This window comes from Mauremys mutica, chromosome 1 (assembly GCF_020497125.1).
Source record: "Mauremys mutica isolate MM-2020 ecotype Southern chromosome 1, ASM2049712v1, whole genome shotgun sequence".
Taxonomy (NCBI): domain Eukaryota; kingdom Metazoa; phylum Chordata; order Testudines; family Geoemydidae; genus Mauremys; species Mauremys mutica.
In genome coordinates, this window is record NC_059072.1 from 94,182,446 (window position 1) to 94,730,108 (window position 547,663).

At 47.9% G+C, this 547,663-nt stretch overlaps 16 protein-coding genes across 55 annotated transcripts; 12 read left to right on the forward strand and 4 right to left on the reverse strand.

The window, feature by feature from the left end:
• The first annotated feature begins 21,267 nt into the window (after positions 1-21,267).
• On the forward strand, positions 21,268-40,877 carry CBX7 (chromobox 7). Of its 4 annotated transcripts, none has more exons than XM_044985021.1 (7): positions 21,268-21,517; positions 23,839-23,882; positions 27,771-27,836; positions 28,435-28,501; positions 29,134-29,274; positions 30,360-30,702; positions 32,797-40,877. In XM_044985021.1, exons 1-7 carry the CDS (start codon positions 21,449-21,451, stop codon positions 32,952-32,954), a joined length of 888 nt encoding a protein of 295 aa, XP_044840956.1. In that variant the 5' UTR covers positions 21,268-21,448; the 3' UTR covers positions 32,955-40,877. The 4 variants fall into 4 exon arrangements, 3 of the variants coding, with proteins under 3 accessions (XP_044840956.1, XP_044840974.1, XP_044840967.1); XM_044985039.1 differs by having other exon boundaries at positions 31,792-32,937; XR_006573109.1 differs by having other exon boundaries at positions 30,360-31,920; positions 32,797-32,900.
• Positions 40,878-42,063: 1,186 nt separating this feature from the next.
• CBX6 (chromobox 6) lies at positions 42,064-63,433 on the forward strand. Of its 2 annotated transcripts, none has more exons than XM_044985057.1 (6): positions 42,064-42,998; positions 43,123-43,166; positions 43,404-43,469; positions 43,606-43,672; positions 54,404-55,311; positions 56,070-63,433. In XM_044985057.1, the coding sequence occupies exons 1-6, from the start codon at positions 42,930-42,932 to the stop codon at positions 56,302-56,304; spliced, it is 1,389 nt and encodes a 462-aa protein (XP_044840992.1). In that variant the 5' UTR covers positions 42,064-42,929; the 3' UTR covers positions 56,305-63,433. The 2 variants fall into 2 exon arrangements, with proteins under 2 accessions (XP_044840992.1, XP_044840984.1); XM_044985049.1 differs by having other exon boundaries at positions 42,065-42,998; positions 54,350-55,311.
• A 42,023-nt stretch (positions 63,434-105,456) lies between these two features.
• Positions 105,457-132,557, forward strand: NPTXR (neuronal pentraxin receptor). The gene is made up of 6 exons (XM_044979570.1): positions 105,457-105,478; positions 106,368-107,239; positions 124,305-124,527; positions 125,181-125,434; positions 125,982-126,161; positions 127,002-132,557. The coding sequence occupies exons 1-6, from the start codon at positions 105,457-105,459 to the stop codon at positions 127,224-127,226; spliced, it is 1,776 nt and encodes a 591-aa protein (XP_044835505.1). The 3' UTR covers positions 127,227-132,557.
• A 10,276-nt stretch (positions 132,558-142,833) lies between these two features.
• DNAL4 (dynein axonemal light chain 4) lies at positions 142,834-149,966 on the forward strand. Of its 4 annotated transcripts, XM_045002260.1 has the most exons (6): positions 142,834-143,005; positions 143,944-144,161; positions 145,896-146,119; positions 147,688-147,771; positions 148,714-148,780; positions 149,397-149,966. In XM_045002260.1, the coding sequence occupies exons 3-6, from the start codon at positions 146,048-146,050 to the stop codon at positions 149,399-149,401; spliced, it is 228 nt and encodes a 75-aa protein (XP_044858195.1). In that variant the 5' UTR covers positions 142,834-143,005; positions 143,944-144,161; positions 145,896-146,047; the 3' UTR covers positions 149,402-149,966. The 4 variants fall into 4 exon arrangements, with proteins under 4 accessions (XP_044858195.1, XP_044858192.1, XP_044858194.1 ...); XM_045002257.1 differs by having other exon boundaries at positions 142,837-143,005; positions 148,714-149,963; XM_045002259.1 differs by having other exon boundaries at positions 142,837-143,005; positions 145,899-146,119; positions 148,714-149,963.
• Positions 149,967-152,934: 2,968 nt separating this feature from the next.
• Positions 152,935-176,578, forward strand: LOC123365610 (extracellular serine/threonine protein kinase FAM20C-like). Of its 3 annotated transcripts, XM_045008361.1 has the most exons (11): positions 152,935-153,000; positions 159,303-160,083; positions 162,999-163,174; positions 163,320-163,398; positions 165,085-165,177; positions 167,113-167,228; positions 167,893-168,073; positions 169,840-169,949; positions 174,566-174,647; positions 174,896-174,955; positions 175,321-176,578. In XM_045008361.1, exons 2-11 carry the CDS (start codon positions 159,587-159,589, stop codon positions 175,592-175,594), a joined length of 1,668 nt encoding a protein of 555 aa, XP_044864296.1. In that variant the 5' UTR covers positions 152,935-153,000; positions 159,303-159,586; the 3' UTR covers positions 175,595-176,578. The 3 variants fall into 3 exon arrangements, with proteins under 3 accessions (XP_044864296.1, XP_044864305.1, XP_044864290.1); XM_045008355.1 differs by lacking the exon at positions 152,935-153,000 and having other exon boundaries at positions 158,685-160,083; XM_045008370.1 differs by lacking the exons at positions 152,935-153,000; positions 174,896-174,955 and having other exon boundaries at positions 158,684-160,083.
• Positions 176,579-184,529: 7,951 nt separating this feature from the next.
• Positions 184,530-208,853, forward strand: SUN2 (Sad1 and UNC84 domain containing 2). The gene is made up of 18 exons (XM_044985072.1): positions 184,530-184,734; positions 186,524-186,683; positions 187,705-187,895; positions 188,538-188,675; positions 189,077-189,172; positions 190,117-190,210; positions 190,605-190,675; positions 192,317-192,453; positions 193,067-193,276; positions 193,734-193,811; positions 194,995-195,038; positions 195,753-195,918; positions 196,325-196,552; positions 199,881-199,965; positions 200,418-200,533; positions 201,745-201,912; positions 202,870-202,962; positions 205,268-208,853. Exons 2-18 carry the CDS (start codon positions 186,559-186,561, stop codon positions 205,379-205,381), a joined length of 2,154 nt encoding a protein of 717 aa, XP_044841007.1. The 5' UTR covers positions 184,530-184,734; positions 186,524-186,558; the 3' UTR covers positions 205,382-208,853.
• Positions 208,854-215,919: 7,066 nt separating this feature from the next.
• Positions 215,920-238,261, reverse strand: GTPBP1 (GTP binding protein 1). 2 transcript variants are annotated; one of them, XM_044985101.1, is made up of 12 exons: positions 237,703-238,261; positions 237,115-237,226; positions 234,945-235,125; positions 233,836-234,184; positions 232,775-232,898; positions 222,778-222,892; positions 222,177-222,321; positions 221,846-222,028; positions 220,722-220,857; positions 219,702-219,880; positions 218,994-219,194; positions 215,920-217,941 (listed from the first exon to the last, which is right to left on the reverse strand). In XM_044985101.1, the coding sequence occupies exons 1-12, from the start codon at positions 237,940-237,942 to the stop codon at positions 217,849-217,851; spliced, it is 2,058 nt and encodes a 685-aa protein (XP_044841036.1). In that variant the 5' UTR covers positions 237,943-238,261; the 3' UTR covers positions 215,920-217,848. The 2 variants fall into 2 exon arrangements, with proteins under 2 accessions (XP_044841036.1, XP_044841043.1); XM_044985108.1 differs by lacking the exon at positions 237,703-238,261 and adding an exon at positions 237,431-237,560 and having other exon boundaries at positions 215,921-217,941.
• A 10,951-nt stretch (positions 238,262-249,212) lies between these two features.
• Positions 249,213-257,552, forward strand: JOSD1 (Josephin domain containing 1). The gene is made up of 4 exons (XM_044985193.1): positions 249,213-249,616; positions 253,318-253,446; positions 253,567-253,761; positions 255,295-257,552. Exons 1-4 carry the CDS (start codon positions 249,432-249,434, stop codon positions 255,392-255,394), a joined length of 609 nt encoding a protein of 202 aa, XP_044841128.1. The 5' UTR covers positions 249,213-249,431; the 3' UTR covers positions 255,395-257,552.
• A 372-nt stretch (positions 257,553-257,924) lies between these two features.
• TOMM22 (translocase of outer mitochondrial membrane 22) lies at positions 257,925-261,949 on the reverse strand. Its single transcript, XM_044985203.1, has 4 exons — positions 261,786-261,949; positions 261,518-261,636; positions 260,904-261,021; positions 257,925-258,633 (listed from the first exon to the last, which is right to left on the reverse strand). Exons 1-4 carry the CDS (start codon positions 261,888-261,890, stop codon positions 258,559-258,561), a joined length of 417 nt encoding a protein of 138 aa, XP_044841138.1. The 5' UTR covers positions 261,891-261,949; the 3' UTR covers positions 257,925-258,558.
• An 846-nt stretch (positions 261,950-262,795) lies between these two features.
• CBY1 (chibby family member 1, beta catenin antagonist) lies at positions 262,796-269,491 on the reverse strand. 3 transcript variants are annotated; one of them, XM_044985365.1, is made up of 5 exons: positions 269,218-269,491; positions 266,460-266,579; positions 265,728-265,833; positions 265,526-265,641; positions 262,796-263,647 (listed from the first exon to the last, which is right to left on the reverse strand). In XM_044985365.1, exons 1-5 carry the CDS (start codon positions 269,269-269,271, stop codon positions 263,567-263,569), a joined length of 477 nt encoding a protein of 158 aa, XP_044841300.1. In that variant the 5' UTR covers positions 269,272-269,491; the 3' UTR covers positions 262,796-263,566. The 3 variants fall into 3 exon arrangements, with proteins under 3 accessions (XP_044841300.1, XP_044841318.1, XP_044841310.1); XM_044985383.1 differs by lacking the exon at positions 269,218-269,491 and adding an exon at positions 268,924-269,016; XM_044985375.1 differs by lacking the exon at positions 269,218-269,491 and adding an exon at positions 268,399-268,577.
• FAM227A (family with sequence similarity 227 member A) lies at positions 269,192-331,474 on the forward strand. 11 transcript variants are annotated; one of them, XM_044985273.1, is made up of 16 exons: positions 269,192-269,344; positions 271,451-271,602; positions 273,833-273,918; positions 276,220-276,310; positions 280,500-280,603; positions 287,984-288,136; positions 288,440-288,541; positions 291,007-291,111; positions 292,990-293,113; positions 295,822-295,929; positions 296,788-296,867; positions 307,544-307,646; positions 308,028-308,152; positions 327,388-327,545; positions 330,452-330,607; positions 331,153-331,473. In XM_044985273.1, the coding sequence occupies exons 2-16, from the start codon at positions 271,479-271,481 to the stop codon at positions 331,250-331,252; spliced, it is 1,719 nt and encodes a 572-aa protein (XP_044841208.1). In that variant the 5' UTR covers positions 269,192-269,344; positions 271,451-271,478; the 3' UTR covers positions 331,253-331,473. The 11 variants fall into 11 exon arrangements, with proteins under 11 accessions (XP_044841208.1, XP_044841267.1, XP_044841216.1 ...); XM_044985281.1 differs by lacking the exon at positions 269,192-269,344 and adding an exon at positions 269,495-269,620; XM_044985289.1 differs by lacking the exon at positions 269,192-269,344 and adding an exon at positions 269,648-269,787.
• Positions 331,475-336,112: 4,638 nt separating this feature from the next.
• DMC1 (DNA meiotic recombinase 1) lies at positions 336,113-374,871 on the forward strand. Of its 3 annotated transcripts, none has more exons than XM_045002472.1 (14): positions 336,113-336,215; positions 338,981-339,067; positions 339,729-339,773; positions 341,105-341,251; positions 341,553-341,635; positions 343,533-343,585; positions 346,800-346,841; positions 348,451-348,523; positions 350,009-350,100; positions 368,913-368,986; positions 369,108-369,222; positions 370,106-370,166; positions 373,197-373,313; positions 373,887-374,871. In XM_045002472.1, exons 2-14 carry the CDS (start codon positions 339,011-339,013, stop codon positions 373,954-373,956), a joined length of 1,029 nt encoding a protein of 342 aa, XP_044858407.1. In that variant the 5' UTR covers positions 336,113-336,215; positions 338,981-339,010; the 3' UTR covers positions 373,957-374,871. The 3 variants fall into 3 exon arrangements, with proteins under 3 accessions (XP_044858407.1, XP_044858404.1, XP_044858406.1); XM_045002469.1 differs by lacking the exon at positions 336,113-336,215 and adding an exon at positions 336,222-336,373; XM_045002471.1 differs by lacking the exon at positions 336,113-336,215 and adding an exon at positions 336,393-336,751.
• Positions 374,872-385,245: 10,374 nt separating this feature from the next.
• Positions 385,246-412,027, forward strand: DDX17 (DEAD-box helicase 17). 4 transcript variants are annotated; one of them, XR_006573172.1, is made up of 13 exons: positions 385,246-385,557; positions 390,547-390,685; positions 397,986-398,085; positions 398,403-398,536; positions 399,935-400,000; positions 400,326-400,467; positions 404,349-404,509; positions 404,594-404,766; positions 405,121-405,231; positions 405,674-405,735; positions 406,128-406,187; positions 407,975-409,202; positions 410,386-410,523. XR_006573172.1 is itself a non-coding variant. In XM_044985530.1 (13 exons), the coding sequence occupies exons 1-13, from the start codon at positions 385,514-385,516 to the stop codon at positions 411,891-411,893; spliced, it is 1,935 nt and encodes a 644-aa protein (XP_044841465.1). In that variant the 5' UTR covers positions 385,254-385,513; the 3' UTR covers positions 411,894-412,027. The 4 variants fall into 4 exon arrangements, 2 of the variants coding, with proteins under 2 accessions (XP_044841483.1, XP_044841465.1); XR_006573173.1 differs by having other exon boundaries at positions 408,967-409,202; XM_044985530.1 differs by lacking the exon at positions 407,975-409,202 and adding an exon at positions 411,391-412,027 and having other exon boundaries at positions 385,254-385,557; positions 410,386-410,625.
• Positions 412,028-415,342: 3,315 nt separating this feature from the next.
• Positions 415,343-429,658, reverse strand: KDELR3 (KDEL endoplasmic reticulum protein retention receptor 3). Its single transcript, XM_045001154.1, has 5 exons — positions 429,089-429,658; positions 426,702-426,802; positions 425,166-425,324; positions 422,367-422,619; positions 415,343-416,170 (listed from the first exon to the last, which is right to left on the reverse strand). The coding sequence occupies exons 1-5, from the start codon at positions 429,177-429,179 to the stop codon at positions 416,130-416,132; spliced, it is 645 nt and encodes a 214-aa protein (XP_044857089.1). The 5' UTR covers positions 429,180-429,658; the 3' UTR covers positions 415,343-416,129.
• Positions 429,659-445,455: 15,797 nt separating this feature from the next.
• KCNJ4 (potassium inwardly rectifying channel subfamily J member 4) lies at positions 445,456-486,208 on the forward strand. Of its 12 annotated transcripts, XM_044988024.1 has the most exons (4): positions 445,979-446,110; positions 451,081-451,184; positions 482,169-482,354; positions 484,425-486,208. In XM_044988024.1, exons 3-4 carry the CDS (start codon positions 482,317-482,319, stop codon positions 485,758-485,760), a joined length of 1,374 nt encoding a protein of 457 aa, XP_044843959.1. In that variant the 5' UTR covers positions 445,979-446,110; positions 451,081-451,184; positions 482,169-482,316; the 3' UTR covers positions 485,761-486,208. The 12 variants fall into 12 exon arrangements, 11 of the variants coding, with proteins under 11 accessions (XP_044844728.1, XP_044847034.1, XP_044843959.1 ...); XM_044988793.1 differs by lacking the exons at positions 445,979-446,110; positions 451,081-451,184 and adding an exon at positions 445,456-445,585; XM_044991099.1 differs by lacking the exons at positions 445,979-446,110; positions 451,081-451,184 and adding an exon at positions 445,610-445,652.
• Positions 486,209-511,895: 25,687 nt separating this feature from the next.
• On the forward strand, positions 511,896-537,321 carry CSNK1E (casein kinase 1 epsilon). Of its 2 annotated transcripts, XM_044985578.1 has the most exons (12): positions 511,896-512,099; positions 515,204-515,338; positions 516,321-516,408; positions 524,278-524,388; positions 524,594-524,742; positions 525,444-525,672; positions 532,618-532,788; positions 533,632-533,780; positions 534,959-535,151; positions 535,258-535,397; positions 535,677-535,742; positions 536,391-537,321. In XM_044985578.1, the coding sequence occupies exons 3-11, from the start codon at positions 516,333-516,335 to the stop codon at positions 535,707-535,709; spliced, it is 1,251 nt and encodes a 416-aa protein (XP_044841513.1). In that variant the 5' UTR covers positions 511,896-512,099; positions 515,204-515,338; positions 516,321-516,332; the 3' UTR covers positions 535,710-535,742; positions 536,391-537,321. The 2 variants fall into 2 exon arrangements, with proteins under 2 accessions (XP_044841513.1, XP_044841506.1); XM_044985571.1 differs by lacking the exon at positions 515,204-515,338 and having other exon boundaries at positions 511,897-512,099.
• Positions 537,322-547,663: the final 10,342 nt, after the last annotated feature.

The following is a 547,663-nucleotide window of genomic DNA, read 5'->3' on the forward strand; positions in this document are numbered from 1 at the left end:
CAAACAGAGGTGCAGACCCTTTTAGAAATTCAACCTGTGGTCTGTGGACCACTACCAAAGAAGTCTTAGACTGAAAACTAACTGAACAGAATTAAACTATAAACGTTGCAGGTGCTTGGCAAGGCATTTGATGCAGTGTGAGAAAGGGTGCTAAACTGTGGGCTTCTACGGTAACACTTCTGGGTTTTGACCTGTAGGTGGGGGTATTCACATACTTTTGATTGATCAGAAAAATGGAATGACTTTTCTGGGATCTAACTTTATTTTCATAGTCACCTTTTGTGGACCCCTTAGACATAGTCTGTGGCTCCCCAGGGATCCGCGGACCACAGGTTGAAAACCACTGGTCTAACTGAAAGCGGTGGAACTACTCATGTGAATAAAGGCTACTTGTCTGAGCAAGGGTTGTAGGATCAGGCTCTTCACCATCATAAGCATCACACAGAAAACAGCCAACTTACACATTTTGTGCTGTCTTGGAATCAAACTGGAACTTCGCTGCTACACTGATGTCATCTGGTGCCAAGAATTAATTTGCAGTCATTCCAGGTGAGAGATACGGGTGCCATTTCAATACCTGTAATACCAGTGATATAATAAGTGACATTCATTAAACTTAAATTTTCAGGCAACTATTAATTTGGGAGGTTTGTGATTGTGGATAAATAAATGATACTAATGAGGTCAAATGTGACCATTTCTATTGGATTACCCTAATTTATAGCGATACTGCCAGGTTGGTCAGGCGCCAAATGTAGGTTGTTTAAAAAAAAAGTTAGAAAACTTAGTATTAAAAATGTTCACAAAATATTTTTAAATGTCAATGAAAACAGTGTGTGCTCTAAATTCAAGGAATTTCATCTGCTAAAAATCAAACTGTAAATCTTTTATGTTAATGGCTTAGATTACTAAACACTGACATTTTAAAAATTCAATTTTGTTCTTGCTATTCACATGCTGCTTGTTTTTCTGCTTCTATCTCAGACTGAACTATGTCAATTTTCTTATTTTCATTTTCAGGATCATAGTGCTGCAATGTTCTGGTTTCTAGCACTACAAACAAAATTGTTTAAAAATGGGATGGATTTGTTGCAGTTCAGAGAAATGTTTCCAATTTGTTCATCTTTTGTTTTCTGAAAGCTTGTTTACCTCAAACTTAAACTTTATGCCAAATTTAAGTTATTGCTGCCCTTTAAAACATTCTCTGTAGAATCTGAAACCCAAAAATATTGCAGTTTGTGCAAGTGCATGAGAAAGTGAAACAGACTCAAAATAAATGTGAAATTGTAAAGTCTTATTTAACCATGCACTTCAAAAAAAAATCAAATATTAGTGGTGAAAGAACTTTTGTTCTAATTTTAACAATCTAAATTATTACATGGTGGTAAGAAACTTTTTTAAATGACTTCTAAATTGACAGTGTCTACTTAATACTCAGCAAAAAGAATACAACCTCTAGACACCATGCTGTTTGTGCAAAGTTTTTGAACGAGCAAGTAGCTGCAGTAAATATAAAAAATAGCTGGCAAGTTCAAATGAAATAGATCAAATGCAACATATTTAAAGCAGATAATTAAATAAAACTTTCCTCCCCCACTTTTTTGAGGAGTTCAACTGTACCTACAAATTACCCCATTCTGTATATTAATCTGCTCATCACATAGGTGTCCTTTTCTCTAAAATTTAAATGTATATAGCAGAATTCATACCAAAGTCCTCTAAAATATTACATACATACAGCATCAAAGAAGTGAAGCTACAGCTAGGCAGCAATCAAGAAGTGCGCTGCACAACAGTGGGAGTAAAGGTGGCTAAAGATGGTGGCATAAGTGCTTAGTCTTATGAAAAATGCCTCACAAGACTTAAAGAGCAGATTTTCAATGCATAGGCCTGCAGATAAAAATGCACATACCTTTGTGTACTGCAAATGGATGTGCAAATGGATGCAGACATCTAAATACCCAACTGGTGTGGTAATTGTGCTCCCATCTTCGTACATGTTGCACAAGAAGGTCTCTATCTCTTGAAAATGTGACCTGTGACATCCACCTGGAACAGGTTCTCAAGACCTAGTGTTGGTGTCATTAGGCATAACCCTAGGTAACTCGGGAGGGTGGAAGACCACAAGTATCGATGAAGCCTCCCTGCACTAGGCCTAAATGAACCAAAGCCCTTCCATGTTTGAACTTTAATCGACCTAACAAGCCAGCAACAGAGAATGGAATGTGTAACAGCTAGTTATCAGGTGCAACCCCACTCACACCGGTACCAGGAAATAATAATGAGGCCCGTATGCCTCTGGCTAAGGGGCAAGATAACAGATCAAAGGGAATAAGACAGGATAACGGTTCAAAAAGAGTTACTAACGAACTAGACTGTTAGATGCCAAGCACGACTTAACCACTTAATGTAATTGCTACTGCTCAGTGTAATTGCTACAGGGGGGTGGGAGGGGGAAGGGGGGGAGAGAGGAGAGGGGGGGAAAGGGAAGAGCTTAGCTAAAGTTATGTATAAAAAGAGAAAAGCTGCTTGCAGCTGTGTGCTTGATTTGAGACGTGTCTGTCTCCTGGCATCGCTTTGAGATCTCAAATAAACTTTGTCTGCTTCTCCACCTTGGTGTGTTCATTGGCGCGACGCACACCGGGCAACGAACCCCGCTGTTGCTGTCCTCGGGCACTCTGTGCCGGCAACAGTTCTTGGTGCCCAAAGTGGGCCTCGAGGCAAAATTGTGCCTTGCCCGGACTCCTCCGACGGCCGGCAGACGATGGTTGCAGCCAACGCCCAGTGCGCACCGGTGCCTTTACCGGGGGCCTCGTCAGAGACGCGTCAGGCCGACCTCAGAGGACACAACGGTGCAACGCGCTCGAGTAGTGGAGAAGCTGTTGCGGGCGACGGTGAGGAACCGGTCCCGTGGATAAGGTAGGAACAGTCCAGTGGTGTGGACTTTTTCCTGTTAGGACCTGGGGACGCCCAGTGTCACCCTAGGATATTGGGCAGGGACAGAGTACGACAGGCAGGGCAAGGTGTACGCCCTTAGAATGCATTCTAGCATATTGGAACGTGTTTGGGTCGGATCCGATGACTAAAAGTAAACTAAAAAAAGTTATGTACAGTAGACTGGCCTCAATATCAACTAGAGGACCAGGAATGGTGGCCACCGGAAGGATCACTTAATTATAACACAATCCTTCAATTACTCCTGTTTTGTCAGCGAACGGGTAGCTTCTGAAGCTGTTTGTATGGAGAGCTCTTGTAAAAATCCCCCACCATATATCCCAGAGCCGCACCGGGAGGAGGACAATTTTGTTCCTGTTCTTCCCCCTGTCTGGTGGAGTGCAAGGATTCAAAAGCAGGTTAGGGACAGTTCAGGGACAGAGGAGAATCAAGGGGGAGCTCAGAGTAATGTTCCCTCATCTTCAGAGAAATCAGGCAGCCTCCCTCCCTCTGTGCAGCCTCCAGCCAGCCTTTCGCAAACTTGGCCAGGGACTGCTTTTCAAACACTCCCAATATTACAGCAGCCCTCGTCCTTGCCCTTGTGGACCCCCACTAGGTTACTTAACTCCATGAGGGAGAATGTTTCTGAGACACCCCTGATATTACAAGCCCTGTTGAGAATTTATCTGGTTCCACTGGTTGCTGGGGAAATTGAGATGGTTTTTATCCATACCCTGTTTACAACTTTAGATTTGTTTGACTGGCAGTGCACTATGCCTCACTTATGATACAATCCTGAGGCAGTGGAAAAATGTTCTGCATAATCTTTTTCATTCATGTGCCCATTTGGGCAAATGTAATTGCTTGTGTTCAGTGTCCAGACGAGCACCCCTCTGACTTTTGTGCTTGACTGATTTGTGAAATTAGAAAGCATGAGAATTTAAATCCTAAAACTGATCATGGAAAGGAGATGGTTAAAATGGTTTTCATGTCACAATGTGCAAAGGATATTGCAAAGAAATTTAAAGAGCATCCAAATGGTATGCAAGGGAAAAATTTGTCTGAAGTAGTTAGCATTGCTACTAAAATACATTGGGGGTGGGGGGGAAAGGTTGTTTGTGAATGAATCTGCATTTGTTCGTGAAGGAATCAGACACTCTGGATATGCAGTTACTAGTAGGCAGACTGTATTAATAGGGAAAGCTCTCTCCCGGGGTGAGTGCCCAAGCTGCAGAGTTAAAAGCCCTAACTGCAGCCTGCTTTTATGCTAAGGGAAAAGGGTTAATATTTATACGGACTTAAAATATGCTTTTGGGGTGTGTTATGCCACTGGGGTGCTTAACCCCTCTTCCTCACTTCTCCGCAGCCCCTGGGGTTTGTGCTCTGATAAGCTGAGCCCTAATAGAATAAGGAAATACTATCTGGTTCTGGTTGGGGGCCGGGCTCTTATCTGGTTCTGGTTTGTTATCTGGTTCTGTTTTGGTTAACCGGTTAATGTTTTTCTGCTCTGTTCATTTGGGCGTTAGGTGTGTGGGCGGAACTGAGCCTCTCATTTGTAATTCCTCGGGGTGGAAGCCATTGCGTGCAATGAAGCTCTGAGGTCGAATTGAGATCCTTCTGTCCCGTCCCCTGTAGCGGTCAGTGTATAGAAGTGGAAAAAAACCTGGATTAGACCGTAATTCCCTCTGCACTCTGTGTAATTCTCTTTTCTGTTTAAGTGTCAGCAGACAGATGGGTGGGTCTCTGGGTAAACCCTCTAAAGGGGTTTGGATTATATGTTAAGTAAATGGCCTTTACCCAATGGGCCATGTGTTTTTGCCCAGGTGGCAAGCCTCACAAGGGAGGACTCGGGTAGTCTTGTGAGTAAAAATGTTTAAGGGAAAAGACCAGAAGGGGTGGGGGCTAGTTGAGAAGCCCACCCTCCTAGCTAAACTGGTAGTGGAACAAGTTGGTGCCCATGGAAGGGACGGTTCAGCGAAAAAAAGCAGGATCAGGCCCAGGCGGGAAGGCAACAGACAGAGAGATTGGAAAACAGGTTGGAAAATTTTGAGGGTGTAGTGGAAGGAAGGAGTAAGTAAGTGTAAGCATGGCGATTTCAAATACCCAGGAGGATACTTGGAATGGTGATTTGAGTTGATAAAAGTGGCTGTTGGGAGACAAGCAAGTGATTTAAGAAAGAGTAAGAAGTTAACTCTGTAGTTGCTGGAGGGAACAGCAGTTGAACTTTGTAAAAATGCTAAAGAGAAAAAGTTCTTGGTGTCTTTGAAATGTTTGTAAATAAATTCAGGCAAAGAAATTATTGGATTGCAATCATTTGGCTATGAACAATTTAGTTGAATTAGCTGAAGAATGTATACAGTGCTATGTAATTGAAATTTTATTAGGCTCTAAGGGCACTATAAGTGGTGATGTTTTCTTTCAGTGTTTAAAAGCAGGAGTTAAAAGTAAAAAGCAAGCCAGAAAGCATCTGTATTAATGCAAATTATCTAACTGATAAGGTAAAAGCCACTGAAACCTGGGCTGCCTATGAAACACATACAAGAAAATATGGGTTAATTCCCCTGTTTTGCCTGAAATCAACAAGGGTATTTGTATATTTTAAGCGATGATTGACTGCCCAGAAGGGTAGACCTCTTTCTTTTGTCTTTCAGATAATCAGAGAAAACTGATGCCGGCTGAACAGCATTCAACATACCATGCATTTACTGGCACAATAGGAATTATGTTTTGTGTTCTATGTTCTGTCTTGTGGTGTTTGTCTCGTGGCCAGAATTGTTGTGTTTAGTGTTTTCATGGGATGGTATGGTTTGGAATCAAGCGGAAGTGTTGGATTGAAATGCAGATACTTGTTTTATTCAACTTTGGAATACAAAGTGTTTGGATACATCAGGAAAATGTGATATACTAAAGTCTAATACATTTCCTTAAGTAAGAAAAAGAAACTTCATTGGCCAAATCTTTTAATTGAAAATTGTTGTTAAAATTTGCATACCAACAGTCTTTGGAAGCAAGGACATGAAAAGTTAACCCACTCCCCATATTGTACCTGGGGTCCTTCTGGCTACCTCAGATTTCTAGCCAGAGGGCTGGGGATGGTGGGAAGCTATTGAACCAGAGGTTATATTGAGTGAACTCCTCAAAGTGGGTGTGCTTGTCCTGGCTTGTTGCTCCAAAGCTCTGTAATAAAGTTATTTTAGTGGAAGGGCATATGTGGCATACATTGAATAATAAGACTAATGTACTGTACAACGGCAATGTTTATGTATGGTATGGAAAAAGGTGTATGAGTGAAGAGTGAAAGTTTCCTTTGTAGGTTAAAAGAAGCCAAGAAGGAAAGAAGAAAAAAGAACAAAATGAATTAACTGGAAAGAAATAGCTAGCAAGCTCAGGCTAAAGATAAGACACTGGCCCCAGTCAAGGACACCGCTCACAGCTAAGACTTGGCTGACAACCAAGAAAAGGGGGGGCGGCTTGAATGTGCCCAAGAAGCTATGAGATCTGCAGAACATTGCCAGGCACTAATGAAATGTGTTAGGTTTCTTTTCTCACAGGTAAAGAAGCGCTACCCAAAGACCCTAGCAGCCCTGCCACTCCTTGGAACCAGGAGACTGGATCTATGTAAGGTCCACCAACGAAAGACTGCTTTGGATCCATGCTGGAAAGGCCCTTATTAAGTCCTGCTGACTACCAACACCGCTGTGAAGTGCCAAAGACTGACTGCTTGGACCCATGATTCTCATTGCAAAAAGACCCCTCCACCTCAGGAGAATTCTCCTACTGATGATTAGCCTATTTCTCCTTCTAGCTCCACTGTGCCTTCTGGACAGCAGGGAAAAAGGACAAGGTGAAGTGCTAGTAACCTCTCCCTTGTCCACTGACAGATCTACTGTGTCTTTGAATTTTTCTAGAAGAAGCAAAACCATTACAGGGTGATGTGCTGGTAACCTCTCCCCTGTAGGATGCTGAACCACGACTGTTTCGGGAAAGAAAAAGAAACACTCACTCCACTGACATTGCCAAAGTCCAGGAATTCCTGACCAGAAAGGACATTAAGAACTGATCCTGGTGAAGAAACAAAGAATTATACACTGGCAGGAAGAAATTTGTGGGACCCCTGCTTGGGAATGTGGTATTGATTGGATTTTGGGGTTTATTCTACAGGCTGCGCCCTGTGTTTTGGATAAATCCTTCAGCATGTATTGCCCTCCCTAATTGGATTTTAAATGACATTGCCCTTATCCAGTTTCCAGATCACATCTACATACCCAAATTGCTCACAAGGGGCTCCCATTAGATTAGCACAACAGAGAGCCTGGGTTATTTCCTCTGGAAGAAGAGGGAATTGACCAGATCCCTGTGGGCTGGGGCCAATAGTGCGGCAGCCATTTGGAATATTCTTAAAAGCCAAGAACATGATGAGAAATTTGGCCAACTAGAAAAGGCCACTAGCCTTATTTCTGGAGCTCAGCTATCCCAAGTACAGGCTGGAGTTGGTGAGTTACATGTCATTTCCACCCTTAGTTCTATGACCCAGAAGTTACTGACAGAGATGGTATTGAATATCACTGAGGCTGGGAAGGCATTGCAGTGGGATCTAGTATGTTTAGAAATTCAGGATTTTCTGAATGACCAGCTGATGGCCATTCAGAATGATCTTGAGCACCAGCCTTGGCCCACTGCCCTTACAGACACATCAGGAGTACCATCTGATCTGTGGTCATGGAGACATACTTGGACACTTTCTGGGTGGAAGTGTGAACATTTACAGTGCTCCTTCTAAGCATTTGGACTGGTTAGGGGGTGGGTGGGCTCCCACATACCGAATCCTGCCGGGTCCATGGGGAGGATGAATGTGGGACTGAATTATTTACCGAGACATCTGGGAAATTAGACCACCTGGTATACCTAACTGATTTATAGTCAGTGCCCCTAGAATAACACCTGACATTTTGGATAGGAATAGGGAGTCAATGGACATTTTGGCTGTTAGAACCCCTACAGCCTCAGTGTATCTATAAACTGAAGCCAGGGGAAGTTGTCACTGTTCATAATAACGTTTGCTGGAAGGGTAGAGGACAAGGAACTATCCTGACAGAACACCTACGTTTTTCAAGTTAATGATAGCTGTGTGTATGTTAAAACCACCACTTTATGTACTAAGTGTGATGTATTGTGCTTTGTGACCAAAACTGTACAACAATCCCATCATATTATTGCTATGGGAATGTTATTGCTTGTATTGCAATTAGTTATCTTAGGATTATGTTGTTGTTGTTGTAAAGGATGTACTAAAAGTAATACCTTTCATGTCCATGCTAATCATGCATGGTCATTACATTCAATCAAAACCCCTAAGGTTGAAACATCTGATGTAAAATCTGAAATCCATGGCTTAATGCAAATAGAGGTTTGAAAATATTTGTTGTACTAGAAGTACAAAAGGAGGGGGTGTACAAGTACAGAAAGAACTGACAGGGATTTCTGGGGATCTTCATGCATGACAGTCTCTGTTAACCAAAGTTAGGCTAATTGTAACCCTAATAACGCGAGATTTGTAGAAGCGAGGATGGTGTGAGGCGAGCAGAAAAAAACTGTGTAAGAAGTTGTTTTGACCTTGTGTAGATAATGTGTAGATAGACTGGCATCTCTCAGAAGTGAGAAAAACAAGATATCAGGATGACTTATGTATAAACAAAATGCAGCTGTTGTTTTCCACACTGTATCTTTTGATCATACCCTCTCCTTGAGGACCCCAGCTCCTCATCGCTTAATCACATTTTGTCTCTAGATTATGAGAAAACTCAGCCAAAAGTTTGTTGAGTATTCTCAAAGGAGGGAGTTGTTGGTGTCATTAGGCATAACCCTAGGTAACTCGGGAGGGTGGAAGACCACAAGTATCGATGAAGCCTCCCTGCACTAGGCCTAAATGAACCAAAACCCTTCCATGTTTGAACTTTAATCGACCTAACAAGCCAGCAACAGAGAATGGAATGTGTAACAGCTAGTTATCAGGTGCAACCCCACTCACACCAGTACCAGGAAATAATAATGAGGCCCGTATGCCTCTGGCTAAGGGGCAAGATAACAGATCAAAGGGAATAAGACAGGATAACGGTTCAAAAAGAGTTACTAACGAACTAGACTGTTAGATGCCAAGCATGACTTAACCACTTAATGTAATTGCTACTGCTCAGTGTAATTGCTACAGGGGGGTGGGATGGGGAAGGGGGGAGAGAGGAGAGGGGGGGAAAGGGAAGAGCTTAGCTAAAGTTATGTATAAAAAGAGAAAAGCTGCTTGCAGCTGTGTGCTTGATTTGAGACGTGTCTGTCTCCTGGCATCGCTTTGAGATCTCAAATAAACTTTGTCTGCTTCTCCACCTTGGTGTGTTCATTGGCGCGAAGCACACCGGGCAACGAACCCCGCTGTTGCTGTCCTCGGGCATTCTGTGCTGGCAACACTAGGTTACGGTATTATATAATGCTTTTCATCCTTCTTGAAACTCTTTACAGAGGAGGTAAGTATCAAAGTACACCGCTACCCTGCTATAACACGGTCGTGGGGAGCCAAAAATCCCTACCGCATTATAGCTGAAACCCCGTTATATCAGGGTAGGGGCGGCAGGGCTCCGGCGGTGATTTAAAGAGCTCCGGGCTCCAGCTGCTGCAGGGAGCCCCAGGCCCTTTAAATCGCCGGTGGAGCCCCGCTGCCACAGCCCCAGGGTAGCGGTGGCAGGGCTCCAGTGGTGATTTAAAGGGCCCGGGGCTCCCCATAGCAGCCGGAGCCCCAGGCCCTTTAAATTGCTGGCAAGCCCCGCTGCCGCAGCCTCGGGGCTGCGGGGAGTCCGGGCCCTTTAAATCACCTTCGGAGCCCCGCTGCTACCGCACTATACGCGAACCCATGTTATATCAGGTCGCATTATAGCAGGGTAGAGGTGTATCATTATCCCCATTTTACAGATGAGGAAACTGTGGAGTGATTATAGAGTCCCTGGTCCTCCACAGTTACTAGACAGGACCAGGATGTGTTGCAGTTGGGATCTTAATAAATGGGGGAATTTCTTGGTTAGGACTCGGAGTTCTGTATTTGCTGCTTAAAGCATGGCTTTCTGTGTTCATGTCCTCACACTCCATGGTGTCAGAAGCTTGTGAATCCCTTTCTTTAAAGGAGTGAAAGAAAGAGCCCCCCACTCACCCACCCCGACTGCCAGAGTGGTGAGTGTGTGGGGAAGGTGGAAAATCAGGGAGGAGACCTATGAAAGCTGCAGCGGGAAGAAGGCAGAGCCCTGTCGCAGAATAGCAATGGAGCCCAAAGCACAAATGAGTCTGTTAGAGAAATTTGATTTTGGAAATAACTCAGGCAGCTGGCCTTACTGGATCCGAAGATTTAAGCAACTCTGTATGGCTTCTGGTTTAACAGAGAAAGCACAAGAATACCATATAAATGCCCTGATCTTTGCCCTGGATGCTGATGCTATCCGATAGGCCCTACCCCTCGTTGATGAGGAAAAGAAAGAATACTTCAAAATGAAAGAGGTTGTTGATACCCATTTCATAGGCAGACAGAATATTATGTATGAGAGGGACAGTTTAAAAGGAGATGCTAGGAACAAGGGGAAATAGCTGAGACTTTTATTACTGCTTGTTGAACGTTGCAAATAGGCAATGTTAGAAGTAGAACTAATAAGAGACAGGCTAGTTCTTGGTATAGGAAACACCAGTTTATCACCACCACTTCAGTTAGAGCCATATCTTACACTAGCAAAAGCTATATGTAAGGGGACTGTTGGCCCCTTACTAAAACTCAGTGTGTGTGTGGGGGGGGGGGGCGGTGTTGGGTTGACTAGCTCCCAGTACCAAAAGAAAGGATAAGAGTCGATGGGAAATCAGGACCCTGAGACTGACAGTCCCCAGGAGCAATAGGGAGAGGCCAATGTTCCAGGTCAGCCTGATTGACAGGCCGGGCAGGCTAATGAGGGAGTCAGGAGGGTCCTGTCCTCTGTGTGAGATGGAATTGCCTGGAGCAGAGTGGGGCCGACCTAGGAGAGAGCAGGAGCCTGAACTGGGGAGCAGAGCCATGCCAGCCACAGAGAACCAAAGAAGCAGCCCAGGAAGCAGGTCAGTGCTGGCAGCAGAGCCACAGAAGCAGCCCACAGAACAGACCTGTGCTGGGAGCAGAGCTGCAGCTACCACAGCCAGAGGGGCCAGAAAAGCAGCCCAGGAGGCTGGAGGCAGAGCAGTAGCAGTGCTGGGTCTGGGTCTGGAACAGACCAGAGCTAGGTGTGGTGAGCAGCTGGGGAGGTCAAGGGGGGACTCTGGGCAACAAGCCCAGGGCAGGGAGACACCTCTAGCCACAAGGCCTTGCAGGCCAGACCTGGAGGGGGATCATATCCCCGACAAGGAGGGCTGATGCTGGGAAGAAGGGTCCTGCTGTCTAGAGCCTGAGTGCATGTGGCCAGCACCAGAGCAAGTGTCCAACTCACAGCATCCCTGCAGCACAGCCAGGGCCTGAGAAGGAGGCCTGGGACGTGCGAGGAACAGACTGTGAACTGCCCTGTCATTCCAGAGATGGCTGGTTGTGATGTCCCCGTGCCACAGAGCAGGGTGACGTGTTTTACTTTAACTTTTCCCATTTCTTCCTTATTTTTAAAAAATGGATTGCTCTTTAATAATTGTATTTGCTTCAACTATATGCAATGGTCAGTGGGTCAGGAAAGTGTCCAGAGCAGAGAGAGCACCCCGAGCTAAATTCCAAGCCAGGGGTGGCCAACCTGTGGCTCTGGAGCCATATGCGGCTTTTCAGCGGTTAATATGCGGCTCCCATAGGCACCAACTCTGGGGCTAGAGCTACAGGCGCCAACTTTCCAATATGCTACAGGGTGCTCACTGCTCAACCCCTGGCTCTGCCCCCGACCCCAGCAGCCTATTAAGCGCCGCACAGGTGCTCAGGGCTGCGGCGGGGAGAGATTCCTCTCCCCCAGCTCCAGCCCCAACCCAACCCAGCCCAGCTACGGACCTGCTGCGTCCAGAGGAGAAGCATCTCTCCTGCGGCCCCAGCCTGGCAGCTCCGAGCCAGGCTGCATTGGGGCCAGGGGAGGGGCGCCTCTCCCACAGCTGCAGTAGGTCAGGGCCAGGCTGGGTTGGGGCCGTGGGAGAGGCACCCCTCTCCCCGAGCCCAGGTGCCGCTGGGGGGCGAGTCCTCTCTCCCCGTTGCAGCCTTGGGGCAGCCTGCACACCAAACTCCTCATCCCCAGCCCGCACTCCCAGCAGGAGCCCTCCCCCACACCCCAACCCTCTGTCCCAGTCCTGAGCCCCTCAGCCCCACTCCAGAGCCTGCACACCCCCAGCTGGAGCCATCATCCCCCCACCCACCCACACACCCCTAACCAGGGGCTCTGGAACAATTTTTATAGTGGGGCTGCTGACAGCCATTGTAACCAAACTGTAAACCCTGTATATAATGGAAACTACTTCAAGCCAGGGGGTGCTGCAGCATCCCCCACATTGCTAGTTCCAGCACCTAGAACCCCAACCCTCTGCCCAGCCCTGAGCCACTCATCCCCAGCCCCACCACACATCCATATTGGTGCACATAACAAAATTCATTCCACACATGGGTGGGAAAAATTAGAGGGAACACTGTCCCAGGGTGTGGACACCCTAGCCCGTGTCCTAAGTAACCATGACAGGGTTGGGGGTTGAGCCCTCCAGGAATCCTGGGCCCAGCCTTGGGGTTACAAGGACTGTGCCACACAGGAAAGTGGAAGGGGAGCCCTTGAGGTCAGGCAGGCCTCTGGGTAAAGGAAGTGGGAGCGAGGACTCAGATCCTTTCGCTAGCCCATTTCACTGGGGTAATTTATAAGCCAAGAAAGTTCCCTGCAATAGCGGGACTATTCCCTCACTTACATATAGGAAAAATGAGAATACAAGAAACCATAAAGCAACAGCAAAGTGACTTACATGCTAGCAGCACAGGGGAGACTGCATCAGACAACATTAACACAATAAAGAGAAAAGGCACAAATGTGAAAGCAGCAATCAGAGCAAATTAAAACATAAGAACAGTGCACAATTAGAGAGTGGGAAACCAAAAAACCTTAATAGGAGGGAAGATTGGAAAAGCTGTGGAAGATGTGGCAAGACACCAAGCCACAGATGGCAACAGTGTAAAGAGGCAGAATGTAGGAAATGCCATAAAATGGGACATTTTGCAATGGCATGCAGGTCATCAGGAGCAGTGGAACAATCCAGGAGGGAGTGTTATCATCAGATGACAATGAGTCCATACTTCTAGGGACTATATCCTCATATCTGATAATGAACCTCAATTTACCTCTGAAACATTCCCAGAGTTTCACAGGACTTTGATTTTGAACATGATACTAGTAGTCCACATTAGCCCCAGAGCCAACAGGGGAGGTGGAAGGAGCAGTGTAGACAGAGGCAAATTAAGGTCTCCTGGGACCTGAGCCAAAGCAAGTGGGGTGGCTCCAGTGCCGGAATTGTGGCCCTGCCTCACCCCTTCCGCCTGCGGCCCTGCCCACAGCCCCATCCCATTCTGCCCCTTCCCCTGCAGCCCTGCCCGTTTTGCCCACAGTCCTACCCCATTCACCCCACCACTGCAGCCCCACCCCATGTTCTCTCCTTTCTGCTCCCCCTCACTCACTCTGACCCCAAGACCGGAGAAGCTCTGTGCCCCGGGCCTGGAGCTTCCCCCGCCACCCCATGCTTCTGCTGGGGACTGGGGTCTGAGTACTCAGGCTTCCCCCACCCCACCTGTCCTGAACTTCTGCCGGGAACCCAGGTTGGGGCACTGGGGTTTTCCTGCATGCTACACAGCTTCTACCAGGACTCTGGGCTTCCGGTGCCCCACAGCAGATTTCTGCTGGGTGCCCATTTTTGCAGGACCCCCCAATTGGCCAGGGGCCCTGGGCACAGGCCCCGTGGGCCCATTGGATAATCCGCCACTGAATGCAGACTACAAAATGTTCTGCAAAAATCAGTGGACCCATATAAAGCATTCCTGGCATATCCGTCGATACCACTTGCATCAAGACTATCTCCAGCAGAATTTCTCATGGGAAGATGACTAAGGATGCCTGTATCTGTGGCACAAATACAATTTAAATCTAAGTAGACCAACCAGCAGGAATTTTGAAAATAGGATGTCAAAATAAAAATTCGGCAGCAACAAAACATCAGTGTTCAGCACAGAACAAAAGCACTACAGAACAAAAGCACTACCTTTCGAGCCAGGGAACAAAGTTTGGCTCGAAAGCTCTCAGACATCCGTAACTGTTCTGAACTCCTCAATCTCCCACATTCTAACTAGTGAAAACTCCAAAAGGATTTCTCTGGAGGAAGTTGGTTCGTTTTCAGTATTTCGCAACCCAATGAAGAGAGGTTCTGGGACCTGCTGGCACAGGCGCCAACTTTCCAAAGTGCTTGGGGGTGCTTGACCCCTTGCTCTGCCCCAGGCCCTGAACCCACTCCACCCCTTTCCCCAAGGCCCCACCCCCACCTCTTCCTGCCTCTGCTCCCCCTCTCCCCAGCACCACCATTTTTTACCTGTGGGTGCTCCAGCCCCAGAGCACCCACAGAGTCTGTGCCTATGCCTGCTGGTGCTTTATCAGGAAGTGAGCCCCCTCCACAGGGAACTCCATGCACAAACTCAACAGAAGTGAGAACACATCTGGAAGACTGATCAAAACCCCTTCAAAGACCTGATCTTTAGAATACTGTTCTAGACTATTTAAATGCAATTGATAAGGGGAACATAGAAGTGTAAATAGTTTTAAGGAACTGAAGTTTCTTTTGGGCTGCTGTTATATCCTTGGGGCAGCCGGTGTAGGAAGCAATCACTTGAGGCCAGAGAGCAGACAGCTAACCAAAACCTCCATTTTATTTACAGACACAGAGAGCTCACTCAGCCAGTTGAAACCGGCTGAGCTATCCCTTAATAGTCTAACTCAGTTGCCATAGTAACAAAACCCATGACAACCAAATACACAACATATTCCTCCCCCCCTAATAAGAACATCCCCAAAATAAAACACACACTAAACTAGAGAAGGAGGGTAGACTGCCTCCATTCCCGGCTAAACCCTGGGGATTATTTTGCCCCATAACCGTGGGTTCGCCCTAACTAAAGATCCAGCCGATGAGGAGGCCTTCTGTCTCTAGGTGGATTACGGCGAACTTCTGGTGTTGTTGCACCCGAAAGTACTAGGGGCTCAGGGTCCGCAGCACGAATAGGTGAGGAGGTGGTATCAGCTCGTGCTGGGCAAAGGGGTATCTCAGCTGCCGGCGGTAATGGAGGAGAACAGTCAGGAACAGGTGACTCATGATTCGGTGTCTCACCAGGAGGGGTGAAGTCAGACCCCTCAACTGCAGATGGGTCCTGAAGACTGGCATGACCTGGCAACAGCTGATCTACATGTCGCCGCCAGGTAAGATTCTCTGCAGTCCGGACTGTATAGGAAACAGGTCCTGTTTGAGTGATGACTGTGGCCGGGACCCATTTAGCTCTGGAAGTATAATTCCGAGCCAAAACTGGCTGTCCTGGGCTAAAGGTTCGGTCTTTTGCTCTGGGTGCCCGTCTGATGACTTGATATTGCTGCTGATGTTGCACAGTTTGTCTGGGTTCAGAAGGTTTCAGCAGATCAAAGCAAGTGCGCAGCTGTCGTCCCATCATTAGAAAGGCTGGGGAAGCCTGGGTCGTAGCATGAGGTGTGTTTCTATAGGAAAGTAAGAAGGTATCCAGACGCTTTTGAATGGAGTGTTGTCCCTTTGCTGATTTCAAAGCGTTTTTCATTGTCTGCACAAATCTTTCAGCTAATCCGTTGGTGGACGGATGATATGGTGCTGACATGATGTGGTGTATCCCATTTGCCTTCATAAAATTTTGAAACTCCTGAGAGACGAACTGCGGTCCGTTGTCGCTCACAAGTTGTTCTGGCAGACCAAAACGACTAAAGAGTCCTCGTAGTTTTTGAATAGTACTCTCTGCAGTAGTGGACTGCATTATAGAGACTTCTGGCCATTTAGAATGGGCATCTACTGCCACCAAGAACATGCTTCCTTCAAGGGGGCCAGCAAAGTCAACGTGAATACGTTGCCACGGGTTTTCAGGCCAGTCCCATGGGTGTAGGGGTGCCAACTGGGGTGCATTTCTTACACCCTGACATGACATACAAGCTTTTGCCTTCTCTTCAATAGCACTGTCCAATCTAGGCCACCAAAAATAGCTTCGTGCAATTTCCTTCATGCGCACTATTCCACAGTGACCGGAATGTAGCTGTTCTAACATCTGTGATCTCAGGGGTGGTGGAATAATGACACGCCTCCCCCACAACAAACAACCAGATTGGACCGATAACTCCGTCCGCCTGGACATGTAGGGAACAAGGTCGGGTGAGACCGGAGAGGTTTGTCGAGATTTTCCATGCATCACCAGGTCCATAACTTGGGATAATACTGGGTCAACGCGGGTTGCCTTCTTTATCTGAGTAGCAGTGATGGGTGTATTCTCTACCTGTTCAAAGTAGAAGATTTCCTTTTGGGCACTATCTTGATGTTTGACCGGTAAAGGCAACCTTGAGAGGCCATCTGCATTGCCGTGCAGAGTGGATTTCCGATATTTGATTTCATATGTGTGTGCAGAAAGTATCAATGCCCAACGTTGCATACGACTAGCAGCTAATGGGGGAATGCCTGTGTAGGGTCCAAAAATTGATGTCAGAGGTCGATGGTCTGTAAGAAGAGTAAACTTTCGCCCAAACAGGTACTGATGAAACTTCCTAATTCCAAAAACAATTCCTAATGCCTCACGTTCGATTTGGGCGTAGTTAGTTTCTGCTTTGCTTAGAGTGCGTGAAGCAAAAGCAATAGGTCTTTCTTCTCCCGAAGGCATAATGTGTGACACGACCGCTCCCACTCCATAAGGGGAAGCATCGCAGGCCAATTGCAGGGGTAAGGATGGATCAAAGTGCGTTAGAACTTCAGAATTTAACAATGCATCCTTAGCTTTGTTAAATGCAACATCACAGGCTTCAGTCCACTTCCAGGCCTTGTTCTGCCCAAGGAGCTCATGAAGTGGTTTTAGCAGTGTGGCTAACTGTGAGATGAACTTTCCATAATAGTTCAGTAGTCCTAGAAATGAGCGCAGCTGGCTTACATTTCGAGATAGGGGAGCCTCCACAATAGCTTTAACTTTTGCAGGGGCCTTATGAAGACCTGCAGAATCGATGATGTGTCCCAAATATTCAACAGAGGGCTTGAAGAATTCACACTTGTCTTTGCGAACTCGTAGGCCATACTCTTCCAGTCTTTGTAGGGTAGCCTCTAAATTCTTTAAGTGATCCTCTTCATTTCTTCCAGTGACCAGGATATCATCCAGATAGCACTGAACTCCTGACAAGCCACACAAGATCTGGTCCATAGCCCTCTGGAACAGGGCGGGAGCCGATGTGATTCCGAAGGGTAGGCGACAGTATCGATAAAGCCCCTTATGAGTCACAATAGTCAACAGCTCTTGGGACTTTTCATCGACGTGCATCTGTAAATATGCTTGACTCAGATCAATCTTACTGAACTTTTGTCCCCCAGCCAGGCCTGCGAAGAGGTCATCGATGCGGGGAAGTGGGTATTGCTCTGCACACAACACTGGGTTGACAGTGACTTTAAAATCACCGCAAATCCGGAGAGAGCCATCTTTCTTCACTATTGGAACGATAGGAGTGGCCCATGAGCTATGGGTAACTGGTATTAGGACTCCATTGGTGACCAGGCGCTCCAGGTCTGCTTCAACTTTTGGCCTGATGGCATATGGCACAGTTCGGGCTTTCAGATATTTTGGTGGACTGCCAGGTTTAATGTTCAATGTCACAGTGATTCCCTTCATACTTCCCAAATCATCTCCAAAAACAGCAGCATGTTTCCTTAGTATAGGGGTTAGACTGGTTTCTTCTTTAGTCATCCGGTGCACTTCTGCCCAGTTCAGCTGAATCTTCCCAAGCCAAGACCTACCCATTAAGGCTGGGTAGTTACCTCTCACCACAAACAGTGGCAATTTAGCCGCCCGTCCATTGAGCTCCACCTTAACATCAATAGTGCCCAACATGGGCACAGCTTCACCTGTATACGTCTTCAGAACAGTTTTTGTTGCCTTAAGCGGAAGATGCTGTAGCTTTTCCTTATACACAGTCTCAGGAACCAGCGAGACAGCTGCACCGGTGTCTAGTTCCATGCGTATAGGTTTGCCCTCCAATAAGGGGGTTACCCAGTATTCATGTGAGCCCGCTGCCAAAGACAAAACATGCAGTGGCACTTCCTCTTGTGAGGCGGTGTCACCTTGATCATCCTGGGTCTGCTCTAGGGTATGCAAGGTTCCTCTTTTTGTCGGCCAGACCACAGGCCTCTTTTTCTTTTGTTTACAGGCACACTCAATGTGTCCCTTTTTGCCACAGTGTCGACACACCAGGTCCTTACACCAGCATTCTGATGCCTGGTGTCCTGGCTTACCACAGCGGTAACATTCTTGACTCTGCACAGTTTTGTGGGTCGGTTCTTGTGACACTTTTTGCACCCTAGGGGGTGCACCGATGTATTGTGCCTCCCTTGTAGCCAGTTCCATGGAGACAGCAATATCAACAGCCTTCTGTAATGTAAGCTGAGCCTCTGTCAGTAGGCGCTTCCGTATAGCTTCACTGCAGAGGCCACACACTAACCTGTCACGCAGGGCATCATTTAACATCTCTTTAAATTCACAGTGTTCTGCTAGCTTTTTTAAAATGGCTACAAATTGTACAACTGTTTCATCTTCCTTTTGGTCTCTTTTGTGGAACCTATATCTTTCAGCAATTACCAGTGGTTTTGGGGAGAAACGAGACCCCAGGATTTCCACAATGTCACTGTAAGATTTAGTCTCAGGCTTAACAGGGTGTAGTAAGCTGCATAGCAGAGAGTAGGTTTTAGCCCCTACAACAGTTAAGAATATTGGCACCTTCTTCGCTTCTGTAATGTCATTTGCAATACCAAAAAGCTCAAAACGCTCAGTATACACATGCCACTGCTCTGTATTCTCATCAAAAGGCTCCAGGGGCCTGGTCAGAGTAGCCATGATTTTTAGTTTCACTTTCACAGTCAGTGCAAACAAGCAGCTTTTTTTCTTTGTTTGGTCTTTACCTTGACTTCTACTTCCTTCTGTTACTGGAGCAGCACCAGGATCCCATCCTCATCGCCAGTGTTATATCCTTGGGGCAGACGGTGTAGGAAGCAATCACTTGAGGCCAGAGAGCAGACAGCTAACCAAAACCTCCATTTTATTTACAGACACAGAGAGCTCACTCAGCCGGTTGAAACCGGCTGAGCTATCCCTTAATAGTCTAACTCAGTTGCCATAGTAACAAAACCCATGACAACCAAATACACAACAGCTGCTGTGTGCATACACATTGGTTTATAATTTAGGTTTTAATCTTACAGAGTTCCTGGTCCTCCACAGTTACCAGAGGGGACCAGGATGTGTAGAAGCAGGGATCTTAATAAGTGGGGGAACTTCCCGGTTAGGGAATTCTCCATTTGCTGCTTAAACCATGGCTCTCTATGTTTATATCCTCCTTCTATAGAAATAGCACCACAAAGAGATGAAGTGACTTGCCTAAAATAACACAGCAGGTCTATTCTATTCTATTCTACATACTACAGTGGTGAGCGCAGATAAAAATGTATCTGAGCGCCTTCCAGTAGCACATTCCTAACATTTGTCATATGGTGGTTGTTCTCTCATCCTTTCCCTGGGGGGAGAAGCGTGTCCTGTGGAATGTTTTGGAAGGGTTTTTTAAATGGTAACATACGGCAGGTGCCGACTTTTCAGAGTGCCAGGGGGTGCTCAACCCCTGGCTCCGCCCCAGGTCCTGTCCCACTCCACCCCTTCCCCCAAGGCCCCACCCCTGCTCTACCCCCATCCTTCCTCTTCCTGCCCAGTTCCGCCCCCTCCCCCGAGAGCGCTCCTCCTTGCTCCTCCACCCCCCACCTCCAAACAGCTGTTCGCAGTGGGCAGGAGGCACTGGGAGGGAGGGAGAGACGCTGATCTGCAGGGCCCACCAGTGGTCAGGAGGCACTGGGGGGAGTTGATAGGGGGCTGCCGGTGCGCGTGCACACACAGCTATGTGTTTATATTAGGGAAGCTAAGGTCAAAGAAATGCACCTTGCCCTTTGAGCAGAAGGCAATGAGGTTTGTGATGGCCCTCAGAGTTCATTCCACATTCTTGGACTGACCTCTGAGAAAGCTCTGTCTCGTGCACAGACAAACTTTACCCTTGTGGTAGAGATTCCATTGTGCCAGAGAAGCAAAGTTGTCAACCATGGTCTTCATCCTGTAACTTTAGATTGTCTTTTAGATATCCTGGGCACAGGCCATGGAACACTTTGAAGATAAGTTCTGAGACCTTCAACTTGATATTCTCTGAGAAGCCAGGGCAGAGAGCAGGGGACAGTTCTGACGTGCTCACAGTTGTCTGTGTTGCTGAAGTGATGCACTGCAATGTTCTATACTAGTTGGAGTTTCCTGGGAGCTGAAGGCTTCATGCCCAGCTACATCACATTATTGTAGCCCAGCTGAGAGGTGACAAAAGCCGGAACAGCTGAGGTCAGATCATTGTGCCCCAGGATGGAATGAGTCTCTTAGCCCATTGGAGATGGTAGAAAGCATTACTTCCACATGCTCATCAGGGGCAGAGCTGGGAACAGAGCCCAGGTCTCCTGGCTCCCAGTCCAGTGCACTATCCATGGACTGCACTGCATTTCCTCATTTAAGGTCTGTTCTTAAATAGCAAAAAAACCCTACCCTGCTCTAAACCCCACAGAGCTAAGCAATGCTGCTCTTGGGCTTTCAGAGGGAATGAGAACTGCTGGAGGGGAAAGGCAGGGGTGACGCCACCTCCTCCCCCTCCCATCATCTTCCAGTTATGAAAGGAAAACACTGCGGCGGCCCTCCGGCTGCTACAGGCAAGGGCTGTTTGTCTCCTAGAAGGGGGTACCGTTGGGTACCCATAGCAGCGAGGATCAGGAGCCCCAGCGCCTCCTACAGAGGTTGGGAGTAAAGGAGCTCCGGGCTCAGCGGGCTGCCCAGAGAAAACTGGTCTAGGCCCCACCCTTCAACCTCAGCCGTCTAGTCAGCGCCAAATAGAGACCCGTCGGGAACAGCGAGCGAAGGCCGGGGATATATCTCACGCTCACGATCCGCTTGGCGGGAGGAGGGACCCGGCCAGGCGCGCGCCCGCTCACCCGACAAAAAGCGGGGGGGGGGGCTCGCGCGCGCCTGGGAAAATGTTGCGCAGATTCTAAAATGGAACGTTGTCGGCGGCGTGAATGAGCGCGAGGGGGTGTGTGAGCGTGAGTAAGACAGGGTCCAGCGGCAGCAGCAGCCGTAGGAGCCAGTACCGCGCCCGCCGCCTTCTTGCAGCCGGTCCCCCCGCAGCGGTACGGGGAGCAGCCGCCTCCTCCTTCCCTCTGTATGGAGCTCTCTGCTATCGGGGAGCAGGTGTTTGCAGTGGAGAGTATCAGGAAGAAGCGCATAAGGAAGGTGAGGAGAGGGGGGCACCAGCATCTATTTCCCACCTCGCCCTCCCTTCCGGGGGGGGTTCCAGACCACCGCGCTGCAGGGAAGGGGCACAGGAGGCCCTGCTCCCCTGTCGTGCCTTCTCGTACATATTCTGTACTGCAGGGGGTGTGACGGACACGGGCATCTACCTCCCGTCCCATGCTGCAGGCATCGGGTATGGGGGCATCAGTATGTCTCCCCACCCATGCTGCATGCGGGAGGGGGGGGCGTGGTGATGGGTACTAGCACCATGCTGCGCGCAGGGGGCGTGAGGGGGGATCATCGTCAAGTCCCAGTGCTGCAGGTCATGGGTATGTTTTTCTGTCACCATGTTACAAGTAGAGCAGTATGGTGGGGGGTCACCATCACCATCACCTACTCCTCCAACATCCCCGAGAGAGGACAGGTACCATTTCCATACATGCATCTCTGCATGCTGTTCCCTGCAGGAATGGAGAGAAAGAAGAGCTAGCTGCAAGGCTTGTAGGGGAAAGAGGATCCCTGCCTGTTCTTCTTTCCTCTTTTCCACCTCCTACAGCTAGGTCATCTTTTCCTTTTACCACCTCCCCTTAAATGAGTAGTGGCCTGTTCAAGAATAGGCCACCTTGCCAAATTTGCTGACCTCCCCTTCCTGATCCTTCATGCCTGTGGATGCAAGTCTTCTTAAGTGTGGCGTATATCTCCAATTCCTTGAGGATTAAATTTCTTAATTTGTAGTAAGGGTTCATTTCTTTTTGGAAAAATGTGGGTGTGGGGAGAGAGGCACTGATGGAAATGGGAGAGATGCCTGCATGTTTATCCTATCACCTCTGCTACCTTAGACAAGTCATTTTTGCACCGTCTTGACTCTTGGTGCTGAGCTGTACTTGTGGTTTGAATGGGCACTTCTGTAGATGATGGGGTGATTGAATAAGGCATAGTGCAATGAATGTTGAAATGTTGATGTGGGACTCTGGGCGGGATCATTGTATAAGAAAGCATGGCATTGTGCTTAAATGATAGAAGCGGGAATTGAAGGAGCTGGGTTTCTACTTCTGACACTGCCTCTTTTGGTAACCTTGGGCAAGTTATTTTGGTCCCTTTTTTTTTAATTGCACTAATTTTGTGTACTGTTTTTGGATGCTGTGGGGCTCTGACTTTTTTCAGGGGTGCTGAGGTCCCATTGACTTGAATTGGAATTATTGGTGCTCAGCACTTCTGAAATTCATGCCAAGATGTGTCAAATGGGGCACCCAAAATCAACGGACATGCCTGAAAATGTTGGTCTTGAATGTAGTGACTCAGTTTACACAGCTGTAAAATGGGGATGGAGAGGGTATTAACCACCACATGGGCTATTGTGAGGATTAACCATAAACATCTGTGAAATGTCTTGAGAGCCTTCAATGGAAGGCACCTTATAAGGCAGTATTTTTTCACATATTTGAAAGCTGAACACCCCACCTTCAAGAAAATGAAACCAACTGCATGATCTCCCTTCACCCTACAACCCATTGTGTATGTTAAGTGTATCTTAATTTGTACATTTTCCATGCCCTGCCTCCATAAGTATGTGTGTACACACCACACTTCAGTAAAAGTTATAAGGGCAAAATCATGCTGTTATGTATTATTTCTCAAAAATCATATCAGTTGTACACATGCTCCTCAGGGATCTTGAATTGATTTCCATATTCTCCCATTTCTTCCTTCTCCCCCCCTATATAGTGAACAAGTAAATGGATACCTTTAAATTCAGCTTTGAATTGCTGTTTGTTCAGGTCAGAAGGTTGAGTGGCTTGGATGGAGGGAACAGTGTTTGTGCAAAGCACATAGCAACTGGAAGGGGACATGCCCAAGAGGCATTTCATAGCTTCTAAAATTTTGTATTTCTTCTGGCTTCTTATAACTAGCCCCTCAGACACTTGTTCCATTCCTGGCATGAGTCTTCCTCTCATGTTTATGCATGCGGACTTGTTATAGGGTTGCTCATGAGTTGTGGAGCTGTGCACATGTGGGCTGCTTGTTGGAGGGTTGCTGGGGCTCCGCCTTCTGGTACTAGTCACTTTTGAAGCACCTGCAGAGCTGTGCTCCCTGGTTGATAGTAGGGTCATTTGAGAGTACTAGGACTACGCACGCATTTGCTTGAGAAACCTATGGATTATTCAGTTTAATGAAGAAAAAGCTTATTTTTTTTAAAGGTAGTGATGGGGAACAAGCTCTTCAGCGCGCACTGTTGCCAGTGCAGTCACAGTTTCTCCTCTTCCTGTAGTACCCATATTGGGTTGCAGGGCTTAACTTTTTTTTTTTCCCCCTCTCTCTAGGGTAAAGTAGAATACCTGGTGAAGTGGAAAGGATGGCCCCCAAAGTAAGTATCTTTCCCCTCCCCCCCCCCCCCACTGCTTGCCAGTAATGGCTTTGGCTGTATTTCTGCTCTCCATGTCATTAACATATGTTCTCTTGTGCCTTGCTCCAAAAAAGACAGCCAGCCCTAAACACACACTATGTACCCATATTCCTGACTGACTTAATGACGAGTGAGGCTGAAGCATGGGCCCATATCCCTCAGTAACCTCTCTCTTGTCTTTCCATCGTCCTCTCCCCTCTGAAACTGTCCATTTGCTGACTACTTCCAATCCATCCATTTTACATAGAAAAACTCCAAGGGGAAACCCAGGTGCTAGGGTTTTAAGTGTTACATTCAGTAGGAAGTGTTCTTCCTTCCAGGTCAGTACTGAGAAGACTCCCCAGCATATTATTAGAGGATGAGTTGCCTCTAGAAGTGTTCCTTTTGGATAAGACACAAATTGTGAGCATTACCTCTTATCATTAAAGATTTCCCTTCATGAGAGAAGAGGCACTGACTCAGATTTACTGGTCACAGTCCAACACAGGGAATCTGTGTTGCCTTTTGAGGATTCCCACTATTTTCCATTGGTTAGGGTATATTTCTGTTCCTGTCCTAAATTATTTTAGTGGTTATTTTAGTCTTCCCCAGAAGTGGCTGCATTTCAATTGGGAGTGACTTTTTCAGCAGGGAACAATCTGTAAAATGCTGTGAGATGAAAGGGATTATGTAAAATTATTACTATATGAACTGCCTGCCTAAGTGGACTAGTTCCTCCTCAGTCCATATGGACATCTGTCTTCACTCTTCTAAAAAGAAGTTGAAACATCCCCAAATGCCCTGTCTCACACCCCCACCTCCCAGGTGTGTGTGTGCGCACACACACACACACAAGTGTATACAGTCCCTATCTCTCTGGTTGGTGTGGGAAGGGAAACATTTTCTTCCTGGCTATATATTCTGTGATCAATTTAACCCTGTGCACTTGAGTACCAATATCTATAGTACAGTTTAGCACCAAGGGCATTTTCTGTGGGCCTGCTGACTTTAGAGTTAACTTCAGCTTTGTGTATTCAGGCATTCAGGTTGGGAGCATGTCTACACTGCTAGGAGCACAGAACGTTGGTGTTTGTCCCGTTACTTTCCACGAGTGCAGTCACTGCAGTGGTCCCTGTTTCACTTCTGCTTGATCATTAGCCAGCAGGAATGGGTGGACTGAGTTTGGTCTAATATCTCTTCTGAAGGACAGTGCAGCACTTACCTCCTTTTGCCTTCTTCTTTCTTCTTTCCCCCAGACCTTGAGATCTGCAGCGAAACAAAATCCTAGCATGGGCATTTTAACCCTCACAGCCTCCTGGCTCAGAGGGGAGAGGATTCCTTGTTTTGCTGCCATGACACCTCAAAACATAAAAATATCAAACCCTGTTGATTGGTATCTCATTTTTGAAACCTGTCCTTTCCAGGGCTAGCATTGCTTGAAACCTAAATGCTTCAGTTGTTAACGCTCTTCCTTCCTTTTACCAGTCTCTGTCCTTGATCTCTGAATACTCTGCACATGCAGAGGTGTGCAGCATACTTAGGTGTTTACATCCTAGCCTTCCAGCACATCCCTTCTCCCTCTACTCATCCTGGTTTTCTCTTCCTCTGTGTGTGTGTGTTTTTTGCTGTTTCTGATCTCCTTACCCATTATTCATTTACTCCCACTGTAGTGTTGATGGAAACGGGAAAAGGGTCAGGTACAAGTAGTGCATTTGCTATTTTCCTGTGCATTCCACATACGCTTCTCAAATTTCCCTCATTAATTTGCCACACCTATCAAATCTCTGGGTTGTGCTGCTGCAGGCAGGGACTGGAAGGGTTACAGATCTGACTCAGCCACAAGCTTGTTTACAACTTGTGTTTGAGGTGGGGGGGGGGGAAGGAAGATCATGTGATCTGTGTTTTCCAGAGTGTGTGCTCTCTCTGCAGTTCTGCTGCTGCAGCCTGGACTGTGTAAGTGTGTGTGGCGCAAATCGCACCGTGTTTTTTTATATATGCAGTGTTTTGCCGCTGCAGTGAGCAGGGAGTTGAGCTGCAGAGGAAAGGAAACACCCATCAGGTTTTTTGTAACAAATCCCCCTCCTCCTCTGCCACCAGAAAAGGAATCCGCTGCCTGATTTTCCCCTCCCTCGTCTGTAAAAAACGAATGCCAAAATCTCTGGAAGGGAGAAAAAGGAACCTTCCTCTGCACAAATAACATCTTGACTTTGGCAGCCTGCAGATACTGAGACTGCTGCAGAAGGCTTGGGTGAAAAGATGGGGGAGAATTGGTGAGGGTGGAGTGAGAAGGGCGGGAAGGGTCAGTTAACAGGGAATGGTGAAGGCCTGTCTGTTCTTAACCCTGTGCTCTGTCCTTAACCTTCTAGAATAAAGTACATCTTCGAATTTCTGGGTTTCATACCTGTCCTTCTCCCTTGTTGAGGAATCTACATTAGGGGAGATTCCTGAGGAAGATTCTAGAAACCCTATCTTGATGCTCTCTTCCACATCAGGAGTGAATGTTCCAGAACCACACGCACAATGTACACCTCTTTATCCAAAAACCAGACTGTTCTGTAATAATTTGGCTTGCTGCAGAGATGTTTATACAAACACCACTGCCCTGCATGTGGCTTTTGGTACAACTTCTTTCACCCCCGTTCAGGAATGTATGAGTGTGTGCTCCACTGCATGGGTCATAGACCTTTTTAGTCCAGAAAATAAATCACTCTGGAACATTTTGTTCTAGAGCTATATTCTCCTCCCTGCTGGGATGGGCATTCCAGATGGATAACACATCCCAGCCCCTGTCAAACATGACCTTTGTGAGTAGTAACCCTTCCAGAATTGTTTTGCATTTAGCTCTTCCATGTTCTAGCTCTTCTCAGAAAGCAGTTTTTAAAGACTTCCCCATAGTCAGAATGTTTCACTGATACCACACATACCTCACCTAACCCCTGGTTCCTGTCTAAGCTGCATAACAGTCAGGGAGGAAGATGGGCTGATGACCTTTCTGCTCTGCAAGGCTAGCTTCTGTTTTCTGGGTGCCAAGTTTGGAAGTACTATTTCCAGTCCTCCCCCACCCCTCCAACACCTGGCTTATGTTAGATAGCTTCTGTGCTGCTGAAAACAATATGCATGCATTCCCTTTTTCTTATCCAAACATAGAACTGGTGTATAAAACCTAGTCCATCAGCATCTTGTCACCAATATAGGAGGAGTTAGGAGGATAAGAAATAGCAAAAGGGTCTGAAGGCTCACAATCAACTTACTTTACGCCCCAAATCTAGGTGTCTTTTTTTTTTTAATTAAACACCTTCTGTGGTGAAAAATCCATTCAGCTGTTTTTAATCCTTTCAGCTTCAATAATCCAAGATATGTTGTTAACACAGGTGAAGAAACATATTTCTGCTTAGGAATCTATTAATCTCAAGTGTCCTGTTTTCTTGAAAATCCCACCCAGTCAGGCCCACTGCCTTAGTGGTTAGTGCTCTGCCGTGGGGCAGAGCTGGATTTGCTCCCCATGTTGGGAGGCTGCTGAGCAGATTTGCTCAGCCTTCAGTGGTGGGAGTAGTTTATGATGCTCCTGCTGACTTTAAGAAAGGTTTTGAGGGGGCCTGTGGTGGGAAGCCCTCTCTGTTCTCTTACAAAGAGTGGATGATGTAGGGTTTAGACTGATTCGGGGGTTGGGGGGTGTATGTACAGGTGAAAAGGGGTGATGGGAAGTTCCCAGAGCTCTAAAAGTGGTGTGGCTGGTCCCTGACCTCCCACTGAGGAGTGATCTATGTATGGGAGGCAGGTTCCAGGGCCTCAGCAATGCCAGCAGCAACCCTTGCAGAGAAGATGTTTCACTGAAGTCCTTTAAAAATATATTCATTTTTATTTCTTCAGATACAGCACTTGGGAGCCGGAGGATCACATCCTGGATCCTCGCCTGGTAGTGGCTTATGAAGAGAAGTAAGAGGGCTCGGTGTCGTTCTCCCTCTCCCCCCCCCCCCAAAGGAAAACTTAAAATAAAAAAGTCCTGTATGCATAGAATGGGAATAGCATGGGCAGCAATGTCATAAGCATCTCTGCTGTCCTGCCAATACGCCTCAATTGCCATCAAGGGTGGCCACCTCTGGGAATGTCTGGTTCATTCTCCATGGCCCATTCAGCCCTGGGACTCTGCTGAGACTGGCAAGAAAGAAGTCAGTGCCAGTCATAGTGGTTTTGTGAAAAGGACGCTTGTCCTCTCATTGCCCAAACGCTGCTGGAGAGCTATTGTGAATAACTTCCAGTCACTGCCACCTGGGCTGGATATAAACAGGTGACTTAGAGGCACCATATCCCAACCTAGATCAACTGAGCTATGCTGTTTCCTTTCTAACAAGGTTTTTACTCCCACGAGAAGCAGCTCTGGGGTTTTCTCCTTACTCATGATGCTGGCCAGTGGGGTTTGGTGAAGGAATTACGGGAACTAGCTAGATACAGAGAGTGGAAGCCCTAGTTGGGCCTTGTGCTGTGTTGTTCTGTATTGTAGTTTGTCATCTTGTCTCATGTGTTTTCCTTGCAGGGAAGAGAGAGACCGTGCATCAGGATACAGGAAGAGAGGCCCTAAACCGAAACGCCTCTTATTACAGGTAACCTTTCACTGTTCCTGGCGTGTCCTCTCCCATCATTAGCCCCTTTGTTACTGCATCTATGGATCTTCCAGGGTGGAGCTGACTTTGTTTGCAATAGTATATCCTCTGACTTTGTCTGTACCAGGAAGAAAGGTGGTGGGTTTTAAGCATAAAAGCTAACACGTTTTAAAATCCTAGAGTAGACAGGGCAAGCTGCAGTTTTAACCCACTTAGCGGATTGAGATGAACCCAAGGCATTCCGATTGAGGGTGTGCCTACACTCCCAGGCTGGGTACGCAAGCTTGTGTTGGCAGGGCTCATGCTAGCACACTATAAGTAACAGTGTGGACATTGCAGCAGTGGCAGACCCCATTGAGCGCAACTGGCTAGCGCGTGTTAAAACTAGAGTATGCTCTGTGTACGCAAGGATTTTACAGTGTGTCAGCTAGCATGTTAAACACCCCATGTTCTAATGTGCACAAGCCCCCTTTCTTTGCTGCTTCAGGCTCTGAGAGGGCGCTGAGAGCATCCCTCTGCTGGAGATTATCCTTGCATGAGGGATGGAGGAGGTTTGGGCAGCACTCGGATATTCTGCCTTGTAAACAGCTCTCTGGTGAAACTTGTGCCTCCGTGTTAATGTTTATTTTCAGCAAAACTTAAACCATGCTCAGGCCCAGATGGAGCTGGCCTGTAGAGGGTCGTTGTGGCAGTGGAGGAATCATATTAGGGCAAGTGGGTTCCACTGTTCAGAAGGGATGGCTGTAGGTGCCCCGCAGGGCAATCAGGGCCATGTAAGTACCTAAACAATTAGTTTTCTGCCATAAAAGAGATGCTACCTGTTTTTGTGCTCACTGGATTCAAACTGGGCCCTGGCTCTGTGGAATGCCAGAGCCGTTAGAACTTTGCTTCCATGTGACTAGCAACCTGCACAAGTAACCATAATGTCTCTGCCCACTGCTGTGGCATGGACGTAATCCTAGGAGGTAGACAGAGAGAGGAAAGACTTACTGGCTCAGCTAGTTTATCCTTTTTGCAGACCTCTCCATGGTATTCTTCTCCAGGATGTTTTCACAATTTTAAACATCCCAAGCAAGTAAGCTTCCAACTCGTATTTGTTTTTATTATGGTAGTGCCAAGAGGCTCCACATAGCAAGAGACCACCCTTTCCCTGGAGACTTTAGAGGACAGACAAAAGATGGGAAGGGAAATGGAGGCACAGGGGACGAAGTGACTTATCCATGGTCATTTAGAAGATCCGTGGCAGACACAAGACTAGAACCCAGGTCTCCTGACTCCCAGACCAATGCCCAGGGATTGACCAGGCTGTCTCAGGAGAGTATTCTGTACAGCAGCGGTTCTCAAACTTCATTGGACCTTGATTCCCTTCTGACAAGAAAAATTACTACATGACCCTAGGAGGGGGTACCAAAGACCGAGCCCCGCCGCCCTGGTTGCGGGGGCCAAAGCTGAAGCCCAAGGGCTTCTGCCTTGGGAAGGGGGCATGTAACCTTAGTCCTGGGCGGTGGGGCTTGGCTTCAGACTTTCTGGGGCACAGGGCCAACACCAGCCTTGGCGACCCCATTAAAATGGGGTTGTGACCCACTTTGGGGTCCCGACCTAGAGTTTGAGAACCTCTGCTGTACAGTAATAGCTCTTGCTGTTGGGATGGTTGATTTGATGCATTCATCTCAAGCTTTTCCTCTGCTCAGTGACCTCGCTGCACAACTCTCTCCTTCCTAGGCGTTTATGCACCTGTAGACAGTTATCCCCCTTCCTCTTAGGATGGTTCTGTCCCTGCAAGGGCATTGAAACACACAAATGCTTTAGTTCTGTTTCTCTGGGATGACTGGCCTTTCTGTTCCACTCCCATTCACAGAGGCTTTACGGTATGGACCTGAGGAGTGCCCACAAGGGAAAGGAGAAGCTCTGTTTCTCTCTATCACGGCGATTTGGAGGAGGAGGAGGAAGCAATCTGGCAGGGGCCAAGCCAGGACAGACAGAGCTATCGGAGAAGAGTGGGGGAGGTGTCCTACCATTCCCGCTCCGGAAGCAGCGCAAGAACCAGAAATATCTCCGGCTGTCGCGGAAGAAGTTTCCACGCATGTCAAGCCTGGAGAGCCGTAACCACAGGCGTGAGTTCTTCTTGAAGGAATCAGTGGCACTAGAGACTAGGCAGACTCCCAATGGCTGGGACGCGACGCAGCATGCTAGCAAAGAAGGTAAGGCCAGGGACCCCATTTGACTGTGAATTGAGGGGCGTGAGCTTGATGCTCTCTGATTTTGTTTACTGGACACACACACTCTTCCTCCTTGCCTACTACATCCTGGGAGTGTGGTTTTGGGTTAGCTCTTTACAATGTGTGCAAAGGCTATAATTGGCAAGGTGGTCCCCAAACACCTCTGCAAGTTGTCTGGATGAATAACTCAATTAATCTATTGGTCTGTTTCTGTGGTGTTGCCACCTATGTGTTCTTATATTGGTGACCATCATCATAGTATCAGAGTGCATGTGAAAGCTAGTGCTGCTTCTCCTCCCCTCTGCTTTTCCAGAGAGATGACATGGCTGTCTGTTGCAGTGAGAAACTGTGTCTTGTCATGTTCCAGCATATAGTTCTTCCCCGCACCCTGATAAAGGGAACCTTAAAAGAGAGAAATTCACATACTCATAATCCTCTAGCAGTGCCACTTTGAGGCATGTGTGCAAATGTCAATGGGAACCCTTCCCTCCCTCTCTTCCACCCAAAATCCCTTTACGTTAATATTGTGCTAAATCACCTGTTTTGAGGGTGGGGTGCAAAGGTCACTGGAACTTCATCAAATGTCACAAGCTAAGTAGGGCAGTAAGTGGATGGCAAACCTCCAGGCAAACCCCGGGAGCTGCAGGGGGGCATCTCAGGAGTCATATCCTTCAGAGTCAGTAGCAAACCAATACCCCTGCATAGTTTGAGCTTCTGAAGGCATGGTTTTCCTGATGAGATGTAAAATTAATGTCATGGTACTTGTGGTAGGAGCAAGGTGTTACCCAAGTTAGAATTAGGTTGGGCCATGGGACTAATTAGATTCTGGTGATCTAAACTTTCCCTTCTAGTTTCAATTGGAGAAAGTACTCAACTTCCCCCTCCACGACTGCCCTGTAGCGCCACTAATGCAGAATGGCTGTCATGCTGCATATTGATGGTGGGTGATGTGACCCCTAGCTGTACAGTCTGTAAAGCAGTTTGGGATCTGAAGGATGAAAGGTGCTAGAGAAATGTAAAACTATTTTTCTATTCTCCCCTCGACGTGTGCACGTTCGGAATTCCGGTTAGTGTCTGGGTGAATGGACTCTTTCCGAGGTGAGAGTAGACACACCTCAGATATCTGAGACAGAAGCCAGGAAATGCCCAGTTAAGGGGTCCACATTCCATACCCAGGTGGGACAACAGGGTGCAGTACAGGTAAAGTAATAGAGAGGGGATGTTTCCCTCCCCTCTCCATATATTTTTGTGGCTCTCTTTGGGTGCGGGGTTTGTTCAATCTGTTCTTGAGTTTTTTACACTGTGGGGAAGTGGAAGTGGGGGGGGGTATTTGGGTCCCTCACTTTGAGTGGTAGAGATTAGGAGCTCCAGGGGAGAGTAGATGTTTTTAGCTTCCTCCCCTCGGTGGGGAGGGAGTAAAGAGGGAGACTCTTGTACCCTTTGGACCCCAAAGGAGTGGCATTGATGGGCTTTGGAGAGAGTCACATCCAGCCCTTCCCTTGGCTGGATTTGGAGGTACAATGGAGGAAAATCCTCAGTTTGTTAGGGCCCCCTTAGGCCCAGGGAACATGGCGTATCTGGGATGAGCTTTCAAAAATACTAGTTTGGATTGGGGTGGGGGTTGAGTTTACACTACAGTGAACACTTGCACTAACCAGGAGGCCTAGTGGGCTGAGATCCAGTTGCCAGATACTCCCCCTAAAGTGGGATATTTTGACTCCCGTTTGGAAAGAGGGTGGGAAATGTATAATGAACATGCTGATGGACCTGTAAGCATGGTGGTGGTGTTGGGGGCTGTTGTAGTATCAGCCTGCACAATTGATTGTGTGTCTGTCTGTCGTTCTTCTTGCCGCTCCCCCTTCTTTCCCTCACCCTTCACTGTCCCATTATTATCTTCCCACCTCTTCTCTCTGCCCCTTACTTTCTGTGTGTGGGGGTTAGACCCTACAGTGCCTTGGAGCATGTGCAAACTTGGCACAGGTTGATGTCACCCACCCATAGCCAGCAAGGATGCTCCTCTTCTGTTAGCCCCTCATTCTTTTTCTAACATGCTCTTATCCACCTCCCCCTCTGCAGTAGGTGTGGATGCAGTTGATGGCAGCCTCCCCTGGATCCCCACCTTGTCCCCCAGCGAAGTGACAGTGACAGACATCACCGCAAACTCCATTACCGTGACCTTCAGAGAAGCACAAGTGGCCGAGGGCTTCTTCCGAGACCGAAGTGTGCAGTTCTGAATCTCCATTTTTAATGTTCCTAGTCAGATTCTTTTGGGGGTGGGGTGATTATTTCACTCTTTAAAAAAAATCCAAAATGTTTCTTTTAAAATGTTTACAGAGGATTTTTTTTTTTTACTGAAGTCTCTTTGATTTTTCTTTTCCCCTTCAGATACGCAAAAACAAAAGGCAATGTACAGGCAATGTGTTTTTGTTTGTTATACTTGTCTGTTATTGCTTTGTCCGTCTGAGAAACTGATACCCCTTTCCTTGGCAAAGACTCCCCTGGTAGGGCATCTTGAGAATTTTTTTTCTCCATGTAGTCCCTTTGCTCTATGAGTTCTGGCAGTTGCATTTAGGGTGAGAGAGGACACGGAGATGGAAGGGGTTGGACCTATTGCTTGCTTCCCTGATTTGCAGTTGTTGTCCCTTGGGTAAAGATGCTTTCTCTGGACAACACCCTCCCTATCTTCCTCCTCCCGCCCAGCTACTACAGTAAGATGTAATGGACCCAATCACTTTAGGTAGCTCAAGTCTGTTATAAAGCTTCCTCCCTTCTAATGTTTTATCTGTGGCAGTATTGCAAGTAATCTGTTTGCCTCGGAAGGTAGGAAACTCCATTGCAAGTAATGAATGGGGCTGATGGTTACAGTGTGATTCCATGAAGAATGAAGGGATGTCTTCCCTCTCTGCGTGATCCATTGATCCTGTAACACAGGGGTTCTCAAACTGGGAGGTGGGACCCCGCAGGGGGTTGTGAGGTTATTACATGGGGGAGTTGCGAGCTGTCAGCCTCCACCCCAAACCCCTCTTCACCTCCAGCATTTATAATGGTGTTAAATAGATAAAAATGTGTTTTTAATTGGTAAAGGGGGATGGGTCACAGTACAAAAGTTTGAGAACCACTGCTGTAAAACGTATCTTTGTAACCTCCTAGCTGTGGTATATTGGCTACACATACTCACTTTGGATTTCAGAGCCTTTAATAAGGGCCCTTTAGGAGGATAACTGTATATATTAACACATTGGTACTCATTTTTCTCTATCCAGAGACCTTCCCAGAACTCTTCTCTCTGACCAGAACCTTCTCTGATCTAGAAATATGGGAAGAGAAAGGTGTTTGTGTGTAACCGCCCCCCACCACACACACACACTGGGGGATGAGGATTCCCCCCAGGCTGAGAACCCCTGTACTAAAAGATTTACGAAACCCAGATTGGATATAAATATTGTCCTGAAAATGCTTTAATAAGTCAGTGAAAAGAGTGGCTCTCTTCATGGGAAGAAGGGCTTACGGAGGGATTGAAACATTGCCCGGCAGTGCTGGAAATCCACAGATAATGGCAGAGGCCTAGTGCATGAGAACTAGGCAGTGAAACTGGACTTTAGCTGGTCAGTTTCCAGTTTTAGGTAGTTTTTTGCTCTCTGATCAAATTTAAAGGCCAAAAGTGAATAGCATAAGGACTGGGAGGAGTCTACTAGACTTCTAACATTTTTTTAACTTTTAATTTATCTTCTAAAGTGATAAGGACTCTTGGATTGAGTGTCCTATTTATATTTCCCCCCCCCCTCCCCTTTTGAGGGTTTAAAAAGCTTTGCCAAGGAAAGCCACCTGCAGTTCTATAGAGCCTGCCTGGTCTTGCACTTAAAAACACCTGGAGATTTGTGCTGGATTCTACCTGTGACATTTTGGGGTTTCTAAGAATTGCTGTATCTTCAAAGTTGATAGTTTAGCATCTGTTCTTGCACGCTCACTCTCTCTTCCTTCTTTAAACTTAAAAATCTCTCTCCCTATGGAAAGCAAGAAGGGTAAGCTAGGGCCTCGGGGGGGAATTGTGGGGTAGTGTGATACAGTGCAGCCTTGACTCTTTCTTCATTTACTACCCTCCTTTAATTCCCTCCAAAAAAAATGACTTCATCTGCTGGTTTTGTGCTATCTGAAGCTACTTTCATACAGAGCTGAAGCTAAGTGTTAGTGTAAATCCTAAATGCTGTTTCTCTGCAGCTCGTCCCCTGGAGGGCTTAGCTTCAGGCCTGCAGAACTTAGGAGTTCTGCAACACTGATGCTTTGGGTCCTGCAAACACTTGCTTTTTACAAAGGTTTTGAACTGCCTCTAAGCTTTCTTTAAAAGCACATTTTACCTCTAGTAGGCTCTAGCTGCTCATAGGATACTAAGATTCACCCTCCATTGTCTGGACTAGACTGCCTTCCACCAGGTCATGGTACTTGCGGGACAGATTGATACGCCCTATATTTCAGGTGTCTCAGTGCAAATATTTTTGTCCCTCAAAATAAACACAAGGTGGATGCAGGAGACTGCCCCAGCTCCAAGTTTTTATTAGTGGTGAATTCTGAGAGGGTGGTTGGTGGAGGGAACCTGAGTTGATTTTTTTTAATGGTGGGAGTAGGTGTCAGAGAAGAAGAGAGAGTGCTGAATCCTAAAAAAATAGAAATAGTGCAACCTGTGGGATAAACATAGACTCAGGACAAAGTTTGTCAAACATGGTTGCTTAGAGTTAGGCTTCTAAATGCATATATAGTCACCTACATAGAAGTATCCTCTTTCCCCATCCCTCCCCTCAAAAAAAGGGTGCTGAGCACCTGCATCTCCTACTGACTTCCCTGAGAGTTGCAGGTCCCCAGCATATCTGAAAATCAGGGTGACTTTGATCCAGGTGACTATAGATTTAGAAGATTAATCCTAGGCACCTGAGTTTGAAGAACTTACTCCCCAACTTGTCGTTCCAAACCTTTGTAGGATCCGGAAGAGTGGTTTTAACTTTTATTTTTTTTTATATGTGGGTATATGGCCTTCTATGCACTTTTCCCAGTTTAGTCCAGAAATACTGCAAGAAAAACTCTTTTGTTTGTGGATGTTTCCAGCCCTGGCCAAAATCTGGGAAGCAACAGAAATCCTGTAAAGGGCAAGAAAAAGGCTTCTTCTCTCACCAGACTTCCGTTCTGCTTTTCTCTCTCGCTGGTGTCACCTTCTATGCACCCATTGAGATTTTCCAGACCAAAGAATTCTGTCTTGACATTCATTTTCTTTGAAGAACACTGTTTTTGCAAACTTGACTGTAAGTGGAAGTTCTGGAGCCCTTGCAAACAGGATTCACCCACTGCTTCATTTTTAACTCTTGTAGATGTTTACTTGTATTGCTTCTGATGACTAATATCCTTTCCTGATCTAAAATGATTAAGGAGATATATTGGTAGCCGTACTACCTTATGCCCAATCCACTGGGGGGGTTAATCCATTTCCGGTTGAGATGCAGAACCTTGCTGATGTGTGGGTTGGCTTTTTTTGGTGGTGTGGAGAGAACAAGTGGGGAGAGGATGTTTTGTGGTAGGAAACTAAACATGTATCTTTTTTTTTTTTTTTTTGACACATCCTTAGCAAGGTTTGTATATTGTAACAATCAATCTTGCACTCTTAACAGAATGGTTTTATTGTTTTTAGTCTCTGTAAAGTGTGGTTCTCTTCTGAAAAGTGACTGGAGAAATGGTGGTGTGGGCTCCAGAGTGGTGGAATGTCAATGATTTTCAAATCAAATGTGCTCAGTTTACAAGCGCAAAGATTCTTAACTGCAAACTCAGCCTGGAATCTGAAAGTCATATGGGGGCCTTGTTGGCTGCTATCATGAAAATCCAAGATTCTGTGATTGGCGCTTCACTAGCTATTATGGTTGATGCAAGAGACAAAATAGAGTCCAGTTGGAACTTACTTTAATGGTTCTGTTTGAAATAGAATCCAACAGACTCCCCTATAGCTTTGCTGACTGCAAGGCTGAAGCAATGCAGACTTACTTCAGCCAGCAGAATTGCACAAAAAGCAGGTCCCGTGAGTAAGAAGGGACTGTTCTTATAGAGTCAGTCTTCAGAACAGAACTGCACTGTAAGAACTTGCCAGCAGTTCTTTGGGCAGGAGTTGCTTGTTTCATGCATCTGTTCATAGTGGTATTTTATGTATTGTTTGTATCATGGCCACACTTAGGGGCCTCAGTTGCATTGGGACTCCATTGTGCTAGGCACTGTACAAACATTTGTTGAAAACTGCTTTTTTCCCCCCAATACCTTTCATTCCCACACCCAGTATTTTTATTGATTCCTCAGAGCACCAACCACGAATGATTAGTGGTATCTTAAGGTACGTCTATGCTGCAAAAAACAACTCCCCAGAACCAAGTCTCGTATCCCAGATCAACTGACTTGGGCTCCCGCTATAGGGGCTAAACATACCAGTGTAGATGTTCCCATGCCCAGCCAAGCAGGAACATCTAGACAGCTATTTTTAGCCCTTCAGCGTGAGCCGAAGTCAGTTGACCTGGGCTCTGAGACTTGCTGCCCCGGGTCTTTTATTACAGTGTAGTCCTATCCTTAGTAGCCCTGTGTCTCCAGCACACCCCTTATTCTCCTGTAATGACTTGGGCCCTTGGATGTGTCAAGTCTGATCCTTGTTTTCAGCGGCAGACAGGATATTGTGGGAACACCCAAATGCAGTTCCTTTTGCCAAAATAAACCCAAGTCTGCCAGTGAAGTGACCCTGACTAAGTCAGAGCCTGAGACAGAAACGAACATGTGATTAACACAGCAGAACAGGGTGTTTTTTTTTGTTTTGTCGTTAGTGTTGTGAAACTGTCCTGAAAGATTCTTCTGGTGTGTTTGATTGAATGTGTGAACTTGGTTTTGACCTCATGGGGCCCTGGGCCCCAGTACTGCTTCCTGCTCTACCCAGCCCCACGCTTAGTATTGTGTTTGATGGTTTAACTGGAATAGAGTGGCCTCATGTAGGCTGAAAAATAGGCAGGCTGCTAATAGGAGATACTTAATGCAACCACCACAGCAAAGATTGGGGTGAGGAAATACAGTGCTGATGGCTGTGGGCAACAGCCCAAGGTTGATGGTTAAAGCGGGGCCCCTTTGCTGAACATTAATTTCATGCTTTTGAAGCAGGAAAGAAGCAAACCTCCTTTCTAAAAATAGTGATATTTTTCCTTCTCTTCTGTTCCTATTCCATGTACTCTTCCTGCAGCCTAGGAAGGAGGGCAGTGTAGTTTCCTGGGACACTGTGGGGGCTGCTCGATGAATGGGGCCCCTAACTTGTAGGGTCTGGCATTTCTTGGACTCTAGAGTTGTGCGGGATCTGTGTACTGTATCCCCACTGTCAATAATGCCCTTGCTAGACTGTTCAGGACAGACTGTTGGGTAGAGTGCCTGTTACTTACGAAAGAGAGTGCATTGCAATGCAAGGAGCATTCATTAACTCCCAAGGCCCTTCCAGGGTCTGCATCATGCTGATACTTCCCATTAATAAAATCAGATGCCAAAGTGAGAACTCCAAAACCTTTCTTGTTGTTGGAGACTTCTGCTCCCATCCTTTGTAAGTCCTAATTCTGACAGTAGTTAATGGCTTCATTCAGCTGCCCAATTCCTTCTGTGCACTCCACAGCGGCCTGTCACAGCTATTGGTATTGCCACAGATTTGTTCACTTTTTTTCATCTGAGTGAAAAGATGAGAATATTAGATGGGGATGTGTATGGGGCAGGCGTATGCATGGGGAGGGGAGTATCTAGGAAATGGAGTATGTCTGTTCAGTGTAGCCCAGTGTATTCAAATGCACAATTTTCCTATTTCTTCACTTCCTTCTCCCCCTTAGGACATCACTGCCCTGCATCAGCATTTTAGAAGGATTAATTGGCACTCCTCTGTGTGCTCTGAATGGGTACGGAGTAAGTGAGCATGTGTGGAGAGAGTTGTTTGCTTCTGTGTTAAGTAGCTGGGTCTTTCAGGGGGAGGGAAAGCACAGATTTATCTTTGTGGGGGAGGGAGCCAAGCAGGAGAATGACAGTTCAGATCGGAGTAGTTATTAGAAAGGAAAATGTACCATTGGCACATGCAGGTGATAGTGAAAGATTGATGCATTGTACATGTTCTCAAGCCAATATCTGCCAGAGGCTAGAGCACAGTGGTCTAAAATCAGTTCTTTCTCATGTCAAAGGGTCCGTGTTGTCCTCTGCCCCGCCGAGCTCAAATGCCCATAAGCCAGGGCTGTAGCCTTCACGCAAAAGGAGAATGGCTGTCCCAAATTATTTAACCACTCAGATGAAATCTAAGCTATTAGGTAGGTGGAAGTGGTTGTGGGACTTGCCCAAGAGATTAGCATTTGTAAAGCAGGGGGTAGGTTGCCAACCTCATCAGAACAGTCACTGATGGGGAAGGGCAGGATAAGGATAAGGAATGTTTCCTGGGGAGTTGGCCACTTCATCCAGAAGCCATTGCCCATTCAGAAATCTGTGATCAGAAGTAGCACAGAGCAACTGAGACCAATAATGGAAGCTGGTAGTGGCTGGCATTTGAATGGGAGACCGAATTACTGTACTTGCCATATGGGATGGGTAGAAAGCTCAGGCTCAGAAAGAGGATTTGCTGCTTTCATTAATTGTGGGCCACTTGATACCCTGCCCCTCTTTTTAGAGAAGAGACACGCTCCCCTCCACAATTGTGTGGGTCCTGGAGGTGCTAGATTGACACATGGGGGGCGGGGGCATGGGACTGAGTGATAGATTCTAAAAGGTCAGGTTTCTGACTATCTGTTCTGTCTCATTTTAGTGCTAATGGTGGGGGAGGGTTTAGGGATTAGGGTTTTGGAGGGGGCAGGTGTTAAGGTAATGTAGAGGTAGCACCAAAAACTCTCTGAAATCTAAAAATGTTAGTCTGCTTTTTGGCTTTTCTTAAGTCAAGGCCTAAGTATGTTTGAAGCACTTTGAAGATGCAAAGCACTAGGAGCGCTGAGTACTCTTATTGCCTCTTTTAAAAAGTTCCATTTGAAAAGGGAAAGATGTATCCATTTCAGACCACTGGCTATTCCTTATCTCCTTTCCACAGCTGCCATCCAGCCCTTGGCATCCCTTCTATGGTTGTAGGGTGGGTTTGCCATTCCAGGCATCCCAGGTGAAGAAGGGTACAATGAAGGAGGGGAGAAGACTTTAAAACTCCACATCCACCTTCAGAACACGTTTTCCCCCAACACTTGCTGTAATAGGGGAATTATTAGGTTCTGTTTCCATGTTCAGGAGTCCCAGTGTTTAGAGATGGCTGAGATGTGATCCAATAGGTTTCTTCCATCTCTAGTTTTGGAGACATCTTTTTAGTTCCCTTTTCTGGACAAATTGCACTTTAGGAGCTTATTGGGGATGGGAGGCATGTGTACCTCTTTGGCGTAAGGATAACCCAACAGCTGTTTTCAGTGACTGGACTCTTCCAGTGGGTTATTGTCTCACCTCACGTCCAACAGAACAGGTGCAAAGGAACTTGTTTTTAAAAAAATCACAAAGTTTAGGCTTAAAAAAAAATCTAAATTGAACATTTTAGCTGGCTATGTAGGGTGTTTTACTTAGTAGCAGGCACCTGTGTTTGGAGAAACCCCAATCCTCCCAGCTTTTCAGCACCGACCTTCTTTCCCATGCTTCTGCACTGCTTAATCTAGGTTCTTCTACGACTGTTGTGTGACTTTACTGCCTATTTTATATGCTTGTTTTCCACCAAGGATGGGGTTGGGGAAGGTTACTTTATTTTTATTCTTGGCATGATAGAGCACCTGAGTCTTTGCACAAGAAAGCTTCCTTTGCACAGAATGAGCTAGCTTTTGTACAGACTAACTGAATGTATTTGGGCAGAGGGGGCTGAGGGAACGAATCAATTCCAAACAAACAAAAAAAAGACCCCTAAGTATAATGCCTTTTCGGAGTGAGTGCTTGTTGTAAATGGAGATTGTAATACAAATGGGAGGACAAGTCTAGTTACAATTTGATGCAAAGTGTGGTTTTATTTTTGTACTGATATGGATAAGAGACTGTACAGCATCTATTTATTTAGATGATTTATGTGGTAAATGTTACAAAGTTATTAAAAATATTAAATATGAGAACTGACATTTAACTAATGGCTTGTTTCTGTGTTGTCATTTTCCCCCTTAATCCTACAGTTCCATTCTTTCTATTTCTGCTGACCTCTTGGCCTATGGGATGAATGTGCAGTAGTGCTATTGGCTTAGGAGAGATGGAAACCATATGTGTATGATGAACAGGGCAGAGGGATCATTTTTAGTGAGGGCAGTAAGGGCATTCTCTGACCACACCTCTTAATGGACCATCTCAAGCAGGTTAGGTTTTTTTAATTAATTTAAAAAATGGAAAGTGAGTTTTAACTGACCTCTCAAGATCCCTTTCAGTCCTATATTGCTGTTATTCTGTACAACACAGAATGCACCTGCTGGGCACCCAAAAGTAAATCCATAGTCTTTGCTTCCAAATGTTCTGTGCACACACTACTTTAGGATTGACTGGATTCCAGATTGCTGGGATAGAGAGGGAGGCTGTGATTTTTCTTCCCCCTCTCTAGCTGTTTCTGGAGAAAAGCCTGAAGTGGCCTTAAAACTGCTTAATCAGTGGAAGCTACTGGGGGGGGGGGGCTCTAAAAATGCAGGACCTCGAGAGGTCATTTGCATTGTTTGAGCCTAGGACTATCTCTGCTTTTTTGTACATTGAGGTGAAACACACTCACCCACTGTCCTGATCTACAGCTTTTGTACCAATATAATTATGTCAGTTAAGTGTGTGAATCTGTGTTAAGTTATATGGTACAACTCTGAGCATGAATGCAATTATACTCGCATAAAGATACATATATGGCAAAGCTTATTCCCCTTCCCATATGGGAATAAGCTATAGGAGTATAGCACCCTCAGGCAGCTATAACTACATCCACATTAGTGGCTGTTACTGCTTTACCAATAGTGGTATAGTTATAGCGGTACAACTGGGTGTAGATAAGCCCTAATTCTGAGCACCCTATTGATTTCAAACAGAATAGCGAGTGTAAAGAGCCGATGGGACCTAATTGTGCTTCAAGAATCAAACTGGAACCTTGGCTAGTTCAAGGGAACGTGGTTAGGTCTCACCTTCTGTGTGTGCAGTAGGAAAATGGTCTTTAACTATGAGAAAAGGACAATGGGCAAGGGACTGGGTCAGACCAGTGGTCCATGTAGTGCAGCATTCTGTCCCTGGCAGTGGCCAGCACTAGCTGCTGCTTCAGGAGAAAGGGCAAGAAACCCTGCAGTGAGTGTTATAGGATAACCTGATCTCAGGGAAACTTTCTTCCTAACCCCCATTCTTCAGAGGGCAGCTTATGCCCTGAAGCATGGGGGTTTCCATCTCTTCCCAACCGTGTTTTGGTTCTTTGATGCCTTACTTATAACTTGGGCTAGTCGTGTTAGCTTGAGCTGTGTACAGACCTTTCCTGACCAACGTGCTGCCGGCAGGTCCCTCTAACTGCACTGATATGATGGACAGGGACTGTCCATGCACCTGCCCCCTTGACCCTGGGAGCTGGGATCTCCTGGTGGGAAGGCAGCCTCATTAGCAACCAGTTAACAGCAGCCAGGAGCTAGGGTGACCAGATGTCCCGATTTTGGGGTCCTTTTCTTATAGGCTCCTATTACGCTCCCCCCATTCCCATTTTTCACACTTGCTGTCTGGTCACCCTACCAGGAGCAGAGGGAGGGGGGCTGTATATCTAAAACTGTCCCCCCTCTCAGCGCGTTTACACTCCAAGCCCCTGTGCTTTGCCCTGCTCTTTGCACCCCGGGCCTCGTCCCCGGCCCTGCGCTTTGCCGCCCCAGCAGCGACCCAGCTCGCGCCTCGCTCCCTGCAGCCCGCGCGCGCGCGCGCAGCGCCTTTAAGAGCCCGCGCGCCTGCGCCCTCCTCCTTCTTTTTTTCTTAGCAACCGCCGCTGGGGAGACCCTGGTAACGGTGCACGGGTGAAGGGGCGAAGGAGAGGAGGGAGGTCACGTGCTGTCGCGCGGCCGGAGAGCGAGCGCGAGCGTGCGCGAGCCGGTGAAGCCCTAGTGGCGGCGGCGGCGGCCTGAGAAGGGGGAGGGAAGGAGGGAGAAGCGGGCGGGATTATTATGGGCTGTGGGTGCTGCTGCTGAGCAAAGATGGAGCTGTCTGCAGTGGGGGAGCGAGTGTTCGCGGCCGAATCCATCATCAAGCGGCGGATCCGAAAGGTGAGCAGCCGCCCAGCCCGGCCCCGGCCCCGGCCCCGGCCCCCCGCTGCCGCGGGTCTGTTGCAATGGCCATTTCGCTAATCCTCCCTCTCTCCCTCCCTCCCTCCTCATCTGTGTTTTGCAGGGGCGCATCGAGTACCTGGTGAAATGGAAAGGCTGGGCCATCAAGTGAGTTGTTTGAGTATTTCTCCGTGTGTGTGTGTGTGTGTGTGTGTGTGTGCGCGCGCGTGTGTATATGTGTGTGTGTGTATAAAGGGTTCTTCCCCAAGTCTGCTCTGAGATATTATGCATCCCTTTTCCATGCGCGCAAACTGTACTCTGGGGTTGCCTCGTCTCCTCCCCCCCCCCCATTCTCCTTTTTTATGCGGGTATTCCTGTTTTGGTTATTTTGTTGTGCCTTGGCAGGTACAGCACTTGGGAACCTGAAGAGAACATCCTGGACTCCCGACTTATTGCAGCCTTTGAGCAGAAGTGAGTTTAATAGGGGAAAGCACATTTGTTTGTTTGACATCTGAGCTACCAAATATAATAATAATTATGTGTATGTGTGGTTTTTTTGTTTTTTTTTAAGAAAAAGTTTAACTTTCTAAAATTTGACTCCCTCAAGGGAACGAGAGCGTGAGCTGTATGGGCCCAAGAAGAGAGGACCCAAGCCTAAAACTTTCCTCCTGAAGGTAACTCTTATTTAAATAACTTAGGCCCAGTTAGATGTATCCAAAATCCCACTGCCTGTCAACTGTTGGAGGTACTTAACTCCCAAATGACTTGGGCCTCTCTTAGTCTGGGGGTCTGCTGCAACTAAATAAAAGGGGGGGGGCTAGAAGTAAGTGCGTGAGATGCTGCTTGGTGTAGGGAGGGATTATCACCAATGGGATAGTAAAAGCTGGGGTGTGTGCGTACGTATTTGTGGGGATGTTCTCTTTTTGTCAGTCTTCTCTCCTCACCCCCCCCCCGTCCACCCACAGATGTTTGTCCCCACCTACCTGCTCTCTCTCCCCCCACCACAGTGGTATTTCATTCATCCCCCCCCCCCCCTTTGGTCTGTATGTGATAATATAGCAGCATACTTAGTGGCTATGAAAAGGTTTTGTAGTACTTTTTTAAAGATGTGACAAGGGTCCTGCTGCTGCCTCCTCCCCCCCTCCTCTTCCCATGTCAGTATGCTAGATGCCCCCAGGTGCTATATTGGTGGTCCTTTGAGGCTCGCTGCTTGTTCTGGAATTCTTGGAATAACTCTACCTCTTCATGGCATAGTTAAAGACTCCACTTCGTCTGCAATGACAGTGTCATTTTCATATTTGTTTCTTCGTGCATAGTCATGTTTTGTCTCACAGGGAAGACTTTAAAAAAGAAAAAAGGGCGGCGTCCCCAGTTTTCTCCTTTTAAAATCTGGTGGTGTTGACCTTTGTAGCAGAAGTTAAGTTTTTTCCCCGTAAGAGTTATATTCTGCCATATTCTGCTCTCTGACTGACACCCTGCAGACAAATTTATTGCATTATTGCTTCCCTAACAATCCCAATCCAGGATCATAAATGAATGGATACATAAATAAATACATCCAGTGTATTTAAGACAAATTTGTGTGGGGAGTCAGGAATTTCTCAATTCTGGTCTAATCTTGGATTAGACCAGATGCTATGGAGATGGGTGCTTTAGTAATGTATCTAATACTCCTATCTCAGGCATTGACTCATTCTGTGGATTTGGGCAAGTGACTTTACGTTTTTGTCTGCTTTCCCCATCTGTAAAATGGGGTTAATACTTTGCTTTCCTGCCTCACAGGGGTGTTGAGAGGCTTCACATGTTCAAAGCTCTGTTGAAACATAAGTGAAGCACTAAGTGGCAGCACTCAAAGTTCTGTGCAATAGGACAGTGGTTCTCAACCAGGGGTATGCGTATTCTTGGGGGTACATCAACTCCTCTAAATATCTGTCTAGTTTTACAACAGGATACATGAAAAGCACTAGCGAAGTCAGTACAAACTAAAATTTCATACAGAGCAGTATAAACAAGTCATTGTCTATCTACTATACGCTGAAATGTAAGTACGATATAAATCAATTGGAATATATTATAATTGTATGGTAAAAATGAGAATGTAAGCAATTTTTCAGTAATAGTGGCTGTGACTCTCTTGTATTTTTATGTCTGATTTTGTAAGCAAGTAGTTTTTAAGTGAGGTGAAACTTGGGGGTACACAAGACAAATCAGACTCCTACAAGGTGTACAGTATTCTGGAAAGTTGAGAACCATTGCAGTAGGATGCCCCCTGTTATCTGCTTTGGAAAGATACAGCATATGGGAAAACTGCAAAAATAGTTTAAAAATTGTGGGGAGAATCTTCCTGGGGTTTTCTGGATGCCCTGGTAAAAATTGGGGTGCTCTTTGGAAATTTTTAAGAAGCACTGGTGGTGATTGGAACATCCTCCCCCCCAACACACATACCCCTTGCCTACATTGTCTTGCCTTAATTAAAAACTGAAAATGGTAAAAATCTGTTTGCTTTCCCCACTAATGGATGTGTTTCTTTTTACTCTTCACTCAGTGAAACTGAACTAGTCAGTTTCACTCTATAGTCAGTTTTTATCTCTGATGCTTATGCTTTAGCTCTTCTTGCGTTTGGGAGTCCAATAATGCACAGGAAAGCTTAAGGTGACTCCATTGACTTAAAGATAACACTTCTGCTTGAATTTTTTTAACCTACTATTACTTGTAACACTTGAAATCTGAAAAGAAACATTCTAAATTTTGCTTCTTTATTTACATTGAGCATTTGACTAATCAGTTTCCTTGAATAGTCAGTTGGTTTCCTCTTCTGTCTGTATGGGACACAGCAACATGGAAGGGAAACATTTCATTAAAAAATTTAAATGTGTAATATTATATATAGCAAAATGTGATTCTAAAGTCACAAAAAGCTGGCAGGGCATCTCAGAAATGGGTACAGATTATGAATCTACCTTACTTCTAACTTACTATCTAAATTGATTAGATTTCTAGTTAATGGTTTTCTATTTAAAAAAAATATTGGGGGTGGGGGACACAAATCATTGACACTTCAAGAAATAAGCATTCCTATAATTTCTTAAACACCACCACCACTAACAATATTCCTTCACTGGTGTCCTGACTTGCCTTAATTCTTTTCCTCCCCAACTCTTGAAATCTACTTGACTGTTACTGAAAACCTCTGACTTGTGCTTATAGCTAGCTTGACACGCTGGAGAAGAGGGTGAAGTATGGAACAAAAAATCACCACTGGTAGGTTGATGCCTCGCTGTGGGGAGCACTGAGTAGGGCAGGAGCTGCTGGTGTCTCCCTCTTGGGAGGGGGTCTGGGGAGATGAGGTTGTGCTGGGGACTTGCCTTAGTTGCTGGTTTCTTTGACATCTGATTCAGCCCTAAAAATAACACCCCAGACTAGACAGCAAGAAATAACACTCTTTTGGTTTAGTACCATCTGAACTTGTCCAAACTTTTTGAGGAAACTTTGCAAAGTGATTTCAGTTAGAAAATCAGCTAAAAGTGGCCCTTCAGTCCTTTGTACTGAAGTCCTATCTTTCTGTCTGCCAAAGCCAAGGTTTTGACTCCTGTTAATCCTGCAGAACTGATGCCACTACAGGAGGAGAAGCAGGGTTCTGTTCTGTCTCACACATTAAACGTGTTGTCAGTTCTTTTGACTGCAGAATCTCTTGCTGATGAGGACTTCTGAAGCATGGGGGAGAAACTTGACTCTTGGGTCCTCGGGGGAGTTTGCAGAGCTGGCAGTTAGAACAATATTCTTTTTGACTTGCAGACTCAACCGATTAGAACTGGAAGGTATGGAGATTAAATACGGAACCAAACCATGACTGGTTTTAAAAGGCTAGCGTGCACTCGTAATGAATGGTTTCATATATAATGTTTCTGACCAAGATTTTCAAATGTGGTGTTTAAAGTTAGGCTTGTAAATCCATAATACAGCATCTAAATAAGTGGCCTGATTTGAAATTCCGTTTGCTTATTTATTTAGTTACCTTAATACTGATTTGGAGCCAGATTTACAAAGGAATTACTCTTTGATTTGAGTTATGTGCCTAATCTGTTTGGGCACTTCTAAAAATCCCACTAGGTGCCTATCTGCATCTTCAAGCACCTGATTGTTTTGTAAATCTGGCCTTAGGTGCCTTAAGTCAGGCTTCTAATGCTTGGCTTTTCTACCGGTCACTAAGAGATATCACACCTGTGTTTGTGATATCACTAACAAGCTCTTGCATCCTGGATGGCAGGACTGAAAGTGTGGGCTTCAGCTGCAGTATTTCGGGTAGGAGGTTTGGTTTTATTCTCTGGATATTTGAGTCAAACTTTCCCATGGATGAAGAGCTCAATCCCAGAGGACAAGTTCATTTGCAGGGGGGATCATGGCATGCAATGGCCTGTAAGGTGAGACTAACTTATGGAAAACATAAGTTGTTGCTTTGGGAGGGGAATTTGGAGTGGCTGATGTGGGACAGTCCTTTCCAACCTTTATTAATGTGACATCTTTGATGAACCTTGTCTGTAGCAGGTTCCCATATAGATGGGAAATAACAGTAAGATTCAGTCTGGGGAAAAATGGAAGCTTTTGCAGGGTAATAGAGACACATTAACTGTCCCCCACACACACTTCACATGCAACTTTTGTCTTCCTTTCCCACCTCCCTGGGATACTTCTTTCCTCACAGCTTTGTTGGCTTGGGAAATTCAGGGGTCACATGCAACTCCTTAAGGTCAGGCATGTGCTATTGGAGGACATGTCCCTGACCCTCCTGCTCAGCTTGCAGAGATCTCTATTCTCAGTCACTCTAAATAATAAGGTGAAGATTGGAAAGTGTTAATGGAGGAAGAAGTAGTAATCGAGAGCGTGCAGTAATAGACTGCACTTGCCCTGCACAATAGGGGATTTCCCTCTTGCTGCTTGCAAGACCTAATTTAGTCTGTAAACTGAAGCGGAGGGGGGAGGCGCAACATGGTGTTAAGCAACTTTCCCCCTCAAACTCTGCTTTTGATCTCCCTGTTCATAAATTACCCCTCAGCAGGTTGAAAATGAAATCTGTTCCCTTATAGCATTCATTTCTCCTCCAATGAGAAAACACAGTTTATGGTAGGGTTGCTTAGGAGCACAGCTTGCTGTTGCTCTGTCAGCTAAAGGTTGCAGAATAGACAGGCAGTAAAACAAGGCAGAATGCTAGGCCAAGAGGTGAAAGGGGAAATAAGGGCTCTTATAAATATATTATTTGAGAGGGGAGTACAAGACAAAGCAGATGCACTAATAAACAAGGGAGGAATCATGTAAATACGGCAGAGCTACTGAAATGTTTTAGTTTGAATCAAAACAAGAAAAGAGTTGCATCCAAGGTCTTTATTACTTCGTATTTGTAGTTATTGACATAAATTAGGTAAAGTAAGATTTGTGAGGAACTCAAATATGTACTTATCACCCTGTCTTCAGTATGTGTGTCCTAGAGTGTGAAGGAAAGGAACTGATGAAATTATTTGTTAGGTCACTAGCAATAATTATTTTAAAAAGAACAGAAATAGGGAGGTGCGAGGGGATGAGAATTCATTAGGGGGCTGAGCAAATGTGATACAGATTTCCAAAAGAAGGGAAAAAAGTGATTCTAGCAATTACTGGTGCTGTAAGTCAACCTTCATTCTCTGTTAAACGAGAACAAAATCTCTAGATGTTTGCAGACTGTTTCATCTTGGTGAAAATTGAACCATGATCAGTAAACAGGGTATTCTATGTACAGCACTGAGCACATCTTCCACACTAAAGTCACAAAGGTAAAGACAGTTCCTGCTCCAAGGAATTTACCATCAGAAGGAGACATTTAAGATGCACTTGTGAAGTTCAGAGAAAGGATCAACTTTTATTGTCTTAAACTATGAACCCTTACAATTCATGAGCACCATAGAAGAATTAAGCCTTCAGCAGGGAGAAGTGTGTTTCTTGCTGAGATTTGAGTGGGAAGACGACTTTGTAAATGGGATTGGGAGGTAGTTCCAGGTATAGAGGGAAGCAGGCACATAGCCAGGAGTGGGAGGAGAAAATGAATGGGTCAGCAAAACTATCAACTTTCAGGGGGAAGAGAGGCGCATTTGTAAATGATATCTGACAAACTTGATCACGTATTTGGTAGAATTACTGGACTAGTGGCTGGAGGGAACACGGTAGTTGGGACATCTGGATTTTTGCTAAAGCATTTGATATTGTTTCTTGAAACTTTACTTGAAAAATGAATTCAAGCTGACTTGGGTATGTGTACTCTAACATGAATTGCTAAGCATTGCAAAGAATGTAAACTAAGCAATGATTAACAGCAGCGTGTTGAGTTGGAGGGAGTGTTAGGTTACATTTTAGCCTGTTTGTTGTAAATCTATTAGAGGAGAAAACCAGCATATTAATTCCATTCATAGGATAGTAAAATACAAGGTGTCATGAGGGTAGGGAAATAAAATATGGGCAGGAAATAAGAAATGGATTCAACCAGGAAAAATGCAGACAAGTGCTTCTGGGATAGGAAGTAATCTGGGACACAAGTATTCAGTGAGCAAAAGAAACTTTGAGAGCAGAAATACTTTTAAAAGAGAGAGACACACATACCATGGTGTGATAGTGAAAAGCAAATCACACATCAGATTAGTATGATGTAGTGGCAGAAAAGACAAGGGGTTTTATGAATTTTCTGTGCAGAGGGAGTCATGCCAGCTATCAGAGAGTTAATAATCCCTCATTGTATGGTTTCAGTTCACTTGGAATAAGATACGTCATTCACTGCACCACACCACTAGATAATCCCAAACTGGAGAGAGTTCAGAGAAGAGCAATAAAAATGCTTGAGGGGCTGTGATAATGATGTGTGAGACAAGACACAGATTCAAAGTAAAATATCAACCAGAATAACTTGGTTAAAAGATGTCTGAAGAGAACCACAACCATCTGTATGTTTTTAAATGGTGAGGAAAAGAGTGAGGATTTATTCGGATTCAAAGAGCTATTGAAACAGGGGTCGGCAACCTTTCAGACGTGATGTGCCGAGTCTTCATTTATTCACTCTAATTTAAGGTTTCGTGTGTGAGTAATACATTTTAACATTTTTAGAAGGTCTCTTCCTATAAGTCTATAATATATAACTAAACTACTGTTGTATGTAAAGTAAATAAGGTTTTTAAAATATTTAAGAAGTTTAATTTAAAATTAAATTAAAATGCAGAGTCCTCCGGACCGGTGGCCAGGACCCGGGCAGTGTGAGTGCCACTGAAAATCAGCTTGAGTGCCGCCTTCGGCACGTGTGCCATAGGTTGCCTACCCCTGTACTAGACTGTAGGCTCTTTAGGTTAGGAATCTGAATATCTGTGCTGTAAGGCACATAGGGCATGGAATAATGGATGAATCTGAGCCAAAAGAAACTCTGGATGCGTATTAGGACGTCATGCCTGACAGTGAAATCTGTTAGGATTTGTCTGTGCTAGAGATTTTTAACCTTTGCTGAGGATAAACACATGTTTGTGGCCTGGAATAAACATTTGGGGAATGTCCACACTGGCCTTACAAACACGTTAACCACCTTGAGTTATTTGACAATCGTTTAACTCCAGGTATAAAACGTCTAGCGTAGATGAGCCTTTAGACTGTGAAATTGTTTCCAGATGAAGCAGTAGAAGCCCCCATCCATCACTGGAGCTGTTTACATCTAGACTAGACAAAGCACTGGAGATCTTACTGTAGGGAATAGCTTTGTATTATCAAGAGATGAGCTACATGCCCTCAAGTCTCCAGTCCCAACTTCTCCCATTGTGTGGCAGGGCTGCTTGAGAGGTTTGGGGCTTCCTGCAGCTTGCGCTCTTGTCATAACTTGGGATTGAAGTGGGCAGGGTGAGGGCAGTTAGCAGGAGTGGAATCTTTTGGGATCAGATATAAGGAGTTGGAGTGGGTTCATAAGCCCCATCTTGGTTCCTCGCTTCGATGACTTTAAAAGTGCTGCTCCTAAGTTTCTGAGTGTTTTCTCCCCATTCCCATGATGAGAGCTATAGGTCCAGTACAAGCTGCATGATGGCAGAGGAGATAATAGTGCAGCTTAAAACCTTAGCTCCCCAGAACCTGTCCTGAGCTCGCTCTGTGTGAGTGAGAGTCAGGAGGAGGAGGTGAGATAGTGGATGTTGTATCCTAGGGACTGCAGTTCTCACTGTGGTCACTAGATGGTACAATAATCATTTGATTCTAAGTTGGCAAGGCAATAATGGGTGTGGGGCCAAAAGGTCTGCTTACTTCTGGCCAGGGCTGGGTTTTGAGGGCAAGGGAATTATAGAGTGACTCTGTTTGGGATGAGGGAGAGTCTGTTTCAATGGGGTAGGAGCATCTTATCCTTGCAGGGCGCCATTTAAAGCGTGACTCTGCTCTGAAAAGCAAGTGTAAAATTACCCTGTAGGGTTCCGTGTTTGTTGTCTCCAGCTCAGACTATCTCAATTTACAAATGAAAATGTAATTAGCTCCCTGCAGACAATCCTGTTGCTGATGCACGAGCCAGAGTAAATTCCAGCTCACTCTCCCAGAGATGTCGTGGCTCTACAGGAATAAGAAGAACTAAAAACGTTTGTCCCAAACATTAGCAGATATGACTCCTGATACATTTATTGGGGAGGAATGGGGAGAGCAGCTCTCTCTTTTCTCTGAGAAAAGCAGGTGCTTCTTCTACGCTTTCACTATTTAATCTGTCACTTTAAACAAATATCTCATCTGAAGGGGCAGGACAAGTCTGGACAAGTTTTTAGGGGGAGAATAAGAACACAGGAATTGCATTGGAACCTAGGGGTGAATTGCATTGGAACCTAGGGGTGGAATAGGAACATAAGAATTGCATCGGGAACTACAATAGACCCTAGGTCAGGGGTAGTTAATTATTTTTTTTGTCAAGGTATAGTCAAGGTCCAGACTCCAGAGAAACATTTTTCACACCACAGTAACAATAATGATAATAAGTAAATAAAAAGATGTTTGCAGTCTGTTCAAAAGCATCTCATGGGAAATACAACCTAGATGGAGCTGCTATAAGGTGGGTGCATAACTGATTGGACAACTGTTCCCAGAGAGTAGTTATCAGTAGTTCACAGTCAAGCTGGAATGGCATATCAAGTGGGGTCCCACAGGGATCGGTCCTGGGTCCAGTTCAATATCTTAATGATTTAGATAATGGTATAGAGAGTACACTTATAAAGTTTGCAGATGATACGAAGCTGGGAGGGGTTGTAAGTGCTTTGGAGAATAGGATTAAAATTCAAAATCATCTGGACAAACTGGAGAAATGGTCTGAAGTAAATAGGATGAAATTCAATAAGGACAAATGCAAAGTACTCCACTTAGGAAGGAACAATCAGTTGTACGCATACAAAATTGGAAATTACTGCCTAGAAAGAAGTACTGTGGAAAGGGATCTGAGAGTCATAGTGGATCACAAGCTAAATATGAGTCAACAGTGAAACACTGTTGCAAAACAAGCAAACATTCTGGGTTGTATTAGCAGGAGTGTTGCAAGCAAGACATGAGAAGTAATTCTTCCGCTCTGCTGTGCTCTGAATAGGCCTTAACTGGAGTACTATATCCAGTTCTGGGGGCCACATTTCAGGAAAGATGTGGACAAATTGGAGAAAGTCCAGAGAAGAGGAACAAAAATGAATAAAGGTCTAAAAAGCATGACCTATGAGGGAAGATTGAAAAAAATGGGTTTGTTTAGTTTGGAGAAGACTGAGGGGGGACATTAGTTTTCAAGTATATAAAAGGTTGTTACAAGGAGAAGGCAGGTAAATTGTTCTCATTAACCTCTGAGGATAGGACAAGAAGCAATTAGCTTAAATTGCAGCAATAGTGGTTTAGGTTGGACTTTAGGAAAAACTTCCTGACTGTCAGGGCGGTTAAGCACTGGAGTAAATTGCCTAGGGAGGTTGTGGAATCTCTTAAAAATCTCCAGTGACAGAGCAGGTTAGACAAAAAACTGTCAGAGATGGTCTATACTTAGTCCTGCCTTGAGTACAGGGGAATAGACTACAAGACCTCTCGTGGTCCCTTCCACTCCTATGATTCTATGTCCAGTATCTTTTTGAACCTTGAATCTGAGACTTTCCTCTCACAGTATCCATCAGACCACAACCTTCTCCATCAACCCTTCCTAAAGATCCATTTCTCCCATGACACCTACAAGAAATTAACCAACTAATAGTCTGGATGGGACTTTGTTTGCTTGCTTTATTCCTCTCCCCTAGCCTTCATCTTGTTTGTCTTCTAGATTGTGAGCTTATGGACACAGTCCCTGTTCCCTACATTCAGACAGTGCCTAGCATGCTTTGGGGTTCTTACTCACCCTAAATAAACTTCTTGGTGCTCAGCCCCACCATCCACCACCATATGCTTATTAGGATGATTGGCCCCTTCTCCTGGTGACAGGGTATAGTAACAATTGACTGTAGCTTTAGATTCTCTGGCACCAGGCTCCCTGGGCACTTTCCTTTGTGCTCCTCTTTCAGGGGAGCATGTAAGAAGGGGGAGGTCAAGGAAATGCTTGTCCATGGAGTTCTGCTGTAGCGCTTCGTGAGGATGCTACTTATGATGACAGGAGCACTTCTCCTGTCAGCATAGGTACTCCACCTCCTTGAGAGATGGTGGCTTATAGGAGAAGCCCTCCCATAGACATAGCACTGTCTACACAGGGGGTAAGGTCGGTATAACTGCGTCACTCAGGTGAGGATTTTCCACACCCCTGAGCGACGTAGTTCTGCCGACGTAAATCCGTAGTGCAGACCTAGTCTCAGACTCCCTCAAAGTGCAGTCCTTGGTAAGCCCTAGAACCTGACTGGCTGCCCTGCGCGAACTTCCCTTGTTTGTGGAGGAGCCATTCATGGTGATTGATAGTAACAGTCTGCAGACAACATCTGCTGTTCCTTTCCCATGGCTCTGAGTTCCTTGGTTGGTAGTTTTCATTGCTGCTGAACACACACCAGCAGGTCGTTTCTCTCATCTGTCAAAGATGATGCAAGTGTCAGAGCTGCCGGAGCTAAAGCAGGAGCTGCTACAGCTTGAACTAAAGAGCCAAGGCTCCATAGCTAGGGGCTGTAACAGGTACTGAGAGGGACTTCTGGCAGCCATTCACCACTGGGTCCTGTGCATTTATTTCTTCATTTAAATATTATTTTGTATACAAACGAGGTGTAGCTCTCTGGTTCCTGACAGGGTTCTTCTAATGTGGTCTTGTCACCCCAAGCTGAGGTGCCCCCGATTCAAGGCCTGGCATATCTCAGGTCGTCTCTGACTCTATTCTTCTCTCTCCCCCCCCACCGCAGGCTCGGGCCCAGGCGGAGGCCCTTCACATTGGGGATGTACACTTCTCTGTCAAGCCTGGCTCTAGCACCTCCTCGCCCAAGCTGCACTCCAGCGCCGCAGTGCACCGGCTCAAGAAAGACATCCGGCGATGCCATCGCATGTCCCGGCGCCCCTTGCCCCGCCCAGACCCCCAGAACAGCGGGGGTATGGGCGGGGGGGCTGGCATACGTCCTCCAGTCTCGCCCTTCTCCGAGACTGTCCGCATCATCAACCGCAAGGTGAAGCCTCGTGAGCCCAAACGCAGCCGCATCATCCTCAACCTCAAGGTTATTGACAAGGGCGGAAAGGCCACAAGTGGAGGAGGGGGCCTGGCCCGGCCAAAGATCCCCTCACGAAACCGTGTCATTGGCAAGAGTAAGAAGTTCAGCGAGAGCATCCTCCGCACCCAGATCCGCCACATGAAGTTCGGCACCTTCTCGCTGTACAACAAGCCGTCCGCTGCACCGGCCACATCTCTGGAGGGCAAGATGGAGGCAGGGGGCTCACAAGGTGCCTCCTGCGGGCTGATCATGGGCTCCACCCCTTACGATGCCCGCAGCTCCAGCTCCTCAGGCTGCCCCTCTCCTACCCCTCACTCCTCCTCCGACCCAGACGATTCTCCCCCAAAGCTGCTTCCCGAGACCCTAAGCCCTGCCATCCCTGACTGGCGCGAGTCGGAGGTCCTGGACCTGTCGATCCCACCAGAATCAGCAGCCACCAGCAAGCGCTCTCCCCCTGGGGGATGTGCTGGGGGCCAGACACCCTCATCGTCCCTCTCCTCTTCTGACCCAGAGCAGGAGGCTGGCGACTGGCGCCCCGAGATGTCCCCCTGCTCCAACGTGGTGGTCACGGATGTCACCAGCAATCTCCTGACCGTCACCATCAAGGAGTTCTGCAACGCAGAGGATTTTGAGAAGGTGGCAGCGGGTGGAGGAGGCAGCAAGTGAGAAGTTGGCTCCCTGCTTTGGGGGGGTAGGGGAGGCTGCTGGAAGAAGTCCTGGTGTGAATGGCTGTTGTTAGTTTTCTCCTACTCTCCCCCCTCCCCTTCCCCGGTTCTTTTTCTTTCTGCTCGGAGACTGGGGTGGGAGTTGGAGGGCAGAGGTGTCTGAAGTTCCCAGATGTCACAGCTGCGAGGGGTTGGGCTGGGGAATGATCATTTGTCTTCAAAGAACATGTTGTCAAACTGGTAAGGCGCCTGGGTGACAACAGGGTGTGTGTGTTGGGGCTGGGTGGGGAAGGATTCCCCCCCCCCATCTTTTCTGAAGATATGGGGGAGCTCCTGCTACTGGAGAGATGGATAAGGCATTTGAAAGGGGCTGTGCTCTCCCCACCTTCCCCCTCTGCCCTGCACTGTGTACACACTCTTCCACTTCTCCAGTTCTTCACCCTGCCTTCTCCCAGGGCAGCTCTGACCCTCTCCTTTCTCTGTGGCATGGGTTGGCTGTCTCTTATGATCCAGCTTCAGTAGCTCTGGCTGTATCTCTGGGAGAGGGACACTATCGGGGGGAGGGGGATCAGAAGGTAAAGCATCAGGGCTAGAACGAGATTGCAACAGAGCCCGAGTGGGGGGTTGCACCCCTACAACACATGCCCCCGGCTCACTTCCTTCTTGCTTTTACTAGTGGTGCTAACTTGGCAGTTGTATGGGCACTTTGAGACCACCTGGGCCATTCCTCCTCCCTTCTGCTCCTTCCCTTCCAGATCTTCCAGTCTGCTCAGCTTTGTTGGGCCTGTCACTTCCAGCCTGGATCTTCCTCCTCGTGTTCATCATTTGCACTTGCTCGAGTATGAGACATGCTGTACCCTTCCTAAGCCTTTTCTAATGGAAGTGGGAAAGCCACACATCCGTCCATCAATTCAGGAGGAGCAATGGCTTGGCATGACATTACCCCAGCCAGATGAGGTCAGCAAGTCTTACCTCCCAGGGAAAATATAAGCCTCCTTGGCTCCACTGAATCGCTTTACAGGCCTTGTGTGTGCGAAGGAAGATCTGCTACTCTTCCTGCTCGGTTTCATCTCTTTCTGGTGGGTGGGTTGGAGAGAGTTCGCCACAACCATTTCCAGGATCTGAAATTGCCTCTACAATTGTCAACCAAAGGTGCTAAGAACCTGTTGTAAGAATTACCGTGTCTTACATTTAGTGTGTGTGTGTGTGTGTGTGTGCGCGCCTGCCTGCCTCTCCTTCCCCTGCCCCCCTTACCCCACCCCCAACTCCTTGGTTTTACATGTTCAGTGTGAAATTGGATCTGGAATGGCCCCCACCCTCTGTAATTGGAAGCAGGCAATGATGTGGCTTTCTCCACTTCCCTGAGACATGCTCTTAATGTCCTAGGTGCAAAAGCGCTCTTTGCCATTCCATGGCTTGTTTGATTCTATGTCAGTGCTGAGCTTTGTGGCTAGATACCCCTCCCTCACTTCCCCACTCCACTGTTGCTGAATCTGTGAAACACTGAGGTGTGGGGAAGAGAGGCTGATACATTCAGTCTAAATTAGTGTTGCAGTGAGTGTCTGCGTTGATTCCATGACCATGGGGAAAAATGGGTGGGGGGGGGGGGATGTTGCCTGTTGTGGGTTCCATAATTAATAAATATGCCTACAGGTGTGTGTGTACTGGGTGGAGGAGAGAGGAACTCAGCTCTAAGGATCTCTCTCACACACACACACACACACACACACACACACACACACACACACACAATAACTAAATTGGGTGGAATTCACCCCTTTTGTGGTTTTGCCTGCAGACACCCTGGATTTGAAGGGTATGTCTACACTACAAGCACTACGGCTGCTGCTACGCCACTGTAGCATAGACACTTGCTACAGTGATAGAAGGGGCTTTTCTGTCGGTGTAAAACCACCGCTTCAAGAGGCGGTGCTTGGTTGACAGAAGAAATTCTTTCACTGACCTGGCTGCGCCTACAGTGGGGTTTAGGTTGACCTAAGTACATTGCACAGGGCACATCATTTTTCACAGCCTTAAGCAATGTGTGGCTAGTTCGATCTAATTTTTAGGTGTAGACCAGCCTTATAACTCACCTACTGCAAAATAAATGTCCACACAGAGACTTGCATCAAAATTTTAAAAAGGTGTGAATTCAAAATTCCAGTTTGTGTGTAGCCAATCTGAGAGATGATCCCACTTGTGGTTAGTTGTATTCCCACACAACCACAACCCCTCTCCCCCCCCCACAAAACTGCCCATCCTTTGTGGGTTTTTTAAACAAAACTTTTAAAATCCAGCAGAATATTTCAAAACCAGTTACAGGGTGGGGGAGACTTCCCCATTCATTCATCAGTCCAAGGCTTCCTGTAATTTGTTGGATATGTATGTGTGTATGTGAATTAATACCTGCCTGTTGTCTTTGCTTTGTTTTGCATCTTTCCTTCACCTTGCGCATGCAGGGTTCTCTTATTTCATGGTAACTTATTCTAATGGCTGCAGCTTCAGAAACAAGCAGGTTGGGGAGATGTTGGAGATCTATAATGGAAGAATAACAAGGAGACTTGTTGTGTTAGAGAGACGATTTTTAAAAGGAATTAATTTATGAGGCTGCAAGATAAGAGGAACTATTTTACAAAGTAGATGCATGCCAGCCAGTCACTTTTATTTTTAGGTTGCTTGGTTACTCTTGGCGTGTATGTGATGGCGTTCTTGTTTCGTGGTAATAAAGTTCAGAAATATTTGAAAAGTTTAAGTGGGAGAAAAAAGGGAACTTTAATAGGAAACTCTGGACATGTTTTAGCCAAGAAATGTTTACTTGGCAGAGGTTCCCCCCCCCCCCCCCGATGTCTGTTTGGTGTTCCTGGATTTTTTTCATAATGAGGGGTTTTCGCCTTCCTCTGGAGCATTGGCAAGAGGATTGCATGGGGGCTTGGTGACCCTTCTTCCTGGAATTATAAAGAGGGGAGAGGAGCACTGGGCTTTGGAGGAACTCATATCATAGATCATCTCTCTGTAGGAAGGAAGTGCAATCCAGTCAGGGGAAGTAGCTTGACTGCTTGTGTCACCACTCTCCTGGGTGGGTCACCTGTGGGGATTGAACCCTGAACCTCTGGATCTAAAAGCATGAGTCTCTATTGCTTGAGCTAAAGACCAGGCAGTAGTAGTCTCATAAATCTTTGTGTGGTCCAGCCACTAGAGGCTGACAAAACTCCACACTGGTATGAATGTGGGTTATGCTCACCTTCCATCTCTGATTTATTTTTTACTCCCTCCCTACTGGAAGATAAAAGGGAGGTCCCATCCATGCTTTCAGAGAGGGCATAGGATTGGAGGGAGTATTCAAAAGCATTCCCCCCCAAACCAGGGAAACAGTCTTTGTCTGTGCCATGTTTATTCTCTTGTTGTTGTGTTTTTAGAGGAGATTTTATGATGGAAAGTGGAAAAAGTGAAATGAATAGTTTTGCAAAAAAAAAAAAAAGAAAAGAAAAGAAAAAAGAAAAGTTTTTAAAAAATGAAATTTCTATGGGGGAGAGAGTTTAAAAATGAATAATAAATGCAGTGATTGCACAAACTAGTGGTATTAGATGGGTCTTAGAGAAAGGAGTATTTTGTAGTGTTGAAGTGTGTGTCTGGGATGGTATTTGGCTCACTTGAACTGGAGGAGGGTGTCCTTGGGGTAACCAACAATTTCTGATTTGAAGAGGCAAGTCCTGTTTTGGAGAAAACCCATATAATTTACCCTTCTCTTCCCCACCTCCCCAAATGTTGGAGTGGGTTCCATCCAACAGCACTACCATTCCCCTTCCCCACCCCCTCTCCAGAAATTAGATGGAGGCTTTGTATTTTTCTTCCCTTCACAGGTACAGTGGTGCCAAAGTTGTTGCAGAATGGTAAATCCTGACCTGATGGGGTCTGGGCCAGGCTGGTAAAATGGAAATGGCACGTGAGTGGAGCTGCTGAGATCTCAGATTGGCTTTCACCTTTCTTGCCAGATAACCACCCCAAGAGCAGAATAAATGCTCACTTAGAACAAGGCAGAGCTCCCTTCCTTGTCTTATCAGCTCACTGATTTCAATGCTTAGTGGAAATGATATTTTAAATACAGAATTTGCCACAGCAGAACCCGATGTAGCCCAGTCTAGTTTGGTATCCCACCTCTGGCAATGGCCACTACTAGATCTTCAGAGGAAGGCAGAAACCCCGACATGTACCTGAAGTTTTGGACAAGTGGGGAGCACCCTCTCCTTGGGAAGGCCGGGGTGTATCAAGTGCATGTTGGGGTAAGAGCCAGGGTGGCATTGGTGGGCTTTTACTAGAGCAGGATTGTATTCTTCTGGACTGGGTGGGGGTGTGTGTGAATGTCCCATAATGATGGAGGGAGCTTTCCCAGCCAAGGCTGCACTGTGTCTCTTTGCTGCATATTGTTCATCTGCTGTGTTGGGGTGACTGTAGGAAAGAGGATGGGAACCAGACATTGGCATCTGAATGTAATAAGTTACTAGATATGGGACTCTAAGATTTCTGTCATGTCAGGGTCTCCTCTGTGCATTTTGGGTAAAAACAAAACAAAACAAAACTGTATCTCCTCTGTGCTGTTCTTGGGAACTCATTTTCTCCACTCTTCACCCCTGAGCTCTGCCAGTGCTCCTCTGTCCAGACCTACAGCTTCAGTCCTGAACTGAGCATATATACTAATCTTCCGCCTTTGCCCAGCACGCCGTTCTGGTCTTTCTGACTGAAGCTAGCATATGGGCATGGAGCTGACAAGGATACAAAGCCTTTGCAGGGATGGGAGGATGTATGTAGGCCCAGTGGGGAGTTCTGCCTTCTAATCTTAGGTGAGCCACTAACTTGCTGTGTATTTTCAGGGAGTGGGGGAGTGTCTCCGCATCTCCTGTACTTCAGTCACCCTTCTCCTCCCACCCCAGCTGGGATGGAGGTAAGGTACCCTCCCTCCTTTACCAAATGGGTACTGTCTGAGCTGAGTCTTCCTGGGGAGTTAAATCCCTTTCATCGCCTCTGCTGTTAAGGGAAGTTTCAGGCGCTTTGCAATATTCCCAACAGTCAGTCTAACTTCCTTCATGGACCTGACAGTACTGGGGATGGAGAGTGGGAACTCCCTGTGGATATCCAAGCTAAAGCACAGGCTGGGGTGGGGAGCAGCAGTGCTGGCAGGGAGTCATTCCCCCGCCCTCCACACCACATCAACAGTGGCATCTGTGGATGTGGTATGGGGGGGGGGGGAGGAAAAGGTATTGTAGCCAACTGGGTGGCCCTTCTCGCCACCAAGAATGGGTGTCTGGCTAAGTCCTCCATGTCCCTTTGGAGGAGTTCTTGTCCGTCCCCCACCCCTGCACCTCTAACTCTGAGGCCTTGCACTGTTTGGCCTGGTGTATCCTTTGCTCCAGTGTTGCTTGCTTTGCTGCTTTTTGGATTGCCCAATAATCATGCAAGAGCTGGGATCTTATTTACTTTTTATATGAATATATCTATATATATATAAAAGAATCCCCCACATAATCCGTCCCAATCCTTGTATCAAACGTATCATAGTTCAGAGGGTTGCTCTTGGGGCTGGGAGCTAGGCATTCCTGGGTTCTTTTGATTTCCTGTGACCTTGTGCAAGTTGCTTCTCTGTCCTTTGCCTCCGTTCCCGTCTGTACCGTGGGGACAATGCCCAGAGGATGCTGGGAGGCTAAATTTAGTAATGTGCATATAGAGCTATAGAAGGGCTGAGTATTGCTTCAGAACCAACTCATTTCTTCCCAGATATTTTATAAATTCCTTGCATTGTCACTCTGGCTTTGAACGAGGGAGCGTTTTGGCCCTCCTCCAAAAGTCCAGTGTGTACATTTCTGAGGAGCAGAATCTCTCATCTCCTCGTCCCCACCCTTATTTTTTCAATTGCTACGTAACCTCCCCAGGTCAATTATCCAACATCAGATCTGGGCATCCCTGCTGCTTCTAGTCGCCCCTCCCCCACAGTGAGGCAGTTGTGTTGACACTGTGGTCATATATGCTCATTATAACATGCTATACACTTCCAGGGTTGCGATGGCCCTCATTGGTTTACAAGCAGTGGGGACTTGCTGGTTCCTTTCCCCCTCTTCCCCTCCTCCCCTGCCCAACATCTCAGTCAGGTAACAAAGGAAGATACCAGTTTTTCCAGGGTTGTACCTCTAGCAGTTCTTTTGTCCTTCCCACCTTCTGCTGCCTAGCACAGAATGAAACCCTACAGGACCGTCCAAAGTTCTGTCTTAGATGCAGAACTGCATCCAAGACATGCTTTCCACCCTAACAGGACACCTCCATCTGTTAGGGATGTTCCACTCATGTCCCTCAAGGGGGTGCTGTCTGGGATCTTCTGCAGAGACAGCATGTTCAGTCTTGGGGGGGGGGGGGGTGGAGTTGCCCCACTTTTGAGATATGATTGCAACTGGGGAAATAGTGTGAAAAAGGCAGAGGAAAGAGACAGGGTGATACCCCAAAGGAGAGTATCGGTAAGAGAAATCAGAGTAATGTGGTCTTAAATATTGGCAGTGGTGGGTGATTCAAGAGAGATTAATTTCATGGAGGGGGCAATGGCAGGTTAAGTAGTTTAAACATTAATCCCTATATTAACTAAAACCCCATGATGCCCTGATTCAGCAAAGCATTGAAGCACATGCTTAAATCCATCCCTGTTCAGCAAAGCACTTAAAGCATGCACAAAACTTTAAAGCAGGTGGTTATGGATCTAAGTACTTTTCTGAATTGGGGCCTCCTACAGGAAACGTATCTGTTTAAATCCAAGTACATTTTCCCCATTATTGCAGTTTTCTGCTTTGCACTTCTGCTAGGACAGTGAAAATAGCTTGGTCAGTATCACTTCCTGGTTCCCCAGGAGTAGCCCTGACTCTTCCAGTGCAGCAGGGGCAGATGGGTTTCCTTGCTGTGGGGGGAGGAAACTTCATTCAAGTTCTGAAAGTAAATCAATCAATCTACCATTATATTTTTTAAAATCTACATTTTGGAGCTAAACTACTTGCCATGCCCCCCCTTCCCTTCTTAACAGTTCAGGATTCTCTTTTTTTTTTTTTTAAATGTTGGGTGGAAAATTGCAAGGTGGTGGTGGGAAATCTGGGCTTGCCCATCTGCCTCTTCCCTCCACCTCCCCAGGTGCCAAGCTGAGGCCCAGACCCTGCAAACTTATGCAAGTACTTAACTTTAAGCAGGCAAGTAGTTCCCCTGAGGTCTAAAGGTACTTGGGTGCTTCAAGCTAAGCATGTGCATAAGTCTTTGCAGGATAAGGGCTTTACTCTTTATCCCAGAGAGAGATTTTGATGTAATTTCTATAATGGTGATGGTCCTGATGCAACCCATGTACCCTTCCTACCCACCCCACACTTGGCATACAGGGTATGGCTACCCTCTAAGCTGGTTGTGTGATCCCAGTTCGAGGAGACATTCACACTACTACTTATTGAGCTAATGCACTAAAAACAGAGTGTAACTGTGACAGTGCGAACTGTGGGACAGGTCAGCCACTCTGCGGTCTCAGACGGGCATGTACTTGGGGCAACTAGCCCATCCTGCGGCTTGTGCCGCTATGGCTGCATTCTATTTTTAGTATGCAAGCTCAATGAGAGCTGGGGTAAGTATGTCCCCTCAAGCTGGGAATCACACACCCGCAGCCAACTGGAGACATACCCAGAGAGGGGAGGTGGTGACTCTTTTTAATTTAAAATAAACTTAAATATCTTGTAACTTTTTTATTTTGAAAAATGCATTTAATTAAAGAATCATGCACGAATGAATTGTATATCTATATATTTTTTTGTCTTGTAATTTTCATTTTTAAATATAGTGTTTGCGTTTGCTTATTTTAATCCAGTTCCCAGCTGGCTAAACTCTGTCTAGAGTGGATGGATGGGATGCGGGGTGGGGCGATAGGATCCCCCTCCTATTGGCATTTCCAGCGGAAAAATGGTTTGCTCTGGATTTGGGGGCGGTTTGTGCTAATTACTCTTGTATTCTTGTACATTTTGTTCTTTCTGCTGCTCTTGAGTATTGTATCGATGCCAGAAATGGGGAGTTAAAGAAAAATATTAACCCCAATAAATAGTTACATTCCAAAGCCTGTTGCCTGCCTTGTGTGTATGTGACTCTCTGTGATTTTCAAAGGTGAGTGGTCATGTTTTAACCTGCCAAGGGAAGCAGTGTTCACCCCATCACGAAGTTACTTACAACTAGCTTGGCCAAAGCACAGGAGAATGTACTGCAGATAACAGTCTTGTCTAACGAGGAGTGTTGGAAAATGGACTAGAGGTCTTAACAGGTCTTTTGCCCTTTAATTTTTAAGTAATTGGGGACAGACTAGCAGATCTGCTATCTTGGCTTTTTAGGTAGTTTCCATATTTCAAAACAAAACAAAACAGCAGCAAATACAAATGAAGAACAAAGATAGAGTCAAGTCTCTGCCCAAAAACACAAGAAACTGGACTGCTGCTCTCAGAGGCAGGGGACACGGACACACACACACCGATGTTCTCCTCTGGAGCCATCCATTCACCTGGAATCCCAATATGACTGTGGCAACAAGTGACATGCTAACTACCTGGACAAACCTGACAGCTATTTGTTCTTGATACTGGTTCATACGTAGTTCTTGGACTTCAAAATCTATTGTAACTAGAAGAAGAGGAGTTGGAAGCCTCGTGCCCTTTTTCTACTAAAAGCAAAACAACAATCCCAGCGTTATGATGGGGAAATGCCCAACTCCTGCCTCCTATTTAAAATGCTTAGTGAGAGACATATTGAAAACCCATCTAGATGTGGGGCAAGACAAGTCTATTATCATCATCTATTTCCCCTTGCTTTGTCTTCAGTGCTTGCTGCAATTTGGCCCAGCAGAGCCTGTGGGCACCAGATCTGACCACTAAGGCCTGGTCTACACTACATGGTTAGGTCAACACAAGGCAGCTTACATCGACTTAGCTGTGGATGTGTCTACTCTTAAATTTTGTTCCCGCTGATATAAATGCCCCAGTAGAGCAACTTAACACCACCACCCCCCTGAGTGGTGGATAGTCAAGGTTGATGTAATTAAGTTGATGCAGTGTCAGTGTAGATACTGTGTTACTTATGTCAACTGTTACTGGCCTCCAGGAACTGGCCCACAATGCTCCACAGTGATCACTCTGGTCACTGTTGTGAACTCTGCTTCCCAGGGGCCAGGTGGACAGGAAGCTGTTCCTCCCCTTTAAAGCCCCACAAATTTTTGAAATTCCTTTTCTCGGTTGCCTGGCTTGGCAAACACCTAGCAACACTCCATTGTTATGTGCAACTGCCCATGCCAGCTACATGCAGTAGACAGGAGGTTTTGTACCTCCTGGGTTTGTGAGGAGAAGAGGCAGCACAAGCACAGCTCCGATCCAGCTGTAGAAATGTTGACATCTATGAGCAGATTGCTTGAGGCGTGCAGGAGAAGGGCTAGAAGAGGGACCAGCTGCAATGCCACATGAAAGCCAAGGAGCTGTGGCAGGCATACCAGAAGGCAAGGGAAGCCATCAATCTGGTGTGGAGCTGCATCCTTGGGGGAGACCTCACACCCGAGAGCCCTGTGAATACTTTGGAGGAACTCAAGTCACAGGCCCCTGTCATGAACAGCGAAGAGGAGTATGGGGGACAGGCAACTAGGGGATCCAGCTGCACAGTGAGCCAGGATATGTTTTTGACTCCAACACAGTCCAGCCAGTTCTGACAATCGAACCAGAGTGAGCCTGGTGCAGGGGAAGGAACCTCTGGTAAGGATGCAGTTTGCTTTGAAATTACAGAGATGGAACCCCCAAACTAGCAGGACACATCTGTTAATTACTCTTTTATTTATGGTAGAAGAGGTAGTGAAACAACCAAGAGACAGAGTTGCTATCCGCTTCTCATCCCCGTCTAGAGTTAGGCAGAAGGGACCATGCAGAGCAGTTTGTTTATACTCTCCAGGATGTCCTGTGAATCCTCCACGGAGCTTGTGATGAAACTGTGATGGAGGCACTCTGCAATCCTCTGCCAAAGGTTTCTGGGGAGCACTGCCTTATTTCTTCTGCCACCGTAGAACACTTCCACACCACTCAGTGATAACTTCAACAGGCACCATTGCAGTACATAAGCTAGCAGCATATGTGCCCAGGTGGCATCAGGATGCCAGCGGTAGCTGTTCTCTCTGCTTCTTTTACCCTCAGGAGTGAGATACTTGCTAAAATCACCCCTGCCAGTGGACAACAGTGCCACTATTCAGTTCTATTGCCCTATACAACTATATTAATAGCTGTGAGCTATCCACCTTCATTTCCCCAACCACCCCGCCAGCCCACAGGCCATATACTCACCATAGCTGGTGCTGTAACTGGCGCAATGCTGTATCAAGCCCAGGGAGAAGTGAGAATGCAGTGCTCAAACTTTTGGGGATCAAGGGGAGTGAGTCCAGTATCCTAAGGTTTGATTTCTGTTGTGAATACACTGACAATGGCACCCCTGTGTGTTTGCAGCTGCTGTTGTTGTGGCCTTTAGGGTCTCCCCCTCCACACCCACAGAACACCTGAGCCAGATAAGGAAGAGAAAGAAGAGGACTCAGGATCACATGTTCTAGGAGATGTAAGTCTATGCTGCATCGGAGGATGACCCTTGCAGACAGCTTGGGGAAGGAAGGAGTGGAGAGGAGAGGGAGATGCACCAGAGCATAATGGTGCTTCTCAGGCAGCAAACAGATCCTGCAGACTCTGGTAGACCTGCAGGTCCAAGAATCCCAGGCTTACCTCCCTCTGTAGCCCATAAACAACTCAATGTTGAGACCTCCTTACACTGCCCCTCTACATTCCACATGGCATCAAGGACCACTGCACTGCCCCTACCAATCCAATCCGGGGGACATTAAAGACAATCACAGCTGCACATTCACTGACCTGTGAAAGACACGGTTGGTGTGTGCGCACCTGAAATATAAAATGACAGTTCTTTCCCCTTTGTAAATTGTTCCTTTAATTTATCAAGTTTTATAAAGTTCTAAATGTTTAATACTTTGCCTGGTTCATGTTACAGAATAAAATTCTATTTTTTGAAACATAATTCATCTTTATTCGTTCACAACATATGCGGGCTGGTGCTGAGCATGTCTGACACTCACCAGTTTCCTGTCTCAGAATCCACATCGTTCTCAGACAGTATTACAAGGTGCATTGGCAGTGTTGTATTACTACACACACAGCACTCACTACAAGATTCATACCGGGCTGCAAAAGAGCAAGGCCAGCTCGAGCACACTACTCTGGCCCCTCAGAAAATGGTCTTTCAAAGCCTCCCTGGGCCATACAGCTCCATGCTGAACTCTTCTTATAGCCCTTGTATCTGTCTGTTCAAATTCAGCAGACAGCCACTCACTCCACCTCTGCCCTCCAGCCTGGTGGAAACTTTTTCCCACTTTGCTTCACAGATATTATGCAGCACACAGCTGGCAGCTATAATCTTTGGGATTTTTTTTCATTGAGGTCCAGTCTTGTAAATGGACAATACCAGCAACCCTTCAGACGACCAAAGGCACATTCAACTGTTCTTCTGCACCTACTGAGCCTGTGGTGCAAAGGGTCCTTGGTGCTGTTGAGGTACCTGGTGTACAGCCTTATGAGCCATGGGAGCAAGGGGTAGACTGGGTCTCCCAGGATCACTATAGTATTTCAATATTCCTGATTATAATTCACCAGTTGGAAAAGAAAGTCCCTGATTTTAGCTTTCTGAACAGTCTTGTGTTCTTAAAGATATGTGCGTCATGCACCTGCACTGTAGACGGGTCAGACTCACCCCTACGGCACCTCCTGCTGGTGACTCTGGGAATTAGCTCAGTCCAGTGTTCGGAGCACCCTCTGCAGGCTGGTGATCCACCTGTCCTCAGGCCCGAGTCCCTCCCTGGACCCTGGTGCCCTTTTACATGGGGTGCTGCCTCCCTGGCAGTAACCCCTTTCTCTTAGGGTCTCCCCTCCTTGGGGAACCCCCACCCTCTATCCCCACCTTGCCTCAGTATATGGCTACTGCCAGTCATTGTCTAGCCCCACACTCTGGGGCAGACTGCAGTATCAGCCTACTCATCACAGGCAAAGTTGGGTTTGAACCTGCTGCTTTGGCCTACTCCTGGGCTGCCCTCTGCAACCCCCAGTACCTGTTGGCCCACTGCTAGGCCGCAGCCTGGGGCTTTCTAGGCTGGAGCTCCTCAGCCTTCCCCAGCCCTGCTTCACTCAGGTACTCTATCTCAGCTCCTAAGCAGCCAGGCCCATCTCTCTCTGAAGGCAGAGAGAGACTGTCTGGGCCTCTGGCCTCCCTGGCCTTTTATAGGGGCCAGCTGTGGCTCAGTTTGGGGCGTGGCCTCACCTGCAGCCACTCCCTCAATCAGCCCAGCTTTTAGAGCAGCAGCTCTCAAGCCCTGCCAGGCCACTTTTAAACCCCTCACAGCAGGAGCAGGGGCCACCCTGCTACATGCACGTTCCCTGACCAGCCCCCAGTGATATCAAGAAAACATCTCTAGTGATCCACCAGTGCTTGCATTACCATAGAAAAATAGCCCTCTCTGTCAATGTACTCTGTGGTTGGTGCTAAAATAGGGATATGTGCGCCATCTGTTGCCCCACCATAGTTCAGGAAGCCCATTGCTGCAAAACCATTCACTGTGTAGTAGAAGGCAATTAATGGCCCTGCACACTTGCATGACATCTGCCCCAGTGATGGATTTCCTGACTGACCTATAGCAATCATTATTGCAACTTAACACAGTCCAATCACCACTTGCTTCTCAACTGACAGCGTGGCTCTCATTCTGGTGTCCCTGTGCTGGAAGATGGGGGTGAGCTTAGCACACAGATCTAGGAATGCGGCCTTGCACATCCAAAAGTTCTGCAACCACTGCTCGTCATCCCAAACTTGCTTGACAATGTGATCCCACCTGTCAATCCTTGGTTTTTTTGGGCCCAGAACCATCGCTCCACTGCTCTGTGAATGCTGCCAACAACCTTGAATGGTTTCTTTCTATGTCCCACAGCCATCTAGGCTCCAAGGAATCATCATGTTTCCCGCAGACCCTCTGGCAGCTCTGCAAATACTGCAGGATCAGATGCCCTATGCTCACAACACTCATGACAATAGTGCAAAGCTGTGCAGGCTCCATGCGTCTGTCAGAGATGGCGGCGGCCAGTGAGGAGGGGGACACAGGTTTGTGAGGATTTTGAAAAGAGGTGTGAAATATTACGGGATGGAGAACACTGCCTTATGGGAAGTTGAACCCATGCTCCCAGTCACCCTGGCATGATTCATTTTGGCCCCATGAGGCATTGCAAAACTTCCCAAACACCCTGCCTTGGATGGCGGTGAGTTGCACAGTAAGATACCTACCGATGGTGCACTGCACTCTGCATCCATACAAGGAGTACTGTGCACATGCACAAGTGATGTAATAACTGCAGCAGCTGTATGCCAACGTAATTTAGGTAGACATAATTTTGTAGTGCAGACATGGCCTTAGTCTGTGTCTTTTCAAAGATTACCTTGCACAACCAGATGTAAGAGGATAGGTCCTGGTTCGGCAAATCATCCTGGATGACTAGACGTAAGATTTATGTCATAGAGCTGCTTGCCAGCCATCTAGATTTTGTAGCACCACTCAGGAGTGAGATAACGCTGGGAGATGTCAGCTTGCATAGCAGGTGGTGGCTTTGGTGGTACTGATCATAATAGCATTGCCTCTTTCAGTTTCCCAGTTGTGGAGGCAGAGTTTGATCCATGTCCCAGGCTTCATCCTTGCTCTTGGACGTAGATATCAGTCCTGCTTGAGGTTACAAAACATAAAAACACTAGAGGGACTCAAGGGAGAGTAACACCCTCCGGCTGGTTGTTGCCTGGTGCCACAGCTCAGCCAATCCTCTTCAAAGTGGACTTGCCCCATCCCCTTGGAGTGGTACTTGAATCAGTCTTCCTGACCTGGGCTCTCTGTGCCTTGGTGGTATTTAAGCAGTGATTGCTACCCAGGAGTAACACCTACTTTGGGAATTAAGTGTTATGTAATCTAAGGCGCCATCTACATTACACCCTACTTTCAGCGGGGTGTACTGTACAGGCAACACCCCAGTAAAAAGCACACTGTTCACACTGCATGGTTCTCTGCCACAAGAGCCTTTCACTGCAGCAAGGAAAGGCTCTGGCAGGGGAAAATCTGAGCCTTTTCCTTCAGTGCCTCCTCTGCTAGAGCCTTCCCTGCTGCTGGAACCTTTCCCTGTTGCCGGAATCTCTTCCTGAGGAGGTGAAAGGCTCCAGTAGTAGAAGGCAGCAGGACACTATGCTGCTAAAAATAGCAGTGCAGATGGGAGGCGCTGCTTGGCCAGTAGAGAAAGTGTAGAGTATGTACTCCAGGTATGTATCTATGCCCTTCAGGTATGTCTTTACTAGCTTAATCCATGCCTTACTGTCTGTGCTGCTAGTGCTATGTATACCTGTGCTGGAGGGCTGTGTGTGTAGGCACACTATCTGCCACCAAAAGAATCTTGCGGTGTAGACACCCCCTATTTGCTATAAGCCAGGGGTTCTCAAACTGGGGGGGTCAGGACCCCTCAGAAGTGGGGCAGGGGGGGCGAGGTGTGGTGTGTCCTTAAGGGAAGGGGTGGAGTGGGGGTGGCGTATGGGGCAGAGCCGGGGGTCGAGCACCTCCCCAGCACAATGGAAAGTTGGTGTCTGTGATTAGCAGAGAAATAATGTCTGCTAATTCTGCATAAGTCTTGTAGTGTTCTTTCATAGGTTCCTCAGGGTTTTTCCTAAATGGATTTGGGGAGTTCTGTCGTGCATCTGGGCCCTCTGACAGCACCCAGAAAGATCAGAGCTGCAGGATCATGCCCAAGGTTTCTCTTTTATAGTTGAAACAGGTTGACAAGCTGACAGTCATCCTCACCATATGGGCTTTGATGAAAAGCAAATGCCCACAGGCTGTGATCCTTATCCAATGAGCCATTCAAAGATAATCCACTTCGTAATAGCCATTCAAACTACCAAGATAGTTTGCAGGTGGTCCACAATGTAAATTCACAAGTTTCAAAGAGAGATGAGGACAATAAAATTTCTACTTCACTAGTTTCATCTAAATGCCAACACATCCTTTTTGATCTAGAAACAATTGAGTACAGTAATGGAGCATTACAAGACATGAAAAGGATTTAGCAACTACAAGCTAATTTGGTTACATCGATACACTTCTAACAAGATGTAGGTAAATACAGACAAATACAATTAGCATTTACTCTTGATTATCAACGCAAGTGAATGGGCCTATGTTTACCAGCCCATTTGACATCCCTTTGTTACTTATACACAATGAGACAATTGGCCTGACTATATTGCAATGTCTCCTGAGATGCTTTTAAGGTTCATACATAGGTTTATTTGGTCTGCTGTTTTCAACCTGACCTGGTTTGCCAGCATCACACCCCCAACACAAAATTGATGCAGAAAGGGGTGCCCCAGACACTGCTGGGTGCATCTTCCCCATTCTTGACAATGCTTCTGCACTACATTTTTGTTCCCTTTAATATGAATTATGTTCCAGCGAAGCAACTGGAATTGGCCAGTCATAGCATGGGAGAATAAGATGGATTGGGGTGGCCACCGGGGAAACGCCCCACTCCTCTGCCCATCTAGAAAACCGAGACCAACCTGGTGGCACTCCACCTCATGGCATGGCTGCTCAATGGTTAGGTTGGGAGGAAAGGATGTGCTCAGAACGGGTTCAGTGCGTCCTCCTAGAAAGCAGGCAGCCCTCCTCATGCCGAGCCTACTTGACAAAGTGGTCTCGGTTTTCTAGATGGGCAGAGGAGTGGGGCGTTTCCCCGGTGGCCACCCCAATCCATCTTATTCTGGACTACCTCCTTCACCTTAGAGCCCAGGGCCTGGCACCCTTGTCAGTTAAGATGCACCTGGCGGCCATATCGGCCTTCCATCCGCTGGTGCAGGGCCACACAGTATTCTCCCATGCTATGACTGGCCAATTCCTTAGAGGGTTAGATCGCCTCTTCCTGTATGTTAGGCCCCCTGTCCTGCAGTGGGAGCTAAACCTGGTGTTGGCCTGTGTCATGGGGCCCCCGTTTGAGCCACTAGCCATGTGCTCCTGGTCACACCTCTCGTGGAAGGTGGCCTTCCTGGTTGTGATCACGTCAGCTAGGCGGATTTTGGCGCTCAGGGCCCTGACCTGTACATGGCATTTCATAAAGATAAGGTCCAACTCTGCCCACACCCATCGTTCCTCTCAAAGGTAGTCTCCACCTACCACATGGTCAGGACATTTTTCTGCCGGTCCTCTGCCCCAAGCCCCATGAGTCCAGTGAGGAGCGCCACCTCCATACGCTGGATGTGAGACAGGCTCTGGCTTTCTACCTAGAGCGGACTAAGCTGTTTAGAAAGTCCTCACAACTGTTCATCGCCTCGGCCGAGCTCATGAAAGGTCAGCTGATCTCCACTCAGCAGCTCTCCAACTGGATCACCTTGTGCATCCGCACCTGTTATGGCCTGGCAGGAATCCCTCCACCACCAATTATGAAGGCGCACTCGACTCGGGCACAGGCCTCGTCAGCTGCCTTTTTGGCCCATGTCCCCATTCAGGACATTTGTGGGGCTGCCACGTGGTCTTCATCTCACACGTTCACCTCGCATTATTAGATCGTCACCCAAACCAGGGATGACGCCAAGTTCGACAGGGCTGTGCTCCATCCTGAGAACTTGTGAACTCCTACCCACCTCCAACAGATATAGCTTGGAATCACCTATTGTGGAATACACATGAGCAATCACTCGAAGAAAAGACAGTTACCTCTTCCGTAACTGGTGTTCTTCGAGATGTGTTGCTCATGTCCATTCCACAACCCGCCCTCCTTCCCCTCTGTCGGAGTTGTCTGGAAAGAAGGAACTGAGGGTGGGGGGAGCGCGCAGTGCCCCTTCTACCTTGCTATGGAGGCGCCACTCCAGGGGTTGCTGGGGAGCTCCCCTACGGGTACTGCTAGGGGAAAAACTTCCGGCACCAGTGCACGTGGCGAGCACACACACCTAATGTAGAATGGACATGAGCAATACATCTCGAAGAACACCAGTTATGGAAAAGGTAACTGTCTTTTCGGTACACTCTAAAACCCTTCACCCCTTTTAAATTGGGGTGCATAGAGATTACCTTTCCCAGGATTTATGCCCATCATGAACCCTGTTTTCTATATATTCATCAGCAATAATTTCTGCCTGTAGACTGAATCAGGTTTCTTATCACAGACTGGTTTCACAGACTGTTAGTCTGTATGCACAAAAAGAACAGGAGTACTTGTGGCGCCTTAGAGACTAACAAATTTATTTGAGCATAAGCCGATGAAGTGGGCTGTAGCCCACGAAAGCTTATGCTCAAATAAATGTGTTAGTCTCTAAGGTGCCAAAAGTACTCCTGTTCTTTTAACACAGACTGCTACTCTGATTTCTTCAGGAGCCATCTTTGGCAACTTCTCTAGTGTAATTAACAGTTTATCAAAGGCCTGGTCTACACTAGGACTTTAAATCGAATTTAGCAGTGTTAATTCGAATTAACCGCTCAACCGTCCACACTAGGAAGCCGTTTAATTCGACCTAGAGGGCTCTTTAGTTCGAATTCGGTACTCCACCCCGACGAGGGGAGTAGCGCTAAATTCGACATGGCTATCTCGAATTAGGCTAGGTGTGGATGCAAATCGAACTTACTAGCTCCGGGAGCTATCCCACACTGCACCACTCTGTTGACGCTCTGGACAGCAGTCCGAGCTTGGATGCTCTGACCAGCCGCACAGGAAAAGTCCCGGGAAAATTTGAATTCCTTTTCCTGTCTGGACAGTTAGAATCTCATTTCGTGGTTGGACATCGGGGCGAGCTCAGCAGCACCGGCAGCGATGCAGAGCTCTCCAGCAGAGGAGTTCATGTAATCTCTGAATAGAAAGAGGGACCCAGCATAGACTGACCGGGAACTCTTGGATCTGATCGGTGTGTGGGGCGAGGAGTCTGTGCTTTCGGAGCTGCGCTCCAAAAAACGGAATGGAAAGACCTACGAGAAGGTCTCCAAAGCCATGAGAGACAGAGGATACAGCCGGGATGCCATGCAGCGCCGCGTGAAAATCAAGGACCCCAGACAAGGCTACCAAAAAATCAAAGCGGCAAACGGACGCTACGGAGCCTGCCACCACTGCCCCACCAGCGACCATGGACTCTGACGATGGGACAGTGTCAACGGCCAGTTCCTCGGCGATGTTCGCGGACGGGGAAGATGAGGAAGGGTTTGTGGAGGACGAGGCAGGCGACAGCGCTTACAACGCTGGTTTCCCCGACAGCCAGGATCTCTTCATCACCGTCACGGAGATCCCCTACCAACCGTCCCCGGCCATTAACCCGGACCCTGAATCAGGGGAAGGATCACTCGGTAAGTGCTTTAACCATGTAAACTTTTATTCTTAATATAACAGGAATCTGAAGTATGTGAAAAGGAGGTCTCTCTATATATGGGGATAGAACAGAAATCCTCCTGGGAGATCTCCACAAAGCTCTCCTGGAGGTAATCGAAAAGCCTCCGCAGGAGGTTCCTGGGGAGAGCTGCCTTATTGGGTGCTCCGTGGCAGCACATTTTTCCGCGCGAGGCTTTCATGAGGTACTCAGGGAGCATTGCCTCCCCGAGCACGGCTGCATAGGGCCCTGGTTTGTGCTGGCTTTCATGCAGCATGCGCTCTCTATCTCCTTCAGTGACCGTCCTCAGGGTGATCTCGCTCGGAGAGTCCTGCATCTAATTAGGGGAATTACTGTAATGTTACGCCTGGTCCAGAGTATTATTCAAAAAACTCCGGACAGACGGCATAGCACAGACTCAGCACGCTGCTGAGTGACGAGCGTAACGGAAAGCCAAAGAATCAAATGGACGCTCATGGAGGGAGGGGGGACTGAGGACGCAAGGTATCCCACAGTTCCTGCTGTCTCCGAAAAGCATTTGCATTCTTGGCTGAGCTCCAAATGCTTCTAGGGTCAAACACAGTGTCCGCGGTGGGTCAGGGCATAGCTCGGCAATTTACGCACCCCCCCCCACCCCCAGAAGTGAAAGGGAAAACAATCCTCTGTTGACTCTTTTACATGTCACCGTATCTTTACTGAATGCTGAAGATAGATGCGATGGTGCAGCACTGAACACCGACATCCTCACTCCCCCCACGCTATGGATGGCTGATGGTACGATAAGACTGATATCCATCGTCATCATCAGCCTATTGGCACATGGGGCAGTGCAAAAGGACTGGTAACCATGCGTACTAGCATCAGTGAGGTCGATCAAGGGCGCCTGGCCCTTATTTTTCCTGGTAGATGGTGCAGTATGGCTGGTAACCGTCCTCATCATAGCAACAGGGGGCTGAGCTTCATCAGCCCCCACCCTTCATGTGTAAAGAAAAGATTCAATTGCCCCTGGACTAGCAGCAGGATGCTGGGCTCCTCTCCTCCACACTCCTTAATGTCCTATCTGGACTATCATAGCAACTGGAGGCTGCCTTCCACTCATTTCTCACTAACAAGTCACTGTGTCTTATTCCTGCATTCTTTATTACTTCATCACACAAGTGGGGGGACAATGCTATGGTAGCCCAGGAAGGCTGGGGAAGAATGGAATGAACAGGTGGGGTTGTTGCAGGAGCACCCCCTGTGAATAGCATTCAGCTCATAATCTATGCAGGATCTGACACAGAGCAGCTGTGCTCTCTGGTTCTCTGATACAGTGGTTCTCTAGTACACTTGCCCATATTCTAGGCAGGACTGATTCTATTTTTACATACCAAAAAGGAGGGATTGACTCAGGGAGTCATTCCCAATTTTGGCTTTTGCGCCCCTGGCTAAGAGCAGCCAGGGGCACTTATGACAGCAGCAAATGGTGCAGTGCAAAAGGACTGGTAACCATGCCCATCTTATTACCAATTTATGGTATGGTAGATGGTACAGTATGGCTGGTAACCATCTCTGCTATCATGCAAAAGCAAAAGCATGCTGCTGTGTAGCGCTGCTGGACCGCCTCTGTCAGCGGCATCTAGTACACATACGGTGACAGGCACAAAAGGCAAAATAGGCTCCATGGTTTCCACGCTGTGGCGTCTGCCAGGGCAATCCAGGGAAAACGGGCTTGAAATGATTGTCTCCTGTAGCTTTCCCGGAGGAAGGGATGACTGACGACATTTACCCAGAACCACCCACGAAAATGGTTTTTGCCCCATCAGGCACTGGGATCTCAACCCAGAATTCACAGAGACAGACTACACTGTGTTCATTGTTCGCCAAAATTTATCTTTGCAAGGAATTCACTCCCTTTTTCCCATCACACAGCTTCGACTGTCTCCAGACCTGCCACAGCATCCCCCTCACAGAGGCTGGCAAAGATTAGGCGGCGAAAGAAAAAGACAGGGGACGAGATGTTCGCTGAAGTTATGGGGTGCTCCCGAGACGAGGCGGACCAGCAGAGCCAGTGGAGGGAGACCCTCTCTCTGTACCAGCGCTCACACAGCGAACGGGAGGAGAGGTGGCGTGAGGAAGACAAGCAGTCGACTCAAACGCTGCTTGGACTAATGAGGGAGCAAACGGACATGCTCCTGCGCCTTGTGCATGTTCTGCAGGACCTCAGGCAGGAGGACAGAGCCCCCCTGCAGTGTATCTGCAACCGCCCTCCCCCGCCACAAAGTCCCATACCCCCCTCACCCAAAATAACCAGAAGGAGGGGCGCCAGAGGCCGTGTAAATTGTCACTGCACCCCAGCAGAGTGCTCAAGTACCGAAAAGCTCTCATAGTCTAATTTTTGAGAAGTCCTTTCCTTCCCGCCTCACCCAAGCCCCCATCCCAGTTTCATCCCCTAACTGTCTAGTTGATAATGAAAAATACTTTTCTGTTAATTACTTTTTCCGTCATGTTCTTTTAGAGGAGACTGTGTTTGAAGGGGGGGAAGGGGGTTGGTAATTTGACAGGACAATCACCTTTACCAGGGTACAGACATGGGGGCAGGATCAGCAGCAGGTCACACACACACTGCAGTCAGTACGCACCCTGGTCGGTATGGGAGGTGGTTTGCAGGTTCTGTGTGGGTGGGGGGGTACGTGACTTTGTAGCGGGGGAGGGGGGTTACAGATCTCATGCAACGGTCCCTGTCCTGGACCACAGAGCCACGCAGCAGAGGAATCTGTATCCGTCCTCCCCCGCCAAAAGGCCACATAGCCCACGCACACAGAGTCCCAAAAAGGAGGGATGGCAGGCTCCGTTGAAACATCCAGTCCGGCACTGCAGACCGCTCTGTGAGCAGGAGCTGTCATTCCTCGAGTTTACAGGCGGTCTTTACATCACCGCACACCCTACCCAGCACAGTCCGTGTCCCAGTTTCAACCCTGTAACGCAAAGTCATCAATAAAGAAACCTTTGTAAAGTTACAGTGGAACATGTATTTTATTTTTATACGTGTGTTGGAAGTTGGGGAAGCGGGGTGGGCGGGGTATGTAACTGCAGATGCTAGTCAACAGTAACTTGGTAAAGAAACAGGGGCAGGTTCAGCTTCTCTGTAAAGAAACTGAACAGTCACAGGTCACGCTGCTCACTGCTCGCTGGTACTTGAAGAGTTCCTTGTCGCTGTGCAAGGCGCCTGCACAGAGCTTCACGAGCCAGGGCATTAGCGGGTAGGCTGGGTCCCCGACGATCACTATAGGCATCTGCACATCCCCAAGACTTATTTTGTGGTCCGGGAAGAAACTACCTTCCTGCAGGCGTCTAAACAGACCAGAGTTCCTGAAAACAAGCACGTCATGAACTTTGCCTGGCCACCCGACGTTGATGTTGGTAAAACGTCCCCCATGGTCCACCAGTGCTCGCAGCACCATTGAAAAGTAGCCCTATTTCTCAGCAGCTGACTGTGGAAGAGGTGGACGATAAGGTGCGAGGAGTTGACAACGGCCATAACTGCAGCGGGATCCGTGCTCAAAGTGCTGTGGCACCCGCGCTGTCACTGAGCAGAAAAGTGCACGAACAGATTGCCCGCAGGCGCTTTCAGGGAGGGAGGGAGGGCGTGATTGACGGTTCAATGATGACAGTTACCCAAAACCACCCTCGACACATTTTTTCCCCCAGCAGGCATTGGGGGCTCTACCCAGCATTCCAATGGGCAGCGGGGAGTGCGGGAACTGTGGGATAGCTTCCCACAGTGCACCGCTTCCAAAGTCGATGCTGGCCCCGTTACTGTGGACTCAGACAGTCGAATTAGTGTATTTAGTGTGGATACACAAATTCGACTTCATAAGGTCGATTCCACAAATTCGAATTAAGTAGATTCGAAATAGTCTTGTAGTATAGACGTACCCAAAGTCACCATAAGATTCTGCTCCTGTATTCCACTTTTTAACAAAACCAAGCAATTTGTAAATACATTCCACATAAGTAGCATTATCAGACATTTTGAGATTTATAAATTTCAATCTATAAAACTCAGGAGTAATCTTAAACCATTTCAACACAGTTTCTTTTAACTTTCTGTAATGCAAAGCCTCCTCTTCCCCCATTTCATTGAACACTTGCCTTGCTTACCAGTCAGTTTGGTCAGGAGAAATGCCATCGTTTTTTCATCTGGAATTTTCTAGACATCACACAGAGGTTCAAAGGTGGATACAAATTCTTCAGAATCTTTATAAATTGGACAGACTTTATCCCAGTCTCTGCTGTTGAGAGGGGATGAAATTCCCGGCGGTGGCAGCCTCTGTTGCACTCCCAGGACTTGAATTTAGAGTGTGGCAGCTTCCATCTGGTTTTGATGAGTTTCTTTCTCAACTTGCAGCTGTTCCATTTGCCTCTTGTGAGCTTTTTTCCTCCATCTCCTCACTTGCTAGCTTCTCCCTCAATCGAAGGTCTGCCATTTTTTCTTCATGCTCAAGTCATTGCTTGTCTGCTATCATCTGCATTCAGATTGCAGCTTCTGCTGCTCTTTGATCACATTCCATGAGCAGATCTCTCATCTCCTGATCTGAGATGTTCCCTGTAAGGGCTATTTTCTTATCTTTACATACTTTTTAAAGTTCTTTTGTGTTCATAGCCTCATAGGATCGTGACTAAGTCATGGTCACTAATTTTTAACCCTTAAAACCTCCTCAATATCAAATTTAAATTTTGGATATACCTATCTAGAGCCTAATCTCCAGTGGGTGAAATAGGATATTGAAGATCCATCTTTCACAGGCTCAGGAAAAGCAAAATGTGTTTTATGACCAATGCTAATCTAACAAATGCAATAGAAGGAATTATTATCATAGAATCATAGGACTGGAAGGGACCTTAAGAGGTCATCTAGTCCAGTCCCCTGCACTCATATGATTGAATCAGTCGGAACAATCAAAGCTCCAAGCTTGTTGCATGGGATCACAGGGTCCAAAACATAGGTGCAGCCCTGGAAAAAAATTAGTGGGTGCTTATCACCCACTGGCAGCCAGCTCCCTCACTACCCTTTCCCCCCAGCACCCTCGTCCACCGGCAGCCACGCCGATCAACTCCTCCCCTTCCCTCCCAGCACCTCCTGCCCGCCATGATCAGCTGTTCTGCGGCGTGCAGGAGAGCTGGTAGGGAAAGGGAGGAGCGGGGACGGGGCATGCTCGGAGGAGGGGGTGGACCTGGGTGGGAAGAAGTGAGAAAGAGGTGGAGTGGGGCAGAGTGGGGGTGGGAAGAGCCAGGGTGGGAGTTTGGCAGAAGGGGGCAGGACCAGGGTTGGAGCAGGGGGTTGAGCACCCCCGGGGCCCAGAGGAAGCTGGCGCCTGTGGTCCAGAAATAAAATACTTTGGCCCACCAGCGAAGGTGAACTGCTTAGGAATGAGTCACCCACAGAAATAGCAAATGCTGGAGAATTCAAGCCAATGGCACAATTAGATCCACCATATTGCAGACACTCAACAAGCCCAAAACTACACCACCACCACGATGTGGTGGAAAATATCCACATAATTAACTTTAGACACTTGTTTACTTCCCACCCACTCCCCTCTCTTTTGCTGTTTTCCACTCAGAGCCAATGAGGTACTCAAGTGAGCAGAAGCCGGGAGTTAGACTCTCTCAGGTCACTGAGTTCTGGACTCAGAGGAGCTCTGGGGAGCCAAAGGGAGGCCTGTGCTGTGACAGGAGATGTGGTGGGGTCTCTTGTTCCTGGTGTCGTCGGTAACGTTCTAATTCTGAAGATGGCTGTAGCTGGCAGTTCGGTGACATATTCTACAGCCAGACTGCAGGCCTGGCAGTACGTGTCTAACCTCAGTCCAGAGCTGGAGAGCCTGCTGCCTCTACTTTGTACGGTTAAGTAGGTTTGAGGCTTTGGAGAGATGTACTGAAGACTCCGCTCTTCCCTTCTCTCATTCTTTCTCTTCTTTTGCCTGGTTCTGGCAGTGCCCCTTCCCTGTGTAATATTTAGTCACAGGTAAATTCCTTCCCATAGAGGGCACCAAAGTCCTCATTACCTTCCCCTCTGATACAGACTTTGCTATGTGGCATGCCATGACTTGAGCTGCAGATGTGACCAGCACCCAGGGCTGGTGCAAGGATGTTTCACGCCCTAGGTGAAATTTCCACCTTGCGCTCTCCCCACCCCCCCGCACCTCTGCCCTGAGGCGCACCCCCCCCCCGGCGGGAACTCCCCCCCTCTGCCCTGAGGTGCCCCCCCACGGCAGCTCCCCACCCCAAGGCACCCCCCCACACCCCAGCTCACCCCTAAGCTGATTGGAGCTGCAAGCCTGGGAGGCGGGAGAAGTGAAGCAGCCACGGCGTGCTCGGGAAGGAGGTGGGGCGGAGTGAGCTGGGACGGGGAGTTCCCCTGTGTGCTGTGCCCCCCCTTACTTGCTGCAGGCAGCCCTCCTCCCACTCCCCTGCCCCAGCTCCCTCCGCCTAAATGCCGGCGGCGACCGGGGCGGCCAAAGATCCAGCTGACGCGGTCGCTGCCAAAGAAAATGGCGTCCCCCCAAATCCTAGTGCCCTAGGCAACCACCTAGGTTGCCTAAATGGTTGCACTGGCCCTGCCAGCACACCCCACCCCCGCTGCCCCCCTTTTCCTTGTCTCCTGTCAGCGTGCCACAGAGAGGGGAAGTAAAAATTGCTTTCTTGCCTTCAGGGCAGCTCAAAGACTAGCTTCGCCCTCCTCCATGCTCCTTTCATAGAATTCATTATCATCAGCCAGCAGAGAGTGATCCAGCGGTGACATGCTCCATTTCTCATCCCCCAAGTCCCTGAGCTAATCAGGCTCCCTGACTGTGGGCCAGATAGTAACCAGTGGCTAAACTGAAGGGCTGCAGTTGTAGCCAGCAGTGGGTGAGCGGGAGGAGGAGACACGCCACAGCTGAATTATTTTGAGGGGTTTGAATTGAATACTATAGAAGAAGGGATGTGTGTGAGAGGGTGTGGGTGTCTACTGAATAGATTGGGGAGGGACCCAGAATTGATGGAAGGGGTGAATAGGAGAGAGGATTTTGGGTGTGAAACAGTTTAGTGTGTGAGGAGGGAAAATGAGGACAAAAGACCAGATTGGGTAGGAAAATAGGGGAAGACCGGAAGAGTGCAATTGGGGGAAATGGTGAGTGGATTGCAGGAGGATGGAGAGGAAGAGAGATTAGGTGTGTGGGGGCAGAGCCCATTCAAGCCAGTCTGGGGAGCCTCTGTGAAATCACATGGTTGGGTCTTCAGCTGCAAGTCCCAGGATTGAACATGCAGCCCTGCACTGAGCATGCAACAATCTTGTCTGCCCTGCCAGCTGGCAGAGGGATCCAACCCCACCAGGGCAGGGAGAATAAGAAACATGTCCAGACCTGCAGGGGGCGGGGGCTGTTTGTAGAGGGTGTTACTGGAAAAGCAGATGGAGGCTTCCTGTCAAACAGAGGGAGGCGGGAAGACTGCTTTGGGCCCCAGTCAGGGCTGCAATAATGGGAAGACATTCCTCTTCCCCAGGGGCTCCTGCTGGAGGGCTTTCAGTTAGCGCATAGCAATTCTTTCTCCTCACCGCACACAGCACTGGAATATGAGCACATCACACTAGTACTGTAGCCTGGCCTTGGTGGGAAGGAGGCCCCCATGAGCTCTTTGTGGCTGCAGGTTTGGCAGCATTTGTCTGAGCCGCCTCTCAGGAGGAGCAGGAGGGATGAGAGGGAGGGGGGAATCTCACAAAGGAAATGGGAACAGTGGGGATGGAAGAGGAGAGGGAATATTTGTTAGAGTGCTGCCCGGGGCAAGGGCACTTGGGCCCCTGTGGTTCAGGTGTGCACTGTTTGCTGACAAGTTCAGAGCATGATGTGGCCCTGGCAAGTTACTGTAGAAAACATTCTTTATAAGCACCAGGTGGATGTGGTTAGATGCATGCGTGTTTGTTTTGAAAGGCTCCAGATTGTGGGAAATTGCACATGACCCAGCGTCTCACAATTTAAATATTGGAGGGAGTGGGGGGGGGGGCAGCAGAAGCCCTCATGCTATGAACCCTCATGCTTCAGGGCATCACAAACATCTCATCAAATACCCCTCCTCCCCCAATTTAAATTTTCCTCCCTTCCCCATAGCTCCCCCAAGTCCCCCTCCCTTCTGTTTGGCCAGCTCACGAGCTGTCTGCTCCTCTGGGGGGATCGTTTTATCGCACACGGTCAGTGGGTGTGCCTGGCAGGAGGGGCAGCTTTGCTGGTTTCTTTCCCCTTGTGCCAATGGTCCTGAGCCCAGTTTCACTCATCTGCCTCTCCTAATACAAAGGCCCCAGTGGAGCTGGCACGCTTGAAAGCTTTGCCCTGTCGGATTCAGCTCCTCCAGAAGAGCTGCCAGTTGGAGACACTGATTGGCCATTAATTACAGATGGGCTTCAGAAAGAAATCCCTTAATCTCCCCCTCTAGATTGAACCTAAAAGCTGGTGTTAAAACAGGCTTCTGTCACCAATCCTGCTTGTCACTGCTCCTTCCCTTCTAAACAGGGGCTGTCTCCTGCTGTTTTCACCCCACTCCACCTCAACAGAAAGGCCAGAAGGGCTGAGACTAAACCCAAGGGCCTACCCGTGGAGCTTATTGCTAATGAAGATCTTACAGCATTATTCACAAGGTGAGGAGGCCGGCCCTGACAGCCTGGCTAAATGCCAACCTGTATTATCTGCCAAGCTCCATTTTTGCCTTGCAGTTTCAATGGAAAAGTTGTTATATGTATTATAGTAGCCCCTAGAGGCTCCAGCTGAGATCAGGGCCCCATATCAACTGTGCTGTATACCCAGAGAAGGACTGTCCCTGCCTTATATTATCACTGAAGTGTAGGGCTGGAAGGGACCTTGAGAGATCATCAAGTCCAACCCCCTGCACTGAGGCAGGACCAAGGAAACCTAGACCGTCCCTGACAGGTGTTTAACTAACCTGTTCTTAAAAACCTCCAAGGCTGGGGATTCCACAACCTCCCTTGGTAACCTGTTCTGGCTTTTGAATATTATGATTCCTGATGTCAGATTTGTGTCCATTTATTCCTTTGCATAGAGATAGTCCAGTTTGGCCAATGTATATGGCAGAGGGGCATTGCTGGCACATATCACGTTGGTAATGTGCAGGTGAACAAGCCAAAAACCAGTGGGAGAACACTTCAACCTCTCTAACCACTCAGTGACAGACTTGAAGATGGCAATTTTGCAACAAAAAAACTTCAAAAACAGACTCCAAAGAGAGACTGCTGAACTTGAATTAATATGCAAATTAGATACAATTAACTTAGGTTTAAACAGAGACTGGGAATGGTTGGGTCATTACACTAATTGAATTTATTTCCCCATATTAAGTTCTTCTCACACCTTCTATGGGTCATCTCGATTATCACTTCAAAAGTTTTTTTTTTCTCATCCCAATTGATTGGCCTCTTACAGTTGGCATGGCTACTTCCACCTTTTCATGGTCTCTGTATGTATAAATATCTTCTGTGTGTTCCATTCTATGCATCTGAAGAAGTAGGCTGTAGCCCACAAAAGCTTATGCTCTAATACATTTGTTAGTCTCTAAGGTGCCACAAGTACTCCTGTTGTTGAAGCAAAATAATCATGTCTATCTCTTGCTTCTAATGTATTTAAGAACCTCTTCTTATTACCTGTTATGTCCCTTGCTAGCTGTTACTCATTTTGTGTCTTAGGCTATGTCTACACTACAGCTTCTGTCAGCAGAACTTATGTCACTGTGAATCGATGTGAATAAACCATCCCCAAGTGACATAAGTTACACTGACATAAGTGCCGGGGTGGACAGCACTATGGCGGCAGGAGAGCTTCTCCTATCGGCATAGCTACCACTGCTTGCAGAGGTGGTTTTATTATGCTGACGGGAGAGCTCTCTCCTTAGCACAGAGCGTCTTCACCATACATGCTGCAACGGCGCAGCTGCATCAGTGCACTGCTGTAGGTGTAGACATGCTCTTAGCCTTTCTGATTTTGTCTCCACATACTTGTGCTGTTCTTTTGTACTCCTTCTTAGCAATTTGTCCATGTTTCCACTTTTTGTAGGATTCCTTTTTGATTTTCAGGTCATTAAAGAGCTCCTGATGGAGCCACAGTGACCTCTTACTATTCTTCCCATCTTTCCTTTGCATGGGGATAGGTTGCAGTTGTGCCTTTAATATTATCTCCTTGAGAAACTGCCAGCTCTCCTGAACTCCTTTTCCCTTTAGATTTTCTTCCCATAAGACCTTACCTGACAGTTTTCTGAATTTGTTAAAGTCTGCTTTTTTGAAGTCTGTTGTCGTCATTCTGCTGCCTTGGGGAGCCTTATAATCTGAATAGACAAAATGGATTACAAGGGAAGTATCTCTGTTTTGAGTGTGTGTATGACAGAAGCTCAGAGAGATGAAGGCCTAGGTAAAGGTATTTAAGCTCCTAACTCCCACTGATTTCAATGGAAGTTAAGCGCCTGAATACCTTTGAGGATAGGACAAGGTGACACAGGGAGTCTGTGTCTGACCCAGAAATTGAACCTAAATCTCAGTGTCCCATCCATAGGTGCCAACTGTCCAATCTACAAAGGGGTGCTCAACCCCTGGCTCTGCTCCAGGCTCCACCCCCACTCCACCCCTTTCCCCAAGTCCCCATCCTGCCTCTTCCTACCCCACCCCATTCCACCCCGTCCCCCTGAGCATGCGGCATCTTCTGTCCTCCCCGCAGAGCCTCTTGCACACCGCGAAACAGCTGATCACAACATTCAGGAGGCACGGGGAGGAAGGGGGAGGCGCTGATCAGTGGGGCCGCCGGTGGGCAGGAGGCACTGGGGAAGGAGGGAGAGAGGGAGGGCTGAAGCCCTGGAGCACCCATGGAGTCGGCGCCTATGGTCCCATCCACTGCCTCAATCATAAGACCATCCTTTCTCTCTATCGAGCTATTCCTCATTTTCCTCCTACTTGATACTTGCATAGCATCACTGGGAGGGAGAAGGAGATGCACCTATCTACAGATTTATATAACACACACGCACATTTGTATGGATATATGTAAAACACCTGTGGTTCCTTCAGAAGGAAAGGCACTCAGATACTGGCACCAGCCTTTAGTGGTTGGAGATGCACTTCATGATTCAATAGCCTTGCAGAAAGACAGGAAACACACTCATCTTAATAGCCTGGTGTTGCAGTGCCTTTTATTATTTTATAATTATTATTAATTACTGTAGTGCCTTGGAGCCCCAGCCATGGACCAGAACCCCATTGGTGCTGGGTTCTGTACAAAAATAGAGAGAGGTGTGTAATAATGCGGCCCTTGGTGGGACACAACTGAGAGTATCAGTTCAGAACAAATTGCTTAGAGCAGGGCAGTCACAGCCTGAGGTTGGGGTTCCTTCACCAAACCAGCCAAACCAGCCAAACAGAGAGGACTTCGGTTTTACCCCACTGGCTAACCAGAAGTCATATAAGCAATTCCCTCAGACACTCCAGTTTCCCAGTATCACCAACAGCACCACTCCTTATGGGGATGAATGGTTATGAAAACCAATACCCCAGTAAAAGAAAAAAGGTTCTCACAGCCCAAAAGACCAAGCTCCAGACCCAGGTCAATATAACAGTTAGATCTTACCCACAAATCATGCTGCTGCAAATCCTTTAGAATCTAAAATCTAAAGGTTTCTCCATAAAAGAAAGAAATATAGATGAGAGTTAAAATTCATAGAATCATAGAATCATAGAATTCAAGATCAGAAGAGACCATTATGATCATCTAGTCTGACCTCCTGCAAGATGCAGGCCACATTAGCCGATCTACCCACTCTTTTAGCAAGCGACCCCTGCCCCATGCTTCGGAGGAAGGCGAAAAACCTCCAGGGACACTGCCAATCTGCCCTGGAGGAAAATTCCTTCCCGACCCCAAATATGGCGGTCAGCTGAACCCCGAGCATGCGGGCAAGACTCTCCAGCCATACCCTCTGAAAGAGGTTAAGAATATCATATCATTGACCCAATTTGACCCAATTAAGTACCAGTTTGGCACTTAATTGACCTATTGACTAAGCCCGTTATCCTATTATACCATCTCCTCCATAAACTTATCTAGCTTAATTTTAAAGTCATGGAGGTCCTTCGCCCCTACTGTTTCCCTCGGTAGGCTGTTCCAGTATTGCACTCCCCTGATGGTTAGAAACCTTCGTCTAATTTCAAGCCTAAATTTCCTGACTGACAATTTATATCCGTTTGTCCTCGTGTCTACATTAGCACTGAGCTGAAATAATTCCTCTCCTTCCCTGGTATTTATCCCTCTGATATATTTAAAGAGTGCAATCATATCTCCCCTTATCCTTCTTTTGGTTAAGGAAAACAAACCGAGCTCCTCAAGTCTCCTGTCATACGACATGCCTTCCATTCCTCGGATCATTCTAGTGGCCCTTCTTTGTACCCGTTCCAGTTTTAACTCATCCTTCTTAAACATGGGAGACCAAAACTGCACACAATACTCCAAATGAGGTCTCACCAACGCCTTATATAACGGGACTAGCACTTCCTTATCCCTACTAGAAATACCCCGCCTAATGCAACCCAAGACCGCATTAGCTTTTTTAACGGCCACATCACATTGCCTACTCATAGTCATCCTACGATCAACCAGGACTCCCAGGTCCTTCTCCTCCTCCGTTACTTCCAACTGGTGCGTCCCTAGCTTATAACTAAAATTCTTGTTAGTCATCCCTAAATGCATAACCTTACACTTCTCACTATTGAATTTCATCCTGTTACTAATACTCCAGTTTACAAGGTCATCCAAATCTCCCTGGAGGATATCCCGATCCTTCTCCGAATTGGCAATACCTCCCAACTTGGTGTCGTCCGCAAACTTTATCAGCCCACTCCTACTCTTGGTTCCCAGGTCAGCAATAAATAGATTGAATAAAATAGGACCCAAAACCGAACCTTGAGGAACTCCACTGGTAACCCCCCTCCAACCCGACAGTTCCCCTTTCAGTACTACCCTCTGCAGTCTCCCCTTTAACCAACTCCTTATCCACCTCTGGATTTTCATTTCGATCCCCATCTTTTCCAATTTAACCAATAATTCCTCATGCGGTACCGTATCAAACGCCTTACTGAAATCCAGATATATTAGATCCACCGCATTTCCCTTGTCTAAAAAATCTGTTACTTTCTCAAAGAAGGAGATCAGATTGGTTTGGCACGATCTACCTTTCGTAAATCCATGCTGTAATCTATCCCAGTTGTCATCGGCCTCCTGCTCCTTAACCATTCTCTCTTTCAAAATTTTTTCCATTACTTTGCATACTACAGATGTTAAACTAACAGGCCTGTAGTTACCCGGGTCACTTTTTTTCCCCTTCTTGAATATAGGAACTACATTAGCTAATCTCCAGTCCAACGGTACAATCCCCGAATTTAGAGATTTATTAAAAATCATCGCTAACGGGCTAGCAATATCACTCGCCAATTCCCTTAATATTCTAGGATGAAGATTATCCGGGCCCCCCGATTTACTTCCGTTAAGCTGTTCAAGTTTGGCCTCCACCTCAGATACCGTAATGTCTACCCCCATATCTTCATTCCCATCGGTCCCTCTATCACTATTCCTTAGCCCTTCATTAGCCTCATTAAAGACCGTGGCAAAATATTCATTCAGATATTGTGCCATTCCAAGATTATCCCTAATCTCCACTCCGTTTAAAGTTTTAAGCGGTCCCACTTCTTCCTTCTTGGTTTTCTTCCTATTTATATGGCTAAAAAACCTTTTGCTATTGGTTTTAATCCCCTTCGCTAGGTCCATCTCCACCCGTCGCTTTGCCTTTCTCACTGCATCCCTACACCCTCTGACCTCAATAAGGTAGGTTTCTTTGCTGATCCCTCCCATTTTCCACTCCCGGTACGCTTTCTGTTTTTTCTTAATGACCCCTCTAAGACGCTTGGTCATCCAGCTCGGTCTAAAACTGCTACCTACGAGCCGTTTTCCCTTTCTCGGGATATATGCCTCTGACAACTCCTGCAATTTCAACCTGAAGTAACCCCAGGCGTCATCTACCTTTAGATTCCTAAATATGTTGGTCCAGTCCACTTCCCTAACTAGTCGTCTTAATTTAGTAAAGTTAGCCCTTTTGAAATCGTAAACCCTAGTCTCAGATGCAATATTGATTATCCTCTCATTAATTTTGAAATGAATTAGCTCGTGATCACTCGAGCCAAGGTTGTCCCCTACAACTATTTCCTCAACAAGGTCCTCATTACTCACCAAAATCAGATCTAAAATGGCATCCCCCCTCGTCGGTTCAGCAACCACTTGATGGAGGAATTCATCAGCTATCACGTCTAGGAAAAGCTGAGCCCTATTGTTATTACTAGCATTTGTTTCCCAATCTATATCTGGGAAGTTAAAGTCTCCCATGATCAAGCAGTTCCTATTAGTGTTTACCTCCTTAAAAACATTAAAGAGCTCTCTATCCGTCTCCAAGCTAGATCCTGGCGGTCTATAGCACACCCCAATCACTATCCCGGGTGAGGCTCTGGTAGTTTTCTTCCCTAATGTGACCATTGCCCACACAGACTCCGTATTAACCATTGCATTGCTAGTTATTTCATTACATTTCACCTCATTATTGATATACAATGCTACTCCCCCACCTTTACCTTTGCATCGGTCTTTTCTAAACAGCACATACCCTTCCATACCTGTACTCCAGTCATGGCTATCGTTCCACCATGTTTCGGTTATTCCTACGATATCCGGTTTCAATTCTCGGACCAGGAGCTCCAGTTCCTCCATTTTATTACCTAAGCTTCTCGCATTGGTGAACAAACATCCTACCTTTTGCTGTTGGGCTCCTCTCACTCTTCTCACCCCGCTCGGTAGGGACACAGTACTACCAGTATGACCTGTCGATCTAGTATCTGTCCCCCCCCTCTTCCTTACACCTAACCGTCCCCCTCTGGCTATATCTGTTGTTATCTTCTTGTTCCCACTCCCAATGTATAAATTTGGCGTGGAGTGCACCAGGGCCTCTCCCAACCGTCTCCCCCCAGTGTCTAGTTTAAAGCTCTTTTAATCAGATGAGCCAGCCTCCCTCCTAGAAGTCTACTTCCTTCCCTACTTAGGTGGAGCCCATCCCGTGAGAACAGTTGTCTGTCCCCAAAAGCCTCCCAGTGCCCATACATCCCAAAGCCCTCCTTGTAACACCACTCTCTCAGCCAACTATTAATCGTCAGGATTCTCTCACCCCTTTGGCGCCCTTCCCTAGGGACAGGTAGGATCCCACTGAAGATCACCTGAGCCTCAATTTCCTTAAGCGTCTTACCCAACCTGGCATAGTCTCCCTTGATCCTGTCTAGCGAGAATCTAGCAGTATCATTCGTTCCCACATGAAGGATGACCAAAGGGTTCTTACCTGCTCCTCTTAGGATCCTTTTCAACCTCAGGTCCACATCCCGTATTTTAGCGCCCGGTAGACAGCACACCCTTCTGTTCTCCGGATCGGCCCTGGTCACAGGCCTGTCCAACCTTCTCAGTATGGAGTCCCCAATCACGTAGACCTGCCTTTGCCTGGGGACAGTGCGGTCCTCTAACCTATCCCCCGTTCCCCCTGGTTGCAAGCTCCTTCCATTCCTATCTTCCCTTGTGGTTCCCCTTAAGCCATCCTGTAATCTCCCCTGACCCAAACTTGGTGTTGCCTCCATAGACTCCTCCCCTCTATCTATGGGACTGGCCGCTCGTCTCTTTTTCCTTGGCCTCCCACCATCAGCTACCATATTCTTTACCCCTTCCTCATTCTCCAAACCTTCAAACCTGTTCCTTAGCTCTATTTCCCCCTCACTGGCTCTCCTTTTCCTTGGCCTGCTTCTCACAGTCACATGCTTCCACCGCCCATCCTCCTCGTCTGGTGGTCCCCCCTCACTGGCCTTAGCCCCTGCTCCCACCTGTGCCCCTGGGCGTTCCCCTTCAGTTACTGCCTGCCATTGCTCCATCAGCTGCTCGAACCCCCTTCTATTCTCTATCAGGGTTTCTACCTGCAGCTCTAGGCCCTGGATCTTTTCCTCCAGCAGCTCTATTAGGCGACACTTCATACATACATAGTACTGCTCTGGGTCCCCTGCTAGAACCAGGTACATACCGCAGCTGCTGCATGCTCTCATCCTTGGTGTGTCCTCTGCTGCTTGGCTCATGGCTGCTGCTGTCCCGGCCTCGCTCGGTGCTTGTGCCTAGGGAAACACGGGGGACACGGCGCGGCCCCCTTCCTCCTCCAATGGGAACTGCTCCTCCAATGGGAACTCCCACGCAAACTCCCCTGTTAGCAGCTCTGTTTGCTGCCTCCTGTGCCGCTGCTCGCAGCTGTGCCGCTGCCTGGCTGGGCGGCCGCTTTTATAGGCCCCTCCTAGCCTGGCTCCACCCCCTAATCAGGGCTCAGACAATCCAGGCTCGGCTGCCCCTTCAGCAGTCTGCCCCTCCGGGCCTCTACTGAGGGAGACAAACACTGCTCCTCCAATGGGAACTCCCACGCAAACTCCCCTGTTAGCAGCTCTGTTTGCTGCCTCCTGTGCCGCTGGAATTAAATGGAATTAATTACATACAGTAATGGCAAAGTTCTTGGTTCAAGCTTGTAGCAGCGATGGAATAAACTCCTGGCTTAAGTTAAGTCTCTGAAGTACATCCAGTTTGGATGGGTCATTCAGTCCTTTGTTTCAGAGCTTCAGTGTAGCAAAGTCCCTCCAGAGGTAAGAAGCAGGATTGAAGACAAAATGGAGAAGATGCAGCTGCCTTTTATAGCCTCTTGCCATGCTGCCTGTGCTTCCTTTGTTTCAAACACAAGCTTCCCAGCACATGGCTTGAAATCCTTAGAGTTCTCTCCATAGGCATGTCCCTGCATGCCTTGCTGAGTCATAGGGTGTATCTGCCTTCTCTCATTGGGTCAGTTGTATAGCTGATGGTCCTTAATGGGCTGATGCCAAACTGTCTGAGGTGTCACCCAGAAGCATAGCACAAGTTTGAAATACAGACAGTATAGAGCCAATGCTTATATCTTTAAATACAAAAATGATACATGCATACAGATTGCATAATCATAACCAGCAAATCAAACTTTTCATAGACACCTTACTTGACCTCCTTTGTACAAGATTTAGTGCCACTATAGAACCTTGGTTGCAACAATGATCTATACGGTCATAGTTCATGTCAATAGCATAACAAGGTGGTCTCTGCCCCCCCCCGTCCCCCCAAGTGATGTTGCATTAATCTGCAATGATGTTCTGGTGAAACAATTCAGTGTTATTCAGCATTGAAACAACAACAATACAGTCCCATTATAGCACCTGTTATATCCTTGGGGCAGCCGGTGTAGGAAGCAATCACTTGAGGCCAGAGAGCAGACAGCTAACCAAAACCTCCATTTTATTTACAGACACAGAGAGCTCACTCAGCCGGTTGAAACCGGCTGATCTATCCCTTAATAATCTAACTCAGTTGCCATAGTAACAAAACCCATGACAACCAAATACACAACATATTCCTCCCCCCCTAATAAGAACATCCCCTAAATAAAACACACACTAAACTAGAGAAGGAGGGTAGACTGCCTCCATTCCCGGCTAAACCCTGGGGATTATTTTGCCCCATAACCTGGGTTCGCCCTAACTAAAGATCCAGCCAATGAGGAGGCCTTCTGTTTCTAGGTGGATTACGGCGAACTTCTGGTGTTGTTGCACCCGAAAGTACTAGGGCCTCAGGGTCCGCAGCACGAATAGGTGAGGAGGTGGTATCAGCTCGTGCTGGGCAAAGGGGTATCTCAGCTGCCGGCGGTAATGGAGGAGAACAGTCAGGAACAGGTGACTCATGATTCGGTGTCTCACCAGGAGGGGTGAAGTCAGACCCCTCAACTGCAGATGCGTCCTGAAGACTGGCATGACCTGGCAACAGCTGATCTACATGTCGCCGCCAGGTAAGATTCTCTGCAGTCCGGACTGTATAGGAAACAGGTCCTGTTTGAGTGATGACTGTGGCCGGGACCCATTTAGCTCTGGAAGTATAATTCCGAGCCAAAAATGGCTGTCCTGGGCTAAAGGTTCGGTCTTTTGCTCTGGGTGCCTGTCTGATGACTTGATATTGCTGCTGATGTTGCACAGTTTGTCTGGGTTCAGAAGGTTTCAGCAGATCAAAGCAAGTGCGCAGCTGTCGTTCCATCATTAGAAAGGCTGGGGAAGCCTGGGTCGTAGCATGAGGTGTGTTTCTATAGGAAAGTAAGAAGGTATCCAGACGCTTTTGAATGGAGTGTTGTCCCTTTGCTGATTTCAAAGCGTTTTTCATTGTCTGCACAAATCTTTCAGCTAATCCGTTGGTGGACGGATGATATGGTGCTGACGTGATGTGGTGTATCCCATTTGCCTTCATAAAATTTTGAAACTCCTGAGAGACGAACTGCGGTCCGTTGTCGCTCACAAGTTGTTCTGGCAGACCAAAACGACTAAAGAGTCCTCGTAGTTTTTGAATAGTACTCTCTGCAGTAGTGGACTGCATTATAGAGACTTCTGGCCATTTAGAATGGGCATCTACTGCCACCAAGAACATGCTTCCTTCAAGGGGGCCAGCAAAGTCAACGTGAATACGTTGCCACGGGTTTTCAGGCCAGTCCCATGGGTGTAGGGGTGCCAACTGGGGTGCATTTCTTACACCCTGACATGACATACAAGCTTTTGCCTTCTCTTCAATAGCACTGTCCAATCTAGGCCACCAAAAATAGCTTCGTGCAATTTCCTTCATGCGCACTATTCCACAGTGACCGGAATGTAGCTGTTCTAACATCTGTGATCTCAGGGGTGGTGGAATAATGACACGCCTCCCCCACAACAAACAACCAGATTGGACCGATAACTCCGTCCGCCTGGACATGTAGGGAACAAGGTCGGGTGAGACCGGAGAGGTTTGTCGAGATTTTCCATGCATCACCAGGTCCATAACTTGGGATAATACTGGGTCAACGCGGGTTGCCTTCTTTATCTGAGTAGCAGTGATGGGTGTATTCTCTACCTGTTCAAAGTAGAAGATTTCCTTTTGGGCACTATCTTGATGTTTGACCGGTAAAGGCAACCTTGAGAGGCCATCTGCATTGCCGTGCAGAGTGGATTTCCGATATTTGATTTCATATGTGTGTGCAGAAAGTATCAATGCCCAACGTTGCATATGACTAGCAGCTAATGGGGGAATGCCTGTGTAGGGTCCAAAAATTGATGTCAGAGGTCGATGGTCTGTAAGAAGAGTAAACTTTCGCCCAAACAGGTACTGATGAAACTTCCTAATTCCAAAAACAATTCCTAATGCCTCACGTTCGATTTGGGCGTAGTTAGTTTCTGCTTTGCTTAGAGTGCGTGAAGCAAAAGCAATAGGTCTTTCTTCTCCCGAAGGCATAATGTGTGACACGACCGCTCCCACTCCATAAGGGGAAGCATCGCAGGCCAATTGCAGGGGTAAGGATGGATCAAAGTGCGTTAGAACTTCAGAATTTAACAATGCATCCTTAGCTTTGTTAAATGCAACATCACAGGCTTCAGTCCACTTCCAGGCCTTGTTCTGCCCAAGGAGCTCATGAAGTGGTTTTAGCAGTGTGGCTAACTGTGAGATGAACTTTCCATAATAGTTCAGTAGTCCTAGAAATGAGCGCAGCTGGCTTACATTTCGAGGTGGGGGAGCCTCCACAATAGCTTTAACTTTTGCAGGGGCCTTATGAAGACCTGCAGAATCGATGATGTGTCCCAAATATTCAACAGAGGGCTTGAAGAATTCACACTTGTCTTTGCGAACTCGTAGGCCATACTCTTCCAGTCTTTGTAGGGTAGCCTCTAAATTCTTTAAGTGATCCTCTTCATTTCTTCCAGTGACCAGGATATCATCCAGATAGCACTGAACTCCTGACAAGCCACACAAGATCTGGTCCATAGCCCTCTGGAACAGGGCGGGAGCCGATGTGATTCCGAAGGGTAGGCGACAGTATCGATAAAGCCCCTTATGAGTCACAATAGTCAACAGCTCTTGGGACTTTTCATCGACGTGCATCTGTAAATATGCTTGACTCAGATCAATCTTACTGAACTTTTGTCCCCCAGCCAGGCCTGCGAAGAGGTCATCGATGCAGGGAAGCGGGTATTGCTCTGCACACAACACTGGGTTGACAGTGACTTTAAAATCACCGCAAATCCGGAGAGAGCCATCTTTCTTCACTATTGGAACGATAGGAGTGGCCCATGAGCTATGGGTAACTGGTATTAGGACTCCATTGGTGACCAGGCGCTCCAGGTCTGCTTCAACTTTTGGCCTGATGGCATATGGCACAGTTCGGGCTTTCAGATATTTTGGTGGACTGCCAGGTTTAATGTTCAATGTCACAGTGATTCCCTTCATACTTCCCAAATCATCTCCAAAAACAGCAGCATGTTTCCTTAGTATAGGGGTTAGACTGGTTTCTTCTTTAGTCATCCGGTGCACTTCTGCCCAGTTCAGCTGAATCTTCCCAAGCCAAGACCTACCCATTAAGGCTGGGTAGTTACCTCTCACCACAAACAGTGGCAATTTAGCCGCCTGTCCATTGAGCTCCACCTTAACATCAATAGTGCCCAACATGGGCACAGCTTCACCTGTATACGTCTTCAGAACAGTTTTTGTTGCCTTAAGCGGAAGATGCTGTAGCTTTTCCTTATACACAGTCTCAGGAACCAGCGAGACAGCTGCACCGGTGTCTAGGTCCATGCGTATAGGTTTGCCCTCCAATAAGGGGGTTACCCAGTATTCATGTGAGCCCGCTGCCAAAGACAAAACATGCAGTGGCACTTCCTCTTGTGAGGCGGTATCACCTTGATCATCCTGGGTCTGCTCTAGGGTATGCAAGGTTCCTCTTTTTGTCGGCCAGACCACAAGCCTCTTTTTCTTTTGTTTACAGGCACACTCAATGTGTCCCTTTTTGCCACAGTGTCGACACACCAGGTCCTTACACCAGCATTCTGATGCCTGGTGTCCTGGCTTACCACAGCGGTAACATTCTTGACTCTGCACAGTTTTGTGGGTCGGTTCTTGTGACACTTTTTGCACCCTAGGGGGTGCACCGATGTATTGTGCCTCCCTTGTAGCCAGTTCCATGGAGACAGCAATATCAACAGCCTTCTGTAATGTAAGCTGAGCCTCTGTCAGTAGGCGCTTCCGTATAGCTTCACTGTAGAGGCCACACACTAACCTGTCACGCAGGGCATCATTTAACATCTCTTTAAATTCACAGTGTTCTGCTAGCTTCTTTAAAATGGCTACAAATTGTACAACTGTTTCATCTTCCTTTTGGTCTCTTTTGTGGAACCTATATCTTTCAGCAATTACCAGTGGTTTTGGGGAGAAATGAGACCCCAGGATTTCCACAATGTCACTGTAAGATTTAGTCTCAGGCTTAACAGGGTGTAGTAAGCTGCGTAGCAGAGAGTAGGTTTTAGCCCCTACAACAGTTAAGAATATTGGCACCTTCTTCGCTTCTGTAATGTCATTTGCAATACCAAAAAGCTCAAAACGCTCAGTATACACATGCCACTGCTCTGTATTCTCATCAAAAGGCTCCAGGGGCCTGGTCAGAGTAGCCATGATTTTTAGTTTCACTTTCACAGTCAGTGCAAACAAGCAGCTTTTTTTCTTTGTTTGGTCTTTACCTTGACTTCTACTTCCTTCTGTTACTGGAGCAGCACCGGGATCCCATCCTCGTCGCCAGTGTTATATCCTTGGGGCAGCCGGTGTAGGAAGCAATCACTTGAGGCCAGAGAGCAGACAGCTAACCAAAACCTCCATTTTATTTACAGACACAGAGAGCTCACTCAGCCGGTTGAAACCGGCTGATCTATCCCTTAATAATCTAACTCAGTTGCCATAGTAACAAAACCCATGACAACCAAATACACAACAGCACCTTTCATCAAAAGACCTCCCACTGCTTTCCAAAGGTAGGTGAGATGTTTCATCCCCATTTTACTGATAGGAAAACTGAGGCACCAAGACATGAAGTAACTTGCCCTGGGTGAGTGAGAGTTAGTGGCAGACCCCAAGTCACCTGACTCACAGGCCCCAGACCTAGAAATTAGATTGTGCTGCTCTCCCCCTACAGTTAGCCACACCTTTGTATGCAACATGCACTGTCATGATCAGAGCAAAAAGAGCATTTGAACATTTGTGGGGATTGCATATGGCTGTTGGTTTGGCTATGTCCCTGCCCCTTCTTATTGAATGCTTATTCAAGGGGTTTCAGTCTAGGGGATGGTGACTTGGGAACTGAGGTTTGTTCATATGAACAAAGAAGAGTATTTGTGCACAAACAAGTATCTTCTGTTTAAAAAGTGCCATCCTGTCAGTGGGCAGAAACAATACCATGAAGATTTAGCTGGCTACGCAGATATCATGAGCAGCCAGTAAAAGTGACCAGTACATCAACAATCCCTGGACTGAAAGCTATTCAGTAAATACCTATGGACACCAAATACACTCACAGAAACCAGGATCACTTTGTAAATAGAAAGGAGGGCCAGATTCAGAGCATAACTTGTTTACAGCGAGTAGATCAGCAAAGCTCTAGCCATGCAATAATTGCAGCATGTATCTTGTTAGTGCTGTATTCGCCCTTTCCATGGCTGATGAGACACAGCAGGGCATTTCTCCTTTCTCTTCCATTCTCAAAGCTGCTGGGGATGAGGGCTTGTCTACACTTAACAGACTGGCTGCTTTAACTGTACCAGAATAGTTAAAGTGGCAAATAAAAGCCTAGTGCAGACAATTATACCAGTATAAGAGCTCTTAGACCAGTCTAGCTCATTCCAGTTCAGGAACCACTCAGATATCTTTATAACAGTAACTGCATCTATACCAGGGGCTCATACTTGCATAACTATCTTAGCAAAATAAATAAATACATCACATCCCTAACAGAGTTATACTGGTAAAACTTTTAAGTGTGGAGCAGGCTTGAGAGAAGAATGCTCCACTGGATTCTTTGCTCCTTCCTGTCACATTTGCTCAGCTCTACCTTTAAAATAATGGGCCAGGTCATCGGCTGTTGTATATCAGCAAAGCTGCATTTTCATACCAGCTGAGGAGCTGGCCTAGTGATTTTAAAGTATAGTTTCAAGTTTGTTTTAAATCAGGTCTCCCCTGACTATAAATATGTTTTTTCCCTTCCAAAACAAGCATGTTCTTTTGTGTTTATACAAAAATAGTAGAGACACTTGATTAAATTAAAAGGTGACTGCTTTAAAACAAAGATTTATTTGTTTTTTTAACGTGTGCCTTAGAATTAGCCTGTGGCACTCACTGCTACAGGAACTAAGGAAATTGCTTAATTAAAATTTCAAGAAGATCAGGCATCTCTAAGACAAAAAGCAGCATTTGTAGGGTGATCATATTTTCCAGAGGGAAAACAGGATACTGCACCCGGCTGCCTGAGCCCTTCCATCCCCACCCCATGCGGGGCTTACCCAAGGCCACTGGCCCAAGCCCTGCCTGCCCTACCCTGTGAGGTGGTTGCTGCACGCTAGAGCCCTGCCTCCCACCTGCACAGGGCTGGCATTGCCCCTCCCCCACACTGCACTACACCACACTGATCAAATTGGCCAGAGCAAATAGGACAAATGCCCACTTTTGCCAAAAGAGTCAGGACAAACTGAATGGGGCTTAAAAAAGGGACTGTACTGGCCAAAACAGGACATATGGTCCCCCTGAGCATCTGCAGTAACATTAGCTAGGATCCCATGACAAGGGCTATTAACCTTCGTGCTTCAGGGCATCACACTCTGATCATCAGCTGAAGTCAGGTTAAAATTACCTATCAGCATTTGAAAATGAAAAATGTTAAGATGCTGGTATCCTTCCTGTCACAGGGTGCTCCACACTGCAGTATAGCCCAGTTCTGTCAGTTCACAGTCAAACACACCTAGGCTGTTTTCCTTGCACCATGTGCATCTTTTATTCCTCTGTTCCTCTGCCTTTTTTTTTTTTAAACAAACACCTTGACCATGTAACTGACACTTTCCACATAGCCAACCTCCCTCCCTAACACAGCTCAGCTTCTGAGCTACCCCTTGCTTCCTGTTCCTTCTATTTAGATCCTCCCAATGACATCATTAGCCCAGTAGTTACCACTCAGGTGCTGGTAATCTCCCAACAGAGTGTTTAATTGCTCACAGCTGAGACTGAAGCCAACCTCATGCTGCAGCAATGTCAGCAATCTGAATGCGGCTGCTAGCACTCTGTTACATTTCCCCTACTACAGCCCTGGGCTGTAGACAGATGTTCCACCCGCATCCTGCAGTAGCTGCAACCAGTGCACCTCTTGCTTCTTAACTTCCCTTTTCTGCCAAGGATACACCTTTCATTGCAATGAGTTTTAACACTCAATGAGTGTATATGACCTTTCATTTGGGGGCATCTTCACTCTGCCTTTCTCCTCCCATTTCTATAGTCCAAGCTCCTTTCATCCTGTCTCTTTATTTCCATGTCTCTCTTCCCTTTCTGGCTTTTAACCCTAACATCTTTCCCCCTCTTCTCTTTTACTCACCAGACTTTCCCTTTTCCATCCTGCTTCCCTGCTCCTCCACTCTGCAGTGCTGCGTATTGCTCTCCCCCTTGTTTTGTCTACTTCTCCATGGTTCCATTCTCCCAATCCTTTCTCCTGCCAGTCTCTTCACTTGACAACTTCATTTCTCTACCCTTCCCCTTGGGATCACAACAACCTCATCTCTTCTATGATAATGGAGGACTGCAGTTTTTGCTTGTTCCATCCCCTGAGTGCATCTCCCAGGAGGCTTTCTTCTAGGGAGGATGGATTTCCAGAAGCAGAGAGTGTGCCAAAAACCTTGGATAACTATGACTAACTCTCTGCGAATATATCTGAAGGGTGTGAATCCTAAGGTATGATTCAGAGATTCAGTATGGCAGGGCCAAAGGAGATCTGGTAGTAATGGAACAGAACAAATGGGATTATAAAGAATAGCAGGAAATAGCTCTTGATAGTGAGAGTTCATCCTGCATTTTGGTAATCCAGGGCCTGCGCTAGGATCTGTGAATCCATCCTTGACTCACCACGGGCAAACAGAATCCCTGCCTGGTGGCTCTCACGGGCATAAATCTTCATGCGTCAGAGCATAAGCCAGTTCCTGACTGATAAGCTTAGAAAGGAACTTTTCATATGGACTGCCATATGAAAAGGGGTTTGGGAAGGAATTTTCCCACAGGTCAGATTGACAGAGTCCTTGGGCAGAGAGGGCGTTTCACTTTCCTCTGCAGCATGGGGCATGGGTCACTTGCAGGTTTAAATTACAGTAAATGGTGGATTCTCTGTAACTTGAAGTCTTTAAACCATGATTTGAGGACTTCAGTAATTCAGACAGAGGTTAGATATCTGTTACAGGAGTGGGTGGGTGAAGTTCTGTGGCCTGCAATATGCAAGAGGTCAGACTAGATGATCACAATGGCCCTTCTGGCCTTAAAGTTCATGATTCCATAATTGTCCACTGTAGGATTTCTTGCCTCTGGAGCATATGATCCTGGCTGCTGTCTGAGAAGTGGTATTGGCCTAGATAGACATCTGGTTTGAACTGGTCTGGCAGTTCCTATGGGTATAGTACAGGGATCTCAAGCTCAAATCACCATGAGGGCCGCATGAGGACTAGTACATTGGCCCAAGGGCCGCATCACTGAAACCTTTTCATACAACGATACAAAAGTATAGTAGAAAATGAAAAAATGTGAAGAGTAATATAATATGCTATTAAAAGTCAATGTATTCACTTTTTAAAAACTGTAATGTGAAAAGTCAGTGTTAATTTTGACAGTCATTTCATTTTTGGCCACTTAGCTGGCAGCGTTTTGCATCAACCAGAGCAACAATACACCTCTACCCTGATATAATGCGACCCGATATAACACGAATTCAGATATAATGTGGTAAAGCAGAGCTCCAGGGGGGCGGGGCTGTGCACTCCGGCGGAACAAAGCGAGTTCAATATAATGCAGTTTCTGTAAGATGTTTTGGCTCCCGAGGACAGGGGTAGAGGGGTATTAGATTTGATAGCCTGAGACTAAACCAATCTCAGTGTTGCTTGCAAATGGTACCACGTTCCATACAAAAAAACTACACTAAGAGAATGTTAAGACTGCACAGTTAAGCACGCATGCCAAAATCAGGGTTGCACACACAACTTTTTCTCTGCCCCTTTGAGACTGTGTTATCATGTAATCTTTTAATTACAGGGTCACGTCCTGTTTCTCATATAATACCGGTATATACCTTTTTTCTACACCCTTAAATTGTATAGCATCTTATAGTGATTATTCTACTGACTTTTATTGTGTTGTTACAGTAGCCCAATATATGTTTACTAGCAAAGGACTTGCCACTTAGCCACTCAAGTTCATGGTAAGTAAGAGTGAGGGTGGGCAAATGTGTGTTGTGATGGGAAGCTGTGTTGATTTGTGCCTGGATTGTGTTATGCTGGGAGATTTCGGTTGATTTGTGTTGGCGGCAAATAAGCGGTGTGTACTGAGGTGAGGGGCTATCTGTATTTGGACTACTTGCTGGTTGTGTTGTTGTGTTGGTGGTTGCGCTGATATGTGAGGTGGCAGCTAGGCACAAGGGTGTAGCAGTCAGGCCAAGTAATCCACCATCTGTGAAGTCTCCCTCATACAACCAATGAACCTGTAGCATGAAAATTAGCTATTGAGTAAGGGTGGTGATTGGCTGAGCTCTCTCTGATATCACAATGGTCTAGTACCCTTGGCACAGCACAGATACACACCTTTCTGTAGTTATACACCAACTGTCAAGTCAAAATAGCTGAGAACTTCAAAATTGGTTGGTAACAGACTGCAAAACCCCCACCTCTTCTCGCCCCTTCCCCAAAGTTCCCGCTCCAACTCTACCCCCTCCCTGCCCCTATTCCAACCCCTTCCCCAAATCCCCACCCCGGCCTTGCCACTTCTCCGCCTCCTCCCCTGAGCGCACCGTGTCCCCGCTCCTCCCCCCTCCCTCCTGGAAAGTCTTAAGCAGGCCGGAAGCACTGGGAGGTAGGCGAAGGAGCGGGGATGCAGCACGCTGGGGGGGGGGGGTAAGGAGACCTTGGCTGCCGGTGGGTGCAGAGCACCCACAAACTTTTCCCTGTGGGTGCTCCAGCCCCGGAGCACCCACAGAGTTGGCACCTATGGTGGGCCACAGGAAATAACTCCACGGGCCGTGTGTTTGAGACCCCTGGTATAGTACAATGCAAGAAGCAATCACAGTGATGGAGTGGGTTGCTTACAGTAGCTGGAAAGAATTTACTTGTTCTGTAGGGAACAATTCTGCACTAGCTGAGTTCAATACTCTGTTTCCATCTCTTTTGATTCTATGAACACTGACTCTGTGTCATGCTGGCCCTGGGGAGGATTTATGCCTCCTCATTCTGCTTATAACCAATAAAACAAGCCTGGGCACTTACTGCTTGTGGTACTAGAAGATGTAGACTTTGATATTTCATGTCCACTGTTAGAGCTGTTTTCACCCCCTCTGCCAACTGGAAGAATATTTCCTGCTGTTATTGAGTGGCACTTAAAATAAATTTCATTTGGTTTTCAGCCATCTCTTCTCTCTGCTTTAGTTCTTCATTTGTATACCGGAATAGTGGTGATATCAGCCTGTCAAGGAGGGGAAGTGTGTGTGTTCACGGCCCATAACAGGCTTGGTTATTAACAGTAACTGCTACAAGAGACACTATCAAGGAGAAAGAAACCATGGGTACCGAGCATGTTGTTTAGATCCACTGTAAAGTGATGGTTGTTTTTTATTTCTCAAATACAGAAAAAAATCTCACTTCTTCTCTGGGTGGCTTAAGTCTTGAGCACAAGAGCAGAGTGCCTCCTTCTGCCGGTTTGATGGCTACCAATCTCTGAATAGGCTCTTTTGATTAAAAAAATCACTTGGATAAATTGCCTGAAAGCTTTGTACCTACTGCTTCTATTGTGCTTGCAGAGAGGAGAGAATGGAAATAGGCGGTACGGGGACAGGAAAAGTGTGTGTAGCTTTGCATAAGTCAAACACTACAGTGCAAAGGACTTTAAAGTCATACTTAATGTAAAGGACACTTATGAGGGGAACATTAACACAGGGTTATTAATCTCAAGATAGCAGCAGATTTCCTTGTACTTCCGAATAAAGACTTGTCAGTCTGATATTCTCTCTTAAGTTGCCCTGACATCTTTCCTCCAAGGAAGAGAGCTCTGCTCACTATGCTCTCTCTTTCACAGGGGTTATAGAAAATACTTATTAATGTAGGTCTTGTCTGTACTCCCCCGACCTCTGGCTAATACAGGTCTATTCCCTATAGTATATTCTCCAGTGCTCGGTTCAATCCATTTTTAAATGAGTCAAGTCACTGGGGGTAGGATCCACAAAGTTACTTAAGTGCCTATGTCTGGGATATTGATGCCTAAGTCACAGTTTTACGCTCCGCTATGTCCACAAAATCCTGCCAAACACCGTAGGCACCTAAACTCACTCGGTGCCTTAAGTTGCAGGGTAAAAGTTCCCTAGGCTCTTAAGTTTCTGCCTCTGGATTTGTGCACTGCTGCCTCACACTAGCTGTCTGGGTGCCTATGTCCTCCCTAGGCCCAGAGCGATTCACATACTGCGGGAAGACAGGCATTCAGCCACCTAAGCTGCACAGGGCTCAATCCAGTAGGTGTGCTGGTTACCAGATCCAGTCCCATTCAAGATGAGGAGTAGGAGGAGGTAGTGCTGCCCAGTGATTAGGGCACTCACCTGGGATGTGGGAGACCCAAGTTCAATTCCCCCCTGTCTGCCAGAGGAGGAGACGGGAGACCTTGTTCAAATCCTGTCTCTCAGCAGAGAGCTCCTCTAACCACTAGGCTAGGGGACATTCTGATGCGGGGTTCCCTCAGTCTCTCCTGTTGAAGTCATTCAGCTCTGGATAAATAGTGAAAGAGAGATTGGAGCAGGGGGGATTGGACCCTGGGTCTCCAACCAGGGGCCCTGATCACCAGACTACAGAGCCATTCTCTCTCTCTCTGGTCCAGTGACTATTTAAATATTTATCCCCAGTGGAACAGTCAATGGGCCAGAGATAGAGAATGGCTCTGTAGTCCAGTGGTTAGCCCACCCACCTGGGAGGTAGGAGACCCAGGGGCAGCCAGTCCTCCTGCTCCAGTCATTATTAGTTGTTCCACTGTGAATAAGTTTTGACAGGAGAGGCTGAGGGAGCCTCATATAGGCCTACCCCATGGCTCAGTGGTCAGAGTTAGGATTTGAATGGGGGGGCTCCCTTCTCCCCCACTGTCAAAGAGGGGGAAATTGAACCTGGGTCTCCCACATCCCAAGCAAGTGGGATAACCACTGGGCTAAAGTTTTAGGGTGGATAGTGCTACCTCCTCCTCCAGACATACTGTGTGGCGCAAGGCAGGCACCTAACTCATTGCCACAAGAAATGCCTTAGATGCCTGAGCTGCCTGACTCCAGGCAGTGTCCCCGCATTTGTGGATAAGTAAGCAGAGACAGGCACCTCCTGAGCACACACTCTTCTCCTCAGCATCCCCCATTGACTAGCTTAGGTGGCTCCCTACCTAGCATGTTGGCTTTTATGGGTCATGAACTAAGGTGCCTATATCTCCCTATTCATTGTATAGGAGTTTAGACCTCTAACTCAGGCTTTTTGTGTCAGCTGAAATCAGGAAGAACAAGCACTCTTGCAGGCAGGGGAAAACATGCATCTCACAAGATCTCCAGCCCCTTTCATTTTTGGACCAAAGAACAACACTCTGAACAATTCCTTCCCCTCCTTGGTGTTTACACCTTTCATATACTTGAAGAGAATTGTCATATCTTCATTAGGATCCTCCCTCAGGAAAGAACTAAACTTTGGCAAATCTAGACATATGTAGATAGTTTAGTCTTTTCTCATAAGTCAAATTCCTCCAAAACCAAACACACAAATAAGATCTGCTTTGTTACCTTTGTAAAACCTTTTATCCATCCTCTAATTAAGCTCAAAGCTGAAGCAATATCTGATGGTTTGTTTTACTACTGCCCAGACCAGGGAAATGGTTCATGTGCTAAAGGAAGAGACTGAGAGTGTATTTACTTTTAAGTTAAGGATAATTGGTGTCACAAGTTTTCACTGAGAATTCTGATAACTTATCTTCCCTGAGGTTCTAATTTGGGTATTTCATTTATATTTGAACTACTTAAGAATTTAATTCCTTGGTAACTAGTGACCAATTTGGGAAGAATATAGAGAAATGCATGTTTAGAACATCCCATTGGAGGCTGATTCTCCATGGGAATTGTGGCTTCTTGCTCTCCTTTTGTCTCTGTTAATGTTGACTGTGGCTTTTATACCTGAAAACCCTCATCCTAATGGGCCAGATTCAAAGGTGACAAATGGTGTAGCAGGTTACATGGTAAGTCAGCACAAACTGGTTGAAGTGGATGAACTTACACTCCAACAGGGCAGAAAGAAAGGGTGTAGCAAGAAAAGCAAGGAGCAGGAGAGTGTAGGTATAACAAGATGGTCTGCCCCTTTAAGGGTCAGGGGGCCTGGGGCCAGCCAGCCTTGTTCTATTATCACACCCAGCTGGGAAGGGGGCAGGCGATCCCTATAAAAGGCTGAGAGAGCTCAGGAGAGCTGTGGGATGGGGGTTAGCTCCTGTGAGTGGCCCTGGAGCAGAGAGAGGCAGGCAGAATGAAAGGCCATTAGGCCTCTATGGATAATTGTTGGTTAGCAAAATAACTTTGTCTTGTGTTTCTTTGTGATTTTTTGCTTGAATTAATAAACCATGTCCTGAGGGAAGGGCCTGAAAGAGATCTGGACATGGTGCTGATTCCTTCCTGGGCTGGGGAGACAGGCCAACAGTTTACAGTAAAATAAAGCAAGGAGAGCCATCCAGCTACTGACATCCAAAAGCTAGACCCCATCAAACTCCTATATAGGTTCCAACACCCAAGCATGCCAACACACACAGTGATACCCCACTCCTGCACATCCATGTGATGACAAGATGCCACATGGATGGCTCCTCACATGGCACATCTACACTCATGCTGGCATCCACCCACCAAGAGGACACGCAGACCCTCAGGCACCCACCAGATGGGGCTGGATCCACAGCCCATTGCAGCCAATGGGAGTCTTTCCACTGACATCACTGGGCTCTGGGTCAGGCACATAAACAACCTTGGCAGATTTTGATTTTTGGCCATATAATTTTGACTGAAAAGATCAAGGTTTATTTTAAAGCATTTTTAATTTTCATCAATTTAAATGTTCACAAATGCAGGAAATTGGGAGTGGGGTCAGATCATTATTTAATGACAGTTGATGCTGCAATTCAAAAAGTTAAAGCTTTATAAACTGTGAAAACACAATTTGTCAACATTGTGTGTCCAAATACACAAAATAAATATCCTTAAATCAACAGATCAGACCTGTTTTTACTGTCAATTTGCTACTCCCTTTATAGAAAGCCCAATTCAAAAGTCTAAATCATTTAATAAGGTCTCAAGCAGCATTTTCTTACTTTGCCTGTCTATACATTTTAAATGTTATTTGATGGAAACATGTTCTCATTGATTTATGCAGGTACTGTAAAATCAACATTTACCAGTAAAAATCTAATCCTTCCAATCCTACCCATGGACATCCCCCAGAGTCCTGAATACATGTTATCCTGAGAAGGCTTCCCGGGGGTTGCTATGATTTTATTTTATTGTTTTTAGGTTACCAGTGTGCACAGCACTTCAGTAATGTTGGAGAGAGTAGGAACATGTGTACTTCTGCTTTATATTTCTGGGTCTAGTTATTTACCTTTAATACATTTTTAAAGGAAGAAAGCTATTAGTTTTAGCCTCAGAGACACACAACAACCCCACTAATGTGTCTAATATTTTGAAACGCTCAACACCTCCCAGAAGACAAAACCTTTTCCTATTTGATATGGCAATAAAGAAAATAAGAGGGAATAGAACAAACCGCTTATGGATTCTTGTTGGCAGCTCTTAGCTGTTGCTTTAAAATTATTCTTATTGTATGATTCCCCACCTCCCCCCCTTGTACGGTTGCCAACCCTCCAGGACTGTCCCAGAGTCTCCCGGAATTAAAGATTAATTAAAGATTATGCCATGTGATGAAACCAACCAAAATTGGCAACCCTCCCCCCTTGCTTAAAGAAATGTGTGTAACAGCCCAGGCTAGGTGGGCTGCAGGGGTCGCGTGGTGGATTCTGGGAGTGGGAGCCCAATCCGTGAAGTGGCAGCCCCTGTTTGCCCAGGGAGGGGGCTGTGCCAGCTCCCAGTTGGGGGGGGGGGGTTCTGAGGGGTGTTTTGCTCTCCAGCAGCAGCAGCAGCAGCAGCGCTAGGGCGGGTTCTCCTCTCTTCCCCCCCCCCCCCCTCACGCCCCTGGGCGCGAGAGGCCGCGCGCGCACGGCAGGCAGCCCCGGCAGCAGGCTGCGCTCCCCGCCCGGCGCCGAAAGGGTGCGGGGAAGGGCGAGGAGGGACCCGCGGGGGCAGAGCCAGTGACGTGCCCACCCGCCGGAGACACTCGGCGCCGCGCTGGTTCCGGCGGCACAAGGCAGCCGGGGGCTCCTCAGGCAGCGCCCGCTCCGCCTCGCGCTCTCCCTCCCTCCGCCCGCCATCCCGCCTTGTTCTCCGCTGGCCGGGCCGGGGCGGGGCCCCCCTCGCAGCTGCCACCCTGAAGTTTCTGGCCGTGCTCCTGGCCGCAGGGATGCTCGCTTTCCTTGGTGCAATCATCTGCATCATCGCGAGCGTCCACCCTGCGGCCAGCCCCGCCGGAGCTCTCCGGGGTGCTGACAATGACTCCAGCGCCGCCGCCGCCCTGCTGCCGGCCGCCGCCGCCGACAAGGGGCCGGGCGCTCTCCACGGTGCTGGGCAGAGCTTCTCGGGCGGCCCGCAGGACTCCCTGCTGGAGCTGCTCTCCGGCAGCGCCCGGCCCCGCCAGCAGCAGCAGCAGCAGCACCAGCCGCTCTTCAGCCGCTTCCTCTGCACGCCGCTGCCGGCCGAGTGCCCCTCCGACAGCCCCGCGCCGGGGGACGGCCCCGCGCCCGCCGAGGACCTCTTCTTCCTGCACGCCGCGGCCGAGCAGCTGAGGCAGACGGCGCTGCAGCAGAGGGACCAGATCCTGAGCGACCAGGAGACCATCCGCGAGCTGACGGGCAAGCTGAGCCAGTGCGAGAACGGGCTGGAGCTGAGCTTCCAGGACAGCGCCGCTCTCTGGGGCGGGCCCCGCAAAGACACCATGGGCGACCTGCCCTGGGACTCGCCTGCCATGGTCCAGGAGCTGGAGGATGCTGTCCGGTCGCTGAAAGACAGGATCGACAAGATAGAGGCAAGGCGTGAACCCCCTCCCCTCCCATCCCATCCCCTCCCCCTGCAGCCCGGCGCCCCACACACCCCCGCCGATCTCCCCTCTTCCCCCTTCTCCCCTTCCTCCCCACTCTGTGCCCCTCGGCCTTTCAGCTCCTACCCCTGAGCCTCTCCTTCCCCCCTTTGCACGGCCCTCTCCAGGGTTTTCCTAGATTGCCAGTGGCGGAGCAGGGGGCGGTTAGTGTATTTGAATACTTCATGTAATTAAATCAGAAATGTAATGTACTCTGGTAAATCAGACCCAGCCTGGCAAGCCCTGACTGTTGGCTCTGGGAAGTGTGTGTGTGCGTGTGTGTGTGTGTGTGTGTAGGGTGGTGGTGGTGAAATGAGGACACAGTATAATGGATTGAATATATGTGTGTGTGTGTTTGATTCCTTGCCACCTTTTCTCTAGTTTCTCCCTACTCTTTGATGTGAGATTTCCTATGGTAAATAGCTTTCATTGAAATAAAATAAGTAGCTCTCATAGAATCCACAGATGGAAATTATATATATATATATATACAGAGAGAGAGAGAGAGAGAGAGAGAAGAAATGGCTATTTCATGCCCTCCTCTCACACTTCCAGATGCCCCACCAATGTCGGATTGATCCCCACAGAATATTCGCAGCCTAGTTTTAATTGACTCTCAGGAGATGGGGCTTTCATCACTTCCCTTCAAAGACTCTTATGTAAAAGACCTTGGGACATTTTATAGGTATCCACTGAAACATTTTGTAGACATCTCTTCTCCATAAATGGGGACGTGTATCTCTTTCAATTCCACCTTCAAGTTTATTTTGAATCTCCATTCCCCACATATCAATACTATTAATTACTCAGGGCTAGAGCAGGCCACCAGTGCTCCCACAGAGTAGCATCTCACTCTGCCCATAGTCCTATTGGTGTGGGTGAGGGTAGTAGCATGGAGTTAGTCGGGCTAAATTCTGCTGCCTTCGCACATGATGAGTAGTTCCTTACTTATCAAGTTATGTCACTGATTGCAATGGGACTGCTTGCGGAGTAAGCCTCTGTACTACTCACTGGGAGCAAGGTGGCAGAATATGCCACAAATTATTACATTAATAACAATAATGGATTTTACTTACATAAGAAATAATGAATTATGAAAGTGAGGCCATGGACATTTTTGTTTACACTCAAGAAATGGCCCTGGGTCATTTTCTGCTTGCCTGCAGTGTTATTACTCTTCCTGTCCCTCCTTTGGGGTCACTGCCCAGGTTTCAGTCTCCAGTCTGGTTACAAGTGGATGAAAGCGAGCCTTACTTAAAGACATACAACAGCTGTTCCCTTTGGTGGGTAGGTGTGGGAGGGTCTGTGTGTGCAAACTGAATTCTCATTTTGTTAGTGGCTGATGGCAATCTCAGAGATGATATACACCTTTGCAAAGTGAGTTAAATGTCTCTTTTCTTTCTGGGATGCCCTCTGGCTAGATCTCGAGCTGGGAGATATTGATGGATTTGTGTACCTTCAAGGGGTGAAATCCTGGCCCCACTGAAGTCCATGACTTTGGTGAGGTCAGGATTTTAGCCAAGGTGTGTAGCATGTCATCTGGGTACATTATGAGGAGACATGTTTCTTATAGCAAGTAAAGGGTTGCCCCTTCCCTGTGGAATGAGCATGGGTTTGCCACTCAACTCAAGGATCTCCCAAGATCTGTATGGATCTCAGAAGATCTGCCAGAGGCCAGGGACATCTGTATAGAAACCTGGGTGTCGTGACTGACTCCAGGGCCCACTGATCCCCCCATCTGGATCCCTGACAAGGGATTCCCCACCCATTTCTATCTATGAATGAAAAGGGGGCTCTCAGCATGGGACAGTGAGGTGGGGAGAATGAAAATTTAACCTAGGCTGATGTCAGTGCCTGTCCGGACTCACCTCTCCACACCAAGGTCTCTCAACCCCTGGAGGGCTCTTAGTGGATTCGGGTGGGAGGGGGGCAGGGAAGAATGTGCCATGAAGACAGTTCATCGTCTTCCACACGGGAAGGAGGAGAGCTATATGTTGGGGGAATCCTATAAGCATAGAATCTAGAGATGGGTGGACGGGGATGATCCCTCTCCCAGAGACACCATCATCAGGGATAACCTTCTGCATGCAAGAAAAACAGAAAAGGAGAGAAACACACTTAGGCACATACAGTGAGAGAGAGAGGCTGATACACAAACAGAGAGAAAGAGCTAACATAACACATTTAGCCACTCAGATTATCCATGCAACAGATGGGCAAAAAAACACAAGAAGAGACAGAGACAAACAAAGATACGGGGAGAGACAGATATGCAGGAAGATGGCTGGTGAGACAAAGAGAGAGGCAAGTGCACACACATAGGAAAAGACTGTGAAACACACATGGAATTACAGATCCACACAGACATGCAGAGTGAGGAGAGCTAGTGAGCTCCCAGAGAACAACATGTACACAGAGAAGAGAAAGAGGCACACATAGAAACAGAGGGAAAGACTGTTACATACACGGTGCGAGACAGACACACCAATGGACAGAGACACACATGCAAGGAGACAAAGTTCCATCTAGAGAGAGAGCCAGACACACCATACCCATAGAAACCCCCCAGAATGGAGAGACACATGGGCAGAGGGTCAGAAAGATGCAAAGACTGAGTGAGAGAAACACAAACACAACTAGACACACACACAGGGGTAGAGAGGAAAAGTCTCTCTCTCTCTCTCTCTCTCTCTCTCTCTCTCACACACACACACACACACACACACACACACACACACACAGTACAACACACAGAAGCCCAGAAAGAGTGAGTATACATGGTGATGAGTGTACATTACATTTCATCTCATTGAGCATCATGAGATGACAAAGTGGATAATATGATGCCTTTTATTTTACCATTATGTGCCATGACATGTCACAATTCTTTGCCTCCAAAAAGCAGCTCTCCATTTCAGGAGATGGTGGGGTGTTGTATAATATATGAGCTATTTTGACCTGTTTCCTGTGATTTCAAATGGCAGTTGCAAGAGATGGTCTAGACAGTATTTGGTCCTGCCATGAGGGCAGGGGACTGGACTCAATGGCCTCTCAAGGTCCCTTCCAGTCCTAGAATCTATAAATCTATGAGGGGCAAGGTGAGGGAAGGTACTGTCATTGGGGGACCTTCCTTCTTCTGTTTCTTTATTTCTATTTGCACTGACATAGTAAAGAGGGGGAGACAGATATGTACACAGAGGGCCAAATTCCACTCTCAGTTGCACCAGTGAAACTTGAATAGCTTCAGTGAGTTTACAAATGAAAGCAGCATTCGGCAGAGAGATACAAACATGTAAAAGTATCCACTTGATGATATGGGGCTAATATCAGTGCATCAAAGGATGGTGACAAGTGGACCAAGAGTGTGCTCTGTATTGTATCTTCTGGGAGTCAGGAGTGTTTATACTTTGCAATAAATTCTCAGCACCTCACAGACCCAGACCAAGGGATCAAGCAATTGAGTAAATAAGATAGTATGTCACAGACAGGTTGGGATAAGGCTTCCCTGGCTCTAGCCTGAAAAACATGTCAGTTAGAACTTACTGTATGTGATGGTCCAATATAATATTAAACCCTAGAAGTCCGAGGTGGAGACAGTCTGATAGATTACATCTAATCTCCGTGCTGCAAGGCTGTTGCCTGTAGCGTACTATCCAGTTATTTGTCTGGTGCAGTACAAAATGTCAGAAGCTATTGAGCTTCTCCACTTCCCCTGGGGGAGGCTATTCCACATTCTGAGATTTCACTGTTCCTAGAGAGCCCACACAATGGGCCTGCACTTGGTCACACCTAATTAGGGTAACCAGACGTCCTGTTTTTAAAGGGACAGTCCTGTATTTAAGCCCTCCTGCAGGTGTCCCAACTTTTTCTTAAAAATGGGCAAATTGTCCTGTATTTTCTGTCTCCCCCTCCCATCAGTACTGGCGGGTCCTGTTGCTGGCTGGATCCCTGTTTGCCAGCCGCCCACCTACCAGCAGTGTGTGTGTGTGTGTGTGGGTCCAGTGGCTAACGATGGAGGTGGGTGTGCAAAGCTAGTGGCGGGGCAAAGATGCAGCTCGTGGGGCCGGCTGCTCCCCCTGCTGGTCCATCAGCACAGCCCCTGCTGTATGCCAGCTCTTGGCCAGCAGGGCCCTGGGGGGCGGGGGGTAGAGGGGTAGGGGTATGCATGTCACCCTTCCCCGTTTGAACCCTAAAGTCTTAAAGATAAAAAAGTAAATAAAAAGAATCCAACTACGCAGTATTTCTTTTTAACAGAGGCTCAGTCAACTTGATGTTAATTTGAACATTTGTACAATTGATTGCCATTGAACTCTCTTAATACAAGTAATTTTACCAGGTGTCCTGTATTCAGCATAGGGAAATATGGTCACCCTACACCTAATACAAGACAAAACATCCCATTATGAAGCAGAAAAATGATAGTCCCTCTTGACACAGCTTGATTAGTCAGCCTCTAAAATACTGCATTCAATTTTTGGCACCTGATGCCAAGAAGAGGGCAGAGGAAGAGGAAGATGTCAGCAACTTGGAGGAAGCAACCAAAATTATTGGGGATGGGAATAATTGACTGAAGAAGGAAGATTAAAAATGTTGAGTACATAACAGACCACAAGTATTTGAAAGGTGTTGCTTTTATGGAGGGGGAGGAATTGTTCAGTGTGGGTGTCACTAGGAGCAATAGGATAGAATTGAGCAAAGGGTAAACATCACCTGAATCTTAAGAAACATTCCCTAAGGGCAAGATTTCTTAGCCTGTGGAACAGTCTCCCAAGGGAAGTAGTGGAAGCCCTAGCAAGTTGGCACTTTTGGATAGGATTGGACAAAGCACTAGAAAATAAACTGTATGGGGAATATTCTGCAGTAGTTGGAGGTGAGGGGGGTTGGCCTAATATGTCTCTTCTAATTGTGATTTCTATGCGTTTCCATCCAGATTGTGGTGCCGGGTTGTATCTCTGCACCTCAGCTTCCAGTTTTATTTGCTTTCTGCTAAGGATTTTTTTAAAGATAAAAATTCTGTGTGGGGGGAGGGGATAAAGTGGGGGGAAAGGGTCAATTGGTGGGGATATGTCATGGCAGAAGTCTTTCTTTGGGACTGACGGTGCTCTTGGCACTGAATAAGGCATAGAAAAAGAGCTGTTCCCTGCCTTCAGGAACTTAGTCTCATTAGACAGACAAAAGCAAATGCACTGAGAGACTCATAGGAAGGTTCTGTCTTAGAGCATCTATCTGGTAACAAGCACATTAAGTGACAGTCTTTTTATTGACATGGGTTAACATTTGCAGGTTTTGCAGGAGAAGTGAGTTTTGGGAGGGATTTGAAAGAAGATTATTAATATAATCTGAATGCTGTTAGTGTGGCTGTCAGACATAACAGGATTTATTGGCGCTTTAAAAAACCCCTATTAAGTAGTTTCATTCTTAATTTTTTTAAAGTGATTTAGCTGTGGTTAGACATGCTGGCTTGATAATCCTGGAGGCTGGAATCCCCTATCCCCAAAGAACAGGGGCACAACTGACAGAAGCAGTAACACTTCCCAGGCACACCACCCTCAGCAACTGTGCACCCCGCTCGCTCTGGAGAGACCCCTACCAGCTGAGGGTATCCTTGGGCCTTTCAGTCCCCAGCCCTCCTGCTGAGACTGCAGATGGCGAAGGGGAGAACAGCATCAGTTGTGTTGGATTTGTTTGTGGAATGTGGACACCTGTCCACTAGGGAATGGAATGGGTTACCTAACTCATTTCACATAGGCCATCAGACAGCCATCGTCAGATGGGAACAACTCTTCCAGCACTACCAACCTCAGACTAAATTCAGACTGATGCCTAGAGATAAAAGCTTCTATAACCGATTCCTTAATCCCTAGCCTGCCAAGCGACTCTTCCTTTCTTCTTCCTGTGCAGTATGTTTTTCTCATTTTCTCACATTCTCTCCATGTCTCTGTAGACACACACACATACCTATGCGTGGGCATATATTCTTGGCTTGCAAAGCCAGTGATGCCAGAGGCACCAGTTAAATTATTTTAATTTCAGCCCCAAACTTAAGAGAGAACAATTGACTTTAACCCAATTTGCTGCTTTCAGTCTGTGGAGCCTTCTCCACTCCTTCACCCATCTGAGATGGGTAAAGGAGGAAGGGAAATGGACAGGCCAATCCAGAGTTTTATAAGGGAACTGAACCTTATTAAACCACAATACTATTCTACACTAATCACCAAGTAACTGCCATGTCATTGTTTTTAAACTGTAATGTTTTGGCCCATTACATAAATTACTAGCGTACCTTTGTCTAAGGGAATCTGCTATGGAGAGAAACAGGCACATCCATCCCATTTCAGTTCATGGCAAACCAGAGACATTGGGCCTCTTATCAGGAAAAAAAGATCCTAAGTGGAAAAAGCCTATTATATCACATCTGGTCCACTCTCCACCCCCACCTCCACTGTAAGGTGGTTCTCTGCGGTACATCCCTTGTGGCTTTGTCTTGGTGAGTTTTTAGTGACTTCAGCAGCAGGGCTTTCTACCTCTTCCCCTGGGAGACTGGTCCGCAGTCTAACAAGCCTCTCTGATAGGAATGGTTTCTTGTCATTCATATGGAGCGAGTGTACTGAGGCAGTGCCCAGCCCCAGGCTGCAGAGTGGCTGTAGAAAGACTGTGCTCAGGCTAATGCAGTCCTAAAGCTGCAGTAGCACCTGTGGCCATCTCCATGGGGGAGAGGAGGAAGTGAGGGTTGCTGGGGGGGGATTCCATGTAGGAGCAGAATCTCTTTTGCTATGTGTACGTACAGTGCCTAGCAAAATGGAGCCCTGGTCTCAGCTGGAGCCTCTAGGTCCTACTGTAATAACAAGAATTCTCCAGCCCCATTTTTTCCACAAACCACTTCAATCCCACCTGCCCCCCTGCATGCCAGTGTGCATGGGTCTCCACAAAGCTGAGCTCCCTTTATGGACCTCTGCTACACCCCCTTGCACAGTGGAACCACAATGGTGTTGCTTCCAGAGGAGTCTCTGCAAAGACAGGAGGAGGACTGGTCCCATGGCTCCCAAGCTGATGCAGTCTAGATTGAGAGGTTTCCCATGAGCATATGGGGCATTCGTCCTTGGTCTTGTCTTCTTTATCTTAGCAGTTAAGGTGAACATATTGGAGGGAGGGGATAGGAGGGGGGGATCGTAACAAAAGCAGTGGGAACAGATTTTGTAATGCATTAGCTAAATGATCTCCTTATATAAATGAAAGTGCATTTGCTTAACAATGAATAAAAACCAATCAAGTCCCAGATTCACAGACTCACAGATTGCCAAGGTGTTGGCTTCTCCCCCACCCCCACTCCAGACGTTGACATTTAACGTGACTAATATTAACTGGCAAATTTCAATCTTTTTGTTGGTTTGGCAGCACAAAAGCATAACGAAGCCCCCGCTGCCCACCCCCTTGCTGCCCTCGCTATGGCAGATGGGAAGCGCTGAGCTCAATGAACAGCTTTTCAGAATTCGTTCCATACATTCCCTCCTCCCAAAAGGTCAGTGGTAAATAACATCAGTGCAGCAGTTACAGCTTTGAAGTAATTTGGTTTGAGAGGAAAGGTGCTAGATTGGCAGGCCTGGAAACTGAAATCTCCATCACAGGCACAATTCAGCCAGCGGCAGTGAAAATTTCCAGCACACCAATGTATCTCAATGCTGACTCTACGGGAAGCCTTTAGGTTTGATGTGGGGAGTTCAGACTCTATGGCCCTGTCAATCCTGGGCCTCTCTGGTGAGCTGGGCAATTAGCCCATGATGGGATGATGGCTTTGTGCTGTGAAAACCTGTCCCACTAGGAACAGGATTGAAACACCCTTCAGCTAATTCTGCACAAGCCACTGAACACATGTCAGGAGGTATTTATTTCCTGGTCCACTGGCCTGGGACCAGACTGGAACTGCTGACCTGGAGGCGAAAGGCTGCATGAACCATTCACCATCCAATCGTTTGGCAAATACATTTTTGTCTCTTCCCACAAAGAGTGAGGCTAATATGATCGTTCCAGGGAGAGCCGTAAATGATGTCCTCATACTCCAGAAACCTCCTGACTTACTTCCCACCTGGGCCAAGCAGAGTCCTTATAGGAATGGCCAGACAGATCCCACTAGTCAATCCCAGCTGCTCCTTACCCTCTCCTAGGAGATGAGCTAATCCTGAGGAGCCTGTCCAAAAATCATGCTCCTTGCTGACAGCCCAGGCATGAGCCAAGTTTTGAGGTGCAGGGGCCCTTGCTGGCACCTTCCAACCTAGCACAAACCTTCCCATCTGCCTGACCCCACCACCTCTACGTGAAGGGTGATCTAGAGTGGAACCCTCTCTAACACTCCCAGGGACAAGCACATTCATCCAAAACCCCGACCAGCTTCTGAAGCCCTCTCTCCTTGCAGTGCCAAACTGACCCTCTCACAGCTTCTGAACTCTTCCCTCCCCGTCCTCCAGAGACAAACCCTCTCCCAGCTGCCAAAACCTTACTCTCTGCTCCACAGTGACAGTTTCCAATGTCTCCTGCCCAGTTGCCAAGCCCTTCCCCCCCATCCCGATTTCTGTTGCTTTCTGAAATTGTCTGGGGCTCCGCAGGTCTGATTTTGCACCGGCCCCTGCTCGGTTGGTTGATGTTCTCTGCTAGGGAAATGGGATGACATTCCTACTGTCCCTTTCAGTCAGCACATGGAAAGTGGTGACAAGTGAATGCTCTGTGTGCTGGCAGGTTATGCTGGCTCACCGTCCCATATGCTTGACAGTGCCAGAGCCAATACTGCAGTCTTGTTCTCCTCAGATCGGCTACAAGAGCATCTTTGTGGCCCATCCAGGAATCAGTGGAGTCAGGGGAGGGAGGGAGAGGAACAGATAAACTGAGATAGAGAGATCAATACAGAAAGAGAGAGAAAAGGTAGCGGAGACAGACAAAAATAATTAGAGAGAGAATGTGGTATGAAGGGAGCTAGGGAAAGAGAGAAAAGTTTCAGAGAGAAATGGCGGAAACTGCCAGAAGAAAGAAAAGACGTTACAGAGAAAGAAAGGAAAGAAGGAAAAGAAAGAAAAGGCAGTCAGTCAGAGGGAACGAGGAAAAAAAACAAACCTTTATTGATCAATGTAGGGCAGATTGTCATGATGATAACAACGGTGACAAGAGCTAGTCCTCTTTTCTATTAACAGATGGAGCTGAACATGAAAACAGGGACATGGCATTTAAATCCAGAGCTAGAACAATCAAAGGGTGTAGCAGACAATATCTCTGCAGCCTTTGTAATATCCAAGCAGCCTAAATGGATTAGAAAAGCCCTCAAAATCCACAGCAACAGTAATAGTAAATAAATAAATAAATAAAAGCTAAAACCAACAGGGAGCACAAGTAAATAACCCCACCAAAACAAAGCAGGGCACCCCACACACCCACCTGATCATAAATTATTCCTCTCATGGACATGTAAATGACTCATTCAGCTTTCCCTCCTCTCCATCCATCCCCCTTCCCTGCTGTTCCTTTCCTCAGCTTTCTCTTCTCCTTTCTGTGTCTTTATCAATGTGTCATTTTGCCCCCACAAAAAGCACCATGTGCCCAATAGGGAGTAACTAGAAGTAATGGCACAAAATTGAGCAAAGGGAAAATGTGACTGGAGATCAGGAAATGTGTTCCTAACAGTGAGAACTTCAAAGCCTGTAGAATAATCTCCCAAGGAAAGTGGTGGGAGCCCTGTTGTTTGGGACAATTAAAGCTAGAATGGAAATACCACCAGGGAATAGATTTTAGAAGACAATCCTGCATTGGCTGGTGGCAGGGGGTGGAACTAGATAGCATAATAGATCTCTTTCATCTTTAATGCTTACAATTCTATGACTGTAATTGCAATTAAAACATCTTTTGCCCTGAAGGAGGCCAGAATAGAGAAGTACTCAGCGGGCAGTTGACTAAAAAAAGAATCCCCCCCCCCTCTAACCATCACTTCTTTGCTGATGGAGCATTTTCTTGTTAATTCATCTGTATTCTAAAAGTATGTTCTATGCCTCATTTTACCCACAGTGGGGATGTTTTTTCCCTTGATAGAATAACCAGAGACGTGATGTAGTTTGTGATGTTTTTTAAAATGATTATTATTCAAGAAGAGGTTCTGTTATCACTGGCTTAGCTAAAAAAGCCCAGCAGAAGCAGCTGATCTTCTCCCACCTACCAGGTTGCTAAGAAGTCCATCTCTCTGCATGAGTCTTTGCCTGATAGTCCTGGAATTGTTGCTCTATTATTAATTCTATTATTATTATTATTATTAATGCAAAGAAGATGAGAAAGACAGATGTTCACCAGTAGCCCTCGCTGCTTTTTCTCAGGAAATAGATTGTGTGGAATATGTCTTCCTGACCCTAGACCATCCCAGTTCACCATTCCAAAGAAAGGAGACACACCCAACACACTGAAGGACAGAATTCCATCCTGATTTCTGATCTGAGAGGAGACAGATCTTTGACCTAGCAGGACAAGGCATAGCAAGACCCAGTGGTTGGAGAATGAAGTCAGAAAAATTTAGACTAGAAATAGGGTCCAAATTTTTAACAGTGAGGGTAATTAACCAGTGAATAAATTACCAAGGAATGTGGTGGATTCTCCATCACCTGAAGTCTTTAGATCAAGACTGGATATCTTTCTCTCAAACGGAAGTTATGAGCTTGATTCAGGAATTACTGGGTGAGGTTCTCTGGCTTGTGTTTTGCAGAGCTCATACTATTTGACCATGAAGGTTCCTCCTGGCTTTAAACTCAATGAATCTTGTGATCGACTAAGGTGACCTCCAAAACTTAATATTAAAAAGAGCTTGTGCCCTTTTTTTGCTTCTTTTGGATCAAAGCTGGTTGGCAAATTTCTGACCAAACATTTTTTCATCAGAATTTGCTGATTCACTGAGTCAAAATGTTTTGCCAGGTAGATTTCAAAACTGCCTCGTTTACCGTCAGATTGCCCCCTCCTGGCTCCTCAGCAGCCTGCCTGCTGGACTGCCCAGGGCTGGAGACCCCAATAGTTCCTGGGTCTGCAGCTTCAGGGTAGCTCGCCAGACTGCCTTGGGGCTGGGAAGCCCAGGGCTTCCAGGGCCCATGGCTCCATGGCATTACACAAGGCAGACTGCCCTGGGGTAGAGGCTTTATTTGCAAAGAATTTCAAAATGTTGGGTTTTCATTCCTGATTGGAATGAAACCAGATTTCAAAGTATCGAAATTCTTGTGAAAGGGGATTCCCTTTCTTCACCCTGCTCTATTGATGATGAATAAAGAAGGCCTGAAAGTGTGTGTGAGAGAGGTTTCTGCTTGTTTGTTTACATTAAAAATTCAGGTCTTGTCTGCCCTGGAAAACTCTTGAACTAGTGACTTCACACAGCCCGTAGAGAGGAGAAGGAGATTTTAGTCAGACTGTTTAAAAACCCTTTGGATCAGACCATCAGCTGAAGAGCTGGCTCTATAATTTTAGTTTGTTTATCTGGATACCTACATCACTCCTTTGACTAATGAAGATTTTGAGGAAGGAACATCCTTGTTAAAGCTTCAACACCACCCAACACTTCAGTCAAGGTCTGAGAGCTCACAACATACATGATCTGAGACCCACAAGAGCTCCTGCACCAAAGCCTGGAAGTGGGGACAGAGAATCCCAAACACTGATCTCCCTTTGAGGGGGAAAATGCCCCTGTGTGGATTAACTACAGGAAGAGACTGTTCTAGGCACCACTAACTGAAGAGAGCAGGAGTGAGGAAATGCAATATGTACCTGAGGACACTAGTGAGAGCTTAGGGAAGAGCTGGTAGGAGGAGAAGGAGGTGGGGGCGCTGTTCCATTTGTACAGGTTTGCTTGAATGGAGTCCACTTTAACCCTACAGCCTGTTTGCTTATTTCAATCAAATTACACAGAGCTGCTTTGTTTTAAATTTCCGAGCGTGCTAATGAGTTCTTTTGTTGCTGCTTAGCTTGAATAGCTCCTATTCCAAGTCTGTGATTCCCTTGGTAGTTACTTTTGTTGCCAGCAGTGGGAAGACTGCATGCAAGACATTCCCAGATAGGGTCTCCTACCAGTTTAAACCTTCCAGTTAGACTCCCAGACAGGGGGCCTCTCAGGGTTCCCTCCCCACTCTGAACTCTGGGGTGCAGATGTGGGGACCCACACGAAAGCCCCCTAAGCTTATATTCCACCAGCTTAGGTTAAAACTTCCCTAAGGCTCAAATTCCTTTCCTTGTCCTTGGACGGTATTGCTGCCACCACGAAGTGATTTAAACAAACATTCAGGGAGGGGCCACTTGGAGCCCTGTCCCCCCCAAAATATCTCCCCAAGCCCCTTCACTACCTTTCCTGGCGAGGCTTGAGAATAATATACCAACCGTTAGGTTAACAAAGTGAGCACAGACCAAATCCCTGGTTTTTAGGACACTGAAAATCAATCAGGTTCTTAAGAGAAGAATTTTATTAAAAAAAAGTAAAAGAATCACACCTGCAAAATCAGGATGGAAGATAACTTTACTGGGTAAATAAAAAGATTTAAAACCCAGAGGATTTAATGAATACCTATCTCCTAGAATTAGAAGGGACCTTGAAAGGTCATTGAGTCCAGCCCCCTGCCTTCACTAGCAGGACCAAGTACTGATTTTTGCCTGAGATCCCTAAGTGGCCCCCTCAAGAATTGAATTCACAACCCTGGGTTTAGCAGGCTAATGCTCAAACCACTGAGCTATCCTTCCCCTCTGAGTCTGCTTCCCATTTACAAAACAAACAATGCCAGTTGTTCCCAGCTAGGAAACAAGAAGTGCTGCTGGCAGTAATAATAGGAATCAGTCAGAAATCTACTTTTTGCAGAAGCTTCTAGGCTGTGAAAATACAGGAAGTCACCACCCTGTCACAGTTTCAAATGAAGCAAAGCAGGAAATGGAGAATTTTCTCTGGATTACTTTCTTAGCCCACATAGTAGTGAGGTGCCCATTGGCAGTGCAGTCTGGCCTCAGATCAAGCCAGTTTGCAGTAGAACAGCCTGAAGGCCCGTCAGTTTCCTTAACATCTAAGCAGGGTGGAAGGAAAATAGCTTGTTTAAAAGTTTTTTTCTGTTGATGACAAATGGATTTTTGAACAGTGTGAAAAATGTGTTTGAAATGGTTCCAGTTTTCCCACTAAAGAATTTAAAGAAAAAAATCATTCTGAGTCATTTGGTTGATGAAGCTGAAAATTCCGCACACACACAAAAATTAAAACAATTTCATTTCATTCAAAATATGTATGGAAAATAAATCCCTTTTTTTTCAACCAGCTCTACACTGAAACTCCCATTGAACATTAACATTCAATTTCTAGACTTTAGGGCTGTGGAAGAGACCTTCAGAACACAGACCCAGTGCAGTCTGGAGTGAAATAATAATAATACTATGTATAGGGAGGTGGTGTGAACTAGTGGTTAGAGCACTGAACAGGGATTCAGGAGATCTGGGTTCTATTCACAGCTCTGCTGTTGGCCTGCTTGGTGGCTTGGGTAAGTCTCTATGCCTCCATTTCCCCATCTGTAAAATGGAGACAGTTACGTAAAGTGCTTTGAGATCTACTGATGAAGAGCATTAGACATTGCTGCTGCTTCTGCTATGTTGCAAATTCTGCCCCAATCCTGTCAACACTGATGGTCTTAAGTACAGTGGAACTAATTACTGTGGGTTCTGCTGTCAGTCAGGTGGGTGGAAGGCAGGCATGTATGGTAACCCTATGTCAAGGTAGAGGTGTAGTGATGCATAGGAATTGCCAGACCATCTACCCCAGTATCTTATCTCTGACCAGCAGCAGATGTTTCAGAGGAAGGTGCAGGAACCCCATAGATTCACCACTGCATGCCCAGGGGTCTCATCCTCTATCACAGCCCTGCAGAGGAGCAGCTTTGGCCCAACCAACCACGTGGTGTGTACAGAGATTCCTTTTCCATTCCCTTCTGCTCATTGATCCTATACAAAGCAGACTTTTGGTCTTGAGAGTGGCATTAAGAGCTCCTGTTCCGGTCACTGCGGGGTTAATTCTAACCCTAAAGATGTCAGTTTCAGTTATGAACTCTTTCATGTCTTGTCCTTTTATCAGACCTCTAGCTACTCTGAGATTGTGGGTGGAGTTGGGGATTTTTGGTGGGGCGTGGGTAAGGGCTTCACCACTCCCCCTGCCGTAACCTATCCCCAGTCAGACCTCTGAGCACAGCAACAAGAGCTAGCACGTGGCCTGGGATAATGGAGCCTGTTTTATTGTGAGGAAAAGATTTGCTTGGGCATCAGAATTATCCCCCAAATTTTTCCGAAAGGGCCAAAGGATCCTTAGCTGGACAAGCCACTGGAGAGGGGCAGAAGCGACATTGCTGTAATGTCTCACTAGAGACAGGTGGAAGGGACTGTCATGTAATGCTTCATTTTAATATCCCAGCTGGTCAGTTAATGGTGTTTTGTGTCCTTCCTCTCTCTAGCCTAGGTCTGTAGCAGGAATTATCAGTTGAGGGATGTCTCAATAAGGAAGGTTTTCCCAACCATCAATACTTCTTGCAAATCCAACTCTAAAAGAGGCAGGAGGCTTTGATGGAAAAGCAGGACAGAGGTACATGTGTATAAAAACAGACCAATACGCTATAGGCAGGGGCGGGGCAGGCAGGCAGAGATGGATTGGTTACATGTAAACAGACAAACTAGGTGGGTGAGGAAACTGTGCTCCAGACACCTGGAAAGAGAGCAGGAGACAGAGACAGTGTTTGATCTTTCAGGTCAGTTCCCCTGCCCCTGGCACGTTTTCCTTCCTCGCCTGCCACTTTGAGCTGATATCAATGCTCACCTGAGCTGGTCATACTCCCAAATGCCCTCTCCCCAAGTGATTAACTAAGCAGTGATTATGCAGAAGCCTTGAGTGCCATGACCTCATCTCAGGCCAGCTCTGGGGGGCAAAGGCTGAGCATCACAGCTGTTCTTTCCCACCCAACCCCACATCTTAGGAGAGCCTAAGCTTAACATAGCAGGAGGGATACACGGGGGAAATAAAAGAAGGTTGTTTCTCTGGGGGAAGAGACTTGGAGATAGCATGAGGCAGCTCCTCAATTCCACATGGGCAGGAGGAGGGCTGGAACGGAAAGAGGGTGGAAGGTGACCACAGTTAGCCACACACACATACAGACACCTCGGCCCTGGCATAAGTAGCCTTGAGAGGATTTGTGAAGCCCAGCACAAAGGGAGGCAGAGAGTATAAGCTAGTCCAGGGAAGAGCTGATATTTGAGGGGGAACACATCCTGGCAGCAGCCACCTCACCTTCCCCACGCTGGCGTTAAGAGCAGGAGGCGTGTGGGATGGTGTCGAGCATTGACTCCCACAGCACCATCTGCCATCACCAAACTGATTACATAGAGGAGGCAGCACATTTTAGGCTAAGACAATACCCTGCCCTCGCAAACAACATCACCTGGGGATGGGTTTGAATAGGAGGGTTTCTCTGGCTGAGCTGACCCCTTCTGCCAGAATGGGCAGGGTCATAGACAAACGCTGTGCAGCAGGGCCTCCAAAGAGCAACACCTTTTCATTCAGCTCTCCCCTCTCACCCCAGCTTTCACCACCACTGGGTAATACCATCCCCTTCTCCCAGCTGGCCTGGTGTCCACAAGGAGCCTGCAGGATGATGGTTGGGTCTTTTGAAAGTGCTGTGACATCTTGGAACATCCCCTCAATGTTCCTGACCAGGATTTGCAATAGCCAAAGCAGAGCCTGCCTCAAAGAGTCCCGTGCAGGTTATACTCTGCGCCTGGTCCGTGGGGAGGTAGGACTTTGGAGTTTGGGGTGTGGACATGATCTGTAAATCTCAGTGCTGGGATTTAAACTCCCAGTAACCAGAGACACTGTAGGTGTGGCCACTACACCCCAAGTTTCTGTTATGCAAGTTAATACACACCCTGGTGGGGAGCTTTACCAGCTGGGGCCTTATCTCCTGCCACTGATCCTCCCCCCACTTTGCCATGTACCACCTGCTGTGACCTCACACACAAACACAGAGAGAGAGCAATGACTGAGCTGAGCTAAGAGGATTACAGCACCACTTTGTGATGTTACAATGACAGTCGCCTGAAAGTCGGAGATGAGAGCGGCAGGGAGGGGGACCTCTGATCTTTCGTTGCTCAGCCCCAGCCACCGTTATAGACTCAGAGCCTTTAAGGTCAGAAGAGACCATTGTGATCATCTAGTCAGACCATCTGCACATCGCAGGCCACAGAATATCGCCCACCCACTCCTGTGATGGACCCCCTAACCTCTGGCTGAGTTACTGGAGTCCTCAAATCATGATTTAAAGACTTCAAGTTACAGCAAATTCACCATTTATGCCAGTTTAAACCAGCAAGTGACCCATGCCCCGCACTGAAGAGGAAGGTGAAAAAAAAACCAGAGTCTCTGCCAAAATAACACCAGAGAAAATTCCTTCCTGACCCCAAATATGGCAATTTGTTGGACCCTGAACATGTGGGCAAGACCCACCAGCCAGACACCTGGGAAAGAATTCTCTGAAGTAACTCAGAGCCCTTCCCATCTAGTGTCCAATCACTGGCCATTGGGAAAATCCTCACAAAATTTCCAATCACAGCCCCATGGTCTCCTGAGAAAGTTTGTCCAGGGAGGGAATGGACCTCCATGGAAGTCCCTTTCTCTATTCAACCCCAAGGTAACGGAGAAGGATCATGAATGGTAACCAGTTGACATGCTTAATGTCAGAGATGTTTGTAATGAAACTAATGGAGTCTCTTAAAGGTGAGGTTCAAATTTAGATGGAGGCTCCTAAAGGTGAGGGTCACATGAAGACTGAGGGCATTAAAGACCGACCACTTTGACTTGGAAGTCCAATGCTTTATCCCCAGGTGTCTCTGAAGTGATGGTGCAGGGTAATTTGCTTTCATCCTTGTGGTTATGTTTATCCCTGATTTTTGTCTTTCTTCCTTTCTCTTTCCCCTCCCCGTTCTCCACCTCTCTTCCTGAGTGCAGCAGGAGCTCCCAGCACGAGCCAACATCTCCACCTCCTCCTCCCCTGTGCTGACCCGAGATGTGCTCCACACCAAGATGGAGGAGCTAGAGGAGCAGCTCCTCTCCAAGATACTGTCTCTGGAGAAAGAACGCTCCTCCGTTACCAACAACAATGACCAGCAGCAAGAAGAGGTGGAGAAGGAGCTGAGCGTTCTCCAGAGCCGGGTTTCTGAGTTGGAACAGGGTCAGTATTGGTAGGGGAGAGCCTGATTAAACCATGATCTGCTCCTGGATGATTCAAAAAATCCTACCCCCCCATCTGCCATCTATGCACATGTGGGTGCCTCACTGTTCTTAATCAGGAGGAAGGGTAGACACTTCGGACCAGAGATGAAATACTGTGTCACTCTAATGATTATTTATCAGTGTACAAATAAGTGGAAACACAGCCTGTGGCCTAAGGAGATTACAGTCTAACCTGGACTTGGGCCAGGTTCAAATGTAGAGCACAGAGTCTGAAGGGCCAGACATGGAGCGGTGAGGGTGTTCTTTCAAATCTCGCCTATGCACGGTGCTCACTGGGCTATTGCTGCTGGGCCTGTCTGATTGCACCAGGCCCTTTCAATGCGGCCTTGTCTATCCCACGAAACAGAACTGCCGCTGGCAGTGCTTGTTAACAGTTGCAGCCGAGCTGGTGCTGTATATGGGGGCAGGATGGTGCTGAGCTGCAGGTGCTGCCAGTGACCCTTGTCAGCAAGGGTTCTATGCTGTAGGGTTGATTTTAGTGTTGGATTGGTTTAATTCTCAGTGTTTCTATGTGGGACAGTCCCTCTGCAGCTCCCACTATTACTCACCTGTAGCCCTGTTTCTTTCCCCCCTCTCCTTTGTTCACTCAAGAGCACCCAGGGGCACAAGACTTTAACCCTCCAGATGCCTACAAGGTGACCATCCCCGTACGGACCAACTACATGTACGCGCGCATGAAGAAGAGCCTGCCGGAGCTTTTCGCCTTCACAGTCTGCATGTGGCTGAAGTCCAAGGCCTCCTCAGGGCTGGGCACTCCTTTCTCCTATTCTGCCCCCGGGCAAGCCAACGAGATTGTGCTGATGGAGTGGGGACACAGCCCCATGGAGCTGCTCATCAACGACAAGGTCAGGAGGGGTTAGAGCCTCTGAGCTGGGAGCACAGGCGTGTATGCCACCCTTTCCTGTGTGTGGCGGGGGGAGCCTCCCACCCTCCTCCCAGTGATGGGGATTACCTCCATGCTTCCCCTTGTCCTGGAGAGGGGAGAGGCGTGTCTACCAGACCCTGTTGTTTCTAACTCAGACACCTTATCTACCTACCCCTGCTCTTCCCTTCTCCCTGCTTCCTCCCCCTCCCCTTTCCTACCTCTCCCTTCCTTTCTTATTTGCCTCCTTTCTTTTTCTCCTCTCTCCACCTCTTTCCTCCTGAGGGGATCCTCATCTTTCCAGGCACAGTCCTGAGGATCTATCCCTCCCACCTAACATCTCCCATTCCCCTCTGCACTATCCCTGAACGTCAGGCTGCTGCGTGTCAGAGCCAGTGGGAGAAGGTCTGTGCAGGACTCCTGACCTGCTGCTGCAAGTGACTGCTGGGAGAGATTGTCCCGCAACATCCCAAGGGTGCAGTGTGGGTTTTAAGGCAGCCCCATGACATGCCTGGTTGTTTTTTTTTAAGGTTGCCCAGCTGCCCCTGAATCTGAAAGATGGGACATGGCACCACATCTGCATCGCTTGGACCACCCGGGATGGCGTATGGTGGGCATATGAGGACGGTGAGCAGCGTGGGTCCAGTGAGAACCTGGCTGCCTGGCATCCCATCAAACCTCACGGGGTGATAATCCTGGGCCAGGAGCAGGTGGGTTGCAGTTGCTACGTCATCTTGGGAACAATTAACCTGGTGTTCTGGGGAATATGCACAGCCTTTGGGGTATTTGTAAGCCTCAAAAGCAGAAAACTAGTGTCCCCTCTAGCACTCTCCTGGGACTGCAGCTACCACCCTATCTGGAGCTGGTCAGAACAGCTCCTCAGCTGATCAGAGGGACCGTTGTTGACTGATGCAGTGTCCGCCTCCCACAGCCTCTCCTGGGGGGGGGGAGGGGGGCGGGGGGAGCATACTGCCTGTGTCAGCCCTACACATCAAGAGCCTGGGTTCTCTTTGGAATCTCCTCCCTGATTGCTTCCAGGCCAAAGCTCAGTTATAGCCCCCAGATGGTTGTAGAGCACCTGGGAGTTTGGGTGGGAGTTCGCTTGGCAAGGCCATATTCAGCCTGCAGCCATTGTCGGATGGGTGTGTTTACAGTAACAGCGCCCCTACGGATCACCCACACAACCTGGGAAAAGGGATCCCCCAGAAGATAAATCTGAGATAATCAGGAATAGTGCAGTGGCCATATTCATTCATTGTATTCGCTCTACCCTTGTCTATCTCTCTCTCACTTTCTCTCCATGTTTCTCTCTCTTTCATTTGTTCACTCTTGCCATATAATCTCCTTTGTTTTTTCTCCGTTTCTGTCTGTTTCTTCTTTTTCCCTCTCTATTTCACCTTTTCTCTCCTCTCACTTTTCCTTTCTCTCCTTCTCTCTTTCCCTCTCCCTCGTTTCCTTTGTATGTCTCTCATTCACTGTCTCTCCCTCTCACTTTCTACCTTTTCCCTGTTAATGGGCTGATACCCCCCACCCTCAATGTGCTGGTACAGGATACGCTGGGAGGGCGATTTGATGCGACCCAGGCCTTCGTCGGCGAGATAGCTCAGTTCAACATATGGGACCATATCCTGACACCCACCGAGATCCTGGGCCTGGCCAACTGCACCTCTCACCTGAAAGGCAACGTGATCCAGTGGGACGACGAACTAGTGGAGGTCCTTGGAGGCGCCACCAAGTGGAGCTTTGAGATGTGTGAGGAGAGGATGAAGGCATGAGAAGCCCCCCCACCCACCCATGGAAAGGAGCATGACAGCAACTTCCCCTGCCTCCATGCCACCTAAGGAATGAGGCGTCAGGGATCCCCTTTTTCCCAAATAGAAACATCTTGAGTTCTGAATCCACTCGGGGAGGGAGGTGGGAGGGGCAAGAAAACCATCTGAACTCAAAGAAATTTGACGCTGTTTGTTTTATTGTGCCAGTTAAGGCCTATTTGACCCATAACAAGTGAGTGGCAAGGTCCTCCACCAACCATCCATACAATGGCACCACCAGGGGGCCGCTCTGGATAGGGGAGCCATAGGTACACTGGGAACTCCTGAGCCAACATTTCTCCTCTCCTCACATCCTGTTGCTAGCTTCGCCAGTCTGGCACGGGTACTGGGTGGAACTGCAAAGGCCGTAGAGCCTAGCTTGGGGGGCACTGGTCCTGGGGAAACCATTGGCTGACTGGGAATACCCAAGCTAATATTTCTCTGGTCACTCTATGTTCCACTGGGAGTGTCACAGTGATAAACCCTCCTCCAAATATTAGCTCCATGGTCCTGCCAGCTGGGATTCCCCTTGGATTCCCCCCCGTCTCCTATAGCTACCAACACCTGAGTTCCACAGAGGACTTAACAGGTTTTGTTCATTTCCTCTTGCCACAAGTGGGCCAAACTCATCCTGGGTAGAACTTAATGCTTTAAGGCTGAGTTTCTCACAGCTGCCTAGGGGCATTTGTATGCTCAAATCCAGTGGTTCTCAAACTTTTGTACTGGGGACCCCTTTCATACAGCAAGCCTCTGAGTGCGACCCCTCATAAATTAAAAACACTTTTTTATATATTTAACATCATTATAAATGCTGGAGGCAAAGCAGGGTTTAGGGTGGAGGCTGACAACTCGCAGCCCCCCCTGTAATAACCTCACGACCCCCTGAGGGGTCCCGACCCCCAGTTTGAAAACCCCTGCTCAAATCCCATTTAGTTTGAGTTTTGACATCCTGTAGACAGATTTGAGAAACTCAGACTTAATATTCACTCATAAAAAAGTCTTGTAGCCTCTGAACGATGGGGGACAAGAACAAGCCCCTGATCCATTCTCAAAAGCTGTCCCATTTCTGTTTCCTTTCTTAAAATAGGATTGTTCATTCCCTCCACTCCTCTCATGTCCCCTTTAAATCACCTGAAAGGGAGACTGTCAACGGAAAACTCACAGGGCCAGATTCATTCCATTGTCCCAGGCCCTGGTGGAGAGCTCACAGTGGGAAGAAGTCAGCCTAAAATAGGGGGGAGGGTGATGCAAGGAACTCCCTACCTGGGATCAATCCAGTCTCAGAAGTGAATGGTGCTGTGTAGGGGAAGGGTGAAAGCAGGACTGGGTAACAGCTGGTGCAGCCTCAGTGTGCTGGAGCTGCCGGCAGACTGCATGGAACCCAGACCCACACCCCGCCGTGGAGCACGCAGTGGGGGCACTAATTGCCTTCTCCTGGAGGTGCACTCTCCCTTCAGCCTCATACAATTTGCAACTGCCTGCAGAAGCAGGGGGTAAAACTGTCCCATAGACTTAAAACAAAAGCCCTTACTGTTACGCCTGCTAGCCCCTCCTAGTACTGAAGCCTACAGAGTTAGAACATGCGAAGGGCTTGCATACCCCAGAAAGGTTTGCTGGTTTAACTGTACCAGTATAGTTAAAGTAGCAAACAAAACAAACTAACCCCGACTGTAGTGTGGATGCAGTTATACTGGTATCAAAATACTTATACTGGTTTGGCTTATTCTGGTTCAGGAAGCAGAATAGGCTATGCTTGTATAAGGCACTTTATACTGGTACAAGTATAACTATTTTGGTTAAAAAAAATCACACACATCCCCATGCAACATTGTTATCCTGTAAAACATTTAAATGTAGACCAGGCCTTTGACTGGGATTTGCAAAGGAGCCTAAGGGAGCCAGGCACTCAGCTCTCATTGAAATTCAATAGGATTTGGGCACATAACTCCTTTAGGCTCTTCTGCAAATCCCAGCCTGATTGCCTTATTCGTACTGATGCAATTTGTTTGCTTTTTGCATGTCACTGAGCTGGGACCACAAAACAAGCCTAGTCAGTTTCACTTTCTGCTTTAGTTAGTTTCACTTCCTAATTCCCATACCCTAGCCTGATGCTGTTGTGTTTGGATTTCCAATAGGCCAATCCTCCTTGAAAAGCATTGTTTTTTCCCCCAATGCCCTGACATTTGTCATAGTAGATTTTGTTAGGCCATGCTTTTACCACACTTAAATGCAGGGCCTAAAGCTACTTGACAGCATTGCCTTCAACCTATTACTGTCCCTACCCATCAACCCCCTCCAATCCCAGTCAATCAAATATGTCTTACATCCTCTCGGAAAGCAGGTAGTTACAGCCAATAGGATGGGTGGCAAAGCTAATGCCAACTTTACTGATACTTTTTTTATGTATAGCTATATTTATATAATATGACTCAAACTCTCATCAGCAAGCCCTTTTTATTGCTAAGAATACAGTAAATGCAAACACACACCCACACACATTTATATTATATAGGGTGTGGTGATAGCCACATGAAAGATGCATTTATCAGGCACTGTTGGCTTCCTCCCCTGCACTCTGCCCCATAAGCCATCTCCATTAGAAATACTTCTAACATTCCAAACCTCTGAAGTGATTTAAACAGCTGCCTTTAAAAACCAGCCAACCTGCCAAGAAATGTTCCCTAAGTCTCCCTGCTCTAGAATGTGCCCCTCACCAAAATTACAAAGCTGGAGGCTCAGGATGCCCACCCATGGACAAAGGCCAATATCTTGGAACACACCAAAGTTAAAATCAGATGCTTTTACCACTGACAAGGAGTTTTTGTTTCCAGGTCTAATAGATCAGGAGGTAGCTTGACCTCAAAATCATGATGTGACGGTGGATTAGAAAGGTCTTTTAGAGGTTTTAAAAAAGCACAAGTTGACCTTTCCCATTGGGCGGTAAAAAAGTAGATGGAAACAGCATAGGAGCTTTCTCTGCACTGGGGGAGAGGGACAGGGGAGCTGGGAGGCCGCACCGTTTGCTCAAGGCAGGGAGAGAAAGGGGAGTGCTCCCTCTGCTTTTAGCAGGGGGGATGGAACTATGCGCTGTCCTTTACTTTCACCCTGCCTTTGAGACATGTACAGTTAGACTCCTGGTATGCAGGGAAGAGGGATACAAGGTAGTTCCAATAATGTTGTTAAAACCTCTCCGCCATTTCTTAAAGCATTTTTCTGTGGCCTAAACAGACTCTCGGATGAGGTGGGGTGATCTGAGTGTTCTATTGGTACTGAATTAGGATGACCTGAATAACTCGCTCAGAGCCGTGCCACCCAGGAATAATATGGTCATCCCATGCTGATCAAGCCTCTCTACCACACAAGCATGCGTTCTCTTTCTATGCTATATATTTCATCTACTGTGTGTATGGAGAGATTGAGCCAGATTCAACTCTGGCTTATGTTAAAGCAGCTCCACTGTAGTCAACTGAGTTTCATTTGCACCAGGTCGAAATCTGATTGGCTGTAGCATAGAAACTGGTGTGTTCTCTCTGAGCTAATCAGAATGCAGCTTTTCAAAGCCGGGATTGCCACTGGGTGTTCCTTTGCTCAGCCTTCTTTCCCCACCCCTCAGCCATGCAGGGATTTAGGGTGGGCATGTCCCACTTGCAGCCAGGACTGGGAAGCATGCAGACAAAAAGCAAACAATGATCACAAATCTTTCCCCCTAAAACAAGTTCAGGGCCTGATTCTTCTCTCTCTGGCACCAGCCTGATGTAATTCCACTGACTTGACTGAAGTTGCTTTAGATTGTCACTGGTATAGTGAGAGATGAATTAGACCCTTTGGGGTTTGAAGGCTTCTTCTTGTATTTTATCTGACCTGAACACTTAGATGCTGAGTCAGTAACCAGCTGTTCCCCTCTCTGCTGCTGGAAAGGCCTCAGTTACAGCCCTCGGTGGGAAAAAGCGAAGCAAGCCATTACACCCTGGCCTCAGGGTTGCAACTGGAGTCTCTTCTGAAATAGAGCCAATATGGTTCCTCTTTCCATTTGGCCAACAACCTGCATTTCCCCTCTTCACTGACTCCCCTTAGTAGGCTGGGGGCAGAGGGTATTTTCCTTGGTGGGAGTGCTCATGGTTGGCTGTTGCACCGGCTTTGCTAGACTCTGTGCTGCCCTCTGGTGGAGGATCTTTGGGGCAGAAAAGGTTTGCATATCAAGGTCAAAGGCAGTTGGGAGTAGGGCAAGGGCTAGCATGGCTGTGTTAGCGAGGGCACTGCTTTCCCGTGCTGCCTACCAAGTGGTGGGTGCCACCTCTGTAGTGAACAAACCAAAGGAAAGGGGGAAGAGGTGCTCCCTTGGGCATGTTTCCCAGATCATGGTCAACAGCTGGTGGGGAGATGACATTAGAGAGCAAGAAGGAGAGTAGGTGGAATCCAAGATGAATTCCCTGGGGCCAGAGTACAGAAATGAAGGGAAAACAATAGCCCAAGGGATAGATAGTCCAGTCCTGAGTAGTCATACCTGCTCCATAGCCCCTTTACCTGCTAATCACATGTGGAGGTAGCCTGCCTGTGCTTCTTAGCTGCTCAGCATACCACAGCAGGTGTGGGGGGAAAGAGGAGTTGATGATGGACTTTCACCAGAGCACAGGGAAAGAGCCAGCACCCTTAGAGGGGAAGAGGCTTGGGGGTGGGGGTGGGGTGGAAAGCTGCTGAACTTGAAGCTGCGGGTGGGAGAGTTCATTTTCCTTTGGAGTGCCTGATCACTCAGTGTTTCCAAGGTGCGTGAAGCCACTGATGTCTGCATACATGATTGTGGGGGGGGGAGGTGGTATTTTGGGGTTTTGTGATTGCTTCTGTCGTGTTTTGCTTCCCCCTCCTCAAAACCTTCCACTTTCCGTGTCTGGTGGTTGCACCTGCTGGATCTTTTCCCTGTTCTTGCTCAACTACACAGCATGGGGAAGTGGGGGTGCAGGGGAGACAGACAAATGCATTGTTGTTTCCTGGATTATTCTAGTATCTGTTCTTACTGGATCCCCTGCCTCTCCTCTAGCTGCCCTATGCTCACACTAAGATGCAGCTAACCCCTGATGGAGGGAGGGATGTATTGGGGGGGAGGGTCTCAAACACAATCATGTTCAAATTGTAAAACACTGTGATCTTCGTGCACCATGACTGAGGGGGAAAAAACAACTACGCCAAGCCGTACGCGCTCGCTCTCTCTTTTGTACATCCGTGACATGAGATTCCACGTGTGTGCGTGTGTATATGTATCATATATATTTTTCTTTTGTAAAGCTGATTGTGAACAATAAATGTGATGTTTACGTTTGATTCCCTCTGGGGGCTTAAGAACCATCCAATGACTTTCCAACTTGGGGCAAAGGTGGTGGAGCCGCCGAGACACCTAGACCATGGCTAGTGAGTGCCACGTTCCTGGTATGAGAGAGAGGTCCTGGAAGCTAAACTTAGATTATTGTGATGAAGGCTTAAATCTAGGGCTTTTATGGTTGCTTTCTCTGTAATGCTTCCAGTTCCTCACAAAGGGCAAGCTAGACAGAAGGACCATCCGGGACTCAGCACATGGATGAGAAAACATTATAAAGAAGAAGGGGCTAATGTACATTGTTTATAGTATGTATCTATTATTTGTATTGGGGTAGCACCTAGGAGCCCTAGCCCTGGACCAGGACCTGTTGTGCTAGGTGCTGTACAAACACAGTACAAAGAGAGGATCCCTGCCCAAAGAGCTCACAGTCTAAATGCAAGACACCGGGGCACTTTTGAGAAAGGAGAGAGCTGCTATAGAAGTAATGGGCCCTACCTTAACTAAAGTGGAACCAGGCTGCTGGTGCAGCAAAATGCCAAGATTTATTTAGCCTACAAGCAGAGAGAAAGCTGACAGTTGTCAAAGCACATTCAGGTTGGAGCAAGGTTTCTGTTGGGGATGTCAGGCCTACAGAGTTGACACTCTATTTGATAATAGGACAGAAATTTCAGCTGCCACGGAGGAGAGGCAGAGCTGGATCAAAGAGGGACTTTCTAGAAAAGTAACAGGGGTGTCAGATAAAGGGGCTAATTAAAATAGGTGCCCTGTCACAAGTAACAGCTATAAATATTCATAGACCAATGTGGGAAGCATAAAGACAAAACAGACGTGAACTAGAATGCCTGGCCATGAGAGAGGTGCTTGTTATAACAGACATTTCTGAAACAAACAAAATCAAATGGGATACTGTCGTGCTTTGGTATAAACTATACAGGAAGAACCGACTAGGGGCCCAAGTGGAAGAGTAAAAGATTCTATAGGATCTAAAGAGAACACTTCTGCACAGAGAGGACTATCCGATGAAAGCAGTAGGAATACAAATGCTAGAACACAAATCTACAAGGAGGGTGGTGCTACCAGCCTCTCGATCAGAAAATAACATTGAGTATGTGTGTATGTGTTATGCTCATGTGCTCCCATGCTGAGGGAGATCAGCTGAGCAAGAAATCTAATACAACAGTGATAACTGGTGTTTTTAGCTACCCACACATAAACTGGTCATACTGGGACATGGTTTACAGGAGAAACTTCTTAGAACAGCTAGTTTGAAAGCAAACGCTGGCTGGGCCTACGCTAAACTTTTTTCCTTAATATGTCTCACCATTGCTCTCACTGACACAGCTCCACCAGGGGTAGCAATAGTGGGGGTGCTAGTAGAGACGAGGCACTGGCATCTGCTAGTTTTACCCACAGTATCATCCAAACCTGCTCTGAGCAGGGCTAGATGAGATGGTGGTTCAAATACTGGCAGCCAGTCTGCACAAGCTCTTCCACTGTTGCTTCTGCTAGTGGAGCTGTGTCTGGTGCTAACTCGGGTGGGAAATTTTAAGGCTATGTCTGTGGCAACCACAGCCAAAGAGAAGCTATTCTCAGCTTAGGCCTGAGTCAGCGAAGCACTTAGGCCCAGATGCTCAAAGGGATTTAGGCACCTAATTTCCATTGACATCAATTAACGTTAGGTGCCTAAATGCCTTTGAGGATCTGGCCTGTAAGCATGTGCTTAGGTGCTTTGCTGAATTGGAGTCTTACTCCTTAGCAATCCACAGGAGCTGGTTCAAGACCTAGCCATAATGGAGCCACTAAGAAATAGGGATCTCCATAGAACTAGAGCAACATCTTCTGGGGAGACATCATCCAAAAGTGACCACTGTGGTGCTAAACGTTAGAAAAGGGGATTTAAAGAAATAAAGAGGAAACCAGTCAAAAAGACACTAAAGTCAAAACCCAGGATACTACAATCCTTAGACTCCTCCTGGAGGCTTCTGGGGTGATATCCTGGCACCACTGAAGTCAATGGCAAGCTGCTCATCAAAGTCACAGCCCCTGTGCTGGGATATCTGCCCCACACAAGTACCAAGTGGAGTAGCCATGGAGAGCAAAGAAATCTCTGGTGATAAACCAGGGATAGGCTAGGAGATAAACCAGGGATAGGCTAGGCTAGGCTAGAGAGGTGAGGTAGGAAGATGCCCAGTAAATTCCAATAGGTTTGAGTCTGCTAGTCATAGGGTCTCTGGGTTGGAACCGGAATAGCGGGCAGCCCCAGGTTCCCCTACCAGACACTGGCAAAGGGGTCTAGGGCCAGGAGATGTGAACTGGAAGACTGTCTGAGGCAGCATCTGGACAGTTTGTCTGGTGGGACTACATCATGACCTAGTCGGAGGGCTGGGTCACAAAGAGGGAGCACCCCAAGTCATGGAGAGAGGCCACAGCATAAGCAATTGACAAATGGGGGCACCAGACAGGGAGAGAGCTAATTCCTAGACCCAGTCACAAGGAGTTGCCCCTGTAATGAGTGGACCCCTTCACAGCTCCTAGACAAAAAAAGGATGGCGGAAAGCAAGGAGCAAAGCAGTCTGGTTAACTGACAAGGTTGTAGGGGTTATTGGAGCCAAACAGTTATCCCTTCAGACCTGGAAATCCAACCTAAGGGACAGCCATAGAAAGGAACATAGGCTGCCACAAGTAAAATGTGAGGTGGAAATTAGAAGGGTTAGAACCAAGTGGAACAGCAAATAGCCAAAGACATAGAAATCAATAAGAAATTCCTTAAGAATATTAGAAACAAGAAGCCTGCAAAAGACCAGGAGCATCTGTTGTATTACCAGAAAGTAAGGGAAGCAATTGAGGATAAGGCGGAGCAGCCTTGGTTTCTTTGCCATCATCCTTCACTGCATACAGTGCTGGAGAGAGATTTCACCCAGACCTACTTTATTCAGGTAACCAAGATGAGGCACAATCAGACTGAGGTGTCAAAAAAGGAGGTGCTGGGGCAAACTGCTCCACCAAAGAAGAGCAAGTCACCAACACCCAATGCTATTTCATCAAAGCACCTGAAGGAATTCCTCTGAAGGAATGGAGGAGTGAAGTTGAGCTGCTAACAAAAATATGTCATCTCATTAAAACCAGCTATTGCACAAGAGGACTGGGGGTTTGCACATGTACTTCTCTTGAAAAAGGTGCTATGAGTGATCCTGGGAAAATTACACTCATATCACTACCAGGTAGAGTTATAATATAACTTAGATGAGGATGCTATGCTAGGGACAAACCAGCACAGGTTGTGTAAAGGAAAGCTGCATCACTCTAATTTTTTAGAATCCTTAGGGGATGTCAACAAAATGGTGTATAAAGACAACCTGGTTGATATAATTTAATTAGCTATTTGTCAAAGTCCTCTATATGCAGCTATTGAGGGAAATAAATAGTCATGGCATGAGAGAGAAAATACTGCAATGGATTAGAAATTGGTTGAGAGACAGAAAATAAACAATAGGGACAAATGGTCAATTTTCAACATGGCAAAATGTTAATATGAGGTGCCCCAAAGTGCTGTGCTAGAATCAGTGGTGTTAGTTTATTTATGAGTTATCAAGAAAGGAGGTGAAAGGTGAAGTGGCAAAATGTGCAGATGACACAACATTTTGTTGGTTATTGAAAACAGAAATTCCAGAGGGACCAAAAAAGTTAGTTGATTAGGCAGCATGGTGACAGATAACAAGTGCAAGTTAACGCATACTGGAAGGCATAACTGGAGCTACTTATACACATTGCTGTGTTCTAAATTAAATGTGGCCACTCAGGAAAAAGATCTCAGCACTACTGTGGACCAATCAGTGAAAACCTCTGCTCTTTGTGCAGCAGCAGCCAATTTATATATATATATAAATTAAAAGCAAACAAAATATCAGGACACATTAAGGAGGGAATATAAAAGTTACACTGAAAATGTAATAATGCTATTATAGAAATTGGTAGCACACTCTCGCCTTGAACACTGGGTTCAGTTCTGGTCATCCCAAGTCAAAAGCCATAGCAGAAGTAAAAGAATCCAGAGCTAGGACAATGCTCAGAGAGCTGGCGGAAAGACTTGTATATGACGAGAGTTGAAAAGACTGGTACTGTTTAACTTGGAGAAGAGGTGATTAAAAGAGGACATGACAGAGAAAGAGAGAACAAGGAACGGTGTAGAGAAGATAAAGTGAACTCTCTTCTTTACCCTCTCTCAGCAAGAGTCATTCAATGAACATGAGAGGCAACACTATTAAAAGTGATCAAAAGAAATATTTTTGTACACTGGCACATAGCTAACTCATCACCACAAATATCACTGAGGCCAAGAGCTTAGAAGGATTAGATCAAACAAAGGATTAGACTTGATCACAGTCCATATGGGGACCTACAGGGGGAACAAAAATTTGATAATGGGCTCTTCAGTCTAGCAGACAAAGGTACAATAAAAGCCAATGGCTGGAAGTTGAAGCTAGACGATTTCAGGCTAACACATGTTTAAGTGAGGAAAATGAACCACTGGGACAATTTACCAAGGGTCGTGGTGGATTCTCTATCATCGGCAATTTTTCAATCAAGACTGGATGTTTTTCTAAAAGATCTGCTCTAGTTCAAAGAGGATTTAATTTTTGGAAGTCCTGTGGCCCTGTGTTATACAGGAGGACAAATTAGATGATGACAATCATCCTTGTTGGCTTTATAAGCTCTGATAAAAGAGACTACATCAGAGGTGGGCAAACTACGGCCCGCGGGACGGGAGCGGGGGGGTTGGATAAGGGGCAGAAGGTCCCGGGAGGCCTGTCAGGGGGCGGGGGTGTGGATAGGGGTTGAGGCAGTTGGGACTGGAAGCAGGGGGGGGTTGGATGGAGTGGAGGTTCGGGGGGGCGGTCAGGGGATGGGGAATGGGGGGGTTGGATAGGCGTAGGAGTCCCGGGGGGCCTGTCAGGGGTCGGGGGTGTGGATAGGGGTTGGGGCAGTCAGGGGACAGGGAGCAGGGGGGGTTGGATAAGGGGTGGAGTTCCAGGGGGGCAGTTAGGGGTGGTCAGAGAACAAGGAGCAGCGGGGGTTGGATGGGTCGGAGGTTCTGAGGGGGGCAGTCAGGTGTCGGACATGGGGCGGGGGCCAGGGTGTTTGGGGAGGCACAGCCTTCCCTACCCAGCCCTCCATACAGTTTCGCAACCCCGATGTGGCCCTCAGGCCCAAAAGTTTGCCCACCACTGCTCTACATTTACTAATACAAGGGATATAAACCCTCATGCTGCAGGGCATAAGCCAACCACTAACTGGCAGGGGGGTAGAAGAAACATCCCCTATTTATTATCCGTATTGCTGCAGCCCATAGAGGCCCCAGCTGTGTCTAGGGTCCCATTGTGCTAGGCTCTGCACATGCACATAGTAGGCTGCCCATGCCCTGAAGAGCTGATGGGCTGGCTATTCATTATAGACTTTCTTGGACTTTCCTGGGGAGCACCTGCTACTTACTGCTACTGTTGACAGGATACAGGACTAGATAACCAGTGGTCTGATATGAATTGAGGTTCCAGTAGCCTCTCTGCTCTGGCGTGGTGTCAGTTTTATCTCCGTGGCGCTTGTTAGAGGCAGAACGGGAGCGCTCAGCACAGGGAGCAGACAACTTTCCATTTGCGAGCAGGGTAGGGCAAGCGTTACGCTGTGTTCCAGGCCTTCTGTGAGACAAGATCCCACCAGCCAATTTATCTAGGCAGGGAGCTCCCGGTGTCCTCCACTGGAGGACTCACACAGTACTTCCCTATCCACCCGCTTCAGAGCTGCCCCTGCTCCAAGTGAAACTCGACTATGGCATTCCTGTCGGCTAGCCAAAGAACTCCTGCTGCCCCAAGTGAACCGAGATCACAGCTCCCACTGTGAACTGGCTGGAGAGATCTTGCTGCCCTATGCATGACAGAATCACATCACCTCCTGCCAAGCAGAGAGCGCGTGGCGTGGGAAACACTAGATCACAGTGCCCTATCCTAACTGGCTCGAGAGCTCCCACTGCTCCATGCAAAATGTGTTTCTAGCACAGAGAGTACACCTCTAAGAGCTGATGCTCCCTAAGTGAGAAGCGAGTCAGCCAGGGTTTCCATTGCCCCCAACTAAACACAATTAGAGAAGCTCCTGTGGAGTTTATAGAGTCAAAGATTATAAGGTCAGAAGGGACATCTGTGATCATCTAATCTGGCCTCCTGCACAGCACAGGCTATAGGAGAGGCCAAGTTCAGGAAGAGGAGAGAACTTCAGGATTTCCCTCCACACTGGAGCAGAGACACCCACAGAAGTCTATCGTTTGCTTACGACCATTGATCAGGAGGATATCATGAACGTCTAAAGAAAACTCCCATTAGCTGGAGGATCCAGAACTCACCCTCCATGGCTTAATAATTTAGGAGCTGACAAGTAGGCAGTGCCAAAAGGCAATGACTATTTTTCAACAGGGGCCATTTTTTTTAAAATCAACATTTACTGCAATTAATGGTTAAATTTCCCATTCAAAAAAAAAAAAAAGCAATGCCACAAACACCATGGTACCGTCACCTCCCATGCAGCAGGATATTTTTTTCTTTATTGAACATCACTATATAGCCAAAATAGAGAGGTAAGAGACTTTGGTCTGAACGAAGTCTGGGTGGAATGAAGCAGCTGATCTAGGCTCTGATCTCCAGAGAGACCTCAACTTCCCCCCCAAAAAACCAACATTTCAGAAAAGAAGTTTCCCTCCATATGTGGCCACTCAATCCACCCCACTAGGAAACATGCACATCTGAGTACACATGTTCCCAAAGAAGCACCTACATTTTGTGGCTGCCAATGACTAACCCTTGCAAGTAGGCCTCAGGAATGGATACCCTGAAAAGCATTCTCTCAGGCCACTTTCTTTGAATGCCCGAAGGAGCCTAGTCCCATCTGTCATATCCTGAACCTTCATACAGTGGGATCTAGTCACTCAGCATCATCAAAGATTGAGAAAAAAAAAGAAGAAGAAAAAATCCTCTCTAACTTGCTGCTTAATGACAGGGGTGGGTGAACTACACAGGGATTAGAGCATTTAAAAAACAACAATTGACTCTAGAGTTTGTTGCATCCCTGGAGAGTTTACAGCAGCTGCCTGGAAACAAAATCGCAATAGAAAGATCTTCTTCCTCCCAGAGATCCTGCTCCTAATGATCTATCCATTGCAAAAGAGATGATCTCCAGCTTTTACCCATCTCTGGATGGCCTGGGTACTGCTACTGCCTCATTCCAAGAGAACAGTGACTTTAAAAAAGGGGAAGAGATGAGTAAAACATCAAGTGGTGAAAGCAACTGAAGTGATTGTAAACGAGTGAAGGACTAGAGGCAGCATTAAGTTTCTATCCTTTATGGTGGCAGAAAACGTTTCCTAATGTGAATCAAATGAGACCAATGCAGTTTCATCTTCCTGAGTCTGCAGACAGACAGCTCCAGTGCCTCTGCTGCTTTGTCAGGAAAGAGGAAAATGATATTAACAAAGCTTTGATCAGTTTCATTGCTGCTATTTAGAAACCTGTGGCCAGCAGTTAAATTGTCAAGAGTCAGGGCACTCTACCATTGCTTGGGAAAGGCATAAGCAGCAGCCTAGATGAGCACTGAAGTTATTCAGAGAGGAAGAAGACCCATGTGGAGGCTGGGGATAGGGGCATCTGACTACACCTTCCCACTTATCTCTGGGGAGAAAGAGATCCTTCTTCAAGCTGCTAGACAGGGGTGGGGAAGCTTCAAACACATGCTAGCCAAAAACTGATATGAAAGATGGAGCCTGCAAGCAGAGTGCAAGGACAGCATCCCGGTAGAAAGGCCTGTTCCCTGCCTAGCAGTTGGGCCTGGGGAGCTAAATTTCTCCCCAGGATGTTCCTGTTGGAGCTTGCTGGTGGGGACACCATTCATATATTGACTTTAGGCTAATCTAGCCTAAAGGCCCCATTAAATTGTTCAACCTCTAGTTTAGAAGGGAGTCAATGCTTGGCTAACTGGACAGTAGAGCTGATCAACATTTTTTGAAGGAATAGTTTTCCATCTGAAAATGCTGATTCCACATAATCAAAATGTTTCACAGGAACATACTGATTTTGTCCAAATGTTCAGTGGGAAATCATTAAACCTGTTTGATTATATTATATTTTAGTCAAAATGAAAGAAGGTTTCAATCTTATTGAAATGAAACATTTTCATTAGGTGGCAACAAAATATTTTCAGAATATTTCATTTTGAAAAAAATGCTGAGCTTTCAACTATTCATCCCAATTCAGGACTAAATGAAATTTAAAAATCTCAGAATTTCCAACAGGACAGAAATTCTGGGTGTTTTGTTTTTTTTACCAGGCCTACTCTATAGTGAGAGATGTATCACTTTGGTGACGCAGAGGATTTCATAGACAACTACAGGTATAGAAAACCCTCAAAGCAAGCAAAAATTAAATGTATAAAGGTCTTTTCTGGGGTGAGGGGGAGGTAATTAGTGTCACACCATCTCCTTGCTGAACCATAACACCCTTCCCCTGCCCCTCCTCACCCCACAGGCATACGGGCATTTTTCTCCTCCCCTCCCAAAGCATCAACATGAAAGACTTAAGCTTCTCCCAAATGAGTTTACAATGAGAAACTCAAAAGCTTGAGATTTTCCAGACCCTTCCCAGCCTCACTCTCTGCTATTTAAAAGTGATGGGGGCCTAATATAAAAAATGTTTTTAAACCCAAAAAACATTAGCTCAAAAATGTAAGTGGGTTCAGATAATGGTAGAGCTCACGATCTATTGTCTTTGCAATCTGTCTGATCAGAATGCACAGCTGAGGGTCTTTAGATTTTGATGGTTGATTAGAAAAGTCTCCTTCTCAAGCCAAAAGCCTGAGGTTAGGTAGCAATGGCCCCTCCCCTACAGGGGCAGCCCTCTTCCAGCCACAACTGTCTTTAATCATGCTAAGGAAGTGGCATAGCCATGGGTGAAAGTGGGTTAAAGCTAAACAGGAACAAAGGAGCACTCTTATTCCAGAGAGTTATTCAGGAACAGCTATTGGTCTTTAAATTCACATCTTGCCTTAATCTTAATTAACTTTCAAGTGTAGACAAGCCCTAAAGTAACAAAGAATCCTGTGGCACCTTATAGACTAACAGACGTTTTGCAGCATGAGCTTTCGTGAGTGAATACCCACTTCTTCAGATGCAAGTGGTGGAAATTTCCAGGGGCAGGTTTATATATGCAAGCAAGAAGCAAGCTAGAGATAACGAGGTTAGATCAATCAGGGAGGATGGGGCCCTGTTCTAGCAGCTGAGGTGTGAAAACCAAGGGAGGAGAAACTGGTTCTGTAATTGGCAAGCCATTCACAGTCTTTGTTTAATCCTGAGCTGATGGTGTCAAATTTGCAGATGAACTGGAGCTCAGCAGTTTCTCTTTGAAGTCTGGTCCTGAAGTTTTTTTGCTGCAGGATGGCCACCTTAAGATCTGCTATTGTGTGGCCAGGGAGGTTGAAGTGTTCTCCTACAGGTTTTTGTATATTGCCATTCCTAATATCTGATTTGTGTCCATTTATCCTTTTCCTTAGAGACTGTCCAGTTTGGCCGATGTACATAGCAGAGGGGCACTGCTGGCATATGATGGCATATATTACATTGGTGGACGTGCAGGTGAATGAACCAGTGATGGTGTGGCTGATCTGGTTAGGTCCTGTGATGGTGTTGCTGGTGTAGATATGTGGGCAGAGTTGGCATCGAGGTTTGTTGCATGGGTTGGTTCCTGAGCTAGAGTTACTATGGTGCGGTGTGCAGTTACTGGTGAGAATATGCTTCAGGTTGGCAGGTTGTCTGTGGGCGAGGACTGGCCTGCCACCCAAGGCCTGTGAAAGTGTGGGATCATTCTCCAGGATGGGTTGTAGATCCCTGATGATGCGCTGGAGGGGTTTGAGCTGGGGACTGTATGTGATGGCCAGTGGAGTCCTGTTGGTTTCTTTCTTGGGTTTGTCTTGCAGTAGGAGGCTTCTGGGTACACGTCTGGCTCTGTTGATCTGTCTCCTTATTTCCTCGTGCGGGTACTGTAGTTTTGAGAATGCTTGGTGGAGATTTTGTAGGTGTTGGTCTCTGTCTGTGGGGTTAGAGCAGATGCGGTTGTACCTCAGTGCTTGGCTGTAGACAATGGATCTTGTGGTGTGCCCGGGATGGAAGCTGGAGGCATGAAGGTAGGCATAGCGGTCTTTTGGGCTAAGGACCCATTTGTAAACCTTGATGGCCTGTGAATAGTTCATAAAGCCCTCAAGTGGCCCAGAACTGCCCTGGTCTATTTGAAGAATTGTCTCTTGAAAATATTACTCTCCCCACCTCCAAGGGGGAAGGAGGTGGCACTGCAGCACTGCTGCTAATCATCTTGTTGCTAAGGACTAATGAACAGGGAACCTTGAGGTAATGTCAGCATGAGAAGACAAGGTGTCGGGGTGGCATAGAAGTGTCATGACATCACAGCATGGCAGGTCTGCATATTGTGACAGCATGAAGGCATTGTGGAGTGGGTAGTGCTGTGGCATAGTGGTGCCCTGGCGTGATGGCCTCACAGTGTTGTGGCAGTATGGCAGTTTTATGAATTGCCAGTCTCAGTGGCACCATGGCATGGATAGCGTTGTGGCATAGAGGTGTCACAGTGCCATAGTGTCACAGTATGGATTATGCCATGGCATGGCAATGTGATGGCGTGCAGGTCTCAAAGGGCCATGCAGAGGCTGCTCTAATTATATACCAGCTAGGCATCTGCCTAGGGTAGCAGATTCCTGGGCAGCTGCCAAGGGTGGCAGATTTGATCCAGCTGGCCCCTCCATCATGACAGAGAGGCAGCTGGGACAATTTGAGTGATATTGCAATGCTGCATTCCAGGTTGCAACGCCACTCACAACTGCTTGACCTGCCATTTGACCTGCCGCCCCCTTGTCATGACAGATCAGAAGCCAGGCCAATTTGAGTGGTATGGGGCGGTGGCACATGGAAGCGTTGCCTAGCGCTGTAGATTTTGTTGCGTGGCCTCTGGTGCCATACTGTCATGGCATGGGTGGTGCCACAGCATGGAAGTGCATGGTGCAGCGGTCTTGCAGCACCCTGGTGCCATGGTGTGGAAGTGCATGGTGTGGCAGTCTCGCAGCACCATGGTATCGCAGTGTGGGTGAGTGCCATGCTGTCACGGGCAGCGTTATGCTTTGTGGGTGGCACTGTGTTGTCAGGGTGCCATGAGAGCTATATCTCGTGATGCCGAGGGGCTAGTGCCTGCTGTAAGCTCTGAGCACAACCCCTCAAGAACCTGAACCACTGACATAAGGGCTCCCTCCCAATACTTTGGGCTCACATGTGATCAGGCAGGTATTGGACACCTACCACCCCAGCCCGAGGAGGAGGAAGGACCCTTTCACGACATCGAGCAACCTTGGAACCAGTACGGTGTTTCGAACTTTCCAAACCAACCAATGAGAAAGGGGAGGCGGGACTTCCGGAGCTGGTTGCTAAGACAAGCACGTTTCTCTCCTTAACAACCAAGCGAAGCTGATATTTTGGGTTCAGAGCCGAGGAGGCGCAGGTGAGACCGAGTCCCTCCCCCCTCCCGGGCCCGCCAGATCCCTGCCCACCCTCCTGCCAGCGGACAGGCCCCCGCCCCCCAGCCAGGGACCCCACCCAGCCGGGGCTCCCGCCGCAGCCAGGGTCCAGCCCCCGCCCGGGATAGCGCCGTCCCCTCCCCCCAGTCCCTTCTAGGTTCTGGTTATAGCCCCTCCCTCCCCCGGCCAGTGCGATCTGCAGGGCCCCTCCATGGGGGGGGGGGGGGCTCCTGGCCTCATATGGCTTGATAGCCGCAGCCACCCCAGTGGAGTCTCCACTGTGCTCTGTGCAGGGGGGGGGCTCTGAAACCCAGCCCGCGCCCATCACCCAGTGAGGATCCCAGCATAAGACACCAAGGCCCAAAACATTCTGTGTGTGTGATTATTTTTCCTCCCTCCCGGCCATATCCCCCCCCCCCGCATCTCCCCCATGTCAGGTGGGTCTGATGCCTGGAGCAGGGGGCGTGTGAAGGAGGCGCAATGCTCAGAAGTGGGTCTGATGCCGCCAAACAGGAACGGGTCTCCAAGGAAGCTCCCGTGGGGTTGTTATAAACCAGCTCTATTTAAAATTAAACGACTTTTATGGATGAAATGTCTCTCAACAGCATTTCTTCCCAACCTGGTTGTGTGTTTAAACTGTCTGCTGTATAGGAAGGACACTGAGAAGGATTGTCTGTGTCATGGGGCCTGGGGTTGTGGGTGAGACGTTTGGGAGATTAACCTGAAACACCACAACAACTCAAAGGAATTGCCTCATTCCAACCATCTAGTTTGCTATCCTGTCTTCCACCATCTGTGATTACTGCTGACTGAGTACTTCAGAGGGATGTGTAAAACTCCCACAATTCCTTCTGGGAGAACCCGTAGCCCTAGTACTTGTTACTTTAGTTAGTGTGTCTGCAGACTGGTCTTACTGTGGCCTCAGAGAGGTGTTGGGTGTGTTATTGCCCAGTGATGGAACATTAGCTTGTCAGGACCTCTTTTCAAAATACATTTTTGATGCTCCTGCTTTCTCTGAGGCGGTAGGGGAGTGTCTTATGCCAGATAGGAGAACCAGAGAAGAGACCAAGGTGAAATGTTCTGAATTTGCCCATCAGAGAGTGCTGTAGGACTGCGTCACCTTCTGAGCGACTGGCCAGGCATAGGCCCAGAGATGTGGTGCAGCAGAGTCTGATGTGGCACTCCTGTGATTGGCAAACCCTGGAGTTGAAAAAAGAAGTTGAAAAACAAACCAAAACAGCCCATTAACTATTTCCATCCTGAAACGCACACAAAATCTGTTCCTGTTGCATGCACACTTTGGCCCCATTGTGAACAGTATTGTGTCTTGAAAAGAACAGGACAACAGCCTAAGGCAGAGGATGGTTGATGCCATGCTTTCTGTTTGACTATTGGAAAGCAGTGCTGTAATTTCACTGTGTTCTGACCCCTCACTAGTAACCAAGCTGCCATCAAGTCAGAGCCCTATGTCTCTTTATGGAGTTGTGCCCCTGAGACGTGCAGCACATTTGAAATCATGACTATAGAAAGTGACAACTTTTTGTAAGCTCTTTGTCTCTGTAATAAATTGTAACAGAGTTCTCCAGGTTAATTATATACTGTGGAGAAGCAGTAAGCAATGGAGGAGGTGGCAGGATTCACATCTTGCTTCTCATAGTGATCAAACTGGACCTTTTTAAAATTCAACTTTCTTATCCCCCCTCCCCCCCTCTTTTTAGCAGTGTTCTTTGGGCAGAGAACCTCCTGCTTCTGCTGAAACTGTTCTGCCTGATTCTCAAGAGTTCCATCCCTCTGGCCCACCTGCACTGCAGCATCTGGCTGGTCCTAAGTAGGCACCTCTGTCCCCTTTCAAGGTCACAGTGGAAGGACCATGGCAGACACCGGGGAGGGGAAAAAGGAGGAGGCAGATTATAAAAGACTTCACAGCTTCCCGCTGATCAGGGTAAGAACAAGGGTGGGCATGTATGATCATGAGAATGTCAAGGTACAAGGATGGGAGATAAATGTATTTCATTCGTACCTACCCTCCAAACCAGTTTGTCCTCAACTTCTGAGTAGCTACAAGAATATGATCAGATCATACCAATTCTATCTGAGGGCTGCACCTTCCTACCATTTCCCCATGTTCCAAAGTTTATTAATGTTGCCACTCAGTCAGCCACAATGAGCTAGGACAATCCCTTTCTGACCCCACTCCTTCAGCACTGAGCATGCTGCCTTTACAGCACTCCCACCACATTCAGGGTATTCTGTGCAGCTTGGGGTTTTTTGTTTTGTTTTTTTTTTTAGAGGAGCTTGGATAAGAGACATCTCTAGTCAATGAGATAATAGAACAGGGGGGAATGATGCGTAACTTAGATTTCCCTGTAGGGCTTATTGCAATAATATCTAAGGGCTGCCTACCTACTCTTACCACAATATGAGCACAAAATATTATGATCTATGAGGAAAAGTTAAATAAATCTTAAATTCAGCTTGGAATAAACAGTTGCAGTTCCATGGGAGTGTCAGGGCTATAATCAGCAGTGTTGTAAATAGTGGTATAAATTGTTCAGAATGTAGTAACGGAGCATAACTTTTACCTATTTGGCATTGAGTGGTTGTACAGAAATGAGTGCAGCTGACATGTTGAGGCTGTACAGGAGAGGGTGGGATGTATAGGAAAAAGAAATGAGGAGAGCAACTAACACACCTTCCCTTTATCTTAACTCCCCCATTAGTTATTTTTTTTTCTCTTGTACCTCCCTCTTCACACCCCTTTATTCTGCTCTCACTTACTCTGGTCTCCCATTGACTACACTGATGCAATTGAGAGCAGACCTTGACTCACTGCATGTGTCATGCTTGTCCTGGAAACACAAGGAATGCCAAATTGGGACAGGTCTTGTTGCTTTGTCACTTACACCCATTTTCTTCTCCAACTCTCCCCACTGCTCACAGCACTCCTGAATTCGGCCCTAAATAGGTCTAACTTGGCTGTGTGGCAATGAAGCACACCAAGAAGGGAAAGGGGAATGGTTTAGGGGGATCCCAGAGGTACAACTAGGAGTGAAAGATGAAACTGAGCAAAGGGAAAGCCTCAGTCTGTTAGGCTGTGGAATACTCTCCTAATGGAAAAATCGGAAACTTCATCACTTGTAACTTAAATCACTGAATCGTTGGAATATAAGCAGGGAACAATTCTGCATTGACTGGGAGGGAGGGAGGAACAAGAGGTGACCTAATAAGCCTCTTCCATCTTGGATATTTACATTTCTCCAAAGGCAGAGCTATTTCTGATCTCAAGCCCTTGGCATTTGAGCTCTCCTATGGGTGATGCTCTTGCATCCTCTGCGGTACAGATCAGAGGAGCTAGCATGTGTGATTATTTTTTTTATGCTTGTATCCAAGAATGTAGGGCACAGCCGTGCCATGATGGAGGGAGCAGGTGACACCAGCTTATCTGCTCTTCTGTTTTGGGCCCAGCTCTTTGGGTTGCTGAGCTCCCTCTTGTTTGCTTGTTTTTCCCAGCACACAGACATGCCAGAGGAGATGCGAGTGGAGGCCATGGAGCTGTGCGTCACCGCCTGTGAGAAATACGCCACCAACAATGAGGTAACAGTCAGTGCTAAGAAGGTTACTTTGTCTGGACATGCTGGTTGCAGTCGCTCTGTCTCCATACTTGGGGAATCTTCTGGAGCAAGAGTAAAGGGGGAGGCAGAAAGCAGGTCAGACACTCTGGTCCCAATTTTCTGTTGCTTTGTTCCTGCACTGAGCACAAGGAGAAAAGGGAAGGGGGAGGAAAGGTGACTGGAGTCCCAGACTAGGCTCCCAGCATTGATCAGAGAAGCCTCAGGCCTGTTCTAACTTAGTCTGCTTCACATGGCCTCTTGTAAGCGAGCTTTCTGTATTCTGAGTGAAGTGGGAGGAGGTTTTTGATCCAAGTATCACTTGGGGGCACTGCACATGCAGAGGGGTTATGCTCCCTCCTGAATTAACATAGTTGGCCTAGTGCATCCCTTTATCCCTGGTTCTCAGATGATTTCTGGCTGAGCAACAGGGGACAGTCTGTTTGTTACAACGGATGTTCAGTGCTAGGAATGAGTAAGAACTAGAAGGGAGAGTGGGGGAGTTTTTCATACCTTCCATTTGCTCCCCTGGCCCAGTCCCAAAACTTGTGTCTTGCTGATTCACTGCAAGGAAAAAGGGATTCCCTCAAAAAACAATAAAGAATAGTGATCTGATTCTCCTGTCAAACTCATTCTTGTGTGACTTAAATCCTGATTCAGACCAGTGTGAGTGAGAGGAGAATCAGGCTTTAGATACAGACCTCTAATATCTCCTACTGGGTTTTCAGAAGTCTGCAGCAAAGGAGTCTGGGTGCTCCTCAGTGGAGCTCTGCTGTACTGTAACCTCACCCTAGCTCTCACCCTCCTCCTGAGAGTCATGTTAAAGGGAGGGCAACCGTGGGGAATTTGTATGCACAAACACACCCCTCCTATCTCTGACGTGGTGCTCCCTCTGCATATTCCTGGACTCTTTCTCTTTATTCCTCAGAGTGCCGCTAAGATGATCAAAGAGACAATGGACAAGAAGTTTGGCTCCTCGTGGCATGTAGTGATTGGTGAGGGCTTTGGCTTTGAGATCACCCATGAGGTGAAGAACCTGCTGTACATGTTCTTTGGCGGCAGCCTGGCTGTTTGTGTCTGGAAGTGCTCCTGACACATCTCCTCATGTCCAAGGCTCACCACATACAAGGGATTTCTTCATTCCTTTCACAGGTTTTTGTACAATCTTGAGGCAGGGCTTTATTTTTAATAAGAAAATGTGGGGATTTTTTTTCATACTTATGTACTAGTTCCCTGGGATACGCTGTGTGTGTGTGTGTGCGTGTGTAAATCTGCTGAGCTATCTAATCCAAGTTCAAGGGGTATCTCACTTTGATCTTGTGTGTCTCTTTGCTTAAATGATAAGATTAGGCAGGAAGGGATCTGGTGGGTAGGTAATCCGGTGGGATGCTGTTTATGAAGCCATACATCAGATCTAGGAGTGTGTGTGAAAGGGAAAAGGGTGCTAATCCAGCATGCCATCTTCTTCTCCTATCTTTCCACACTATTTTCTCTCTTCTCTGAAGTCCCTCCTACACCATGGAAAGGTTCTGGTGACCAATGTCTGCCCCGCCCCGACGATCAATGTTGACAGTATTTCTCCCCTCTCATTTTCTTTCTGTCCCCATCTAGGATGACCTTTTGGAACAGGTCATGTGAAGGATCCTCCCCCACTGTCCCAAACAGTGCTGGGGGCTAAGTCTGCTTTCCTGCACCTCTCTCCCATTCTCTGGGACAAGAACATGACAGCTGAGCTGCCTGGGTGTGAGAAGAAAGTGACAACTTAGAAATCCAAACCCAGTGGGTGGTTGCTATGCAAACTGACCCCTCCTTTTCACACCCACTGAGCAGTGGCATAGCTCTAAAATGTTTGCAGCTTCTAGCACATGGGGGAGTGGGTGAAAACTCAATACAGCATTTGAATGCATCCTTAGGGGAGGCAAAAGCTCTCTGCACACCATGGGTGCCAGGATTCTGCACACTCCATATCTTGTTTAGAGGCTGGTAGTAATGGGGGAGCTCCATGTGAGCTGCCAGTTTGTCAGTCATTGGAGATTTAATATACATTTGTTCTTTAGTCTGTTTTATCTTTTTAAAGCTGTGGAAAGGTGTTAAGAGAGAGAATGAACCTACTTGTATTTTACATATATGGCTTATTTATATGAATATGGGGATTTTTTTATCAATAAAAAGTTTATTACAATGGTGGCTTTTGTGTTTGAGGTTTTCTCTTTAGAACCCATTGAGGTGAGGGCACAAAGGGAAGGCAGCCAACTGTGACTCGGTTCAGGCATCATGCTTGGGACATGTCTTCACTCACTCTCTTGTTGGCTGGGTGACTTGTAGCAGTGGGAGGAAGGAGATCTGTCCTCTTTAATTTGGCTTCTGTGCTGATGGAAGGAGTAAGTGAGGGAAGGCTGCCAGATCAATGATGCTGGAGAGCAAAGTCTTCTGTTTATCTCTGGAGCAGGTTCAACATGAGCAACAGCAGGGCAGGCTACTCACACTCCCCACCTTCTGCCAATCTGCCTCGGCCCTGATCTAAAGGGGCAGCCTCTAAAGAGGATTTGAGTCTCCGTGGCTCGTTGGATTGTTGGCATTCTCAGAAGAGAGCCCAAGCAGTGCTACAGTCCATGCCAGTTCTTGTCTAATGAACAGTTAATAGTTAATATTCTTTCATGCTAATGAATAGTTAATAGCCGTGCACGCGCACACACACGCATGCCTCCTGGTCATGGGTGCCCATGCTAGGGTCAGGCTGACCTGCAGAGATCAGAGAGAGGGAGGGGGGGTTATCTCAGCAAACAATCTCTTGGCCCCACCAGCCACCTGTTATCTGGTCATGTGGCTGCAGCCATGTCTCTGTGACCTGCACAAAACAAGCACATTTTGCTGAAGTTGGCTGGTCCCCAGCAATTAGACCCCACGGCTGGAAGATAAAGCTCCTCAGTTTCCTAAAGCAAGTGCAACTGGGGCATCTGGGAGGTTCCCATGTTCTCCTATGCCTTTCCTGACAAGCACTTCCCTCTGCAGCCAGCAATCTTGGGCCTTTCTGGGGCCTACCCCGTTCTGGAATGGGAGTAGCCACAGTCATTTTCCCTACTGGCTGGAGTGCACACCTTACAAACTTGTTCCATGAGTGAGTCAGCAATGGAGTTTCAAGGAGAAGTCTACTGGGCTGGCAGCAGGTGTGTTTCTCCTGTGCTACGGGATGGGGAGAGGAGAAGAGAGGTTTGTCCTAGTGTGACTTTTCTTGCACCCAGTCCATGTGCTGTTACCATCATCCTACCATCGAACAGTGCTTGAGTCACAGGTGGGGAGGGATGTGGAAAACTGCAGGGTGGCATGTGTTGGCACCAAGCAGCATGACCCTTCCTATCTGCCAGTTGGGAAAGGCCACGATCCTCCAAAATCCAATTATAAACAGTGCATCATTTGTGACTGACTTTACTGCGGAGGAGAGCAGGGCTCCATAACGTTCTGCTATTGGACTGTGTGGTGGGGAGTCCTGAGTCCATGAAAGCACTGGAAAGGTCGCAGAGGGAGTGGCCATCATGGACTCCCTGCCCCAAGGGAGACTCAACTCCAGCAGGCAGGGTGTGGGAGGCAGGAATCTGATCACTTCCCTGCAATGATGTCATGGCAACAAGATGCACTGCTACATCGCCAGATGAGAAGTGTTGGCTTTGAAGCTCTCCAGCTCTCATTTCGCTGCAGGCTCAGACCTGACTCCATGAAAAATCTTTCGGTTAATATTTAATGCTGGCATTGAAGCGATGCAGAGCCTGAGGGTTGCAAGCGTCGCGTCTAGCGTACTTTCTGCTTCCCACTGTGATACTAACTCACTGCTGCCACAAGGGATGAGGATTTTGAACACTTCTAATGTAAGGCTGGGATCTCTGTTAACGGGGAGGCTCCCACACATACATTGATGATGATGAGCCCACAAGCTGGGTATGAGATCCCCACACACAAACTGACCTCAAACCCACCTCTGTGACCTGGAGAGGTGTGGGGTCCCCACACACCTACCCAGCTCAGACCTGGCCCTATGACATAGGAGATGATAACCCCACTGCTCAATTGTGGGGGTCCCCGCGCACAGAGCAGGGACCAACTCATTTGACGTAAGCCACTGAATAGCGACCAGATGGTAAAAACGTTTGGGAAGCAGGGACCTAATGGTCTGTATTCCATCCACAATCCCTTTGAGCGTCTTTGTTCCCCCAGGCCAGGGCCAGCTTGGAACCAGTGATCGCCCTGTGAAAGGCTCTGTAGCCCTTCCCCAGTCCCTCAGCATTATCCACTTCCTGCTGCCTGGCTAGGTCAGCAGGACTTTGAAGTCAGACATTTTGCTGGAAAGCTCTGCTCATGTGAGCCCAGAACACGGATGCACTTAAGAGTTAATGTCTTTAGCACAGACTAAAGGGGGAAATAAGACCTGTGAATTTACTATTGGCCATGTTATTACTGCAGCACAAGGAATGAAATATAGCATTGTCAGAATCTGGGGCGGCCGAAAGTGTCAGCTGGAGACAGTTACTAGGCAACCATTGCACCATGGGACATGAGCAAGCAGAGAACGCCTCATTCTCTCCACAGCAACTCTGTGTGGATGTGTTCAAGAGAGTGTGCGTGTGTCCTAGAGAACATATGACTGTGTGTCAGAAAGAAAAGTGTGAAAGGGAGGGAAGTGATACTGAGTCAGAGGAATGTGTGTAAAGAATGTGGGGCTCTGTGTGTGCCCACAGGTGCCATCCAACCCCCTGGACCTGGGCCCAGGTTGGATCTGCTGACATTGCCACAAAGGGCTTCACATCTTAGCCCCAGCCCCCTGAGTTACCTATTCTCTTTTCCCCAGATCTCTTAGGTGAAAGGAAAATTTAAAAGGGAAAACTGTCATCTCTTTCACTCTCACCCGTGTGATACAGGAGGGCCAGGAAGCAGTGGGAGAGTGGTAGAGGGGAAGTATATAAACCCTAGGCTAATTAAGGTGTGTTTCCCTGTAGACTAGGGAGGGTTGCTACAGGTTAATTGGAGCACCTGTAGTCAATTAAGGCCCTGTTAGCAACCTAATAAAAACCCCCTGCTTCAGCCAGTCAGGGGAGAAGGAGGAAGGAGAGAGGATTGGAGCTTGGAGGTGTGTTGTGAGACTTGGAAGATCAGAAAACCGGAATAAGAGAGACCATGCCCCAGTGTTTAAGGACTGAAGGTACCCCACCCAAGGGGGAAGAGGGTAAGAACCTGCAGGGGTTGAGAGGGGCTGGGGCTCAGAGTAAGGAGCAAACCCCTGCTTTCCTCTTTTATCACCTTCCTGGGCCACTAGTAGGGCCCTTGGTGCCCCAAGAGCAGGGGCAAGGAGTGGCATCTTAGCCCCCACCAAGAAAAGTGCAGGACCCACTAAACTACATAGGCCATCTTGTCACATGCGGTGTTAGCAGTGGGATCTCTGCACCATGAACATAATCCAGGGTGGGTCACAACCACCCTGCCTCAAGATGGAGGATGTGGTCAAAGCACTCATGCAAGCCACTGCCACCCAGCAGGAGGCTACCCAGGTCCAGGCAGCTGCCCAACAGGAGGCCATGCAGCTGCAGCAAGAGACCAATCACCAGCTGATGACCCAGGTCACTCAAGACTGGGCCATACTGCAGGAACTAGTGAACCAAATGAAGGCCCTTACAGAGCTGAGCCGTGGGTATGATGGGACATGGACCACACGGGCCAGCTACTTTCTGCAGAAAATGACCCAGGAAGATGATGTGGAGGTGTACCTCCTGGCCTTCAAGAGGACAGCCCTGAGGGAGGCCTGGCCCTGAGACCAGTGATCAGGTATCCTTGCCCCATTTTCGTATGGGGAGGCCCAGAAGGCCTACTATGATATGACTGCAGAGGAGGCAGCATATTACCCCTGACTGAAGGCAGAGATCCTAGCCAGGGCAGGGGTAACAATGGCCTTGCGAGCCCGGAGGTTCCATGAATGGCAGTACTGTGAAGACAAGACACCGCGATCACAACTATTTGACCTAATCCACCTAGCCCAGAAGTGGTTACACCCAGAGACTCTCAGCTTGGAGAAATGATGGAGCTCCTGGTGCTGGACCACTATACAGGGGACTACCCTCGGGCCTCTGAGCCTGGGTAGGCCAGAATGACCCCTCCACCTACGATGAACTAGTCACCCTTGTAGAGAGACAACTGGCAGCCCGTGAACTGTTCGAAACCCCGGGAGGTGAAACATGGAGTTTCAGGAAACCAGTCCTGACCCCGAGGCCCCGGATCATTGAGAACTCCAGGAAAGCCATAGCTGGAAGAACAGGAACCTAGGAGCGGCCTGAGGCCCTAAAGGGACCTGGGGGTATGGGGGGAGAAGGCTGGGGAAGCGAGTCAGAGGGCCCAAGACAGAAGGCAACCTCCGGAATACCGTTGTTATGAGTGTGGGGAGGTGGGGCATATAGCAGCCCAGTGCCCCAACAGGGAGGAGCCCATGCAATGTAATCTGGGGGAGCCCGGGGACCAATGTGGCCTAATCAGCCTGGTGAAGGTCACGACAGCCCAACATGAGAACACCAGGCCGGTAAAGATGAATGGCATCCAGACCATTGCTTTGGTGGACTCTGGGAGTGCTGTCACATTGGTCTCAGGGAAGTTAGTGGGGCAAGACCAACTGAGCCGGGCCAAGAGCACTGGAGTGACATGTGTCCACGGCACAGTAAATTTCTACCCCACAATTCCAATACGGATTGAGATCCAGGGAAATACTACCAAGATGACTGCAGGGGTGGTCCCCAAGCTCCCCTACCTGGTCTTAATTGGCAGGGACTTTGCTGGGTTCGAGAGCCTACTCCCCCCACCCCACACACATTGACTTAGGGGAGGGAAGTAAACCCCGAGCGGAATTTGAGGTGCCCATGGATGACCCTACCACAATTTTTGCTGAGTTTTCCCCAGAGTTATTTTCACCCCCCGGGAAGTCCTGGAAATCCAGACAGGAAAGGAGGGCAGACAAAAGATTAGGATCTTGGCAGCAAACCAGAGAGCTGCCCTGGTTGGGAGGAGGCCCCGTGGAGACCCAGAGACGGCCTCCAGCATGAGGGGAAGCACCCCAAAAGAAGGAGGGGAGCCCAAATCAATAGAATCAGGCCAGATTGGTCCCACACGTGAATGTTTTGGGCAGGACCCAAGCCGATGACCCACTGTATGCAGACGTGAGGGAGGAGGTTGTAGAGGTAAATGGCTTGCCAGTAGAAGGGAAAACCAAAGGCACAGGGCCATACTATATAATCAAGCAGGATCTATTGTACCAGGTAGTGCCAATATGGGGGGAAGTAGTAGAACAGCTCTTGGTGCCATGGAGGCACACGAGGGCTATATTAGAGTTAGCTCACAGTCATCTGTTTGGGGGACATTTAGGAGCAAACAAGACCCTGGATAGAGTCCTAAGAAGATTCTACTGGCCGGGAGTACGGGCAGAAGTCCAACGCTATTGCACCTCCTGCCCAGAGTGTCCCCAACCTCAGTTAAGGGCCCCGTTGGTACCCTTGCCTATAATGGAAGTTCCTTTTGAAAGAATAGCAATGGATCTAGTGGGCCCAGTAGAAAGAATGGTCTGGGGCCACCAAAGTATTTGTCATCCTGGACTACACTACATGGTACCCCCGAAGCCATTCCTTTAAGAAACCCCACATCCAAGGGAATTGCAGGTTTTTGCTAGGGTAGTCATCCCTAAGGAGATCCTGAGAGATCAAGGGACTCCCTTCATGTTGAGAGTAATGAAAGACTTTTATACCCTGCTCTGCATCCAAGACTTGCCGACCTCAGTCTATCATCCCCAAACAGATGGTCTGGTTGAGCGATTTAACCGCACTCTCAAGAGTATGATCTGAAAGGTGGTGGCCCAAGACGGAAAAGACTGGGATACCCTCCTACCATACCTGATGTTTGCAATACGAGAAGTTCCCCAAGCATCTAATGGTTTCTCCCCCTTCGAGCTACTGTACGGACGCCACCCACGTGGTGTATTGGACATCGTGAAGGAGGAATGGAAGGAACAACCCAACCCAAGGAAAAATGTCATTGCACATGTAGTCCAGATGAGAGAACAAATAGCCCAAAGGACCCCCATAGTACGAGAACATTTGGCGAAAGCACAAGAGGCCTAACGAACCTACTACAATCATCGGGCAAAAACATGGAAATTTCAACCAGGAGAACGGGTGCTGGTGCTGGTACCAACAGCAGAAAGTAAGCTCCTGGCCAGCTGGCATGGGCCCTATGAGATCGTGAAAGCCATTGAGGAGGTGAATTATAAGGTAAAGCAAGGCCAGAGCAGATCTATCATGTCAACTTACTGAAACCCTGGTGCGATTGGGAGATGTGGCTGGCCGTCCTGCCAGCTCCACCCGAGGCAGATGGCCCACAACGGCAGGTAAGGATATCCCCCGAATTAGCCCCAGAACAACAAACAGAGGTAGTTGAAATGTTCTCCACACAACCAGGCTGTATGATGCTGATCCAACACCCACCTGTCTCCTGTCACCTGTCTCAAGGGTGATGATAAAACCATATCGCATACCGGAGGCAAAAAGAGAAGAAATTAGGACAGAAGTAAGGAAGATGCTGGAACTTGGGGGTGACTGAGGAATCCCACAGCCAGTGGTCCAGCCCTATTGTCTTGGTCTCCAAGCCTGATGGCACCCTGAGGTTTTGTAATGACTTTTGGAAGTTAAATGAAGTATCCCAATTCGATGTCTACTGATACCACATGTTGATGAGCTGGTGGATCAGTTAGGCAAGGCTCAATACTTGACCACCTTGGACTTGACAAAAGGCTACTGGCAGATCCCCCTGGCTGAGGATGCCAAGGAAAAAACCACTTTCTCTACACCTGATGGCCTCTTCCAATATACTGTCCTCCCTTTTGGGCTCTGTGGGTCCCCTGTGACTTTCCAATGATTGATGGACAGATTACTTCTACCCCATGCCAAGTATGCTTCTGCCTATTTAGATGTGGTAATACATAGTCCTGACTGGGAGACACACCTGGGGAAAGTGGAAGCAGTACTAGATACTCTTAGGCTGGTCTCACTGCTAACCCATCCAAACGTGCAATAGGGCTAGCTGAGGCCAGATACCTCGGGTATGTAGTTGGAAGGGGCCTGGTGAAGCCCCAATGGAACAAAGTGGAGGCAATACAGAAATGGCCCCGCCCGATCTGCAAGAAGCAAGTCAGAGCATTCTTAGGGATAGTAGGGTACTATCGCTGGTTCATGCCTCACTTCGCTGCAAGGGCAGTGCCTCTGACAGACCTAATAGTTAAGTGGAACGAGGAAGCAGAAGAAGCTTTCACAGACCTAAGGACGGCCCTTTGCAGCCATCCAGTGCTCACAGCCCCAGATTTCACAAAAGAATTCTTCCTACAAACAGTCGCCTCGGTTGTGGACTTGGGGCTGTCCTTTCACAGATGGTGGGGGATGAGGAGCACCCAATCCTTTACCTGAGCCAAAAGCTCCTGCCCAGGGAACAACGGTATGCTGTAGTAGAAAAGGAATGCCTAGCAATTAAATGGGCCATGGCGATTCTACAGTACTACCTACTTGGGCGGCGGTTCACTCTTGTCACAGACCAGGCCCCCCTCCAATGGATGCACACAAATAAAGAGAGGAATGCATGAGTGACTAGAGGGTTCCTATCCCTACAACCTTTTCACTTCCGGATCCAGCATAGAGCCGGAAGTCAACACAGCAATGCGGACGGCCTATCATGATAACACTGTCTTTCGTCCCAAGTAGCCCAACCCCATGGTGTCGAGCGGGGGGGGGGGGGGAGAATATGTGATACAGGAGGGCCAGGGAACAGTGGGAGAGTGGTAGAGGGGAAGTATATAAACCCTAGGCTAATTAAGGCGTGGTTCCCTGTAGACCAGGGAGGGTTGCTACAGGTTAATTGAAGCACCTCTAGTCAATTAAGGCCCTGTTAGCAACCTAATAAAACCCTCTGCTTCAGGCAGTCAGGGGAGAAGGAGGAAGGGGAGAGGACTGGAGCTTGGAGGTGTGCTGTGAGACTTGGAAGATCAGAAAACCAGAATAAGGAGACCCTGTCCCAGCGTGGGAGGGAGACTCCCTCCCCCAGCGTTTAAGGACTGAAGGTACCCCACTGAAGGGGGAAGAGGGTAAGAACCTGCAGGGGTTGAGAGGGGCTGGGGGTCAGAGTAAGGAGCAAACCCAGACGCCTCCCCCACTTCCCTCCTTTACCACCTTCCCAGGGGTAAGGGGTGGCATCTTAGCCCCTCACCAAGAAAAGCGCAGGACCCACTATACTACATAGGCCGTCTTGTCACACCCCCCAAGATGGTCTGGGTCCCACTGCCTGTTGCATTCAGTTTGTGATGGCCAGCTTTGCAGGGCTGGTTAAATCCGGGAAGCTCTCCCTTCTACTTTCCTCCATGGCCTTCCTGATGGACCCAGCTTTGTGTGACTATAGGTCACTGGAAAGGTGAATTTCCTGCAGGAAGATTTCCCAGAGCTAAGGAGCTCTTCAAAAGGACTGAAATCCTCCGAACCCATTTGGCTTAGAAAGTCGTTAGCAAGCTCATTTGGAACCGATTGAAGATGCAGCTTTTCTTTCTCACTTCTGATTCCCACTTGTTTCTGCTGATACCGCACTTTACAAGAATGGGACAAGGTAGTGCAAGGGGGCAGGTATCATATAGTGCAGGTACTTGAATAACTCTTCCATGGCACCTTGAGCATGACATCAGCACCCCTTGTTACTCCAGTGCTGGAGCCCCACCCCAGATTTGATGCATCCCCTAAATTCTGACCCAAAACATCCTCTATTATTCCAGTTCTAAGATCCCCAAAGCAGTTGTACATCCACCTTGCTCCTAACCTACAGCACTGAGCCTGGGACCCCGCACACCTCACTCCTGATCTGCACCCTTGATGTGCCAGTTCCGTCCCTCTCCCCTAGCTCTGCCAATACTTAAATTGTTGATATATCCAGTATGAGTGTCTCTGTATGTACGTGTCAGTGAAGAGGTTGGTATGTTTGAGGGGCCTTGTAGGTATGAGGGGGGATGTTAGTGTATATGTGGTTATCTGTCAGTGTCCCATTGTGAGCAGGAGGTGGGAGCAAGTTCTTTATAGGTGGATGAATACGTAGGTGCATGCACGTAGATATAAATGCACATGGGGAGCATATTAATGCATATGTGAAGGTGACTGGACTGCTTCCCCCATACTCACCCAAGTACCCCCATCCGTTCACACTGACATACCATCGTACATAGCCCCACACACTCACCCTGACATACCCACTCACCCCTACATCAGGACCCACTCACCTACTCCTACCCAAGAGAGGCTGCAGGGTGGATTAGGTGAGGGGATTGTCTGCAGTCACTTCTGTCATTGAACAATCTGCTGCAACTGATCTGGAACTTGCCCCGTTCACTCTAACCTTGGCACTGCCTGCTCTTCCCTTATCAACACTGATAAACCAAGCTGCAACCTCCCTTCCTCTCTGTCCTGCTGACAGCTGCCACAAGGGACCTGGGAGCTGCTCCGGACTCACCGCCATGGACAGACACAATCCTCTCTTGTCCTGAAACGGCAACAACAGCAGAAGAGAAGGTGACAGGTGTTGCTAGCTTAGTTTTCATCTGCAAACCCCAACTTCTGCATTGCCCTTGCTTTTTAACGCTGAAACTCTAAATCCAGGGTGCTACACTGCTCGGGAGAGGATCACACTGCATAAGTATTAACTCTTTCCTACCCACACGTGGACATTTGCACCTTGCCACGTGTACCAGCCTGGAGAGTATGTTACGCCGATTGCAGACTCTGCTCCAGAGGAAGTTTAAAATTTTGCTCTTCTTTCTCCTCCTCTTGGCTCTCCTGATGCACATGGCATTGGACTTGGCTCTCCCAGCTGCTCCCAGCTCCTGCAGCTGTATCCCAAAAGCAGCGAACCCCTTGGGCCTCCCGCCATCCGGCCCGTTAGTTTCAGTCCGAAAAAAGTTGAGCTTGAGGATCCTTCAGGATTTCAGTGGCAGCAATGGCTCCTTGGAGAAAGGCTCCCGCTCACTGGAAGGGAGGCCACCAGCAGGTGACGGAAGCAAGACGGTTCTCCGAGATCGTGACTTTAAGCACCAGCGGGCAGGGGTGAAGTCGGCATGGACAGGGCGGTCAAAGATGGCAGCACTCTTTGAGCATCCCCTCTATAAGATCCCAATCCCAGAACTGGTGAAGAAAGACAAACTCTTCAGTGTCAACCCCAAAAAGAAGTTCACGCTGAAAAGCAGTGGGAGTGATGAATGGTGAGAGACCACCTGACACAGTATATTCTTTAGGAACACAGTAACCAGACCAGCCTATGGTCCATCTAGCGTGGTATCGTGTCCAGGGCTGGCCCTAAATGTATTTGGACCCTGGGTAAATAATTATTTTGGTGTCCCCACTTTTCCTCCCCCCTTGGTTTAGAAGAGCCAGGTCCCAATCCCAGAATGCCAGGATGCAATGTCGGCTGGCCAGCCAGCCTTGCAGGGCTTGTGTTCTAGCACAGGGCTATGACCATAAATGTGGCATGCTAAGCTGCTACACAGGTATAGATAAAGCCAGCCATGGGCCTTCCCCCGTGAGTGGCCACTCTCAGATCCTTTGCAGGAAGGCACAAAATCCCCATAATGCACCTAACTAGCTGTGAAATACCATACCATATTTTTGGGAGGGTGGGGATGTTTTTTTAATTCAGCGCGTGATCAGCTTTTGCCCTGGAGCATGGACCATTGTAACTTATCCTAGTCAGAGTCACTGTTATTCCACAGCTCATAAAGAGCCTCCTTTTTGAACTGTACTAAGCTATTTGTCTCAGCTGTCCTGTGGCAGTAAATTCCACAGGAAAGTTATTGGCTATGGCCTGTGTTTTTCAGAAGTCACTAGTGATTTTGAGAGCCCCACTGGAGGCTCCTCAGAGGGCAGGTGAATGGCACTTTGACAATCAGGCCTCTTTAAAGTGTCTCAAACTGGGCTGCCAAAATCAGACGATATGAGCAAGTATTTCCTTTAGTCCATTTTAAATGTACTTCCTTGTAATGGGAGGACCCCCTTGTCCTCGTCTCCTGAAAGGAAGTCAAAGGGGATCTTTTGGGCTGGCCAGCTCTATACAATTCATTATTATATAATTTTTATTAGAACAAATATTTATTCTATCTCCTCGTCTCCTCCTTTCCAAATTCAATAGTCTTTAATCTCTCTGTGCATAAGAAGTCCTCTTCCCCCTCTCCATAGCACTAACCATTTGCATTCCTGTTCTCCAGACTGCCCCTCTTTGAAATGAAATGACCAACAGTTCAGTTACCTACAATCTCAGCGTTACTTCCTGCCTTGCATTTCATGAGATGCTCTCTGATCTGCACAGGACTTGGTGGTGTAACAATCACACTGTTGGCTGTGGTTATTTGCGTCCCCACATGCCTGTGTCACCACTATTGCCTAGACGAAGAAATAAAAGCCAGTTGGTAATTAATATTGTAAATGCATAGTAGCTACTTTAAAGGAACCACACTGTTATAAAAATGTTAGCTCTGAATTTCGATTCTTTCTATATTCCACAAACAACCTTAACCCTATCTATCTCAGAGGATTAGTCTGTCATATGTCTATAACTTACCCATCTTCCAGGTTATGTGTTGTTTAAGGTAGAACTACTAGATGATGTAGTTTCAGTATATTTCCAGGGGCGGGGAGTAGATTTAGAGTATAAACTCTTTGGGGGTGGGACTGTCTCTTTGTTTTTATGCTTGTACAGTACCTGGCACAATGGGGCCCTATTCTCAAGTGCCCAGATCCTCAAAGATATTTAGGCTTCTAAGAACATTTAAAGATGTGGGCCTAGGTTCTACTGTAATGTAACATCATAATGCAAGTGTGCAGAAACTACACAGTCTGATAGTTTTAATAGAAATCACACAAACTCCTCTCCCCAGGTAAATCAGGGGCATATAACAAACTAATCAAAGGGAAATAGTGGGTCAGGATAAAGAGTCAGTGTTAAGGTTGTTTCTGGAAAATAACTATGAATCTCCTTTGATCTGACATTTAAAAATATATAAATACAGATGTGTCCTTTTAAAGTAATTGATATCCTACAACTAACTGTACACACGGGTGGTAATCCTTATGCTGGGGGGGAATTCAGTTAGATTTGGACTCCAAGTAAAACTACAGGCAAAACAGGGCTAAGAAGTTTAAATCTATCATCTTTCTTAAAGTGATACTGTGTCATCAAATAACACATCCTCCCTCGTCTGTGCCCAGCAGGCACTGTGGGGCAAAGGTTTGGTCTGCCCTAAAATACTTGCCATGTGGTAAGACCAGATGCAAGGGGACACTTTGGAGAGGCCCAGCCCAGGCAGAGCCAGGGATGCTGTAGGTCAGGAATGAGGTGTGTGTAGGAGCCTAGGCCTGGAATAGCAGGGAGTGCTCTCCCACCTCTCTTTGTATTGCCATTCCTCCTACCTCCTTTCCATTGGCCACACGTGACTCTTGCGTTTGGGGAGGCTGAAGCTGAGTGCTGGAAGCTCCCTAGAAGTGGGGCAGGGCCACTGGTGCCCGGACTGTAGTCCTGCTCCTACTTGGCTTCCTCCCCCTGAGGCCCCACGCACCTGACGCTCACTTCTTCTGCCACCTCCTGCCTTAAGGGCAAGCAACAGAAGGGGAATGGGGGGAAAGGAGTGGGTGGGGAGGGACCATGGGGTGGAGTATGGGCGGGGCCACTTCCTGGGTGCTGGTGGCATCCCCACCTCTCAGGAGCTTCCGCCGGCGGCACCCCAAAGGTGGCGGGTCAGCGCACCTCCAAAGGGAAGTGCGCCATATCTGGCATTGCTTGCTCCATACGGTGAGGTTTAGCATCCCCAAGCCTCTTATACTAGGGTGACCAGATAGCAAGGGTGAAAAATTGGGACGGGGTGGGGGTAATAGGAACCTATATAAGAAAAAGCCCCAAATATCAGGACTGTCCCTATACAATCAGGACATGTGGTCACCCTATCTTATACCCGCCACCCATGTTCCTCTCCACCCAGTCCCATCCCAGCTTCTTGTTTGCTGACAGATGTGTGAGAAGGGGCTGATCTTGTCTTGGTGTGACCATAAGGGAGCACTCTGGAGATGGAGAGTACATTGTGCATGTCCTAAACCCTGTTGTTATGCGGGGGTGGCTTTTGGGCTGCAGGGTCAGCAGCAGTAAAGCAGAGATGGTCCTTCCGACCGGGAAGACCCCATATGACACCTACCCCACATGGCTCCGGTTCCACATTGGCATCAATCGCTATGAGCTGTACTCCCGGCAGGACCCCATCACTCCTACGCTGCTGGAGGAACTGGCTACACAGAAAATCATCGGCTCAGGTACCAGTCTCGCTTGCCTCCCCATGTATGCTCGCCGAGTCTACGTTGCTTTTTGTCCCTCTTTCTGTGTCTGTCTGTCCCTCTCCTCATTCTCTTTTCCCCTTTTCTCCTGCCCTGGCCCTGATTCTTATCTGTATCATTTCAGTCCAGAAACCTGGAGGGACCCAGCTGAAGTTGATCATGACGTTCCCAAATTATGGAGAGGCACTCTTCAAACCCATGAAGTGAGTAAGATCAGCAGGAGAGGGGCCGGGGCCCGGTCAGTGCCAGAGATGGGCCTGTACCAACATCCTGGATCCAAACACCCCGGGCTTGGGCTCATCTTAGTTCATGTCATTACCTGATGAGAAAATCTAGCTAGGAAACTGAGGGAGGCAGGAACTTTAGTCTTATTCCATGAGCTTACTTACCAGAGCCCCTATAAGGGAAGCTGGTGGGGACATGAGGTAACCTCCCCCACTGACACCTTCCTGGGAACAAATAGACATGCTGGTCAGCTGTTTGTTTCTGATGGGGTGGTGCGACCTCTTGTGGTAGAGGGGAGCAAATCTTCAGAGTGGATCATTTTGTACATTGTTTGCACAACTTGTAGGATTTATGGGGGCAGGGAGGACGGTTCACGGTTGTACCAGGGGGGTCCCGAGCAGAGTGCCCCCCAAACCATCTGTAATTTCTGTGTAAATAAAGAAATGGGAGGAGGTGGGGCCCCAGCCAACGTGATGTATTGGGGCTGCTCATTTCTCTCTACAAGTCTGACAGCATGTATATGTAAAGAATAACAGGAGGAATGTCAGGATGGGGGACTCTATCCTGGGAAGCAGTGACTGAAAAAGGGTTGGAGGTCATGGTGGATAATCAGCTGAACATGAGCTCCCTGTGTGATGACTTGGCCAAAAGACCTAATGCAATTCTGGGATATATAAACAGGGGAATCTCAAGTAGGAGGAGAGAAGTTATTTTATCTGTGTATTTGAGATTGGTGCAAGCGTTGCTGGAGTACTGTGTCCAGTTCTGGCACCCACAGTTCAAGAAGGATGTTGATAGATTGGAGAGGGTTCAGAGAAAAGCCACAAGAATGATGAGAAAATTAGGAACCACGCCTGACACAATGATTGAGCTCTTTGAGTCTATCTGTTTAGCTTAACAAAGACAGTTAAGGGGTGACTTGTTTATAGGCTATAAGTAGCTACATAGGGAACAAATATTTGATAATGGGCTCTTCGGCCTAGCAGAGAGAAGTGTAACATGATCCAATGGCTGGAAGTTGAAGCTAGACAAATGCAGACTGGAAATAAGATGTAAATTTTTAATGGTGAGAATAATCAATCACTGGGACAATTTACAGAGGGCCGTGGTGGATTTTCCATCACTGGCAATTTTTAAACCAAGATTGGATGTTTTTCTAAAGATCTGCTTGAGGAATGATTTGGGGGAAGTTCTATGGCCTGGGTTATACAGGAGGTCAGGCTAGATGGATGGTCCTCAACCTATTTACCATTGTGGGCCACATATGCAGCTCTCTATGTATTATGTGGGCTGCAGCTGTGTGCTGTATGGCCCTGAGGGTGTCACATGGGCTACAGCTGTGTGCTGATTGGGCCGCAAGCAGTCCCAGGGGTTGAGAACCACTGAGCTAGATGATCCTAATGGTTTCTTCTGGCCTTGGAATCTATGAATCTACGAAACATATAGCAACTGATGGGGTGACACTGAGGCAGTTAATGACATCAAGAGGCAGACATCTCTTGTGTCCACAGTTAGTATAGAGAGGGAAGTGACATAAAACATGCACCTAGATCAGAAAGTGAATGACTCTAAGTTTCCTCCATAGTGGTGAGCAGGCTTAGACTCAGCACTGGCGGCTTTAACCTCCTCTGTCCCATTCTGCCCTCCCCACCCCTTCATTTCAGGCAGACCCGGGACCAAGAGACCCCAGCAGATTTCTTTTACTTCTCGGACTTTGAACGACACAATGCAGAAATAGCAGCCTTTCACTTGGACAGGTGAGCCCCTCAAAGCCCTTCCAGCTCCCAGCTCTGTTCTTCAGGGGACAGAGAGTACATCTATTAAAGGAGGCTGGCAGCAGCCCTGAGATCTTAGCCACAGGATCTGCCATCTGCAGGGAGCCTCCTTTCTCCATCTGGTGGGGAAAGAGGGGAACCCTAATTCAGACTGTTACACAATTATTTCCCCACAGTGCTATGTCACCAAAACATCATGCACATCTACGATGCTATGTAGATTAAGCTCCATGGTCACTCATTCATAAGATCCCCCACACACATTGCTTATTCAATGGGCCCAAACCTGGCCCTGGAAGGCGTATGCCTTTGCCAATGCACCTCAGTCTTGACCTGCAGCATTTCCTACTCTAGCAGTCCTGGGACCCCCTGATAAAAGCAGCTGTCAGTACCCTTCAATCCTGACATTAGAGCACCCCTCGCCTTCCCCCCCAATCCAGCTCTGTCCATGTACTCTTGTCCAGACCCATAGGATCCCCACTGGTCTGCCCCTGGCCAGTTCTGGCCTGCCACACAGCTCTGCTGATGTACCCTAATACTGACCCCATGCACTTCCAATACAGGCCTCTCCTAAACACAGATTGTCCTGCCAGATTGTAAAGTAACTTTTTTTATGTGAACCAATATCTACTTAGGGACAGACCCGACTGAAATCTATCACCATTGCATGTCAGGTGCAGGACACAGCCCCAATGCGACCTATTATTTATTTCCCCAATGACAAAGTCGGGGAGTTTCTGGTGGATTCCCAGCCTTCATTAGACAAATGTATTTGGTGGCCTGAGAGTGCAGCCACCAACTCTTGCTGGTGGCTGCTCTCACACTTTTCCCTAAAATGCTTAATTCGCTTTAGGAAAAACAAACAAATATGCCCATATACACGTCCAAATCACTGTAATTTATTTATTGCTAGCAATAAGTCTGTTGTGAAAAGTGATATTAAACATGTATCACTTTTGACAGTACATTAACTCAGCCCTGGAAAGCCTAGGGACAAATTAAGCCCTGGATGGGGGTTGGGGGAGGCAGCAGGGGCCAGGGGTGATGGGGGTGAGTTGGTGGATGTCCGGGGGAGGCAGCGGGGGGCCAGAGCCTGAAGCCCCGTGACTGGAGCGTGAAGCCATGTGGCCGGAACCTGGGGCCCTGCTACTGTGAGGCCAGAGTCTGGGGTTGGAAACCAAAGCCCTGTGGCAAGAGCCTACTGCCCCACCACCCCAGGGCTGAAGCCCAAAGCCTGAGCCCCACTGCCCATGGGAAGTTGGAGAATTCACCGGCTGCCTGCTCCTCCAGTGTTGTGCCCCAGGTGTCTCCAGAGGGGGGCATTACCCAACTCCTGCTGGCAGCCCTATCAGCCAATACCAAGCTCATGCATCTAGGAGCACCAAGGAGGGGGAGGGGCTGCTGCTTTGCTCCCCACCCCCATTCCCCTCCAATCACAGCCCAGGAAGCTGTGGCCACAAGAAAAGCCTCTGGTGGCCCCATGTGGCTATGGTGGCTGAATTTGAGAAATGCTGCATTGGAGTATCTTCTCCAGGAACTCGGGAGTTGTTGTATTGGATCAGATCATCTTTACTCAATCTCCACCTAAGGGAGAGCAGGACAATGACTCATGAGCCATCTAGTCCAAAAACCTGTGTCCAACACCTGCCAGTATCAGAGGAAGGTGCAAAATCCCTGTGATTTGCACCTAATTGTGCAATACTACAACAGTGGGGTAGTGGAGATATTCCTGACCTCACATCTTACACACCAAAGCATGGTGATCAATAGCCCTTGTCATTTTTACTCTAGCTAAAGTCTCTGCAGATGTTCTTACTGTCTTCCGTCTGGTTGTGAAACAAGCACTCGGCTTAGGGAAGAAACTGCTTTGGTCCCGCGTTTTGTTTAGTTCCTTGTGTGCTCTCCTTGTCCCTGAAGGATTCTGGATTTCCGGAGAATCCCTCCAGTGGCTGGTCGTTTGGTGAATATAACTAAAGAGATTCGTGACATCACAACTGACAAGAAACTGGCTAGAACCTTCTTCATTTCCCCAGGTGAGTGTTCTCTGCCTGTGTGCCCATCACAAGCTCCCTGGCTGGGCTCCTGAGGGGGGAACTGCAACTCCCGTGACACACATCTTCACACCCCACTTGCCGCTGCCCAACCCACATGTAATTAAGGAATGATCTGCAGTGCATCTGGATGGAGATCACCTGCCTGAGTGATCTGGAGCCACTCCCGGGTTATCTGCCTGGGTTCTGTCTTCCTCCAATCCAGATTATCGGCCTGGTTGCTCCATCTCACTAGGGGTTACCTGCCCAGGAATCCCATCTTCCCTTGGGAAGCCCTGTATCTTGGGAAAGATGCATTCAGGCAGATAACTCCAATTACTTTACCCAGTGGGCAGGTCCTCTCCCCAACTCATCGATCTCCTGCTAGCCACGTATTTCAGCCTGTGGGTGTGATAGTGGGATCCCGGCTATGTCCTTGCTGCGTTCCAGCCACGCTGGAGCCCTTTTAGGTTAACTGCACAACAAGAGCAGACCTGCTCTCTTCTCATCTAGATAGATTGCTGTACAGAATTACTGTCCGCGTCCTGCAGGCGAGCTCTCCTCAGCCAGCATGCACCAGATAGGCTCTGTTACTCCTTGGGTGGGTTGGGACTGCGGCTTTTTGCTGACCTTTGCTCTGTCCTGATTTGACTGGCTCCCACCCCAGCCAGCAATGTCTGCTTCTTCGGCGAGTGCTCCTACTACTGCTCCACGGAGCACGCCCTGTGTGGCAAACCGGACCAGCTCGAGGGCTCCATGGCAGCCCTTCTGCCCGACAAGGAACTGGCCAAACGCCACTCCTGGCGCAGCCCCTGGAGACGCTCGTACCACAAGAGCAAGAAGGCGGAGTGAGTGTGTTGGGAGGGAAGGTTAGGGGTGTGGGTGGCGAGTGTGGCAATGGGATGGGGGCTGCTGGAGAGATGTGGCGGGGGGACAACAAGACTGACAGCTGTGTGGGGAAGAGGTGGGGGTGGGGAAGGTGGTACAGACAGTGTCAAGGTGCTGGGTCAGGGATGCAAACTGAAGGTGGTGGTGTTCCCCTCAGCACAGCCACACATGATGGGGGACATAAGGGTTTGCCAGGTGTCCGGTTTTCGACTGGAACACCAGTTGAAAAGGGACACTGGTGGATACATTAAAAGTCCGGTCAATGGTGCAGCGGGGCTAAGGTAGGCTCCCTGCCGCCATGGCTCCATGCGGCTCCTGGAAGCAGCAGCATGTCCCCCCCTCTGGATCCTACACATAGGGGCAGCCAGGGGACTCTGCGTGCTGCCCCTGCCCCAAGCGCCAGCTCCAATTGGCTGGGAACTGCAGCCAATGGGAGCTGCGGGGTGGCACCTGTGGATGGGGCACTGTGCAGAGCCACCTGACTGCATAGGAGCTGGAGAGGGGACATGCCGCTGCTTCCAGAAGCTGCTTGAGGTAAGCACCACCCGGAGCCTGCATCCCCCCCGTCCCAACCCCCTGCCCCAGCCTTGATCCCCGTTCTGCCCTCCAAACCCCTCAGTCCCATCCCGGAGCACCCTCCTTCACCCCAAACCCCTCATCCCTGGCCCAACCCAAAGTCTGCACCCCCAGCTGGAGCCATCACATACACCCTGCACCCCAACCCTCTGCCCCAGCCCAGAGTCGTCTCCTGCACCCTGAACCCCTCATTTCTGGCCACACCCCAGAATCTGAACCCACAATCCAGAGCCCTCACCCCTTCCCACACCCCACCCCGCTGCCTCAGCCCAGAGCCCCCTCCTGCAGCCCAAACCCCTCATCCCTGCCCCCACCCCAGATCCCAGCCAGAGCCTTCACCCCCTCCTGCATCCCAACCCCCTGCTCCGGCCCATAGGTGCCAACTCCATGGGTGCTCTGGGGCTGGAGCACCCATGGAAAAAAATTGGTGGGTGCTCACCACCCACCAGCAGCTCCCCGCCCTGCCCCTCCTGCTCCAGCTCGCCTCTGCCTCCGCCTCCTTTGCAAGCGCACCGCCACGTCCTGCTTCTCCCCTCTCCCAGCGCTTGTGCCACGAAACAGCTGTTTCGCAGGACAGGGAGGGGGAGGAGGCGGAACGTGGCGCGCTGGGCGAAGAGGCGGGGCTGGGGCAGGGATTTGGGGAAGGGATCCAATGGGGCAGGGAGGGGGCAGAGTTGCGGCGGGGACTTTGGGGAAGGGGTTGGAATGGGGCAGGGCCGGGGTGGGGAAAGGGTGGAGTCGGGGCAGGGCCAGGGGCGGGGGGGGGCCACGAGCACCCACCGGTGCTGGAGAACGTTGGCGCCTATGCTCGGGCCCAGTGAAAATGAGTGAGAGGGTGGGGAGAGCAAGTGACAGAGTATGGGGGGATGGAGTGAGCGGGGGAGGTGGAGCCTTGGAGAAAGGGCGGAGCCTCAACAGAGGGGCAAGGCAAGGGTGTTCGGTTTTGTGCGAGTAGAAAGTTGGTAACCCTAGAAATCGACCATGGACTGTCCCTTGAAATCCGTTCTTGGGGGGTGGGGATTTGAGAAGGCCCAGGGAAGCCCAAACGGTTAAAAGGAGTCATCTGAAGTTTCTGCGATGCTCTCCCCCGGTCCCAGAGCCCAGGACACCCTGTGATTTCCCCCCCCCCCCCTTTGGCCTCTCTTCTAAGGTGGGAGCTGAATCAGAATTACTGTGCTCAGGTGAGAAAGACACCGCCCTACGACAGCGGCTCCCGCCTGCTCGACCTCATAGACATGACTGTGCTTGACTTCCTGATGGGTGAGTGAGTGCCCCTCTAACAACCTGCCCATGCCCTCCTAGGCCTGGGCCTACAGATCTGCCCACATGTGACACACTCATGCCTTCAAGCAGGCTCTGAGGCTCTTGCATAGATATTCTTATTCCAATGACTAGAGTTGCCAGTTTTGGTTGGATGTATTCTTGGAAATGTCATCACATGACAATCTTTAATTAAAGATTAATCTTTAATTCCTGGAGACTCCAGGCCAATCCTGGAGGGTTGGCAACCCTCAGATGAGCCCTGCCTGCAGATAGTAGGGGGGGCAGAGTCAGGGCAGCTGGCTTCAGCAGTGTTACTGAGCATGCTCAGTTTGTGTGAGCATGCTCAGTACAAGCCAAGCAGCAAATCCTTGAGGGCACGTGATCCTGCATGCCACTTCTGCTTTTATTTATAGATCAGACAGATCTCACAGGGCAATGACAGGGCCCTTCTGGGGAACTTGTCTGTCTCCACTTCCTGCTTTCCCAGGCTACCCCTTAACTACTGTTACTCAGTGTTACTGCATGAGTCCCACGCTCTACCCCCTATTGGCTGCACTCTGGTATTGCACTTCACACCGCATTAGCTACTTCCATCATTACACTTAATTTTAACTTTTAACTTCTAGAATTTTTTGTTTTTAATTGTTTTAAACCAAATGAACCCTGGGCTCGTCCACTTCCCCCCATTCTGAAATGTCGTTTTTAGCACTCCGGTTATATATTACACTTTCTGCATTACCAGCAGAAAGCTGTTTCCTTCTTGACTGTTAATGCCACTGGTACCATAATGACCTCCCCTAGATCACTGAGCTTCAGGTTGTTGTTTGGGAGGATGAAGTCCAGCTTATCAAGTGTTCCAGGGTAACAATCACAACAGTGGGTATAATATTGTCGTTTCACAGGCTTCCTTGTTGACCAAACTACAGAATTGTTGGTCTACACTACACTGGGAGAGCTACTTTCCTTTTAGTAAAGGTGCCTTTTTATCTTATCTGTGCCAAGGTTTGCGTCCCCACACATCTAACTTCAGCATCCTGCTTTGCTTAGCTGGCCAACATTTTCTATATCTGTTTTTGCATCCTCCGGGCTGGAGTATACAACCAATGGCTCGCCCCTTCGAGCACTGCCAACAAGTCACAATTTCCCATACAAAGGTCATAGAAATAGTACCAACTAATGAAAATAGCTGTGCTGAAATTATTCCATTCATGAGTTGTTGTGGCCCTGGGAACTCTTTAAATCAAGGCAATAAGGCTCAATAGCATCTATGAGTTTTGTCATTCATCTGTCTTCTCCCTTCCCACAATCTGCATTCAGAGCGGCTAGCGTTATGGTGCCATCTATTGGGAAGCAAGAGGGGGAAAAAATGGTTAAATCCTGCTGTTACAATAGCCACAGAGAGTATGTCCACACAGCAAAGAAAAACCTATGGCTGGCCCATGCCAGCCAACTTGAGCTTGAGGGCTGTTTCATTGCTGTGTAGACTCCATGGCTCTGGCTGGAGCCCAAGCTCTCGGACTCTGCAGGATGGCAGGATCCCAGAGTTTGGGCTGTGGCCCAAGCCCAGAAGTCCGCACAGCAATGAAACAGCCCTGTGAGCCCAAGTTGGCTAGCACAGGCCAGCCACAGGTTTTGATTTGCTGGGTAGACATCCAGAGTCAGTGCATCCTGACTCCTGCCATGTGACAGGGACCTGATCTTTTGTAACCCCACATCTGATGACTGAAGCCAGGAATAAAGACCAGTCAGTTATGTTCTGAATGTCTGGCATAGGATGGGAGAAGAACTTACATTTACTTCAGTGGGGCCATATGGGCTGTAAATCTATGTGGCTTATATGTCTTGTGCTCTTACACTGGGTGGCTGGTGGTTTTTAACGTATCTCCAAGCTGTTGAACAGTAGGATCTACATTACCTTTCCTACAGACAATCTTCAGTTTTACAGCATTTGCTGCACAAGTACATTCAGCTGAAGGACAATGATGGCTATTGCCCAGTCACTGGCTAATGCTGTTAGTGTTTGGTTTTTTTCCCTTACCACTCTCATTCCTGCCCCTCCTGTTTCATACCCTTCTTCTTTGCTATGGACGTATTCCAGTGCCATTCCTCGGTGCTGTTCACTTAGGGATCTGAAGAGCATGTCTTGATCACTGCTTGTTTGTTGTCTCTTCTGAGTCCCAATTTCTTTAACTGGTTACATAACTTGGATAGTTTCCCTTTTTCCACTATCTTTTGTCACTGATGCAAGCAGTTAGGCTGATTTTGCTGCTGGTGCCATTGGACTTACTTCTGCTCCATTTATGGCTATTGTTCATTAATAGCTTTCAGGGTGCCTCAGATTGTTGCAGTGAGAATAGCTGGAGGCCTTCAGTCTCTGCTCCATGCTGGGGATAGATTGAGCCTCTAAGTCCCACACACAACTTAGGCTTCGAAATTAATGTCTTAGATTTGTCCTCAGTGATCTCTTCTCTTTCATCCCTTTCTCGATTTTCATTCTGCTACTTATCTGCCTCTTCCTTTTCCTGGGTTCAATTCCGGTTATACACTATCAAATACCACCAGATGGATTAACTGGGCATGCTGTTGTGGGGAAATAAGACTGAGCATTACAACTTCACTCCTTCTTTAGGAGTTCCCAGTTTCTCTGCAGGCCGTTTTCCTCCCTTGACCCTTCTGTTAGCATTATCCATGTTTTCAAACACTTCTGTCCTTTGACCCCAGAGTTGAAGGTTGTTCCCTGAAGCAGATGTCTGAATGTTGATGCCTCAAACTTTAAGGGGTCTGTAACAGACGATGCCTCCCTCTCTCTAATTTTCTTCCTCTGGAATAAATGTGGAACTATGGCCAAGACTTTCAAAAGTGAGTGATTTTAGATGCCCAACTTGAGACATCTTAAAGTGGCCTGATTGTCAGAAGGTGCTGAGTACTGGCCCTCTGCAAATCAGGCCTTTTAAGCTGTCCAAGATCAGGGACCCCAATCACTAATCATCACCTTTGAAAATCTTGGCCTGTGTCATTGTGCTAGCCAGTATTCACTCTCTGGTGCAGGCCTTTTCCTGATGCCTTACGCCTGACAACATACTGGAATAGTGGTCACCATTTTTCTTAACTCTTCTTTCTGCAGCTTGGATTTAGCTGTAGCAGTATAATTAAAGCAGTACAGTTGTGTGTAGACAAGCCCTTAAATCCATTTTGTTACACCTCTCTCTCTCTCCTCACTGGGATTTGCGGCTCCTTCCAGTTTAGTACCACCTGTGAAAGCCATTAACATGCTCTTCACTCCCTCTTCCAGATGTTAAATGAGATGGCTCCACCAGTTATCTCTGCAGTACCCCTCTCTAGGCTGCTCCTCCAACTCATCACTGTGCCATTGCTTGCTAGTCTTTCTTAGAGTTTCCATTCAGGTTCCAGTCCACAGGACAGTGACATATCCAAGATGATATTGACATCAATTTTAAGAGTAAGATTCTGTGAGCCACAGTATCCAATGTTTTACTAAGATCCATTGACTTTGTAATTTTATCTAAAAAGCAGGAGAGTTTGACTGACAAGATCTATTATTGATAAATCTTGTGATGTTTATTGCTCATGGCTCCATTATCCTGGGTGGTGATTGCTACGATCATTCTTCTTTCCTTTTTTAAAGATCAGCATCTCAACTGCTTTGTTCTAGTCTCTGATCTCTATGGATGTTCAAAAATAATCAGGGGTCCAAAAATGTTAGCTTCTTCTTTCACTACCTGAGGATATATAGAAACCAGGCCATCTTCTGTACTCCCTTCACAGTTCCAACCTGCTCCACTCTACTCCCAGCTATTCCAGTCCTGCCCAATCCCACTGTACCTACAGCTCTACCTTTGCACTTCAGTCCTGGCATGCAGCTCTGTCCTGCAGTTCCATTTCCCCCCCGACTACAAGCACACAGACCTGAGCTGTAGCATCCCCCACTGTCCTAGTCTGGGACCTCCCCTGAAAAGAAATAGCCAGTCCTGTCAAGCAAGGCAGTGATTTTGAGGCCCACCAAACTCATTTCACTGATGACCCACTAGAAGTTCAACCCACTAGAAGTTCAACCCACATCTCTAAAGGAGAGAGGCTACATACACATACACACTTTCTTTGCCCTGGTCTACACTGCAGAGTTAGGTCGGCATAAAGCAGCTTACGTCAATCTAACTCTAAGTGTTTATGCTAAAATGTTGCCCCCGCTGATGTAACTCAACTCACCCACTATGCCGACTTAACTCCACCGTCACAAGAGGTGTAGTGCTTAGGTCGACGTGGTTAGGTCGATGCAGTTGCTTACATCAACCATTGCTGCCTTTCAGAAGCCGTCCCACAATGCCCCACACTGACAGTTAAATCAGTGCCCCTGGCTCCTGGTGAGGACATGCACTGCTGACACAAGGAGCATAGTGTGGACAGGCAAAAATGATTTAATTACTGTGGTGGCTGTGTCAATGTAACTTAGGTCAACATAATTTTGTAGTGTAGACATGCTCTTTGTCCAATCTATCCCTGGAACGCAGGATGTGCTTGAAGCAGAATGTCCAGTTTATCTTCTCTACTGCTTTCCCCCTTCCCCTGTCCCCATTCTCCTCTCCCTTCTGCAGGTAACATGGACCGACACCACTATGAGACCTTTGAGAAGTTTGGTAATGACACCTTCCTGCTTCACCTGGACAACGGCCGAGGGTAAGAGTGGGAGATGGACTCCTGCTGACAAGGAGTACGGAAAACAGCAGACACAGGGAGGCCATGGGAAGGATCTGGCGGGGCACCAGATTCCCACATGCTGGGAATGATGTGGCAGCCCAGACGTCACTTGTGATGTCATTGCCATATTGCTGTTGAAGTCTCTGGCCCAGGTGGGATGGACAATATTGCACAGCCCATAAGGGGCACATTACACTCAGAATCGACACTCTCTTTGCTCTCCTTAGATTTGGGAGACATTCTCATGATGAAATGTCCATCCTGGCCCCTCTCCAGCAGTGCTGCAGGTAATGGCTCTCTTTGCCCCTTCCCTCCTGCCCAATTCCACCCCAGAGGGGATAACTTTCTAAGGAATCAGTGGAAGTCTGATTGTTCTGGTTCAGGAAGTGCCCTGTCCAGGCTTGGGCGACTGGATTTTCAAAGTGAAAAAGCAGGATCTCTGTCACATGGAGTACGGTGGCTGCTGCACCCCACCCCAGAGGTGTCGGTTTCAGCAGTGAGTGAGCGATCCCTGCATATACTGTCTGCAAAGCACTTTGGGATCAGTCAGGCTGGACGGCACTGCATGAATATCAGATGTCGTTGCGGCTGTCCCTTAACTTGGTTGATTTTTGTTTTCTCCTTTCTTCCCTTCCACCCACCCCCACTCTAGTATCAAGAAGTCTACATTCTTGCGCTTGCAGCTGCTTGCCACGGAGCCGTACCGCCTCAGTGACATCATGCGGGAGGTGCTGGCCTCAGACCGCCTCTCACCAGTCCTATCAGAGCCTCACCTGGAAGCTCTGGACCGGCGGCTCCAGCAAGTACTGGACATGGTGCGGGTGTGCATGGCAAAGGGAGGCCAGAAGGAGGTGCTGGTGGATGACATGGGAAAGCTGAAACAAGGGATATGGCAGCGCCAAGAGACAAGGAGCAAAAAAGCGTGATGGGCTGAGCAGACACTCCTTCCCACCATGACCCCTGAGGCTGCCTCTGCAATCTGGACTCTTGCTGAATGAGAATCAGCACTGGTGCAGCCACGGCTAGGTGCCCATATTGGGGGCATAGTCCCTGGATCTACTGATGGTGGGGAGAGAGAGACAGTTTAGAGAGGGAAGTGAGTGGGGCAAAGAGACAAGTAGGAGGTTTGGCTGCAAGCAAGAGGGGAACCCTACAAAGTGAACCCAGGGGAGGGAGGGAGGGAAGTAGATTTCAAACTCCGGTTAGCGTTCAGCTCTTGCAGAGTCTTGGAGCCAGCAGGGCCAGTCTACACTAGAAACTTGCATCGGCACAGCTGGACCGATGCAGCTGCGCTGCTGTAGCACTTCTGGTGAAGATGCTCTAAGCCAATGGGAGAGAGCTCTCCTAGCGGCATAATAGCTCCACCTCCCTGAGAGGTGGGAGCTGCGTCAGCGGGAGAAGCTCTCCTGGTGCCATAATGCTGTCTACACAGTGGGTTAGGTTGGTATAACTACATTGCTCAGGGGGGTGGATTTTTCATACCCTTGGGTGACGCAGTTATACTGAAGTAAGTGCGTAGTGTAGGCCTGGGTTTAGGTAACACTGAGGAGCCCGGGCTACTTAGGGAGAAAGGTTGCTCATAGTCTCCAGAAGTGTCTTATCCACAAGGAGATCTGGGTTCATTTTTTGGCTCTGCCATCACCTCTGTGACCTTGGGTAAGTCGATAGTCTGTAAAAGGGGGATAATCATGCCTTTCTTTCACCTGTGTCTGTTTGTTTGTAAACTCTTTGGGCCAGGGACTGTCTCTCACTGTGTGTTTGCACAGCACTTAGCACAATGGGGCCCTGATTTTGGTTAGGAAGCACTGCTGGAATACAACTAAATAACAGATGAATATTTTGCAGGGGGAAAGCCCTCAGTGTGGACTTCCTGTCTGTACAGTGACCGTTACATTAAAAATCATAGCTTCTTAGCCCACATTTAAGGTGTTTCAGTGTTTTTGTTACTCAGAAATAAGCCTGTGATGTGTGAGTTAATAAATAACCCTCACCTAACTGGGAGCGCACTGCCATGGCTGGAAACTCATGGACACAGTAACTGGGGTACTTTGGGGGTGCATCCAATCACCAAGGAAGCATGGTCCGGGGGGGGGTGTGGTTTGGGGAGTGAGAGGACCTGGGTTCCGTTCCTGAGTCCTCTACTAGTTGCTATGCACAGCTTGGAGAATTCAGAGAAGTGCTGCATAAAGCAAAAACATTCATTACTGTGATAGTGGTGGATCTCATGTTGCCACTGCAGACTTTCACTGGCATCTCAGCCTGTGCCACTGCCATTACAATGCCCTCTTCCTTTGCTCAGTATGTATCATTACCCTCATCCTAGCATGAAAACAAGGTGCTAGTGACTGCTGACACTTTAAATCTCTAGAGCTGTTCTGAGCAGGGTTGGATGATACAGTGGTTAAAAACATTGGCAGATAATCTGCAGGAAAGCTTCTGCCATTGCTACCACCAGTGGAACTGCCCCAGTGACAGCTGTGATGGGTTGGATTACAGAACCCCCCCTAGGAGCTGCCAACTGATGTGCCAAGATTACCTCTGCTCCTGTTTTCTCTGCCAGCTCGGGACCCCAGCGCCCTGTCTTGCTGAGCCAGACACTCCCGTATGCTCCAACAAAGACCCAGGGTCTGAATTACTTGCCCCAAAGCTGCAGGTTTACCTGAAAATAGCTCACAGAAGTGTGCTTGTCTTTAGCACTCAGATGCCCAACTCCCAATGGGATCTAAACCCAAATAAATTCATTTTACCCTGTATAAAGCTTATACAGGGTAAATTCATAAATTGTTTGCCCTCTATAACACTGATAGAAAGATATGCATGGCTGTTTGCTCCCCTCAGGTATTCAGACATACTCAGAGTTAATTAAGTAAAAAGTGATTTTATTAAATACAGACAGTAGGATTTAAATGGTTCTAAGTAGTAACAGACTGAAGAAAGTAAGTCACCAAGCAAAATAAAATAAAATGTGCAAATCTATGTCTAATCAAACTGAATACAGATAATCTCACCCTCAGAGATGCTTCAGTAAGTTTTTTTCCTCAGACTGGACACCTTCCAGGTCTGGGCACAATTCTTTCCCCTGGTACAGCTCTTGTTCCAGCTCAGGTGGTAGCTAGGGGATTCTTCATGATTGTTCTGTTCCATCCCTTTATATATCTTGTGCATAAGGCAGGAATCCTTTGTTTCTCTCTGGGTCGTTCCCCCCCCCCTCCCCCCCCCCAAGCACCAGGTTAAAGATGGATTCCAGTTCATGTTGACATGATCACATGTCACTGTAAGACCCCAAGCCTTCATTCTTTCCAGCCTGACTCAAAGGAAGGCTTGCCTGCAAACAGAGCCCCAGTCAGTTGTCCTGGCTGATGGGAGCTATTAAGATTCCAAACCACCATTAATGGCCCACACGTTGCATAATTACAGTAGGCCCTCAGAGTCATATTCTAGTCCCAGATACAAGAGTGGTACATTTATACAAATAGGATGATCACACTCAGTAGATTATAAGCTTTGTAATGATACCTTACAAGAAACCTTTTGCATGAAGCATATTCCAGTGACATTGTCTTCACTCATTACCATATTTTTATAAAACCATACAGACTGCACAAAGTCACAACAGCAATGGTGGAAAATTAGTCCAGTGTAGTAGAAAAGCCCCAACAGAGCTGGAATTATCAAATCCCTGGTACACAGAGCAATGGAGAGAATCCACCCCCGCCCCAACCTCCAAGAGCGAGGCAAACCTTTGCAGAGTCTCATATAATTGCCTTTCACCACTTCTTAATTCTCCCTGAATAAGGGTAATAGCAATATACAGGACTGTTCACATTCACAACACTTTACCTGCTAGATCCTCACAACTGAAAAAGAGAGAAAAGATGGTCCAGTGCTCCAGGCATCAGCCTGGGACTGGAGAGAGCTGGATTCGAATCCTTCCTCCGCTGCAGACTTTCTGGGTGACATTGGCCAAGTCACTTAGCCTCCCTGTGCCTCAGTTCCCCCTCTGTAAGATGGAACTAGTAGCGCTTCCTTACCTCAGGAGAGGATTGTGAGGAGAACTCAGGGCCGGCTCCAGGCACCAGTGTAGGAAGCTGATGCTTGGGGTGGCCAATTCAAAGGGGCGGCACGTCCGGGTGTTCGTCGGGAATTTGGCAGCGGGTCCCTCTCTTCCTATTTGAGCTGAAGAGGAAGAGAGGGAGGACCCGCTGCCATATTGCCATCGAAGAAGCGGCACGATTGAGCTGCCACTGAAGTGCTGCTGCTCGTCTTTTTTTCCGCTTGGAGCGGCAGAAAAGCTGGAGCCGGCTCTGGGAGAACTACATTAAAAACTGGGGTGCTCAGGTGCTGTATTAATGGGGGTGGGGAACCCAAATCTCCCCTGCAAGGTGGGTAATTCCCATTTACAGATGGGGAACTGAGAGGTGAAGTGACAGGTCAGAGAAGGAGCCATTGGCAGAGCCAGGACTAGTACTCAAGATTTCCCAACCTGTGTCTAAACTATTGGATCACGTGTCTCTCCAGATTTTTTCCTTCCTCCCTCTTTCTTGATAAATCCTTCACAAACTCTGCAGTGGTGACATCACTGCAGCTCAAATGGGACCAAAAGGTATCTGTCTTTTAATTCCTGATGGGATTACATGCTTTTGCACTCGGAAGAACCTGGATTGTGGTCTGGGAATGGGGGGGAGGAGAGCGAGTGAGCCTGCAGTTCCAGCACAGTTATCTAACGTCATAGCAAAGAGAAACAGAAACTAGCCAGCCAAGGCCTTGGGAGAACAGGATCAATCTGCCTTTCCTCTTCAAACGCCCCTGCTTGAATTTTCTCTCACCCCTCCACGTGAGAGTTGTTCTTTCAAATGGCACAGATCTATTCAGGGACTAGCACCATATTTAGTCCTGGTGGCTCAGCACCTAGATTATCCCCTTAATCCCTCTAGGGGGAGTTGGAAACTAATCTGCAGGAGTTTTCCATCAACAAAAGCTGCGATGGGGGCAGGGGGAAGGCAGGTGCTGCTAGCACTGTTGGTGGTGCTACTGTTAGGCTGTGGTAGCGTCCAGGAGGTGCTAGGTACTAGTGTTCCTGCTTTAAGGAATGGAGAACTTGTGTTACAGGGGGAGGTTAAAAGTGTTTTAAATACATCTAGTTTGGTCAATGATGATAAACAGGGGATTCAGTCTCCGAGTAACCAGGTTGTACACAAGAAGGAGAGAGAGGGGCATACAGTGGAATTTAAAGGAGTATAACTAAGGCCTTGGTTGCACTGAGGGTACATCTACACTGCAATAAAAGACCGGCAGCACAGACGTGGTGGGCCTGGGTCAGTTGACTCGGACTTGTGGGGCTGTAAAATTGCAATGTAAAGGTTGGGGCTTGAGCTGGCACCTGGGGGCTCAGACCCTGTGAGGTGGGGGTGTCTCAGAGTCTGGGCTCCAGACCCAGTCTGAACTTCTACACTGCAATTCTGCAGCCCGAGCCCAGTGAACCCAAATCAGCTGATCCAAGTGTTGAGACTCAGTGCCTCCGGTGTTTTATCGCAGTGTAGACATACCCTGAGTTACCAGCAGTCCAGCTCACCAGTGGTAGCAGTGGGGAGAGCTCTAGTGTAGGCCTGCTCTCAGCTGGGATAGATGACCTGGCAGTATAAAAACCAGAGCCTTGCTTACCCGAGAGCTCTCCTCAGTGCTACTACTGGTGGAGCTGCACAAGCAGCTGTATAATGGTGTAGGGGGGTGTTAAGGAAGAGCTTAGTCGAGACACGGCCATAATGGGATGAAGTTGAGCAAACAGAACATTTTAGCTGGATGTCAGGAAATCATTTCTACCTGGCAGCCTGTGTCGGGTCTATTGCATTATGACCTATCCTCCCAAGGGAAGGGATGGGATAAAGCCCTGGGAACGTACTATAGGGAACAGCCCTGCTCTGGGCAAGGGGCAGGCAGGGACGTGCGAGAAGTATCCATATAGATTTTTGCCATCTCCAACACCTGTGATTCTACATCCTTTAAAGCTTTTGGGAAACAGAAAAAAACATTGACTGGGGATGGGCTGTGACCCACCAATCTCGTGCCATTTGTGGCTCCAGGACTGGATTTGAACGCATGCGTCTAGAGATGAAAGGGCAGCATATTTCTTCCCCAGGTTTTATGCTTCTGAAATGACAGAAACTACCAGTCATTGTCCTGGCTCCAGGAGACAGGAATTTCATATTTCCTGCCAGGCGCTCTGTCCTTAACGGTTACCAGGGACTTTGTTGTTCTTTGTTTGGGTTTGAGATTTTTTTTAATTTTTTTTTTTGTTTCTTTGTTTGGGAGGCGGGCATTGGCTTGGTTAAATACTGGCAGCCCGTTCTCTGCCAAAATGGGGAGAAACTTGCCCCTAGTTATATAATGATGGCATATGTGTGTGTGTGTGTGAGAGAGAGAGAGCCGGACCGAGGAGGGCAGGTCAAGGGCCTGCTGAGTGAGCTAGGATGAGTGCTGGTCATTTTTTCCAGAGAGGATGGGAACAGCGGGAAAGGACTTGAGGGAAAGAGAGGAGCACTGTTTGGGCATGACTGATGCCTACAGCTGCAGGAGGTGCTGTAACCAACACTGGCTGTAAAGGCACCTGGCTAGTGTGAAAGGATTTGGAGTCAGTGAGAATGCACCCATTTACACTGGGGCTAAATTTGGCTCTCTCTCTTTGACACTCCATATAAACAGTTCCCAGCACAGTCAGACTCCTGAAAGCGGAAGCAGCACCACAACCCTAGGATATGGGAACCCCAAAGTGGCCAGGCCCAGGCCATCAGAGGTGCTCAGAAGGAGTGGAATTAACCCATGCCCTCCTCCCCGCCACCACCACCTATTAAAGAAAGAGAGGGAGCAATATCAGAGGGATAAACTGTCCAGACATGCTTGTGGTGAACTAGAGATCACCAACTGCTCCCCTGCTCCTGCCCCAACAGGGACTCTAATGCAGGAATTCCTGAAAAGAAGGATTCCAGTCTGGGACTACAAAGGAATCCAAGTGGCAGAGTCCTCAGGGGTGAATTGTGACCAGACTGAATGGATTGGCCAATCCAGAGACTACATCCTGATCCAGCAAAACACCTAAGCATGCAAGAAATCCCACTGAAGTCCTGTGCTTAAATGTTTTGCAGAATTGGGGCCTACAGGACAGAAGGTAAATCATAAAACAAAATGATTGTTAAGAAAGATAAAGGATCTTGGGGGGGGGGGAAATCAATGGAAACACTAGAAAAGGGTGAAAAACTATAGACAAATCAGTTGGGGGAAAACGGATTCTGCAAGCCGGTAGAAAAGGGACTGAATTAGAAGAAAAAGAAGAGACCATGAAGAGAAAAAGGAAAGAAAGAAAAATACAAAGCATGTCTAGTCTATTATTTTTACTATAGAGAAAGTTTGCTTCATGCAACATTTTGAAGCTGTGGTTTAATGGTGAATTGGCTGTTTCTAGCAACAGCAATTAATCCATCCATTTCCCTTGGCTATGAAAGAAGGACGGGTGATCTTCCTTTCCCAGGCCGCTTTGGATGCTGCAGAACCACCTTAATTTTCTTCCTGAAAGTTGACAGCTGGGTCTAAGAGATTGCTATCACAGCTGACATCACTTCCGGGCACCTTATTTACATATTTCAGCCTATCTTGAGACTGAAAGGTGAGACCCAAGGTGAAAAAATGGGCTTGTGCCCTATTTTGTGATGAACATAGGAGGCCCAAAAGGTGTTTTCCACCCCACCCCACCCCCCTCATCCCTGCTTGTTTATTTTTATCTTTAAACTATCCTGACTGTCAAGACTGTTTCTTCCTGTCCTGCTAAAGGACTCATCGGTCTCAGATGTACCTTGTGATTCTTATCTTCCCTCTCAAAGCTTTATAGTGCTCTACAGATCTTTCCTTGTCATGCTTGGAAATAATCAGGGTTTTTAATTAAAATGTCCTACTTTGTCAATGTTTTTCAAGTCCCCTGTCTGTCTTGCATGGACATGGAAGGTCCCGTTACACTTTTCTTAAGAGCATGTTGTTGCCCCCATGTCTTTGGCCAAAATTTCCCTGCACCACATGTGTACAGCATACTGCACCACCAACTACCATTCCCCACCCCAGGGAATTCCAAGCAGGATTTTTGTCAACATTGTGAAAAAAAAGTCTTAAGCAATCTGCAAAGAGAGCAGCAAAACTCGTCTGCCTGGTAGAGTTGGTTCATTAACAAGAAGTTGAACCAAACTGTATTGGAAAACTTGGGGAATGTTATAAAGTAGTTGCTTAACCCAGGGTGTTGCCTTTTGGAAATGGACTGTTTAGTACAGGTTTCACTGTATTTTGTAAAGAGCTGCGGTTCTTTTAGTGCTATAGGATGCAGTAGAATCTTGCTCTGGTAAAGTCTTTGTGATCCCCAAACCCTAGTAAAACGGAGGGTTGGCAAAATTGGACATGTATTGTAATAAAGGCGTAACACACAAGTGCTGGGACATTAGGAGCTTGATCTTTATTTCCTGTCTCCATTCCTGTCTGACATAAGTCAGAATTATAATTACAAAAGATTAAGACCCTGTCACATGATGGGGGTTGGTATCCACTGACTACAGCTACTATTGCAGGGCTGAAGTTGTGCTTTATTTGGTGGGAATTTATGTGAGGGGTGGAATATTCTGCTCTGTAATATGTGTACCAACTGGTGCAATATGGCCAACCCTGCACGTTCAAAAATCATGAGTCAGGCCCCAAAAATCATTAGACAACTTACAAATCATGGGGTTTAAAAATAATAAATTGTGAGTCTTTTCATTATTTGCATTGCCATAACACCTCCCGTCTTTGCCACAGACTTCCCATGTGACCATGGCCATGTCACTTAGCCTCTATGTGCCTGTTTCCCATCAGTACAAGGTGGATAATAGTACTTACCTATCTTGCAGGGTTATTGTGACGATACAGAAATTAAAATGACTGTGAGATCTCAGATACTATGGCAATGACGCCATATAAGTACCTTAGACAGACTGACTGCAGCACTTAGACTTAGACCTGGACCCCCACGTGCTAAGCGCTGTACAAACAGAACAAAAACACTGTCCTTGCCCCCAAAGAACTTGCAATCTAAGTATTTGCTTGCTTGCTTTTGAGCATTCACATTTTCAAGCTTACAAGCTCTAACAAGGACCAGAAATGTACTTTAAAACAAAGAAAAGGCTGAGAGTCTCACATCATCACAGGACCCCAGGAGCTAGGGCTTTAAGAAAACACACATAATAGTGCAAGACTCGCAATAAAATCACAAGAGCTGGCAACACAGCTGGGTATTGTTACCTTGGGGGAGGAATGGGTTGCTGCTTTGGCTTTGTAATAGAGGGAGAGCTGGGGTTACGTTCCCCTGTGTTCCAATCCAGATCGAACAGGAAAGCCAAGAAGCCATTGTTAGGCTGGGGATGGGGGGAAAGATGGTCCATTGTCACTGCAAGGCGGATACTTTGCTAAGTAGTAAGGGGAATGTGGATTAAAGCTAGAGCGCCATTGGCTTCCCGGGTCTGTGGGGCTGCTTAGCGATCGCCTAGTTTGCCCGCTCCTTGGGGCAGGGGCTATCCTGTTTGTGCAGCGCCGGGCACCCTGCAGCCTCGGGCTCTGGCCTGCGCGGGACTCCGCCGGGGAGCTCACGGGTTAATGGCCGCCCCCGGGCCGAGCTGGCTTCCCGCCGCCCGGGCCAATGACGGAGCCAAGCGGCGGGAAGGCGGGGCCCAGCCGGGGCCTTTGTGTTCGAACCGCCCAATGGGGGCGGCCGGCGGCGGGTGAGTGGCAGCCCCGGCCCGGCGGCTCGGGCAGCGTGTGGCAGTGACAGGCGCCCGCCCAGGCCGTGCTGCGCGCCGCGCCCGGAGCCAGCCGCGCTGCGCGGGGAGCCGAGGGGCCGCGCGCCCGGAGCTGCGCGGGGCCGAGCCGGGGCGCTGCCAGCGGCGCTCAGCGCCGCCCCGCGTGGGACACAAAAGGCGCCGACAGCGCGGCGGCTGGAGAGAGCAGCGGGGCGGGGAGCGGAGCGGAGCTGAGCCAGCGGCCTGGAGAGCGCCGCAGCCAGGTGACCGTGCACCCCTCGCCCCCGGCCGGGCTCGGCCACCCCCACCCCCACCCCCTCTCGCAGCGGGCAGCGCCTGGCTGGGTGCCGCGGAACGCACCGCTGCAGGAGGGGGGGGTCCCGGGCCGGGGAGACTCCGTGGAAACAGCAGCCCGGGAGGGGGGTTCCCAGTTTGCAAGTGACAGGCTCCCCCCTCCCCGAGACTTGCCCCCCCCCCGCCGGCCCGAGGGGGCTGCCCCTGGCACCCAGCTGGGGAAGGTGCAGCTGCTGCCTGAGCCGGAGTAGAATCCGGCTCCCGGTCCCCCTAGCTGGTCATGGGGCGTGAGGGCACCCAGGAAGTAGGAGTTGAGAGGGGCCATTTCTGCAAAGTGTTTGCTTTGACAAGGGGCCAAGTTTATCCCATGCGGGTAACTCTGTTGATCTCAGTGGCTGTTAGCCCAGGGCTGAAGGTGGCTCCTTAGCTGCATTTGAAGGATGCCTTGTGCTACTGCTGTTGGGATGCAATTAGTTTCCCCCTCCCTTTCCCCCAATGTATCTAGAAGGGAGGAGTTTGGAGGCAGGATGTGGAGGGGGAGGCACGCACACAACTGTCTGTGCTCTAGCAAGGTGTGGAAAGAGTCTGGGCAGGATGCGTCCACAGAGCGGGAGTTGCCAGGGCGTGGGTGGGAAGGAGCCAGATATGGAAGCATCTTGTGGAATTGTGCCAGGTCACAAGGGATTGGAAGTTGTTACTTTGTTCGATTTAACCCAGGCTTTGGCACAGTCCCTGTCCAGCAAGACAGCAGTTAACGTGAGGGGTTTGTGCCCATGTGGGTGGGCTCTTAGATTGGGGAATAAAGGGGAGGAGGAATTTACAACCCTATAAACTGTGGAACATAGTGGTGGATTTGGGCCAAGTATCTGCCCCCACGGCTGTGTCACGTTTTGGCTGGTGTGCTGCAGGGAGGCTGCTTTATAGAAACAGGTGCCAGGCAGGCACTTACATGGACGAAGCTTTGCTCATGTGGGCTTCTTTTTGCAGGGCATGTGTTCTTTTTCTGTCCACGAGACCTCTAGTCCCAGTCCGAGCCAAGCAGTTGGCGTGTGACATGCTGGAAGAAATAGGCTAGTGTCTGCCTGCTGGCTTGTGTAGAAGCTGAGCTAACTTGTTGTTGGAGCAGCCTGGGGCACTGGAAATGGAGGTCATGGGGAAGGCTGCAAGTGCTGCATCAGGCCAATTACTGGACTAGTGTTGATGCCCACCTGGCCCCCTATTGCTGCCAGTGCATCTCGGTCCTGACCCATGGCGTCCCTTGCCAAGTTAGCTTGGCTTTGGCTGAGCAGAGATTGCTCAGTCATGCTGAGCTGTTGGGTGGTGGTGTGAGGAGACTGGCTGAGATCCACTGAACTCTCCTCATTTTTGGCACGAGACAGGATTTGAAACCATGTTTGCAGGGGTGAGAGGCCAATGCAATAACCCTCGCCCCACCCCACCGTAGGAGACCGCCAACCCAGTCTGTTCTGAGCTGCTGCCTTTCAGGCTTTGCCCGTCCCCGCGACTCTCAGGTGATGCAACCCCTGAGACCCCAAATTCCAGTGACATCTCAGGGAGTGAGGCTGGGGGAGTGAGGATTGCATCTGTGCATTAGAGCATCTCCAAGGCCCTTTCCCCTGTCTGCCCCACTGCAGGACATCCCTTCCTCTCCCTCACAACTGAGTGCACATTCCTGGGCCTACCCCCTGCTCAACCCATTGCCAGCGCTAGGCAGTACCTCCGAGTTCTCACGCTCCCCCATCTCTGTCGCTCTCCCAGGTACCTTGTTGGGTGGTGATTGAGTCTCCTCTGTCATGTCCAGACGCAGCCAGCGCCTCGGGGCCACCCGCTATTACCAGGGTGATGATGATGGCAGCAGCAGTGGTGGCAGTTTGCTACTGGGTGGCCAGGAGCCCCCCTTTAGGGACAGTCCTAACAGGTAAGAGGGTGCAGGGTGGGGGGGGCCAGTATACGTCACCCCACCTGCAGCGGGGTTGCCAGGTTTGTCTGTAGCCCAACTTGAAAAAGGTGAGGAGTCATTTTGCCATAGTGTGAATTTCCACTCCTGAGCCCCAGGTCAGGAGTCACTGAGAGTCTGTCTGGAGCTCCTTACCCCATTCTGTCCCTGAGCGCTCCGCGCTCATCCTTAGAGAATCAGGGTAGTTAGGGTCTGCCCAGGGCACTGCATCCACTGGTGGTGAAAGGAGCATAAGAAAGAAGCTACTTTTCTGGCTTTATCAGCTGGATTTCCTTGCCGCACCCTCCCACGGCTGGCTCTGGGTAACCCCTGTGTGCCTCACAATCATCTTCCACCTTATTCCTCCCCAGCAGGAGCACAGCGCGCTCACTTGTCATGCATACTTTGGTATTTCCTGGCTTTGCCCTTGCCCTTGTACCACTGAGGGGGACTGCAATGATCAAAACGGGGGCGTAGGGGCCGGCTGTGCACAGTAACACAGAGCTGAGTTGTCCAGCTTGTGCTGGGAGGGCCCCGGTAGGGGTTATGGGTTGTTGTCAAACCGTCTTCCCCACCCCAGCAACCTCTCCTGATCGCAGACACCTTCCAGGAAAACCACAGCAGCTACAGAGGAAGCAGACAGGAAGCAGAGGGCAGGGTGTTCGCTTGAGGGTGGCAGCATGGTGCCTGTGATAGGCCAGAGGTGTGTGTGGAGGGAGGTGGCAGGGGACTGCCCCCAGCTGGGCTCTTATTTTGCAAGGATAGATGACAGCCGTTTACACTGTTTCAAATGTGCTGCCATGCTCTGGTTCTCTCCTCACTCAGGCTGGTTTCACTCCAGTGACTTCAGCAGTGGTGTGAGTGAGAGGAGGGCAGGCAGGGCCCCAGGCAATGTAAAGCCTGACCGGAAGCAAAGCTGGCTCTGGCTCTCCACTTCCCCCTTGTCACCCTGCACATGTACACGCGGCGTAGGAACGCTCTCTCATTTCCTTGCTCCGGGCAGGACTCTACGGAGGAAATCGAGCAGCATGAAGCGCCTCTCTCCAGCCCCCCACCTGGGACCTACCCCTGCCACCCAGACCTCCTACTACAGCGAGTCTGTGATCAGTGAGTCCTACCTGGGCAGCAGCAAGGGACTTGCTGGTGGGGGCAGCGCTGCCTTTGATGACCCACAGGACAGTGACTCCTACTGGGGTGAGTGCTGTCTCCCCTCGGTGCCAGCTGTACCCTGTCCTGTCACCCAGTGGGGCCCCAGCTCCTCTCCCTGCAGCAACCCTGCCCCCCATCCCCTTTGATGTGAAAGAAGAACATATTTAACTGAGTCCTGGGCTTCATCTCCAAACTGCTTCACCAATGGGACCCCAGACCTGCCTTAGAAGTGCCCCCTTTGCTGGGAGCAGGGGACACATAAGAGGGAATTGAGTCTTCTCAGCTCCGCTCCTCTCCCCTGGGCTGCGCAGGTTGCCAGTGACCTGAGTCAGTGGTCAGAAAACCATGCGCACACACACACCCCCGGCAATGGAGCAGCCCTGAGTGGAGCAACACAGCCCCACAGGGAAAGACTGTTGCCCTTCTCAGCCAGTACTGATGGGACACCAAGATTAGTCCAGGGGAATTATCAGGGTAGCAGGTATTGGGATTGCTGAAGACCACGGTAAGTGCATAGGGGTGGGCCTCCCTAGTACTGCGAGGGTAATTGGGCACACCCTGAGTCACCAGCATCGAGCACGTTACCCTACAGAATTCTGTCCCTTCCACCGGCCCATTGTGTGCCTGGGGAGGAAGAGCAAAGAGCGTGTTGGCTAGTATCTCAAGGGGACTCTGTTTCCCGGACAGGTGGGGAGCTCTCTGCGAGGAGGAGGAGAAGAGGCACAGGAGGTACGGAGTCCAGTAAAATCAATGGGTTGGCAGAGAGCAAGACTTATGACACCTATGCCTCTTCATCTGGCTACTCCTCTGAGGATGACTATGCAGGTAGGGGTGGCTCTGACACCCTGAAGGTGGCAGCAGCATGTGTAGCACGGTTGCCGGGGGAAGAGGCCTCCCAATAGAGACCCACTTAGGTCCTGGCTCCATTGCATGGGGAGAGAATAACCTCACAACCAGGGCAGGCAGTCATCATTCCAGGCTCACCTCAGGCCTGGCTCTGTGACCACAGAGAGGTTGGAGTGGGGTTTCCCCCCCCCCCTCACCTCAGGCCTGTCTCTGTGGCTGGGGGGAGAATAGTTAATATTCACTCACTAAGGCATCAGGGCTCCCCCACTGGATGCTAGAAATCCCACCCGCTATTCCAAAGCCAGTGAGTGAAGACATGAGACCTCACTTTTGTGATATATGGCCTTTTCTTCCTTCCTTCCTTCCTTCCTTCGCGTCAGGTCGCTCTTCCTTGGACCAGAACAGTGCTGGTTCTGGGTTCAGAAATGCCATCTCACGAGCAGGCTCTTTTCTCTGGCTGGTGGTCACTTCTCCAGGTAAGTGTGGGGCCGTCAGCGTTCTCTGGAGGCAGCATTCTTCCACGCACACTGACGCCTGCCACCCTCTATGCACACACATAGTCAAAGGGGTATTTTCTCATGTGCTGTTTTAAAAACAAAACAAAAAAACCATGCCCACTAAGGGACTGTGAAAGTTAGGAAAAGAGAGATGTGTGTGTGTTTTTAGGGGACCCGGTACCGGGGCAGGAATGAGGGCATTGTCACAGGTCCCAGGGCTGGAATAGCCAGAGTACTGAAGGCAAGTCTGCAGTCTGTGTCTTTGAGATGGATTATTCTTACTTATCATTTGTTTAGCACCATTGGTGTGCTTGGTCTTTGCAAACCCGAGAGGGGGAAAAAGCCTTTACATACCTCAAAGGACATTATAATGACATTTATTTCTATTGTGGTACAGTCCAGGGGGCCCATTAATACTATTTATTTATATTGTGCCTAGAGGACCAAGTCAGGGCTCAGGGCCCATTGTGCTAGGCGCTGTACAAACACACCACTAACAGACGGTCCCTGCTCCAAAGAATCGTTGCCCAGCACACTAGGTGCTGTACAGTCTAAATTAGATGGTGCTGCTGGGCTAGATCATGCAGCAGGTGAGCAGGGATGGTCAGCACTCTAGCAGAACAGAACTCATTCAGTGTAATGGTTTTCTTTCTTCAGGGAATTAATGCCTCCGGGAAGAAGTGCTTTTAAGGAGGGATGGGCACTTCTGTTTGTGCAGCACCTAGCACAAAGGGGTCCTGGTGCATGACCTTGGGCTCCTAGGTGCTATGGGGTCATAACAACAACAAAGGGTGAATAGCTTTTCTAAAGAGCAGGGAGAGGGCAAGAACTCTGGAGAAAGGAAGCAGGTGTGCTGGCCAGAGTGCGAGGAAGATATGAAAGGGGCATCTGACTGTTCTGATGCCGTATGTGGGTCTCTGCAGGCCGGATCTTTGGACTGTTATACTGGTGGATTGGAACCACGTGGTACCGCCTCACCACCGCAGCCTCTTTGCTGGACGTCTTTGTCTTAACAAGGTCAGTGTGGATTGGAACCAGAGACAGAGGGAAGCAGGTTGGTGTGGATCTGAACCTGGATCTGGACAGGGCAATGGACAGGTGGACGGTGTGGGGTGAGGAATACAAAGTCCCCACAGGGGAGGATCCCAGTGAGAGATTCGTGTGAAGGACCCTAGTAAAGCTGTGAGGACAAGGGTCAAGTTTTTTTTTTGTTTGTTTGTTTTTTCCTTGTGGCCAAAACTGACCATGGACCCAAGCTGGGCTGTGTGGGTTGAGATTCAGGGTGTAACTTGCTTCCAGAACTCCCCCTTCTCCGCTGCCTAGTACTGTCCAAGTGGATGCAGAAACTCCCTGGGCAAGAGGGCATGGGTAGCTGCACTGACATCTGTTCCTCATCCCCTCTGCTCTCCAGGCGCTATTCGGCTCTGAAGAAACTCTTTCTGCTCCTCCTGCTGCTGCTGCTCCTGGCTTCCATTGCTTATGGTGAGTCATCCCAGGCTCCCAAGCTGTTCTCCCCGCCCCCTTCTCTTATGCCCTGGACAGAGTGGCTCTAAGCTCAAGAAGACATCCTGAGCTCTCTGTGGCAATGCGATGATCCCGTGAGGTCACGGGAGAGCCCGCATCCCTCTGTGCTGTACATGTGTCCATATCCAAAGGCCCACTCCATAAGGCAGGTGCCAGCAAGCAGGAAATGCTTTCACAAAGGGTCAGGATGTTATGAGTTTGGCCCTGGCCCATGTAAATCCAGCATTAGCGCTATGCTTGGTAACCACTGTTTAATATTCTGAACCCAGCCCCTGGTCCCAATCCCCTGGACTGTGAGGGGATCCAGCTCCAGTTTCGAACACTACAGCTGACCCTTAACTCCAGAATGAGTGAAACCAAACCCTCCCATCCAGCCTCCCCTTGTAGCCCTTGGCTTTGTGTTCCCAATTTGTACTTTAATCATCAGAAATAAAACCAAACTGAATTCTTTAAGGTTCAAGCCTCCAGGGTGGTTCAGGTAATTTAATTTTGTGGAGGACTGTGAATGACATGAGTGATAAAATTAAAGACTATTTAATATCAAATAGTTAGTTAAAGAAAACAGGCATGCTCTGCCTTTATGCTCACATGCTAAGATGAAATGATGTATCCCGTGGTGATCAGTCCTGGATGAGAAGAATGGGTGTAATCCTTTCTCTGTACCTGGATGGTAGATGGGCACGCCAATGTAAAATTAGCGTGCTGTCCTTTGTATAATCACTTATAACAACACTCCATTAAGCCTGTCTTTTACCATATCTATATTTCCACCACCATAATTAAAATACCTTCTACTCCCTCACTGGCTATTTAATATTAGATTCGCCTTTAATTAATAGCTGCATAAATGCCATACCAATGACTAACCATATAGATAACATTTTCCAAAACAATAAAGTTTTATTTAAAACTGTTTTGAATAACAGCTAGGACCAAAACATGTTTTGCAACATGACGGGGAGGCTATTTTTAGGAGATTTTTTTTTTTTAAGCCTACTATGTTTCAGCACATTTCTGTATAACGTAAGCAAACAGTCTCGGTGGGCTACACCCTATAGCAGCAGTCCCTGAACTTTTTATGTCACCCCCCCCCTTACCTGTAATGGACTGCCCCCCCAGGAGCTGGGGCTGGGAACCAACCTAGGACCGGAGCAGAGCTGGGGGCAGAGCAGGGCTGGGTGGTGCTCCATTCCTGGCCCCTGTGGGGGCTGGCCTGGGCCCTGCTGCACCTCTGGGCACACCCCATAGTTTGGGGACCATTGCCCTATACCATCTGGGTCAGGAGCCAAATTCTATTGCTTTGTCCTAGCTTCAGCATATACAACACTGCAAGGGGGCTCTCTGCTGCCTCCTGTTGTGGTGATGGTCATTGCTGTGAACTGCATCAAAAATAATGTGTACCTGAATGAGAGGAGCCCACCTTACGGTCACTGTGGTGAAGTCACAAGGCCTATTGCTTGCTGTCTGTTCCCATCTGTGAGCAAACAGTCTCTGAAGCCTGCCTGGGCATTTCTAATGCACCTCCATTTGTGGTCTGTTGTACGCACCTCCCCCGCCCCCCCACACTTTAACCAACCAGTCCCTTTTTTGTGATGCCAGGTGCTTGGTATTTCTACCCCTTCGGATTCCCGATGCTCTACCCTGCCATGTTTTCTTGGGGAGCAGCAAAGCTTTCGCCCCCTGTTGCTGGGAAAGAGGAGGTGCTTAGAGCCGGGGATTCGTCTGCGTTATTTCGGGTGAGTGCCAGAGGGATCTGGGGTGAGGCGAGCTCCAGCATTTCTGCCCACCCCTCCTGCTAACGCACCTACTCCTTAAAATCTCCAGCAGCAGGGTTAGGCAGACTGAATGTGCCTGAGGGACTCCATCTCTAATCTTGACAGCAGCTCCCTCTTCATACCCTGAAAATGAAAGATGCGGGGACAAGGGAGACGTCTTTAGCCTCTGGGCCTGGATCATTTCCCACCTGTGTGCATACAGCCCCCTCTGCTAGCTGAGCAGAGGTGCCCCTTCAGTCTGAGATGGACGGGTGTACCTGCATGCGCACCACTGCCCTCTGCTGGGGTATGTCAGAGGTTCTCCCCTCTTATATAAGTTCCTTCCACTGGCTGAGTGGGGGGGCTGCCCTTCAAACATCTCAGCAGTCCAATCCTGCCTGGATTTGTGCGCACACCACTTGCCCCCTGGTGGAGAATGGAGGACATGCTTGTATCTATCCACTCCCTCTGCAGCCTGCACTGGCGGCTCACAGTTGGGTACAGAGTTGCCGGGACAGCTGGGTAAGGCTGCCAGTCCTACATCTGCCACTGTGTATTTTTTTTTCCTTTCTTTTTGCCACCCTGGCGGTAAAAGGCAGAGCAGCAAATCCTGTCTCGGTTTCAAAGTCTGGAGAAACGTTTCCAGACCCTAGAGGCGGAGGCGTCCCGGCTGGAGAAGCTGGAGCTCCAGAGAGGGGTGGCAGCCGGGGGAGGCCTGACACACGAGGCCACCCTGACGCTCCTGGAGGGGCTGGTGAGCCGTCGAGAGGCTGCACTGAAGGAGGACTTGGCCCTGCACGTCCAGGTAGGGGAGGTGGGGGCCTCTCCTGGGGAAACCTGGCCTGCTCCACCTACTTCTCCTTAAAGTCACAGCCGCCTCTTTCCTCCCCGTCCCCCTGGCCTGTTGCTGTGGGGTGGGAGAGGGGGGATCATAAGGCTGTTGTGGGGCTGGGGGTCAAGGTGGGTGGGTGGTGGGAAGGGCTGATGGTGGTTAAGTGGTAGGATTGGGGTCAAAGTGGGTGGATGAGGGTGGCATGAGTGGGGGTGGGGTTGGGTGTGTTCAGGTGAGGGTGGTGGGTACAGAGAGTATGATCTGGGGTGTGTGTTGTGTAGTGGGATAGGGTTGGGGCAGCTGGATTATGGCAGGTGTGCCATAAAGGTGGGGGGACAGCAGGTGTGGGGGAGAGGATGAATTGTGGGTGAGGTGGTGTATACAGTGGTGTATGTGCTGATCTTGCATCTGCTCACCTATCTCCCTGCAGAGCGAGCTAGATACCATCCAAGGCCAGCTGCAGAAGGATTTAAATGGGCGCCTGGAGAAGATTACTCAGGCATCTCAGGTAAACTGACCTGCCTCTTTAAAGCATGCAAGTACCAAAACCAGGGGTTGCTACAGTCCAGGAACTTTGCTCCTGTCCAAAAAGAGGTGTCACTATAGGGACCAACCGTGCTTAGGGAAGGAGGTGCATTTCACTTCAGTGCCTGCAGCCATGGGACTGCAAGCTCATAGGCTCCTGTAAGCTAAATGCAGTTGGACTAGATCAATTCTTGAATAAGGAGATCACCAAGGAAAACCCAGGTGCTGCAGGAAGTGCTGCTGGTGATGCAGCAGGATTTGCTCTTCCCTTGAATTAGCAGGTGTCCTGTGCTGCTGATGGAATCCTAAAACCCAGGCCCTGACCACTTGTGTGAGTGAGGATCTCATACCACTTTTCACAAGCGATGAGGTGTTGGCTCTGAAGAGCTTGTGTGTTCTAGGCACAGTCGTACGTTAACGCACAACAACGCCCTTCCTAAAAGGTGGCAAATTCAAAATATACAAGCAATACTTTTTCACACAATGTCTAACTAGACCGCGGAACGCACTGCCACAGGAAGTTGTTGAAGCCAAGAACTTAACAAGACTCAGAAAGAGATTTGACTCTTACATACTTGTAACAAGAACATCCAGAATTAGCATAATTAGGAACAAAAATGTTATAGGGGATACTAACCTCATGTTTCAGGTTTTCAGCCGGTCTCTGAGTATTAGAAACCAGGATGAGACCTAATGAGGGGGGCAGATTATCCCATGCATGCTGACTATGGAGTTCTTACACCTTCCTCTGAAGCGTCTGGTGCTGACCACTGTCACAGACAGGATACTGGGCTAGATGGACCTGGGGCAGGGCCAGATTAACCTTTTGTGGGTCCAGTGTCTGGACTGTGGCCCAGCCACCTACTCTGCCTGTGCTCCAACAGGAGGCCCCGCCCTTGCTTGGGCTCTTTCCCCAGAGCCACTTGCATGGGCCGCAGAGGGGGTGGATAGAAGCGAATGGGGCCAGGGCACAGGGATGTGGTGGGGGGCCTTCTGAGTGTGAGCACAGTGCAATTGGCACCATTTGTACACCCGGTACTGACCTGGGGTGTAATCCAGTCTGGCAATTCCTGTATTCCTATGTGAAGTTGTTAGACACCCTTCCCCACCCATGTGACCAATTTCATCCTGTCATGTTTGTTCCCTTTATACTACTGCTTTCACAGGACGTGGAGGCCCGGATGCTCCAGCTGAATTCAGAATGGCAAAGGTAATCCTGCCCATCTCTCGGGAACGCTTCATGTGTAGCCGTATAGTCATAACATGTCCTCAACCTGCTTGGGCTGATGAGATTTGTAAAGGAGACGGTAGTGGAAGGCGTCTGTTGGGATCCCGCAGGGATCGCTCTTAAGCCTGATCTGGAACCTGGGGCTCTTGGCTCATCTACGATACCAAACTGGGAGGGGTTTCAGATTCTGATGCGGTCTGGAAAACAGCAACAAACATGGGCAGGAACCAAGATGAGACTGGACTTAGAGACAAACAAATCAATATGTGGAGGGGAAAGAATCCAGCACACAGCTAGTGGGCGGGAGAGAGCGAAACCTGGAAAGCAGGGATGCCGAAAGGGAGGTGTCAGCAAGGCTCGGCAGCCTGGTCGATGTGCTCTTGCAGTTTTGAGATGGTGGCAGAGAAAGCCAGTGTGCTCTTTGGCTGCCTGTGCAAAGGCGGTGTGTCCTGGAGCAGGTAGACGGGAGTCCCTCTCTCTGTGGCTCTGCCAAGATGCCACCTAGAACATTTGTGCTCAGGTCGGGCACAGAAACCCCAGGAAGACACCAATACATTGCTGCTCTTCTCTAAACTGGAGGCGCCATGGGGTAGCTCGCTGCCTCCATGGCACCTAGGCTGCGTTCTGCTCATTTTACTTTTTTTTTTTTTTTCTTCTCCCCTTCCCCCCCCCCCCTTTTTTTTTTTTTCTCTGTAGCTCGACACAAGAGGGCCTGCAGGGGAGCTTTCGGCAGGAGATGGGCAGGCTGGAGGCACAGCTGGCAGGCCTGAGGAAGGAGCTCGCACTCCTGGCATCTGACCAGCAGGCGGTGGTGAAGCACGTGGAGTCACTCCCGGGACAAATCAAGGGAGTGCGGGAGGACGTGAGTCTCAGACCCCAGCCCGTCCCCTTAACGGAAGTCTCATTTTTCCCATTCTCTGTTAAACTGCGATGTGGGAATGTCTGGGTGATGCAGGACTGTGTGGTCTCACCATATGCTAGGCACCTCTGGGTTGATTTTTCCCCTCCCCTCCCCCGTCTCCTCACGAACTGGACACTTCCAGGAGGGGTGACCTTTTCTTCTGCCACAACCTGGGCACTGTTAGGGGTGGTCCTCACGTATCCGGTATCATCCAGGAATGGAGGCTTCCCCACACGTAAAGGTCTGTAGGCCAGACTCCTAGAGCCCTTCTGTGGTGTTGCTCTGCCCACACGCTCTCCATTGTTTGTCATGCTCTGTGGTGCAGACTCCCTCTCCTGGGCTGAGCTCTTTCCCTTGGTGGTTTCAGGTGGAAGCGCAGTTCCCCCGGTGGATCAGCCAGTTCCTATCGCAGCCTGGGGAGGATGGAGTGGGCAGCCTGGTTCTCCAGCGTGAGGAGCTACAGGATCAGCTCCAGAAGCTGGAGCGCAAAATCCTCGCCAGAGTCTCTGAGAACCAGAGGGTGTCTGCGCGGGATGCCACGGCTAGCATTGGGGTAGTGCTGCAGCAGGAGGGAGTCACAGGTGTGACCGAAGAGGTGAGGCCTTGCCTGCTCAGCAGCTTCCCCTGAGTAACTTACTTGGCTTGGGGGTTGTGGCATGGGACTCGAGTGTCAAAGCAGCATCAGCCTGTTTGAGTGTGTCGGGCTGTCTGTACATGTGTGCAGACGGGCAGGCCAGCCCTGACACCCTTACACACTTGCATACATGGGGCGTGTCAGGGCATGTGTGTGACAGGCCGGGGCGCCACATGTGTGTGTGCTCATGGTTTGGTGTGATGGGTGCAGTGTGTGTGTGGCCGAGCTGCTGTCCCTAGCATGCACACAGGTGTGTATATGCCAAACCTGCATGTGTGGCTATGTGCCAGAGCAGGTGGGGCTGTGAGGATCAGGGGTTTAGGGCGTCATACATTTTCTATGACCTATTTATTGCTTTTTTCTTACTCCCAGAGCCCTGACAGTAAATTGGGTTGGGGTTGCCAGGGACTTGCTTTGGTTGTTTGTAAATCACAAAACTGATAAACATTTTATTAAACCCTCATAGAGAAAATGAGGAGGCAGGGTGTGGAGTCAAGTCACTTATAGCCTGAGTTTTTTCAGAGGTGCTGAGAGTTTGCAAACCCCGCACTGAAGTCACTGAGTAGTGAGGGCTTGCCACCTTTGATAATCAGACAATGAAAACGCAAAACACTTAAATAATCTTTATATAAGAGGAAGGATGAGCTTGTGGTTCAGGCAGTGGATTGGGACTTGGGAGATCTGGACTCAGTTCCTAGCTCTGCTACTGACTCCACCTGTAACCTTTTAATTATTTCATCTCTTTGTGCCTCAGTTCCCCCTCTGTAACATGCAGATGATATTCCCTTTCCCACACCCTTTTTCTGTCTTGTCCATTTATGCTGTAAAGTCTTTGGGGCAGGCATTGCCTTGCTATCCGGGCCGGATTAATTCTCCTGTGGGCTTGCACCTGTTGGATACAGGGGCCCCACAAAAATCTAAGTCTTTCCTAATTTAAAAAAAACCTATCACAATTATGGCATCGAGGCTATTAACGCTATACAAAACTTGCCTTTTAATTAACACAAAGCCTTTCTGTGGTAACATTTCAGTTTTAAAACATGTAGAATATAGTTAATTCAAAATAGCCTACTTCTTACCTTAGAGCAGCTGTTCTATTAGTTGCTTTCTGGGAGGGAGTTTGCCCCAGGTCAGGATCCCCTCCTGCACCCAGAGGGTTGGGGTGCAGGAGAGGGTGCGAGGTGTAGGCTCCAGCCAGGAGGCGCTTACCGCAGGTGGCTCCTGGCTGGTGGCGCAGCAGGGCTCAGGCAGGCTGCCTGCCGTGGCCCCACACTGCTCCTGGAAGCAGCTGGCTGCTGGCCCGTTTCTGCATGCCCTGGGGGGAGGGGGATTGTGTCTCCGTGTGCTGCCCGTGCCTGCAAGCGCCACCCCTGCAGCTCCCATTGGCTGGTTCCCAACCAATGGGAACTGTGGGGACAGTGTGGGGGTGGGGGACGGGCACAGCGCATGGAGCCACTTCCTCTGCTAGGGGCTGCAGAGACATGCCAGCAGCTGACAACTTCCAGGAGCGGTGTGGGACCACGGCAGGCAGGCAGCCTGCCTGAGCGCCCTGTTGCGCCACGGAACTTTTAGCTGCCTGGAGATCGCGGTCAACTGGCAGAGGGTCCAGGATTGACTAGTTGATTGCGATCGATGGGTTAGTGACTACTGAATTGTATATAATAATTTATTTTTGCAGGACCCCCCCCCTTAGCCCGAGGCCCTGGACTGCTGCCCCTAAAGCCCCTGCGTTAATCCAGCCCTGCTTGCTATGTGTGTATATAACACCTAGCATAATGGGGGGCGGGGCGCAGGCTCAGCTGGTGTCTGGAAGTGCTAGTGTAATACAAATAATTTAATAACAAATAGAGAAGGAATAAGAGTTTTTTTTAAAAAAATTACAAATAAAGGGAAAAGCCCTGGTTTGAAAGTCTTTTTTAAATAGTATCATATGTCTCTGGGGGGAGAAAAAAGAGTCCATTTTAGGTGGTAGCTCTTAGGTTGTGGTGTTTAAAGTTCCATGCTGTTTGTTAAAGCAAATGCACACAAAAAGAGGAGATAGGAGAATGCAGCTGCTGCCCCCTCTTGTGCTTACAGATCAGTTGGTGAAAGAGAACATGCGGGAACCTAAGGGCTAGTCTACACTGGGAATACTAGAGTGCTGCCACGGCAGCGCTTTAACATGGCTTGTGTGGTCGTGGCAGAGCGTTGGGAGAGAGCTCTCCCAGCACTCTAAAAAGCCCTCCTCCACGAGGGGCGTAGCTACCAGCTCTGGGAGTGCAGCTCCCAGCGCTGGTGCACTGGCTACACTGGCATTTTACAGCACTGAAACTTGCAGCTCTCAAGAGGGTGTTTTTTCACACCCTTGATTGAAAGAGTTGCAGCACTGTAAAGTGCCAGTGTAGACAAGCCCTTAGGGTCACATCTCTGGAGGGGCTCAGGACCCAGCCATGGTTGATGGGAGGGGTCTCGCTTAGATCTGTGGGGGGGGGGGGTGGTTTTTTTTTGTTTTTGTTTTTGTTTGTTTTTGTTTTTTTTTTTTTTTTTGCCTGGTCTGGCCAGCACATCTTACAGGATCAGGAGAAAGGAAGCCCAGCAGTGTGGTGGTAATTTCCCGGCATGCCCCGGTGATAACCATAATGGTTATGCTGGTGATGTGGTTACTGGGCACCCTGCCACTGTGGATAAGCTGTCAGGGTATCCCCGAAAGAGACCTGTTTGAAAGGGACGAGGTCCCCACGCTATCACGGTTCTTGAGCCATAACAAGGCAATACTGGCTCGTGTTTTTAGATGCTGTCTCTCATTTTAAGGAGATTCTGGTCTGTGGCTGTAACAATTCAGTGGCCTCATCTGAAGCCCATAATCAGCAGTTCCTTTAGTTCCAACAAACATTGTTCACATCACTTCTGTTCTGTGACTTCTTTCAGTGGTTTTAGACACCGTGCTTGGGGTGCAAATGGCTTCCCTGCCACCTTTCGCCTTCTTGGGCAAGTCGGCGTTTCAACCAATGGCAGAGTTCAACCCGTGTGTGTGTGTGTGTGTGTGTGTGTGTGTGTGTGTGTGTGTGTAAATGCGTGTACATAGGGACAAATGTATGTGGCAGGGGTTTGCGTGTGATGGGCTGCACGTTTTGTACCTCACTTGCATGTGCTGACCATTGTGCATGTTGGTGTGTGCACGCAGAGGCTACACCTACGGATGTGCACGTGGGTGTGTATTGGGATTGTGTGTGTGTGTGCATGTGTGTGTGATCAGTTTGTCTCCAGCCTTTGCATTCAGCTCTGTTGTGTTCTCTACTCCTTGTTGCAGCAAGTGCACCTCATTGTGAACCAAGCTCTGAAGCGCTACAGCGAGGATCGCACGGGAATGGTTGATTATGCCCTTGAATCAGGGGGTAAGTGAATCAGTGGCCGCCTCGCCTCCCTCCTCCAATGGCCTCAAAGTACCGAAAGGGGGTGTCAGACTGAAGACAGCAAGTCCTGACAGCTTAGCGCATAGCCAGGCACCTGGGCATACGAAGAGGGAGGGTATTGGACTGGCTCTCACGCATGCAGAGCATGACAGTGGGACTCAGCTGGCCAGCCCAGCCTCACCAGGCGAGAGTCTGTGTATAGCACAGCACCCTATGGTTAGAAGGGGAGTTCAGCCCTGCCCATAGGATGGTTCTTGTCTATCGCCCTGTGAGCTGAGCTGGAATATCTCCTCCCTGCCCTGTACATTATGCTCTGTTTGGTAGCTTCCCCTCCCCAAGTGAGACCATAGTTAGATATACAGAGAGGGCATAACTTTTGTCACCTGGCGAGGATGCTGTGATCTCACGTGTTCTTGTTTCCCTTTCAATCCCAGGGGCCAGTGTTATTAGCACCCGGTGCTCAGAAACCTACGAGACAAAGACGGCACTGCTGAGTCTGTTTGGGATCCCCCTGTGGTACCATTCTCAGTCTCCACGGGTTATCCTGCAGGTAGGCACCAAGCTGAGTAGAGAGGTGTCCGTATTTCCCCCTGTGAACTGAGCTGGAACTTCCTGCCACTGTGGACTATTTCCCTGTCTGTTGCCCCAGCGTGAGCCCAGCTGGATAGTTCTCATAACACCTCCCTTGACCTCCTGATTTAGCTAATTCCTCATTGGTGCTCAGACTGCCATCACATCACCCGTGACTCATCTCCTCTCCTGTCGCTACAGTGTCTCCCGTGCTCTGAAGTCACACTTCCTCCATTTCATTCCCTTTCTCTGGGTTCACACGGTGTAACGATCAGATCTGAACATGGGGGGGATAGGGATGCCTCCCTGACACCTTGTGCTACACAAGATGCCTGTCCTGGCGTGAGGAAGGATGAACATGGGAGTTAGGTGTGCCGTTTGTCACCTGATCTTACCTTTGCTGTGATCACAGCTGGGTCCTCAAACTCTGGTTCTTGGTATGCACCCACTGACCTCATTTGTGGCTTTAATTCAAAAATCAGGCTGTGAATGTCCTCGGAATTGCCATAGCAGACCAGGCCCATGCTCCTTCCAGCCCACTGTCCTGGCCCTGACAGCGTCCAATGCCAGATCCTCCAGAGAGAGGTGTAAAAAGCACCATGTCTGAATGCAATGCTGTAACCAGGGGAAGACCTTTCTTCCTCATCCCAGCTAGTGAGCTCTTTGTCACGAAGCCTGAGGGCTGACAGCACTTGTAATTGTTAACAGAGCTAGCTAGTGTCACTGCAGATGCTGCACCACTTTCTCTGTGGCAGTCAGGTTCTGGGTCAGCTCCTTTGAGTCATTCTGCCAGCTGAGGATAGGCCAAACTCTCTCCTGCCCCTGATCCAGAACCAGCCCTAGGGGCACGTCTATGTCTTCATCCCCACAGTAACAGTGGGTTTCACACCAGTCCAGGCTTACGGTGACTCCTTTGCAACATCTTAGAGGTAACTTTGTGCCACTGCAGTGGGGCAAAGTGACCTGGGGGTGGGCTGAACATCAGACCGAACATTTTCTTGGTGTCTTGCACTGTGGTGTGTTTAACAGCTGCCACGTTGAATTCCAGAGGTGGCTGCACTTCCCAAGAGGGTGAGGGATCCCAGTATAGCAGCTTGTAAAGTGCTTTGGTCGAAAGGGCCTAGGGAACTGCATGTATTGATGATTATTACGGTTACCTAAAGCTGGATTGGTTTTGTGTTTTGTGTGTAGCCGGATGTTAACCCTGGGAATTGCTGGGCGTTCCGTGGATCTCAGGGCTTTGCTGTTATCCGTCTGTCCAGCCACATTCGCCCCACTGCTGTGACTCTGGAGCATGTCCCAAAAGCCCTCTCGCCCCGGGACACCATCCCCAGTGCACCCAAGGACTTTGCCATCTTTGTGAGTGTTTCTCTGCACAGAAATGGGAGGTAGAGGAGGAAAAGTCTGTGTATGGGAAGGGGACACGGGTGGTCTTGCGATCTTGCCATTCTTAATCACCCTCCAGTATTGGAGATGAGGATGTTTCCTTGCCTCAGAGATTGTCTCCCTATGGGGGTGCAGCAGGTGGCTGCTGTGTTAAGTCAAGGGACGGAGTGTTGCGGAGCAGGGTGAGATGGGGAACATGGGGAGGGGATATCCTGTGGAAGGAGTCAAGGTGAGCTAGAGGTTTAGTTCATGGGAGGAGGAAATGTGTTGGGCAGGGGGTATATTGGGGAGAGGAGGACGGAGACTGAGTACCTGAGGGAGGAGATGATGTACGAGGGGAGAGGGAATGGAGTACATGGGGGGGGGGGGAAGTGGGGGAGGAGGGAAGGGAGGGGTTGACAGGGGATCCATATGATGTGGGGACATTTTAGGGGGGAGGGAGGCAATGGCTGGGGGTACATGGGGAGGGGGTGGTTTGTGGGGAGGCGGGTGGGATGGGTATATGGTCGAGGGTGAGGGTACAAGGGGAGGGAAGGGCTGTGGATGTGTAAGTCTCAGCAATAGGAGCTGGAACTAGGGATGCTGCTGCACCCCCTGATTTGAAGTGGTTTCCATCGTATCCAGGGTTTACAGTTTGGTTCGGTGGCTCTCAGCACCCACACTGTACAAATTGTTCCAGCACCCCTGCACACAGCCTTGTTCCCCCCCCCCCCCACTGCTCCTGCGTGTTCCCTGTCCTCTCACTGCCCTGTTTGTTTACTTTGGCATGGGAGAGCAGGAGTGGAGTTTAACTGCACTTGTCTCTGTCTCCCTCTGGGCACTCTGATCATCCCACATTCCTCCTCTCTCTCTCTCTCTCTCTCTCTCTCTCTCTCTGCTTCCTCATCACTCCACCCTCCCTTTCTACCCCCCTTTCACTTGGTCTCACAGGGTCTGGACGAAGAAGGACAGCAAGAGGGCATCGTTCTCGGACAGTTCACCTACGACCAGGATGGGGATCCCATCCAGACGTTCCGCTTGGAGGTACGGAGGAGGAGTGGTAGGGCCCCAGGGAGCTCCCTGGATACTGAGCCAAGGAGAAAAGTCCAGAGAGCCCCGCACCTCTAGTATTTAGAAGCCAGCTGAAGTGTCCTCACACAGGCTGTGCCCCTGCCAATGCCGTTACCTCTGCTGTGCCAGGGTCTCTGCCTGGAGCTCTTTGGACGGGGTGGTTTGGCCTAGTGCATTCCCAAGATGGGCCCATTGCTGGCCACTGTTTGAGGTACAGTAGGATGCAAGGATAGGTGGGCTAATGGCCTGATCCAGTGCAACAGGAGCAGGGAGACTGGATTAGACAGTGCGGCATGTGAACTACAGGATGTTTTGGCTACTGACTCTGGAGGAAGCCCCCCTCCCCGGTGATGCTGCCCAGGGGTTCCCAGGGTTATGAGGCTCCTTGCCACTATCTGCCCTTAGCGAGAAGCCGTCTTGTCTGTGCCTGCTGTGCTTCAGCTCCCTGACACCAGCAGCCTTGGGCCCACAAGCATGGACTTCCAGGTCCTCTCTGCAGGCTAGTGCTCAGTGCGTTCCCTGCAGTATCCAGGCCCTGTCACTGGACACTCTCAGTAATAACCAGGTTTGCTGTACCAAAGAGACTGTGTACACACAGCTTGACTGGCCCACGTCCTTGATGATAACACAGTACTGGAATCTACTTACAGTGAAAACAAATATCTTTATTTACAAAAATTAAGATTGAAGAGAGAGTGAGCAAGGATATTAAGAACAGATTAACACGCTTCTTAGTGTTACCTGAACTCTGATGGGCTAAAATCCTTGTCTAAAACAATTCTTCACCTAAAGCAACCTCGCAGCATCACTAGCCCACAATCCAACTTTCTTGAATGCAAAAAGCGCTGTCCTTTTTGCTTCCTTGGTGAAGGATGACAAAATGTCTTGTTTCTCCTTCTATTTCCCCAAACTCATTGTTTTCTCCCCCAAGGACAGGATAACTCCTGTGGTTCCCTTCCTTGGGTGTTGGCTCCAAGGTATCTTCTCATACTCCTGTTTGAGTTCCATTCCCCTCCCCCACCACCTATTTTTCTTGTTGACTTTCATATGTAAGTAAATAGGGTTTCCACTGCATTGGCTTTCCATTGCTTGATTTCCGTCGCAGGCAAGGATAGGTGAATAGACACGCTTTGTCTAGCAGAAAACCTGTCTGTCTGCTCTGCCTGGTGGCAAACTTTAAAACATAATTTCAGTATGTATATGTAACTTCTTAAATATCATCAGTACATACATTTTACTATGCTATTAATGACCAGTAAGTTACCAGCTTTCATTTGAGACCTTACAAGACACTATTTATGGATAAATGAATACCATGAAGGCAGTGTGTTACGTGTAGGGGGGTTTGTCAGGCCTTGCTCTCACAGGAGTTGCTGTCACAGAACAGTGAACTCTTTGCCAGTTGGTGTGGAGGGGGTCTGAAGGTCACACTGACCCAGACCCCTGGCTGGGCTGGGCTTAGTTAGAGAGGTGATTTTCTTTTTGGGAAGGCCCTTTGGACTTGAATGGATAATGCTGTAACCTCTTAATAGGTTTCTTTCTGAGCTGTCCTGTAGAACTGAATAGCAAATTCTCCTCCTGCTGTAGAATTCTACAGGAAGGATCCAAAGCCTACAGAGAGGTTCTCATTCTCTGATACCAATGGCCAGACCCTCCACCCCACTCTGTTTGCACTGCTCTGATGACACAAAGCAGCTCTAAAGCTGGCTTAGCCACCCTTGGGGATTCCCCCTGCATAGGGGACCCCTTGGCTGGTGTAGAATCACTGTTGTGGCTCCTATGCCCCACCCCATTTTTGGTCTCCCTGGCATGGGGGTGTGGCCTGGGAGAAGGGTCCTGGTGGTGACTTCTGTATCTGGCTGACCCATGCGAGGCTGGGGCATATTTGCATCTAGATGATCCCTGGTTGCTGGGACAGTCTGGGGAGACCACTGGATAGGACTAATGCGGCCCCTGGATCCTGGTTCTGCAGAGATGGCTTAAAGCTACTTCTGTCCCAACCCTTTCCCCTCTGGTCTTGTGCCAAGCATGGCTTTGCGAGACCAGAGGATCTGGCCCATTTAAGTTTGTAGAGTACTTTGTATAGGACCCTATTGTTTCTTTCCCTATTAAATTCTGAGGGTGAATAGGAACTCTCCAGGATGTGTGAGAGTAAAGACCCCTCCTAAAATCAGTGAGGAATCTGTGGGGAATGGGGGCTGACTCTTGCCTAGAAATGGTGTCTCTTTCTGCAGAGAGCGACCCAGACTATGAAATGTCTCCTTTCTTCCTTGCCCAGGGTGAAGATGTGGGCACGTTCCAGGTGGTGGAGCTACGGATTCTGAGCAACTGGGGTCACCCGGAGTACACCTGCATCTATCGCTTCCGTGTGCACGGGGAGCCGGTCCACTAACCCCTCCCTGGCTCTCCCCTGCCCCCAGCTGGCTACCTCAGGTTCTGCGCTGGCCGCAAGCGACAACCATGGCAGAGAGAGGTTGTCTCCAGAGAGAATGGCAAGCCGGTTAAGGAAATTCTTCTTTTTCCCGCTTCTCTCAAGTCCCAGGGTGGGAGAGGTGAGGGAATGACCACCCTTGGCAAACCTAGTCCCCCATATGCTTTTCTGTGCTGCCACTTCCAGAGGGAAGAGTTTGTATTGAGTGGGGGGAGGGGGAGGGAGAGGGATTTTAGGGTTCAGAAGGTGGTGTGATGGGAAATGAGGCTGTGATCCAGGTCAGGCCAGACATCTTTAACTTTTTTTTTTTTAATTTTATTTTTCAATGAGTCTTTCTTTGCAGTCCAGACCCTTCCCCACCTCCCTCTTCCCAGCCCCATCCCTTCCAGATGTTAAAGAAGACTATAGCATAGTGTCCAAGTTTTATGAACAAACTTATTATTGTACAGTGGGGTGAAGGTTTGATCTATTTATGGCATCGTTGGCTGGGTAGGCGCCATCTGAATGTCAGAGAGGGTGGGCACATGACCAAATAATTTTGCACTATTGCCCGTTTCCTTCCATTATTGGATCAGTAGTTTGTTTTAGTTAGATCCAGTGGCTAGCTTGCCATGGGTTGAATTTGGATCTCATGACCCTGGAAAGTAGCCAACAGGCATATTAGCAGAGGCAAATAATGAGGACACAAAGACCTGTATTAAAGGGTTAATATATAAACAAAAGACTGAGGTTTTAGTCCTTGAGGGAGAAGATAATCTAGTCTCCCTGAGATTGTAAAACAGCCTCAACAATGCAAACCTTCCACTCAGGTCAGTGTATTACACAGTCATCAAGAAACACCTTCCCTTCCAGCGCAGCTGAGTGCTATTGGATTTCACCAATATGCGAGGCTGTGGCCAGAGAGGGAGAGGGTCCTGTATTATTCACACACACGTGTGTGTGTGTGTGTGTGTGTGTGTGTGTGTGTGTGGTGTTCTCACATGTAAATCCCCCAATTAGTGCTAAACATTCACAAGTCAAAATGTCTGTGTAGATGTCCTTTAAAACTCTTTTTCCCCCCAACACTGTTTTTAGTAATAATGAAGGATGTACTTTTCCATGCAACGTATAATTAACCTATAGAACTTTGTACCACAAAGGATACCACTGAGGCAAATCACTTAGATTAATAAAGGGCTAGCCACTTAGAGTAGCACTAACTAGAGTGAAATGGCCAGGGCTATTTAATCCTCAGGCTTTGAGATGTGAACTGATCAGTAGCTAGGTTCAGGAGAAAATTTCCCTCCATGGGTGCTGCATGATCTGATGCCATGGCCCACAGTTAGAGACAGGGTACTAGGCTCAACGGGCCAGTGGTCTAGTAGCCTGCCTGCTTTGCTTTTGGAAAACCCTAGTCAAAATTATAACCGTCTGTGGTGGGTGTAAAAAATATATAATTACACCCCCACTGGTTTATGTACATCTGTATATAAGCAACTGTACATAGGGGGGTAGAGTCTAGGCTGTAGTTATCCAGACACACGGGGTTTGTTTATGGGGACTCAAGGCAGATATGAGAGTATTTGTGTGATCACGGGAAGTGGCACCAACCCTGCAGGATAATGGGGGATACGAGACAATATTATACAAGCTTTGGGGATAAGGGGATGACGACCCTGACAGCTCTGATGTGGGGTGAGGGTGGGGAAAGACAGCAGGCCGAGCAGAGGGTGTGGTGCCAAGGCTGGCTGAAGGGTGTTGTGACACACAGCTTGTGGGGGCTCACTGGAAGTAGGGGTGGTGAGGTAAGCCGGTGCAGCTTGGTTCAGATCAGTAAGGACCCTGCTGCCGGGCCTGCAAGGGAGAGTAGTAATGGTGGTAGCAGTGGTTCCAGGATGGGGCTTGTGGCTGAAGCTGGGACTGGCCTTTTCCCTCAGGGGAAGATTGGGCAGGTCTGTGTCACAGCTGCCATCCTGGGCTGAGGCAGTGTATGGGGACGGGTGGGCAGGGAGGGGCTGACAGCTACCCCTTCCCATGGATTTATTTGGGAGCAGGGAGACAGCACCAAGGTGGGAAAGGCCCCTCCCCCAGATTTGAGCCACAGAGACCTCCCCCAGGCTGGTAGTGTTGTTCCCAGCTGGTAAGAGGAGGAGGGGAGAGGGACCTGTGAACAGGCTGGCTGGAGCCTTATAGTGGGTGTGGTGGTGAGAATATCAGCTTTGAGCCACAGGACAGAGTAGGAGCTCATATCAGTGGCCTTGAGAAGGTAACATGGCTGCTCAGAGAAGGGTTGTCTCTCTCTCTCTCTCTCTCTCTCTCTCTCTCTCTAGGTTTTGGCCAGCACGCTCTGTTCTTACTTCAGCTTATGTTTTTAATTGGTTTTTACGTATCCATATTTGTCTTCACTTTATCTGAAAGAAAAGCTAAGGGCTCACTTTGTATCAGCCCCATTTGAGGCTGGCACCCCTCGAGTCAGATTGGGGCTGTGAGCTGTGGAGAGTACTGAGCACTGATTTTTGCCAGGTTGTCTCCAAAACCTGTTGAAGTCTAGTAGGGCTGGGATGGTGTGAAGGGGACTCCCTTCCACAGCTGGCAATGGGCTTTTTCTGGCCCACGTGTCTTGCCTTAAATCAGCCGGAGAAGTCAAGCAGTGCATGTCCTCTTGGTCTGCTCCTCCATTGCCTCATCAAGCATGTGGCTCTGATCCATATGCCCATAGGGATAAGGGTGGGACAGCACCTCCCTTTGGAATCAATCACCATGACTCCTAAATTAGCTGCAGGGGGTGGTGACTGGGTGACAAATGGCTCCTACACCAGATGCTGATTGCCCCATGGAAGTGCATGTCCCAGTCCCTAGAACTCAGCATCCACCTGCAAGGAACTTGGACTGGCAATTGAAGATGGGTTGACCAGGGCTTTACAAGCCCCTAGGAGCAGTGGACCTAGCCTCTGGTGCTGCTTTAAAATCTGACTACTGAACCAACCCTCCCCCAACATCTAGGCATGTTGGAACAGTGGTGAAAGGAGAAAAGGATCATTAACTTTTCCTGTGCTCCAGGACCAGCTGTCAAATTGTAGGGCAGAGGGTGTTTAAAATTGCTGCTTCAACTGCAGCCCTGCCTCTTATCAATATGCCAGGTAATCATGGTACTAGATACAGATGAGTACAGCAAGGTGGTAATAAGTGGGGAAACATCTGCTAAGGCAGAGCTTCTCTGTTTACTCCCCTTGAGCTGCCTCACTTATCCCCCCTCTCTCTTTCTCTGTGTGTGTACCAGGAAAGTGTTATAAATTAACCTTAAGCAAACCAAGCTGGGCACAGGCAGATTAATCTGTATTTAATTCTGTAGCCTATTGCAAATGCTGCACTGTTTTGTTTGTTTTTTTATCTACAGACTGTAATTTATGCCTATGCAAAAAAATCCAAGACAATAAATTATGTCAAAACAGTTGAGATTTGTAGACATTCCTCTGATGTGTTTGCAATTGGGGAGGATGGGGGCAGAGCTTGGACAGAACTCATTTTCCACTGGGAGTAGAGAGGAAGAGACAGAGCTAGATCAGGGGTAGTCAACCTATGGCACGGGTGCCGAAGGCAGCATGCGAGCTGATTTTCAGTGGCACTCACACTACCCAGGTCCTGGCCACTGGTCCAGGGGGCTCTGCATTTTAATTTAATTTTAAATGAAGCTTCTTAAGCATTTAAAAAACCTTATTTACTTTACATACAACAATAGTTTAGTTGTGTATATTATAGAAAGAGACCTTCTAAAAACGTTAAAATGTATTACTGGCACCTGAAACCTTAAATCAGAGTGAATAAATGAAGACTCGGCACAGCACTTCTGAAAGGCTGCCGACTGCTGAGCTAGATTCACAAGGAGGACTAAAGCCTTGTTGCAGCACTTGACTTGAGGCCCTGCCACCACAGGCACCAACTTTTGTTGGTGCTGGTGGGTGCTTGTGCCACCCCTGGCCCTGACTCCACCCCCTCCCTGCCCCTATTGGATCCCTCCCCAAATCCCTGCCCTAGCCCCGCCTCTTCCCCAAGTGCTGCATTCCTCCTCCAGGCTTGCTGTGTGAAACAGCTGTTTCACAGTGCAAGCGCTGGGAGGGAGGGGGGAGAAGCAGGATGCTGGGGCCAGCTCAGGGGAGGAGGGGGAGCAGGGGCAGAGGCAGAGGTGAGCTGGGGCAGGGTGGGGAGCTGCCAATGGGTGCTCTGCACCCACCATTTTTTCTCTAGGCCTGCCATCTAGGTATTCAGGCTCTTTCTTAAAAATTCCAGCAGGATGAGGAGGGAGCTGCCTAACCTAGCTAGTAGGAAATGCAGGAAAGGGGGGGTGGCCTAAACTCTGACCCTAGAAAGGAGTTAAGCACCTAACTCTGCTCACGCTTCACAGCTATGAACCCTATCTGGGAGTTGGGCACCTAAACCATGGCAGCCCTTCTCTATAAAAGCAGGAGCCAATAGCCCTCTCTTACAGGCTAGTAGTTAGAGCACTCATCCTGCATGTGGTAGCCTTGGGTTCAAGTCCCCACTCTGCCTGACATCAAGGGACTTGAACCAGGTAAGTGCTCTAACCAGGAGAGGATTCTGGGTTGTATCTCAGTCTCTTGTTGAAGCTGTCCCCCTGCGTAAAATACCTACATTTGCCAAACCAGCTGGATTTATTTCTTTGACAGGGTAACCAAATTGTTGGATGGGGGAATGCGTTGTACACAATATACTTAGACCATTGGTGCAAACACTATGTATAGACACAGTCCCACATGACATTCTGATAAGTAAGCTGGAGAAACGCAGGCTTGCCATAACTACCATTAAGTGGATACATAATTAAACAACCCCAGAGTAACTATTAATGGAATGATGTTGTATCTGAGGGAGGTCTCAAATGGGGTTCCATAGGGATCTGTTCTGGGTCTGCTGTTTAACATATTTATTAATGATGTGGATATAGGAATAGAGAGCATACTGATCAAATTTGCAGATGATGCAAAACTGGGGGGGTTGCTAGCACTTTGGAAGATGGAGCTAAAATTCAGAGGCATCTTGATAAATTGGAGAACTGGGCTCTAGACGACAAAATGAAATTCAACAAAGACAAATGTAAGGTTCTACACTTAGGGAAGAAAACCCAATACAGAGTGGGCGATAACTGGCTTGGCGGCAGCAGCACTGCTGAGAAGAATCTGGGAGCTGTGGTAGATCACAGGCTTAACATGATCCAGCAATGCAATGCTGCTGCAAAAAAAAAAAGTAAATGCAATTTTAGGTTGCATTAATAGAGGCATAGCATGCAAGCCACAGGTGATAGTACCACTCTAGGTGAGCTGGTTAGGCCTTGGCTGGAGTATTGTGTCCAATTTTGGTCACCGATGTATAGAAAGGCTATAGAGAAATTAGAAAAGACCCAGAGGTGAGCTACAAAGATGATCAAAGGGATGGAATGCAAGCCATACAAGCAAAGGCTGAATGAACTGGGGATGTTTAGTTTGGAAAAGAGAAGATTGAGAGGGGATATGATAGGTCTTCAAATACTTGACAGCCACCATAAAAAAGATGGAGAAAAATTGCCCTCTTGCCACAGAGGGCAGGGCAAGAGGCCATAGGTTCACACTACAGCATAGCAGATTTATATTAAATCTAAGGAAACACTTCCTAACTGGAAGAACAGTAGGACAATGGAACAGATGCCTAGGGAGGTTGTGGAAGCTTCTTTACTGGGGGTTTTCAAAAGGAGGCTGAATAACCAACAGTCATCTGGATGGTTAAAAAAAAAACCCAAATCCTGCATCTTGGCAGGGGGTTAAATTAGATGACCTTTGTGGTCCCTTATAACTCTTACAAGTCTCAATAGTCACTGGGCCAGAGTGTGATTATAACTTAGCAGTTAACATGCTTCCCTAGAGTGTTCTAGGTTCCAGTCCCTGCGTCACGTACCAGCTGAATGCTCTAACTTACTGGGCTGTAGGGCCTAAAGGGGAGGGGGGGTGTGCAACACCCCCATCCCTGCTGTTTTGTTGAGGGGCAGATCCAGTGGGCACACTCTTAGGCAGCCTTTGAGCATGTCTACCAGATTGGGGTCTGCAGGCAATTTAGGCATAGAAACACCTCGTTTAGGCTCTCAACTGGTTGGTGGTGACAAAAATTTAAGTGGCAGGGGGCCTTTAGGTACCTAGATGGCTAGGTGGTTTTGAAAATCCAATTGTTGCCTAAATGTTGGACTTTGTCCACTGAGGTGGCAGTCTCCCATGTGACTCTAGCCCATAATAGGCTATGTCTTACCCAAACCCCTTCTATCCTCCGAGCACTGCAGAATTGTTCTTCCAAATGCATTAGTCCAGTCCAATTTAAGTGTGTTACAATTCCTCATATCTAGCCACCATCTGACTTTGGCACCATTTGATCTCCTGCTTTATGCCTACTGACTCCCTACTTTCCTTAATACCCAGCTTGCAACATCCCCTCCCTAAGCATTTTAGAAAACTGATTTAAGTAGTGCCCCCCACCCCGCTAACCCACTTGAGTTATTCTGCTTCCCATACTCCAAAGAACAGCCTAGCTCTGCTTCACAACACTGGGCCTAAGATGTGTGTGCTACTGCTCAGATAACCTAGCTAAGCTGGAAGTAGCCTGGGGGTGTAGAGGGGATTTGTAGGAGGATCCACTCACAGGTCTGGAACAACTGCTGTGTAACTGAACAGCTGCCTCAAATGAAGTTTGACAACACAGGCTATAAACATTTGACATAGTAAATGGAGCCTATGCTTAGGAAGGCTGCTCAGCTTCCCCCAGTGGGTGGATTCCTTGCTCTGCAAAGCTGCCCCTGCTCTCTATTTCTAGTTGATGCTATTTGCATTGGAAGCAGGATTCTGAGGAGTTCCCACCTGGCTGGCTGGGGAGCAACTGAAGATACTAAGGGTACGTCTACACTACGGGACTATTCCAAATTTGCATAAACCGGTTTTGTAAAACAGATTGTATAAAATCGACTGCGCGCGGCCACACTAAACACATTAAATCGGTGGTGTGCGTCCACGGTCCGAGGCTAGCGTCGATTTCTGGAGCATTGCACTGTGGGTAGCTATTCCGTAGCTATCCCATAGTTCCCGCAGCCTCCCCCGCCCCTTGGAATTTCCAGGTTGAGATCCCAGTGCCTGATGGGGCAAAAATCATTGTCGCGGGTGGTTCTGGGTAAATGTCATCAGTCACTCTTTCCTCTGGGAAAGCAACGGCAGACAAGCATTTTGCGGCTTTTTTCCCTGGATTGCCCTGGCAGATGCCATAGCATGGCAATCATGGAGCCTGTTTTGCCTTTTGTCACTGTCACTGTATGTGTACTAGATGCCGCTGACAGAGGCGATTCAGCAGCGCTACACAGCAGCATGCTTTTGCTTTTGCATGACAGCAGAGATGGTTATCAGCCATACTGTACCATCTACCAATCCATAAATTGGTAAAAAGATGAGCATGGTTACCAGTCGTTTTGCACCATTTGCTGCTGTCATAAGTGCCCCTGGCTGCTCTTAGCCAGGGGCGCAAAAGCCAAAATTGGGAATGACTCCCAGAGTCAATCCCTCCTTTTTGGTATCTAAAAATAGAATCAGTCCTGTCTAGAATTTGGACAAGTGTATTAGAGAACCACTGTATCATAGAACCAGAGAGCACAGCTGCTCTGTATCAGATCCAGCAGAAATAATGAGCTGTATGCTATTCACAGGGGGTGCTCCTGCAACAACCCCACCTGTTGATTCCATTCTTCCCCCAGCCTTCCTGGGCTACCGTAGCATTGTCCCCCCACTTGTGTGATGAAGTAATAAAGAATGCAGGAAGAAGACACAGTGACTTGTTAGTGAGAAATGAGTGGAAGGCAGCCTCCAGCTGCTATGAGAGTCCAGACAGGACAGTAAGGAGTGTGGAGGAGAGGAGCCCAGCATCCCTCTGCTAGTCCAGGGGCAATTGAATCTTTTCTTTACACATGAAGGGTGGGGGCTGATGGAGCTCAGCCCCCTGTTGCTATGATGACGATGGTTATCAGCCATACTGTACCATCTACCAGGAAAAATTAGGACCAGGCGCCCTTCATTGACCTCACTGATGCTAGTACGCATGGTTACCAGTCCTTTTGCACTGCCCCATATGCCAATAGGCTGATGGTACAATAAGACTGATACCCATCATCATCATCAGCCACCCATAGCGGGGCGGGGGAGCAAGGATATTGGCGTTGAGTGCTGCAGCATCGTGTCTATCTGCAGCATTCAGTAAAGATAGGGTGACATGTAAAAGAGTCAAGAGAGGATTGTTTTCCCTTTCACTTCTGGGGGTGGGGGGTGCGTAAATTGCCGAGCTATGCCCTGACCCACCGCTGACACTGTGTTTGACCCTAGAAGCATTTGGAGCTCAGCCAAGAATGCAAATACTTTCGGAGACTGCAGGAACTGTGGGATAGCTTGAGTCCTCCAGTCCATGAGCGTCCATTTGATTCTTTGGCTTTCCGTTACGTTTGTCACGCAGCAGTGCGCTGAGCCCCTGCTATGGCGTCTGTCTGGAGATTTTTTAAAAATGATTTTGAATTTCATCTTCTGTAACGGAGCGCTGATAGAACAGATTTGCCTGCCCTTACAGCGATCACATCCGCATGGTCCATGCGGGAGCTCTTTCTTTATTTTGATTTTTAACTGCATTGCCACACGTGCTGATCTGAGCTCCACGCTAGGCAAACAGGAAATATTCAAAAGTTCGCGGGGCTTTTCCTGTCTACCTGGCCACTGCATCCGAGTTCAGATTGCTGTCCAGAGTGGTCAGTGGTGCACTGTGGGATACCGCTCGGAGGCCAATACCGTCGATTTGCAGCCACACTAACCCTAATCCGATATGGTAATACCGATATTAGCGCTACTCCTCTCGTTAGGGAGGAGTACAGAAACCGGTTTAAAGAGCCCTTTATACCGATATAAAGGGCCTCTTAGTGTGGACGGGTTTGGCGTTAAATCGGTTTAATTCTCCTAAAACCGGTTTAAACGCGTAGTGTAGACCAGGCTTAAGTTTATGAGTTTGGACTCTAGCACACTGGGGCTTGGGTACTGTTGTTATTTCCCAGCGAGGGTGACAGATGAGGACAAGGACCCTGCATGTGATCACAGCTGCATGATTCTTTGGCAAGGAAAAATTGAGGCCTGATGCAGAAATACCATACTACACTACAGCAGGTCCAAGCCCACACTTAACTTCAGCGATAGAGACACAGTGCCTTCATAGCAGGAAAAAGTAAAACCCTAAACAACTCTCAACTGCTTGGGTGACAGATAAAAGGACACAGTTCAGATGCCCCACACAGCAGATCCAAGTGTTCGTACAAGAAGCTAGGTGTAGAGAATGGCACTTTCTGCAGTTTGAATAGGCACTAAAGACTTGATTAGGTTCAATCCTTCATTGCAAAAGGGCCAGAGATACAGGGTTTAGTCCAATGGTTCTCAACCAGGGGTATGTGTACCCCTGGGGGCACACAGAGGTCTTCCAGGAGGCATGTCAACTCATTTAGATATTTGCCTAGTTTTACAACAGGCTACATAAAAATCACTAGCAAAGTCAGTATAAACAAATTCATACTGACAATGACTTGTTTATACTGCTCTATCTACTATATCAGCTGTTCTCAAACTGGGTCGTGACCACAAAGTGGGTCATGAGTTTGTTTTAATGGGGTTGCCAGGGCTGGCATTAGACTCACTGGGGCACAAGGCAGAAAGCCTGAGCAACTTCGCTTTGCAGGGACTCCCTGTGGCTTGGGGCCCCAGGCAATTGCTCTGGTTACCACTCCCTAATGCCAGCCTTGAGAGTAGGAATAGACATAATGTGGAGAAAAACTTGTTACTGGAGCTTCACTGCTTCTCAGAATGAGAGGGCTCACAAGTGAAAAACAGGCTCAAGAATCACACTGAAAGGGAAGTACAATATTTATATTCCAGCTGATTTATAGTTACATGGTAAAAATGAGAAAGTCAGCACTTTGTCAGTAATAAAGTGGCTGTGACACTTTTGGTTTTTTATGTCCGATTGTGTAGTTTTTAAATGAGGTGAAATTTGGGGGTACACAAGACAAATCAGAGTCCTGGAAGGGGTAGAGTAGTCTGGAAAGGTTGAGAGCCCCTGGTTTAGTCTACCTGTAGCAGAGAAGTGGGGCTCAGATTGAGCTGCCAAATAAGTTCCTTGCTCAAGCATCTCCAACCCTTCATACTGAAAGCATGTCTTCCACCTACAGCTTATGGTGTGCCATGGTTCTCAACCCCATCCCCTTATACCAGCCCTGCAGCTTCCCCTTGTATGGGAAAACAGCCTAACTTCGCCAGTACTCCCGTGGAACCTATCCCCCTACATAAATGCAGAGGCTGCTCTCACACCTACATTAGAGTAGAGTGAGGTGCAGGACTTTGTGAAGGCCCAGGGATTCAGGGGTAAGTGGTGGCCATTCCCATGATTAACATTTAAGAGCACAAAGCAACAAGACACTATTTAACTTAGAACAAACTTTTTATTTTATACATCACACCAGTCTCAGTGATCTTTGTATGCTGGTCACAACAAAAAGGAGATCACACAATCTCCTTAGTATGAATTTATGTAAATCCTCTTCAGGCCCTAGGCTTCCCTCTTTCAGTTGGGGCACAAGGAATGAAGAAAGAGGAAAACAGGCTCAGGAATGAAGAACGCCTAGAGTTCTCTGCCTCCCTGAAGAGCAGTGAAATCAGATGCAGTTTTAATGCTACTAGAGGGCCTGGGCATGAATGAAGCAGGCCCCCATATTTTGCTAGCAACACTTCACACTCCTTCACAATTGGGGTGCCATTAATAGTGTAGCTACTTAGGATTTCTCCCCAGAGAGCTCTGGCAGTTGGGCAACTGGCTCAGGAAGGACTATGCTCTATCTTCCCCCTTCCATTCAGTTTGCCCTCAGAGATGGCTTTAGGCTTTGTCTCTCTAGTTAACAGCTTCCCAAGGTGGAGGCTCTCTGAAACAACGAACAGTGACTCTCTACTCAGAATGAAGTAAGTGATAGCTCTGCCTCCTCCCTCAAGATATTAAGCATCCCATTAGTCAGTGGACGATAAGCATTATTCTCTAGGGAGCTCGTCTTTTGAAGAGGCAGGGATGGGAGAGGACAGAACAAGAAGTTGGGAGGTGACCAGCTACAAAGCCTGAGGTAAAAGGACATGATACTCATAAAATAAGTCACTTCAGAAGGAGTGTCCTGGGGGGCCTGTCCAAGAAGCTAGAACTTTATTAAAAAAAAAAAAAAAAAAAAAAAAAGATAAAATCTCCATGGGCTCCCCAGGCTGAAAGTGCTTCCCTAAGGTTGGTATCAACTAATCACTTCCCCCTTCTGCAAAGAGTGGGACTGACCAATGTTACCACTGCCATGGCAAAGCTTGGCCTGCGAGTTCCAGGAGAGAAGGGAGCACTTGGAGCAGGCAAAGTCAAATGAGGGTGGCATGTTTTCAGTCTCCAGGCCCGAAAGGGCTATCCCACTTGTGATAATTGTCTAGTCACAGGGGAGACTTATGCTGGTCACAGGCCACACAGTGTTCCTGCACCATAGAGCAGTCTGGAGACATTCGACTATGTCACTCTGCCGCCAGGACCTTGAGGGGTGGGTAAGAGTTGTTCCAGCATGCATTGAACAGAGGTTAGAAGAGGAAGGAGGATGAGATGGGAAAGTAACCTCTGTACTTAATCTCACCTCTGATTAAAGTTGTAATAGCTATTGGCCTTATATTTAGGGAGGAGAGGGAGAAGTATTAAGAAAAAAAATTAAACATACCTACTTAAGGTCAAGGATCTCTCTTGAATTCACCGTCCTCTTTAAGATCCATCTGTTCAGTTTTCTGCATCCCCCTCCAAATTGCAGTCACTGCCACATTAAAATTAACCCATTTAAAAAACAGTTTAAGACAGGGAGAGTCCAGAACTCATTTGGCACCTTACCAGAGAGCGAGGAATTGCTGCCCCCTACAACCACCCACCATCCAGCACATTTTAACCCTGGAATTTCAGGTCTTCTAATGCCAGTGGACTGGGGACAGTGTAGAAGATTAAACAGACAGGACCAGATGGGGAAAGGGAAGCAGCCAAATGGCTCTTCTCCAATATATCTGGATTTTCCTCATCTTCATGCACACATAATATAATAAAGACTAAGAGCCCAGGTTGTACAAAAGTGTGTTGGGGTAGAGGGAGGAGGAAAGTGTCAGTTGATCAGTTCCGCATGTCTTGTCACCTTCCTTAGCTTATTATAAGTTACAATCCCTCTGTCATTCCTTGGGAGGGAAGGTTCTTCTGCAGCAGATCAGCTGGATGGGTTTTGGTTTAAGCTGCTCTGGATGTCTTGGCTAAGAAATGGAGGGAGGGGGAGAATTCCTCAGAGGGTGGTGGAAAAAAGATATTCAGCAGCCACTGGCAGGAGTCACACAAGCCCCCTGAGACTTCACTTTATGGCGCTGGCCCCCACGTCGCCGGCCCCCTCCTCCAACCTTCGACTGGAAAACAAGAAGGGGAATTTTAGTTTGTGATGATCCCAAAAAATCAAAGTGACAAACACAGAACTGAGGCAAGTGTTCTACCTGCATTCTCACTGCTAGGGCATCGGGGAGCACCTCTCACATGATCAGTTTCCCTCTATTGCAGGTAGCAAGGAGACAAGCAGAAGCTGGTAAACTTTAGTTCTAGTCTTCTGGGGACCCAATTTACAGAAGCTCTGAACACTCAACTCCTATAAAGTCAATGGAAGCTGAAGGTGCTCAGAATCTCAGAAATCCAGGGCCTGGGTTTCCATATTGTAGGTGATGGAAGCAGAAAGCCTCCATGATTATTTTGCTGATATGATTCCGTTCCCGGACTCAGGCCAGCAAGCCCACTTATCTCAAATCAGCTGTCAGGGTGCAAAAATACCTTATTCCCCTCTCGGTTGTGGGGCTCTTCATCCAGTGCAGTCTGAAGGAAAGCAGCAGGAAGAGAGAAGCAGAGATGAGCAAGAGCACAGCCACCCAAACACCCAAGGGACAGCAAAAATACAGAGCAAGCGTAAGAGGCTGGGAGTGCAGCCCTTTCCACTGTGACACCGCAGCGAAGAGGAGACAGAAAGGCATACAGAGACATGAACTGAGGGGAAGAACACTATCTCTTTCCAAGCCAGGCTCGGTGGTCTAAGTGTGATTTGACCAAAGGGAAGTGACAGCTGGCCTAATGCCCTTACTTGGGCTGTGAGCTCATTGTGGCAGGTGCTATGTGTTTGCACAGCGCCTAGCACAATGGGGCTCTGGTCTACAACAAGGCCTCCTAGGCACTGCCTGAATACAAACGTTCCATTGAGAGGACAAGCTGCCATCAATCAGCTGTTAGGATTTTCTCAGTTATCAGGGGGTCTAGTTCCTTGCTGGGGTACTGCTGGCTGTACCCATATAATTTGTCATTGTCAAGTGAACAGTCCCAAGAAGGGGGAACAATGCAGATGTTTTATGGGGCTGAGACAATCAGCTGGAAGGAAGGAAAATGTGATTAGTCAGAGGATACTTGGATGTCTTTTGCTAACCTGTGCTTGCAGGGCACTAGAAGGTACTGCTGGTGTTGCTCCTGATGAGGTGGCATCATCCCCCACCAGGGCCCCCCCGGCTGCTGTCCCACTCTGGGGCACGCCATCCTCTCGTTTCGTAAGGGGTCCCTTTTTTGTTGACTGCATCTTGATCTGCTGGGGCTTGGAGTTCATTGGAGAGTTGTTGGTGGTCTGGAGTAACTGCCGGGTACAGATGGAAGAATACACAGCATTAAAATGGCAGGGCCAGCCAAGCAAGGTTCAAAACTTCAGGGTTTCTTGAAAGTGAGGAGTGCTTAGAGAATTACTTCCACTAGCCATAAAGTGAACTATATAGCAAGCATCAGCCCGCGGTTGCCCACACTGGCCCATCAACGTGCCTCAGAGCTGCCCCGGAGACGCTATGTAGGGCTGAGAGGGGTGTTCAGTCTCTATGGCACAGCCAGTCTTTTATGTCAGAGGACACCTCTCTCTGGAAGACAAAGACACTCCCAGCCTCCCCACCCAGTCAGTTTCACACAGGCCAGATGGCCATTAGACTGCAATACAAGCTGGTCGCCACTAGCCTGAGTTTTGCTTGAAATTGGCAACTAAGATAGTGAAACTATATCCTCCCAATTCCCTGATTCCCCTAGTTGTCTCCTCATTGTAGGAGCAAAGGTTTACTGGGAAAACAAAATGGCAAGGGTATGGCTCCTCGGCCTTTACCTTGGTGATAGTACCCACTGCTTTGGTACGACCCTCACGAAAGACCAGCCGCTGGTCTATATGCAAGTATTCAGGGGTCTTGATGAAGCGGAAGTGCACTGTAGCTTTGTCCCCTGTCCGTAGGCAGTCCTTGTCCATGCTGAGGATAGTGGCTGTCTGGCGGATACTGCCACAATGCACTGTAAACGATAACGTACCAGAGGCTCTCAAGTAGTAAATGCCACTAGTGGAACAAGCCTCAGATTAGAGTCCAAGGTCATTACTGCTAATCTATTCACAGCACATTTGAGTTCAGAATGAAAAAACCTATTGTATTCTAATCAGTGCTAAGTTGACGCTACAGATGCATTTGTTTGCTGCTCAGAAACGAAGCTAAGTATTGGATATTGCCGAGGGTCTCAAACTGTTCTGCACTGGCTTTCCTAGTGACCCACGCAATGAAACATTAAGAACCAAGCAGCGGGGGACAGTGGTGTTGAGAAGAACAGAGTATGTCTACTCAGACTTGCAGGGCTGTTCCATCACTGTGTAGACTTCCAGGCTCGAGCTGGAGCCCAGGATTTGGGACCATGTGGGATGAGAGGATCCCAGAGCCAGCCCAAGCCTAGAAGTCTACACAGCGAGGCAACAGCTCCTCAGCCCGAGCTCCAAGAGCCAGAGTTGACTGGCATGGGCCAGCTGTGGGTTTTTCTTTGCTCTCAGTGTTCCAGGCAGAGTTTGTTGTGCAAATGATGAAGCTGGAGAACCACTGGGCTACAGACAATGCTGACTCCTGGTAGCCACTGTGTAGGCTTTCCTCTTTCCAAGCACACTGGTTCTTACTGGCAGCAATCCTTGCTCTTCTAGATCTGCTCTCTCACCCATAATGGAATTGGGGAAGTTAATACAAGGAACTATGCCCTACATCCTGGATAAAGCAGAAATCACAGGTGGATTAAGCAGCCTAAGGCTAAAGCAGAACTCTGTAACTGGGAGCTGTGCAACTGGGATCTAAGGGTCAGAGAAAGCTGCTACACCTACCCATGGCCTGATAGCGTGGGCTGATGGTGGTGGGATGATGCAGCACCAGAATCTCTGCTTCAAATTCCCAGGATGCTTGTGGATTCAGACGGGAGGACACCATCACCATGCCTTTCCGGATGGAGGAACGCTTGATCTAGGGAGGAAACAGGAAAAAAGATAAAGAGAGAGTTAAGAATCATGCTTACTACAAAGAATAAGTTCATTTCTTTCACTCCTTTCATCCAGAGGGATCTCAAGGAATTTTACAGATCAATGATTACTCACACCCACTGAAATGCAGCCACCTCTGGGATGCAATGTGATAGCTGTTCAGCAGCATACAACAATGCTATGCAGGGGTTCCAAAGAACGACTGCAGCTGAAACTTTTGAAGAAGTTGTAGATAGAAGGATGTGATTACCCAAAATTGAATTTTGGGCAGGACACTGGGGTTAATAGAGCTACACTTGCTAAGAGTGCTATAGGCATCCTTTTTACCTGTCATTCAGAAAGACACTCCTTCCAACTGCACAATGCCCACCAGCACTATGCTAAAGGCTTGTTTACACGGTTTTTACTATATCGGTTTGAAACCAGTGCAACACCACTAGTATGGATGCACTTATTCTAGTATGAGGCACCATTATCCCTACACTAGGGCTTGTACCAACATAACTTTTTTTTTTTTTTTTTTAACACCAAAAACTTAAAAAGTCAGACTCCTAGCTGAAAGGTAAATTGGTGCAAACACTACGTATAGACCAGGCCTAGGACATTACGCTCAGTTCTAACAAGAGTGATTCCTTGCAACACTTGTATTTAATGAGTGATCTCCTTCAAGCCACACCTACTATTTTAGACTGTCTGGTAAAAACACAGCTCAAGATAAGGGCACAGAATTATTAGACTGGTGACAACTCTTGAAAAGGGAGTGGGGTGTGGAATATGAGCCACTAAGTTTGTATGGGACTTTATGGTGGTGGTAGATGAACTCTCCCCCTGCCCTCAAGCGTTGGTGGAAGAAGTCTCATTTTAACCAGGATTGTAAAGTATCCTGAAGAAGCAAGGCTCTCGATATCAGGAACCAGGGCAGACTACTCCGCCCTCCCCCCCCCCCCCCCCCCCCACACACTCTCTCTCACCTTTTTCAGAGCAAAGGAGGCAGTCTGGCCACCACGCACCTCCTTCACAGGCATGCGTTTGCGGTGGATGGACTTGACAGCAATGGTCAGGAAGTTGCCCAAGGGGTCTGGCCCCAGAAGCAAAGTGTCATTTAGCTTGATCAGGCCTCTCAAGGTTGTCCCAGACACAACTGTTCCCACACCCTGCACAAGAGAGAGAACCACTGGTAACGAGTCACTCAACTATGCTGTTAGAGCGGTACTGGAATTCCCCCTTCCAGCAGGCCCACCTCCCCACCCCTGGTCCATCTCAAATGTGGCAGAGAGCCCTTCCCAGCACCAGGCCCCTTACCGGTACAGAGTAAGTGTCGTCTATCTGAAACTCTGCTGGCTCTTCCTCCCTGTAACTTGTTCGGGGAGACAGGAGATTGAGAAACATCTTAAGCAACTCCAGATTCTCACCAGTGACATTGGAAATCTGGAAAATTGGGCACATCCTGTGACGGAGACAGACAACAGACGGAATAAGTTAGTCCCCTCACCTTGATTCAAAGTTCAGGGAGACATCAACATCTGGGACTGAGATAAATATTCAGCACTGGCAGGGGAAAGCTTGGCAGGCAAAGTTAGTTGCAGAACACCTCATATTTGAAATTCTGCAGTACTGCATCTAAACTTCCTTGTGAGATTCAGAAAAGGGGCTTTAGATTCTTGCACTGAGGTCTGGGCACTGTGCTTTCAGTGGATAGCTCAGCACAAGCCCCACACTTCTATCTGGGAGAGGAATACATGGATGTTCAGTCTGAGTGTTCCCTTTACGGAACCGATCTATTATGCAGCAGATGAAACATTAGTACATCTAAGCTGTGGGGATTTTGCTCCCTATCGTCTCACCCAGACACACTCCACCCCCAAACAGGACTAATACAGGCCACTCTCTCCACTGCTATTACCTCTCTGAGCTGAAGTTGGAGGCTGTTACAATGACATCATCTTTGCTCTGAACCAGCACCGGGATCTTCCTGCACCCTGGGGACTTCAGAAGTCGCTGTAACAGCTTCAGAGTTTCTTAAAGGGTGAAATGAACATAGTTAGGGCAGCATCTCCCCTCTTTAAAAATTGCCTTGGTCAGATTTCTTAAGAGAGATAGGCACATTTGCAAAAAAAATTGACTTGGGGTCACATCTTCCATAACAGCCAGCCTGCTGCCGAGCCAAAACTGTTCCAAAAAAGTATGAATTTGCCTCTATATGCATCTATTGAAGTGGAGGCTAAGTTTTACGGTTGCTTACTAGAGGTCTGTTTTAAATGGGAGTGGATTAATTTAATTTGAGGCGATTTAAATCACTAAATGGAATACCTCCATTTAAATTAGATTTCAATCAATCTTCTAACGAAAGATGATTGCTCATTGTTTTATATCAACCAATCAGATTTACATTAAAACGTTGATTTACAACTAAATAGACCCTTTATACTAGATTGGGTACACCTTTTTGTGACACAGGAAGGTAGACTATAACTATATACACTTATTCAAGCAATTATATAGCTCAATATTTTCAGATTCTTCTTAATTGCACATTTTCAGTATGTTAGAAAAAAAAGTCAGTAATATATTGCTTATTTACTCCAAAATTAACTTTAGCTCATGATTTGTGTCAAGCTGCATCAGGATGGCAACTGGAATGAATTAAAACACAAAACAGCATATCAAATTTATTTGTATTAAACAAAAAAAGGTAAATGTTTTGGATACATGAACTTAAAAGATGTTTCATATTTACAACCAAGTGATTTATTAAAGGAACAGAGGGATTAACTGTAGCCTGTGAACTAAACTGATTTCAAGTCAGCCTGTGAAATTTTTCAAATATGCATAAGTGAAAGTGACTGGAGCTTAAGTTTCTACTCACGTTAAGTCTTTTGAAAATAAGAAAGTCTCCTAAGTTACTTACTCTGTACTTCAAACTTTTAAAGCTAGATCTCATTCCCTCCCTCCTCATTTTTATTCATAGACTGGAAGAGAAAGACAAGTTTTCCTGCTGTTTCAACTTCCAATTGACTTCTCAACTTTGAATTAATTAGTCAAAATGAAGAAAATATTCTTTCCTGCCTGCAGAAGAGGCTACTAGTGTCAAAAGCTGGTTTAGCACTTCAAACACACACACTGGTTCCTGGTGCTTAGCTAGTGACTTCCACAAATTCAGTGGTGGGACTCTTTTAAAGATTAGCCAACATGTACTGATTGAATGGTTCACCTCCAGCCCTGAAATTTATTATGGTTGGCATGACTGAGGGGTGATTACTGGATGCCCAAGTCATAACAGCATCTTCAGCAGTTGGGCATCTGTCCTGGAACTTTGGACTGAGAATATTGGCAAGAAAAAGGTGGAGTAGGTGCTTGATCCATCCACTTCTTTACTGCCTAAAATTTAACTTTGTTGCTGGGTATTTCTTTCTTCAATGTCTCTTGACATTCTTTCCAAATTTCAACAGCATCAGCAATACAGCTGCAATCTTTCTGCAGTTTGCTCAAGGCTATGGAAATAGGTTTCAGTATAGTCAGCATATATTCTACAGTTCTTTTTAGTCCAATGTTGACTACACTGGTTGTGAGAGTTCCATTTATTTTGTTATGATTTTCTTTACAAAATTGTCATCAGAAGAGGCCAATTCTTAATAAATAGCTCAAAACAGTCAACCACTGAATTCCATCACACAACTTGGGGGAGAATTAGTTTGGATCCTCCTGTTTTGTTCAGTGAAGCTGAAGCACAGTGGTTGTTATGAAGTATTCCGCAATGTCAAAAATGTTTTCCTTTATTCCAAAAGTTGTACTTAAGTCTTTGCTAAAAGACGCAATCAAGGAGCACTGCACACCCATATATGTTATGTTTTAGGTTCCCTTCATTATCTTCTTCTAGACTTCTCATCTTTGCTACATTTACAGCATTGTCTGCAACAAAGCTATGTGCTCAACTGTTTAATTTTTGTTCAGTTTGTTATAGCCTTTACTTCTAATTTAAGTATTCTGCTGTATCAGGTATTTCCTGATGTGTCAATTTCTGTAAAATAACATAAGATGGGGTTGTTGTCTGTCACACAAGAACAAATTACTGGATCATTGCATACATTGCTCCTCCCATCAAGACTCACATTACCAAGTTTCCCTGTCAATGTTTTTTTGCACATTCTTCAGATTTCCTTCTCATATACTGTATCCAGCAACCTTTCAACAGTGTCTGCTCTGCTGGGTGGAGTGCAGCCTGGTCATAATGACTGAACTATGTCCAATGAAGTGTTTGCTTTGAACTAGCCGAAATGAAGAATTTGTTGCATAATGAACCAAGCAATCCTTTAATCTATGGAGTTGTTTCATCTTGCTGGAATTTGCTGGTCCTGCTTATGAACTCTTCCATGCATTTTTTAACACAGTTAATTTACTGTCTGACATGTTTAGTTGCAGCACTGCTGGTGGTACCAGCAGGTGACTGAAGTTGTAGACATTGCAGATGGATATTCATAACCCCTTATACCTAAACTGGTCCCTGAAACAAAACAAAACAAAACAAACAAAAAGTCACTCACTGATTACTACTGAGTGCACTGCTTTAAAAAAAAAAATTGTAAATGAAAGATTCTGCCTACTATTTGTACCACTGTTTACATGACAATTTATTTTAAACCCAGTTTTAGAGAGAAAATAAATCCAATGATTATCTAAATCTATTTAAACCCTTATCTTTAACAACATACCAAAACATTTTAAAAAAATGTTTAAGTGCTAAAATTCATAAGTGCCCAATCACACTTTAAACAGAAAGTCATCATTTAGGATGTTTGATTATACTAAGCAATAAAGAATTTCAGAAGTCCAGCAGTGACAGTAAAAGTGTAATTGATAAATACTCCCACAAACATACCAATTATATTTTGAATACATTTTTAAATTCGTAAGTAATCCACCCAAAACACAAAATTTATGACAATTTAAGTTATTCACTAGCACATTAAGACATGGCAAGCAGTGCATAAGAAAGATGCAAACTTAAGTTTACTAACCAGTTGATCCAGATTGTTCAGATATGTCCACATCATCATCTTCAAAGTCATTACCTTCTGCGGAGCATTTTTCATAATGTTGTTTCATTCTGACAGCCAGGCCTTGCATCTCTTTGTTGCATTATTCACTGTATTTGGCACATTCCTTTTGTACCCAGGGGTACAGGAACTTCTTGAAAATATTCCCAGATATGGTTTTATGACCTACACCCATGGCAGATTATTTTTCAGTTCCCAGGTGTTGAAGTCAACACTAGAAGTTGCACTCCGAAGAAAATTGTCTCTTTTTCACAGTATCCTGCTTAGACACCACTACTGCTCCTTTCTGGTTGCGCACACTGTTCCTTCTGCCGTGTTACATAACTCACCCGCCCTCTCCTACCCCGAGAAAAATGAAAGAACTAACAACAATCCATGACTTCTGTTCATGTAACCCACATGCCTTTTGCGTGGCAGTATTTTACTTGTTTAGAGAGAGAGAGAGGGGGGCAGTTGAGAAATTAATGGATTTCTGTTTGTATCTGTCCACCTGTACACATGCAAGGAGACAGAGCGAGGCCATTAACTTGAAGTGTCCAGAACCACCCAGAAGCAAGGACAGGCAGATACTGGGCAGATCAGTGTTCTCTCATGAGCTGGAGAGTAAGTTTGCATGGTGACTTGTCAAATATTCATAATTTGAGAACTAAGCCAATTAGAGCTCAGGCCGAGAGAAAAGTTATAAAACAGGAGTATGAGTAGGGCCCTATCAAATTCAGGGCCATGAAAAATGCATCATCGCTATGAGATATGCTGCCCCTTCCCCCCTCCAATGAAATCTGGTCTTTTGTGTACTTTTACACTACAGTATACAGATTTCACAGGGGAGACCAGTATTTCTCAAACTGGGGGTCCCAACCCAAAAGAGGGTCATGGGGAAGGGGAGTTGCAAGGTTATTGTAGGAGAGTCACAGTATTGCCACCCTTACTTTGGCTCTGCCTTCAGAGCAGGGTGGCCGGAGAGCTGCAGCTACTGGCCAGGCATCCAGCTCTGAAGGCAGCGCCCTGCCAAAAGCAGTGCAGAAGTAAAGGTGGCAATACCATACCAAGCCACCCTTACGTCAGAGTTGGGTCAGGACCCCTAGAGTTACAACACTGTGAAATTTCAGATTTAAATATCTGAAATCATGAAATTTATTATTTTTAAAATCCTATGACCATGAATTTGGTTGGGCCCTAAACATGAGGCCACATAGGTAGGCTTAGCAGATGATCCTGAAGAGCAGGGTGTGGCAATCTGTACCTCAAAGCAGCACCCTAGAACTCCCATATTCATCCATCATACAATGATGATATATTTCATACAAAGAATGCCACGTAAGATACCATATGAAAGATAATAGTCTGCTGAAACCCACTGTTCTGTCAAACTATGTATATGAAGTTGTGAGATTTTGCTATATGGTTGTTACTGATCTAAAATAGGGGATAGTGGCATCATTCTTTGACTTTTTCCTCTCCCACCTATGCCAGATGCAATAAGAATGCTGGGAAAACAAAGTCTTTAACTGAGGAGACTGGTCCCAGGCTTAAAGGCGAAGCCTATGTATTAAGAACTGTAACATCTAGTGGGATGAGAAAACTGCTTGATCCAAATACTGCCTAGTCTAATAAGGTTTAAGATTTAGACTGTGCACTTACCATTTTTGTTTGGTAACTATCTCTAACTTTTTGTACCTACCACCTATAATCACTAAAAATCTACCTTTCTGTAGTTAATAAAGGTGCTTTATATTTTACCTAAAATAGTGTGTTTTGGTTGAAGTGCTTGGAAAACCTCAGCTCAGTTTACAAAGGCCAGTGTGTGTCCTCTCCACATCAAGGGAGCAGCAGACTGGATAATAAATATACATGGGTCAGGCTTCTGACTAGGACAAGACGGTACAGTTCTGGGTACAAGGCTGGGGGCTTGGGAGATTTGCTGGTACCTTTCTCGGTCTGATTCGTGAGTGGCTCAGGTAGCATTCATGCAATCTAGCTGGGTGTGGGTCTCCACATCCTGTTATACTGAGTGATAACAGTGCCTGGAGGGGTTTGCTGCTTGTCACTAGCAAAGCATTGGGAGAGACAGCCCAGGCTGGAAAGTTAAGGGGACAGAGCGGTACCCAAGCTCCAGGTTGTACCCAAGGGATCCCATCACACAGGGATCCTAGAAATCAGTTTGCCATGGAAAACAGATGCAGAATGTGTTTTTATTTTTTTACCAAATGTAAAAACTAAAGATTATCTGTAAAAAAAAAAACAACTAACTACATTTTACTGAAAGTACCCATATCACTTATTCAGTGCTTGCAACCTCCCTCTCTTGTGGTTGATTTTTGAATGTGCTTTAAATTTACATACTCCAATAAACTGCTTCTGGTGTATAGAGGTTACTCAACAGCGTAGAGCAGGGGTCAGCAACCTTTCAGAGGTGGTGTGCCAAGTCTTCATTTATTCACTCTAATTTAAGGTTGCGTGTGTCAGCAATACATTTTAACATTTTTAGAAGGTCTCTTTCTATAAGTCTAATATATAACTAAGCTATTGTTGTATGTAAAGTAAATAAGGTTAAAAGGTTTAAGAAGCTTCATTTAAAAATTAAATTAAAATGCAGAGCCCCCCAGACCAGTGGCCAGGACCTGGGCAGTGAGAGTGCCACTGAAAAAATCAGCTCACACGCTGCCTTTGGCATGTGTGCTATAGGTTGCCTACCCCTGGCATAGAGGTTCATGTTTCAATGCATCTCACTTCAGCCTCCACGAGTAATTAAAGTTATGAAAAGATGCTGAAAACTTTAAAAATCACCCCCAACAACCATGTCACTGAGTTTGGGAAGGACAAATTTCACATTAATAGCAATGTGCTGTTCTGTACGCAATAAGGGTACAGATTATGTTTGAAGGCAGACAATGGTAGACGAGCTGGAAAGCACCAAACTGAATGAAAAGAAGCTAAGAACAAGAGGCTGAAACAGCAGGGCCATCAACAACACTAAAAAGAAATGCACTGTGACTGGACCATTCTATTAATTTTATTATAACAATTGGCACAGATAGGCTTCAAACTTGCTTTAAAATAGTAAATATAAATCAATAAAACAGTGTTCAACTGATACCTATATTATGGCTAGGTATCTCATTTTAATTGTGGAAAAACATGGATTTAGATGTATTTATATTCTTTAAAATCACAGGAAGCTAGAATCCCTGATGATGATACATGTTACTGTCTCCTGAAGTCAGAGGCCAGGTTCAATGGGTGGGATGTCTGCCACAGGGTTGCCAGGAATCATGTTTTTGACTGGGCATTCCAGTTGAAAAGGGACCCTGGCAGTCCCCAGCACAGCTGACTGGGCTATCAAGTCCGGTCGGGGGCACGGGGGGGGCTAAGGAAGGCTCTCTGCCTGCCCTGGCTCTGCATGGCTCCCAGAAGTGGCCAGCATATCCGGGTCTTAGGCGCAGGGGCAGCCTGGTGGGCTCTGTGCACTGCCCGAGCGCCAACTCGGCAGCTCCCATTGGCTGCAGTCCCAGACAATGGGAACTGTGAAGTCAGCGCCTATGGGCATGGGTAGTGCACAGAGGCCCCTGGCCCCTCTGCCTAGGAGCTGCAGGGACATGCCACTGCTTCCAGGAGTTGCACAGAGCCAGGGAGCCCGCCTAAGCCCCACCAGCTAGAGTCGCCAGAGGTAAGCGCCGCCCTGCTGGAGCCTGCACCCCAACCACTGCCCCAGGTCAGAACTCCCTCCTGCACCCCAACTTCCTTCCTAGAGCCTGCACCCCAACCCCCTACCCCAGCCCCCTCCTGCACTCTGAACCCCTCAGTCCCCACTCAAAGCCCCCTCCTGCACCCCAAACCACTCATCCCCAGCCCCACCTCAGAGCCTGCACCCTATCCCACACCCCTTGCCCCAGCCTGGGGGAAGTGAGTGGGGGCAGGGCAAGGGTGTTTGGCTTTTTGCAATTAGGAAGTTGGCAACCCTACTTTGCCAGTGTCTTGCACAGTCCCTGCATCCCCCACAGGATCAAGCCCTTAATACAGAGCATGAACTGTTGTGCCATGTTTATAAAAACATATAAAAAAAGTTAGGTTTTTCTCCTGCTCTCCAGCCTTCAATTTAAAAGTTTTTGATAGAGGCTCACAGATTCAGCATATTGTTCTTCACATATTCTGTATTAAATTCATATTTTAAACAGGTTTATTTTTAAAAGAAATTTTAAATATGAATCCCCCCACCCCCAACAAGTCATTGATCTTTATCCACTCTAGTTTTAAAACAATCATAAAAAAAGGATTTGACCTTCCTCAGTTTTCCATGATGAGCTGAATGCTAATTAGTGGCCAGGACTAGAAAGTGTTTGAATTATGACTTGATTTTGCCATAAGGCAGGACAGTCTTACTTATGAGTATTAATTACCACAATTCCTCAGGGCAAGAGGGGAGCAGAAATTATCACAAGAGCCAAGAGCAAAATGAGGTCCAGAGAAGGGACATGCAGGAGTCAGTGTTTCAGGGCAGAGGATTTGGCTTTCAGATCAGATTCCTGCCCTCCCTCTTCTCCTGCCATGATGGAGCCGGTTCCTTTTTAGTCCAGTATCTTACTTCCAGTAGTGGCCAAGACCCAATGCATTAATGAAAGTTATGTTGTAGGAGATCACCTAGCATTGTACAGTTATGTGTGGGGGGAACCAAGGGGGATGGTAAGGACTTCTTAAGTGACAATTAGTTTATATCCCGCAATTGTCATCTGATCAGATAACCATAACCAGTCTGTAATTAAGAAAAGGCAACTGTAGGAGGCTAGTGTTTTGGCTAAGGAAACACCAACATCTGACCATGTCATCTGTTCCTCAAACAAAGCTCAAGTAAAGGGGCCAAATCTTCCACCTTCTATTCAAATTAAACATCTACATCCTTCTCTTGGCACAGTAGTGGGCTCTGAGATAAAAAAATTCTCCTCAAAACATCTGCTCTCTTACCCTAAACCAAATATGCTCCTCCCTCCCCAGCTACTGGCTTTATGACTGGGCTTTCATTAGTTTGCCAAACATCTTTTACACCTTCATTTCCTAGGATTTATAAAGATACTGCTCAGTGTCCTGTTTATTGAAAGCATCTTCTGACAGAATTTATGCAACAGGCAGATTGCTAGTCTTCCAGGTTCTCAAAACTTCTCAAGCACTTCTGACCAAAACACATCACTGTTCCAAGTAACTAGAGCCAAATCCTTATGGGCTAGGAACAAAATCAAAGTAGGGGCAGAATTCAGGAAAAGAGGCAGCCCACATCCCTCTGTTTTAATGCACACCACTGGAAGTGCCTAAGCAGACTACTTTTGACCTTCAGGCAAGAAGCAGAGCAAGAGCTTTCAAGTTAATATCCATCCCCCACACCCAAACTGCAGGCTTTTCCTTCTTCAAATTTAGATACCAAGAGAGAAAGAAACCCCCAACTTCAGCCTAAAGCACTTGGCTGCCTCTCCCCAGAGAGCCTATGTGACTGCTGCAATTGCAATCTCTCTTTGGGGACCATTATATTAAGTTTATGAATGATTTATATATCACTGTGCACAAGGGACTGCATACAACTCCAAGAGCAAGGGTTACCACAGCTCTCCAGGAACTAGAAACAGGGTGAGTGATTAAGGTGAATCATACAACTCCTCCCTAGAGAGGCTTATATACACTGGTTCCAACTGGGTTTTCCAGGGATCAAAGAAGGGCTTTTGGCGCAAAGAGGCTGAGTTTAAACTGACACAGGGCCTTCTTTTGATTCTGCAAGTGGACAGGACCCTCTGTCCAAGGGATCCCCTAACCCTTATGGAAGGGCTGGAAGGACTTTGGTTTACTATGTAGGATCCCATAAGTGCGACGAGTGACCTCTACCAAGCTTTAAAAGCAGGGTTGTCCCTAGCTATTCTGGAGCCCTATGCAGCCCCCCCACTGCGGGGGGAAGGGAGGAGCTGGCCCCAGACCTCTGTAAGGGGGGCAGGGCTGGCTTGAGGGTAGGGAGGGAACCACCCCCCCGCCCTCACTGGCAGCACGGCTGGGGCCGGGTCGCGGCACTTCCCACTGCCGGTGAATGCAGGCCTGGCCCCAGTGCAGTCCTCAGGGGAGCAGGGGCAGGGGCCATGGGAAAGAGACAGGGGAGGGGCTGGAGCAGCATGCAGGGCACCAGGAAATTTGGTGCCCCAAAATTTCCTGGTGCCCTATGGAGCTGCATACTTTGCGTATGGGTAGGGACGGCCCTGTTTTAAAAAAAAAAAAAGTTTGTATTAACACATGTTAATACAGTTTCCTCTGTAACGATTTTACCCTGAGAATAAATGTATTTTGCTTTATGAAGTCTGGCTATTAACTGGAGTACACTGTTGTAGCCCCTGGAGAAAAGTTAACCACAGGTGCTGGACCCCAGTCAGATCTGCTGAGGAAATCACAGTAAGGTACAAAGTAAAAGCAAGCATAAATCCCCAATCAGGGGTGGGGGGTGAGAAATCTCTGCCCAAGAAAAGTGGCCAGGATTCTGGCCATCATCTAGTGGGTGCCATCAAGGAAGACCAGGAGAAGGGCCAAAGGTTTAGTTAACCCTGACACCAACAGCCTAATTAGGCAAAACCCCACAAACACACACTTTATTGCTGCACAATTAAGCAACAATGGAAGTGACAGCTGTAACACAAGTGAGGGGACTGTCTTGGGAAAAGAGAATTTCTAGAATGTATCTGAGCTACAGTCTAAGCCATATTAAGTATGAGGTGACTGTCAGCCCTGATTCACCATCCCAGCTGAGGGGACACTGGCAAGCCAGTGGATACCGAATGTTCTGAGGACAGAGGAGCACAGTTGCTGGTAAAGATCCACATTTACCTTGCAGAATGTTGGCAGGACACATGTCGATTTTTGTCACCACGACAAAGACTGGAACATTGAGTGCCAGCGCTAGGCCCAGGTGCTCCTTGGTCATCCCAACAATCCCAGCATTGCTGCCAACCTGCATCAAAAAGTCATACAACTGCAGGTAGCTGGATCACATAGGATAGTTTGGCCAGAGTATGCAGTAGACCAGCAGTCAGGACTCCAAAGTGGGTCATGACTATTTTAATGGGGTCTCCAGGGCTGGCTTACACTTGCTGGGGACTGGGGCCAAAGCCCAAGGGCTTCAGCCCTGGGTGGCGGGGCTCAGGTTACAGGCCCCCTGCCTGGGGCTGAAGCCGTTGAGCTTTGGCTTTGCCCCTCACCTACCTGGCGTGGTAGAACTCAGGCTTTGGCCCCCTGACCCAGGGTGGCAGGGCTCAGGCTTCAGTTCCTGCTCCTGGGGTCACGTAGTAATTTTTGTTGTCACAAGGGGATCACAGTGCAATGAAGTTTGAGAACCCCTGCAGTAGACTATGATCAGATTGTAGAACTGGTGTGCATGCGCGCCGGGGGGGGAGGGGTGGTGGTGGTGGTGAAGAGACGGAAACAGTGAGGCAATTCTGGGTTTTCCATCCCCTCAACACACAAGAATTTTAAACATCAGTAGGAGGAGAGACAGCAGCGAGGAAAAGAAGTCAGCTCCTAACCAGGGCTTACGGTATTGTATTCCCAAGTTCAGAAATCTTTCAGATGACAAAGAAAACAGATATCCTCACTACTTATGGCTATTGAAGATCCCGTGGCATGTCTCAAGAGCAGGGACGCAGCCATGGAGTCCTGGCCATGCCATCAGATTGAGAATTCTATTCTGCCTGCTGAACCTATTATTTATATTGCCACAGTACCTAGGACACCCCCATCCCGCCCCATCATGGACCAGGTATCCACTGTGCTAGGTGCTGTACAAAACACAGAACAAAGAGTTCCTGCCCCAAATAAAGTCACCCACTTCTCTGTACTGGTATTTTACAGCTTTGAACAGTGGCATATTGCACTGCTTTACTGCCACTTACCATAAGCATGCAGAAATCTGGTAGGTGACCAGTCATGCCAAAGACTGTGGTCTTCAGGTACTTCTCATGCCCAGCCAAGTCAATGAAAGTGATGACCTTGGTGGATTTCTCACAGATTTTGGTCCACTCCAGGCTGCCACCATGGCTGTCCGGCTTGTTCACCACATTGCCCTCACTGTCAAAGCCCAAGATGTCATTGCCCACACTGCTGGTACGACCTGACTCGATCTCATGCTTGTGGCGGAAGAGCTTTTGCCGGGCAAAGCCCCGGCCATTGTCCAGCTCACCATGCGTCAGGACACCCAGCAACGTGCTCTTTCCTGCATCCACATTGCCAACCACTGCTACCCTACCAGGGAGAGAATAAAGTAATCAAACACCCGGAAAAGAGTTTTAAATGTCAGCTTGGTCTTCCATTGGAAAAGTTTTTCATGTTAATACAAGCTAGCGATGGGTGCTGGTGACCACACCGGAACCTGAAATCTGTTTAGAGTTTGCACAGTACAAGCAACAATCCAATTTAGAGGGACACTTTTAGAGAATTCATGTATTAATATTAACATCTTTATTGGTGCTGATGAGGGTGGCCATTGTGGCAGTATGAGTGATGCGAAAACCCAATCCACCTGGAACTGGACTGAGACTCCCAAGTCATTTTTATAAAAAGCATCAGACACCCATCAAGAGATCACTTAAGCATTAGGCTAGAACTGAAGTGGTGACTGATAAGCAAAAGATTCCATATTCCAGTATATTATTTAAAAAAAAAAAAAAAAAAAGAGAGTCCACTCCTTGAATCCCCTGCAATCACAGGATGAAGGAGTCCCAAAATAACTCCTTGATGTGCTTGATCCCTTAAGTGCTTCCAGCTCAGAGAGAGCCCAAAACCGAGGCTGTCACTCAGACACTGAAACTTTTGAGCCAAGAACAGGAGTGCAAAGTAAAGATCACTGCACTGCTTGTATAAAAAGAGGAGGAAAGAGATGTAATTAGCAAGGAGTGTTCAGACAGCTGCCTTTTCTGGGTTCATACAAACACCCAAATTCAGACCACCACTTGCTCAGATCAAAGAGATGTGGCTGGGTTGCTGCCTAACTCTGCCTCCTCACCTGACCTCCAAGAAGTCGTTGTCACCCACACGTTTCCGAACAAGGTAGTCGCGCACCTTGCCCCCTGCCTCCTGGTGCTCCCGCAGAAGTATCACATCTGCCTCAAGCTGCTCTGCCATGCTCTTCACTGTAGCATAGGATGCTTCCATATCTGCCTCACTCAGACCATATTCAGTCCCATCTAATGAGAGGTTGTGAGAGGGAAGGGAATAAAAGATTAGCAACACTTACCAACAGCCTGAAGTAAATGTTAATTTTATTCTCTCTTCACATGTACTGCCTATAGCATTGATTACACACATGGGAAAGACACCAGTCAGCCTATGGAAACACAGGAAGAATGGCCTATTCCCAAAGGAAACTTTAGGCTTAATTTTAAGACTCAAAGGAATTAGAGGGTCACTATCAATAACAGCAAAACAAACAAAACAAATAAATCCTACTATCTGAAAGTGCTTTACCTACTGGAGGTACAAGCAACACCTACAAATCACTGAAGGATTAGCATAAAAATTTCATATTTTCAGTTTGCTTACTTTGTGCATTTAACAGCACTCTGGGTATTTAGTCAGTTTCCCCATCTACAGCCAGATACTTTATTTTCTCTATTAGTCTTTCACACTGCAACAGGGGAGAGAAAGTGTTTAAAAAAGTTACCAAGGGGATGCAGCGGAGAGGGTAGCTTTTGAAAAGAACTCTATTAATATGTTTTGTAAAAATGACTAGCTCTCACGTCTAGTTTTTCTTTAAATTATTAAACCTAAAGAAATTCAAAGGTGTCTACATGAGTTTGGGAGATTGTGGCTGTGATATGAACTCTTTCTCCTCTAGGTTACTGCCTCCAATACAACCCCAGGTTTGTATACAAAAATGCATATATCCCTCTTGGGGAGTCTTAATCCAGGTTTTAGCAAGCAAGTGCCTATCTCTAAACAAATCACAAGTTATCCTCCTTATGGGCAGTCTCAGCAGAAAGCACAAGGACTGAATTGACCAACTGAACTTCCCTCCCTTGGGATGGTTATTCCCTCCATCAGGGATACAGAAGATAGATCAGACTGATGTACATGGGAAGCTTGACTGAACACTCATTTCAATTGCTATGCCTGCAGAACAGGGATAACACTGAATCAGACTAGTGGTCTACCTCATCCATTGTCTTGAGACAGTGGCCACTTCCAGATGCTTCAGAGGAGGTGCAAGAAAATCTGCAGTAAGCAGCTATGGGATAACCTGCCCCCTTGCAAGGTTTCCTGCTAATTGTTCCATAGCTTGAGGGTTGGCTTAGGAACTAAAATACACCCCTTCCAAAACTTAGTAAATATTTATTTTTAAATACAACTTTTGACTCTGGATATTCTTAATATCCATGTACATGTTCAGCTATTTTGAAACCCACCATGCTCTCGGACTTAGTGACACCCATGAGCTAGTTGTGCTTTCTATGAAAGAAAGTCATGCTCTTGGAGTGTCAAATTCAGTATTTTTCATTAGCACAACATTAAAAAATGTGACATGCAAAAGAGAATGAACGAACAAGGGGCAGATATATGAAAGCCATGTTAAAGGATCAGGTGTGAAAACAGCAAACCACAAATATGCAAAGGCAGGTGGCTGCTGCCACACCTAGGACGTGACATTAAAGACATTACATTTAGAAACAACAAAAAGGGAACTGCTTTATGTACTATAGACAGCCTTCAGCACATGCTACTAAGGAGAGTCAGAAGCAGCTATTTTGGTTAAAGTTGATAGTCAAATTTAAAGTGCTTCTAACACACCCCTGGGAAGTATTCCCAATTTAAAAATGGGAAAAAAAGCAATGACACAGAGGTAAAGCAGACACTTCAGAACATGAAGAAAGTATCAAGACTGAGATTGTAACTCCAGAGCTCCCATCAGTACTGTGTTCAGATGCCTTAAAATGTGTTTGGAAATAAGAGTGGTTATCAATATAATGACATTTATGCCAGATAAAACAGTAACAGGGTAACCAAATTATGTTTCCAGGCATAGTCACCAGCAGGGCATGGCATGCCCTGCATGTGGTATTATACTGGGGAATGGGGTGGAGGGAATTCTACTTTCCTGTGAAGCATCAAATTAGATGGACTAGCACTTTCTCATAAAGTTAGTGTTTGCTCTTGCTTCAAAAGGAAGCTATGCTCACCTGATCCTTGTCCAATTACATAGATGGTCTCCCCACATCCCTCATCCATTCTCTCCCACATCTGCTGGAGCAGGCTGTCATACTGTTCCGATGTCGGACTCACCATCACCAACTAGAAGGAAGATCAGACACCCAGTTTAAACACACTGCCTGGGAAAATTTCCTTAACAGCGCTGGCTGTACTTTATCTAATGCGCGCTATGTGGGAAGGGGGCTCTTTCAAAGATCCCTTTCCGTCATTTTTGACACGTTTGTCAGTTACACCATAGGTCTCCTCCCCGCACTGCACAGCGGTATCGGAGAGAGAGGTACTCACCGGTTATGAACGTTGAGCTGCTTTTAAACATTACGAAGTGTGAGGGGAGAGAGATCAGCACCTGGGGCTCCCCCAGCAGCGGCTGCCCCCCATCGCCCTGCCAGGGGGGCGGGGCAGGCCCAGCTCCCCGCGCTCGAGGACTCCGGCAGTTACCCTCACCGGCCACCCCGCAGGCCTCCCGCTCCCCCGCCCGGGACACGCCCCCGCCCCAGCCGCGGGGAGACGCGGCCGCAGCGCCCCAGCAGCCAAACGCCTCCCTCGCCCGGGCCTACCTTGCTGGTGAGGTCGAGCTCGGGCTCCCCGTTGAGCACCTCCCCGTCCTCGCTGCAGTCCGAGCCGAAGGCGGCGCGGTGGGGTCGGGCGGAGGCTGCCGCCTGGGCCGCCCCGCCGGGGGAGCTGGGCTCCGGCGCGAACATACAGGCCGGTACCGGGAAGCCCTCAATGGGCGAGCGGCTCCGCTCCGCCGCCATCTTCCCTGCTGCCCCGGCCTCCTGCACCCGCCTCATCAGCATAGCCCCACCCCCCGGCTCCTGCTGCCCGGCCTGTGCGTAGCACTCCCTCGAAAGCCCGCCAAGTGGCTCGTTAATAATTAATTAGATACCCCAGCCAATCACCAGGCAGCGTTATGAATAATTACGCATAACCATAACAACTACAGCCGTGCTCATAACTATTAATAAGCCACGCCCCCAAATCAACGCTTCCCGCGGCAGACCGGAAGATGGAAGCAATGTTGCCAGGTCGACTCCTTATATCCTCACAAACACAGAGCCCGCTCTACGTATTAACTGCCTTGTGACCAATGGAAGAGGAGAAAGGCATGACGAGCAACACTCTGCGCCAATCAAACAAGAGATATATAAAGAGGGGTGGGCCCTGAATCTCCGCCTATCATGGGACAGAGGCAGAGAGATGGGTCAAAGGTTTCCCCCCAAAAGTCAATCATTTATATTTCCGAGCTAACCAATAAGAGAATAGGCTTTTCTGACAGACACATGGAGAAACCAATCAAATGAGAAGACGCACACTCTGGGCCTGCTGTCTGTGGGGATTTCCCGCGTGAGATGTGCTGACTTAGTCCTTTGGCAGAAGCTGATGACATGGGGCTGAAATAAATCTGCTGGAACCAGATTCTGATGCAATGACTCTGTCAGAGCTTGACTAAGCTGCTTCTCCACTCCCACCTCCATGATTTTGGGGACCTACAAAGGTCAGGGCTAATCTCTGTCCCAGACCTTTTCATTAGCATAAAGCCAGTGTTGATAAACTTCACATTGCCCCCTCTGACCAGCCTGTGACCTCTATGAAAGCTGATGGCCGTAAATCCCTCAATTTTGAGAAGGGTGACATTCCCCAGATCAACCGCAGTTTTTGCTTTGGACAACAGTACCTCCCATGTTTCCATGGCAAACAGGGCCGGCTTTAGGAAGTGTGGGGCCCAATTTGAATACCCGGCGGCAATGCAGGTCTTTGGCGGCGGGTCCTTCACTCGCTCCGGGTCTTCTGTGGCACTGAAGGACCCGCCGCTGAAATGCCGCTGACGACCCGGAGCGAGTGAAGGACCCGCTGCCGAAGTGCTGCCGAAGACCCAAGTCGCTGCTGTGTGAGTAAAAATTAAAAAGTTAGGCACTCTTCTTTAGGGCACGGGGCCCTCTTAGGCGCAGGGCCTGATTCGGGGGAATCGGCCTAAAGCTGGCCCTGACTGCAAACTCCCTATCATGCAGCTTGTACCCACAAAGAAAATAGCTAAGTGTTATAAGGGATAGAGTAATCTTAGGGTTGCCAATCCTCCCGCATTGGCCGTGAGTCTCCCAGAATCAGACTCAATCTCCCGTTTGCTATTGAAAGCAATCCAGGAGATTTTAATAGGCCAAAAGTCCAGTTGGCGGCACAGCGGGGCAAAGACAGACTCCCTACCTGCCCTGGCTCCACGTGGCTCCCTGAAGCAACCATGCCACTGTGGCCCCTAGGTGCAGAGGCAATCAGAGAGGCTCCGTGCACTGTCCCCACTCTGAGTTCTGGCTCCGCAGGTCCCGTTAACCAGTAACTGCAGCCAGTCGGAGCTATGGGGGCAGTGCCTGCAAGCAGGGGCAGTGCGCAGAGCCACCTGGCCGCCCCTGAGCCTAGGAGCCGCAGGGACAAGTCGGTCACTTCTGGGAGCCGTCTGAGGTAAGCACTGCCCAGTTGGGGCCCACACTCCTTCCTGCACCCTAACCCCCACCCTGATCCCCCTCCTGCACCCAAACTTCCTCCCAGAACCCACACTCCTCACCTTCTCCTGCACCCCAACCCCCTGCCCCAGCCTGAGCCCCCTCCTGCACCCAAACTCCCTCCAAGAGCCTGCACCCCCTCTTGCACACCAACCTCCTGCTCCAGGCTCAGCCCGGAGCTCCCTCCCACATTCTGAACCCCTTGGCCCCACCCCCCAGCCCAGAGCCCGCACCTCAAGCCCCTGCCTCAGCCCGGTGAAAGTGAGTGAGGGTGGAGGAGAGCAAGCCACTGAGGGAAGGGGGATAAAGTGAGAAGGGGCAGGGAGGTGCAGGGCCTCAGGGAAGGGGCAGGACAAGGATGTTTGATTTTGTGCGATTAGACAATTTTAAACCCTATGTAGTCTAGATGATTACTCATGGGATTGAGAACAAGGGATTCCTATGTTTCAATCTGGGCTCTTACCAGGGGCAGCTCTAGGGATTTTGCTGCCCCAAGCACGGCAGGCAGGCGTGCCTGCGGGAGGTCCTCCGAAGCCGCGGGACCAGCGGACCCTCCGCAGGCAAGCCGCCGAGGGCACCCCTGGCTCTAACAAGAAGTTCATCTGTGACCTTGATTAATACAACCTTATGGTCAGTTTCTGAGTACCCATAATTCTTGTTGACTTCCACTGGGTTTCTAGGTATTCAGCAGCTTTCACGACAAGGGTATCAATTTTCCCAGCTGTCACAGGTGCCGGCTTCCTCCAGATGCCAGGAGTGCTCAAACCCCAACCCCCGCCGCTCCGTCCCAGGCCCCACTCCCATCTCATCCCAAACCCCCACCCCACCTCTTCTTGCATCCTCTCTGCCCCAGGCCCGGCCCCCACCTTATCCGTTCCCCCAAGCTGCACCCCCACACCACCTCTTCCTGCTCAGTTCCGCCCCCTCCCTCGAGCATGCCCCTTCTCCACTCCTCCTCCTCCCTCCCAGCACCTCCTGCACACCACAGAACAGCTGATCCATAGAGGGTGGGTGGGCAGTGCTGGGAAGGAGGGGGAGGAGTTGATCAGTGGGGCTGCCAGGAGGCGCTGGTGGGAGAGAAGGAGCTTAGCTGCCGGTGGGTTCTAAGCACTCACTAATTTTTTTCCATGGGTGATCCAGGGCTGGAGCACCCACGGAGTCGGTGCCTATGGTTCCTTTTAAGACAGATTCTTTTTGTTGAGAGAAAACCATCTGTAGTCACCCCTATCAGTAAGAGGCCCTCCTTTTAGAAACCTTCTCTTATCTCATTCTTTGAAACAGACATCCTCCCGACTTCAAGAAAACATTCTACAAATACGTTAGAATTAAGAGGAAGACCAAGGACAGGGTAGGCCCATTACTCAAGGGGGGGAGGAGGGAAACAATAACTGAAAATGTGGAAATAGCAGAAGTGCTAAATGACTTTTTTGTTTCAGTTTTCACCAAAAAGGTTAGTAGTGATTGGACGTCTAACATAGTGAATGCCAATGAAAATGAGGTAGGATCAGAGGCTAAAATAGGGAAAGAACAAGTTAAAAATGACTTAGAAAAGTTAGATGTCTTCAGGTCACCAGGGCCTGATTAAATACATCCTAGAATACTCAAGGAACTGACTGAGAAGATAGCTAAGCCATTACCAATTATCTTCCAAAAGTCATGGAAGACAGGAGAGATTGCCAGAGGACTGGAAAAGGGCAAATATAGTGCCAATCTATAAAAAGGGAAATAAGGACAACCAGGGGAATTACAGACCAATCATCTTAACTTCAGTATCCGGAAAGATGATGGAGCAAATAATTAAGCAATCAGTTTGAAAATACCTTGAAGATTGTTACTTATTTTACTGTCAGCATGTTTTTGTCAAAAACAAATTGTGTCAAACCAACCTAACAGCTTTCTTTGAGAGGGTAACAAGCCTTGTGGATGGAGAGAAGCAGTGGATGTGGTATATCTTGACTTTAGTAAGGCTTTTGATACTGTCTCACAAGACTTACTCATAAACAAAGTAGGGAAATACTAATTAGATAGAGCTACTATAAGGTGGGTGCATAACTGGTTGGAAAACTGTCCCCAGAGAGTAGTTATCAGTGGTTTACAGTCAAGCTAGAAGGGCATATCAAGTGGGGTTCCACAGGGATCAGTTCTGGGTCCAGTTCTGTTCAATATCTTCATCAATGACTTAAATAATGGCATAGAGAGTTCACTTATAAAGTTTGCAGACAATACCAAGTTGGGAGGGTTGCAAGTGCTTTGAGGATAGGATTAAAATTCAAAATGATCTGGACAAACTGGAGAAACAGTCAGAAGTAAATAGGATGAAATTTGATAAGGACAAATGAAAAGTACTTCACTTAGGAAGGAACAATCAGTTGCACACATACAAAATGGGAAATGATTGCCTAGGAATGATTACTGCGGAAGAGGATCTGGAGGTCATAGTAGATCACAAGCTAAATATGAGTCAACAGTGTAAAACTGTTGCCAAAAAAAGCAAACATCATTCTGGGGTGTATTAGCAGGAGTGTTGTAAGCAAGACACAAGAAGTAATTCTTCCGCTCTACTCTGCACTGATTAGGCCTCAGATGGAGTATTGTGCCCAGTTCTGGGCACCACATTTCAGGAAAGATGTGGACAAATTGGAGAAAATCCAGAGGAGAGCAACAAAAATGATTAAAGGTCTAGAAAACATGACCTATGAGGGAAGATTGAAAAAAATGGGTTTGTTTCATTTAGAAAAGAGAAGACTGAGAGGGGACCTGATAACAGTTTTGCAGTACATTAAAGATTATAAAAGGAGAAGGGAGGTAAATTGTTCTCGTTAAACTCTGACGATAGGACAAGACGCAATGGGCTTAAATTGCAACAAGGGTGGTTTAGGTTGGACATTAGGAAAAACTTTCTGTCAGGGTAGTTAAGCACTGGAATAAATTGCCTAGGGAGGTTGTGGAATCTCCATCACTGGAGATTTTTAAGAGCAGGTTAGACAAACACCTGTCAGGGATTGTCTCTAGATAATACTTAGTCTTGCCATGAGTACAGGGGACTACAGTAGATGACCTCTCGAGGTCCTTTCCAGTCCTATGATTGTGTAAAAAGAGATTTATTTTCAGTAGCTCATTTAGTCTGAGACTGAGCTGAGACTGCCAACATGGGGAATACATTATTGCTAAATGTAGTATTGGTTTTCAGTCCTGTTTCACTAGTAATTGGACTGAAATCCCTAACACTGCATATTAGGATACTGAGCAGCCATTGTATGGTAACATTTTGAAATCATGTCTAGTTTGGGATTGTAATGGAATGAGTGACCTGGGAGGGGGTGAAAGGCTCTATATCCTGTCTGGGAGCAACCCACGGAAAAAGATTAGTGGGAGCTTAGCACCCACCGGCAGCCAACTCCTGCCCCCCCAGTGCCTCCCATCCGCCTGCAGCCTGGCCAAATAAGTCCTCCCCCTCCCTCCTACTGTCTCCAGCTGTCATAGGTCTCACCCCCACTTAGAGCTGTTGGGTTCCAAAATGGGGACCTGCATTGGTTTCCCTAAACTAAAATCCTAGTTTAGATCTGGTAAAAGCTGCCACCACCCAATAATGTACGTGTATTGGGACACAGTCCTTCCCCCAAAATCCTTGGGGATCCCAAGAGCCCCAAATCCATGGAGTTCTTACACCTAGGAGAAATAAACCATTCTCCCCTGCTTCCTTCCCCCTCCCTTCTTCTAGGAGAGAGATACCTTGAGTCAAACTCCTTGAATCAAACACAAAGGGAAACAACCCATTTCCCTCCTCCCCTCTCCTAGTGCTTAGGAGAGATACACACCGATTCAACTCTGTGAATCAACCTTAGGAGGAACTCACTTTTCCTCCCTCCCCTTCCCCTGAATTTCCACAAGAGAAGGAATTAACCAAGTCCAAAGAAAAGATTGATTAAAGAATAAAAAGAAAGTCACTGTCTCTGTAACCAAGATGGAACAATACACAGGGTCTAAACTTATCAATCTCTGGAGAGAATTCCCCCTCCCTTCTTTCTCAGTAAAAGCAATACAGTACAGAATTAAAGAAATTCTATAGCAAAACACAGAATTGCAAATACAGAAATAAAAGTATAAGAATACTAGTTCCTTGCTAATACTCACTAACTTGAATAGAAGAATTTATTGCAGAAACCTGGGAGGACTTGATTAAGATGTCTGGACTCCCTCAACTCCCAAGAGAGACTCTCCAAAAAAAACAAAGAACAGGAAAAAAAACTTCCCTCCACAGGGATTTGGAATTATCTTGTCCCTGATTGGTCCTCTGGTCAGGTGTCCGCAGGTACTGCTTGTTAACCCTTTACAGGTAGAAAAAAACCGTAACCCTTAACTAACTGTTTATGACACCAGCCCACTGTGATCAGCTGTTCTGTTGCATGCAGGAGGTGCTGGGGGGGGGGAAGAGGAGGAGGGGGATGCACTTGGGGGATGAGGTATGCTCGGGGGAGGGGGCGGAACGGGGCAGGAAGAGGTGGGGCAGGGGTGGAGGCTTGGGAGAAGAGGTAGGGTGGGAATATGGCCTGGGGTGGAGCAGGGGTAGGAAGAGATGGGGTGGGGGTGGCGGGTTGGGATCGGATGGATGCAGGGCCTGGGGCAGAGTGGGGGGTTAGCTGGTGCTTGTGAAAGGAACCAGCATGGACATTCTCACCACACATTAGTATTATCTTAAAAGTAAAACCTATGGGAACTGAGGTGTGACAAAAAAGCTGTTGGTCAGCAGGCAGGAGGGGAAGAGATAAGGAGAAAAGACCTTGGGGAGAAAAGAGATTGTAAAATTGGAAATAAAGAGGGGAACTGTCCTGAATTGATTTGTTAGCTAAAGTGGTAACTGGCTCTGACATCATTTGTTAGTTAAAGGGTATAAAGTAGGGTGACCAGATGTCCCGATTTTATAGGGGCAGTCCTGATATTTGGGACTTTTTCTTATATAGGTGCCTATTACCCTCCACCCCTTGTCCCGATTTTTCACACTTTCTATATGGTCACCCTATATAAAAGAGTTGTGATTTTGAGGGTTCTTTGTTAGACCCTACCTGATCAGGCTGGAGCATGCTAGGATGAGATGGTTCCCCATCGTCTGGCCTATTTGTAAGCATACTGATCAGCTTCTTATGAATACTGTATTTACTCCTGGGGGAATTCTGCACCAAACAAAAATTCTGCACACAATATTTTATTTGTCTAAATAACACACTATAATCATGCCAGTTGCAATTATTTTAGTAATTTATTTCAAAATACCTGTCAGCAAGTATGGCTATAACAATACAGACAACAAAAATATTCAGGAAATGTTTCTCGACAAAGAGATTCCTTACTAGGCATATTAATACAGAACTTTGAATAATAATGCATTTAAACTATAATACAGAAACGTATTTCCCGCACACCTCAGAAGCAGTGCAAAGGCTTGGGGAAGTCAGGGGTAACAAAGGAGCTGAGGGAGAGGGAAGTATGATTAATTTGAGCAAGAGTGTTGTCAAGCTTAAGATGAACAACAGTATTGCCAGTGTTAGGCCTAAAACTTCTGGAAGCTTTATAAAATGAGCTTTGCAAAATTATCTTTAAAGAGCAAGCTTTGCAAAATTAAGCTGCAACTTGTGGTCAAAAGATACCTACAACCAGACAACATTTTATGTTGACTCCTATATGGTATAATAGGTCATGCCCCCGGGTACAGCTTATTGAAACCACCTTTGGAACTTGTGGTTAAGAGACACTGCAACCAAAAAACAGATTCCTATGTGGGTTCGATGGGCTAGGCCTTTAGGCATAGCTCATCAGGATAACTGGTCTTTAATTTTTCTTTTCCTATTCTGTCTGTTTTGCATTTATAGCCGTAAGTCATTAAAAGATAAGTAATTAAAAGCCTTTCTTGAGGAATAATCAGTAGTTTTCATTTCTTTATACGGACACCACTTAACCTCGTTACACCTGTGTTGGGTGGTGGGAAGTAGTGATCACCCGGAGCCCCATTTGGACCCTGATGTGTGACTCCTTCTTCCTTTATCTCTGCAGGAAGTAATTGGTGGGAAGGAGTCTGGGAGTGAACCTGAAGGGTTGTTGGGTGTGGGTGGGAGAAATATGGAACAAGTTTTTTGGGGAGTGGGGGAGGGATTGTTAGGGAGTTGGGGAGCCTCCCCCACACAGACTCTGGCTGACCCCTAGCCGCTCTCATTCAGTCAGGCACATCTGCCCCTGTCCCCATATGTCCATGCACCCCACTCCCTCATGTGTCCCTGCACCCCCACTCAGCCACCCCTGTTCCCCTGTCCCCATGAATCCCTGCACCTCCCCTCCCCCCTGTCCCCATGTGTCCCTGCATTCCCACTCAGCCACTCCCACCCTCCTGCACTCTCACTCAGACACCTTCCTCCCTTCTGTTCTCATGTGTCCTTGACCCCCTGGCTTCCCTGTGTCCCTGCACCCCTACTCCCATTCAGCCCCTGGCTGTCACCTCAGTAGCCCCCGCCCCAATCTGTCCCTCTCACAAGCCTTTCTGAACACTAGACTATATGACCTTCCAGCAGCCCCATGTGCCTCACTCTGTCCATCCCCCACCTATTCTGTGCTTCCTCACCATGGCCCCACAGTCCTCACCATGGCCCCAGGTCCTCTACATTAGTATTCTCCAAAGATTCAGCCACTAGTCAGTACTCTTTGTCTCTCCATTGATGCCTAAAAATGATCAAGACCAAAGAAAAAACACAGATTTTGTAATAAATTACTTTGGGATTATCATTATGTTATGTAATATACGTTATGTAACTTTGTGCATACGTTTGTGGATGGATTCCAGTAACTTCTGGCTGCATGCGGACATCATAACTAGTGCCTCATTACAACTCTTTTGGTGTAATAAACAGAGCTGATAATCAATACCATAGAACCTTTCTTTTTTTGCTGATGATGGCAAATCAAGTTGAAGCACTCCTTCCATGCACAGTAATCTGTAACATTAAAAAAATCAATCAGCTATCATATTCTGAGCATTAACTAATAACACAATACCGTCAGTTGATGGTCACAGTTTAATTATGTGAGGGCTGCATGTATGACATACTTGTGTTAAAGTATAATTAAAAAACACTGTTTAAAAAAAAACAAGGAGTCTTTGTGGCACCTTAGAGACGAACAAATTTATTTGGGCATAAGTTTTCGTGGGCTAGAACCACTTCATCAGATGCATGAAGTGGAAAATACAGGAGCAGGTATAAATACATGGGTTTGTCATGTTTGGTACCATTGTGTTCATGGGAGAAAGGGTTTCAAATGATACCCAACTCAGCCCACTTCCAACAACATTATACTATCAACATTTCCTCCACCCAGAGGGCCTGGAGCTGAGAATGTGTGGTGAAGGCAGGGATTGAGTCTCCTTTGCTATGCTGCACAGGGTGACACCATTGAAATAATGATTTTGTAGATTTTTACAAATCAAATGACACCACCTTACCTTCTATCATTAACTTCTCAACAGAATTATAATGCTCCCAGATTGTAATGTCATTAACAGGATATCAAACTAGATAAATCACTGGATCTGATCTAGTATATCCCTATGGAAACCAAACTTCTGTCACACCCCAGAGAAGTAGCTCCAGGTTAGGGCTGAGCCATATATGCAGATTGTGTGTTTGCCAGTTTAAGATGTTCCCACTGTAAATCCAGAGGTATCCAAAGGGTTAAGCATGTCATTCAGATATCAGCTCCCTGCCAGCACTGTGCTTGCAACATTCCAGACACTGGTTTAATTTAAAAATAAAGAAAACTGCAACCCAGCAACAACAAATTACTCACACTCTTCTTTACGATTCTTTACCACAGTAGAAAGTATTAGTTATTGCATGTTAGTTACATCACATATGAAGGGAGGAATGTGCAAAAGGAGGAAACAAAAAGGGTCAGAGTTAGAAAGCTGCAATATGGTTTAGTTGGTGTTGGTCCTGCTTTGAGCAGGGGATTGGACGAGATGACCTCCTGAGGTCTCTTCCAACCCTAATATTCTATGATTCTATACGCAATCCAGAGCTGGCACTAGGCATAATTAGACTAAGCATTTAGGCCCCAAGAAGCAAAAGGGAGCCCCCTATTCACTTTTTATTATGGCATTGTGTATGGGGCGTGCCTCACAAAATATTCTTGCTTTGAGCCTCCAATGGATGCAATCCCAGAACAGTGTGAAGACTGTGGGAGCTAGAGCAAGGGGGTCTCTGAGCTATCCATAGGCTGTAGTCTCGGTGCAAACCCAAAACACCAAGCATGGCTACAGGAGCTGTTACATGGTAGTGCTGAGAGTCCAGCTCCTGCCCGGGCTGCAGCTCAAACTCTGTGCAGTGGCGAGGCACGGTGCAGAGGGACAGGCCAATACAAGGGCTGCGTAATCCACTGTGGCCTGCAGGGTCGATACACTAGCAGGGCACCAAGCAACACAGGCTGATGTAGGGGGTGATTAACCCATGGCCAGGCTGCGGGCTCTGTGCGCTGGCAGGGCACCGCGCACGCTCCTGCTCCCTGGCCGCGAGGAGCCAGCTCAGCGCTCGCTACAGCTGCCCGACAGGAGGCGAGCCGATGGCAGTGACGTCACCACTCGCATGGAACGGCGCCCTGAGCGTTCCGGCTACGTAAGCGTGTGCGGGGCAGGGCCAGAGGACGCGCCTTACGCGGGGCGGGTTGGCCGCGCGCGTGCGCGGGGACACCTGGGGGTGGCTGTTGCTCCGGGGAGGTCGGGGCGGTGAGTAGGGGGCTCCCCGGGAGGGGGACACCGCGGCCGCCGCATCGCCTCGCCGGGCGCGACCAGCCCCCGCCCTGGGGAGCCGCCCGGTCCCGCCGTGCCCCGGCTCTCCTCGGGCTTCGCCCTCATGTGGGGAGCGCCCCCCACCCCCGCCCCCGGGGGAACGGAACGGGCCCTGCCCCGCTGCTGCCCCCCGCGCGGGGCGAGCGCTCCCCGGCCACACGGTGCCTCCGCCCCGCAGGCCGCGCTGGTGGGGGGCGCCCTGGCACTTGGCACCAGAGGGTGGGGGCTGCCCGCTCCCTGCTCTCCGGGGGGGTCGGGGTAGAAATGCCTCGAGTGGGCTCCCCCCCACGCCCCCGGGAACCTGATGCGCTTTGTGCCACTGCTTTTTCTGACGGGCTAATCGGGGCTTCTCTTCCCTGCTTAGGAGCGTGGCAGGACTTGGCGAGGAGCTCACGCCTTGCGAGAGGCCGCTTCCCTCCCCAGCCCTTGGCATCTGCTTTTCAGGACACAGCCACTCCCAAAGGGATGGAGAAAGGCAGCTGAGACGCCCCCGAGGCTCCTGCAAACGGTCTCTGTGACTGGCCTCATCTTACCTAGTTTGGCTTCCCGGGGGTGGGCATTTCTTCCCAGCCTGATCTGGGTCCTTTTTAGCCGCGCTACAGACCAAAGGAGATGGAAGAAAAGGAGCGATGTGATAAATTCCAGCTGGTATCCTGATGCTAAGTGGATTTAAATCTTATTTTGATATTTTTGGGGGAGGAGACAGAGGGAAGGAAATACCCCAACAGCAACTTTTTATGGGGTGGGGGAGGAAGGGGGGAGGGAAAAAATGTTACAGATTCCTACGTGATTTTTGCAAGCAATTACTTACTATACAAACTGAAGCACAAGAGGGTTTGCCAGCTGGAAGCAGGATTTGCCTATAAAAGAAGGGATCAGTGGGCTCTTGTTTTGATTGCAGGGGGGGGAGAAACTTCAGACTCCTCTGTTTCTCACTATCCTCCCACAACTACCCTATGAAAAAATGAGTTGCGTGCCATGGAAAGGTGACAAAACCAAATTGGAGTCTCCTGAGCCACCACAGCTGGCACCACTGCGTATTTACCACGAGAAACAGCGTAGGGAGCTGTGTGCTCTCCATGCCCTCAATAATGTCTTCCAGGACAGCAACGCCTTCACCCGGGAAACACTGCAAGAGATTTTCCAGAGGTAGGGAGCACCCTGCACTGGCATTGTTAGTTCCCTTTTTGCACTTTATTGCAGGGATGAGTATCTGAAATACCCTTTGTGTGAGTGGCAAGGGGGAGAGGGAGGCTGTTCAGAATCTGACACTGTTGAAGGCTTGACATGGCATCTTTTCTGTTCTGTCACACAAATCTCCTATATTAATGATGGAAACCCCTCCCTCCAACACCACCGTTTCCTGTCCCTCGTATTGTTCAGTCTGCCACTTTGGGGTGCAAGGACTCAGTTGCTGATGCCCTTATGTAATAGGCCAGCTGTAATTATCTCTCCCTCCCCAATACTCTTTCCTAGTGTTTCCCAAATTTCTCCCTTCCTGTGTTTTTTAAAGGTAAATTATTCCCATCAACATACTTTGTTTGCATTGTGGTCATATGGTTGGCCTGAGAGTGAGGAGGGTAGGAGAGGACTGAAAAATGGGTAAAATGGAAAAAAAAAATTGATGATCTGTCCAAAAACTTCAAAACAGCTGCAAGTTAGAGCCTATGTCTACTTCCCGTGCTCTTCTGTGATCAAATGAGTGACTCTTGGTGTTCATTTATGAATGAAATATTATTGCCTCTATATTTTCACACAGACATGGTCCTGTATACTCTGGCAAGCTGGATCTAAATTCTGCAGCTAGGTCCCTGTGATCTGTGGTGCAAATTCTGCAGCAGTTTTGGATAACTTTTAAATATGGAGTTTTTTGTTTAAATATGAAAAGAAATAACCCTGTCAATAGGGTTTATGAATTTTATCATAAAAATCAAAGTATTTTATGCTTTTCCTACATTTTCATGGGAGCGCTTGTGAATATTACTCTGAAAGTCACTTAACTCCACCAATATACTAAAGGGAACCCCCATCTCTATCTATAGTAGTCATCCCAGATTAATCTAATTTGGGTTGGAGGTCCATTACCAGAATCTGATAGTCTGGAATATGTGAGAAGCCAAACCCCTCGTAAATAAATGTTCTGGAACTTCATGCCAGGGGACGTGACCTAAAGTCCTTTCTGCCATTGATCAAGGTTTGTGTAGTCCCCCTATGCTGACAACACAATAGCAGTATTCTGTATCAATGAGCAGGGAGGTGTTTTTCCCCACAAAAAGAACAGGAGTACTTGTGGCACCTTGGAGACTAACAAGCTTATTTGAGCGTAAGATTTAATGGGCTACAGCCCACTTCATATCTGATGAAGTGGGCTGTAGCCCATGAAAGCTTGTGCTCAAATAAGCTTGTAAGGGCAGGTCTACACTAAGAGCGGGGGTCGAACTAGGATACGCAAGTTCAGCTAAGTGAATAGCGTAGCTGAATTCGAAGTACCCTAGTTCGAACTACTCACCCGTCCAGACGCCGCGGAATCGAAGTCCGCGGCTCCAAGGTCGACTCCGCCACCGCCTTTTGCAGTGGTGGAGTACCGGAGTCGACCCCGGCGCTTCCGGAGTTCGAACTATCGCGTCCTGATTAGACGCGATAGTTCAAACTCCGAGAAGTCAAACTCACCGCGTTGACCCGGCTGGTAAGTGTAGACTAGCCCTTAGTCTCTAAGGTGTCACAAGTACTCCTGTTCTTTTTGGGGATACAGACTAACACGGCTGCTACTCTGAAACCTTTCTTTTTCCCCATAGCTACTCTTCTGAGGAGCAGCAGTCGGTTCCATGAGAATGGTATCCGGCTCACCCATATAACTTTCTTTGACTATAACACCTTTTCTTTTCCAATCTTAAATCAGACTACAATATTATCATGAGTAGTCTTCAAAATGGACCATAATTAACATACTGATCAAGAAGTGAAGCTGTCCATTAGTAGTCAACAATGAAAAGTGCTGGTGGTTTTGTTCCACTACAGGAACAGAAACTTAATCACGGATGCGTTTTTATTGGACTGGGCTTGTGTTGAAAGATCTTTCTCAGAAGTGGAAGAGGTTTTGCATATGGGCAGTGGAAAAGAACCTGTCTCCATGCTTTGCCTCCATTGTATCTATCTTGGATTACTTGCTGAACTTAACTGAAGGCAAGGAGAGGTTGAAGAACTACATGCCATCTTCAGCATACTGTGCTTCAGTTGACAGTTCCATGTCTTCAATCATCTCACTGTATGTCATTAGATTCCCTAGAGGTTTGGTGAATATATCCCCACCAGTGAGTTTACTGAACATGGGATCTAAACCTGGTGGTGACAAAACTAGTGACTTGCCCATTGAGTCCTTACCAGTCACCAAAGACAGCCTTTGTAACTGTAATCACATCTACAAGAAGAGTTATGGAACTGCAGGCTTTAATAGTTGCACCCCCCCTTCATTGTATTCCATAGAGACAAAATGTGTCCTACATATTCATCCCAAATATATAGCAAAATTTGGGGCCAGGCTTCCATCTGAATTAGACCACTCATGTCCTGGCATTCCTATTCACAAGAAGTTAGATTGCATACCCTAGATTTCAAGAGTCTTTTATTTGCATATCCACACAACATCGGTCAAAGAGGACTAGTTTGTGTTCTGAGACCTGATTAGCCAGGATGACAGTACCTTACGGTCTTGGGGCTCGTTCCATTAAGGCTATTGCACATCAGTGTCATACTTCCATAACGATTCTGTTTTATAAATCTGTAGGACAGCTACCTGGAATTCTACATGTATATGTACACAGCTGTACTTGTACAGCTTGGAATCTAGATCACATACTCGGTTTTGGGAGTGCAGCTCTGCATTCCTTGTGTAATTAAAGTCAGCTGATCTATCTTTCTGTGGGTTTTACACCACATGCTAGGTGCACACATGAGTAGGAATACATAGAGGCAGTTCTCAAAGAGGAAACAGTTTGTGTGTTACCTCCGCATATTTATACAACCTGCCCACTTTCCTTTTCTTCTCTGAATTCTACTCCTCTGGAAAGAACAAAAGTGGTTGTAGCCTTACAGCTCTCATATAAATGTGGGCACTGTTTACTAGAATGTAGGCTCTCTGGGGCAGGGTGTCTTTTTTGTTTGTTTGTTTGTACAGCACCTAGCTGCTGTTGAGGTGCTGTCAAACAAATAATAATGTCTAGGCAAGTTTCTGAGTGAATGTTTAAATGGCAGCAAAAAGAGATTTACTCACCAGCAAGCTTAGCCGTTGAGCTATTACTGTAATAGCATTGACAGTTGGTCCATCTAGTGGTGCTTGTTTTAATAGGTTCTCAGATGCCACAGTAATGGATTTTATATACATGAGTACTTCTTCCTTGGCAAACATGAAAACATACCAGCAGCCAAACTGCTCTGGGGTGCTGTGAACTCATCCTTTCTTATGAGTTTAGTAGGGTCAGACCCAGTCAATACCGGTACTCTTTGGAGGCTTCCCATCTGAATGACATTACCCTTTTTCTTTTGAGTCAGGGCTGAACCAATACCTTGTCAATTTCTCTGCCTGTTGGGTAAGAGAGAACAGACTAGTTCACATTGAAGATGCCAGGCTCTGCCAGTTGTCCGATTGGGATTTTGAACAGTGAGGATGTATAATAAACTGGATTGCACAACCTTCCCATTGAATCATCATGTTTCAGCTGAACTTTGTATTAAAACTGAATGGGATACAGGTACAACAACCAGTGCCACTTCTTACTGGAATATGGATGTGTGAGATGGGAGATGGATACAATGAACTCCTGCAACAGTATTCTTTCACTTTGTGTTCACAGACTGTCTCCCAACACCATGGTGACACCACACAAGAAGAGCATGCTGGGAAACGGGAACTACGATGTGAATGTCATCATGGCAGCGCTTCAGACCAAAGGCTATGAAGCAGTTTGGTGGGACAAGCGCAGGTACTGAGAACTACCTTTTACTTGCTATAGTTTGGGAGATAGCTGCCTCGTGCTAGGGTTTATAACAGAGGAAGTAGGAGAAATAACTGAATACCATCTCTGCTCTCTCTGCTTGCCCAGGGATGTTAATGTCATTGCCCTCTCAAATGTGATGGGCTTCATCATGAATCTGCCCTCCAGCCTCTGCTGGGGTCCCCTGAAGCTCCCCCTTAAACGACAGCACTGGATCTGCGTCCGGGAGGTGGGAGGCACCTACTACAATCTTGACTCCAAACTCAAGATGCCAGAGTGGATTGGAGGTGAAAGTGAGCTCAGGTGAGTCTTATTCCATCCTAATCCCCTACTCCTAGCCCCATTACAGATTAAGGATCTGCCTTTAACACCTAGTGTCTGGTACAATACAGTTCATGCTTTACTGCCACTGTAGAGTGGCATGAATTCTGATAGCAAAGACTGAAGAATGGGAATGAAATTCATATGCCCCTCCTGGATCTTACCCCATGAGTCTCATTTCTGTGAAGCTAAGAAAACAATTTAGCTAATAGGAGACTTCAAAGTTCAGGAGAGCCTGGGCTTCCTTCCTAATGCTGCTGGTTTTGTCACCATGATGATTGTAGATTCCCAGATGGTTAATCTGTGGTGACACCTATAATGGACCGACCCACCATGCTCCATCATGTTTCTTTAGATGGGGAGCACTTGATAGGGTTCCATTATTGTGTGTGTCCAACAGAGAGTGGATTTAATTTGAAAAATGCAGCTTTTTTTCCTTAAACAGTTTCTACAGTGGCTAATGAATTCCTCTGCCCATTTTCCTGTTCTTTCTGAGATGCAGGTGGCACTTCTGTGTTTGTGCTAAATTTTCCACGTCTTTCACATTAGAGTGTAAAATTGTGGTTCTTACCGTTCATGGTCAATGAAGATTTGTGGCATTTGCTCCTCACATGCCGAAAACCATAATGATTAGCCTTGATGCCCCAGACAAATTGATTCCAGTTCGGGGAACTGTGCTCTACCAATGTCTGTGGAGCTGGTCGTGCCAATCAAGAATTAGTGAATTAAATGACATCCTAACAACCTAAAATTCCATGTGTGTAACTTCCAGTAGAGAATTCATTCACTCCTATGATTGCTGCTTAATACTGCTGGTTTGAAATGGTTACAGTTTCAGTCTCAAAACTGTTGCATTTGAGCATTAAGTGAATGATTCCTGTGTATAACATTTTGGAAAACTTGTTGGCAAAATATATAAAGGAAATTTTAATTTTCATATTATTTAAGTCCTTCTCTCTTTGCTACTGGATAAATCACTGAGTCAGAGAGGCTGAAAAAATGCATCAGTTCCCAGTTCATAGGCTGCCAAGTAATCATTCTGTGTCACTAGGTTTACCATGTCATCCTTCTGTTTCTTCCCAGTCACCCCACCTTGGGAGGGGGGAGGGGGAAAGTGCTTTGAAATTGATGAGATTGCTGATCTCTGAAACCCAAAGTCGTCAGTTTATTTCAGTCACGCTACATCTTGCCAATTCACAAGAATAGGTGTGCGTGACCCTGGAGAATGGGCACGATTTTTTTGTGAACTCTAATAATGAAGTTAAGGCTATGCCCCTGTGGTTCTGAAACAACCTGCCACGTGGTGTATGGATCTAGTTAGAATTTTAATATGTAGTTGTCAGAAAAGTGATTGTAAAAAATAACCTCTTCACCTATTATCTTCCTATGTATTTTGTCACATCTGCTTATTTAATAAGTCTTTTTACTCCTAAAGGGCTTTGCAGCGCCAATACTGCTTATTCTGGATTTTGTTGTTGTTTCACCTCACTTTTGCCCTTCTTCTCCTTTCCACAGGAAATTTTTGAAACACCAGCTGAGAGGAAAGAACTGTGAACTTCTGCTGGTGGTGCCAGAGGAGGTGGAAGCACATCAGAGCTGGAGAGCTGACATGTGACCTGGATTTGCCCTGTCCTTTCTCACTACAGCTCCAGTCCCCTGATGTCCTCTGACCTGGATAATGGGTGCCCTAGTTCTTTTCCTCTGGAACTTCCTTTCATTGGTCTCTTTTCTTTCTGTATTGATGGTGCAATAGGACAGTGGCATAGGGTATTGTGGGGGCCAGAATGGATGAGGAAGGAAGCCAGTCACTTTTTAATGAGGAGAGGAGAGTGAGCTCTATGCTTTTAAGCTGATTACCTTGCATAGTGCTCTTTAAAATAGGCTTTGGGGATAGGGTGTTTGGAACACTCTGCTGATTCTTCCCCATACCCCAGTATCTTAAAGACTAATTGTGGCTGGACACTACTCCCTTCAGACTTAACAAAACTACTTTGGATGGAAGGGGTCAAGCATTCTGCCTCCTCTCTGAAACAGTCTCTACCCCCAAAGCAAACTATTCTGGATACATTTGCAAATCATGGGGGACTCTCAGGAAACTGTCGAACACTAGCAATGGTATGGTGCTCTGTAGAATCTCCTGTTTAGTGAGGGTTTGTGCCAAGGGTTAGGGACAACCTATCTTTAAAGAAACTCTTGGGGTAGGTTGGGGGATTCTTCTCTAATATTTTTAGGGATGTTTGTTATGCAGATTGCTTAGATGCTTCTTTGGATAGGGCAGGCTGATTAGGGAGTAGAAGTGGTAACAAGTTTAGGCTGGATCAGAAGCATCACATCTGGAGGGGGAGAGGCCACCGGAGGTTTTCGTTGGTGTGGTATATAACATCTTAATTGTTCCTGTATGTGCACTTGTTAGTTCAGGAGCCGATTGCAGAGAAGGGAATAAAACTGAAGGTGTTTAAGAGGAAAGAGGGAGTCTTTCCCTCTTATTTTCCTCCTCTGTGGAAGACTAGCCATGGCCATGAGACAGGAAGAAACAGGGTGGAGAAACTCTTCTACAAAAAAACTAGGAGTTACACAAAGCAAAATCAAAGAGGCATTGCAATTCTAGATTTCTCTGCCTCCTGTCGTCATTAGCAGTTACTGGAAGAGATGTGTACAGGGTTCATGAGAGAGTCTTCCTGATGATAAGGGCAGATTGTCTAGCATGGTAGCTGAATCTAGTACTTTGGTTTTGGCTGACAGACATTCCTGACTGCTTAATCACCTCACCCTCTGTTCCCTCCTGCAGAGAAAAGTGACTAAGAGACAGGGAGACTCCAGTAGGAATCTTTCACTGTTTTTTTTTCTGTGCCGCTGGGTGTAGTTTAATCATTCCTTCCACAGCAGAAAGAGGAAAGGGTGAGTTTGGGATGAATTTCACACTACTATTGACACTTCCTGGTCAAGCTATGTTACGACTGTTTGTCTCATTTCCTAATGCACATGCTGTCCGCCCAGTTATAACAGCAAGTGTAGAACAGTGATGGAAACCACCCTGGGTAAGCAACTGTCTGAAGCTAAACTTACAAACCACCAAAGCCTTCCCTTTGCAACAGAAAACAGAGGCCATGTGGCAACAGGACAAGAGTGGTGGTGTGGTCAACCCTGGACCATCCTACAGTCACCATGCTGCAGCCTCCTGACAACACATTGGCAGTGGCTCTTCTGCACGTTCTACAGTCCAAACCCAATGTGTCTATTTCTACAAGAACCCTACTTCCTTCTTACCACCACATTCCAATGACCAAAACCAGCTGGCAGAAATTTTAAACACATCACAAGCAGGAATTCTGCTTATGACTTGAAGCCATTTTCTAAAAGGGAAGGGAAAAAAATCAACAGCAAAAGAATTTTCTATGCTGATTAAAATCGCACTTTGGAGAGACCCTGTTTGCATGGAAGCCGCAAGCCAATGGATCAGTGCACAATATGCAAAGATGTTTTAAAAACATTGTAGGGCTGCCTCCCTATATTTGTATCTAATGTCACTGCTTAACCCCCAGGGAAAGGGTGTGATCCAGCTGCTCAGGAAAAGGGAAACTGTATGATCACATCCCTGGGGACTAGTGCTGTAGTGACAGAGGGAGGGGAAACAGACTAATCCCACTGCTTAGGAGTGGGGAAGCCCGTGTTTGTTTTCTTGCTTGTTTTGGTTTTGTTATAGCCTTGTCTTGGGTTTGTTTACAGAGATGTATTTTGTTTAACCAAATATTAAAAATGGAAAAATCTCCCTATAAAGTGTCCTGTCACTTGTGTGTTCAGCTGAATTGTTCTGTAACATGGTATGTAAAGGAAAAAATAAATTGTTCTTTGTTATGAAGTTGTGGCCTTCTTGGGAGACACCACCTTCTGAGCTCTGATATGGAACCATCTAGTTGACTATAGGTAACCCTAGGATACCACTCCTGAGACATTGCTAAGTTATCCAAAACGTCTTACCTATCTAAGCTTAAGGTGGAACCATCTTATCTCCCACCCCATCACAGCTAACACTGTGTACATAAAACTAGAGGATAACCACCCATCTGGGTGCAAAGCTGTAACATCTACTCTAATTTTCCATTAGTATCTGGGCAGGACAAGGGATGTCTACTAAATACACCATGTTTGGGTTGAATTTATTTAATAGTTAATACAAAAAAGGTATGCAGCTGATTTCCGAAATGTAGTTTTATGATGCAAACAGAATCAACCCAGGCACAGTCTTTAACCAAATGTGCTCTCCTTTCCTCCTCCAACAAAAGAAATTGCAAGGAAAATATTTGAAAACAAGTTTTCCCCACAGAACTCCGATGAAACTTACTACTCTGCCTCTTGGTAAATACACACCTTCCTTTCTATCGGTGGCCTCTTCTGGCCTTGATTTAGCCAGGAGAAATACAGGATTTTCTTTTGATTGCAGAATTTACTGAACAAACTGGCCAGAACCTAACTTGTGGCCTAAGGTAAGGAGTCCACAGCAGGAGCTCTTCACTTTAAAGTCTCTCATTGCTCGCTGCATGGACTGATTGAATAAAAGGAAAAACTTGTGACATCTGGAGGGGAAGCTACAGGGAGAAGCCCATCAAAAAAAAAAGGTCCAGGAGAGGGGATTTTGCCCCATTATGGATAGGTCAGTGTCCCAAAGTTTAAAAAAAAAAAAAAAGGGAGTGGGGGTGCCCACTCTGACAAACCAACAGTTCAAATGAATCAATGTTGAGGTCTCTCGATGTGATATGGATCTGAAGCAGCTTTTGGAAGTTAGATCTTTCCAGAAAGTGGAGGCAGGGCCCCTGGCATACTGCCAGACAGCCCTGTAGTGGGTCCTAAGAGAATCTGCAAGAGATGATACTGGTTTAAAAAAACTATTCAAATTAACTATAAAGATTGAAAACAGCATAGCATCCCTCCCTCCCTGCCCCCACAGTTCCAGTAAGGAGGAGGTTTAGCACCTCCAATAATAAGGGCTCCACATTTGTGACTGGGCAGCAAAATGGTAGATGAAATTCAATGTTGATAAATGCAAAGTAATGCATATTGGAAAACAATCTCAACTATACATACAAACTGATAGGGACTAAATTAACTGTTACCATTCAAGAAAGGTCTTGGAGTCATGAATAGTTCTCTGAAAACATGCACTCAATGAGTGCAGCAGCAGACCAAAAAAAGCTAACAATGTTATGTGGAGAGATTAAAAAGATTGGGACTGTTCAACTTGGAAACAAGACAACTAAGGGGAAATACAATAGAAGTCTATAAAATCATGAACAGTGAGGAGAGAGTGACTAAGGAAATGTTATTTACCACTTCACATAACCCAAAAATCAGTGGTCACCTAATGCAATTAATAGGCAGCAGGCTTAAAACAAAAGGAAGTACTTCACACAACACACAGTCAATCTGTGGAAATCGTTGCCAGGGGATGTTGTGAAGGGCAAAAGTATAATTGGGACAACAGAGGATGGACCACTGAATAATTGCCGTGTTCTGTTTATTCCCTCCAAAGCATCTGGCATTGGCCACTGTCGGAAGACAGGATTCTGGGCTAGATGGACCATTGGTCTGGCCCAGTATGGCCATTCTTATCTCACTCTGCAGGGCTGAGAGTGCAATACTCCTGTCATTTTGCAATACCATCCCCCCTCTGCTATGGCAGCTAACTGCTGTAGACTTATTCAGATAGCAAAGGGAAAATAAGACATCTCACCCCAGTACTCTTAGGGGTATCAAACATGTGGCCCATGAGCTGTATCAGGCCTATGATGTATTTGATGGCTGCATGATATACTCAGGTTGTGCAGAATCTAAGCCAGTGGTGAGCAATCTACAGGCCGCACGCAGCGCATCAGGGTAATCCACTGGCAGACCAAGAGATAGTGTTTACATTGACCGTCCGCAGACACGGCTGCCCGCAGTTCCCAGCCAATGGGAGCTGTGGGAAGTGGAAGCCAGTACATCCCTGCGGCCCATGCCGCTTCCCATAGCTCCCATTGGCTGGGAACAGCGAATCACAGCCACTGGGAGCTGCGGGCTGCTGTGCCTGCGGACAGTCAATGTAAACAGTTTCGTGGCTCACCAGTGGATTACCCTGAAAGGCCACAGGTTGCCCACCACTGATTTAAGAGCTCTTCCCCCACACCGCAGCCCAAGTTCCCTCTAAGCTGTGTGGCTGCGCAGCAGGCTATCAAGGTCTATGCAGGCATGCAGTGGGGAGAGGCTCTCTTGCCCAGCCCCGGGCTGCTGTGGCGAGAGAGGGGTGGGGGAGTCGTGCACCCCAAGCCCCTCCTCCCTGGCTCCACTCCAGGGCCCACATCTCCAGCCAGAGCCCTTTGCCCCCCACCCCACAGCCTCCTCCCACATTCCAAACTCCTCGGACCCACCCCCACCATACATCACCTCTATATTGGTGCACATAACAAAATTAATTCCGCACATGGATGTAAAAAATGAGAGGGAACATTGCCCCCATCCCAAATCAGCTTTTAGCCCTCACTGCTGCAAAGAGCACATTCCACATACAAACTAAATATAAACAATGCCATGTCAGCTGCCTGACTCTGCAGAGAGCTTGGAACAATGAGTCAGAGTGATGAATTCTCCTTCCCCCTTTTAATCTGATTGAAGTAGCCACTGTAAAAATCCAGTGATAACATGCCAAAGTAACTCTAGCAGATGGAATGGGGTAGTGGGTGCGAGTGCAGCCTTGAGGGGAGAGAGTTGCTAGGAATAAAAAAAATGAATAAAAACTTTAGTTACTACATAAAGGCTGTATTGCCTCTTTGATCTCTGTGTGAACCTCCCACTGACATTGGTGAGATTTGTGCTGTGGATTGAGGATAATATGCCACCCTGAATTTATGCCCTGGCCCATGGACCATAATTAAACATGAAATCAAGCCCTCTCCTCTCTGCTAAATGAGTTTGAAACTGCTGGTATTAGAAAAAGAAGGGGGGGAATCCTGGTGACTCAAGCAAGACAAGATTTATCATGTCTCCAAAACCCCATCATCGTCTGCTAATCTCTGTGTTGCAAGGCAACCAAAGAGTATTAGCTTGTGTTCATGGACTGCAATGGAGAAAGGGTCTTGAGGTTTCAGGCTCACCTGTCGCTGCTGCAGCTGCTGCTGTTGCTCCATCTGCAGTTTCTCAGTTTCAAATACAACAGGAAGAACGAGGATCATGAAGGAGGTAGTCCCAATCCACAGAGCTGCCCTGGAGAATCTAGAGAGAAAAAATAATCATGACAGAAAAATCTTGATTTCCCTTCCCCTTTTGTATGGAACAGACCCCTGTTCCCCTTCTGCCTCTACAAAGGGAGGACCAAGAAAAACTCCCATACAGCTCTGCCTGGGTACCTCAATCCTGATTTGGACTAATTTTTGATATTCCAGACTTGCACACTCAACGTAGCTCTGCCAAAGCACCTGAACCTAATCTGTAGTCGCCTTTGCTATTCCAGTCCTGGCTCCCATACTCTGCTGTATGCTTTAGCAGGACGTATAGCGTTACTACACACACCTTCAGCACAATCTGCGCTGCCCACTGACGCTCGCACACAAACCCAACAACCAGGGGCAGGGAACGCAGCACCGGCAGCGCGGTATCTGGTCGGCCAATAACCAACCCTGACTTGAAAAAAAAAAGCCACGCGGCCCCGACAACCCACCCCCGCCCGGGACAGCCAGGCCCAGCCACGCCCCCGGCGCCGCCTTCTCACCGGTACATTCTCTGGGCCACCGAGAGGGACAAATCGAAGGTAGCTCCCGCCGCGGTGCGGACGCGCTCCGGGAACATCTCGGTCAGGCCCCAGAGCCGCTCGCTCAGGGTCTCGTCCAGCTGCGGGAGGAGAGGCTCAGAGTCAGACCCGTGAGATGCCGCTGGGAACGGCCCCTGCCCTGCGCCCCCCACGCCCAGGGGTCACCCCAGCCTCGCACATGGAGCCCGCGCCTTCCCCCCCGCCCGCTCCCTGCCCCGCAACCCGGCACCTCGTCGTCCTCCTCCAGCTCCTCCGCCAGCTCCTCCGCCTTGCCCGGGCCGCCCCTGGGCAGCAGCAGCTCCTCGGGGGACAGGGGCGACGCGGCGGCGGCCATGGCTGCAACCAGGACAGGGGGAGACAGCGGAACCGGAAGAGAGACGGAGGCCCCGGCAGCGGACAGAGAGACACCGGAAGGGAGGCGAGCGACAGTACGCGGGAGGGGCTGAGAGCGGCCTCTAGTGGTCAACCTCCCTCCCGGCGGCCTCTCCTGCCCAGTTCTGCCAGTCCAGCAGGGCAAGGGGCCCTAGCCTGCGCCCCAGCCTAGCCGCTCGCTCCCATGCTCCATCGCTGCTGCCCCGCACCCGCTGCCCAGCCCCTAGCCTTGCCTCTCCTCTCCACCTCTTCCATCTGTCAGTAACTCCTAGGTGGCCGCCTCCATTGCCCACTGCTTCCTGGCCCCTCTGCTTCCAAAGGCTCATGCCCCTAGTTTAACCCTGCAGGTAACAGGCTCTTGCCCTGACACCTTGCAAAGTGGGTATGCAGAGGGACAGTTAGACCCTGGCTGTCCTCCACTTGCCCATCTCCTCTGCTGCAGAAGGAAATGACCAGTAGTTGTGCCATGGCCCATGGAGGAAGGGCATAATACATCTCTGTGAGATGGAGGCAATGTTGGGTTAGTGTATACGGCACTGACGTGGGACTCAAGAGACTGGCTTTCTATTCCCAGATCTGCCAGTGACTTGCTGTGCGACCTTGAATGAATCACTCCACCTCTGTTTCCCCTCTTACCCTTTGTCTATCCTCTGTAATCAGACTGTAAGCTCTTCAGGGCAAGGACTGTTTCTCACTACATGTCTGTGCAATGTCTAGCACTCTGGGGCCTGCTTTCAGTTAGGGCTTCTAGGTGCTACTGGTTTTTATATATATATATATATATAAAATGTGTGTGTGTGTGTGTGTGTGTACACAAGTGCCTGTAACCTGATCCCAACCTTAGCAAGAATGTAACTGATTCACAAATGTGATTTGTCTTAATTTTATAAAAAAAAAATTAATTTGTTTTCATTTTATACAAATGTAAGAAACACTCAGGAGAACAAAATTCCAGAAACACACCTGCCAACAGCAGGAAGCAGAGTTAATGGTTTGCACAAAAATAATAATAAATATCTGAAAATGAAAAGACTATTTTAGTTTAGGATGTTATTTGATTTTTAGAACAGGAGTCGGGGAAGGGCCAATCTGAAGCTTGTGAGATATTAGTAAGGAAACCCATACAGAATCTGCAAACCAGAGACACTAAGGCCATGCACATATACAAAGGCATCTTCCCTACCATCCACTCACAAATACTCCTCTGCTCACAGTATAGAAAGGACTCTTGCCCAGAACTCCTTGAGAAAACAGATTATCAACATGTGCTTCCATCAATGGCTCTGTGCCTTAGGTGGCAGGTCTATAGAGGAAAAGAAGTGAGGAGTGATCTGGGAGAAACAGATGTTCATCACTACAGAACATGTCCTACGGGAACTTATTAAGAGCATTGCAGCAGCTCTATGGAGTAGTATAGTAGATCCTTCTGATTGGAGGCTCCATTAACATTTCAAGCCTGGGAACTTGGCTACCTATCCAGTGGACTGTAGTATCACCATGTGCTACCAAGACAATGAAGCTGCCCCAGCCAGGCTTTAGGAGCCCTTCAGCTTTAGGAGCCTTGCTTGCATGGGTGATGGAGATTTCAAACCAAATTCTCTTGCTTGCCCATCCCCTAACCCCGTTTCTTGCTGCTGTTCACTTCCTCCTCCGGCTGTGACTCTTCAGGTCCTCCAGCTCCTTCTCCATCAGATGGGACTCAGCTGTAGTCTCAGACAGCTGCAACCAAGAGCAGGCAAGAATAAGAGTAAGAATAATCCCTCACATCCCCATGGAGTATTGTTTTTATAAGACATACACCAGAACAAGGAAAGTACTATCTAACTCATATCTCTGAAGTCCTTTACACCCAGCAGGACCCCTAAGCACTTTACAGACATACACCACAGGTACACAGGCACCTTTGGGGTAGAACTCAGCAGGTTCTGAGTCGGTAACACACTACACAACAGCTTTAGGAAGAAGTGAGAAAGAGTTTCCCCAATTAATACTTTGGATTTCACAGCATACTGTGTCCAAATACCTTGCAGAGATTTACAAATGTGAATGAATTAGCTTTCACCCATGTGAGGTAGAGAAATATCACTCTCATTTTACAGAGAGGGAAACTGAGAGACAAAGGTTCACTGAGTTGCCCAAGGCCACCCAGAAACACTATGGAGAGCACAGATTTCCTGACTGTGCTTTAACCGCAACAACATCTTTCCAACTGAAACTGCAGAAAGAATTTAGGGAAGGAGAATGTAATTACCCAAATTGCTATTTCGTCAGGATGACATAGTGCAGGGGTGGCCAAATCGCAGCTCTTTTACAGTTAAAGTGCAGCTCACAGAGCCCCCCACAACACCCTCATTCTCCACCTACCAGATGGTGGGGGAGGGGCCTTGGGGCTTCTGCTAGAGACAACTGGTGCCTGAGAGCAGGGGGGGGTCACAATTTAAAGGTTCACCCCCCTCCCAACAGCTCGAGTCACGCCCTCCCAGGCACGCCTCTCTCTTAACCTAAGGGGTTCTCCCTGAAACTCCCAGCTGTTTGCCACTGCCTCTCTCCACGGCTGCAGCTCCCAGCTTGCCAGCTCCAGCAGCTGCGGTGCAGGGAGAGGGCCCGGTGGCACCATGTGACCGAGCGGGGTCAGCAAATCCTAGCAAAGATCTGGAGGGAGGGGATGTGACCCCACGTACCCCACTCCTGCGCATTGCCTCTGGCTTCTGTCCAGCAGGAAGGAGTCGTCTCGGGGCTTCAACACCATGGGGTGCACCTGCTAGGGCTTGGGGCTTCAACAGGACCGGGCTGAAGTCCTGAGACCCCCCTCTCTGCAGGGCAGAAGCCGCTAGCCCCATCATCCCACCGCAGGGCTGAAGCCCCAAGCCCCAGCAGGCGCACGTCAGCTCTTGAACTTCTGAAGATTGTCTTACGTGACTCAGAAGCTCAGTAAATTTGGCCGCCCCTGACATAGTGGTTAACATTCTTACTTTGTTAAATAGTTACCATGTTTCACTCCAGGAGTGGCTGCATTTTTTTCATGGAAGCTGTGATCCTTGTGTATGGCTGTATTTCAGTTTATAATTGTCTTTGGGGTGAAAGACTATATGGAGATGAACGATCTTTTTCATTACTCTTGCAAAAAGGGAGGCCTTATGGAATCTAAGATCTTAAGCGACCATGAACAGTCAAGGTCTTCATTTCACTGACTGTGCGGAAGCCCAACAGTGACAAGCAGATGCTAGAAGGGAGATGAGAAGATACTAATATACAAATAGAAAGTGGAAAACACTCAAGGTATGGGGGAAGTCTTCCCATATCATCCAGATGTTCAGGCCTTTCCTCTCAACTATGGTACTCACTGTAATCCAGCTCTTCTGCTGAAGGGACCTTGACCTTCTCCTTCTCTTGGGGAGGAAGTGGATGAGGTCAGTTTTCACTCTTGCACAATCACTACCGTTGTTAAGTGTGTCTAACAGCGGGGTAGGGCTCAGTGTGAAGGGGGGCAGTGACACAGGCAATTAGGATCTGTGTTTTTGGGATGACCCAAAGCTCTTCACTCTGTCTCAGGGGCATTTCTGGTCACTTCAGAGAGGTGAATCTCCCCATCCTCACCATGTCCAGCAGGATATCCACTTTCAGACGCAGGAGATTGTTTTCTTCCTCCAACTGCTGGTTCCGCTTGCGCAGGCGCTGTGTCTCCCTGCGATCCCCACTGCTGCTCCCTGACTCTAAAGGAGAGACAGGCCAAAGTTATAATCATCAGTTATAATCACCACAACCCTCCCAGACCAAAGCAACAGGAGCAGCTCCTCACCTGCTATCCATTGGCCATTCTCAAACTTCAGACTCTGTCCAGTGAGGTTCATGTTGGGAGTGCCATAGTCCAGGCCCAGCTCAATTTCACGGGTCGATCTGTCCAGCTGCAGAAAAAATTCAATGTTTTCTAGAATTTTCATTTTTTCTCTCCATATTTTCCCTCTCACCTTCACTTTTCCTAAAGTGACTGGCATTCTTGTGAAAGGTGCTGTACCAGTGGCCATAGAATCTGATGTCCTATTAACATTGCACATGCTTCTGCAGTACAAGCTTCTGTCTCTCACACACCTATACAGACTCTCCTTCCAACATATGTCACCCTTGAACTAAAAGAGCTATCTTAAGGCACATGAGGGGAGTTCATTCTCCGGGGCCTACTTTATCTTTGGTGCCAACTGTAAGGAAAGCCCCTGCCCCACTGGGGTTGGTATTAAAAGCACACATTAGAAGTTTCAGGTGCAGTGAATCCGGCTTCTGCATGAAGATGGAGTGAAGTATGCCACTAACTAAACATTCCACTTCTGCTCTCATTATCCAGCCATCAGTAAGCAGTCACAACTCTGGACCAGAAGAGGAAGAAGAAACAGATGGGAATATGAGATAGGAGGGGTGTGGGGGGGAAGTGTCTAATATTGTAACAACTCTCATGCCAAAGTAACATTTCTAAGGCAGACCACCTGCCCCTTGTTATTAAAGGCTTGATAGAAGATCCCTCGAACCCAGCACTTACCGAGTGCAGGTTGGAGAGAGAGGCTGATTTCCTTGGGGGGGTTTTCTTTGGACTGAATATGTTCCCAAAGAGAGGCATGGCTTTCCAATCTCCAAGCCTGCTCACTTCTGCTGCCTTGCCCTATTTTCCAGATACAAGGACAAAACAGAGAAAAAAAAACCTCAGACATTTCTCATCTATCCAACCTCACACCACAGGATGATTCCCTATGGAATATTTAGGATTTCCAGTTTGTTGGTTCCAATTTTCAGTATTTATGCTTAAACAAATTATGGCCTTTAAAAAAGTAAAATGATAGGATATATTTAAAATCACTGTTTAACTCTTCTTAAAACCTAGGGATGAGCCCTCAGTGAGCGAGAATCTTTTAGGCTCTCTCTGGAAAGAGTCTTCCTGAGTGTACATATTGTAATTTTAGAGTATTTTCAGTTACTATTTTATAGAAACCTACTGGTTTCCTCAAATATTTGATCAGCTGGGGATTTTATCGATTTTAGTCAGTTGTACTCTAAAACCAGAAACCCCAAGTACATTTTCAGAGTTTTGTTCAATCCCACTTTAAAAAGAACAAAGCTTCTATATGAAGCATTCACCCCAGAATAGCCTCATCTGCCTGTAGTAAGAGTCCGTTTAAGGGGATGTCTTCCCTGCATGGTTAACCCAGCCTCTTACTTGAGTTTTAGTCCTAAACCCCGTACTGTCACCACACAAAAACCTTTGACCTGCTTTTGGAGTGGCTTTGAATCCAGATTTGCTTGCCTGGCTGGGGGTTAGAGCTTGGATTCTGCTTTAACACAGGCTGTGACACACCCACTTTTCAGTGTGAATGCAAACTGTAACCCAGGTTACATAATTTAGGTACTACTAATCCTTCAGTGCCTTCCCGCAATTCCCCAGGATTGGATTTTCTTTACCTTCTATGCAGGGGCAGAGATTGGGGAGAGCAGGGGGAGCATTGCCCCTCCAACCAGAGACAACATGGAGTCACATTACATCTCTCCTCTCCCCTCACCCCCCCCCCCAGATTTCTGTCTTCCATTTAGCATAATGATTTGCAAACTATGTGGCACATCCCCCTGCCCCACAGTTTGAAAACTGTCACCTCCTGCCAGGAGCTTTCAGATTTGAAGCTGATGGGAGCCGCCCAGCCTGCTCAGGCCCCTGGCTCTCCACACTGGGGGAGCCAGGGTGGTAGCTGGCTGCCCCTGCAAAGCCAGGCACTCCCTAGGCAGGGCGGGCAGCACAGCTCTCAGCTGCGCTTTGATGCGCTCTTGCCTCTTACCCAAAGGAGCTCCCTGAGGTGCTTGCTCGCCACTGCCCTGGCTCCTCAGGAGCAGCAGCGGATCCAGGAGCACTTCAGGGAGCATCTCGTGGCAGCCGGGCTCCGCAGGCAAGGACCAGCTCTAGGGGGGGTTCTTGGTTAGTGCCAGGCTCCTTCAGGACAGAGGCAAGAGTGCATCAAGGCACAGCTTGGAGCTGTGCCACCCACCCTGCCTGGGGAGCGCCTGGCCGTGCAGAGGCAGCCCGGCTCGGGAAGCAGGGCAGGGAGGGCTGCTGGGCTTCCAGCCAGTACCCTGGCTCCCTCAGTGTGGAGAGCCAGGGCCCCAAGCAGTTCCCACCAGCTTCTCATCCGCTGGCTCCTGGCAGGAGGCGACAGTTTTCAAACTGTGGGTCACTTCCTCCTAGGAGGGCATGCCACAGAGTTAGAAAACCTCTGTGCTAAATGGAAGCCTGAAATTGGGGGGGAGGGGCATATGACCCTGCATGCTCCCCCACATGCTGCTCCTGCTTCCCTGGGGCCTGGGACCCTGCATGTCCATTCCTCCCATGTCACCTATGGGGGGCATGTGACTCTGTGTTCCCCACCCCCCCAAATATAGAAGCCAAACTACATCTATTCTTCTATGTACTCTCTTTTCCTGCACCAGAATTCACCTACCAGTTTATGTACACTGGTTCAGTGTTTATAGCCCACGTTTCATGGGGCCTGCAGAGTCCCAGACTGGAAGTGCTTTGGTTTGCGAACACTTCCCCCAGGGGTCCAGGAAGGACAGACAGGCTCTTCCACAACATACCACCAAACGACTCCTTGAACAGCTCCACTTACTGCAGTGCTAAACCCCCTGGCTGGGATACGCCCCCAGAAATCCTCCCACCTAACCCAGGTTACTGCAGTGCCACTGTGGATGTGGCTACAAGGGTGACAGCTGAGTAGGGCTCAGCAGAGTGGACGGTCACGTATGGGCTTGGCTAGCCCAGGTTCCCAGATCCGGGCTAACTCAGCAGTGAAGCCGCAGCCCTGACCCACTTCTCCCTTTGGAACCCCTGCGGCGGGGCAGCAGCTCCCTCGGGGAGGCCTCAATGTGCCTCTGTGTCTCCGCAGAGGGCAGGTCACCCAGGAGCCTGCAGCGCCCTCCCCATGACACCCGCTTCCTCCTTCCCTTGGGATCTGGTCACCACCTGCCTGGCTGGGGCTGCTGCACCCGTCCGGCCGCCCAGGCCCCGGCGGGGGCTTATCCCACGGGGTGTCCCTGGCTCCCCCTCACGGCTGGGCAGCGCGGGCTGCGGCTGGGCGGGCGCGAAGCCACCGGCTGCCCAGCCACGCCCGGCGACACGTGTACGTGGCGGGGGGGATATTGGGGTGTCAGTGGAGATTGTGGACATTGTCTCTTTAAATCAAAAACGAGGCTGAAACATCCGGGTCTCCCCGAGCCTTCTAGTACCCGCGCGGCGGGAAAGCGCATCATCCCCACCTCACCTGCACCAAGCGTCTCACTCTGCCTTGTTGCCCACCGCTGGCCGCCTTGCGCATGCGTATCTGACGCCTTCGAAGTCCGCAGCTGTTTGCGGCGGGGGAAACGGTCCGTACCACCTTGATGGAAGAGGTTAGGACGCTACCACTGGGGAGAGGGGAAGGCCGGGAACCGGTAGAACGTTATTCTGTATAAGGGCATGCGTTAAAGTACATCCTCTCCCCAGGGATGTGCTCATGAATGGAACGATCCGTGTTCAGCGCCCCTGAGAGAATTCAGGGATATGAACCGGTATCAGATGTCAGACCTTCCCCCCCCCGCTTCCCCAGCCCGGAATGGTAGTGTCGGATTCGCGAACTGTCACGCGGGGGGAGACGCTGAAGCTAGACAGTACCATGGAAGAGGGAGGTGAGTGCGAGCCAACGGCATTTCTCGCTCTACCTCACCTCGAGTCCCTTGTCTCCCTCCTCCCCCCCCCACACCCAGTGGGAGCGGTCGCTGCCTTCGGAGTGCGGAGGAGAATGGTTTGCGCCGCAGGGTTGCCATGGTGACAGAGGGACGCCGAGCGAGGCAAGGTATAATGAGCCCTCGCAGGAGGCTTCCCCCGCCTGGCGCCTCCTGGGGGCTCGCGCAAGCGCTCAGGTGAGCCGTGCGCGCGCAGCACCCCCGGCAGCCTCCTGGGCGGCCGCGGGGCGGGGCTCGCTCCCACCCACCCGGGCTGTGTCCGCGCCCGACTCCCCCCCGGGGGTTCAGCCGCCTCCGTGCGAAGCCGGAGGGTGACGCTGCGCCCCCCAGCGGCGCCAGGAGGCGCTCGGAGCCCGGGCGGGGCTGGCGGCGGGGTTACAAATCCCGCCTGGGCTGAGGCTCGGCGCTACAGCCGGGGGAGGGGGGAGGGGGGGCGGGGGGGCGGGGCCGCCTGTAGGAGCCTTTGGAGCCTCCCAGCGCCAGGGGCTGACCTGGCAACGCGGCAGCCCGAGGGCCCCGTTCGGTTCCGGCGGCCTGTCCCGGGCTGCCGATGGGCGAGGGAGGAGGCGCTACCCCAGTGCCACCGTGGGGCCCGCGTGTATTGCTGCTGCTGCTGCTGCCCGGCGCGGTGCCTGGGCCGGGTCATTTCTCCCCTGCTGGGGCACCCGCGTGTGACAGCCCCAGTCTGGCAAACAGCGGCGGGGGTGAGACTTGTGACACAACCAACCCTGCCACGTCCTAGTCACTTCCCAAGAAGAGGCGCTTTTGAGGCGCTGTGGTGGTGCAGCCCTGTTGGTCCCAGGGTGTGTGAGACACAAGGTGGGCGAGGTAAGAGCTTGTATTGGCTCAACTTCTGAGGGTGAAAGAGGAGACAAGCTTTCCCGCTGGCTCCTCTTGAGACCTTCAGCTCTGGTGTTGATCAAAAGCTCCTCTTCTCTTTCATCAGTAGAAGTTGGTCCAGTAAAAGATATTCTCACTCACCTTGTCCCTCTTTTAAGGAAACTCATTTCATCAGGCCAGAGGGCCACTTCTCCACCCTTTTCTCCTAACCAGCTGCTTTTCCAGATTCTCAAATGGGAATTATCTTGGTTGATATTTTCATAGAGGAACTTTTGACAGGACTGTTTGCTGCTCACTAGCTGGAGGAATGCCCAGACATCTCACATCATACCCTAAAAATGCTACCAAACCCTGATAGTTTAATATCCCCCTCCCTCTTTACTCCAAAGTTTCTCTGATGTTCCACACATTTCCCATTTATTATTATTTATTATAGTGTTATAGGTGTGTAAGGCACTGTACAAGTAAAGTGTATAACAAGGTGCCTTTTATAATTTTAACCCCAAGGAAATTACAGTTAAAATTATAAAAGTAATACAAATAAATACAGTGTATATATCAGGGAGAAAACAAGGGGTCACAAAACAAGTGTCATCTGGAAACATCTGAGCTTGCTGAATCCTTACTTATGCCTTAAACATAGCCTGGCTGTTTGTTTCTATTGTTATGGGGAGAATCATCCTCCGACAACCTTCTCCCACTCATCTGAGCCCCACAAATCTCCTGACCTTTCCATGGGAGGTGCAGTGTCCTCACTGCCTATGGCAATGAAGAATTATCAAGAGGGATCTCATTACGAACCCACAAAATCCAGCAATGTTTATCAAAGGGCATTTGGTTTTGAAGGCAGTAAAGTGGGAGAGAGGAAGAAGAAAAGAAGAGGTTCTATAAAAATATTTTTGTAATGGAAATGTTTTGTCCCCACTTTGCTAGGAATTAGTTTATATTTTGCACTGGAAACATGGCAGCCTTGCATACTTCACCCATGAACCCATTCCAAGAATTTATGGGGTTATTGCCCCTGCAACAAGCAAAGGAGACTGAGAAGTTGGACATGCAGCAGAGCCTAAATGAGAAACCTTCATGTATCTTCTGCCAGTGAACAATCAATGCTAGAAAGTCACATACTGTGTTGCTTATGTAGGCCAAGCTGTACGCCCAGATAGGCACCTTGTGCTTCCACTCCAGCCAAGCCCCTTGCCTGCATCCCCGACGATGGGCAGAACTCTGTTGATTTTGATAAACGGTGGAAATCAAGCTTTTGGGGTTTCTAAAATCAGTCTTTTTTTTGTTTTTTGGTTTCTGATTTTCATCAACATCAACAGGGTGTTCTGTTCAGTGTCTGGGGGTGGCAGCTAAGGGCTCCACTAACCCTAACTGGACTCTAATGATGAGGTCACCATCTCACCCTATATCCTCAGTGACTAAATAGGGATTTTAATGGAAATCAGGCTTTTCTAAGTTTCTGATTTTCACCAAAATCAATAGGGTTCTGCCCATTGATACCTGGTGTGATTTGCAACAATGATCATGTTACAGACACACAAATAAATGCCATTAAGTTGAGTGTGAGGGGTTGCTTCACTTGGCCAACTAAACATAACTTACCATGGTTTGGGCTGTTCTAATAAGGGCATGATGCTGAGATTTCAGCAGTTAAGAACTGCTCAGATGCAGGAGAGGGGAGAGGTAAGACTTCATTTGTTTCATCAGCACTTGGTCTGTAATAGCCCAAACTTGTTGACTGTCAGTAAATGGTTAGGGAGATTTTGCTGTTATATTTCTTGATGACTGGCTGATGTATTGTGCTGTGAAGGTTATTGTGGCATCACCCAGGGTACACTCTAGACTGTTCAACAGCTGTGTCACCTCAATTCAACAATCAGAGGTGCCTTTACACTGCTTTGCTGGGAGAACAACCACTCCTGGTCAGTTCACATACAGCATCTAGCATGCAAAATCACTCCCAGCTGAATTACATTAATGCTTTGACCAGCCACTCATGAATTCCATACAGGCTGATACCAGCAAACTCCCAGTCCCAGACCTTCTCCCAGAAATGTGTGTTATACTGCCCAGCTCTCTACTGGATGATGCAACCTCATATAAAGTCTGTCAATTCATCAGTGGAAAATGATATGCACAAACCTTGTTATCTCAAGCGGAGGTTCCCAAACACTTCAATCCAAACACACTGGTTTAGACAAAACAAAATAAGTTTATTAACTACAGAAAGATAGATTAAGTGATTACAAGTAAAGAGGCATAAAAGTCAGAATTGGTCATAAAGAAAATAAAAAGATAAAATGCAAACTAGTATGTAACTTACCAAGCTGCATAGATTCAAAGCAAAGGTTTTTCTCATCACTTGCTCTTTGTAGTCTTTAATGGCTGAAAGCTTTTAGGCCTCCCCCAGTTCAGTGTCTCTTCAGGCATTGTTGCTGCCATGAGCAGAGGAGTAGAGTAGAGAGGTAATTTGCATGTGTTCTCTGTTCTTACACCACTCCCTTCTCTTTGAGGGTTATCTCCAGCTGGGGTTCAGATGTTAGCCGGTCTGTTTACATGTTCTATTGTCAATATGTAAAGTTCTTCCCTACATCTTTCTCCTGCCAAAGAATGGCCATTTAACTAGGCGATGGTCCACTTGACTTTGTTGACTCCACGCTAAGGTGTTGGTTTGTCTTGTGTTTCTGATGAACTGATTTGTGCCTGCTTTTCTAAATTCGGATAATTTTACAGCAACATAATACAGTAGAATCTTATAACTTTTTACATACAATTTTGCCACACATCTTACCAGGACAATAATGTTCAGCACATTGAATTTTTGGAATGATATCCCACAAGGCATACTTAGTACAAAATTTATCATGGTCTTGTAAAAAGGGTGAACATGGGGTACAGACTTTATTTATTGGTATGGAATGTATTTTAATGGATCGCAGGGTGTCTAGAGCCTATGAGAAGCATCTCTTTGAGGCAAAATCAAAATATATATTCCTTTCCTTTTAATTTTTCAAGGGCTCCCCAATTTGCCAAACATTTTGTTGGTAGTCCAAAGTCTGCATCTCCACTGTACGGATACCAGTTGCAATGGGTTTGGAGGCTTTTCTGAAAGATTTGGATTGTGTACTTAGTGAGATGAGTCAGGGCTGGAGAGACAGGGGAAAACAAGTGCAAAGAGAGAAAATATGGAAGAGAAATAGCAGCAAAGAGAGAAAGTATCAGAAAAAGAGTAGCAGCATGATTTTTGTGTGGTTTGTTACACCTATTAATATTCTCCAAAGAGGTTCCTTAACATAAATACTGTCTCAGTGTGCCCAATTGGCAGTATGCAGAAAGTGAACCAGAAAATTGCACATTTGCGACTGGAGCTGGAAAAATTCCACACTGATGACCTGGTGAGTAAAGACAGTTTGCTGCAGCGTATGCAAGGAAAAGCATAGATTTAGTACGCCTGGGGGAATTCTGTGCCACTGTGCACGCACATAATTAATGAGCCATGCATATTTTAATTTTTTTGTACAGAAAAAAGCTTCTGCAGAAAAGTGGCTGCAGTTCTGCCTTTTGCCCACTGGTGGGTGCTGTGGCAATAGAACACAGCAGCTGCTCCCAGACATCTAGGGAAGAGAGAGAGCCTTCTTCACAGCGTCTGTAGGGCCAGGTTAGGAGACAGGGACTATGTGGAGACAGACAGTGTGGGGCTGCTGGAGGGTCAGACAGGGACTCATAAGGGCTAGTGGGGGAGCAGGGCCTGCATTCCGGCTTTTTTTTGCTTCCGGTGGCAAAAGCTTAGAGTCAGCCCTGGCGGCAGCAGCAGCACATTGTGCACGGGGGGCGCCCTGGGGCCACTGCTGTTCAAGCCACGGAGGAGCAGTGCCCCTGGGCCAGGCAGGCTCTGAGTGGGGGACACTTGGGCTGGGGGCTGCCCCATGGGGCACAAGGAGCCCCCTGCAGGCACCGCAGGGCGGCCGCCCCACCCCAGCACTGCAGCTGGGGCTGGGCGAAGCAGCCTGAGCTGCCCAGGGACTGCAGCAGGGCGGCCAGAAGCAGCAGCGGGGCCATAGAGAGCGGGGCGCTGCCGGGCGGGGCCCGCGTCCCACTCTCTGGGGCTCCACTCCTTCTGGGGCTACCCTGCCCTGGCTCCTCAGCCCCCTACCGGGGTGGTCCTCTGGCTCTGCCCTCCTGGATCTTGGGTGGTCCTGGAGGCAGGACCCCTGGCAGGGACCCTGGGCTGAGGCCCGGCCTGGGAGCCTCGCTGCTTACCCTGACCCTGCCAGCGCCGGACGGGCTGGAGATGGGGGAGTGGGCAGATTCAGCACTGGTGGGGGAGGAGCCCAGAGCTGGGGTGCCAGGATGTGTGAGTGGAGGAGAGCACTGGTGGTGGTGGGGGCAGGGGGTATAGGCCCAAGGTTGGGGTGGGGGGCAGCCAAAATTTTTTTTGCTTGGGGTGGCAAAAAACCTAGAGCTGGCCCTGTGCGGGAGGACAGACTGGGGCAGGGGCTCAATGGGAGTGGAGGCTCAGGGTCACGGGGAAGGGAGGTGCAGAGCCATATGGTGATAGGGAGGGGGTGTGGGGCCACATAAGTACAGGGGAGTGGCTCAGTGGGGGCACAGGGGCAGGGGGTACAGGCCATGTGGGGATGGGGGAGTGGGTGTCAGAGTGGGGGTGGAGGGACACTTGCGCCTGACTGAGAGAGGCTAGGGGTCAGCCAGGATCTGCATGGGGGAAGTTCCCTAACAGTCCCTTGCTGCCCTCCTCCTCCCCCCGCCACTCCCCCGCAAAAAAAAATCTTCCATACTTTTCCTACCCATACTCAACAACCCTCCAAGTTCACACCCAGGCTGCTTCCCAGCAGTTATTTTCCCTCCCCCTCAGCTCCTCTGTTATCCTTGACTCGCCTCAGCCTTTGCACAGCTTCTGGGAAGTGCAGGAAATATGGTTCTGTATTGTAGTTTAAATTAATTATTACTCAGAGTTCTGTATTAATATGCCTAGTAAGGAATCAATTTGTCAAAAAACACTTTCTGAATCTTTTTTTGTTGTCTGTATTGTTACAGACATACTTGCTGGCAGTTATTTTGAAAAGAATGACCAAAAATAATTGAAACTGGATTATATTGTGTTATTTTGAAAAATAAAATATGCAGAATTTTGCAGAATCTGAAAATATTATTTGCAGAATCTTCTTTTTTGTTGCAGAATTTTTAATTTTTTGGCACAGAATTCCCCCAGGAGTAATTTAGGAGTGTCTCCTAATGGTACATTTGGGCAATGCATCATTCCAGCAGGGTAGATGTTGCAAAATAGTGGCCTCCTAACACTTCCGAGTAGAGTAGGTGCTGGAAATTACTGAGTCCTTTAAGGGCGGGGGGGGGGGAATTATAGGGAGGACACCCTCAAAATTACAACAGAATCTTGCAGTTTTGAATAGGCATTTTATGAATTAACTGGATTTTGTGTAGGTATGTATGTAGTAGGGAGAGGAAAGAGAATGGAAGAGCAATAGCAGGAAAGATAACAACAGAAAAAGGAAGCAGGAGAAAGATTTAATTGATTGTAGAATTATATTTCAGAACTGAAATCATTTGAGCTCAAATAGCTGCTTTAGGAGTCTGGGGTCCTTTTGTTCCCAAGCCCCAAAATTTAGTGTGGAATTAATCCCTAACACCAATTGCTGCTGTTTTTGTTATTGTTGAAGGTGATTGAGGACTTGGAATCATTAAAGAGAGACTCTGGACAGAAGAGCTTCAGAAGAGAGAAAAAGCACTTCAAGACATCCAGGGACAGAGGCACACATGCTTTCTAATTACATATCTTTGGGGTTGTTGTTGGGGAGATGAGTACAGCTTAAGGAGCTCCAGATCAGGACATTTCCTGCCAATGAATACTGGGGTATTAATGATCCCCCTTCCAGTGGAGTCCCATATTAGGACACTTCTTGCAAACTCCAGACTGAAATGCCATCGGCATCTCAAGCAGCTCACACCCTCCTTGAGTATTTGCCCTAGCAAAAAGTAATTTTACCATGTAATTTTTGAAATTCTGAATGTACAAATAGTGTGTGCCCTCATGTCCTGGAGACCACTCTAGATTCCTGATCAGGACTTTGAAACAAAGACACCTCTTGCAGAGAATCCATGACAGATTTTGAGCCCAGTGAATAATTGGGACAGGGTTTGGGGAGTTTAGGCCCTGAATCTGTGAATACTTATGCCCATGCTCAGGGCCAGCCTTTGGGGTAGGCTGTACGGGCCCTTGCCCAGAGCGGCCTGCCAAAGGGGGCGTCGTGCACAGGGTTTGGATTCCCACTTGACCTGCTGCCCAGAGGCCAGCTGGGCTGATGGAGGCGGCAGGGCAGGCAGGTGAGCAGCAGCGTAGGGGAGGGGGAGAGACTTGAGCTGCAGGGGGCAGTTGGACGGCCAGCCCTCAAGCCAGGTGACTCCTCTGGAGCAGGGATGTCCCTCCGCACTGCTCCACGTGTGCAGCCACTGCTGTTCCTGTCCCACCCACTCCCTTTGGACTGGAAGCATCCTCCTGTCTGCTCTGTGGGGGGTGAGGTAGAGGGGCTGATGGTGGGGTGTCCTCCTTCCCCCTATCCATGTACCTGATTTCCACTAAGCTGGGGTGACGGGATGGGGGAATCTGTGTGTGCTGCTGCCTCTCTGGGACCGGAGCTGCTGGCAGCTGCTTTTGTTTGAACAAGCCTAGTTCAGGCTCCTGACCCTGAATGCTTTCTTAAAGAGACAGCGCACTCCCTCCCTCAGGCACACACAGTCCCCTCAACACACACACACTTTCCTTCACACACTCCCCCCAACACATATACCACGGCTCCCTGCATCCAGGTCACTGCCCCACCTGGGCTGTGCTGAAGCATCAGGAGCTGCTGCTCTCCTGCCCTCCCCTTACACAGCCCGCAGGGAAAGTGACCTGGATGCAGGAAGCCCTGACATTGCTCCTTGCTCTCCTCCTCACAGCACCCTAGGGCTGCGGGGAGGAGGAGTAGCGGTCCAGTGGGGGAGCAAGCAGCAATGCCAGCTGCTTTATGCGTCCAGGCAGGGCTGCCCAGAGGATTCAGGGGGCCTGGGGCAAAGCGGGGGAGCGGACATAAAAAAAAAAAAAAAAGGCGCCACCCGCTGCAGCGCTTTTACTCACCGGGCGGCGCTCCAAGTCTGCAGCGGCGATGGGTCCTTCACTCATGCCGCGTCTTCAGCAGCACTGAAGGACCCGCTGCTGAAGACCCGGAGTGACTGAAGGGCTCGCTGCCGCCGAAGACCCGGACCACCGCCAGGTGAGTAAAAATTAAAAAGGCGCCTCTAGCTAGGGAAGGGATTCTCGGCCAGGGCTCGCGGGGCCTGGGGAAAATTGCCCCACTTGCGCGTCTGGTGGCCCTGCATCCAGGTCAGTTTCCCAATGTGGGTGCAGGAGGGGGATGCAAGGGTTAGAGACTCAGGAGGGGACAGGGGTTGGCGGGGCGGGGGTTGGGGTGAAGGAGGTATGCACAGGGGTTTGGGGCACAGGAGGGGCGGGGATGAAGGGGACATGGTGCAGGGGTTAGGGGCTCAGGAAGGAGGTGCAGGGGTTGGGGTGTTTCCAGTGAATTCCCATGGGGACAGTTCTTGGCTCTATGCTATTTAAAATTCTTGTAAATGACCTGGAAGAAAACATAAAATCACTGATAAAGTTTGCAGCTGACACAAAACTTGAGGGAGTGTTAAATAATGAAGAAGACATGTCACTGATTCAGAGCGATCTGCATCACTTGGTAAACTGAGTGCAAGCAAACAATATGGGTGTTAATATGGTTAACTATATACATCTAGGAACAAAGAATGCAGGCCACATTTATGGGATGGAGGACTCTATCTTGGGAACAGTGATTGAAAAAGATTTGGGAGTGATGGTGGGTAATCAGCTGAACACGAGCTCCAGTGTGACACAGTGGCCAAAAGAGCTAATGTGACCCTGGGATGCATAAACAGGAATCTCGAGTCAGAGTAGAGAGGTTATTTTACCTCTGTAATTGGCACAGGTGCTACCACTGCTGGAATACTGTGTTCACTTCTGGTGCCCACAATTCAAGAAGAATGTTGATAAATTGGAGAAGGTTAAGAGAAGAGACACAAGAATGATTAAAGGATTAAAAAAATCTCTTATAGTGATAGACTCAAGGAGCTCAATCTATTTATCTTAACAAAGAGAAGGCTACGGGGTGATTTGGTACAGTCTTTAAGTATCTACATGGGGAACAAATATTTGATAATGGGCTCTTCACTCTAGCAGAGAAAAGTGTTAATATGATCTAATGGCTGGAAGTTGAAGCTAGACAAATTCAGACTGCAAATCATAAATTTGTAATGGTGAGAATAATTAACCATTGGAACCAGTGATGAGCTTCCAAAATCTTAATAACCGGTTCCCTCCTCACCCCACAAGGGGGTTATGGCCCGCCACCCCTAGGACTCCTGCCCCATCCAACCCCCAGCGTTCCTTGACGCCCCCCCCCCCCGGGACCCTTGCCCTGTCCACCCCCCTTCCCTGTCCCCTGACTGCCCCCCGCCGCCCCATCCAACCCCTCCTCTCATTCCTGATGGCCCCCTGGGACCCCTGCCCCATCCAACCACCCCTTCCCCCTGTCCCCTGACCGCCCCTGGAACCCCTGCCCCTGACTGCCCCCTGCTGCCCCATCCACCCCCCTCCTTCCTGACTGCTCCCCCAGGACCCTTGCCCCCATTCAACCCCCCCCGTTCCCTGCCCTCTGACTGCCCCGCCCCCTATCCACTCCCCACCCCCGACCACCACCCCGAACTCCCCTGCCCTATCCAACCCCCGCCCTCCGCTCCCTGCCCCCTTACCATGCTGCGTGGAGGTGAGTGGCAGCACTACAGTCGCGCTGCTCGGCTGGAGCCGGTCCACACCACTGCTGCGCAGCGCCTGGAGCACCGAGTCAGGCCAAGCTCACAGCCCCCAGGCTTCCCGTGAATCTGCTGTTCACGCGGGAAGCCTGGGAGGGCTGAGAAGCAAGCGGCGGCTTCTTGAGCTGGGGCGGAGAGCGGTTCCCTTGTGCCCCCCCGCCCCCGGGTTACTTGCTGCAGCACAGGTGGCCCCCCTGCCCCAGTTCACCTCCGCTCCGTCTCTGCCTCCCTGGGCATGAGCACGAAGCCGCCGCCCCGCTTCTCCGCCCTCCCAGGCTTCCCGCACAAACAGCTGATTCGTGGGAAGTGGGGGGTGAGGGGGAGAAGCGGGGTGGAGCATTCAGGGGAGGAGGCGGAGCGGAGGTGAGCTGGGGCCAGGGAGTGGGGGGAGCTGGAGCACCCGCAGGGTTGGCGCCTAAGGTGCCACTTTTGGATAATGTGCTCAGGGGGAGCATCTGCTCCCCCCAGCTACGCTTCTGGGTCACTTCAACTTACTGATTGTTAAATTTAGAAGCCTGCGCAGGACAACCGGTTCTAAACTGGCTTCTAAATTTAACAACTGGTTCCCGCGAACCATCTCCAGCTCACCACTGATTGGAACAGTTTACCAAGGGTCATGGTGGATTCTCCATCACTGGCAATTTTTTAAGTCTAGATTGGATATTTTTCCTGCTCTAGGAATGATTTTGGGGAACTTCTATGGCCTGTGCTATACAGAAGGCCAGACTAGATGATCACAAAGGTCCCTTCTGGACCTGGAATCTATGAATCAGTAAAGAAATAAGAAAACACTTTGAAGCTGGGGAAATTGAGGCGGGGAGAGGTTAAATTACTTGTCCCAGGTCATGTAGGGTTTATGTGGCAGGGCCAGAGATAGAACCAAGATCTCCTGGCTACTAGTTCTGTGCCTTAACTACAAGGTTGTCTTCCCTTATATGTTGTTGGAAATGTAACTGTTCCTAGATCTATAATAGTGTTTCTTATTTGATATATAACCTGGATGTCATCATAATTATGCTCTTCAACCCCTCAGTAGTCTCATTCTTCTATCTTCTTGCTGCAGACAGAGATAGGAAGGAGATATGCCACTTTGCACAAAAGTATGAGCACTCTATGCATGCGTCAGACTTGGACCCACTCTCTCAGCCCAAGCTCACCTACAAGAAGGTAAGATCTCCTATGAGAAGGGACAGAATTCTTCCCCTCCCCTACATATATGCAACATCTCTTGGAAAGAGACAGAGTCCAATTCTCTAGATTGCTGGGAGAAATAATTGATGTTTGTTTTATTTTTGAGGTGGGTGCATAGGAATGTAGGAATTGCCTTATTGTGTCAGATCACTGGTCTGTCTAGTTCATTATCCCCCCCTCCTAACAAATTGGATCATATTACTGGTCCGTCCATTCCTGTATCCTCCTTCATTTCGTACCAGTTCCATAGATTGATTACACTGTATCCTCTGTAAAGGATTATTTCCTTTTGTTGATTCTAATTTTTACTGTCCTTCAATTTCACAAGTCTTGCTTGTGTTCTGTTTGGAACAGGTAACTGATCAGACCTTCCCCTTCTTATCACTAGGGCCAGGTCTACACTACAAACTGGTCAGTACAAAGTGTATTGGCATAAAGCCACCGCAGTTGGTATATTCACTTGTGACCATGCACACTTGTCTGCTTGCTTTGGCACTTTGTATACTCATCAAGCTTGCTCATCTCACTGCAAAGTGCAGTGCACGATTGGTAGGTGTCCTAGTGTGTCACGCACCACCAGTGCTTAATTTGTAATGAAAGAGGTGCTGGGGCTCAAGCAATTTTTTTACTTCCATAACCAAAGCGGCAAGCCTAGAGATGCCAGGGCTATGAACTGTCAAGCCTAGAGGTACAGGGCAAACCTTGGCACAAATTAAGCATTGTGCACCACCCTCTGGTGCAATGCGTTTTGGGGGATTTTTGCAATGTGTTATCGGGTAGAAATGAGTTACGCAGGGAATTCTGAGACTGTGAGGGTCAAGTTCCCATCATGCAGTTTTCTCCATCCCATAATGCCATCCCTATCCCATAATTTTCACGCCTTTTTTAAAACCCCACAAACCCATGCAGCACTTGTCCACCACCTCTGACAGAAACATGGCGCCCACACAGTTCTGCACTATTGTCATGAACATTGCAAACACAGAACAAATGACTCTTCCAGTAGTTGTAGAGCTGTAGGAAGTATCATAACAATGGGGGACATGACAGTTTATTTGAGGACAGATTGCTAAGGGACATAGCGAAAACTAATATAAGGTTGTTGGGATTCATGGATCAGCTGCAGCGTGTGAAGCGCTGCTTCTGGGCTTGAGAAATGAGCACTGCAGGTGGGATTGCATCGTAATGCAGATTTGTGGTGATGAGCAGTGGTTGTAGAACTTTCTGATGTAAAATCCACCTTCCAGGATCTGTGTGCTGATCTTGCTTCAGCCCACCCACACAGGACACAAAACTGAGACCTGCACTTACAGTTCAGAAGCGAGGGATGATCTCACTGTGGAAGCTTGCAGCTCCAGATTGCACTTGGTCAATGGGAAATCATTCTGGAGTTGTAAAATTCATAGTAGAGGCTGTTGTCATGCAACCGAGTAGGGCCATTAATCATATCCTGCTACACTGGACTGTGACTGTAGGCAGCGGCGGCTTCAGTCACCAGCACTGCAAGCACATGCCTGGGGCAGCAAGCCGCGAGTGGCACCCTGCCAGTCCCTGCGAAGGTGGCAGTCAGACAGCCTTTGGCGGCTTGCCTGCGGGAGGTCCGCCGGTCCCGTGGATTCGGTGGTGATTCGGCAGCGGGTACCCTTTTCTCCTCCTGACTCATGAAGCCATACATTGGCCAACTTGATAGCTCCAAAGAAAGATTCCCTCTTCCTTCCCTGAAAGGACTCCTGGGCATTTCTCCTGTCCACTCTTTCCTTCTCCAAGCTGTCTGCTATATTCGCTTTCCAGGCTGTCTTTTCATGGTCTGATGCAGCACTGGTTTGCATGATCTCACTGAACGTGTCCTCTGTAGTCTGCTTCTTTCTCCTCCTCATCAGGGACTGGTGTCCTGTGGGTGTGGAAGGGGCACTTCTCAGGGCTGTAACGGTAGCAGCTACAGATAAAAGATTATATTTACAGTCACAACAGAAAGTAAAACGTTTAGTTTCAGAACTCCCTTCCTTATGCCCATAAAAGTTTTAAAATCAGACATGCTTATTGACACTTCAGTCTTGGATCACCTCTGCACAGCACCACTCTCCAGCTGCAGCCAAGGTGAGTATGGCCTACCAGGAGTGGAGGTGAGGGAGGAGGGAATTGTTTGGTTGTGTAAAACAGGAAAATTTCAGCCCCTATTTCCATGGATAAAAGTACAGGGCAATGGCACTATTTGCCATAGGTGGTGGTGGTGATGATTTTAGCTGATATCTCACTCCTGAGGGTAAAACAGGCACAGAGAGCACAGCTGCTGCTGGGTCCTGCAGCCTCCTGAGTCCATATGCTGCTAGCCTGTTTACTGCAATGGTGCCTACTGTGGAGGAAGAAATCAAGCAGCCACCTCTAGAAACCTTCAGGAGAGGATTGCAGACCATCTCCATGAAAATTTCATCACGATCCCTCAGGAGGATACAAGGAACATCCTTATGTACATAAACAAATTGCTACACAGCCTGCCCACAGCCTGACAGGGAAAAGAAAAGCAGATACCAGCTCTGCCTCTAAGTTTTGTTGTACCTTTACCTCTTCTCCTGTTCATATCGTAGGAGTAAAACAACGAAAAGCAGAAACTTGTGTTCTGCTAACCTGAGGTTGAGCCTGGCGCCATCTTCACATTTATTCTTTTTAAGGGAGAATGCACGCACACATATATCTAAGGTTCTTTACCCTGGATCTGGCTTATCTGTGCTGAGCTGGCAGGAATGTCTAGACTGCAGTGGAGTCTCTAAAAGACCCTGGCTTACAGCATAGCAGAACCCGCTCACCCACATGTCCCTCCTCTTCCTTGCTGTCCACAGCAGGGGTCTCTCTCTTAGGTTCCACCAAGGAATCCATAGTGGTCTGAAGGATGCTGTTGGGGTCTCCACCAAGTATGGCATGGAGCTAGTTGTAAAACCAGCAGGTCTGGCTTGGCACCAGATTGTCTGTTGGCCTCCCTGGCCTTCCATAACGCCTGCCGCAGTTCCTTTGTTTTCATGTGGTACTGCTGCTGATCTCTGTTGTACCCTGTTGCCTGCATCCCCAGTGCAGTCTCTTTGTAGGTGTCCATGTTTATGTGAGTGGTCCATAGCTGTGCCTGCACAGTCTCTTCTCCCCAGAGGCCCAGGAGATCCACTGTCTCCTGTCTACTCCAGGCAGGAGTGTGTCTAGAGTGTAAAAGCAGCAAAGAGTCCTGTGGCACCTTATAGACTAACAGACGTATTGGAGCATGAGCTTTCGTGGGTGTAGACCAGGCTGAGGCCGCTCATCATTTTGGACTTATCAGTCAAGTCCCCTCTAACTTCTCGTCAAGCTAAATAACCTTCATTCATTCATGCCCGTCACCCCAACCGGGGTATGGGCCGCCAACCACAGATCTCCATAGTCTTCTATCCTGGGCCATTCGCTCTAGCTGGTTCCAGGTATAGCCCATTTTTTTGCTATCAACCTGAAGGTCGCGTCGCCAGGTATTTCTTGGGCGGCCTCTTTTCCGCTTGCCTTGGGGGTTCCACTGCAGTGCCTGTCTGGTGATGTTGGTTGGCTGCTTGCGTAGTGTATGTCCTATCCAGCCCCACCTTCTTCTAATTTCTTCCTCTGCTGGGAGTTGATGGGTCCTCTCCAAGAGGTGGATGTTACTGATGGTGTCTGGCCAGCGGATCTGGAGAATCCTTCTGAGGCAGCTATTAATGAAGGTCTGGATCTTCCTGGTGGTTGTTTTGGTTGTCCTCCAGGTTTCAGCTCCATACAGTAGGACTGATTTCACGTTGGAGTTGAACAGTCGAATCTTTATTGCCAAAGACAGCTCTCTGGAGCTCCAGATGTTCTTGAGCTGTAAGAAGGCTGCTCTTGCCTTACCAATCCTTACTTTGATGTCTGCGTCTGTGCCACCCTGCTGGTCGATGATGCTACCTAGGTAGGTGAAGGACTGCACTTCTTCCAGGGGGCTTCCATTCAGTGTGACTGGGTCGTTGCTGATGGAATTGATCCTAAGGATCTTGGTCTTGTCCTTGTGGATGTTGAGGCCAACCTGTGATGACGTGGCTGCCACTACGTTGGTCTTCTCTTGCATCTGCTGTTTACTGTGCGAAAGGAGTGCAAGGTCGTCGGCAAAGTCCAGGTCATCAAGCTGGGTCCACAATGACCATTGGATTCCATTCCTACGCTTGTAAGTGGATGTCTTCATAATCCAATCGATGACGAGAAGAAAGAGAAGTGGTGACAACAAGCATCCTTGTCTGACTCCGGTTCGCACCTGGAAGCTGTTTGTGAGCTGCCCTCCGTGGATCACTCTACAGTGTATGCCGTCGTATGAATTCTTGATCAGGTTGACCACCTTTGCTGGGATGCCATAGTGCCGAAGGAGCTTCCAGAGGGTCTCTCGATCCACGCTATCGAATGCTTTCTCATAGTCAACAAAGTTGATGTACAACGAGGAGTTCCACTCCATAGACTGCTCGACTATGATGCGGAGCGTTGCTATCTGGTCCGTGCATGATCTGTTCTGCCGGAAACCTGCCTGTTCATCTCGTAGCTGTGGATCGACGGCATCCTTCATTCTCTCTAAGAGGACTCGGTTGAAGACCTTCCCTGGCACCGACAGGAGTGTGATTCCTCTATAGTTGGCACAGTTGCTGAGGTCTCCTTTCTTGGGGATTTTGATGAGATATCCCTCTTTCCAGTCAGCCGGAATCACTTCTTCTTCCCATATCTTCTCAAAGAGGGGGTACAGCATTTCCACTGAAGCATCCAGGTCTGCTTTCAGGGCCTCTGCTGGGATATCGTCAGGTCCAGCCGCCTTCCTGTTCTTCATCATGGTGATGGCTTTTCTGATCTCGTCTCTGGTTGGTTTATCGCAATTGATTGGGAGGTCCTCGTTGGCTGGGTCGATGTCTGGTGGATTTGGTGGTGCTGGTCTGTTCAGGAGTTCCTCAAAGTGCTCCGCCCATCTGTTCATCTGTAGTTCTATTCCTGTTATAGACTTTCCCTGCTTGTCTTTAACGGGACGTTCTGGCTTGCTGAACTTTCCAGACAGTCGCTTGGTAGTATCGTACAGCTGTTTCATGTTACCGCTGTATTCTGCCTGCTCTGCTTCTGCTGCCAATCCATCCACATAATCTCTCTTGTCCTTCCTAATATTCCTCTTCACTGCTCTGTGGGCTTCAACATACTCTTTTTGAGCTTTGGCCTTTGCTGCTCTAGTCCTGCTGTTGTTGACTGCTGCCTTCTTCTTCTTTCTGTCTTCTATCTTTGTCAAGGACTCTGCTGTGATCCATTCTTTCTGCTGGTGTTTCTTAATTCCAAGCACTTCCTGGCATGCTGACCTAAGTGTGTCTCTCACTTTCTGCCATCTGTTGAGTACACTGTCTTCCTCTTCCTCAGACTGATCCTGTAGTACTGAAAACTTATTCTTCAGCGTCAATCCAAAATCTTCCTTGGTCTTGTGGTCCTTCAGAAGGTTGACGTTGTACTTCGCTCTTCTGTCTGACGCGTCTATCCAGTTCTTCTTCAGCTGCAGCTTCAATCTGGCCACCACTAAGTGATGGTCGGACGCCACGTCTGCTCCTCTTCTAACTCTAACGTCCTGCAAGGATCTTCTGAACTTCTTGCTAATGCAGACATGGTCGATCTGGTTTTCTGTCATGCCTGCTGGCGATACCCAGGTACTCTTGTGGATCCGCTTGTGAGGAAAGATGCTGCCTCCTATGACCAGGTTGTTAAGTGCACACAGATCCACAAATCTCTCTCCATTCTCACTCATCTCTCCCAGAGCGTGGGTCCCCATGACTTGTTCGTATCCTGTGTTATCAGGTCCAATTTTGGCATTAAAGTCTCCCATAAGGATGGTAATGTCTTTGTCTGGGAGAGTCTCTAATATTTTCTGGAGTCTGTTGTAAAAGTAGTCTTTGTCCTCCTCTTCACTGTCATTGGTTGGAGCGTAGCACTGAACAACATTCATCTTAATCCTCTTCATTTTAGTTCTGAAGGATGCTGTGATGATCCTGGGACCATGTGCCTCCCAACCAATCAGTGCTCTCTGTGCCTGTTTGGACATCATGAAGCCTACTCCCTGTGTGTGGGGTGCGTCGCTCTCTTCATGTCCTGAATACAGCAACAGCTCTCCTGTCAACAGTCGTCTCTGTCCAGCTTGCGTCCATCTTGTCTCGCTAATGCCTAGTAGGGTCAGGTTATTGCTCCTCATCTCTGCTGCAACCTGCGCCGTCTTTCCTGACTCGTACATGGTCCTCACATTCCATGTGCCGATGGTAATCCTCCTGGTTGTAAGAAGGGTGATCGGCTTAGTGGCTTCCTCGCGGCTTTCACCACCCAGCGTCATGCATCTTCGAGTTGAAGACCCTTCTTTTTCTAGGCTAAAAGTCTCTGTTAACTCTATTGTTGGCGTTTCTGTAGCAAGCTGATTTTTACAGGGTGGAGTTGCTAGCCCCACGCCCAACCCTCCTCCTTTACCCTGACTTGGGACAGGCAGATGGCCCCAAAGGACCTCTCTGGTGGAGTTAAATAACCTTAACCTTTCAGTTTCTTGTGTAGCTGCCACACTCATGCCACTAACAGTTTCTGGCATCTTACTCTGGATCTTTTTCTAGCAATGGATGATTAGTCACAGACCCAAGAGTAATGTGCTCTATACAAATGGAAATCATGATTTCCTTCTCCGTGTACATGCATCTGACGAAGTGGGTATTCACCCTCGAAAGCTCATGCTCCAAAATGTCTGTTAGTCTATAAGGTACCACAAGACTCTTTGCTGCTTCTCCCTGGAGTTTGCAGAGGATAAGGGAAGTCACACAGGGAAAAGAACAGCAACTAGTATAAAGACTGCAGCATACTCTTCTCTTTCCATCTTCTGCTGGGTGTCAGCTTTTGGTAGACCAGTGATTTTTAGCCCCTCAAACCATGATCTGACACTCAGCCATTTGCAACCAGTCCTCCAGGAGTGAAACCTCAAAATCTTTTGTGTGATACTTTGGAGTAGCCACCATGAGAATCAACACAACACTTAGGGTCTGAAGTCAATGGCAAAACTCCCATAGACTCCAGTGGGACAGGCTCAAAAACCCTTATAGGGCACTCCTGGTATCTGGACCAATTATAAGTGCCTGAGCAAATCTATTCCAATGGGGACAAGGAATGGACATGGGCTGGTGACCAACACCCGCCTCGCAAACTCCCCATTGAAGTCTCACAACCTAGATAATCGAAGTCTTGAAATAGCTAGTTCCTGCCCTTGAGACATAAAACACCAGGCTGGGAGATTTGAAGGCACTTGTCATCAGTATATGTGTTTTGTATTGTGTCTTTCCTCCCTCTTTGTCACCCTAGCCTCAGAATACATCAGAAAAGAACAAGCTAGTGGAACTGTATCAATACCCAGGGTACAACGAGCATGAGCCAACACCGCTGCCTAATGGGACGGAGCTGGCTGAAGTCATAGAGAAGGTGGTGTGTGCCCAGAGAAAGTCAGCAAGTGGGAAGGTACTCTGCATACTTACAAAGAGCAGCAAATGTGTGCTTGTACCTACAGATGAGTGGATATGCCATGCACATGTATGTGAATGTGAGTGAGTGCTGTGAGAATGTGTGCATTTGTTTCTCAGAAATGGCGTGCTGCTGCTTGTAAGGCTTTGTGAATGAGAGATTCGGAGGTTCTTAAGGATGGATTCGTGGTAGAGTTGAGAACAGGAGAGAGGGTGTGTGAAGATCAGAGTGATTTGCCTTGTGAGTGTATCTTCATCTGTCTGCGCTGCATGAAGTTGTAAAGTTTCATTTCTTTGTCAGACTCCTTTTCCTTCAAAGATGCTGCAGAAGTTTCTCACAACTCCAGTCTCCCAGGCTATCCTGTTGGACAGCTTCTGGTGGTTTTTTCTCCACTTATATCAGGTAAGGAAGAGACTAGGACAAGGGCTTGGATATTGATGTATTTCATGTGGTTCAGCTGAGTTTAGAGTCTCTGCCAGAGGGAAAGTTTGATAAGTGTCTTAAAATAATATTCAAAACAAAAGGTCAAAATTGTGCAGTGTGGTCCACTCCTGCTCCATCTGTCCCTTGTAGGGAGCGAATACCTGCTCCAGCCAGCCCCTACAATGCAATACAGATTAGAGGAGGTATTCTCCCTCCCACTGTGGTAGCATTTAGGGTCTGTACAAATCCCTTAACTAGCCAGAGAGGAATTTGCCTGGGACAAGCACTGTATAAAGCTTGGATCTGATCCAAGGACAGATGGTGTTTTCCCATAACATGACGGTCAGATTCTGGAGAGGGCTCAAGAGACTCTTCCTGCAGGTATGGACTCTTGTCCCGCAGTGGGATCTTAACTTGGTCCTCTCTAGGCTCACAGGCCCGCCCTTTGAGCCGCTGGGTTCCTGCTCCCTTTCCCACCTGTCATGGAAGATTGTGTTCTTGGTGGTGGTGACATCGTCGAGTCAAGTCTCTGAAATTAAAGCCTGGACCTCAGAACCGTCATACACGGTCTTCTACAAAGACAAGGTTCAGCTGTGGCCCCACCCGGCCTTCCTGCTGAAGATATTGTCTACTTTCCATACGAACCAGGACATCATCTTCCCGGTCTTCTGTCCCAAACTGCACAAGACCAGTGAAGAGAGGCATCTTTATGTGCTGAAGGGCTTTGGCTTTTTACTTAGAACATACCAAGCCTTTCAGTAAATCAGCTCAGCTCTTCATCGCTACAGCAGATAGGATGAAGGGCCAGCTGGTGTCCTCGCAGAGGATTTCAAATAGGATCACCTCGTTCATAAGGACCTGTTACAACCTGCCGGGGATTCTGCCACTGCTGATTGCCAGAGCTCAGGTGTCTTCAGCAGCCTTCCAGGTGCACATCCCTGTCGAGATCATCTGTAGAGGTGCAACGTGGTACTCTGTTCACATGTTTACCACTCATTATGACATCACTCAGCAGGCCAGGGATGATGCTGGGTTCGGCAGAGCTGTGTTGCAGTCTCCACATCCGTGAACTCCTACCGACCTCCAGGGGTACTGCTTTGGAGTCACCTAATATGGAATGGACATGAGCAAGCACTCAAAGAAGAAAAGACAGTTACCTTTTCCGTAACCGGTGTTCTTCGAGATGTGTTGCTCATGTCCATTCTACAACCTGCCCTCCTTGCCCACTGTCGGAGTTTCCGGCAAGAAGGAACTGAGGGTTGGGGGAGCTGGCAGTGCCATGTGGGCAGGGGAGGGGAGCCTCCAGAGGGCACCAGAGCCGGTCCCCTACAGATACTGCTGAGGGAAAAACTTCGCGCACCGGTGCATGTGGCGAGCGCACACACCTAATATGGAAAAGGTAGCTGTCTTTTATTACACTCTATGTTAACACCTACAATTATTGTAATCTATTAAAATAATTTAAATTAAATTTAAAAAGTAATATTCAAGCAGTACATCTTTGCTGCTGAAGTTTTAAAGAAAGTCCAACCATTGAACTGGCTAAGCACCTGGAACCAAAGTTGAATATCTAAATCAATTTTTGACTGCCTCTTCTTCATTTCAGGTTATTCAACAAGTTCAGTTCAATGATTAGCTCATTCAGAATTGAGAAACTGATTGGAAGTTGATGACCAGAAACAGTCAGTTCAAAATTCATAACTGCAGATAATATTTTAATAAATCAGCTAGTTTTAAATTAAAAATATGTTTTGATAAATTTATATTTTCCCCCTATGTATCCAGGACATTTAAGGTAGTTTTATTTAACTAATTAAAAAAATTAAATTATGTTTTGTGCATTTTTAATTGAATTCCAATTTTCATCCAGATGTTCCTTGACACAAATCATGAACAAAAAATTAATCATCAGGTGGTAAATAAGAAATGCATCATTCGCCATTTTAAACTTAATGTATGTTAAGCTATATAATTGCTTAAATAAATGTCCATAAATATAGTGTATCATTCTGGTTAGCAAAATAAAATAATAAAAATACCTAGCTTTTATATAATAGATCTCAAAATGCTTTATAAAGGAGGTCAGATGTACCAATTTTAGTGTAAAGGCTCTATTTAGTTACAAATCAACATGTTTTAATGGTTACCAACCACTAAGACTGAAACTTTATTTAGAAAAATAGCTAACGAGTACAAATAGATAACAAGATTAAAATAGATTCTTTAAATCAAGGTTTCCTGTTTGCTGATTTAAATCATTATTAAAATTGGTGATTTAAATCAAAGGGATTTAAATCACCAATTTTAATAAAGGGATTTAAATCAATCCACTCTGCTCATGTACACAAACCTTCAGACAGGCTTGAGGATCTCCATGTTGCTGTGGTTTGATGGGTAGGTGAATGCCTCTCTGATTATTCATTCCTTTCTTTCTTTCTTGGTAGCCAAATAGAGAGATTCAGGGACGGCTGTTTGATCGCATTGCAAAGAATTATGCCGCCCTCCTGTTTGACTGCCACAGGTTCCGCTACCAGAATGCTCTTATTAAAGTGAGTGTAAAAAGGTTTAGAAAAAGCTATAGAGTTGACACTTAAGCAGTGAAATGACCTGGGAATATCCACCACTATCTGCCCCTTTATTTCTGGCCATAGGGATAATCTGACACTAACAACAGTTACCCCATATATAGCACTTCATATTTTTAGAATGCTGTATAGGCATTTACTAATTAATTCTTCCAGGGCTTGGAATGTGCAGTGATCAATTGGATTGAACACTTGTTGAATAGCAGACTATCTTGTCTGATATCCCCACCAGCACTGGTGCAACCTTAGGCATAGGCAGCTGGATAGGGCACCAGAAAATTTGGGGCACCACTGGGTCTTAGTGTCCACCCTACTGGTTTTCCTATCCCTGTTCTGACCCTTCCTGCAGGCTCTGAGTCTTCCTGGGAAGGGGATCTAGTAATTAAAAGAGAAAAAGTCTCCAGCCTGCCAGATCTATTAGCACTGAAACTGTTAAAAGAGCCATTTAAGGGGTAATGAAGACATTTAACAGGCATTTGCCAACCCTCAGGTATCTACTGTCCGTTTCTGAATGTACTGACAAAAACAGTTGTGCATGACTGTAATATTTACTCAGAACATGTCAGTCTACATAGGACCTTAGTTTAAAATTTGCTTTAAAAATATTTCATTAGTGAGTTAGTGAAGATTATAAAATCACTGCAGAGCCCGAGCATGGTGAGGGGGGGTACTGGGGATCGCACAGAGGCCTCTGCCCACATGTATCTGCTGCAGGAGCCCCCAGAAGGCAGCTCCTCCCTGCCGAGCTGCTGCAGGGCTCAAGCCCAGCAAAGCCAGTGAGTGGACTCAGGGCGAGGGCCGCTGGGGAGGGGAGGAGAGGGCTCACAGGGGGGCTGCGCACCCTCCAGGGGAGTTCAGGGGGCGGGGAGGGGGGAACCTGGTCTGGGGAGCAGCCCCTGGGCACGGCTGGCCCCTGGGCATGCTGGCCTATGGGATCTATAAAGGCTTGTTGGGATTTTCCCCTCAATTAACTGATGTTACAGGGCGGGGGCGCAAGATGGAAGTTTCGCCTAGCGCAAAATATCCTTGCACCAGCCCGGATGATACTTGACCTGAAGAATTTATAATATAAACAGACAAGACAGACTCGGGATGTGGGAAGGGGTAGAACACACAAGCACAGTGAAGTATGTGATGGCAGCAAATGACATGTTAATGCCATGGTGGTTTTTGTGAAGGCCCATCTGATTCTGTGGCCTCTTGCTTCCTTTTGGTAAACATGACCTTCAAAGGGGGGGGGGGGGGAAAGGGGTTTGTCTCCTCTTTTGCTTCCAACGATGCAAACATTTTTCTGCTTGTTTCTTAGATTTAGAAATTCATGTCTCCCCATAGAAGACTCTATAATGACTGGAAAACTAGTGACATCACAAGGGACTGAAAGTTGAGCAATTACGAAGGGAAAAGATTTTTATTCAAACTATTTGAAACTTAGGTTTTGGTTTGGGTGTCTGAACACCTGTGTAATGCCAGTGTTTAACAAATATTTGGGAGACAGGATGGCTTTGTTTAGGATTCAGTATCCCCCTCATCCCCTCAGTTAAGGTATGAGAGGTCAACCAACCAGACTTAACATTTTTGATGTTTCTAATGTAAAAAAAACAAGCCGGAGAAATGGCACAAGAAACAAAATTACAATGCTGGCTAAATGATTGTTTATATTAAAATTGAGGATATTCCTTTATGACTGAATCTGCGTGGATTGGAATTTTGGATAGTCCCTGTATATGGGAGGAAGGAATTACAGCCCTTTTAAGCTCTAAGAAAGAACAGTCTGTCCCCAATGTCTCGCCTCTAACCTTTCTAGATTGATGGAGTTCTGATTTTTCTTTCCTTGACCCATAGGTTTTCCCTTCATTGCTGAGCCAAACCTTGTACACCTGCTTCTGCTCCAGCTTTCCAAGATCCTGGTTCAATACACATGAGTTCAAGTCCCAGCTCTGCAATGTGCTGTCAGAGTGGATGGCAGGTGAGAGGGTCTTTTCTTCCTGCTTAAAAGGCAATATGTGCAGGTCATATTCAGCCAAATGGAGGAGAATACTTTCTGGCCTTTCAAACTGCCTTCCTTCCCTGGCCTTAATAAAAATGTCTCTAGCCCCCTTCCATCCTGTGGTACTAGGGAGCAAAAAGAATAGAGAGGAACATAAGGATAGAACTGAGCGAATCATTGACTTTTTGATTTGGAGAGCAAATGCTCTGTTCGGTTCTGAAAATGTTAAGAATTTGTCAGCAAATCTGAAAAGTCTTTGTCAGACCAGCAAACTTCATGTCCATGTCTGAAACTTTTAGCCCAGGGATTAAGGTGTTTGCCTGGAATATGGGAGACCCAGGTTTGAATCCCCACTCTGGAGCAGGGACTTGAACTCAGATTTCCCCTCTCCCAGGTGAGCATTGTAACCACCAGGCTGGTTTAAGTTTGGTTGCTCTTAGTCTCTCCTGTGCAAGCAGTTTCACTTTCTATAAATACTTAAATATTCACTGGGCCAAAGAGAGAGTGAATGAGAACCAGGGCTGCCTGGCGGGTATGGGAGATAACAGTTTGAGGGCCCCTAAACTGAGATGGGTTGTAGCCTGGTGTGTGGGGTCACAGCACCACTCAAAATTGGTCTGGCAGCCCCTCTGTCATGAGGGAGAAGTGGTCAGGAAGAATGGTACTGTGATCCTGTGCGCCATGTCCCCATGCCCAGAGTGGGGAGCTGGGCCCAGCCCTGTGGGACAGGAGCCGCCACTGTGGAGTGAACTCGCTCTTCAAACCTCCCCTCTCTCCCACTGGGGCTTCCTCTTAGTGGTAAATTTTTGGAAGGGTGTGGTTTTTGGATTTTGCTCTGGATTCCCCCAAAATCTCTGTGTGGCCCTGTTGACAAAAACTTATAACCTGGTAATGAGAGCCCTTATTTGGGAGGTATGAGCTTTGGATTCATATCTTCTCTCTGCCTGAGTCAGAGGAGGGATTTGAATCCATATCTCCTGGTTGCTGGCCTGGAAAAAGTTTTTTCTCTGTCAAAACTGAGTCAAATTCATGAATAGTTTCTGGTTGACCAAAACTTCATTTTTGGTGAATAAATTGTTAATCTAAAAAATTTCACCCAGTTCTAATTATGGGACCCTGGTACACAATTTCCGGATCTCTGGGAGAAATTCCTGGTCATTCTTTCTCCATCACCCTACTCGTTTTGGTGGCCTGAAGCAAACATAAAATCAATTCCTGGGAGTCGGGTGTTCTGGGTGGGATGTTTTCTTCCTGGAGTTCATCCCTCTTTGATAGACAGGAGATAAAAGTCCAATGGACATTTTCAGCCTCTGAAGCAATGAATACTCACTGCAAACTGGGTTTTCACTCTCCTCTTACCACCCCTCCGTCTTCAATTTATCTCACTTCTGTATGTCTCTTCATTCTGCTCTGTCTCGTTCTTACCTTCACTATCATTCTGTCTTTCTGTCACTTTGATTTTCTCTTATGTTCTCCTTTCAAATGAAATAATTTTAATATTAGTCTTAATAATGATATGAACATAGGATTGGGAGCAAGCAACTCCTGAATTCTATACCCAGTCCTGGGACAGATTTCCTCTGACGTCTTGGCCAATTACTAGCTTTCTCCCTTGGCATCTCCATGTGTATACTGTGGACGATAGAGCATCTCCTGGGGCATTGTGAGAGTTAATGTTTGTTGCAACTCTGAAGATGAAAAGTGCTACAAAAGTGCCAAACTGTATTCTCTCTTTCTCTTATTACTTAACATAAAAACATAAGAACGGCCATAGTGGGTCAGACCAAAGGTCCATCAAGCCCAGTATCCTGTCCTCTGACAGTGGCCAACGGCAGGTGTCCCAAAGGGAATGAACAGACAGGTTATCATCAAGTGATCCATGCCTTGTCACCCAATCCCAGCTTCTGGCAAACAGAGGCTAGGGACACCATTCCTGCCCATCCTGGCTAATAGCCATTGATGGACCTATCTTCCATGAATCTATCTAGCTCCCTTTTGAACCCTGTTATAGTATTGGCCTTCACAACACCCTCTGGCAAGGAGTTCCAGAGGTTGACAGTGTGTTGCGTTAAAAAATACTTTCTTGTGTTTGTTTTAAACCTGATGCCTATTAATTTCATTTGGTGGCCCCTTGTTCTTGTATTATGAGAAGGAATAAATAATACTTCCTTATTTACTTTCTCTATACCACTCATGATTTTATAGACCTCTATCATATCCCCCCTTAGTTGCCTCCTTTCCAAGCTGAAAAGTCTCCGTTTTATTAATCTCTCCTCATACGGAAGCCTTTCTATACACCTAATCATTTCTGTTGCTCTTTTCTGAACCTTTTCCAATTCCAATATATCTTTTTTGAGATGGGACGACCACATCTGCACACAGATGCCCATTGAGTGGATGATTTCAGACAACTATCCACAATGACTCCAAGATCTTTCTTGAGTGGTAACAGCTAATTTAGACCCCATCATTGTTATATGTATAGTTAGGATTATGTTTTCCAATGTACATTACTTTGCATTCATCAACATTAAATTTCATCTGACATTTTGTTGCCCAGTCACCCAGTTTTGCGAGATCCTTTTGTAGCTCTTTTTTGTACTTCTTCTTTTGCTGTTTCTCTCTCCTTCATTTCTAGTCTCTCACTATTTCTCATTTTACCGCTCCCCCCTCTCCCCCGCCCTTAGGGACACTGCCTGTCCCAGGGAGCTACAGTAACTGGGACTACTCCCATCTGGAACCAGAGAGATTTAGGAGGGAAGACTTGCTGTCAACAAAGGGAAAGCAGAGGAGAGGTAAGAGCACTGATGAAATAGCTTCCCCTCCACACACCCCCATGTTCCTGCTGAGCTGAACAGGGGCTTGGTGTCCAAACCAGGCATCCACTGTTCCATACAAAATGCCTTGTCTTTACAGGACCAACAAATAGCTGTGCTGGGGAGCTAGAAAAATGGCATAGCATGAGTCAGAGGCCTGGCTTCAGGTTGATATATTGTATCTGAGTGATGTATTTGTGAGCTGCCCTTTTGTCAGGGAGAACTGATAAATACCCATTTGCAACCAGAGCATCCTCGCTAAAGAACTTTTGAATGATTGGCGATGACCTCAGTTAAGCTGGGATAAGTGCTCTTTGCCAGCATGCAGATTTGCATTCAATTCTCTGTCTCTTATTCTCTGTTTCATCAGGCAAGGGGAGAGCTGCAGGGACCAGGCTTGGTTCTATAGGAGTAGTACTCTGCACTGCTGTGGGGGAGACCTGGCTTCGTTCCCTGTCCTAGGTTCTCATTCCTCTCTGGGTCAGCGAGGGAAGCAGGGAGCACATTATGTTACTCATCAGTACCCACTCTGGCTAGCTTAGAAGTGGTTTTGGCAGATCCCAAAGGGGATCCCATCCAAGGTCATGACGTGTGCGATTGCAACAAGGGTGGTGCATTTAATAGGGATAAAGGAGACTATTCATCATTCTATAAGGAACACAAAGGACCTTAACAAATACAGACTGTAAATACAGGGGCAGAACCAAGATCTCGTTCAGTGACTGCACTGAGTCCCAAGTAAACAGAGTTTTGTATAGAGTGTTCTCTCTAGCCAGACTTGGTCCTAGGTCACAGATTTAAAAATGATGAGCAATATGTGTCACTGTTTTTCCCCAGAATCCTGTGTCCCCTTTGCTTCCTCAAAGGCTTCTGGCAACCCAGAAAAGACTCCTCAGCCATCCATTCAACCATACAAGGTAAAGAGCATCTTGTTCATGAAGACATGCAACAAGGCAAGGGAGGATGTCATAGAAATGGAGACATTTGAGACTGAAATGATCCATTTCACATAAGAACATAAGAACGGCCGTACCGGGTCAGACCAAAGGTCCATCTAGCCCAGTGTCTGTCTACCGACAGTGGCCAATGCCAGGTGCCCCAGAGGGAGTGAACCTAACAGGCAATGATCAAGTGATCTCTCTCCTGCCATCCATCTCCATCCTCTGACGAACAGAGGCTAGGGACACCATTCTTACCCATCCTAGCTAATAGCCATTTATGGACTTAGCCACCATGAATTTATCCAGTCCCCTTTTAAACATTGTTATAGTCCTAGCCTTCACAACCTCCTCAGGTAAGGAGTTCCACAAGTTGACTGTGCGCTGCGTGAAGAAGAACTTCCTTTTATTTGTTTTAAACCTGCTGCCTATTAATTTCATTTGCTGACCCCTAGTTCTTGTATTATGGGAATAAGTAAATAACTTTTCCTTATCCACTTTTTCAACATCACTCATGATTTTATATACCTCTATCATGTCCCCCCTTAGTCTTCTCTTTTCCAAGCTGAAGAGTCCTAGCCTCTTCAATCTTTCCTCATATGGGACCCTCTCTAACCCCCTAATCATTTTAGTTGCCCTTTTCTGAACCTTTTCTTTTTCTAGCGCTAGAACATCTCTTCATCTTTCCCCTTTCTCCTGCTAGTGCAGACTTGTTCCGTGTTCTTTTGTCCCATTGGCTGTTAAATGACTTGGGAGAAGGGACTTTCCCCTCACCACTAGAAAAGGTTTCCTCATATCCATCTATTTTTTTTATCTTTGCTCATCTTCATCCCATTACTCTGAGTTATGTTTTCTGTAAACATCTTGTACAATTCCTCTGCTATCCTGGGATTTACACTCAGAGGGTTTCCTTTACTAGCTAACCTTAGATCTTGATAATCATTGCCCATAGTCTTACTCCCTGAGCCAAGGAAGAGCCTTCCCAAGAAACAAAGAAGTCAGACAGGCATGTTCAGTTTAGACGCCTGTTCCAAGTGCTTGAATATTACTAAGATTCACAAAATCTGAATACAGTACAATTCCTATTTTACAAAATAATTGGGGATTGAGGAGTTCGTAACATTGAACATCTCAACATTACAGTAGGTATGGTGAATAAGTTGCAGTATGGTGTACTGCATTCCTTTCCTCTTCTCCTTCAAACTACTACAAAGCGATTTCCAATGCATTGAAGGAATTGGAACATGAAGGGATGTTGACTTATTCTTTACTGTCATCGCTTTTGTTTAGATGATATTTTTTCCTATCAGAAAAAATGGTTCATATAACTGATCGTTCATAAGACTAGTGTTCATAAAATTGACGTTCTGCTGTATTACAGGTGAAAGTTTACCATGATTAGAAACTCATATTTTGAAAAGATGTAGTGCAAGCGAAATGTGAGCACTCCATCTATAACTGTGGCTTTGAGCGTTTGGTTAAATCGGGGTAGGCAACCTATGGCACGTGTGCCGAAGGCGACACGCAAGCTGATTTTCAGTGGCACTCACACTGCCCGGATCCTGGCCACCGGTCTGGGGGGCTCTGCATTTTAATTTAATTTTAAATGAAGCTGCTTAAACATTTTAAAAACCTTATTTACTTTATATACAACAATAGTTTAGTTATATATTATAGACTTATAGAAAGAGCCCTTCTAAAAACATTAAAATGTATTATCGGCACGCGAAACCTTAACTTAGAGTGAATAAATGAAGACTCGGCACACCACTTCCAAAAGGTTGCCGACCCCTGGGTTAAATGATAAGATAGCTATTGTTTTTGCATTGCAGCAAGTAACTTTTCTTGATGTTTAAAAGTGGTTTTTTAAAATGTTATAAATAGCCACAATGGTAGGTACTAACCCAAGTGATTTGGTTGTACTAATCTCAAAAGTAGAAACAGACCGAAATCACAGTGTCCACAGATTTAATTTTTGTTAAACGAAAAGGGAGATGAAGCAGCATGAATTATTTTTGAGTTAACGTACAATCACGTCTCACTATTTATTTGTTCATTCACTAGTAACCTAACACATTGCTTGTGTTCCAAGTTTAACCAGCTAGCAACCGTAACTTATTATTTATGGATTTCATGAAGCATGTCAGCATGCTCTGTCTTCCTCTGTTTTGTACAAGGCTGTCAAAGAATTTACGTTCTAAGTTAGAAGAACATATGAGAATTCCACATGCAAAGAAAGTGCAAGATCAAGTTCATAAAACACAAGGATCAAGATTTCCAAAATTAAGGAAGGAACTGTTAGGTGCTCCAATTTTGAAAATCTCGCTTCTTATTTTTGAGTCTAAGGTGAGGCTCCTATTTTTGAAAATCTTAGCCCAAGTGATCAGCTGATGGACTGATATAAAACAGTAATGTCTGTACTTAGATAAAAGGTGACAAGTATCTTAGAAATACCAGAGATAAAACAGTTATCTTAGGTTAGATATCAGAGTAGGTGTCTTTTTGTTGCTTATAAATACATTTCTTTGGTAGATTAAGGAATATAGGACATAGTACTGGAAGAGACCTCCTGGGTCACTGAGTCCAGTCTCCTGTTATTGTGACACTCCTGTTATATAATCCCATTCATAAACTTGCCAAGCTCCGTTTTAAAATTAGATTTTTTTGCACCCACACCTGTTATCGGGAGGCTGTTCCATATCCTCCATCCTCTGAGGGTTAGAAACCTTCAAATTTCCAGCCCAAGGTTAACACCGATTTCCTTCTCATGGATAAGCTTTGCAGAATAGCAGTGTTTTAGGAGGGAGGAAAAGGTGGTTTATTTGATGCACAAGAAACAGGAAAGGTGTTCAAGTGTAGACAAGACCTTATACACAGAAATACTACAGTAGCACAGCAGCAGCTGTTCCGCTGTAGTGCTTCAGCGTTGACACTACTTACGCTGGTGGGAGGGGTTCTCCCGTTGCTGTAGTTAATCCACCTCCCCAAGAGGCGGTAGCTAGGTTGACGGAAGAATTCTTAAGTTGACTTAGCACTGTCTACACTGGGGGGTTACATCGGTTTAACTATATCTCTTGGGTATGGATATTTCATAGAAGATGAAGATAAGAGTGGGGGGAAGTATAAAAGAGGTATTGAGAAGCGTGGCATGGAAAGAGCACAGGCAGTGGGAGGCTGGTATTAAGTGAGATGTGGGCAGGGGCTGAATTTTGCAGAACACTTGAATGAAAGGTTGAGAAAACTGAACTTGATACGGAAGCCAGTGATTGTGAAGAGATTCAAAGTGGGGAGTGACATGATAGGAGCAGCATATTTTGCTCATTTACAGTGGGAGTGAATTGGGTTCCAGCTGACCTTTACTGTATTGCAAAGGATGTGTGTTGGGGGGAGAGGGAGGGAGGGAGGAGGGAATGGATGATCAGTATTCAGGTCTGCCTGTTCCTTAGTAAATGGTATTCTTAGAAAAATAAGCTGAATACAGCCTATTGTATTTTGTTCATTTAATATAAGTAAGAGTCCTTCGAGTGCTTGCTCATATCGATTCCAATTAGGTGTGTGCGCGCCGCGTGCACGCTCGTCGGAAGATTTTTACCCTAGCAACACTCGGTGGGTCGGCTGGGCGCCCCCTGGAGTGGCGCTGCCATGGCGCAGGATATATACCCCTGCCGACCCAACTGCCCCTCAGTTCCTTCTTACCGCCTGTGACGATCGTTGGAACTGTGGAGCGCGGCTTTGCTGATCTCCACATCCCTAGCTACTCGTAGTTCTATACTGCTAATTGTGTCATAGTTCAAGTTTAGTAGTTATAGTTAGTATTCGTTATTGTATTTATAGTTAGTGTATATAGTTAAAAGGGGAGATTGGGGATTAGCCCCTTTCCCCCGCCCCGGTATGGGCCCATGCCCAAGGCACCGGGATTCAAACTGTGCTCGGCGTGCCAAAAGCCGATGCCAATAGGGGATCCCCACGACTCCTGCCTCAAGTGCCTAGGAGAATCCCACCTTCCAGATAAGTGCTGCATTTGCAAGTCCTTTAAACCGAGGACGAAGAAGGAGCGGGACTTTAGATTGAAGCAGCTCCTCATGGAGTCGGCACTTACTCCTGCAGCGTCGGTACCGAGTGCCCAGCAGACTGGTTCGGTAAGGAGCGCCCCTTTGGCCCCGGACCGCTCTGGTACCAAGAAGGAGCCCCGGCACCGACCTTTACTGGCACCGACATCTGCTCGGCACCGCTCCCTGTCCCCGAGACCCAGGAAGCAACAAAGCGCTCCAACTGCTGCAGCTCAACAGAAGGAGCACTCTTCGAAGACGGTTTGTCCGGCACCGTCCTCTGCCACAGCACCGCCAGTCGTGGCACTGCCAGTTGCGACTCCACTGAGCTCGGCACCGTCGATTCCAGTACCACAAGGGCCGTTGAGTCCGGTGCCTGACAGCTCCCCGGCTCATGCTGTGGTTGAGCTTGCCCTGCCTTCTACACCGGAGACCTTCTCCACGGTACGGGAGCTCATTGCCATGACGGAGTCAGCACGGCCTCAACCCCCGGCACCGCCGGTGCGGGTTATTCAGACTGTCGGGAAACCGGCCCTGATAAGGCCACCTTCCGTGGCCGCAACAGAGAGTCGTTGTTCAAGATCACGATCTCGCAGACGCTCTCGATCGCGCCATTCCCGCTCCCGGCGCCGCTTGCAGTCCCGGTACCGCTCTCCATCGCGGTACCGGTCACACTCGCGGCACCGGTCGACATCTCGGTCGCTGACCAGGTACTCCTGGTACCAATCCAACTCTCGGCACCGTGTTTCCTGCAGTCGCTCTGGACAAAGGGACTCGAGGTACCGGTCGACCTCCCGGCACCGCTACGGTAGAAGGTCCCGGTCTCGCTCGCAGTACCGTTATGGCTCACGGTACCGCTCTCCGCTACCAACCCAGGAGCATACATCCAGATCTGTGGTGCCCTCCCAGGAGCTCTCAGCACCGCCGTGGCCTTCCAGACACACATCAGCGTCCTCTCAGGCTGGTAGTGCATCCTACCAGCAGGAACGTGGCTCTGACATCCCCAGCCAAGGACCTCATCACTGGTCCTTCTGGACACCGTGGGCATACCACCAATCCCCAGGTGCTCCACCAGTGGCTCCACGGTCGGTCCCGTCAGAACACCGGGCACCAGAGGCGACGCTAAGCCGTCCTCCTCCTACGGATACGGATGAGCTTCCGATCCCAACTGAGGACACCCAGACTCCTCCTGACACAGAGGACATTCCGCAAATACAGGAAGCCCCACAAGACCCCTTGGTCCCGGGCCTCTCCTCTTCCTCCTCGCCTGACGAGGCGGTAGCGGGAACATCATCCTCAGGCCCTCCGCCGATTGATCTCAGAGCCCATCAGAGACGAGTGGCTCTGAATATGAACCTACAAGTGGAGGAGGTTCCTGAAGTAGAGGACCCTGTTGTGGATATCCTCTCGGCTGAGGCACCCACTAGAGTGGCCCTGCCATTTATCCGCACCATACAATCCAATGCGGATTGGCATCCAATACCATCTGGCAGTCCCCGGCCTCGATTCCACCTACAGCAAGGGGGGTTGAGAGGAAATATATAGTCCCCCTCAAAGGGGTATGAATACCTCTACATTCATCCATCTCCTTGCTCTTTAGTGGTCCAATCAGTGAATGAGCGGGAGCGTCATGGCCAACACACCCCGGCGCCTAAGTTAAAGGAGGCTAGGCGCATGGACCTCCTAGGCTGTAAAATATACTCTGCCGGGGGGCCTCCAACTTAGGGTGGCAAACCAGCAAGCCCTCCTAAGCCGGTATAACTTTAACACGTGGGTGTCCGTGGGGAAATTCACGGAGCTTCTTCCGCAGGAGTCCCGTCAGGAGTTTACTGCTCTCCTCGAGGAGGGTAAGAAGGTGGCGAGGACCTCCCTCCAGGCTTCTCTGGATGCCGCGGACTCGGCAGCTAGAACCTTGGCGTCAGGAGTGACGATGAGGTGCATCTCCTGGCTCCAAGTATCAGGCCTTCCCCCTGAATTGCAACAAACCATTCAGGATTTGCCCTTCGAAGGCCAAGGCCTGTTTTCAGATAAGACTGACCCCAGACTGCAAAGTCTGAAAGATAACCGCATTATAATGCGTTTGCTGGGTATGCACACGCCAGTGACCCAACGCAGGACCTTCCGGCCACAGCCACACTGCCCTTACGCCCCGCCTAGACCGCGTCAGGACTTTAGCAGATGGCGTGGCAGGGGAAATCGCCAAAGGCAGTCTGGCCCTCAAGGAGGCCAAAATCAGGCGCCCCCAAAACCACCAGCAGGGCCCAAACAAAACTTTTGATGGGACGCCCGAGGGCGGCCCACCAGTTACTTTCCCGGATCCTTTTCCTCCATTTCTCAACCGTCTCTCTCATTTCCTCCCTGCCTGGTCTCAGCTCACTTCCGACCGCTGGGTCCTGCGCACGGTGGAATTGGGATACCACCTCCAGTTTGTTTCAACCCCACCTTCCTACCCTCCCTCCCCGTCCCTCTTCAGGGACCCCTCTCACGAGCAATTCCTCTTACAAGAGGTCCAGTCGCTCCTAGCTCTAGGAGCCATAGAGGAGGTACCGAAGGGCAAGGGGTTTTACTCCCGTTACTTCCTAATCCCCAAGGCAAAGGGAGGTCTACGACCGATCTTAAACCTGCGAGAACTCAACAAATTCATGATAAAGCTGAAGTTCCGCATGGTGACCATCATTCCCTCCCTGGATCCGGGAGACTGGTATGCCGCCCTCGATATGAAGGACGCGTATTTCCACGTCGCAATTTACCCGCCGCACAGACGGTACTTCCGTTTTGTGGTCGGCCTTCAACACTTTCAGTTTACTGCGCTCCCGTTTGGCCTTTCTACAGCTCCACGTGTGTTCACGAAATGCATGGCCATAGTCGCCACCTCCCTCCGCCGTCGTCGGGTACACGTATACCCGTACCTTGACGATTGGCTCATTCGAGGGACTTCCCAGTCGCAAGTGTCGCAGCACCTGCGCATAGTCAAAGACCTCTTTGGGAGCCTCGGCCTCATGATCAACACAGAGAAGTCTACTTTAACACCCACACAGAGACTAGACTTCATCGGAGTGACTCTGGACTCCAATCTGGCCAGAGCCTGCCTCCCACAGTCGCGTTTTCAAGTGATGGCTTCCATTATTCGAGGTCTCCAAACCTTCCCGACAACGTCGGTACGCAACTGCCTCAGCCTGATAGGGCACATGGCCTCCTGCACCTTCGTAACCAAGCACGCGAGGCTACACCTCCGCCCCATCCAATCTTGGCTAGCTTCGATATACAAGCGGCGCAGAGACAGCCTGGACTCCGTACTCACCATTCCCCAGGAGGTCCTGGTCTCCCTAACCTGGTGGTTGAGCCCCACCATAGTTTGCGTGGGGATGCCATTCCACCCACCGCAACCCTCGATGGCTCTGACCACGGACGCATCATCTCTGGGTTGGGGTGCCCACCTCGAGGGCCTTCACACTCAGGGTCTTTGGTCATCTCAAGAGCTGGTTTTGCACATCAATGTGCGGGAGCTGAGGGCGGTCCATCTAGCATGCCAGGTGTTTCGAGACCATCTCCAAGGCTGTTGTGTATCAGTGTTTACGGACAACAATGGCCATGTTTTACATAAACAAGCAGGGCGGAGCACGCTCTTCCCCCACCCCCATTGTCAAGAAGCCGTACACCTCTGGGACTTTTGTATAGCCCACTCCATCGATTTGGTAGCGCACTTTCTCCCCGGAGTCCAGAACACTCTGGCGGATCACCTCAGCAGATCCTTCCTGTCTCACGAGTGATCGATCCGCCCGGACGTCATCCATTCGGTTTTCCGGAAGTGGGGGTTTCCCCACGTTGACCTCTTTGCCTCCCGAGAGAACAGGAAATGCCAGGTATTCTGCTCATTCCAGGGCCGCTCCCTGGGCTCCCTCTCGGACGCGTTCCTGATTCCGTGGAAGAGGCACCTGTTCTATGCCTTCCCACTGTTCCAACTCGTCCACATAGTCCTTCTCAAGCTCCGCAGGGACAGCGCCCGCATAATCCTGATTGCTCCAGCGTGGCCGAGGCAGCACTGGTACACCATATTGTTCGACCTTGCAGTGGCAGACCCGATTCCTCTGCTGCTCTGGCCCGATCTGATAACACAGAACTTCGGCAGGCTTCACCATCCGCAGTCTCTTCATCTCACAGCGTGGCTGCTGCATGGTTGTGCCAGTCTGAGTTGCGTTGTTCTGCCTCGGTTCAGCAGGTACTCTTGGGCAGTCGGAAGCCTTCCACTAGGATGACATATCTGGCCAAGTGGAAGCGTTTCTCCTGCTGGTGCACCCAGCGTGACTTAGTGCCCACGCAGGTACCTGTTCCTGCTATTCTTGACTACCTCTGGTCCTTGAAAGAACAGAGCCTAGCAGTCTCGTCCATAAAGGTCCATCTGGCAGCCATCTCTACCTTCCACCCAGGGGAAAATGGCCGCTCGATCTTCTCTCACCCCATAGTCTCAAGGTTCCTCAAGGGCTTAGAACGTCTGTATCCTCAAGTCAGACGACCGACTCCTACCTGGGATCTTAACATGGTCTTAGCCAGACTTATGGGTGCCCCTTTCGAACCACTGGCCACCTGCTCGCTACTGTACCTTTCCTGGAAAACAGCCTTCCTCGTCGCTATTACTTCGGCGCGACGAGTATCTGAGCTTCAGGCCTTGACAGCTAATCCCCCATATACGGTATTCCATAAGGATAAGGTACAGCTGCGACCACACCCCTCCTTCCTCCCTAAGGTGGTGTCTGCCTTTCATGTCAATCAAGACATCTTCCTCACAGTCTTTTTCCTGAAGCCGCACACATCGCGACGGGAACAACAGCTGCACGCCCTAGACGTTTGCAGGGCTCTCGCCTTCTATATCGAGAGAACAAAACCCTTCCGAAGGTCACCTCAGCTCTTCGTAGCTGTGGCAGATCAGATGAAAGGCCTACCGGTCTCATCCTAACGAATTTCATCTTGGGTGATGTCTTGCATCCGTACATGTTATGATTTGGCTCATGTTCTGGCTAGCCACATCACCACCCATTCTACTCGGGCTCAGGCTTCATCTGCTGCCTTCCTGGCTCACGTTCCCATCCAGGATATATGTCGAGCAGCTACTTGGTCATCGGTTCACACCTTTTGCCTCGCATTATGCACTGGTTCAACAGTCCAGAGATGATGCAGCATTTGGCTCAGCAGTCTTGCACTCTGCAACATCTCACTCCGACCCCACCGCCTAGGTAAGGCTTGGGAGTCACCTAATTGGAATTGATATGAGCAAGCACTTGAAGAAGAAAAGACGGTTACTCACCGTTGTAACTGTTGTTCTTCGAGATGTGTTGCTCATATCCATTCCAAACCCGCCCTCCTTCCCCACTGTCGGAGTAACCGGCAAGAAGGAATTGAGGGGCGGTTGGGTCGGCAGGGGTATATATCCTGCGCCATGGTGGCGCCACTCCAGGGGGCGCCCAGCCAACCCACCGAGTGTTGCTAGGGTAAAAATATTCCGACGAGTGTGCACGCGGCGCGCGCACACCTAATTGGAATGGATATGAGCAACACATCTCGAAGAACAACAGTTACAACGGTGAGTAACCATCTTTTTCAGTCCTCAGATCACTTTTACTGTTCTTTGGATCAATGTGTGAGCTGGAAGAAGCTTTGTGTACACCACAATATCCATTTTATCCAAGTGCGTTGCATATTCACAGATCCATAGATTCCAAGGCCAGAAGGGACCAATGTGATCATCTAGTCTGACCTCTTGTATAACACAGGCCAAAGAACTTCCCTAAAATAATTCCTAGAGCAGATCTTTTAGAAAAAGGTCCAACCTTGATTTAAAAATTGCCAGTGATAGAGAATCCACCATGACCCATGGTAAATTGTTCCAGTGGTTAATTACTCTCACTGTTAAAAATGTATGCCTTATTGTCAGTCTGAATTTGTCTAGCCCAAGCAGGACCTATTGGTCACAGCCTAGCCTAGGGTCTTGCCGCTGGAGAAAAGTATTTCCCTCACCCATACTGCTGTGTTGCTGGAGGGTGGCAAAGGGATGCCATGATTCACAGAGGAGCTATGTGGTGAAGGGATTTCTGGAGGAGATTCACTAAATTACAGAATCGATTCACCTATAGATGTATGATGTAGATCTCCAGGCCAGCAGGATGGAAGCTGAGAAAGAGTTTGTTGCTCTTGAGCAAACTTGAATTGATGACCTTTGAAGGAAGCCATTTCCAGACATTCTGCAGCCAGAGGCAGATGGCTTCAGAAGGCTGGGGCATTTTAGGAAGTGTTCCCATCAGTCACTTTTCACTACACAGAGGATTCGGCAGCTGTCTTAGCTATCTACCAGCCCACATAGTTACATTCTACCAACCTAAAATTTCTCCTGTAGTTTCAGTTGAAAGGGTTTTTTTATTTCCTTTCTTATGACTCTACTATGTAGCGTTGCTAGTAGAGACAGTATTTCACCTCAAAGGCAGTTAGTTATGTATCAGTGGGGGGCAAATGGCATTTTTCAGGTGGATAGAGAAGATTAAAACACTAATCCTATCCACATGATGTATGAGTCCATTAAACTTTTCCCTTCCTTTCCTTCTTTCTTGGTCCCAGAAATCCATGTCTTTGGGCCAAACTGTCAACAAGTACCAACCTGATCAAACAAGTGTGGACCTTGACTCCAAGGAAGTTGTACATGCATCTATGTCCTTGAAAGGTAAAGGATTTGGAAGAAAGATGAAACCTTTGATTTCTTCAGACTTTCTGAGGACTTACTGTTTCATGATCCCCTTGCAGTGTAATAGATGTGTGTTCCCTATATGACAAGTAGGAGTGTGTTTGTTCATCCCACTGATTTCTACTGATCAGAATATATCAGAGCTGCTTGTATGTATATGAGCTTTCTTTTTGTGGTTGAATTAGTGCAATTACTTCTTTTGGGATGGATTTATGGTGTGCATGTGTGTATCACTGCCTCCTACTACTTCTACGGAATCAGTCATGTCTTTATTTCGCTACTATATTGTTTTAAGAGAAGTACTATATCAACAGTATGGTGAGGAGATATATTACAGCTGATGTTTCTTTCTTGCACCAGGCATCAATCCTCATACCATGCCACATGATCTGCAGCCTGAAAAGGATGACTTGAAAAGTACTTGGAAGCAGCCCCAACACACATTTGAAACAAGGCGGCTAAAGATCGCCCCCTTTCATAGAGAGGTAATGCTGTGCATGGAGAGGGGATGGGAAAAGTTGTGACAGACTGAGTGAGGTTTTCCTCTCCTCTGGTATGGCACACATCTCCCGGTGCCTGTCTCATGCTGTTGATACCAAAATATCCTCAGAACTCCAGAAAGGAATCCTCACCAGCTACCCCACGTACTTGATTTTTAGTAAGGTTTTTGACACAGTTCCACTTGACAGTCTCATGAGCAAACTAGGAAATACGATCTTGATGAAATTACTGTAAAGTGGGTGCACAACTGGTTGAAAGATTTGACTCAAAAGAGTAGTTATCAATGGTTTGCTGTCAAAGTGGGAGGAGGCATCTAGTGGGGTCCCACAGGGATCAGTCCTGGATCTGGTACTATTTAATATTTTCATTAATGACTTTGATAATGAAGTGTATGCTAATAAAATTTGCAGATGACACCGAGATGGGTGAAGTTGCAAGTATTTTGGAGGACAGGATGATAATTCAAAATTACCTTGACAAATTGGAGAACTGGTCTGAAATCAACAAGATGAAATTCAATAAAAACAAGTACTACACTTAGGAAGGAAAAATCAAAATCCCATCTATAAAATGGGGATTAACCAACTAGGCCGTAGTACTGCTGAAAAGGATCTAGGGATTATAGTGGATCACAAATTGAATATGAGTCAACAATATGATGCAGTTGCAAAAAGGCTAATATAATTCCTGGGTGTATTAACAGGAGTGTTGTATATAAGACACAAGAGGTAATTGTCTCACTCTACTCAGCACTGGTGAGGCCTCAGCAGGAGTACTATATCCATTTCTGGTCACCATGCTTTAGGAAAGATGTGGACAAATTGGACAGAGTCCAGAGGGGAGCAACAAAAATCATAAAAGGTTTAGAAAACCTGACCTATGAGGAAAGGCTTACAAATACTGGGCATGTTTAGTCTTGAGAAAAGGAGACTGAATGAGGAGGGACCTGATAACGGTCTTCAAATATGTCAAGGGCTGTTAGAAAAAGGAGGGTTATCATTTGTTCTCAGTGTCCGCTGAAGGAAGAACATGAAGTAATGGGGTTAATCTGCAGCAAGGGAGATTTAGTTTTGATATTAGGAAAATCTTTCTAACTATAAGGATAGTTCAATTCTAGAACAGGCTTCAAAGGGAGGTTATAGAATCTCCATCACCAGAAATTTTTAAGAACAGGCTGGACAAACACCTTCAGCATTGGTCTAGGTTTACTTGGTCCTGCCACAGTGCAGAGGGCTGTACGTGGTCACTTCTTGAGGTCACTTCCAGCCCTACATTTGTATGATTCTGTAGTTGTGGTGGTGGATTTGCACTAGCTAATATAGACAAATACTTGCTTTCCCAGTGCACATCCACATACCCTCCCTCTACTGCCTGTGTAAGTCCCCCATTAAGGTCCTCAATCTTCTGCCACAGAAAACTGTATGGGAAGCATAGGTGCCAAGTTCTGCTGGCACCGGTGGGTGCTCAACCCCCCTCTGCCCCCACCCCCATCCCGACTTCACCCCGTCCCCGCCCCCATTCCAACCCCGTCCCCAAAGTCCCCATCCCAACTCTGCCCCCTCCATGCCCCTATTCAACTCCTTCCCCAAATCCCCACCTCGGCTCCGCCTCTTCCCCACCTCCTCCCCTGAGCGCACCCATGTTCCTGCTCCTCCCCCTCCATCCCGGAGCTTGTTAAGTCGCAAAACAGCTGTTTTGCGGCTGCAAGCGCTGGGACGTAGGCGGAAGAGCGGGGACGCAGGCGTGCTCAGGGGAGGGGGTGGAGGTGAGGTGAGATGGGAGGGAAGCTTGGCTGCCAGTGGGTGCAGAGCACCCACTAATTTTTTTCCCTGTGGGTGCTCCAGCCCCAGAGCATCCACGGAGTCGGTGCCTATGATGGGAAGCCCTTGTTCCTTCCTTCAACTCCCTCCCCTGGGAGCATGTACTATTACAGAGCTTAAATAACAAGGAGTCCTTGTGGTATCTTAGAGACTAACAAATTAACAATCTATCCAGCTATACTCTTAGCCCAACAGAAGAGTCTGTCCTATCTTGGGGTCTCTCCTTCTGCCCCACCACCCCCACAAACATGATACAGTTCTGTGGTGACCTAGAATACTACTTTTGACATCTCCGACTCAAGGAATATTTCCAACACACCACTGAACAGCACACTAACACACAGGAAGCTTCCTACCCACACTACAAAAAGAAGGATTCTGCGTGGACTCCTCCTGAAGGTCGAAAGCACAGACTGGACTTCTACATAGAGTGCTTCTGTCGATGTGCATGAGCTGAAATAGTGGAAAAGCAGCGTCACTTGCCCCATAACCTCAGCCATGCAGAACACAATGCCATCCACAGCCTCAGAAACAACTCTGACATCATAATAAAAAAGTCTGACAGAGGAGGTGCTGTAGTCATCATGAATAGGTCAGAATATGAAGAAGAGGCTGCTGGACAGCTCTCTGACATCACATTCTATAGGCTATTACTCTCTGACCCCACTGAGGATTACCAAAAGAAACTACACCATCTGCTCAAGAAACTTTCTAAAGAAGCACAGGAACAAATCTACACTGACACACCCCTAGAGCCCCGACCAGGGGTATTCTACCTGCTACCCAAAATCCATAAACCGGGGAATCCTGGACACCCCATCATCTCAGGCATTGGCATCCTGACAGCAGAAGTATCTGGCTATGTAGACTCTCTCCTCAGGCCCTACGCTACCAGCACCCCCAGCTATCTTCAAGACACCACTGACTTCCTGAGGAAACTACAATCCTTTGGTGGTCTTCCAGAAAACACCATCCTAGCCACTATGGATGTAGAAGCCCTCTACATCAACATTCCACACAAAGATGGACTACAAGCCATCAGGAATAGCATCCCCGATACCATCAGGCAAACCTGGTGGCTGAACTTTGTGACGTTATCCTCACCCACAACTATTTCAGATTTGGACAATTTATACCTTCAAGTCAGCGGAACTGCTATGGGTACCCGCATGGTCCCTCGGTATGCCAACATTTTTATGTCTGACTTAGAACAACGCTTCCTCAGCTCTCGTCCACTTACACCCCTACTCTACTTGCGCTTCGTTGATGACATCATCATCATCTGGACCCATGGGAAGGAGGCCCTTGAGGAATTCCACCAAGATTTCAACGATTTCCACCCTACCATCAATCTCAGCCTGGACCAGTCCACACAAGAAGTCCACTTCCTAGACACTACAGTGATAATAAGCGATGGTCACATAAACACCACCCTATACCAGAAACCTACTGACCGCTATACTTGCCTACATGCCTCCAGCTTTCATCCAGGCCACATCACAGGATCCATTGTCTACAGCCAAGCTCTAAGATACAACTGCATTTGCTCCAATACCTCAGAGAGAGACAAACACCTACAGAATCTCTATCAAGCATAATTTGGGCATAAGCTTTCGTGGGCTAGAACCCACTTCATCAGATGAATGAAGTGAAAAATACAGGAACAGATATAAATACATGAAAGGATGGGGGTTGCTTTACCAAGTGTCAGGTCAGTGCAACGAGATAAATCAATTAATAGCAGGATACCAAGGGAGGAAAAATAACTTTTGAAGTGGTAAGAGAGTGGCCCATTACAGACAGTTGACAAGAAGGTTTGAGTAACAGTAGGGAGAAATTAGTAATGGGGAAATTAAGTTTAGGTTTTGCAATGACCCAACCACTTCCAGTCTTTATTCAGGCCTAATCTGATGGTATCCAGTTTGCAAATTAATTCCAGTTCTGCAGCCTCATGTTGGAGTCTGTTTTCAAAGGTTTTTTGTTGAAGAATTGCCACTTTTAGGTCTGTTATTGAGTGACCAGAGAGATTGATGTATTCTCCTACTTGTTTTTGAATGTTATGATTCCTGATGTCAGATTTGTGTCCATTTATTGTTTTGCGTAGAGACTGTCTGGTCTGGCCAATGTATGTGGCAAAGGGGCATTGCTGGCACATGATGGCATAGATCACATTGGTAGATGTGCAGGTGAATAAGCCCTGGATGGTGTGGCTGATGTGGTTAGGTTCTATGATGGTGTCCCTTGAATAGATATGTGGACAGAGTTGGCACCGGGGTTTGTAGCAGGGTTTGGTTCCTGAGTTGGTTTTTTTTTGTTGTGTGGTGTGTAGTTGCTGGTGAGTATTTGCTTCAGGTTGGGGAGCTGTCTGTAGACAAGGACTGGCCTGTCTCCCAAGGTCTCTGAGAGTGAGGGATCATCCTTCAGGATAGGTTGTAGATCCTTGATGATGCGCTGGAGAGGTTTTAGTTGTGGGCTGTGGGTGACGGCTAGTGGCATTCTGTTACTTTCTTTGTTGGGCCTGTCTTGTAGTAGGTGATTTCCTGGTACCCTTCTGGCTCTGTCAATCTGTTTCTTCACTTCATCGGGTGCGTAGGTGCCACAAGGACTCCTCGTTGTTTTTGCTGATACAGACTAACACGGCTACCACTCTGAAACAGAGCTTAAATAAACTCACAATACATTTGAATTATTTGAGAGCACAACTTCTCTACTATAGTACTCTGGGTTTATTTTCATTTTCTTGTTCAGGTCAAGATAATACTGAAGTCAGTGGTTGTGCATTCTCCCACAACCAGCTTCCCTTGCCACTTTCCCTTTGATGCTTTCAGTCTTTCTCACGCCCAGTCTGTTAACAGATTGTTGGATTCACAATTCTTCCATTCCTAACACAGCAACCTCTCACATCCACTTTGCCGTTGCTGCAGTAGCACTGTGATGGCTGGGGATGGTAATGTACTTATATAGTGAAGTGTTCAATTAAAACCACCTCCCAGTGGTGCCGACAATATTTAATAATACTTTTAATCCAATAGTGTCTTCTGTTGGTGGATCTTAAAATTTGAGATTCTTTCTCTCTCAGATATTAAGTTTCCCTATGGAAAGTGGCCATCTGTTAAATGTGTTCTTAGACACCCTGAGCCATCCATCTGCTGTAGCCTATGTGGCTCCTAAAGTAGCCAGGTACCATCCAAACCATGTTATGGAAAAGACCATAGACAAAGGAGAAGAGAAAGGCATCAGATGAAAAGTACCAGAGCATATTGAAGTTAATGGGAGCTGTGCTCTTAGCCCTTGAATTTGAAAGACACACAATAAAAGCAACAGGAAGGCAGCAAAAGAGTTTATCATGTACAGATCCAGAAGACTTTAAGTAGGCAGACTGTTCAATGTGAGTGGCAGAAACACCTTGATTAAGCAAGATATTTTAAAAAAGAAAGAGAGAGAAAAAACTAGAAGAGTTATATCAGTGAATCCCTGCATATGTAGTTTAAAACTGCAAGATTAATGAATTAACTGGGCTATTACTGCAAAGTAAGGCATTGGAGGTGGCACAATGGGTAGAAAGGGATGATTTTAAAGTTAGCCATGAGTCTGAGAGCTAAAGAATGTTATTTTAAGCTTTCAATAACTGTATGGTGAGGCTGCTGATGTCTGAGATTTTTATGAATTGAAAAAGAGACTGCTCACAATCTCTTCTGGCCATCAGCCTGATACCATATGGAATGCAGATGAAATAAGATTGTGTGCAAACCACTGAAAAACAATCTCGCTTGTAGAAGCAGCTGGCAAAGCCAAGGGTAGAAAATTGGCCAACAGAATAGTAGGTGGTACTACAGCATGACTGGTTAGAAAGAAAAGCTGCTGCTAACTGACATTGCTACACAACATTGAATATTCCAAATGCACCAGTTACCTGGAGACACAATTAATATGCTTGGATGACATCTACCATATGAAGTGATTAGTTTAATACTTCTAACAGTAAAACTCCAAAGGTGCTTGTTTATGAACAGCATCACTAGTAATGTTTGATAGTCATCTTCCAAATGTGAATTTAAAAAAGGATTCCAATAAACTGCCCTTTATGTCGGAAATCAGTGAAATATGGGATAATCCAGAAGTTTAAAATCTTCTACAAGCTGCATTTAATGACAGCTCTAATATCTAAAATGGACTTCACTGAAAGTGACATATTGCTTACAAAACAAATGAACCTATTTGATGTAATTAGTCAGCCTGCTCAACGATAGGAGTACTGGACTTCTGAGAGTTGGAATACACTGAAGACACAAATATTTCATGAACTATGATTTTTCTGGTTGACAACACACTGAACGCTGCTTTCCCAGATGATGATGGTGAAACTGCACAGCCTCATCTTGAATTAGTCATATTATACCTGCTATAGATTATAGGAAAGCTTGAGGTTGCCTGTGAAGAAGTTAGAGTAGTGTTATCCCTTTAGCCTGAGTAGTTAGCCAATATTTCAGGGCATTGGTAGGTTGTTACCATCGGAAGGAAAAATTGCTGATGCAAGTCAGGTATTTCTATGCAGCAGTCCTGTTTATTTACAAATATTGTACACGAAGTCTGTTTCCTTGAAGGCAGAAACAAACAGGAGGCAGTTTCCTTGTTTACAAATCCAGGTCTGCCTTTCCAACAAGCACTATGCCCAGAAGAAGCTCTGTGTATCCGCTTTCTCCCAAGGTCATGATCACCACTGCTTCTCTTGCTTTTTCCTGTGATGCTCCCAGAGACACAGCTGCAACCAGTCAAACCCCTAGTCCCTGCTTTTGCAATCAATCCAAGGGAAACACTAAACTGTGTGAGCCAAAGTTTCTGATCTGCCTTGCCATGCAGTTTATTGCCTTAGGTCCCTTCCAGCCCTACCATTCTGTGATTCTTACTGGTTAATTGCCCATTCCATTTAGCCTGAATGACAGGTAGTTAGTTCACCCATTGACTTTAATCAGGTGTGTGATTGATCAAAGACATGCTTAATGACAGCCAGTAACACTGCAGCATAACAATAGATTATGGAGACAGATGAAAATTCAGTAGAAGGTGTACAAAAGGAAGAAAACTATACTATATCTCTCTCTGTTTACCTACTCAAAGATTAAAACCTCCAGTACTGCTGCTGTCAATATCCTGCAATAGAGATTTCTGTGCAAAACACAATTTAAGTGATTTTTTTTGCTTTAATGTTGCTAAATTACAAAATGTGATGGCATCAGCTTCCTCACTTCAGTGGATCAATTATTTTTGTCAAAAGTGAAGAAAGCTGGTGTTTTGTGCACTGTCATAAATATATACTTTTAAATGTATTCACATAGGTTAAAATTAGGGCTGTCAATTAATCGCAGTTAACTCATGATTAACTAAAAAAATAATCGCGATTTTAAAAAATTAATCACGATTAATGGCAGTTTTAATCACACTGTTAAACAATAGAATACCAATTGAAATGTATTCAATATTTTGAATATTTTACTACAGTTTAATATAGTGTTCTAATTGAAATCAAAGTGTATATTATTTTTATTACAAATATTTGCAATGTAAAAATGATAAACAAAAGAAATAGTATTTTCACCTCATACAAGTGCAATCTCTGTCATGAAAGTGCAACTTACAAATGTTGATTTTTTTTGTTACATAACTGCACTCAAAAACAAAATAATGTAAAAACTCAGAGCCTACAAGTCCACTCAGCTCTACATCTTGTTCAGCCAGTCGCTCAAACGAGTTTGTTTACATTTATCAGAGATAATGCTGCCCTCTTCTTATTTATAATATCACACGAAATTGAGAACAGGTATTTGCATAGCACTTTTGTAGCCGGCATTGCAAGGTATTTAGGTGCCAGATATGCTAAACATTGGTATGCCCCTTCATGCTTCGGCCACCATTCTAGAGGACATGCTTCCATGCTGATGATGCTTGTTTAAAAAAAATGCATTAATTAAATTTGTGACTGAACTCCTTGGGGGAGAATTGTATGTCCCCTGCTCTGTTTTACCTGCATTGTGCCATATATTTCGTGTTACAGCAGTCTTGAATGATGACCCAGCATATGTTGTTCATTTTAAGAACACTTTCACTGCAGGTTTTAAAAATGCAAAGAAGGTACCATTGTGAGATTTCTAAAGATAGCTACAGCACTCAGCCCAAGGTTTAAGAATCTGAAGTGCCTTCCAAAATCTGAGCGGGATGAGGTGTGGAGCATGCTTTCAGAAGTCTTAAAAGAGCAATGCTCCAAATCGGAAACTGCAGAACCCGAACCACGAAAAATAAAAATCAACCTTCTGTTGGTCGCATCTGACTCACATAATGAAAATGAACGTGTGTTGGTCCACACTGCTTTGGATTGTTATTGAGCAGAACCTGTTGTCAGCATGGACGCATGTCCCCCTGGAATGGTGGTTGAAGCATGAAGGGACATACAAATCTTTAGCGCATCTGGCATGTAAATATCTTGCAACGCTGGCTGCAACAGTGCCACGAGAACGCATGTTCTCACTTTCAGGTGACATTGTAAACAAGAAGCAGGCAGCACTATCTCCTGCAAATGTAAACAAAGTTGTTTGTCCGAGCGATTGGATAAACAAGAAGGACTGAGTGGACTTGCAGGCTCTAAAATTTTACATTTTGTTTTATTTTTGAATGCAGTTTTTTTAACATAATTTTACATTTGTAAGTTCAACTTGCATGATAAAGAGATTGCACTACAGTACTTGTATTAGGTGAATTGAAAAATACTATTTTGTTTTTTTACAGTGCAAATACTTGTAATAAAAATAAATATAAACTGAGCACTGTACATTTTGTATTCTGTGTTGTAATTGAAAGCAATATATTTGAAAATGTAGAAAACATCCCAAAATATTTAAATAAATGGTATTCTATTATTGTTTAACAGTGTGATTAAGTGTGATATTTTTTTTAATCGCTTGACAGCCCTAGTTAAAATGTATTGAGCCCTGAACTTTGACTATGGCCAAGGAGGTCACGGAGTAGCATGGGGGGCTGTGTGTGTGCATACGAGTGGGTACAATTAAGTCATCTTTTCACTTCCCTGGTGCTGGCCTGCTTGTGCACTGAACTGGCCCCTGAGGGCTGTTATAAATTATGCTAGCTGCCCATGAGTCCAGGGAGCTGGTATGGCAGCCAGGGATTATTGGGTCTTGCCCTCTATACACTGGTTGCAGGGAGGGGTGAGCAGCATAGGAGCCATTGTGCAAGCTCTGTGCCACCAGATGGTTTTCCTCTGCTAGCGTGATCATCCCAGGGTTGGCTTTACTGGCTTTAGGTCCACTTTTTGCAAGTGAGGCAGCACAAGCATCCAGAATGCAGCCCAGAATTAGTTTCTTTCCTTTTTGAGTAAAACTTATACTCCTGAGGGAATTCTGCATCAGCAAATTAAAAATTCTGTGCCAAAAAAAAAAAATTCTGTGCACAATATTTTAAAATTCTGCAAATGTTATTTGTCAATAAATAAATGGATCCATATGGCAGTGGGGAGTACAGGTCACTGACTACATTGAGGTGGGAGATCACCCTGAAGCCGCTGCCTCCTCCAGTATAGGGACTCAGCAGTGAGGCTGCATCTGACCCTGACACAGTGAAAGGGCTGGGCCTGGCCCAGAAACACCCTGGGGCCCTGCCCCTCTGGACCAGGTGCACCAGGCATGGGTGGACAGGCGCAGCCCAGCAGGATCCAAGTGTGGAGGGACTTATTGTGGGGGGATCCAGGTGTGGGGTGAAATTTCTGTGTGGGGCAGTCTGGGTGTGGGAGGCTTAGTGGGAGATCTGGCTGTACAGAAGCTTGTTGAGGGGTTCCGGGTGTAGGTCAATGGAACTCTGCAAGGGAACCATGTGAAGGTAGTTGGGGCTCAGCAGGGGGGATCTGGGTGTGGGGGCTCAGTGGGGAGGTCTGGGTGCAGGGTGAGTGAGGCTTGATGGGGTGGGGATCCAGGTACAGCTGGTTGGGGATCAGTGGGGTGGGGGTCTGGGTGTGCAGGACTCATCAGAGGGGTCTAGGTGTAGGAGGGTAGGGCTTGTCAGAGTGAGGGTTCGATGGGTCTGCTTAATGGGGGAGCCCCAGCTGCTGATGAGGGGAAAATGCATGCCGGGCTCCCGCTCCTCCCCCTCCCCCCCATGATTCCACTATCCCCTTTTCTTCTCCATCTCCCTCCCCTCACTCCCACATTCACCTCCCCCTGCCCTATTCCACCCCCTTCCTTCCCCACTGTCTCTTCCCCTCACCCCCCTTCCCTCATTTTCCCCACCCCCTGTGATGTTATTGACATGAACTGTGACCATATAGATCATTGTGGCAACCAAGGTCCTATAGTTGCACCAAATCTTGTACAAAGAAGGTCAAGTAAGATGTCCATGAAAAGGCTGTAATTTGCTGCATATGATTATGCTGTCTGTATGTGTGTATCATTTTTGTATGTGAAGTTATAAATATGGGCTATATACTTGTATCTCAATGTGTTTGATTCTAAATACCATTAGTGAAGCATTTGGTCAGCTTCTTGAGAGAGAATTCTTCAGATTAAGTGCCCAATCAAGAAACACTTAACTGACAATGGACCTTGGGAGACTCCAATCCACATATGAGGAGCCTCCCTGGGAAGGTTCAAGGTAGCATGTGAGCAATGGCTGTTCTACCTGTAAAGAACTGAGTCATGCAGGGACATGTGACTTGCCCATGTGACTCCAAACTCCATCTTGCTGCTGTGATTTTTCTACAGTAAGAACAAAGGGGTGTCCTTCCACATGGCAGAGGATATAAAAGTCTGTGGAAATCCCTCCATTTTGTCTTCAGTCCTGCTTCTTACCTCTGGAGAAACTTTGCTACAAACTGAAGCTCTGAACAATGGACTGAATGACCCATCCAAGCTATGGATGTACTCCAGAGACATGACTTAAGCCAGCAATTTATTCCATCACTGCTATAAGCCTAAACCAAGAACTTTGCCATTACTGTATATAATTGATTCCTTCAAACAATTTTAACTCTCATCTATATTTCTTTCTCTTTAAGAATAAACCTTTAGCTTTTAGATTCTAAAGGACTGGCAACAGCATGATTTGTGGGTAAGTTCTAACTGGTATATTGACCTGAGTCTGGGGCTTGGTCCTTTGAGAGAACCGTTTTTCTTTTACTGGGGTATTCAGCCCCTAAGGAGTGGTGCTGGTGGTGATACAAGGGAATTGGAGTATCTGAGGGAATTGCTTGTATGACTTCTGGTTAGCCAGTGGGGTGAAACCGAAGTCCTCTGTTTGGCTGGTTTGATGTGCCTTAGTAATAAAAGAACCCCAGCCTTGGTGTGACTGCCCTGCTCAGGGCCGGCTCTAGCTGTTTTGCCGCCCCAAGCAAAAAAGAAGAGCGTCGCCCCACCCTACCCCCTCTCGCGAGCGCCCCGCCCCCTGAGCAGCACGCCTCTGAAGCCCCGCCCCCTCAAAGCACCGCGCCAAGCCCCCACCCCTCTCCGAGCGCCGTGCTGCTCTAAGCCCCTGCCCTCCACTCCAAGTGCCACGCCAAGCCCCCGTCCCCATCCCCCCTCCGAGCACCGCGCCAAGCCCCCGACCCCCTGAGTGCCCCCTGAAGCCCCGCCCCTGAGTGCACCGCCCGAGCGCCGCCCCGCCCGAAGGCCCTCCACCCCACCCCCGAGCACCGGGCCGCAGAAACAAAAAAAACCACCTCCAGTGCTGCCCGGAGGAACCAAAAAAACCCCAACCCTGAGCGCCGCCCTGCCCCAAGATGCCGCCCCAAGCACTTGCTTGGTCAGCTGGTGCCTGGAGCCAGCCCTGGCCCTGCTCTAAGCAATTTGTCCTGAACTGATACTCTCAGTAGTGTCCCGCCAGAGGCCGCTTTGTTACAGTGGTGTAGTCGTGCTAGGATCCACAGAACCAGGTCAATTAAGCTTCGGATCAGAACCCCATGCTATCCAAATTTGAATTTTGGGATTGAGAGTTTTGTTGGGTTAAAGATCAGTGACCATGAGCCAGAAAGCATCAGCAGAAGCAATGAAACTGCAAGCCCTGCGAGAGAGCCTGCAATTTGGACGTAATCAAAAACTGGCAAAAATTCAAATGAGAGAGAAGCAAGCCTTAGCCCAGCTGGAAAAAGAAGCTGCTGAGAAACAGAAGGAAGCTTCTAAAAGACAGAAGGAAGCTGCTGAAAGAGAGGAAAGGGCTCGTAGGGGGTGTATGGAACTGCTGGCTGCTCAGGAGAGGGTTTGCCAAATGCAACAAGAAACTGCCAGACTTAGGCCTGGTCTACACTAGGACTTTAATTCGAATTTAGCAGCGTTAATTCGAACTAACCACTCAACCGTCCACACCAGGAAGCCATTTAATTCGAACTAGAGGGCTCTTTAGTTCGAATTTGGTACTCCACCCCGACAGGTGGATTAACGCTAAATTCGACATGACTAGCTCGAATTAGGCTAGGTGTGGATGCAAATCGAACTTAGTAGCTCCGGGAGCTATCCCACAGTGCACCACTCTGATGACGCTCTGGACAGCAGTCGGAGCTTGGATTCTCTGACCAGCCACACAGGAAATGACCCGGGAAAATTTGAATTCATTTTCCTGTCTGAGCACTTCGAATCTGACGTCCTGGCTGGACATCGGGGCGAGCTCCGCAGCACCTGCAACGATGCAGAGCTCTCCAGCAGAGGAGTCCGGCCAATCCAAGAATAGAAAGAGGTCCCCAGCATGGACAGACCGGGAAGTCCTGGATCTGATCGGTGTGTGGGGCGAGGAGTCTGTGCTGTCGGAGCTGCGCTCCAGCAAGCGGAATGCAAAGACCTTCGAGAAGGTCTCCAAAGCAATGATAGAGAAAGGATACAGCCGGGATGCAGTGCAGTGCCGCGTGAAAATCAAGGACCTGAGACAAGGCTACCAAAAAGTCAGAGCGGCAAACGGACGCTCCGGAGCCCTGCCGCAGACATGCCGCTTCTACGAGGCACTGCATGCCATTCTAGGTGGGTCTGCCACCACTGCCCCACCAGTGACCGTGGACTCAGTGGATGGCATAGTGAACCTGGACAGTTCCTCCTCGATGTTCGCCGATGTGGAAGATGAGGAACGGTCTGTGGAGGATGGCGCAGGCGACAGCGAACACAATATCGCTTTCCCTGACAGCCAGGATCTCTTCATCACCCTCACAGAGATCCCCTACCAACCCTCCCCGGCCGTTAACCCGGACTCTGAATCAGGGGAAGGATCAGGCGGTAAGTGCTATAAACATGTAAACATTTATTTTTTATAAAACAGGTATAAAAAAATAGAAATACTATATATAAAATTTTAAATGAAAAACTATATGAAAAGTAGGTCCACACATATAGGGATTGAACAATAATCCTCCAGGGACAATTCAAGAAAGGTCTCATTTAGGTCCTCGAAAAGCCTCCGCAGGAGGTTCCTGGGGAGAGGTGCCTTGTTGGGTGCTCCATGGAAGCACACTCTTCCGCGCCAGGACATCCTTATGTAGATGGGAATCATCGCCTCCACAAGCATGGCCGCATATGGTCCTGGTCTCTGCAGGGCTTCCCTTAGCATCCGCTCTTTGTGACTCCGAGGGACCCGCATCAGGGTGATCTCGTTCATGAAGTGCTGCATCTAATTAGGGCAATTAGTGTATTGTTACTGTTGTGAATGGTTGACTTTTACTTTGCATAACAATGACCCTCGCTTAACAGCCACGTGTTGTAGGCCACATAGGAAAAGCATACATTGATCTTTCCCGTGCACTGGCGGGAGTGGCTGGAAAAGGGTCAGAGTATATGATTTCCAGATTGCCTTTAGCGGGAGGGCACAGCTATCCATTAACTGATAAGCAGAATGTACTGTAAGGCTTACCAGGACTGTCTGCTAGACGGATTCAGCTGTCTCTCCCCACTTGTCCGCTCTCCTGTGCAATGCCGCAGCCAATGAGAGCGTATTCCGAAATCTCGAACTTGTCCTGAGATCTCGTGAGACTTGTTGCCCTGTATGGTCTTGTTCAGAGAAACTGACTAGACTGTGTTCACTGTTCGCAAACATGTATCTGTTCAAGGAAATCAGTTACTTTTCCCATCACACAGCTTCGGCTCTTTCCCGGACTGCCCCGGCATCCCCCTCGCAGAGGCTGGCGCAGATTAGGCGGCGAAAGAAAAAGACTAGGGACGAGATGTTCGCGGAACTGATGGCTTGCTCCAGAGCCGAGGCGGCAGAGCAGAGACAGTGGAGGGAGACCCTATGTCAACAGCATCGCACACACATCGAACGGGAGGACAGGTGGCGGCAGGAAGACCAGCAGGTGACTCAAACGCTGCTTGGGCTAATGAGGGAGCAAACGGACACGCTCCGGCGCCTTGTTGATGTTATGCAGGACCGCAGGCAGGAGGACAGAGCCCCCCTGCAGTGTATCTGCAACCGCCCTCCCCCGCCAAGAAGTCCTGCCCCCCCCTCACCCAAAAGTACAAGACGGCGGGGCGGTAGGGGCCGTGAGAACTGTCACTGCACCACTGCATAGCGCTAATGTACCACACACCTCTCACGCTATACATTTGTAGAAGTGCTTCCCTTACAGGCTCACCCAGTCCCAAATCCAAGTTTCATCCCCCCACTGTGTATTAGATTATTAAAAGCTGTTTGCTGTTATTCACTGTTTCGGTCACGTCTTTCGTGTCAGAGGATTTTTTTGTGTAGGGGGGGGGGGATTTATAATTGCACGGTATAGCCTACATTACCAGGGTACAGACTTGGGGCCATGATCAACTGCAGGGCACACACACACTGCAGTCAGTAGGCACCAGGGTCACTCTGTGTGGTGTATGCTGCCCCGGGTCATTCTGTGATGTGTATGCTTGTCCAGGGTCCTAGCGCCTGCCACCCCCTTAATGTTAAGGCACGCTGCCCTTACCATGCACTTCCACCGTAGCAACGAGCCTCTCCGCTGCCCTGAGCCCCAACAAGAGCCCTCATCCACGGACAGATACTGACCCTTCCCCCACACCCCTCACCCCTTCCTACGCCCAAACCCGCAGCCCACTGCCGTCATCCAAACCCCTATCCAAAGAAGGCACCACTCGCCCCTTCCTGCAAACCCACCCCTTCCTGCAATCCCTCCCCTTCATGCACAACCACTTGCAACCGTCCCCCACCCCAGAGACCTATGTAGGAGCAGGAGGATGTCATTCCTCTATGGAACAAGCGGTCTGTACATCAGTGCACACCGTGCCCAGCACAGTATGTGTCCATGTTTCAACACCTGAACAGAAATGCAAAGTAAAACAAAGATTTATTAATAATGAGTGTTACAATTAATTTGCTTTAAAACGTGCTTTGGAAGTGGGGGAAACTTGGAGAACGGGGTATGTAACCGCAGATCGAAATCGACACATACAGACACAGGCCCAGGGTCAGTTTCTCTTGAAAGCAAGTGGAGAGTCATAGGTTACCCTGCTCTCTGAGGAAACTTGCTTTCAAAGCCTCCCGGATACACAGCGCTTCCCGCTGGGATATTCTCTCGGCACGGGTGTCTGGCTGAGCGTAAACTGCAGCCAGGCGATTTGCCTCAACCTCCCATCCGGACAAAAAGGTCTTGCCCTTGCTCTCACAGAGATTGTGTAGCACACAGCAAGCAGCAATAACTACGGGGATATTCTTTTCGCTGATGTCCGAGCGAGTCAGTAAGCTCCGCCATCTCCCCTTGAGACGTCCGAAAGCACACTCCACCACCATTCTGCACTTGCTCAGCCGGTAGTTGAAGAGTTCCTTCTCTCTGTCCAAGGCGCCTGTATAGGGCTTCATGAGCCAGGGCATTAGCGGGTAGGCTGGGTCCCCGAGGATCACTGTAGGCATCTGCACATCCCCAACCGTTATTTTGTGGTCCGGGAAGAAAGTACCTGCCTGGAGGCGTTTAAACAGACCAGAGTTCCTGAACACACGCGCGTCATGAACCTTGCCCGCCCACCCAACGAAGATGTTGGTAAAACGTCCCCTATGGTCTACCAGTGCTTGCAGCACCATTGAAAAGTAGCCCTTTCGGTTAATGTACTCGCTGGCCTGGTGGGCTGGTGCCAGGATAGGGATGTGAGTCCCATCTATAGCCCCACCGCAGTTTGGGAATCCCATCGCGGCGAAGCCATCTATGATGTCCTGGACGTTTCCGAGAGTCACTACCTTTGAGAGAAGTTGCTCAACGATTGCGTGGGCTACTTCAATCACAGCAACCCCAACGGTAGATTTGCCCATGCCAAAGTGGTTCGCTACTGACCGGTAGCTGTCTGGCGTTGCAAGTTTCCAGAAGGCTATGGCCACTCGCTTCTGCACACTCAGGGCTGCTCGCATCCGGGTGTCCTGGCGCTTCAGGGCAGGGGACAGCAAGTCACAGAGTTCAAGGAAAGTGCCCTTACGCATCCTGAAGTTTCGCAGCCACTGTGATTCATCCCAGACCTGCAGCACTATGCGGTCCCACCAGTCCGTGCTTGTTTCCCGGGCCCAGAATCGCCGTTCCACACCATGAACTTGACCCATTGCCACCATGATCTCCACGGTGCGGCGTAACCTGCTTTGTGAGAGGTCTGCGCCACTCTGTGAATTCCTGTCCTCACCGCGCTGCCGGAGCCTCCTCGCCCGATTTCTCAGCAGCTGACTGTGGAAGAGGTGGACGATAAGGTGCGAGGAGTTGACAACGGCCATAAGTGCAGCGATGATCGCAGCGGGCTCCATGCTCGCAGTGCTGTGGCGTACGCGCTGTAACCGACAAGAGAAGGGCGCGAACAGATTTCCCGCCGGAGCTTTCAGGGAGGGAGGGCGTGATTGACGGTTCAATGACAACAGTTACCCAAAAGCACCCTCGACACATTTTTCCCCCAGGAGGCATTGGGAGCTCTACCCAGCATTCCAATGGGCAGCGGGGACTGCGGGAACTGTGGGATAGCTTCCCACAGTGCACCGCTTCCAAAGTCGACGCCAGCCCCATTACTGTGGACTCAGAAATTCGAATTAGTGTATTTACTGTGGATACACAAATTCGACTTCATAAGGTCGAATCCACAAATTCGACTTAAGTAGATTCGAAATAGTCTTGTAGTGTAGACAAGGCCTTAGGCTCCAAATCAAAAAAGCAATGGAAGAACAGCAGAAACGGTATTATCTTGAAAATCCAGTTTATAACAATGTTGGTATGTTGTAATACTCTGAGCAGTTTTCTGTGTTTAACCCATCCTGCTATGACCAGGGGGAGGGGAGACTCTAACATGGTGGGAAATAGCTGTTTGTGTAAAAAAGCAGTTTGTCTGTGAATGTTTCTGAATGTCTGTCTAATGTCTCAGAAGTAAATCTGAAATTAGATCAAGCACAAAAAGAACTCATTGGTCATGAAAATGTTTCTCTCAGGAGCAGATTAAAGTGGATAGTCAGGTTAAAGCCCTAACCAAGGAAGGAAAGGGTAGATTTTTGATGGGTGATGAATTGTTGGCTAATACAGCTTGTAAAAGTAAACCTGAAAAAGGTGACTGTGATTTGCTGGAAGTAGCTCAGTGTAGCGTGAAGAACAGCAGTTTACCTGATAAGGAAGCTGTCCCACTCTCTCAGGATTTGTCTGTAACCAGCCCTGTGTGCTGGGATAAGGGAGAGGAGGACAAGAAAATGTTGGCAGAGCCTAGGCCACCTTGTAAGCTAATGGCTTTGTCTAATCAGCAGTTTGGGAAGGCAAGGTTAATGGAAGATGAGTGTCCCTCTACCTTACCTGTTGTCTGTGTGGAGAATGGTGACAGTGAAGGAAATGTGCCTCTGTCTGTTAAGGGTATTGACTTGCCTATGGAAAAAGCTACTCCAATTTCCAAGCAGTTGTCTGTGAACGGCCCTGTGTGCTGGGACAAGGGAAATGAGATCCCAAGCTGTGTGTCTGTTAAAGGGGAATGTTTCTCAAGCTCTTCTTTGTCTGTGAAGCGGACAGAAAGTGCTTCTCAGTTTATGCTACTTGACAATTTATCAGTGGCCCCAGAGTTAATTCTGGATACAGCTAAAGCCCAGAAAGGGAATGGTCCTAAGTTTGTGTCTGCTAGGGAGAATAGCACTGTAACTAGGTTGCATTCAGTTAGTGTCCTAGCAAAATCCCAGAGACCAGACAATTCTGGTGCTTGTATTTTGCCTGTTGCTAATGTGTTGCTGGGAAAGGGTGTAGCAACTCTGTCTGATTAGGGTGATACCCTAGCTGGGCACAAGGAAAGCATAAAGGTGATTTGATTGTGTTGCTCACTGACAGTGTTGAAACTTGTAATGAGGAAATGATTCCTAAGCCTATTGAGCCTGACAACTTGCAGGTTGCCAGTGACTGTGAGGAACGTTGCAGAGGGAAAGAAAGTACCTCTTACCTTTTGTCTAGTGAGCTTGCCTGAAAGGAGCTTGTGTAAAAACCGACCTGATGGGCCAGAAATGATTCTGAATGTAAGTGAGACCCAGAAAGAGTCTGTTGGTGCTCAGGAAAATGTTCCTTTAGAGCAAGCCCAAGGTAAAGAGGGTAAGGGCAGAATTTCTGTGAGGGGTAAATTGTTGCTTAGAGAAGCTCCTAGGGAAAGGAATCCTCATGGTAATCTGTGCAAGCAGTTTGCTGTAACTGAAGGGTGTGGAAGTGATTTGATCAAGGAAGTTTCAGTTCCTAACAGGCAGAAATAGTCTGTTGTGAATGGATCTATTGACTTTCCTTTTGAAAAATCCAGTGTGGATCGCTTAGAGAAGGTCTCAGATAAAATAAAAATTGTCAGGGAATTTGAACAACCCTATGACCAAGTGGCTGTGTTTGGTCGGTTTGTTGGGAAGACAATGGTGTTGGGATAGGAATGTCTCCATGCTGATTCTTTAAGTGAGCAGTCTGTGCTTCAGGGTCTGAGGACAGATTTGGTTAGGGGTGTTTCAGAGCAGAACAGTTTTATAGCTGAATACTTAAAGATACAAGGGAGAGCAAGAGAACTCACCCTCGGAATCTTTGGATTTGTGTGGTATCTCTGGCCTATTTTGTGTAGAGTTATGGTTTATTTGCTGATTTGGTCCACAAGATATATTAATACACAAAACTCTGCTTGGTCTTTGCAATACTAAAATCAAGTCTCTTCACTCCAATGTACAGTTTTTATAATGACATCAGTTATTGTACATTAAAAATTATGTAATCCAGAATGGTTATTTCACAGCCACCTATTGTAATAGCTACACCGAAAATGGAATCCCAGTGGTGCCTATATGGACAAGTTTCACTGCATTTCCAATGGTTATATATTCTCTTTCACTCAGAATATGAATCATATGGGGCATTACATGCTTTATTCTTTGGACTTAGTTTTGATATAATTAATAGCCTCTTTTCTTTTGTTTCTTCCCCTCTCCAGTCACACCCAGCTTGTCAGGGCCCTGACTTCACTTGGCATCTCTTTAACATCAATGGACACAGCCCACTAATTCAGCACTTCCTCCAGAGCTATAATGTTGAACCACAGTCTGGACAAGACATCTTGATTCACAGGAGGGAGATCTGCAAGCCTATACCATATCCTTATGATCAACTCAGAGAGATTAGAGATGGAAAAATCTTGTTAGGTCACATTCTATCCATTCCCCAAGAGTGCAGGATTATTTCTTACAGCATATTATTGGATTTTTTCTGTGTTCAGTAGTAAATGTCTCAAGCTTTAGGGCTTTCCCACCTTCCATTGAGAAACTATTCCACAAGCTAACAAACCTCATATTTTGTGTTTCCTGAAAGCCAGCCTGGATTAATCACCACTCATTTTCATCCACTTCTAGTTCTATCTTCTGACCATCTCACACAATAGTCTCCCTCTTTTGTGTTTATGTCCTTCATATTATTGTAGATGAGACTGACATCCCTTTCCTATACCCCTAGACGTTGTTTAGCCAAATTATACTTATTTAGTTATTTTAATCTCTCTTCATAAACCAGCCGTAGCCCCTTTATCACGTTTATAACGCCCTCTTATACACTGCAGTGAGGAAAACAGAGAAAGGTCAAAGTCTGCTTACTCTCCTTCCCCAGTCAGTGAATTGCTGGCTTAGTCTGTGTGACTGCAGAACTTTGTTCAGTTGCAGGACCAGACCTTAAGTTGATTATGACTTCAAACTGCCAGAGACCAGATTGAGGAAGAGGTGGTATAAGAACACATTTATAGATTGGCTCCACACCAGCTGGCTGATGTATAACCATACTGGTGGTAACCGTCAAGGGAATTGCTTTGCATTGAACAGAGACAAGATGACAGGCTCTCATTAACAGAATAGGAAGGTTAAGAAAACAAATGTGGAAAGGAACACCTGAATAAAATGGGAGATAAAATGCTGTCTAAAATTAGATTGGGGTTAAAATGCAAATATTTTTCTACTGGGAGTTTGAGTGCTCATAAAAATTAAGGGAGCAATGCCAGGAGGGAGTGTGACTGTCATAAACAGATAGTTAAGGGTTAATGTCTCTTTTACCTGTAAAGGGTAGGAAGCTCAGTAAACCTGGCTGACACCTGACCAGAGGACCAATAGGGGGACAAGATACTTTCAAATCTTGGGTTTCAGAGTAGCAGCCGTGTTAGTCTGTATCCGCAAAAAGAACAGGAGTACTTGTGGCACCTTAAAGACTAACAAATTTATTTTAGCATGAGCTTTCGTGAGCTGCAGCTCACTTGTTCTTTGTTTTGTGCTCTTTGTTTTGGGGGTTGTTCGTTCTCGGGACTGAGAGGGATCAGACATCAATCCAGGCTCTCCAAATCTTTCTGAATCACTCTTATGTTTCAAACTTGTAAGTAGCACAGGCAAGGCGTGTTAGTCTTACGTTTGTTTTCTCAACCTGTAAATGTTCCTTTTTGCTGAGAGGATTTTACCTCTGTTTGCTGTAACTTTGAACCTGAGGCTAGAGGGGGTTTTCTCTGGGCTATATAAATCTAAGTACCCTATAAAGTATATTTCATCCTGATTTTACAGAGATGATTTTTACCTTTCTTTTTCTTTAATTAAAAGCTTTCTTTTTTAAGAACCTGATTGATTTTTTCCTTGTTTTAAGATCCAAGGGAATTGGGTCTGGACTCACCAGGAGTTGGTTGGGGAAAGGAGGGGGGATGGTTAATTTCTCCTTGTTTTAGATCCAAGGGGTTTGGATCTGTGTTCCCCAGGGACGGTTTTGGGGGGACAGAAAGTGTGCCAGACACTGATTTCTGCCTGGTGGCAGTGTTACCAGATCTAAGCTAGTAATTAAGCTTAGGGTCCATACAGGTCCCCACATCTGTACCCTAAAGTTCAGAGTGGGGGAGGAAACCTTGACAGTGACATATTTACGTTACCAATCTGCCTGGGGCCACAGTTGATCAGGCTGGTGCCCCAGGATCTTTTTGGGGAGGAGATGATGAGGCACACCAAGTGTCTAAATTTTAAAGCTTTATTGATAAAATAATAAAATAACAGCAGAGAGTGCTGGGAACACTCCCATGTCACTCAGAGGATGAAAGAAAGTGTTAATGCCCCAAGCCCTAACCCACCTTCATACTCGCACACGCACGACCCAGACTGGCCAAGTCTGGGTGTAACGTCAGAAGAAGAGTTGTGGGGAAGGTGGACGGGAATGCTGTTCTGGGCCCAGGCCGTCCAAGGATCTGCTGTGCTCTCCGAGTTGCTTCAGCTCTCAGGAGGGTTTTTAATCCTGGGCTCCTTGGGGTGGGGGTTTTCATTCAAGGCCCTCTGTTCCTGGTACTCTTTGTACCAGTTCAAACAGGCTTGCTGTGGCCTTCCTGGTTTCCCGGCTCCGGAGACTGTTTTCCTTTCTGTTGGCCTTTGCTGTTGCCATTTCATTCACTCTCACTGTTCTCGCTGTTATCTCTGCAGCTCTGTGTCTCAGCTTAGTTCTTCTCTTGTCACGGCTCGTTGGGGTGGTTGGACTTCCCCCCCCTTCTGTCTTGGCAGGTAGCAGCTAGCCAGTGTTGAATTAACCCGTTCTCTGCTTTCTTCTTTCTCTCCCCCCACCTTGGCCTCTCATACCTGCAAAGAAAACTTCCACTCCCCACTCACACACCTTTGACCCTCCCCAAAATGCTTTGCGATGCTAGCAACAGCATTAGCAATACACAATGCTGATCTGCCTTCCCAAGGGACTCCGAGGGAGGGGGCCTTGGGGTGTAACAGGAGGCTCAGCCTTTACCATCCTTGCTCCTTTGATCCTAACCATGAAGATCCCCTGCTATTCTAATCCTAACTTCCCTGATATAAAGCTCTACCAGTATGCCCCAATCCTGACCATAAATTTCCTGTGCTATTCCAGTCCTGAGCCCCCCATCCCCTGCCTGCTACAGCTCTACCAATTAATCTCAGTACTAACTTATGCATCCCCTATTGTTCCTCTCATATGTCCTTTAGCAAAGAAAAAACAAAGACAATATTTTTTTCTTTTACGTTTCAAACTACGGAGTCCACCCCAACCTATGCAGATGTGATCCGACAAAGTTTCAATAATATTCGCCATCTGGACAATGCCTTCAAAAGAGTGCACCAGCGACACTGCAGAGAAATGAAGGATTTTGACCAGCACCAGTGGAAGGAGAAGCAAGAATTCCTCAGGTACAAAAATGAGTGTAGTTTCATTCTACCATATTCTGTGATGATCTGAACCCAACTGGTGATTTCCTTGTTTGCCACTGGCAAAACCTGTTACCTAACATTGATTCCAAAGGCATTTTGGGGCATGAGGAAATATGGGGATGGCTTTGGGTAGCTAGTTATTCCAGGGGGGTACAGAGATGCAGTGTGGTGGTTTTTCTGATGTTGCTTGAGGTGGAATCTGTGAGCCAATGCTCATCCAAAGGAATTTAAGAATATAGTGTGTTTTGGAAGGGAGATCATGAACTTTGGTGAGGGTAACAGGGTGATTAAGAAAGTGAGTTTGGAGGGGGTGTGGAATGCAGAGCTTTCAGTGTTTATGGATTTGGGAATACAGGGGTTAGCTAATGTCAATTCCAAAGTGGTGAAGGAATCCACTCCTAAAAACTTTCTTTGATTGCGCTTGGTGATTTAAGAAATCTTTTCTATCCTTAATACTTAAATACCGTTGAACAGTTTATAGTGCTTTTCTTTCTCTCTATCTCCCTGGCCTCCTCACTCCACAGAAAAGAGAAGCAATTGCTGTCAGAGAAAGGAGAGATGAAGAAGCTGAACCAATTGCTGACCCCTCGCCTGGATGTACTCTTCAGTTCTGACAAGACTTGAAGTGTATTTTGGGCAGCCCACCCGAGAGCTTTCTCCACCAATTAGGAACAGACAAACCTGAAAAAAATATGAAGAATCAGTTCACAGAAGTACTCTGAGTTTAAAAGTTTGATTGATTTCTAACCTCATTGATCTGTAAAACTGGGCTGGAAAAATCTCATAACATTGCAAGAATGGAAGTAATATATGAGAATGAAAAGTCACCTGAATATTTTTTTTAATGGTTTCATAGTTTGCTTCTTTGCCAAAGATTTGAGTTGCTCCTTGTTTTATCTGAACTGGCTTGGTCCCAAGCTGAAAGGCAATGTAGTTCAGACTCAGTGCATCCCCTTGCCAACAATATATAGTAGTGGAGCTGTGCTGGCCAGCTGCAGACCCTCCCAGACAGGAGGCGCTCTGTGCTGGTGAAACCTGCAATGAATTCAGCCTTGTGTCTCAGTTTTCCATTGTAAAAAATAGGAATATTTTATCTACCATACATAGGTGGTGTGAAGCTTAGTTAAGGATTGCATAGCACTTGGAAGATGTAAAGTTTAAGTTCTATGTATCGACATTATCATTTTAGCAGCACTTTGGGATGAGTGGTAACCTTTCCAGCTTGGTCCACTCATCTGCCTCCTGGAAGAGCCTGTCTATAAACAGGAAAATGGGCCAATTTTTTTTTTTTTAAATACGAGGCTAAAGCTAGGCCTTGTCTACACAGAAAAATACCAGTTTTACTGGTATAATTTAGTTATTCCAAAATACAGTAATTCCCCTACATGGACACTGCTCACATAAAAGCAGCAAAGAGTCCTGTGGCACCTTAGACTAACAGACATATTGGAGCATGAGCTTTCGTGGGTCAATATCCACTTCGTCGGATGCAACTGCTCACATAGCTCACTTTTATTCTGGAATAAAGTAGTTATTTCAAAATAAAGTCACTTTTATTCTGGAAGTGTCCATATGGGGAATAGCTTATTCCACAAGAGCTCTGTGTGTAGCTGCAGCCTTAGGCTCCTAAACCCACATTCAGGTACCTAAATACATGGCTTGGTTTTCAAAAGTGCTGAGCACCCACACACTCCCACTGAGGAAGATGATCACAATTTGCCTTTCCATGTTTCATTTTCTCACATGGCAAATATTAGAAATGCCTACATGCACTCTTACACCCTTGGGGACTTATTTTCAAAAAGTACCTTGAAAGTCATTGGGATTTGTACTCTTTCTACTCAGGTGGTTTCAAAAATCTCACCACAACTAAAGCCAGCAGCTTTGATATACAGCCATTCCTTTCCTGTTGTCAAGGCTGATTCCCCATTCTGGTACTTCAAGTGCAGAAGGTGGGGGCCCACAAGGATTCTAAAAATTAATACTGCCCACTCCAGGCTTGTATTAAACTCCAAAGGTTACAATTTCTCCCTGACCTTGGTGGGGTAGATGCTGCCACCAACCAAATGCAAAAAGAACTCTTTGAACCCAGGAAGGCACACGTGGGATTCCTCCCTGTGGGGTACCCTCAAGGCCTTTCACCACCACCCCTTCAGGGAAGAGCTGAGAAAGAAAACGAAGGAAATCAGCTGTTGCCACCAGCTAATTAAACAACATATGCACAAACCTCTTAGGACACAAAAACCCAATCCTGTTCTGTTCTTTAAAAAGGTAAAACTTTATTAAAAACAAAAAGAAAGAAAATACACCTAGAACTTAGGCTATTGCTATATTTAAAAAGAGCAAATATAATAATTAAGCATCAAGTATGGTTTTCCTGAGGTCCAGCTTAATGGTTACAAGCAAAACAAAACCATTTGGGTATTAGCACAGAGGAGTGCACAAGCCACAAAGAAATAAACCTAATTGCATCTTCCTAGATATTTCCTGATCTACTTACATATATGGGATTTCAGTAAGTAGTTTCTAGGCATGATCTGATTATTTTTCATACCTGGCTTAACGCTTTTTACAGCATAATTTCGGTTCTGTCCCCTCTCTCTGGAGAACAGGGCCGCCCAGAGGATTCCGGGGGCCTGGGGTCTTCGGCAGCGGACCCGAAGCAGGACCCGGTGCCGAAGTGCAGCCCGGTCTTCGGCGGTAATTCAGCGGCGGGGGGCCCCCACCGCGGGTCTTCGGAGCACTTCGGCGGCGGGTCCCGGAACGGAAGGGCCCCCCGCCGCCGCAGCGGCATTTTCGCAGGGATGCCTCTTGATGACGCCGCTTGTCACCGACAAGTGACGTCATCGAGAGGCATCGCCCCCGAATTTCGGCGGGGACACCTCTCGATGACGTTGCTTGTCGACGGCAAGCGATGTCATCGAGAGGCGTCGCCGCCGAAATTCGGCGGCATTTCGGCGGGTGCTCCACCACCGCAGTGGTCCTTCGGCTGGCACCCGCCAGCCAAAAAGGTTGGGAACCATTGCTTTACAGGTAAAGCAAGTAGAGAACAGCTACTAACAGGGATTTTGTAGCTGATTGGCTGGCTGGGTGTTCATAAAAGGGAGCAAACCCCCACCCCCTTCATTGATCACACCTGTAGTGGTAGGGATATATTTTATGGAATTATAGTGAACCAATATTAACTGCAGTCTTGAAGCTGAACTTGAACAAGTAATTTCTGTTCATTTATCCAGGCAGGTAAGAGTACAATGTTTGTAACTGCTTTGACAGTGTTGCCAGCCCAAAGGGCCCGAGGAGGGGCAACAGCGGGGTTCGTTGCCCGGTGTGCATCGCACTAATTAACACCAGGGTGGAGAAGCAAACCAAGTTTATTTGAGCCCAAAAAAAAGGTGCAAGGGAGAAATTACAATCTCAAATCCTGCACACCGCACACAGGCGGGGTCCCAGTATTTATACCCCTTTTGTTTCTTTTTATCTGTACTTTTCCCACCGTGGGGGCTACTTTCTCATGCAACTTTCTCATGCATATAACCTTGATTACAGCATCTGCTTTCCGCCTATCTTATCTAGTATTGGCTGCATCTAGTACCAACCGGCCTTGCAGCTGCCAGTAGTCAGCACATAATACAAGAGGTTACAAAAGTTTAGTAAGGCTAACAGAAGCACTTCACATAGAGGTACTTTGGTTCACATAGGCCCAGAGCCATCCTCCCGAGTTACCTAGATTTATGCCTAGTGACACCAACAACAGTATGAAGAGGCAGGATGAGCTGATGGATCACACATGTGATTACCTCAGATTCTGCCTTTTGTGACCTTATACAAGTTACTTACATCAACATGGTCAGACATGGTGTATAATTTTGCATGTCAATTTTTGGCTGCCTAATTTGGAACTATGACCACCCTTATTTGGAGCTGCATGTGCAAAGCACCTTTGAAAACCAGGTCTAAGCATGGGTGTGGTTTGGGGTGTGGGGGTGTTGCCCCCCAAACTGCAACCCTCAGGCAACTGTGGAATTTGCTCCCCTATTGGCCTGACTGGAGTTGTCCCCCGAAATACAGAAGTCAAACTATGCCTATGGGTCTAAGATGTCTCAAGTTGGGAGCCAAAAATTAAAGCACCCAGAAACTGGCTCTCTTTTTTCTTCTTCTATTTGCTGATCTGTAAAATCAAGATAATACCTGCCTACTTCGCAAGGGTACTAAAGATTGTTTATTAAAATGCTTTGAAGACAAAAAGCAATTTAAATGTACTATGCATGTTACATATAAATAGGGCTTTATGCAATTTTAAATATAAATGTATGTGCCAATGCAAGATGTCTGGGCCTTCCACCAGCAAATGAGCAGCAAGCAGGCCTGTCAGAAGTTCCTCTATGAAAATATCAACCAAGATCATTCCCATTTGAGAATCTGGAAAAGCAGCTGGTTAGGAGAAAAGGGTGGAGAAGTTGCCCTCTGGCCTGATGAAATGAGTTTCCTTAAAAGAGGGACAAGGTGAGTGAGAATATCTTTTACTGGACCAACTTCTACTGATGAAAGAGAAGAAGAGCTTTTGATCAACACCAGAGCTGAAGGTCTCAAGAGGAGCCAGCGGGAAAGCTTGTCTCCTCTTTCACCCTGGGAAGTTGATCCAATACAAGCTCTTACCTCGCCCACCTTGTGTCTCACACACCCTGGGACCAACAGGGCTGCACCACCACAGCGCCTCAAAAGCGCCTCTTCTTGGGAAGTGACTAGGACGTGGCAGGGTTGGTTGTGTCACAAGTCTCACCCCCGCCGCTGTTTGCCAGACTGGGGCTGTCACACGCGGGTGCCCCAGCAGGGGAGAAATGACCCGGCCCAGGCACCGCGCCGGGCAGCAGCAGCAGCAATACACGCGGGCCCCACGGTGGCACTGGGGTAGCGCCTCCTCCCTCGCCCATCGGCAGCCCGGGACAGGCCGCCGGAACCGAACGGAGCCCTCGGGCTGCCGCGTTGCCAGGTCAGCCCCTGGCGCTGGGAGGCTCCAAAGGCCCCTACAGGCAGCTCCGCCCCCCCCCCCGGCTGCAGCGCCGAGCCTCAGCCCAGGCGGGATTTGTAACCCCGCCGCCAGCCCCGCCCGGGCTCCGAGCGCCTCCTGGCGCCGCTGGGGGGCGCAGCGTCACCCCCCGGCTTCGCACGGGCGAGGCCTCGGTGAGGCAGAGAATGAATGTCGCACTCACCCCTCCCCTGACATGGTACAGTCTAGCTCCTCCCCCCGCGTGGCAGTTCGCGAGTCCGACACTACCATTCCGGGCTGGGGAAGGGAGACCCGACCTCTGATACCGGTTCATATCTCGAAACTCTCACATGGGCGCTGAATATGGATCGTTCCATTAATGAGTAGAGCCCAGGGGAGAGGACGTACTTTAACGCATGCCCTTATACAGAATAACGTTCTACCGGTTCCCGGCCTTCCCCTCTCCCCAGTGGTAGAGTCCTAACCCTCTTCCATCGAGGTGGTAGGGTCCGTTCGCCCGCCGCAGACAGCTGTGGGCGTCGGATACTTACCAGTGCGCCTGCGCCAGGCGGCTCGGAGTCTGCGTACGCGCGCGTTCGGGTAACCGCCGCCGCCTCTTCAGTTCAGTGTCAGCCCTTTTTAGCGGGAGTTTTGAGGCGGGAAAGGGGAGGCGACTCGAGCTCGGCCCTGGCAACGAACAGCGAAAAACGGCCGGGGCGGGGCGGATGATCTCTGAGGCGGCGGTGGCTGCGCTTGGGGTGAGCGGGGGATGAGTCCCGCCTGCTGCCGCGGGGCTGAGAGCGGCTAGTTCAGTGGGCGTCGCTTCCGGCCCTATCTCGCCGCGCCGGCCAGAGCCAGTTTGCCCCGCACAAATAGCGCAGCTGAGGCGTCTGCTCGGCAGAGTCCCGGGCTCACTGAACATTGGCTAGGGCGCTCGGCGCTGTGTAGCCAGAGTCATGGTGTAGTTAGGTCGACCTAACCCCCGCTGTTCTTCCATCGACCCCGCTGCGGCCTCTGGGAGAGGTGGATTAAGTACAGCAGTGGAGAAACCCCTTCCATTGGCGTAGGAAGCGTCTACATTTCAGTGCTGTGGTGGCACAGCTGCTGTAATGTGTAAACAGACCCCGAGAAGACAAGTAGGATTTGCCCCTTTATTTCTTTAACATGTATCTTGGGAGGTGTAGAAATAAATACAGCGGGGCAGTAACTCTGGTTAGGGTTGGAGTAATATGGAAGGATTCATACTTTTTCCTTCTCAAGGCTCCCCCAACCCCATGCACAGCCCCACGTTCTGTCTCAACCCTTTATCTCCCGTCTCCACGCCCTGTTCCATGTCCTGTGTGCTTGGAACCCTCCTCTCGTTGTGCAAGACAAACAATAATACATGTCACACACACGTAAAGACAGAACATATACTTCAAGATAAATTCATCCTCTGGGTGCATTTGTGCCTGATTTTTTTTAGTTGGTCTGTATAAGATTTTAGGTATAACTCCAAGCTGGCTGTGGGGCAGAGCCACATTACCACAGCAGGAGCACTGGAAGGCTCCCCAGAGAACAGGGGTGTGTCTACACTGCTACACCTCTTAATAGGGTGTGGTATAGTTCCCCCTACATCCGTTGCTGACCAATAGGAAGGTACAGCCATGGCTTTGCCTACTCTGCCAATTTTGAATTGCTATTTCCCCAAAGGGGAGAAGTCCCCTTGCTCTTTTGAATGCAAGGAATGCAGGATTATATGCATTTCAGGACAGGGAAGGGAGGATTTGTTTTTAAAAAGTGCAGAGAGAGGATTGTAACATGCCCTTTACCTTTTATATTAATTTTTCTTCTTCCAGTATCTGGGGGCAAGGGGCTTGTTCATGTTACTTCAGGAAATACTTCACCTTTTGTTATTAATATATTAAAGGAAAATGGATACAGATGACTAAATTTTCATAACTGGCAGGGATTCCATCCATTTGTCTAGAGCAGGGGTAGGTAACCTATGGCACATGTGCCAAAGATGGCATGCAAGCTGATTTTCAGTGGCACTCACACTGACCAGGTCCTGGCCACCGGTCTGGGGGGCTCTGCATTTTAATTTAATTTTAAATGAAGCTTCTTAAACATTTTAAAACCCTTATTTACTTTACATACAACAGTATTTTAGTTATGGTGTTGGCAACCTTTTGGAAGTGGTGTGCTGAGTCTTCATTTATTCACTCTAAGTTAAGGTTTCGCGTGCCGGTAATACATTTTAACGTTTTTAGAAGGGCTCTTTCTATAAGTCTATAATATATAACTAAACTATTGTTGTATATAAAGTAAATAAGGTTTTTAAAATGTTTAAGCAGCTTCATTTAAAATTAAATTAAAATGCAGAGCCCCCCAGACCGGTGGCCAGGACCCGGTCAGTGTGAGTGCCACTGAAAATCAGCTCGCATGCCGCCTTCGGCACACGTGCCCATAGGTTGCCTACCCCTGTTATAGACTCAGCCCTGGTCTACACTAAGGTCGGGGGTCGAACTAGGGTACGCGAATTCAGCTACGTGAATAACGTAGCTGAATTCGAACTACCCTAGTTCGACTTACTTACCCGTCCAGACGCCGCGGAAGCGAACTCCGCGGCTCCAAGGTCGACTCCGGCAACTCCTCCTGCCGCGGTGGAGTACCGGAGTTCGAACTAGCGCTTCCGGGGTTCGAACTATCGCGTCTAGATCAGACGCGATAGTTCGAACTCCGAGCAGTCGAACTCGCCGCGTCGACCCAGCAGGTAAGTGTAAACGTGGCCTTATAGAAAGAGACCTTCTAAAAATGTTTAAATGTATTACTGACACGCGAAACCTTAAATTAGAGTGAATAAATGAAGACTCGGCACAGCACTTCTGAAAGGTTGCCGACCCCTGGTCTAGAGGAAAGAAGTACATTGTGGTGCCATATGGAGATGTTTCAGAAACAACTTATTTGAATATTTTTCATTAGAAAGTAACATAAGTCATTCCATTTTATTTTTACTTCCAAAGAACTCCTCTGAAATTATGCCAAAGTTTTCTTCCTTTATTTCCATTTCCTCTAGCCAGGAAGGCTCTTTGTCACATCAGTGCTCCCTCCGGAAAGGGAAACTTTGCCTAAGCCAATTTGGGCAGAGGGAATCTTCTGAGAGAAAAACAAGATTCTCCCTCCTTTATTGGGGAGCTAAGCACCTCTGCAACACATCCAGCCCCTGCTGGCACATGTAGTGAAGGACCAAGCTTAGAATCTGAATTTGGATTCTTATGTGATAGCGCATCGAGATGCCACTATGCCATTGAACTCCTATTAAGAGTACTTTATAACTACTTTATGTATTTCCACCCTGATGGTGTGTTTGTTTGCTTTTTTAGTACTGACGCCTTATTGCCTGCTCTTTCACAATGAAAGCCATGGAGGATCAAGTGGTGCAAGAAGAACTAGGGTACCAGGATGATGAGGTATTTATGGATTGTGAAAAAATATGTCGACGTTCTGTCTGAGGGCATCACGCATAATTTTTTGTAGAAGAGCAGTGTTTCTTCGGTGCAGGATCATGAAAGAAAATTGGAGGGTTGCAGGGTGATAAATTTGATTACAATCTAAAGCAAAGAAAATCTTGCTCCCCTGCTCCCTGCACACCCTTATCCTTCAAGATCAAGTGTTCTTTGTCAACCTCTTGAAACACACACACACAAATAAATTATGTAGGCTTACTGTTATCAGTACATGTTTTACTCTTAGAGTAAATGTAAGGAGATCACAAAAATCTGACTTTGAATAAGGGGTCTTCAATCTGAAAAGGTTGAGAAACACTATAGTAGAGGGTTAGAAGGAAGAGTATCATGATATTGCTTAATTAGTAGAGTTTCTCAGCATGACTGGTGACTATGTTTCTTCAGATAGTTACACAATATGAGGACAACAGGGAATGCTGAAATTCTTTTGGTTCTTTCTTTGTTGTGCCTATATTGGTAGGTAGTAGGACATGTACTGTTATGAAAAACAACCCAGGTCTAATGATTTAAAACGAACACATGTTAAATTAGACAGATAACAAAGGGAGATACAGATGGTGAAAAAAAATGACTAAGATTCTGTCTTTCCCCTTGCCTCCTTTAGGAATCCTTGTTTCAGGATATTGACCTGTTACAGAAACATGGAATTGTAAGTATAAGTAGTAGATATTATCTAGACAGTTCTGCATGGGATGTTATTTAGGAATGTTATAAAAAAACACTTATCCATAGTGATGTGCATAACAAACTTTCTCCCCATAACAACTTCTAAGTAAGAGCATATCTACACTATGGGCGCTACAGCAGCACAGCTACAACACTGCAGCTATGCTGCTGTACCCCTGTCATGTAGATGCTTCCTACAGTGATAGACGGGGTTATTCCATTGATGTAGCCATTCCATCTCCATGAGTGGTGGTAGCTATGTCAATGGAAGAATTCTTCTGTCAACCTAGCTGCATCTACACTGGGCATTAGGTCGGCTTAATTATGATGCTCAGGTGTGTGAATTTTGCTATGTCACCCTAACTTTTGAGTATAGACCAGGCCTAAGAGATACAGGGAGGGCTGGACAAGTTTCGTTTTTGATAGTTTACATATTAAGGGCCAGATTTTGAAAAGTGTTTACCACCCAGCAGCTCTTGAAAATATGGCCACTTATTTTAGTACCTAAGTGAGAGCAGTTGGATGGTGAGCATTTTTTGACAATCTGTCCATAGATTAATTTCTGCATCAGCCAATAACTATCTATAATTACGCCAATGTCTTCTCTAGCTCCTGCATTATACTGTGAGTGGCTTTGTTATGCTGTTGTCAGAATGCTGGGGAAATGGGGAGCAGTTTTCTTATGAGTTAAAAATTCTTCAGTAAACTCCACTAGTAGGCTTCTCTCAAACTGGAAAAAATAACTCAATGATTTATATTAAGTGAGTACTTATTATGCCCCTTTATGTATAAAACTTTTGTTCTTCATGACTGGCTTTTCTTCACCCATCCTTGTCATCATAATATGCGCAAGATAAACCCAAGGAGAAGACAGAAGCTTCTCAGTGGGAGCAATTAAGTTATCCCTTATTCTCCCTAGTGTCATTTGCACACAGCTCCTGTGCATAAATGGGTGACACATCCAAGTTCATAGTTTTTACCCAAAGAAGGGACTTGTCTGGAGGTGACAGTTTGAAGCAGTGTCCATTAAACCTTCTGCTACTATTTTATCTAAGTAACCTGCTGCATTGCCTCTGTTCCATTACATTTCCACCCACCCAGGAGTATCTGTAACATATGACAACAAGCAAGTGTATTCTTCCCTGGACATACTTAGAACAGTCAGAAACAACAAAGCAGTTAAATCTATTTCTTTCTTAGTGAAAATAAACATACATGTGAACGTACAATATAATGGGCTACAAAAACTTTCTCTACCTTCCAGTTGTAGCATTACATGAGCTAGTGATCACAGAATGTGAGCTTTTTTCACAGAATGTGGCTGATATTAAAAAGCTGAAGTCCGTGGGAATCTGTACCGTCAAAGGGATCCAGATGACAACGAGGCGGGCATTGTGCAATGTGAAAGGGCTTTCAGAGGCCAAAGTGGACAAGATCAAAGAAGCAGCCAACAAGCTAATTGTAAGCAAATCACATACCTAGCATTTTCAACTTAGAACACCCCCTCGCCCCCTTTAAGATACTTTGCAGCATTTCCCACTGAAAACATTAGAACAATCATGCTTACAAGTGATTGTGCTTATTAGTCTAAAGTCAGAGATACTACTTTATAGTCAATAGCAGCCAGACTGACAAGTATGATGGCCCTTGACAGGTTCAGACAGATGAGAGGTCAATGAGGAGAAATGGATCTTGGCTGAGGATATCACATTCTTCCTAAGTATCAGACCAAACTGAATAATTTCCTTTGGTGTTCCCCTAGGAACCCGGATTCTTGACTGCCTTTGAGTACAGCGAGAAAAGGAAGATGGTGTTTCATATCACCACTGGGAGCCAGGAATTTGAGTAAGTTTATCTCTACTTAACCCTGCCGGAGCCTTGCCCAAAAAGTAACCATATTCTTTTTCTCCACTGGCCACAAAACAACTATTAGAGACAAATGTTCAGTTAGGACACAGTGGGTGCACTTGCAAAAAAGCAAGTGGAAGTGAGTCATTTAACCCTGCTCAGAATAGGGTTGGGTGGTGACACTGGTAAAAAGCCTGATTCCCGCTTATGCTGCAATCTCCACTCTTGCTACCACCTGTGGAATTGTAATTTTGGTGAATTGTAGTAGGACCTAAATTTGCCTGAGTAGACTCAACCTTTTTGTATGCTAATCAAGCTCACACACGATAGTTTAATGTCAATAACATGCACCTCAAATCTAATTTTAAATAATAAAAGTACTAGCTGACTCTGTTTATTTTGCTTGAGGTTTATGCAGGAAAACCTGAAAAAAATTCCGCAAGTTCATCTGCTTTCCCAGAAGTGACACAATATATGTGCAATATGGTGGAATGGTTCAGCAGCAAAACCCCCATCTGAATAAGAAAGGACTCTTCCTCAGAATGTACGAGCAGACTGTTTGGTTCTTGCATGCACATGCACAAAGAGGCTTCCCTCCTTTGTGTATTCTGCAGAGGTGCCAGGCACAATTACAATCTGGATACTGTCTTAACTGCGTGACTGCTTCTTCAAGCACCCCCAGTTTGTTTACCATCCTACAGGGGACAAAGAGGAGGTGGGTGTCTTTACACACTGTCTCATACCAGACAGTAGAATAGCTGACTATGCAAGGCAGCACTCCTTACAGCCTTCTAAGAGGTAGTGTAACAAGTGCATTCCCCAGCCTGCCTGGGAGATTTAAGAAGCATTGTGTCTAAAACAGCATTTCTCAAATGTGTCCACCAGTGAATTTTGTTGCGGCCACGACACCCTCCAAAGCATGGGCGGAGATTAGGACGAGGGAAAAGCAGCAGCCCCTCCTGCGGTGCCTAGCTGTTGCTCCTGAATAGCTGTTTCCAAGGGCAGCAAGATGCACTGCCTTAGTGTTTGTGTCGGTGCCACGAGCAGGGATCGGCGCCCTGCACTGTGGAGCCTTCTTGTGGGTTCCAGGCAGTGCCTCTGGATATACATGGGGCCAGTGTGTGTGGTGCCAGAGGCAGCTCTTGTCAGTGGAGGTGGCTGTGGCATTCAGTCACCGGGATGCTCCCCTGAGTAGCTCCCCCACTCCTGTTCGGACAGGGCACGGGGAGCCTGGGACTCCACAGGTGACTGGTGAGTTCCTGACCCACCTTTCCTGGGGTGGGTTCTTGCTGCAGGGCCTCAGGAGGCAGGAACAGAGAGACAGGTTCGTCAGAGTGGCCATCAGCAAGAGTTGGTGGCCGCACACTGAGGCCACCAAAAAATTGGTTGTGAGAACCCCTGGTCTAAAGGAGTTATTTCTGGGCTGATGCAGCTCCACACTATTCTTAACAGTGACTTGTGCCTTAAAGATACATTCTGGATTTTTTTTTCTTGATGGGTAGTGCATGCAAAAGCAAGTAAAAATGGCTAAACATAAGCAGGAAATAAATAGAAAATATGGTAAATTAATAGATCAGGGTTTATATCAATCCCATGACCACTTGTTGGTGGAACCTTATCTTCTCAAAAATATTTTCTCTCTTCTATCTCCCAAATGGCCACTCTTGTAGATTTTCTCCTAAGCACCTGTAGAAGGGAAAGGGGAAGCTGAGACAGAATTAGGACCCTGTATACCAGGGATCATCTGGTGCCCCTGCACCCTATCACATCATGGGTTAAGTGCAGGGCCTTTTGGATGAGAAGAGATTTTCTTACAGTGGCAAAGATTTCCCTTTTGACATTACTCTCGTGACTGTGGGCATTTCAATACGCTTAACTCTTTCTCTCCCTCCAGTAAACTATTGGGTGGTGGGATTGAAAGCATGGCAATCACAGAGGCCTTTGGAGGTGAGTGAACCATATTAAATGGATTTTATTGAGTGGATTATCAATAGAGCGCTGCAGCAGATGTTTAGGTTTTAAAGCAAGTGACATTATTTCTATCAAATTCTCATCACGCTGGATCTGAAAAGATGGAGGTTCAGGCTCAACTATAATGGATGGTCCCTTTCTAGGGTTGATGTAAGCAGAAATAATCCCATCTCTGTCAGTGTTTTGCCATTGTTCTTCTTCAGTTGCTGCAGATGAGGGTTGAGCTGGGTAACACTCATATTTGGGGGCACGCTGGTTCAGTATCATATACCATTATGAATAGTGTTGCTCAGGAAACATTTCCCCATTTTGCTTCTCCATTTCTTCCCAGTAATGAAACCTTGATGTGAGATTTCCTGCTGATACATACAGGAGAATGTACATGTTTGATTCTCCACGAAGAATCAAAATGTAAAGTTCAGCCCACAATAGGCTATTGTATTTCAAGAGAGGTGTAAATATTTGCACCCAGCTTCTGTCATTCATTAGCTCTACTACAGGCAAAAGTCACAGTGTAAAGCAATATAAAGTATGCAGATCCACAGATGTGACATATGTAATTCAAACAACGAGATATAAGCAAATAATGCAGTGCCCTTCATATCTGATTTAGATAGTAAGCCAAGATCAAAAGACGTCAGCAGCAATAACTACAGTTTATCAAATACAGCACACTTCCCCTTTTAAAAGGTGTCCTTGAGGCTTGAAAGGTTTGATGAAAGATTTTCTGGACATGTTGTCTTAATGTATTATCTCCTGGTCTTCAAAGTAATACCACCAACTTGAAATTTAGATAAAAAATGAGATAAAATTTGTTTCAGGTGTTACACCCACCCTTGAGTCTCTTGACCAATTTTTATGGATTTAAAATAATATTTTTAAAATATGATTTTCTGTTCTCATCTGCTATGTAGAAGACCCACACAACTGATAGTGGAAAATAACTATCTGAATGTATAAGAGAAATAGGGGAAATAACTATAGACAAAGTGCTGTCAAATGTAGAAACTAAGCAAATTGAAAAAATATTTTTGTAAACCTTTTAGCTATTGCAAACTTAGATATTACTTGTAAAAATAGTAAGTAAAAAAAATACTTCTGTCTAAAATATTTTAATTGATTGTATCCATTTAAAACCGATGCTAATATTTCCATTTGAGTGCAACACACTTCTGCAGTCAATGGAATTCTTTGTAGGTTGATTGTAATGATTATTGCAGTGTTTATCTGTGTTTTTTTGAGAAACAGTTTCACATTCATCATTCTTGTCGCCAGTGAGATGTCTTGATGTGTACTAGGTTTGCTGGACCCTACACACTAGTGGGAATGGCAATCACACCACCATTTGGATTATTAGTATTATTGTACTAACTCTGAGCAAGGCTATTTACCATCCGCGTTGTCGGTTTTCACTGGTGCAATGCAAGTGGAACAGCAAGCACTAGTGTGGTGTAGCCATTGCACAATGCAATTAATCTCTCAGTAAAGGGTATACTGGAGCATTCTGTGACTGTACTAATATCTTTGTCAGCTCATGGCAGTGCCTTTGGCACCTGTCAAGATGGCTCCGTATGGCACAACAGCAGTTATGGTTCTACATGGACCCACAATGCCCCCACACTTCTCTTCCTTTCAGGAGTGGTCAAAAGCAAATGAGGCAGTATTTGGGTGGTTTCAGCTCATTCCAGGCACCTTTTCTGAGACCCCTGCCCTCAGAATAATAGTGAACAACCAACAAGATAATATAAAATACAAATTTATAAAACGTGTAACATGTTTTTCTCTCCCTTTTTTTTTTTTAAATTCTATGGACCTTATTCACTTATTCCAGGGAGCTGTGCCAGGGACTGTGAGATAGATGCAACAGTCCATAGACCCTGCAATACTTGCAGCGGGTGTTCTTTGTGGACAACATATATCATGGACAACCAGAACAAGATGCCTAGTGTAGACACACTGCACCATAGTGATCATATGGTGTAAATTACAATGGTGCAATTCTCAAACCACTTTGGAGAGCAAAGCAGTAGCTATAATGGGTTCTGGGATTGCTCACATGGCTTCCGATATTGGAGCCCATTTGACTGAAAATAAAGTTAAGCCTGGTCAGTGGAGTTAACCCAATACCCTCAGCAACACCTAACATTTTTCCAACAGTATCTTGGAGTTAATATTACTATGGGCTGGATATAGCCATTGCTCATTTAAGACCTTTGTAAGAAGACATTAAGCTCCTTTATGGAAGCAGGTAGCTGAAACAATAGGGGCCTCCTCTAATCAAATACAGGTACTTATCTGCCAAAAACAAAGGCATGTGTGAGGCCACTCAGGAATTTGACCTATGTGGGTGGAGGGACTTTGTTGGCTTTGTTTTAGTAGAGGTGTGTGTGTCAGAGAGAGAGAATCCATAGAAACAGATGCAGAGCTGGAGAGAAAAGCCAATGACACAAGTTATGTCAGCCCTGCCATCAGAAGTGTGAGGACAGCAAATGTAGACATACATGAGCTAGCTTTGATCTAGCTAGCTAGCTTGAATAAAAATAACAATGAAGTGCAACAGCACATTCTGTACAAGCTGGTCTGGGACCTTGACTATGTACTTCAGGGGCTAGCCTGTGCAGCTTCTTACCTCTGACTGCAATGTAGAAATACCCATAGTCAGAATAAGTACAGGGAACATGGCCCTGAGAAAAAACTGGAAAAGGGACTTGGAACTGTGAGTGAAGACACTGTCTCTTATTATTTGATTCCTACTGTGTTCAAGGATACACGACTTTGTACAATCTTTGAAAATACACAGGATTTCATCAAAGAAACACTTGACTCCTGGCCTCTACTTTGCCTCCTAATGGAAACAACCCACACAGTCCTGAACTTTGGCTACCTACTCAAGTCAAAAAATGGTAACAATACATTTAACTTCCACCTGGATGCAGTTCCCACGGACAAGTGGAAGTTAGCTCAATTTAACATTGTCAAGCATGATACCTCTCACAGTGCAGCAGTTCTAAGCCCTGCTGTTCAGAAGTACAATTTGCACTGTTCTCCATATGATTTATGAGTGGTGACTGAAGGACAGAAAGCAATACAGGTGATTGAGGTTTTATGAATGAGAGTGTATTCTTATTGAAACAACTCATGTATTTGACAAACTGCAAAAACTTTTCCTCTTGTTTTTTCTCTTTAATAGAATTCCGAACAGGCAAAACCCAGCTTGCCCACACCCTTTGTGGTAGGTACACTGTCTTAATATTATCAGTTATATCCCTTTGTAATCTCATTCATCAAGGAGTTCTATCACAATGTCAGTCTTTGCTCTCTAAAAGAAACACTCTACCAAGCTAGCAAACAGCATTTAGGAGCTAAGACCTGCCTGCATGTAGCTTGGGTACACATACTAAAGATGAGCTCCTTTCTTAGATACATGAGAAGGAAATACTTTGTCTTAGAGAAGTGGAAATATGCCATATTCTGTTACCTCTAGAAATGTTGTGAAGTAAAGACTTCAGTGAGTATTATTTCTGTTAATTCCGATGTATATGAATTGTAAGTTTCTTTGTTTACATCTGTTCCTTTGCCATTTTCCTCCTCTATGCATCCCTCCACTGGATCCCCCTTTTCCACTGCATCAAGAACAAGAGCATAAGGCTCTTCATGGCTTATCGCTGCCCTACCTCTCATCTTTATACTCTGTAGAAATGTAGACTCCCACCTTCACTCTGCCAACAGTGCCACCCACGATTACTCATTTGTCCAACTTTTGGATAAGCACCATCATGCATTCTCTCATGCCTGCCCTTATGCTTTGAAAGAGCTCTCGGTAATAATTGGTGAGACCATTACATTATCCTCCTTTTAATCTCTCCTTAAAACCCACCTTTGCCATGATGCCTACAAAATGGTTAGGCAGCTGATGTGCTGCAACTGCTGAGACTGCTGCTTATTATATTGTTTTAACTGTTTTGCTGTTAACTTGTGCTCTCCTGAGTCTGTCTTTCATATCCACCTCTTGTCTCTTATCTTAAATTTACATTGTAAAATCTTGGTCAAGGACAATGCAAAACATAACAGGACTATTGATGCTACCACAATACAGATACATAATAATAAATAATGTAGTTCTTAATAATATTGGAATTTAGTTACTAAAAATTATGAAGAACCAACAATTTCTCAGTCTGATCTCCCTTTATGACAGATATTGAGGCTCTTCCTTGAAAAATGGGGGTGTTTTCATGTAGTCCAAGAATGTCCAAATTACAGCCTGAGGGCCACATTTGGCAGCAGAGTAATAATTCTTTGCATGTAGGATGAGGACAAAACTGATCATCTGAATTTGTTCATTGCTGGTAAATAACAGTCGGCATCTATTCATCTACCAAGAAAGATACATATCCAAATAAAGTGTGGTAAAAGTGTAGTAGTTAAGAGATGGAAAGGCCCTATTAGATCATTACCATTGATCTTAGCGAGAAGGCCAAGAAGATGTTTTTCTGCATTAATTAGTACTAGTTATTTTAATTAAATATTTATTTTTAATAAAAATTATGCAAATTTAGATGCAAAGTAAGTGTTGGTGCTCAGTAACATAAAATTTGATTAAGTTTGACCTGACATCCCACAGAGAAAAGTTACTCTGGTTCCTTCTTAAGATAGCTGTGGAGGCAAGTCTGCCTTGCTATAAAGGCAACTCTGGTTATTAGTACTGGATCATTTGTGTGTTGTGTACAAACTGGTGGATCTGTCATTTGTTAAAAGTAGTAGCAGAGAGAGAGTTGGAGGGGTGGAAGAGGCTTTTTCTCCTCTGTTCATTTTGATCCTCTCTTTATGATGCATTCTAGTGACAGCTCAGCTTCCAGGAGCAGATCGCTACACAGGAGGAAAAATTATCTTCATTGATACTGAAAACACTTTGTATCTTTTTTACTTAAGCAAGTTTCAGGTATGATAGAAAGGGATGTTGATGCATCTTGTAATGAGTACAACATCCTCATAATCTTCTGATGGAGTGAATTTTGTTGCAGAAAGCAGATTAGATGCTCTAAATGGCTCCATACATGGATAAAAGTAAGGAGCTGTCTATCAAATCTGGCCCATGGCATCATGAAGAAAAACAAAGTCAGTGTTGTCCACAACAATTTATTCTTATTATAGTATAAATTACTAAAGCAAGAAGTCAAAATGATTTAGGTATTGGAGTTTGGACATGATGCTGTTTATCTCTAGGTCATTTGTTATAATCCAACCCAAATAGAGGATGGGGTGGGGTTAAGATACAGATCTTGTTTTATGTTTCTATTTCTGTAGTTCTAATGTGCTCATCTTTTTAATATCTTGATGATAGAAGCTTTTCATATCCAGTTTACTGCTTCAAAAGTGATTCCACTGTTTGTTACTATCTCACAGCTTTTTGATGGACTAGGTAAAATGAGATTGCTTTCTTTCTAGTTAGGCCTTGGCTACACTTGCAAGTTAGAGTGCATTAAATCAGCCCTGGGCACCCTAACTCCTGAGGTGTCCACGCTGGCAAGGCACATAGAGCGCCTGGACTTTGCAGCTGGAGTGCTCCTGGTAATCCACCTCCACGAGAAGCATAAAGCTTGCTACACCCGGGTGTCAGTGTGGATGATGTATTGCATTACTGCGCTGTGATTGGCCCCCGGAAACGTCCCATAATCCCTTGAAGTCAAGTGGCCACTCTTCTCATTGTTTTGAACTCTGCTGTGGGCATACGGATATCCCCTTTCAAAGCTCCGTTTCTGACAGCCGGCATGCTTATCTGCTCTGGGACAAAGCAAACCATTACTATGGAATGCTCCTGCTGCAGAGGCAGGTGTTTGTGCATGTGTGTGTGAGAGAGAGAGATGGGGCTGAGGGCTGATGTTGGGGTTTTCCCCTTCCCTCTGCCGCTGTCTGAACTTATAAGACAGCATGCTGACACACTCTCTGCCCCCCAAAACACAGTGTCTCCCCCCACATACAACAGACTCCCTATCACACTCCACTCCCTCCTCCCCTCACCTGATTTGAAAAGCACACTGGTATAGGTACCACAATGCACTGCTCTCTGTGGCATTGCAAGAGCTGCTAATGTGGTCATGCCACTGTGCTTGAAGCTGACAGTGTGAACACACTGCAGCATTTTCCCTGCTGCGGTCTCCAAGGGCTGGTTTAACTCCCGGCGCTCTACATCTGCTAGTGTGGCCATTCCCTTAGTTTGTATCACCAAAACAAAACAAAACACATCACCATAAGCACTAATTGATCCTCTTGTTGGCAATATCAACCGAAAGGCCAAGGCCTTGTCTGGAAGCTCTGGATTTGGACTTAAGTTTTATGGATTTTCATAATTTGCATGATGTGTATATAAAGAGATTCCTTAAATCTTACACATTCCAGCCGTCCAGATCGTCTTCGTGATATCGCTGATCGCTTCAACGTAGACCATGATGCAGTGCTTGACAATGTGCTGTATGCACGTGCATATACCAGTAAGATCATCATTGGAATGGGTACAACACCCTTCCCCCCCACCCAAAAAAACCCAAAAAACACTACAAGTTATTGGCTAAGACCTTCCCCTGGGGATCACTAACATTTTTCTGGGCATGGGGAGTCACAAGCCTGCTTCAATTTTCTGTTATGGTCCTCTACTGCCGCATATTTGCTCACGATAAGTGGTCCTCCTTAGTTGCATTCTGTAAACTATTTAGCAAATTCCAGAAATACTAAGGGCTTGTTTACACAAGGGTTTAAACCAGACTAAGTCAAGTTAATCCAGTTTCAAAATGCTTGCATACACACAGTGCAATTCATTATAGCATATTAACTCTGCGTTTATCTCACTCTGGAGTCCTCTTTCAAAGTGAACTAAATTTGATGCAGTTGAGTTAGTTCAATCTATTGTTCATCTGCACGCAATGCTGCTGCATACTACTTTGGCAGTCCTCCAGCTACTATCTCACACTGCATTGTGGGTAACTATTACTGACCTGTCTGTTTACCTGTGCAGCTGTGATGCTTCCTGGGGATACCCAGGGTTGTGAGGAATCTCACTACCACCTGCCCTTAGCAATAGGAAACCTTGTCTGTGTCTGCAGGGAGTCAGCTCCCCAACTCCACCGACCAGGGGCAACACAAGTACTCCCCTCTAGGCCTTGCAGACCCTGCTGTCTCTCTACTGGTTAACAATAGGAAAACTCCAACCCTCAACTGTTCCGAGTGTCTCTCTGGAGTGTCCAGTCCCTGGACCACTGGACACTTGCAGTATTCACAGATCACCTGCTTCCTAAAAATCAGTAAATTCCAGCTTACCAATTCCACCTCATTTCACTTCTCTGCTTAACAAACAGCAGTAAGATATGTTTATAGGAAAAACAGTATGGCTGTTCTTATTTTCTTAATTTATTTAATAAAGCATAGAGATTCAAGTAATACCATGTAGAAGTTCTGGAAGCAAATGGGTACATATAAAATGAAACCTTAATATGCATTCTAGAACCTAGATTTAATTAACTAGATCAGGGGTAGGCAACCTATGGCACGGGTGCCAAAGGCGGCATGCGAGCTGATTTTCAGTGGCACTCACACTGCCCGGGTCCTGGCCACCAGTCCGGGGGGCTCTGCATTTTAATTTAATTTTAAATGAAGCTTCTTAAACATTTTAAAAACCTTATTTACTTTATAGACAACAATAGTTCAGTTATATATTATAGACTTATAGAAAGAGACCTTCTAAAAACGTTAAAACGTATTATTGGCACGCGAAACCGTAAATCAGAGTGAATAAATGAAGACTCGGCACACCACTTCTGAAAGGTTGCTGACCCCTGAACTAGATACTCTGATGTCTTAAGCATAATGCTCACCCAAAGTCCTTGCAGCGTTTTACACCCAGGCTTGGCTGTGAGCTTCCTTTCATGAGACAGACATGTTTGTCTCCTAGTTGGCCCATTGTGTTCCTTTGCCTCCTAAGATATACAAGTTCCATCCTTTGTCTTCAAGTACAGGACACTCCTTGCTGTTTTGGTTTTTCCCCTGTAGATTTTGTCTCTTGTAGATTTCACACCCTTTCCATTGGCCCCTGTCTCAGTATGCAAATAGACCTCAATTGTGATGCAGACAATACACAGTACACATATGACCAGACTGTGAGATAAGCATCTGTTACTTCCTGCCTCAAAGAAGTACATCTGAGCATGTCACATCTTGGTGACTGGCCTTAACTGTAGTACCTTAAGAATGTAACTTTCCATATAGATACATAATTTCTTAAATATTATCCATACATACAATTTGCTGTAATGATGATGACCAGTGATTATGGTGGCTCTTGGTATTGACTTCACATGCTACCCTTTGGTGTAGTATTATGCATATATCTGACAGCGGGGATACCTGCAAAACCCCATGCACCCCCTGTGCCCTCTGCCAGTTGACACCAAGAGGTTCCTGAGTCACAGAGCCCTCCACTGTTCTGCTGTTGAGTTGATCAGACATCCACATCCCCATATAAAAATTGGCTTGGGGCCAGAATTTGCCCATTTACTCCTGGATTTGAGTATATCAACCATGTTGTGATATTACTCCAGAAGCCTTATAGTATGTCTTGAGGAGCCTCTTGGAACGCTGCAGAGACCTATCTCATCTCCCCCTGGGGGAAACATCGATGCAGGAAGCTCTTGTGGCTAGTCTCCAGAATAAAAATCTTTCTGTAGACATGGCTAAGTAGATGTCCATGAGAGGCCACAGCTAATAGTGCAGAACAAAGAGCAAACAGCTCAGGAGAATGTACATTAAAACCAAGGATGCTAGGAAAAGGTCCAGCAATGGAAAGGTGTCCTGTCCTTTTTATGAGGAGTTGGACAGGATTTTGATCAATTACACCACTGCAGAAACCAAGAAGTTTGCTGCTCCACATACCTCTAGGACAAGCACCAAGTCATTGGAGGATGAACACGAGGAGGCCAGTGAAGAACTGTCTCCAGAAAGCCAGGATCTTTTTGGGACTCAAGACCCTGACGATGGCTGGGTAAAGAGCAAGACTTATTCCTGCCATACAGGAATGAGCCCAATTTCCAGCCAGAAACCCAAAATGGTACTGAGGAGGTAGATCCTATCAAGGAAACATAAGCATGTAAGTATTCATATCTAAAATGTATTATTATTTTGTTATGCTATAGTGCTGTGCTAGCTTCTGTTCCAGGTGCCCCATGGCTGCAGTCATTTTTGACAGATGTTTATCCAGCCCCCTGCCTCCCTAGGCCCAAGCTGCCTGTTCCCTCCAATCTCCCCCATACAATTCTTCAAAATGGCAGCTGCTCCAGCTGGGCATTCAGCCTCTGTGTCATGCTAAAGTCCCAACCATCAACCAATTTGAAGTCCATGCCATGGAGGACACAAGACTATTAACTTATTTTCACTTCCCTGCATCTATCCTTCCTTGCGAAATCCCTCCCGCCCCCTAGTTCCATTCACCAGCTCAACATGTCTGCTGGCAGTATGGTGCAACCTCAGCCTGTACCCAAACTGCCTACTGCAGCGGATGCAAATAATGAAAACATTTAATTATGTGAAATTCAACAGTTTATTGAGAGTCTGGTTGCAGAAAAAGAAGTTTGGTTAGTATTCTCACTTTACATGAGGTAGATGTGGACATTGCATGGCAAGACTACAGCTCCCTCTCAGTTATAAATGTCCTGTAGCACACATTTTTATAGGGAAAGAGCTTGCCTTAGGGACAGCAAAATTCGTAGTGGCTTTTCACAGGCTTACATAGAGAAAGACTGGCAATAATTAATGCTTCACACAATCATTGCAGAACTCTATCTGTTTTTCTCTGCACTTTCACCGTGTCTGCAGGAGAGAGAAAACAGAATCTTAGGGTACGTCTACACTACGGGACTATTCCAAATTTGCATAAACTGGTTTTGTAAAACAGATTTTATAAAATCGAGTGCGGGCGGCCACACTAAACACATTAAATCGGTAGTGTGCGTCCATGGTCCGAGGCTAGCGTCGATTTCTGGAGCGTTGCGCTGTGGGTAGCTATCCCGTAGCTATCCCATAGTTCCCGCAGCCTCCCCCGCCCCTTGGCATTTCCGGGTTGAGATCCCAGTGCCTGATGGGGCAAAAATCATTGTCGCGTGTGGTTCTGGGTACAGCCTCACCCCTCCCTCCCTGAGCAGCAGACAACCGTTTCGCGCCTTTTTTTGCTTGGTGAACTGTGCAGACGCCATAACACAGCAAGCATGGACCCTGCTCAGCTCAATACCGCAATCATGGATGTTTTAAACACCTCGCGCACTCTCGTGCAGTATATGCTGAACCAGGACCTTCAATCCGAGGCGAGGAGGAGGCGGATACGGCAGCGCGGCAATGACAGTGATGAGGACATGGACACAGAATTCTCTCAAACCGCGGGCCCCTGCGCTTTGGAGATCCTGATGGTAATGGGGCAGATTCTATCCATTGAACGCCGATTTTGGGCCCGGGAAACAAGCACTGACTGGTGGGACCGCATTGTGTTGCAGGTGTGGGACGATTCCCAGTGGCTGCGAAACTTTCGCATGCGTAAGGGCACTTTCATGGAACTTTGTGACTTGCTTGCCCCTGCCCTGAAACGCCATAATACCAAGATGAGAGCAGCCCTCACAGTAGAGAAGCGAGTGGCAATAGCCCTGTGGAAGCTTGCAACGCCAGACAGCTACCGGTCAGTCGGGAATCAATTTGGAGTTGGAAAATCTACTGTGGGGGCTGCTGTGATGCAAGTAGCCAAAGCAATCACTAAGCTGCTGCTACGAAAGATTGTGACTCTGGGAAATGTGCAGGCCATAGTGGATGGCTTTGCTGCACTGGGATTCCCTAACTGTGGGGGGGCGATAGATGGAACCCATATCCCTATCTTGGCACCGCAGCGCCAGGGCACCCAGTACGTAAACCGCAAGGGGTACTTTTCAATGGTGCTGCAAGCACTGGTAGATCACAAGGGACGTTTCACAAACATCCACGTGGGATGGCCAGGGAGGGTTCATGACGCTCGCGTCTTCAGAAGCACTACTCTGTTTAAACGGCTGCAGCAAGGGGATTACTTCCCAGACCAGAAAATAACAGTTGGGGATGTTGAAATGCCTGTCGTTATCCTGGGGGACCCAGCCTACCCCTTGATGCCATGGCTCATGAAGCCATACACAGGCAGCCTGGACAGTGGTCAGGATCTGTTCAATTACAGGCTGAGCAAGTGCAGAATGGTGGTGGAATGTGCATTTGGCCGTTTAAAGGCGCGCTGGCGGACATTACTGACTCGCTCAGACCTCAGCCAAACCAATGTCCCCTATGTTATTACTGCTTGCTGTATTCTCCACAACCTCTGTGAGAGTAAGGGGGAGACCTTTATGGCGGGGTGGGAGGCTGAGGCAAATCACCTGGCCGCTGATTACGCGCAGCCAGACACCAGGGAGATTAGAAGAGCACACCAGGAAGCGGTGCGCATCAGAGAAGCTTTGAAAAGGAGCTTCATCAATGGCCAGGGTACAGTGTGACTGCTGTGTTTGTTGATGAACACCCACCCCGCCTTGACTGACTCATTCCCTGTTAGCAACTCACCCTCCCCCTTCGAGTACAGCTTACTTATGCAAATAAAGTCACTCTCATTTAAAAAGCATGAATTCTTTATTGATTCATTATAAAAAGAGGGAGAGAAGTAAGGGTGTGGTTTGGGAGGAGGATAGGAGGGATGGAGAAGGCCATTAAAAAAAATTCACAGTAACGACATCCTTCTGGTTGGGCTGTCCACGGGGGTGGAGTGGGCGGGTGCACGGAGCCTCCCCCCACGCGTTCTTACACGTCTGGGTGAGGAGGATATGGAACATGGTGAGGGTTGAGGGTGGTTATACAGGGGCTGCAGCGGCACTCTGTGATCCTGCTGCCGTTCCTGAAGCTCCACAAGACGCCGGAGCATGTCAGTTTGATCACGCAGCAGCCCCAGAGTTGCATCCCGCCACTGCTGATCTTCCTGCCGCCACCGCTGATTTTCCTGCCGGTCTTCCTGCCGCCACCTCTCATCTCGGTTGTCCCTCCTGTCCTCACGTTCACTGGCCTCTTTCCTGTAATTTGAAACCACGTCCTTCCACTCATTCAGATGAGCTCTTTCATTGCGTGTAACTTCCATAATATCCGAGAACATCTCATCTCGCGTCTTCTTTTTCCTCCGCCTTATCTGTGCTAGCCTTTGGGATGGAGGAGGGATGGTTGAAAAATTTGCAGCTGCATGAGGGAGATAAATATTTAGAAAGATACATTTTACAGAACAATGGTTATACTATTTCACAGTGAACAGCAGTATTCACCACCTAGCACATGTGATTTCCCTACAAGGTCGCATTTTTTCATCTTAATAGTGAGTGCCTGCAGCTCTGGAGTTACAGATCTCACAGACAGGTCCAGGCATCAGAATTCAGCTTGCATGCGGCCATGGTAAGCCACTGTCTTTCGGCTTCTGTAGTGATTTAACCCTTCCCCCCCAACAACGCATGGCTAATACCACACTAGCTCCCTGCTAATCAACAACCTTCCCCCCCCCCACCCACTGCGTGTCTGGTGCCTTGGGGAAGATCGCCGGTGACCAAACACAGAAAAGATCATCGGCATTTCACTCCTCCCCTCCCCCCGCTTCGCTACGTGCAGGAAAGTTTTTTTTTTAAGCTGATGCAGTCCACGAACCCAGTAGAAAAATGGCCACCCCCCCTTACTTAAATTCCTGATTTTTAACCAGGTTATCCTGAACGATATCACTTTGCTGAGGATAACAGAACAAGATAAAGAACGGATGCTTCTTGAATGCCAGCAGTCACCGGGACCATACGCTGCTATGCTTTGCCACGCAATGATACCTGATTACTTGCTACATGCATGGCGTGGTAAAGTGTCCTACCATGGTGGGCGGAACAAGGCTGCCTTGCCCAGAAACCTTCTGCAAAGGCTTCTGGAGTACCTACAGGAGCGCTTCATCGAGATGTCCCTGGAGGATTTCCTCTCAATCCCTGGACATGTTAACAAACTTTTCTAAGTAACTATACTGTCTGCGAATGCATCCCAAGACCTCAGGGCAAATCAATCATTAAAAAAGGCTTGCTTAAAAAAAATGTTTGATATTTGCAAAGGTACACTCACCAGAGGTCCCTTCCATGGCGTCATTGTCTGGGATAGTGGCTTGTGAGGGCTGGGAGGACGGTAATTCCGTCAGGGTGATAAAAAGCTCCTGGCTGCTGGGGCTCACGGAGTGCTGTGTGCTCTCTGCTAGGTCTTCCTCCTCTTCTTCATCTTCCTCTTCCCCGTCTGCATAATCCTCAGCCATGGCAGAGATTACAACCCCCACCTCGGAATCCACAATCAGGGGTGGGGTACTTGTGGCGCAGCCCCCTAAAATTGCATGCAGCTCAGCATAGAAGCGGCATGTTTTTCGACCTGCCCCTGACCCGTTTGCTTCTTTGGTTTTCTGGTAGCCTTGTCTGAGCTCCTTAACTTTCACTCTGCACTGCACTGAGTCCCTGCTGTGGCCTCTATCCATCATAGCCTTAGAAATTCTTTCAAATACTTTTTCATTTCATCTTTTGGAACGCAGTTCTGTTAGTACTGAATCCTCTCCCCAGATAGCGATCAGATCCAGTACCTCCCGTGTAGTCCATGCTGGGGCTCTTTTACGATTCTCAGGAGACTGCATTGTTAACGCTGATGAGCTGTGCGTGGTCACCTGTGCTGATGAGATCTCCACGCTGGGGAAGCAGGAAATGAATTTCAAAAGTTCGCAGGGCTTTTCCTGTCTACCTGGCCAGTGCATCCGAGTTCAGAATGATGTCCAGAGCGGTCACTGGTGCACTGTGGGATAGCTCCCGGAGGCCAATGCCGTCGATCAGCGTCCACACTAACCCTAATCCGATATGTTAATACCGATACTAGCGTTACTCCTCTCGTTAGGGAGGAGTACAGAAACCGGTTTAAAGAGCCATTAAAATCGATATAAGGTGCCTCCTAGTGTGGACGGTTGTGGCGTTAAATCGGTTTTACGCTCCTAAAACCGATTTAAACGCCTAGTGTAGACCAGGCCTAAGAGTATGTCTACACTACGAAATTAGGTTGAATTTATAGAAGTTGATTTTTTAGAAATCGATTTTATACAGTTGATTGTGTGTCCCCCCACTTAAGACCATTAACTCGGCGGAGTGCACCCACAGTACCAAGGCTAGCGTCGACTTCCGGAGCATTGCACTGTGGGTAGCTATCCCACAGTTCCCGCAGTCTCCGCCGCCCATTGGAATTCTGGGTTGAGATCCCAATGCCTGATGGGTCAAAAACATTATTGTGGGTGGTTCTGGGTACATGTCAGGCTCCTTCCCCACCCCCCCCGTGAAAGCAACAGCAGACAACCATTTTGAGCCTTTTTTCCTGGGTTACCTGTGCAGACGCCATACCACGGCAAGCATGGAGCCTGCTCAGCTCACCGTCACCATACGTCTCCTGGGTGCTGGCAGATGTGGTACTGCATTGCTACACAGCAGCAGCTCATTGCCTTTTGGCAGCAGACGGTGCATTACGATTGGTAGCCATCATGGTCGTCTCCTGGGTGCTCTTTTAGCCAACCTCAGTGAGGTCTGTCGGGGCGCCTGGACATAAATGGGAGTGACTCCAGGTCATTCTTTTTTTTAAGTTTCGTCTCATGGAGATTCAGTCCTTCCTGCAGTCGTACTGCACCATCTTCTGGCGAGCAGCCAGGAGATGACGATGGCTAGCAGTCGTACTGCACCGTCTGCTGCCAGCCTAAGATGTAAAAGAGAGATGGAGTGGATCAAAACAAGAAAGAGACCAGATTTGTTTTGTATTCATTTGTATTCATTTGCTCCCCCCTTCCTCCCTCCCTCCGTGAAAAGTGGCGGGAGGGATAGCTCAGTGGTTTGAGCATTAGCCTGCTAAAGGATTGATTTAAGTTCAATCCTTGAGGGGGCCATTCTGTGTGACAGTTGTATGTGTTTCTCCTTGATGCAAACCCACCCCCTTTAATTCCTTGTAAGACAGCCCTGTAAGCCATGTCATCAGTCGCCCCTCCCTCCGTCAGAGCAACGACAGACAATCGTTTTGTGCCTTTTTTTCAGCACAGATGCCATAGCACGGCAAGCATGGAGCCAGCTCAGATCACCACGGCAATTATGAGCACTGTAAACACCACGCGCATTATCCTACAGTATGTGCAGAACCAGAACCTGCAAAAACAAAACCAGGTGAGGAGGCGACAGCAGCGCGGTGACAAGAGTGATGAGGACATGGACACAGACTTCTCTCAAAGTATGGGGCCCGGCAATGTGGACACCATGGTGTTAGTGAGGCAGGTTTATGCCATGGAATGCCGATTCTGGGCCTGGGAAACAAGCACAGACTGGTGGGACCGCATTTCTGGGACAATTCCCAGTGGCTGCAAAACTTTCACATGCGTAAGGGCACTTTCATGGAACTTTGTGACTTGCTTTCCCCTGCCCTGAAGTGCAAGAATACCAAGATGAGAGCAGCCCTCACAGTTGAGAAGCGAGTGGCGATAGCCCTGTGGAAGCTTGTATCGCCAGACAGCTACCGGTCAGTCAGGCATCAGTTTGGAGTGGGCAAATCTACTGTGGGGGCTGCTGTGATCCAAGTAGCCAATGCAATCAAAGAACTGCTGATATCAAGGGTAGTGATTCTGGGAAATGTGCAGGTCATAGTGGATGGCTTTGCTGCAATGGGATTCCCTAACTGTGGTGGGGCGATAGACGGAACCCATATCCCTATCTTGGCACCGGAGCACCAAGCCAGCAAGTACATAAACCGCAAGGGGTACTTTTCCATGGTGCTGCAAGCACTGGTGGATCACAAGGGACGTTTCACCAACATCAAGGTGGGATGGCCGGGAAAGGTACATGATGCTCGCATCTTCAGGAACTTTGGTCTGTTTCAAAAGCTGCAGCAAGGGACTTTCTTCCCAGACCAGAAAATAACTGTTGGCGATGTTTAAATGCCTGTAGTTATCCTCGGGGACCCAACCTACCCCTTAATGCCATGGCTCATGAAGCCGTACACAGGCAGCATGGACAGTAGTCAGGAGCTGTTCAACTGTAGGCTTAGCAAGTGCAGAATGGTGGTAGAATGTGCATTTGGATGCTTAAAAGCGCACTGGTGCAGTTTACTGACTCTAGTAGACCTCAGCGAAACCAATATTCCCATTGTTATTACTGCTTGATGTGCGCTCCACAATATCTGTGAGAGTAAGGCCTGGTCCACACTAAAAAGGGGGTTCGAATTAGGGTACGCAAATTCAGCTACGTGAATAGCGTAGCTGAATTCGAAGTACCCTAATTCGAACTACTCACCCGTCCAGACGCGGCGGGGTCGAACTCCGCGGCTCCAAGGTCGACTCCGCCACCGCCGTTTGCAGTGGTGGAGTACCGGAGTCGACCGCGGCGCTTCCGGAGTTCGAATTATCGCGTCTAGATCAGATGCGATAGTTCGAACTCCGAGAAGTCACACTCACCGCGTCGACCCGGACGGTAAGTGTGAACTAGCCCTAAGGGGGAGATGTTTATGGCGGGGAGGGAGGTTGAGGCAAATCGCCTGGCCGCTGATTATGCGCAGCCAGACACCAGGGCGGTTAGCAGAGTACAAGAGGGTGCGGTGCGCATCAGAGAAGCTTTGAAAACCAGTTTCATGACTGGCTAGGCTACGGTGTGAAAGTTCTTGCATCCGAAGAAGTGGGTATTCACCCACGAAAGCTCATGCTGCAAAACGTCTGTTAGTCTATAAGGTGCCACAGGATTCTTTGCTGCTTCTACAGAACCAGACTAACACGGCTACCCCTCTGATACATAAAGTTCTGTTTGTTTCTCCTTGATGAACCTCCCTCCCCAGTTGGTTCACTCTACTTCCCTGTAAGCTAACCACCCTCCCCTCCCCCTTTCGATCACTGCTTGCGGAGGCAATAAAGTAATTGTTGCTTCATATTCATGCATTCTTTATTAATTCATCACACAAATAGGAGGATAACTGCCAAGGTAGCCCGGGGTGGGGGCGGGGGAGGGAAAGACAAGGCCACACTGCACTTTAAAACTTATTTAATGTCAGCTTTCTGTTGCTTGGGCAGTCCTCTGGGGTAAACATAAGAACATAAACATAAGAACGGCCGTACTGGGTCAGACCAAAGGTCCATCTAGCCTAGTATCCTGTCTACCGCCAGTGGCCAATGGCAGGTGCCCCAGAGGGAGTGAACCTAACAGGTAATGATCAAGTGATCTCTCTCCTGCCATCTGTCTCCACCCTCTGACAAACAGAGTCTAGGGACACCATTACTTACCCATCATGGCTAATAGCCATTAATGGACTTAACCTCCATGAATGTATCCAGTTCTCTTTTAAACGCTGTTATAGTCCTAGCCTTCACAACCTCCTCAGGTAAGGAGTTCCACAAGTTGACTGTGTGCTGTGTGAAGAAGAATTTCCTTTTATTTGTTTTAAACCTGCTGCCTATTAATTTCATTTGGTGACCCCTAGTTCTTGTATTATGGGAGTAAGTAAATAACTTTTCCTTATCTACTTTCTCCACATTACTCATAATTTTATATACCTCTATCATATCCCCCCTTAGTCTCCTCTTTTCTAAGCTGAAAAGTCCTAGTCTCTTTAACCTCTCCTCATATGGGACCCTCTCCAAACCCCTAATCATTTTAGTTGCCCTTCTCTGAACCTTTTCTAGTGCCAGTATATCTTTTTTGAGATGAGGCAACCACATCTGTATGCAGTATTCAAGATGTGGGCGTACCATCAATTTATATAAGGGCAATAATATGTTCTCTGTCTTATTCTCTGTCCCCTTTTTAATGATTCCTAACATCCTGTTTGCTTTTTTGACCGCCTCTGCACGCTGCGCGGACATCCTCAGAGAACTATCCACGATGACTCCAAGATCTTTTTCCTGATTTGTTGTAGCTAAATTATCCCCCATCATATTGTATGTATAGTTGGGGTTATTTTTTCCAATGTGTATTACTTTACATTTATCCAATGTGGAGTGGTTGGGTACCCGGAGGCCCCCCCACTGCATTCTTGGGCATCTGGGTGAGGAGGCTATGGAACATGGGGAGGAGCGCGGTTGGTTACACAGGGACTGTAGCGGCGGTCTGTGCCCATGCTGCCTTTCCTGAACCTCAGCCATACACCAGAGCATATCAGTTTGTTCCTCCAGTAGCCTCACCATTGCCTCTTGCCTTCTGTCAGCAAGCTGACTCCATCTATCATCTTTAGCCCGCCACTTATTATCTTCAGCCTGCCACCTGTCGTTGCATTCATATTGTGCTTTCCTGGACTCTGACATTGTCTGCCTCCACACATTCTGCTGTGCTCTTTCAGTGTGGGAGGACTGCATGAGCTCAGAGAACATTTCATCGTGAGTGTATTTTTTTCGCCTTCTAATCTTCGCTACCCTCTGGGAAGGAGAAGATAGTGTGAGCGTTGAAACATTTGCAGCTGGTAGAGGGAAAAAAAGGGAGAGTGGTAGTTAAAAAGACACATTTTAGAGAACAATGGGTAGACACTTTCACGGTAAAGCTTGCTGTTAACATTACATAGCACATGTGCTTTCAGTACAAGGTCGCATTCTGCCTCTTATTGAGGGTATGCTGGTTTGATGTGAGAGATCACTCATGCAGGGCCGGGCAACAGAATTCGGCTTGCAGGCAGCCATGGTAAGACAGTCTTTTGGCTTCTTTAACCTTCATAACATGTGGGAATGGTTTCAGACAGCAGCGCCCCCATTTCCCATACCAAGAAGCTGTTGGGCTGGCCATTTAAAATTGGTTGGCAATTTAAAAGGAGGGGCTGCGGTTTTCGGGTTAACGTGCAGCACAAACCCAGCTAACCCCCCACCCCCACAATTCTCTGGGATGATTGCTTCACCCCTCCACCCACCGCGTGGCTAACAGTGGGGAACATTTTTGTTCAGCCACAGGTAAACAGCCCAGCAGGAATGGGCACCTCTGAATGTCCCCTTAATAAAATCAACCTATTTCAACCAGGTGACCATGAATGATATCACTCTCCTGAGGATAACACAGAGAGATAAAGAATGGATGTTGTTTGAATGTCAGCAAACACCGGGACCATACGCTGTGTTATGCAATGATTCCAGACTACGTGCTACTGGCCTGGCATGGTAAAGTGCCCTACCATGGAGGACGGAATAAGGCTGCCCTCCCCAGAAACCTTTTGCAAAGGCTTTGGGAGTACATCCAGGAGAGCTTTATGGAGATGTCCCTGGAGGATTTCCGCTCCATCCCCAGACATGTTAACAGACTTTTCCAGTAGCTGTACTGGCTGTGAATGCCAGGGCAAATTAATCATTAAACACGTTTGCTTTTAAACCATGTATAATATTTACAAAGGTACACTCACCAGAGGTCCCTTCTCCACCTGGCGGGTCCGGGAGCCCGCCTTGGGTGGGTTCAGGGGGTACTGGTTCCAGGTCCAGAGTGAGAAACAGTTCCTGGCTGTCGGGGAAAATGGTTTCTCCGCTTGCTTGCTGTGAGCTATCTTCAACTTCCTCCTCCTCATCTTCCTCATCCTCGAAACCCGCATCCCTGTTGCGTGCTACTCCATTGACAGAGTCAAAGCACAGGGTTGGAGTAGTGGTGGCTGCACCTCCTAGAATGCCATGCAGCTCATCATAGAAGTGGCATGTCTGGGGCTCTGACCCAGAGCGGCCGTTTGCCTCTCTGGTTTTTTGGTAGGCTTGCCTCAGCTCCTTAATTTTCACGTGGCACTGCTGCGGGTCCCTGTTATAGCCTCTGTCCTTCATGCCCTTGGAGATTTTATCAAATGTTTGGGCATTTCGTCTTTTGGAACGGAGTTCTGATAGCATGGATTCATCTCCCCATACAGTGATCAGATCCCATACCTCCCGTTCAGTCCATGCTGGAGCTCTTTTGCGATTCTGGGACTCCATCATGGTCACCTCTGCTCATGAGATCTGCATTCACCTGCAGATTGCCACGCTGGCCAAACAGGAAATGAGATTCAAAAGTTCATGGGCCTTTTCCTGTCTACCTGGCCAGTGCATCTGAGTTGAGAGCGCTGTCCAGAGCTGTCACAATGGAGCACTCTGGGATAGCTCCCGGAGGCCAATACCGTTGAATTGCAACCACACTACCCCAAATTTGACCCGGCAAGGTCGATTTCAGCGCTAATCCCCTCTTCGGAGGAGGAGTACAGAAATCGATTTTAAGATCCTTTTAAGTCGGAAAAAACGGCTTCATCGTGTGGACAGGTGCAGGGTTAAATGGATGTAACGCTGCTAAACTCATAGTGTAGACCAGGGCTAAGACTAAGTGTCTCAGTTTTAGTCCAGACATGAGAGATAGCTACACGGTCATTTTCCCCAGTATCGCTTGCAATGCCCTTCCACTCCTGCAACACTTCTGGGGTCAGGGGCGGCTCTAGCCATTTCGCCGCCCCAAGCACGGCGGCATGCCACGGGGGGCACTCTGCCGGTCGCCGGTCCCGCGGCTCTGGTGGACCTCCCGCAGACGTGCCTGCGGAGGGTCTGCTGGTCCCGCGGCTCCGGTGGACCTCCCGCAGGTGTGCCTGCGGATGCTCCACTGAAGCCACGGGACCAGCAGACCGTCCCCAGGCACGCCTGCGGGAGGTCCACTGAAGCCACCTGCCGCCCTCCCGGCGACCGGCAGAGCGCCCCCCGCGGCATGCTGCCCTAAGCACGCGCTTGGCATGCTGGGGTCTGGAGCCGCCCCTGTCTGGGGCGGACCCCCTTGGTGAATAACTTCACAATGCACCTTGTGGGTCTGCCCTTTTCCTTTTTGAATAAGGCCATTCTCTGCCTCTTAGTCACCCACCTCAGTGTCAAGTCATAAAGAATCAGGACACCCTAAAGGGGACGTAGAGAAGATTACTATCCCAATCTCCCCCAGATTCCTCCTGCCAACCTCTCAATACCAGATGGTCCAAGAACAAGAAGATGCAGAATTGAGGCATATACTCACCTGTGACTTGAATCCCTGCCTGCCCTTGTTGTGTTCTGCCCTCCACTGCACTGTGTAACTTTGAATTTTGGTTTCATTATTGTTTTAAAGGTTTATTTCTGGTTGCTATGTAATAGATTGTATAATAATAAAAATGATTAAATATTCATAAAGAGTTGTCAATGCATTTTAAACAGAAAATCCCTACATTTTAAATACTAGGGTTTTACAAAAGTATTGAGTCACAGACACAAGGTAAAATAAGGATTGCCACAGTGGTCCACTTTCATTGCCCATAAACAAGACTGCATTGCCCACAATTCATCCCACCCAACCCTGTCTGCAGGGTAACAACAGGACATACAGTTGTACATTTTCAGGCCTCAGACTCAAAGTAAGAACAGTAGGCATCCCTGGCAGCATTGCCCTGGCTGTTTCCATTTTCTGTTGGATTCCTTGTTGGCTGTTCAAACTGCTGAGCAAGTCTCTCCACCTCAGCCTCCCACCCATCATTAAGGCTTTCTCCCTTACTCTCACAGATATTGTGCAAATACAACATGGAACTATCACCTTTCTGCAGCTTCCAACCTAGTCCACAAACAATACCACTGTCCTTTCAAATGGGCAAATGCACACTCCACTGCCATTCTGCAACTACTGAGGCATAGGCACTGTCTTTATGAGTGGCCAGGGGGTGCTTGACCCCCACTCTGCCCCAGGCCCCACTCTGTCCCTTCCCCCAAAGCCCCACCCCACCCCGCCTCTTCCCGCCCCTGCTCCGCCCCCTCCCCGAGTGCTCTCGCTCCTCCTGCACGCCGCTAAACAGCTGATCTGCGGTGGGCAGGAGGTGCTGAAGGGTGGGGGGAGCAGCTGATTGGCAGTGCTGCCAGTGGGTGCTGAGCAACCACTATTTTTTTCTGTGGGTGCTCCAGCCCCAGAGCAGACATGGAGTCGGAGCCTATGTACTGATGTGTCTATGACTGTATGTGATAAAAGTTTCCTCCTTCTGTACAAGTGGCCTGTGAATAGCTTCATTAACCAGGGTACCAGAGGATAAACCAGGTCTCCCAGGATAATTGGAGTAGTCTCCACACCATTCATGTCCATAGTGATCCTGGGGGCAAACAGTCCTTTATTCATGAAGGTAAATAAAGCTGAATTCCAAAAGATCCTATCATTGTGGACCCTTCCAGACTCTGCATTTATGTTTGTAAACCTGTGTCCATGGTCAACCAGCCCTTGGAACACCATAGAGGAATATCTCTTTTTATTTATAAATTCTGAGCCCTGGAGTGTGTGTGTGTGGGGGGGGGGGAATACACAAATAATAGGCACATGGGTCTCATCAGTTGCCCCAATACCGTGTGGGAACCCCATATATGCAAAGTCATCAATAATCTCTTGAGCATTACCAAGCTTTATAACCTGGTGGAACAGTACTTTATTCAGGGCATCACATACCTGCATGACAATGGCCCCAACAGTAGATCTCCCTACGCCAAATTGGTTGGCTATGGATGGTAATATTTGGGGGTGACCAGCTTCAAGGTGTCAGTGGTGACTTGCTTCTCCATGAATATGGGATGCTGCATGTTGGTAAGCTGCTGTTGCAGCTCCAGGGCTAGTTCAGCACATATTCCAAAAAAGGTTGCCTTCCCCATCCTGAAATTCTCTTGCCACTGCAGGTCATCTCAGGTCTGCCAAACAATCCTTTTCCACCAACTGACACTGGTTTTCCGAGCCCAGAAACAATGCTGCATGTTGTGAAGCTGCTCCAGGAACAGCTCCTGTAGTAGCAGTTGCTTGGTGTCATCCTCATCTTCCTTGTCCTGCTTATGGAATTATTTTAAAATTTGAACCTGCCTGGCTTCCCCCATGCCTCCTACAGTGCACAGTGAGAAAAATCCCAGAATGCACGCTGCTCAACAAAGTACCCTCTGAGAATGCCATGCACTTTGTATGCAGCAAGCTGCTGTCAGGTATGCAATGATGAGAATTGAAAGAGAGTCCAGCCATCCTGTGTGCATGCTATTAGTGTGGCTTGCATATTGTGTGTTAAGTAATGTGCACCAAATCAATCTGGTTTAAACCCTCTGTGTAGAAATGCCTTAGTGAACTCCATATCTTATAATATTTGTGTACCACCATGGTATCTTAATTTGCTTTCTTTGAAGCACTATGGAAACTGTATATTTGGTGGAGACTAATTGTGAGTGCTTGAATGTAAGTGGGCAGTATAAACAACGTTGGGAAAGTCTGTCGTTTTGTGAATGGAACCTTATAAGCATGATCCCATGCACTATGTGGCAAGGCCTCTATATCCTGCAGCACTTGTGGTGCAACAGACTCAAAATTCTGTGGCAGCTTCAGGTAAAATTTTAAAATGGAAGTTTTTATTGAGTTAAATATGAAAATGAATAATGCAGTTAGTATAATATTCCTTGTGCTAATGAATTTGATAGTCAATTCATTTCACTTTGTCCCTCCACTTGCACTGTTCTGCAAAATCGTGTCCTGATTCATAGTAGAAATTGTCTTGGGGAAGTTGAAGGTTTTGGTAGCTGGATAGGGAGCATTTGGAACCTGCGGAGGCATGAGAGGCAGTTGTACATTGTGTGTGGGGGTAAACACATTAGTTGGAATTGCTACTAAAACTATTAGCAGTGAAATACTAAACAATGTTGACATTTAAATTGTCATCTTAGGTTTCATAGTTAATTTCATATGAATGAGGCAATTCATGCCTCTCAGCTGCGCTGGTTTACGTTTTAAAATTGTTTTGTATTTTTTTCAACCTTAAACACTAAGAACTTAATGTTTCAAGAATGAAAACTGATATGATGCACAGTTCCATGCATGTAGTGGGCTCTATAGAAAATTCTGCAGCCATGGAATACATAGGGCATAGCTTATGAACACTCAGTTTACTGTCCTTTGCCTCCACCTTAAGAGTTAGGCCAGGTCTACACTAGGAGCGCTTTAACAGTATTGCTATGCTTGTATACTGTCATGGCAAGATGCTCCTAGTGTGGACACAGCTTTTATTGGCTGTCAGGGTTCCTTCCCCACTCTGAACTCTAGGGTACAGATGTGGGGACCCGCATGAAAGCCCCCTAAACTTATTTCTACCAGCTTAGGTTAAAACCTGGTACGCTGCCACCACCAAGTGATTTAACAAGAAACAGGGAAAGGACCACTTGGAGTTCTTCTTCCCCAAAAATATCCCCCCAAGCCCTTGCACTCCTTTTCCTGAAGAGGCTTGAGAATAATCTCCTAACCAATTGGTTACAAAGTGATCAAAGACCCAAACCCCTGGGTCTGTGGACAATGGAAAAATCTGTCAGGTTCTTAAAAGAAGGATTTTATTAAAAAGAAAAGGTAAAAATCATCTCTGTAAAATCAGGATGGAAAATAACTTTACAGGGTAATCAGATTCAAAGAGCCCAGAGGAACCCCCTCTAGCCTTAGTTTCAAAGTTACAACAAAACAGGGATAAACCTCCCTCTAGCAAAGGGAACATTCACAAGTTGAGAAAACAAAGATAAACTAATACGCCTTGCCTGGCTGTTATTTACAAGTTTGAAATATGAGAGACTTGTTCAGAAAGATTTGGAGAACATGGATTGATGTCCGGTCCCTCTTAGTCCAAAGAGTGAACACCCCCAAAAACAAAGAGCACAAACAAAAGCCTTCCCCCTCCCAGATTTGAAAGTATCTTGTCCCCTTATTGGTCCTTTGGGTCAGGTGTCAGCCAGGTTACCTGAGTTTCTTAACACTTTACAGGTAAAAGGATTTTGGCGCCTCTGGCTAGGAGAGATTTTATAGTATTGTATACAGGAGGGTTGTTACCCTTCCCTTTATAGTTATGACATTGGCAAAATTGAATTTTTTGTGGGATAGCTTATTCCAGGTCCCCTGAGCAAAATAAGCTATACTGGCCAAAGTAACACCCCTAGTTGACACAGCTATGCCAGCAAAAGTTTGTATATAGTCCTGGCCCTAGTGTAGACATCACTTACAGTGACAAAACATGTTTTTGCCAGTATAGCTTATACTGATTCCATGAATGAAATAATGCTGGTATAACTGTGTTTACACTAGGGTTTTTGCCAGCATAAAAATGTTGCCAAGAAAAGCCCAACACCCCTAACTGACATTACTACATCTGCAAAAGTTTCTAGTGTAAACCTGGCCTTAGTGTTACCTCACACCTTGGTTCCTTCTGGGTCTTAATTTCATTCTCCAACTGTACTTCCTACCAGGTGAACATCAGATGGAGTTGCTTGACTACGTAGCAGCCAAATTCCATGAGGAAGCTGGAATCTTCAAGCTATTGGTATGAGCCTTTTGGTCATTTTACTCTTCTGCGTCAGCTTAATGCTTTCAGGATAATTTTCTCTTTTGCTCCTTCCTTTTCTTTCACTACATTTATTTTATTTTGTATCTTTACCATGCAGATCATTGACTCCATAATGGCGCTCTTCCGTGTAGATTTCAGTGGCCGTGGGGAGCTGGCTGAACGGCAACAGAAACTTGCTCAGATGCTATCAAGGCTCCAGAAAATCTCAGAAGGTAGTGGGGACCTTGCAGGAAAAGTGAAAAATGAATTGGAACTACTGTGAAAAGGCAGTTGTTGGTAACCCAGCATTACCACATGGTAGCCCCAATGAATTTAATGGTAGACATTGCCCAGTGAATCTTTCCTTGCCTTACACACCACCAGAGCCACAACCTACTAACAAAAATGTGATACAAAAATGTGTTAGAAATCATGTGACTTCAGTTTGACTAATTGGCCTCCAGGATTCTTCAACATTCTGAAGCGTCTCAGAATTATTCTTATTTGTATTTCAGTAGCACGTAGAAGCCCCAGTTGAGAGAATTGGGACATTGTTCAAACATAGTAAGAGATAGTTCCTGCCTTGAAGAATTTACAGTGTAAATAGACAGTGTAAATGGTGGAAGGAAAAACAGAAGCAGAAGGGGTAAAGTGAGTTACCCATTGTCACAGTCTACCAGCGATATTGGAATGTTGTGATAGTTTATTACTGGCTGAGTAGGAAGTTACATTTTCCTCCATTTTTTGAATGTTTCACTACAACTGGTGAAGGGAGTGGCAGAGGTTCTTTCTATACAATAAATTTTAAAAAGTTAACCATTTAAAAAAAAAAGGCTTCTAGGATGGGTTTTCCAAAGGAGCTCAGTGCTGGCCTAACTCTGCTCCCACTAAGTTCAAATGGAAGAAGAAGCCAGCTCTGATCGCTTTTAAAAATTCCATCCCTAATAAGTCTAGGCCATCAGAAAGATAGGCAGGAGTGTTCTGTTGTTTGTGATATGGGTGCTGGACCTGTCAGTCAGAAACTGTCTCCCCTGTGCCACTCATGGGATAATATACATGAATTCTAGTTTGATATATTCCCCTTTCTTTAGGTCTTTATATTGTTTTTTATTGCAGAATATAATGTGGCTGTGTTTGTGACCAATCAGATGACTGCTGATCCAGGAGCAACTATGACGTAAGCCACTTGCTCTTCTCTTTTTTTTTTTTTAAACTTCTCCTCTTGCATTAAACACTTAACAGATATGGGAAATGGAGTTTTGTCGGGAAGGGCAAGCACAGGTGTGAAGATGCACCCTACATCTTTAAACAGGTTTAGTACTAGGCTGTGATTTGTTGAGGCCATGTCTACACTAGCAAGCTTACAGCGGCACAGTTGTATCAATGCAACTGCACTGCTGTAAGATTGCTTGTGTAGCCGCTCTATGCTGATGGGAGAGAGCTCTCCTGTCAACATAATGAAACCACCTCAATAAGCGCTGGTAGGTATGCCGGTGGGAGAAGATCTTTCACTGACATAGCGCTGTGCATGCTACCTCTTACGCCAGTGAAACTTATGTCGCTCAGGGATATGTGTTTCACACCTCTGAGCAACATAACATTTTACTGACATAAGTGGTAGTGTAAGCATGGCCTGAGAGGTATTGGCTGCATCGATCACAAGACACTTTAAGATTGGGTGTGAATGCACTCTTCAATTAACATAACTGTTAGGTGAGTTATCAGAAGCTCCCCACCGAAGACAAAAGGTGGCTGTGGAACATGCCCAGAAGTGCAGACTGATTGTGAGCATAGGGGTTTTACTAAGTATCGCTTAGCGTATGTGGGTGTAGGGGGTGGAAACAAGGTGGGTGAGGTAATATCTTTTATTGGACCAACTTCTGTTGGTGAGAGAGACAAACTTTTGAACTTACACAAGAGCTCTTTGTCAGGTCTGGGAAATGTACTCGGGGTATCACAGCTAAATATAAAGACAAATACCATAAATCCAATGCCTCTATTCAATTCATGATTTTTAGTGTCTAGTAAAGTTATGAATTGAAGCTCCCAGGCTCGTCTTTTGAAGGTGTTGTGCAAGTTTCCTTTGAGGATGAGGACTGATAGTTCAGACATAGAGTGATCACTTTGTGAAAAGTGTTCACCCACAGGCGATAGGCTATTTTTATCTTTTATCATTTTTCTTTGTGAGTTCATTCAAGAGTATAGTGATCGTCTGGTTTCACACACACAGTTGTTATTGAGGCATTTAGTGCACTGGATGAGATACACCATAAATTGTGATAAGCATGTGTAGGACACATGTATCTTGAAAGGTGTGTTGTGGGAGGTCATTATAGCAGTGGATATATGTCTGCAGGTTTTGCATCTGTTGTTCTGGCAGGGTCTGGTGCTGCTTTGAGTTGGTGTGTCCTGGTCTGTGGGGAGTTTGCTTCTGAAGATGAGCTTGGAGAGGTTGGAGGTGTTATAGAATATCAGGGTTGGAAGGGACCTCAGGAGGTCATCTGGTGTTGTTTGAAGGCCAGAAGAGGGGGTAGTTGGATGGCCAGTTCCATGATTCGATCTACTTCTCTGGTGGAGTGTCCTTGTTTTGGTGTAGGTGGTTTTGAGTATGTTAATGTGTATATCCTGGACATTCTCCTCAGAGCATATTCTTTGGTATCTGAGTGCCTGGCTGTAGATAGCAGGTTTCTTGGTATGTTTGGGGTGGTTACAGGATCTAGGAAGATAAGTGTGGTGATCCATGGCTTTCTTGTATATAGCTGTCTGTAGGGTTCCATTGTTGAAGCTGGTCATGGTGTCCAGCAAGTTGATGCTAGTGGGGGAGTGTTCCAGAGAGAGTTTAATGGACAGGTGGTGGTTGTTGAAGTTGTCGTGGAAATCTGTGAGGGAGTTTAAATTGTGTGTCCAGAGGATGAAAATATCATTGATGTATGTGAGGTATATCATTAGTTTCGTGGTGCATTTGTCCATAAATTCTTCTTCAACTTGGCCTATGAAGAGGTTGGTGTATTGGGGAGCCATCCTAGTTGCCACGGTTTGGACAAAGTATTTGTTGTTAAGTATAAAATTATTATGGGTGAGGTATTTGGGGTGGATATCTGAAGGTTGTCCATTGTCTTGTAAATATTTGAGTCAGATAGCTATGTGAGGGAAGGCAGAACATTCAGCAACTGAGAACAGAGAAGGACTGAGAGAGAGGCAGAGGCAAAAAGCAAGAAATTGAAGCAGTAGCCTGTAAGCACTGTATACGAACCTGGAAAAAAGCTAGAGAGAGAGAGCTTTTAGGTTTGGTGTTGGTTAAGGAGGCTTGTGGCTGTAAGCTAAGAAAGTGCTCCATTTGTTCTTTGTTTGTCCAGCATTTGGAGAAGCAGGATTTTGTATGTTACTTGTAAATCAAAGAAAATACCAGATGCCACCAATTTCTACTTCCAACTGAGACAACCCTAGGCCCTGAACTTTGACTAGCCACTCAGGTCAAAAAGGGTCAACAGATCATTCACAAATTACACTCATGGGTTTCTCTGAGTCTTTAAATTCTTTTCCTTTCATTGTCCATGCCCTGTCTGTCATGATGGCCACTTTCACCATGGGTTGAACTTAGAAAACATATCACAAGAAATGTTGAAAATTTTGAGCAGAATTGTTGTGGAATCAGTTTAAGTGTAAAGATTAAAGGTGGGATTTCTCAAAACATTCAGTGTTGGCCTAACTTTGCGCCTGTTGCAGTCCATGTGAGCAGAGTTCAGCCAACACTGAGCACTTTTGAAAACCACACCTAAGAGCATACATGTAGTAAAAACTTAGACCTGGTCCACACTAGGAAATTAGGTTGGTATAACTACATTGCCCCAGGGTTGTGAAAAATTCACATCCCTGAGCAATGCGGTTAAATTGACGTAACCTTGGTGTAGACAGTACTAGATCGATGGGAGAATTCTCCTGTCTTACGGAGCTGGAGTACCTATGCCAACAGGAGAACCTTCTCTGTTGGCATAGGAAGTGTCTTCACTGAAGCACTACAGTGGAGCAACTGCTGTGGTGTAGCTGTGCCACTGGATTGTTTTAAGTATAGACAATCCCTTAGCTAAATCCTCTTGTTACACATCCATTCATCTGAGATAATCACGCCTTGTGTGATGATTTATCATGATTGTTAGCCTATGGAATTCACCAAGAGAAACTTAATAATTATTTTTTGTTAATTTAGTTTTCAGGCAGACCCTAAGAAGCCCATTGGCGGCCACATCCTTGCTCATGCTTCAACCACAAGGATTAGTTTGCGGAAAGGAAGGGGGGAGTTGCGTATTGCCAAGATATATGACAGGTAAACACCTCTCTTTTGTGGGACAGGAGCAGGAGCACCACCAACTTTTTTGGCGCCCTAGGCAGCGGAAGGTCCCACCCTAGAAATGGTGCCCCCGACAGAGGTGGTGGAAGGTCCCGCCCCCAAAATACCGCCGACGACCAAGGCGGCCGAAGATACGTCTGCCGCGGTCGCCGCACCCCAAATGTTAGCATCGCCTAATGGGTTGCACCGACCTTGGACAGGAGATATGTTTGGTTCTGCCACATCACATAAAAAAAAATTGGAAACCACTCCAAACTGGAAATCTAAACAAAAATATATGCAATTGTGTGTGCAATTCACTCTGCTCTTTATTTTTGAAACGTTTAAAAGAAAATTAAGTGGTGAATGGACTTGCTGTTTATCCTCTGCACAGGGGTGGATTTCGTACTTTTTGGTAATAAATCCTGATGGACAATTTCTATAATTTACAACTAAGAATATGAGCTCTGAGGTATTCTACCTAGTTTGAATTGATAAAATCTTGGCTACTGCATCATGACTACATTTTACACAGAGAACAGCCATTTTCTTGCTTCTTTCTTTTCCCAGCCCTGAGATGCCTGAAAATGAAGCTACATTTGCAATAACTGCTGGAGGGATTGGGGATGCCAAAGAGTAGATGGAAAACTGGTGCAAATCTCCATTTGAAAACAGCCCATGCACCTCAGATGAAGCCATGGTATCCAAGGTCTGACTCCTTGGTTACTTAGTGTTTTTCATACACAATTTGGAAAGTTTAAAATTAGAAGAATGCCGGGAAGAGCTTTTTAGGTATCATATTTCAATAATCTTAACAGTTCCTGGTTCACCTTAGTGCTATTTTAAAATGATCTTTCAAGCAGCCAGAAGTTGAAAATGCACAGAAATGTGACCTATTCAAGGAATACCTTCCTTGTGGTTCAGGAGAAGCAAAGCTGTTTTGTCACATGGGCTTAATGTGCACTTTTTATAGTTTCTTGGGAAAGGAATGTCTTTGGAATAGAATATATTGGCATAGAATAGAATGGAACAGCATTGAAACACAGTTTTTAAAAAATAATGAGTAACTAGCAGACAGAGGGAAAGTGCAGTGAAAGAGAGAGAAGAATGGGTGAACTTCCTAATGTTTCATTGACAGTAGAGGAATGATAGTTGCTTGAAAAGATTTTTAGAAACTTGATTAGATTATTTATTTGTTTTTAAAGTGCCTGTATTTTTGTTCTGGAATATTTAAAGCTGTTGTCTATTTTTTATATCTAGGAAAAATGCTAAATTAAAACATCTCTCTTTATGCTTGTGTGCAATACAGCCAACACATAGTTTGAGTGAGATCCTGGTTCTGTGAGTAGTCTCACGGATTTTGTTGTGAGAATTTACATGAGTAAACTAATGGGATATAGCCCAACATTATAATACTTCAAATATTTTTTAAAAATAAAGAAACAGTATATGTTGAACACTTTTTTTGGGGGGGAGGGGGAATTCTTCAATTTTTCGTCTTACTTCAGCTGTTATCTATGAGGGTCCCAGGCTGCAGAGATCCTCCCTGCAACTAAGGAGAGCCGGATGGGATGGGGCTAACTGGTGCCTGACAACGCTATTAAGATTGGTCAATGAGACAAAAGCAACATAGTACACTCCCTTCTTCTCTACTTGCTCTAAGTCAGTGGTTTCCAAACTTGTTCAGAGTAAAGAACATTTTAATAAGCAACATTATCTTGTGGACCGTCTCTCTTCCCATTCACAATCATATAATATCCCTGTGGCAATAACAGCAATTGCTCTCTTAGAAAATATTAGGAAGGTGTATATTTTTTACCACCTTTCAATACAGTACAAAGAAGAGACTCAGCACCAGGTGACGAGTTAGTGATAATAAATTTCATGAAACACAAGGCAGAAGACTTCATGGAGCCTATGGGACACTACCTTGAGCACAAAGCTGCAGAGAGTCCACAGTTTCATGGATGGCCCACAAAGAACACACATCAACACATTATTTTAAGAGGAAATTGACAAAATATGATATGACCTTCCCCCTCTCCTTGGCTTGCATTCTCTTCCTCCCTCCCCTCCTACTACTCTCTCCTGCTTCTTCCCTGTGAGGGATGCAGAAGTTTCTTCACTTTCCTCCGCTAACTTCTCCACTTGCCCTAGTGATTGCATCCAGTCACATTTTCTGATCTCCCTCATGCCCATACTCATCTTCTCCCTTACTCTTAACTTCTTGCTCTCCTCTGGCTTTTTCCTCTCACAATACTAACATGCTTTAGTCTCTTCCATCTTCAACAAACCCACCCTTGACCCAACTTACCTCTCCAACTACTGCCCCATTTCACTCCTGTGACCCAGTGTGCCTAGGCTAGCCCTCACTGAAAATGCCAAGATCAGGGCAGGCTGCAAAAAGGAGAGCAGATTCTCCCAAAATTGGTGGTTAACAATGAAGTTAGACACACCAACCAGTCAAAAAGTGTGCTCCTGATCCCCTATACTGGTTATCAAGAAGCTGAAAAAAGAAATCACACAGCCCCCTTTATTGCATTCCAGTTCTCTGGCTCCCAATTAGCACATAGGTCCAGTAAGGTGAGGAGTTATTTAAAAACTCTGCTCACTATACAAAATGTTCTTCTGAACCCCACAGGGTTCACATTGCCAAGTCAATATTAGTTTGGATCTTACCCAAAATACCACGCTGCCAGCCAATCTTTTAGTATCTAAAACTAAAGGTTTATTAGAAAAGAAAAGGAAAGAACAAGAAGAGAGTTGTTAAATGGTAAAGCAATCAGATACATATATGTCTCCAGATCCATGTATACATTTCTTAGCAGTATTGGTGAGTTTGCTGGGTTGAAAATCCCTCTGGAACACATCCAAAGCTTGGATGGGTCATACAGTCCTTTGTTCAGAGCTTCAGTTTGTAGAGAAGTTACTCCAGAGGAAAGAAGCAGGATTGAAGACAAAATGGAGAATGATGCAGCTGCCTTTTCATATCTTTTGCCATGCGGCTTGTACATCCTTTGTCCCAAACACAAGCTTCACAGCACATGGCATGGAAAAGCCTTAGAGTTCTCTGTTCACAGGCATGCCCCTACAAGTCTTGCTGATTCATACGGTGGCTTCCTTCAATGAGTTTATTGTCGCTGATTGCCCTTGATGGACCATGGAACAGGCTAGGCCAGTGGTTCTCAAACTTTTGTACTGGCGACCCCTTTCACATAGCAATCCTCTGAGTAAGACACCCCCCCCTTATAAACTATAAACACTTTTTTTATATATTTAACACCATTATAAATGCTGGAGGCAAAGCGGGGTTTGGAGTGGAGGCTGACAGCTCACAACCCCCCATGTAATAACCTCACGACCCCCTGAGGGGTCCCGACCCCCAGTTTGAGAACCCCTGGGCTAGGCAGCACTGATGTATTTCTGTCTGGGGGTGTCACCCAGATACACAGCACAAGTTTGAAATACAAATATACCACGCATATTTATAACTTACAATACAAAGATGATACAAACATATAAAAAAGATTATCACACCTGGCAAATCATAACATTTTCACTGATACCTTACATGGTATATCTGGTAAGATTATAATATTAGTATCAATAATATCATAAAGTGTCTCCCATATTCCATACAGTGTCACACCTCTTTCCTTTCATCTCTAAGCTCATTGAGTGTGCTCTTTACAATTGGTGCAGTTCTTCTTTTTACAAATACTGCAGTTCTTCTTCAAGTAGATGAAGACATGTATTCCACTTAGGTGTGTGTGCCCAGTGCACTGGAGCCAGAGACTTTTCCCTAGCAGTACCCATAGAGGGGTGATACTTACATTTAATGACTCTGGCCCCTCATAGAATCATAGAATCTCAGGGTTGGAAGGGACCTCAGGAGGTCATCTAGTCCAACCCCCTGCTCAAAGCAGGACCAAACCCAACTAAATCATCCCACCCTCCTTTGGCTATATCAGGTGGCATCACCCTGACTCTCCTCAGTTCCTTCTTACTACCTGTGGCTGGAGTTTGAGCTCCAAATCAAGCAGTGTGTGTGGGGATCGCTGTTAGGAATCACTCCCCCATATGAAGGCCCATGTTTGAGCCCCACTGAAGGCATCACGGGGGGGGGGAACTACTAGAATAACACACACTAAACCACTAACACTAATACTAATTGCAAGGTTGTGAGGTTACACAGATCATCCTCAAGCTCAAAGCAGATTGGGCCAAACTTATCTTCATAACCCTGGCGTGGCCGAGACAGTACTGGTTCTCTGACCTTGTGCTATTGATTCAGCCTCCCATACCATTTCCTCCCCATTTCAACCTGCTTACTCAGAACCACGACTGCATTCGCCATGCTGCAGTCAACTCCCTGCACCTCATGGCGTGGCTGCTGCACAGTTTAATGAAGAAGAGCATTGCTTAGCAGCTGTCCAAGAAGTCCTACTCAACAGTAGGAAGTCCTCTATCAGGATGGCCTACTTAGCGAAGTGGAAAAGGTTTTCAGTGTAGTCCTTGGGCCGTAGGAACCAACCAACTTGGACTTCCATTCAGGACACCCTCAGATATCTGGACTTACACTAAGGTCACTGAGGGTGCATCTGACTGTAGTATCATCCCCCTATTGGGGGTGGGGGGGAATTGGTCTTTGCCAATACTATGGTAAGCCCACCCGAACTGCTCGGCTTCAGGGATCCGATGGGCGGCAAATCACTCAGGAAGCTTTTATTGGGGATGCAATGCAGAGTGGGGTAACTGAGGCACCTGGGACGACAGAGGTAGAAGATACTGTGTTTACCTTGGAATCAGAGCACACTGAAGCGGTTGCAGCTGAGGCCCCCATGCAGAATGATGTAGGAGATGCGCCATCTAACCTCCTCAAGAACTGCCTGTGTGTGGAAAGGGAGACGAAGAGGAGCAAGGGAATTTAGCTGTGCAGCTGGCAGATACTGGCTCACCCATTTTTAGTATTGAAAGCTCTGGGGCTCAAAAAACATTTGTGCCTGTTACAGCTGCAGCAATTGAAGAACAAATCATTGCAGAAACTGTAACATCTATGGAAACCTCAGCTGAAACTTTAAAGCCTTTAGAAGCAGTGCCTGGAAAACTATTTCCTGAACTAGTCCAAGATATTACCACTGCTCATTCGGGATTTGAGGCTGCAAGCAGTAGCAGTGAAGCAATTGCAACTGTGTTAGTATCAGAGATGTCTGCTGCAGTGGTGGATGGAATGTCTGAAAGAGCCACAAGATGTACACAACCTGGGCCCCTGGAGGATAGTTGCTTGTTTGCTATGCCAGGATTTTTTTTGTTTGATCCTCCCAGAATGATTTAATTGATTGAGATAATTTTTGCTTTGCCTGAATGTATAGGATGATGTCCTGATAATTTCCCCCATAGAACTTGAACCACGATGGTGGTGGAACAGGAGAAAAAACACTCACATCATTGATATTGCCAATGTCTAGAAATTCCTGACTAAAAAGACATTGAGAACTGACCCTGGTAAAGAAGCAAAGAATTGCACACTGGCAGGAAAAAATTTGGGACTCCTGCTAAAAACTGTGGTATTGATTGGATTTTGGGGTTTATTTTGCAGGCTGCGCCCTGTGTTGTGGAATTTTTTTTTAGTATGTATTGCCCTCCCTAATTGGATTGTAAATGATATTACCCCTCCCCATTACTAACCCCTGTTTTTTAGAGCCTATTTGTTTTTTGTTTTTAAAGTTTGAGAAAATTCGGCCTAAAGGTTTGTTGAGTATTCTTAAAGCGGGGAGTTGTAGGCATAAATCTAGGAAATTTGGGAGAATGGCTTTGAATTTATGTGACCCAAAATACCTTTATGTAAAGTGCTTTGGATCGGGCCCAGGCAGGCACGCAATAGATAGAGAACTTGAAGAGGAAAAAAGGATCGGGGCCAGGCGGCGGGCAACAGACAACAAGCTTGGAATACTGGTTGATAACCTTGAGGGTGTAGTTGATAGAAAAGGTAATTAACTACTAGCGAGTAATGTTAGGCAGAGTACAAAGTTAACTCTGTGGTTGCTGGAGGGAATAGCAGTTGAATTTAGAAGTAAGTTAGGATGCAATTGTATTACTGTAAATGATTTAATTGATGATGTAATAATGTTTTTTTGCCTGATGGTACTAAGGGTATTTGTATATTGTATGTAATTATTGATTGCCCAGTAGGGGTAAATTTGTTTTTTGTTTTTTAGATAATTGAGGAATATGGATGTTAGCTGCTTAGTATTTGATATACCATGCATTTATTTACAGAGTTAAATTTATGTTATGTGTCTTATGTTTTGTTTTGTGGTGTTTGTTTGTTTTTCTGGCCAGAATTGTCTTTTGTGTTTTATGTGGTTTATGTTGTGTTTTTTCTAGGACCCCCCCTCCCTCAGTGTCAGTTTGATCGCCTGACATCTGAGGGATGATTTGGTAATAGAAGTTTGCCACAAGTTGGTGTGCTATTGAGTAGGGGGGAATCCTGTAGAATTTACACCATTTATTTGTTGTGCTTTGTTTTTGTTTGGTGTTGTTGGGGTTATGTTAAGAATTGCATGGTTATATAGGTTGGCTTTATAAAGTTTTAATTTTGGTTTGTGATAGATTGTGCTGTTATGTTGTTATAAGTTGGAAATGTTTTGCTAATGTTTTTATCCCTTTTTTTTCCCCCTCCTTTTTGATTTTGGGTGGAGGGGGGAAGTGTTGGGAATAGAATGTGAAATGCTGAGATTGTTTAGGCTTCTGGGACGAGCCGATAACACTGGGAATTGTGTATAAAGGGCTGACCTTGGGCGCGCTCTCATCGGCCAGCTAACTGTAAATAGGATGATAAGTCAAACAGGTGTGTAGGATGTTAATTAGGATGGGGTTACAGCTGCGGCTGTGTATATTTTGTTAACCAATTAGCAATTGTCTGATTGCTTGCCATAATGGGATATAAGAGTATGCTGGAAATGAATAAAGAACTCTCTGCTTATGATCACATGGGTTGTCAGACTCTGTCCCTGCTCCTCTGCGATGCAACATATGGTAACTAGATTTCTAAAATGGCTTCTCCATTTATACTCTGTGGTCCAAGAACCAGTCCCTTTGTGGGACCTAAACATGGTTTCATTGGCCCTAATGGGCCCTCCATTCAAGCCCCTAGTGCCCTGTGGTGTCCACTGCCCCTCTTGTGTCAGAAAACCATGTTCTTGGTAGCCATTATGTCTGCAAGAAGGGTGTTTGAATTGCAGGCTCTCATGGCAGGGCCTCCTTACACACAGTCCTCCAAAGTATATAACTTTATAACTACACACAAAGTTTTTATCCAGAGTGGTCTGTCAATTTTATCTGAACCAGGTGGTGTATTTAACTGTTTTTCCCTAAGCTACATTCATCCCCTGAGAAACACACCTCGAAACTTTGGATGTCAGGCAATATCTAGCCTTGTATCTGGACAGGATTGAACTGTTTCATGTTTTGCCTCATCTGTTCATGTCTTATGCAGACCGCATGAAAGGACAAGTGGTCTCTGCACATACCATCTCTAGATGGATAATATCCTGTATCAAGACTGCATATGAGATAGCTTTGGCTATGCCGCCTCAGCAGATATGAGCTCATTCGACAAGAGCACAAGCAATATGGATGGCATTCCTCAGTAATAGTCCCATATTGGACATTTGCAGGGTGGCCATGTGGTCCATACATACATTTACAGACCATTATGCTACTACTGCATCTTCCAGAGTGGACGCAAGCCTCGGAAGCGTGGTCCTGCAATCCCTATTTCAGTAGACTTTGAGCCCCCCACTTCTGCATGGGGTAGCTTGTAAGTCACTAAAGTGAAATACATAAGATCATAACACTGGCCATACTGGGTCAGACCAAAGGTCCATCCAGCCCAGTATCCTGTCTACTGAGAGTGGCCAATGCTAGGTGCCCCAGAGAAAGTGAACCTAACAGGTAATCATCAAGTGACTGTGCAGATGTATACACATCTGCATCAACTTGAAAAAGAAGAAACGGTCACTTACAGTAACTGTGGTTCTTTGAGATGTGATGCTGACGTATTCCACCACCCACCCTCCATCCCCTCTGCATTGGAGTCTCCTCTCATGGGTCTTTTGGTGCAAAGGAATGGTGGGGGGTCACGGTGGTGTGGCACCGCCTCACACGCCACAAAGCATGAGCACTGCCCTTTTATGTGTACTGCTAGCCAGAAGTCTCCAGCGTGCTGGACACGCACACACCTAAATGAAATATACGTCTGCATCACATTTTGAAGAACCACAGTTACAGTAAGTAACCATTTCTTCTTCTCCTCAAATTCCATTCTAGACTGGCTTTAACTCCTTGCATTCCACTGAAACCACTCTCACTAAAGTCTCTAACGACCTCTTCCTAGCCAAAACTTAGAACCAGTAGAAGAACACAGAAGAACCAGTTACAGTAAGTAACCATTTCTTCCCCAGGACTCTATCCTTGTGTGACAGGTTGGATCACAGAAACCCTCTTGGGAGCTGCCACCCGATGTGCCAAAACTACTACTACTATCCCTGCTTTCCCTGCCAGCTCGGGACCCCAGCACCCTGTCTTGCTGAGCCAGACACGCCCGTCTGCTCCAACACAGACCTAGGTTCTGAATTACTTGTCTCAAAGCAGCAGACTTAACTGAAAGCAGCTTACAGAAGTGTTCCTGCCTTTAACACTCAGATGCCCAACTCTCAATGGGGTCTAAACCCAAATGAATTTGTTCTACCCTGTATAAAGCTTATAAAGGGTAAACTCATAAATTGTTTGCTCTCTATAACACTGATAGAGAGATATGTGCAGCTGTTTGCCTCCCCCAGGTATTAATACATAGTCTGCGTTAATTAATAAGTAAAAAGTGATTTTATTAAATACAGAAAGTAGGATTTAAGTGGTTCCAAGTAGTAACAGACAGAACAAAGTTAGTCACCAAGCAAAATAAAATAAAACACGCAAATCTATGTCTAATCAAACTGAATACAGATAATCTTACCCTTAGCGATGTTTCAGTAATTTGTTTCCTCAGACTGGACACCTTCCAGGCCTGAGCACAATTCTTTCCCCAGGTACAGCTCTTGTTCCAGCTAGGGGATTCCTCATGATGGCGCTCTCCCCTTTGTTCTGTTCCACCCATTTATATATCTTTTGCATAAGGCGAGAATCCTTTGTCCCTCTCATCATACAAAAATGATGCATGCATGCAAATAGGATAAATAGATTCAGTAGATCATAACCTTTACAGATATACGTCACATGGCATATGTAGCATAAAATATATTCCAGTTATGTCATATAGATACATTCCTAAGCATATTTCCATAAAGTCTTATGGGGTGCACCGTCACAGTTGTCTTTTACTTTCAAGGCCCTTCCAAGCGTATATATCCTAAAGCTACCTATCATCACACATTCACTATCAAGATGTCAACTCCCACCACAGATTGGCCCACAATGCCAACCTCCATTGCCTACTTGTTAAATTTTCAAACAGGCACGTTCATGCTTTCTTTCATGCTGCCCCATATGCTTTGGAGGAGCTCCCCATGAACATCTGAAAAACTAACAGATTATCTCTCTTCAAATTCCTCCTTAAAACTCTCCTTTGCCATGGTGCCAACAAAAAAATTGGGAATGGTTAGGTATCTGGTGTCTATCACCGACCATCATGCTGACCAATATTGTCTCATTGTTTCCCCCCATCTGTGTGTCTGTGTCCATCTGTTGTCTCTTGTCTTATCCTTAGCTTGTAAGCTCCTTGGGACAGGGACTGTCTTTTTGGTCTGTGTTTGTACAGCGCCTGGCACAATGGGGTCAGGGTCCAGGTGCACAACTAGGGCTTCCAGGCACTCCAAATAGTACTGTAAGTAAATAAATAAATAAATAAATAAACACATTAAAATGGTGCTCAGATTAAATGAACTCTTGTTTATTAAACAGAGTTGAAATTAGTTTAAGTGTTAAACAGGAAATGGAAACATTTTAAACCTGTATTTGTATCTGCAGCCACTGAGTAAAAATGATGGTGTGCACGCTACATCCCTTGTCCATTTTCACAAAGATAATGGTAGTAATCCCAGTGTTCTGGCCATATTCTAAATCAGGTGGATACCTGTAGTTCCCCTGTAGTTTCAAGGGGACACATTTTTATTTACATTCCATCTGAAAGTTGTATTTTTATGCAGTTAAATAAAGCTGTGTTCCTTCATCAGAGGTGATGACATTTGAGAGGTGTATGACTTGTGATGCCTGGATATAGTTTGTATGGGCCAGATCCTTTCCTCTGTGAGGGGAAAAAGCTTGCGTAGCCACATAGGGCACACAAATTATGCAAGGTTTCCCCACTGGAGCTTCTGTTCTGCTGTTCACAGTTGAGGTGTTGTGGGGTGATGATGGTGCAGAGCAGAGACAACTCCTAGCCCTGCACCGTGCCCTCAGCCAGTGTTTCCAAAGGATTGGAATGACACTGCAGAGCTGACATTACCTTACCTCTTTCCACTTCCCCCAACGCTCAGATCAGTGGAGTTTCATGCCTTCCACTTATGGAAGCATAAAGATTTGGACCATGTAAAGCACCTTGGAATCCTTCAGCATAAAAGGACCAAAGGAATACAATATACAGAGCAAAATTCATTTTACATTTACAGTACAAACCTATGAAATCCTATTGATACCAGTGGAGTTACATAGATGTAATAGAAGGCAGAATTTTGCCAAATATTATTACAAGGTTGTGGAAGGCTTTAAAATATTGTCCTTATTCATACTTTTTAAAATGTAAAAATTTTAATTGCAACAGAATACTTTAAAGCACACACTATACTATCACACAAAATAACATTGTTCGCCCTATTGTTGTAGCCATGTTGTCCTGAAACGAAGTGAGATAATATTGGACCAGCCTCTGCCGGTGTAAGGCAAACTTTCAAGCGCCACAGAGCTCTTCTTCATGTCTGGGCAGCGGAAGTGCTTTAAACGCTTCTGTAGTTTGGGTTTTTGTATAGGTCGCAAGGAATCTCCCTCCTATTGAAGGGTCTGTAACTACTTCACGCAAATAATTACATTAATTTAGCTAAATTTCCTTTCCCCTTCTATTTAATGGAAATAAGAAGAGAGTAAATATCATGGCGGCGGCTACTGATACTGACCCTGTGCTGTGTGAGCACTGCGGCGAGATCGCCTTTATGGCATCTGTTACACTGCAACCCCTTGTGGGCTCCAGCAGACACTGAGCTTAAATGTTGTGTCTGAGGGTAAGTTTCCTGCACAGGGGAGATCAGGAGGGAGATTCCTTGGGCATCGGAGTTAAATTGCACACTGAGGCCATAAACTCTGCAGCTTGCCACCGAGAAGAATTATTGTCTTTCCTGCCTATTGCCACCTCCCACACATGCAGTTGCTGTTAAGGCAAAAGGCCTTATTCTCCAAGCACAATACGCTACAGGATGCATGTAATTTTCCACACACCCCTCCCCCCACCGCCAGCTGAGCAAAAAGCAACTGAAGAATTTAACGCAAAATGGAAGGCTCTTCCTTCCGCTACCTACGCTAATCCCAGCTCGGAACAAGCGACAGCTACGAAACTTTCGTATAATATTTACGTAATATGCTGCTTGGCCAGGGTTTTCCTCACAGTTCGTAGGTGGGTTACATGATTGGCATTTTGCGCAGTCGAATTTCGGGAATAGGGAGAGCGTTGTCTTCACCCGCAAAAAGCCGATTCAGCTACTGGGAATTACGTAATTTTCGTACACTGTTCTGCTTGGGGTCGGTTTTCCGGCCTCGGCCTCGTGCGTACCCGGATTTCGAGAATAGGCGCAGCGGCATTCGCCCCCTCCCCCCGGCTATTCAGGGACGGAGTTTACGCAAAATTCAAGCCGCCCGTAACGTAAGTAGAGCGGGTTGGGGCGGCCGCCGCCATTTTGTGCCGGGCGCCCGGAGGAAGAGGACGCTGTCTTGTCTCCGCGCCTGACGGGCCCTGGCGCTAAGCGAGCCGCTCTCGGCCCCGCGAACCAATCCCGACCGGATCTCTAGCCTCCCCGCTCCCTCCCCCGGGAAGTGAGGCGGCCAAGGGCGACTCCGCCGGGACACCAGTGCCGCCGCCGCCGCCGGCCGAGCCCCCCGCCCCGCGCTCCCCCCCCCCAGCTCGCGCCGCTCGGTGCCCCCCCTGCGGGACAATGCGAGGCTTCGGAGACCGGGGCCGCGACCGTGACCGCGGCGGGTAAGAGGCGGGGGGTGCGGAATCCCGGGGTGGGGCGGAGAAGTCAGGTGAGGCCCCAAGACTTGGGCGGGGGGAGCTCGGTCCCCGGCGGGAGGGGGCCTAGGTCGGGGCCTCGGAGGCAGGGTCACGTCCTAGGGCCACGGGGAGGGCTGGGTCCAATGCTAGGCGGGGTCCGGGCCTGTGAGGAGCCGAGTGACGGGCTGGGAACCCGGAGCTGGTTGTGCCCCCGGGGGGGAGGAGCCCGGTGGGGACCCTGGGTAGCCACAAGGTCTGGAAGGAATCGCCCCCGCACACCGTTGTTCCTTCTCTGCAGTGTCTGATGCGAGGAGACAGGGAAGTTTCTCCTGTGGCTGGCAGGATACTCCTTACCTGCCCCTAGGTCTGATTTTATGGCCTTTCGGAGTGAGGACTTTTATTTTGCCTTTCCTTCCTCCACACTGTTCCCGCTTTGAGCCATAAGGATCCCTCTCCCTCCAGCTGCTAACCTCCCTTTAGAAGCCTTTGCTCACCATGGACGACACACACAACTTGTAGAGTGGACCTGGGCTGGACCTGACCACTTCTCTGAATGTTATTACCATTAAAATGACCGGAAAGATTGCTATTAAATAACAATGCATATCTCTTTGGTATTCCCAGCCCCTGCTGACTGAGAGAGTGGAAACAGACCTGAAAGTTGAACGTGGGACCATTGTGTAGTAGCAGAGCCCTGATCTCAGAGACCATGGCCCTGGATTAAGCCTCAGGAGTGTGTCCAGGGTTGGGAAAAAGAAATCAGCAATCAAACACAATCTTCCATATTGCTGTGCAAAGGCCTAACAATTTGGTTCCCTACTCTTTTTATTATTCTTGATATCACTCATCATGGGGCTTCATTCAGTTTAGGAGAATCAGGTTCAGTTGAGCTCTGATTTTTGGGAGCAAAACAAAAGTATAAGAAACTATCCAATATAAAAAAATGTTTGATAGAAAATATATGAATGGTCCAGGGCTGTTGTGTTTTTTTTCCTAGTAGAAGGAGGTTAAGAAATGGCAGTACCCCAAGTTTTCCCTAAAAAAGACAAGTAGTGGGGATTAAAAAGGAGGAATCAGGCCCTGAGAGAGAGCAAATAATAAAATATACTGGCTGCTCCTGTTGTTCTTTCAGGAAAAGTGCCTGCTTGCCACATTTAAATTTATTTCCTCCTTTACTCCAGGCGAAATTCAAGAATGTTTTCCTTGCACATGGAAGTGCTTGTTAACATTATCTTTCCTAGTAGAGCAGGGGAAGTTAAGAGTTCCACTCTAATTTTATATTCACATCCTACATATATACAAACAACCCCCTTATCAAATAAAAAGATCCTTTCAGTTGTATTGCAGAGAAGAGGGCCCCACTGTACGCAGATACTTAAAGGGTCACTATCCTAATTTTAAGGCATCAGCATTTGACCTGCCTTGACATTTACATGATGTCATTTGGGGTAAAGAGATGTTTCCTTTAAAGAACTTTGCTTTCAGATTTTAAGCCATCATTGGTGTAGAACCTACAAAAGCACAATACTTTGTTCTCTTTAGAATTTTGCTGACATTGTTGATACACCTTGCATCATCAAAATGTATTATGACAGGGTTTAGAGTGACCACAGGAGAGGTAATTTAAAATCTTATTTCATCTCTATGCTAAATGAAGGGGTGTGTGACAGTGTGGGATTTACTCCTGTGGCACCTCAGGGAATAAGCATTTCTAGCCTCTGGCCCTCCCAGGACCTGGTGCCCCTTGTCTTTGGGGTGCTGCCCCCGGCAATACTCCCACAGTCTCAGGGTCTTCCCACCTAGAGGAACCCCCAACCCTCTATCCCCACCTTGCCTCAGTCATGGGCTACTGCCAGTCACCATCTAGCAAACCCCCCTCCCCCCACCCACCCAGGCAGACTGCAGTCTAAAAGCCACTCACCATAGGCAAGGGGGGGTTGGGCCTGCTGCCTCTGCCTACCCTTGGGCTGCCCCCTGGAACCCCAGTACCTATTTGGCCTTATACTAGGCCTTCAGCCTGGGGGGTTTCCAGGCTAGAGCTCCCCAGCTTCTCTAGCCTTGCTCCACCTCAAGTACTCGGATACACTCCCCAACAGCCAGGCCCCTCCCTCTCAAAGGCTAGAGAGAGTGTCTCTTTGGTTTCTGGCCCCAGCCTTCTTATAAGGGCCAGCAGGGCCCTCATTAAGCTAGCTGTGGCCTGATTGGGGCGTGTCCTCAGCTGAGGCTGCTTTCCCCAATTAGCCCCGCTTTTCCTGCCACAGCCCTTCCAGGCTGGAGCAGTGTGAGCACCCTGCTACAGGGGGAGAAAAATATTTTAGTCAAATAGAAAAGGACAGAATTGGGAATGGGGAAACTACTTGACAATGGAACTGTTAATAAAAAAAAAAAGCTTAGTTCACATAAAGGCATAAGTAATAGGCTTTGGCCCTGATGTTATTCCAAGTAATACTTTGCTTTGTTGCATATCTTTATGAACTGCTACAAAAATCTCACAAAACTTAGTTTTCTGTATTATCAAAAACTGGGTTGCGTGTGTGTATAGCTATATTGTAAATTTGTTTTGATATCGAAAACTCTGTTCCTGGACAGTTACGTACCAGAAGTTCAATACATCATGACTCTTTTTGAAAAAATCATTTCTGAGATGTAAAACAATGTTTCTAATGATTGCAGTCATCAAAAATTGTATGGTGGTATTTGAAAGATAATTGGGTACTCCACCAGTGTGCTGAATAAACTCCAGTTGGATGTTTATTTACATTCTGTTAACTGTTCATTCCTGTTGTAGGGCAAACTAGATATGGAATTTTTCTTTGCTGCTTGTCATCTACAACTCATTCAGGACTTTTTAGGACTGGGATGGTGCAGTTTTACTTTGGCACTTGAATAAGCTGCTGCTGCATTCAGTTCTGGAGATTGCTGCATTTCATTATTGGTGAAGTGATCACTGAATATCTAAGACCAATCTGGACTCAGTCACTTCTGAATCAGGGAAAATGAAATAACTCTATGCAAGTAAATAGAACTACTCTAGATTTACACCAGTGTAACTGGAATTGTAATCTGTTCCATATCAGTATGTAAAATGTCAATTACCTCAGGATCAGTGAATGAAATATGATACATATTGGGGTATTATAAATGCTAAAAGACTCACTTTTTGGAAGGCCAATCTAAAGCTATATTGTGTATAAGCAGAGCAACATGGAACTGAAATTCTGCAAACTGCATTGTGGTTCTGTGTATTGATGGCAGTAAAGCAAGCAATGTCCAAATATACAAGGCTCTGAATTTGCAAGCATTCATGCATATATTTAATTTTTACTCTCCTATTTAGTCCTATTGCCTTCATCAGAAAAATTACTCAGGTGCACACCTTCAGGTTCTAAACTAGCATAGTCTGAAGAATGTTATTCAATGATTGTGAAATGCTCCTGTAACTTGCACTGACAGTCCTAAGAAGTCATAAAAGATTCAAATCACTATTTAATTACAGATGGTTGTAAATTACTTTTATATGTTAAATATGATAAAAGTAAATAAGCAGCCATTTTAGCAATCTGATACGGAATAGAACTACATTTACAGAAAGGAGAAAAGGGCTGTCAAGACTGCAGTTTAACCAACATTTTTAACCTATAACTTAAGTGTTTTAACCAACATCAAATTAACTATAAATTTACCTTGCCTTCTACAAATGTAATCCCATTTCCTGTTCTGCTTTCTCTGAGTTCTACTCTGTATTGTCACTCTAGCTTCTCTTGGGAAATAACTTTCAGAGGACACTTACTTAACATTTAAAACATTTCCTTGCCAATATTACAAATAAAACCATGGATTATTAAAACAAAAACACTTAAAACTAATTTAGTTTTGTCCAGAGTGTAAATTTTTAATTTTTTCTCAGCTTGGATAAGGTAAACCTTTTTTGATGATAGCTTCTAGTTAGTTTCATTTTCTGGTACTCATGCATTAGCATAGAGTTATGTTGTTTCCATGGAAATACTGCAGGAGTCTTTATTCAACTGGAGTTTTAAAAAAATCAAACATTCTTTCTTGCCTTCAGATTTTTCAAAAGCTTATTCCTTATCATACTTAAAGTTAGTGTAAGGTCAAACACTAGTCTATTTAAAATAGCAGCTTCTATTGAAATCTGGCACAATAGTGAAACAATAACTGGTTTTTCTAAGAACTATTTAAAAGATATGCTGTTAAGTAAACATCTATAATTATAATAGCTAAACACTTCATGCCAATCCGTGCTTCGGTTTTCAATACTTCCCAACTGTGGTGTAGGCCAGAAAAACCATGTTTATTCTCCTTTGGATAAATGAATAATTACATATAAATCCCCACCTCTTTTAAAAATAAACAAATACAAATTAAAAGCAGGGTGGAGTGTATTCTTTATGTAGCGGATAAACTGTAATACCTGGCAGAGCTACTTAGAAATTAGTAAAGAATTAAAAACTGACGTTTTATTTTCTCTCGAGACTTTCTCATAAGTGTCTAAGAAATGGGACTCAGTTTTTTTCCCCCCATCCAAATACTTCTGCTGTGACCCTGGTAAAAATTGTGGCTGCTTTGTAATTGCTTCAGATCTGCCTAGCAAAAACTCTGATACTGATATCAGCTTTTCTCTGTGCTTTATTTGTACATTGACTGGGGCATATTAATGAGGAGGGAAAGAAAAGGTGAAAGAAGAATGGTGAAATAGTTACTTTTAATGTAGAATCTAACATTATCATTGGAGGAGTGGTAATTGGGTGGTAGACTTTACTGAAGGGAGCAAGAGTACTGAAGACCTTCCCAACCTTTGTGGCTAGCAGTATTTTAAGGACATTTTCAGAGTAACTAAAACTTCAGTATTTGTTTTAACTTAAAGATAACCATGAAAGCATCTGAGGAATCTACAAATACCAGAGCTGTGAAATCTTATAAATTTTTTTTAAAAACGTATGTTGTTACCCCCAGGTTTGGTAGTCCGCTGCCCCCAAAGAAATTTGGTAATCCAGGGGAGCGTCTACGCAAAAAGAAGTGGGACCTGAATGAGCTGCCCAAATTTGAGAAGAACTTTTATGTGGAGCATCCAGAAGTGGCCAGGCTAACCCCTGTAAGTTTCCTTCTCCTGTCCTTTCCGTTTTCAGTGCACCAGAGAATCTTTAAAAGTGGGAAAACTGGGGATATGCAGACTGTATTCTAATTGTATTTCCTCATATTGTTTTATATATACACTCTGCAGAAAGGTATTTCGAGTGCTTGCTCATGTCCATTCCAATGTAGGTGTGTGCTCGCCCCGAGCACTGCCACTGGAAAATTTTTCCCTTGGTGGTATCTGTTGGATTGGCGCTGGTGCCCCCTTGAGCCATGTGCTCATAATGCCAGTGTAAAGATTCTGTTGACCTGCAACTCCCTTAGTTCCTTTTTATGCTTGTTCTTGATTTTTCCACAAGTACTCCTCTCAGTGGACTTTGATTGTAATAGTTATCTTTATTCGTAGTAGTTACGTTTCAGTTGTTAAGTTAGTTAGATTAGCAACCCTGCTCAGCGGAGCTAGTCCTTCCTGGCAGCAGGGAATGCCTTGTGCTTTATGCCACAAACTGAAGCCTGTCAGTGACCCCCGTTCCAGCTGCCTTAAGTGCCTGGGGGAAGCTCACATGTGGGAGCACTTCAAAATCTGCAGACACTTCAAGCCCTGCACTAAAAAAGAAACGGACACCAGGCTTAGGTTCCTCCTTGGAGGTAGCACTTTGCCGTCCTTCAGAGCCTAGTCACTTGGACTTGGCGCCGAGTACTTCAGCCTCGATAAGAAGCGCCCGGGCTTCTGTTAGGAAGACTCAGCGCCATTCTACACTTCTGGCATTGAAAAAGGGTGCTTCTGCTTCTCGGGACTCCCAGCACCATCCGTCATCCTAGGTGCCAAAGAAGATCACTCTGGCAAGGAACTTTTGGTATCGTTCTCCATCGCCAGTGCTGAGAAAGAAACAGAAGACCATGGACAGGGTGCGATCCCTAGCTCCGAAGTCCACGAGGCAAAGAGACACTAACAGAGTGTGACCCATGCCGGGCCACTCTGAGACCCCTGCAACTTGCCTGATGCTTTTGACTTTGGCCCCAGAATGGACACATTTGAGGCTGGCACCGATGGACTCTCCGCTATACGAGAGCCATTGGAGCTCTGCTGCCCTGGCAATACCATCTGTGCCAGAGGTGTTCAAGAGGTATCTCTCCTGGTACCACCATCCTCTGCCGTATGGGAGATGTCAGTGGCGGCAAGAGTTCCCATGGCACCAAGGCCCTAGGTGTCGTCATAAGGGAAACCGGTCATCCTGGGGCCTTGGTGTCTCCTCCCTCCTGGCACTGTTTGCCAGTAGCAGTCGGCACCACTCTACTCTGGTTGCCTGGAAGGGAATCCTTGGAGATGGACTTGGAGGTGGAGTCATATGTCTCCTGCAGAAGCCGGCACCAACACTCTAGCCGACTTCACCCGAAGGCAGACCTGGGCCAGGGCATCACTCCTGCGGTTTGGCCACTATGATGGCCATTCTGGAACCCCTGGACTTTTCCTCCAGTCTAGGGTTCATAGTCCATAAGGTCTTACTCCATTGTATCGGAGTCTAGAGCACCTCCAGTGCCCTCCTAGGAGCAGGTCCCAGATTTTGGTACCTAGCCTGGGGCTGAATATCAAGACCTGGCACCATGAGACCCATCCTGTGCTGAGAGCAAGGAGCAATGCTCCTTGCATGCGCAGGTTTTTTCTTTCTCCTCTACAGATGAGGTGGTGATGGGAATGGACATTGTGTCCTCCCAGGTTGATTACAGGGCGCATAAGTAGCTCCTCAAAAGAGTAGCACAAAACCTGTGGATCCAGGTAGAGGAGATAAAGGAGTCCTCCATGGTCTGGTGGATATTCTAGCTGCATCTGGCCCCTCAAGAGTGACTTTACCCTTCAGTGAGGCTACTATGGATCCCATCAAGGCCTTAATGGCAGACCACAGTATGCCTTCAGCCAATGGCAAAAAGGATGGAGGAAAAGTACTTTTTTCCGGCTAAAGGGTTTGAACTCTTGGACGCTCATCCACAACTAGGCTCATTGGTATAGTATCAGCAGCCAATGAGCAGGAGTGACAGGGTCAGCAAGATCCAAGGCCAAGGATGCCAAAAAAAAAAATAGACCTTTTTGACAGACAGGTTTATTCAGCTGGCAGCCTCCAGCTCAGGGTTGCAAATCAGCAAGCGCTCCTGAACAACTATGATTTTAATACCTGGGATTGTGTGGCAAAATGTAAAGAATTATTACTGTAGGAGTCCAGATGTGAATTTGCAGCCCTAGTTGAGGAAAGATCAGTGCAAGGGCGTCTCTGCAGGACGCCTTGGATGCGGCAGACTCTACAGCCCGATCCATGGTCTCAGTGGTGGCAATGTGGAGAAGCTCCTGGCTTCAGTCTTCGGGCCTACCCCATGAGATGCAGCGGACATTGCAGGACCTCCCTTTCCAGGGTACATCGCTCTTTTTGGAGCAGGCAGACTCCAAACTGCACAGCCTGAAGGACATGAGAGCCACGCTAAAGTCCCTAGGACTGCGTATGCTAGCTCCTTCTAGGAAATACTTCAAGCCCCAACCAGCTGCTGGTTTCTTCCAGGCACCTGCCCAGTCAGACTATAGTAAGAGGGAGGAGCAGGGGCTATAGGAGAAGACCTCTGCCTCAATCTTCGTTTGTGCTGCGGGGGGAGGGGGGGAGACACCTGGCAGGGTCTAAACAGGCCTTTTGATAGGACACTTGGGGACGATATACTGGGAAAATTTGTGGAGCCAGTTTCCTTATTTTTTTGTGAACCGATTATCCCACTTCTATGAGGCGTGGGCCCGTATTACTTTGGATCTCAGGGTGCTACGCACAATAGCACTGGGACACACCCTTCCGTTCAGTTGTTCCCCTCCTTCCAACCCCCTCTCCCTGTTCCTCTTCAGGGACCCTTCTCACAAACAGCTTCTAGCCCAAGAGGTGCAGTTGCTTCTAAGGGTGAGATCAGTGGAGGAGGTTCCACAGGAGTTAAGGGGCCGGGGGCTCTACTCCCATTATTCCCTAATCCCTACAGCCAACGGCAGTCTCAGACCAATTCTGAACCTGTGAAACCACAACAGATCTGTGAAAAAGCTTAAGTTCCACATGGTTTCCTTGGCCTCCATCATCCTCTCCCTGGATCCAGGGCATTGGCATGCCACCCTCGATTTGAAGGATGCTTTCTTTCATATTTCAGTCTTTCAGAGACACAGAAGGTTCCTCAGATTTATTGTGAACCATGTGCTTCTGTTCAGCCTATCAGTTGCCCCTCAGATGTTCATGAAGTGCATGGCAGTTATGGCAGCCTTCCTGAGAGGAGACAAGGGGTTCAGGTCTACCCTTACCTCCACGACTGACTGATCAAAGATCAGACCTTGCCCACGTGGAATCCAATATAAAGTTAATACAGTCAACATTCCAGGACTTAGGTCTGCTAATAAATGTGCAGAAGTCTACTCTCTCCCTGGTTCAGAGAATAGAATTCATCGGGGTGAACCTCAGCTTGTTCCCAGCCAAAGCCTTCCTCCCGGAAGCTCGATTCCCAGCAATACGGATGCTTATAGAGAACCTCAGAAATCACCACAGCATCTCTTCAGGCATGAATTCAGTGGGCCAACACCATGTAGACACAGTCATCACACTTCCCTCATCAGTGATCACCTCCCTTCTTTGGTGGTTGGACCCACTGGCAATGTTTGCAGGAGTCCCATATTCAGGACCCCAACCATCAGTGTGTCTCATCACAGATGCTTCTTGGATGGGCTCAGGAGCTCACTTAGGGTCCCTCAGAACCTCTGGTCTCCAGAAGAGCTCTCACTACATGTCGTCAGGGAACTTTCGCCTGGGCTGCCAAGCGTTCCAACCCCACATGGCGGGCAAGTGCATATCAGTTCTCACAAACTACACAACGGTGATGTTCTATATCACACTGTGGATGAGGGGTTCATGATGCGAGGAGGCTCAGGGCTAGGGAAGAGGGTTGGGCTGTGGGGTGAGGGCTGTGGATGAGGGGTTCATGATGCGAGGGGGCTCAGGGCTAGGGAAGAGGTTTGGAGTGTGGGGTGAGGGCTGTGGATGAGGGGTTCATGATGTGGGGGCGCTCAGGGCTGGGGCAGAGGATTAGGGTGCGGGGGGATGAGGGGTTCATGATGTGGGGGCGCTCAGGGCTGGGGCAGAGGATTAGGGTGTGGGGGGATGAGGGCTCTGGCTGGGGCTGAGGATTAGGGTGCAGGGGGATGAGGGGTTCATGATGTCGGGGTGCTCAGGGCTGGGGCTGAGGATTAGGGTGCGGGGGGAATGAGGGCTCTGGCTGGGGCTGAGGGTTTGGGGTTGGAGAGGCTCAGGGTAAGGGAAGCCTGCCTTGCCAGTACTGGCGGAGGGCAGGCACTAGGACCCTGCACCCTAATCCTCAGCCCCAGCCAGAGCCCTCATCCCCCCACACCCTAATCCTCTGCCCCAGCCCTGAGCGCCCCCACATCATGAACCCCTCATCCCCCCGCACCCTAATCCTCTGCCCCAGCCCTGAGCGCTTCCCTTCCCCCCCCCCCAGCCCGGCCCCGGCGGGTCCCGCTTCCCTCCCCCGGCCCCGGCGGGTCCCGCTTTCCCCCCCCCCCTTACCCGAGCGCGTCTCCGGCGGTCCCGCTCAGAGCCGCGTGGTGAGGGGGCGGGGCTGTGAGCTCCACGCCGAGCGCAGCGCTCAGCCCAGAGCTCCCAGCCCCGCCCCCTCCCCACGCGGCTCGGATCGGGGCGGGGCTCAGGCGCTCGGACGGAGACTCGGCGCTCTATGCGCCGAGGCTCCAGGAGAGGGGCGGAGGCGGGAGCCTCCGCTTTTCTCTTGGGGGCCCCTGCGGAGCTCCCCTGGGGAGCTCCGCGGGCCGCAGGGAAGAGCTCCGCGGGCCGCATGCGGCCCGCGGGCCGCATGTTTGAGACCCCTGACCTAGCAGCTACTGTGGCTTTCCATTTGCCTGTTGAAAGATTTTTTTTGTTTATTTTTGCTCACCCTAGCGTGGCCAGATTCTTTAAGGATCTGTCCAACTTTTCCTCATATCTGGAACCCCACACCTCCTGAGGACCTCAACTTGGTCCTCAGTGCCTTAAACTCTCCTTTCCAACCTATGGCCACCTGCTCATTCCTTCATCTCTCCGTCAAGACTTCATTCCTGGTAGCTTTTGTCTCAGCTGGAAGCTGATCTGCCATACGCTGTCTTCTGTTGTGATAGGGTCATGTTATGTCCTCATCCTCATTTCCTGCTGAAGGTCAGGATATCAGTCTACCAGTATTCTTTCCCAAATCTCACCCCTTGAGGGAAGAGGCTTGCCACCATACGTTGAGATGTGTTGAGCCCCCTCATCGTCTATCTGGACAGGTCTAGATCCTTTAGAATGTCCCCATGGCTGCTAGTAACCTTCTCTGAAAGAATGAAAGGACAGTCTGCAGCCACTCAGACTATTAAAGTGAGTTTCAGGTTATATCGTAGCTTGCTCTGAGACTGCCAGGGTACAATTCCCACCTCCAGCTTACAGCCTGCTCCATCAGGGCTCAGTCTGCTTCTTTTGCCCTTCTCAAAGACATTCCTATCGTAAAAATTTGCAGGGCTGCAACCTGATCCTCAGTTCACATGATCTCCAAATGTTACGCTATCCTACCTATGTCCAAGATGAATGCATCCTTTGGCTACACAGTTCTCCAAATTGTCCTGGATCCACCTCCTCAGCATCCACTTCTTTGCTGAGTTACTGCTTGTGAGCCTCCTGTGGTGGAGCACCCATAGAGATATATACTTGGAGGAGAAGTTACTTACCTTTCAGTAACTTGAGTTCCTTGAGATGTTTTGTTCCTGTGGGTACTCTACCCCTTGCCCTCCTTCTGCTCTGCTGTGGAATCTTTTGGTATGTCTACACTACCCGCCAGATCATGGAATCATAGAATATCAGGGTTGGAAGGGACCTCAGGAGGTCATCAAGTCCAACCTCTGCTCAAAGCAGGACCACTCTCCAGACGGAGTTTTGCTTCAGGTCCCTAAATGGCCCCCTCAATAATTGAACTCACAGCCCTGGGTTTAGCAGGCCAATGTGCAAAGCACTGAGCTGTCCCTGCCCCGCTCGATCTGGTGGGCAAATCGACCCCCGAGCGCTCTCCTGTTGACTCCTGTACTCCAGCTCCTTGGGAGGCTCAGGCTGAGTCGACGGGGGAGCGGCAGCAGTCAACTCACCGCAGTGGAGACCCCACAGTAAGTCGATCTAAGTACGTCAACTTCAGCTACGTTATTCATGTAGCTGAAGTTGCGTAACTTAGATTGATTCCCCTCCCCCCAGTGTAGACCAGGGCTTTGGCTCTGTAGTTGAGAAGAACCTGGAGCATCAGCAGATCTGTCTCCATATACATCCTCGCTTGGGAGTAAGAGGCTTCGTAGTGCGTGGGTGGACACAGTTGATTCACATCTCCAGTCGAGCACGTGGGGGTGCGTGCATCCTACAATGATGAATCCCTGGGGACAAAACATCTTGAACTCAAGTTACTGAAAGATAAGTAGTCTTTCCTTAATTGCCTTATTTACACCCTGCAAAGGGATATCAACTTTAACTCATTTTTTAAAAAAACCACAAATTTCATTAGTTGCAAGTACCGCACTGCATTTGAATGCCCCTGTTAATTTTTGTTGTTTTACAATCCCATGTTTGTATTTTCAAAATGTTTTTCATCTCCTCTGTGTCTATGTGAAGGAGTCTCACAAATGGGAAAGTAACAATAGGTTTAATCCAAAACATACATTAGTGGGAGTCTTTCCATTGAGTTCCCTAGGTTTTGGATTAGGCCCTTTACTGGGGGAACAGTGAAACGGACTTGGTGCAAAGTGCTGTCAAATGTGCAAAGTAAACTGGAAAGGTAGAGAGAGATTTTTCCTGATTCTTCAGTTAAGCTAACCCGGGATGTTACTTATAACAATAAATAGGTACAAATGTTTCAGAAAATGTTGTCAGTATCCCACTTAAAAAATATTTGGGCCTTAATTTATCGTTGCTATGTTTCTGAGAAGTGTTTTCCACAAGAAAGGAAATGTTAGTTCACAAGTGGTTCTCAGCAGCAGTTCTGGGTTAGGGCTGCTACTGCATGGAGCTCCCATTTAATTGCATTGATGGAAAGAGAGGGACCACCCTGTTTCATGCCCCATCCTTAGTGAGTAGAAATCTATTTTGCTTCCTTACACAATCAGACCTCTCAACCAGGCTTCCAGCTAAAGCATTTGTGGAATTTATTAATAGTTGACATCAGAAACGTGTATTAAGTTGCTGCTGACAACCTGGAATTTTGTGTTTTTTGTTTTTTTTCCCCCTCCACCTAAATAGTATGAAGTTGAAGAACTGCGACGAAAGAAAGAGATTACAGTTAGGGGGACAGATGCCTGCCCCAAACCTGTGTTTGCCTTCCACCATGCTAACTTCCCACGTGAGTATTCTGTCATTCAATATGCTGATGTTGTTGGGGTAAGGGAGGAGTGCTGGACTAACACCCTTCTGATCAGACCTGTTTGGTTCTAGAAAGACTGTCAGATCTAGTGGAGCTTTAGAGATCTTAATCAGAAAAGTAAACCTTTAAGGAATCCTCCAGCTTGTCATATCTGAGATTCTCAAAGTGAGAAACCTTAAATTGCTCCCAAACTGGGTTCTGTAGGAAAATTTCCCCAGCACTTCTGTCTTCAAACTGATGGCTTTTACTCAGACGTACATAGTTTGTGTTCTTCACTTTTTTTGTTTAACTTGCAGAGTATGTAATGGATGTCTTGATCGATCAGAATTTCACAGAACCCACTCCAATTCAGTGCCAGGGCTTCCCATTGGCCCTCAGTGGCAGAGACATGGTGGGCATCGCTCAGACAGGCTCCGGGAAGACATTGGCAGTATGTGTTTGTGACCATTTCCTCTTAATTACTTTGTATGAGTTTCTTCTTGCTTTGCATCTCTTGGTTGGTCATTCAGACATGTGCAAAGGGAGGGTTATAGCATTTTAAAGCACGTTCGGTCTGTGTTGTAAGTGGGATAGTTAAGTAGTAATGAGCATGTGGTTTGTTTTGTGTGCCTGATCTTGTCTGTTTTCTATTTGGCTGGCCCACAGCCAATGTTTCCATTTTTTAGAGGAGAGCATATGTTTGGTTTTTTTTTAAATGGACCTCACTTACTGGTTGACTTAGTTACACAAGTTAAAATCACAAAGGATAATACAGGCTCGTACGTTCCACTTACATAAGCTGGAGTTGTAGGCAGTGTTCCCTCTAATTTTTCCAACCCGTGTGCAGAATGAATTTTATGTGCACATCACCTCCATATTGGTGCACATAACAAAACTAATGTGGCAGGGGTGGGGCCAAGGGGTTTGGCATGTGGGATGGGGCTGGGGCGGAGAGGGGATCTGGGGTGGGGCCAGGGACAAAGGGTTTGAGGTGCAGACTGCGACAGGGAGAGAGGACTCCTCCCAGCTCTCTCTCCCCACAGCAGCACCTGTGCTGGAGAGGAGAGATGCCTCTCACATGGCCCCTGCAGGTCTGGGCTGGGTTGGGGCCGGGGGAGGGGCACCCCTCCTCTGGACCCAACCCAGCCTGGCCCGGGGCTGCCGCGGCCGTGGGACAGGCGCCACAACCCAGCCTGGCCTGGGGCTGCCGTGGCTGTGGGACAGGCCGTCCCTCCCCCTGCTGCAGCCTGGAGTGCACCCAGCGCTCGCTAGGCATTAGGTGACTCCCTGGCTCTTGCCTGGGGGAGCACATTGAGCTGCCACGCGGGGCATAATGGCAAAGATACGCTCCTCCCTTTTCGTGCACGGCACGTTTGAGTTGCCTTGCTGCCAGTGTGCCAGAGCCTTGGTGCGAGCAGGGCTCTGTGGCAGCTCCGGGCCAGGCTGGGTTGGGGCCGCGGGAGAGAGACACTCTTCCCCCAGCCACAACAGATCTGTGGCTGGGTTGGATTGCGTCGGGGGCTGGGAGAGAGGAATCCCCCCCCACCACCACCACCCCGCAGCCCTGAGGGCCTGCACAGTGCTTAATAGGCCACGCAGCTTAGGGGGAACTTAGGTTGTAGGTGCTCATTAATTCAGAAAGTTGGCTGTCTTTTATTATGTATCTAAATGTAGACATCCAAGTTTGAAAGGTTTATTTTACAGCCACTAAAGCATGCGGTACTTGCCACTGCTTGAGGAAGGATGTTAAGCTAAATTCTCCATTACCAGGATTCAATATGATGATCATTGGCATGATCTAATATGGAAAACCCGTTTCTTAATTTTCATTAATTTTCTTCTATTTCAGTACTTGCTGCCTGCAATTGTTCACATTAACCACCAGCCATATTTGGAGAGGGGAGATGGTCCAATTGTAAGTGCTACTCAGTTTTTTCCTATTTACATGTATAATATGCAGTTAACAGAAATGTGTCGATGAATTTTGCACCACAATGCCATAAAGAGGAAGTAGAGAACTGCTCATTGTAGCAGTGTGGGTAGCATGTTCCGTGTATCAAAAGCCCAGAGATAATTATCAGCATGTACTTGAGCCGCTGTTAGTTGTTTTTTAGGTAATTGAGTGCTGACAATCTAGTCAATTCTGCCTCTGATATCTGAGCAGAGATAATTAATTATCTTAGCTTGACACAGTGTTCTCCACTCAGCTATCCTGGATGGTTTTTGTTTTCCTCCCGCAGTGTTTGGTTCTAGCTCCCACCCGAGAGCTGGCCCAGCAAGTCCAGCAGGTGGCTGATGATTATGGCAAATGCTCAAGACTTAAGAGTACCTGCATATATGGAGGAGCACCCAAAGGTCCCCAAATCCGAGACCTGGAGAGAGGTAATGGTATTCTTGTGTTTACAAATTCACTGTTGCAGGAGCTGTGTTTAAGGTAGCAGGAAAATCTGATACTGTAAAATATAGTAAGAAGTAGTGGTATGTTAGTTTGTTTTGTTTTTTTAAGCCTGTTTGGGAAGGTGCTAAGCATGATCACAGCCCCATCTACTGCTACAATTCATGGCAATTGTATCTCCAGTCAGAGTGATGGTGTGCATACAACAGTACCAGTCATCCATATTTGTCTTGTAACTTATTTAGATGGCTGTTTTTCCTCCCCTTTTTTCTCTGTGCATCTTCCCCATATGACAATCTTTACAGTTGCCAACTTTCTAATTCCATAAAATGGAACACCCTGCTCCGCCCCTTCCCTGAGGCCACACCCCTTCCCTGAGGCCCTGCCCCCCGCTCACTGCATTCCCCGTCCCTTGGTGGCTTACTTTTCCCCACCCTCACTCACTTTTACTGGGCTGAGGCAGGGGGGTTGGGGAGGGGGTGAGGGCTCGGTCTGGGGGGGTGGACCTGGGGATGAGGGGTTCGGGTTGCAGGAGGGGGCTCCATGCGGGGGGGCGAGGCAGAGGGGTTCAGGGTGTGGGAGGGAGCTTTGGACAGGGGCTGGGGTGTAAGAAGGGGGTGAGGGCTCCATCGGGGGGGATGGGCTCTGAGGTGGGGCCAGGGATGAGGGGCTTGGGGTGCAGGAGGGAGCTCCGGGTTGGGGCGTGGGCTTACCTCTGGCGGCTCCTGGTCAGCGGTGCAACAAGGCTAGGGCAGGCCTCCTCCTGCCTGTCCTGACTCCACTCTGCGCCCTGGAAGCGGCCAGCAGGTCCGGCTCTTAGGCAGAAGCGTGGTAGGTGGTTCTGCACCCTGCTCTCGCCCTCAGGCGCCGCCCCTCCCCCCCCCCCCCCCCGCAGCTCCCATTGGCCACGGTTCCTGGGCAATGGGAGTGTGGGGCTGCAGCAGCACACAGAGCCCTGTGCCTATGGCCCCCCCCCTTCCCCGGCCTAAGAGTCAGACCTGCTGGCCACTTCCGGGGTGCAGCATGGAGCCAGGACAGGTAGGGACTAGCCTGCCTTAGACCCGCCACTCCGCCAACCATACTTTTAACCGCCGGCGGTGTTGACCAGAGCCACCAGGGTCCCTTTTCGACCGGGTGTTCCGGTCGAAAACCAGACACCTGGTCACCCTAAGTGTCCCCTTCTCCCTGTTTATTGGGAAGAGACCATATTTATTGACTGTGGGTCAATGTTTAGGATTGACTGACTCCCTCGGGTTGAACTCCAAGCATTCTGCCTCCAAAGTTGTATAAACGGTCAACCTCAATTTCTTCGTATACAGCAGAACTTCTTAAAAAATCTACAAGTTTCCTTCAGACTCTTTTGTTCTCAGAGGCTTGCCTTCGTAAACTGTATCTTCAGTTGGACTGGAGGAGTGGGGGAGAATTGGCATAATTTCTGGAGTGTGATTTACACTAGAAAATTAGGTTGGCATGACTGTCGTTCAGGGGTGTGAAAAATCCACACCCCTGAACAACATAGTTAAGCTGACCTAAGTCCCTGTGTTGACCTAGCACTGTCTACAGAAGAATTCTTCCGGCAACCTACCTACTGCCTCGTGGCTAAGAGAGGTGAAAACATTATCTACGCCATTGGGAAAACCCTTTCCATCAGTGTACGTTTTGCCTACACTGAAGCCCTACACTTCGCAGCTGTGCTGCTGTAGCTTGTTAAGTCTAGACATACCCTACTCCTACGGCATTAACTTCTCTACCCTATTTCTCCTCAAAAATAGTGACACCAAGGGGAAATAATAAATGCTCTACTGTTTCTCAGCTTTCTGAAGCAGTCCTTGGATGCAAGAATGCACAGCCTGCATGGGCCTCTGAAAGATTAGGTGTCCTCTGAAGCGCTTAAGGCCAAATCCCCTGCACAGCAACTAGGGAGCTTTTCTTATGCGTGGTCAACATACCTTTTCTAACTGCAATCAATTCCATAAGGATGGTTCAGAGTTAAACATGTGCCACCAAGATAAAATAGTGCCCAAGAGTCACCCAGTCTTCCCAAGGTCAACTTCATTGATCCAAGAATGTAGGGTTAATTTCATTCTGCCCCAAACCAAAGAATCATAACAATAGAATGGCATGAGCAAGATGGGAGGAGGTCTGTCAAGGTATATCTAAACTGCACAGACCTCTTCAGGAAATCCATGTTTCTCTTATACATCCCTGCAGTCAAAGAAAAGACCTGTTCCAAAGCTTCAGTATTCCCATTGATAAAGGCATGCATAGCAGAAGCCTAAAAGACCAAAGGTGCAGCCCCACCCAAGAAAATCTTCACACAGTCCAGTAGAGAAGCAGTGAGTTCCTGGGTGGAGAGGTCAGAACTCAAGAAGAGATCTGTGGAGCCACAGCTTGGTCCCTTGTCACGCTTTCTCCAGGTGTTAAAAAGTAAACTTCCTCTCTAGGAGTGTAGCATATGATTGGAAAGTGCTGTAGAATATGGTGCCCTGCGTCTTTCAAATTGCCCTCCTTTTTCTGTAAATAGTTGATCAGAATCCTCTTCTCACTGTAAACGCTCTCAAATATAGAGAGTACAGAGAAGGGGAAAATTTGTTTTCAGCTATAAATTTTCTTTCTGGGATTCTTTTATGACCAACTGTTTACACTGCTGTGGAGGAATGAATTAACTTCAGTGTGTGTTCAATAGAGTGGATCTAGGAGTCTTTCTCTTGAGTCTCTACTTTGACCTTTTGACTCAAGGCTCTGTTACAAATGTTTGTTCTATATGTTGTCCTTAAGTATATTAGTATTTTTTCCTCCAGCTTTGGAAGCTGCTGTTCTTGGAATTTGGTCTGAAGTCCTGGCCTAGAACTAAAAGGTTTGGTCTGCCACAAGCAGCTAGGGAGACTGTTGGATATGGAGTTTCTCAGAGAGGAAAATTCTCCCTTCCTCCGTCTCTAAACTGTTTACTGAACAGCTTCCATGAGTTTGGAGGGCTTAACTGTGAGACTCAAGTGGAAATACTGTCTCCTTTTTAGGAACATAAGAATTGTCATACTTGACTATTAGTCTGTTTAGGCTTATATCTCAAATAGTAGCAGATGCTACAGAGGAAAACAGATGCCTATCTTCCATAATAATTGCCTAATTTAAACGATACTGTACACCATTTCCTCTTTCTGTATACAAAGCCTTCTGAGAAAATGAAAGGTTGAGCTATCTAGTAGCTGTTGAACAGGGTGTGGCTTCCTGTGTTACTACAAAGGGGCTGATTAGATATAATATTGCAGTGGTTCTCAAACTTTTATAGTGGTGACCCTTTTCACACAGCAAGCCTCTTGAGTGCCACCCCCATATAAATTAAAAACACTATTTTTATATATATATAAATGCTCGAGGTGAAGCGGGGTTTGGGGTGGAGGCTGACAGCTTGTGACCTCCCAGGTCATAACCTCATGACCCCCTGAGGTTCCCGACTCCCAGTTTGAGAACCCCTGCAGTATGGGAAACTTAGTTGGGACTTAAACTTTTTTTCCTCTACAAACTGAGCTCTCTAGAGTTAATAGCTTTGGATGAGGGGGATTCAGCTGGACTAGAAGCATAGGTTAATTTTACCTTTTGTGCTGTTGTTGAGTCTTTACATTTCCTCTTCCATGTAATTTCTGGGAGGAGGCTGTCTGCTCCTGGACTGTATTCAAGGTTCTAATGGTAGTGTAACAGTAACTTCAGAATGGTTAATAAAATGATTAAGGATGCCTAGAGTTCCAAGTAAAATCGTAGTGGCTCAGTCTTGGGCACACATGTAAGGGAAGTGTTATAACAAATTTACTGTCAAAAGTGGTTTATTGTGACTGTAGAAATATAAGCCTGTCCCTCTTGTGTGTTGAAGGCGTTGAGATCTGCATTGCCACACCTGGCCGCTTGATTGACTTCCTGGAGGCAGGAAAGACCAACCTTCGCCGATGTACGTACCTTGTGCTGGATGAAGCGGATAGGATGTTGGATATGGGCTTTGAACCCCAAATTCGTAAAATTGTTGACCAGATAAGGGTACGTGAACCTCTGACTTATAGTTTCCTTCAAATTTCCACTCAAAATATATCATCCAAATAACATCCTTTCCCTTTCTTTTAGCCTGACCGGCAAACTCTGATGTGGAGTGCCACTTGGCCAAAGGAAGTGCGCCAGCTTGCTGAGGATTTTCTGCGTGACTATGTTCAAATCAATGTGGGCAACCTGGAGCTGAGTGCTAACCACAACATCCTGCAAATAGTGGATGTATGCATGGAGAGCGAGAAGGACCATAAGTATGGCCGTTGTTCTGCTGTCCCAATTTTTTTGAGCCGGAGAGGAGGAGGGAGGCTTAAAACCTTTGTTGCACAGGAGTATTTTTCAAAATGATCAGTCCACTGCAGTTAACTTGCAGTCATGTAACTTTTCACTACTGAGACTTACTAACCAATATAATCCCATAGTCATCTAGTTGCTTGTAGCTGTTCCCTAATGTTATTAAATACTAAGATAATTTAACTCTTCATAAATAGTACTGAACCAGTTTTCTTTTAAGTGGTTGCTTATTACAGGCGTTCTCTCAAAATAATAAGTTGAAAGCTCTCTCCTGTGTTCTTGTAAATACATCTTAGCTCTTCCTTTTGTTTTAGACTAATTCAACTGATGGAAGAAATCATGGCTGAGAAAGAGAACAAAACTATCATATTTGTTGAGACGAAAAGACGATGTGATGACCTCACCCGAAGAATGCGCAGGGATGGGTGAGTATCTTGTTTACAGTTATTTCCCGTTAGGAATCCCTAAACTGTAGTGTGGGGAAGAGCAGGAGGAAATGCTTATGTTGCTAGTCTTGGAAGTGATCTTTCCCTTCAGCCCCTTAGCCAGATGCAATGCTGGGGCTCCTGGAAGGTTCCATCACATTGAAGCACTATATAAGAGGTACAGCGTGCTGGCCTACTTGGGACATAATGTGTATGAGACTGCCAAGGCAAAGGGGTTTTATCAGTATAATAGGCATGATTGGATTAAGCACTAGTTATTAGTACCTGTAAGAATGATAAGTGCTTTCAGCCTCTACCGAAACAAAGGAGGGAAAGAATGCATGAATATTTCTTAATGATTTTAATCCTTGCCTGTTTTCTCTTAACATTAATAAAACTTTTTGTTACCTCACTAAAATCATGTGCATCTTCCATTTGGCAGCTGGCCAGCTATGTGTATCCATGGAGACAAGAGTCAGCCAGAAAGAGACTGGGTACTTAATGGTGAGTGCAGTGTCTAGGAGAGCTGATAACTGGAACTACTGAAGAACTTCTGCTCGGTTTAGGCAAACATGTTTTCCCCCTGTGTTTCTGTCTTTCTCTCAGATGCACACACTATCTGTGTTAATTGATTTACCTGTAGTCCTACAATGGTTTTGTTTAGCCTTTTTACTTGTTAATTTCAGTACTGGTTGGTTGTTGCAGAGAACCACTCCTCTGTCTAACCCAAAAGGATTTGACAACTTCCAAGCAGTCTTTGTGTGCGTCCCATGTTTCGCTCTCAAAAAAAAATTCCCATCCTGTTTGGATTCTGGAAAGGTCATACATAAGTTAAATCCACAGCCTTCAGCATAGTTTGTGACTCCTAGTTTTCACAGTGGATTCTTGTTTTGCAGAATTCCGTTCTGGAAAGGCTCCTATCCTCATCGCTACAGATGTTGCATCTCGTGGGCTAGGTTTGTACATACAGGCCTCTCTTGCCTGCTGCTCCATATTTTTCTTCTTTGAACTCAAAAATATTTTCTTAAATTCAAAGCGTGATTTTCCCCCACATGTGAAATACCTTTTTTTAACATTACTCTTTTTTTTTCTTTCATATTCAAAGTCTCTTCCTGCTCCTAATGAACAGGCTTTGGTCTGCAGCAAGGCCTAGGCATGACTAATCGATCGCCAAGAGGGAGAAGAGACGTCCAATTATGCAACCCAATCCTTCCACTGCACCCACTTCCTCCCCACTTCCAGCTTTTTGCGGCTGGATGGCTAGGGCTGGATTGCTCCCAATTTACAGAGGGGATCAAATAATAGTTGAAATAGAGTCGTGTGGAGGAGTAGGTCAACATAAAATAATGAACAATACATAGGTGAAATATACAGATAAATCCCTGCATACACATAATTTCCCCATCAGATGTGCTCACATCTGGGAAAGCATTGCTCCAGCTTTTCTGTTTTCACAAACAGCCTTCCCAGCTCTGTGTTGGTTGTAGGCAGGTTCTATTATATGCCTTCAACATATACTGTCCAAGTGTGGTGTTGGATCAGAATTACATAGATCATTTTCACATCAATGAAATAAACTTTCTGGATGCATAAGTTAAAACACCCCCTTTTAATAAGTATATTTGTAGTATGAAACCTTTGTGTTTAACATTAACCTTGCTCCCTTATACGTTTGCCCAGTATAAGTTTAGAAATATTCTAAAGCAATTTGGGTCCGTCTGCATTCTTACATTTTCCAGACGTGGCAAAGACCATTTCTGAGGGCCATATACCAGAGTTAGTGCCTCAGTGGTCTGATCCATTGTGGCAGATCTTAAGTAAAACTATTGCAAGTGATCCATCAAGAAGCACAGAGGGAATTTCTGTGATTACAGAAGAGTTTTAGTTATTTGAAACCGTTTTTTATATCCTGAAAGGGTGGCTGCACTGTGCATCTCAAGGTCATTTAAATGTTGGCAAACTAGTGTGAGACTTGGCAGCCTTCATTCACATAACCTTCACCCCACCCCCACCCCCAAAATTGTCTAACACTTCCTCTAAGAGGTGATCATATGGACTTCAGTCTCTGCCCTCTAGGGTCATGTCTGGACCTGTGCAGTTAGAACTTGGGCCTGTTGGGAGAAGGGACTGAGGCCGGAAACTAGTTTTTATGAAAGAGAGCTGCTTTCTGTAGCAGTGTTTTTTTTAAACAGGCTTGCTATGTGCTGGTAGCTTCTTTGTGCATCTTGCCTAGACATTTAAAAAAGCCCCACCCCCCAAAATGCTCCCCCAAAACAACTCAATTGGATACCTCTCGAGAAAACACTCTCCCTGTTCCCCCTGCCCCACTTCACCCAAGCTGTGGGGGAAAGGTACCATAGTCTGTTTCTTGTTACTAAACAACATCTCTGCTTGTTTTGGGGCCCTGAGTTTGCTGCTTTTTAAAATAAAGTCACTTAACTGGCAAACTTCTGGACAACTTCCTCCAAGATCCTGGAAAGTGAAGGCTACTACATAAATAACTTAAAACAGGGGTGCGCGCTTTTTGGCTGAGTCACCAGGGCCTTCCCTCATCCCAATGGAATATTGGTTTCCAAAAAGCTCCTTCCAGGTAAGTTCTGGGACCCATAATGACTTCTTTGTGATAATCTCCAGGAGCGAGGTCCTCCCTCTGCACTGATATTTTTTTTGTTTTTGTTTTTGTTACTCTTCACTCTGTTAAACTAAAAACATTGAATTTATTTTGTTTTGTTTTCTTTAACAGAAGCTTTGATATCAGCTGCAGATCATTCTCAGTGCAGGGTCGGGGGCATATCTGCACTGGTGGTCGAAGCAGCTCTCTAGACAAGCATGTCTGCTAATTTATATCACTCCTGATTAACAGTCAGAGACTCGATCTGTGCCATAGGGTATTCCGGTTGTCTGACAAAGGGTGTGTGTCCCAGGCAGCTGGCCAGATCACTTTTACAATTTGTTCTTGATCTTGCTACAGTATCTTCTAAAAATGCAGGAAGATTGACTGTGCACAAATACATGGAGCATGCTAGACTGGAGAAACCAAATCTTGTACTTGCTCTGATCTTTCTTCAGCCTGATATGTGCACATACAGGACCACCTTATTAATCTGGAGAACATCCCCTGCCTTTTCTGGCCTTCCCCTCAAAAAAATCAAGTCAGCAGTGTCTGTGCTATTAGCTACAATTCCGGGCGCTTTCTGCCAGGAAAGCGCTTCCCTGTATCCACTTGGTAATTCAACTCGCTTTGCTGCTCATGGATGTGCGGAATGGGATTGGCTAAGGATCACGTAGCCTGCTGCTTGTCAGACTCTAGTTAAACTCTGTCTGTGAAGATGTGATTGTGCCTATCATATTTGCCCCTCCCTTACCTTATACTTTTACCATTAAAATATTCTTTGTTATTGCACCAAGGACCCTAGTTGGAGACTCGCGCAGCCCCCTGTGAAATCTGCCTTCTCACTCCCTTTTTGGTGTGATTCAGGACTTTGGAGTCAGCAAAGACTAAGGAGACCCCTTTGCTGTAATAAGAAACAGACATAAAGTCCCCTCTTGCCACTACAAACCCATAGTTTTTATTTTCTCCCTGTCCCCTCTTTGAAATTGAGAAGTCTGGGCAATAGATGCAGTCTGACCCTTTGGATATATTTTTTCTATCTTCATTTTTTTGACATTCGCCCCTATTAACCCCGGGTGGGGCCAAAAAGCGTTGGAGGACCTGAAATTTTTACCTGAACCCAGGTTCTCCGGCACTTCACAACCAAATGGGGCTACAGAGAAGCATCTAAGCCAGTTCACAGAGCGAGCGTGTGTGGGGACTTCTCGCTGCCATGGACCCTTGATGCATGCTCCCCGCGCTCCAGTGGTCCCGTGTCAGAGGGCGGAGTTTTCGAAAGGAGGCCGCCAAAAATAAAAGGCAAAGAGACGGGATCGGCTGCAGCGGTTTCCCACAGGAGGAGGGAGTGTGCATCGGTCTGGTAACAAACAGAGAATGTTTCTCTTTTTAAAAAAAAAAAAAAAAATTACAAAAATCTGTGTTTTATCTTGGATATTTTCTGAATATTCTTCTTAAAATGCAGATTTTTTTCATGAACTGTAAGGACATTTTTTATTGTAATACCATTCTATTTTAACATTGCTTACCATAGCAAATATTTCTGCTACTGTAGGTGTTTTGACTAAAACGTTACACTAACATTTACTTAGTTTCTGCCCCATAAATTTACAAAAATCTGATTTCCCAACAGAGAATAGAATATTTTGATATCTCCTAGGGTATAATGGCATTTTTGCATATACAGCTTTTTTGTCTTTTTGAACACTCACACGGTTCAGTCTAACGTTTGAAGTTTTGACTTGGACAACCTTAAATTCTATGACTCAGATTCAAAAGTTTGCTAACACTGGGCTTAGTAGCATGGTGAAATGTTAGTGCAACGCATTCTCATGATAACTAAGAAGGCAGGTAAAATGTCTTAGTTGTGGTTTGATATATTTTTTTAAAACAATAAGTTGGCAGAGTTTGACTACCGTGATATAACTGGGATGCCTTAAATTCTAGGATAGGGGAAGTCATTCATTATATTTTATAGTCCTTAAAATTCATAGCAAAGTAAAAGCCTTTCATTTTTAATTTTCATGTGCTTGATTGGAAGGTAAGTGATCTCATTGCAGTTAGTCTTTAATAGACTTCTCCCAACAGAGTAAAAGTCTCCCTGTGGCAGATCTCTCCCTCTTCCACCCCAGCTTGCTGTGTCCACAACAATGGTGGCATTTTTATTTGTTCCAGATCATGTTTCTCTGAAGGAGAGGGGACTAAAGTCAGTTAACAAATTCAGATGGTATTGTGTAAAGAACCTCTCACGTGGCACAAAGATGCAACAAGGGAAGGGTGAATTTGAATGGAGAGAACTGCTTTAAGACTTGCCATCAGTTTTCAGGTCATTGGCCTTTGACCCATGCGTGGCTCAAATTTAAACCTTCTACTCTTTTGGGATGAGTCTCTTGTTTTTATTCCGTTCAGTTACTAACTTGTTTTTTTCTCTTATTACTGTCACCTGCATTCGTGCTCCCCACCTTTCGTTGGCACGTCCTTCTCTTCCTCTTCCCTTTCCTCCACCTACCCCCTCACTGTGCTTCGCTACCTGGGCACCTCGCAAGATGTGGAAGACGTTAAGTTTGTGATAAACTACGACTATCCAAACAGCTCTGAGGATTACGTGCACCGAATCGGCCGCACTGCCCGTAGCACCAACAAGGGCACTGCCTACACCTTCTTCACACCGGGGAACCTGAAACAGGCCAGGGAGCTGATCAAAGTGTTGGAGGAAGCCAACCAGGCCATCAATCCGAAACTGATGCAGCTTGTGGACCACAGAGGAGGAGGAGGTGGTGGTGGAGGTAAAGGCAAACGGGAAGGGGTTAGAAAGATGGAATAGGTGCTCCATCTTGAAAGAGAATAGGTGTAAAGAGGCAGAGCAAAACACCTTAATAATTAAACCATCTCAACATCAGACTGCTGCTGTCTTGCTTATTATACGTAAACTTATAGTAATAAATATTTAATATAAAACCCAGTAATTTGGGGCATACATACCCAATTTAGGGGTCCTTTTAGCTAACTGAAGGAGGGTGTTCAGTGTTTCAATCATAGCCATAGGATTTATTTCCCCAAACTGTGTCCTGCAGAGAACTGCCTCTGGGTGAATTGGTAAAATAGTTATATTTCCTGCAGCCATGTCCTGCTTCCCACCTAATTGAACCACAGTCAGTAATCTGATACACTCCCCCTTCTTACAGGGTGGAGTGCTGCATCTCAGTCCACAAGGAAACAAACGAAATTTGACCCAGTCAGTTTTAAGTCAGTGCTATATTTCTTCCAGTGTATTTCTGTTCTGCTCGCTCTCATATCTTGGGGTAGATCAGGATACAGGATTTGAATTTGGTATCCACAGCATGGATAAAAAGAAGGGCCATGGGCAAAGTTGTGCAGGAATATTTTGTGACACAGTCAACTGAAAATGTTATGGCCTCTGTCCCTATTGTCATGGAACTGTTGACTTTAGTGGTGAGGGAATAATTAAAACCATTGTGAGAATTCAGTGCTTTACAGACCTTCTTATTTGAGTTATCCACAGTACTGAACCCCACTGTATTCACTACCAGGAGGTCGTTCTCGTTACCGTACTGCTGCCAGTTCAGCCAACAATCCTAACCTGATGTACCAGGATGAGTGTGAACGGAGGCTCCGGGGAGTAAAAGATGGCCGGAGAGACCGTGACCGTGGCGACAGTTTTGCCAATGGAGCGAACAAAACCTATGGCAGTGCTTATGGAAGTCCGAATTCCGCCTTTGGGGCTCAGCAGAGCCAATATGGCTATGCCCAAGGGAGCTATGGAGCAGCTGCCTATGGCACAAGTGGTTATGGCACTGCAGAATACAATGCTAGTGGCTATGCTGCCGCTAGCACTGCCACCGCTGGGAGAACCGCTCAAACCGCCACCCAACCGCAGTATGCAGGGATAGCTCGGTCAGGCCAGCAGCCGCAGCCTCTCATGTCACAACAATTTCCTCAGCCTCCGGCCACTAACATGATAGGCTATATGGGACAGACTGCCACATACCAGTATCCCCCACCTCCCCCACCCCCTCCTCCTTCACGCAAATGAGACCACTTGGCTGCTGGTGACCAGTCTAGACCTCTTGCATTTAAAGGACCCTTTTCTTTCTTTCTTTTTTCCCCACTGTATTGTCTTTCTCATGCAGGTTAGATTTTGCATTCATCATCCCAATTCCTCCTTCCCACCAAAAATGGCCCCCCAGTCCACAATTACTTATCTTGTGGGTTTTTAACTATATATATACATATATATACAGACACACACACACACACAAACACAATTGACTGGAATTTTTTTTTGTGTGTGTCTTGCATGTTGAAGAAATTGGGATAACTTTTTTTATTTTCTTGTAAAAGAAAATAGGTATAAGGCAGATACGTCCCAGCCCAATCTTTTTGATGAGGTTTGTGTGTGAAAACTTAATGCAGAGCTGGGGAGGCCTCTCTGCTATAACATGCTAACTTAATTTCAGGAGGTATTGAGAGGTGGGGAATTCTGGGGAGTCAGGGCACGCTTCCTTTAACATAATAAATCCAAGGGAGCAGTGCTCATTTGTTTCTAGATTTGAGGGTTGTTTTTTTTAATAACTGAATATTGATGCTTGTACTCTGGCATAAGTAAACTTCTAAGGAAAACTCTGCTTGTTTGGCTCAGTTTGGAGGGATTCTGAGTGTTGCCCCACAAATAAAGTGTAAAACTGTTCTGGTTGGCATTTTTGCAGCTCCTGTTGCAGCAGCCTTCCTTCTGAAGTAACTTCTATGATGTGTGGTAAGGAGAAGGGGAATAAAGCCCCAGTGTCAGAGACCAGAAACTTGTTTCCATTTGGTGTCTCAAACCCCAGATCTAATCACTGTAAGAACTGCTGTTGCTAAAATATAACATCTATTTTAAATATTTACCACTGAAGTTCTTTCCCAATGATAGTTAAATTGCAGGAATGGATGGAATCTGATTACTGACTTCTTAAACCAACTTCTGCCCTCAAATTCCCATTGCTGGGGTCACTAAGATAACTATTCAGTAGAAGGCCCAGAAACACTGACCAGAATTAAGATGATGATCAGTACTATTTGTGTATATTCTTAGTGAGCAAAGCACCTGGTCATGGGGAGTGTTCAGAGTGTCACTGTGCTGAGTGAAATGTAGCAAAGTTTTCCCAATTAAAACTTAATGGGATTTGGTGTGGGGCAGGGGAGGCGCAACTGGAGAACCCCTCTTCATGAGGTGAGAGAGCTGGTTAGTGTCCTGATTCTGAAGCTGCTTTTCCTTCATACCTTGGACTGCCTAGTGCTTTCCCTGGCATTGCCCCAGCCCCAGCAGTCCCTTTTGAGAACAGCTCTTGCAGGTAGGTAGCATTCTAGGAAATGTTAGAAAAAAGTGGAAATTTAGTAAACATTTTAATTCAATCTTGTTTATTCTACAGGCCAAGGTAGGTGTGGGGGTTTTCCCCTTTAAATAGTAAAGTGTGTCTACTTTGTGATTGCCATGAGCAGGCGGTTCTGGGGCAGTAGATCATAGTGAGAGTTGGCTGCTCTTGTGTTCGGATAACTTGGCAGGAAACCAGAGCCATATACCGATTTTTGCAAGGCATAATCCTTGCGTTACAAGAGTTTGTTGTGATTTTATTTTCTATTGGGGGAGTCTGTAGTAGTCACAAACAAGGCATCTCAATCCTTCTAAAAGGCAGCCCAACCCTTTGGTAGAAGAGCAGAATATTTGATAGCCCCAGGAGAGAGGGCTTGCTTAAAAAAAGCTTTTTATTTTAGACATCTTCCCCTTAGGGCATAGTGTGAAGGGTGGGATGAATATATGGTTTGTGCGCAGCATACAGGTAGGTTATCAGCACAGTCTCGGGGACAGATAACTTTCCCTTAACACCCCCATCTTTCTTAAGTTGAGGCTATTTTAAAAATTAACTAGTACTTTGGCAAGAAATTTTTGTGCTTGTGTGTTTAAATGATGGCCACAAATGAACTCTTACTGTCCCAGCACTGACTGATCTGTTGTCTTTTATCTCCCCCACAAGCAAGCGTGGAGCTATTCTTCATTTGTGAGTTTCTGTGGGCATGGAAGGGCATGGGGTGGGACACACTGCCTGGCTGGCTTTAAAAAGGGTCTCTGGAAAGTCAAAATTGCCTTGTGGTGTGCTGTAGCTTTCACTTCTTCCTTCAGGGACTTGGGTAGATGTAAAACAGTTATGCTGAGGTCTTGCAATGCTTTATTGTAACTTGATGTCAGCTGCAGTCCAGTCTCTCTCATGCCCAATCTTGAATGTTAATTTGAATGTTGAATGCACAGTAGCATGTGCTGCCCCGTCTCACCTGGTGCTTGCTGTTCTGTTCCATATACCAGCTGAAGAGCCCTTGTTGATACAGTGTTAACATCTATTAATGTTTGCATTGTTCTCGATCTGTAAATGTTTGTGGGAGTGTCAAATGAGTCTCCTCCCTTCCCACTTCCTGAAACAACTTACTGTGTGGATTTCTCTCAACAACTGAAGGGTTAGTGGCTTTTGTGGGGGATCAGTGCTCTGTTTCACACCTTTGCTGGTCTCTGGACACATTCCTGTTGTATTAACGAAGACTTGAATTGAGAGATTCATAAATTTGTGATGTTCAGACAGGATGCTAAGAGCTGTGTTACTATTCTTAGTTTGTAAATTGTCCTTTTGATACCATCTTGTTTTCTTTTGTAGGTATAAATAAAAACACTGTTGTCAATAAAATGTGAGCACTTGTTTTTGTTTCCAGACTGTAAATGGTTTTACCCCCATTCTCCACTTACTCCCTGTGGCAGGGCACCTCCTGCTGGTCGTCTCGGGAATTTTCACTTTCCAGCCCAGAGAGCCCTCTGCAGGCTGGTGTCTCACCTGCTGCTGGCCTCTGTGCCTCCCAGACCCCGGTGCCCTTTGCCCAGGGGTTCTGCCCACCACAGTACCCCCTTGCTCTGGGTCTCCCCTCCCAGGGGAACCCCCAACCCTCTAAATGCAGCTTGCCTCAGTGGCTACTGCCAGTCATCATCTAGCCCCCGCTTTCTGGGGCAGACTGCTGTCTGTAAACCACTCATCATTAGCAAGGGGGGTTGGACCAGCTGCCTTTGCCTATCTCTGGGCTGCCCCTCTGCAGCCCTAGTACCCTTTCGTGGGCCCTCAACTCAGCCTGCAGCCTGGGGCTTTGCTAGGCTGGAGCTCCCCAGCTCCCTCTGCTCTTCCCCAGCACTGCTCCACCCTAGGTACCCTCAGCTTCCTAGGCAGCCAGGTCCTTCTCTAGAAGCTAGAGAGTGTCCTTGTCTGTGGCCCTCAGCTCTCTTATAGGGCCAGCTGTGGCCTGATTGGGGCGTGCCCCCACCTTTGGCTGATTCCCCCAGTCAGCCTAGCCTTTTTCTAGCCACAGTCCTCTCCCAGGGCTGTTTTAAGCCCTTCAGGGCAGGAGTGGGGTGACCACCCTGCTACACCCCCATTTTATGTAACAAAAAATAATCCAGGGAATAGTCACGTCTGTCAGCAACCAAATATATTTTAATAAAAATGCTTGCTATCAGTGGGACATCAGGGACTATGATTGAAAGGGGTTGAGTAGAGCAGAATGTTTGAATATTTACAATATTGAAAGATCTTCAGATGTCATCCGTGCCATTTTAATGGAAAGATGTTCCCTTAAAAATATTACAGGGCCTAGATAGACTGGGATATGGGGAATTTTACCTCTTTGATTACCAGTCCATATTGGCTTAAGTGGCAGTAATCACATGGCTGAAAGAACACTGCAAACAAATGGCAGTAATTGTAAGTGGTCTGTCTGCCACAGTTTTCCCAATATGAAACGGATTGGTGGTTTTTGGTGTTTTGGGTACCTGTTTGCTAAGAACTGAGTAACTGTTTTACAGCTGGCAGTCTTTGAAAGACTTAAAAATAGGCTATGGAAACCAAACTTTTCTCTCCTTGAGATGATCCCTTAAAGGGTCAGGTTTGATGCAGATTTTGGAAGTGGGTTGGGGGAGGAAAAGAATAAAGCTTGCACTTCTGTATCTACTATGAGAATAGAGGACTTCAGTCACTAGCCAGAACCATTCACCAGTACAAAATTCACTTAAGCAAAAACACTAGCACACATTTAAGGAAAAGCCCTATGCAGATCAAGAGCTTATCAGCCATCCAAGCCTCACTATATTACTGGCGCTGAGTTGAGATTCTTAGCTGAGCCATTTTTGTCAATGTGGGGCAGAAGAAAGCTGTGATCTTGGAACTGCATCTGCAGGAACTTCTTGGGTTGTGTGGTGCTGTTTTCAGACTGGCATTGGGAGGCTTAACTTCTTTCCCTTCAGGACTGTGCAAGGAAGAGGAAGAAAGCATAGTGAATGAAATGAGGAAATTCACTGTTTCACGTCCCCAGTAAAGTCCCTGTGCCTGCTCTCTAAAGCATAACATTGTCATCTGCAAGGTTAACAGCTCACAACTAATTAGAATGGATGTCACCAGGGGATTATTGGTGGCAGAGGTGTGCCAGGGAGAGAGAGTTACTTTTAAGCCTCACATGACTTTAGTGCAGGTAGAGCATCCTTAACACCATCTTCCTTATTCATAGCTCTAGAGCCTGCTTATCTTCAAGAGCCAAATGCCTTGTCTGGAGTTTAGTGCCATATGCTAACACTAGAGGATACAATCTGTATTGCCAAGTTCTTGGATGTCACCCTTTTTAAGGGTCTTGAAGAACTGTGCAGGCTTAATGGGATTAATGTGTGCAAAACAGGAGCTTTGGGAAGAGGGAGACATTCATATTCAGTTCTTGGTTGAAAACAGCTGGTGCAACATGGGCAGGGGGCCCTAGAAATGGAGGAATGCTCTTCATGAAAATGAGTCATTCAGAATTAACCTTCTCTGTCTTTCATAGCCATCTGGGTCATGTGTGGGTTCACTCTCTTCACTTATGAAATCCTTATGTTTTCTTAATGAGTGTAAAACTGTGCAATACGTGGTCAGGGATCAAACTTTGGACCACTGAGTGGTGCTACTGGGACTGTAGCCTGAACACTACCAAAAAGTGTGTGTGTCCGCTAAGTATTTCACAACTTGCTTCTAAATGTGCAGCATCAGTTTGGGTTTGCCATCTCATTCTTGAGTTGGATAATGAAACGACTATTGTGGCTGGCTGTCCTCCACTCGAGGTACAAGTGTGGTGATAGCATATATTAAAGGGAGAGCTGGTGCTGACGCTTCGTTATGGTTTCCTAACACTTTCCTTTATAAAGCCCCTGTTTTCAGAAGTTTCCAAAACTAGTCATTCAAGCTAGAGGTTCCCGTGCCTTAGGCTGATTTTTGGGAAAGTGTCAGTGAAAACACTTGAGACATTTCTGAAAATGAGATTTGGAGATGGTGCATTGTTTTGCCCATGTTTAACTTAAAACAAATTCTTGCAGCTGTTTCATTGAGAATCTCTACTGTCTCCGTGCTTTGGTGCAGGGACTTGAAAATTGGCAAAGGCAGTGGTTGCCTTTATATAAGGGATGTGCTTTTTGCTATTTCCATGAAAATCCACCCACATTTGACTGAACTTTGTTTGCAAATCTGTTTCCATATGCTCTGTAGAGACTTGCTAAGAGTTTTAGTGTTAGACTCTCCTGAAGATTCAGTCTACTGGGCATTCCTCAGGAGTTGGGCAGGACCTTCCTTGCAATTAAAAGTTGTGGGGAGCTTTTCTGCACTGAGATATGGGAGGCTGTCTCTTAGGGCAAGTCTATACTTCAAACGCTGTCATGGTGCAGCTGTGTTGCTGTAGTGCTTCAGTGAAGATGTACGCCAATGTAGTTAATCCACCTCCGCAAGAGGCAGTAGCTATGTCGACAGGAAAAGCCCTCCTATCGACATAGTGCTGTGTATACGATGGGCTGGGTTTATATAACTGCATTGCTCAAAGGGGTGGGGTTTTCACACCTCTGAGCGACACAGTTATACCCATGTAAGTTTATAGCATAGACCTGGCCTTATGCTTTTGTATTTCCCTTGCTGATACCTGAGCAGTGTGGAGAAGAAGAAACAGCCTGATTGAAACAGAGGGTGGAGGAATCAAGGCAGGGGGGCAGAAACTGCAGTAGGGAACAGAGAGGCTGTAATGGAAGAGGCAGAAGGAGGGGATGGTGAAAAAGGGGTCTGAAACCACTGAATACACTCTTCCAAAGCCTAGAATGGAACTTACAGTTGGAGAGTTTCAACATTCCTCTGCTATTCAACAAATAGCTGTGAAACACACTGGCAACGTATCTCATCCCCCTCTAGTGGCTTGCCCTCATAAAATGACAAGAGGCAGAATTTGCTGTGGATTTAAAGGTCTCTCCCTTGCTGATGACACTGGGTGGGGTGGGGGGTGGTCAGCATGGTTCCATATAAATTTCCCCCCCAAAACCTAGGAAACTTCACATTGAGGTTGCAAAGTCAAGCACTCAAAAGTTAAGAAATACCTGTATTAGAGTTCTCTATACAACTTTAATTTGGCCACCTTGTACATATGCATTATGTGATGGTCTTTAATTACATGATCACATAGATGGGTTCTTTTTCCACAGGACCCCTGCCTCAGTACACAGGATGAACCTACTCTGGGAAGGAACCAGGATTGTGAAGGAGGCTGTGGGATTGCAGGACCCCTGCCTCATTTGTTGCAGTACTTGGAAGGTACTTGATGAATGAGGCAAGAAACTTGAGCAAGAGAAAGGATGGTCTTCTGGTTTAGGCAGTTAAGTGACGCCTGGATAGTTGGATTCTATCCCTGCCTCTGCCAGAGTTCCTATATGATGTCAGGCAGGTCACTTAATCTGCATTTCAGGTGGCCACTGTTTGGGTTTCTCATTGTCTGCCCAGCTTGAGACCTTTGGTTCTGATTTGCAGAAGTATTCATCATTCACAACTCCACTAGCTCTGCTCTGAACATAACATGCTATAAAAATGCAGAGTCCTTTGAAAAGTCAGGCCAGAAGCATCTCCGTGTAGAAACCCAACATTAGTGGACATGTAACAATTTTGGCCTTAATTTTTCTGTGCCTCATTTTCTCCATGTTTGAAATGCAGATACTTGCCCCCCTCATGGGGGAATTGAAGATAATGTTTGTGAAGCACTTAAATATTGCAGTGATGAATACCATAGAAAAGTCCATGAGGACATTAATTGTATATGCAGAGCAGGATTTAGACAAAGTACAGCAGTGGTCAGCAGCCAGTTGATCGCTATCGACTGGTCGATCCTGGAGACTCTGACAGTCGATCGCTAAAAGTCTGGTGGTGTAGTGGGGCTAAGGACAGAAAGCACCGCCCCCACAGATCCCATTGGCTGGGAATGGGGAACTGCGGCCAATGGGAGCTGCAGGAGTGGTGCTTGTAGGCAGGAGCAGAACATGGGCAACAGGGGTGGGCTGGCCGCTTCTGGGAGCCCTGAGCCCTCTTCCGGAGTTCGCACTCCACACCCCCCTCCTGCACCCCAACACTCTGCCCCAACTCGGAGTCCTGTCCTGTACCCAACCTCCCACCCAGAGCTTTCACCCCTTCCTATATCCCAACCACCTGCCCTGGGCTCAGCCTGGAGCCCCCTCCCACATTCCAAACCCCTTGGCCGCAGCCCAGAGCCTGCACCCTAACCCCCTTGCCTCAGCCCAGTGAAAGTGAGTGAGGGTGGTGGAGAGCAAGTGATGGAGGGAGGGCACAGGCGGCAGGTTTGTATAATTTTTGGTGGTTCTCCCCCCCCCCCGCTCCCGCCCTGTAAGCCGTTATAAAATGAAGCTACAACATGTTGGCACCACAAGATTACAAGGGTCAATTAAAAGTGGAAAGTCAGAAGCAGCACTTGCCTGCTTCAATATACAGTATTATATTTTGTTGCACCTGTTGTGACAAAGTGGGAATGTTCTTAATGTTTTCTCTGAATACTGTGTGGGTGCCTCAGTTTCCCCTGCAAGGTGCCAACTGAAGGTGTTGGGGACAAAGAGATCAGGTGGCCTCCTTGTCCAGAAGAGAGACAAAGGCCAGAGGAGGGAGTGTCAGTTTGGAGCTGGCTGGGGAAAGGCCCAGAACTTGGGTCTGGGCTCCCCACCCTCCAAGATGGACCTGACTGAGGGGTCCTGTTTTCTGTACCTACAAGCTCTGTTTTAGACTGTGTTCCTGTCATCTAATAAACCTTCTGTTTTACTGTCTGGCTGAGAGTCATGTCTGACTGCAGAGTTGGGGTGCAGGGACCTCTGGTTGCCCCAGGACCTGCCTGGGCACACTCGCTGCGGAAAGCGCACAGTGTGGAAGGAGATGCTGAATGCTCTGAGGTCAGACCCAGGAAGATGTAAACTTCTTGCCCTGGAGACAGTATGCTCAGAGAGAGGAGGCTCCCCCAGAGTCCTGACTGGCTTTGTATGGAGTAGTTCCAAAGCATCCCAGCATCCCCTTCCACACCATGTGCTTCCCGGAGTCTGCACAGGCACTGACACTCCCTCCTCTGGCCTTTGTCTCTTTTCCAGGCATTAGGAGGCCACCTGATCTCTTTGTTCTCCAACACCTTCAGTTGGCACCTTGTAGGAGAGCGGCCCAGGACATCAGTTGCCCGGAGACAGGGTTTCAGCCATTCTCTGTGCGGACGGCATCACACTGGCACTCTAGGGCTCTACAACAATCACACCCCCTTATCCCACCATCTAGATCCTTGAGAAATGCATAGGGGAAACTGAGGCACCCACACAGTATTCAGAGAAAACATTAAGAACATTCCTACTTTGTAACACCTGTATACGACTAGTTATATACTTTAAAGGGTGTAAAATAATCAAGTATTGTGCTAAACACAATGATACTCCAAACTGACCACCAAATTTAAGTTGCACGTTTTTCCCTTCAAGTGAGGGCTCTGGGGTGGGGCTGGGGATGAGGGGTTCACAGTGCAGGAGGGTGCTCAGGGTTGGGGTGCTGGGGGTGCAGGCTCTGGGGTGGGACAGGGCTGGGGATAAGGAACTTGGGATGCAGACAGGCTGCCCCAGGGCTATGGCCAGAGAGGACTCCCCCCACCCCTTACTGGCAGCAGCAAGCTCCAGGGGAGGGCCCCTCCTCTCCCCCCTCCCCCGCAGCACACTCGCTCTGCACCACAGTCACTGCACATGCTCCTAAGGACTCTCTCAGGTCCAGAAAGCCCACTCGCCTCCCTTATGGTAGGTACCGGGGTGGGGGTTGCCATCACGTGTGGCCTCCCCTGCTGCTGCCCCTCACCATAGCCTCACTGGGGATGGGGCTGCCCCTTGCCCAGCATGGGGCAGGAGTGGGGACTGCAGGGTGGTGGCTGGGGTGGGGGGTAGGGTGTCACAAAATTCACCCAAGCCCCAGCTGCTCAGGTCTAGGAAGTTCCCCTCCTCCATCTCCCCTGTGCTGGGTGGGTGCTGGGGAGCGGGGGGGGGGGGAGGGGGGGGACTGCCAGCACATGTGGCTTCCTTCCTCCCCTGCTGCCCCTCACCCTTGTCTCACTGGGGATGGGGCTGCCCCTTGCCCAGCATTGGGCAGGAGTGGGGGCTGTGGGCGGAGGGGGTGGATCACAGGGTCAAACCTCACCGAAGCCCCAGCAGCTGCTCAGGTGAGTGAGGTCCACCCCAGATGTCCATCTCCTGGCCGGAAGTTCCCGTGGCATCTCCTCCATGTGGGTGCTGGGGGGCTGGGGGAGAGAGCTCCCAAACACGTGTGTGCCTCCCCTCCCCCGGTGCTCCAAGAGGCTGCCGGCCGCTGATCTCTATAGCCTTAGGCAGAAGCAGCACAAGCAAGGGAGAGAGGCACCGGCTGTTTTCTTTCAGGCAGGGAAGCTCTGAGGCGGGGGAGGGCAGGGCCAGGGGAGAAACCTAGCTCCAAATATTGGTGGAGCACAACCCTCAGCCTTGAATATTCCTGGTGCTCGAGCACCTTGAGCCCATATAACCTGCCGCCCCTGAGGGCAGGGGGAATGGAGTGGGTGGGGTAGTCCTCGGGGAAGGGGTGGGGTAGATCCTGAGTTGCATTTAAATTCAAAATTATTTTGTGCATAAAAAGGTTGGAGACCACTGATGTACTGTAAATAGGACCTGGAGTCACATACTGTATGAGGAGGAGCAAACAAAACAGTGAATAGCTTCTCTTTCAATGAGCACTATCCTTCCTTTTGCACTGACTGAGGGAGAGGTCCTATGCGGGGGGGATGGAGCATGTGATTGTGTAATTAAAGACTGTCACAATGAATTTGCACAAGGGGGTTGAATTAGGTCGCACAAGCAAACTTCATTCTGGCATTTGTGATTTTTTTGGGGGTGCTTAACTTTGCAACCGTAATGTTTTAAATATTGTTTTATATGTAAGCGTAGCCCTTGAAAGACTGAAGAGGGGTGAAAACAAATGCACTCTGCTACAATACCCATTTTTAAGGGTAGTTATGAAGATGGTCAAATGCCTAGCTTCCATCCCCACCCTAGCCTGCTTATGGAGGTGAGCCGAATATACCCCTTCTCTTCCTGCTTTCACCCTCAGTCCAGCTCCCTACCTACCTTTAGTGACGTAGAGATAGAAGAAATCACAGTAGAAGATGGTCTGTACCACCCCAGAAACCACGGCAATCTGGTCATAGAAATTTTCTGTGTGGTAGCGCCAGATCCAGTTGGCAAGGTAGAGCGCACGATAGAGACCCAGGAAGAAGAGGTAGTGGGTTGTGATGGTCTCTGCCTCCCCTGTCTTACTGATCATGAAGAGCTGAGGAAGGATGGCTACTGATTCCAGGTAGATGGAGAAGGTCCAGAGGATCTGTGGGAAGAGGGAAACAATTCAGAGGAGAATCTTACTGGCCAATTAATTTCAGTAGCCTTTAAAGGCTTCACTCTGGAATCAGAGCCTGTTGTGCTGATGCACGGTACAAACTGTCCCTGCCCCAAAGAGCTTTCAACCTATTTTAAGACCAGAAGTAACAAGTAAGTATAGCAAGTAATAGGGGGAAAGGGAGGATGAGGGTAACAGTGCTACTCTGTTTGCATAGGCCGACAATGCCCAATTTGATGGTTCTGAATCATTTAGATCTTCGGGTGGGAGAAGGAGAGTGTTTAAGTACATAACTCAGCTGTTCCTACTGGCCCTTTACCTAATCAGACGTGCCCTGTTGATTGCAGGTCCCAGTCTCATTTCATTTCTTTGTGAAGGGGGGAGGCTCAATCCTGAAAACCAGTATACCAGGGGTCGGCAACCGTTCAGAAGTGGTGTGCTGAGTCTTCATTTATTCACTCTAATTTAAGGTTTCACGTGCCGGTAATACATTTTAACGTTTTTAGAAGGTCTCTCTCTACAAGTCTATAAACTATTGTTGTATGTAAAGTAAACAAGTTTTTAAAAATATTTAAGAAGCTTCATTTAAAATTAAATTAAAATGCAGATCTTATCAGTTTAGTGCAGTGGTTCTTAACCTGGGGTGCACGCACCCCCTGGGACAGGGCTTGTGCAAGGATATTTTGTGTCCTAGGTGAAACGTCCACCTTGAGCCCCCGCCTCCCCTTGCACATGGGTTCGTTGAGGGGCAAATCCCAATGGGCCTTTATAGACCCCAGGGGCCAGCCGTGCCCAGGGGCTGCTCCCCAGACCAGGTTCTCCCCTCCTCATCCTCTGAACTCCCCTGGAGGGTGCACAGCCCCCCCCACCCATGAGCCCTCCCCTCCCCTCCCCACTGCACCCCGGCGGCCCCCGCCCTGAGTCCACTCACTGGCTTTGCCGGGCTTGGGCCGCTGCAGCAGCTCTGCAGGGAGGAGCCGCCTTCCGGAGGCACCAGAGAGGCAGAGCGTCCCGCTTGTGGCAGCAGCGAGCCCCAGCCATGGAGGAGCTGGTGCAGTGCAGGGGGGCAGCAGCCCTGCAAAGGCAGCGGCGCCGCTCGTGGGGAGCAGCTGTGCACCCCACCCCTCCTGCCCACGCTGTGGCCTGGCGCCCCTCCAGGGGGCTGCGGCCCGGCGCACCCCCGGGGGCTCCTGCAGGCTGCAGTGGATGTATGCGGGTGCCAGCCCCCATGCGCCCCTCAGCTCCCTCCTTGCCTAGGGTTACCTTATTTCAACAATCAAAAAAGAGGGGAGAGCCCTGCCCTAGTCCCGCCCCCATCCACTCCCTCCCACTTCCCACCCTGATTGCCCTGGTCAGAACTCCCAACCCCCCCGCTCCTTGTCCCCTAACTGCCCCCTTCTGGGACCCCTGCCCCTAACTGCCCCCCAGAACCCCACCCCCTACCTAAGCCTCCCTGCTCCTTGTCCCGACTGCCCCCTCCTGAGACCCCCCCCACCCTGACTGCGCCAACCCTTATCCACACCCCTGCCCCCAGACAGACCCCTGGGGACTCCCACGCCCCATCCAACCACTCCCCGCCGCCTGACAGGACCCCCAGAACTCCCGACCCATCCAACCCTCCCCCTGCTCTCTGACTGCCCCCCAGGATTCCCCTTACCATGCCCATGCCAGTCAGATGCTGGCTCCACATGGAGGCAAAACTCCATGTGGAGTGCTGAGGCAGCGGGACGTGGGGAGCTGCGGGAGGGGCAGTGGCGGCTCACACTTCTGGGAGCTGCAGAACCCGAGCGTGGTGAAGGGGGAGCCGGAGGGGTGCGCCTGCCCGGGCTGTGGCCCGGTGCCCCCCCCAGGGGGGCTCCTGCAGTGGATGCATGCGGGCGGCGCCCCCCGTGCACCTCCCCCCCCGGTTCCCCCCTCGCTGTGCTCGGGCTCTGCGGCTCCCGGGAGTGTGAGCCGCCGTCGCCTCTCCCGCAGCAGGCTCAGGGCCCCGCGCCCCGGTGGCTCACAGTCCCGGGGAGCCGCAGAACCCGAGCGCGGTGAGCGGGGAGCCGGGGGGGCGCTCCTGCTGCCAGTCTGGGGTCCCATTCACTCAGCTGGCCGTGCGCTGAGTGGGGCCAGTGGCCAGGACCACAGCTGGCAGCCACATGCCAGGCAAAATCGGCTCACATGCCAAAAGTGGCATGCGTGCCGTAGGTTGCCGACCCCTGCACTATACTCACTGGTTTTGGTTGGTTTCCTTGTTAGTAATATTAGCTGAAAGGCCAAAGATTGAATTGAGTTATGGAGAATGAACCTTTAGGTGTAGCTCTTCCAAGTCAGGACTGAGGCCTGAGTGAGGTGAGGCTGCAGAAACTTGAACAGCTGTTTGTCTTGTCTGTCAAAGAGTCTGTCTCCAAAGACTGCCAGTCTGGCCCCTTTCTTCACAAAATTTACTTCCATGCTCCGTTGATCATCTAAATCCCAACTAGTTTCCACTAAGTGGTTATCCCCTTCTTTTTCCCCCTCCCATCCTTTCAGTTTTTGTACTTCCTTACCTCTAAGGGGGTAAAGCTGTGGTTCTCCAGAAATGACAAGCCTGTGACGGGGACCAAGAGGAATTCCAGACGGAAGGAGTCATGCTCTCTGTCAAATGTTTTCTGGAATTTCACGTAGATCATATACACTGTGATGTAGGCGCACACCAAGAAAATGACCTGCAGAGGGGGGAAGTAGCAAAAAAGTTCTTTTGAAAGACATTTGTCTTACATCCTATTGTCTTCTCCACTTAAAAGGGACTGGCTTGCTTGCTTGCTTGCCTAATTCAAGTCCTGCTTTTAAGCTGCTGGTGGTGGGGAAGTTAGCGCTCTGGAGTGCCCTCTGGAAAACCCAGGATTGATTCCCATCTCTGCTGCTCTCCCTCCTGGGGATGCTGCAATGGCTGGGCCACATGACCCTAGGACAGAGGTGGGCAAACTACGGCCCACGGGCCACATCCGGCCCACGGGACCATCCTGCCTGGCCCTTGAGCTCCCGGCCAGGGAGGCCCACCCCCGGCCCCTCCCCTGCTGTCCCCCCTCTCCTGCAGCCTCAGCTGGCCATGCCGCCAGCGCTCTGGGTGGCAGGGCTGCGAGCTCCTGCCGGGCAGTGTGGCGGCGTTGCTGGCTCCAGCTGGGCGAAGCAGCAGCCAGTCTTGCTGCTCTGAGCAGCATGGTAAGGGGGTGGGGAGCGGGGGAGTTGGATAAGGGGCAGGAGGTCCCTGGGGGCAGTCAGGGGACAGGGAGCAGGGGGCAGATGATGCAGCGGAGGTTTGGGGGGGGGAGTCAGGGGATGGGGAACAGGGGGGTTGGATAGGTGTGTGAGTCCTGGGGGGGCCTGTCAGGGGGCAGGGTTGTGGATAGGGGTTGGCGCAGTCAGGGGACCGGGAGCAGGGGGGTTGGATAGGGGTGGAGTCTGGGGGGGGGTGGTTAGGGGTAGGGGGTCCAGGGAGGGGGAAGTCAGGGGACAAGGAGCAGTGGGGTTTGGATAGGTCGGAGGTTCTGAGCAGGGCGGAGAGGGGTCTGGGGCCAGGCTGTTTGGGGAGGCACAGCCTTCCCTGCCTGGCCCTCCATACAGTTTCGGAACCCCGATGTGGCCCTCGGGCCAAAAAGTTTGCCCACCGCTGCCCTAGGAGTGCCTGCTCCTGTACTGCCGTGTAGAAGCCCCAAGTCTTTTCTCTTGCTACTTTTGTCTTGACAGGGGGCGTTGGCCCTGTGCCTACTGTGCAGGACACCCAGGTTTGATCCCAGTCTCCTGCTTCTGGATTTGGCAGGCACTAGTGGGGCAGTGGAATCAACTTGTTGGAGCTGCTATGGTGAGTGGGCTGTTGTTGTTTGTCTCTGGTCAATGGAGGAATAGTAGATCTAAAGGACAGTCTTATCTCTCCCCTGCCAAAGGGGAGTTTACTGTAATTTGGGGAGTCTTGTAGAAAGCTCCCCCCAAAATTTAAAATCCCGATTTGGTGAATGTCTATCATCACCTTCCCCAAGTAACTACAATGAAACGCCTATGGGGTTGCTTGCAGTGGGGCTCCTGCAGCGTCTCCCTGCCGTTACCTTCATCACGGTGTTATAGAGTGAGATGAAGGTGGTGAACAGGTCAAGATAGCGGGTCGTGAAGACAAGAGTGAAAAGGATCTGGCTCTTCCCGGAGATACCTACACATCGGGGAAGGAACAGGAGATAAGACAAGTAAGAGAGGAAAGGTTTGGAGACATACACAGCTATTGAAAACTCCACGTGCATATGCCCCCTCATCTTGTATCAAGGTATCTTCTCCTAGTAACAATTCAGGACAAAAAATCCATCAGTCTTGTTACCTGGTTCTGTTGTTGTTTGTAGGACAATAGCTGTTATACAAAGTGGGCGGTCAGCCACTCCTTCAAGTGGGAACGCAGCTACACGTGCAGCCAAATTAGTTTACAGAACTAAAATGCAAAATTGATTTGGAAAGTAAATAGCTATTGCCATTAATATCCTACCAGACCCATGTCTTCCCCCTCTGCCTAACTAGCATGCTGGAGCTCATGTTTGGCTGAGCTGTGCATGGCCCAGTAACTGGCCACTTTGCCCTGACCTATATCTTCCCTGAACTAGAGGAGTGCTCAGAGCATCATTAACCACCCTGTGCTAGATCAAAGCAGTGCAGGGGCTGAGTTACACTGAATACACAGGGAGGCGAGATGATGGGAGGATTTTGTTGCAATAGAGCCCATGTGTTTAAAACCGTTTATCTTGGGCTGCGTTAAATGAACTTGGCACAGACAAAACAAGCCAGATTGACAGAACAGGTCTTGTGTGGGCAGTGGCAGTGCAGGATTCCCCTGACACCACCTCAGCATGCCCCGGGCTTGCCTTGCAGGGCTCAGCTCTGGGTGAGAGGGTGGTCATTTTTCACGCCCCATTCAATCCTGGTTCTCCTGAGCATGCCTTTCTCCTCCCCCCCCCATCTTGTTCGCACTGATGATATTTTGTGCAATGTCTGCCTCAGGAGCAAGCTGTCTGAGAGATCAGGTCCCAGCCTGTAAATGGTAATAGCTTTCAGTCACCAGTGAACTTGGGGGCAAAGTTGAGGTACACCGATGAAAAGGCTGGAGTATGGAGGGAAACTGGCATTGTTTCCACCTATGATGTCCCTGCTGTGAAAGGATAATGGAAAAAAAGACTCCAGGTGGCAGGGCTCTCAGTTCAGCTTCTTTCATCAGCCCAACAGTCACTCAGAAATTGTGTCAAGTATCGGGGGTAGCCATGTTAGTCTGTATCCACAAAAAAAAACAAGGAGTCCGGTGGCACCTTAAAGACTAACAGATTTTATTTAGGCATAAGCTTTCGTGGGTAAAAAACTTCATTTCTTCAGATGCATGGAGTGAAAGTTACAGCTGCAGGCATTATATAATGACACATGAAGAGAAGGTAGTTACCTCACAAGTGGAGAACCAGTGTTGACAGAAATTGTGAACACCAAAACTGTTCCCTCTGCTAGGAACCAATGGCTTCTCCTTGCAGAGAGCAGCTCAGCAGGGGGTCTCCCTGTTCACTCCCATGGCCTAGCACTTAGAGAAGGGGAAAGGACCCTATAGTTGAGTTCTGTTCCCAGCTCGGTCACTGACTCACTTGGTGACCTTGGCCAAATGACTTCACCCCTTTCTGCCTGGGTTTCCTCATTAGTAAAATGAAGATACTTCCCCCCCCCCCCCCCGCCAGAGGGTTGAGGCTAAAGGAAGGTTTGTAAAGTGCTTTGAGATGCTGAGAAGGTGCAGAGTATTATTACAGGTCCTCTGCATCATCTGGCCAGCAGATGCAGCCTAGGGGGAGGGACAGCCATTTATCTCCTGTAATGTTACACACCTGGAATTCAGTTGCCCTTTAGCGGGGATGCCTCATAGCCTCTCTTTGTTTCTTTTTCCTGGAAAGATTTTTACAGCTGCACACATGCTAATCGCACCCTGCCATTCTCCATCCCTTAATAACAACTCTCATGTTATCGGCACCCCCAAGATAAGCACCTGTACTAAGAGCTGATGCTTTTTGCCACGTCACAACACCCTCCTCCCAATCACATCCCTGTCCCGCCCTCCAACGGAAATAATGTTGAGCCAGGATGGCTTTGTTGGCCCCTCTGTGCGGTGGAAGGGTTCTAACAGGGCGGCCCCCACAAAAGTGGGGGACACAAGTGGGGAAGGAGGAAGATGGGGGAAGAGGTAGTGAGATGGCAGGTGGGAGGGATGTAGAGAGGGAGATTTAATTCTCCCTAGGAACCCAGTTAGGGAGGGCACTGAGTGCCACTAACTAGCAAGCCATTGATTCTCCCCACTCACTGTCCCTTCCTCATCTCCACACTGTCTTCTTTCTCACAGCCAAAGCCACATGGGGCCCTCCTTCCCAAGCACGCGCGCATACACGCACGCACACACACACACAAAATTGTGGGGGAGAGAACTCACCAGCACAGGACTTGGATCTCCAGATCTTGACCAGTAATATGATCATAGCCAGCAAATGGGAGACATCTCCCAGGATCCGGAATATATTCATTGCTCCGAGAATTTCCCCGAGGCAAATTATTCAGTGCAGATTTGAAAAGGAAAGAAGGCTTGGGGAGTTCTCTTGGTTTCTCCCAAGAGATTCTCTCTGTTACCTGGTAAAACTCTGCAGTGAATCTTTTCCCTTACCTGTCCCGGATCAGTTAAACTGTCTCTCCCAATTAAACTTTCTTTCTCTGTGGATATGGAGTCCCCTGTTCCTGTCTCCTGGCAGACGAGTTAACTCTCTCTTTCCTAGTATAAAAACTTTCTCCAGTGATATTCTTACCTCCAGAATGAACTGGTCCCCTCACTCCTCCTGGTATATTTAATCTCTGTTCTATCAGACACAATTTCTACCTACTCTACGATCTGCCTACGGCCCTTTTCCTCCCGTGTGCCAGTGTAAAGTCGGGGATTGTCCCCCAGAATGTCCCTCCCAGTCTGAGCCTGCTTAGCTGTCCCAGTGCAGGCTGGGTGACGTGGCTGCTGTCTGCATGGCAAGGGCGGAGGAGGAGGCGGGAGAAACTCAGCCGAGTTATTTTCTTTCTTTCTTTTTCCCCACTTGGTCTTCTCAAGTTACAACCCGAAACGTCCTTAAAGGGGAAAAGGCAGATGGAAATGATCAGCCCTTGTCAGAGGCATGGAGCTTTTAGTGATGGAAGAGATCCATTAGGTCACATCATGTTTCTACCCTGATCTAAGCAGGGCAGGTTGTTTCCTGCAATATAGTCCCTGGGGCTTTGTTCAGTCCCATTTTAAAGGCCTGCAGAGGTGGGTCTTGCCTGATTTCCCCCCTCTAACTGAAGTTGCAGGTGGGAAATATTTCTTGATATTCATGCATAATCCCCCTTTGCTCAATTTTGTCTCTTTAGTCACTTGTGGGCAGAGTGTTTAGAAGATGACAAGTGCAGTGTTACATCCCTGGTTGTTGTGGTTATTGTTTATTGTGCCTCATTGAAACCTCCTGATCTGGTGCTGCTGCCCCTCATAGAATCACAGGGTTAGAAGGGACCACAAGGGTCATCTAGTCTAACCCCCTGCCAAGATGCAGGATTTGTTGTGTCTAAACCACTGACAGCGATCCAGCCTCCTTTTGAAAACCTCCAGTAAAGAAGCTTCCACAACCTCCCTAGGCTCCTGTTCCATTGTCCTACTGTTCTTACAGTTAGGAAGTGTTTCCTGAGTGTGACGGGGCGTGCATACCCCACACTGGGCAGGAAAGGGTTAACCCCATGCTATGGGTGGCGGAAGTCCCACCCCATAGACTGTGCTGGGCATGCACCAACTGCTGCCTCAGAATAAAAGGGAGCAGCCCAGCTCATTCTAGGCTGACTGCCAGAGAGGAAAGTCCTTTGGAAAAGGCTCCAGCTGAAGAGATGCCACAGTCCTTACCTGCGGGAGCTGGAGATCCTGAGGTTAGGACTGGAGAAGATCTGCGGCCAACAGAGCTCCAAGGAATTACCTGCACTGAGGAGCATGGAGACCTCAATGCCCCATGGACTACAGCTTCAGTAAGAATGGTAGGAAGCCACCCGGGGGGGGGTGAGTGAGTGGTATCTCCCACCCGCATGAGGTCAGAGTGTTTCAGTAGGATTCCCCCCAACCCAGTGGTGGACCCCTCAGCCACTGTTATGGCCCTGGGTTGGGGCCTGGTGGAGTTGGAAGGGCCCATGCTGCCTAGTGCCTGAGTGTAATTGGCTCTGGCCGCTAGGTCGTGCCACTTTCAGCATAAGGGAAGTCTGGTAGACTGTAACCGCAGTGGTATCACATCCCTGCCCCACCCATGAGGATGGGGTATGCATACCACATGACATTGAGATTTAATCTAAATCTGCTATGCTGTAGTGTGAAACCATCGCTTCTTGTCCTGCCCTCTGTGGCAAGAGAGAACAACTTTTCTCCATCTTTTTTATGGCAGCCTTTCAAATATTTGAAGACCACTATATATTCCCCACCTTTAATCTCCTCTTTTCCAATCTGAACATACCCAGTTCCTTCAGCCTTTGCTCACAGAGGTTGCATTCCATCCCTTTGATCCTCTTTGTTGCTTGCCTCTGGGTCCTTTCCAGTTTCTCTCCATCCTTTCTGTACATTGGTGACTAAAATTGGACACAGTACTCCAGCTGAGGCCTAACCAGCGCTGAGTAGAGCAGAACTATCACCCCCCGTGACTTGCATGCTATGCCTCTGTTGATGCAACCTAAAATTGCATCTGCTTTTTTTTGCAACAGCATCACATTGCTGACACAACTCCCAGATCCTTCTCAGCAGTGCTGCTGCCAACCCAGATTTCCCCCAGTCTGTATTTGTACATTTGGTCTTTCTTCCCTTGGTCCCTTGTTGAATTCCATTTTGTTGTCTAGAGCCCAGTTTTCCAATTTATTAAGATCCCTCTGACTTTTAGCAATATCCTCCAAAGTGTTGACAACCCCTCAGCATTGTCTCAGCTGCAAATTTGATCAGTATGTTCTCTATTCCTACATCCAGGTCATTAATAAAGATGTTAAACACCAGGCCCAGAACAGATCCCTGTGGAATCCCACATGAGACGTCCCTCCAATCTGACATCATGTATCTGCCAGGGCGCTCCCCCTTTTTAAATTCAGTGCATCACCCCCAAGAGGGTGGGGCCATGTGGAGTTGGGAATAAGTCAGTAAAGAAAGGGATTGTGAGGAACTCTTCCCTTTGAATCGCTAGGAAATAGTCTAAGGATGCCAGTGGGGAGCATCACAGAAGAGGTCATAGGCTCCCCTCTGCCATTTAACAGCACTCTCCATACTCATACACACAGAGAGAGCTCCATTCTCTTTTGTAGCTGCACGAGCATGTGCGCGCACACGCACACACACACACACACACACAGCTCTCTTAACTATATAAAAGCCTCTCCTCCAGACACGCCCAGAGCATCCCTCTCCCAGACGCTAGCCCCTCCCACACTCAGCCGTACACAGCACTTCCCTCTCAAATACAATATAATAGCCTCTTCCCAGGTACACATCTTCCTTCGGTGTGGTGGGCATGGCACCAAACTGGCCTATTCAATGGGTTGTTTAGCTTTCTCTGAGCTAAGCCAGTGATGCCCCAGCACCACTGTAGTATTGTCAGACAAGACCCATATGACAGATATGTCAATTTCCTACATATCCTCGGAAGAGCTTATTGAATTAAGTTTGTCTCTTTGGGGTCCATTGCTTTAAATGAATGGTTCATGTACAATGGTGTTCTAGTCCACGGGGAAGAGCTGCCATGGCTCCTCTGGGTGGTAGTAGGTGGTAATTAAGGCAAATCAGGCAGGTTGTAACCCCGCCAGAGAGGTACCACCTCCTGGGGACCCTCACAGGCACTAGTTCAAACTGTATTCTCTAGAGACCAACGAACAAAGGACTTTTGGATAAATAGCTCAAGTTTAACTGACTCAGGACTTTCTTTCTGATCCAGCAAACGGATAGGACCTTCTGTCCGAAAGGGCGTGGCCCAATCCTGGATTGGAAGGTCTGACACTGACCAGAGCCCCAGGCTGGAGTTGGGATGACCTCTGCTAACCCTTTTAGCATGTGTGTAGGTTCGTTTATTATTGTTAATACATTTTTCTCTGTAATGCTTCCACCTTAAGAATAAACGTGCTTGCTTAGAAGGAGCTGTGTGGTAACTTGCAACTGTGAGCAAATGTGCTTTTCATAGGCAGTCTGGCTTGCTGGGGATTTTGCAGTATAGGTAGGGAGCTGTGCAGCCTGGAAAAATGATGATCAGGAGGGAGAGAGCTGCAGGTCTCTGCCCAAGAGAGATGGCAGCGGAGGAGCCAGGAGCCTAGCGTGGGTACCCTTGGTGGACAATGGAGGGGTTGTATAGGTGCAGTTCTCTGAACTATGACAACCCTACCTATGTCTTCTAGAATGAGTTCAATAGGGTTCATACCCTCCCCCCATTTCTCAGTCTATCTAGCTGTTCAAGAGCTGTTCTAGCTCTTTTCCGCCCCCAACCTCAGTTTTCCAGAAGCACAGCCAAGCATGAATAGGCAGGTTACAATCACATTTCCTTTTGCAAGATCTTGCACTGACTGGACAGACAGCCTGCGTGAATGAGGCAGCCACAAGGTAAAGGAGTGAAACCCACCAGTGCCCACACTGCATTGAAGTTGGTGGCTTAACTTTTCCCCACTGATGAGCATCAGAATATTTGAGCCCACTTTGTTCAGCGATCACCAGCGCCTCCCTGAGAGGAGGCAGATGCTGTCAACCCCTAAACACACCAGTTTGTCCTGTGCTGAAGGAACCAACAGCAGCGGTGATCTCACATGCTATTGTCTGGGCTTGGGCCCTTCACTCCAAGGAAGAGTCATTGAGAAAGACATGGTGGAACATCTCCAGCATTATCTGCTTGCCTCAAATATTTTGGATCTCTTCCTGCCAGGTTTTAGGTCTGAATGTGCCATCATGGCTGCACTCTTTGCAGTGATAGATCATCTGTAAAATTCACAGTCCATTTTGGTAAATTTCACAGTCATAAGATTTAAAAAATTGTAAATTTCATGATTTCAGCTATTTAAATCTGAAATTTCACAGTGTTGTAATTGTAGGTGCCTGACTCAAAAAGGAGTTGTGGGGGTTGGAGGGTCTCAAGGTTATTTTGGGGGCAGGGGTTGCAGTGCTGCTACCCTTACTTCTGCGCTGCTGCTGGTGGCGCTGCTGCCTTCAGAGCTGCACAGCTGGAGAGTGGCAGCTGCTGGCCAGGAGCCCAGCTCTGAAGGCAGTGCCACCGCCAGCAGCAGCGCAGAAGTAAGAATGGCCTGGTGTGGTAGTGACACCCTTACTTCTGCGCTGTTGTCTGCAGAGCTGGGTCCTCAGTCAGCAGCCGCCACTCTCTGGTGCCCAGCTCTGAAGGCAGCAGCGTAGAAGTAGGAGTGGCCTGGTATGGTGTTGCTACCCTTACTTCTGTGCTGCTGCTGGCGGGGTGCTGCCTTCAGAGCTGTGCACCCGGCTAACAGACACCGTTCTCCGGCTGCCCAGTTCTGAAGGCAGCACAGAAGTAAGGGTGGCAATACTGTGACCGCCCCAAAAAATAACCTTTTGACCCCCCCAACTCCCTTTTGGGTCAGGCCCCCCAATTTGAGACATGCTGGTCTCCCCCATTAAATCTGTATAGTATAGAGTAAAAGCACACAAAAGACCAGCTTTCATGGGGGCGGAGACCAGATTTAATGGTCCATGATGTGTTTTTCATGGCCGTGAATTTGGTAGGGCCCTGATCATCTGGTCTAGTCATGGCAATGGTTAGAGAAAAGACGGTTACTCACCGTAGTAACTGTTGTTCTTCGAGATGTGTTGCTCCTATCCATTCCATGTAGGTGTGCGCGCGCTGCGCGTGCACGGCTCTTCGGAACATTTTTACCCTAGCAACTCCGGCGGGCCGGCTGGGCGCCCCCTGGAGTGGCGCTGCCATGGCGCTGGATATATACCCCAGCCGGCCCGTCCGCTCCTCAGTTCCTTCTTGCCGGCTACTCCGACAGTGGGGAAGGAGGGCGGGTCTGGAATGGATAGGAGCAACACATCTCGAAGAACAACAGTTACTACGGTGAGTAACCGTCTTTTCTTCTTCGAGTGATTGCTCCTATGCATTCCAGTTAGGTGATTCCCAAGCCTTACCTAGGCGGTGGGGTCGGAGTGAGACGTGGCAGAGTGTAAGACTGCTGAGCCAAAGGCTGCATCGTCTCTGGATTGCTGCACCAACGCGTAGTGGGAAGCGAAGGTGTGGACAGAAGACCAGGTGGCCGCTCTACAGATGTCCTGGATGGGGACATGGGCCAGGAAGGTGGCCGACGAGGCGTGCGCCCTCGTCGAGTGGGCGGTGAGGCGGCATGGTGGCACGCGAGCAAGCTCGTAGCATGTCCGGATACATGCCGTCACCCAGGAGGAAATCCGCTGCGAGGAGACCGGCTCGCCTTTCATGCGATCGGCAACCACTACAAACAGCTGGGTCGAACGCCGGAAGGGCTTCGTCCGCTCGATATAAAAAGCGAGGGCCCTGCGGACGTCCAGGGTGTGAAGCTGTTGCTCACGAGGTGAAGCGTGCGGCTTCGGGAAGAAGACCGGGAGGAAGATCTCCTGCTTAAGGTGAAAGGCCGACACCACCTTAGGGAGGAAGGCCGGGTGTGGTCGAAGCTGCACCTTGTCTCCGTGGAAGACGGTGTACGGTGGACTAACCGTTAGGGCACGAAGCTCAGAGACTCGCCTTGCCGAGGTAATCGCGACGAGGAAGGCTGTCTTCCAGGAGAGATAGAGCAGAGAGCACGTGGCCAGGGGCTCAAAGGGTGGTCCCATCAGCTTGGCCAGAACGAGGTTTAAATCCCAGGTCGGAGTAGGACGCCGCACTGGCGGGTACAAGCGGTCCAGGCCTTTAAGGAAGTGGGAAACCATCTGGTTAGCGAAGATGGAACGACCTTCTATGGATGGCCGAAAGGCGGACACGGCTGCCAGGTGCACCTTCAAGGAGGAGACTGCAAGACCTTGCTCCTTAAGGTACCAGAGGTATTCCAGGATGGTAGGGATAGGGACTACGAAGGGATTGAGTCCTTGTTGATCACACCAGAGCGCGAAACGCTTCCATTTTGCAAGGTAGGTGGAGCGAGTGGAAGGCTTTCTGCTCTCTAGCAGGACTTGCTGCACTGCCGCCGAACAGACCCTCTCTGCATGGGTCAGCCACGCATGTACCAAGCTGTAAGATGGAGGGACTGTAGGTTCAGGTGTCAGAGCCTGCCGAAGTCCTGCGTGATGAGGTCCGGCCATAACGGGAGGGGCATGGGATCCCGAACGGAGAGCTCGAGCAGCAGGGTGTACCAGTGCTGCCTCGGCCAGGCCAGAGCGACGAGTATGACGTGGGCCCTGTCCCTCCGAAGCTTCAGTAGCACTCGGTGTATGAGCGGGAACGGAGGGAAGGCATAGAGAAGGTGATCCGTCCAGGAGCAGAGGAATGCGTCCGACAGGGAGCCTGCCGAGCGACCCTGGTATGAGCAAAACAGATGGCACTTCCTGTTCTCCTTGGAGGCAAACAGGTCTATCTGGGGAAACCCCCACCTCCGGAAAATTGTGTGCACCACATCCGGGCGAAGAGACCACTCGTGGGAGAGGAACGATCTGCTGAGATGGTCGGCCAGCGTGTTCTGCACTCCTGGAAGAAAGGACGCTTCCAGGCGAATCGAGTGGGTCACGCAGAAGTCCCACAGGAGCATGGCTTCTTTGCAGAGCAGGGAGGAGCGGGCTCCGCCCTGCTTGTTCACGTAGAACATTGCCGTCATGTTGTCCGTGAACACTGCCACGCAGCGGCCTTGCAGACGGGCGCGGAAGGTGTGACACGCTAGGCGGATCGCTCGCAGCTCCCGGACATTGATGTGGAGAGCGAGCTCTTGGGGGGACCAGAGACCCTGGGTGTGAAGGTCGCCCAGGTGAGCCCCCCATCCCAATGCCGAGGCATCCGTAGTCAAGGTGACCGATGGGCGAGGAGGACGGAACGGGACTCCTGCACACACGACCTCTGGGTCCAGCCACCAGCTGAGCGAAGCGAGTGTTGGCTTTGTGACGGTGACTACCATGTCTATTGAGTCGCGGTGCGGGCGGTATACCGACGCCAGCCAAGATTGAAAGGGGCGAAGGTGGAGCCTCGCGTACGCCGTGACGAACGTACAGGACGCCATGTGGCCCAGGAGGCGCAGGCAGGACCGAACCGTTGTCGTGGGAAAGGTGAGAAGGTCCTGGATGATGGATACCATTGTCTGGTGCTGAGAGCGTGGGAGACAGGCCCTGGCCAAAGTGGAGTCGAGGACCGCTCCGATGAACTCCACCCGCTGTGATGGAGCTAGAGTGGACTTCTCGGCATTGATGAGAAGGCCGAGGGACCGAAACAGGGATAGTATCTCTGACATCTGGACCTTTACCAGCTGTCGGGATGTCCCGCGAACCAGCCAGTCATCGAGATATGGGTATACATGAATGCAACGACGGCGGAGGGCTACAGCAACTACTGCCATGCATTTGGTGAAGACCCTCGGCGCAGTGGACAGGCTGAAGGGTAGCACCGCAAACTGGTAGTGCGCACCGTTGACCACAAAACGCAGGTAGCGTCGATGGGGAGGGTAAATCGCGATATGGAAGTACGTGTCCTTCATATCGAGGGCGGCAAACCAGTCTCCCGGATCCAGGGAGGGAATGATGGTCCCCAGGGTGACCATGCGAAACTTGAGCTTGAGCACATACACGTTGAGCTCCCGGAGGTCCAATATGGGTCGAAGACCTCATTTCGCCTTGGGGATGAGAAAATATCGGGAATAGAATCCCCTGCCCCGCATGTCGTGAGGCACCTCCTCTATGGCACCCAAGCTCAACAGAGTCTCGACCTCTTGTAGGAGGAATTGCTCGTGAGAGGGGTCCCTGAAGAGGGACAGGGAAGGCGGGTGGGAAGGAGGGGGCGAAACAAATTGAAGGCGGTAACCAGACTGGATTGTACGAAGCACCCAGCTGTCCAATGTTATTTGGGACCACGCCGGGAGAAAGTGGGAAAGGCGGTTGCAAAATAAACGGGAAGGATCCGGTACGGAGACTGATGGGCCGTCCTTGGGCGTCCCATCAAAAGGCCTGTTTGGGCCCTTGAGGGGCCTTGGAAGGCTCCTGGTTCTGGTTGCGCCTGTTGCCCGACGGTCTACGGCGACTCAGGCCAGGATGCCTGCTATTGTAGGGTCGCGACCGAGGCTGGTTAAATGGCCGGTAGGGTTGCTGCCGAAAGGACCTTCGCTGGGTAGCCGGTGTGTGCATATCCAGAGTGCGAATGGCTATGCGACCGTCCTTCAGGGTCTGAATTCTGGAATCCGTCTTTTCAGAAAACAGACCCTGAGTGTCGAAGGGTAGGTCCTGCAAGGTGTACTGCACCTCCGGTGGCAATGTGGAGGACTGCAACCAGGAGATGCGCCTCATGGTTACTCCTGAGGCCAGGGTTCTAGCACCTGAGTCCGCGGAGTCCAGAGCGGCCTGGATGGAGGACCTGGAGGACTTCTTGCCCTCTTCCAGGAGGGCCGTGAACTCTTGGCGCGAGACTGTTGGGATCAGCTCTGTGAATTTCGCCAGGGACATCAGGATGTCAAAGGTGTATCTGGCGAGGAGGGCCATTTGGTTGGCGATTCGGAGCTGGAGACCCCCTGCCGAATAGACCTTTCGGCCCAACAGATTCATGCGCCTCGCTTCCCTGGACTTCGGCGCTGGGGCTGGCTGACCATGCCTCTCCCTGTCGTTGACCGACTGGACCACGAGCGAGTCTGGTGCAGGATGGGTATATAAGTACTCGTACCCCGTGGGGGGGACGGAGTACTTCCTTTCGACACTGCGGGCGGTGGGAGGGACGGACGCCGGTGACTGCCAGATGGTAGTGGCGTTTTTCTGAATAGTGCGGATGAATGGCAAGGCCACCCGCACTGGAGCCTCAGCTCCAATTACATTTGTCACCGGGTCCTCGTCCTCAGTGACCTCCGCTACCGGGAGGTCGATAGCCTTCGCCACCCTGCGAAGAAGGTCCTGGTGGGCCCGCAAGTCAATAGGCGGAGGGTCTGCCGTAGAAGCCCCCACCACCGCCTCGTCTGGTGAAGATGACGAGGACAGACCTTGGACCACCGCAGGTGGGTCCTCTATGGGGTGGGCAGCTGACTCGGACCGTGGATGCTCCGCGGGATCAGGCGGTAACTGGGCCTCACCCGGTGATGGGGGCGGCCTGCTGACAGTGGCCTCCGGCACTCTGCATTCGGAGGCTGGGGTCCGCTGGGGGCAAGGTAGCCGTTGAGCTTCATATTGGGCCCAGGGGACCCAAAAACCCCACTGCTGTGCCCTGTGGACTTGTCCGTGCGGGGCCGCCTGGAGATGGCCATAGCTGTCTGCCCGCGAAGCGACCGACGAGTGACGGGATGGCCACGGTGGTGCGGAGGCGCTGACGGACTGCGCCGTCGAAACTGGCAGCCTGTCCCCGGACGGTGCTGAGGGTCGGTGCCGGTCGTCGCGGTACCGAGATGGCGAGCGAGACCATCGACTGCTGCGGTGCCGGGAGCTCGACCGGTGCCGGGAGCTCGACTGGGAGCTCGACCGGCGGTGCTGGGAGTGGCTTCTGGAGTCACGGTGCCGGGAACGGTGCCGGGACTCGGACTTCCTGCGGTGCCGACAGGACGGTGATTGGGAGCGTCTCCGGGAGTGCGACCGGTACCGCGATGCTGAGCGGTACCGGGACTGCGACCGGCGTCGAGATGGTGAACGGTACCGCGATGGAGAGCGGTGCCAGGACCTGGAGCGGTGCGATGGTGACCGTCTTCGGGACCGGGAGCGAGACCGAGTCCTGGAGCGCCGTCTATCCCGTCCGTCAGGGGAAGGGGGCCGCATCATGGCCGGCTTGCCCGCTGACTTAACAACCTGCACCAGCGGTGCCGGGGGCCGGAGGCTCGGTGCCTCTGTGAGCTCGATGAGCTCTCTCGCCGTCGAGAATGTCTCGGGCGTGGACGGGAGATGCAGCTCGACCGCGGTTGGCACCAGGGAGCAGGGAGGTACCGGACTCGACGGCTCTTGAGGTGCCGGAGTCAACGGAACCGTGCACAGCTTGTGCACTACCACAGCCGGTGCCGGAGGTGCCGGTGAAGGCTGGGTAAGCTGTCCCGAAGCAGGAGGCTTAGAAGCCGAGTGCGCCGTCTTCCGCTTCCTCGGTGGAGAGAGGGAACGGTGCCGGGACGTCGGTGCCGTCTGCGAAGATCTAGCAGCTTCGGTACCGGGGCGGCTCGGTGCCGCTGGTGCGCTGCGCGCCGAGGACGATTTCGGTGCCGCCAGGGACGGCGCGGGAGGCTGAAGTGCCGCCTCCGTAAGGAGCTGCTTAAGGCGAGAGTCTCGCTCCTTTCTGGTGCGCGGCTTAAACGCCATGCAGATCGGGCACTTATCTGTCCTGTGAGATTCCCCGAGGCAGCGCAGGCAGGAGTCGTGCGGGTCGCCCACGGGCATGTGCCGCTGGCAAGCCGCACAGGGCTTAAACCCCGGTGCCTTGGGCATGAGCCCGCACCGGTTGTGGAAGAAGAGGGGCTAACCCCTCTAATTCCCCTACTATACTATAACTAACTAAACTTATTCAACTAATCTAACTACTAAACTAAGTTAACCAACTATGTACACAGAAGAATGGAGAAACGCTAGGGCTGTGGAGGTAAAAGAGCACTCCACTGTTCCAACTGGCCGTCACGGGCGGTAAGAAGGAACTGAGGAGCGGACGGGCCGGCTGGGGTATATATCCAGCGCCATGGCGGCGCCACTCCAGGGGGCGCCCAGCCGGCCCGCCGGAGTTGCTAGGGTAAAAATGTTCCGAAGAGCTGTGCACGCGCGGCGCGCACACCTAACTGGAATGCATAGGAGCAATCACTCGAAGAAGAACAAAGTTAGTTCTGCTAGAGCTTTTGACTGCATTTGGCAGCCCTCATGGAGAATTAGATCTTTCCCACCCATCTGCAGGACCTGAGGGCATAGGTTGTCCCTTTCAGACAGACCCCATTAATTAATAGCAGCTGCTCCTGTTCCCAGGAATCTATCCTCTCATTCAACACCAGTATGAAGCCACAAGGGGAAACTGTCAGAACACTCTACAAACTGAGATGCCATCAGTGCCCAGCTCTGTGCCTTGTGAACAAACGTGTCCACCCTGGTTCCCCTTGCGAGGCAGTGCCTGGGAAAGGCTGGATGAAGAGCAACTGGCTAAATGCTGACTCAGTCAAGGTGGAAATGATGTCATTGGAAAGGGGAAACACTGTGGATCTGGCTAAAAAAGTGACCTCATTCCTGCATTGACAATGGCTGACCTCTGGTGAAATCATTATGGGGTTTCAGGGTCCTGCTCATCTCCACGCTTCTTCCAAATGCTCAGCAATGGCAAGAAGTGCCTGTATCACCTCTGATAGCTGAATCGCTTTGCCTATTCCAGTCCAATGCAGACTAGCAACGGTGACTCATGCATTGTCTCCCCCATTGTAATGCACTCCATCTTGGGCTGACACTAAAGGCATGGGGCCTTCCTCCCATCAGACCTTCGCAACCTGAGGTGGCGCCAAATTCTGGGTCCATTTTAAAGTCCTTTCTCTTAGGCCCTGTTTTTTCGATGACTTCCTCTCCACCTGCTCTGCTATATTCTGCGGGTTCATTTTGGTCGACAGAAACCTTGCTGGAGCTTGTGATGGGGGAAGCAGAGCATTCTCAGTGGAAGGCCTACATTTATGAGACTTATTTCTGTAGGGCATCATACTGAGCTTGAATATCTCTACCTTTAAATCATGCCGTATGACATACCTGGTCAAAGCTTGTATTGCCTCCAAAAGCCGTAGCACAAGACACCTCAGACAGATGGAGTCAACTACCTGCTTCCATACTGGAAATCAGCTGAATAGGCAAGTTCTTCTTCGAGTGATTGCTCATATCAATTCCAGTTAGGTGTGTGCGTGTGCTGTGTGCATGGATGTCGGAAATTTTTTCCCTAGCAGCTACCCGTCGGGCCGGCTGGGGAGCCCCCTGGAGTGGCGCCAATATGGCATTCTATATAAGACCCTTCCGGCCCAACCCCCCTTCAGTTCCTTCTCACCGCCCGTGACGGTTGTTGGAACAGTGGTCTCTTGTCTCATCAAGTGCTCCACTTATCCCTAGCTTCTCTTACCTTGATTGTCGTTAATAGGGGCAGTGGAGGAAGTTCCTCAGGAGCTCAGGGGCAAGGGTTTCTATTCCCGCTATTTCCTTGTCCCCAAGAGAAAGGGAGGCCTAAGACCTATTCTGGACCTCAGGGAGCTCAATAAGTACATCGTCAACCTGAAGTTCCATATGGTCTCCTTAGCCACTATCATTCCCTCACTGGATCCGGGAGACTGGTATGCCGCCCTTGATATGAAAGACGCGTACTTTCACATTTCAATTACTCCATCTCACAGACGTTTCCCCCGCTTTGTGGTGAGCAAGATGCACTGTCAGTTCACAGCCCTCCCGTTCAGCTTGTGCACAGCCCCTCGCATCTTTACCAAGTGCATGGCGGTCATGGCAGCCTTTCTTCGCCGACACCAGGTGCACGTCTTCCCGTGCTTCAACGACTGGCTTATACAGGGCCAGTCTCACCATCATGTCCAGTCTCAGGTACATCTAGTCATGGACACGTTCACTCACTTGGGTATCATGGTAAACGTCAGCAAGTCCGTCCTCGCACCCACTCAAAAAACAGAGTTCATAAGTGCAGTTCTGGACGCAAACCAAGCGAGGGCTTTCCTTCCGGAAGCACGGCACCTGGCTATAACAGGCATAGTTACCAGCCTCTGCAAGTTTCCCACCACCACAGCAAGGCAGTGTCTGAGGTTGTTGGGTCACAAGGTGTCCTGTATCTACATAGTGCAGCACGGCAGACACAGACTCAGGCCGCTACAGATGTGGTTGGCTTCAGCCTACCAACCTGGACGCGACAGTCTGGAAATGGTCCTCATGGTCCTGAAGTGTACATTCGACTCCCTACAATGGTGGCTGGATCCTCGGATGGTGGGTGCCAGGGTCCCATTCCATCCCCCCCAACCCACCCTTACCCTGGTCATAGGCGCATCTGCCCTGGGTTGGGGGGCCCACCTCGGGAACCTGACAATGCAGGGCTTATGGCATGAGAGCGAGCTGTCATTGCACATCAACATCAAAGAGCTCAGGATGATTCGCCTTGCGTGCCAAGCCTTTCTCCTCCACTTGCAGGGCCACTGCATAGCAGTCCTAACGGACAACACCACAGCCATGTTCTACCTGAACAAGCAAGGTGGAGCCTGGTCTTCGCCGCTCTGCCAAGAAGCCCTCCTTCTGTGGGACTTCTGCTTAGCCCACTCCATCAACCTTCAGGCCTGAGACCTGCCAGGTGTCCAGAACATTCTGGCGGACAGCCTGAGCAGGCGTTTTTCTCACTCACAAATGGTCGATACGTCCGGATATCATTCATTCCATTTTCCGCACCTGGGGGTTTCCCCAAGTCAACTTGTTCACTTCACGGACCAACAGAAAGTGCCCAGCCTTCTGTTCCTTCCGGGGCCACAGTCCGGGCTCGATAGCAGATGCCTTCCATGTCACGTGGTCAAGTCAGCTACTTTATGCCTTCCCTCCATTCCTGTTGGTGCACAAGGTGCTCATCAAGGTCCGCCGGGACAAGACAGATGTCATTCTGGTAGCCCTGCTTGGCCGCGTCAGTGTTAGTACCCGGTCCTGCTGGACCTGTCAATCCAGGCTCCCCTGCGTCTCCCTCTCAGGGCCAACCTCATCTCTCAGAACCATGGTAGTCTCCTGCACCTGGACCTTCAGTTGCTCCACCTCACAGCCTGGAGAATCCGTGGCTAAACCAAGCTGAACGCACCTGTTCGGACTCGATAAGGAGGGTGCTTCTTGAAAGCTGCAAACCGTCAACTAGGCTTACCTACGAAGCCAAGTGGAAAAGGTTTTCCAGCTGGTGCACTCAGCGGCAGGTGCCCCCACTTCAGGTTCCAGTTCCGTGCATCTTGGACTACCTGATGTTCCTAAAGGACCAGCATCTAGCCTTTGGATCCCTTAAGGTCCACCTTGCGGCCATTTCTGCGTTTCACCCAGGTGCGGCTGGGCGTTCTGTGTTTGCATACCCAGTCGTGCGGTGTTTCCTCAAAGGCCTGGAGAAAGTCCATCCTCCAACGAAGCCACCCGTGCCTGCATAGGACCTTAACTTGGTCCTTTCTTGCCTTATGGGCCCTCCTTTTGAGCCACTGGCCTGCTCACTTCTCTACCTCTCCTGGAAGGTTGCCTTCCTAGTGGCCATCACTTCCGCACATCGGGTGTCCGAACTACAGGCTCTCATGTGTGAGCCACCCTATACCATCTTTCATAAAGATAAAGTTCAATTAAGACCTCACCCGGCCTTCCTACCAAAAGTGGTGTCCTGCTTCCACGTGAGCCAGGATATCTTCCTACCAGTTTTCTACCCAAAACCGCATGCTGACCTTCGTGAACAGCGCCTCCACTCTCTTGACTTTAGAAGGGCACTCGCCTTCTATATAGACCGAATAAAGCCCTTTCGTAAAACAACCCAGTTGTTTGTCGCCATTGCAGAGTGGATGAAAGGCGCCCCGGTTTCCTCTCAACGAATGTCTTTGTGGATCACCGGGTGCATTCGTGCTTGCTATAACCTGGCAAACGTCCCTCCGCCTGCTGTTACGGCTCACTCCACGAGAGCTCAGGCGTCATCAGCTGCCTTCCTGGCACACATTACTCTCCAGGAAATCTGCAGGACTACCACGTGGGCCTCGGTTCACACCTTCACGTCCCACTATGCCATCGTCCAGCAGTCTCGGGATGATGCGGTCTTTGGCAGAGTGATCCTCCAATCTGCGGTTCCTGACCCCACCTCTGAGGTAAGGCTTGGGAGTCACCTAACTGGAATTGATATCAGCAATCACTCGAAGAAGAAAAAACGGTCACTTACCTTTCTGTAACTGTTGTTCTTCAAGATGTGTTGCTCGTGTCTATTCCATTCCCACCCACCTTCCCCTCTGTCAGAGTAGCTGGCAAGAAGAAACTGAAGGGGGGGTCGGGCCAGCAGAGTCTTATATAGAACATCATATCGGTGCCACTCCAGGGGGCTCCCCAGCAGGCCTGATGGGTAGCTGCTAGGGAAAAGGTTTCCAACAGCCGTGCACGCGGCGCGCACACACACCTAACTGGAATAGACATGAGCAACGCATCTCGAAGAACAACAGTTACAGAAAGGTGAGTAGCCATTTTTTCTTCCTTCAGAGGGCCATGATCTAGCCCTAGTCTCATAGGGCGCTCTCCTACTACAGTGAGATGAGTGCAGCAGATACCTATAAATAAATTAACCAGGACAAGGGCAATGGAATAGTGATCAATTGTCCCTGTCTCAAGAGGTGCCATGTTTTATCCCAGCCTGATACCAACTCAGTCTTGCTGTTTTTAAGAGCTGTCGGTGTTTCCCCCCCTGTTTTGATGCTCCTTTAATACACCTGCTCCTCCTACAAGGTGCAGCTTCACTGTAGTAAGCAGCAGGGAAATGGTAATGCCATTGCCTGTGGCAGAGGCTCGTTCTTTTTAACCTCTGACTTCACAGGAGCTGGTGGTCCCATGTGACACTCCCCCACCCAAAGGGTGAGTTCTGTCCGTTGCAGGTGCTGAGCACCCTGCTGACTTTGTGGGGCTGGCACGGAAGGGCCAGTCGGAGGGATTCCATGGGGATGTCGCACTGACTGGGCATCATGGCCTCTGTGTGGCGTTTTGGCAGAGATGCCCGGGGCAAGTGAGGAGAAGCCTTGACGGTGACACCACATCCATTCTTCTCTGTCACTGGCTGAGCCTTGATGCAAAGGAGCAGGCTGGGAAGTGAGCAAGGGGAGCTCTGATTGTCAGCTGTGGGATCCCTGTGCCACCAAGGCGCCTGAGAGAGGAGGTGAGGGAGGAAGGGCCTGGAGGAGGGGGAAGAGGCATCCAAACTTGGAACTCTTAAAAAAAGAAAATTGGCACATGAAGTGGGAACACCTAAAAATAAACCTCTTCTCCCCCCCCACCTCCTTCCCTGCCACTAAATAAGCTTGAAAGCCTCACACCAGGTGTCTCCCTGCCTCCCAAAATAATCCAAGACAGTGCCACTGTCTTTCACTGTGATGCTCTCTCTCCATGCCTCGGGTTTCCATGGTGACTGCAAGCCATGTCGCCAGGGTGACAAGGAGGAGAGGAAGCTGGGATTTGGCAGTTGAAACTGGAAGTTTTTTGGATTCTATTTATTTTCTCTCCATTTGCTAGTTTTGGGGCCTTGTTTTCCCCTCCTCCTGGGGTGAGGGTAATAACTTTTTGGAGAACAGTTTTTCATCACAGGCCCTTTCCTTATCAGATCCATTCCATGACATGGTAAGGGGGTGTTGCTAACTCAGGTTTGCAGCTCGAGTTAAAGCCCAGAGGGAAGGCTGCGGTTGAAAGCCATGTCTACACTGCTGTTCTAAGCTGAGTTAACTAACTAACCCAAGTTGAGAGCACACCTTTTGTTGCAGTGTAGACATACCCTCTACCCCAGGGGTGAGCAAACTTTTTGGCCCGAGGGCCACATCTGGGTGGGGAAATTGCATGCAGGGCCATGAATGCAGGGCTGGGGCAGGGGGTTGATGTGCGGGAGGAGGTGTGGGGTGTACAAGGGGGCTCAGGGCAGGGGATTGGTGCACAGGAGGGGTGTGGAGTGCTGCAGGGGGCTCAGGGCAGGGAGTTGGGGTGTAGGAGGGGTTCAAGGTGTGGGCTCCAGCCTGGTGCTGCTTAACTTGAGCAGCTCCGGGGTGGCAGCAGCGCTAAGGCGGGTTCCCTGCCTGCCTGCCCTGGCCCTGCACCACTCCTGGAAGCGGCCGGCACCACGTCCCTGTGGCCCCTGGGGGGGGCGGGGGAGAGCAGAGGGCTCTGCATGCTGCCTTCGCCTGCGGGTACCTCTCCTGAAGCTCCCACTGGCCGCAGTTGCCCATTCCCAGCCAATGGGAGCTGCAGGGGGCAGTTCCTGCAGGCGAGGGCAGTGCGCTGAGCCCTCTGCACCCTGCTCCCTTCAGGGGTCACAGGGATATGGTGCCAGCCATTTCCAGGAGTGGTGTGGGGCCAGGGCAGGTAGGGAGCCTGCCTTAGCCCCGCGGTGCCACAGGGGTGGCAATCCCGCAGGCCGGATCCAAAGCCCTGATGGGCTGGATCTGGCCCACGGGCCATAGTTTGCCCACCCCTGCTTTAGCCTCTCCTTCCAGCCACACCCACCAGAGCAAGGATGCTGTGCCTCCCCACTTAACCAGGCAGTCTACCTCCTCACCCTGATCACCCACCTCCATTTTCTTTTGGTCTGTGCCTATGCTGAAAGCCAACCCTGCCACACTGGCTGAGCTGGCGCAAAGCCTTGGTAAGCTCCCCTCAGCCAACCACCACCAGAACCCCCAAGGGTTGAAAGGAGAGTGGAGGGATTTTTAATCCTTTCAGCAGGGAAAAACCAGAGCCTGGCTCCAGTCTCCTGCTTGATCTCCATTGCCAGCACCTCAGTCAGCCAAGGGGCTAGCTCTAGGGAATGTCTCTTGGCCTGGTGAAATGGGCATGTCCCAACATGCTGCCCCATTCCCCTTGCCCACCTCTTCCCATTTCTGGGTTGTACATGCTGCTGACACTCTGATGCCAGAAGGTGGAGGAGTTAAGGTGGTCGCTGCCTTGTCTGAATTCAGCCCCATGAGCAGATCACCATGTCTCAGGCTGGCATTGTTACTTGATCTTGGCAGATGTTATGGGGCTATGGCTACACTGCAAAGCAATAGGGTTTGAATCCTGGCTTGACTCAGGCTCAGACCCTCCACTCTTGTGGGATTCTAAGACCCTGGGTCCAAGACCTGGATTAGCATGATGTGTGTGTAGACAGAAAGGGGGTTAGGCTTGAGCCTGAGTTCAAAACCTGGGCTTAAGTGCAGTGTAGACATACCCCTAGACAACTGTATATTTACATAGAAACATAGAATCATAGAATATCAGGGTTGGAAGGGACCTCAGGAGGTCATCTAGTCCAACCCCCTGCTCAAAGCAGGACCAATCCCCAACTAAAGCATCCCAGCCAGGGCTTTGTCAAGCCTGACCGTAAAAACTTCTAAGGAAGGAGATTCCACCACCTCTCTAGGTAACCAGTTCCAGTGCTTCACCAACCTCCTAGTGAAAAAGGTTTTCCTAAAACCCAACCTAAACCTCCCCGACTGCAACTTGAGACCATTACTCCTTGTTCTGTCATCTGGTACCACTGAGAAAAGTCTAGATCCATCCTCTTTGGAATCCCCTTTCAAGTAGTTGAAAGCAGCTATCAAATCCCCCCTCATTCTTCTCTTCTGCAGACTAAACAATCCCAGTTCCCTCAGCCTCTCCTCATAAGTCATGTGCTCCAGCCCGCTAAATCATTTTTGTTGCCCTCCGCTGGACTCTTTCCAATTTTTCCACATCCTTCTTATAGTGTGGGGCCCAAAACTGGATACATCCACTTGCAGAACTCCAGTCCCCACCCCAAGGTCAGAGCCTTCTAGTCCAGGGCATGGCTTGCAGGCTGGAACATGGAGTATTCTTCCCCCACCTTGCGTTCTTTGTCCTTGACTAAACTGGCCCCTTCCTTCTTCACTTCTGATCCTGTGTGGCTTTCTATTTAACCCTCAACTTTCCAACTTCTGGATTCCTTTGTTCTGTCTGTTGGGTAACTTTTCACCACCCCCCAACCCCACCCCCACACACAAAAGGGATAATATAAAATTGCTTTTCAAAGAAGGAAGCTACTTTGTAGCATACCTATTGTTATTAAAGTACATTGTTAAAAGTTAAGTACCTTCCTATTGTTCTCAGTCTGGGGGAAACATGCTTTTCGGGCTGGGAAGACATGGCAGATACATGTACAGAGAGACAAGGTGGGTGAGGTAATATCTTTTATTGGCGCAACTGCTATTGGTGAAGGAGACATGCTTTCGAGCTCCACAGAGCTCTTCTTCAGGTCTGGGGAAAGCATTCAGGATACAGCAGTTTTGCTAGTAGCACTTCATGATAACTTCATAGTATCAACCAGAAGTCATAAGCTGCATAGACAAATTCCCCAATCATCACGGCCTGATACGGAGCTGGTACAACTGGGTTTTGGGCAAAGACAATGTGACCCTCCTCTCTAGGGGAAAAAGCTAAGACTGGTTGATACTTCAAGCAACTAGTAGCTTCCTTCCTGCCCTGCTCCCACAGCACATGGTATTCCCCCTCCCCAGGCCTAAACCTCCCCAGACAGCCAGGTGTGGCCCTGGCCACACTCTGCTCGAGGGCCCTTCCTGCTATTCCCCTGTGGCCCCAGCCCAGGCTGCTCCTCTTCCCTGAAGTGGATGGGGGCTAGGGCTGGAGTTAGGGTGGGCCGGCCTGCAGCCCGGGACTCAAGGTGGCTGGGACCATTGCTTGGGCCATCCGCCTGGTGCTATGGAACTCGGGTGGGGCAGCGGCTGCAGTTCGGGGCTCAGGGCTCCAGCAGGGGAGGGGGGTGGAAGGGGAAGGGTTGGAGGCTAGCCTCCCTGAATGGGTGGTTCACATGGCACTGGAAATTCCATACTGTAAACCTTCCCCCCCCAAACCCCCGGCCCCACGTTGTTGTATGCAGTGTTTGTTGTAGCCATGTTGGCATCAGAATATTAGAGAGACCTGAGGAAGAGCTCTGTGTAAGCTCAAAGGCTTCACAGAAATTGATCCAATAAAGGATATTACCTCACCCACCTTGTCTCACTAATATTGTAACCCTGTCAGGCAAGAGCTGACCTGATGTATATGAGGAACAGGCCAAGACAGGAGAGCACAATAACGGAGCAGGGGAAAGTGCAAGGGAGAAACTCCAGTGATTAAGCCTTCTTCCTAGCATAGAGCATGACTGTGGGATGGCCCAGTCTACTGCTGTCTAGGCCAAAAAGAAGGATGCCCAACTTCAGACATTTAAGGCCTGATTTTTCTCCGGGATGCTGTGCACACACAGCTCCCATTGACTTCAGTTGACCCCTCTGAAACTCAGAACCATGGTGTGTCATGTTTTGGCACTGTGACAAGAGCTGGAAGGGAGTGGTGGAAGGCAGGTGTATCTGTGCTAGAAGGCTAAAGACATTTTTCCCTATTAACTGAAAAGAGGTTACCTCAGGTTAATTAGAGACACGTGTGTCCAATTAAGGGCTGCTGGGGACCTTTTAAAACCTCCCTCTTCCAATGAGAGAGAGAGAGGAGGAGGAAGAGGAAGAAACAAGAAACAAGTTGCTGCAGGGAGAAAAGGCTTCTCCTAGCTGGAGGGCTGCTCTTCTCCCAGTAGAGGAAAGACTGAGTTTCTTTCTGTTTGGGGAGGGGCTAGTGACCAGATGCCAGCATTAATAAATCAATGCTCTGGTGGAGGCAAGGAGAGATTTCTTTTGTGTTGTGGATATTTTTGCATAAGAGAACTGCTCGGGCCTACCCTGGGGCCCACCTTTAAATACTGTGACTAAACCAAAGTTAAGAATTAAAATCCTCCAGAGTAGGACTGATTTACTCCAGCCCCGCCGCCAGTGGGAGAAACGTTGAGGCTGATGGAGCAAAAGAGGTGTTAGAGGTGGGATTTGATGGAGCAAAGTACCCCGGGGACAAGGTAGATCATTCCTGAGCATGGACCACGTGGTGAGGGTGTTGTTGCAGACCACCATGGCACAATAAGAGGCTACTAGAGTCCAGATGGCCACTCAGCAGAAGTCTGTACAAATACAAGAGACGACTCAACTGCTGATGAACCCAGTGGTACAGGAGTGAGCCACCCTACAGGAAGTAGTGAGATAATTGAAAGCCCTGCCTGCTCTGAGAGGTGGCCACAATGGAACGCAATCCTTAAAGGCCAGCAGTTACCTATAAAAGATGATGACAGAGTAGATGTTGAGGTTTTATCTTCTCGCGTTTGAAAGAACAGCCCTATGTGAGTCCTGGCCCTGAGACAGTGGGCAAGTATCCTCGCTTCCTTCCTGTGTGGAGAGGCCCAGGCGGCCTACTATGATATGGCAGTGCAAACTGCTAAAGACTACACACAGTTGGAAACTGCGGTCCTGGGGAGACCCAGAGTGACTACAATCATAAGGGCCCAGAGATTCCATGAGTGGAGGTTCCAGGAGAACAAAAGCACCAATAGTGCAACTGTTCTACCTGATCCATCTAACGCAGAAGTAGCTGAGTCCCGAGATCCACACTGTGGAAAAGATAATAGAACAGTTGGTTTTGGACAGATTCCTGAGAGGACCTGCCCCCAGATCTGTGAGGGTGGGTTTGCTGAAATGACCCTTCCTCTTATGATGGTTTGGTCACCCTCACAGAGAGACATTTAATGTACAGAGAGTTTTCTCAGACTACCAGAGAAGAGATGCACCAGACCAGGATCTAGCCCCAGTCCTGAAGGTCCGTACCTCTGAGAGTTCAGGTAGGACTATACTGGGGAGAAGGGATGCTGAAGAGGGGTATGAAGGGACTTGGGGAACGGGGGAAAGAGGGCTGTGGGATAAGGCCCAGTAGCCCACAGAATAGGGGGGATATCCAGGACTACATATATGTGTCATGCTTATGGGGAACTAGGGCATACAGCTGTTCAATATCCAAACTATGAGGAGCTCATGCAGTGCAACTTGGGGGATAGTGAGCATCTATGTGGATTAATCACTCTTGTAGGTGTAGCTATGACTCCATGTAGATATACGTGGCCAGTCAGGATGAATGGTGTAGTGTTAATTTAGTGGACTCAGGAAATGCAGCCACATTAGTCTGGGCAATTGGTGGGATGGAACCAATTGTCATGGACTCACAGATCGTGCTCACTCTTGGCCCCGTGCAGTCCGTGGGGGGTGCCCCTTTCAGTGAGACAGCCCTTTTCCTGGGGGTCAACTCTCTCTCGGGGTTAAGCCCCCCCCAACTCCTGGAGCTGCACCTCTCTGAGCATTAGCACACCTGTTTCTCGCCGTGGGCCCCCTCAGGGAGTCCACTCGCTCTGGACCCCTGGGGCCTCCACCCCCCGAAGGGGCAGATGCAACCCTGTTCTCTAGACCGGAGTGACTCTCAGCCAGCGTAAAACAGGAGGGTTTATTGAGCGTTGAACACAGCAGAGGAAACTCTCCCAGCCCTCAGGCCTGGCCTCCCTCAGCACAGCACATCCAAGTCTCCCCTGCATCTAGGTAGGCTCTGCCTGCTTCCTCTCTCTAGCCCAGAGCCTCCCTGCTTCCCAGTTCGAAGCGGGGAGAGATGTGACGAAGTGGGGGATTTTCTTGGTTTTCCTTGTTTTTCCAATGGCTTGCATGCAGAGGGGGTGGGACTCAGTTTCCCTAGGTGTTACTGGTTTGACAAGCTGAGGGGAGAGGGAGTTTGTTGTTACAGAAGACCAGCGAGGGAACTTGGGATCCCAGACAATGGCCTGGAGGATGGGAACCCCAGCAACTGGTGACCCGGTCACCCAGAGGCCCAGCTCAGGAGTCGCAGCTGGTTCTGGCCAGTGGGAAGACAATGGGCTGTGAGGAGAGGACCCGGGTAACCTAATGAGCCGGTTCCAGCCAGAGAGGGCCAGAGGACAGAAGAAGGGAGGCCCAGGTGACCCTGTTTACCTGGAGAGAAGACAATGGACAGAGACGGGGCTTGGGGCTGGTGATATCAGATGCCGAGCTGGGAAGCAGGGGGGCTCTGGGCTAGAGAGAGGGAGCAGGCAGAGCCCACCTGGATGCTGAGGAGACTTGGATGTGCTGTGCTGAGGGAGCACATAGCGAAATCTACCTCCACCAGACTATATTTCTTCCCTGAACTGGTCACTGTGCTGAGGTGTCCCACTATGTCCACGGCCACCTTCTGGAAAGGCTCCTCTATGATGGGCAAAGGTCTCAGCGGTGCTTTACACTTATCCCGGGCCTTCCCCACTCTCTGGCAGGAGTCACAGGACCTGCAATACTGTTGGACCGCATCAAAGACCCCGGGCCAGTAAAACTTCTGCAGCAGCCTTTGCCTGGTGCGCTGGATGCCCTGTTGCCCCGAAAGGGGAATATTGTGGGCCAAGTACAACAGTGTGTGGCGGTACCTCTGGGGAACCACCAGCTGCCTCCTGGCTTTCCAAGGTTCAGTTTGCCCTGAACCAGCCCATACCTGGCACAGGAATCCCTTCTCCCACTGGAATCTCTCCTGGCGGTCTTCCCCCTGGGATCCTGCACTGCTGTGCCCAGCCAGGACCCTCAGCTTCTCCAAGGAGGGATCCTTCTGCAGCTCCGTCTGGAACTCAGCTGCTGGCTGGCGGTGCCTCAGTTTCGAGCCCTACCCTCGGTGTTTCGGTCCCCCCCTCAGGAGGTCCTGCGTCCCTTGCTGGCTCTGGCTCCGGGTAAGGACCAGGGCGAACTGAGTGCCATCCAGACAGTTCTCCAAGTCATTACCCATTAGCACCTCGGTAGGCAGGTGATCGTGCACCCCGACCCCTTTGGGTCCCTCCTTAGCCCTCCATTTCGCTACAGGCACCTTGATGGGGGGCCCGAACACTTCCCTCAGAGTCATGTAGGTATCGGGCACTAGGTGGTCTGGGCCCACCACCTCGGACTGCACCAGCATCACCTCTTCACCCATGTCCCAGAACCCCTGGACGCTCCTTCCTCCCACCTCAATGGGGATGATGTGGTGATTGTCCCCCAGGGCCTATCCCACGCTCACCCAGCTAATGGAGTACAGGTACTCTGGGCTTGGGGCCCTGCCTTCCCCTGCTGGCCCGGCGGTCCCCTCCCCCTGGCACAGCCCTCTCGACTGCGGCCCCCTGGACCAGCAGTGCCCCCTCTCGGTGGGCTTCCACCCAGTTGACACTCCATGGGTTCTGCTTGGCTGCGATTTCCTTCATCTTCAGGCATTGTGCCACCTTGTGTCCCCTTTGATCACAGTAATTACATTACAGGCCCTTCAAGTCCCACAGAGGGGGTCGTCCGGCCCTGGCATTCACGGGAAACCCTGAGTTGGGCTTCCTGGAGTCCCACCTTTGAGAGGTCTCTGGATGACTCCCCTTATGAGTCCCAGATGTGGGTCTCCCTCCTGCCCCTGATTTGCTGTTCACAAACTCATCCGCCAGTGCCCCCACACTGTGCAGATCTTTGGGCTTCCAGTCCACTAACCACATCTTAAGGTCTGGAGGGCAGATGTCATACAGCTGCTCCAACCTCACCAGGTTATACCCGTCTTCTGCAGTAGTGGTCCCTGTGCCCTTCCCCCACTTATGAAGATATTGCCCTGGCAAGTTGGTGACCTCCTTGTAAGAGACACCTGAAGTCTTGCGTACACCCCAGAATCGTTTCCTGTACGCCTCAGGGGTCAGTTCAAACTTCAGCAGCAAAGTCTGTTTGAACAGGTCGTAATCCCCCGTCTCAACACCATCCATTTGGGTGAATGCCTCTATGGCCTTGGGACCCAGCAGCGGGGGTTAGACAGCGAAGCCTGTCTGCAGGGTCAGTCTGGTTCAGATCACAAGCCTTCTCAAAGGCTGTGAGGTAGACATCAATATCCCCCCCGCCCTTTGAACTGGGGCAGCAGTTTGGTGTCTAGGTTCCCCACAACACTGGCATCTCGGGGCCCTTCCCCACTTACCCCCCAGCAGGCCCTCTTGGCCCGCTGCACCTACAACTCCAACTCGTGCTTTCGCTGTTCTGCACGGTCCGCCAGCCTCCGCTCCTCCAGTTTCAGCTCCTTCACTTTCAGCTCCAGCTCCAGTTTCCGCAACTCCTCTAGGGAGGAACTCAACTGGGGTCTCCCCATGCTGACCGGGGATTCGGGTCTGATGGACTCCCGGTCGCTACACAGACTGCCCCCATGGCTACTCCCTGGCTCTCTGGGCACCCCAGGAGACCCCCCTGGAGTCTGGAGCCTGTTCCTCAGACTGGTCATTCTCTACAAGCTGAGCAATCAGCTGCTCCTTAGAGAGCCTCCCGATGCTCAGCCCTCTCTCCCTGCAAGATGTGCCAGGTCACTCTTACAGAGCTGGTTATAGGCCATTTCCAGGCTGGTTCCTTTCAATACCCTCGTTCTATCGCTGGCAGCCACTCACTGCCAAGCGCCTGCGATCGCAGCCAACTGTCTACAGGGTGCATCTGCGAACCATCCTCTGCTACCACGTTGTCATGGACTTACAGATAGTGCCCACTCTTGGCCCCATGTGGTCCATGGAGGGGTGCCCTTTTCAGTGAGACAGCCCTTCTCCTGGGGGTTAACTCTCTCTCGGGGGTAAACCTCCTGGAGCCGCACCTCTCTGAGCCTTAGCACACCTGTTTCTCGCCGTGGGCCCCCTCAGGGAGTCCACTCGCTCTGGACCCCCGGGGCTTCCACCCCCCGAAGGGGTTGATGCAACCCTGTTCTCTAGACCAGAGTGACTCTCAGCCAGCGTAAAACAGGAGGGTTTATTGAGCATTGAACACAGCACAGGAAACTCTCTCAGCCCTCAGGCCTGGCCTCCCTCAGCACAGCACATCCAAGTCTCCCCTTCATCCAGGTGGGCTCTGCCTTCCCCCTCTCTCCAGCCCAGAGCCCCCCTGCTTCCCAGTTCGGCATCTGATATCACCAACCCCAAACCCCGCCTCTGTCCATTGTCTCCTCTCCAGGTAAACAGGGTTGCCTGGGCCGCCTCTCCCCTCTTCTGTCCTCTGGCCTCCTCTGGCTGGAACCGGCTCGTTAGGTCACCAGGGTCCTCTCTTCACAGCCCATTGTCCTCCCACTGGCCAGAGCCAGCTGTGACTCCTAAGCTGGGCATCCGGATCACCAGGTCACCAGTTGCTGGGGTATCCATCCTCCAGGCCATTGGCTGAGGTCCCAAGTTCCCTCACCGGTCCTCTGTAACAACAAACTCCCTCTCTCCTCACCTCGTTAAACCAGTAACACCCAGGGAAACTGAGTCTCACCCCCTCTGCATGCAAACCATTGGAAAAACAAGGAAAATCAAGAAAATCCCCCACTTCGTCACATCAGTGTCTCAGGTCAAACACACAGGAATAACCTGCATACACAGGACAATTAGTTATTACCCATCCATTCCTATACAAATAGAGGTTATGGGAAGTACAGCAAGTCAGACAGCAGTTGTAATTCCTAAACTTCTATACCACATGCTTGTAGGATGAGACTTCCCAGGGTCTGGAAATCTACTCCCAGTAGATGGATTGAGGGGAAAGTAGTAGCCCGCTGCTGATATCATGACTCCAGTAAACAGACCACCTTCCATCTTCTCTGAATCAGCCCCAGATGTGTTTTCAGCATCTGGTAAATCCTGGAAGACTAAATGAGAAAGGAGGGCAGACCCCAGAATCAAAAGGTGGTGCTTGTAGGTAACTGATCTCATTCAGCTTGTGGGGAGGCAACTTGGACTGTTGTTGAACTGGAGGTTGGGCCAACTTCCACAGAGACCAGTCCTGGAGGTGAAAATAAAATAGACTCCCTTGAGTTTGGACATATTGTTCCCTTGTATAAGAATTTTGGGCAGGACCAGGCCAATGACACTATATACTGAAATATTAGAAAAGAACTCAGTGAGGTAAGTGGGGTCCCAGTAGAGGAGAAACCCAAAGGTCCAGGGCCTTAATTTGTGATTTTAAAAAAAGGACCTGTTATATAGACTAGTCCGACTACAGGCCAAGAACTGCAGCAGCTTTTAGTAGTACCCTGAGGACCCAGAAAGGCAGTATTAGACTTAGCTCATAGTCACTTGTTCAGGGGACATTTGGGGGTGGATAAAACTCCGGCTAGAATCCCATGAAGGTTTTTTTCACCAGGAATCTATATGGAGGTTCAATGCTATTGCACCTCCTGCCCTAAATGCCAATTGCACAGCCCACACCCTCACACAAGGGCCCTTTTAGTGCCCCTACTAACTATTGAAGTCCCATTTGAGAGGATAGTGGGCCTGATAGGTCTGCTGGAGAAATCACCCCAAGGTCATCTCGCTGTGCTCGTGATTCTGGACTATGCTGCCCAAGACCCAGAAGCTGTACCCCTGTGAAACACAATGTCCAAGAGGATAGCAAAGGAGTTAATCCAAATTTTATCTCAGATACTGAGTCAAGATGGAAAAAATTGGAATAACTTGCTACCTTACCTGATGTTTGCTATAAGGGAGGTTTCCCAGGCTTCCACAGGCATTTCCTCCCTTCGTGTTGCTATATGGTAACCATCCCCAGGGCATATTGAACATTGCCAAGGATGACTGGGTGGAATAGACTAGTCAAGGAATGATGTCATTGAACATGTGATGCAGATGCAGGACAGAATAGCCGAAGTCACCCCCATAGTGCAAGTTGTGGGGGAGGGGAGGGCACAAAAGGCCCAACAGGCCTATTATAATTTTCAAGTGAAGGTTTGGAAATGCCAGATAGGGGATTAGATAATGGTGCTGGTGCCCACTGCAGAAAGTAAGCTCTTGGACAGATGGCAGGGGTCATACAAAGTAACAGAGGGGAGGTTGACTATAAGATTTGACACCTGATCACTGAAAGCAGGAGCAAATCTACCACGTCAACCTGTTAAAGCCCTGGCAAGACAGAGGAGCTTATATGGTTGCCCTAGAGATACCACTTCAGGAAGATAAACCTTAGGGATGTGTAAAATATGCCCCAAATTGAACCCTGAACAATGTACAGAAGACGTCAAGATGATCAAGCAAAATCACAATGTGTTCTCAGGGAAGCCAGGCAGAACCATGGAAACTCATCACCATATCATCATGGATCCAGAAGTAAAGGTGAAGAATTAACCATACCAAATCCCTGTGGCGAAAAGATCAGTACAGAAGTTGAGGATGCTGGAACTGGGAGTCATCAAAGAGTCCCATAGTCAGTGGCCCAGTTCAGTTGTTCTGGTACCTAAACCAGATGGAACAATGATGTTCTGTAGTGACTTCCAAAAATTAAATAAAATGTCCTAGTTCAATGCTTACTCATTCCTCAAATACACAGGCTAGTAGACCACTTGCGAAAAGCAATATTTTTGTCTACCGTCAACCTGACGAAAGGATATTGGCAAATCCCTCTGGCAGAGGTGGCCAAAGAGAAGACTGTCTTTCTTACGTCAGAGAGCCTATACCAGAACATGGTCCTCCCTTTTGGATTACATGGAGCTCCAGCAACCTTCCAATGCCTCATCAATAAGCTAGTATACCCACATGCCAAGTATGCAGCTGTTTACTTGGATGATGTGATCATTTGCAGCCAAGACTGGGGGATACATCTGGAAAAGGTGGAAGCTGTACTGGATACCCTGAGGAAAGCAAGTCTCACCACTAAGCCATCCAAATATGCAATATTGGTAGTGGAAGCCAAATACCTCCGGTACATTGTGGGGAGAGGCTTAGTGAAACCCCAACTGAACAAGGTAGAGACAATACAAAGTTTGTCTCGACCAATCAGGAAGAAACAGGTGAGAACATTCCTGGGAATAGAGGGGCATTACAGGTGATTCATTCCCCACTTTGCCACCAGGGCATACCCTCTGAGCGATCTGATAAAGGCCAGAGGCCCAGATATAGTATAATGAACTGGTGTGGCTGAAGAAGATTTTGTGGATCTGAGGACAGCCCTCTGCACTCATCCAGTTCTAGCAGCCACAGACTTTGAAAAAGTTATACTACAAATGGATGCCTCCGAGGTAGGGTTGGGAGCCATGCTTCTCTCAAATAGAAGGAGAGGAAGAACACCCTGTCTTGTACTTCAGTAGAAAATTCCTTCCCAGAGAACAAAAATATGGTGTGGTGGAGAAGGAATGTCTTGTGGTCCAGTGGGCCATGGAAACCGTGCGGTACTACTGGCTCGCACGGAGGTTTACCCTCGTTACGGACCAGGCTCCCCTGAAGTGGATGCACCAGAACAAATGAGAGAGTAACAAGATGGGTCCTGTTGCTACAACCCTCCCACGTCGGGGCACAGCACAGGGCAGGAATCAAGCATGGCAACGCTGATGGCCTGTCATGAGTATGCTGTTTCCTGGCCCATGTAGCCGAAGTCCCTAATGCTGATCCAGAGTTGGGGGGCCAAGATGTGACTAAGTTGGAGCAGCTGTAAGCGAGTGGTGGAAGGCAGGTGTATCCGTCCTATAATGGTGAAGGCTCTTTTCCCCATGAACTGAAAAGAGGTTACTTCAGGTTAATTAGAGACACCTGAGTCCAATTCAGGGCCACCTTTAATAACCCCTCTTCTGGTGCTAGAGGGAGAGAAGGGAGAAAAAACTAGTGAAAACAGGGATGGAGCAGCACGGAGAAAAGTCTTCTTAGGCAGAGGGCTGTTCCCCTATAGGGAGGATAAACATACTCCAACCACCCCCTCCACCAGAGGCTGACATGGCCAAAGAGGAGCCTGGCTACAGCACCCAAAATCAGAAGCCACTTTGGCATGTGTGGCTGTTAACTTCAGTTTGGGCCAGGCCGTGTGTTAGCTCACATTCCAGGGAGCGCCGCGTCCTCCTCCCCCCTCCCTTTGCTTCCCCCATCCCCACAGCAGCAGCAGGAAAGGTTGGCGGAGTGGGGCTATTTTTGGGAGCATCTCCCTAGCAACGGCTGCCACCACCGTCTGTGGTGGTTTTTCCATAGGTGCTAAAATATTCTATGCTGCTTATTAAAGAAAGCAGCTGGGGGAGAGTGGCGGGGCTGGGGAGAGGTAGCCATCCACTGCCTCACCCAGCAGTTTGCTGCTGGCAGCGTGGGGTACAGCCGACCCTGGCTGGAGAGGGTGAGAGTGAACCAGGTGTATTTAAATGAAGACTGTCTCCATTGTGGGTCAGTGAAGTTCTCTCTAGAAAACACATAATGCCCCCTGCTGGTGATAGTCCATGTGTCCTGCAATGCTAAGTCTATAGAGAATGGCGGAGGAGGCACAATCAGCCACTTGTTTGGGAGATGAGGGTGAAGAGTTCGTGGCTCATGTCTCATCCTTTCTTTACCCACCATTCCTGACCTATGGCTGAGGTCAGATTGGCAGTGACAGCATTTTGGGGGGAGTCATGTCCAGGGAGGGGGAGAACAGGGTACCAGAAGATTCATCTTCTCCCCCTTAAAAAAAAAGAAGAATGTTGTCTTCTCATTCTACTAGGGAGTTTTATATGGCCCTGTCATAAATAAACAGATCAGGGTTAAGGTCTCTTTTACCTGCAAAGGGTTAACAAGCTCAGTAACCTGAGAAACACCTGACCAGAGGACCAATCAAGGGACAGGATAATTTCAAATCTCTGTGGAGGGAAGCCTTTGTCTGTGTTCCTTGTTTGCTCTGTTCTCTCTTTGGATCTAAGAGAGGCCAGACATGTCTCCAAGTTCTCCTGGAGTAGTTCCTACTATCCAATAGTGAGTATTAATTAGAAAGGCAGATTAGTCTTATAATTTGATTTCTACATTTGCAATTGTGTGTTTTGCTATAGAATTTCTGTAATTCTGTACTGTTATTGCTTTTACTGAGAAAGAAAGGAGGGGGGATTCTCTCCAGAGATTGATAAGTTTAGACCCTGTGTATTGTTCCATCTTGGTATTACAGAGACAGTTTACTTTCTTTTTATTCTTTAATAAATCTTTTCTGTTAAGGACTTGGTTGATCTTTCCTTGGGTGAATTCTCAGGGAAAGGGGAGGAGAGAGGAGGAAGGCATCCCTCTGTAGTTGAATCCCGGTATCTCTCCTAGGAAAAGGGAGGGGGGGAGGAAGCAGGGGGGAATGGTTTATTTCTCCTAGGTGTAAGAACTCCATGGATTTGGGGCTCTTGGGATCCCCAAGGATTTTGGGGAAGGACTGTGTCCCAATAAACGTACATTATTGGGTGGTGGCAGCTTTTACCAGATCTAAACTAGGATTTTAGTTTAGAGGAGTCCATGCAGGTCCCCATATTGGAACCCAACAGCTCTAAGTCAGGGTGAGACCTATGACAGGCCCCCATCACTGTAGTAGCTGAGCACCTCATGAGTACTAAAGGGTTTTATCCTCTCATCCCCTCCCATGAGTCTCAGAAGAATTGTCTTCATGCTAGAAATGGGGCATTAAGGCACAGTGAGGTGAAGTGACTTGCCCGAGGTCACAGAGGGAATTAGTGGCATAGCCAAGAGCTCCTGAATCCCACTCCAGCTCAAGCCCATCCTTCCTTCCTGGTTGCCTTGCTGTGAAGGAAGCACCTGGAGAGCTGTTCTGAGAGAAGACAGGGCCTGATCATCAAAATAATTTCGCCATTCACATTTCTAGTGCCTTGACTCCTGAAGGGTCCCAAAGCACTTTCTCTCCTAGGCTGGGATCTCTGAAGCGTAGCTGCCTCTGAGATGGAGCAGTGCACAACAACACAACAGTTTTCAGGAGGGGAAAACAACCATCAATAACTGAAGCTACAGAAGGGATATGAGGCAGCAAGAATACAATTACCCAAACTGGAATTGGACTATGGCAGCACCGAGAGCTCTTGGGGAAAGGGTCATGGGACCTTTACGGCTACAAACAGTGGTTTGACAGTATGTCTCATTTGAAAGGTGGCGTTTACAGCTGCACCGCAGGCTCCTAGCACTCTGCTGGTGTGAGTTCAGTACTGACTCAGAGGGAAGAGCACCCCCTACTGACTGACACCAGCTCCTGCATCACCTGAGGTGCCTTGGAGGTCCATCCAAGGGCTAAGTGAACTGTGCTCTCTGGAGCTCTCATGGGTGGTCTGCAAAGAGCAAGCTGGTTGCATGGTGCTGGCTCTTCTTCTTTACAGCTGCTAAACTGCACTGAAAGATGCTAAAAACCACATCTCTTTCCCTATATTGCTGTTCCATGTAAATTTGTTAGTCTCTAAGGTGCCACAAGTACTCCTCGTTCTTTTTGCGGATACAGACTAACATGGCTGCTACACTGAAACCTGTTCCATGTAAGTGCTTGCTGTGGCTGCCACTGGGATGGTGTTTGATTGCCAGTGAGAGGGGAGGTGGTCTGTGGGATTACGCATGGGAGGAGAGGTGTCCACAAGGCAGTGTTTTATTAGGATGTGATCCATGTTCTGAAAAGGTTTAGGAACCTCTGGCTGAGGAAATCCAATGAGATCAGAACCTCCCAGTGACTGGCCCTGAAGCCCAAAGGTCAAGCACCTAAGGGATACTGAGTAGCTAAAGGGAGAGCCCTGTTACCTGTACCTTGTTCTAATACGAAAATGGGGGCACCCCCTGTGCTTTCCTCTGACACAAAGCCCCTGTTGCCTGCTAGAGGAGCAGCCCTGTGAAAAATAGCTGAGACATTTCCGGGAGGTGAGACCTAGAGAGTATTTTCCTGGCTGAATTGCTCAGCAGGTGAGGGACACAGCATCACAGCAGGCCCTGAAATAACTCTGCAGGGATCCTCAGAAGGCCCCTGAGGGCCCCTGGAAGGACACTGTTTGTAAATCTACAGAAGGATCACCCAGTACCGGGAACTGCTTCAAATCCAATGACAAGCAAAAACAGTGATGACACACGGCACCTTTGGAGAAAGTTCTGGAAGAGTGTGACAGCTGGCGAATTAGAGGGAGATTTCTGTACCGCCCTGGATTAGATGCTGGGTGCAGCATCTGGGAAGAAGAAAACAAAAGGACCTGGATTTCTCTGCCTTCTGGTACGGACTGTGTGGCAAGCCTCTACAGGCTACTGTGCTCCATGCAAACATGCCTGGGGCATCTGAGCGCCAGCTGCATGTGTTCCCATTCCTGTTTCCATTGCTTTTGGTTGCGCTCTCATCTCTCCCCATCTCTGCATCTGCAGTGTGTATCCATGGCTCTGAGATCACATGTGAGGATGGGCTAAAGTAGCAGAAAGCTGTTGGATTCTACCAGAGAGTTACTGACTTCTTAGCTACAGACTGCATAGCAATCCGAGAGAGAGAGTGAGAGGGAGGAAGGAGAGAGAAAAAATAGAATGGAGAAAAAGAGCGAATAGAGAGATTGTAAAATAGAGAGGGAGGGTGGGGGGGGGGCGGGAAAGTGACAACCAGACAAAAAAAGAGAAAGAGGGTGATAAACAGACAGAAGGGAGAAACCGGTCCAAGAACTCATCGCCAAGCTGCAGACAAATAAAGCTCATGAAGGATGGAAATTCCTCAAAACAAAAAATGCTAAAAAGGGGGAGATACAAAGTGCAGGAAAGAGAAGGAGATAGAGACAAATGAGGGAAAGTTAGATCATGCCAGAAGGAATTCTTAGGAGGAAGAAGTAGCTACTTGAAAAATAGAGAGGAGACAGAAAGAGAGACTAAAAGGAGAGAGACCCCCCAGATTCTTTAAATCCAGGCTCGGTGACAGATTTCATGGTGGGATGGAGAAATCTCCCTCTTTTCCCTTTCCCTGACTTTTGGCTCTCCAGGACTCAAACAGGGAATAACACAGGACCTGGGTAAGAAATTATTATGGTTATTAGCCTCATTATAATTTTCCAGGATTTTTGCTATGCTAATAATGCATAATTTCATATGAATTATCTATGCAAATATATATAATATGTATAAGTATGTGTGCATATATATAAACGTATTTATGTCTGCATATATGTGTGTGTGTATATATAAAACTGTGTGTGTGTGTATATATATAAAAAATAAAGTGTAAGAATGAGTGTGTATAGATATATATACACACATCTTTATATATATAAAGATATAGATATAGATATATATACACACACACACACACACAAACACACACATATATAATTAAAGCTCCATAACTTTCCCTCTTTTTTTGACCTGGAATGTCAACTTTGGTTACATTTATGTGACTTTTTATTGTTAGTCACAAATAATGTGTTGGCTGCTGCGCCCCTTTACGAGGTGTTTTTTTGTTTTCCCTTCGTCTCTCGCCCCCAATTGCTGGCACCCTCCACTTCTTCTCTGTGCCTTTCCACCCCATTTCCCTAATCAAGTCTAGAGATGAGGAGCTGGATTCCTTGGGCATGTGCTCAAACACTCGGGCACATCAGGGCACATGCTGGTTCTCGCTCTGTGAAGCTTGTCAGAATCGATAATCGATACCCCACACCCCTCTGTCCAACCTCTTCTAGGTCACTGATTGTCTGTGTGGCTGATCTAATTGGCAGAAATGAAGCCCAAATAAGCAGTGTCTAAAGTGGCTTCAAACTCTTGAGTTTCTTTGAAGCTGAAGAAGCAGCCAGCAACATGCCAGGGAAAGTCTCTGTTTCATCTAATCTCTCCCTCTCCCTGTGTTTCTAGTGCATCCATCATTACAGTGCGTTGTGTTGTCAAAGCGTGTGGGTGGACCTGGCATGTCTCATGTGACCTCCTGCTGCCACCCCACACTCTGGAGGTCCCTCCTGTACACATTGGACACTGCATCCTCATTAGTGGGCAAATTTCAGAGGGGCTCCCTCTGCTAGGAAGCTGACGTATTCCATCACCAGAGTCCATCCATTCCCACATCATTGATGGAGGTAGGAGGTGACAGCCATGGCTTGATGTCCCATTTAGATTATTCCATTTAACATACCCAGGAAGCGTTGGTATTGAATGACCCAAATGGCTAGTAGGAGAGACATCTAAGGGCTGGTCTATGCACAGTTTTTGTGCTGTGGTATCTGCTGAGAAACTGACGTAATTAGATCAGTGCAACCTCCATCCCCACCATGGGCACAATTATTCTGCTATAAAGGTGATTATGCTGGTATAGCTTATTCCTGGAAATTTACCAAAGCAAGCGACTGTGGTATATTATATTTATATTGGTGCAGCTGCATCCGCACTAGGGGTTGTACTGACTGAACGATCAGCTATAGCAGCACAAAAACTGCATCGCCAACCTTATAGAGCCAAATCCCACTTGCTTTACTCAGCTGAGCAGCCCTATTGACTTCAGTGAGGAGATAGTGACTTCAGTATGCAAGAAGAGTGGGGCTTGGCCTGAAATGTATTTGAATGGGTGACATATGGCAAACAAAGCCATCCCCTTCCAATCCATGGGGCACAGTGCTAACATGGGTGCTAAAATGGATGGGGCCCCTCTGAAGTGCCCTGGCCTTGCTGGGAGGATGGAAAGAGAATAGCTTCCCTTCAGGATCAGCTCTTCGCCTGCTGTGTTCTGAGGTGTAAAGCAGATGGGACTGGATATAGGAATTAACCTTTGGGGTTTTCTCTTCAAATCCCATTGAGTAATTTTTTTTTCATTTGATCAAAAATGGAATGTGCTCTCACCCAGCGGTCCATGGAAGGAGGGTGGCAATCTATGCTGGAATCCCCGTCACTGAAGGTTTTTTCAGACCACGCTGGACAAACACCTGTCAGGGATGCTCTAGGTTTACCTGGTCCTGTCTCAGCGCAGGAAGCTGGACTCGATGACCTCTCAAGAGCCCTTCCAGCCTTACCTCTCTATGATTCTATGATGTCAAAAACGTGTGGTCAGGTGAGGGAGAGAACCAGGGCCAGCGGCTGAAAGGGCCCAGAGGCCAGCGGCGGTGACAGTCAACTTGTTTCTTCCTTATGCACATATGTCATCCCCACAGCTTCCAAGGGTGGAGGGGAGAATGGTTAAATTTAACCAATCTATGTCCACACATGTGTACAGTGTCATTATATTGCAGACATTCGGGGCTGTGTGATCTCAAGTTTCCTGACTTTGGAAAAAGGCTTCCTGGGACACCATGCTCTGAGGGGGTGGGCTCCGATTTCCTCTTGTTTGAAGTCTGTGTGTGGATATTGGGGGTTGGGGGGGCTCTATTCTCACTGCATCATTACCCAAGTGGGGGCCCTGCTGTCTGCCCCTCCCCTCCTCAAAGACTATTTGGGCCCCATGCACTTTTTGTGCACAAGGGACAGAGTTGATGTGTGTCAAGCCCATTTGGTGCAAACTGAGTGCAAATGTGTTTGTGTCTAAACACAAGCCTTGCCTAGATGCTGCCAGTCCTTGCCCAGCATAGTGTGCAAGTTATTGTGTGCCAGCCTGATTGTGAGCAGAAGCTAGTGATGCCTGGGTGCAAGTAAGGTTAAGCAATGAATATTGGCCTCTGTACTGTATGAAGCCTGTGCACCATCTGGCTCCCTTGCAAGGGGGCAGAGTGAAAATGGGGCGGGTTGGGTGTGCTGCAGGGACGTGACTGACGAGACATGAGCAGTCCTCATCATGTTAATGGAGCTCCTAGCTATCTGCTCCCCTTAGGTTTTTCTGCTGAGGAGATCTCTGTTGGGAGCAAGCTCAGGATGGAGAGATCTCAGCCAAGCTCCCATTCTCCCCACTCACACAGGAACCTCCATTCCTCAGGTTCTGTCTAAAATGCTGGTTGATCCATCTGAATGGGCCCCTTGTGCTGGACAAAGAAAGCAACATCCCCATTCTTGCACATATATTATTTATTATTTGCATTACCATAGCTCCCAGAGGGGCTAATTAGGAATCAGGGTTCCATGGTGCTAGGGGCTGTACAAACATAGAAGTCAAAATCCATTCGGTTTCCCTGTGTTATGAGGCCTCGTTCATCCTGCCCGTGTGGTGGGAGCTAGAAGGATTGACTGCATGGTGAGGGAACTATGTGAGAACATGGAGTAAGTGGTAGGGGGTTCTGCCCCCTTGAGATCCAGTGGAATATGGGGCTCCAGGTTTTACTAGATGTTTCCTAAATAGAGGGGTTCCTTAATACTGAGTTTAGCTGTCACAGAAGGAATTGAAATGTGCCCCACGGTTGATTTAGTAAGTGGAAATGGCGCCTCCAGAAGGGATGAGTGATCAAAATGTGCAGCTTACTGCATGTAGCTGCTGCTGACTGCATGTAGCTGATAACTGTCTGGTGGACACACATTCGTTAAAGAGAGAGCTATTCTGGTGGGGATAGGAGGGAAGAGGAAAGAGAGAGAACGGGAAGAGATAGAGAGGAAGGGGACAGAGGGAGGAGATGGGGTTGAGCTGAAGAGAAGGAGCTCTATTTCCTTCTCCTCTCTCTTTGTCCCCCTTCTCCTCTCCTCTCTTCTCCTCTCCTCTTTGGAGGCCAAAACTGACTGGTGTGATCAGTTGTTTCAATTCTGAGACTAGCAGAGGCACCAAACCTAGGATAACCAGATGTCCCGATTTTATAGGGACAGTCCCGATATTTGGGGCTTTTTTTATATGGGATCCTATTACCCCCCACCCCCATCCCAATTTTTCACACTTGCTGTCTGGTCACCCTAACCAAACCCCACCCCTTACAGCATCGTCATGTAATTTGTAAGGAAAACTGACTTTTTTCAAATCAAAATTATCTTCTGTAAAATGTGTGTGAGGTGCTCAGGAAATCAAGAGGTTACTGCACAGTGCAAACCCCTTGCACCCCACTTTGCCAATCCACCTCAGTCCTTCTTTCCCCCCCACCACAGCTCTGTGAGTGCTCCTCAGCTTTGCCTCACAACTCCTGTTTGTTTAAAACAAACAAACAGGAAGTATTTCTTCACATAATGCACAGTCAACCTGTGGAACTCCTTGCCAGAGGATGTTGTGAAGGCCAAGACTATAATGGTTCAAAAAAGAACTAGATAAATTCATGGAGGAAAGGTCCATCAATGGCTATTAGCCAGGATAGGCAGGGATATTGTCCCTAACCTCTTTTTGCCAGAAGCTGGGAATGGGCAACAGGGGATGGATCACTTGATGATTACCTGTTCTGTTCATTCCCTCTGGGGTACCTGGCATTGATCACTGTCGGAAGACAGGACACTGGGATAAATGGACCTTTGGTCTGATTCAGTATGGCTGTTCTTATGTTCTTATTCCAGTTCTGGGGGATCCTTCATGCATCTCTTCCAGGGCCTCAGGTTATTACTCTGCCAATGCACTCCCTGTGGATCCACTCCCTTTTGGCTAATAGCTATTGTAAATCATCCTGCAGTTTCACATGGAGAAATTATTCTTCATTTCTCACCTTTTGACTCTGGTGCATGGGGTGACATATACAAAGTGTCTGCTGCATTCCATCCCAGAGGCAGCTGCATTTCAGTGATGAGATCACTTTGGAGGGTACCAGGAAAACGGAGAAGGACACAGCAATTGACACTGTGCTCCCCTGTGCCCTACACTCATGGCACATAGCCTAACGCATACACGTTCCAGACTGGTTAATAGCAGTCTGACCTCAGCAAGCTCCAATTCTTCAATGTTGTGACGTTATTTAGTTGTATTAGTTTAATCGAACGGAGCAGCCTGTGATCAATAGATGGCTGCTTGTGTCTTAGTGATCAATCCCTTATTCATAAACGTGTAGCTTCCCGGCCTCCTGCTAGCACTGATTTTCTAGGAATGGTAAAAATTGAGGGGAAGCAATTTCCCCATTCCTCACAGCCCTGCAAAACTATTTGACAACAGGTTAACAGCATTAGCATATACCGACTGTGCATGCTTAAAGGTGGTGGAGGGCTCTTTGATTTCGTACACTAAGGTTGAGCAAGATCCAATGGCTAGAAGTTGGAATTAGACAAAAAGGTGCAGATCTTTCCTGGAAAGGGTAATTAACGAGTGACACAGATGACCAAGGAATGTGGAGGCTTCTCCATCACTTAAGACGGTAAATCAAGGCGGCAGGTCTTTTTAAAAGATGTGCTCTAGTTCAGAGATTCCCACACTCTTTTTGCTGAGCCCCCACATTAGAGAGTCATGTCCCATCAGCCCCACCTCTCTCGGGGGAAGGGGCGCCCTGTACTCATCGGGGTGATGAGTGGGGGGACAAGAAGGCGTGCCCGGTACCCATAGGGTTGTGGGGAGTACTCACCATGTGGCAGTTGAGGAAGTCTTCCACTCTCTGCAACGGTCAGGTAGTCTCAGCTGCCAAGACCCAGCTCTCTGCCTGTCTTGCTCCCGACCCCGTGCAGGAAGCAAAATGGCCATGCTGAAGGGCCGGGGTCAAGAGGGGAGCTGGAGACTGTACCCATCAGTACTGCCCCCCTGCCAGTGACAACCCTCTGCCAGTGCCCCCGACCCTTCAGCACTGTCCAGCCACTTCCCCTGCACTGTCTGTGTCTGACAGGGGCTCCGTGCCAGGGGTCGCGCTGAAGGGCCGCAGGCAGGAGGGGGCTCTGGCAGGGGAAAGCGGACAGGGATGGGCCATTCTTACGTTATGTCCTTATCTTAGGGATCAGTGCTGTGGGGCTGTGATGAAGGGCCAGGATCTGGAGGAGGTTCTGTCTGGCAGAGGGGTCTGCATTCCCGAGTTGCATCCTTTAGCTTTCTGCTCACAGCGTCCCCACTGGCCTTCCCAGCAGAGGAAGGTAGCTGCTGGTGGGTGGCTGTGGCAGATAGTGCTGGTGCTGGGATCAGGCTCCATGCCTGAGACCACCCGTGCTCCCCTCCCCACAGCTGATAACCTTGTCACACCTCCCCGGGGGGAGTGCCTCACAGTTTGAAAACATCTGATCTAGTTCAACCATAAGTTGTTGAATTTGACATAGGAATTGTTGGCTGAAATTCCATGGCTGGGGTTCTATGGGAGGTCAGCCAGATGGTCACAGTGTCTCCGGCCTTGGAATCTATGACTGTGTGAAAACACAGAGGGACAAGGAATCCTGCCACCAAACTAAAAAGTTCAAATGTTTCGAAACCACAATCCAACTCCTCAGCAGATGTAAATGGGTGATGGGCACCTGCTGAGGAGCTGCCCCTGTGACTCTGCACTGCAGGTTTATTTCTGTGGCAACATTTCTCCTGAAACGTTTCAGAGATCAAATCGTTCTTGTGTCAACATGCAAAAGGCAACTTCCCCTGCCCCACTCACTTATAAAAACTGGCCTGTAACCCCCGCACCACTGACAATGGGATGTAGCACAGAGGTGATGGGCAGCCAACCTCCGAATGTGCAAGCCACTTAATGGATGCTGTGACATCCCAGCCCTGATGCAAGAGAGGTCATTCTGGGTGCAGGGTGAAGTTTAACACAGTCAAATGTCCTGTCACTTTCGCCTCTTCCCTTTCATTCCTGTGCATGGATGTGACAGCCCACTCTGCCTTTCTGTCTCCCTTCCACTCTCTTTCCCTGCCTTTCTCTTTATCTATCTCTTTCTCTCTCTTCTACTCCCTTCCAGTTCACAGCCATTGCAAGTGGCCCCAGCCCTCCACCAGCCCACGTGCACAGAGGGGATCAAGGCCGAGGGTTGGTTTCTTTGTTTATTCTTTCCCATTGATAGCAGAATGAAGAGGCTGCTTTTGAAACTGGGCCTGACAATGACTGAGCAGTTCAGACTGGTTATGTCATAGGGTCTGATGTTAACCACATTTTAAGAGTTAGTCAAACTTTCTTTTCTTTTCTTTTCGTGTAGTTGTAGCTGTATTGGTCCCAGGCTATTACAGACACAAGGTAGGTGAGGTAATCTCTTTGATTGGACCAACTTCCGTTGGTGAAAGAGACAAGTTGCCCACTTCACAATCAATGGCCTCTTGCAATGTGTGTTAACTCCTTATGCGTAACAATCTGTTCCATCTTGTATTTAGCTGCGACATTCTTGAGTACGCTGAAGGAGAGCTCTGTGTAGATCAAAAGCTTGTCTCTTTCACCAACAGAAGTTGGTCCAACAAAAGATATTACCTCACCCACTTTGTCTTTCTTTCCATCAACAGTCTTTCTTTCTTTATTTCTGTCTTTCTTTGTGTGTTAAACTATGCCCTTTGGAGTAAAGGAGAGTGTTTCTGGAAAAGGCATTCTAAAAATTACTCCAAAATAGGAAAGTATCATCTGCCCCCATTATCCCATTCAATCCGTGTGAGTTTCCCACATGAGTAGCAGCCTGGGGTTGTATTTCCATGAAGCTGTGACAGTTAAAGTGAGACAGCATTTGCTTATGTATCCTGAAAGCACCCTCTTTTATGGTTTCTGGAGACCCAACACACATCACGTTGCCAGCAAACATAGCAATCAGCTCAAATGTTATGCATAGCACAGAGGTCGTAGGAGGTGATACTCTTGGCACAACTAGGTACAAAGGCAATAAACATGTAGGAAATAGGAGTGCAGTCCAGAATCCCAGGAGAGATTATAATAAACCATCACAGTGGAGGTAAATCATAGGTGTACAAGAAGAATGTGTACAAACATTGCTGCTACGTGCTGTTCCTAACAGGGGCTGTATCTACAGTATCACTGCCAGTTTTACTGTGCATGTCTGTTCTAGCTGAATCTGGAACTGTAGGCTCAGCGATCCCTATGCTGTTGGAAAAGCCACAGTAGGGTTACACGTAATCTGAGTGTCTGCTGCATTCCAGCCCAGAGGTGGCTGCATTTCAGTGGTGGTGCATCAAATCGGAGAGTAGCAGGAAAAGGGACAAGGGGCACTGCGCTCCCTCCTCCTCCCTCCTCCTATGCTTAGTTACCTCGGCTGGGACATAGCCCACTACATATACATTCTAGACGGAGGTGGTAGTGATCTGCCCTCAGCAAATGCCAGCTCTTCCATGCTGTGACATTATTTAGTGATATTACTGTAGCTGGACTGAGCAGCCTGTCATCATTAGATGGCCGCTTGTCTCTAAATCATCAACCCCTTGTTTATAAATGGGCAGTTCTGCAGCCTCCTAGTGACCCTGCTGACGATGATTTTTGAGGTATGGTGCAACTGGGCGGAAGTAACTTTCCCATTTCTTACTGCACTGCAGCAGGGAGGAGGGGTTACGTTCATACCACAAGCGCAATGGTACTGCTAGGGCCTGCTTAAAAGTCACTTTTCCTTTGCTGATGTTTTGCTACTAATGCTGTTGTATCAGGCTGTGATCTAATACTAGTGCTGCAAACCATGACTGCCCAGGAGAGGAGGCATCCTTTCTCAGCAGTGTGGAAGAGCAAGATGAATGTCTTTTTTGTAATTACCTACCCAATAAATATATTTATTAGTAATTGATGATCAGTGATCAGGGCTCTGTTATGCTAGATGCTCTATATACACAGAGTGAAAGACAGTTCCTGCCCTCAAAAAGCTTACAAGCTAAGTAGACAAGACAGACAAAAAGTGGCCATAACGAATGTTAAGCTTCAAGAGGCTATTTCTACAGGCACATGGAATTACTAGGGTCAGCTAGAGAGTAGCCTGTTGGAAGCATCCGAATATATTAAAGATACAGTGCCAGATCCTTCACTGATGTAAATAGGCAGAGCTTCATTCAAGCTACACCAGCAGTGGTTCTAGTCCTTAATATACGCTATCAATGTCACTGTCCTATCACAAATGTATCTTATTTCCATTTGTCAGTGGACTATCCCAGCAATGTTCAGAGTCCCTCAAGAACCAAAGAGCCAGCAGCAATCTTAGATTGTAAACTCTTCAGGACTGTCCCTGAGACGGTGTTCTACGTTTGTACAGGGCCTGGCAAAACAGGGCCCTGGCCTTTCAGCTCTGCCGTAATACGACTAATAAACAGCAAAAACAATTTCTCCTATGAGTGTGGCACAGAGACGATGCAACTTAAAATTCTCGTGAACAGTTTTATCTTAATTCCATTTTTATGTTGCTTTCAGAGGCAAGGGTACCAAATAAAGGAATTGACCTAGGTAATGTCCCCTTTTTAGAAGGCCACATCCACTGTTTTCACCACCAAAATGTGAATTCTGTTTTATGCCTAAAAAGGTGATTAAGCCAACGGCACTACAGGGTCAAATGATGCTCTACTTTGCATGGACATTAGCGGACGCACTGGTGCAGCTGAACGGCATTTGGGTCTCTGCCCCCTCACTTGTGCTGGGGGCACAGGGGAGTACATCTCTCAGGGCACTCTTCTAGAGAGGACTAGCTGTAACGTGCACCCTTCTAGTCAAGCATGCATTGTGCAATGAATCAGGCCCCAGATGAGAGCAGGGCCGGCTTTAGGAAGTGCGGGGCCCAATTCAAACAGTTTCAACGGGGCCCTGGCAGGGATGACTTAAAAAAAAAACAAAACCATGTAAAAAAACACGTGGGGCTTGTATTCACCGGGTGGTGCTCTGAGTTTTTGGCGGCACTTCGGCGGTGGGTCCTTCACTTGCTCCAGGTTTTCAGTGGCACTGAAGGACCCACTGCCGAAGTGCCGTCGAAGACCCGGAGTGAAGGACCCGCTGCTGAAGACCCAAAGCGCCGCCAGGTGAGTAAAAATTTAAAAGGCGCCTCTAGCCAGGGAAGGGATTCTCACTGGGCGTGGGCCCCTCTTAGGCGTGGGGCCCGATTCAGGGGAATTGGTGGAATAGGCCTAAAGCTGGCCCTGGATGAGAGGACTGGGCCCTGGGTCCTTCTCCCTTCTCTGTCCCCATAACTTTCCCTCTCTCTCTTTGCCCTTTGTACTCCCTTCTCCGACTCTTCCTCCCCAGCTTAGCTCTCTCGCCTGACTTTAGCCTTCCCTGATATCTCACTCACTCTCTCGCCCCCCCATTTTGGAAGAAGTTAGCATGTTAACATCTGCCCCCATACCTGCCTCATACCCTCTCTCAACCCTGATGCGCAGTGGCATATTCTCTCTCAGCAGAGAGACACAGGGAGCACTAGAGTATGTGTCTAGTTGTTTTCAGAGTGATCTTTGCATGACCCATGCAAATAGCACCTCAGTTGACATGGGTTGTGTGTGTCGGGGCGGGGGGAGGGCGGAGGAGGGAGGTGTGGGAGCTGGCAGAAGCTTTAACCTTTTTGCATCTTTCTCTCTGACTTTGTCATCCAGGGGATCTTTGTGTATATCCCTTTCTAGCGGTGTTTTCTTCCTCTCCCTCCCTCCAGCCCGTCAGCATGTGGGCTGATCACTGCTCAAACTTTTAATTCAGATGGTAATTGGAATAATAATACGGGCAGAGCCCTTCTGGCTCTGTTGCTGCAGCTGGCTTCAGGGAGCTATGAATAGCTCTGAGTCACACACACGGAGCTGGTTTCACATCAGATCATTTTGTTTTGTTTTCATATTCCCCGTCCCCATCCCCGGGACTTCAAAGGAAAACATTTCCCCCTCTCACACTACCCCACAATATAAACCAGGCAAAGGCATGTCAATAAAATCCCTATTTGGGTGCCAGAGAATGGGATGCCTAAAGAAATCCATCAATTAATGAGGGTTTGGGGGGCAGACGGGGATTGCAGGCATCTATTTATAATGATGGAAAGAAAAGGCATACGTGCATGTGTAAAAATAGTGCACAGTTGCTTGCAGCTTCCTCCGCTCACCTTCCACCTGTCACTTTTCTTCTCAGATTGTAAGATGTTTGGGGTAGGGGCTGTGTCTTCATCTGTGTTTGTACAGCACCTAGCACAATGGGACTTCTGTGTGCTACTGTGATACGTAAGAACAACATAATGGAAAAATAGCCATACCGGGTCAAACCAATGATCCATCTAACCCAGTATTCTAGCTTCTAACAATGGCCAGTGCCGGATGCTTCAGAAGGAATGAACAGAACAGGGTAATTATCAAGTGATCCATCCCCAGTCGTCCAGTCCCAGCTTCTGGCAGTGAGAGGCCTAGGGATGCCCAGAGCACAGGGTTGCATCCCTGACCATCTTGGCCAATAGCCATTGATGGACCTATCCTCCATGAACTTATCTAGTTCTTTTTTGAACCCAGTTATAGTTTTGGCCTTCACAGCAGCTCCTGGCAATGAGTTCCACAGGTTGACAGTCTGAAAAGGTACTTCCTTTTGTTTGTTTTAAACCTGCTGCCTATTAATTTCATTGGGTGACCTCCTGGTTTTTGTGTTATATGAAGGGGTAAATAACACTTCCTTATTCACTTTCTCCACACCAGTCATGATTTTATAGACCGCTATCATAACTTCGCTTAGTTGTCTCTTTTGCAAGTTGAACAGTCCCAGTCTTTTTTAATCTCTCCACACCTGGAAGCTGTTCCATACCCCTAATCATTTTTATTGCCCTTCTTTGTACCTTTTCCATTTCTAATCTATCTCTTTTGAGATGGGGCGACCAGAACTGCCTGCAGTATTCAAGGTGTGGGTGTACCATGGATTTATAAAGTGGCATTATGATATTTACAATCTTATTTTCTATCCCTTTCCTAATGGTTCCTAACATTCTGTTAGCTATTTTGACTGCCGCTGCTCACTGAGTGGATGTTTCCAGAGAACTATCCACAATGACTCCAAGATCTTTCTTGAGTGGTAACAGCTAATTTAGATGCCATAATTTTGTATGTATAGTTGGGATTATGTTTTCCAGTGTGTATTACTTTGCATTTATCAACACTGAATTTCATCTGCCAGTTTGTTGCCCAGTCACCCAGTTTTGTGTGAGACCCCTTTGTAACTCTTTGCAGTCTGCTTTGGACTTAACTATCTTGAGGAATTTTGTATCATCAGCAAAATCTGCCACTTCACTGTTTACCCCTTTTTCCAGATCATTTATGGAACAAATAATAAATAATACTAAGAGATCTGAGTTCTATTTGCAAGTTCCAAAGTTCTATGCCCACTGTTTCTGTGACGGTCCAAAGAACCACAGGTCTTTTCCACATGATTAAATTCTATATCTGTAATTCACCAGCTGTGCAGCTCCAGCAGTGGTAGCAATGGCAGGAGTACTATGGAATGCAGGGCTCAAACACAGAGACAACACAGTGGTGAAAATGTCTGTGCCCTGTACACACTTGTGCTGTCCCCATTGCAGTCACTGATGGAGGCGCACCAGTGGTGAATTACAGCTATGCAGTTTCCTTGTGCAAGCATAGCCAAAGTGCACAGCAAAATGGCAACCAGGAAATCCTTAGTGGCCACAGATTTGTTACAACATTATTGGCACCACCAAATACAAGGCCTAGAAGGGAGATGATTTGCTTGGGGAGCTGCATTTCAGGCTGCTAATGAAATCAGGGCTAGAGAGGGTGGCTTAGTGGTTTAAGCGTAACCCACACTAGGAGAGTGGGGTCTTTGTCCCCCTCTGATGGATGGCACATGTGAGAGGTTAGTGGGTCACTTACATCTGAGGAGTCAGTCCTGTAGCTCACGTGGTAGCAGATTATGCTTTTAGGTGCTGAAGGCCTAGGGTTCATACCCAGCTGATAGCACCTATAGGGCCGGTTACAAGAGCGATGCCCAATGTGGAGCTTGAATTTCTATAGCCCTCAAAGGCTTAAGATGAGCAGCCCCAAGCAGCAAAGTCTGTAATCCCCACGAACAGAGAGGAGATCGCTGTCTTTCTCAGAGGCATCAGGTATGAAACTCCTAGGTTTTCCCTCCAGAACCATTGGTTTGAATCCTAGCAGGCTAGAGTCAGCCCTTCATCTTCCTGAGGTAAATAAACTCTATGTGGGGGGGGTGTATGTGTGGGGGGAGAGCGGGGGGCGCGCGGGGGCTGTTTTAGATGAGACCTTCCTGTTTCAACTCCATGGGCAGTAAACCCCTTGGCACTTTTCACATGAGTAGACTTTTGTGTCTGTGCCCTCAGGCAGTATAACCTCTCCTTCACTGTGGTGCAGCGTACTGCACGCCAGCTGGCTACCCCCTCCCGCACCAGAGATGACTGCGACTCAGTGGTTCTGCAGAGCTATAAAGCCTCTAGAAATGTACTATATTTCGTCCCTGGGGAACCATTTGGCTCTTTCTTCTGCTACTTTCATACAATTAAAAATAAATCATAGATCTGATAATGCCCATGAGATTCAGATTGAAGTGGATCACATGAGGCTTTCTGAAGACAAGAGAGAGATCTCTGAGGTGGCCCTGACATAGAGAAGCTGGTGACTAGGGGGCAGTGTCATAGCAGACTCTGAAGCAGCACCCCCCACAGGACACCAAGTGACGGCTGCCTCCCACCCCTGGACTAGTCGCCTGTATGTTTCTTTCTCTTCCAGGCTACGATAGATGTTGGGGGGGCATGTCCAGATGGAAACAGCTAATGAGTTTATTTCCGTCTTGCTCCTGATTTGGGTAGCTCTGGGTTTTGTGATTCTACGGCTTCCCTTTGCCAGTCAGGGGAGTGCTGATTCAGACTGCCACACCACCTCTCTGGGCCTATCTTGGCCAGCCTCTCAGTGGGTGATGCAGTCACTTAGCACTCTGGCAATCCACTCAGTCTCCTCTCTGGTCCTCTGGGCTGGCACAAGACACAGTCCCTGCCCCCTCAGAGGAAGCATCATCATAAATGCATTTAGACAAGTTGTCCCAGTAAACAATGAAATCCTATCACCAGGCAATGACACACCCAGTGCGTTAAACCTAGGATGCAGGTAGGGTTTTCAACAATCCCATATTACAAGGGATGTCCCTTATTTAAATAGATAATTGCCTGTCCCGTACTTCATTTCTGTGCAACAAGATCAGGAGTTGCTGGGTGCTGCAAAAAGCAGCAAGAAATATGCCTGGCGAATGTAAGTGAGGACTGCTTATTTATTATTAATAATAAAAATAATAACAATGATCATTATTATTGGGAGCTGGGTGGGTCGGGGTGCTAAAAACAGTCCCTTGTTTTTTAAATAAATGTTGGCAACCTTAGACATGGGTGATTGAGCTATCCACACACATTGAGGGTTTCTTGTGACATCCTGTAATCCTGAGAACAAAGCTCAGCTCACCTGATCCTTGGGAGAGAGATATTGAGTCAAGCACAGTTTCCCGGGATTGTGGTTGTTTATAACTGAATGTTTTCATCACCAGATTTGGACACAATGCATGTTTTTATTAAAATCAGATCCAAATTCTTCCTCTTGCCCTGATCCCCATGAACCTCCCTCCCCACATTTGTGGCCTTATTCCTTTACCATGAACATCCTCACCTCATGCCTTACAACCCTGGCATGAATCCTACTGGCCCAAATCCCCATATTGTGTAGCCTTCAGTGACCTTATCTTCCTGCCATGAGATCCTTCTGCCCTGATCCCCTGGCTAACCCTTGGTCCTGCCAATAGCCCATTGGTCATGATCCCCTCTGCCTTAAGGCTCCTGCTTTGAATCCCCACCCCCTTACTCTATTCCCCCTGCCCTGATCCCAAAATAGGAGATGGATCATTTAATGATTACCTGTTCTGTTCATTCCACTGGGGCACCTGGCATTGGCCACTGTCAGAAGACAGGATACTGGGCTAGATGGACCTTTGATCTGACCAGTATGGCTGTTCTTATGTTCTTATGATTTCAGATTGCTTTGTATACACTCATTTGCATATCAAGGCTGTTAATGAACAACCCCATGGCTGTGAGGCCCAGGTATGGAACTGGGATATCAGAGCTGACCTGGCCTATCCTATGCTTGACAGTTATTTGTATAGTTCAGTCTCATTAGCTGAAACGCTGTGAACATTGATCTGGCTGTTTCTCTTTCCCCTGGCTGCGAAGTCACAACATGAAATGCAGTTGTCTGATGACATCACAAACCTATATGACTTCTGCTCCCTCCGTTATTAAAGATACAGACACATGCACACACAGATGATTTAAGTACAGATACTTCTGTAACCCACTGTCACACTGTTAATGGTGCCGAGGCTAAGACAGCTGCTAAAGAGGATGGCACAACAGAGGACAGCTCAGGCAGCCCTGTCACAGAAGAGCTGTGACCTGTGCTGGAGCTAATTTGCACACTGCTACTTCTGTTGGAGCCCACAGCACTTCAGAAATGCCATGGCCACTTTTCCCCTCAGGAACATTGGAGAGGACCTGTCCACAGTCCCAAGGCCTAGATAATGAGGAGGAGGAGGAACCCATATGCTGTTACCCCCATCACCCGCCACCTCCTCCGGCCCATGCTAGGAGCCTCATCTGCCCAGGGGACAATCATCTGGAAGATCCACAGGGAGCCATTCCATTTTCCTTAAAGGGGTTTGTAAAAACGAAAACTCGTGGCACGGCAAAAGAGGAAGCGTCGAAAAATAGAATGTTTGCAAAGAAATTGGCCAGACACAACCTAGGCCTTGAAGATGATTCCTTATCTCCAGAAGCATTGGGCTTGAGCATGGAATTTCAGGAGCCATTTTACAAAGACCTAGAGATGGCTGATACCTTATCAGATGATGAGGATGATGATTGGGGTGGGAGCTATCACCACCCTGCCCTTGAAAAAGCCCGTAAGTCCAGGTTTGCCAGCATGTCATCTTGTAGCCCGCATGATTCTTTATATCACAACACAGCCAGACAGTTGGGAATTGAGGCATTTGCTCCCTGCCTCCATCCCAGCGACTTGTATGTTTCCAGCACAGCTCCTGACAAGGCACCTGAAAGTTGTGCTCTTCATGAAGAATCCATAGGAGACAGGGAGTATCCATCTCTGCAGCTGAGCTACGAAGAACTCAAAGAGGAGAATTCCATGCTCAGGAGGAAGATCAAAAGTATCCAGAGCTTCTCAGAAAGTCAGACACACATGGTGAGGAACCTGGAGAGAAGACTGAGGGCCAGTGTGGTCAAAGAAAAGAAAGAGGCTCAGGGTTTAGAATCCATTGTCCAGCAGGCAGAGCGGAATCTGCAGGGGATGACCCAGCGGGCCCTGAAGGCAGAAAGTAAGGCTGCAAAGCTGAAGCAGGAGGTGTCCCTTCTCCAGGTGGAGCTGGCGAGTTTCAAGGCAGAGAATGACATGATGCGTGCAGGCCAGTCTGCCAGCCTGGGGGCAGTGCAACAAAACGTAGATGTTGCCTTGCAGAATCTCCACGGGGTTATAGCCAATGCACACTTGTCAATCAAACAGCTGGTCTCGGGAACGGAAATGCTGCATTTTGTGGCTGATCTCCTGAAATCCATAGACAAGATTTCCGAAGTCAAAAAGGAAGATGATGGATGAAAAAGCGCTTAGGGGGCTCCCACCTGTGAGTGTATAGACTGAGATCACACTGTTCCCAGACTGCAATCAGTAATGCAATGTTTGCTTTCATATACTGAAACGTTGCATGTCTTCAAATAGGTGGCCTTTATCCTTCCCAGAAGTACTTTTATTGTAATTAAATATGAATTTCATGTACTAATGGAGTGTTAGCCTCAGGTGCTCTGTTTCAATAGTGTAGTGCTACAAGCTGGGAGAACCAGCTGTTTGTCCTGTCCTCGTCAGACGTCCTGTGTCGAGGTATTTCACAGGCTTTGGGCTACAAGCCAGAGCCCACACTGGGAAGAAGGTTGCACAGGGGCTCGGTACCAGCAGGAAGCCCTGCAGACACACTGGCTGACTCAACCAGAGTTCTTTCATGGGAGCTGGGGAAGAACACGCCAGAGGGGGCTGTGTTACCCTTTATCAGATAGCAATCTACACTCCCACCTGGCTTATTTGTGCTGGCTGGTGCAGAAGGTGGCTGAGCCTCAGCTCTGTGCACCTCTCACCTGTCCCTCTTCCCCTGCCCCTGTTGGTGGCTTGGAGAATGCAAGGAACCAGAGTTCTGGGCATGTTTGCATAGGGTTACAACAAAGAGAAAGCTCCTTATACCCTCTTAGCACTTCCCTTGAACTCAGGGTCAATCACAGTCTGTCCCTTTAGATGCAAAGGGTTCCTCTCCCTGGAACCTTTACATCCATGCCTGGGGAAGGATGAGAGAGATTTGCTCAGTAACCTTTATGAAGTTGTTAAATATCCAAATGTGAGCTGAGACAATGTCCCTTTCTTTACACTACTAGCTCCAGTGCTGCCTAATTGTGTGTGAAAATGCTTTGATTTCCGTGTCCTTGTCTCATGGCAGAAAGGGAAAGTGCTGAGATTTAGCCATCACAGTAGCTGTACTGTCTCAGGAAGGGGATGCTCCTCCTCCCACTGCTAGACCTAGATGTGCTGATGTGGCAACCCTAACTCTGAATTTCCTACCTTTTGCAGTGTGCTAAAGAACATACAGCACAGGCAGTCTTGTCCTTGCTCTGGTGGGACCATCTCCAGGGATGAGAGAGAGATAGTTTCCATCACTCCTTAGCCTTTCTGTTGAGCTTAGATTATCAACCACAATTTTACTACAATTTATGCAACTGCATAATTGCATTTTACACAGAGGGCCTCATCTATTTTATTAGAACTTTCTCAACAGCCTTTAATGCTCTTGGCCACCAGGGAAGGGTCGCCAGACTCCAGTCCCTGATGGAGCTCGGTGGGATAGCTCTCAAGTGGCTGTGTTTATTTTTGACTGGGTAGGCTAAGACGGTAATTATGGGCAATTATTTGTCTTTACCTGGAGCCCAGCCAGTAGAGTACCCAAGGTTCCATTATGTCTTCCCTGCTATTCATTCATGGGTCCATGCTCCTCTTCAAGTGGCCATGTATGGATAGTCTCAGATACCAAACTGCCTGAGCAACATTTTTAGCTGGCTGCAAGACAGCTGGGAGAGCTGTCAAGCCCAGCCAAGCCAGAGGTAGGAGGAAGCGTTTTGAGGAGCTGGCTTGTGGTTTGTCTGTGTCCATTATTCAGGGAGTGTGTCCACCACTAGTTAGCCAGAAGCAGAACCTGGGGGTTACCCTTAGCAGCGTGGAACCCCATTTTGCAACAGTGATCAGAAGCAGCTATTACTGTCCCTGGCTTATCTGAGAAACCCAGATAGTTTGTTCAGACGTGGACCTTAACCAAGTCATCCACCATGCCTTTCTCACATCCAGGCTAGTCCACTGTAATGTGTTCCTAATCACACTTTCCTTGCATTTGCCCTGGAAAAATGGTTGCTTACTTGCTCCTGATGATGGGAGTGAGGGAGTGGGCTGGTTATGCCTGCATTCTGCAATGGCTGCCAGGAACCCAAAGAGTACAGTGCAGGGTTAGCACTGGTCCACAAAGCCCTTCCTCATCTATGAGTCATCACCCCTTGCAGTATGTCCCTTCTCAGCAGCTCCAATCAGCCAGGACAAGTTGATTCTTTGGTTTCATGGTTCTTTGGTTTAATCGAGACCAGGCCAGGGGCATGGCTTTCTCAGTCCACTGAACCCTTTGCAGCAGGTTGTCTAGCAGAGTCACTCCTTGGCTGATCTGGGGGCATGTTGTAAGGCCTGTTTATTACTGCAGCCTTGTCCCTATCTCTGGATACCTCCTATGTATCACTTTGCTTTTTTGTATCCATTAACCATTTTCCTTTCCAGTTTTTGGGGTGTGTTCATTGGGAAGCATTCCCTCTGGACTGAGGTGGTGGGGGCGGTTTGCCTGAAAGCTTCTGAGCTCCTTTAGCCCTTGTTTTTGGTGTATTCTGACAGACTGATCTCTAATCCTCATGTAAGCTTTTATGTTACTGTAGTGCATATGCGAGGTGCCTTACAAATGTGCTAAATCGCGGGTTCTTGACCTGGGATTTATGACTGACCTGCCCTTCCCATATTGCTAACTGGGAGGGGAGACTGGGTTACGTACACAGGGGCCTTGGGGGCTGTGGTATGGAAAAGGGGGCTGCAGTACGGTGATTGCTGGGAACTGCTGTACTGTCTGTATATATCAGTTCTTTATACCTGTTTTTACAACTAGTGGATTGAGACGAAGTCTTGGCAAGATACAGTGACATTATGAGGCCTCCCCTGAGTGGTCACAGAGCCTGGGACCTCCATGCTCTGCTTGCTTGGCCAGGGACTGCTCTTTTGGGTTGTCATGTTGATGGGATTTTCCTTTGTTGTTTGTCTCTAAGGTGTGTGTTCAGCACCGATCACAGGTATGGCTGGTGCCACAGCTCATCAGGGGTGAGTCCCAGCCTCACCTGGTCCCGTGTGAGCTCTGCTGTTAGAGACCCGAGACACGTACAACTCCCACAGCATCTCACGATCTGAGATACCCTGATGATAAAGCGAGCCATGGGTAGCGTCCGAGTTAACAGGTGAGTGACCCCTTCTTAAAGGCAGTCATCACCCCTGGGATTATAGAATATAGTATTCCTTGCTCACCCCCTTCTCTAAATCTATTCCAAACTACACCTCATCACTCCCCGCAGTGTCAATGGCTGCCAGGCCACACCTGCTCTGCTTCTCCACACCAAGCTTATGGCCCTTATGGAAGGTGAGAAGCTGAAGCAGTTGCCCCGGCAAGAGGGGAGATAAATTACAGATTTCTGCCTGTAATCATCAGGAGATAAACACCCACCTTCCATAAACCTCACTTTGCCTTCCCAAATGAAGGGAAGAGGGTGAATGATTTGGGAGATGATTATTATCACCCTGAAGAGACCCCCATGTTTAACTCATGGGGAATCTCAGGAACAGTTAGAGACGGGGTCAAGGAAGCCATCTTGGATAACTCCAGATGGTCTGGTAACCTAGGGAGATTAATGGAGTACAGAGACAGTCCTTGAAGGAGAGGCACTGAAAGCCAGGATGCCTCCTGTGGGCTCCCTCCTCCTGAAAGCGTATCAACTTAATTCTACCAATGGTCAGAGCATCCACTGTGATTATGTGATCAGGGAACAACTGTGATGTTATACAAAGTCTTATGACCTAACAGCAGCAGCTTTCTTCCTGAACGGGAGCAGGGAAGTGGTTGGGATATTCTGAGGGAGAGGGGAGCATGAGAGCAGGACAAGCAGCTCTCAGAGAGAGGGAGTTTCTCACAGGGAATCTGCCAGCACTTTGGCTGTTGTTGATCTCTAAATTACACCTTTGGCTCTGGATACAGGATGCTGGGAGCCATGTTCGTTGCTGTGGCAACGGAATTGTCCTGAACTCAGGAAGTGTATAAACATTGTCACAGATGCACAATTAGATCAGTGAGGAGAAGGCAACAGAAAATAGAAACTTCCAACCTTTATCATTCAGGGCCAAAATGTTACAAGATCCCAGAGTTAAGGCAAGTCAAGATTTCAGTGTTGTGAGCTTCCTCACAGTGGAGTCCAGTCAGGACTTTGGTAGAATGAGTTTCCTTGCAGCGATGCTCTGCAAATGTCCAACCAGGGGGATCCACCAGTCTTTAGAGCCCTGCGCAGATGCAGAAATGTGTATCCGCAACCAATCTGTGACCCGCAACATTTATCCACAGATATCCACAGATTTGCAGGTCTCTACACCAGGGGTAGAGGCTCCGAGATACCGCACCCCCTCCCCCCTCCCCCGCCAGAGCCCACTCGGGGAGAGCTGCACAGCAGCTGTGGGGAGCCCAGCCGGAGTTATGGACCCTCCACCGGCCCTCAGCCAGGCTAGGAGCCTGAGGGGCAGGGACATGGCCGGGAGCTGCTCTTAGGCCCCACCCCCCCACCCAGAGCAGGTGGAGAGACCCAGGCTCCCCACAGCTGTCTGTGAGGCTCTCCCCGACTGGGCTCCAGCAGGGGGGCATGCCTCAGAGCCGCAGCCTGGCCACAGTAAGAGCCAGGCTGGCAGCCATGGTGGATCCTCCACCTGCCCTGGGCGGGGGGCCTGAGCAACCCCGCCTAGTGTCCCTGCCCCCCAGGCCCTCCACTCAGGGCAGGTGGAGGGTCCACACCACAGTTCCTCATAGCTGCCCGCCCGGCTCTTAGTGTCAGAGCCCTGTGCGGATACAACATTTGTTTCCGCATCGGCGCTGCTGTCCATGGATATAAAGTGGATACCCGTGGATTTGCAGGGCTCTACCAATCTTACTGCCAGGTCTTGGTAGAACCAGCTGGGGAATCCAGTGTTGTGAACTTCCTCATGACAGTGCCCTCTCAGGACTCCAACACTGTGAGCTTCCTCACAGCAGCATCCTGACAATGCCAAAGAGGACTCAGACAGTGCCAGAGGAGGACTCTGGCAATGTGTTCTTCCTCAGAGCTCTCCCTTGGCAGTGCACAGCTAGCCAGAGCTCCAGTTGTTTCCACTTCTTCACAGCAGGGCTTTGTCTCTGGGAGTACGAGCTTCCTCCTGGGGAGCCAGTGACCCTCTAAGTGCTCAGGTTCCCCCCCCTTTTTGTTTTTACCTCAGCAGTTTGTTTTCTCTGAAAGGTACAGCATTGTCTCAACTGAAGAGGATGGACACAAGGTCTCTACCCTAGGCAACATGAATGGGCACAGCTGGAATGGGAAAGGACATGTCCCCAGGCGGAAACGCCGTAACCGTTTTGTGAAGAAGAATGGCCAGTGCAACGTGTACTTTGCCAACCTGAGCAACAAGTCTCAACGCTACATGGCCGACATCTTTACCACATGTGTGGACACTCGCTGGCGCTACATGTTTATGATCTTCTCAGCAGCCTTCCTGGTCTCCTGGCTCTTCTTTGGGTTCCTCTTCTGGTGCATCGCTTTCTTCCATGGTGACCTGGGTGCCACTGGGGTGAGCGGTGTCCCCGCCACTGCAAAGCCCTGCATCATGCACGTCAATGGCTTCCTAGGAGCCTTTCTCTTCTCGGTGGAGACGCAGACCACCATTGGGTATGGGTTCCGTTGTGTGACTGAGGAGTGCCCGTTGGCCATCATGGCAGTAGTGGTCCAGTCCATCGTGGGCTGTGTCATTGACTCCTTCATGATCGGCACCATCATGGCCAAGATGGCGCGGCCCAAGAAACGGGCCCAAACCCTCCTTTTCAGCCATCATGCTGTCATCTCTGTGCGCGATGGCAAACTGTGCCTCATGTGGCGAGTGGGAAACTTGCGGAGGAGTCACATTGTGGAGGCTCATGTCCGGGCTCAGCTCATCAAGCCCTACATGACACAGGAAGGTGAGTACCTCCCACTGGACCAACGGGACCTCAACGTGGGCTATGACATAGGCCTTGACCGCATATTCCTGGTATCCCCCATTATCATTGTCCATGAGATTGATGAGGAGAGCCCACTCTATGGAATGGGCAAGGAGGAGCTAGAGATGGAGGACTTTGAGATTGTCGTCATCCTGGAGGGGATGGTGGAGGCCACAGCCATGACCACCCAGGCTCGCAGCTCCTACCTGGCCAGTGAGATCCTCTGGGGTCACCGTTTCGAACCTGTGGTCTTTGAGGAGAAGAACCGCTACAAAGTGGACTACTCACACTTCCACAAGACCTACGAGGTGGCCGGCACCCCTTGCTGCTCAGCCCGGGAGCTTCAAGAGAGCAAGATCACCATCCTCTCTTCTCCGCCACCTCCTAGTGCCTTCTGCTATGAGAACGAGTTGGCCTTAGTCAGTCAAGACGAAGATGAGGATGAGGATGAGGTGGAAGTGGGGCCTGGGTTAGGAGGAAGCACCAAGAACGATGGAGGAGTCATCCAGATGACGGAATTTGGGAGTCACTTGGATCTGGAACGGCTACAGGCTGCCATCCCCCTGGACACCATCTCCTACCGCAGAGAGTCGGCCATCTGACTCCTCCTGCCTTTCCATTCCACATCTGTTGACCACCATCTCCTTCTCCCTTTCACTCCAGTGCTTAACTGAAAAATTCCCCAAAGAACCTCCTTTGCCCACCTCTCAGCCCCTGAGCATGTACTGTGTGAGACATGCTCATGTTTCCAATGGGCCCAACCCACACTGGAACAGACTTCTTGCAACCAGATGGGAGAGCAATATGTGTATTTTGAACTCCTACACTGACAGCTGATGTGAGGGAATGCCCCTCACAAGCCCCACCACTGTTTGGGGCTGGAACCATGGGAAGACAGGCTTGGACCCAAAGCAATTGCCTCAGTACAACTGATGGCCACTAAATGGGTCCAGATTGTTGCCAGAGAAGAAGTAGGCTATAAATGCCAACCAAACTGGGAGGACAGGAGAATCTGGGGGTCATGGGGAAAGAGTGAAAAGGATCTGGGAAGTGGGGTGTATTTTGCATGTTTTTTGCTTGTTGTACATGATATTATTGTATATAAAACAGATCAAGAACCAAAATCCATATTCTTCCATTTAAAATTCCAGATCAGGAGTCAAGGACTCAGTAACCCTTTCAACTCTCTCTCTGGCCCTTGGCATCCTTGACTCCCAGAGGCAGGTTGACTCCACCCACCCATCCCAAGTCTCCCCTGGTTCTTTTTTAAAACTATTCCTGACTTTTCTCAGAGACACCCACCAGAGGAGGCAGAGCCCTGTGTGTGCAGAGGGAATGTTAACTGGGGCAGTGTCTGGATGACAGACAAATTACTCATTCAGGACAGTGGTTCCTCCACAAACTCTTTCCACCTCCTCCATCCTCCTCCCCCTGTGAGCTGCTGTAAAACTGAATTTGTAACTATTTATTTTTAATAAAGTATAATGCCCCAGGGGAAATCTGGAAAGAAGAGAGAGAAAGAGACCTCACAGCTGAGGTAGTGTGTAGTATTATTATTGCTAGGAGATATTTGATATTTATATTGCAGTAATGCCCAGGAGCCCCAATCAGGGCCACATTGGCCTAGGTCCTGGAGATACCCATACAAAGATGGGCCCTACCCTAAAGAGTTTTCAGTCTAAGAACACAAGTGGCATATGAAAAGTATTGGGACAGGGATACCACCCGTTATATACACATAAACATATCCACTTGGTATAGCACTCGGTGCCCTTCGGATGGGGGCTAGGCCACCTAGAGGTTGATAAGCCTGCCAGGAGAGAGCAGGGTCTTTTAACTCAGGAAGGAGAGGCTCATGAGTTAAGATCCACAGGTCCCAGGTTCAATCATATTGCCAACAGCCCACCCAGGGGCACAGGCATTGTATTCAATTATTATATATGTACATACCTTTACTTAAAAATTATGATTCATGAAGTGTCAGCTGAGCCCATGAGGAGACCAATCCTGCTCTTGTTGAAGCCAAATGAGAGTTTTGCCTGTGATGTCAACAGCAGCAGAATTAGAACCTTAGTGAGCAGCAGGCCACAGCACCAGACCTATCTAAAGCTTTGTCTTACTTCACTAAAGAGGTGGGCTCTTAACTTGAGTTAGCTAACTGGAGGTATAATCCTAGTGAACACAAGGCACTTTATAGTTGTCACACACGTTGGCAGGTTGAGTTAAAGCCCATGACTGCCATACTCTTTAATTCAACCTGCAAACTTTGGAGAAGACAAAAACTGCTTTGTCTTCACTAGGATTTTATCTCAAGTTCGTTAACTCAAACACATCTTTTTTGGTCGTGAAGACAAGGCCTAAAAGAGACTTTGTCTTGGAAGTCATCCCACTCCTGCCACCCAGTGATTTATTTATACAGGAGGAAGCCAGGGAAATCCTCCCCCTCCTAATTGTCTCTTCCTTGGTTCTAAACATTCACTAGCTTCCCAGCCCAAGAAGATGTATTTTCCTCTTCTCACTAGGCCAGACCCTGAAATCATTACTCAGGTTTTGCTCAGCCTTTGCTCAGGTAAGATTCTCTCTGAAGTCAAGGGGAGTTTTGCCTGAGAAAGGGCTCCAAGTCACCAGTTATGTTACAGGCATGCTTAATAGGTAGGTGAAGAAATGGGGGTTACAGCAACTATTCGTAGGTTTTATTAACAATTGCAAAAACTCCCCCACTAGTGGGCATATAAAATATGTGCGAGGAGAGTGGGAGGGAGCGAGGGAACTGTGAGCGCACTGCACTGCCACTTAGTGGTGCAGTGTGGCCTACAGGAACTATGGAGACGCTTTCCACCCAGGAAATGGAAGCCATGGAGACAATCCTTCAAAACTATAGACAATACAAGAGAGAAAAAACAACCAGATTGACAGAATAGCTTGCTCTTGGTCCGTACAGCTAAACCCCATGGGAGAGCACCTGCTTTACGTGAGAGAATGACCTCCCACCCCATCTCCTGGGGCACCTACAACACAAGGAAACAGGAACAAAATCCACATGTAGCATGACAACATTTTGTAACTGGCACAAAATGGCGGAAGGGAAGAGGGGATGGATAGCACAGGGAGTAGAAGAGAGAAGAAATTAGGAGGAGGGGATGAGAAGGAGAAGTTTAGGGAGCAAGAGTAGAAGAAGGATGAAGTGAAAGCTGGGGGATGAAGGAATAAGAAAGATGAAAGGAGAGAGGTTGTGAGGGGATCAGGGAATAGGTAAGGGAGAGCAACTAGGAGGAGGAGAAGGAAGGAAGGGGGAGTAGGTGAGAGCCTCCAGGAGTGAGGAGGAGGAGGAGGAGGAGGAATGAGGGTAGATGTGTAAATGGTCCTTCACCCACCTCCCTAAATAGGTCAGCAATGATTCATTCATACCTCCCCTATTGGAAGGTACATATTAGTAAATGTGCGCAGGAGCCACATAGATTATTGTGCCTCTAATGGATTTTCCCATTGCTAGCATGACATGCACCCTCATGTACCACTTGCTGATCCATGTGTGTCCCTGTCCCTACTTCTCCTCTCTTCTCTCCCAGCTGCTAATTAATGAAGGTTGTTTTTCCCCCTTGAGGGCATAAACAAGGCTCAGTATTGACCTGGCTTTTAATATAGCTTTCAGAGGCTTGTGCCTGTCGCTGGGGCACTGTATTGGAAACAACTAATGGACTGAGAAGGAAGGACTCCCTGTGTGAGGACACAGGAATCCGGGACACACATCCACAGAGTGCGGAGGTGTACACAGGGAGAGGAACCCACACAGATGTGCACCTGTCTGCCATGTAGCAGTGTACACCAGAGATAAGGCAGTGAGTGTGCAGACACAGGATGCGCACAAGATTGCCATGTGCAAAAATGCAATCATGTGAAGAGGCTAAAGACTCTGCGCATGCAGACATAAGGATGTGCACAAATACGTACACATGCAAACACGGCGACATGAGTGTGTGTACAATGCTCAATACATGCAGACATGCAACCTTAGGGGAATGTGCATGGTCTATGTGAGCAAATACACCCATATGGGGCCCTGTTCTCTTTGCACAGGACTCAGCTTGTGCAAACATTGGTTTGGGCCTGTGCACACAGGTATCCATGTGCACACATACAGAGAAGGCGTGCGCACAAAGGTCTATGTGTTCAAACGTGTAGAGACGGGGAAAGTGAGCAATACTCTGATGTGTAAAGATGGAGTGTGTACAATGCAATAAATGTGCAAGCATGCAGAGGTGTGTACAAGGCTCTGTACATGCAAACACATAGAGATGGGGGTGGTGAACAAGGCTCTACACCAGAATTGACAACTCATAGCATTCAGGTATTGGGAGTATGGCCTCAAAAAAATCATAAAATTGGCTACAAATCGTGAGACTTTTAAAAAATAGTAGGTTCAGGGCTCATTTTATTTGTCTTCTGGTTTCTATTTTTATATTTCCTCTGTAACCAGGAGGACTGGAAATATACTTTTTAAAAAATGAAAGCTGAGAGTCTCATTGAATCACATGATCCTAGCATCTGGGGCTTTAAGGAAAAAAAACACCAAAATATTGAGAGACTCGCGACCAAACTGTGAGAGCTGGCAACACTGCTACACATACAGAAAGAACAGAAGAGAAAGCTGATGGAGACAGATGGAAGGAATGGTGAAGAGAAAACGGAGAAGAGAGAGGAAAGGAAGAGAATGCGCTCCTAATTCTTCCTCTCTTTCCCTCTGCTTTCACATAACACCCTGCTTTGCTCCAACCCCTCCATTGCACCACCTGAGGGAGTGCCTCTCTCAGGGGGAAAAGGGGAAACTGAATGCCAAATGGTGAGATGAGTGCCCTCTCCTGTGGAGTGATATGGAGTTAAGACAGACCTGAGATCTGCTACTCCCTAACCCCCAAACACCACAATCACAGTCACAACTCAACCCCAACTCTGGGAGTCCAAAGCCAGCGAAAATGGCCTTATTGGAGTCCTGTGGCCTGGTAAATATATGGAAACCATACAGTCTGGCCTATTGTGTTGCCATGGAAACCAAAACCTTACTGAGTTATTATTATTTCCCTGGAGAACTCTTAGACCAGGGCATGACACTCGAGAAGGGCTCCCACGTGTCCCTAAAAATGAGGAGGGTGCCTGTTTCCAGGCCTTGCCCTGGTCATTCAGGGTTGCAGCCAACTCTCACAATTTGTTGTATTTCTTAAAGCCCCAGCTCCTGGAGTCTTGTGAATACCTGAGAATCTTGGCTTTCATTTTAAAAACAAAGTACAGTATGTTTCTATCTCTCATGGTTGCAAAGAAAAGCTTGAACACTAGAGACTCAGAAATGAGATGGCAAATAAAAAGATCTCCAACATTTATTATTTTTTAAAATCTCCAGATGTTGTGGGGCCTGACTCATGCTACTTCCATGCTTGGAGTTGCTTACACTGCTTGTCCCTGTTGCTTGTACAAAAACTGTCTAGTGGTGATTTGTGTAACCCCTGCAGACTGGCCGCCGGAGTGGGTGATATTCAGGACAGGCTGGTGTGGCTGAGAGCGTGTGCACTTTAGGAACCATGTATCCCCCCCAACATACCTGTCACACATTGCTACCCACTCCCTTCCCCTCCACAAAGAGGACTCCCTTTGAAGCTCTTCCCCAGCTCTCCAGCCAAGTCTTCGCACCAGCCTTCCCCAGGCACCTAGTATCAAAGCCACAGGTGAAGAAGGAGAGGACAAGCCAAAGCCTGGTGGGAACATACTCTCTCACACACAAACACAGATAACATACACCACGCTCACTTACTCTACACACACACTAATACATCCCAGGCACACTACAACCTCCTCCCACAAACATAATTTCACCGTAAGCTCCACAAAGACACATCACTCACACCACGTATAATCACCTAGAACAAATCCACTCACCAGGACACTTGTTTTCCTGAAGCGGGTCCTGCAGGAAGGGGTTTCCCACCCGCCTCTCATCCCTTGCCCTCCAGACCTTGTCATGGGGCCCCTGTCCTGCGAGCCTCCCCAGCTGCTCCTTACATGCAACCTAAATTGTCTACACAATAAACAGATGGTCTGCCTCTGAACTGCATCCAAGAAACATCTGTATGTGCTTGTGCTTCACACCATCCACTTCCTTGCCCTTGTGTCCTGCCCTGACACCAGGTGGTGGGACCTGCTGCCACCTGAGGAGGGTGAGGAACCTTGGCAGGCCAGCCTGTATTCCACTCTGGTCCTTCACGGAGCCATGAGCATGGGCGTGTATCTGGTGTGGTTCACAAACACTTGTCCCTTTGGTGGTGAGAGGGAGACCCTGGCACACATCTATGTCGAGTGCATCAGGTTGCAGCCCCTCCTCCAGCTGCTTCAGAACCGCCTACTGAGGTTCAGCTGCACTTCTCCCCACACCTCCTGCTCTACATACACCCCATCTGTGGCCCCACAAAGTCGTGAGACCTCCTTAGCAACCGCTTTCTGGCACTGGCCAACTCAGCTATCCATCATACCAGCAGGAAGAAGCTGGTTGGGGTGGGGCGCTTTGTGACGGTGGAGCCTATTTCTGTTCCCTTCTCACATCATGTCTCTGGGCAGAGTTCCTCTGGATGGTGTCCACTGACTGCTTAGATGCCTTTGAGTAGCAGTGGATATCGTCTGAGCATCTCTGCTCAGTATCCCGCTCAGGATCCCTCGTTATTAACCTTTGACTCCACTTCTGCTCCTGTTTTCTCTTTTGTTGGCCCCTGTAATCACTAGTAGCCTGGACTCAGTGATTCCGTTCCCTTAGCTAAAGGGACTGGTGACCAACTCCAGTACTACTAATAGTACACACTACCATACATACAACACCCATCAGATAAATAAATTAGATATATAAACACAAACTACCCTTTCATAGCCTCCTAGCATACACACGCCCACCACGAATACATAAACAACACAGTGTCCCCATACACACCACAAACTCCTAACACATGTGCACTCCCATCACAGACGTACCCACACACCACAAATGCCCATCACACCTAGTCAAACTGCATAGCTATACTCAGCACACATGGAGTTTTCACTACGGTGCTATGTATGTGACATTCAGAGTACTACACCTGCTTCTCTACAACAGACTCCATACCACCTTACCCCAGCTTTGACTAAAGCAAATTGGTCCTACTACCGGCCAGGGCACAGTATTGGACTTCCTCTCTCCTACCGGACCAGTGCTCTGGAGACTTTCTCCCTCTCTTCGCTTGCACACCCCCCCTCCCCCCGATTCTGTGGGTACCTCACCCATCCTCTTTTAACTTACTGTTAAGCCCCTCCATACTGGTCCCAGGTAGCAAACAAAGGGATTCATCCTACCTTTAACCTCAGGATCAAGACTCAGGGCCCAGCCCCACAGATGATGGCAAATTGCTGTAACCGCTGCACTGCCACCTTTGCTTACATTTGTTGAAGGAACATTTTTTCATTTTTGACAATGGTCTTTTCCCCCCCAAAATGAAAAAAAAAACTGTCTTTTTTTTTTTTGGTGACATTCTTTTATTGAAACCACTCTCGACATTTTGCAATGTACCAAAAGCCCGGCAAACAAAAAGTGTTGACTAAAAAACTTTTTTCGCATGAAAGTTCAAAAGAGTGAAAAAAATGGGTCCAATTTGAATTCTGACAAATGGAAACAAATTTGAAATCTTTCACACTGAAAAGCAAATGTACTATTTTGTCAACCAGCCCGACTGGGTCATGTCTGGGCGAGGGCTGTAACACACTGTACAGGTACAGGCTGCTGCCTTCTACAGGGAGACATCAGGTCTTCCAGAGATCTTGTCTTTTTGCAGCAGAGGTCTTGAGTCCTTTCATTGCTTGCCCATGTGAAATACTAGGTGGCCATGATTATAGGGGCCAGGAAAAGAGCGAACCTGCCTTTACAAGCTATTAAGGGCTTGCTTCTGCTCCCATTAAAATCAATGGGAGTTTTGCCATTGACTTCAAGAAGAGCAGAATTAGGCCCTAATGGACTGCCACTAATAGTGACAGCATCGGAAAAGCCCACAGGGCACCAACTGTGCGCTAAATCTGTGAAGTTGGGATTAACTATTCCAGACTGTGGAGGGGGGATTAAGCTAGGGAGGAATCTGGCATTGGGGAGTTGAATTCTTCATTCAGGCATGGAAATGGCCTGGGTCAGACTGTTACAGCATTGCAAAGGGCTCCAGTCCGTGTTGCTACTGATGGACATGGTGGGAGGAGAGAAGAAAACGCCAAGTAGGGAGGATGCTTTGGGGGAAGGAACCCTTTTAGAGCCAGAGATCTATGCAGTGATCTCCCAGTGCCAATGGGTGTTTCTAAAAATTCCATTAAGGAAATGGAAATAAGCAGGAGGTGGGAAGAACCCTGGATATAGAGGGGTGAACATTATATCCTGGCTTTTACTATTGACAACCTCAGCAACGGGCTGCTCACTCAGCCCATTACCCTCCCCGTTCCAACCTAAATTTCTATCCCTGCTCACATAGTTGCCAAATTGGGTTAACAAGGCAGAAATCACCCTTACAATTTGATGCTGCTTCTTGCTTCCCCACTCCCAGGAGGATAAATCACACCCTGAGGGGAGAGAAACCACAATGAGGTTTGATTGGAAGACTTTATTGAAGAAACCTAGCCCATTGTCTGTCCTAAGAGCACCACCTAGGGACCAAAAGGTAGATTGCAGCTCAAAATCATAGAATCATAGGACTGGAAGAGACCTTGAGAGGTCATCTAGTGCAGTCCCCTGCACTCATGGCAGGACTAAGTATTACCTAGACCATCCCTGACAGGCGTTTGTCTAACTTACTCTTAAAAATCTCCAATGATGGAGATTCCACAACCTCCCTAAGCAATTTATTCCAGTGCTTAACCACCCTGATAGTTAGGAAGTTTTTGCTAATGTCCAACCTAAATCTTCCTTGCTGCAATTTAAGCCCGTTGCTTCTTGTCCTATCCTCAGAGGTTAAGAAAAACAAATTTTCTCCCTTCCCTCATAACCTTTTACGTACTTGAAAACTGTTATCATGTCCCCTCTCAGTCTTCTCTTTTCCAGACTAAACAAACCCAATTGTTTCAATTTTCCCTTATAGGTCATGTTTTCTAGATCTTTTATTATTTTTGTTGATCTTCTCTAGACTCTCTCCAATTTATCCACATCTTTCCTGAAATGTGGTGCCCAGAACTGGATACAATACTCCAGCTGAGGCCTACTCAGTGCAGAGTAGAGCAGAAGAATTATTTCTCATGTCTTGCTGACAACACTCCTGCTAATACATCCCAGAATGTTTAATTTTTTTTTGCAACAGCATTACACTGTTGACTCATATTTAGCTTGTGGTCCACTATGACCCCCCCAGATCCCTTTCCACAGTACTCCTTCCTAGTATGTCTGCAGCTGATTGTTCCTTCCTAAGTGGAGTACTTTGCATTTATCCTCACTTAATTTCATCCTCTTTACTTCAAACCATTTCTCCAATTTGTCCAGATCATTTTGAATTTTAATCCTATCCTCCAAAGCACTTGCAACCACTCCCAGCTTGCTATCGTCTGCAAACTTTATAAGTGAACTCTCTATGCCATTAGCTAAATCACTGATGAAGATATTGAACAGAACCGGACCCAGAACTGATCCCTGCGGGACCCCACTCATTATGTCCTTCCAGCATGACTGTGAACCACTGATAACTACTCTCTGGGAACGGTTTTCCAACCAGTTTTGCACCCACTTGGAGCAATTCCCCACTCATCTGCATGGAACAGCTGAGGAGGCTGCAGACCTGGACCTGGACTGAAGTACAATGATAGAGCTGCATATGTGGGGCTTAGGTCTGAAATAGCTGGGGGGAGAGGGACTGCAAGGAAGAATTGAGGTACATTGGCAGAATTGTGTGTAGGACTTAGGACTAGTACAGCAGGAAGTATTGTAGTTCAGGACGGAGGTCAGGGATCAGAATGTTTCCTTTCTGATCACACGTCCAGGTGCAGTGCTTGGAAACTTTATTGGCTCTGAAAACATATGAACTGACCTGCCAGTGTTTTTCTAGCCAGGGCAGTTTGTATAGGATCTTAAAACCTGAGCATTACAGAATTTAATAATTTGGTTTCAGCATTTTTTCAGAGCTATTGAATATCAATTGTAAAAACCATAAGCAAAATTTCACTAGCAAAGTCAAAGTAACTTTTAACAAGTTAATATTTGTACTTCCACTTGGTTCCTTCGCTCAGGTGAGTCTGAGAAGCAGGGCAGGCACAGAGAAGTGAAGTGACTTGCTGCAGGTCAGTGGTAAAGCCAGGAACTGAACCCAGGTCTCCTGAGTCTCAGTCCACTTGAGTTTATCCAACAAACTCTATACACATGTCAAGAAATATAAAATAATAACTCATGAATACTGATTAAGTGCCCCCCCCCCGCCAAAAAAAAACCCAAAGGTTTTCGGCCCTCCTGTCAATCAAAAGCTTCAGGGAAGAGATGAGCCTTACATCATAGTATTTTAGCTCCCAATTAGATAAGTAAATGAGCTTTGATGGACCAAAGGTGAGGCGCATATTCCAGAGGCTGAGACTCTGTGCTGAGAGTGCCCTGCCTGCAGACATTCAGATCCAGGGACTGTTAGCTAAAATACCTCAGCTGCTCTTGAGAAGAGAGGAGGTTTCCATCAGCCGTCTGGCCATATAGGACTTTACAGATAAAAATCAACACCTTGAATTATATCTAGAAGTGAATAGGAGGCCACTGTGGCCCAATAGGAGGTGGGGTATGCTTCCTGATTGATAGCACAATGCAAGGAGGCAGCTGCAATCTACACTGGCTTCTGAGTGGCCAAGCGTAGGGCCCTGTAGAGAGGACTGCATTAATCCAAGGTTAGTCCTGGAGTTGTCCAGGGGCTATTGGGCACAACTAGGGGAAGGCCTCCCTGTGTTTCTATTGTGGGAACTGATAATCCGAAAGGCGGGTTAGCTGAGCAAAAAAACCCTCCCTCCTGAGCTACTGCAGGAAGTAATTCCCTCCCATCTCCCACCCTGTGCTGTGTGAGCAGGCTGTTGAGATGCCCTTTGTTAATGGGTGCCCCGTGCCTGGCATTTGGCTGACCAGGACAAGCTGTCCCTGCCGGAGAAGACCCTTGCATAAGTATTAAAGCGAAGCTGGGTTGAGATGCTAAACTAATCCACTGGGGCATGCTGGGAAGCCGTATATTAAAGCCCTTCTCTCTGCCCTCCCTTCTTTCCACGTGTTGTTTATCGCTCCTGCCCCTCCCACGGAGGAGATACAGTATGTGAATTATCCTAACCAAGCAAGCTGGTTTCATAACCGCCTATCCTCCTTAGTCCGCATGGGGGCAGCACACACTGAAGTCTTTCCAGGATTAAGGCCAACCGCATTGAGCATGGTGTGAAAATCAAGCTCAAGCAAACAGCACACACGACATGTACAGCAGCACCCCCCCACAGTACCTGCACACGGCACACATATTTAGTCACCGTGCCCACATGGTCACACAGAACTCACACGACACACATATTCACTGCAAACTCACAAGCACATTCACCACCAATATACCACACATATGTACACACGATATGCACACGTCTCACCAATATACCACATGTACACACTACACACACACTCCTCACCAATATACTACACATATATACCACACACACATTCCTCCCCAATATATCACACGTACTCAGGACAAGCACACTCCTCACCAATATACCACATGTATACGCACTCACTGCAAACTTACTACACCTAGTCCTCACAAATATGCCACATGTACAAATGACACACTCACTACAAACTTACATTCCTCACAAATGTACCATATGTGCACATGACACGCACTCTGAGAAGAAAAATTAATCCAGATTGGTCTCTGAAAACATAATCTTCTTCATGATGAATGTTGAGGTGAGGACTTACTCCCATTCACATAAAAAGGGAGGATCTTGTTTTTTCAGTGGCATAGGAGGGTTTAAGGCTGGTTTTCTAAGGCAGTGGTTCTAACTCTGGTCCACAGGCCACTGCCGGTCTGTGAAGCACTTGTGTAACCCACACTGGCAGAGTGCCCGTCTGAGTCGTGTGGAGGAGACTCCACCTCTTACAGCTGCCCCTGCAAGCATCCAGGCACTTAGAATCATAGAATATAGAATTCCAGCTCTGCCTGAAATCAATGGGCGCTGTGGGTGCTCAGGGCCTCAGAAAAACAGGCACAAAGTGTCTCAAGCTGAGCACTCAAAAGGGAGGCAACCCAAATCTGAGGCTACTTTTGAAAATTTTGGCCACAGAGTTTGGTTGGCTGTAGAAGCAGCTGTTAAGAATGAGGAGGCGCTAAGGGCAACTAAAGCCAAGTCTACACTCAAAAGTTAAGTCAATTCAGCTAGCTCATGCAGGGGTATGAAAAATCCACATCCCTGAATGATGCAGTTAAGTCAACCTAACTCCCAGCGCGTAGACAGTGGAAGAATTCTTGCATCGACCTAGCTACCGCCGCTCAGGGAGGTGGATTGCCTACGCCGACGGGAAAACCCCTCCTGTCGCTGTAGTGGTGGCTACACTGAAGTGCTACGGTAGTGTTTCAAGCGTAGACTAGCCCTAAAAGAAGGATTGGGAAGATAAGTCAATGTCCACCAGCAGGAGAAGTGCCAGGAGTTACCAGTGGGACTTAAGCCGCTTATGAGGTGAGAGGCTGGATCTTCCTAAATGAAGGACTTCATGGAGGAGCAGAACATCGCAAGCTGTTTTTTATGAGGTAATCCACATTCTGAAAAAGGGTGAAAACCCCTATTGTGGAGTAAGGATGTCTGCACTTAGACCTCCAACAGCATGGGCTGTGGTGGGAGAGTTTATCTCTTGAGATGTAAGGTTACAGATTTCATGCGAGAAGTGAGCAATTTTGTCTGCTGGATGAGGCCTCGGCCTCTGATACTGTAGATCTGGCCTCCCTGGCTCCACCTCGAAAACTTATCTTTCAGTGTTGACTGCTTTCTATTTGGCAATCTCCCAAACTGTAAGGGCCAGACACAATCCCTAAGCCCCGTGTGCAAAGCACAAAGGGCAAGAATAAGGTAAATAAACCACATTCAGGATGGATCTCTTCTGAGGATGCATCAGATCAACTCTTTTATATATCCCAGAGATATCTGTGTCTAGGGTGACCAGATAGCAAGTGTAAAAAATCAGGACCGAGGGTAGTAGGGAGTAATAGCAGGGCCGGCTCCAGGCACCAGCCGAGCAAGCTCGTGCTTGGGGCGGCAGATTCTAAGGGGCGGCATTCCCTCGAATCCTTTTTTTTTTTTTGCTTCGCCACTTTGGCCCCCCTGCAGGTTTTTTTCTTTTTGGTTCACCACTCTGGCTGCCTTGTAGAGGGTGGCGGTGCGGAGGAGGGGAGCACCCTGCTGGGAGCCGGCTGCACCCTCCGTCTGCCCAGCTGGTGCCAGGTCTGTAGCAAGCCCGGCAGGGCAGCCCACGTCCTCCCCTCCCCGCCAACCGGAGTGATGCGGAGCCCTCCCGGCAGGCGGCGCGGCGGAAGCCCTGACCAGCCCCCTTCTCTCCACCCCGCTGCCCGGGGCACGTCTGCAGCGCCAGGAGTCCCCCTGCATTCGCATTCTGGCCGCCCTGCATGGTTTTTTTTGCTCTGGCCGCCCCGCAGGTTTTGTTGTTTTTTTTGCTTGGGGTGGCAAAAAAGCCAGAGCTGGCCCTGGGTAATAGGAGCCTATATAAGAAAAAGCCCCCAAAATCGGGACTGTCCCTATAAAATCAGGACGTCTGGTCACCCTATCTTTGTTGGTTACACAGTGAACAAGTAGGGTTTCCAACTTTGTAATATTTAAAAACTGGACACTCCAGCAGGAGTGCTGGAACCTCCCCTTCCCCCTGCCCTGCCTCTTCCCCACGAGGCTCCGCCCCCTATTCACTCCTCTTCCCCCCCCCGCCCCCCCGCGGCCTGGGTCAGGAGGAACTCGCCAGCAGAGCCAGGGCTGGGAGCTGCAGCTGCACGACCTAGGTAGGAGGTGACCCTGGCTGAATAGGGGCTGGTGCAGGTGATGACTTGGCGCCTCCCCTGCCCACAGTAACCGGACTTTGGGTGTCTGGTCAGTAGATCTGACTGGACACCATCGGGTCCCCTTTTCGACTGGACTTTCTGGTCGAAAACCGGACACCTGGCCACCCTATAAATGAGGTGATAGGGAGTGCTGTCATCTCTAACAGTTTGCATAGATTATTAGTTAAGCTGACAGCAAGAGAAACTTGCTGAAATCTGACAATATCTTTCTACAATTTAGTTTTGGAATAAGGAGAGAGAGAGAGTGAGAGTCTTTCATGATATCTTAGCCCAATCTTCTGGCACAGTAAGGCTAAATTTTGCATCCCATTTTTCTCTGGATTGGGGCGAGTTCATATACTGTAATTATTGAGCCAAAGGTAGAAATTGTCAACAAAATGAGTAGACCGAGTCCCCAAGACTGGCAGCCATGTCTTCTAAAGATGAGCTGATTTCCAAGATTTGATTCTATAAATGGCTGTAATACGTGACAAACAGGAGATGTGAGTCATGGAGTTGATATTTTTTGTTCACTTGCGTGAGCTCAAGAGTTTGTTTTTTGTAAACATGTCCCCTAAGTAATGTATATTATGAATTAGTGTAGTTAAGTTGGAGTAGCATCAGTTTGCCATGTTATTCTAAGGTGGGATGTTAGGTGAGGAGCAGACATCTGAGTTAACATCCATTGAAATGACCAGGGCAGTTCACATCTCAGAGCTATAGTCTCAGGTGCTCTGCAAACTAAGCCAGACATCTTGCTTTGTGTGTGGAAGGTTTTCTTCACAACCATAACAGCTAGAGACTTTTTTTAAATGAAAGCTGAGATTCTAGAGGACAATAGAGCTTTGTCTGGCACTACCCGACTCCCGGGTGGGGGAGCGGAGGGAGGGCATGCACCTCCCTTTGAGAAACCGTGTCTTAGCTGGTAGTTCTAGATTACTGAACCCTATTTGAAAAAGGTCTGACCAAATCCAAACTCCTTTAGTGTAATAAGTAGGCACAACCTCCTGACTCCATGAAACGCCTTCTTGCTGTCAATGGACAGCAGGTAAGCATTTCATCTCATGACCAGTAAATCGTTTCCAAAGGCTTTGGCAATGTCTTTTAAGGCCTTTGATGAGTGAGGATTGAAGTAATCATGGAAACAGTCTGCTGCTTTTCAATCCTGTTTGTATGCTCTTTCCCCGTCAGTGAATAGCTTTGTTATATCATTTTTATATAGAGCTCGCTTTTGGATGATAAAAGGGAGTTTAAATCATAGTTCAGTTTTACGAAACTGCTTTGGAGTTAGTCGTTATCAGGGTCTCCACAGATTTAATCTCATTCCCCAAGTTTGTCTGTTGGAGAAGACTGGTTCGCTTCTTTCTGGTACTGTGTGCACTGAACTAATGTACACCTCTATCCCGATATAACGCGACCCGATATAACACGAATTCAAATATAATGCGGAAAAGCAGCGCTCCGGAGGGGCGGGGCTGCGCACTCCGGTGGATCAAAGCAAGTTTGATATACCGCGGTTTCACCTATAACGTGGTAAGATTTTTTGGCTCCCGAGGACAGCATTATATCGGGGTAGAGGTGTACATACAGAGAACATGAAAAGGTGGAAGTTGCCATCCCTCTGAAATTGGCTTTGAAGGCTTCCCAGGAGAGCCTTTGATGAATTATGTGTAGTCTGAGATGCTCTTTGAAATTGTTTGTATGAATGTTGTGTCCTTAAGTAGGGATAAATTAAATCTCCCAATGCTGGATTTTGAGTGGACAACACCATTTCTACAAAGTTTGTGATGGGAGTCTGATCCAAGATTGTAATCCGATATACTGCTGATGACATTGACTCAGAGCCAGATCCTGAGCAGGCATACATCAGTGAAAATCCACAGGCTTGACTTCAGTCACCTCTTCTGTCATTCCTAAATGTTTCTTTTGCTCTGTAACCCTTGGTGGGAGAGGTCTAGGCTGTTGTGCCTCTTTGGGAACCTCTCTTCTTGAATTCACTCTGACATGTCTATTTCATCTCACTTAACATCCTCATCACTTAAATCTACTCTTTATCAGTCTCTCACAACATATTCTGAAGTTTTCCACTCTATTTCTCATACTTTCTACACTGAATTCTCCTTCACTCAGGGGTCAAATTGGGGGGTGGGAGGGGGCGGGGAACAGGTGGTGCTACTCTTCCAAGTTCCCAAGAGAGTGGATGAAATGGGATGCTGCTCGTTGTAGATTGTGCAGCTGTTCAAAATATGATTTTGCAGAACTCTGATTTTCAGGGGTGAAAGTAACTGAGGACACTTACCGGTACAGGGCTAGGGGTCAGCATCCCCCAGCCAGACTTTGGCCTGCACCCCCCCCGGGGCTCCTGTGTTGATTTAAAGGGCCCGGAGCTCGGGACGCTGCTGTGGCAGTAGAGGCAGCGGCATCCAGAGCCTGGGCCCTTTTAAATCGTCGGCCCTAGGGCAGCTGCTCCCTTTGCCTGCCCCCCACCGCCCATCAGCAGCCAGGGGTGGGGACACAAAAGGGGTAGGGACGTTAAAACACTGCAAGGTCCTTTGCTGCAGCAGCGATTTAACATTGCTGGGCCCCAACCCTCCCCTCCATCGGCGGCCCCACCAATGGGGGTGGGGGGGCGCAGCAACGTTAAAGCGCTGCTGCAGCAAAGGATCATTTTAACGTTGCTGCCCCTCCCCCCCCCCCCCGTTGGCGGCCCTGCCGGTGCAGACCCTACTGGCAGGGCCCCCAACAGGGGAGGCAAAAGGGGCAGGGACATTAAAGTGTTGCCGTGGCAGCACTTTAATGTGGGCTGGGTATGGGCCGGTGCGGGTTCTTACCGGTACAGAGTACTGGCCTGTACTGGCTCACTTTCACCACTGCTGATTGTACTAATATCGAGCTCCTTAAGCTTGGCTAACCCTCATTGGGGCCTGAATATATTCATCGGGTCTGCTAGGCTTCTTGGGCTTAGTTCCTTCTTGATTGGGGAAAAAAGATAATTGATATCTCCCAAATGCCACTAACTTGTGGCACTGACAGTAACTTGTGCAGATCTGTGAGCTTCTCTCTCCTTTCTTACATGAAGAATGATTCACTGGGCATATGAGTTAACACCTCAAAGAGATGAGTAGGGCTGCTCACACTTCTCAGAGCTATTGTTCCAGGCTCGCTACTCAGCTAGACACCTCCGCATTGATTCAGGTTGTTGAGGTTTAACACCTAGAGCCTTACTGTTTTTAAAAATGAAAGCTGAGATTGTGGCGAACAAGATAGCAGTCATATTTTACATGCTGTACTGCCATGTACCAGTGCAATCTAAGCCCAGCCTGTGCTTGATCATCGTCTAGCTTCTTCTTATGCAATCGTGCCTCCAAAATTAAACCGAGACAACCCAGTTAGGCTTCTTAATTTCACTACCTGATGGATCTCTCTGAATTTGTCTTTTGGAATGTGAGAGCTCTAAATCATTCCTGTGAATGATCTAATATTCTTCCAACAGCATTCTTTCTCTAAGAAACTCATTTTATCCCAGAAGGAGAACATTTTAAAAGAAAATTAGTTGTCCCTGCCCTTCATACATCATTTAACTCCATTCTAAAAGAGGAGGTCTAGCTGTTCTCATTTCATAAGAATGTTCCATTTAAGTAGATTTTCACCTGGTCCAGTCCAGGTAGATTCACCATCATAGATTTAATCTACAACCCTCAGAGAATAAATACTGGTCTCTTTCTGAAGACAGTCCCATGAAAATAAGAAGCCAATCAACACATCCATCCCGCACAGACCTCTTTCCTCCCATCCTCCCGCTAGCTGCATTCAACACTCTATCTATTTTAGGACTTTTAATGTGCCCTTCATCATAGTATCTTGGCATCTGTTACAGGACCAGATTCCTTGAATTCTGAATAGCGCCTTACTCCACAGGTGGTCTCACTGTCTCCAGTGGGGCCACGGGTGGAGTAACATGCTACTCTGCATAAATAAGACAGCCACAATTAAAAAGTAATTATAAAGAATTGGTAGTTGCTAGTCTGCAAACAGGCCATTAACTCTGCTGTTCCCATAGGATGGAGAGAATATATGGAACATCTATGGCATCTTGTGAGTGTCAGTATCTAGAGGGAGGGAACAGAATTGAGTGTGTGTGTGCTGACTCCTCCGGAGAAGGAAAGGTGTGTCTTGCATTTTGTTCTGAGTGCCTGATCCACAGCATATTGTAGGCAATGAGAGTCTTTTCAATTATTTCAATGGGCTTTGGACAAGGCCTAACAGAGGAGAGACATGGAATCATCCTGATCTCAGGTGGTAGAGGGTTCCATACCTGGAGAACCTCTTCCAAAAATGTCATAGAGTTTAAGTCCAGAAGGGACCACCGGATCATCATGACTGACTTCCTGTATATCCCAGATCCTTCCCCAAGCAGATAAGAGATGCACTTTGGGCATAAGATCACAAGAACAGCCATACTGGGTCAGACCAAAGGTCCATCTAGCCCAGTATCCTGTCTTCCGATAGTGGACAATACCAGGTGCTTCAGAGGGAATGAACAGAACAGGTAACAATCAAGTGATCCATTCCCTGTCGCCCATTCCCAGCTTCTGGCAAACAGAGACTAGGGACACCATCGCAGCCCATCCTGGCTAATAGCCATTGATGGACCTATCCTCCATGAACTTATCTAGTTCTTTTTTGAACCCTGTTATAGTCTTGGCCTTCACAACATCCTCTGGCAAGAAGTTCCACCGGTTGATTGTGCGTTGTGTGAAAAAATACTTCCTTTTGTTTGTTTTAAACCTGTGCCATCTGTCATGGTGTCCTTGGGGATCCAGGTATCCTTGGAGGGTTGTGTAGATAGCAAAATACATTTCTGGTCACTATTAGTCTTTAAGTGCCTTTCTTTAGTGATGAGTGAAATAGGTCTACAAGACTGAGCCCCAGTTTGACAACTTGGGGGAAGTGGAGATGCCCCTGCTAGAGGATTTGGTCATGGATTCTGCCAGTTCTTTTAAATGCTTCCCTTTCCCTTTAACTATCATGCCCATCTAGCGTCGGTTCAGCTTGAGACAGCTGCCTTTATTCAGGTGCCTCTGTATTTTAGACACTGGGGCAGCCATTAATTATTAATTATTATTATTATTATTATGTATATTACTGTAGCAGTTGAAGCCCCATTCAAGAGAGGGTCCCCATTGTACTGGGTGTGGGACAAGTACAAATCAAGGTATGGTCCCTGCCCAGAGGAACTAACACTGCAATCTAAGTCTAAGTCAGGATGCAACAAATGGGTGTAGCAAACAAATACATAGGAGAGAGCAGGGGTGGGAGAATGAGGGCAGCAGCGATCAGATCACAGTGTTAGTGTCAACAGCTTGATTATGACTCAATTAAAGGATTTAAAAAAAATAAAGCATTTGTTTTAAACCTTTAAATCATTTAAGAGAAAAGCACAGAAGAGTCCACACACACACACACACACACACGGATTGCATTATCTTTAATTAATGTGAAAGACTTAGGATTCACTGAACTTGACACAGGGTAAATCACACCCCGCTGGTTCACAGTGTTGGAGGGGGATTCTCCCCAATGGGCTGCGTCTACACTCAGGATTTCTTCATATTCTCCCCCGGTTGCTCTAGCACTGCCTCCGCTCCACCAGTGCTAGTGACAGTGGAAGTGCTAATGTAGACAGAGTGTAGGCAAGTTAGCTGCAGTGTCCTCCAACCCTGCTCAGAGCACCTAGGGTGACCAGATGTCCTGATTTTATAGGAACAGTGCCGATTTTTGTGTCTTTTTCTTATATAGGCTCCTATTACCCCCGACCCCCATCCCGATTTTTCACATTTGTTGTCTGGTCACCCTAAGACCACCCATGCAACAGAGTTGTCTAAACCTGAGAGCAACACCAGCACTCCGACTACCACTGGCACCGATGGAGCCGCACAGGTGGGAGAATTCCATAATGATACTGGCACTGATTGCTTTCCTGCATGGGCAGCTTTAGAATCTGCTGGGATATGAATCATTCCCTGGCCCCACCCCCTTTCTACTCAGTACCACCCACTTTTTTTTTGTCTGTGCTGGCCTTCAAGCTTCCCAGCAAAGGGGCAGTTGTAGCTATTTTAAGCTGCTGCAGCTTCACCCCTGGCTAACTTTCTTCTGCCAGGAACGTCAAACTAGGGAATAGGCTGTGTTGAATTGAGCCCCCAGGCTTTTGCATGGAGCTATACATTTTATAAGTTGCATTTCCATCCGTTTACTGTTACATTAGCAATAAAACTGTCAAAATTCAATAAAGCTATTTAAAAACTGCCATCAATATAAAAACAAAACATGTTTAACGTCTAAGAGCGGAGGAAAATTTCTGAGTTTAAATTAACCTGAAAGCAGTAGGCCCTGGCCCAGTCACCCTAAAATCTGACCCTCCCCACAATTCCAGTCCGCTGCTTCCCAAGTAGGTCTGCTGATGCAGCTCAATCCTAACGTGAACATGCTGTTCAAAGGCCCCTAGCCATCTGCACCGGTTGATGCATCTCAAACCTGATCTGCAGCACTTCTACTCCAGCCCTCCCCCCACCTTTGCTAATACATCTCTGTGGTGACCCACTGCACCCTCCTGTACTTCCACTGATGCACCTCAGTTCTTTTGCAGCACACAGTGCTATTCCCTTCCTGGGCCCTCTGACCACCTCTATAAATATACCTCAATCTGACCTTTCAAAACCAGAACACTGGGACCTCACACCATTCTGCCTGTGCACCTGAATTCTTATCTACATTGCCCCTTGCCATACCAGTCCTGCTGACTCACACATTGATAACGCGCCTCAATCCGGACCTGCAACACTGCATCTATCACTCCTGGCACAGCCGCATCGCTCTAGTGACGCACCTCGTCAGACAGGTATTTTGCACAATGCTTTAGTCCAATAATGAAAGGGTTAAATGAGTTGCAGAGTTCGTGTGAGTTGCTGTGTTCCTGTTGGTGACAGGGGGTTGGGAATACTCCAGGTAACACAGTGCGGTGTTACAACATGTCCTAGTCCACAGTTGTGTGTACAAGTAATTTAGTCTGAGTCTGGGATAGGCTGCATGCAAAGGTGCAGGAAGTGCTGGTAACAGAGGCTGCTCTTTATTCTTTAAAATTCCTTGGGAGTCTTTCTTGTTGTGTTTAATAGAAGTTACGCCTTGTTAAGAAAATCCAAGTAAGCACTGTATTGGTACTCAACACACCTCAGCCCTGTTCTGCTGCTCCCATGTTCTTCCACTCATGCAACTATTAGGTCACTCTGCCAAAGCACCTGGCTCCTCATTTGGCTTAATATTCCTGGCCTCAAATCTCAGAGCTCTAGCGAAATACCTCAGTCCTTGTCTGCAACACCCCTTCTTAGTCTAGTCCTGCCTCCCCACACCAATCTACCATTGCACTTCAGTCCTTCCCTGCAGTCATACTCCTTGCCATTTTCCAGTCTTGACAACCCCCACACTTCTCTGCCAATGCAAAGTTTTATCTGTACAATCCCTTCTATTCTAGCCCTAGAATAGCCCACACAGTTCTGTTATTGCAATCCAATGTTGATCTGAAATACCCCTGGCCTTCCATTTCTGTGGCCCCTACACAGTAGTTCTTCTAAGCCACCTCAGGAGTCTCCTTCTCCAGCCTCTGCTATCACAATCGTGAAATTCACGCTCAGCTCTTCCAGCACTGCTCAGTTCTAGCACATAGCTCCTCCTGGTATTCCTGTCCTACAGCTACCCTCCACCCTTCACAGAATACCTCTGGGTTCCCTTTTGCAGTGGGAGGAGGTATTCTGGCTGATTTTTGTGATTACAGGGCTTGGATGCCAAGTAAATAAAGTAAAGCAGGAGAGAAGGATTGCATTTGAGTACGTTTCTTTGTGCTTTGTAAAATGTTATTGTGACATGTTTGTGGGAATATATTTCTGTGTATTTATGTGAGTTTTTTTGTATGTTTATTAGGACTGTCAATTGCAGTTAACACACACGATTAACCAGGGGCGGCTCTAGACATTTCGCCACCCCAAGCACGGCGGCATGCCGCGGGGGGCGCTCTGCCGGTCGTCGGTCCCGTGCCTGCGGAGGGTCCGCTGGTCCTGTGGCTTCGGTGGACCTCCCACAGGCGTGCCTGCGGAGGGTCCGCTGGTCCCGCGGCTCCACCGAAGCTGCGGGACCAGCAGACCCTCTGCAGACATGCTGCCGAAGGCTGCCTGCCTGCCGCCCTCCCGGCGACCGGCAGAGCGCCCCCCGCAGCATGCTGCCCCAAGCACGCACTTGGCGTGCTGGGGCCTGGAGCTGCCCCTGTGATTAACTCAAAAAAATTAATTGTGATTGAAAAATTAATCGTGATTAATTGCACTGTTAAACAATAGAATACTAATTGAAACATAGTACATATTTTTGGATGTTTTTCTACATTTTCAAATATATTTGAAAGAATACAGTGCTTACTTTATATTATTATTTTTATTACAAATATTTGCACTGTAAAAATGATAAACAAAAGAAATACTATTTTTCAGTTCACCTCATACAAGTACTGTAGTACAACCTCTTTATCCTGAAAGTGTAATTTACAAATATAGAATTTTTTTTTGTTACATAAACTGCACTCAAAAACAAAAGAATGTAAAACTTCAGAGCCTACAAGTCCACTCAATCCTACTTCTTGTTCAGCTGATTGCCAAGACAAACAAGTTTGTTTAGATTTATGGGAGATACTGCTGACTGCTTCTTATTTACGTCTCCTGAAAGTGAGAACAGGCGTTCGCATGGCAATTTTGTAGCCAGCATTGCAAGGTATTTATGTGCCAGATATGCTAAACATTCATATGCCCCTTCATGCTTCGGACACCATTCCAGAGGACATGCTTCCATGCTGATGATGCTCATTAAAAAAAATGTGTTAATTAAATTTGTGACTGAACTCCCTTAGGGAGAATTGTGTGTCTCCTGTTCTGTTTTACCCACATTCTGCCATGTATTTCATGTTATAGCAGTCTCGGATGATGACCCAGCACATGTTCGTTTTAAGAACACTTTCACAGCAGATTTGACAAAACGCAAAGAAGGTACCAATGTGAGATTTCTAAGGATAGCTACAGCACTCGACCCAAGGTTTAAGAATCTGAAGTGCCTTCCAAAATCTGAGAGGGACGAGGTGTGGAGCATGCTTTCATATGTTTTAAAAGAGCCACACTCCGATGCAGAAACTACAGAACCCGAACCACCAAAAAAGAAAATACACCTTCTGCTGGTGGCATCTGACTCAGATGATGAACATGAACATGCATCGGTCTGCACGGCATTGGATCATTATCAAGCAGAACCCGTCATCAGCATGGATGCATGTCCTCTGGAATGCTGATTGAGGCATGAAGGGACACATGAATCTTTAGCACATCTGGCATGTAAATATCTTGCGATGCCGGCTACAACAGTGCCATGTGAATGCCTTTTCTCACTTTCAGGTGACATTGTAAACAAGATGTGGGCAGCATTATCTCCTGCAAATTGTAACCAAACTTGTTTATCTGAGCGATTGGCTGAAGTAGGACTGAGTGGACTTCTAGCTTCTAAAGTTTTACATAGTTTTATTTTTGAATGCAGTTATTTTTTGTACATAAGTCTACATTTGTAAGTTCAACTTTCATTATAAAGAGATTGCACTGCAATACTTGTATTAGGTTGTAATAAAAAATAAATATGAAATGAGCACTGTAGGGTGGGGTGAGATTCTGTGGCCTGCATTGTGCAGGAGGTCAGACTAGATGATCATAATGGTCCCTTCTGACCTTAAAGTCTATGAGTCTATGAGTCTATGACTTTGTATTCTGTGTTCTAATTGAAATTAATATATTTGAAAATGTAGAGAACATCTAAAATATTTAAATAAATGATATTCTATTATTGTTTAACAGTGTGATTAATCGCGTGATTAATCATGATTAATTTTTTTAATCGCTTGACAGCCCTAATGTTTAATGTTTATGACTAAGAGTAAATATTTGTAACTATCTTGTAAATCCATAGCCTTGGCAGGACTTCACATCTGTCACTGCTCTGCATGCCGTGGTGTGTTGGAGCGTTGCAGCAGCAAGGATAGGACTTAGATCAGGGATGGGCAAACTTTTTGGCCCGAGGGCCACATTGGGGTTGCAAAACTGTATGGAGGGCCGAGTAGAGAAGGCTGTGCCTCCCCAAACAGCCTGGCCCCCACCCCCTCTCTGCCCCCTCCCACTTCCTGCCCCTGACTGCCCCCCTCAGAACTCCCGACCTATCCAACCCACCCCACTCCTTGTCCCCTGACCGCCCCCTCCTGAGACCCCCCCCACCCTAACCGCCCCCCCCATCCAACCTGCCTGGTCCCAGTCCCTTGACTGCCCTGATCTCTATCCACACCCCCCAACCCCCTGACAGGCTCCCCGGCACCCCATGCCAATCCAACCCCCCCATTCCCCGTCCTTTGAGCTCCCCCCCCCCGAACCTCTGTCCCATCCAACCGCCCCCTGCTCCCTGCCCCTTATCCAACCCCCTCTGCTCCCTGTTTCCTGACTGCCTCCTGGGACCCCCCGCCCCTTATCCAACCCCCCAGCCCCGGCCCCCTTACCATGCTGCTCAGAGCAGCACGTCTGACAGCCGCACCGCGCAGCCGGAGCTAGACATGCTGCCGCTCTGCTCAGCAGGAGCGTGCAACCCCGCGGCTCAGAGCGCTGCCCGCACGATGGTGTGGCTGCAGGGGAGGGGCCGGGAGCTCAAGGGCTGGGCAGGAGGGTCCCACGGGCCGCCATAGTTTGCCCACCTCTGACATAGATCCTCTGATTCCAAAAAGCAGACTCCTACCACTAAAGAGATTGGCTCTATTAGCATCTATGTGTGTATGGTTATGTGAGCTTGTATATGTGTTTATTTGTGTACTTTTATTTGTGTTTATGTTGGTGGGTTTGTGTTTCTTTGAATGCATGTATATTCTTGTATATATGTATTTATTTGTATATTTGGGTCAATTTTTGTGCAGTTTTATATATATTTTGGATTTGTGTGTATGTGTTATGAAAACCAGTAGTAAATACACAAATTGAATCTATTTCCCCATGTTAAGTATCCTCACACCTTCTTGTCAACTGTCTGGAATGGGCCATCTTGATAATCACTACAAACTTTTTTTCTCCTGCTGATAATAGCTCATCTTAATTAATTAGCCTCTTCGAGTTGGTATGGCAACTTCCACCTTTTCATGTTCTCTGTATGTACACCTCTACCCCAATATAACGCGGTCCTCGGGAGCCAAAAAATCTTACTGCATTATAGGTGAAACGGCGTTATATTAAACTTGCTTTGATCCCCTGGAGTGTGCAGCCCCAGGGCCGCCCAGAGGGGGGGGCAAGAGGGGCAATTTGCCCCAGGCCCCGCGTCCTGCAGGGGCCCCCACGAGTGTTTTCTGGGGCCCCTGCGGTTCTGGTTGAGCTCCCGCAGGCATGACTGCGGCAGGTCAAGCGGAGCCCGGGACGAGTGGACCTGCCGCAGGCATGACTGCGGAGGGGGCGCTCGTCCCGCGGCTCGGCTGGACCTCCCGCAGGCATGACTGCGGCAGGTCAAGCGGAGCCGCGGGACCACGGCACCCGCCGCAGTCACTCGTCCCGGGCTCCGGTCGACCTGCCGCAGTCATGCCTGCGGGAGCTCAACCGGAGCCAAATGCCGCCCCCCAGGTCTTCGGCGCGCTGGGGTCTAGAGCCGCCCCTGAGCGGGGGCCCCCCGCCGCCGAAGACCCCGGGCCCCCGGAATTCTCTGGGCGGCCCTGTGCAGCCCCGCCTCCCCGGAGCACTGCTTTACTGCATTATATCCGAATTCGTGTTATATCGGGGTAGAGGTGTATATATATCTTCTTACTATATGTTCCATTCTATGCAGCCGATGAAGTGGGCTATAGCCCACAAAAGCTTATGCTCAAATAAATTTGTTAGTCTCTAAGGTGTTTTGCGGATACAGACTAACAGGGCTGCTACTCTGAAACCTGAAAGACAGTGGGTGCAGTACATAGGCCACAGGACCAGGACACAGGAAGTCTGTTTCTTCATTACTGTGTGCCTCGTGTAGTCATGCACACCAGCACAAGTGCACAGAGTCTGTAAAACGCTACCATTAAGTTTGACAGATGCTTTGCATTGAGGTGAATGACTCCAGTTGCAGAGCCATGGAGAATCGGGCCTAGGCAGCCTGGGGGCAAGTCTCAGGTCCAGCTATGTTATTCACTTGCAAGTCGCTTGACCGTGCAGTGCCTCAGTTTCCCTTTTGTGCCCAATGGGCATGATAATGCTACTTATCCACCTCTGCTAAGCACTCTGCGAGAGCTATAGCTGAAAAGTGTTGTGTTATTGTGTATCTGTCTGCTGTAGATGTTGGTGTGTAGAAAGATGTGCGTATTTATTTGAATGTGCGTGTCAGTTGTGTTTGTACATAGGAATCCGTCTACAGTATTGTGTGTGTGTGTGTGCTTTTGTCTAGTTGCGTGTGTTACTTTGTGCCGGGAACGGACACAGCCGGAAAAACACCGTGTTGCCCCTTTAAATCTCACAGGGCGGGCCCGAGCTTCGCAGGATGACATCAGTGGGTTTGGCCCTGAGACTCAATGGAAACTCAATGAGAGAAGCGAGCACTCAGAGACTGAAGGGGCAGGCGAGAGGGAGGGAGGCACTCAGAGCAGAGAGACAAGGAGGGAGCTCAGGGCTTGGAGCTGGGTACAGCCGCGAACACCCTGTCCCAATCCTCCTTCATCCTTCCCATCCCAGCCACCTTCCTTCCTGACAGCCACCGGAGCAGCAGCCGGACACAGACCCCTTCCAGACAGGGTAAATATTGCACGCATCTGGATCTATCTTGGGGTGCAAATCCGGGGGGAAAGGCAGCCCCTCTGGCTCTTTGTTTTTGCTGAGAGAGGAGGAGGAGGAGGCTGGGGGAGGGGAGGGAGACAGGGCTGGGGGAATGTGACACAGGCAAATAAGACAAACTGGAAGAAAGGAGGACAAAAGCTTTTTTACGGAGACAAAGCCAGGGGGGGACACCCAACAGAGTCCCCTGCTCCCCACTTTTGCAAAGGCATTTTAGGGGCCCCGATCTCCCCCTTTCAGAGCTGTGAATTTTTTAATTTTTGTTTTGCTCTCTGCATGTTGAAGTGGCTCTAATTTATTATATTTTGGTGGGGGGATTAGATCTTCGTATGTTACTAGACTGTTGTATTTGGGGAAGGGGGCAAGGGAATCTGCTCATTTCTGCTTCTTTTAATAACATCTTTCCATCATTGTAAAACATTTTGCCCTGAGTAACTGATACTCCTTTCTTGCTTTTCTGGGTGTTATTTATTTTAGGGGTGGCCATAAACCATAGTGGCAGCCCCTGCATTGTATATTTATAAAGTATTATCTCTGACAAACAGGGTGTGTTTTTCAGGTGGGGGGGGATGGTGTTGAGAATCAGCTGGGAAAATCAGTATTTCCTTTTGTGCACTGAAAAGATTGGTGGGGGAGGGAGGGGAGAGAAACTGTTTATCTGGCATTATTTCATCTTCTAAAATGAGCATAGCTAGGAATGGATAGAAAATATAACTTCTGTGTCATTTTTAATTGGCTGGTGCATTTAAAAAAAATAAATCCGGTGTTAGAATCTGACTTAATTTAGTATTTTGCTTGTGGAGAACCATGGGGTGACAAGGAATTTTTCTACCTTGTTTATTTCTTTCTCCCTTTATTTCAATGCCTGTATTTGTTGTTTTCTTCTATCTCCCTCTCTCTTCTTTTTGTAACTGTGAAAGGGGGACAGAGGCCGGAGGGACCTGTATTTATATTTGATATTTTTTTATGCAAAGAAAAATGTCATATTTTTTCCTATTTAAATCCTATTTTCTCTCTGCCTCTCTCCTTATCCCCCCTCCCGTTTAAGAAAAAGCTATGTAAAGCCTTTATGGTCTGTGTACTAGGCAGCTTTCCTCCCCCCCTTCAGTTTCCCCTTAATGCCAGATTCAGCCTAGCAGCCTCCATTATGTAGCGGTCAACTCTCACTGTGTGTTTAATATTCTCTGGCCTGTGGTATTCCTGGGTACATTCGGGTCTCCTAGCTATTCAGATGGGGTAGGGGTAGTGTCATTTTTATGTATCTGTTTTGTGTGTGTGCTTCCTGGTAGAGTCTGTGCTGACATGTAAGTGGAGGGGGAAGGGGGGGGGGTCTGCAGCTTGTGTGTGCGTATCATGTGTTTACATAATGTCCTGTGTGTATGTACATGTGTATTATAAAATAGGATTGGAACCTATCTGTGGGTATGCAACACTGATGGGAATATAGTATTTCTAGGGTTGTGTAGTGTACTGTAGGTGTATGTGTGTAATGAGGATATTCATATATTCTACACATTCACTCATGCAGAGTGCATTCTTGCTTTAAGGTTTCATGGGGAAGGGGCTGTGAATTGCTTATGGAGACCTAAATGGTTGTTCTCTGGCCCCAGGGAATACTGCTTTGATTGGAAAGTACTGGCAGGGTGGGGGGAAGGGTGCAAAGGGGTCTTTTTATGACAGATCTGGAGGCCAGACCAGGAAGGAAAGCGGAAACTGTAGGGTGTGGGGGGGGGGGTGAGCTGGTAAATCGTCTTCTAACCCCTGGAGCAATTCCAGGGGGTGAGTGTATGTTTTGGTCCTTGGCATGTGTTCATCCTGCTACCGTCTGTGTTCCCAACTGCAGTGTACCCTCCGTGCAAGGCTCTGTTTCCAATACTGCAGTTGGGCGGGGGGGGGGGGGGCTTTACAGGAAGAAATGTCCATCCTTCTTTGCTCTCCCCACACCTCCCCCCCCCCCCGCCCCTATGGGGGTCTCCATTCTCCCTTCTTGGATTCCCCTTTAGAGACTAAGGAACAAGGTCAACAGTCAGCGAGGAGGTTGTTGCACACCTGTGTGAGAGAGTCCCTGAACTTTGCCCCTGTCTGTCCCAGGAAGTGAGGTACCACAACAGGGCATTGGCACAACCCCTGGGCACAGCCTTTGGTGAGCTGCTGGTGTCTGAGCCTGGGTCTCCTGCATAGCAGTGTGGAGCACTACCTACTAAGACATGAGGCCCAGCCTCTGCAGTGTTCATAGGGCCTGCTGACCAGCGCTGGGACCAGAACCTGAGCTGAGCACTCACCCTTTAGTGGCCCCAGGCCTGGCCGAGCTCAGCCTCAATGGATGCTGGGTTCAGAATGTGAGTGTCCTTAATGCAGCTTGTGCCTTTGCTCCTATAGTGGAGCAGGAGGGTGAGTCAGGTGTACGTACATGTGGTTGTAGTCTCAGAATAGCAGGCAGCGGATAAAACCGAGGCTGGTGCTGTGCCCTTGTGCAGGCATACCTGCCTCACAGGTCTGTTCCCAGGGCTGTGCCTATTTCTCATCCTGCAGAAGTTTTCAATAGTAATGGGGCTTTGTAGTCTCTAAGCATAAAGAAGCCCAGGCACATAGGTAAATATCAGGCAAGGGGACTCCACCTCTTGGTGTTTGCATGTGGCTTCTAGTGGCCACACTCTGCTTTCAGGATTTGTGACGCCTCCTGAATGCCTTGGTGAGATAATTTGTCCTGTGTGTCTATGCAGCCAGTCTGTTCTTCTTTCTGTAATCCCATCTCCTGGGGTGGGAGAAACAGCTCTGGGTTGGGGTTTATGGTGTGCCCAGAACCCCTGTCACTGGCATTATTTTGGTCTCTGCCAGAGAAGGAGACATTCCCCTCTCGAAGATACTTCCCATACACTGCGCCCCAGTGAGGGAAAGTTCCTCTTACCTTGTTCTGAACATCTGACTCATTGCCTCCCTTTCCAAGGTGCCCATCCCCAGTACACCCAGTCTGCGTTCTGTACACTAATAATATGGCATTACATCAACTAACTGTACAGCAGAATCCTCTAAAAGGAGCCACGTTCTCTCCTCCCCTCCTTTAGACAGAGCCACATTACTTGAACAGGGGAAAGCTCGAGGTGGTGGCCATCCAGGGTGACATTGCCGGGGAGCCTCCAGAACTCCATTTGGCGAAGGCCTGCGCAAAGAGATGGGTCCTGCAGTGCACCCTAAAGGTGGTAAGGCTCAGGCTGGATCTCTGGTGGGAATGAGTGCCATGGTTGTGGGCCTTCCACCCAGAGCCAAGTATAAGGAAAGTGACTAGGTTGATCCTGGTGTCCTGCTGTGCTTTTATAGGGGTAGCAGGTAAGAGCCTTCTGTTCCTGGACCATGCCAAGGTGGGGGGTGGGGGGAGAGGGAGCAGTAAAGGACACCCACTATGGTGTATCGTAGTGCAGACAGAGGGACCCAATAGAGCAACGGAGGCTGCAGTCTGTCGTAGAAATGCACTGAAATAGGAAAGTAATGCATAGATTGACTTCATTTTAGTAGAACATTTCATTTATTTATTTATTTTCCTCCTTCCCCAGCCCCCTGTGGAACAGCTTGCTAGTGACAGTGGGTCGGTCTCTTGGAGCTGTAAGTTCCAAAGTACACCTGCCACAGGGGTGCTGGTCCCATTCCTTGCACAGCTTGGACTCCTTGCTATGGGATTCGTACCTAGCCAGCTTGGTCTCTGATGCTGGAGACCAGAACTCTTCCAGGTTCAGGTTACTTTAGGCTGCCATGTGTGAGGCTGGTCCTGGGGCTAATGCTGCTTCTCTGGGGCTTCTCTCCACACCATTAAACTCTCCAGTGGTCCTCCCCCTCCCCCTCTTTCACATCTCTGAAGAAATGATGGAGCAAGGATTCACTCAGATTCTCCCACATGGCTGTGCAGATCGCTAAAGTGAATGGGTTTGGGTCTTGTCCCTGCAGCATTCCTGGCTCTGCTGGCCTTGGACAGCCAATGGGCTAGGACAGGAAATGGATCCCAGTTTTCCTACGTGGCAATTCAGAAGACTAAAGTCTAGGACACCAAGCCTGATCCCCTGCAGAACTTGCAGCCCTGGGGAAAGGGACCTGCCAGTAAACTCTAGATCTCCTGTGCAGTCGCATGTGGGATACTCATTAAGTTCCTGTTTCTGTTCTGACTCTGCATTTCCTTTGCTTCCTCCCCAGTGCGACTGAACCATGGAGCTCCGAGTGGGGAACAAGTATCGGCTGGGCCGAAAGATTGGCAGTGGTTCCTTTGGAGACATTTATCTGGGTGAGTCTCTATGTTGGCCCTTCTAGCCGTCAGGATGTATCTTCTAAACTCTGTGATGTTTCTTCCCCGCTAATGGGTCAAAGCTGGCTTGTGAAGGGAAGGATTCTAAGGGTGATCCTCAAGGATTATGCTAAGTATCAGAGGGGTAGCCGTGTTAGTCTGGTTCTGTAGAAGCAGCAAAGAATCCTGTGGCACCTTATAGACTAACAGACGTTTTGCAGCATGAGCTTTCGTGGGTGAATACCCACTTCTTCGGATGCAAGATTATGCTGTGGATGCTGGCTGCTTCTTTGGCCTTCCCTGCTGCTGGCGGTCTCCTTAAGTGAGGATGCTGAGATGTGCCAAGATCCAGTTCTGGTCAGGGAATGGTGAAAGGAACTGGGTCTCTGGCCAAACTGGTTACGAAGTGGACTGTAGCGATCATGTTTCAGACTCCCACCCTGTCTGCTTCTCTCGCAAGCTTGTGTGTGTTAACCTGTGGGGATTATTGGTTGTGGAAGTGGTGTTTTGGCGAAGGGACGGTCTGTTACCACAGGACAGAGAGGCTGTCCTGGTAAAATCTCTTTAGTGGAGGTTTGCTGTTCCATGTTGAGTTGAAAGATACTTATAACCCCAGTGGCCTGATGGGGTGTCTGAGCACAGAGCTGTTCAGGGCCGTGGGGAAGACCTCCAAGCAGTGGTATGATTCCCGCTCTTGCATCGCTCAGGGACAAAGTCAGGGAGGGGTAAGCTAGTATTGGAGGGTCTCTCTTCATCTTGGTACATCTTGTCTATTCCTCTCCCAAACTCGTATCCTGCCCCCTAGTCCACTTCTGTTTTTAGTGGCCCAAACAATAGGGATTTGCTTGCGAGTCTATTCCAGTCTAATAAAGCCCCTCTGATAAAGAAATAACTTCTTGAGAACTTCCATAATTTACCTTTCGCTAAGTTTTTCCCTCATTACTTCTAGTTACAGACTCTTAAGAGACCACCCTGAACAATTCCCCTCGCTCTTGATATTTACACCCTTCGGATACTTGTAGGTGATTATCATACACTCCCATGATTGTCATGTTGCCAGGTGATACATGTTTAGCTCTTTCCAGCTTTCCTCATAAATCAGTCCACCCAGCCACTCATCGTTATTGTTGCTCTCTTGTGAATTCCCTCCATTTTGTTGACCTGCTGAGATTCCCGGAAGCCAGTGCAGTAGTCTAGATGTGGTCAAGCAAAGGGCTCTCTTCCTGAGTGCTCTGTAATGTGATGCCTCTGCATAGAGGGCTTCCTTGGCTTCCCCACCACCGCTACTGTATCACATTGCAAACTCCTCTCTAACTTGCTGTCAGCTATCACCACAGGATCTCTCTCAGCTTTACTGCTCCTCAGTTCCTCCTGTTGAACATTGCTTTCAGATTCTTTCTCCAAGATTAATCTGTTTTTATTTTCTGCCCATGTTTCTAGTCCCTTTTTTATTATTTCTCTGTCCTCATGGGTGTTTGCAACTCCTCCATGTTTAGTGTCTTGTGAATGTCATGAATGGCTATTTACTGCCTTTGCCAAGGTCTCTAATAAAGATGATGGGTAAAAGCAGAGTGAGGTTCCCTGCTGTATCCCCCTGGACACTACCTCCACTTCAATATATGGCTGTATGTCATTTGTTTATGGTCCTCTCATTAGCTGCCAACTCAGGTGACAGTGTTTGTAACCAAGTGAAGCAGGGAACAAGGGGCAATAATACCTTTTCCCTTCAAACATGTTACACAGTCTAAGCCTCCCTTTTGAGGTAGGTCAGTACCTCTTGCAGTAGCTCAGGAGCATGTGTGTATGTGGGTGAGGAGAATAGCGATACAGAGAGGTAATGGTTCTGATCCTTCACTCCCTTGGAGTTCGTGTAGTCACCGGCACCTGTGCAAAGTGGGTGTAAAACATTCTGGAATTGTTGCACACCCACTTTGCAATGTGTAAGTGACTAACATAAGAACAGCCATTCTGGGTCAGACCAATGGTCCATCTAGCCCAGTATCCTGTCTTCCACCAGTGACCAGTGCCAGATGCATCAGAGGGAATGAACAGAACAGGGCAATTGAGTGATCTATCCCCTGTTGTCCCCTCAGTTTCTGGCAGTCAGAGGCTTAGGGACACCCAGAGTATGGGGTTGCATCCTTGACCATCTTGGCTAATAGCCATTGATGGTCCTTTCCTCCATGAACTTACCTAATTCTTTTGAGCCCCGTTATACTTTGGCCTTCACAGTATCTCTTGGTTCCCGTGTTATGTGACGGGATAAATAACACTTCCCTATTCACTTTCTCTACACCAGGGGTTCTCAAACTTCATTGTGCCGCGACCCCCTTCTGACAACAAAAATTACTACAAGACCCCAAGATGTGGGACTGAAGCCTGAGCCCACCCAAGCCGTGCTGCCCCGGGCCAGGGGGCCAAAGCTGAACCCCGAGGACTTCAGTCCTGGGGATTCAGGGCTGTAACCGGAGTCCCGTGGTCCAGGGCTGAAGCTGATGCCTGAGCATTCCCATACAGGGCTGAAGCCCATGGGCTTCGGCCCTGGGCAGTGGGACTCAGTCTTCGGCTTCGGCCCTGGGCCCAAGCAAGTCTTAACACCAGCCCTGGCGAACCCCTTAAAATGGGGTCGTGACCCACTTTGGAGTCCCTACCCACAGTTTGAGAACTGCTGACCTACACCATTCATGATTTTTATAAACCTCTGTAATACCCCCTTAGGTGTCTCTTTTCCAAGCTGGACAGTCCCAGTCTTTTTAATCTCTCCACATATGGAAGCTGTTCCATTGCCTTAATCATTTTTGTTACCCTTCTCTGAATTTTTTCCATTTCTAGTATCAGAGGGGTAGCCGTGTTAGTCTGGTTCTCTAGAAGCAGCAAAGAATCCTGTGGCACCTTATAGACTAACAGACGTTTTGCAGCATGAGCTTTCGTGGGTGAATTCCATTTCTAATATCTTTTTTTGAGAATGGGTGACCAGAACTGCACGCAGTATACAAGGTGTGGGTATATCATGGATTGAAATATTGGCATTATGATACTGTGTCGTCTTATCTGTCCCTTTCATAATGGTTCCTAACATCTTGTTAGATTTTTTTTTTTTGTTTGGACTGCTGCTGCACATTGAGCAGATGTGAATAGTTCACTGAAAACAATACTCCAAGATCTCTGTCCTGAGTGGTAACTGCTAAGCAGTGGAGGCTGTGATGCCCTGTCTTGATAGGCAAAAGGGGTATGGTTTTTTAATTGTTTTTCACTCAATCAAGTTGCTTAACACGAAGCCATGTTAGCTGGCTATGCTGGTGCCTAGGTGGTCCCTCCAGTTGGGGTCAGGCATGCTGTAGTGTAGAGTGGTATGGGTGGAGGAAGCTTACCCAGCCCCTCTCTCTCCCTAGTGAATCTTTGTTCACAGATCTGTCAGTGCTGCACAAGATTTGCCTAATATTTCTCTCTTGTGGCCTGGAGAAAGAGGGAATGAACTGAAACAAATAAACTTTGTCTCGGTGTGAGATGAGGAATCTGGGTTTGTACAGCTAAACTCCTGACCTCTCCCCTTTCACCTGACCATGCGTACAGCAATGTGTTTTCCCCTGAGCAATGGTGCTGTGGGAAATACACATCATGGATCATTTTTTGGAAGAGGGGAAATATTTTTTTTCCCCCCTCTCTTGCACATGCACATACATATATCTTAAACTGAGTGATTTCAAACGGTGGTGCCCCCTCTCCCATCTTGAGGATGTTGGGAACAGCACCACACTGGCTGAAGATTGCCCTGACGATCCAGTAGGCCTTAACTATTTTCCATGGTTCTGTAAGTCAGTGGAGGTGTAAACATCTGTGCGGAATGTGCAGTTTGCTTTATAATGGGCTTGGTGAGGAAGTGGTTTTGACTGGATGAGTAGAAGTGAGATGCATTAGCAGAACTGGGGTGGGGGGCTCAGGACTGGAATACGGGAGCTATCGCAAGTCAGCTGTGAGATGTATTGGCAAAGCTGATTGTGGTGGTGAAGGGACTGGATTGCTTCAGAGAGGAACCACAGAAAGGAATATGAGCTGAGGATTGACTGTCAGGCAAAGCATGCTGGGATGCTGGTGGTGTATGCTTGGACAGTTCCTGGTTGCATGCCCCTCCCTCTCATGGAGGGAGTTCCCTTTGTTTACCAGCCTGTTAACTCTCTCTTGCCCTAGCTGACTTCTCCCATCTGTTCAGCGGCCATCCTTTCTTCCCTCACTAAGCTGTCAAGAAAGAAGGTGGTGGAAGGGGAAGGATGTGGGGAGAGGGAAGAACGTGGCTAATAAACACCATCTTCCGTGTGTATTGTGTGTTAGTTCTTTACATCTGTTACTTCTCTAAAAGTACTTCTCCCCCCTCCCTGCCCCATTTAAAAAGCTCAAGACGAATGAATTCTGAATTCAGACAGCCCCTACAGCTGAGCAAGACTGGGGATGGATGTTACGTAGGATTGTGGATAATTCCTAAATCTCTCCAATGGCTGAAGCGAGAAGTATACATAGCACATTTGTGTCTGAAACACAATCTTCTCAGACTCTGAGATCTAGGAGCAACCTCTGGGGAAGGAGGAGAATCGGAGATGTGGAAGTTGCAGACAGCAGACAAGTCTATCAGATAGTAAAAGAGGGTGCATGGTTAATGCATGGAGCAAAGGGCCAGGAACTCTTGAATTCTTCTCCTGGGTCTATCACTGACTCCCTCTCTAGCGTTGGGCAAGTCGTGTAGCCTCTCCATGTCTACGTCTGTGAAAGGATATGCACCTACTTCAGCAGCGTGGCAGTGAGGATTATCAGCTGATGCCCACAGAGTGCTATGAAGATGTACAGGGCTCTGAGTGAAAAGTGTTTAATCAGTCACCCTGATCAGTAAAGGATTATTCCCTGCTTTATGTTTTCCATTGTTTTGTCCCGTCTAGTTCTAAAGTGCCCCAAGCAGTGAGGCTGCTTCTACTTCCCATGGGAGACTGACACCTGTGGAAAAGTCTTTGGAAAACACTGGCCCCGAAGGCTAGGTTTGGCCCTCTTGAGATGTTTACCTATCTGGCATATCCAGGTTTTGCAGAATCTAAGCTATCATGATTTTTTTTTTTTAAATGTCAGCATTAACTTTCATGGCTCATTGTGTTAGTGGGTGGAGTTGGGAAGGCACAGGGAGTTGCTGCAGGGAATGAAATGGAGAGGAATGAAAAGAAGAGAGTCGAAGTGAAGGCAGAGAGAGACAAATTGGAAATAGCCCTGAGTGTTTCCCATTGGGTAATAGTGAACCTGCCACTAAGTGACTGAACAAGCAATGACTTAACTAAAAGCTTAAGCCTGGTCTACACTAGGAAATTAGGTTGGTATAACTACATAGCCCAGGGTTGTGAAACATGCACACCCTGAGTGATGCAGCTACACCCACCTAACCCCCTAGACAGTGCTAGGTTGATGGGAGAATTCTCCTGTTGACCTACCTACTGCCTCTCAGGGAGGTGGAGTACCTACCCCATGGGATGATCCCCCTCATCAGTGTAGGTAATGTCTTCACTGAAGCGCTGCAGGGCTACAGCTGCACTGCTGCAGTGTTTTAAGGGTAGACAAGGCCTTAGTGACTATGCAAGGGCTATGCTGTAACCTTGATCTTTGAGCAGACTCCCCACTGATATTAGTAGGAGGGGTTCTGTTGTGAAGGGGGAAGGGATAGCTCAGTGGTTTGAGCATTGGCCTGCTCAAACCCAGGGTTGTGAGTTCAATCCTTGAGGGGGCCACTTAAGGATCTGGGGCAAAATCAGTACTTGGTCCTGCTAGTGAAGACAGGGGGCTTTCAGGGTCCCTTCCAGGTCTATGAGATAGGTATATCTCCATATACACCTCTACCCCAATATAACACTGTCCTCAGGAGCCAAAAGATCTTACTGCATTATAGGTGAAACCACATTATATCAAACTTGCTTTGATCCACTGGAGTGCACAGCTCCACCCTCCCAGAGCACAGCTTTACTGCATTATATCCAAATTCATGTTATATCAGGGTAGAAGTGTATATATAAAAGTGTAGGGAGTACGTGGTCCTAAATTTACATTTGGCTCGCAGACCATAATTTAAACATGGAATTCGTCTGTGTCCAAAAATGACCCTTGGCCGAATGAGTCTCAAAAAGGCCTCTCCTCCAACCCCCCCAACCCCAGATACTGAGTAAAAATATTTCTTAATTTCATCCTGTTGATCCTATTTCCACTCCCTCAGAGCACCATAAATAATCCCTCGCTCTCCTTGGTGTTTACATCCTTGAGATATTTGCAGGCTGTTGTCATGCCCCATACTCCCTCCCCACCCTGCTTAGTTGTCTCTTGGACAAGAGATGTGTATTTAGCTCTTTTTAATTGTTCTTCATAAATCTGTCCCTCCAGGCCCCTAATAACATTTGTCTCTCTCACAAATTCCTACCAACTTGTCTGTCTCAGCCCTGATACTGTGGTGTCTCAGCGACACCTTTCTTCTAACAGGCTGCCTCAGACTAATCGGTGTTCTGCAGAACTGCCCCAAAGGGAGTGGACTCTGGAGGCATTTGCTTTATCTTGTGGCTCTAGGATGGGAGAAGAAATCAAGTGGTGCTTTTTTTCCTCTTTTGACCATTTTTTCCCCTACTTGGTCCCAGTTTTGGATGAGGGGTGGCTACGGGTGGATGGATAGATAGAAGGTGCTCTTTCTGTGTCCCTCACCAGGGACTCTGTATTTCCTAAAGCCTGGAGTGGAAGGCAAGAATTAATTTTACCTGCCAAGACTAGCTTTAAGGCCAGGGGTTTGTTTGTTTTTTGCTATCTTGTCCATGTCTCTTCTATTCCTATGGCTGAATAAATTCCTCCTACCATCTCTTTCCTTCCCACTCCATCTTCTGGTTAGTACATGTGTTCTGGGGTGATTGGTTTTGACTGCCAGTCACCTGTGCAACAGGCAGTTAGTCTGTGTGAACTTTAATAGTCCCTAATTCCAGTGCAGGAGTGGGCTGGGGTTAGAGAGAGGTTTGGGGTGTCATTCTTGTGGCCTATGCACAGATCTTTCAGTTCTTGCCCTTTTAGGATGGCAGGAAACAAATGGAACCCCATCTCTGTTAATATGTGGAAGGGATGGAATGTCCCTCCTCCCTCTCCCCTTCAGTCCTCCTTCCACAGCCAACAGAAAATCCATCTCAGCTGATGGCCCTGTGTACTCCTCGGCAAGATTCCTCTATTCTGTGGCAGCTAGATTCAGTTTTAAAAATATAGTTTTTTTTTAATTATTTACATTAGAGATCTAGAACTACCCTGAGTATAGGAGTCCCTGTGTGTGGTTTATTTTACTATTGCATTCTGTTTATTTCTTGACACTTATGAAAATCTTTGGCATATCCAAAATTGGATTGGTGAACAATAATTGCACTGTTTGTGTTTTGTCACCTGATGGGCAGTTTGGAACGTTGGGATATGCACATTACTTGAATGTTTAACTATTTCAGTGTCGGGTTTTTTGTTTTTTGTTTTTTTGTTTTTTTTTTAAAGCCATGTTGACCTATGAATTGTCACTGTAGACTTAACCTGGTGATACAGTGAGGCAGTTTGCACTTCTTAGAACTGTTGTTTCAGGCTGTCTGCAGAGTCTGCACTGGCTTCCGTTTATTTTGCCACCTCAAGATTTTCTTTGCAAACATAAGAGCTAGACACTGCCTGTGTGATTTAAAATGAAAGTTTAAATTGTGGTTCACAATTCTGTGTCAAAGGGTAGATTCCAGGACAAATTCTGCAGTGGCAGCATGGGATTTGCATAAACCTCATCATGGGTGTCTCACTTAATTCCAAGCATGTTTCTAATCATCATTTTGCCCTCTTTTCCTGTGCCAGGTGCCAATATTGCCACTGGGGAAGAAGTTGCCATCAAATTGGAATGTGTCAAAACCAAGCACCCCCAGCTCCACATCGAGAGCAAGTTCTACAAGATGATGCAGGGAGGAGGTGAGTTCAGGGAGGTTGCCATACCTAGTGAGAGTAAAAGTAGAAATTGTTCCAGGGCATTTTGGGGAGGAGGGAGAGAAATTACTGCTGGGTACCTTAGTGTTGGATATGCCCTTCTCAACAAGGAATACTCTGGGCAGTGGGGAGTCACTGTGGATGTCTCTCGTCTACCTCTCATTCGTGTGGTTGGTCTCTCTTTCTGCAGTTGGTATTCCCTCCATTAAGTGGTGTGGGGCAGAGGGTGACTATAATGTGATGGTGATGGAGCTCCTGGGACCCAGCCTGGAAGATCTCTTCAATTTTTGCTCCCGCAAGTTCAGTCTCAAGACTGTTCTGCTCCTGGCAGACCAGATGGTGAGTTTCTTCTAAAGGTGTCATCACCTCAGCTCCATCCCCATACCTTCCACTCAATAGCAGTTCTGAGCTGCTGTAGCCCAGGCTATTTGTCTGAGTGAAGATGGAGAGGGACCTCAAGTGGCTTCCAGGGTGTTTGCTCTTGAAGCGGCTGGGGAGCCAGGCTATCCACTCACAGGAGTTGCCAGACTGGATCAAACCCAAGGTCCATGTAGCTGAGCATCCTGCCTCTGACAGTGGTCAGCACCAGAAGTCCCAGAGGAAGGTTAAGACCCCCAAATAGGCAGATATGGGATAATCTGTGCCCCTCCCCACCCAGTTAGGGCTCATCCTGGTCTTGAATAGTTAAAGATTGGCTCAACGCCCTGAAGCTTAATATCCCTGCCAAACTCTCTTCCCTTCCCTCCCTGGAGTCTTAATGGTGACTTCCCCTCTGAGGAAGAGGGGGAGTGTTGGTGGGAATGGATGTGTTTCCTGTTCATCTGCTTCTCAGTTCCCATGAGTCGGGGAGAAGAGTCCTTTCTTGGGCTGTGACCCTCATTGCAGAGCACCAGAAAGCTAGCAGTTCAAGCCCACTCCCATGACTGATACTTGCCAGGCCCATCTGCCCATGCTCTCTTTTAAGGGTGGGGGTTGTAACGCCTACAGCCATAACAAGCTTCCTTCCCACTTCTCCTGCTGTGTTCACCCTCCCCCTCCAGATCAGCCGTATAGAGTACATTCATTCCAAGAACTTCATCCACCGGGATGTGAAGCCAGACAATTTCCTCATGGGGCTTGGCAAGAAGGGCAATCTGGTGTACATCATCGACTTTGGCCTGGCCAAGAAGTACCGAGACGCCCGGACCCATCAGCACATCCCATACCGGGAAAACAAGAACCTGACTGGCACAGCCCGCTATGCCTCCATCAACACCCACTTGGGAATTGGTGAGCCTACTGTGGCATGTGTGCGTGTCTGTGGGGATTCTGCATGTCTGTTCGTGTGTATCATGTGCTGTAGATTGCAATATCATGGGAGGGGCGGCAGGTGCCATAGTGAAGGTTGTATAGTGGTTTCCTTCCTAATCCCTGGATTTCAGTTGCTCGTAACTAAGGCTACATTTTACTAAAAATACCCATGACTAAAAGTCATGGACAGGTCAGGGGCAGTAAACAAAAATTCACCACCCGTGACCTGTCCATGACTTGTACTATATACCCCTGACTAAAACTTGGGGGCACAGGACCCCTGCTGCTGCTGCTGCTGGGGTGGGGGTGGGGGGGGTTGGGTGGTGGTGCGCGACCCGGGACCCCTGTTTGGGGGGGGGGAGGGGGGGCTGGAAGTCTCCCTACCCAGCTCCGTGTGGCTCCCGGAAGTGGCCAGCAAGTCCCTGCAGCCCCTAAGCGGAGGCATGGCCATGGGGGCTCCATGCGCAGCCCAAGCACCAGCTCCGCAGCTCCCACTGGCCAAAAACTGCAGCCAGTGGGAGCTGCGGGGGCGGTGCCTGCGGGCAGAGACAGCGCACTGAGCCGCCTTGCCGAACCTCTGCCTGGGAGCCAACAGACATGTTGCCGCTTCCGGGGAGCCCCGCTGAGATAAGCACCAGAGCCCTCACCCCCTCCCACACCCTGACCCCCTGCCTCAGCCCAAACTCCTGCTGCTGGTGGTGGGAGAGGGGCGCGGTGGCTCAAGACTGCCACAGCAGGGGTTGGTGCGGCTGGCCCTGGGGGCTGCCCAAGCTGCTCAGGTGGCCTCCGGGCAAGCTGCACCGTCCGACGCAGATATCACAGAGTCATGGAAAGTCATGGAATCTAACTTCTTTGACCTCCATGACAGACTCGCAGCCTTAGTCATAACTTTGTCAGTCAATAGCAGAGTGAAATGTATGTGATTCTCTGACAGTTTCACAGCTGCCCATGGAATTCTGAATACCCACAATAAAAATGATCAGACCCTTGATAACTATGCTGCTGCTTGGCAAAGCTGTGAGCAACAGAAGCTTTGAAGCTATCTGTCTGCAGGCTCGGGAAGGCAGCTGTCGGCTACATTTGATTCACATTTGGAAGGTTTTCTCCAGATTCTTATGGGCTAAGAACTTAAATCCTCCAGAAACTGGTGGCTTGGGCCCCCAAAGTCACCTGTGAAAACTTTCCCCTCTCCACTGGCAATGATGACTTTCTAGAAGCCACAGAGTCTGGACCTATTCTGCAGCAATAGAGCAGATTTGGATTGCCTTCATCTTTAATAATATGTAGCTGCAGCCTATGGAGGCTATGTATCAAAACAGGGAGCACTGTCATAGCTGGGAGTGGGATGGTCTCTCCTGGTCTCTGCTCTGTATTTTTAATACAGCCAGCCTGGTAGAACCCTATGGACCATATTTTGGCCACCCCTACGTGTGTGTGTGTGTGTGTGTGTGTGTATACATACATACAAATTGAAGTGCAGTTTGCTGCTTACTCAGGGTTCCCATAACCAGGGTAACTGCCACATTGGGATTACTTCATGCATGCTTCATCTACTGTGTCTATCAGGGACTGGGTTTTTGGCCTGCTCTGTCAGACCTGAGTGAGTGAAGGACTAATATGTCTGTTTTGCTTGTTTAATTTTCCACCATGGTCTTAAATCTTTAGCCTTTGATTCTGGAGTCTAGCCTGCCTATCAGGCTGAATTTTTAGATCTTGTTTGCTCTTCAAAGAGCAGATTGCATATGCTATAAACTTGTAACTCTCACACAGCACTCTGCACAAAGTGTTGAAGCTGAAAACATTAATCCTTGCAACAACTCCCAGAATCACTGTCCATTTAACAAGTGGAGTTGCAGAGAGGGTAAGTGATGTGCCCAAGGCTGCCTGGGAAGTTGATGTCAGAACAACAATCAAAACTCTGCACTTCCTGGCTCCCAGTGCTGTGCCCAGGCCATGAGACCTCTCCACTGGACAACTGACGTGTTTGAGTTAACAGAGAACCTTCTCTCTGAATTTTGACTTTCAGTTACTAAATACTTGATGTTACCATTGCCTTCGTGCAGTTGAGAAGCAAGGGAGGAACCTGTGAGGTGGAATAGCAATCAAATGAGAGCCTTATATTTGACTCTGCAAGCTAAGGATTGTACATTCCAGAGTCTGGAAGGAGTGCAGTTTTCCCCCCCCCCCCCTTCCCAGAGACTGGGTGGGGAGATCTGGGAGGTTTTCCATGGTTACCAGGGGAGTCATTTGACTATGTGGCCCTTGGTTCATACATTCCAATCAATTTTCACATGCTCTGGGAGTGAGAATCCCCTGTGCCCGTCAGAGCATGTAAAGTCTGAAATAGACACCCAGGGTGCCCAGGAGACTGATACAGAAGGGGCCTAGCATATTCTGTCTGAATAGTGAGTATGGGAAGCATGAGGGTAATAACTCTTCCCGCCACCACCCTAAATTCCTTTTATAGATGACATCAGAATGGGCCCTGTTTTTCTGCTGGTCCTTCCCCTGGCACTATTTCCAGTTTCATGCACTATTAAAGACACTAGTTCTGGGCTGTGCAACCTCTGAGTTCACAAAATCTGATATGAATGTGTAATCAGAAGATCATAATTTGGTGAGGAATGAACAGGGTTTGGGGGAGTCTGGCTCCCTTCCCAAGGATTATCCCAGTCACAGACGCATGGAAATAGCATGGCTTTTGGAAGGGTCAGGCGGGTAGCAGTGTGCTGGGAATCGGGGAGCCTCTGTGGCTGCAGGGAAGCAGGTCAGCTCATGAATCTTATCCAGTGCAAGTCCTAAATAGCCTCCCTCTGCTCAGGCATCTGGTCCCCATGCAGTTTGCCTCCCTGCTGTCAGTTGCTGACCCAGCCTTTGTCTGGGCACCATCTCGGGGGAAGGAAGGAGTGACTAGGAGCCTGTGTCTGTGAGGGGGGGAGGAAATTGGCATGGAAGTAGGATAGCCGTCTTAGAAATGGGAACGGAAAGAATATTTCTTTGCAAGGTACAGATTGGCTTTGGGGGCTTTCCAGAGGTGTGGGTCAGAGGTTATTTTGTAGAGAAGAAGAGGATCAGTAGGTTGGAGAATGTGTGGATGCTGTTCCAGGTGTCCAAGGGAAGACTGAGGCACAGAAGATGAGTAAAAGACAAAGTGTGATGTAGTAGACTAAACACAGGACTGGGAACCAGGGAGTTCTAATCCCAGCTCTGACACTGACTCTGAGACCATGAGTAAATCCTTCTCTTCCCCTGCTTCCTGCCTATAAAATGGAGATGTGATTTTCTTACCTCTCGGGGATCGTGTGAGGCTAAAGTGACTATTGTAAACACTAAAAGTGTGCATGCAAAGAAATGTTCCTGAGTGTACATGTCCTCAGTCTTTTAGGATGAATGTGGATATTGCAAAGGTTGAAGCTGTCTTGTGTTGTCAGATTGATGTACTGTTCAATCTTATTTATATTTTATTTTTTCTTTTAATATATATTCCCAGGCAGGAACTGTTAAAATGGAGTGAAAGTTGAGAGTACTTGTCAGTTTAGGGTGATATACATTATAGAGCTGTTGTAATTATCCCACAGCCAAGAGTTATAAACCCAGGAAGCTCACAGTTAAAGTTACACTTAAAAGAAATCTAAACATGTGAAGTTACTGAAATGTGGTCAGGGCACCAAAACAATCTGGGGCCTGCCCTGTTGGGCTCTTCAGATTTCCCATGGAATTAAAACTCACTGAAATAGTGTGCACAGGCTATGTTTAAAGTTATATAGATGTACTTTTAAGGATTAATGGTCACTTCCCCATTGTTCTTTATAACTGAAATTTTGTCCATCTGCCCCCTGGTGACACTGCAAAAAACAACAACCCACCAATATGATTAAGGTGGTTTTAGTGTTTATGGATCGAAATTAAATTAAACTGATTTTTTTTAAAGACAAATCAGACTCTTTTTCGTATTGCCCTCCCCCCACTTCCCTCAATCATGGTGTCACTTCAGGGCAGGGTTAAGGGGATGTGTGCATCTGTATAATAGATACTAGAGGTTTGCACACTTCCTTGCTTCTATAGGCCTAGCTCATTGCACTCACTGGGGACTTCTTACCACTCTCCCCTGTCCTCCTATTTCAGGGACTCCCTGCAATTCCCTACCCCTTCCTCTTATGCCAGGGCTTTATGTATTCCATTCTCTGCCCCCATGCCAGGGGCTCTGTGAACTCTCACGTATCCCCTCCCCATTACTATTTAAGTACCGGTAATTCAGGAGGTCAACATTTTAAACTGTATGGGCATAGCCGAGACACTGGGTTGGTGGGAGGAGGTACCAGTGTGGTGGAAGGTGTTTTAATGGCAGCCATCAATCTGTTGGAGCTATAGACAATTTCAGAGGTGGTTGAAGCTGTCAGGTGCCAGTGTCTCCAGGTGTTCTCCATTTCACCCTTTTAGTTTTTCTGATTTTTTCCCCTCACCCCATCACCAAAACCAACAAGATTATGTCCAGTGATGCTTAGAACATTCCCTGAAATTTTGGACTTGAACATTGCATCTGAAGAAAAGTTAAATGCCATCAGGCTGAGCATAGGCCTCACTTCCCCTGGCCATTTAAGAAAAAACCCAACAACAAAAAAGCTACTTTTTTTTTTTAAAATGTGAAAGTTGCAAAGTCAAGCACTCAAAAGTTGAGAATTTCCGGTATTAAGATTACCTGTGCAACCGTAATTCAGTCCCTGGTGTGTCTGCATTATAATACAGTCTCTAATTATATGATGACATATTTGTTTTTCCTGAGGACCCCTTCCACCTCCCATCTCATTCAGTGCACAGGGTAGATCTGCTCTGAGGAGGAATCAGGATTGTAGTGAGGGAGGCTTGGTCAGTAGTTCATCTGCTTAATTTGTTGCTGAAGTTGGAAGGTGTGCAGTAAACTAAGCTGGGGATTTCAGGAAGAGAGGGGATGCAATCATGGGCTAGGCAGTTGACTGCTACCCTGGGAAAATTAGTTCTGCCTCTGACACACAGTTTCTATGAGATACTGGGAAAGTGATTGTTAAACCAAATTTTTCACAGGTGGTCACAAATTGTGTGTTCTTCATTTTCTGAGTGCCCAACCGAAGATAGCTGAGGCCTGATTTCACTTGTAGCTGTGAGCACTCTTCACTCCTGCAAAATCAATGGGAGCTGTGTTTCAAACATAAAGTGTGAAGCACTCTGAAAAAGTTTTGGCCTTATTCTTTCTCCGTCTCAGTTTCCCACTACAAAAATGGCATAATACCATCTAATCTCACAGGAGTGTTTTGAAGATAAATAAATTGATGTTTGAGAAATACTCAGATACTATGGAGAGAACACCACAGAAGTGCCCATAAGGAAACAAATAGCTTTGTATTCAGTATCAGAAGGGTAGCCGTGTTCGTCTGGATCTGTAAAAAGCGACAGAGTCCTGTGGCACCTGATAGACTAACAGAAGTATTGGAGCATGAGCTTTCGTGAGTGAATACCCACTTCATCAGACCACATGCGTCTAATGAAGTGGGTATTCACTCACGAAAGCTTATGCTCCAGTACTTCTGTTAGTCTATAAGGTGCCACAGGACTCTGTCGCTTTTTGTATTCAGTGTAAGGTTTTGAATGCTGTGTGTTCTGCAAGGCCTGGGCTGCATGTTAAATGTGGAGGATGAAAAATAAATATTGAATTGGGCAGGGGTCCTGTGCAAAAAGTAGTATGTGATCATGTCATTAAAGATGGTCTCCTAATGCATACCCAAAGAGGGCCAAATTAAAGGCCACCTTAATTCTGACATTTCTTAATGCCTGAGAGCTTGACTTTGCAACCTTAATGTTCTTCTATTTTAGATCTTTTTAACGTGTTTTGTTTTAAACTGAAAAACCAGGAATTCCATCACATGAAACCATATTGACCCCCAGCTTGGCTCATCAGCAGGGTTTAGATCCACAACACAGACCTCTGCCACTTGAACTCACAGAGTAAATGGTAGCAGTAGTAGGTTCTTATCCTCTGTGTGGGCCACCCACTAGTGGGGAATGAGACTCACTCTGCCAGTGAATTTCACCGCTACTTCCGACAGCAGATCAATGTAGAGTCTGAGGATTCCAGGGTTTGATTGCGGGTTCTGTGGGGGAGTGTGCTTCAGTGATTACAGACGCTTCTGCTCCTAGCATGACTCTGTTCCCCGTTTCCCTCTCCACCCACCCCTCCATTCCTCACCTCACCACGTTCTAGTTGGCCCGCTTTCGCCTTATCTTCCTCATTGCTCTCGGTGCCGGCAGCGAGAGCAATGAGAACCTAGGAGGGGTGGTCTTCCCACTTTCAGTTCCTGTGCCTGATTCCATAGTGATCCCCAGCTGCCAAGAGGAGCTATTGAAGGGAAAGTCCTGCTCCGCCCCAGCAGCCCAGGAGTAGGAACCTGCTCACTGCAGAGAATCTTCATAGAATTTAGCTGCCAAACTCTACCACTTCTCTACTGATCATGCGCAAACTGCAGTTATTCGGAGGCTTATAACTTGGAAAACTTGGGCAGATTGTCATGGGATGGCAAGAGGCACATCCCAACGCCAGGGTGAACATCCCCCTCCAATACCAAATTTCAAGTCCCTGCTCTGAATTATGGAGGCTCTTGAGCTTCTCAGAAAAAGTGCTTGGAAGATTATTTCACTCTTGTTTTTAAAAATACACATAAAAATGTGGTGTTTTGCCCTAATCTCCTTCTCTGAAGTGACGGAACCATTTTTGGTTAAACTTTCCAGAAAAATTGAGCCTGAAGCAAGTGGGCAGTTGGTTGTGTATTGGAAGCAAAAAAGAGATGGTCTCTTGTTTCCTCTTGCTTGTCCCTAACCACAGAGACCAATTAAACAACTCCAGTCACAACTCACTCCCTACCCATGTGTAACTCTCTTCTCCTCCTCCTCCAGAACAAAGTCGCCGTGATGACCTGGAGAGCTTGGGCTACGTGCTCATGTACTTCAACCTGGGTTCGCTGCCCTGGCAGGGCCTCAAGGCTGCCACCAAGCGCCAAAAGTATGAGCGTATCAGTGAGAAGAAGATGTCAACCCCCATTGAGGTGCTCTGCAAAGGGTACCCTTGTAAGTGCTGTGCGCTCCTGACGGGTACCTTCGTAATACACACGTGCATGTACACTCCCTCTGTCATGCTGGAACCCTGCAGAATCTGACCCCTGCTAGCAGCGGGGGGCATGGCACATGTCACCCCAGTACACCCATGGCACATGTCACCCCAGGACTGAACCCGGTGGGGAAGGAACCCGGCGCGTTGCTAATGGCAACAGTTAGAAGGGATGAGAGAACCATGGCACTGCAGTCCTGGCACAGAAGTGCGACCCCTTAGAAATTCCTAGGGAGCTGGTTTTGGGTGGTCTCGGTATTTTTGAGGTGACCCAGTTTAGAGGCAGGCTGCGATGAGAAGTTGTTTCAGGGCTCATGCTGCTGATGTCTAATGATGCTGAGGTGTCTGGATCTGTGGGGGATACTGATGCCAGTCTGCAGCCCATGCTGCTCTGGACTGCTGTGGCCACTTTCTCCCCACATGGGACCCTGCTTCCCAAATCTCCGTTCTGCCTATTTTGTTAATGATATGTTCTCCACTCTGGGGATCCCATGCAACCTGAATGCTGTCCCTGGCTTGAAAAGCAGCCAAAGAGGGGAGGCGAGCAAGGATTTCCCCCAGGGGAATTGGGTGGCTGTCCTCAGTGCCCAAAGCAAAGCGTTCCTTAGTGGAGAAGGCACATATTGTCTGGCTCTGCAGTGCTGCCCCTCTGGTCTGAAGCAATGCGTCTCGGGGTAGGGGGGGCCCTAGTCCTGTGGCTGTACCTGAGGCTCGCTGCAGGGAGAGTGGAGTGGGGGAATGGAGGTGCCTCGTCAGGGTGGAGTTGTATTTAACGATCAGCCATTATCTCTGCCTCTCTCCAGCTGAGTTTTCCACATACCTCAATTTCTGCCGCTCACTGCGGTTTGATGACAAACCCGACTACTCGTACCTGCGGCAGCTCTTCCGTAACCTCTTCCACCGCCAGGGCTTCTCCTACGACTATGTCTTCGACTGGAACATGCTCAAATTTGTGAGTGGTGCAGGCCTCTGCGAGGGGCATGGTACTCCCTGGGGAGGGCAGGGGGCAGAAGCTGTGACCGCGCTCACTGAAAGCACATTAGGTGCTCGGCCCTAGTGAGCAGTAAGCGGGACAGACGTGCAGCATGGGTAGCAGGAGCGGCACTCAGCAGCATTAATTGGGAATCACTATCCCCTGGAGCATCGGGTCTGACTCTCCTATTGCAGCCTTGTATGTTCTTGAGGTCTGGGACTCTGGCTCAGTCTGTGTCTGGCAAGTACCTAGCACAGGGGTGGGCAAACTTTTTGGCCTGAGGGAATAGAAATTGTATGGCAGGCCATGAATGCTCAAAAAATTGGGGTTGTGGTGCAGGCTCCAGGGTGGGGTCAGAAATGAGCTCAGGGTGTGGGAGGGGGCTCCAGGCTGGGGCAGGGGAATGGGGTGTGTGTGGGGGGGTGAGCGCTCTGGCTGGGGGTGCAGTCTCTGGGGTGTGGCTGGGGGTGAGGGGTTGGGGGTGCAGGAGGGTGCTCTGGGCTGGGATTGAGGGGTTCAGAGGGTGGGAGGGGGAACAGGGCTGAGGCAGGGGGTTGGGGCATGGGGAAAAGCTCAGGGGTGCAGGCTCCAGGCAGCGCTTACCTCAAGCAGCTCCTGGAAGCAGTGTCATGTCCCTTCTCCGGCTCCTACGTGTAGGCTCGTCCAGGCGGCTCTGCAGGCATTGCCCCTGCAGCTCCCATTGGAGCGCTGGAGTGGAGCCATTAGCGTGCATAGGAGCCGGAGTGGGGCCAAGATGCGGCTTCTGGAACGGCCCCTGACCTTGCGCCCCGGCTGGCGTGATGGAGCAGGGCAAGCCCCAGACCCCGCTCCCCAGCAGGAGCTTGAGGGCCGACTTAAAACAGCTGGCGGGCCAGATGCAGCCCACGGCCTGTAGTTTGCCCACCCTTGACCTAGCACCTTGTAGCTGCTACTGCAGTCTAAACAATAACACACACCTCCCTGAGGAAACGAGCGAGGGGGAGGAGATCAGAGCCTCCTCCTCATGGGATGGAAGGTTCTAGAGATGGGATCCCCTCTGTTTCTTTGCCTAGTCCTTGGGCCAGACCTGTTTCTTGGCATGGGTGGGCACAGGGTTTTCCGGCTTGTTCTGAAGGCTGAGCCTGTTGCGATTTGGGGGGGCGATATCTGCCTTTCAGGGAGCAGCCCGAAACCCTGAGGACATGGATCGGGAGCGGCGAGAGCACGAGCGAGAAGAGAGGATGGGGCAACTCCGGGGTTCTGCCACACGAGCGCTGCCACCCGGCCCCCCTGCTGGAGCCACAGCCAACCGCCTTCGCAACGTTGCAGAGCCCATGGCCTCCACGCCCGCTTCCCGAATCCAGCAGTCCGGTGAGGGGAGCCAAGGCCCGTGCGAACCCAGGGTGTGTTAGGAGTGACTGGAAGCTGAGGGTGCTGAATGCATTTCTTTCACTTTCTACTTCCTTCCCTCGGACAGGAAACACGTCCCCCAGGGCAATCTCACGAGTGGACAGGGAGCGGAAGGTCAGCATGAGGTTACACAGGGGAGCTCCTGCCAACGTCTCTTCCTCCGACCTCACAGGGCGGCAAGAGGTGTCACGGATTTCAGCGTCACAGGTGAGTCCCTGCCTGTTGCACGTGGCCTCGGCCTGTCTGCACTGTGCCCCAGATCACCTGCAGTTCTGGTGACACCAAAATGGCCACTGGAGCTGCTGGCTGAACTGTTGAGCTGGATGGCTCCTGGGAAATAACGGTTTCGGGGGAGGTGGGGGATCAACAAACCCATTGCGGTAGAGGAATGTATAGAGCACTCTGGTTTGTCTCCTGCTTTCTCCTCAACCCTCTCTCTGGTTCCGCCTCCTCTGTCCACTCACACACACTCTCGCTTATTCCCAGACGAGCGTGCCATTTGATCACCTTGGGAAGTGAGGAGAAGATGCCCCCGGACCAGTGTTTGCTTAGGTGAGTGCTCTCCCTGGTGCCCCAAGACTCTGGTGCCAGCTGTTGGCCTGAAGCCTGAGTGCCGCTGTGGTGGGTCAGTGCACTTCCCTTCCCTCTCTTATCCTGGGAGGATGCCCTTTGGTCTTGGAATGGGATGCTTGAGCTTCATTAGCTGGGGATGGAGAGCAGCACTGTGGTGCTCCGTGGAGTCACCGATCCATATGGCTGGTTCAGCAGTAACGCTTGGTGGTGGTGTGTGTTTTGGAAGTTCATTCCATTGCTCCTAAGGGGTGGGAATGCTGTAGACACCACTTCCCCATGCCTAGGGGGGCGTTAAGACCAGAAAGCCATTTTGTTGCTTTCCAGTTCGTGCTCTCCTGATTCATCTTTGAGGCAGTGTGATAGTGCTGAGGAGGAAGGTTTGGGCTTGAGTGGGGATGTGGGAAGGGTATGCACCAGAAGAGGCAAGATATGTTTGTAGCCTTTTTTAAACTAGTGCATATATCTTTGAATGGGAAGTAGATGCTCACAGGGTAGTTCTGAGGGCTTCTCTGTGGGGTGGGGAGAGGGAAAAAGAAATGGGTAATTTGGGGGTACCAAGCTCTCATCATAGGAGATGGCCAGGGGAACCCTCCTTTCTCTAACACTCTTCCCCTCTTTTTCTTTTAGTGTCTTCACTGTATTTTTCTTTTAAAAAAACAAAAACAAAAAAACCCCAAAAACAACAACAAAAAAAACTTAAAAATCCCCACAAAACAGTTTTTGTTTGTTTGTTTTTTGCCAACACTGAGGAGATGAGCTGCCCCCCCACCCCCGTGCTGGCATGAAACATTTCTGAGCTCGCCGCCTGTGTTCCCCAACATGAGCGCCTCCGAGAAGCCGACGACACGGGAGCCCTGCAGAAATGCCTCTGCTGCCTTTGTGCAGCTTTCCCCCACAGCCCCACCTCAGCGCACCATCTTCCCAGCTGACTGCACCCTGCCCTCCCTTGACTCTGCTCTTTTGTTTTGTTTTTAAAACAACTTCCTGTCTTTTTTTTAATTTTGGTTGATTTTAAGATCAAGTGGTTTCTAATGCAATTTTTTTAATTTTTTGAGGGAGCGGTTGCACTCGTTTTGCAGGAATCTCTTGGGCAGGTAGAAAATCTCTGATTCCAGCCATGGCTGGTGGTAGAAACTGTGTTTACAAGCATTAAAAGAAATGGATGGCAAGCTGTGAGAGGAGTCACAGGAAAGACCTGCCACTTATTCAGGGATCCTTTTCCCCCAGTGGCACCTCCGCACCATGTGGGGAGTAAGCGGAAGCACCAGGCATGTATAAATAAGACAAACGGTCCTGGCATGCCAAGGGTTTCTTTCCAGAGGGGGTGAGTGGTTCAGTGGAGGAGGTGAAAGTGAAGCTGAAGGACAGGGAGATTGTAACCCGCTTCCCATACCGGGGGTGGGGTCTTTTACATCAGGCTGCATGTGATGTTAGGTTTTGTTTTTGTTTTGTTTTAATTACTGAGGGAAAAGTGTGGGATCTGAGGAGAGGAGAGGGGTGTGCAGAAACTTGGGGGATGGTTTTCCTCTTCCAGCTCCCTCCCACCCCACCCCACCCCAAATAAAAGATCAGATATCCCGGTGCATATGCACAATCCCTGACTGCCTCCTTCTTCCCCCACTTTAGTTGTTTTAAATGTATTTTAGGAATGCTCAAGACACCACATGGTTCTTGGGTTTTAAAATGCAATGATCACCGCTGTGACATATGGCCTCTAGCTGGCGCATTGACACTAGTGTGGAGCCAATGGGTGTGGGTGGGGGAGGGAGGGGGTTCGGTTTTGGTTTTATTCCTTTCTATTTAACACTGGTTTTTTTTCCCTAATTTATTTACCCCCTTACTCTCTCATTTTTTTTAATTAAAGAGCAAAACTTTTTATTACTTTGTAATTTAAAAAAACTGAAAAAAAAAACCTGAAGAACTTTGGGGGTGGGGGGGATTTTGTACTTTTTTCCTGTGTAAATATTGGACTTTTTTGAGCTTTATCGTGGTTGTTAATTTGAAGTAATAAAGTAGAAAATGATAAAGTGACGCAAGTATCTGTCCTTTCTTCTCTCCTCCCCACCGCTGTTCTGGTGATGTGATATACAGGCAGGAAGTGTCATCTTGCTGCCGGTTATGTTCCCAAGTTCCAGGAACATGTTTGACTAGAATTACTGGAAAAAAAGCACATGGCCAGAGCACCTAAAAATAAAGCTGATTGGTCTTCAAAGTCATGGTGCAGTCAGCGCTGTGGCCTGGGTGGGGGGAGAGCTGTGAGAAATATGATTTGGGGGTCTTTTGATACCTGGACTGGAGAAGTTTAGTGTGTGTGTGTGTTAGACTCCAGGAAAGAATGATAGTGAGGTTTCCACCTTGTGAATTTATGTACACGCTGTTGTCCCCTGTTAAACATGATTTGTCTCTGTCAAGGTTTTGATTATCTACAGCAGGATTTGATTTTGATCAATCTCAGTTTCTCCCTCCAGCCTGAAAAATGTTGTCATGAATATAAACGTACTGTACGAGGAAGGGGAAAGTCCAGGTTGTAGTTCCAGACAACTGAGATCCAAATTTGGACCTGGTGTAAGTGGGACTAACTGCTCTTGAAGTTCATTCTTCCATGTCTGCATCTGGTCCCTGTGGAGATCTCGCTGTCTCGCCTGCCCGGGAGTCCATTTTAATTTTGAAATATTTTATTTCTAAGTACTGACTCTTACAGTTACACCATTCTGAATAAACAGCCAGATGAGAGTTCAATTTCCTGATAGTCATCAAACTTTTAAAATTGATTTAAAAAAACCCCCCCACAAACCTGGGACTAAATGACGGTCAACTCATGAATCCTTCCAGCTTCATCAGTTAGCTATGTGAAGACAGCTGCACCTTCAACTTAGAAGCCTATAATTTGTTGGGCCATTTTAGTAGCTTACTCCGACAGCGTCTGTGCGTGGTAGCCATGGAGCGTTAGAACCCATCCCCAAAATCAGGAGACTCACAAGTGTGTTTGGAACCTCCGTAGCGCCCCTCCCTGGGCTTTCTAAGGTAATGGAGTGAAACTTGACTCCTTCCTTTTCTAACGTTTGTTTCCTGTGGAAGGCCCGGTGAGGGCTCAGAGGTAACTTAGCCCCACACTGCTGCCTTTCTGCATGTTCTCTATTCCTGTAAACTCGGGATGTGTGGGGATAAAGATACTTGTCTCCCTCAGTGAAGTCCCTTGATCTATGGATGAAAAGCATTATCTAGACTTGTGGTGGTGATACATCTTGTCTGAATGGCTTAGAGGGCAGTGCCACAGCTTGGATAATCACAATTCCCATTCTGGGGGGCACTTCAAATTTTCAGATAATTATTTGGATAATAAGACTATATCTGTGAAGTTCACCTCTGCCTTGCTGGTGACCAGGACCAGTCTCTAAAAGCAGCATCAACAGCAGAAAGCACTGTCACTGCACCTCTGTCCTGACATGGTGCGCCTCCTGCTAGTCCAGTCCTGGGGCCCAGCAATACTTTTTTTTTTTTTTTGTCCCCACAGGGATGGATCAAAATCTGTTTATACTTTATCGCTTGGGCGGAGGATCCTCTTTTTCTACTGTTCTCTTGTAACTTTGTCTTTCAGATTTGCCCATTCCCCCCTGCTCATGGGAGGAATTAATCTGACACAAATGGAAATGTCTCACTCGGAGGTTGCAGTTTTTAATGTAACTGAAGTTTAGAGCAGTGTAATAAGTGCTAGTACATTTTACAGATGTTTAATTAAAATTACCTAGATGTCCCTAGTAGTCACCCACTGTACAAAAGAGCTGAGAGAGCTCTGTGACAGTAAGGAGCTGCAGGCCAGCTGCTGCCCTGAATTGCACCAATTTAAAATCACAAATAAATGCAGCCACAGTATTTGCTTAGGGATCTATCATCCTTGTTAGAGGAATAGGTTAGAAATGGGTTTGTTTGCTCTCACCAGCAATAAAGCACAGCTAATCAGCTTTGGCTTTTGTCCTGTTTGGTGGAAGGGAACAGCTGGGCTGGGTTTGGTTCTCTGGCTGTCTCTTTTAGTGGAACTTGCTGAAAGTGTTAAAGGTGACGTGCAAAGAAACGTTTCCTCTTACTGTTTCTGTAAAGATGTAGGATTCCACAGTGGGGTTCTTGTATCCCTCTCTTTGCTGGAAGGACCTTGGTCAGATCTTGGAGGAGAGAATAGTGGTTTGGCCCAAGGCTGCCCCTGGAGTGGAGCTGCCACTCTCCTAGCTGAGGGCAGAGCGGATGCTGAGTCTTTGGTTGTAGTGCGAGAGAGCTGTGGTTTGCGTTGCAGCCTCGTCACAATCTAGGGCCTCCCAATAATATCCCCAAGGTCCTCCAGCAAACAAGAAGGGAAGACCTGCTATTTCTAACTAAAAATTCATGTGTGCAAGGAAATCAGGAAGAGCTGGGCTGAGTGGTGAGGCAGCCTTAATACATAATAAAGAAAAAGAATAAAGGGTAAACACAATTGAAGGTGGCAGGGGAAGGCTAAGATGGTGAGACAGGCAAATTGTCTCCAATTTGTGTAGTAAAAAAACCTCCCGCACTCCCAAGCTGGGTCTATGCTGGTTCAATACTATGTATGTATCTTGTGAACCTTGTAACCGATACTTGTAATCTCTTATAGCTCATGCCTGACCCCAGATGTATAGTACCTTCCTTCTTAACTTGTGTAAACTTGATTTTAAACATTAGCTTTGATAAGTTTTTAAATTTATTAGGAACATAGGGAACACCACATGAGACCAAACCAATGGTCTTTCTAGTCCACTGGCCTGTCTCTGACTATGACAATGCAGACTGCTTCAGAGGAAAATTACTTCCAGTTTCAACACACCTAAAAGGGCAACGTTATATCGCTGAAGTGAAGGAGGTGAGTGTCTTCATGACATCAGCTACTCATCAGTGTATGCCATGGAATGGGTGGATTAATAGCCTTTGTAATTGCTATCCTGGCACGTGTCATTGCCAGTGCTAGTCTTAGTCAAAGAAACAACTAATCCTTGTTAGAATCTTACTTCAATAATTTCATGTGGTGAGTTCCACAGGTTTATTATAGGCTAACTAAGAAGTTCCATGAAGTAATTCTATTACTTGATGATGGTATGTGTAAAGAGCATCTGAAATATATGCACACCATTTACATCCTTTATAGAAATTGTATACACAGTCACATCCTTCGTGTATGTGTATTTTGATGCCTGGGCTATCCCAGTAATCCAGATGGATTATTCTGGAAGTAAATCTTTATCAGACAGGGTGGGAAGGGAAACAGGAGGATCTATATGCTAAGAGCTTGGGCACGAGGTATTGGAAATCCAGTCTTTTTTTTTTTTTTTTCAGAATCCCAAAACACTTTACACACTTTCTAGACATTAAAACACACACATCTCAAAAGAATCAGTCATCTAGGTGATGCTTCATTCAGTTGCACATGCTATAACTAATGCTGATTTCAGACCATGAAGCTAAATAGTCCTCTCCCAAAATCTGCAGGCCCAGCATCTTGTGCTCTGCTTGTTCCCTCTGCCTGTGATGATGTACTGTTTGGGAGACTGCTGCATTCTTGCTCTGTGTTCAGCATAACTGAGTTTCTCTTAGGTATTCCTTGTACATTCCTTCTCTGGTTGGTGAATATGAAAAATTTTACACATATATGTGTGTGTGTGTGCTGTCTTCTTAAAGATCAGCTATTTATATGTGCATGGATTGGGGGGAGTATTTGGTTAGTGGGGAACTTATTGTCTCTTGAGAAACAGCTGTTTTATATTTAATATAAAAATCGTAAGGAGTTCGAGTATCTCAAAATACTTTGTCAAAGGGAGAGATATGAACAGAAATAGACAAGGGACCAAACATGTTTTCAGCAGGTGGAGGATGGTGGCTATATCTGGACAAGTTTGGATAAAATAGCTCTATCCTTTTAAGAAGCGCCTGTTTACTGCTGAATGGATTATGAAGGGTACCTTTTAAAATAGGAAGCAGTGAACTGTCTCTTTAAGTAGTGCCTGCCTGTTTTTGCAAGAAGAGAGGTACCAAGGTGTAGTCAAATAATAGCTTGGTTGATTCTGGAGAGTGTGTTATTGGGATAACTTCCTTTTATAGTGAAGCCACTGGTGACACCTGGATGCAAGGGGGTAATTAGGGGGATGTCCCTCTTAAGCAGCAGTGGTGGTCATCTGGATGCCCAGGCATGAGGGGTCACTGCCTTTTTAAAGATAAAACATACAAAAAGTTGGGCTTGTACTTAATGAAATATAGACATTAGAAGGGTTTTTAATTTATCAATTGCTTGTTTTATATTCAAAATTCAGGTCCTGGTTAGTCTGGACGATTAACTTGACAGAAGTAGTGCAATGATATCTTAGGAGTTAAAACAGCTATGATGAGAGGTAGGGAATCTTAGTCAGACTGCTTGAAATTCTTGGCATTTTTGTATTAACATGTATCTAAATTAGGGCTGTCAAGCAACTTTTAAAAATTCATCTCGATTAATCGTGCTGTTAAACAATAATAGAATACTATTTAAATATTTTTGGATGTTTTCTACATTTTCAAATGTATCGATTTCAGTTACAACACAGAATACAAAGTGTACAGTGCTCACTTTATATTTATTTTTATTACAAATATTTGCACTATAAAAAAACCAAAAGTATTTTTTAATTCACCTAGTACAAGTACTGTAGTGCAATCTCTGTCATGAAAGTTGAATTTACAAATGTAGAATTATGTACAAAAAATAACTGCACTCAAAACCAAAACAATGTAAAACTTTAGAGCCTACAAGTCCACTCAGTCCTACTTCTTGTTCAGCCAATCACTCAGACGAACAAGTTTGTTTACATTTGCAGGAGATAATGCTGCCCACTTGTTTACAATGTCACCTGAAAGTGAGAACAGGCGTTCACATGGCACTTTTGTAGCTGGCATTTCAAGGTATTTATGTGCCAGATATGCTAAACATTCATATGCCCCTTCATGCTTCAGCCACTATTCCAGAGGACACTCTTTCATGCTGATGATACTCGTTAAAAAATGAGTGAATTGAATTTGTGACAATTCTCCCCCAAGATGTTCAGTATGTCTCCTGCTCTGTTTTACCCACATTCTGCCATATATTTAATGTTCTAGCAATCTCAGATGGTGACCTAGAACATCTTGTTCATTTTAAGAACACTTTCACTGCAGATTTGACAAAACACAAAGAGGGTACCAATATGAGACATCTAAAAATAGCTACAGCACTCCACCCAAGGTTTAAGAATTTGAAGTGCTGTCTAAAATCTGAGAGGGACTAGGTATGGAGCATGCTTTCCGAAGTCTTAACAGAACAACACTGAGATGTGGAAACTACAGAACCCAGACCACCAAAAAAATAAACCAACCTTCTGCTGGTGGCATCTGACTCAGATGATGAAAATGAACATGCATCGGTCTGCACTACTTTGGACCATTATCAGCATGGACATGTCCTCTGGAATGGTGATTGAAGCATGAAGGGACACATGACTCTTTAGCACATCTGGCATGTAAATATCTTGCGACGCTGGGTACAACAGTGCCATGCGAACACCTGTTCTCACTTTCAGGTGACATTGTAAATAATAAGTAGGCAGCAGTATCTGTTGATGGAGGCAGCCAATGGGTAGCAGCAAAGAAAACCAAGGTATGGTAAATGGATTCTCAGTTCTAATGTTTCCTCTCTCTGCATCCTGTGCAGCTGGACATGCAATGGCTGAGGAAGGCCTCTTTGCCATTATGTGTGAAGCATTACCAGGAGATCTCAGTAAAGTTTTGGTTTGTTTTTTTAACTCATTTAATGGTAATAACTAACAGTGTGAGGGAAGGAAGCTGTCAAAGGCTCAGCCCCTCTGGGATGGAGTGAGGGGTCTTACGGCACATTTTGGGGGGAATGTCCACAGGTGCTCCAGGAAAAAACAGCCCAGCCCACCTCCTACACTCATTATTTTCCTAAATGTGAGCCGATTCACCCCTATATTCACACTCTATACACCATTGTAATCGTTGTAGAAAATATACTGTTAGAGGTATCATCTGAAGACTAATAACTTGCTGGTTAATAATATCATGGTGAAATGTATGTGGCAGCACTATATGTAAAGCTATGGATATAAACACACTTCAGTCGTGATTTCAGTTTACCAGACAAGTCTGGAGAGGGGGTAAACCTGTTTTGCAGAGACAGATGACAAGCTGGTGCCTCTAGCCAGCTGTCATTGAAACTGATGTGCAATCACCTATCAAATGGTCAGTCGTTGGCAAGGAAGGGGGGCAGCAACAAACATCTGCATCTTTGCAAACAGCAGCATGGAATCTTTCATCGCCTGACTCCTGGTCTCTAGCCCCACAGCAAGAATGAACTTTATCTAGGGGTAACCCTCAGAAAAATGCCTTTCAAAGGCTGACTGAAGTTAAATGAGGGGTAAAACACCCCCAGTTATGTCTCCCTAGCCATCTCTCTCTTTCCTTTACCTAAGAAGAGTATGGGCTATGGGAGCTGAAACTTGGTCAGTAATATCGCTGGAAATCTGTGGTAGAAATTTTATCTTGAAAAAGTCTAGTTTAAGTTTTTAGCACTTAACTCTCTCTTTCTCTTAAGTCCTTATATTTGTTTTCACTTAAAATCTATTTCTTTGTAGATAAATATACGTGTTTTAGTCTTTAATCAAAATTAATCCAGTGTTGTGAACTGTGTGGGTAACTCCATTTAGAGTAGCAGACTGTTGTATATTGACTCCGTTACGGGTAACAGATCTAATATATCCAGACTGTCCAGGAGAGGGCTGGGGAAAATCCAGTAGTGGGAGTACATTGAAATAACCCTGCAACCAAGGTGACTGGAAACCAGTATAGGCTGCTGGGATCAGGGCTGCTGGACCTAGGGCAGCGATGGGCAAACTTTTTGGCCCGAGGGCCACATCGGGGTTCCGAAACTGTATGGAGGGCCAGGCAGGGAAGGCTGTGCCTCCCCAAACAGCCTGGCCCCAGACCCCTCTCCGCCCCGCTCAGAACCTCCGACCTATCCAAACCCCACTGCTCCTTGTCCCCTGACTTCCCCCTCCCTGGACCCCCTACCCCTAACCACCTCCCCCAGACTCCACCCCCATCCAACCCCCCTGCTCCCGGTCCCCTGACTGCGCCGACCCCTGACAGGCCCCCCCAGGACTCACACACCTATCCAACCCCCCTGTTCCCCATCCCCTGACTCCCCCCCCCGAACCTCCGCTGCATCATCTGCCCCCTGCTCCCTGTCCCCTGACTGCCCCCAGGGACCTCCTGCCCCTTATCCAACTCCCCCGCTCCCCACCCCCTTACCATGCTGCTCAGAGCAGCAAGACTGGCTGCTGCTTCGCCCAGCTGGAGCCAGCAACGCCGCCACACTGCCCGGCAGGAGCTCGCAGCCCTGCCACCCAGAGCGCTGGCGGCATGGCCAGCTGAGGCTGCAGGAGAGGGGGGACAGCAGGGGAGGGGCCGGGAGCGGGCCTCCCTGGCCGGGAGCTCAAGGGCCAGGCAGGATGGTCCCGTGGGCCGGATGTGGCCCGTGGGCCGTAGTTTGCCCACCTCTGACCTAGGGTGACCAGGTGTCTAGTGTTGGACTAGACCACCCGGTTGAAAAGGAATCCTGACTGCTCTGGTCAGCACTGCTGACCAGGCCATTGAATGTCCAATTCGTGGCGCCACAACGGGACTGGCAGGCTCCCTGCTAGGGCTGTGCCATGGCTCCCAGGTCCGGAAGCAGCTGGCATGTCTGGCTCCTAGCCTTAGGGACTGCTGGGGGGCCGCATGTTGCCTTGCCCTCAGGCGCAGCTCCCATTGTCTGGGTCAGGGCGAGGGAAGAACTAGCGCCACTTGCGAGCACACAGCAGGCGGCTGTTGAGAAGTCGCGTGGAATGTGCATCTCCCACTGCTGCCCAGCCCTCTTCTCCTCATGCTCCTCGTGTGGCTGGGCTCGAGCTGCGGGGTGCGCCTTGCTGTGAACCGCAGTCTGTTGCCCCATGGCCGGTACCCAGGAGTTGGAGGTATGTGTATCCCCGTCTCCGAGTACTGGTAATGGGGCTGCACCCCATCCCCCCTCACTGCATCCCTCCCTGTCCCAAACCCCCCATGCACTTCCATCCCCCCGTCATTGCATCTCTCCCTGTCCTAACCCCCCCGCTCCTCCATCCCCCTCACTGCATCCCTTGCTGTCCCACCCCCTGCCCTTCCATCCCCCATCATTGTATCCATCCCATCCTGCCCCCCACACCTACCAATCCCAGCCCTGTACCCCTTACAGCACTCCCCCACACATCCTCTGCACCCCATTCACCTCCATACACTGCTGCACTCGCATTATGTCCCTATACACCCCTGTGCCAACCCACATCCTCATGCACCTGTAGCCTTTTGCCTCCCCCAGCATCCTCATTTACCCCCCACACCCTCACCCTGCTCTTGTCCTTGGCTTCTCTTCCTCCCCATCCTCTCCCCTCCAGCCCACCTCTCCTCCCTTCCTGGCTGGGTGGTGTAGGCAGCCCCTTGAAAAAGTGTGTTCAGGCAAGTGTGTGCATACATGTATTGTATGTGTGTAAGAGACAGGGCCATCCTTAGGCATATGCAACATACGCAACTGCATAGGGCGCCATGCTGCATACGCAGCAGCTCCAGCCCCGGTGACCAGCCCTATCCCTCGGCCGCCCCCCCCCCGCAAGGGGCAGGGCTATCCCTAGCGGGGTGTGGGTCCCTGGACAACTCCCTCAGCCCTGCATCTTACCCTTCCACCCTGCTGCACCCTTGGCCTGCCCCAATTCCGGCTCTTCCCCAGTGACCCCGCACTCACCAGCAACGGTGGGAAGCGGAGCAACTGGGCCCCAGCCCACTCTACTCCACCAGCTCCCAGCCCAGGAGCTCTGCTTCCCTGCGCCGGTGAGTGCGGGGAAAGAATCGCTCCCCACATTCACCGGTGGCAGGAAGTGGAGAGACGCAGCCCCAGTCCGCTCCATTTCCCTTGCCCTGGCCCCAGCCATGTCGCTCGGGTTGGGGAAAGGACCGCCCCCGGCTCTCACCAGTGGCGGGAAGCAGAGCGCCACGGCTGGGAGCTGATGGAGTAGAGGGGGCTGGGGCTGGGCTGCTCTGCTTCCCGCCACTGCTGGTGAGTGGGGGTGATTCCTTCCCCCAAACCCCCTTCCCGGAGTGACATGGCTGGGGTGAGGGAAGCAGCGTGGGCTGCTCCTGGACCCCCGCTAATCCTCTGGGCCTGTGGGGTCCCCAAAAGTGCCCCCCATAGCTCCTGTCTCCCAGACTGGGGCCGGGGGGGGGGGAGTCTGTGGCTGCATATAGCACCCAAATGGCTAGGGATGGCCCTGGTAAGAGACTCTCTCTCTTTGTGTAGGGAGGTGTATATGTGTATACCTGTGTGAATAAAATTTGCAGCCTAACTCTGACTTTTATTCCTTTTGCTGGCTTGCCCACAAAAAATTGATGACATAAAATGTGTGTGTTCCTTTCATAACACATTTTTAAAAGAGAAGGGAACTCTTAAAAAAAAAATATATATTATTTCTTAAAAAGTGAATGTTGCTGACTAGTAATTGCAGAAGAGCCAATGTAGCCTACATTTCTCCCCACCTTTGTCTAGCCACATTATAAACTCTTTGTTGCAAACTCTCTCTTTTGATGTGGTGCCCTCATCTTAGCTGGGGGGCTCTAGGCACTAAACAACACCTGTAATAATAAATAATGCGGAAGTATATGTGTTAGTGCATGTAGGTGTGGGACTCAGTTCCAGAGCTTTATTTTGAGAGGTATGTGAACAAGTGTGCATTGCTGTAGCTGTGCTCTGTGGGTTTGTATTTGGGCTGTGGTAGTGGGTCTTTAACAGGCCCCTCGCAGCCGTGATA

Bases quoted from the DNA above. Each gene is read 5' to 3' on its own strand.
- CBX7 (XM_044985021.1), top strand. From the start codon at position 21,449: ATGGAGCTCTCTGCTATCGGGGAGCAGGTGTTTGCAGTGGAGAGTATC. The intron at 21,518-23,838 runs GTGAGGAGAGGG...CCCTCTCTCTAG, and splicing joins GGAAGAAGCGCATAAGGAAG to GGTAAAGTAGAATACCTGGT. The intron at 29,275-30,359 runs GTAAGTACCTAA...TCCCATTCACAG, and splicing joins CGCAGGGCAATCAGGGCCAT to AGGCTTTACGGTATGGACCT.
- CBX6 (XM_044985049.1), top strand. From the start codon at position 42,930: ATGGAGCTGTCTGCAGTGGGGGAGCGAGTGTTCGCGGCCGAATCCATC. The intron at 43,167-43,403 runs GTGAGTTGTTTG...GTGCCTTGGCAG, and splicing joins TGGAAAGGCTGGGCCATCAA to GTACAGCACTTGGGAACCTG. The intron at 43,673-54,349 runs GTAACTCTTATT...CCCCCACCGCAG, and splicing joins CTAAAACTTTCCTCCTGAAG to GCTCGGGCCCAGGCGGAGGC.
- NPTXR (XM_044979570.1), top strand. From the start codon at position 105,457: ATGTTCTCATTGATTTATGCAG. The intron at 124,528-125,180 runs GTCAGTATTGGT...TGTTCACTCAAG, and splicing joins GGTTTCTGAGTTGGAACAGG to AGCACCCAGGGGCACAAGAC. The intron at 126,162-127,001 runs GTGGGTTGCAGT...GTGCTGGTACAG, and splicing joins TAATCCTGGGCCAGGAGCAG to GATACGCTGGGAGGGCGATT.
- DNAL4 (XM_045002257.1), top strand. From the start codon at position 146,048: ATGGCAGACACCGGGGAGGGGAAAAAGGAGGAGGCAGATTATAAAAGA. The intron at 146,120-147,687 runs GTAAGAACAAGG...TGTTTTTCCCAG, and splicing joins ACAGCTTCCCGCTGATCAGG to CACACAGACATGCCAGAGGA. The intron at 147,772-148,713 runs GTAACAGTCAGT...TTTATTCCTCAG, and splicing joins AATACGCCACCAACAATGAG to AGTGCCGCTAAGATGATCAA.
- LOC123365610 (XM_045008361.1), top strand. From the start codon at position 159,587: ATGTTACGCCGATTGCAGACTCTGCTCCAGAGGAAGTTTAAAATTTTG. The intron at 163,399-165,084 runs GTGAGTAAGATC...CCTTCATTTCAG, and splicing joins GCACTCTTCAAACCCATGAA to GCAGACCCGGGACCAAGAGA. The intron at 174,648-174,895 runs GTAAGAGTGGGA...TGCTCTCCTTAG, and splicing joins CACCTGGACAACGGCCGAGG to ATTTGGGAGACATTCTCATG.
- SUN2 (XM_044985072.1), top strand. From the start codon at position 186,559: ATGTCCAGACGCAGCCAGCGCCTCGGGGCCACCCGCTATTACCAGGGT. The intron at 189,173-190,116 runs GTAAGTGTGGGG...GGGTCTCTGCAG, and splicing joins GCTGGTGGTCACTTCTCCAG to GCCGGATCTTTGGACTGTTA. The intron at 195,919-196,324 runs GTGAGTCTCAGA...TGGTGGTTTCAG, and splicing joins TCAAGGGAGTGCGGGAGGAC to GTGGAAGCGCAGTTCCCCCG.
- GTPBP1 (XM_044985101.1), bottom strand. From the start codon at position 237,942: ATGCTGATGAGGCGGGTGCAGGAGGCCGGGGCAGCAGGGAAGATGGCG. The intron at 235,126-237,114 runs GTGAGCATAGCT...ACCTCTCATTAG, and splicing joins TGTAATTGGACAAGGATCAG to ATGGGACTGAATATGGTCTG. The intron at 222,029-222,176 runs GTAAGGGGCCTG...TCTCTTGTGCAG, and splicing joins ACGACACTTACTCTGTACCG to GGTGTGGGAACAGTTGTGTC.
- JOSD1 (XM_044985193.1), top strand. From the start codon at position 249,432: ATGAGTTGCGTGCCATGGAAAGGTGACAAAACCAAATTGGAGTCTCCT. The intron at 249,617-253,317 runs GTAGGGAGCACC...TTGTGTTCACAG, and splicing joins CTGCAAGAGATTTTCCAGAG to ACTGTCTCCCAACACCATGG. The intron at 253,762-255,294 runs GTGAGTCTTATT...TCCTTTCCACAG, and splicing joins GGAGGTGAAAGTGAGCTCAG to GAAATTTTTGAAACACCAGC.
- TOMM22 (XM_044985203.1), bottom strand. From the start codon at position 261,890: ATGGCCGCCGCCGCGTCGCCCCTGTCCCCCGAGGAGCTGCTGCTGCCC. The intron at 261,637-261,785 runs GTGCCGGGTTGC...CTCCTCCCGCAG, and splicing joins AGCTGGAGGAGGACGACGAG to CTGGACGAGACCCTGAGCGA. The intron at 261,022-261,517 runs GTGAGAAGGCGG...TTTTCTCTCTAG, and splicing joins GTGGCCCAGAGAATGTACCG to ATTCTCCAGGGCAGCTCTGT.
- CBY1 (XM_044985365.1), bottom strand. From the start codon at position 269,271: ATGCGCAAGGCGGCCAGCGGTGGGCAACAAGGCAGAGTGAGACGCTTG. The intron at 266,580-269,217 runs GTGAGGTGGGGA...TCTGGAAAATAG, and splicing joins GAGTGAGACGCTTGGTGCAG to GGCAAGGCAGCAGAAGTGAG. The intron at 265,834-266,459 runs GTAAGTGCTGGG...TTTTTTCTGCAG, and splicing joins CTCTCTCCAACCTGCACTCG to CTGGACAGATCGACCCGTGA.
- FAM227A (XM_044985273.1), top strand. From the start codon at position 271,479: ATGGCAGCCTTGCATACTTCACCCATGAACCCATTCCAAGAATTTATG. The intron at 296,868-307,543 runs GTAAAGAGCATC...TCTTGGTCCCAG, and splicing joins CATCCATTCAACCATACAAG to AAATCCATGTCTTTGGGCCA. The intron at 308,153-327,387 runs GTAATGCTGTGC...TCCCCTCTCCAG, and splicing joins TCGCCCCCTTTCATAGAGAG to TCACACCCAGCTTGTCAGGG.
- DMC1 (XM_045002472.1), top strand. From the start codon at position 339,011: ATGAAAGCCATGGAGGATCAAGTGGTGCAAGAAGAACTAGGGTACCAG. The intron at 339,774-341,104 runs GTAAGTATAAGT...CTTTTTTCACAG, and splicing joins TGTTACAGAAACATGGAATT to AATGTGGCTGATATTAAAAA. The intron at 369,223-370,105 runs GTAGTGGGGACC...TTTTTATTGCAG, and splicing joins GCTCCAGAAAATCTCAGAAG to AATATAATGTGGCTGTGTTT.
- DDX17 (XM_044985530.1), top strand. From the start codon at position 385,514: ATGCGAGGCTTCGGAGACCGGGGCCGCGACCGTGACCGCGGCGG. The intron at 398,537-399,934 runs GTATGTGTTTGT...CTTCTATTTCAG, and splicing joins GCTCCGGGAAGACATTGGCA to TACTTGCTGCCTGCAATTGT. The intron at 400,468-404,348 runs GTAATGGTATTC...TGTGTGTTGAAG, and splicing joins AATCCGAGACCTGGAGAGAG to GCGTTGAGATCTGCATTGCC.
- KDELR3 (XM_045001154.1), bottom strand. From the start codon at position 429,179: ATGAATATATTCCGGATCCTGGGAGATGTCTCCCATTTGCTGGCTATG. The intron at 425,325-426,701 runs GTAACGGCAGGG...CCCCCTCTGCAG, and splicing joins TCTATAACACCGTGATGAAG to GTCATTTTCTTGGTGTGCGC. The intron at 422,620-425,165 runs GTAAGGAAGTAC...CTCTTCCCACAG, and splicing joins ACAGCTTTACCCCCTTAGAG to ATCCTCTGGACCTTCTCCAT.
- KCNJ4 (XM_044988793.1), top strand. From the start codon at position 482,317: ATGATAAAGCGAGCCATGGGTAGCGTCCGAGTTAACAG. The intron at 482,355-484,424 runs GTGAGTGACCCC...TTTCTCTGAAAG, and splicing joins GGTAGCGTCCGAGTTAACAG to GTACAGCATTGTCTCAACTG.
- CSNK1E (XM_044985578.1), top strand. From the start codon at position 516,333: ATGGAGCTCCGAGTGGGGAACAAGTATCGGCTGGGCCGAAAGATTGGC. The intron at 516,409-524,277 runs GTGAGTCTCTAT...TTCCTGTGCCAG, and splicing joins CTTTGGAGACATTTATCTGG to GTGCCAATATTGCCACTGGG. The intron at 533,781-534,958 runs GTGAGTGGTGCA...TCTGCCTTTCAG, and splicing joins ACTGGAACATGCTCAAATTT to GGAGCAGCCCGAAACCCTGA.